This window comes from Rattus rattus, chromosome 6 (assembly GCF_011064425.1).
Source record: "Rattus rattus isolate New Zealand chromosome 6, Rrattus_CSIRO_v1, whole genome shotgun sequence".
NCBI lineage: Eukaryota > Metazoa > Chordata > Mammalia > Rodentia > Muridae > Rattus > Rattus rattus.
The window spans coordinates 26,688,756-27,192,099 of NC_046159.1; the positions used below are offsets into that span (position 1 = coordinate 26,688,756).

At 41.0% G+C, this 503,344-nt stretch overlaps 4 protein-coding genes, 1 long non-coding RNA gene and 3 pseudogenes across 16 annotated transcripts; 2 read left to right on the forward strand and 6 right to left on the reverse strand.

Moving 5' to 3' along the window:
- The first annotated feature begins 9,426 nt into the window (after nt 1–9,426).
- Wnk1 (WNK lysine deficient protein kinase 1) lies at nt 9,427–133,837 on the forward strand. 4 transcript variants are annotated; one of them, XM_032905781.1, is made up of 28 exons: nt 9,427–11,201; nt 50,871–51,043; nt 59,178–59,398; nt 61,790–61,947; nt 86,933–87,021; nt 88,859–89,078; nt 90,552–90,885; nt 91,452–91,639; nt 94,158–94,415; nt 96,529–97,770; nt 99,504–99,584; nt 101,413–101,535; nt 105,659–105,756; nt 105,856–106,018; nt 106,528–106,644; nt 106,989–107,162; nt 107,365–107,422; nt 107,523–107,645; nt 108,233–109,677; nt 111,487–111,570; nt 113,438–113,521; nt 114,546–114,606; nt 117,731–117,795; nt 119,527–120,185; nt 121,199–121,401; nt 123,453–123,647; nt 130,538–130,725; nt 131,096–133,837. In XM_032905781.1, exons 1-28 carry the CDS (start codon nt 10,443–10,445, stop codon nt 131,411–131,413), a joined length of 7,881 nt encoding a protein of 2,626 aa, XP_032761672.1. In that variant the 5' UTR covers nt 9,427–10,442; the 3' UTR covers nt 131,414–133,837. The 4 variants fall into 4 exon arrangements, with proteins under 4 accessions (XP_032761672.1, XP_032761671.1, XP_032761674.1 ...); XM_032905780.1 differs by lacking the exon at nt 94,158–94,415 and adding an exon at nt 104,683–104,967; XM_032905783.1 differs by lacking the exons at nt 94,158–94,415; nt 96,529–97,770 and adding exons at nt 103,417–103,878; nt 104,683–104,967 and having other exon boundaries at nt 9,429–11,201.
- LOC116903583 (40S ribosomal protein S12-like) lies at nt 42,310–42,737 on the reverse strand (the record flags this gene model as incomplete). The annotated part of the gene is made up of 1 exon (XM_032906206.1): nt 42,310–42,737. A coding segment is annotated over one exon (408 nt), but the record flags the coding sequence as incomplete, so codon positions are not given.
- Nucleotides 133,838–135,032: 1,195 nt separating the features above from the next.
- Rad52 (RAD52 homolog, DNA repair protein) lies at nt 135,033–144,716 on the reverse strand. Of its 2 annotated transcripts, none has more exons than XM_032905786.1 (10): nt 144,619–144,716; nt 143,582–143,675; nt 143,341–143,408; nt 142,032–142,150; nt 141,201–141,276; nt 138,553–138,755; nt 138,261–138,412; nt 137,188–137,265; nt 136,327–136,560; nt 135,033–135,278 (listed from the first exon to the last, which is right to left on the reverse strand). In XM_032905786.1, exons 1-10 carry the CDS (start codon nt 144,637–144,639, stop codon nt 135,217–135,219), a joined length of 1,107 nt encoding a protein of 368 aa, XP_032761677.1. In that variant the 5' UTR covers nt 144,640–144,716; the 3' UTR covers nt 135,033–135,216. The 2 variants fall into 2 exon arrangements, with proteins under 2 accessions (XP_032761677.1, XP_032761676.1); XM_032905785.1 differs by having other exon boundaries at nt 137,188–137,268.
- A 22,652-nt stretch (nt 144,717–167,368) lies between these two features.
- LOC116904611 lies at nt 167,369–168,454 on the reverse strand (annotated as a pseudogene).
- A 22,337-nt stretch (nt 168,455–190,791) lies between these two features.
- Nucleotides 190,792–198,784, reverse strand: LOC116903338. The gene is made up of 3 exons (XR_004388271.1): nt 198,672–198,784; nt 197,292–197,712; nt 190,792–191,221 (listed from the first exon to the last, which is right to left on the reverse strand). It is a non-coding gene; the product is annotated as an uncharacterized LOC116903338 (long non-coding RNA).
- A 93-nt stretch (nt 198,785–198,877) lies between these two features.
- Erc1 (ELKS/RAB6-interacting/CAST family member 1) lies at nt 198,878–485,608 on the forward strand. Of its 8 annotated transcripts, XM_032905794.1 has the most exons (20): nt 198,878–199,142; nt 223,145–223,967; nt 257,203–257,619; nt 265,624–265,698; nt 270,340–270,495; nt 271,866–271,949; nt 276,412–276,579; nt 292,582–292,749; nt 300,760–300,897; nt 302,789–302,929; nt 303,885–304,025; nt 307,897–308,090; nt 319,404–319,415; nt 330,044–330,179; nt 340,494–340,625; nt 359,146–359,306; nt 427,076–427,220; nt 437,147–437,245; nt 464,101–464,289; nt 484,098–485,608. In XM_032905794.1, exons 2-20 carry the CDS (start codon nt 223,299–223,301, stop codon nt 484,233–484,235), a joined length of 3,363 nt encoding a protein of 1,120 aa, XP_032761685.1. In that variant the 5' UTR covers nt 198,878–199,142; nt 223,145–223,298; the 3' UTR covers nt 484,236–485,608. The 8 variants fall into 8 exon arrangements, with proteins under 8 accessions (XP_032761685.1, XP_032761678.1, XP_032761682.1 ...); XM_032905787.1 differs by lacking the exon at nt 271,866–271,949; XM_032905791.1 differs by lacking the exons at nt 271,866–271,949; nt 484,098–485,608 and adding an exon at nt 438,597–438,663 and having other exon boundaries at nt 464,101–464,206.
- On the reverse strand, nt 229,049–229,696 carry LOC116903584 (annotated as a pseudogene).
- On the reverse strand, nt 371,396–373,052 carry LOC116903586 (annotated as a pseudogene).
- Nucleotides 485,609–503,344: the final 17,736 nt, after the last annotated feature.

Genomic DNA, 503,344 nt, shown 5'->3' on the forward strand with positions numbered 1-503,344 from the left:
GCCCTGTTCTCTGGGTTTCAGAGCTTTATGTATTCTAAGGACACACTGATCTACTGAGCTGCATCCTCAGCCCCAGGCTTGCTGAAGCTCGCTGTACTGAGGAAATAGCAAGGCACTCTTTTCACTCTTCGTATGATACATAGTAAGGATCATGTCTAGGGTAGAAATCCTGCGAGCTCAACTCACTGTCTTCCTGTCTCAGCTCCCAGAATTACCTACCACCATATCTGGGGTTGAATCTATATTCTTTCAGGAAATAAGTACACAGATTTTTTCCATTGTCTCCCAAAGATACATTTGACTCTTTCTCTACCGAACAAAGAAAGCCAAAGTTAAAGAACCACCATTCTACAGTATAGTGTTCTGTTCTGGTTATCATTTTTTTTAGAAGTTCCTACATGAGTACACTATGTTTGCATAATTCCGACTCCCCTTCAGCTCCTCCTGTGACCCTTTAACTACCCCCTCTCAAATTGGTGGCTTCTTATACACATATACCGAGTTCATACACATATATGCACGGGTTCAGGTGTGACCACGCTTAGGAATGAGATCTTACTTAACCCTGGGGGGAAAAAAAAAAACAAAAACAAGCAAAATGCAACTGGCCCTCCCTCAGCAGCTGTTGACAACTTCTAGATCTTTATCTCAGGTTGGATCTTGTGACACTCCTTGCTGTCTGAAGGCTTTTTTAAAAAGGAAGTTACTGATCAAGCTTGCAGCAGGTATCCCCCAAGAAGACAAAAGGAATCATGTCCTGTGAAAGTTCGGAAACCCAGGACACAGCACAGACCAGGAAATTTGTGTTGGGACATGACATTCTTCAGGTACCTAAAGGTAGATTGGACCTATCCTTTCAAAGCTTTCAAAGGGCTGAAGAGTGTAAGTCACACAGAGATGGATTTCAATTTAATGTTAGTAGAACCTGGCTAATGGTTAAGGTTGCCCTAAGTTGCAACGAGTATTGTGTGAGTCTGTGATCTCCTTTTTACAAAAAGACTGCTTGGGGGTTTCACGAGCTAGCTCAGTGGATAAAGGCACTCGTCACTAAGCCAGATGACCTGGGTTCCATTCCCCCAACCTCATATAGGGAGTTGTTACCTCCATAGTTGTGTCTGTGCTTGGAGGACTGCAGGGTTACACACAAAATGAAAGAATGCAATAATAATGATAAATGTTTAGGTAGAAGCAGAGGTCACTGACACAAAGGATAACCTCCAGGTTGGACGCTAGGATGAAAAAAGGGCCCTTTCAACACAGAGTCTGTCATTCCCAGAGTATATTACAAGGACGATTCAGAACAAACAAAAAATACCTGTTACCTGTAGTGCCAGTGTATGCAGTTCGGGGACTTTGTAAGTATTTTCTTGAACTGACTACTTAGAAATAAAATCGGTGTGGCAAAAGTTCCATACAGAGACTCCACGCTGTGAGCTTGCACGCTGAGTGGCGATGTTGCTTGGCTTTTCCACCAGCAGATGCCACTTTTCTCCTCAGCGATACTGACACTGACTACAACTATTTTTCCCACGAGTGAAAAAAAAAAAGCTACTCCCAGGTCATTTTCGTTTACAGTTTTCTCATTAGTCCTGAAGTCACTCATTTTGTACAGGCATCTGTATAATGGGTTTTAGCTGGGTGCCAACTATTTTGTGTGTCAAAAAATATTTTAAAATGTAATTCATCTGCCTTTACTTTTTAACCTTTTCTGAGAAAACTTTAAAATTAAAGACAGCAACAACAAACAAAACATCAGCAACAGGAAGAACCATTTCGATCCAGCAGTGGTAGCACACACTTTTAATCCTAGTACTTGGGAGTCAGAGGCAGGCAAATTTTGAGTTCAAGGCCAGCCTGCTCTACAGAGTAAGTTCCAGGAAAGCCAGAGCCACACAGAAAAACCCTATCTCCCAAAACACAAATCAAACAAATAAACAACAACAACAAAAAAGCAAAAAAAGGACTTCGTGTTTGGGTATTTTTGCCTACCAGTGTGTATGTCTGTGAACCACATGAATGCCCGTTGGCCACACGGGCCAGAGGAGGGTGTCAGAGACAGATGAGCTGCCGTGTGGATGCTGGGAATCGCATCCAGGTTCTTTGGAAGACCATTGCTCCTGTCCTCTCAGCTCTTTCTCCAGCCCGACATGAATGTTGATACCATTGCACCAAGTCAATCCATCACTTGCTTTATGTAGACGCATAGGTCACTGACACAAAGGATAACCTCCAGGTTGGACGCTAGGATGAAAGACGATATAGGGATGGTTTAGGCTTTGCAGGCTTGTCAGCTGACTGATACTGTCGATTTACAGTATCAGTTTCTTTAAGCTGTACAGTAAAGGCAGCCTTTGTCATGGAAACCTTTTCCGGATTAATTCACGTCTGCTTCTTGCAAAGCTCCCAGGGCTACCGGCAGCAATTCAAAACATGCTTTCTCCCAAAAGGCTAATTACAGGACAGTACGCATGCTGTTTGCCAGGTGACTTGGTTTGTAACCAGGTTATTCTAGTTGAGAAGAGTTTCTGATGATTAATTTAAGAAAACCATTGGATAATAGCACACTTCTCATAAAGGACCTTTAAAAATGCTTTCTCTCACTCCAGCGTGGTAGCCCACAATTGTCATGCCGAAGAAGACTGAGGCAGGAGGATTGTTACAAGTAAGAGGCCAGTCAGGACTACATAGTAAATCCCAGGGCAGCCTAGGACACATAAGATGTTAGCTCAAAAAATAAATTTTTGCAAGTATTTCATGCAATACATTTATACTGAAGATTGTTCTTTTTTATGTTTAATTCAAATTGAACTGGGCATCCAATATTTTATCTGCTGTGTGACAAGTGCTACCATACAGATAATAAAGGCATAGATTGTCTTATTTCTTGCAAAGCTTTTCAAAGTTACAGATGCCTGTAAAATCTAAATCAATGAGGAAAATATGATTCTGATTTTGTTTTTGCAATCACCTGACTTCAGAAAGAAAGACTACTAGATGTTCAACCCAGGACTACTAAACCGATGTAATCTATGTTAGCAATTGTTTGCTGGATGCCTTGTCCATAAGAACAAAGAAGAATTCATCTGTGATTACCGGTGTGGACCTGTGCCCTCTTAAGTTGGTGCCTGTGTTGGCCTAAGGGTGACCAGTTTGAATATAGTTCCTAGCTGTGGGTGAAATGAAAAAGAGTAAGTCTTGAGAACCTCCACTCCAGGAGTTGAAAACCTGAGGGAGAAATCAGATACTTAATTTTACTTGATTTCATGTTGCTTTGTCTAATTAATTATTTAATAGTTGGTGCTGAGGATCGGATCTAGAGCCTGATGTAAACCAATGTATGCTCTTCTACTGAGCTCCATCCTTTCGAAAAAGGAGCAAAGTAAAAAAGTTTTTGCTATATAACAAATTTGCATGCACACACACCACACACACACACCCACACACACACACCACACACACACCACACACCACACCACACACACACACACACACACACACACCACACACACACCACACACACACCACACACACACACACACACACACACACACACACACACACACACACACACACACACACACACACACACACCACACCACACACACACACACACACCCCACACACACACATGGCAGTTAGCCATGGAGGGATTCACTGATGGGGAGGGGTATATTGTTTAGGAGTTTTGTTTTGTCAAGATCTGAGAAAGTCTTCTTAGCTTTTCTCTCAAGGACTTGACAAACTGCAAATACCCTTTAGACCCTTGTGCATTAAATCAAGATGGGTAGCATTTGTGCTTGTATAATACAAGAAACTTTTCCCTGCTATCTGCAAAGAGAACTGATTTTGGGCTGGAGAGAGAGCTCTGCAGTTAAAAGCATTGACTGCTCTTCCAGAGGACCTGAGTTCAATTCCCAGCAACCACATGGTGGCTCACAACCATCTGTAATGAGATCTAATGCCCTCTTCTGGTGTGTCTGAAGACAGCTCCAGTGTACTTATATATAATAAATAAATAAATCTTTTAAAAAAGGAGAGAGAGAACTGATTTTTCCACCACCGACTACCCGAACTGTCTTCCCCCCGGAGGGTCATCCAGCCCTTGTTCTGCTCACCCTGCTGCAATGGAATTAAAACTCATCCACTCTTTTCAACATCACCACTCCTAGACAGCAGCCTCTCTCCTGCTTCCCAGTATTGCTTTCTAGAAATCAACAAACCAAAATTTTTCCTCGCTTTTTGAGTTTAGACTATGACTAATAGCTGAACAGCAGTTTGCACTGAAGAATTCTTGAAGCCATAACACTGCCTGGCATTGAGTTCCTCTCCAGGAGTGATTTAGCAAAGGAGTCAACAGGTTATGCCCCTCTCTGGCAGCAGGCAGCATCCATGCAGTCCAGGATATAAAGGCGGACTTGGTCTTCCGTGAGTTTAATGCCAGCCTTGTCTACAGAGCCAGTTCTAGGACAGCCAGTGCTACATAATAGAGAGACCCTATCTGAAAAAACAAACAAACAAACAAACAAACAGAAACAATCCTCGAAATCAAAACCAAACCAAACAAAAACCTAGGAACCAATCAGCCTTGCGTGTACATCAACATATGGGTCTCTTTCTGGGGAAGCTCACCTAAGACGTACATTGTTGGAGTACCTCTTAAGTAACCATTCTTAGAACGAATTTCAAGGTTTGTCCAGGCTGGCTTTTTTTTACTGCTTAGTAGAAATGAGGGCTCCTTTACCCCCTTTCCAGACTGAAGTGCAAACATTACAAAGGCAGGAGAATGTGTGGTTTCTGGACTGAGAATAGACATTTCCTGTTGCTTTAAGTTAGATGAGCAGACTGGAAGGTGCCTGTACCTAATCTTCCCTTTCCTCTGTGAAATGCAGACCCAGGGAGACCTGCAGATTTTTAAATGCCCTTGAGCTGACCCAAACCTGACAAAGTAGACACCATGACAGTGAAGGGGTCCTATGAACCAATTTCACCCTCTGCAAGGAGTAACCACTTCCTCTTTCCTCCTTCCTCTAAGCTTCTCATTTATCCTCCTAACTAGATACTCCTGCAAGACTAAAAGCTGCTCTTAGGAACCTTGGGTGTGGAGTTGACACCTCTGATTCATGATAACTTAACCCTGTGGAATTTGACTAATATCTCTCAGCTGTCATTCATTCATCTCTATTCATGGCTTTGTCTGATACTCAGCTTAGTTGCAAAATAGGAACAAGGGAAATTCCCACCCCTAGTGAGGGGGATGGAGGTTTGTTTCTCTATATACTGTGCATTGTGCTGTATACCACATTAGCTTCTTAAATTTCACAATAACCAAAGGTATATAAAACCTGCTTTTTTCTCTTTCTGAACCCATGAAACACCAGAGTTCAATCAAAGAGTTATATAATTTGTTTCTATGTGTGTGCTTTTGCCGTATCAGGGCTCTGGCACAGGAAGGCCATATTCAGAACAGCATGCATTCTACTGAGCTACATTTCCAGTCCATAATTTAGCCCTTTGAGATGTGTAACCTCCTCTTCTACAGAAGTTAAAGTTAGTGCACTTGGGCATGTGCAGCAGTGTCTTTGGTTAATTCTAATATTGCCAGTGTTAGTATTGGTAGAATTTTGTTTAGTAATGATCCAATTGGTTTTATTCCTAAGTGCTATCCTAATGCTATCCTAACGCTATGCGTGGGTCAGAAGAAGTTTCTGAAATTGGCATGGTCTATGAGCAACTACTCAACAGCCTTGTTGTTTCATTGACTAATTGATCCACTAATTAATTAAAGAGGGCCTTTAGTGCCTGCAACGTACAGAAAGCATTTACAGAGGATGCTAGGGCACAAACTCTGAGGGCAAATTAGCTGAGTCTGAATAGAGGCTCCTGTCTTAGACAACACATTGGCTTTATTTTATTTCATTGTATGTGTATGAATATTTTGCCTGTCTGCACACCACTTGCACACTCGGTGTTCATAGATGTCAGAAGAGGGCATCAGGGTACCTGGAGGTGGAGGTACAGACACTGGTGAGTCACCATGTGAGTGCTGGGAATCAAACTGGGGTCTATTAGAAAAGCAATCAATCAATGCTCTTAACCTCTGAGTCATCTCTTCATATTAATCTTTTTTACTCCTTAGGGTTTTGCTCATGAAGTGAAGATTAAAAAACTTACTTCCTGAGGTTGGGGATTTGGCTCAGTGGTAGAGCGCTGCCTTTAGCAAACCGCAAGGGCCCTGGGTTCGGTCCCCAGCTCCGAAAAAAAAAAAAAAAAAAAAAAAAAAAAAAAAGAAAAAACCCTTACTTCCTGGGAAGTAGTTGTGAAGTTCAAATAAGCCTGTTTGTGTAAAGATCTTGACATATAAGTAACTGTTTGATCAGTGGTAGGTGTTATTTTACAGGAGAGTATAAATATCACATAAATAAAAAAACTACATTTTAGAAGGTGATCTACGACACAGGTAAAAATAATGGATAATGACATTTGAGGGAGGAAAAGATTATTTCTTGTAAAGAAGTCAGAGGGATTTCTTGAATGACGTCTTGAAGTTGGTATCCATACCATCCGGCTTTAACCCTGCACAGAGTGAGCTTTTGTAAACCAGTGAACACAAAGCCACGTTTAAAATAAGGCCAAGCAGAGTTGCAGATGACAGAAACGAGACAAAAATTATCCACAGGAAAGTCAAAGGGACCGGGGAAAGGAGGGAAAGAAAGTAAAAGGGAAAGAGGCTCTCTGCGAGCCACAGCCAGGAAGCTGCCGTGAACTGTGCCATACTCTAAATCAGGCATATGCTAGGCTCATTCAGCCACCGGGTCCATTAACGCTGCTGTCACTGACTTTTATTGCCTGTAAGTTATCAGTGGCAAGAGATTGTGTCATCATAACAAATGCGTGGATGGGCAGGAGGGAGAGGCGTGAATCAACAGACTGAACAAGAATGTAAGGGAGTACAAATACGGTGAGAAAGGAAACAGATCAGCATTCTTAGCTACCTAAATGCCAGTGCGTCAAACGTTCATGCCGAGTGCACTCATGTATACTAAGCTCTTCCACCCACTTCTACTTAGTCACTTGCCGGTTGTGTGGACTGGAGAGAACTTGATAACCGAAGCGCCAGAGAAAGGAAAATCTCTATCGGGAATTATAGCCACGAATAACAGTTTGGGTGGAAGGCATTATAGAGAGCAATGAGCAAATCAGTGTAGTAAACATCCATGCTATAGTTTAACCTTTAAGACTTACCACAGCAATTATGCTCAAAATTATATCTGTTTTCTTAGTAAAGCTAAATGGGAAAAGTCATGTGCATAAGTGTGGTCTTAAAGTCAATGATTATTAGGTTATTTACAATGACTAGGTATTCCTACTTGAAATGACATGCTGACAGGTCATGGTCACATTACATATATTAAGGAAGTTGTGCCTATTGTCATGTGACTAAAGTTTCAGGGCTTAGTAAATAACAGTAAGCAACAGTGATAAAACTGTTTCATAACCACCCATATAGAAATATCCTAATTTCTTTTTATAGAAACAAAAATAAACATTGTGATTTACTGGCCTTTTAAAAATTCACCACTGTATAATTAAGTCCCTTTGTGCTATATAAAGTTTTCTCTGGTAAAGCAACAATTGAGAAAATTATATCAGTAGCTTCAAGAAGTACAAGAAAAATGCACTTCACAGTTACTTCTTCACTTGCTGAGATTAGATTTATGACTGGAGATAAACCACTAATTAAATTTACTAAAACAGACTTACCATTAATATAGTGAACTACTGATTTTCTAAAACAGTAGAGCACTAATATTTCAGTATTCTCTCTGTCCCTTCTGCACTTATATTTTAAAATGTTAACAACCTGCTTTCTTTATGAAATCTAACAACCATAGGTTTCAAACAAACTCTAAAACTTATATGGTAGCTTTCGGCCAGCAGAGAGAGAGAGAGAGAGAGAGAGAGAGAGAGAGAGAGAGAGAGAGAGAGAGAGAGAGAGAGAGGCGGGGGGGGGGAGGAGTACTAACTTCTTTTTAAACGTTTCTGATAAGTTAATATCAATTGTATAGCAAGACTTCTCTATGCGGAGTTTATCTAGATACACTGAGTCAACGAATCTTCTGTCTAGCTGCTTCCAAATCACTGCTCCTCTCACAGGGTCTTGGACTAAGAAAACGCGCTTCAGAGCTCGTTCCAGTCCCGGGCTGAGGCTGCAGCGTATTCACGCTCGGGTGCGGTTGCGTACGTTTAAGCGCTTCCCGCTCTCACCGGTTGGGTTAAGACTTGTAACTGCCATCTGGCTCAGAAATTTGATTTCCTTCTCTGTCTGGTGCCCCCTGGTGCTCATCACAACTATAATCTTACGTAGTAGCAAAGGTGGTCCAGGAAGCACTAGGGATATTTTGAAGAGAAGAATTCCATTATGTAAACTGCACGGATCTAGGTTTCCCTAGTTCCGCGTCTTGGTGTTATTCACATATGTATACATATGCTAAAGAAAGGGGATGCTTTACTGAGCCACCGAGAGGGAGTATAACAAAACAAAAGGAAAATAAATTTTACTCAAATATAGAGGCGAAAGTCAACTATGTCCTCTCAAATTTGTAATCAAAGATCAAAGATGTAGACTCCTTTCAAACTCGACCTCCTCCCGTGCCTGTCACCCGCCTCTCCCCGCCCCCCACAACTCCGGTTCCCGTTAAGTTTCTGGCAAAGCAAAGAGGTCCGCTCTGATCCTGGGTTTTATTTAGTAGGCAGCCTATCTTTGCAGCCAAAGTACTTGTTTGGAAACTGGAGATGAGCATGTGGCTTTAGTTGTTGTGAAGAGAAGGATGGAATATATTTTGTCTTCCCTAACCCATCTAATCAACAGTGATCTTATGTGTACTCTTCACAAAGTTTCCCGGAACTCTTCGAACTCAGGCTCTATCCAGCTTTACCTTCTTCTTCACTCCCACACCTCTAATCACTCAACACTAAGGAGGCTCTCCATTAAAGACGAACAACAGATCATTTTTCAATCCATGGCAGCTTTATGAGCTGTCTAAGTAAAGCATGACGGAAGTCTTTCATTCTCTCTTTTCTTTTTTCTCTCCTTTCTTCTCTTCTTTTGCAACTGATTCTTAAATAATGATTTTGATAGAGAGTACTGAGTTTGGAATGGAATTGAGCGACCCAGGATGACGCTCCCATCAGGCTTTCAGAAGGGGCGGTTTTCAAAAACGAAACTACAATTCCCAGGAGGCACCAGGCTAGAGCAATCGCAGGGCATCACGGAAGTAGTAGGCGCGTTCCTCCCCGGCCCATTTCACGGTTTTCACTCAGAAACTACAAATCCCATCGTGTCTCGAGCTCCGCACGCCTGCGCGAGAGCCCCCGAGCGCGATGTGGGCGGGGCCGCCCCGGGCGGCGGGGGGCGGGGTCCAAGCGGGCTGTGTGGAGGCTTCAGACATCGGCGCCATTTAAAGCGGAGAGTTTCCCGGGCGGACGCGCTTCTTCTGCTCGGCCATTCCGTACTCCCTTCTTCGCTGACAGAAGGCTCCTAGTGGGGTGACTGCTCTCTTCTTTCCCTTTCCCCCTCCTCCCAGTTCTTTCGGTCTCCTCTCCTCCTGGTCAGAGAAGTAGCGGAGCCCGGGCCCCGCGGTGAGCGGCCCTCCCCTCCCCACAGTTCCCTCCCTCCTCTGCCCCCGGCGCCGTCCAGAGAGGGGAAGAGGTTCGCCAGGCCCGGGGCGGGCGGGGAGGCCTCGGGGACGGGGGGGGCCGCTCCTCAGGCTTCGAGGCTTCGAGGCTTCCGTCCTCAGCATCTAGTGATGGGCGCCCTCTGAGACTGGTCCCCTCTCTGGGGCGCGTGCTGCCTGAGGCGGCGGCCGAGAGACCGGGAACCCGGGCCGCGGCCCTCCTTCCCCTGCGCGGCCCCTCCCACTCCTGTGCCCCGGGCTGCCACCGCCCGGCGTCGGGGCTCGTCCCTCGCGCGCTGTGCCTCCGCCCTCAGGGCCTATCCCGCCGTGCTCGGCGGGCGGCGGCGGCGGCTGCGGCGGGAGCTTAGCCGTCTTCACTTTCGTCGCATCCGCTCGCCTGGGAGCCAATTCCGCGCCCTGCTCCTCATGACTGCGGCGCTTCTGCTGCCACAGCCCTACCGGCCTCCGCTGGCTGCAGGATGGATGCGGACTGTGCGGCGCTAACCCCCGTGGCTCCGCTCCCTCCTCGCTCGCCGACGAGCCCGCCCCGTGAGCCGCAGCAGCCTCGGTGCCAGCAGCCGCCGCAGCCGGACTCAGTGTCCCGCGTCGCCCTCGGGGCGCCTTGTCAGTGCTGAGTGGGAGTCGTCCGGTGGCTCCGAGCCCGCCGTAGGAGCGCTGCCCAGCACTTCTTGGTGGCTTCTCCGGGCCACCCTTTTCCCTTTTCATTCATAAATCCGAGCCCGCATTCTTCACTCCACCGGACCAACCATGTCTGACGGCACCGCAGAGAAGCAGAGCGGCACTCCTGGCTTCCTTTCGCCTCCGGCTCCAGTCCCCAAGAATGGCTCAAGCTCCGATTCTTCCGTGGGCGAGAAACTGGGGGCCGCGGTCGCCGACTCGGGAATTGGCAGGACAGAGGAATACCGGCGCCGCCGGCACACTATGGACAAGGACAGTCGTGGGGCGGCCGCCACCACTACCCCCACGGAGCACCGATTTTTCCGCCGAAGCGTCATCTGCGACTCCAATGCCACCGCGTTGGAGCTGCCGGGCCTCCCTCTCTCTATCCCTCAACCTAGTGTACCCGCAGTGGTGCCTCAGAGTGCTCCACCCGAGCCTCACAGAGAGGAAACTTTGACGGCCACCGTTGCTTCCCAGGTGTCTCAGCAACCCTCGGCTGCTGCCTCCCCTGGGGAACAAGCCGTTGTAGGCTCGGCCACCGCGACCGTCCCCAGCAGTACCAGCAAAGACCGCCCGGTGTCCCAGCCCAGCCTCGTGGGGAGCAAAGAGGAGCCGCCGCCGTCCAGAAGTGGAAGTGGCAGCGGTGGTGCCAGTGCCAAAGAGCCGCAGGAGGAAAGGAACCAGCAACAGGATGATATCGAAGAGCTGGAGACCAAGGCAGTGGGAATGTCCAATGATGGTCGCTTTCTCAAATTTGACATCGAAATCGGCAGAGGCTCCTTTAAGACGGTCTACAAAGGTCTGGACACCGAAACCACTGTGGAAGTCGCCTGGTGTGAATTGCAGGTAATGCCCCACCTCCCTTCTTATTCTGTTGTTTGGATCCCAAATTTGACTCGGTTAAGCCAGTTTGTCGAGTTCACTCTTTACTTGTAATTCTGTGACTCTGAGAGGAGGGCGGGGGAGGCCAGCATCCGAAGAGGTGGGAATTGGGAGATTGTGGAGCCTGTAGTTAGGTGTTTGGAAAACGATAGGAACTATTGGTGTCGAGGGATTGTTATCTGGCAGGGGGTAAAACGTCATTTAAGTACAAACTTGTGTGTTTAATGTCTGCCAGGAAACATGGAATTATTGGAAAAGGGTTTCCCCTCCTTGTGTTGGGGATTGAACAAGTGGGGCCTGGACAAGTGCTTTCCCACTGAGCTATATATATCCTCAGCCTTTGGGAACATTTTTTGTGTTAAGTAAATATCAAATCTTTTTGTTCCTGTGCACGTCAGTCTCATTTAAGTCTCTGCAATAATGAACTGCCTTATGTGTGTCCATCTCTGAGATCGGTTTGTTAGACAAGACCCTGTACTTGATAGCAGCATAGACATTTAGTAGATAATAAGACGGAAATGCTTTCTAGATGTGACAGGGCATGCCTGAAAATCCCTACTACTGTAGAGACTGAGGCAGGAGAACTTCAAGTTCAAGACCATTCTGGACTGCATAGTAAGACACTGCCTTAAAACCATCAAAACCATCAAAACTCTCTTTTCTTTCCCTTTAAGGGTAAGTGCTTTCAGAGTAGGAGGGTACAGTATGCACCTACCTACAGGTGCTTAAGCCATGTGGCTAGCTGTGATCTGACACTTCGAGTGTCTGTTCTTGGTCCTATTCAGTCCATACTGAGTAGTAAAAGTCCATGCAGAATTGTATAAGTGCTTTGAAAGTTGTGACAGTACCATCATTATTGTAATACTGTTAGGAAAGATTATTGTGACAGTGTCCTAAAGTATAGCCCAGACTGTCCTGAACTTGTTGATCCCTCAGCCTCGCCCTCCAGAATGCTAGAATTATAAACCTCATGCCACTATGCTAGGGCTATAAAAGATTTTTAAATGAAACTTCCCGAAAGTCTGAAGGATTACAGTGCTTTCGTTTTTTTTTTAAATCTCAGGGAAAATTCCAGGTTATAAATAAAGTGCAGGTATATTCTAGACTTAAATAGATTAGTTTGGACTATTTGCTTGATTTATTATAGCAACAAACAGTTGTTATTATAAAGCATCTATGTAAATATTGGTTTGTTTGAATCCAGAAATGAACTTTAGTGGTGGAAGCAGAATTTCAGCTACATCATTTCTTGTCAAGAAAATGAACCAAACTGAAATAGGATTGGAAAGTAACTGAAGTAATCTCAGAACTTGATTTACCTAAGAACTAATAAACAAACAACTTGGTTTCCAGATGACCCAAGGCCATATGAAATGTGAAATGTTAGGCATTTGCTTCTAAATATCTAATAAAGGCGAGGGGAATGTAGCTAGTAATTTCCCAGCTTCAACAATTATTAGCACATGATTATTCAGTGCAAGGTAGTCAATTAAGCTTTCCCCTCTACTTTCCTATATGCTTGAAATTTCCTTTATTAGAAATTGCGTGTTTATTTTGTTTTTATTTTTAAAATGTGAAAGAAAGTTAACATAGCATGTGGAAGCAAACTTGAAACTGGAAAGTTCTTCAGTAACATACTTCCTTGAGCTCAACATTTAAAATGGAACTTCTAAGCACAATATGAAGTAAAATGATGCCTTGTTAATTTAATAGTGGATTAGAGTTGGAAATGTGACTAAATTACTTTTAGTAAGTTTATTTATTTTGTTTTTAGAGATGTGACTTTTTTTTTTTTTTAAACTCTGTATAGTGAAGGCTGTACTGGAGCTCATTGTGTACTCCAAGCTGGCCTTGAACCCTTGATTCTTCTGCCTTAGCCATACTAGGCAAACTAACTTACCTTCTTTGTTTGGTTGTTTGTTTCTTTCTTTGGTAAACTTGTCAAAATATGCCTCTACTACTACCGGTCAGTCATACTCAATAATTTAGATGTAACTGATTTACAGGAAGACTTTTTCGTACCAAGGATCTATTACTATCCAGGAATTCAATTCTTTAATTATATTTCATTTATAAATGAGTGCTCTTTTTATTTTTATTATTACTTTTTTTGTTGTTTTGTTTGTTCTGAGGATTGAACTGAGGATCTTTTGTACTATGGCAAGTGCTATAACATAGAACTATATCTGTAGCAGTCAAATATTCCATTTTTAAGAGGACTTTTCAGAATGTACTATGCTTGTTTTCACGGACTGATAATTTACTGTCCTAGAACTAATAATTCACAATAATAACTTTAAAGTTCCTCAGTTTTTCTCAGAATGTATTAAGTTTTTGGACTGTGTTCTCATTCCCTCCCCCCCCCCCCTCTCTCTCTCTGGTTTTTTTGAAACCGGTTTTCTCTGTGTAAACAGTCCTGGCTGTCCTGAAACTAGCTCTGTAGATGAGGCTGGCCCTGAATTCACCAGCCTCTGTCTTCCTAATGCTGGGATGAAAGGTGTGAGCCACCACCACCTGGCTTTGGACTTAGTTCTTTATGTAGATGTGGGCGTGATCACACTAATGAAAAAAATCTTACATTGACTATTATATTTAATCAAAGTCACCATTTGGAAGCAGAATGAAATGAATCTTAGCTTATAGAATGAAGCCATGAGTTTTATAACTTTTCATGGCCTTTAACCAAGCTTCTGAAAAATTTTTCTTTTGACTTAAAAAAAGTCCTCTTCCATTTTAAAAATAAACAAATGTGACTCCTAGTATAAGATCACCTAATGACAGTAGTCAGGCAGTATTTTTGGGTTTTGTTTTGTATCATTTTGTTTTTGATCAAAGTATATTTGGGTCCAAATTAAAGGTCAAACCTAAAGATAAGTAAAGCTTTGGAGAGGAAAAAAATACCCCTTGACATTGAATGCACATTTTCTCCACTCCCATTTTACTAGGGATTGAACCAAGTCTGGATGAGTACTGTGTTCCATTGAGTTAAAAGTTTGATTTGCCCAGGATAGCCTGCTTTTATATCCCTTTATATGCTTTTACAGTCCAGGAACTCCTGCTTTTATATCCTAGCAGTGAGATTTTAGGTATGTACTACCATTCCTGGTTTTAAAATTTTTAGTGTATTAAAACTAGAAGGGCCTTGGGAAATGGCTCATTAGGTAAGGACCCCTGTCACTAAGCCTGATGTCCAATAGTTCAATCTCTAGCACCTACATTGTGGAAAGAGAGAGCCAACTTGTGAAAGTTGCAAAATCTGATGAAATCAGGGTCTCTCTCCCACCTACTTGTTTGTTAAATAAGGACCTGAAATATGTAGGGCATTACATAATTTATCTTATGTTAGAAAAGAACAAACATTAAAATGGTTATGATTCAGTAATTTGGAAGATATTAAAGGCAATTACAAGTGAGGCCTGGTAGCAGAGGCCTATAATTTTAGCTATTCCAGGAGGCTGAAACAGTAAGATCACAGGCTCAAGGCCTGTCTAGGCTCCAGAGTAAGTTTTAGATCAGCCTGGACAACTCAGTGAGACTGTAACTCAGAAAGAGAAGAGAGCTGGGGATGTAGTTTAGTGGTAGAGTATTTTAGTTCAGTGTTAGAATATTTGTTTAATATCCCCAAGTTCTGGGTTCAATTCTCAGTATTACAAAAGGTACAGGAAACAGCTGTGGTTATCAACATAAACTTGCCAGCCAAATTTCTGGTATAGATATTCTTTTCAGGGCCTATCGCATCCTAAGGAGTTTTTGGCAGTTGGTAGCTTCTCTGAGAAGGAGATTCATTATCTTTATCATGATGTTCCCTACTGGTAGGTTTCTTATGCAGTCCCAAACCTATGCAACAACAAATTGGAATTAGGAGGCTATTTTTTTTTTTTTTTTTTTCTTTTTTTTTTTTTTCCGAGCTGGGGACCGAACCCAGGGCCTTGTGTTTGTTAGGCAAGTGCTCTACCACTGAGCTAAATCCCCAACCCCCAGGAGGCTATTTTTAAAGAGTCAAAGAATTGAGGAATATGTGTTGGGGGACATTAAAGGGACTTGAAGGGGAGAAAGGTGGATATATTTGACTGTATATATGTTAACTTTCTGAAGAATAAAGATTTATTTTTTTTTTTAAGAAAGGCGCGTGCTCATGGCGCACACCTTTAGTTCCAGCATTTGGGAGGAGATGCAGGCTGATCCTTTGAATTTGAAGCCAGTTGGTCTACATAGTGAGTTTCCAGGAAATCCAGGACTACACAGAGAAACCAAAAAAAAAAAAAACCAACCAACCAAAACCAACAACAACAAAAAGCCAAATAAAAACCCAAACTATAGTTGTAGTCCCAGTAGATAGCTAATTAGTAATTTCAAATGAAGTAATACTAGTTTTATGTAGAATTGGCTGTCAGATTTCTAAAGTCCTCTAATAAATGTTTAATTTTTATCACTTCATATGGGGATCTAGACTTTGGAGGATGAATGTACAAATCAAACTTCCTAATGTTAGGTTATTTTTAGAGTCACAATATGTGTAGCTATTTATCAAAGCAAGAATCTGTTCTCAGTAATAAAAAGGTAATATTTTGATACCACGATCTTAAGTAATAAACTGAGAACTCCTAAAAGAGTTCTTTTATCAGGACCTGTTAGTCAAAATCACTTTAATTTGGTCGACTGTGTTGCTGGAAAAATGTTCCCAGGGTGTTCTGTACAGTTTACTCTTATGGAGGATAGTTAGTTGGAGCATGCTCATTAGGAAACAGTATAATTTGCTTTAAGAAAACAAACAGACCTAGTAATTTACTTATTTCTGACTTTTTTCTCATAGGTTGTCTCTAAATAGTTTCTTTGATGCTGTATTTTTCAGCTCTACCTAAAAAGAAGTAAAAGAATTTTTGTTTACACTTCAGCCCATTTAGTGCCTGTATCTTAAACTGTCTTTTACCAAGTTATGGTTTGAGTTCCTAAGTACATGATTTTTTTGTTTGGTCTGGTTTGGTTTTTCCTTTTTGAGATAGGATTCTCTGTGTAGCCCTTGCTGCCCTGTAAGTTGATCTGTAGACCTGGCTTGAACTCAGAAATCTACCTGCCTCTCTGCTCAAGTGCTGGGATTAAAGGTGTGCAACCATGCCTAGCTTCGAAGTACAGGATATTAATGTTTCAAGATTAGCAGTGCTGCAGAAATGGGATTTGGTCCTGTGACTCAAACCATAATTTATTCCTTTGCCAGCTTTAAAGTTAACCTATTGAACTGAGTCTTCCCATTTGATTGTTTTGGTTTTTAATTTTGAGATAAGGGCTTACTTTGTACTCCAGGCTGACCTAGTACTCACTGTGTAGCCTAGGCTGGTCTCAAACTCAGAAACAATTAGAAAAAATATGATTTTGGCTAGGAAAGATTGGATTTAAGATGTATGTTTACTTGGTGGTGCAAACCTGTACTTCTAGTAGCAATATTTAGTAGAGCCTGGATTTGAATTCAAGCAATGCAGTTTTTAGGAGGCTGAAATAGTAAGGTCTAATACAAGTGTAGGATTAGCCTGGCTACAGAATTACAGATACACTGTTCTAAACAAAACAAATTCTAAAATACATATTTAATGCTGTTGAAAATAACTGTTGAGAATTGGATTTAGTTGACTTTTAAAAATTGTTCTTTTTCACAGTCTCAGGAATTTAAATTTGTTATTTTTTCCCTTACCTTTTTTTTTTTTGACCCAAATTAATGATGTTAATTTCTAGTCTAAGAACTTGGAAAGATTTTATTGTATAAAAGACAAGTGAGAATATAATGATACCTGGTGACTGATTTCATCTGTTCACATTAAAAATTCAAGTGCTGCAAGATCTTGGTCATGTGAAATTTACCCTAATTTATCCTTTGGTACTTGATATTCAACCATTACTGGTAGTATTAAGAATTTATCCTGTTGTTATTTCTGGTAGCTTTAAATTTTTTTAGATCAGCGGTTCTCAAATTTATATTTATATTATAACTCATAACAATAGCAAAATTAGTTATGAAGTAGCAATGGAAATAATTTTATGGTTGGGGGTTACCACAAGAGAAACTCCATTAAAGAGTTGTAGCGTTAGAAAGGTTGAGAATCAATGTTTTAGATAAAACCATAGCAGAACAAATAAAATAATTTCTGAAAATACTTGAAATATTAATCACTACAGTTTAGAGATTTTTTGATATGTTAGGTTTTTGGTTTTTGTTTTGTTTTGTTTTTTTTTTTTTTTTTTTTTTTTTTTTTTTTTTTGTTTTTTGAGAACATCTTCTGTGCCCACCACCCTGGATTTTGTCTTGAACCCTTTGTAGACCAGGATGGCCTGGAACTCACGTGGATCCACCAACCTCTGTGTTGGGATTAAAGGTGTATGCCACCATATTTAACCTTATTATTCTTTATACTAATATATTTTCAGTAACTTGAATTTTAATAGATGGTTTTTAACCATGGTAGATATCTGGTCTTTTAGAAATAGATGTTGTTGTACTAGGTGGTGGCAGTACACACCTTAGCCCCAGCAGAGGCAGATGTATCTCCGAGTTCGAGACAGAGTGTGTTCCAGGACAGCCTTGTACACAGAGGAACCCTGTCTTGAAAAATCAAAAGGAAAAAAAGGGAAGAAAGAAAGAGGTGAGACTTAGCATAATCTCAGTTTTGGTTTAAAGAGGCCACATTTTCAAGTGAATAAAATTAAAAACTAGATTGCCAGCAGGGCAGTGGTGTCACAGGTCTTTAAATCCAGATGTTCCAGGCAGAGTTCAAGGTCTGCCTGGTCAAAATCTTGTCTCAAAAAACAAACAAACAAAAAAACCCAAAACAGAACAAAACAAAACCAAAAAATCCTAGGTTACCTGCATTTATTGTTTTGCTATGTGATTCTCATTGCCTTGGGCAAATGCTATGTTAATTATTGTCCTTGTACAGCCAGGATAAAGAAAAGCTGCTTTAGCCAGGTGTAGTGGCTAAATACCTGTAATTCCCAGCCCTTGAGAGGCTGAGGCAGGGAGATTGCTGTGAGTTAATAGTTCAGCCTGGGGCTGGAGAGATGGCTCAGCGGTTTAGAGCTCTGATTGCTCTTCCAGAGGTCCTGAGTTCATTTCCCAGCAGCCACATGGTGGCTCACAACCATCTGTAATGGGATCTGATGCCCTCTTCTGGTGTGTCTGAAGACAGCCATGTGTTTTTATACAAAATAAGTAAATCTTTAAAAAAAATAGTTCAGCCTGGTCTACAGAGTGAGACTCTGCTCAAACTTGTAGCTCAAACTTGGTCCCTAAATAAATATTAGGTGTGATTATGCAGTGTCATTTTATGTTGTCATTTTGATGTTATCTTTGAACATTCCTCACAAAGATATATATATATATATATATATAAATAACACACACATATATACATATATGTTATATGTATATAATGTAAAATAATAAAAATAAATAGGTTGAAGTATTGAGGGTTTGTGAGATGGCTCAGCAGGTCATGCTGCTTGCCACCGAGTCTGTTGACCTGAGTTTGATTTCAGGGGCTCACATAGTGGAAGGAGAAGATGGAATCCGGAAAGTTGTCCCCTGACCTTCACAAATGTATAGGAGATGTGTGCTTTGTCATCTGTGTCAGAGGGCAGCTTTCAGGACAGCTCTTTTCTTTCATTGTGGGTCCAGGCATGGGACTTGGGGTTGGCAGGTACTTTTACCACTGAGCCATGTGACTTGCCCAAGACAGCAAGATTTTAAATAAATTCTGTTATACAGAAACTTTTGAATTATTGTTTCTAGTGTATTCTTGTTTTTTTTTTTTTTAAATTTTAGACAAAAGTTTAAAACTGCTATACATATGTAGTACTTTAGGCTTTAAGAGTGCTTGCAAAGTGAATTCTTTATAATTACTGGGGAAAGGTTATTAAAAATTGACAGTTACTTGTTTACCTAACACCACTGTATAATTTATTTGTCACAGTTACACTACAGGGCAGATAGTATAGTTTTTGACTTTTATATTTGAGGAAACAAATTTAGGTTTAACCACTTGTTGTTGGTTTTTTTTTTTTTTTTTTTTTTTGTTCTTTTTTTTTCGGAGCTGGGGACCGAACCCAGGGCCTTGTGCTTCCTAGGCAAGCGCTCTACTACTGAGCTAAATCCCCAACCCCTAACCACTTGTTTAAGATCACTGACATGCTCAGGGCTTACTGGCACTGCCTATAATCCCAGCACTAGGGAGGTAGAGACAGGTGGATCTCTGAATTCCATGCTAGCCAAGGGTACATAGTGAGATCTTTTATCTCAGTTCTTGTTCTTTCTAATAGAAAATGCTTTCTGGAAGAAATCAGTTTGACTTTACTGAAATTTGTTACACATGTTATACTTCTTCCTGAAACATATTGCCACTTTCAATGGCATTTTGGGCAATATATACATACAACAAATGTGCTTATACATTTTTAGATATTACAGATATTAGTTAGAAAATACTACTTCTGTCAGGCTTAAGTGTTTAAAGAGAGACATAATTCTGACAGTCATTGTGAGATTATTTTGTGGAAACAGGATGTGTCTACTTGCAATAACTTCATGTAACTGAAGTTTTGCCTTCAAAGTAGAAAGATTTTGTCATTAATGCTTGTTTTGTTTTTAAAACAGTAGCTCCTTATGTAGCTCAAGCTGACCTTGAATTCCTAATTTTCTGCTTTGCCCTTGGTGCTAGAATTATGGGTGCATAATGCCTGGCCTCAGTTTCCTCAGCATCCTTATTAATGATAGTCTCTGTACTAGGTAGTGGAATTGTTAATTTTGTTAGAACTGGTTTTAGTGTTTTAAAGATTAGGCATGAGTAAATTTCATGACCTTTAGTGTTTTGGGTTTGTATTACTTGAATCTTTTCATGCTTCTAGGTTTGGCTGTATATCCCCTAGGCCTTTAAAGAACATTCAGGTCAGGCGCAGCACTGCAATCTCCTATGAAATAGAAACAAAACTGATAAAGGCCCCTTCTGTTCTTACCTGTCTGGCTAAGTCATCCCTGTCTGATTGGGCACTATCATGGGCTTACTGGGCGGTCTCACCATGAGGCCTCATTCCAGGATCAAGTTCTATAGGCATCATCCCAGGAAAAAAAGAGGAGGGTTCTTGGGATGGTCTCTTGTTCTAGAGTATTGACTGGGAGCAGGTAGGGTCAGGATCCCTGCAAGAGGAAAAGCAGAGAATGAAGTTGGATGTGTCTTTTTCTTGTTCAATGCAGCTGTTATTTTGTTAGTCAGTCCGTGAGCCTACTCTTCTTACATCCATTTGTGATAGTAATTTTTTTATACTCTTTCCTATCATGACAGTGTGTCTTTTTCAAAAATGGAGAGTCATAGGTGAGATACTGTAGTCACAATAAAACTTGGACATACTGGCATTCTTAAGGGCATTGGCTACTTGGTTCTATGTCATCTGGAAATGACCACAAAACTTTAAAAATATGCTTAAAATAAAGATGATCAGTTGTAAATTGTATGAGGTTTAAATATGGGTCTAATATTTCTGAAAAATTTGCATTCAAATTGATATGTATTTTAAGTACAGATTGAATTTGGCAAGTTTAGGACCAGAAAGTTAAAACTAATAGTTTTCTTTTTTTTTTTTTTTTTTTTTCTTTTTTTTGGAACTGGGGCCCAAACCCAGGGCCTTGGGCTTGCTAGGCAAGGGCTCTACCACTGAGCTAAATCCCCAACCCCTAAAACTAATAGTTTTCAATTAGCATTACAGGTTGAAATAATATTTGGCTTATTGGTTAAATATATATTGTTATTGAGCTCATTTATGTTGATTTCACTTACATTTTAAACATTTGTAATTTTTTATATTTTTTTCTTTTATTGGATTTTTTATTTACGTAAACATTTGTAAATTTAAATTTTAAGTTTGGTTAGCTTAATGTTCTATTTCTATTGTCTGTTACAAACTGACCCCGTTAAAATGCTATAAAAAAGTTGACATTTTAGTAAATTTACTACTTCCTTTTAAAAATATTGTAGCACCTTTTCTGGTTTTTTTCACTACCATTCTTTATAAATGACAGTTCTTTTTTTTTTTTTTTTTTTTCTTTTTTTTTTTTTTCGGAGCTGGGGACTGAACCCCGGGCCTTGCGCTTGCTAGGCAAGCGCTCTACCCCTGAGCTAAATCCCCAACCCCATAAATGACAGTTCTTTTGCTGTTGCTGAATAGAGAAATATTGCATTTAACATTTTTCTTTTTAATTTGTAGTGCTTTGATCATCTGATTATTATAAAAATTGGAATCTGTTCTTTTAAGTGTTTCTCTAGTCATTTTGCAGCATGTCTTTATCAGAAATATTTCTTCTTGTATTCTTTGAGTATGGTAGTTGTTGGCAAGAAAGACAAGTGGAAGTTACTAATGGCTGCAAGTATCTGGAAAAATTGTAAAATAACTTTATTATAAAAACACCGTGGGCAGTAGTGAGGCAGGTCTTTAATCCAACACCCAGAAGGCAAAGGCAGGTGGATCTCTGAGTTTGAGACCAGCCTGGTCTAGTACAGTTGGGAGTTCTAGGACAGCCAGAGTTACATAAAGAAACCCTATCTTAAAAAAAACCAACTAACCAACCAACCAACCAAACAAACAAACAAACAAATAAAAACTTACAAATAAAAAAATCACCTCACATCAAAATTAACCAGATCTAAAGTCTATATATATCTCAGTAAAACTCCTGTACATTTAGGACAGCCTTTTTGAAGTTGTAGTGCTTCACCTTGGCTTTTACACTTTGACTATACAATATATATTTATGCACTTATACACACCAAAAATGAAAATTTTCTGACAGCTAGAACTGGAAAAACAATTAGCTTAATTGTATTCATCACCTGCATTCAATTCTCCTTCATTTCCTAATATTTACCTTTTCTTGGCCTCTCTTCTATATGTTATACTGTGCTCAAATGTACATTTGTTTACATGTACACATATATTATTGGCTAGATTCTACATACGAGGGAAAATGAGCAGGTTTTTTGGAGAATGTAGGACCTTACTTAAATATATATTGTAAGTCCATTTTCTTACAAGTTTTGTGATTACATTAGTGCTAACCAGTACTCCATACAAATGTTGTATATATCAAACTTCCATCATCTACTGATGAACAACTAGGCTGATTCCAGTTCTTTGCTTTAGTGAATAAAGTAGCAATATACGTGTTTTTATTTTTCTTGATTTATTAGAAAAATCACTTTCCTGGCTGGGTATATAATTTGTAGAGTGCTTGCCCAGCTGGTATGGTACTTGGCTGCAATCCTAGCACTTGGTAAGTACCAATTTTATAACTAAAATTTTTATAACTAAAATTTTGGTCATGAAACTAAATTTACAGTTGAGTTCTTATCCAGGTATGTATTATTTTTAAGTTCTTAGAGATTTGTTTGGTCTACAAATGGAAATATTTAGTTAAGACTGTAAGTTTATCACTTGCTATATTATCATTTTGAACAAAGTTTTAAGTCATTCTTGATAACTGCCAAACTTATTTTTGTTTTCTACTTGTTAATGTTTGTTCAGAGGTGCAAGAAACCTCACTGCTTTTCAGATAATTTCTTTCTTTCTTTTTTTTTTATGTGTATGGGTATATCACTTGCATTTATGTCTATATCATGTATATGCTTGGTGCCCTTGGAGGTCAGAAGACAGAGTATTGGATCCTCTGAAAAGGGCAATGGATCCCTTGGGACTGGAGTTTTTTGTTTTTTTTTTTTTAAATGGTTGTAAGCTGCCATGTGGGTGTTGGAAATCAAACTTGGGTTGGCTGGGAGAATGTTCTTTTAACTACCAAACCATATCTCCTGCCTTTCTCAGAAAATTTTGTTAAAAGTCAAATATTAGGGGCTTAAAATAACAGTGATACTTGATAGTGTATTGCTGGATCAGGCCTGGTGGTGCACACCTTTAATCTTAGCATTCAGAAAAAGGAAGGTGGATCATTGTCAGTTTGCCAGTCTGGTTTACATATTGAGTTCCAGGCAAGCCAGGGCTACATAAGGAGGCCCTGTTTCAACAAACGAAATAAACTGATGGGTATGATTGATCAACAAGGACATGTTCTCCTAGCACTCTAGAGGCAAAGATAGAAGGATTGCTGCAAGTTCAAGGCCAACCTGATCTAAAAAGTGATTTCTAGACCAACCAAGGCAGCAGTATAGTGAGTCCCTTTCTCAAAGCAATAGGAAAAATATTTGAGGAAGTTTAGTTTGTATACTGACTAAGCTTGGAGGTGGAGGAACTTTAGTGTGTTTTTCACTTCCTTCCTTCCTTATACATGCAAGCATACAGGGCACATACCACAGCATGTATTTGGAAGTCTGTAACATGTGACAACTGACTGGAATTGGTGTTTCTCTCGTCTTAAACCATGTGAGTTATGAGAGTGAACTCTGGCATGGTTGATATTGTTCTCTCTCACTGGCCTAAGAGTTACTTACTATAAATATTTTGAACAGTTACAGCATAGTTACTTATGGATATACATAATTTATCTCATTTCCTGCCTAACCTAGATTATGTTATTTTCTATTACAAATACAGTCTTACTCAGGTTATGACAGAAATATAGCTTTTTTTTTTTTTTTTTTTTCTTTTTTTTCCGTGCTGGGGACCGAACCCAGGGCCTTGCGTTTGCTAGGCAAACACTCTACCACTGAGCTAAATCCCCAATCTGCTTTTTTTTTTTGTTTTAAAAAAATAGAATTATATTTTGCTAATTTGCATGTGGAGATCAGAGTTCAGGAGTGGGTTCTCTCCTTCCACCAACCAGTGGGTTCTGGGGATTGGACTTGATTGGTAGGCATGTAACAAAGGACCTTTACTCACTGAACCATTTCTCTAGTCTATCTGAAGTATTTTTCAATGATGCTTTTGTTGTGGTAGGGATCAAATCCAAGGACTTGACATGCTATGCAAGTGCTATATATACCTTTAGCCCTGTTATTATTAATGTCAATTTATTGTTTTGAAGTTATGGTCTTAATTTATGTTATCTTGCTTCAGACCACAGAAGAGCTTAGGTTTACATACAAATGAATTATATGGCACTCAGAAGTGCTGAAGTTTGGTGCCAGTAGCATAGTAGACTTATCAGATAGTTCAGTCATCTTTTTTTTTTTTTTTTTTTTTTGGTTCTTTTTTTTGGAGTTGGGGACCGAACCCAGGGCCTTGCGCTTCCTAGGCAAGCACTCTACCACCGAGCTAAATCCCCAACCCCGTAGTTCAATCATCTTAACTATCTTTTTAATCTTTTACATAAAGTATAGTAAATCTTCTAAATTTGCTAAGTTTCTGATTTTATATTCCTTATAGTGATTTTTTAAAAATTTATGTGCTGGGCTGGAGAGATAGCTTAGTGTTTAAAATCACTTTTTGTTTTTGTTTTTGCACTTGGGTTTGGTTCCTTCCACACACATGGTATCTCACCATTTGTAACTCTAGTTCTAGGGGATCCAACACCCTCTTCTGGCCTCCAAGGACACCACACATACATGTGGTGCACATTTTTATACATGCAGGAAAACATACACTTAAAAATAAATGTTTAAAAAATTGATTTGCTTTTATGGATATGTGTGTGTGTGTGTGTGTGTGTGTACTCTTTCAGTGACATTAGTATGATTATTGTCTCACTTGTATGTTATGAACTAGTATTTATTGAGTAAATTAAGATATTCAATATGATGAGGTAAATGGTACATCAAATAATACACTATTAGAAACATTATAATTACATCATTTCTCTTTAGATATCTGTCATGATGAGTTGTGGCTTCAATAGCTTGTTGGTAGGATCGAATGTGAAATTTTATTAAACTGGGGGTACATGCAATAAACCTTATGTTCTTGGTGTTAAGAAAAGGGTAAAAATTGTAGTTTACATATATTTTAATTTAGATGCTATTTTTGTATATGGTGTGCATCTGTACATGTGTTCATGTATGATGGTATGCAGTGCCATAATGTGGGTGTGGAGGTCAGAGAACAATAACCTGGGTGGGGTTTCTCTCCCTACCTTCCACCTTGTTTGAGGCAGAATTTCTTTGGTTTGCCACTGTACTATCTACTTCAGACTATCTGGGCCACAACTTTTTTGGGGAATTTCTTCTGTCTGTACCTCCCATTTTGGTCTAGGAGTGATAGGACATTTGCCTTTTTATTTTGAATGGGTTCCAAGGGTACAAAATTAGGTCTTAAACTTTGCACAGCTGTCTCCCCTAGCCCATATTCTCATTTAATACTTGTGACATAAAAAGTCAATGTCATTTTAGAGATAAAGAAACTGAAGTTAAATGATTTACCAAGACCACAACTAGCAAATAATAGGACTGGGAGTTGAGTCCAGATCTTTTTTGTTTTTATTTTTTTTTTAACCTTTCCATTACTTTAAGGTTGAGAATCCTCTTAACTTTATAATTGCCTTGTTAGTATACATTAAAGTTAGTATACATGTTCAGTTTGTTTATGGACTAAAAGATTGAAGTGATCTTTCAGTATTCAATTTGGTGTTTGATGTTATTTTAAATATGCAAAGCCGAAATTAGGTTTCAGTGTACTCTTTAGTTTGTATGGCATTTGTAACTGAGCTGTATTTTGGGGAGATAAGTCACATTGTGTGAATGGTTTTCCAAGAAATTGGAAGAGGCTGGTTAAAAAAAATGAGGATCTGTGAATAGGAATGTGAAATTAAACTAGAACACTCTGAGTCATAATTATTGATTAGTGTTTACAAAGACATGGTCATACAGGGTAGGTATTCAGGAACTTCAAAGATAAACGATTGGACTAAATGACCTCCTGGGCCCTTAATTGCTGCTATTCTCTGGTTTATTGAGAATTATTTGCCTGTGTTATTCTCATTTCAGAATGTAGTATTACTTTGAGTTTTTTTTTTTTTTTTTTTTAAAGATTTATTCATTTATTATATATAAGTACACTGTAGCTGTCTTCAGATACACCAGAAGAGGGCATCGGATCTCTTTACAGATGGTTGTGAGCCACCATGTGGTTGCTGGGAATTGAACTCATGACCTCTGGAAGAGCAGTCGGGTTTGAGCTTTACTTCTGTAGCTCAAAGGTAGAGTGCTTGCTTAGCATTCATGAGGTTCAGTTCCTGGTCTATGTCAGCATTTGGGTTTTTTTTTTAGCTTTTTTTTTTTTTTTTGAAGAAGTTAGATTTTTATCAGTTAGGACCTTGTAGAATAATCATGAATCAAGGATCTTGAGTTAGAGCTAAATATGGCTAAGAGTGATTCAGGTGATATGACTCATATGTTTGGGGTGTGTGTGTGTGTGTGTGTGTGTGTGTGTGTGTGTGTGTTGCTGGAAATTGATCTCAGGGCCTTGTGCATATTAGGCAAGTGTTCTATCACTGACCTGCTGCCCAGGAATCAATACCTTTGGTAGCCTTTAATTTGATATATTAAAGAGAATTTTCTGTTCTCATTTAGAATTTTTAGATATGTTAGTGTGAGTTTAATATAAACACAAACAGCATTTTTGTAAATTGAAGTTTATGTGAAAAGTAGTACACTTAAAAATGTCTTGTAAGTGGCAGAGGGTTGACAATTTGAGGGGCCGTCAGTGTAGAGAGTTGGGAAGAGGGGTGGGGAACAGAAAATAGGAGCAAAGCCATATACATATAAAAATGTCATAATGTGGGGTTCGGGATTTAGCTCAGTGGGTTCAGTCCCCAGCTCCGAAAAAAAGAAAAAAAATGTCATAATGTAGCCCATTGTATGCTCACTAAAAACATAAAATTAAGTAAAATGCTATTTACAACTAAAAAGAAAAAAAGTCTTAGGTCAGCAAATGGCTCAGTGACATAGCACAGCCTGGTAACCTGAGTTCTGTCACTGAAACCCATGTAAAGGTGGTAGGAGAGAACTGCCATCACATAGTTATCTTCTGGCCCCATCATGAAAACCATGGTACATGTGTTCAAATACACATCATGCATGTACATACAATACTAATAATAAAATTTAAAGTCTCTTTGACTGCATGTGGGCAAGTTTGAAAAATAAGACATTTTATCTTGTTTTAGAGATAAAGAACTTAGATTCTCAAGTTACCTACCCTTTTTTCTTGTACTTTTTTTTTTTTTGCGAATTATCCATATTTTACTAGTTTTACTCATCATTATAAGAGCCAATATCTCTGACATTCTCATTGCTGAATATTCTCTCGTGTTTGTGATTTTGTTCATAGTAATTGATAGAACTGCTTAAAACTGAACAGATAATATCTATAGAACTAATTGAAAACACTTTGGAAGGTGATTCTTTGCATGCAGTACCATAAGTTTATTATGAATATTGGAAAGGAGGAGGATAGTAGTACATCTTTGATTGTACAGTAGTTATGACTGCCCTATTCTTGCAATATTTGTTTTTGTTCTTTATATAGAATCTTTTTCTAACTCAATTTTGTGTATTGATTTGACTTTTTGGAGACAGAATTTCACTGTGTAACCAAGGTTGTACTTGAACTCTTTATGAGGGCCAGGCTGGCCTCAGGCTCATGAGTCTCCTGGCTGCAGTGATTATAGGTGTGTGCCACCATGACCTGCTAGCAAATCCAATTTTAAATTTAAATTTAAATTTTTGTGTGTTTTTAATTGATTCCGTTACTAGCAAAAGATGAGGTGATAGGAATAAGGTCTTTTGCATATTCTAAGATGCTATGTTTTTCAATGAAAGTTTAATTTATTTTAATAGTAAGATATAATGCAGGTAACAAATGCAGAATTTTTCAACTCCATTTTGTAGTACTTTGCTTCTAAATTTAGGTAATATAAGAAAGGAGATTTTCAGTTATACTATAACCATTACTATGCATTCCTAAACAAGTGTGTTGCATTCCTAAATGTAGTGTGCTGCATGCACTACTGAGCATAATGTGAAAAGAAAAGTGCCATAAAAAAGCTAAGTACCAACTAACTAGCTAGAAAAAGCTTTTAATGGGATGGCTGGCATGGTCATTAATCTGGTACACTAGTACTTGGGAAAGTGGTCACATGTACTAGGGTGCAATTTATTTTAGTTTTTAGAACCCAAAATAAGAGACTCAGAATTCAGACTTAAATGCTAATGTGGTGAAAACAGCCTAATTTAGTTTAGGAGATTTGGTTCATATGTAAGCTATAGAAGAATGATGCATTGTGGGTAAAGATCTATCAACTTTAGGCCTTTGTCTTACATATACTTCTAATTCTTTGATTCAGTCTTAGTTTTGCGACTCTTTTCCAGATGTTTGGAAGTATAGTATGGTTTGCTATAGTTGAGCTTTTTAACTTTTTATGACTGAGAAGTATTTAAGTATTCTAAGTAACACTTTGACAATAAATAACATACAAAAAGCCTAAAATTTCTTTAAAAAAATAAGGGGTACTATTTATAGATTACTCTGAAAAACTTTTAGGGTAAAAATTGGTTGGGTTTGTTTGTTTGTTTTATTTTGTACTGAATGATGACCCTAGTGCCTTACACATGTTAGGCAAATACTTTACTGTTGAGGTATATCAATCCCTTTTGTGTTTATTTTGAGACAGGGTCTCATTAGTTTCCAGCTAGTCTAGAATTTATAATTCTTATGCCTTAGCCTCTGGAATAGCCACTATACTTTTGGTCCTTTTGCCCTAGCCTGAAGCTACATTTTTTAAAAATAATAATGTTTTAAAACTAATTAAACATTGTTGATAATTATTTGCTACAAAATGAAAATTATTGGCTATATAAATTTTAGTTTCTGCCATATGTAATTGTAACACAAACTGTTGATTTCATTTTTAGAAAGGAACAGATAATTATGGTTTTAATGTAACAGCTGAAGTTAGGTCCACGTAAAGTTCTTTTTTCTTTTTTTCATTTTTGTTTTCTTCTTTAAGACAGGGTCTTATGTAGCTCTGGAGTAGAGAATGGCCTTGAATTCCTGATATTCAGGAAATTCCACCCCCATAATCCCATTTCTGCATGCATTGGTTCATATAGTACTGGAGCTCCAAAATGGGGGATGGATGCTAGACAAGGTTTTGCTAACGTTGCCATATCTTAGTTAGATAATCTATTTTTATTTTAAAGATTTCAGTTTTAATTAAGTGTGTATGGTTAGATAGGGAGAGGGTTGTGCATATGTATGCAGTATTAGTATTGATAGACTAGAAGAGGGCATCAAGTATTGTAGAACTTGAGTTATAGGTAGTTATGAAACACTGATGTGGGGTCCTGGAGACTGAAGTTGGATACTCTGCAAGAGTAGGACATGTTCCCAGTGATGAGCCATCTCTCCAGTTCCAATCTGTTAGGTTTTTACTTTTATTTTGAATTTAATCTTTATTAACAGGCAGAGAGTACTGTTTAGCTGTAACAAGATGGCGACACTAAAATTTATCAGCAACTTTTTGAACTTGAGTTTCTGAAAGACCAGACTAGCCACTAACTCCCCAAGTGCTGGGATTAAAGGCATGGGCCACCATTGCCCGGATATGATAATCATTTTTTATTTTAAAAATTCAAGAAATGATAATTCAGTAAAATGTACAGCGACAAACTTACATATATATACATACACACATAATATATCCATAAACCATTATCACAGTCAAGCTATTTATTAATATTTTCCAGAACTCTAATCACCTGTCACTGTATTACAATGGGTGGATGTTTTTCCATTTTGGAGTTAATCTGTCTTAGAGACTTTCTAATCTTTAGTTTGTGCTGGTAGTTTTCTACCTTGTGGCCCAGGTTAGGGTCTTATTATTTTGGGTATTTCTTCTAACTCTGGGTGCTATTACAGCTTGGCTTCAGGCTTCCATTTCTTATTCTTAGTCTTTCTTGATTTCCTCCTTTGTACAAGTATTTTATTTGTTTGCTTGTTTGCTTGCTTGTTCCTTTCCTTTCCTCTTCCTCTGCCTCTCCCCCTCCCCTTCTGTTTTTCAAGGCAGGGTTCCTTAGTGTAGGCCTCCTGTCCTGGAATTCACTCTGCACTTTGTAGACCAGGCTGGCCTCTGAGATTTTCTGCCTCTGCCTCTGCCTCTGCCTCTGCCTCCCAAGTGCTGGGATTAAAAGTGTATGCCACCACCGCCAGCTACACTTGGCTTTTTTATATACCTTGGGACCTCCTGGCCAGGTTTGATATCACCCACAGTGTGCTGGGCTCCTCCTTTATCGAGAAAATGTCTCAAAAGACTTGTCTACAGGCATTTTTTCAATTGAGATTCTCTCTTCCCAGATGACTTCAACTTGTATCAAGTTGACAAAAAACAAACAAAAAGCCTATTAGCACATTATGTCTTGAGAAATAGCAATTGGAAGATATGGTTTTGAAACTGAGTGTCTGAAAATTCTCTAATTGGTAGTTTGGATATTATGGTTTAGATTGGAAATAGTTCTTGTAGATTTTAAAGGGATGCTTTATTTTAGCTTTTTGTATTATTGTTGCATGCTGGTAGGACATTTTGCTGTCTCCCATTTCTAAAAATTTTCAAAGTTTCCTTTTGTTTCTTGTTTTTAAGTATTTTGAAATACATTAATTACTGCTGTGGTGTAGGTTTTTTATTGCTCTCAGTGTTTGTTAATAATGGCCGTCAATTCTGAGAATTTTCCTTCTACTTATTTCTTGTCCTTGATTTCTTTGTTTTGAAGCAACTATTTTTTTTCTCCTAGAGGCGTTGTCTTATCTTTTTTTCTTTTAAAGAATTTTTTAATTTATTTTACGCATATGAGTACACTGTCGCTGTTTTCAGACACACCGGAAGAGGGCATTGGATCTCATTACAGATGGTTATGAGCTCTTAACCACTAAACCATCTCTCCAGCCCAAATAAATGTCTTTTTTTTTTTTTTTTTCTTTTTTTTTTTTGAGCTGGGGACCGAACCCAGGGCCTTGCGCTTCCTAGGCAAGCGCTCTACTACTGAGCTAAATCCCCAACCCCTGTCTTATCTTTTAATCTTTTGGCTCTCTTTGTTATGAATTTCTCTATGAAGTTTTGATTTGACCATGCTATTAAGTTTAATTTTGCTGTAATGTGTGTGTGTGTGTGTGTGTGTGTGTGTGTGTGTGTGTGTGTGTGTGTGTGTGTACATACAGATATACCTCAAGTAAGTTAAAAACATATCTTTTCATGCATAAAAGGTAATTGCTGGGGATATGGCGCAATGGGTAAAGTGCTTGCTGTGTTACTGACTTTTAAAGGATTATAGAGCAACCAGTCCAAGCACTTACAAGAAACTTCTAAACACAATCTTTGAAAGGACAAAAAACCTTTCATTGTTTTATATTTTGTGTGTGTCCTCATGTATGTGCACTTGTGTTCTGTGTGTGTCCATGTCTTATACGTGGAGCCCATAAACTGACAATGGGGATTTTCCTGTCTCTTCTTCCCTGGGGCTGGAATTACAGCAGCAATTTTCCTGGTTACTTGGTTTTGTTTGTTTGTTTGATTGATTGATTGATTCATTTATTCATTCATTCATTGTGCCAGGTTATCTATGTAGTCTCAGTTATCCTGATTGGGAATTACAGCAGGAATTTACCTGGTTGCTTGCTAATTGTTTGCTTGCTTACTTGTTTGTTGTGCTAGGGTATCTATGTAGTCCTGGTTATGTAGGCCACTCTGGCTTCAAACTCACAAAGATCCTCCTGTCTGTTTCCTGAATGCTGCTAACCACACCTGGCATAGTAAGTAATGTTTCATTTTGAGTGTCATATTTCCGTCACCCAATTGTAAGTTTTTAGCCCATTTTGTTTAGATTTTATAAGGTTTTTAGTTTAAATGTTTGTTTTGTTTTTTTCTCTTTTTCTTCCCTGCTCCCCGTCTCTTGTTTCCCCCCCCTTGTATTATATAGAGGTGAAGATAGAGATGTCAAAAAGATTGAATGATATCAGTTGGCCAGTAGACTTTTAGTCAGGTCTTTCTGGGAAATGAATTACAGCTGTAGTAGAAAGAGGGAACCGTGTGGTATATTTGGATTCTGGTGACATTTTCCATTCTTTCTATCTCCAAGACAACCCAATATATTAAAAACAGGGTGTAAAACTTCACTAGGATTTGAAGATTATCATAAATTGTGTGTGTGTGTGTGTGTGTGTGTGTGTGTATGCATGTCATATAGTAATTTAAGTTTCAGTAACCTAATTTGCCATCTTTTATGTATTTAAAATTAGGAACATGAGGTTTTTCTCCTAATTAAGAGACATATTAATAGTGATAACTATCTGGAAATTTTCCTGTGTGTAATATTAAGTGAAATATTTCCATTTCTGTTACTTATGTGAAACCAGTTAGTTATGGATTTATGTGAAACCAGCTAGTTATGGTGGTTCATACTTGGGAGGCTAAGGCAAGTGTATTATTTGAGTTCAAGACTAACTTGGGCTACAGAATAAGACTGTCAAAAAACAAAATTTATGTAAAACTTTGGTTTTTTTTTTTTTAAATAACTTTTAAACTTACCCTTACCTCAAGAGGTTAAAAGAGTTTAGATTTATTTTATTTTATTTTCTGTGTATGAATGTTTTGCATGTGTATGTATGCACATCACATGCATGCTAGATGCCTGCTGAGGTCAGAAGAGGTTCCCAGAACTAAAGTTATGGATGGTTGTGAGCTACCATGTAGGCCCTGGGACTTGAAAAAAAAAAGAAAGAAAGAAAGATTTGAAGAGCCAGAGGGGATAGAGGACACCAAGGAAACAAGGCCTTCTAAACACAGCAGGACTAATACACATATTAACTCACACATCAACTCAGAGAATGCAAGGAGCTGGGGACCAAACCCAGGGCCTTGCGCTTGCTAGGCAAGCGCTCTACCACTGAGCTAAATCCCCAACCCCTCTTCAGATCTTTCTGCTGCCTCTTCTGCAAGGTTACCTGAGCCCCATGGGGAGGGATTTGATGGAAATATCACATTTAGGAGTTAGTGTAGCAAGGTTTCTGCATATTTTCCAGCTGTTCGTTTAAGTATTTGTTCCCATCTACTGCTAAGAGGAAGCTTTTCTGACAACAGCTGAGCAAAGACACTACTCTATGCATAGCAGATACAATATTGTATGTAGTTAGGAGTCCTTTTATTGCTATGTTCCTTTAGCAGAACAGTAATATTTGGTTTTTACCCAGGTACCTATCTAGTCTTAAGTTCTTGTTTGTGGTTCTGTCTCATGGAGTGGGCCTTAAATCCAATCAAATACTAATTGATTGGTTACTCAACAAGCTTTGTGTCACTATTGCACCAGAGTATCATGCAGGCAGGTCAGCATTTGTAGATAGAACAGCTTGTAGCTGGGTTGGTGTTTACTTTTCTCCTCTGATATAGTGTACAGAGTACCTTTTATTACCATGAACACTAGGCTGTAGGGGTGAAAGCTCTAGGTAGGCACCAGCTTGACTTTTCTGGGTTCTGTGAGTTGTGTAGGTGTTTTCAACAATAGGGCCATTATCAATTGGTGGAGATCAACCAATAGCCTTGACAATAGCTTGGGTTGTTGTAGAGGATGGTTGTCCATTGGGTCCCTTTGGCCAACAACTCAGTGATGTTTCATTTGGTGACATGGGATGTCTATTAAGGGCTTTGTCTCCCTTCACTATTTGTTAATTCTGTTTAAATTTATCTTGTGTATATATTTTTAAGACGCTTCTACCATGTTGGGTTTCCATATTCTTTCCTTTACTCCCTTCCCTCCTTCTCTTTGATTTCTTCCATTGTCTTTCTCCCCCTAACCATTGCCTATCTATAGTAAATAATCTTTTCCCCCTTCCTAAGGAGGACCCCCCCACCCACTCTTATTTTATACCTAACTTCTGTGGCTATATGGATTGTAGCTCGCTTATGGAAGACTTAATAACTAAATCCACGTATAAGTGAATATATATCATATTTCCTTTTTGGGTTTTGGTTATCTCATGATTTTTTTCCCTCTAGCTCCATCCATTTACTTGCCAATTTTTACATATTGTTTAAATTTATTGTAAAAAATTTATTGTTTAAATGTGCCACATTTTCTTTATCCATTCTTTTATTGACAGATATCTAGGCTGTTTCCATTTTCTGACTATTATGAATAGAGAAGCAGTAAAAGTGGTTGAAAAGGTGTCTCTGTTGAAGGGTGTAGAGTTCGTTAGATATATGCACAAAAGTGGTATCTTGAGGTAAATCTATTTATTTCCAGCTTCCTGAGAAATGCCACATTGATTTCCATAGTGGTGGAATACATTTGTAGTTCTGTCAGCAGTGGATGAGTGTTTCCTTTAATCCTCATCAACATGAGATGTCATTTGTTTTATTGATCTTGGCATTTTTGACTGGATTGATGAGATCTTAAGGTAGTGCTGATGTGCATTTCTTTGAGGACTAGGGAGTTGAACATTTCTTAGTATTCCAAATTTCTGAGCCATCTCTACAGCCCAATAAAGTTCCTTCATGCTCTGCCCTCCTTTGCCCATAGAAAATCAAATGTGCTTCTTTTTATTTATGCATTCACGCACATGTCTATTCATACTATATTTTGAAAAACCATGTGAACATTTCTGTGGCTCACTTTTTTTTCTGAAGTTTAAGAAATTCTTATCAGGTATAATGAATATTAAAAGACAATTTGGAAGTATAGCATAGATACCTAGTAAGTGCTTACTATATAATCATTAGGACCTGAGTTTGGATCTCCTGCACTCATGTAAAAGCCTGATGCAGCAGTGTGTGTATTTTATTAGAGCTGGGGAGATGGAGACAAAATCCTGAGGGCTTGCTGACCAGGCAGACAGTCTAGCTGAATCTGAATTCTAGGTTTCGTAAGAGGTTTTCTCAGAAAATAAGTGGACAGTGATAGAAGAAAATACCTATTGTATTTCTACATGCATAGTCACATAGACTCTCATACCACATCCATGTACACATACAAAAAAGACAGTTTGGAATTGGATACCCTTAATGCTGTTTTTCCTCATCTCTTATCTTAAATGGACTACATATGGACCACTTAGCCAGGGTGGCTACTGTTAGTTAAAAAAGTCAAGATACTCCATCCTTACATACTTAAGAAATAAAATATGTAGTGATAGAGCACAGAAAGACAGTTCCCTAAATGAAGACAATAAAACTTCATAGGGTCTCACAATAACTCTCACCAGATAATCAAAGAATTGATTAATGAAGTTAATACATGGTTTTCCCCCTGTGGTTTTAGAGAAACCAAGTTATCAAAATTTTAGCTATTTTTGGTATTTCATACTGAACTTGGATGAGATGGAAAGTCTATAAAATTATAAGAGAAGACTTATTGGTTCTCCTAATTGTCTCAGCTCTTTGTTTCTTCAACTAACTAAAGATAAAAAAAAAATTATGTATATACTGATTAGAGTACTATATATAATGTTTTTTTTTTTGGTTCTTTTTTTCGGAGCTGGGGACCGAACCCAGGGCCTTGTGCTTCCTAGGCAAGCGCTCTAACCACTGAGCTAAATCCCCAACCCCGCGTATAATGTTTTAATACATGCATAGATTTTGTATATTTTAAAGAAGCTAAGCATATTTATCTTTTCAAACATAATTTTAAGATCCTCCCTTGCAGATTTTTTGAGATGAATATACATTATTGTTATATCTAGTCACCACATGTGAATTAAATAGCATTTCAGAACTTCTTACACCCATCCAACTGGTACTTGAGTGTCATTGAGCATAATTTTTCCAGTTTTTGTTTATTTTATACCATGAAATGGCTGCAAAGTGACACCTTATTATGATTTTGTATTTGTTTCATAATTAATAACATCAAATATCTTCTAATGACCATTGTAGATCTTTTCAGTTCCTTTGCCCATATTTTAATTTAGATTATTTGTGATTTTATTATACTTATGAAAGTTTTCAATATAGATTATACAAATCTTTTTTAAAAGATTTATTATATAAGTACACTGTAACTGTCTTCAGACACACCAGAAGAGGACATCAGATCTCATTACAGATGGTTGTAGGTCACTGTGTGGTTGCTGGGATTTGAACTCAGGACCTCTTCCCCCCCCCTCCCTTTTTCGGAGCTGGGGACCGAACCCAGGGCCTTGCGTTTGCTAGGCAAGAACTCTACCACTAAGCTAAATCCCCAACCCCCAAACTCAGGACCTCTTGAAGAGCAGTCAGTGCTTTTAACCACTGAGCCATCTCTCTAGCCTCATACAAATCTTTTTTTCAGAGATATGGGTAGCTAACTTTTTGCTTTTTGGGTTGTGTTTTCAGTTTCTTGGCAGTGTGGTACCCGGCCTTAACCATCCCCTGTGTATCCACACCCCTATATAAAAACAGGGGTAACCCAAGGTTTAAAGGCCTTTTTTGTTTTTTCCCTCCTCACATTGAATTGTTTTGGTATCCTTTATCTTTAAAAAGACTTTAGGTATATGGATATTTTTGTTTGTTTTTTTTGAGACATGGTCTTGTATATCCTGAGTACCCTGGAATTTGCCGTGCAGACCTGGCAAACCTCAAAACATCTGCCAAAACATTTTGTTGACCCCATTTCTCATTTTTACTTAGTCACCCTGTTTTGATTCTTTTGTACCATCTATCAAATTCCTGAGTGCCTGATTTACAAGAACAAATTTCTGAAAATCATTTTGGACTTTGCACCTCCTTTCATTAGTTAACATCCTTTCCTTTTTTTCTTGTTTTTGGGACAGGGTCTCATGTGGCCCAGACTGGTTTTGAACTCATTTTTGAATTCTTTATAATTCCGACTCCCTGATTTATTTCTTCCCTCTTCTCTGCCCCTCTCATTCTCCACCCCCTCCCTTTTCCTATTCCCTCACACTATTTTCTCACATGTATGTGTGTGAGCTTATGGATACTACAGTACTTGTATAGAGATGAGAGGAAAACTTGGTAAAGTCAGTTTTCTCTTTTCACCATGTGTTCCCTGAATTGAACTCAGGTTGTCAGCCTTGGTGGCAAGCTTCTTTACTGCCTTAGCCATCTCATTAGCCCTTGAGTCAACTTTCTAAGTGCTGGTGTTACAGATGTATATCACTGTTCCTGGCTTTGATTTTTTTTTTTATTTTTACATTCTTCATTTTTCTCACAATCACATTGTACTTACTATATTTGTGCTCGTGTATATATGGAGGCCAAATCTTGAAAGGACCCAAGTTCAATTCCCAGCACTGTAGGAAGTAAGAGCCTCACTGTATAATCACAAATTCAAGAGACTAATGAATATGAAACAATTTTTAATATACCCAGAAAGGGACTCCAGGATAGAGAAAAAGCAAAAATGCCTGGTGCGCTAAAATGATACAGACTTTCTGATTTATTTGGTTTAAATTACTTCATCTCCCCCCCCCCCACTTTTAATGTCTTATATACCATATCCAATTTGGGATTTTTGTAGGCTTTTCTGCCCTCCTAAATCTGGACTATATGCTAGTTTGCTGCACAAATGGTCTTTTGGTATTGTTGCCCCCCTTTTGCAGATCTGTTCCTGAACCCTTCTTTAACATACAAAATATTTTGTTAAATATATTTAATATTTATAGATTTTAATAAATGCAATTCTTAAAATATTAACGTATCTGCTGTCTTGCTAATAAGAGAAAGATGCATGTATGTTAAACTTTGAGTGTATTTACCCATGAAAGTACTTTTAAAAGCAAATTTTCTGTAGGATTCTATAATTTCACTTTTCCTTCTTAACATTCTGCTCTCAGACTGGGGAGATAGATGGCTCAGGCTGTAAAGTACTTTAGGGCCTGTGTGTGATCCTCAGAACTCATGGTATGTATGTATGTATGTATGTATGTATGTATGTATGTATGTATGTATGTATGTATGTATGTATTTATTTGAAAGCCAGGTGTTGTGGTGTATGTTTGAATGCCAGTGCTGGGGAGGTGAAGACAAGTAGGTCCCTGGGACTCAGCAGCTAGCCAGTGAGGCTGTTTCCAGACTAGTGAGAGACTTTGTTTCAGGTGGCTGTGGCAGGGGTGGTGGTAGTGGTGGTGATGATATGGAGATATAGCTCATGCAGAACAGCTCGAAATGTTGTTTTTAGATCTCTACCCATAGAGAAAGGAGGCTGTCTGGTATTTTTCTCTTTTGGAAACTCGACTTAAATGAATAATACTTTCCTCTTTTCATTACAGTTTGTTTGTCTTAGCTTTTTCTCTGCCATCTGTTCTGGTTTGGTAAACAGACTCTTGTAAATATGTGTTTTTCCTTTGAGAAGGGTTTCAATTGGAGATTTTCTACTTATTTTTTTGTTTTCTTTTTTCTGGGAAGGTTTTTGTTTTTGTTGTTCTTGTTTTTTTGAAATCTTGTGATTACTCTCACCTACCCTTCTGAATCTCTTGCCTGATTATTCTGTTTGGGCTATTTTGTCAAAAAATTGTTTTCTACCTACTTCTGGCAAGCTTTTGTTTGTGAATATATCTTTATTTTTGGTTCTATCCCTGTCATCTTCTTGTTTTAGGATCACAGTAACATATCTTATGGACTCTAAAGGCAGATGATTCCTCCTGACTCTTTTGTTGTTGCTGTCTTTTGTTTTTGTGTTTGTTTGTTTGTTTTTGAGTGTCTTGAACTCTTTCCTCAGTTTATCCTACTTAATGCTGGGATCACTGGTATGTTCCACCCAAGGGCTCTGAGTCCTATCTCATTTGGCCTCTTTTCTTAAGAGCTTCATCATGCCTCTTACACCTAACAAATTGTGTTTATACTCTGCTTGACATCCCCTGCTTTCTCCCTCCCCTCAGCCCCCCAAAATAAAAGAAAGCAGTTTTGATTATCAGGGTAAGTGAATTCATTGAGAATCTCATTAGCTTTGCAGTATCTACCACCACCACCACCACCACCACCACCACCACCACCACCACCACCACCACCACCACCACCACCACCACCACCACCACCACCACCACCACCACCACCACCACCACCACATTCCTCTCCTGTGCTGACACTTTTTGTATGACCTTCTGGTTCAGTGTTAGTTCTTCAATGAGTTTTGTTCTATTGGCTTCTTCGGTGACTCCCCTTGCCACCCCCCCACCCCCCAAGAAAAAAATGTTGGCATTTGATGCTGAAGAAAATTTCCATTTGATCTGCATCTGGCTCAATTTTCTCCTTGGTTCCTTGTCAGCTTAACTGCTTTCTTTAGGAAAGTGTAGTAGTCCTAGGCCCTACATGAGAGAGCTGAAAAGAAAGTTCAGCCCTTTCAGTTAATTGCCTTCACACTGATCTCCACTATTTCAGTTAAACCTGCACCACCACCACCACTTTTGAATTTTTGACGTCTAGGGTATTGTTTACTCTAGATACTGTAAGTCATTTAGGAGAAAATAGTGTGTTTTTTTTTTTAAATCGAAATAGTATTTTTTGTTCAACTGTTTTATATTTCTGTCACATTTTATTATTAACTTAAAACTTTCTCTAAGCCAAGTTTTAGATACAGTATAGGTGCTCCCCAAACATAGAGGGGTACAGCGAAATGACTTAGGTTCTAGCATATAAATCTGTAGTCCAAATTTGGAAATTTAAATGGGGGGTGCTTAGTGAATAGAACCTATAAATTAGTATATATCTGTTTTGAGAAAATGGTATCTTTAAGTAGAAGAATTTTCTTCCAGTTGCAGTAAAATGAGTATAAATAAAGATAAGCTGTAGTGGGGTTGGGGATTTAGCTCAGTGGTAGAGTGCTTGCCCTAAGCGCAAGGCCCAAAGGTTTGGTCCCCAGCTCGAAAAAAAAAAAAAAAAAAAAAAAAAAAAAAAAAAAGAAAGAAAAAAGAGAGAAAAAAAAAGTAAGCTGTAGTAAGAAGGGTCCAACAGAAGAACAAAAACAGACTATATTTACTATTTTCAATGGAGAATTAAAAAAAAAATTACAGACTGGTACAATTTCAAAGTAATTCTTTTTTTTTAATTGGATATATTTCTTTATTTACATTTCAAATGTTATTCCCTTTCCTAGTTTCCTGTCCATAAGCCCCCATCCCTTCCTCCTGCCCCATAAGAGTGTCCCCCCCCCCAACAACATTCCCCTGCACTGGGGGAGTCCAACCTTGGCAGGACCAAGGGCTTCCCCTTATACTAGTGCCCACAAAAGGCTATTCTCTGCTACATATGCAGTTGGAGCCCTGGGTCGGTCCATGTATAGTCTTGGGTAGTGGTTTAGTCCCTGGAAGCTCTGGCTGGTTGTTATTATTCTTATGGGGTTGCAAGCCCCTTCCGCTCTTTGAACCCTTCCTCTGATTCCCCCAAAGGGGGTCCCGTTCTCAGCTCAGTGGTTTGCTGCTAGCATTCGCCTCGCTTGGTATTTGTCATGCTCTGGATGTGTCTCTCAGGAGAGACCTATATCCGGTTCCTGTCAGCATGCGCTTCTTAGTTGCATCAATCTTACCTAGTTTTTGTGGCTGTATATATATGGGCCACATGTGGGGCAGGCTCTGAATGGCCATTCCTGCTCTAAACTTTGCCTCCATGTCTCCTCCTATGGATATTTTTGTTCCCCTTTTAAGAAGGAGTGGGAACATCTGCATTTTGGTCATCTTTCTTGAGCTTCCTGTGGTCTGTGGATTGCATCTTGGGTAATTTGAGCTTTTGGGCTCAAAATAATTAAGATGATTCCGTGGAATATAAAGGACATTGTACCTTATTCTTGTGATTATCATATATTTTACTTATTGAGGAAAATTCAACTATTGTAAACTTTTTTCCTAAGGGATAGACCTAGTTTTATTTTAGGGATAGTATATTTGAAGGTTATAAGGACATCTGCCACCTGCATTTTAATCTAGGTTTGCCCACAAAAAAATTCAGGAGTTATTTTTCTATTGTATCATTGTATGCAATTTTTTTTAAAGTTGCAAGAATCATTTTGCCTCTTAGTTATTTACCCACTCCCTAGGTCTCTTCTGATATCATCATGAAGAATAAAATAGGGGCCTAGGGGCTATAAAGATAGATGTCTTTGTGGTTAAGAATACTTTGTGCGTTTTTAAAGAACCTGGATTGGGTTTCTAGTACCCACATGGCAGGTCAAATATCTGTAAATCTGTGAGATCTGACAACCTTTTTCTTGCCTCTAAGAGCACTATATACACGTGTATGCACATACACTCAGGCACAAACACACACACATAAAATAGAATGAAAAAATACATAAGCAAATATTTCTCTCATTTAAAATTGCTAATATACAACCTACTCCATCAGAGAATATTCCAGACTCAAATAATTATGATTTATTTTAAATTGCTGATAGATTCACTATTTTCTATTATAATTGGAATTTGTACTTTAGTAGTTTCACACTGCTGCTTATTACCTGTCTGAAATTAATTTTTATCACAATACCTAACATAAGTACCTAAGTTAGTAGTGCTTATTTTTTAAAGATGGAATGGATGCTTGGGTTTTTGGTAAGTCAGTGTGGTGCACAGTGATAAGGAGGGAGGACTCTAGTATTGACCCAAATTATTTTAATCAAAGGATTCCAGGCATGTCAGCTATATTTTGATATGTAGAATTATCATGTGGGGGTCTTAATTTAGAAGACTTCAGATATTACCAAACATAAAATACCACAGAAATTAAAAGGACTTGAGGACTAAATATTTTTTGAGATATGGGCTATGGGTTTGTAAACATTCAGTTTTAATTAATAAAAGACATTTTCACTGCTTCAACTGTGAATTGGCCTGGAACTTTTCTTCTGGGGTTAATAAGAAGTCCTCAAAAGGATGAGGTTGGTGTAAAAACAAACAAAAACAGAGATGTCTAGCTAGAGAATATAAAACTGAATGTTGTAAACTGAATTTATTTACTTTGTAGTGGGAAGAGGGAGACCTGTGTGCTATGGGACACATGTCCCACGGCACACATGTGCAGGCCAGAGGACAGCTTATGGGAGTCAGTTCTCCTTCCACCGTGTGAGTCTGAAGAATTGCACTCTGGTTACCAGGTTTGCCTGACAAACACTTTTATCCACTGAGCTATCTTGCTGCTCCCACCTTTTTTACTTAATGTTTCTAATGAAATATTCTTTTTTTTTTTTGAGCCAAAATTTTATTTATTCATTTTTTGCATTTGAAGTACTCCTCGATGACATCCTTGGCCTGAGATTCTTTGCCATGGTCCTTAACCACTACGCAACGGCAGCCAACCACTTTCCGTGGTGTCTCCTCTCGATCAATTTTACAGAGGCCTACCCATTCCCCTAGTTTCTTGTTGTCATCAACCTTTATCAGGTTGATCTGGTGCTCAGCACAGAGTGCCTCCACCAGCTTGACATACATGGGCTCATCACAGTCGGATGCAAGCACACAGAGATGGGCTTGGCGCTTGTCTAAGGCTTTGGCAGCTTCGCGTATGCCACGTGCTAAGCCATCGTGGATGAGGGCGGTCTTCAGCACCTCTTGTAGAGCAGTGTTAGAGTCCATTACACCTCTAGCAGCTATGCCTTCCTCAGCCACGGCGGTGGATTACGGGTGACGCCGAATCTTGAACGCACCCGAGCTTCCGCCTCTGCGGAACTTGGCGGTGGCAGGGGAAAAGCCTAATGAAATATTCTTTCTTTTAAAAAATGTTTTATTTTTGAGATTATAATATAGTTATATTATTTACACTTCCCACTTCTCCCTCCAAACCCTCTCATACATCTCCTTGCTCTTTCAAATTCTTAGCCTTTTTTTCATTTAAATGCATATACGTATGTGTATACACACACACATACACACACACACACACACACAGACAGAGAGAGAGAGAGAGAGAGAGAGAGAGAGAGAGAGAGAGAGAGAGATTCTTAAATACAGCCTACCCAGTCTATATAATGTTACTTGTATGTATGTTTTCAGGGCTGACCATTTGGCATTAGATAACCAGTTTGTGTGCTCTTTCCTGACAAACATTTCTCCTATTTTTAGGTATTCCTTTAGTTATTTGTAGTGTTTTGTTTTGTTTTTTTTGTAGTGTTGAGGCCTTGTGGACTTTCTAAATGAAATAATTTCTTTAGAATAATAACTGAACTATCAGTCAATAAAAAATTAGAGTAGTTGATGGGATTGGAGTTAATGAGCAGTTTTTCCGATGTGAATGCTAGGAACCAAACTTGGGACCTATGAAAGAAAGCAGTAATCATTCTTACCTACTGAGCCATTTCTCTTCAATTCTGGCTTGATGGTTTTCCCTTTCTCCCCTTCCTCCCCTTCCTTCCCTTCCTTCCCTTCCCTTCTCCTCTCCTCCACCCTGATTTTTGAGACAGGGTCTCATTAACAGCCTAGGCTGGTCTCAAATTCATAATCCTATCTCCGACTCCCATAGTTCTAGGGTTACAGGCAGTTAATACCACTGCTGATCCTATGCGGCCTTTTCCTTAAAGACATATTTGAGGTTAACTGTCAGCTCACAAGTATATTTGTTTGATTTTGTTTCTCCATCCCTTTTCAGAATTGCTTGATATGATGATATAGGGGGAAAAGAGGACCTTTTAGTCCCTTCAGTTAGGTGTCCTGGGTCACCAGAACTTTGGATAGCCTTAGTTTCCTCTAGCATTATCAGTGTTGAGGACACAGAGACCCAGCTCCATGATATCATCCTTAGCAGAGTTTCCCTAAGCTTTTAAAGGACCTTGACTCAGGTTCAACGAGCACTCCAGAATTCTAAGAATGTCAAGCCTAGCTGATATAAGCAGAATTGAAGAGTTTATTGTTATTTCTTTAAAATTGTGTGTGTTCGTGCACATGCATGCACATGCACAAATGCCACTGTGTGCATGTAGAGGTCAGAGAACAAAATTTGTGGAGTTAGTTCTGCTTTTATGTGTGTTCCAGGGAATGGTTCTGGTTTATATGGCAAGTGTCTTAACTACTCACCTATCTTGCTGGCCCTAAAGATAGTTTTACAGAGATGGAAGCATGAGTGTCAGGAGAAAAATAAATGTACCACCGAGAGCATGGGTGTGGGTTTCTCTAAGAGAGAGTCACAGAAAGTAAGACATCCCCAGATAGAGAGATGGGCTTCTCAAGAGAGAGTCACAATTGTCTCAGCATTAGCCCTAAATACCCATTTGGTAGCTTGAAAGTTACCATCTCAGAGAATTGCTAGAAAACCTTAGTGGTGTTTGTTTTCCCTTGGGAAGTCAGATTATAGGATGGCTCTGGAAATTCCTTGGGCCCAATTATAATCTGATAAAGTAAAACTAGAAGCTACTAGGGTTGCACAAAGAGTTTAGTACGCATCCTTTCCCTATAAATGGGGTTTCTGATGAGATTCCTAGAAACTTCTAGGCTTAGAGCTAGAAAGCAAGTGATAAGGGCCTTAGGTACTTGTTAATTGTTCTGAAATTCTTTCTTCTTTGCTAGCAGGAGCCTGGATTTCTGGGTAAGGATATGCAGTCCCTTAGCTCCCAAGATTTTTCCTGTACTGTTTCAGAGCCGGAGACATTTTCTTTCCAGTGTCCCATTTGTTTGCAGAGAGAGCAGGGAATCTTTGGTCCCTTTCCTGCAAAGGGATGTTTTATTTTCCAGTGTCCTTTTTATTTACATATATGGATTTGCAGGTGCTTGGCTGAGTTATAGCTCTGGCTAGGACCTTCCTGACACTTTCCTATTATTTTTTTCATAGTTGGCATTCCCAGAGTGACACAGAGTTCATAGCAGCAGTTAGCAATTCAGCCATTAGTTTATTTCTGTGGTCCTTTGGCTTCTTTTATCCTATCCCCATTATTTATGATTCTCAGACTCCTATGTGCCTATTTGTTAGTCTTCAGGACCTGTTTAAAGCTTCTATAGTATCTGTTGCAAAGAAATACTTGTCTAGGAAGTCCCTTCCTTCTGGTGATTCAAGGCTAGCAGTTGTGTACTTTTTAAGGGCCTCAAGAAGCAATCCAGGGAAGAGGACAGAAGCAGTCTAAATAGAGCCAGGGTTAGGAATTAGGGAAGATAGGCTGAATGAAGAGTCTCTGGGAACTGGGAAGTGAGTTAGAGGATCTTTATAAGAAAAACCAAAGGTAAGAGAAGTCACCCCTGCTCTTTCCCACAAGACTTCCATTGCCTATGTGGTAAAGGCATAGAAAAACAAGTTACAGAATGAGAATGAATGATAAAATCAGAAGCTGAAGAAAGTACACTGTTTAAAAGTACACTGTTGTAGTCTGGCTACTTGGGTGACTGAGATGGGAGAATCACTTGACTTGAGTTCAAGACTAGTCTGGGTAACATGCCCATACTCCCTTCTTTCTTTGCTTCTTGTTTCTCAGTTAGCTTTTTATAGTTTTGTTTTTATTTTAGATAAGACCTTGCTATTTGATCAGACTGGCTTTGAACTCTGTCCTCCTAATATAACCTCAGTATCTTTTAAGAGTTAAAGAGGCTGAAAATGAAAAAGTGACGTGATAGTACAATGAAAAATTGATCTAATATGAAATAAAAATGCACTGAAATCAAATACTAAGTGATTGGTATTCCCATCTTCTTCAGTCACCTAGCCTCAGTTACTTTGACCTGTGCTTGAATAATTTCTGGAAAGTTCATACTCTGGAAGATAACCAATAATACAATAATTGCGTCATCATGAATAATGAACCCTAGAGAGCGGGTGAGGTGACTTTGTGGATAAAGAAGCAGCACAGCTTTTGATTGGAGAGTTGAAATAAATTATAAAAAAGATGTAACAGAGAGCTTGGATTTTTGTTTTTTTTTTTTTTTTTATAAACATTACATTAAAAAATTTTACTTTCATTGTTGTTGGAGCTTGGGTATGTGTATTAGAGGTGAGTGGAAAACTTGTCCAAGTCAGTTTTCTCCATATATCGTTTGAGTCCTTGGAATCTGAAACATGTTATCAATTATGTAGTGAAGAGTGCCTTTACCTAACTAAGCCATGTCACCAGCCCAGTGAAATAATGTTTTTGCTGGTCTTACAGTAAAAGTTTAGAGAGCAGGCAAGATTCTGACGAGGAAGAAGTCCAAAGAGGATGTGGAAAAACTTGCTTGCTTATGAAGGGGACTGTTGTATTAAACTGATTATTATGACTCATTCAGATGTAGAGGGTTGCTTCTGTATGAGGAAAGACGAATCTCTCTAGGAATTGGGTTCCTTGGAAGTGACGGCTAGAAGACTCTTCTTTAGTATGATCATATTCCCCCTACATAACCTCTCCGGGCTATTGTCTAGTTTTTTTTTTTTTTTAAATGAGTTAGTGTAGGTTATACTATGTAGCCCAGGCTAATCCTCCTAAGTGCTAAGTACCATCATGCCCATTTTAGCTTTGTTTTTTTGTTTTTTGTTTGTTTGTTTGTTTGTCTTAGTGTATGTACATGCATGCCTGCATGGGCGTGTTTAGACCAGAGGATAGCTTTCATTTTTCAGTAGTTAGTTCTCTCCTTCCACCATGGATTGAGGTGTACTAGGAATTGAACTTAGGACATCTGGTTTATGGGTAAATGCCTTTACCTGCTGAGTCATCTCTCTGGCCCTTAGCCTTGTTTGGATATTGTGGAAGGAATAATGAATAGGAGCGATGGCTTTCTGCTTATCCTTGTAGAGTTTTTGTTGTTGTACTGTTCAAATTTGATTTGGACGTGGTTTTGTTTGTTTTGTGTTTTGGAGGGAAACAGCCTCTTCTAACCTCAAAAATCTTTGAATGCTAAGATTATAGGCATACCATCACCATGTCTAGCTTGTCCTGTTTCATATTCTTTGTGTGTGTTCATGTATAGCCATCCACCTGCCCCAATCTATATTTTAGACTCACTTGTATTTTCATTTATGCTCACCTCACCCTTATATCTGGTATAGACACTCTGACACAGTGCCTTTTGTATTTTTGCCTTCCTTAAGCCCTATGGTTTGATTAGTAATGATAGTTTTAAAACAGCAATAAGCAAGAATGTGTTATAGTAACAAAAGATTGTGATATTGGAGAAAAAGGAGCTGAGAGAAAGCAATGGAAAATGAGAAACAGTAAAGATAAGTCCTACATGCACACATGTGTGCATTTCTACACATAAAGTCTTATAGAGAAAGAAAGTTGAGAGGAGTTTATTTCAGAGAGAGAGAGAGAGAGAGATTGATTTTTCCTAAAATATAACACTTGAAATTTTTATTTAAAAAACGTAATTAGAGTAGGCATTGATGGTGCATATATGTAATTTCAGCATTTGGGAGACAGAGGAAGGCCTACAAGTTCAAAGTCATCTGTGGGATATTTATCAGATCCTCTCAGAAAAGTAAAAAGAAAAGGTTGTTTAAGCAGATTAATGACACTGATCAAGCAACAGGATATGATTTTACACTCACCAAATTGACAAAGTTGATGTGTTGTAGATAACTACCACATGTGCTCTTGAGCATGTGTAACGGTGGTAACCTTCAGACATTAGGAAATGTCTAGACTGCTTATGCTACTATGATGAAACTTAGATGGCATTAGTTTATAAATAATAGAAAAGATTTCATAGTTTAGGTAACTGGGGAGTTCTAGGTTAAGTTGCCATGTCTGGTCAGTACTTATTGTGCCTCACAGAACTTGTATCTTGTTCTTGTTGCATCCTCACATAGAGGAAGAGGGTGAAGAGATTAATTTCTTCCCTATTCCCTGTCCCCCTTATGAAGTCACTACCTAAAGGTTCTACCTCCTAATATCTTTGAGCTAAGATTTTAATGTGAATTATTTAGATCATAGCAGAAGCACAGAAGAGCAGAAAAGAAGTTGCTTTAGTTTTTATCAAAGTATCATTTTCTTTAAGTGGCATTATATATGTAAGTAATAGATTCTACGATATAGTGCAAGATCTAGTAGCTATGATCATTTCCAAGCAGTGATTAATCAGAGTGGCATTTTGGGGTATCTATAATTATTTGTTATTTGATTAAGTCCATCAGTGATAAAAATCGCAGGTAATACAGAATACAGTTAGATGTTTACATTCATAAATAAGAAATGATAAGTTTTAATTCAACGTTAATCAAAATTAACATTTGTGCAAGCCTATAAACATTTAAAAATATTTAGATTTATTTTATGTATGTGAATGAGAGTGCACATGCCTGATGCCAGAGGAGGTCAGAAGAATGTGCATTAGATTAGGTGGTACTGAAATTATAGATGGTTGTGTACTATTATACTGGTGCTTGGAACTGAACCTGGGGCCTCTGCAAAACCAACAACTCCTTTTAACTGATCAGTCATCTGTCTAGTTCTGTAAGTTTGCAAGTGAAGAAGCTTGTGAATCCTAAGCTGGGTGGCACATGCCTTTAATCCTAGTACTCAGGAAGCGGAAGCAGGTACATCTCTTTAAGTTCAAGGTCATCCTGGACTACTTAGTTCTAGAACAGTCAGGCTTATGTAAAGATATCCTGTCTAAACAAAACAAGAGCCCTAGTGTTCTATAGTAGTTATACATACAAGCCCCAAAATATGAACAGTCTAACCTCATTCGTGGTATTGGAGAAGCAACAAATGAATAAGTGTCTAAAGATTCCTTAGTAAGTAATATATAGATTGTAATATGTTCATTTTTTTCAGAATGCAAAAAACAATGATTCTTTTTATTTCATTATGTATTTTATTAGCACTGTCATTCATGGAATATATAAAGTTCACAATGCCATCCTCATATAATACAGAGCTTCAACATCATAAAGCAGTAAGAAATGAACAGAGGCATTGAAATACATTTACTGTGGGTTGAGTCAAATAATGAATAGATTTGAAGTTGAAGACAAACTTTAGTGTTCTCTCAAGAAGATAAAATAATGTCAATATAATAATAGTTATGTAAATTATAATCATATCACACAGAAGAGAATATCTTGTTCCACAAAAATACTAGCAATAATTACATAGATGTTTTGATTTTTGGCTCGTGTCAAATTAACATTGCTATAACATTGATCATTCTACCTGAAATATAATTGCATTCATAGCTTATTTTCCAAAAAACTCTTTAGTGAATTTTGTACAAAATATTTACTAATTCATATCATGTATATGGATAAGTGGTGTGATATTTATGATAGTTCTCAAAATGGAAGGTTGGTGAAAGTTTTGTATAGTCTTCATATTTGAGTGATTTTTTTCTTTTCTTTTTTTTTAATTTAATAATTTATAATCATTTTTTTATCCCCCCCCCCAGTCCACCCTCTTGACTGTTCCATATCCCATACCTCCTCCCTCCATCTTTACAAGGATGTCTCTAATCCCCCAACCCCCTACCCCCCACTCCACCAGACCTCCCCACTGCCTGGGGCTTCCAATCTCTTGAGGGTTAGAGGTACATCGTCTCTGAGTCCAAAATGGCAGTCCTCTGATGTGTGTGTGTGTGTGTGTGTGTGTGTGTGTGTGTGTGTGTGTGTGTGTGTGTGTGTGTGTGTTGGGGACCTCATATCAGCTGGTGTATGCTGCCTAGTTGGTGGCCCAGTGTTTGAGAGATCTCGGGGTTCCAGGTTAATTGAGACTGCTGGTCCCTCCTACATGATTTTTTTTTTTTTTTTAAGAATTATTTATTTATTTCATGTATGTGAGTACATGCAGCTGTCTTCAGACACAGCAGAAGAGGGCATCAGATCTCATTACAGATGGTTGTGAGCCACCATGTGGTCGCTGGCAATTGAACTCAGGACCTCTGGAAGAGCAGCCGGTGCTCTTAACCACTGAGCCATCTCTCCAGCCCCATGATTCTTATATACCTAAATTTAGGATACTGTTCATTCAAGGGAAAGAAGTAGGAAGGAGTATTCACTCTAGTTATAGAAAGGACTTTAAATTAGATGTATAATATTAAAAAACACTTGGTTTTGCTAAAACATTGAATCACGTTTAGTTTTGCTGGAAATACTACATTAAAATATCCACACTGAGGTTACTAAAGATAGTTTCCATTTTAATAAGCAAAACAATCTAGACATTGTGTATATGGACTTTGTTAAACTATAAAACCAAATTTGACCCTTTTACTATTCTTCATCTCATAGGAAGTAAATTAGCACCTGTAACAGCACAAAGAACTTTAAACACATGATGAAAACATACTTACTAGATTGCTTGACTATGATAACAATTTTGTTAGATTATACAGCATATTCATAGAAAGTTCTAATTAGTGCAAAGATAGAACCATATTCATTTAATTTAACCTTTTTTTAGACATTTTTTCTGTGTAGCCCTGATTATTAAGTCTTTGCTTTCAAAAACCTATGATTATTCTGTGACATTAATTGCCTGATTCTAACAATTATTGATTTATTTTGGAAGTGACAAGTTCACTATATCTTACAAAATGAGATTATATTTTAGACATTGATATTACTAAATAATTCTAAGCATTACTTTATAATCCAATTTTCTTAAACATATAGTAGTCTGTTCTCTTTAGGCATACAAATGACTGTTATTGGTGTTACTGTTTCATTTTAATGCTATTTATCATTAATGTATAATTAGCACATTTTATTGTTTAGACAAGTTTTGAACTTATGTCTTAGTGCCTCACTGAGGCTACCTGAGTGCTTAGATTGCAACCATATGAGTGGCCTGTTGAGCATCTTAGTGCAGCTGTGTGACTTGTGTCTTACCATTTTAAATCACGTTGTTTTGTTTTTTTCCCGTTTAGGATCGAAAGTTAACAAAATCTGAAAGGCAGAGATTCAAAGAAGAAGCTGAAATGTTAAAGGGTCTTCAACATCCTAATATTGTTCGTTTCTATGATTCCTGGGAATCCACAGTAAAAGGGAAAAAATGCATTGTTTTAGTGACTGAACTAATGACATCTGGAACACTTAAAACGTAAGTCAATCAATATTTTTCCAGATAATCTCTTGTTTTAGATCTACTTTTTGTTTAGCCTATCATGACAGAAATAATCCTTTCAACCTTTATGATACAATGTGTTTTTCCTACCCACAAAATTGTCTTGTGTATATTATTTTAAATACAGATATTATTTATTGGTAACTATTGGAATGAGTTTGTTGTGAATAAACCTAGTTAATTTTAAGTCACATTGATTGGTATTTCTAAAATTGAGCAGTTTCAGGATTAAAAATCAATGTCAAGGTTGCCCTCTAGTGGTTAAAATCAGATTAACAGGTAGTTGTGAACCACTAGACATGGATACTGAAAGTTGAACTCAGGTCCTCTGAAAGTACTTTTAACTGCCTGGTCATCTCTCCATCTCTCTCGATGATGAAGATGGTAAGGATGAGGATAAGGATAGATGATGATGATGATGGTGATGATGATGATGATATTCAGACTCCTTTTTTATTCATATACCTGCTTCCTCTACTAGACTTTACTTTGTCTCACAGTGTCTGAAACTTGATAAATACTTTAGTGGTTTAAAGTGTTGTGTGGTAGTTGTGTATCTATCTACAACTTGAAATTCTTTTCATTAATACAGATACTTAGTTGCTTGTCAGCAGTCTGTAAGGCCTATGTAATAGCAGAGTACAGTGGTTTTACTTTGAAAAAAAAAAAAAAAAAAAAAAAAAAAAGCCATGATATATGGAGCTAGAGCAAAAGCTTAGTGGTTAAGAGCACTTGTTCCTTTGCAGAGGACCCATGTTTAATTCCCAGCACTCACCTGGTAGTTCACAAACATCTGTAATTCCCATGCCAGGGGATCTGACACCTTCTGGCTTCTGTGGACCCCAAGCTTGCATGTGGTGCACACATGGATACACAAGCAAAAACATTGATGAATCTACTAAGGTTTTTTTTTTTTTTTTCTTTTTTTTCGGAGCTGGGGACCGAACCCAGGGCCTTGCACTTGCTAGGCAAGCTATCACTGAGCTAAATCCCCAACCCCTACTAAGGTTTTCATGATCTATTTTTTATTCATTTGTAAATGTACATATCTGTGAGAGTATACCATATGTATGGAAATCTTTGCGGGGGTGGGTGAGAAGAGGGTGACAGATCCCTTAGAGCTGAAGTTACAGGCTGTAGTGGGCTGGGTGCTAGGAACCAAGATTACACAAAGAATCTCTGTCTTCGGGGGCTTGGGGATTTAGCTCAGTGGTAGATCACTTGCCTAGCAAGCGCAAGACCCTGGGTTCGGTCCCCAGCTCCGGGGGGGAAAAAAAAAAAGAATCTGTCTTCAAAAACCCTAAACAAAGAAACAAATAAATGTAAAATGTAATGAAAATGTTAATAAATACAATAAGTAAGAGCTGGGCATTATGATACACACCTTTAATGCCATCACCACAGGAGACAGAGTCTTTATTATGTAGCCTTGGCTGACCTGGAACTTGCTATTGAACACCAGATAGATCTAGGACTAAGCAGTATTTGTGCTTCTACCTCCAGAGTGCTAGAATTATAGGCACTACACCATGCAGTGTAGTTGATTTGTTTAAGAAGAGGATGGAGGAAGAAAGAAAAGAAGGAAGAAAAAGAGAAGAAACAACAACTATATTAGAGTATAACTCAATTAGTTCTTATATAACATGCACAAAATACCAGACCCTGGATTGATTCAACCATACCACATAAACTGGGTGTGTTGATGTATAGCTGAAATTCTAGTTCTTTGGAGGTTGAAAAAAGTTCAAGCCAGTCCAGGGTATATGAGATACTATCTTAACAGTATTTTTTTTTTTTTTAGAATTATTTATTTTACGTATATGAATACACTGTAGCTGTCTTCAGACACACCAGAAGAGGGCATCAGATCCCATTACAGATGGTTGTGAGCCACCATGTGGTTGCTGGGATTTGAACTCAGGACCTCTGGAAGAGCAGTCAGTGCTCTTAACCTCAGCCATCTCTCCAGCCCTATGAGATACTATTTTAAACAAAACAGACAAATGAAAACTATAGTGAAAGTCTAGTGTGACATAGGCAGAATCAGGAGTTCAACATAGTGAGTTAAAGGCCAACTAAATGAGACCTGTTCAAATAAAACAAAACTATAGAGAAACATTTTGGGTATAGGAAAAGGGTTGCATGCATGTGAACTGGCTGCAACCTGTAAACTGCAATGTGGAATGTAACATTGTTTTATTATATATCCAAGTTTCAGTGGGAAAGGGTAATCCCCAATAAAAAAATAAAAGAGAAGATAAATCAGTTACATCAGATATGGTGCTTGAGGAAGTAGGTACTAGTTTTGGTATTCACAAAGTGACAGCTGGTAGAGAGAAAGATTAGAATATAACCCATGTTAAAAAAATGTAATTGTCCATAAAAGGGTAAATAAAGTTGGCACTCCAATTAGTAAAAACTACAGCAGCTTTGGTCCTTTGGATGAAAGTAGAAGTCTCTGAAGACTGTTCTCCTCTTTGCCCCACTTCCCGCTCCAAGTTGCTGTCAATGCCTGTACTTTGTACTCATCTCTATCATTTTCTCATATACAGTAATAATATATTAATAATATATATTCTCTATAAATTCTGCTGCCTAGCTAGTGTAGGAAACTCAAGCCAAAAGATATGCCATAAATGAACCCAAATGGAATTTCAATGGACACTGTCATTGTTCATTGGTCACATTGTCTATAGATAAATTTTCAAAGGTAGTTTGAATGAGAATGACTCCCACAGGCTGATGCACTCGGATACTTGGTTCTCACTTGATAGAACTGTTTGGGAAGGATTAGAAGTGTAGTCTTGGGCTGGAGAGATGGCTCAGCGGTTAAGAGCACCCGACTACTCGTCCAGAGGTCCTGAGTTCAATTCCCAGCAACCACATGGTGGCTCACAACCATCTGTAAAGAGATCTGATGCCCTCTTCTGGTGTACCTGAAGACAGCTACAGTGTACTTATATATAATAAATGAATAAATTAAAAAAAAAAAAGAAGTGTAGTCTTGTTGGAAGAGGGGGCAGACCTTGAGCTTTTGTAAGACTGGCACGACTCCTAGTCTTTCTGTCTGATACTTGTGGATCAGGATGTGAGCTCTTAGATGTGTCTGCTGCCATGTCTTTGCTCCACCATCATGGACTCTTAAGTCTCTGAAACTATAAGCCCAAATATATAGATATAGATATAGATATAGATATAGATAGATAGATAGATAGATAGATAGATATTGATATATTGATATATTGATATATTGATATATTGCTTTGGTGATGGTATTTTGTTATGGTAACAGAAAAGTAACTAGGCAGATGATTTCACAGTTAAACAATGAACCCTCTAAACTATGAAGACACACAACCAGAAATTAATACTGGAGCAGTTAAAGATACTTTGGGCAGTTCTGAAAGTAATGTATATTAAGTATTTATGGAAAGATTAAAACGAGCATGCAAACAGTTATATAAGAAGGATTGAGAATAAATAGTAGAAGACATAAAGAAGAAATGGGACTCTATCCTGAAAATGACAGGCACAATTGAACAAAATCTGCCTAAGAGCAAATCATTAAAATGTCATAAGAGTCTGCTCCTGGTATACTCCTTTATATCTCAGTATTCAGGAGGCAGAGACGGGCAGGTCTCCAGTTTGTTCTATCTAATGGATTCCAGGGCATCCAGGGACACTCAGACTGACTCCCAAAGGGGGGAAAAATCATTCTTTGACTATTTCGTATTTGAATATTGTATATCTGATTACTCTTTCATCCTTCCAATATCTTCTCAATTCCTGTCACTCCTCCTCCACCTCCTCACAAGTCTTTTCCCCACATTCATGCCGTTTTGTTTTGTTTTGTTTTGTTTTGTTTTGTTTTGTGACTCGTTGAGTTTAACCCATGTGAATGTGAGTTTGGAATTGTCTGTTGGAGCCTGGTGGGCTCACTAGTGGGTACAGAATTGAAGAAAGTTACTTCTTCCCTTAATCAGTAACCAGTAGTTCAGTTGGGTGGGATGGGGGTGGTGGTGCATGTAGGATCCTGTGAAGCTCTGTTCCCCTATTCATGATTGACTGTTGGCTGGCCCAATCTTATACAGGTGATTTTTGGAATAGTGGAGTCATTCCTGGAAAATAGCATTCTATAGTTATTTTTTGTTGGGTGTTGTTTATTTTTTGTTTTTTTGAGACAAGGTTCTTTGTGTAGCCCTGGCTGTTCTGGAACTTACTTTGTAGACTAGGCTGACCTCAAACTCAGAGATCTACTTGTTTCTGCCTCTTGAGTGCTGCGATTAAAGGTGTGTGCTACTACTGCCCGACTAACCTATATAGTTCTTATCCCTATCTTTGGATTATATAGTTTTCTGTCCTAATTCCACAAGTTCCCTAAGACTTAGAAAAGTTGTTACAAGGTTTTGTTCAAAGTTGAATACTCAGCTCTCACCTATCCTCACCAGCCCGAGCAACTATCAGTCTCTGCATTTACTTTCACTACATTCATTGCAAAGAGAACCTTCTCTAATTAAGGCGAAGAAAAGCATTTGTCTATGTGTATAAACTTAAACATTTAGAAGGTGGTGTGCTCACCAACAGTACCAAGTTCTTATCAGTGAGTGGTTCTCAACCTGTGGGCTGTGACCCCTACAAGGGTCAAATATCAGCTATTTACATTACAATTCATAGCAGTAGCAAAATTAAAGTTATGAAGTGGCAATGAAATAATTTTATGGTTGCAGTCACCACAACATTATGGAACTGTACTAAAGGATTACAGCATTAAGAAGGTTGAGAAAGAACCAGCTTTTAGATCCTAAAACTTCCCAGCTATAAGTTTTTGATCATGTTTATAGAACTCAGGTATAGAGTTCTCTGATGTATAGAAAACATTGTTTAACATTAGTCTTCCACTACCTCTGGCTCTTATAATCTTTTACCCCCTCTTTAGCAATGATCCCTGAGCCACAGAGGGAGGAGGTGTGACATAGATACCCCATTTAGGGATGAGCAGTCTGTAAGTTCTAATTCTCTCTCCCTGTTTACTAATTGTTAGTCTCTGTATTCATCATCTGCTGCAAAAATAGGAACTTCTTGTGAGGTTTGAGAGATGTACTAGTATATAGGTATAATGATAAGCCACCAGGAGTCACTCTAGTACTATGTCTATTTCACAGAACAGTAGTAGTAGGGCCATTTTCCCTAGGGCTTCTAACCTACTAGTACTACTATCTGGCATGGGTTCTGTCTTAAATTCAGTCATAAAGTAGTAGTTGCTTACTCCCATAACATTTTTGTCAATATTGTGTCAATGCCAGTCCTTACTGTAGCTCACATGGGTTCTAAGCTGGGTGGAACTGTTGATTTCTGAAGTATACATAGTACCTTCCTGCACTATTAAAGTTTGTCAGTAGGGATGAAGTTTCCAGCTTGATTTTTCTCTGTCAGCTATGTAGTCTCTTCAGCAGTAGGGGCTTGCCATTGATTTCTGGAGGGTAACCAACAATAGCAATAGCAGTAGGCTATAATGTTGGGGGGGGGGTCTATGGTACCCCTGGTACTGATCATTTTTATTTGTTTGTTTGGTTTTTTTTTTTTTTTTTTTTTTCTTTTTTTCGAGCTGGGGACCGAACCCAGGGCCTTGTGCTTCCCAGGCAAGCGCTCACCACTGAGCCAAATCCCCAACCCCTGGTTTTGTTTTTTTAATAATATTTTTTATTAACTCTTAGAGAACAGCATATCTTGATTATATATTCACCCAATCTCTCCCCATAATCAGGTTTCGAGGATTAAAAAGTAATTAGTGGGCTGGAAAAGATTGTTTAAGAGTTAAGAATACCAGGTTCTCCTGCATAGAACCCTGGTTCAAGTCCCAGCAGGCTCACAACTGTCTATCTTTAACTCTCTCTACTCTTGGAGGATTAGACCCCCTCTTCTGACCATAGTAGACACTAGGCACACACTTGGTGCACAGACATACATGTAGTAAAAAACACACACTTGCCTTTGCTATTAGGCTTATTTAATTGCTACATCCAGTTGTAGAATTTTATTTTAGTTTTACTTGTAGATTTTTGATTCAGATCTGGAATGTAGGATTTCTTTAAAAAAAAAAAAAGATTACTATAAAGATTTTATTTATATCTTCACTTAATTTAACACTTATATTGTACAAGTTCATTTAAAACACATTTCCTAGCTAACACTTGTGGGTTTTTTTTAGATTTATTTATTTATTTTGTATATGAGTACACTGTAGCTGTCTTCAGACACCCCAGAAGAGGGCATCGGATCTCAATTTTTCAGTCAATTAAAGACCCTGGCTTAAAAGACAAGGTGGATGGAAGGATATTCAAAAGGTTGACCTCTCTTTCTACATGTACATGCATGCATGCATGCATGCATACATACATACATAGAGGCTGCTTACATGTTGCTTTTCCTTTATATTCTCATGCCAAATCACCTCTACTTCAACTGGTTTTGTTCTCTAGCTCCTTTCAATTATGTGTGTTTAATTAGGGAAAAAAAAAAAAAACCTAGCGGAGGGGGGTGGGTGGGTGGTGCATGCCTTTAACCCTTATACTCAGGAGGCAGAGGCAAGCAGATCTTCAAGTTTGAGGTCAGCTTGGTCTACAGAGGGAGTTCCAGGGCAGCCAAGGCTACACAGAGAAAGCAGCCCATCTCAAAAACAAAAACAAAAACAAACTAAAAAACCCTTTAAATCATATTTAAGATTACAACTTGCAGTTGTTGGTTCTGCCTTTCCTTTACCATTTTGCAAGGCCATTGCGTGTGTGTATGTATGTATGTGTGTGTGTGTGTGTGTGTGTGTGTGTATAATGTGTGTATACACACATACACATACACACACACACACATACACATACACACACACACACACATTTAAACTAGTTTAGGAATACATTTGTAACTAGTAGAAGCTACTCCATTATTTACTGAAGCAAAATTCTGCCTTTAAAAAAAAAAGATTTATTTATTTATTTAGTCCTTCCTTCCTTCCTTCCTTCCTTCCTTCCTTCCTTCCTTCCTTCCTTCCTTCCTTCCTTCCTATATATAAGTACACTGTAGCTCTCCTCAGACACACCAGAAGAGAGCATCAGATCTCATTACAGATGGTTGTGAACTACCATGGGAGTTGAACTCAGGACCTCTGGAAGAGCAGTCAGTGCTCTTAACCTCTGAGCCATCTCTCCAGCCCCAAAATTCTGCTTTTTAATTATGTCAACAGCAAACTAATTTTAAAGAATACTTTTTTTTTTAGTTATAAGAATTTTTTACGGGGCTGGGGATTTAGCTCAGTGGTAGAGTGCTTGCCTAGCAAGCACAAGGCCCTGGGTTCGGTCCCCAGCTCCGAAAAAAAAAAAAAAAAGAATTTTTTACTAACTTCTACTTTAATAGTACTGAGAGCTGGGGATGTTGTTCAGATGGTAAAGTGTTTGCCAGTATGCACAAAGGCCTGGACTCAATCCCTAGCGCTGCAAAAATGGGTATGGTGGTGCATGCTAATGGTTCTAAACTTGGGAAGCAGAGAGGAGGATCAAAGTTCAAGATCATCTTTAGTTATATAGAAATGTTAGCCAGCCTGGGTTACATGAGACCCTTTCTCAACAAACAAACAAACAACAAAAAAGGTTACAGAGGCAGAAAAATTGCAAGTTTGAAGCTAGCCTGGGCTATATAGTTAGATCCTTTGAAAACAAACCACAGAGAGTTGGTTAAGATCACTTATTGTGGTCATGAAGACAGATCCCAGCACCCAGGTAACAAGCCAGGCAACTGGCAAATACCTGTAATTTCAGCTCCAGAGGATTTCACGGTCTCTTCTGACTTCCATACATGGACAGGTGCATGTACTTCTTCACCCCACATGCATGTGAATATATTCACATAACAGTAAAGTGTTTTTAAAAAAAGTTTATTTTTCTTGTCTTTTGATAGAATTTCACTTTAAACTTATCTCAGTCCCTTAAACTTTTTTTTACTGAGGTTCAGTATTCCAAATTTGATATTCCTATCTTTGGTATGTTAGAATTTAATGGAATTCTTCAAAGCAGAACATCATATCATTGATAACCCATTTGGTTTACTTTGCTTTTTCCAGGTACTTAAAAAGGTTTAAAGTGATGAAAATCAAAGTTTTAAGAAGCTGGTGTCGGCAAATCCTTAAAGGACTTCAATTTCTCCATACACGAACTCCCCCGATTATTCACCGGGATCTTAAATGTGACAACATCTTTATCACTGGTCCTACCGGCTCAGTCAAGATCGGAGACCTTGGTCTGGCAACTCTAAAGCGGGCTTCTTTTGCCAAGAGTGTGATAGGTATGTTTCCAGTGTGCTTTTGGGGCCAGTTTAGCTTCTTGACATAGTTTTTTCTTTAGAAACCTGACCCTACCATATCTTTTCTGACATGAAATAAACCTTTAGGAATTCATAGCTTGAATCTAGTGATCAAGTCTACTTAAATATGAAATGAGGGATTTTTTTAAAATATTAAGCTTCTAAAATCATTTTGAAGATTATTGATGTTTTTAAAAAGTTACATGGAGAGAAGTAAGGTGAACTTCATTGATTTGATATATATCTTATTACTAAGTAATCCTGTTAATACTTAATATTTTATATTCATATTTATACAGTAGGAACAAATTGTTGCTTTTCTTCATTGAATAAATGGAATTTATATATAGTTCAGCTTCAGAAGTGTCCATTGGCTATATGTTCAAGAATACCTGCTGTAAAACTTGATTTGAAAATTAGAACATATGGGAAGGTACAGTGAAAGGCTGGTTTCATCAACTTTCCTTTACTTCCACCTTTTGGAATGAATGATATATCTAAATTAGGTTTCCCAGCTCTAGTCCTCTGGATGTCTGGCTGTAGACAGTCGGGTAGACATACTGTAGCATTATTCCATAGCAATCCTGAGTTCTACCACAATATACTAGTAGCATACTCTGTCTAATTACTCCTAATTGTTGTCACCAAATTTTTCCAGACATGGCTGTCAGTAAGAGCAAAATTAACTCTATTGGGAATCATTAAGTAGTCCAAAGAATATGAATGACCTTGCAGACTTTTTGATTGTTTATTAGAGTCACAGCTGGGAAAAAAATAATGGCTGTTTGATAAGGTTTAGCCCTCTGAACTTAAAAATTATTGCAGTTCACGTTCTGTTCTGCTCTCCAATAGGGTATAATATTAAAAGCTCATTAACTGATAGGTGGGCCAGAATTCTAAGTATTGATAACAACATCATGGCACACCAGTCATTTGTAGTTCTTTATTTAAAGACCAAAACAAAAACAGTGTTCTCATTGGAATATTGTGTAGTTAGGATTTCTTTTTTTTTTTTCCCTCTTTTCTTTTTTTCGGAGCTGGGGACCGAACCCAGCGCCTTGCGCTTGCTAGGCAAGTGCTCTACCGCTGAGCTAAATCCCCAACCCTGTAGTTAGGATTTCTAATGTTGTTTATATGTATTCACATAATATATTAATAGGGAAAATACATTTCAAGCTAAATTGTCATTTTGTTTCTTCATAAGAAGCATTTATTTGTTTGTGACATCTGAAAATCATGGGTTCAACAGTTTTTTTCCCCCAGATCATGCTGTCCATATTGATTCTTGGAACTGAAGTTAAAAATTCTGAAATCATTATAAAATCTAATCTTGTAGGACCATACATATACATACTATGTTTACAAATCAGTCTGTATTTGACTTCTATATTTGTATCATGTATATTCGTTTTTCATCTATAAGATACCCCTTACTATATCTCCTATATCTATACTAGGCTGATTTGTGTACTGTAGGTGGGAGGGTAAGTATATGAAGAAAATGCATCAGTTAAGTCGCCTTTATGGATAATTACATTTCGTTGTCTTTAAAAACATTGAATACAGAGGGTTTTTTTGTTTTGTTTTTCTGCAAGGCTTCCTTAAAAAGTAATATTAATGGCTTGAGACTGGTTGTGAATATTCTTCTAACAACTGTCCTACTGAATGCTTTTAATCACAGCACTCAGGAGGCAGAGGCAGGTGGACCTCTGAGTTTGAGGCCAGCCTGGTCTACAGAGTGAGTTCTAGAAAAACCAAGGCTATAACAGAGAAACACTGTCTCACAACCCACCACCCACCCCCAAAGGAAAATACAGACAACTGCCATGTGGTAGAGGGCAGACAAGTATTTGATCTTTTTTTCATTACTATCTTACAGTATTTTGTTCCCTGATAGGTTTTTATTTGTCTTTTATTACCATTCTCTTATATTTGTTTTCATTCTGAATAGTACTAATGTACCTCTTAGCCAAAGTTCCATGTTAATAATGGGTACACAACAGTATAAGTAATCATGTACTTGACTATGTTCAGTGTGTTTTTAAAATCTTCTATGGGATTTTTGATGGAACAGGCTAAACTTTCTGTCTTCCTTTCCTCTTTTCCTCTTCCCCCCTTTCTTTTTTATTCCTTCCATTTTTTTTTCTCTGACAGGTCAACCTCTTTGCTTCTTTTTTTTTTTTTCTTTTTTCTTTTTTTCTTTTTTTTTTCGGAGCTGGGGACCGAACCCAGGGCCTTGCACTTGCTAGGCAAGCGCTCTATCACTGAGCTAAATCCCCAACAAACCTCTTTGCTTCTTGAAACCTCTGCTAAGTAAAACCTACAGCTCTTGGCCATATTGAGTCTGAATCTGAATCATTCTTTTAATTTAAGGTACCCCAGAGTTCATGGCTCCTGAGATGTATGAGGAGAAGTACGATGAATCCGTTGATGTTTATGCTTTTGGGATGTGCATGCTTGAGATGGCTACGTCTGAATATCCATACTCAGAGTGCCAAAATGCTGCTCAGATCTACCGTCGAGTGACCAGTGTAAGTCCTCACCTAATTGTTGATGACATCGAGTCATATCTAATAAAGTCAAGCTGGATAACATCCACCTATGCAAAAGGGCACTACAACAGAAAGCCAAAGCTGTTAGTATGGGAATTTGCTGAGTTATGTGTAATGAGAACAAAGATAAGCTATCAGTTTTTCTTTCTTCCTTGAATTCACTCAAACCTTTATCTCAAGGTGCATTTGTTTGAAGCTGTGTTTTATATCTAAATTCCTAATCACCATATATGGTGTTGTCTTGCTATTTATTATATTATATTTATTATATAGGGTTCAGTTGTAGACTTTTGAAAGCATTAAGAAGATTGGTATTATGGCAGTGAAACTATGATAGATAATTGGTACAGAAATATCCAGTTTAAGTGGGATCTGAGGCGTGATGGGCATAAAGAAGGAAGAGTTTTTTAGCTTTAGGTATTGTTTGTTTGCTTGTTTTTCTCTTTTCAGAGATAATGTTAGATATATCATGGTGGGTTTAGGAGACAAAATATCAGGTTCACTTTCCTGTTTAAATTAGTTACTTCTGTGTTTTTCTAAATCATCTATCTGTATTTTATTTTGTTCTCTGTTAAAAAAGCAAAATGTCCTCACTCCCTTATAGATTACTTACCTCACTTTAGTACTAGAAGTAGGTCTGTTTCTGTGAACAGTATCTGAGGTGTGTAACCTGAAAGATTGCCTTCAAAGGATGATAAAACCTTGAAATAGTATCTATGGAATGCTGTGCTTCTCAGAGAGTGAAAGCAATACCAAATTTTCAGTGTTAATAAACTATTATATAATAATTTCATTGTAATTTTATGTGTATGTAGGTATAAAAGAACAGTTTTTAAAAGGTTTATTTATTTAATGTATGTGAGTACCCTTTTGCTCCCCTCAGACACACCAGAAGAGGGTATTGTATCCCATTACAGGTGGTTGTGAGCCACCATATGGTTTCTGGGAATTGAACTCAGGACCTCTGGAAGAGCAGTGTTCTTAACAGCTGAGCCATCTCTCCTGCCCCCAAAAGAACACATTCTTAAGACTTAATTTATTGAGACAGTAAGTTATTAGTCCTTGGTTAATTTTATTTAGTATCCTTTCACTTAACAGATTTTATCTATCTGTACATGACTTGCATATCAGCTACTACCAACCAATATATTATGGTCTTAAGAATATACCAAGTAAAAAGGTTGCAACTTTATATGGAGCTTATTTCTCTTCACATGTGTGAAAAAGGGTATTACTCTTAAAGCAGTATCTTAGTTACTTTTCTATTACTGTGTCCAGAAACACCATGAACAACACAAAAGAAAATATTCAATTGCGCTTATGGTTTCAGAGTTAGGAGTCCATGGTGATGGAGTGACATCAGGAACAGGTGAAAGAAAGCTCACATTTAGATTCACAAAAAGGAAGCCTGTAGAGACATACTGAAGCCTACTTCCAGTGACCACCTCCGTCTTATTCTTCCCAAACAATTCCACCAACCATGAACCAAAGTATTCAAACATTTGCACCTAAAATGTCCAATCTTATTTAAACCACTACAAATAATAACATGATTCATGTTTAAAATAGATGATAGATAAAAGCTGAAAAGCTGATAAGTTAGGTTCATTACTGTGACACAGTCATATACTCATTCTTATTGCCTGAAATGTATGATTATATAACAAATCAGTTTGATTTTTATTTAATTAAATAACGAAACTGCGTGTTGTAGTGCAAGACTTCAGTCATGGCTTTTTTTTTTTTTTTTTTTTTTTTTTTTTTTTTTTTTTGAGCTGGGGACCGAACCAGGGCCTCATGCCTTCCTAGGCAAGCGCTCACCACTGAGCTAAATCCCCAACCCCAGTCATAGCTTTTACAGCAGCGGCAGGTGAATCTAAGTTTCAGGCCAGCCTGATCAACAGAGCAAGACTCTGACTTGAAAACAAACAAACGAGAAAACATATTAGTAAGGCAGAAAAATAAAAACTGAGAATCAATTTGGAGGAAAAAATGAGCCAAAGTATTGTTGATTTTCCCAATTGAATATAGAGATCAATCTTTTATATAAAGTATTTGTAAGATAATCACTTATGAGCCTTTATGAATGTGGTAATGATATTAATGATGGCTAGAATTTCTAAAATTGTTAAGAACAGCAAACGTATTAAAATTATATACTGGAAAATGCATTTGAAAAAATTTAAAATAGATTTATTGTATATAGCATGTAATATTATCTTTGAAAGGTCTTCAATCTTAATGAATTAATTTTTTTTTTTTTTTTACAATTCTTTGGGTATGAGTGTTTTATCTGCATGTATGTGTTTGTACCATGTGCATGTCTTGTGCTTAAGGATATCAGTAGCAGGTATCTAATTCCCTGAAACTGCAGTTATAGATAGTTAAGAAACAAGTATATATGGGTGATGGGATTTAGAACCAGGTCCCTTGGAAGAGCAATAAGTACCTTAACAGTGAAGTCATCTCTCCAGTTGCTCAGAATTGAGAGATGAGTAGTAGCAAAACTAGCTTATTTAAGTTTAGAGAGGTTAAACTGATTTCTTTGAATAAATTCTTTGTACAAAATTTCTTGTTCCAAACTGTTAGTACTTCATTCCCAAAGCTTTTCAGTAAATTATTAAACATGAGAACTATTATATACAGATATCTGTCTGGCTATGTAATCAAAGTGATAGGCTTTTGGTAGTCTTTAAAGGTCAGTCGCAATAGATTTTCTTTGCCGGTTTGATATTCTTATGTTTTCTGCTGGTTTTATTAAATCTTAGAGAATTTTTGAGAGTTTGATGTATTGATTCACATTTTATACGTGTGTGTGTGTGTGTGTGTGTGTGTGTGTGTGTGTGTGTGTGTGTGTGTGTATGTGTGTATTTGTGTACCAGATTAAGAGACTTAATAAGGCTTTTTTGCATAATAAAAGCATGAATTATTCTATGTGTATAGACCTTCCTGGATATTTTATTTATTTATTTATTTTTTTTGGTTCTTTTTTTCGGAGCTGGGGACCGAACCCAGGGCCTTGCACTTCCTAGGTAAGCGCTCTACCACTGAGCTAAATCCCCAGCCCCCTGGATATTTTATAAATAGGAAATCATGTGTGATCTTTTGTGGCTAGCTTCTTTCAGTATCTTTTAAGTTTCATGTAGTGAGTTCTTATCCTCATTTCTTTTTGAGGGTCATGATGTTCATAATGGAGCTCCTGAGTATTGTACATAGTAGGCAGGTGATCTACCACTTAGGTATACCCTGTACCTTTCATTACTTTTAGAGATGATATTTCATTGTGTATATACAATGTAGTTTGTTTAGCATTCATGTTTTGGTGGACATTTAGTCAGTTTCAGCCTTTTGGGGGAATTTTAAGTAGATCTGCCATGAATGTTCATGTACAAGAATTTCATTGGTCATCTGTACAATTGGTTATTTAATTTCTGGTCTTTATGTAGGAGTATACCAATTACATATAATTATGCACAACCATTTATTCACTTGTTTTCCCTGAGACTGCTTCGTTTTACTGTTTTGGGTTTTTTGGTTGTTGTTTTTTGTTTTTAATTTAAATCAAGGCAGGGTTTCTCTGTGTAGCCCTGGCTGTTCTAGAACTCACTCTGTAGACCAGTCAGGCTTCAAACTCAGAGATCTGCCTGCCCCTGCTTCCCTAGTGATGGGATTAAGGGCATATACTACCACTACCCAGCCCACTTTACATTTTTTGACCATTTCGCTACTGAGAGGGTTCTATTCATTTTTGTATTGTTGTCAGGACTTGTTATTATCCAGCCTTAAAATTTTTTTTTCCAGGGTTGGGGATTTGGCTCAGTGGTAGAGCGCTTGAGGCCCTGGGTTCGGTCCCCAGCTCCAAAAAAAAAAAAAAAAAAATTTTTTTTTTCCACTGTGATTGTTAGTTTTTTTTTTTCCTTTCTATTAATTCTGAGTTTGACTTGTTGTTTTTCTAAGATCTTGAAATTTTAGGAAAGATTACAGTTCACCATTGGGCTATTTATTAGAGGAGGGGTTAGGGAAGAGGAGGCCAGGGTACTGTTCCTCAAGTACCATCCATCATATTCCATGTCCTGGAACTTGCCAAGTAGGCCAGACTGGCTGGTCAGCCAACATTAGGGATTTACCTATATTCTCACTGTCACATAAGGACACACTATTATGCCCAAACTTTCGTTGTATTTTCATTTATGCATTTATTTAAGTTTAAGACATGGTCTCATTATGCCTTGGCTGATCAGAAACTTATACTTTGTAGATGACTGGGCTGGCCTCAAACTCAAAGGGAGCTCCTTACCTCTGCCTCCTGAGTACTGGGATCTTCTTGATTGTCTATTAGTATGTATTAGCCTTTATCCTTTTATAATTTTGTCTTGAAGCCTCCTTTGTTATTTAGGAATTTAGTTACTCCTGTTTGCTATCTTAATTCTGTTTGCTTAGAAATACCATTTTTCTGTTCTTTTGCTTTGGGCCTTTGTCAGTTGGTGTGTTTTCACAGATAGAAAGCAATTGAGTCTTGTTTAAAACTATTCTTACTTTGATACATTCACAAAATTAGGACCATTTATATTTAGGATTATCGTCTAAAGGTATGTTCTGATTTCTTCCTTCAACTTAGATGTTGTTGAGTCTGGAGTGCTTGGTTAATGGTCATTTATCATGACAATTCATTCCTTATTCTTCATTAAAAATCATTAGTGTGTGTGTGTAGTGGTTAGTTTTTGTTAATGTGACACACATCTGGGAAGAGAGACTATCCATTAAATTTCCTCTATCAGATTGGCCCATAGGCAAATCTGTTGGGGCACTTTCTTGATAAATGATTGATTTGGGAGGGCCCAGCACACTGTGGGTGGTACCATCCATTCCAGGCAGGTTGTCCTAGGGGGTTTAAGAAAGCATAATGAGTACACCATGGGAACAAGCCAGTAAGTAGTCTTCTTTCGTGATCTCTGTTTCAAGTCCTGTCTCCAGGTTCCTCCGTAAGATTCTGCCTTGACTTTGATTGATGATGGGTTGTGATTTGGAAATATAAGCCAAATTAACCCCCCACCCCAAGTTGATTTAGTTCAGAGCAGTATAGAAAGCACATGCCTGTGTGAATATGGGTACATATGTAGCAACATATATATGCAGTGATCAGAGGATAATTTTTGGAAGTTTTACCATGGATTCTAGGAATCAAAATTCAGGTTATCAGGCTTAAATAGCCATCACATTTACTTGCTAAAACATCTTGCTGGCCAAATTTCTCCTCATTTGAAGTGTGTGTGTGTGTGTGTGTGTGTGTGTGTGTGTGTGTGTGTGTGTGTGTGTGTGTAGGAAGTCTAGAGGTCATTTTTATTTTATATTTATGTGCAAGTGTGTCTTGTGTCTGTATGTTTGTGTGTACATAAGGATGTGTACCATGGCCAGGTGTCAGATCTACCAAACCTGGAGTTAGAGGCAGTTGTGAGCTATGTGATAAGGATTCTAAGAGCCAACCTCTAGAAAAGCAGTAGCGCTCAGGATTGCTGTGCAATCTCTCCAGCCTAACAAGCACTGGGACATTTTTTTGTTTGTTTTTGAGATTTTTCTCTCTCTCTCTGAACTTGCCAGTTTGGCTATACTAACTGGCCAGCAAACCCAACAAATGTGCTTGCTCTTTCTCTACCTTCCACCTCCCAAACACACACCAGGTACAGCTTTTTACATGGATGCTGGTACTCCAAACACAGTGTTCATGCTTGCATAGCATTTACCAACTGAACCAACCATCTCTCCAGTCCTTTCCTTCAGTTTTAAAAGGTAATTTTGGTGGATATAATAAACTTGATTGGCAGATATTTAAACATTAGCTAATGTTCTCCTGGCTTTTATGGTTTCTGGTGAGCTGTCTGCTACTGTTCTGGTAGGTTGCCTATCTAAATAACCTCTGTGTGTGTGTGTGTGTGTGTGTGTGTGTGTGTGTGTGTGTGTGTGTGGGTGTGTGTGTCCTTGAAGCCAGCAGAGGGTGTTAAATCTCTTGGGACTGGAGTTAGAGACAATTTTGAGCTGCTATATGGGTGTTGGGAGTTGAGACTGCAACTTCTGGAAGGCAGAAGAACAGCCAGTGCTCTTAACTACTGAGCCATCTCTCCAGCAACTCTTTTACGCTCCTAACTGCTTAACTGTAACCTAATATGGAAATGTTCTTTTCTGGTAATTTTTTTATGAAATTCTACTTGGATGTCCATCCCCCTCCTCACCAGATTTAGGAGCAATTTTATTGAATAGGGTTACTCTGGTTGGAATGAAAATGGCCCCTACTTAGTAGAACCAATTGGGATGACTAGGAGGTGTGACCTTTGTTGAAGGAAGCATGTCATTTTGGGCAAACTTGAGGTTTCAAAAACTTCCAGTCCTAGTGTTCTTTCTGTTTCCTGTTTATGGATCAGATGTGCGCTCTCAGCAGCTGTTTCAGGACTATGCCTGCCTGCTACATGCTCTTACCAGAATACAGTGATAAACTCTTACCTCTCTTGAAACTGTTCCAAATAAATCCTTTTGTAAGTTACGTTAGTTATAGTAGTTTATCATAGCAATAGAAAAGTAAGACAGTTACCATGACTGTTAATAAGTTATCAGTTAATAAGTTTATCACATTTTTTATAAATTGGTCTCTTAATCTTATTCCAGACATATTGACTCTTATAGGGTTTTTTCTTTATTGCTGTCTGAATGTAATAATTCTTTAATCTTACCTTTAATCACTAATATTCCTTCTACTTAGTTTATTTTGTTGATATGGTTATTGTTTTTATGTTATGTTTATGGTACATATTTGTGTGCTTTAGTGCACTGACAAAGGTGAAAGATGGCTTTCTCCTACTATATGGGTCCCAGATATTTAAACTCATTTTCTCAGGCTTACCCACAGGACAGACATCTTTTTATTCACTCAGCCATCTTGCTGGCCTCTCTCCACTGTTTTTTTTTTTTTGTTTGTTTGTTTGTTTTTGTTTTTTTTTTTTTGTTGTTGTTTTTTTTTAAACTGGATTTATTGAGCTGTTCATGTTCTGATTGTTGTTGTTCTGCTTTGTTTTTCTCCCCTCCATGTTCTTTTTGGTTAGTTTACTGTCCAAGTTGCTGAGTTTCTTTTACAAATCTCAAATTGCCTTACTTTATTTTATATTTGTCATCTTTGAGTTACTTTTCAAATCAAAGCTAGACTTTAGAATTTTGTCTAGAAGTTCAGTCCTTTAACTTTAAGAGGAATCAAATTGCTTTGCTCTCTTGTATTTCATTTCAATGTGATGTTAAAAGTTTAAAAGTTAAAAAAAAACAACTCTAAAACAGTTTAAAGAAGAAACACTAAAGGTTTTTCTTTGGATCCTTTAGTATTGATGTCAGCCATGTAGAAGATAGTGTTGTATTTAGAGATTACATGAGAACTTACTATGTAATGAAAGATAACTTTGAAATTTTGATCCTCCTACCTCTATTTCCTGGTGACATAGAAGAATCACATAACACCATCCTCAGTTTAAGTAGTACTGAGAATTGAGTCTAAGGCTTCATGTCTGCCCAACAAGCAAACTACCAACTGAACTACATCCCGAATTTCTCAGTTACTTCACAGTTTGACTGTGGCAATTGTTCTACCACTGTTTATTGAGCAGAGTGAGATTTTTATGCCTTTAAATGGTTTGAGCACATCTACCAAATCAGTTGACCATATATACACGAGAACTTGTCAAAACCCAACTCTTTATTGGTCTTTATTGTTACATATGTGAATTAAATAATTTATCACATAATACAGCATAGTTCACCAAATGTATATAAATTAGCTGGGTTTTTTTTGTTTTTTTGTTTTGTTTTAAAATAGGATTTCTCAGTATGTAGCCCTGATTGTCCTGGAACAGGATCAGGGTGGCCTCAAACTCACAGAGAACCACTGCCTCTGTCTCCTGAGTGTTGGTTAAAGGTGTGCATCAGCACTGCTCCACATTTTAGCTTTTAGATTTACCTTTCAGGAAAGGATAGGGGACCTCAACCCAATGACAAGCTATTTTTGTAAGAATTGCCTTACAAAGAATTGTCTATTCTTTGTCAGAATAGGAGAGGTGCATATAGTTGGGAGTATCTGATATTCTGTGTGGTGACAGACTAAGAGATTGTCTATACTACAAGACAAGGAACACCAAAGCCAAATATATTTTAGAAGGCATTTAGTCATGCTAAAACTGTAGGTTAGAACTTCTGGCCTCTACAACCTTGAGAAAATAAAGGTCTCACTCAATTTGTAATAATTTGCTATGGCAGCCCTCTGAAACCAATTTTATTAACATTTGGTAAAATGATTTTAAATTTCAAGGCCATATAATTTCCTTTGTTCCAAGTGAACTCATCTTAACCTTGTCAAACTTAACCTCTGTAATAATCCTGTTTCTAAATAAGGTCATTGTATCAGTTACTTGTCTTGTTGCTGTAACAAAAATACCCAACAAAAGCAATTTAAAGAAGGAAAGGTTTATTTTGGATCACAGAGTACAGCCCATCATGGCAGGGTTTTGAGGCAGCTGTTCATATTACATCTAGATTAATGCTGCTGCTAAACTTGTTCTCTCCTGTTTATTTAGATCGCAACCCAAGAAGTGGTATCACCCATACCTTTTGTTACATTATTACATTTATTTTCATTGTGTAGGTGTTCATGCATGCCATAGCAAATGTGTGGAGCTCGGAGGACTCTTCCCTTTATAGTATGAGCCCCAGGGACAAGAGTTGGATCACCAAGTTTGGCCACAGCTGAACTATCTCATCTACCAACAAATATTTTGAGTCTCTTCTGTATTCCAGACTTTTCTAAATTCATGATTCTGAATGTTATTAAGTGTAGTTCTTGTTTCTAAAAAGCTTAAGTGGAGGAAGGACAATGACAAAGAAGTTTGGTATCACAGACAAACACTATTCTAGTGGGTTTATTTGGTTTGGTTGGTTGGTTGGTTTTTGTTTGTTTTTTATTTGTTTGTTTTGTGTGTAGCCATGGCTGTCCTGGAACTACCTCTATAGACCAGCCTGGCCTTGAACTCACATCTTCCTGCCTCTGTTCCCCTTCCTCCCCAGCCCCCCATTAAAGATGTGTCTCACCACAACTAGGCCAGCCATTCTAGTGTTAAATAGTTAACTAAAGCTCATGGGAGCAGTTAGTATCCTACTGAGTTGAACAGATTGGGAGAATAATCATCAAAGATCCTAGGAGGCCACAAGTATTATCTGTGAGAGAACTACAGTTGGGCATGCCTGTTGAGTTTGCAGATAGGAAAAAAGTGAGGTTTAGGGTAAAGGGTTAAAGGGTGAATGAAAACCTTTGACGCTTATCTAAAGTACTGGCAGAATTGTTGTAGCTTTTATAAAACAGATAGGTGTCACATAATCAGACTGAAATTTTACAAAGATTTTTCTGGATGTAAATTTGGAGAACTAAAATCAAAATAGGAAAAGCAGAATAGGGGACTAAAATCAAACAACACTAAAAACAGTTGGCTATTGAAGTTCTGATTTAGTGGTATACACTAGCACTGAAGAGTACCAAGGCAGGAGAATTATGAGTCAAATAGAAGGGCAAATGGGAAATGATCATCACAGTAATCAGCTAATGGGGGAAAATAACTGAAAGTGTGGAGGTATGGAATCATAGGAAAAAACCTGCATTAGATGGATTCATGAAGTTTTTGCTTTTTGTTTTGTCTTATTAAATTTAAATTTGAGTTCTTACAATTAACATTTAAGAAAATAAATGACCATTTTAGAGAAATACACTTCTACAGTGGCCCTTGGTGATCCAGAGATTGCCAATTGGTCATAGTAATAAGAGCAAGAGAATGTTGAATGTTCATTGGGATAAATGTATCACCTGTCACCTAAAGGAAATGGAAAGAATTTAAGAGCAGGAGAAAGTAGGTGAGGGAGGTGGAGCATGTTGATGTCTTTGCATTAGCATTGTTGATTTCACTGTAGTTATGTTTACCAACATTTTGTTCCTTTCTGAAGACTTGTGGACAGATAATGGTAGCTAGCAGGGAGGGCTTTAGGGTGCCCCACCTTCCCTAAGCATCTTATCTATCGGCTGTTAATGGTCACTAGGGCAAGCAGAGACATTTTCTTCAGGAGTATAATCATTGATAGGGAGCTCATGCTCTTGCAAATAGTCCTTCATCCAGGAGCCTGTTAAGAAACCCTAATAAAAGGTTGGGGATTTAGCTCAGTGGTAGAGCGCTTGCAAGGCCCTGGGTTTGGTCCCCAACTCCGAAAAAAAGAAAAAAAAAAAAAGAAACCCTAATAAAACAGAATGGGTCACACACAAAAATAACAAACAGCCTTTCATCCAAGCACTCAGGAGGCAGAGGCAGATAGATTTCTGAGTTTGAGATCAACCTGATCTACATAGTGAGTTCAAAGACAGCCATGGCTACACCGAAAAACCCTGTCTTGAAAAAAACAAAAACAGGACATACAAACAAAGAGAAAGTGGGAGCCTGGAGAGATGGATATATGGCTTAGTTAAAAGCACTGGCTACTCTTTCAAGGTGTTAGAAACACGTTTAGGGCTGCCAAGAAAAACACTACAACTCCAAGTGAAGTGTCTGCACTTTGTCTTTACAGTCTTAATTCAGTTGGATGGTCTTAAAAAAATTGGTTCATGGGGTTGGGGATTTAGCTCAGTGGTAGAGCACTTGCCCTATGGTTTTAAAAGGCCCTGGGTTGGTCCCCAGCTCCAAAAAAAAAAAAAAAAAAAAAATTGGTTCATAGGAAATGAAGAAGAGTTTACTAGTTATAAACTTCGTGTCAGTTAAGAGGGGAGACCCTTGGTCCTATGGAGGCTTAATGCCCCAGCATAGGAGGATACTAGAGCGGGGAGATGGGAGTGGGTGTGGGTGGAGGAGCACTCTGATAGAGGCAAAAGGGAGGAGAATTAGGATGGGGGTTTGTGGAGGGGACACCAGGAAGGGGGACAACATTTGAAATGTAAATAAATAAAATAACCAATGTTAAAAAAGAATAAAATCCTTTTAAATAAGACCTTTCTGTTAATAATAGTACTCAGACTGTTGTAACTATTTCTTAGTTATTATAGCTCTCGGTCTGTTTTCAGTTGTTGAATAAATATTTTTAAAGTGAGCAAATATGAATACATGAGTATATAGTTTGGCGGTTCCTGTTGCATTTCTAACGTATCCTTCCCAACTGATTCTAGAACTTGTTCACCATTCTTCAAAGTAATCCCATAGTTAGTAACTCTTTCCTCTACCCACCAAACTGAATTTGATTTGTCTTTTGGGGGCATATGATATCAATATACTAGTTTTACTAACTTAGCATAATATTTCCAGTGTTCATTCATGTGCTGACATGTAGCAGTACTTCATTACCTTTTATAGTTGGATAATACTCCATTGTATAATATTCAGCAGCTTTTGTTCTTCCTTAGTTCTGTATTTTTTTTCTCCTTTTATTGTTAAACTGCTTGATTCTATTCCTGGAGAAGGATAAAGAACGGTGTTTTAATCTTTTGAGCAGCTGTAATAGAAATACCATGAACTGAGTGGATTAAACAGCAGGGTTATTTATTTTATATAGTTTATTTTTCAGTTCTGGAAACTGGAAAGTTCAAAATAAAGGCGCCTCCAGTTTCAGTATCTACGGGAGACCCATTCCTCGTGCAGAATGCCTTTTCACATTGTCCTTTCCTGTGAAAGATTCTTTTTATTAAGTTATATAGTTTGTACATTCATGACCTAACCATATGCCAAAGGTTGTACTTCTGAATACTATTCCATTGTATGTTGTATTTTGACATCAGATTTTTAGGTGGATATATAAATAATCAGATCATAGCTAACATGAAGGATGATGTATATAGTGTTTTAAAAGTCATTGTCTTAAGAGTTTATCTATCAAATACTTGTTTATATTTACCTGTTCATTGTATAGCATATGGCATAGTACAGGCATTTATAAATGTTTTGAAAAATAAAAATAATTTAAATTTATAGTTAAAAGTTGGGCTTTATGCCAATTTATGAGAATTATATTCCAAAGAAGAAATGAAATTTAAAATGACTTTTGAAAAATTGTTTTCTTACAAAATGAAATTAAATCACAGTAAATAGAAACTGACATACAAGTGGAAGCAATATGTAAGTATAGAAAAAAAGGATAGAATGGGGTAGCATCTGAACCCTCTTGTACAGATTCAAAAATCTCAAAATTGAAGTTTCTTGGTAGCCAGTTAAAGCAACGTTCTATGTTGTCAGGATAGGATTGTGGGGCTTTGCCTGGCAGTATTTCCCCATACTTTTTAGTCTTATTTTCACTTTGTTTTCTGAGAGCAAAAGCAAATTGTATTTTTTAAAACATCCCACAAACATTTCAGGATAGTTTTTCTAAAACTAAGGAAGTAATGCATATTTCTTGTTAGAAGAGGAAATTAGGCTGCTTTCTTTTTCCTTGTCTTTCTGTTTAAGATGGCGTCTTGAACAGCCTAGTCTTCTTAATTAGCACTCTTATTTATTTATGTGTGTGTATGTATGTATGCATTTATTTATATTATATTGTGTGCTTGAGTGTATTATTTGTATGTTTGTCTTGTACAGCACATGCATACCTGGTCGCCAGGGAGGCCAGAAGGCTTCAGATCCCTTGGAACTCCAGTATAGACTGTTGTGAGCTACCACATTGGGACTTGGAATCAAACCTGTGGCCTTAGGAAAAGCATTAAGTGCGCTCTCTCTCTCTCTCTCTCTCTCTCTCTCTCTCTCTCTCTCTAGATTTATTTTATTTTACTTATATGAGTACACTGTAGCTGTCAGACCAGAAAATATAAAACATTTAAAAAAAATTTGGAAAATAAGAGTTCTGATCTCAGATCCAGCTTAAATCAAGTGTTATAATGAATTAATAAGCAGTATAGTGTCAGTTATGAATGAGGGCATTTTAACCTGCATTAGTGCTGATATGAAAGTGATAAAGGCAGACTGGATTAACAGAGAAATAATGCACTGATAATACACTGTATATATTATTCAGCTCTCTTAATGTTAATATGCCTAGCGAGGCTTTCTCTGAAAGCCTATCTAAAAAAGTTCTTAAAATATATTATATACTCTGATTCCATCCTCACTTTATTTTTCATTTATCACATGCCAGCAATTTTTATTTTATATTCTAATTCAAATACAAGTTATATGTACAATATTTCAATGGGGCTTAATAGTGGTCATTCGTTGCTTATAGTTCCATGAAATTATTGTGTTGTCTGTATATTTATTACCTCAAACACAAGCAGCCCTCTAGAAAAGTAACACAAAACATAGGCCCTTTGTTGTTCATTTCATGATGAGGAATGGATATCAGTTAAAAAAAATATAGCGTTTTCAAATATAGGAGTTGACAGTATAGAATTAAAGACTAGGTAATACAGTGATTTGGAAGTTATAAGCACTCAGCCAGTATTTGTGAAATAAATACATGAGTATGGATTACGAGAGATGAGTGAGTTAAATGCATTTGAAGTTTATCTGCTTGGGTTCAGATCCCAGGACTGTTTGATAGCTGCAGGTTTTTTAATTCCTCTGAGCCTAAAGTATGAACTGAGAAAGGCATTATAAAATTTAAAACCTCGAGGGGTTGGGGATTTAGCTTTTCAGTTGGGTGAGGCGCTTGCCTAGGAAGGCGCCAAAGGCCCTGGGATCGGTCCCCAGCTACGAAAAAAAGAACCAAAAAAAAAAAAAAAGAAAAGAAAAGAAAAGTATCTTTACATACTGTCAGTTTTTATTCTATCTACTACATAGGGAATTAAAGATTGATATTCAGGCTTCATTGAGGAATTATGAAAAATTTTGCAATTGTTTTTTTTAACCCCCCAATAATACCCCAAATTGTCTCTTAAATTTAGAATCACAGTGGTAACAGATAACCTCTGAAAGACAAGAATGTTAAGGTATAACTTATCTTTTCACTTTCAATCCAGATTTACAGGAGGATTTATTAAAGAATCATTTTAGCTAATTCCAGATTTTTTTCTAACTGCTAAAAGATAATAGAACATTTTTCTCAACCTCAAACACTAATCACAAATCCATGTCACTTGTTTCTATAGAAAAGAGCAAACTGTAATCTGTTATATAAAAACTGGAAGGAATTTTACCCTAATGGCTTTAATTCTGTTTTTTCCATATAAGATGTTCAAGCCTTGCAATTCAAAGGCTAATGGAATCAGTGACAAAGTCAAATTACACAAACAAGGTCATTAAAAATCTCCATTATTTTTAACTTGGTTGTTAAAGGGCTGGATTAAGCCAGATTCTTGTTGGTATGAACCATTAGTTTACAGGTATTTGAACATAGCATATATTTCCACTGGAAAACAGGCCTCTTCAAATGCCCTACCAAATTGAGTTGGCTCTATTAAAGGAAATTAGCTTGCCTCGTGATTTTCTAAGGCTGATTACCTTGGATACTTGAGAGCCAAGGTATTGCTCCAACCTCAAATGCACTATCCTCCATATAAATATTGATGCCGTGGTGTATGCTTTTAATAGCATGCAAAGCTTGTATTACTTTTCCTCCTCCACTAAAGAGTGAACCTATGGCCAAGCACATACTAGAGAAATGTTCTACTGCTGACCCATGTATTTCCATACCCACCTTTAAAAGTTTTACTTTGAGATAGAGTCTCACAGAGTTCTGAGTTCATTCTGTAATTCAAGTAGGGCTTGAACTTTCAGTCCTACTACCTTAGCCTCCCAAGTAGCTGAATTAATACTCTTCCTTGGTTCTCACTACCAGAGGCATAGATTTAAGATAAGTGGGTCAGATAACAAGTATAACATAGAGCTAATCAGTCTCTTTCGTGTGTGTGCTGAGCAAGGATCGCAGACTTTTATGTAAGGCCCCAAAGTGCAGTTTGGGGATCTTACGCATTTTTTTTTTTTTTTTTTTTTGGATATTTTTATTTACATTTCAAATGTTATTCCTTTTTCCTGGTTCCCTGGACATAAGCCCCCTATCCCATCCCCCCCCTTCTTCTGTAAGGGTGTTCCCTCTCCATCCACTCCCCCAGCCCCACCCCCCCCCATTCCCTACACTGTGGGTCCAACCTTGGCGAGACCAAGAGCTTCTCCTCCCATTGGTGCCTAGCAAGGCCATCCTTTGCTGCATATGCAGCTGGAGCCATGGGTCAGTCCATGTGTCCTCTTTGGTAGTGGCTCTGGTTGGTTGGCATTGTTGTTCTTATGAGGTTGCAAACCCCTTCAGCTCTTTGAATCCTTTCTCTAACTCCTCCAACAGTATCTAAAGCTCATAAGATTTTTTTTCAGTCCTGGGATTTCTGTTTTGGTTTGTTTCCTTCCATTCTATGAGTGTCTTAAAGTTATTTTTATTTTATTTTATTTATTTACTTTTATTTGTTTTGGGGGTTTTGCTGTTTTTTTGTTTTTTTCTTTTTGTTTTTTGGCCCTGGTCTCTCTCTCCCTCTCTCCCTCTCTCTGTCCCCCCACCCCCAACAGGGTTTCTCTATGTAGCCCTGGCTATCCTGGAACTCCCTCTGTAGACCAGGCTGGCTTCAAACTCAGAGATCTGCCTGCCTCTGTTTCCTGAGTGCTGGGATTAAAGAAAGGCGTGCACCACCACTTCTTGGCAACACCCATATCTTAAAGAAGCATGGAAAAGGCAATTTTTTTCCAAAAGTGCTTTGAGTTAGCCAAGCATGTAGTCTTAAACAGTCTTTCTTGTATGTGTAAGCTGAAAGAACTGCTGCATGTCTGCCTAGTACCTGATGTCTTAGATTAGCTGCTTAGTAGTGTTAAATGACTGAGCCAGAAACTACTGCCAGAATTAGTGCATTTCTAACCTTTAGAATAGAAGTTTTTTTTTTAATTGTATACATTGGGGGGGGGGGAGGCACTAATGTATCACAGCAACATTTTGTGTGAAAGTCAGTCTCCTTTCAACACATGAGTCTAATGGATTGAACTCATGTCAGGCCCAATGGCAAGGTCTTTTACCCACTGAGTCATTTAGCTCTCCCCAGAGTAGAAGTATTTCTACCAAATAGCATCTAACCCTTACCTGACATCCACTGCTGTCTTTGCGATTCAGTCTCATACCATTTCAAAGGATACAGCTTTATGCTGATGCCACAGCAGTACTTCCTCTACTGTGTTAATATGAAGAAAAGCTAAACAATGATTAATAATTAAATTCAGAGTAGCTTTTATTTGGGTCCAGGAAATTTCTGTACATCTGTAGGCTTTAAATAGGATGGATTTAAAAAAAAAAAAAAAAAAGAAAAGAAACCTTTATTGGTTTTGTATAACAGTTCACTGCTGTTTTTTTTGTTTGTTTGTTTGTTTGTTTGTTTTTTTTAAAAAACTATATAGAAGTGGAAGCAGTTTAATGGCGCTTACTCTTTCCCTTCCACACACAGTGGGAGTTGAACTCAGGGCTTCATCCATGCTCAGCAAGCACTGTACCACTGAACTACGATGTCCCCAGCCATGATATTACCACATTTGTCAATTGGGAAAACAGGATCTATTTCTGTTTGTCTAAGTGCATGGGTGTTTTGTCTGCATCTGTTTCTATGCACCACTTGTACCTGGTGCCCATGGAGGCCAGAAGATATCAGATTCTCTGGAAACTGGAGTTACAGATGGTTGTGAGCTGCTGTGTGTGTGCTGTGAAGTAAATCCGGGTCCTCTGGACAAAAAGCCAATGGAAGCATAAGTTAACTGGATAACTGTCAGTGTATTGTCCCTTCTTGATGATTCTTCTGAATTTGCTTTGGTGACTGAGTTCAGTCTCTTATCCTACTTCTAAATAAAGGTAAGTTTTAATATGATTGGTGTGAAAAAGTGTTTCAGTAGCTAGATATCTAGTGTCACATACAGAAACACCTCTAAGGCAGATTTCACAGTCAGGGAGGCAGAGCTTTTGGATACAGTAGGTGGAGCTTTGAGCAAATAAAAACGGCTGTGCTTATTCAAGGATTCACTGCTATTGTAGGAGAAGCAGAAGAAACTACTAGCAGCAAAATCATTGCCCTTTCAGGGTTTATATCCACAGAGCCAATCTAAATAGATTGTTGGCTGAGCAGAACAAACGCAATAGAGTTGGGAAGCATGGCTGTTAAACAAGACCAGTGCTCTGACTTTGGTCTTTGTCTTCCTTATGCTATAGGCTAAGTTTATGGTAGTTTGTATTTCTATTTACCTTCCCCCTAGTTTTTTCCTAAACTCTATTAAGTCTGTTTTGCCTTTTCTGATGGATTTTTTGAAGAAAGATTTTTGTTCAGTATTTGTTATTGTAAATTCTCATTGCTGCTGCTGTTCTCAAAAGGATTGTATAAATGAGGTAAGAATTTCCAGTCTTTATATAGGCATAATATAACCTTTCATTTAAATTACTGAAATTATTTAGTGATCTAATAATTTATTCTGTGTGAGGAGGTATGCTTTTCTAAATTCTGAATGGTTAGGACAAGTTTTACTTTTGTCAAGATATTAAATATTACCCTAACTTTTGAAACTTAAGCTTTTATAAGGAATTGCTGACAATTTTTTTTAAAAAAATCAAAGATTGAACCAAAGAATTCTATATTATGACTCATTCCTGTGTTTCCAGCAGATTAGTTGGCAAACAAACAGAATTAATGAAGTCAGACAGAGGTGTGTGTGTGTGTGTGTGTGTGTGTGTGTGTGTGTGTGTGTGTGTGTGTGTGTGAGAGAGAGATATTCACTGGTGGTGTTATGCTTGTATGGATGTCTGTGTCAGGTGACAGAGGCCCTGGAATTGGAGTTACAAGTGTGTGCCCTCGTGTGGGTGCTGGGAAATGAACCTGGCTCCTCTGAAAGAGCAGTCAGTGCTCTTAACCACTAAGCCATCTCTCTAGCACCTAATGCTGCATATTTGATACTTTAGAGTCAAATATTCTATATTTTTTATACTTTATATGTGTTACAGAAGTGACTGAGACAAGGTCTCAAAACAAAATGAGAAAGTACACAAATTTATATTACCTTGAAAGTATCTAGTGGGTATCCATAGATATTCAAGACATACTTAATATCATTTAAAGAAGAGAAATAGGCTACTCTCACATTTTGCAAGGGAATGTATGTCTATCAAGACGGTTGCCCAAAGATAGATCCTGTGACTTTCAACAGTAAAACAAGAATACTTTTAGAGCTAAGTTGCCTGTTGGGAGGAGTGGAGTGGGAAAAGTGTATGTCCTTATTGAATAAAACTTACTTATTTTTCTTTAACAGTAACCCAGTTTTTTCTATTTTAGTATCAGTTTTATATTTTCTAATCTTATTCAGAAAAGGTGGGAAATACATTTGCTTTTACTAGTTGGAACAGGACCAAGTGTGATTAAGCTAATGAGTAAGGAAAAGGGGTTGCTTTTGTGGGGTTGTAAGACTTTCAAGTTAATCTTTGTCTCTATTTGATATATGCATGTTAAATAAAAATAAGATGAAGTTAATACAAGAACATTTTTATTACTACTATGTTCTTTCTGGTGCTAAAAATTATGTTTTAGAGTAACCTAGACCAACTTTTAAAAGATGTCAATTATCAAATATATATTAAGTTCTTATATCTTAAAAATAAAAAGCCCACGAGTATCTCAAAACCTTGCCACTCAATGTTTCAAATGGCTCTTCCGTAAGTCATTTTCAGGCTTATAAAGGTTTGAACTTATTCCAAATACTTTACTTGTCTGTTAATACTAAATTTATACATTCTTGTACATTATTATTGTTGTTTATTTGAAACAGGGTTTCTCAGTGTAATGTTTGCTGTTCTGGAATTCACTCTGTAGTCCAGGCTGGCCATGAACTTACACAGATCCACTTGCCTCTGCCTCCAAAGTGCTGGGATCAAAGGCATGTGCCACCATTGCTGGACCACATAGTTATTTTTATTATTTTTATTATTTTTATTATTATTATTATTTTTATTATTTTTTTTTTTTTGGTTCTTTTTTTTTTCGGAGCTGGGGACCGAACCCAGGGCCTTGCGCTTCCTAGGCAAGCGCTCTACCACTGAGCTAAATCCCCAACCCCCACATAGTTATTTTTTAAAGGTCATTTCTTACGGCCACAGTGGCTTCTGGATATATTTTATTACATTCATATAGAGCCGTCTGTTTCTAACTTTAGCCATGAATTTAAATGACAGTATTAACTAATATATTTGAGGTTGTGCCATACATAACTTTTCTGTTTTGTTAGCAAGTAGATAGAAATTACAGTTTGTAAAGACATGAGTGTGTGTGTTGCATGAGCTGCTATGGTATAAGATAGCAGTTTAGAATCGTCAGGGACAGAAGCAGGGTCATTGTCCTTTACATTACTACCAAAGTCAGTCCACATTTGCCATCGTATTTAATATATTACTGCCAATAATTGAAGCGTATTCCCTGGAGATTATATTCCCTTGTATTAGAGAAGGAACATTTTTCTCCTCACTATATTTTCTGTTGGTTTGTGATTATTTTTTCGTAGCATTTGAACTGTCTTCACATGCAAAGTCTAACTGTTCAGTCTGTTATACCAAATTATGTTTCAGATGATTGCTTGCAAATAATATTTTAGGTGTTTATTGCCATTTAAAAGTTTCCTTTATGCTGTTTTTACTTTATTGTAGAAAACAAAAGCCAATATAGAACAGAAAATGCAAACTTTCTCCTATCAGGCTTTAGTGTAATACATCCATAAAATTGCTTAAACGAAGTTTGTTTTGATTTATTGTAAATTACTATTTTACTTACTGTGTGTATGTCCAAAACTGCTTGTGTGCTGTGACACTTGTGGTTTTATTTTATTTTTGTTTTGTTTTTGGAACAAGGTCTTGTATAACCTAGGCTGACCTTGAACTTCCTTTGTAACCATTAATACTTTAAAATTTCTGATCCTCTTGGCTAGTGGCACCTCCCTGGGTGCCAGGATCAATCATGGAACACCAGACCAGATTTGACTTATGTGGTGTTGGCGATCAAACCCAGGGCTTTAAGCTTGTTAGGCAGGTGTACCAACTGAGACACAACCCATGGTTTCTCTTTCTTATAGTCTTAACTTTTAAATGCCCCTTTGCTCTATCACTGCAGTTTTGACTTTAGCCGTATTCTTGTTTTCATTTGAGTTATATGAAGAATATGTCCACTAAAATCAGTAATAAGTCAAGAGTGTCCATGATCTCCATTCCTATTACTATAGTGCTTACAGTCTTGTGACTGAAGATGTTAACAGTGGTACACAGAAGAAAGGATGAAACAGAAGTATTCTTGTTTGTATATGATATGATTCTATGCATAAAAGACTTTAAAGCTTCTACCAGAAAATTCTGACTGCTGATAAACACATTTAGCAAAGAACATAAACATAATACATAAAGCTTGGTAGCCTTCTTGTATACAAGCAGCAAATATGCCAAGTTCTTCTTCAACTAGCAATTTAAATGGATTCTCAAAACTAAAAAGTTGGGGCTGGGGATTTAGCTCAGTGGTAGAGCGCTTACCTAGAAAGCAAGGCCCTGTTGGTCCCCAACTCAAAAAAAAAAGAACCAAAAAAAAAAAAAAAAAAAAAAAAAAAAAACTAAAAAGTTTATGTATAGCAAAGGATACGGACAGTCAAATAAAAAGGCAGTCAAATAAAAAGGCAGTCTATAGAATGAGGGGAAAAAAACTTTCCTAGGTATATATCTGATAGAGGGTTAGTATTTAGAATACATAAAAAACAAAACATCAGGAAAACAAGTCAATTAAAACTGGGTCATGGAACTAACAGAGTGTTCTCAAAGAAGAAATGTAAATGCTTGAGAAATATTTCCAAGTGTTCAGTCCTTTAGTCATCCAGGTTAAGACTACTTTGACATACCCCAGACAGAAATGCTAAGATTTTAAAGACAAAAAAATTACAGCATGGGTTTGGCAAAGGGAGAACACTTACCCATTGTTAATGGGAGTTCAGACTAGTGCAGCTAGTGAAGAAATCAGCAGTGTGAAGTTTCCTGAAATAGCTAGGAATAGATCTACGTACTGATCAAGTATATCACCCTTTGTCAGACATATTTCAAAAGACTATATCTTAGAGATACTTATTCATCCATGTTCATTGCTGCTTTATTCATAACATCCAGGAAATAGAAACAAACCATATGTTCATAAACAGAAGAATGGATGAAGAAAATGTGCTATAGTCACACAGTGGGATATTTAGCTATTAAGAAAAATGAAAATCGCAAGTAATAGAATAGAGCTTTATGAAGGGGGCGCACCAAAAGGGGAGGCAACATTTGGGATGTAAATTTTAAAGGGGGCAAGGGGATATGAGAATTTGCCTGGTGGTAGTGGTGGCACATACCTTTGATTCCAGTACTTGGAAGGCAGAGGAAAACAAATTGATATAAGATGGAATCTTAGGGTCTGTACTATAAAGCAATAATGATAAAAACTAGGTGGTGTTGGTACAGAAACAGACAGGTTGATCAATGGAATCAAATCGAAGACTGAGAAATAAACCCACATACCTATGGATACTTGATTTTTGACAAAGAAACCAAAACCATACAATGGAAAAAGAAATGGTGCTGGTCTAACTTGATGTCTACATGTAGAACAATGCAAATAGAATCATATTTATCACCCTGCACAAAACTCAAGTCCAAGTGGATCAAGGACCTCAAAACATAAAAGTGGATACACTAAATTTCATGGAAGAGAAAGTGGGAAGTAGCTTTGAATGCAATGATATGATACAGGAGACAATTTCCTGAATAGAACACATTGTTCAGGCTCTAAGGTCAACAATTGATAAATGGACCCTCATGAAACTGAAAATCTTCTGTAAGGCAAAGGACACTGTCAATAGGACAAAATGGCAGCCTATAGATTGGGAAAAGATCTTTACTAATCCTACAACTGACAAAGAGGGATAATATTCAAAATATACAAAGAACTCAAGAAGGTAGACTTCAGAGAACCCTCGCTCCCAAAAAAATGGGGTACAGAGCTAAACAGATTTCTCAATAGAGGAATCTTGAATGGATGAGAAGTACTTAAAGAAATGCTCAACATCCTTTGTCATCAGGGAAATCAATACCCATATCTTAAACATGGAAAATAATTTCTTTATAAGCTCTTTAAGTTAGCCAAGTATAAACTACTGCAATTCTGCCTAATACCTGATATCTTAGACTAAAAAAATGTGTGCCACCAGGGTGGCTTTTTTAATACTATCACTCACAAGAATGGAGAATGGGTAGGGATAATTTAAACTAAAGACTTTCAGAAATGCTGCATGGAAACCTACTACTGTAGAAGCTTTCTAAAATCTATACAAACATACAAAGAATTTAAAAGGAATTATCCTGTAGCTGAGGTGAGGTGAGGGTTAAAAATAGTTGTTCTGTTTGACACTATAAGCTATTAAGGAAAAAACAAAAAAGACCAGTGGTAGGCATATATTTCCTATTTTGGAGTTGTTCATTAGTGGATCTCATAGACAGGCTATTGTCATCTGGAAATAGATGATAAGATTATGTTGCTAATGATACTACATAGTAGCACCTAGAACACAGAGAAAGCAAGCCTTGTAACAATCTAGAAGCTTCATTCCTACTAAGCTAGGTTTTTTAGTTCTGGAAGGTGCAGCTATTAGTGGAGAAAAGGCATCACCAGTCTTCACTCGGCTGTGATCCCAGTTAGGATTGGCCTACCAAGACATAGCCATTGGTGCAATAGTGGCAAGCTGTTATGGAAGTATACAACACCCTCCCCGCTCCCCGCCACCTTTTTGACTTTTGTTTTGTTTTATTTTCCAAGGTAGGGTTACACTATGGAGTTTCGTCTGTCCTGGAAATTGTGTGTAACAGGTTGGCCTCTAATTCTGAGATTACTTGCCTCTGCCTTCCAAGTTCTGGAATTAAAGGCATGTGCCATTATACCCGGCAACGAAACACTTTCTGATTGCATTTAAGGCCCGCTTCCTAAGAGAAAACACATACTTGTAACTGTAGTATGTCTTAGGCCCTAGAGAAATACCTACAATTATTTTTTTTTTTTAAGATTTATTTTTTTTTTTTTTTTTTTCTTACAGAAGAAAACATTTAATTGGGGCTTGTTTACAGTTTCTACACAAGAACTCAAAGACTAGTTAGAGAGAGAGATAGAGACAGACAGACAGACAGACACAGTCACAGACACAGACACAGAGAAACAAAAACCTTTTTTTTTTTTTCTTTTTTTTCGGAGCTGGGGACCGAACCCAGGGCCTTGCACTTGCTAGGCAAGCGCTCTACCACTGAGCTAAATCCCCAACCCCAAGATTTATTTATATAAGTATACTGTAACTGTTTTCAGACACACCAGAGGAGGGCATCAGTTCTCATTACAGATAGTTATGAGTCACCATGTGGTTGCTGGGATTTGAACTCAAGTCCTCTGGAAGAACAGTCAGTGCTCTTAACCACTGAGCCATCTCTCCAGTCCAATACCTACAATTATTATTCAGCTAAACAGACATAATGTTAAAATGACTCCTAATGGTATATCATTATACCCATATATATATATTAACTCATTTCACAACTTATTTTGGGTGTTTTGAATACAGCAGGGCAGCTGCACGTATGTGCTCATAACAGTTGTGACAGCATGTACAAGCCTTGAGTAAAATAAACCAGACAAAATCCTAGCATGAATAGGGACAGCCTCTAAGAGGTTTATTACCCAGGATCCAGTGGATGACTTCACCCAAGTGTACACTGGCATCACTAAGTGGTCTCAAAGGGTTTGTGTGTGCATGGATTTGTAGCTTAATGAAGACACATATGTTTATGAAATTCTCAAACAGAATTATGTGGACAAAGATATTTAGGGACTATTTACCTGCATTTGAAAAAGAAAATGACCAAGGAAAATCCAAAAAAATGATCTTTATAGTCATTCTCAGATTTAAACTTTCAAATTACCTTTGTGTGACTTGAGGATTTTACTCTAATGCACAGTTAGTTGCTGTGAAGAGTTATTCTTAGGAGCACAATTCTCTAAATCACTGCTTGAAAGAATGCAATGGGTAATGAATAAAAATTAATCAAATTTGTAGTTAATTTCCACATTTAATGGCTTTGACACTGAATCATTTGATGTATAACCAGTGGGTGTCTGAAACCAGTGATAGTACTGAATCTTCTAATACATTTCCTCTAGGACTTAAAGTACCTTATTGTAAAAAGTTAAGGTGGTTTCTTGAACAGAATCAAGACAAATATTAATATTTCCAGTCTACACTTGAAGAACTCAAACAACTGTGTTTTTATTTAGTCTTGTGAGAGATTATATACCTTTCTGTGATCCGGTTATCACTAGTTTTATTTCCGTTACTGAGGTACTCCATTGTGACATTACTCCAAGGATAACCTTGCAAGCCTGATCCTCCTGCCTCCATTTCAAAAGTATTAGGCTTACAGACTTATATCACTGCTCCTGATTCTCTTTTTTCTGTTTTATTTATGTAAAATTGCTTCCTAGTTATTCTGGCAAATTAATAGTAGCCCATAATTTTTTGTACTAAGTGTTTTAAAGAGTATTATATAATATGTCTACCAAACTGTGTGACTTCATACCTACTCTTGGGTTCAGTGTCCAGAATAAAGGCTGAAGTAATCAATATGTTAGTTTTCAAGGTTGCACAAAAGATTTTCTAATGAATAAGAGCACCTGGATACCATGTAAGATACTTTGAGCAGCCTAATGTTTTTCTACTAATAGAAAGTAGCCTACCATACTACTTGTTGTTTCTTGAGATTGCTACTTAATACCTCTGGATCAGGTCCTACAGGTACATCAGAAAAAAGACCAGGACACTAAGGAGGCATCTTATTTAGAACAAAGTTTAGGATTCTCTTTTCATTATTTCATTATTTCTGATTTTAGGGAGTGAAGCCAGCCAGTTTTGACAAAGTAGCAATTCCTGAAGTGAAGGAAATTATTGAAGGATGTATCCGACAAAACAAAGATGAAAGGTAAGTTGTTTCTTTCATACAGTGTTACTTGAACAATGAGAGGTGACTTCAATACTTGTGTTTCATTTTTTCATTCATAGCATATAACATTTTAAAAAAATTGGATTATTTCCATTGAATCTACTCAGATTTGCCCACTGTAACTGTAAAAATGTGGTTTAGTGATTTTTTTTTTAATGTAAGCCTTACACCTTACAACAGACTACTTAGAGGATAATTTAGAAAACTCTAAAGTTTATTCTCCATTGCAGCAAACCCATTCTTTAATCCTTTTCTCATTAAAGTTTGAAAGGTAAAGTAAAATCTTGGCTGTTGAAAGTCAGCTCAGCTACGTAGGCCTAGATTTTTTTCTGTCATTAAAGAGCAAAATATCAAAATTCCTTTGAGTAAAAAGAGATTTTACCTAAGGCTTAAGAGGAGATCTGGCTTAGTCATTTGTACAAACAGAACTTTTCTGAGAAAAGTGTCAAGTATCTGTTTATGCAGTGCAGCTAATGGGTCACCTGTAGGCTTGGCAGGCAGCCACAATCTGTATTTGAAAATAATCTGCCTTTACCACACCCCCATACCAGCTACAAAAGAAAAAGTACACCATCCTATCCTAATTAATACAAGTAAAAATTGTAAATTGAGCATAACCTATCTCCTAAAATATGGGCACAATTGAGTATATCAGTCAAATTCAAGAATTCTGTATCTTCACCCTTCGAGGCTCATGTTCATTTCAAAATGTTATTTAGAAGAGCTTAACATCATGATCTTTAATAAGACTGTTCAGTGGATATTTAGCTTGAGTTTCTGTTTTGCTCTTTTCAGACTTTTTCACTGTAAACAAAGGGATATTTGTTTTGTGTCTTAAAATGTCATTCTGTTTCTTTTCTGGATGGAACAGTTTTACTTGATTACTGGTATTTTGTTGAAACTTCTTTGATTGTTATGTAACCAGCCTTTGACTTGTTTAATCCACAAGTTGTTGATAAGGAATTTATTGTAGTAATGAAGGTGGCTGTTATAGAAAGTACCAAACTAGAAATCAATAAATTTATGTTCTAGTTTTTATTATATCATCATTTATTATTTTAGAAATTTCAGAAAGACTATTAACCTTTCTCCGCCTTCATTTTATATTAGTTAGTAAATGGTATTCCATTGGATAGTTATTGTTCAAGAGTCAGTCAAGGCCATACATAATTTTGTTTTCTTGGCTTTTGTTTTGTTTGTTTTTGCTATGCTTCTTTGGTATTTTGAAGCTTTGATATTCTATGTATGACTTGCCATAATTATATCCTACTAACTAATAAGACTAGGTCATTTAATTTAAAAATTGTCCCTATCGACTGTTATTTAAAAAAACAAAACAAAACAGACTAAAGTATGACTATAGGCTGGAGATGTAGAAGTACTTGTCTATCATGTACAAGGTCATATATTCCATTGCCTCCACTCCCTGGGCACAGACACACACACACACACACACACTCTCTCTCTCTCTCTCTCTCTCTCTCTCTCTCTCTCTCTCTCTCTCTCTCTCTCTCTCTCTCTCTCCCTCTCTCTCCCTCTCTCTCCCTCTCCCTCTCCTCTATAACATTACCATTCAAATGGATTAATGTTGAAATGAATAACAAAATTTTCCTTGTTTTTCTGTAGATGTGTTCTCCCTTAACTAAATAATAGTAAACACATACATTCGAAAATCATTCTTATTCCTCTAAGTACTCTGTAGTCTGAGGCCAACCTGGGTAAAATAGTGAGATATTATGTCAGAAAGAGAAAGAAAAATGTCCTTTCAAACTAATGACTTTCTTTTTTTTGAATTTTCTTTTTCTTTCTTTGAAAGATATTCCATCAAAGACCTTTTGAACCATGCCTTTTTCCAGGAGGAAACAGGGGTACGGGTAGAATTAGCAGAAGAAGATGATGGAGAAAAGATAGCTATCAAATTATGGCTACGTATTGAAGATATTAAGAAATTAAAGGGAAAATACAAAGACAATGAAGCTATTGAGTTTTCCTTTGACTTGGAGAGGGATGTACCAGAAGATGTTGCTCAAGAAATGGTAAATTGACCCGTAGATGTTGATGTAGATTTATATATACTGAAACTGATAGGAAAAAAACAAAACAACTATTTAATTAGTGATGTATGATATGTATATCATTTATATGAGGTTGTGTTGTTCCCAAGTGTATTGTCTTTGGATGTGGGGGCTGGGGCTATCTATAATTTCTCTTTAAGTTCTTTCCTTGTGTTTTTTGATATTATTTTGATAATGTGGTTGGATTTTAGTCCTTCAAATTTTTTTATACGAGGAAAATAACATGTAGGTACAAGTAGATAAATGAGATATAAGACTGGGATGCATTTTGGAGTCCTTTTAATGTCTATAAAATTTAATAACTCCTCCTTTGTAGCTGACTCTTTAGTCAAAATGTGTTAGTTATGCTATTTTGCTGTGGGAACACTGAACTCATGGTCCTCCCGTCTCATCCCACTGAGTGCTGAGATTACAGGCATATACAGTCTGATCAAGTTTTGAATTGTTTCTAAATACTGGTTAGCCTTTGATCCATCCTCATAAATACTGTAGACAGATACAGGATTATAAAGTACTTTTACTTTGGTGGCTGGAGGGATAGCAGTTACAAGTGTATACTGCTCTTACAAGGTCCTTAGTTCAGTCTCCACTGCCCACATCAAGCAGCTCACGTCTTCCTATACTTCCAGTATCAGGGGTCAAATACTGGGCCTTCATCTGCATGCACATGATATAAATAACAAAAATAAATATTATGAAAACATTTTTATTCTACAGGATGTTTTCAATGTCAAAAGTTACTAATTACTCTTTGATGTATGCTTACTTTAAGTATGTGTAAACGATCACTGTTCTAATGGAAACCCTTAACCAAATCTAGATATGCCACAGTGCCTAAAAAAATGGTCAATTATTACACAGATAGTTATAGAGTAACTAGGATTAGTTACTAGGATTCATAAATTATTCAATGTTTTTAAAAATGGGCTAAATATGAAATAGGTATTTAATTTTATTGGTTTGTTCATTTGTCATTTGTTTTTTTTTTTTTTTTTTTTTTTATTTTTTTATTCTTTGATCCTCTTTTTACAATTCAGTCTTCATCTCCTTCCCGATCTACCTCTAGACTGCTCCCCATTCCATACCTCCTCCCCCTGTCTCCAAGAGGATGTCCCTATCCCACCCTCTCCCACCTCACCAGACCTCCCCACTCCTTAGGGCCTTAAGTTTCTTGAGGGTTAGATGTATCTTCTCTCACTGAGGCCAGACCAGGCATACATCTCTGCTGTGTATGTGTTGGGGGCCTCATATCAGCTGATGTATGGTTGGTGGCTCAGTATCTGAGAGATCTCAAGGGTCTAGGTCAGTTGAAACTGCTGGTCTCTGTTTACCACAATTGTGGAGAAACTTAACACAGACTAGTAATTTTACTGTCATTTTAAGTCATTTTCCTTGGGTACCCTTTTCTTCCTAATATACTCTTTTACTCTGTAGGTCGAGTCTGGTTATGTCTGTGAAGGTGATCACAAGACCATGGCTAAAGCTATCAAAGATAGGGTATCATTAATTAAGAGAAAACGAGAGCAGCGGCAATTGGTTCGAGAAGAGCAAGAAAAAAGAAAACAAGAAGAGAGCAGTTTCAAACAGCAGAATGAACAACAAGCAAGTGTTTCCCAGGCAGGAATCCAGCCACTCTCTGCTGCTAGCACTGGCATACCCACTGCTCCCACCACATCTGCTTCAGTTTCTACTCAAGTAGAGCCTGAAGAACCCGAGGCAGATCAGCATCAACAGCTGCAGTATCAGCAACCTAGTATATCTGTGTTGTGTAAGTATCTAGGGGAGTAAACAGATGTGCTAGTTTGTTCTTTATATGTTTCCATTCTTATACCCCTGATTAGTAGGATGAAACACTGAGGAAATGTGGTTAGAATATAAGAAAGTTTGAAAAAACTTCCAGTGTCTTGGGAGTTTAAGTTGTCTGTTTTACTTAGTTCCCTAAGATTGTGAATAATCAAGAGTGAGGAAATTTGGCATTTATAATTGCAGCTGTTAATCTGGTTCAGCTCTTTTAGCAATACTGCAGAGCAAACCAAAGGCTGATAAGACCAGTGCACATTAATTGAATATCAAGTACACCTAGGTCTCCACAGGGTAAGAGCTGGAAGTTGGATTCAATTTAAGACTAACTTAAATTTTGTTTGCTCTTCAGATGATAACATTCAGTGAGAATTAGAGAAATAATTTTTTAAGTACTCATTTAAGCTATTCATTTTTTTAAAAAATTTGGGTTTGAACAAAGAAATAACTAATAAAATTAATGTAATGATTCTAAATGTGAACAATTTCTTTCCCTTCCATATCCCTCCCTCTTATGATTCATTTTTCCTTCAGCTGATGGAACAGTTGACAGTGGTCAAGGATCATCCGTATTTACAGAATCCAGAGTGAGCAGCCAACAGACTGTTTCCTATGGCTCCCAACATGAGCAGGCACATTCTATTGGCACAGCACCAGGACATACAGTTTCTAGTATCCAAGCACAATCTCAGCCCCATGGGGTGTATCCACCCTCAAGTATGGTGAGTAAATGCATAAGAAAATGTAATACTAAAATAGTAATCAATAGGTAATCTACCAAATTGAAATTATTTATGTCATCTAAGTAGCACTGTGAGTCTAAGAGAATATAAATGGTCTAGTCAGTCTTCTTATCTGGGGTTTTTATGTTGGGGGGCTTAAATAGTAAAACGCTTAAAAAATTTATCTGTACTAAACATGTGCAGACTTTTCTTGTTAATTCCCTAGCAATATGACAGTTTTTTACATGGCTTTTGAATTATATGGGTATATAATCTAGAGATTATATGCAAATGCTGGGATAATGTATGTGAAGGACTTAGCCAGTTGCAGATTTTGATATCTGTTGGGGTGACTTGAAACCAACTCAGAGCAGAGACTGAGGGTATTATTGCTAAAGAAGATCAGTTCACAAGAATATAACTGGAGTAGATCAGACTGGGTAAATATACACTAGACAGTGAGAATTAACTGAACTTCCTAGAAAGCAGCTATGTGAACATTAAGACTCCTAGGAATTAAAAACTCTTCACAGTGACATAAACTAGATATACCAGATGATTTGTGGGTGGAACAAATTTTTTTTAAAATAATCTTAAAGCTTATTTACTAAAGAAATTTTAAGATTTTTCTTTTGTATAAAAACCAGGTAAGACCTTCAAACTATTATAGAATGTTGCATGTGAGTATTATAGTGTAAAGGAATCCTTTATGACCTCTAACTAATTTATTGCTTGTATTTAGTTGATCATCAGTTGCTATGCGTGTTCCTTTCCCAGTATATGTTCATTTGCTTTTTCCCTTTATTTGGTATTTATTTCATTACCAGTTTATTTTCAGAGTCAGCTTATAGAAGTAATTTCTTGGAATGGTTTGTTTGTGTACATGATGTGTATGCACATTGTCCATTTGCAATAGTGAATGTTAAAGGAGATGAATCATGAAATATCCTCATTTCTTTTGCTGACTCTCTGTGGGGTCTTTGGAGAAAAAAAAGCTAGATCATATACTTCAGAAAGGAATTAGATGATAATTGTTCACTCTATCTCACTTGTTTAGTACAATCTTTAAGCAGACCGATTTCCCACCCTCCTCAGAGGGCTTTAATCTGAACTTTGAAGAATTCTTATCTCCATTAAATGAATGTTTTTCAGGAAGATACTTTTTGCACATAAAAGATGTTTGTTTTGGAGTCCATTGATCGATCAGTCTTGCTTTGGACATAGATCCCAAGATTAATGGCCACATTAATACAAAGAAAACTACTACTAATGTATACTAAACTTTTAACAGTCTGTTCTTTAACCTAAGTATGGTAAATGATCTTGGGTGATTTATTTCTGAATACTGACAAATATTAGTTGTCAGCACTTCTTAACTTCTCCTTTTGTTTGACAGTTATTTTCTACCTTTTGGCTTCCCTCTCCACAGGGTTTATGTATGTTTCTAAAAGACAAGCAGGATTGATCGTTTATGTAGATGTTAAATGCTTAAGCCATTAACATAGTTGTATTTATCTGCTGCTCTAAAATCAGACTTTCTAGATTTTTGGTGACAATATTCTGTCGAATAGTTATAAAGAATTACAAGTCTTTATAACTTTAAAATATTTTATAATTCTGTTGTCTCATCTCAAAAACCTACTATGCCTTATAATAATGTAAAACTGTAAGAGAAAAAGTTTTAAAATGATAAAAATTTGAAATCAAAATGAATTAAATTATGATATGTACTTAATGGGCTTCAAGTTTGGCTGAAGGCTTTCTTTGCAGCCAGTTTTGAAAAAAAGAAATAGGTCCAGACAACCTCACAGTGTTAGGCTACTCTGTAGCTGTGTTACACCCTTTCTCTTAAGGTACTTCAAGCTTTGTAGGTCTAAACTGAATTTTTTATTTTGGGGGTTGTGGTATTGAAAGCACCCCATCACTGGCTCCTTCATAACAATATACAATATTTCTGATACCCAGTTATGAATTTTTTCTTCTAGTCAATGACTCTTTAACCTTTTTACAGAATGTGGCAGTAGAGTAAAGCTGTGAGCAAACAACTTTTTAGATGGCTTCTAAAAAAATAGGTGAATTTTTCCCTCAAGTTACTAGATCTCTTACAATGTACTCTTCATCTCCCAAATCCTGTACTCTAATAGAATTTATTCTTGCTTAGTCTTAGTAAGGTTTTAGAACTATAGTTAACTGTTTTTCTTGTGTGGTATTATTAGTCATTTTTTTAAATTAATGAACTTATAATAGTTGGTATTATTTCAAAATATTCAAGATCATAATTGATCTTTTGATTGTTTATAAGAAAACCTGCACAAAACCACCAGAACAGGGAAAATAGTTACAATATACCAGCTGTGCTTTGTAGAATTATGTCTTACACTCTTTTTTTTTTTTTTTTTTGTAGAATTGGGGAGGGTAGAACATTTCTTTATGTTAACTATACCCTATTATCACTGTACATTTGGTTATTTTGTTTTCAAAGTACTGTGTTTTTCATGTGTGTTTGTTTTCTGTTTAGCCTCGTCGTGGCCGTAGCATGTCGGTTTGTGTTCCCCATCTTTCTGCTGTTCCCTCTCTATCCCGCATCTCTCCCAGTGCTCCTTCCACCCCACCACCAGTGCTGTCTGCACCTCTTTGTCCTTCCCTCCTTCGGACTGCCCCTGAGGAAACTTTTGCAGAAAAACTCTCTAAAGCATTGGAGAGTGTCCTGCCTATGCACTCTGCCTCCCAGCGCAAGCACCGACGCTCCAGCCTGCCTTCCCTCTTTGTCACTACTGTATGTAACTGTAAACTTCCTGACAAGTGAAAAACCATTACCAATGAATACATCCGGGCATAGAGACTATATACTTAAAAAAGCAAAACTAAACTATTAGCAAATGTTGTGTTTTAAGATAACTATTCCTATAGGAAACATTTTTGTAATAAGACTTTAAATGGGAATAAAAAGCAAAGAGGCAATGAAAGAGAATGCTTATAATGTCAGTAGCATATATTAATAGAGTTTTTATTATACTTTTCTATCTTCTATTGATAAAAGGGTTCTCATTTTCATATCTTAGCAAAAAGTATGTGGATTACTTAATTCAACTCATTAGCCTAATCAAAAGAGTCTACCAAACACTGACCAAGTATGTTTTCTCCTCAGTTTATTCTTATGAAATACAACTAATTGAGTACCTTTTTTTTTTTTTTTTTTTTTTTTTTGGAGCTTAGGCCCGAACACAGGGCCTTTTTCTTCCTAGGCAAGCGCTCTACCCCTGAGCTAAATCCCCAACCCCAAGTCCTTTGTTTTTTAAACCAATCAATAGAGAAGTAAAAGTTGATTTTAATTCAGTCATTTGTATGAAGTGAAATGTCGAGAAATCAAAAGGCTATTTCCTGTCTGGGAAGCACTTTCTTTTCACCTCTTAGATTACATAAAATGGGGCATAGACTCGAGTATATTAGATACATACATAACATGTAATTTTCCTTGTGTCCATTAATGTCTGTGAAACATACAACCTCTCAAATTACATTAATTGTTATGAGACCTTGTTTGCTGCTTTTCCAAACAGAATATTCTGAACTAATCACACCAGAAACTTAAGACTTTTACTTAGGAAAATGATTAACTGTTGTACAATGTTTTATAGCCTCAGGACACAAATTGAATAATCAATAAAATATGAGCACTCTGATTTTATGGAGAAATACTTTAGCAGGTTGAAGAAATGGCTCCATGACTAAAGTGCTTGCTGCACAAGCATGGAGACCTGAATGCAGATTACCATAACCCATGTGAAGCCTGGTGTGGTAGATACTGTCCATAATCTCAGTGTTCCTATTTTGTGATGGGAGAGGATAATAGACTCTCTAGAATCTTATGTGCCTTGCAGTCTGTTGTATACATAATCAAGCAACAGACACCTGTCTCTGACAAGTTGGGGATGATGTCCAACATTTGAGGTTGTCCTCTGTTTTTATGTTGTTAAGGATTGAGCCTGGGCTCTTACATAAGCTCACTTTAGAAGTCCAGTGCATGGTAGAGAAGTATGTATATTGCATTTGGCAAGCTCAGTCTTAAATTCTGGAAATAAAACATGCTATTAAATCAGGTTTGCCTTTTTGCCTGATTTGTCAGAATTAGGAAACTCATGGTATTCAACCCTTAGCAATGATCAGAAGAATGATTTAGCACCTGTAGCTTGTTTTGTAGTAAAACTATTAATTGTAGCTTTAAACACAGAAAAGAGCAACAAGTCATTTATCTTTTTATTTGTTTTTTAAAGACAGTGCTCAGGTCTTGTACTCTTACATTCCCCTGCCTTAGCCTCTTGAGTGCTAACATTATTATAAGTATGTTCCACTCTATTCGGCTTATCTTATACCAAATACCAAAGACCTCTTCTGATTTATGCTAGTTAAATTTCTACTGTTAGTTAATGAAAAATAACTGAAGCCTCTAATAGACTAGTGTTGTAGCACTATGGAACAGTAGCTTAAATTGAAATATATTTTAAATTATAAAAATAATAAGGTTATTTATTGTCCTTTAATATTCAAACTTTACCTCTTTCCATTGACAAATATTTTAAGAATGAACACATTTATTATAGGTAAAATAGAATAATTACTTGGGAAGTTGTAATTTATGCCTTTGCTTTGATGGAGCAAGTTTGTGGGAAAGCAGCTTTTTCTTTCATTCAAGGAAGTGCCACAGATTGACTTTATTGGCCCTGGATGTATTTAATGGATTTTTGCTATAAATTCCAAAAGCATTGTTAGTTATTAAAATTTTGGTGTAGCCACTTCATGGGGTTACACAGAACTATCCAGCTGTGCATGTCTGATGTAATTTTACATATTGAATGTATGAATTACTTGTCTTATTCATGTTGATACAGCCTCAGTCCGTGGCGCATCCGTGTGGGGGGACCCCAACATACCCAGAATCACAGATATTTTTCCCAACTATTCATGAACGTCCAGTTTCTTTTTCACCACCTCCCACCTGTCCACCGAAAGTAGCCATTTCCCAACGACGTAAGAGTACCTCCTTCCTGGAAGCTCAAACTCGCCACTTCCAACCCCTGCTGAGGACTGTTGGCCAAAATCATCTTCCACCTGGTGGCAGCCCAACTAACTGGACACCAGAGGCCATAGTTATGTTGGGTACTACAGCCAATAGAGTAAATAGAGAGCTATGTGAGATGCAGGTCCAACCTGTGTTTGAGACAACCCAGATTTACAGTGACTATAGACCTGGACTAGTACTGGCAGAAGAAGCTCACTATTTTATTCCTCAGGAAACAGTTTATCTAGCTGGGGTGCATTACCAGGCCCAGGCGGCAGGACAGTATGAGGGCATTTCATACAACTCACCAGTACTGTCAAGTCCTATGAAACAGATAACTGAACAGAAGCCAGTGCCTGGGTGCTCTGCCTCAAGTTCTGTCTTTGAATTTCCTTCTGGACAGGCTTTCCTAGTAGGACACCTTCAGAATTTAAGATTAGATTCTTCTGGACCAAGTCCAGCATCACCCCTCTCTAGTATTTCTGCGCCTAACAGTACAGATGCTACACATTTGAAATTTCACCCTGTCTTTGTACCTCATTCTGCACCAGCTGTGTTAACTCATAGCAATGAGAACAGAAGCAACTGTGTATTTGAATTTCATGCTCAAACACCAAGTTCCTCTTCAGGAGAAGGAGGTGGGATTTTACCTCAACGTGTTTACCGAAATCGACAGGTTGCAGTGGACTCAAGTCAGGAAGAACTGTCTCCTCAGTCAGTTGGATTACACTGCCACCTGCAGCCTGTTACTGAAGAACAGCGTAATAACCATACCCCAGAATTGACCATTTCTGTGGTAGAACCTATGGGACAAAACTGGCCAATAGGAAGCCCAGAATATTCCAGTGATTCCTCTCAAATTACTTCTTCAGATATCAGTGATTTTCAATCACCTCCCCCTACAGGGGGAACAGCTGCACCTTTTGGCTCTGACGTCTCATTGCCCTATATTCGCCTGCCTCAGACAGTGTTACAAGAATCCCCACTATTCTTCTGTTTCCCCCAAGGAACCACATCTCAGCAGGTCTTATCTGCTTCATATTCTTCAGGAGGATCTGCACTCCATCCACAGGTTATAGGAAAACTTTCACAATTCTTTTAAACTACCCTATTATGCACCAATGCATTTAAATTTTCTGTCTCATTTCCCTGAATCATGGATTTATAAGAAATGTTATTTTCTTAGTAGGATTTCTTTTGTGGTTATAAATATATGTACTAAAAAATGAACTTTAAAGTGGAAAATACCTGGTTTACCTGTGATTTTAGTTGTCAGAATCAATGACTAATATCTGTGGAATTTTGTGGTAGTAGTAAAAATGCAATTGTCTGTCAGTCTTGATTATTTATAGTAAGATGATTTAGTATATAATTGCTTCTTCTAAATAAGTTTTTAAAAATGAAAAACAAACCATAAAGCAAAATGGCTTTTTTTGGTGTCATGTTAAGAAACACAGAACTTTTCATCATAAGAACTTAAGAAAACATAATTTAGGAGTTTAGCTTATTAATAAATGAAGGTGCCATTTTGAGATGGTATCCATCAAATCACTATATTAAAAATATTAATAAAATATTAAACTAAAATTAAGGACTATGTCTAATTTTAATGACTATTAGAGTCTATTGTATAATGTTTTTATTAGGTTTTCATGAGTTTATGATAACATATTACATAGTTGGGAACAGTAGATCTTTCAGACCCTGTTCTCAAGAAATACATGTAAAACTTTAATCACACAGGTAAGCGTATATACATACTAATGAACATTTTACACAAAGACATAGAAGTAAAGCAGTCAGCAATGACTATTTCTTATCAGTTATTTAGAATAGTGTTTAAGAAGCAAAAGGACCCTGAAATTTAAACAGTGTGGACATGCTGTATGCTTACATTATCCTCTAAGCTTTGCAAAGGAAAAATATTTTTTTAAAAGAAAATAGATAATTAAAGTTTTAGTGGAGTATGATACATCCATGTAAACTTCTGCTACATTGGAATGAAACAGTAAAGGTCTAGCCTTCTCATTTTCTTAACGTGTTTATATACATAGTATACATGGAATAATTTTCCTAACATATATTCTTACACTCTATTCTTAGTTAATTTGACTTCTTGTTAATTGGAATGCACTGTTCAGTTTCTCAGACCCAACGTGGTTGACATTCTGGGTTGGTTAATCCTTTATTTTGAGTGAGATTCTTCTGGTCATCATAGAATTTTATTTATTTGTTTATTTATTTTTAGTAGTATCTCTATAAGTAGCAGCTATTTCCCCTAGTTAACAATCAGAATGACTCAAGATATTCCTACATTGCCTGGACAACCATTATATGCCTGTTTGGGAGTTGGTTTCTAACAGTTCTTTCACATTTCTCATCAGATTACTACAATACTACAAGAAATAGCAAAAGGGAACCAAATTAACAGTTTTGAATGTGGTTTTCTTTAATTGTCAAGAATAAATTTTTTCATATTGATATCTTACCACATTTTCCCTGTGACAATTTTATTGTGAATCTGACTATTCAAGCCAGCTAAAACTGTAGGCAGCATCAATGGAACTATCAGTGTGTTTGTGGTTTTGTCTTTCTGTTTGTGTTTACTTGAGATGTGATCAGAAATGTTCTATGATCTTTTTTCTGAACTTGCCTTACCAAAAAATCCGAGGTCGGTCTTGTACTACAGTATTAAGCTAATGTTTCATTTTGATCAAGCAATCTTCTCAGGATCTGAAGTATTTATACAAAAATCTAAACTTTGTGTATAAACTTTCTAATTTGTATGTGCTTTTTGTTCTTCAGGCACAGGGGCAGAACCAGGGCCAGCCATCAAGTAGTTTAGCAGGGGTTCTATCTTCACAACCTGTCCAACATCCTCAGCAGGTAAAAATGTCACATTGCTATATTAATGTTTTAGCAGTAGCCACAGGCACTGTTTTATGTCTATATCAGTAGATTTCTGATATAAATGGCTTGCCAAGTTTTTGAAAGAGTAATTTTCATAACATGTCTATGAGCAATTTAAGAGATAAGTGTTGAAAAGAATAATTGTGGACTGGAGAGATGGCTTAGAGGTTAACAGCACTGGCTGCTCTTCAGAGGTCCTGAATTCAATTCCCAGCATGGTGGCTCTCAACCATCTGTAATGAAAGCAGATGCCCTTGCCTGGTGTGGAGGCATACATGCTGGCAAAGTGCTATAATAAATCTTTTTTAAAAAAGAGAATTGTTATATAGTTATAAATTATATCTCCCTTCCTAAGTGATTTTATGCATAAAGTAAACCATACAAAGAATATCTTTGTTTCTATATATGTTTATGACTTGTCCATGTAAGAGTATTAATTCTAGCATTTGGGAAGCAGAGGCAGGTGACTCTCTTGAGATGAAGGTATACACATGGTCTAAGAGCAGGTTCCAGGATGGCCATGCATATTGAAAGAATCCTTATCAGGAATGATTAAATAAGACAAGTGTATTTTGGTGCTTTTAAAATTTGGTAGTTGTAATTTGACGATACAAAATCATTCTGTTAGGACAAAAGTATTTCTAGGTATCTTATAAAAATCCAAGGCACTCATTATGGTGTGTGAATAAGTAACTTACCTTTATACAGGGTGTCAACCAAATAATTGTATTGGATATATCAAGACGAAGGTTTTGTGCTGGCTACTTTTACTTCAACTTAACACAAGCTAAAGTCATCAGGGAGGAGGGAGCTTCGATTGAAAAATTGCTTCTATAAAATCAGGCTGTAGGCAAGCCTGTAGGGGATTTTCTTAATTAGTAATTTATATAGGAGTGCACAGCCTATTGGAGCTGGTGTCACTCTTGGACTGGTAGTGCTGGGTTCTATAAGAGCTTCTTGGCAAGCTAAGCCAATAAGCAGATCACTTCCATGGCCTTTGCATTGGCTCCTGACTTCCTTCAAATATGAACTATGATGTGGAAGTATAAACTAAACCCTTTCCTCCCCAACTCGGCTTTCGGTCATGGTATTTGATCATAACAGTAGTTAACCCTAAATCAGACTATTTAGGGCTATTAGTCGAAATCTTTTTAAATACCTCCCCACCCACAACCCCACCACCCCCAAAAAAGAAAACCTACCAAAATGTTAATTAGTAACATCAGTTTATAATATAGGCTTGTTTTTGTTTTGTTTCAACAGAAAATAAAAATATGGAAAACTGAGAAAATCCATAGTGACCACCTCTTGAGAATAGATAGAAATAGTAGTGTTTACATTTAACTTTTAAAATGTATATACTTTTTGAGATTTTACTTTTATTTGTATTAGTGTTTAAAGCCTGAAAGATTGTATGTCTCTCACATGCAGGCAGTGCCCGTGGGGGGTAGAAGAGGGCATGTAGTCTTTAATTTTATTTTTTTTTTTCGGACTGAACCCAGGGCCTTGCGCTTGCTAGGCAAGCGCTCTACCACTGAGCTAAATCCCCAACCCCGGGCATGTAGTCTTAATGTCATTCCCATAGCCTATGCTTAAAAGCCAACAGGAACTGAAGGTGATGGAGCTTGCCTTCCATTCCTTCAGTGACAGGGGCAGGCAGACTCTATGAGTTCCAGAGCTACAGGATAATACCGTGTTCTCTCTTTTTTTTTTTTTTTTTTTTAAAAAAAAAAAAAAAGCTTATTTTAAGTAACATAGCAAAATCCCTCTCAAAAACTGAAACATTGTATTTTATTCTTCGCAGCAGGGAATACAGCCGACTGTACCTCCTCAACAGGCAGTACAGTATTCACTTCCACAGGCAGCGTCTTCCAGTGAAGGCCCTGCCCAGCCAGTGAGTCAGCCTCAAGTGTCAGCTGGAACTCAGGTAAACTCAAATGTCTGAAGGGATGCTACAAATGATATCTATGTACTTTGTCCCTTCCTACAGATTTTACCTTCTCTTCAAATAGTTAAAGATCTGTTAAAGTGGAATAAAAATCATTCCCATTTTACGCTTTTATTTATTGTAAATCAGTATATGCTGATAGCAGTGACAATATGAAATGTGAGATATTAGATTTATAGATATAAAGTAGTTAAAAGTATTGCAACTAATGGGTTAGATGGAGATGCTTTGGTAAGTAAACCTGTGACATTCTCTAGAAACATGTCAAGTCTATCTGATAGTTTAGATTTGCCACAATGTTTCATTTCCTTGTAAACTTCAGTATTTTTTCCCCTCACTGCCTACAGATACTAACTCATTGTTTAATTATAATTAGCTTCTCATTACTAACAAATAAGTAGAAAGTTATTGTAAGGAAAGAAGCTTTTTTCTTCTTGTGTGGTTTCAGAGGTTTCAGTCCATCTATGATTGGCAGGCTATATTGCTTTTAGGCCTGTAGCAAGGGATGGAAGAAGGGTTATGCCATAAGAAACTATTTACCTTATAGCCACCAAGGATCATAGAAGAGGTTAAAGTCAAAATAAAACCTTCAAAGCCCCACCATTACCTAGGCCCTGCCCTCCACAGTTCCTCTACTTTCTAGTTCATTGAAGATATAAATTCATGAGAGGTCAGAATCTTTATGATATAGTTGTCTCTGGAAATCCTCTCAGAGACACACTAAGGGACTTACAGTACTACTCTCCTACTTTATTCTTGAGTCCAATTAAAGTGGACTCAAGCCAGGATTACCCATCACAAGATGGGCATGTTGACGCATCTGAGATTTCTCAGGCAGGTGGTTCAAAATTTCAAGAAAAACCTTAACTATCTGCTATACCCACCCTCACACTCACCCCTACCCCCACCCTGCCCCCCAAAAAACCTTGGGGGATTTTTATTTTGTTTGGGGGATTATTTTGTTTGGTCTTTGGGTTTTTTTTTCTTTCTTTCAGTCATTTGGGAAGTACCTTGTAGAAGGTATGTTCTTATGAATAACCTTTATCAGCTTCATTTATGCATCATATGTGCATAGAATATTGTTATTATCATATCTTAGAACTAACTAAAGCAGTATCAACTGTAAATGCTCTATAGTTTTATTTACCACAAAGTAAATAACTAATACATCCTTCTAATTAGTACGTATATCCCAATTTCTAAGATGTTAAAGTGACAGATTAGTGGAATAATGAGTGATAACTTCCTAGAATCAGTGAATTGTGTTAATTACACCCACTTTATGGAGCTGTTTTACATTTTAAAAACTGATATATAATACTGGTGAAACCTAATTCCACTGGAAGAAATTATGTTTAATTATAAGCTGTCAGAGATTAGGTTATAGCAAACATGCCAGTGGATTATGGTGGGTGAAACATAAAAAAATGCTGCCAAAAAACAAGCAGAAAACTGGGTATTGTAGTACATATCTGGAATCTTAACTCTTGGGAGGTGGGGGCAGGCTAGACTACCAAACAAGCTCCAGGAAAGCCTCAGCTATTTAGCAAGACTCAAAATCAAAAAAAATAAACGGAAAGGAGAGAGGGGGAAATGCTCACCTGTGAAAAGGTCCTCTTTTTATTGCCAACAATGAAACACTGCCAAATTTTTCTACAACAAAAGGTCTGGAGATGTTAGACACTTTATTAGCATATTTGTCTTTCCTATTCTTTCATAATTCTTATATGGCATGTTAATTTATGCTAATGTATTCAGAGTTTTGGTTTTCTTCTTCTTGCCTAATATGTAAATCTTGCTTTTGGCAGCTTTGCTTTTTTTAAAAAAAAAGTCTTGTTTTGTTTTTCTTTACCTTCCCAGCTTCCAGTTTCCCAGATAGTACCAACTGTCCAAGGTGAACCTCACATCCCAGTTTCAACACAACCCTCAGTTGTTCCAGTCCACTCTGGTGCTCATTTCCTTCCTATGGGACAGCCAATCCCTACTTCTTTATTCCCACAGTATCCTGTCTCTCAAATTTCCATATCGACTCCTCATGTGTCCACGGCGCAAACAGGTTTCTCATCTGTTCCTATAACAATGGCTGCTGGCATTAATCAGCCTCTGCTCACCTTGGCTTCATCTGCTACAGCATCTTCAATCCCAGGGGCATCAACTGTAGTTCCTAATCAGCTTCCAACCCTTCTGCAGCCTGTGAATCAGCTGCAGAGTCAGGTTCACCCACAGCTCCTACAGCCAACAACAGTTCAGTCCATGGGAATACCAGCTAACCTTGGACAAGCTGCTGAGTGTCCACTTCCCCCTGGAGATGTTCTGTACCAGGTATTGTGTTAGCCAGCAAATCAGAGGGTATTAATTAGTGCTTGATTTTAATGGAAGATGATTAAGAACTTGAAAATTGTACTAGTTGAGTATCAGTAACAAAAATTGAAACTCCAAACTAGAAAAAATATAAATAGCAAAATTCTAAAAATAAGAATGGAAAACTGGGCATAGCAGTGTATGCCTTTGTTCCCAATGCTTGTAGAGTAGAGGCAGGTAGCAGATCTCTGTAAGTTCAAAGCTAGCCTGGTCTATATAGCATGTTCTAGTCCCTGTCTCAAAAAACCTAATGGGATAATATTATCAAATGATTCCTTACACATTTTTAAAGACACAACTTAGAAGAAAGTTAAACTCAGTATTCATGATAAGCTAGATATTCCTGGATATATATGGTTAGTGAAATATACCAAGCTGCTCCTTTATATGTAGATGAGTAAAGAGACCAGGCATCTTGGTACTAACAGAAAGTTCAGGGTTTAGATTTAGAGGCTTTACATTTGATAATATGACTGATACCTGGGAAATATTTTTGCATTCTTCCATGTAAGATTGCTATAGATCCTTTTTGTGAGCAATTAAGTACCTGAATTCTACTTCAGTTTTCTCTAGAAGGGGAAATCAAGCAGTTCATAAAGTATCATAAGTTATCTGTTAGTTCATTTTGAAAATGATCTTTAAATTATTAGAAAGTGGGACACTGTCCTTTGCTTTGTGCTTTTTCCCCCTCCACCTCCTCGTCTACTGATTTGCTAATTTGATGTCCCAGCCTGCACTAACTCACCTTCCTCATTTCTGTCACAGGGCTTCCCATCTCGACTGCCACCACAATACCCAGGAGATTCAAATATTGCTCCCTCTTCCAACGTGGCTTCTGTTTGCATCCATTCTACAGTCCTAGCCCCTCCTCCTATGCCAACAGAAGCATTGGCCACCCAAGGTTACTTTCCTACAATAGTGCAGCCTTATGTGGAATCAACTCCTTTGGTTCCTATGGGCAGTGTAGGAGGCCAGGTTCAAGTGTCCCAACCAGCAGTGAGTTTATCGCAACAACCCCCCACTACATCCTCCCAGCAAGCAGTTTTGGAGGTAAATGGAATTACTGCATGGTTATATAGAAAACATCTATTGAACATGGGGTTAAAGTAGAAAAGGAAAACCAGGCTCCCCTTATTACAATGCATTTAGAGACTGTTAAACTAACTTCTAAATGACTTTGTCTTACAGCAGAATGAAATGCCAATGTGGGGGCCTTGTTGCCACTGGCTGTTTTGTTGGGAAGTGAGTTTGCCTTAGAGAAGATTAACACTATTAGCACTTCACTTCTCTAGCTAGTGCATTAGCCATTGTTCTTCCACAAACTTTTGCCATTAGCAGTTCATAAGAGTATCTTATCTTGCTGCGCTCCCAGCAGTCATTTTTGTCCTACTAGGATACAGTTTTGAATTCATCTCTGCACTTTACTCTACCTGCCCTATTGCACATTCTGGTAAGATGCTGGCTGCATGGCAAATTGTAGTTTCACAGTGCCTCGCAAATAGGTTGGCTGACTTCACACCAACAGTCTATACTAGAAACTAGCTTTGGAAACTTTGAAAATGTAAGCACACTGTTTTTAGATTTTGAATATTAAGAATTACTAGTAGCTTCATTGCTTCTAGGAATTATAGCGGGGTAACAAGAAAAATAAAAGGGGACATCTTAGAATTGATGGATGATTATTTTATATTTAAATACATATGTATAAATGCAAGATTTGAATTATCCTTTCAATCCACAGAGTACACAGGGAGTCTCTCAGGCTGCTCCTCCAGAACAAACTCCAATAACACAGTCACAACCTACTCAGCCTGTTCCATTGGTTTCCTCTGTGGACAGGTAAGTAAATTAAAACACTCCTTTGATTAATAGGCAGGATGATATGAAACTTCAGAATAATATGCCTTTAAATCTTATACATGATTTTCCCCCTCAAAGTGCCCATTCAGATGTTGCTTCTGGTATGAGTGATGGCAATGAGAATGCTCCTTCATCCAGCGGGAGGCATGAAGGGAGGACGACAAAACGTCATTATCGAAAATCTGTAAGAAGTCGTTCTCGTCATGAAAAGACTTCTCGCCCGAAACTGAGGATTTTAAATGTAAATATTGATTTGAAACCTTTGTATTACTTAAAGAATTTAGTACTTTTAATTTTAAAGATCATGAGATCTAAACCACTCACTTGGTTAAAATAAAGATGCCTTATCTTTATATATAATTTTATAGCAGATTTTTTATTTAATATACCTAATCTCTGTTAGTTGACTATCACATTTCTTTTTGTTGTTGCACTTAGCTCTGGAGTTTGAGCTGACAGAACAAAGATACTAGATACTTTCGTTAATGGAAGATGAAAAGAGCACAAGGGCTGAGCAAGACCTCTCGGATTTCTTTAGCCAGTTAAGATTGAAGGCATTAATGGCAGTGGCACACACCTTTAATCCTACCACTCGAGTGGCAGAGATAGGCAGATCTCTGAGTTCCAGGACGCTACACAGAGAAACCTTGTTTCAAAAAACCACATACACACCCAAAGATTCAAGGAATTTCAAGATGACTTCTCAAAATCAGTAATAAATCAGAATATGAATTACCTTTCTCATTTTAGGTTTCAAATAAAGGAGACCGAGTAGTAGAATGTCAATTGGAGACTCATAATCGGAAAATGGTTACATTTAAATTTGACCTAGATGGTGACAACCCTGAAGAGATAGCAACAATTATGGTATGCCTCCATTTGGATTTCCACATTTTCCCATAGTATATGGTCTTAAGTACGTGTCCTAGGCAACCATGCAGTATTTTGCCATCCACTTTCATTTTGATGATAAATTTTATTTTCTGCTTTAAAACTAGCATACCCAACCCATGATTCTATGATTTAGAGATGGCTTTCGTCTAAGATGTAGCTGTGTATGTGTTTAGGGTCTTATAAAGGAAAGTAGTATTTTAAATACCACATACACAGTACAGCTGAGGTACAGATTGGAGTCATAAAAATGAATTGGTAATTGAATGACTAAAAGCTTAAATAATGTACTAATGAGATTGATATCAAATTTCTTATAGGTGAACAATGACTTTATTCTAGCCATAGAGAGAGAGTCTTTTGTGGCTCAAGTGCGGGAAATTATTGAAAAGGCTGATGAAATGTTAAGCGAGGATGTCAGTGTGGAGCCTGAGGGTGACCAGGGATTGGAGAATCTACAAGGAAAGGATGACTATGGCTTTCCAGGTTCTCAGGTAGGTTCACCATAGCTATAGTTAGTTCTGTATTTAAAATAGTTCTGTACTGCCTAACTTATCAAGCAGAATATCCACTGATGCATTAGTTAGTACCTCTGTGCCTGAGAATGAACATTTATGTGCGCATCAAATGTGACAGTTTGCTTTGCATAATCATGGAGGTTGCATTTGAGAAGAGTTTTACTTTTGCTTATTGTAGAAATTAGAAGGAGAGTTCAAGCAACCAATTGCTGTATCTTCCATGCCACAACAAATAGGTAAGCTTTTCTTTTGAAGTTGTATGTGCCAATAGTGAAATCTCAAGGCTTTATTTATATATAACAGTATATATGAATTTCAATGATTTGTTTTGTTCAGGTGTTCCTACCAGTTCTTTAACACAAGTTGTTCATTCTGCTGGAAGACGATTTATAGTGAGTCCAGTTCCAGAAAGTCGGTTACGAGAATCAAAAATTTTCACCAGTGAAATACCAGATCCAGGTAAGAATGATTTAGCCATGCTTTGGTAAATCTTACAGCATCTCTGGTATGGTGGAAGCTTGATCAAACAATAACTCATGATCAAATCAAAAGTATAAAATTAAAAGTAATAATAAAGTAACATAGAAGAGGGAAATGAACTAAAATAATGTTGAAATAAAATTTAGAGTTGAACATGACACGTGCATGTAATTTCATGCTCAGGAGACAGGGAAGAGGAAATGATCGGGAGTTTGAGGTCAGCCTGGGTGGCTACATGACACCCTCTCTCCAAAGAAAAAGAAAGAAAGACAGCAGGCCATAAAGGACCAGGCGTGCTAAATAGAACCTACACAGTATTGTGTTTCTATATTTAGAGATAAATTTTGTTTTCAGGCTAGTCTTATGTTTGATGGTTTTTGAAATTATAAGCTGCCTTACTATGTTAAACTACTATACTGTTTTACAGCGTGTCATTTCCTTGGGAATAGTTATAAGACTTACTGATGTGTAACATTGTTAATAATCCAATAATGTTTCCTCAAAGACACTCTTTTTGAATCCACATGTTTTAAATAGCGTAATTTCTTTATTTTTTTCTTTTCTAGTTGCGGCCTCTACATCTCAGGGCCCTGGAATGAACTTATCTCACTCTGCTTCATCCCTTAGTCTCCAGCAGGCTTTTTCTGAACTGAAACATGGTCAGATGACTGAAGGACCCAATACAGCACCTCCAAATTTTAATCACCCAGGACCAACATTTTCTCCCTTTTTGACTAGCATTGCTGGTATCCAAACTGTAGCAGCATCCACACCATCAGTATCAGTCCCTATAACAAGCAGCCCTCTTACTGACATTTCCACATCAGTGATGCAGTCAGAGGGTGCACTGCCCACTGACAAAGGCATTGGGGGAGTTACCACCAGCACAGGTGTGGTAGCTTCAGGTGGTCTCACCACATTGTCTGTGTCTGAGACACCAACACTTTCCAGTGCAGTTTCAAGTTCTACAGTGCCTGCAGTTGTCACAGTGTCTACAACATCCCAGCCAGTTCAGGCTTCTACATCTGGGAGCATTGCTTCTAGTACAGGCAGTTTTCCTTCTGGAACATTTTCCACAACTACAGGTACCACAGTGAGTAGTGTGGCTGCCCCAAATGCTAAGCCTCCAACTGTATTACTGCAACAGGTAGCAGGTAATACTGCTGGGGTAGCCATAGTGACATCAGTTTCTACTACCACTCCATTCCCAGCCATGGCTTCACAGCCATCCCTTCCACTTAGTAGCAGCACATCTGCTCCTACACTAGCTGAAACAGTGGTGGTTAGTGCACACTCACTAGACAAGGCATCTCACAGTAGTACAGCAGGATTGGGTTTGTCCTTTTGCGCACCGTCCTCTTCTTCCTCCTCTGGAACAGCAGTGTCTAGTTCTGTTTCTCAGCCTGGTATTGTGCATCCTTTGGTCATCTCATCAGCTGTAGCTTCTACACCTGTCCTCCCACAACCAGCAGTACCTACTTCTACACCTTTATTACCCCAAGTACCTACTATCCCACCCTTGGTACAACCTGTTGCTAATGTGCCTGCTGTACAGCAAACACTCATTCATAGTCAGCCTCAACCAGCTCTACTTCCCAACCAGCCTCACACACACTGTCCCGAAATGGATGCTGATACCCAGTCCAAAGCTCCTGGGATCGATGATATAAAGACTCTGGAGGAAAAGCTGAGATCGCTCTTTAGTGAACACAGCTCATCTGGAACTCAGCATGCTTCTGTCTCCCTGGAGACACCTTTAGTAGTAGAGACGACTGTCACACCGGGCATCCCTACCACTGCTGTAGCACCAAGTAAACTCATGACTTCCACTACAAGCACTTGCTTGCCACCAACCAATTTACCCTTAGGAACAGCTGGCATGCCAGTTATGCCAGTGGGCACACCTGGTCAAGTTTCTACCCCAGGCACACATGCCTCAGCCCCAGCCAGCACCGCAACAGGAGCAAAACCTGGAACAACTCCCCCAAAGCCATCTTTAACCAAGACTGTGGTAAGATTCATCATAAAATGACTAAATAAATATGATTACTTTTCTTTCCTCCCTCAGTAATTACATATTTTCACCTGAATCTTACAAGTCATGAAGGTGCCTGGCATATAAACTCGTCCGTCACTCAGTCTTAAAGTGACAGCCATTTTAGGATATAAGTACAGTTAACACAAGAATGTTCTCTTTGTTTGAAATATGACTAGATTTTTAGGTTATGTTGGACAATTTTCTTAGAATGTAGAATTATCAGATAAAATACATGTTTTTCCCTGGGTCTTTTGCCTCATATCCATTATTCCAGCACTTGATGACAGAAGGTAGGAATAATTACAAGTTCCAGGAGAGCGTGGGCATAGTGAGTTCCAGGCCAGCCTTGACTATAGAATGAGGCTTTGTTGTGCACACACGCACGCACACACAAAAGCAAGGGCTGGGAAAGATGGCTCAGCATTTATAAGCACACGCTGCTCTTTCATAGGTTCCAAACTTGGTTCCCAGAACCCATGTGCGAGAGTCTAATAACCACCTAGAACTCCAGCACCAAGGATCTGACCTCTTCTCGCTTCTGCAGGCATCTGCATTCAGAATGCACATTCCCCACAAAGACATAGATATAAATAGTTTAACACTATAATAAATCTCTATTGAAAAGAAGGAAAGGTTATTTCTACTAGATTAGTAGATGGTAAAGAATTCTATATCCCAAAAGGGAACAAAATGTATCTTTTCCCCAGCAGGGGAAAATTTGTTTATCATCTTTTAGTTGAGAATGAATATTCCTTAATGTAGATTCCGTTGATATAAATTTGGATTTAATAAAAAGTTGAAGTTGGGCAGGAGAGATGGCTCAGCAGTTAACTTCTAGAAGTCCTGAGTTCAATTCCCAGCAACTACATGGTGGCTCACAACCATCTGTAATGGGATCTGATGCCCTCTTCTGGTGTGACTGAAGACAGCGACAGCATGCTCATATATATTAAAGAAAGAAAGTTGGAAGTTGATAAGTAATAATAATGGAAGAGGAAGTGATATCATTCTAAAAATCCAATAACCAGAATGTATTTAATTGTGCTGTTGCAGATTTCCTCCCATTCTGATATCTTCATCTTCTTTCTCTCTGCTCCAACAGAAATTACTTTACAGTAATATAATTTTATGCCTTTATTATCAGTCTTGAACCTTGATTATTTCTAAATCTGCTTGTTTTCTTTGAAATGTCTCATTTTTCTTATATGAGCAGCTTCAAAAATTTGTCCATGGGTCTTCTTTTGGCACTCAGTGCTTGGTGTCCACCAAAGTCAGAAGAGGGCATCAGATCCCCTAGAACTGGGGTTGTGAGCCACCATGCTGATTCTGGGAACAAACTTGGGTCCTCTGCAAGAGCAGCCAGTGCTCTTGACTGCTGAGCCATCTCTTCAGCCCCTAACTGTACCTCTTATCTACTTAGAGAATTTGTTCTTTTTATTTTCCCTTTCACTGTATTTTATTATTTGTTTCATAGTTGTTTCATTGTAACTCTCATAATAATATCTTTGGATATTTTGTCCTTTAAGACAGACTGAAGAGGGGTTGGGGATTTAGCTCAGTGGTAGAGCGCTTGCAAGGCCCTGGGTTCGGTCCCCAGCTCCAAAAAAAAGAAAAAGAAAAAAAAAAAAAGAAAAGACAGACTGAAGAGTGTGACTTAGTGTGCCATAGTAGACACACTTCAGTTTCATTCGTCTGCTTTCACATTTTATTTAATTTTCTTTCTTATTATATGGTTTTTACCAGTGGTAGCTCATGGATTTGAATTCTCCTTCATCATCATAGGTGCCGCCGGTGGGTACTGAGCTTTCGGCTGGTACTGTACCCTGTGAGCAGCTGCCACCTTTTCCCGGACCGTCTCTAATTCAGGTGCCACTAACTTAACAAACTATTTTTTGTGCCCCTGCTTTTTTCTTCACCAAGTGTGTGTAAATTCTCCATTGTGTTATTTATCTTGACTTCCAACTCATTTTGGCTATGAATTAGTAATAGCATTCTTTTAAACTATATTTGGCAGGCCTGGCATGGCAGCACATGCCTTTAATCCCAGCATTCAAGTGGATCTGTTAGTTTCAGGCCATCCAGAGCTATATAAACCCTCCCTCAATAAACAAGTAAATAATAAATTGTATCTGGCTATACTAGTCAGATGATGAGTTTAGGATTCAAATGAGGCACCTGTCTCAATATATAAGATGGAAAGCAATCAAAGAAGACACTTGATAACAACTGCAAGCCTCTGCATGCACAGCGTATATAAGTGCCGCCCACCACAGCACCACGGGCACACAGAAATAAGATGAAACTTTGAAAGCAAAAAAAGAGTAAGTTGAGCCCTGGGTTCGGTCCCCAGCTCTGAAAAAAAGGAAAAAAAAAAAAAAGATCTATAATCCCACCACTTGGGTGGGTCAAGAAAAATAGTTTTAGGTACAAGGACAGATGGCCTACATAGCAAGACCATTTCCAGGGAGAGAAGGGTGGAAAGCACGTGGGTAACTGGTACAGCTTTCCTTTGGGGCTCACAAGCTTTCCCTTTTGTGTTTATCATTTCTTTCATTAGTGAAATAGTTAAAGTACAGTATGGTCATAATTACTTACAATATTTAAGTTACTATTTACTTTTCCCACCACTGTTACCAATGCATTTAATTGCATTCTAATCAAGAAAGCAGTTCTGAATCCATTGTAAACCTGAAAAGGCTTCTTATATGAAATAGCAAATAAATTTGAAATGATATTTGTAATTAATTTTTAAATTATGTTTAAGAAAAACATGACAAATTTGCTTACATAAGAAGCCCAGTATGTATTTATCCTACTTATTTGATCTTAATTTTCAATAGACATGATAGGATAAGGAATGTACCATAAGAGTCTTAACTCCAACAGAAATAGACACTACCAGTCAAGCCATAAAAGTTTAGGAGAAAAGGAAAAGCTTATAATTAGGAATGTAGTTTTTAGCCTGGTTCTTGTTAGAAATAGGTATTCAGAGGCCTGGCACCATGTTTGGGGAGTATCACTTGAACCCAGAAGTTTGCAACTAACCTAGGAAGCATAGCAAGTCACATAAGAAATCTAGAGAAGTTAAAAGTGTAATGAGAAATGTGTGAAGTTAACAGATAAAAGCTTGCATACAGAAAAGAAAAACAAGATTAGAAGAAGGATTAGAGAGTAATAAAGGAACTTGAGATGGACACAACGATCAATCCCTTGATAGCAACAGGATGTGTTAATGCTATCTCTTATTCAGAGAGCAGTTCTCAGAAAGATGTATGAAAGCTGAGAAAGAGCCAGACATAGCAATAAAAGAACTCAGGAGACTGAGCCAGGAAGATCACTGCAAGTTGAAGTCTAACCTGGCCACACAGCAAAAAAGAGTGTGTGTGTGTGTGTGTGTGTGTGTGTGTGTGTGTGTGTGTAGAAAGACAAGTGGTTATATAATCTAGCAATAGATTCTGATATACTTTCCAGAATGTATTTTCATACAGAAAACAGTAACGTCACTAATATTAAACACAAGATAAAATAGTTCTGAAACTACAAAAGCATAAATGTTCTTGAATTGTCCCAAAGACTGATAGACTAGCAACTTGATATGCACTGGTTTCATATTCAGTATTACAACAAATGTTGTGGTCTAAAGCATAAAATAATGTATGTTCTATAAATTAGCTATATATGGTGACTCTGAAGGTGCTAAACAACTTACAGTGCTGTAATTGTTTTTGCTTAGACCCAGCAACCCCTAGAAGATCTTGATGCTCAGTTGAGAAGAACACTTAGTCCAGAGACTATTCCAGTGACACCCGCCGTTGGTGTAAGTTTTTAATGCTGTGATAAAAACCAGTCTTCAAAGTGTTTTCTAGCACAAACTATAATCTAGATGATTATCTTAATTCCTAGTCAAAGTCCTTGTTAACAAACGGCACGGATTGTTGAAAGAGTAACACCGACCCCTAATGTATCTATGGAAAAAGATATCAGAGATGCCCTCAGGGAATTAGATAATAGCTCGAGCTTATGAATTTTGTGTTTTAGAAGAGGTTAAACCCCTATGACAATATTTTTACTAAAACTACCTTCTAGTGGTGGTGGTGCATGCCTATCTCTGAGTTCAAGGCCAACCTGGTCTACAGTGCAAGTTTCAGGACAGCCAAGGCTACACAGAGAAACCCTGTCTTGACAAACAAAAAAGCCTATTTTTCAGTGAGGCAGTGATGGCTCAAGCCTTTAAATCCTAGCACTCAGGAGACAGAGGCAGGTGGATCCCTGAATTCAAGGCTAGCCTGGTCGATAGGATAAGTTCCAGAACAGCCAGGACTACACAGAGAAACCCTGCTTCAAAAAAAATTTTTTTTCCCCAATAAATATTTAAGCTATACTGTTTAAATATCTTGTGATAGACACTGGAAAGATGGCTTGGCAATTAAGTACATTTGTTGCTCTTGGAGAAGACCAGAGTTGAGTTCCTAGCACCCCAACTCTCTAGCAGCTCACAGCTCCTTGTAATTCAACCTTCAGGGAATCTAATGCATTTTTCTGGTCTCTCCTGGCACCTGTACACATATACATAAATAAATGTAATTTTAAATTTTTTTGTGCTGAAAACTAAGACAATAGTAAAGAGTTAAGGTTCAATGTTTTTTCTAAAAACTGCCTTTCTATATCCAACCTTTAGGTTGTAAAAAAAAGAAGAGGGAAAAAAACCCCACTACATTAAAGTATTTCCTTGTATATACTATCTTTCTGCTATTTTACATAGAGGAAAGGTAAAAAAACAAAAGTTGTCAGAATGATTAAAACTGAAGATTGTCTGGTATCTATGTGTATGTGTTTTGCAGCCTTTGTCTACGATGTCTTCAACAGCAGTTACAGAAGCAGGAAGTCAACCTCAAAAGGATGGTGAGATGCCTTCTTCCTTTTGTTTTATTGAACCCATTTCTACCTGTAAATGATAATACAGTTTACTATTTAAAAGACACGTTTTTGACAATATTGTTGTACTTTTGACTTATATATGAAAATATTTATATGCTTTCATGACTGAAGAACTTTGCTAATTTCTAAGGTAGGAAATAATGGACTAATGAATCTTGAATGATTATATTGGGGTGAAGAGGTACATGTAATAAGCATTGTGTGGTTTTATAGAATGAGATCCTTTGTTACTATAAAAAACAATTTACAAGCCCAGGTGTGGTGATGTGCCACAGCAGAGGCAAGATAATAACTGTGTCAGCAGGGAAAAGGCTAGGAGTAGTCAATTGACAGGTAACTATTAAGATTTGTAATTTTTACATAGAAACATATAATATATATAGAAATGTAGTTTACCTGGAAAAGCCTGGACATAACATTTTTTTATTGATAAAAACTTAAGGTACTAATTTATTAGTTTAGACATTATAATTTTTATTTTCAAAGCAATTATCTTCTGAATTTGCTCTCATTAAAAACAAAACAGAGAAATGAGTACAACAGTATAGAAAGTCTAGAAATGAACAAAGTTTAGATTTCCAATGTGTTTTAGATGCATTGAAAAAAAAATATATATATATAATAAAAACTGGTATTCACCCCAGGGCTGGGAGTAAAATCTATAGGCACAAATCCTTGGGTTAAGTCTACATCACTTGGGGTTTGAGGGGTGACAGGGTGTGCCAAATAAAAGAAAATACAAACACTAGGTCTAATTTCAGAATCCAGAAAGCTAAGGCAGGAGGATTGCCATGAGTTGCAAGCCAGTGTGAGATACTGTGTCAGACCTTGTCTCAGAAAAACAAAGCAGGATAGGGAAGCATGTAAAATCTGAAAAGATGGCTTTTTAAACCAGTAGAGTAAGTTTGATGGTTTGAAACTGGGTCTCTACATAGCCTCAACTATTCTAGAACTCACTATGTAGACGAGGCTAGCCTCAAAACTCACAGAGATCCTCCTGCCTCTGCTTCCTCTGCTGGGATTAAAGGTGTGTACTACCATAGCACATAGCAAGATAGGAAATTTTGGTATATGGTTTGGACAACTATGTAGTGATCTGTATAATGCCAAGATGAACAGCAGTTAGACCAAGGTAAAATTCTAAATAAATCACAGGTGCAACATAAAATATCAGTATAAAAATCATAAAAGTATATGTATGAAAATACCATAAACCTATGTTTCTATGTCATGAAGGCACACTAAAAATAATAAAACCCAAACTAATTAAGCATACTTATCTTCTCCCCCAACTATCTAGAGCAGAGCCCAGGACCGTTTGGGTTTTTTTGTTTGGTTGGTTGCTTTTGTTTTTTGAGAAAGGCTCCCATGTAGCCTAGGGTAGCCTACAACTTACTGTGTAGCTAAGGATTACCTTGAACTCTTATTCTTATGCTCCTATGTTCTGAGTGTTAGAATTATTGATATGGGCTACTATGCTCGACTGAAACTTTTCTGTAAAGGCCAGATACTAAGATTATTAAAAGGGTTTTTCAAGTCACACAAGTCTCTTACAGTGGATAATAGTACGTGGATGAGCATGGCTCTGTGCAAAATAAATGTATTTCTAAAAATGGTCAAAAGCAAAATTTGTCCCACTAATCACAGTTTTTACTAATACCGTAAAACAGGTTACTAATAAGTTTGGTGTGCAAACCAGAGTAGGCAGTAGTAGTAACTTTTCAGACTAAGTTAAAAAACAATAGGGACTGGGCTGGAGAGATGGCTCAGTGGTTAAAAGCACTGACTGCTCTTCCAGAGGTTCTGAGTTCAATTCCCAGCAACCACATGGTGGCTCACAACTGTCTGTAATGGGATCTGATGCCCTCTTCTGGTGTGTCTGAAGACAGCCACAGTGTACTTATATATAATAAATAAATCTTTTTAAAAAAAAAAACAATAGGGACATAATTGGGGGGGGGTGTTGTTATTAAGACAGGGTTTCTCTGTGTATCCCTGGCTATCTTGTAACTTGGTCTATAGACCAAACCAGCCTTTAACTCAAATCTGGCTACTGTCTCCCAGGTGCTGGGATTAAAAGACATGACTATGAAAATACATAATAACAAAAATACAAAACAAAGTTAAAAGCAGTTTGCTTTCTCAGCCACATGGAAAAAGCCTCTGCCAATCAGTTTAGTAACATCTGTCAAAATTGTAGTGTATAGATCTGTAAGAGACTATTTCTCAGAGAACTTAAAAATCCGAAGAAAGGCCAGTGTGATGGTCAGGCAAGCAGAAGCTCCTCCTGCTAAGCCTGTCAGCCTGAGTTTGATCTTAAGACTTAGAAGGTGGAAGAAGAAAACCAACTGCCACAAGTAGACATCCTTTCTTCCACGCACATTCTATAGAATACAAGTGTGCACACATGTACACATACAAAATAAATAAATGTAATTTTCTTTATTTTCTTTGTGTGTGTGCTTAAAGGCAAAAAATGATATTGCCTAGAGATGTGGCTCAAGGGTAAATGCCACGCAAGCCCGACAACCTGCTTTCTATTGCCAGAGTCTACCCTGTGTAGAGGACTAAGTCCTGAAAGTTGACCTCTCCCATGTGCTGTTTTACATGCAAGCACATACCCACATACACACATCATAAAGAAAACATAGCAATGGGCTGGTGAGATGGCTCAGTGGTTAAAAGCAATGGCTGCTCTGAACTCTTCCAGAGGTCCTGAGTTCAAATCCCAGCAACCACATGGTGGCTCACAACCATCTGTAATGAGATCTGATGCTCTCTTCAGGTGTGTCTGAAGACAGCTACAGTATACTTATATATAATAAATAAATCTTAAAGAAAGAGAGAAAGAAAGAAACAAACAAACCATAGCAATAATGAAAATTTTAAAAACAAATGTTTAACTGATTGCACACTTTGTAATTTCATACATACTTGGGAGTCTGACACAGAACAAGTTTATTAGCAGACTGTTGTGTAAGGGTAGGAAAGGAATCTTTAATGTCACATTACTGGTGAAATTGCAAAGAAACTAAAAAGAGATGTTAATTTGCTTTTGTCTTCCTATTTCTTGTTTCTGTTTCTCAAGGCACAGAAGTTCATGTCACAGCAACTAGCTCAGGAGCTGGTGTTGTTAAGATGGGGAGATTTCAGGTAAGGCAATCATTTTCTTTGCCTCTTTTGGGGACAGGGTCTATAGTAAAAACTCTTAGCCAAACTGGGTGGCATGGACTATGATTCTAGAAAATTGGTCGAGAACCCTGAGCAGGAGGGCCATCAGTTCAGAGTGTTCTTGGGACTACAGAGTAAGTTCAAGTCCAGACTTTTAATTTAGTAAGAGCTTTTCTCAAAAAGTAAAAAGAAGGCTAGGATATACTCAGTTCTAGGACACTGAAGTAGCATATTCACGTCCCTCAATTCAGTCTTCACCAAAAGGAGAAATATATATTATATATATATATATTTAGGACATAGTTATCAATCTAATGGTGTATTTTATATACCATTTTATAGCTCTATTCTTTACCTCATAAATCATTACTACTAATTATAGAAAATGCAAACATATTTTCTTCCACCTACCCCCCTTAACAACTGGCTTCTCTAAATGATCTTTTCTAGATCCTTTTCCCTGATAGCCATTTGGCTTACCTATACATTCTTTTGTTCCTTGTTGTAATTTTCCAACACACTAACGAAAGTAATAGCAAACATCTAAAAATATCTTCCATGTTTAGAATATTTTTCTTAGGATTCAGCCCTCAAATAAAATCAGCATCAAGTGATACTACATTTTATTTCCCACCTTGGTCCAACCAGTGAGGGTTTTTGGCCCTTAATACATAGAGAATTATTTTCTAAAACACTTTCATTATTTTTTGGGATAGTCCTTGGAGTTGAAGAAGATTGTAGGTGATTTTTTTTTTTTTTTTTTTTTTTTTTTTTTTAATTCAAGCAGAGGTTCTAAGAGTTTGGAATGGACTGAGTTTATATGATGAACAAGTCATGGCTCGGATGGCCTTACTATTGATTCTAGCATTTGAGGTTTGTTGTATATAATCTATTCAGAAGAAACATTCAAGATTCTATAACCTGTTATTTATAATTTGACTGAGATATGAATTTGTGTCAAGTCACATAAGAGGTAAAAATGAATCATTTAGTCAGCAGCCACTGAGAATATGTATCTCAGTACTGTATGCAAATGTTCTCTGTAATAGGTATCCACTTTACTTCACAGTGATCAGAGACACTAAGAGAAGAGGTGCCACAAGTTCACTAATCCTCCTTTCACCTTCACCCCTCCCTGCCCTGCCCCTCCTGGCCCTTCTCCTCTCTAAGCTAACCTCTCCAGCCCAGGCTGTGTATATGAGGGTGGCTTTGAACTTCTTTTTGATCCTCCTGACACCGTCTCCAATGCGCTGAGATTACAGGCATGCACCATTGTTTCTGGTTTATTTAGTCCTGGAGATTTCTCCCAGGGGCCTCATTCATACTAAGCAAACATTTGGCCAACTGAGCTACATCACCAGCAGGTTTTTCTTTTTTAACTGTCCACGCTAAAAATAGAACAATCTCTTTTCTCTCTCTCTCTCTCTCTCTCTCTCTCTCTCTCTCTCTCTCAGTGTCTCTCTCTCTCTCTGTCTATCTTGCTCTCTCGTTTGGCTTTGTGCTTTTTGGAGTTTGTTTGTTTGTTTGTCTGTTTTTGAGAAAAGGTTTCCTATGTAGCCTTGATTGGCTTGGAACTTGTTATATAGAACATGTTGACTTAAACTTATGGAGAGCCACCTGCCTCTACCTCTGAAGTGCTAGGAATGGAAGTGCACCACCATTCCACCCAGGGACATCATTTTTTAATTATACTTCATTCTCTTTTTCCACCAGGTTTCAGTTACAATGGATGATGCCCAGAAAGAGCGTAAAAATAGGTCAGAAGATACAAAGTCTGTTCATTTTGAATCTAGCACATCCGAGTCATCAGTTCTTTCAAGTAGTAGTCCAGAGAGTACCCTGGTAAAGCCAGAGCCTAATGGAATTACTGTTTCTGGCATCTCCTTAGATGTGCCAGACAGTACCCATAAAACACCGACCCCAGAAGCAAAGTCAGAAACAGGACAGCCTACCAAGGTTGGACGTTTTCAGGTGACAACTACAGCCAACAAAGTGGGTCGTTTCTCTGTTTCAAGAACTGAGGACAAGGTCACAGAGCTCAAAAAAGAGGGACTAGTGACCTCTCCTTTCAGAGATTCAGAACAAACTCTTATTCCTGCTGCGATACCAAAGAAGGAGAAGCCTGAGCTGGCAGAACCTTCCCATCTGAATGGGCCATCTTCAGACTTGGAGGCTGCCTTTCTAAGTAGGGGTGGAGAGGATGGCTCAGGTAGTCCTCACTCTCCCCCTCACCTGTGTTCAAAGAGCCTTCCCATCCAGACTCTAAGTCAAAGCCTTAGTAATTCATTCAACTCCTCTTACATGAGTAGTGACAATGAGTCCGACATTGAAGATGAAGACTTAAGGTTAGAACTGCGACGACTACGGGAAAAGTAAGTAATTTTTTCATGTAAAATAGTGTTAGATACTATGTCTCACCTGGTCTAATAGCTTTTCAATACAGATGCTAATTTCACGTCCCTTTTGAACAGAAAGTGATACACAAAAGCTAAAATTACCTGATAGATTATTCATGGGTTGTTCTGTACTCATCAGCACCCATGGCATTTCTACTTTTGGGATCTCTTCAACACTTCTATATTATTAAATTACTTTTGCTTATGACACCTTTAAAGAAAGTTGTTTATGTGTATAAATATTTTGCCTGCACGATGTATATGCATCATGTGCATGCATGGTGCCCATGGAGAACAAAAGACGGTATCATTCTCTGGACCTAAGTTACGGATGGTTGTTGGCTGTGATGTGGGTACTGCCAACTGAACTCAGGTCCTCTGCAAGAAGAGGAAATTTTCTTAACTGCTGAACCATCTCTCCAGCTCTGTTAATAACTAACAACAACTCTTGGTTGTTTCTTAGTCTATACTATGAATCTAATAATAGCACTACAGTATATAATTGTGATCAGTTTTGCTGATTATCACTTGGATCACAGTAGCATTTTTACCTACCCTTTGTATGGCCTCAAGTCCTTTTTTTTTTCTGTAACATGCTATCATCTAGACTAGGAGTTTGCTGGAGGGGGCTGGAGAGATGGCTCAGTGGTTAAGAGCATTGACTGCTCTTCCAGAGGTCCTGAGTTCAAATCCCAGCAACCACATGGTGGCTCATAACCATCTGTAAGGAGATCTGATGCCCTCTTCTGGTGTCTGAAGACAGCTACAGTGTACTTCTATATAATAAATAAATCTTTAAATAGGAGTTTGCTGGAATGTGTCTTGTGTAATAGAGACCAGCAAAAATGAATTGTCAAAGTAGAGTCTCACAGCACATTTAGCAAAGGGATTCATAGCTATGTAAACACTTGAATGCAGATTTAAGAACACGCTTTAACTCTTCAACAATGATGGTTATATTTTTATCTATGTTTGGTTATCTTTTCTAGACATCTTAAAGAGATTCAGGACCTGCAGAGTCGCCAGAAGCATGAAATTGAATCTTTGTATACTAAACTGGGCAAGGTTCCCCCTGCTGTCATTATTCCCCCAGCTGCTCCTCTGTCAGGGAGAAGGAGGAGGCCTACTAAAAGCAAAGGCAGCAAGTCCAGTCGCAGCAGCTCATTGGGCAACAAAAGCCCTCAGCTTTCAGGTAAAAAGCTGGAAGCTGTCAAGTCAGTCATTTTTTTGTCTGTATCCCACAATGTATGTTACTGCTGCACATTGGCTAACTTCTATTACATTTCAAAGGTGTTTGGCTTTCTTGCTTCTTTGACTTTTCTACCTCTTGTGTATTTTGAACCTCTGACACTATAGAAATAGGCTTTTTTTAAAAATGTAATCGGTGTTACTGTCTATCTTACTAACAGTCTTTGTTTATGATTATTCTTCAGGATAGACATTTAGCTCTGTCAATTTATACAACGCAATATTTGATCAGGCTTTTGGGCATTTAGAAGAAAAATTTATTTTCTGTTTAATAAACTAAAGATTCCTCTTTCTTTCTTTCTTTCTTTCTTTCTTTCTTTCTTTTTTAATCTATTTTTATTCCATGTGCATTGGTGTTTTGCCTGCATGTTTTTGTGTGAGGGTGTCATAGCCCCTGAAACTGGAGTCACAGTTAGTTGTGAGTGGCTCCGTGGGTGCTGGGAGTTGAACCCAAGTCCTCTAGAAGAGTCGCCAGTGCTCCTAACCAGGGAGCCATCTCTCCAGCCTCAAGATTTTTTTCTTTTTTAAATGTCTGTGAATTGGCCATAATTGCATAAACTTAATGTAGCTGTTAGAGACTTGGTGTACCTAAGTAGTATTAACCCTAGATGAAGCTTTGCATCTCATGTATCTGTCTTAGGATAAGGAACTTGATGGTGACTCTAATCAAAGATATAAAATCATAACTTTTCATAATACACTATACCTATTTTAATGGGATAGAAAGTTTTGTCCTCGTTAAAATTGTGTAGTATATGACAACTAACTGGCTTCAGAGCTAAAGAAGAGGGCTAAAAGAAGGTTGGTTTCACACTTGTTCTCCAAGTCTAGTTGACGTATGGAAAGCAGGTATTTGCAAATTTCTTACCTGCTCTCTATTGTCTAGAAACTCAGAGTGATTCAGGCCTTTTCTTGAGTACTTGACCAATGTGTGCAACTTAGAGAGAAGTGTCTGTAGAGGAGAGTGGCTAATTCAGACTCGGACTCTGGTTTTGATGTAATTTTTAGTGCATTTCTATTTCACTAGTAACTTGGAAACCAAGAAATTATGGGCAGTTGACATAATTCATAACTCCCTACTAAGTGTTATTTTTATTCATTTTCTTTATCCAAAAGGAGTTTTAAATACTAGTCAGTGGTTACCTACATCATCATTCAACGCTTTCTTTATGTCCTATTTCTTAAGCTTTGTTCTACATTTATAAGTTGTCTTGAGTTCAGAAGAGGGTGTTGGATCCCCGGAACTGACATTAAAGACAGTTGTAAGCTGCCGTGTGGGTTCTTGGAATCTAAGCTGGCTCCTTCACAAGAGCTACCAGTGTTCTTAATATTACTGAGCCATCTCTCCAGCCATATTTATATGTCTTATATCGTGCATGTTTATAAGGAAATCTAAGCAGAGACTAACATCCTATTTGTATGATCACCATCTTTCTAATATGGCAGAAAACAGTGATTATTTAAATAGAAAGGAATCTTTGTGTCTATATTCTAATTTAACTGTACATTCTGCTCAGGCTAGTGAGCTCTACATGTTATCTAAGCTATCATTCTTGAGCAATTCATAATGATCCTATGTTTATAAACTTATTTTTTCTCACCTTCATATCAATAAAATTTTTGTGCATTTGTCATTTTTTAGGTTTGTTTGTTTCATTTACCTCTCAAGACAAATTTGAAACAGAAACAATAAGTGTATTAGGAAAGGTTTATATGTTTTTTCTTTTGTTTGTTTTATTATTTATTTAGTTATTTATTGAAGATATGGTCTCATGAATCCCAAACTAACTTCAGACTCACTGTGCAGTTAAGGATTACCTTGAATGCCTGATCATTCTTCCACTTCTCAAGTCCTGGGATTACAGACATGCTGACCACCATACCCTGGTTTCTGTGGTGCTGGAGATGAAATCCAGTGCTTCACGAATGCGTAGCGAATTGAGACAGATCTTCAGCCCCTTCTACATGGTTTGTCATACTTTTATCTTTGAACAGGTAACCTGTCTGGTCAGAGTGGAACTTCAGTCTTACACCCCCAACAGACCCTCCATCCCCCAGGCAATACCCCAGAGACTGGGCACAACCAGCTGTTACAGCCTCTTAAGCCATCTCCCTCCAGTGACAACCTCTATTCAGCCTTTACCAGTGATGGTGCCATTTCAGTACCAAGCCTTTCTGCTCCAGGTCAAGGTAAGAATTCAAAGTGACCACCATCTTCCAGAAGCATTAAAATAGAAATATTGCCTTACTTGCTACAAAAGCAAGATGGATACCTTACTGCCATCAGCTGAGTAGAAAGAGCCTGAGTTGTTAAGCAATGACTAGCTATAGAGCTTAGCAGGAAAGTTGACTAGGGATTAGAATCACTGGCCTCCTTGCTTCCAGCTGTCTGGTAAGATAGCTTCTTCTTGTTTGTTGTTGTTTAGACAACACCTCATTATGTAGACTAGATTCTACTGATGTGTAACTCAGTGTGGAACCCAGGCTAACCTTGAACTCCTACAAGTTCTCTTGCTTCAGCCTCCCATGTGCTGGAATTAGATGTAAGCCATCAAACCCAGCTCTGAAATTGCTTCTTTTTAAAGAGGGATCATTGCATCTACAGCCTATGTATATAATTTGTTTAAGATTTAGACCTTAACATTTCACACTAAGCCAAGACTTGTAGACAAAACTCTAAGGAGTTGCTAGCGGTTTTTAAAAACTAATGTCTTTTTTTTTTTTTAACCCAATGTGCACTTCTAGGTGCACATTTAAACTTCTAAGCATGATAGCAGCATACTGAAATGACTAGTCTTAACATCTACTTTTTTTTTAAATACATAGTAAACATGGATTTAGTAAGGAAAACAAGAAAATTCCATAGAGTTGAAGTGACTCCAAGAGAGGAATATCCTAAGATCAAGTTCTTGATCCATACTCTACTTTCCAAAATAGTATTTTGTTTAGTCTTATTCAGAACATTTCTGCACAGATCCTCTAGTAACTAAAATTAAGTGAGAGCTGGAAGGGAGAGGCTGAGTATATCAGTGGTTAAGAGCAGGAGCTGGGCTGGAGAGGATCTGGTTTCAATTCACAGCACCCATGTGCATGGTGCACAGGCTTACATTCAGGCCAAACACATAAAACGTCTTTAAAAAATTGAAAGTAAAGCCAGGTGTTGTAGCACATGATTTTTTAGTTCTAGTACTCACGAGCTGAGGCCAGTCTGGGCTGTAGCAGTGAAACCTGATTTACACACACCAAAAAAAAAAAGAAAGAAAAGAATTTTTGAAAAAAATTCAAAACAATTGGGTGTTTGGGTAGAAAGGAATGGAGGTACAGACTACAGAAAAGTTAAGTGCCTTTTGCACAATTACATAAAATCTAGACATTCACCCAGTTAATATATTTGCTTAATATGAAACAACACAAAGTTGCTAGCGTTGTTCCAACCGGAAAAAAAAGGGCTTCATTTCTGCCAATGGAGTGAAGCCTGGCGTCTCTGTCTCATACAGCAGATGGACTTCCCACGGATCTTGCTCTTCTACATGCCATCCAGTGTGTCACCACTCCAGCCTCAAGCTCTAACATCTTGTAGTTGTGTTGTCTCTTCTCCTCTCTGTTCTTTCCTTTTCCCTTCTCACAGGCTGTGCGAAGTTTAACTGTGCATCTGAGCAGGTGACATTCAAACCTGGTGGCAGGAGGACGCGATTTCTGAGTACGCCCTGCTTGGCTCTTTGTGTGTAACACCTTTACTCCTTCCTTGTCCTTGTTTTTCTGCTGCTTTGGATCTGATTTGTCACGCAGTCCATTTTCATTTGTCTCTTTTATATTTCATCTACTCAGTGGCTTGGCTGATTGTTACCCTCAGAAGTTTGGGTCCCCATGTTAATTATAGTAAAAGATACAGAAACAACAGTAAATTTTTTGAGGTTTCAAAATAACTCCCAGGTTCACCTTTTCAATTAAGCCTGAATATGTGCAGGTTGAAAAAATGCTAGAAATCCCTTTCAACTATTACCAACTCCATGACACTAAGTAGTTAGAAAGAACCTTTAGTGTAGTTATCATGACAAAGCATTTATTCTTTCGAAGACCAAAGCTAAATACCTGCACATGTAATTTGTCGCTTTAATATCAATAGAACTTTCCCACTTTCTGTGTAAAAACGAGGTGAAGAAAGCTAGAGAAATTCCTCAGTAAAGTACCTGCTATGCAGATTGAGGGCCTGAGTTTGATTCCCTAGAACCTAAGTTAAAAGTTTGGCACATTGGCTTGTACTTGTAATCCTAGTAGTAGCAAAGTTGGAAAAAGGACCCCATGTCTCAAGAACAAATCAATTTAGCCATGTTAGCAAGCCTTGGGCCAATGAGAGACCCTTCCTCAGAAAAAAACTAGATGGCCTCATGAAGGACCCACACCTGAAGTTGTCCTCCAACCACCACATGTACCTATACACAGAAGGGCACACATCAAAAGAAAGGGTACCCGTGTGACTCCAAAGATTGTTCAACAGTCAAGAGCACTGGCTGTTCTTCCAGTGGACTCAGGTTCAGTTCCCAACAACCACATGGCAGCTCACAACTGTCTACAGTGCTAGTTCCAGGGAATCCAACATCCTCCTCTGGCCTTAGAACATGCACATGCATGGTACAGACATACATGCAGGCTAAACACCCATAGCGGTGAAATGAAAAATAATCATGAAGAATAAGGTGACATGTGCACAGGAGCAGATTGCCCTGTCTCGTCTTCTCCAGGTAAGGAGTGAAGTCAGTGCCTACTCCCCAAGGCTATTGTGCAACTTAAATATGGATATTGTCCATAAAAACGTCTGGTCCTTAGAAAAATGTCAGAGTTCTAGAAAAATGTCAGAGTTCCCTGTGATTAGCAAGAACCTCTCTGGTACTTAGTAAGTGGCCAATAAGTGTGTATTGAAAGAAAAAAATTAAAAAGAAAAAGCTCAAGTAAGAAAAAACCTTGTTTAGAGTTTGAATAACAATCCGTTGAGGCCTCAAACTTCTGGTGTGGTTATTAGTGCTTTTAAATGCATGTGCTAAAGCCATCAGTGTTTCTAAGTATGGCTCAGGGAGCCTTTGGCCTCTTCATGGTGGGAAGAATTTGCTCTCTGCTCTGTTCTTGTACTTTTGTGTATTAGATTTAGCCTCTGTTTCCCTCACAGACATATTTGTCATCCTTGTTCCCCTGTTCTTTCTCCTGAGTTAGTTATGGATTGCTTCTACCTAGAGCCTTCCTTTACCACATTCCCACACATGTCAGTGGTCCAGGGCTGAGCTCTTCAACAAAAGTGGTTGGAGAGCATTGTCCATTTTGGTGGTTTCCAAGCATGCATAATTTGTGTATGCATTTACCAATAGCTTTTTTTAATTAGTGTAGCTTTGACTACATATGTTGTTAGCACACTTGAATAAGTATTTAATTTATATGTCCAGCTAGAGAGATGTAAGTGTATTAGTAATAGAGTGGGTATTTTGCAGTAAAATGTGACATGCCAGGCCTGTAAAACACAGCCTGATACATTTGAGGAAAAAAAGGCGAAGCAGGGCTTCTTTCTGTGAAATCTGATATGCACCATTTGAACTAATTTTGTATCTCACAGCATACTCTTTAAGTATAGGCAGTATTATCTACTTGAAAATGAAAGGCCTTATACCTAGCAAAGGTGCATCATGATAAAATTGCTGGACAAATCCTAGGAGGCAGATTTTTAAAAAGACATAGAAAGCAGGTGCTTGAAAGAGTTGGGGGACCCTTACTAGTTTTGGAGACATTATCCTATGTTCTCAAAATAGTTTGGAAGCACGGCTTGGCTTAATGCTCTACCTATATTTATTTAAAGGTTGCTTGTTTTCCACATACTTTTAAATTGTTTCTGGAAGTTATGGGGTATATGGGGGGAAGCGAGAGTATGTTTGTATGGTATAGGGGTGTGTGTGTGTGTGTGTGTGTGTGTGTGTGTGTGTGTGTGTGTGTGTGTGTGTGTGTGTACATGGGTGTGTTGTACCTAGGATGTGGAAATATAACAACCAGTTTAAGTTAACTTAAAGCTATAACAATGTTACTGATTTAAATGCTTTATAACAACCCAGCAGGAGAAACAGGAAGTAGGACAAGGTCAATGGAAGTACTGCTTGGGTATTTGAAATTCAAGCAGTGAACCCTGTTCCTTCCTCTTCTAGAGCCTTAATGCCACATTATATTTTAGAAACAAAGATTAGGTGTAAAAGCCCAGCATCTGTCACCCCGGCTTTACAGCCAGTCCATCTGATAACTATGTCACTGCTCACAAGCCACTTAGATTTATTCATCCACTTGTGTTTACTTCTAGGGCTACCAGGTCCCACCCAGCTATGTCTCCTCCTGCTTTCTCTTGCTGGGCTTCTATGTGCTGTTTGGAGTGTCTGTAAAGATTTTACACTGATATTTCTTTAACACACTGCTCTCTCTTTGTGCTTCAGGGAAGATGGTGAAAAAAGTCTGTCCTTGCAACCAGCTCTGTAGTAATTATCTTTTCTTTCTGTTACTTTTGGTCCTGATTGCAAAGCCATGAGTTCTTTGAACTCTGAAGCCTCATTAACTCCCTGTTTCCTAATTTCCACCCATTCCTGCACCCTTTTCTGATATATTCCTTAACATGCTTAATTGCCATATTTAATTACTACTACTTCCAGATTGAGAAACCACTTCATAGTCAGTGCTGTTCTGTGATCCCAGCTAAGTTAGTCGTGGATCTGCTGTGTCCACTGATGTGAGTAGGGAGATGGAGGGAACCTAGGATCCAGGCAGAAGAGTCTCAGAGACAGGGAGCATGCTCCCCCCACAGTTGGTCACACTGGAAACTCGATGATCTAGGTGTACAGAGAACCATGTTCTCGTTCTCATTCATCTCTCAGAAGGTGATGCTCAGCTAGTAGGGAGAGGAATGCTGCTTGGTTATTAGAGCTTGGCTTTTTAGCCTAGGGGTTTCTCATTAAAATAAAATGCAAATGCTAAGAATTTAGTACCCAACAAGTTATAAGAGTATACAGAGTTAACAAGAAAATTCTATGGGTGGGATTCTTTGGCAGTAAATATGGCTTATAGTGGCTGAGGGACATGTCTGAATCTGACATTGTAGGGATAGGGAAGCATGAATTTAAAGGAATAAAATCTATCCTAGTTTATAAAGCTTTCAGAGTGACTGAAAACATTTTAAAGTTACCATACTCGGCAGAAAGCCTATTAATCCTACTTTATAGTCAGAAACTACAATAAAAAGATTGACTGTAGGGTGACTCTCATGTGTAGGGTAAGCCTCGTTTTCAGAATACAATATTGAGGAATGTAGACTAAAATGAATGGCGTTTGGTTTTAAAGGGCCCTCACAACATCAAGAGCAACTAGCATCAGACTAGAGAAGTGTGACTTCTGGCATGAGCTCTCTGGACAAGCAGTGCTCACCTTGACTTGGCTTCTCATCTGGCATCGACAGCTCTGCTCACTTGTGGATATTTTTATTGTTCTGATCATCTGGCCTGTCATCCAGCAGGATGCTGGTCCACATGCATGCCACATGCCTGCTTTCTGGGTTTCCTCACTGTTGTAACTGCCCATCCTCATGGCCTTTGCTTCCTTCCCACTGCACCTTTACCCAACACTTGCATTCAAGGAAGGCCGTTTCCTGTGCTTTTATACTTTCCCACTTGGTTTCCTATACTGTAGGTGAATTACTCTACCTTCACACTGTATTGTGATCCCCTGCAGTTTTAGCCATGTCTTGCCACACGAAAAAAGCATGTGAGCATCCTCGCTCTGCAGCTTCACCCAAGTTAGCTTTCCTCTAGCACAGAAATGCTTTTAGCTAGAGTCCTATTCCCTACGTGGTAAAGTAGTAGATATACCCTTTGGTATCGACAGAGGATGGCAGTGGGTGTTTGTAGGCAGGGTTGCTTCAAGTGTGCTGCTGTGCTCTGGTGTGCTGCTTTGGCATTTGAAAGCAGGAAAACGCATGCACTTAGTTAACCCAGAGCTCCTGCATATGGTAGGACCTACTGGCTCACAGCTTTAGTAACTGTGTAGTAAATGTGAAGTCTACTAATAAAGTGGGGGATAAAAACCAAAAATAAGACCATGACTCTTCTTTCCCTCTTCCCTAAAACTTGCCTCTTCGAATAACCTTCAGTGTGCCCTCCAGCTGAACCAAAATCAGGCAGGACACAGACTCCTCCTTTTCTTTTTCATCAAACCATAGAAATAGAAATCCTTCATCATAACCTCTATGCCTCCTCCTCTCCCCTCTGCACCTCTGCCTCAGCTGCATTTTCCTGTTGCTTCTACCTAGGAGTGCTTCTTCTGTTGGGAAGAGTGGGGAGAAGGGATGAGAATCCTTGACCAATTAAAACCCAAGTCCTCAAGAAACCATAACTGAAAATTTCAGGCACATCTGCTGCTGCCAAATCTCTGTTCTTTATTCCTGGGACACAGAGAGGAGTTGAAGCCTTGACTCCTTCCAAATTGATATTTACAAATTTATGTTTATGGTTCCAGGTGGAAACTTTTGAACAAAGCATGTTGCATCTCATTGTCTGTTTCTGTTTAAGAGGATCTAAAGAATGCCACAGTACACATGTAGTCTGGGAACCCCATCTTTTCCACAGAAGCACTGATCTCTGCCTTTGTACTATAACTTGCCCAGTGCACTGTACTTCTTTGGCCCTGCTCTCTACAAAGTCCATAGCAGCCAGCCCTGTGGACCATATCACTCCCTCATCAGTGTGTTGCTGGGAATAAAGTACTGGCAAAGAGTCCCAGTGTTAGAAATTGCTTTGAAAGAAAGGCTTCTTCCCCTTCATGCCTGCCATCATTCCAAGTTGTTGAGCCTTATCTACAAGCTGTGGAAGAGAAACCATTTTCATTACCTGTTATGCAAAGCAAATGGATAAGTAAAACTTCAAAATCTTCCTCTCCTGCATGGCTTCCCAAATATTCTCCCCATTCTGTGGCTTGCCATTCATTATCCTGTGACATTTTCCCCTTTCCCTAGAGTTATATTCCAGACCCCCACATTAATGCAAGTATTATGTTACTTACAATTCTAGGGACCAGCAGCACAAACACCGTTGGAGGAACAGTGAGTAGCCAGGCTGCCCAGGCTCAGCCTCCTGCCATGACTTCCAGTAGGAAGGGCACATTCACAGATGACCTGCACAAGTTGGTAGACAACTGGGCCCGAGATGCCATGAATCTTTCAGGCAGGAGAGGCAGCAAAGGACACATGAATTATGAGGTGAGTCTCTCCTTTTCCTAACCTGCCAGACTACCAACACACAGATGTGTCAGGGACTGCCAAGGCTGGTATGTCATTCTTAACTACCACCCTCTTCACTAGCCTGTGGATTCCATTACTGAGAAAACAAGGAAACAATCACTTTGGTACCCTTTTCCTTCAGCATCCTGCACTACCTGTATGTGCACATAAATACCTGTTTACTCCTCCTTGTTAAGGGTAGAGCCAGTGAATATTATGGGAGGCTTTGTTATATTTTGACAATGCTAAGATTAGAACATCTCAGTTATAGAACAGCATTGCATAGCACCCATTTTGTGTCTGGGTATTCACCTATGCCAAATTCTCATTGCTACTTTCTTGTTTATAGGGCCCTGGAATGGCAAGGAAGTTCTCTGCTCCTGGGCAGCTGTGCATTTCCATGACCTCAAACATGGGTGGCTCTACCCCCATCTCTGCAGCATCTGCTACCTCTCTAGGTCACTTCACCAAGTCCATGTGCCCCCCACAGCAGTATGGTTTTCCAGCTGCCCCATTCGGCACTCAGTGGAGTGGAACGGGTGGTCCAGCACCACAGCCACTTGGTCAGTTCCAACCTGTAGGAACCACATCCTTGCAAAATTTCAACATCAGCAATTTGCAGAAGTCCATCAGCAACCCCCCAGGTTCCAACCTACGGACCACCTAGTCAGCAGCAAGGATGTTAACTGAGTAGATTTGGGGGCAGGAAATGGAATGGTGAGGGGGTGGGGGGTGGGGAAATAGCCTATATACTAACTACTAGTGCTGCATTTAACTGGTTATTTCTTGCCAGAAGGGAATGTTTTTAATACCATTTTGAGCCCTCAGAATGGAGAACCACCCTCCTTCTCCATTTGTTGGAGTTAAAAAAGAAGGAAAGAAGAGCTTTCTGGTGGAGGGGCTGCCTGAGACTGCTTTTCTGATTTTGTACCCACCAGTAAGGCCTAGGGGCTAGAAGAGAGCCTTGTTACCAGAAAGCCCCATGTAAGCCAAATCCCATATGTATCTGAAGTGGGTAGAGCTCTTAATTTTGACATGTGCCCCGAAACTCCTTATTCCCTCAACAGTGCACACCTTAAGACAAAAAGGTTCTCTCCCACTCGGATCCCTACCCCCACTTTTTTTTTTCCTTTTACAACCTAGTGAAAAACACCAGGGGACTGGGGTTGCAACCCTTTCTTATATAGGTCATTAATGCTTTAAGCAAAAGATTAGCAGCTTTGACTGCAGCATTAGCAATTAGGGAAAACAATGACGTTCCCTGCGGACATGTTAACTTTGCCATCAGTTTTGATGTGGAAACACTGTGATATATAAATGTTGTTGGACAACATTAGTTTTAAGAGTAAAATTTGAAAGGTTTAAAAGGTTCACACACAAAGCTAGCTCTGTCCTTTCCTTATTAAGACACTTTAACTTTTTCCTTTGTATTTCCATTGTATTAGATAAATAAATGTGAATGTAAAATTGTATAAATTACTGTACTTGAATACTTCTGTTCTCCCAGTATTGCTTGCTGGATATTTTAGTGCCTTGGACTTCTATTGCTTCTGCTGTTAGCATCAACTTACCAGACCCCAGGTCACCAAAGGGTATGTGGAAAGAAATCTTAGGTCCACGTGACCCCAGCAGTGGATATGCCAAAGGGAAAATGAAAGTGTTTTTGGTTTTGGTTTGGTTTATTTTTTTTTTTGTTTTGTTTTTCTTTTTCCTTTTTTTTTTTTTTTTTCTTTTTTTTTCTTTTCTTTTTTTTTTTTTTTTAGTCGTTCAACAGTTTTGCCTAGAGCAGGTGTGAGATGAGCACAGTGAGAGGTTGGCATCAGTGGTGGGAAATAAAGTTCTGTTTCAGAAAGAATGAGGAGGGTTGTGAGCCGTGTGAAGGACAGGGACTGGATGTGGGGGACAAGCTTGTTTGAAGTGATGCCTGGCCACTGAACAAACAAGACCTAGAGGAAGTTAAAGTGAGAGGGGGTGGGCTAGATTTTACGTTGGGGAGGATGACAGTGCCAAGTCACAGATGGAAATATTGCTCTAAGGAAACCTGCTTGGTTGCCCCCACCTCTTATTGCACATGTACCACCCATTTCTCTGCTTTAAGTACTGTACTGTGGGAATTCAGCCCACTTCTGACTTTCTAACAATGCTTATTTCCTTTCCTACCCCTTCTGCCATGTCCAAATGGCTGCACAGTCAGAATCTATTGTGCTGCCTATACTTCTGTATTAGAAATAATACTCTCACGTTTTCATACTCATGTCCCGAAATAACAGAACCAACCAGTATTATCTAACTTTCTGGCAATAGGGACCTAATTGGCTGTTTGGGATCTGAATATTCTAGAAAAGTGGAGAAAAGCAGATCTCCGTCATTTCTTGGGTGCTTCACCTTGAGTTGGGAACTGACACATTTCCCACTTCATGACACATCCCAGGAGTTGCCACACTAGCAAGAGCCTGGCTGCTTCCTTTAAGAGTCAGTCCTGTTCTTTTTAAGTTGGTCGAGGCCCAAAGGTACAAGTGAGAGCTGAAAGTTTTAGGAGAGGGAAGTGTAATGAGCAGGGTTTTTGTTTGAGGTCCTGCTACTAAAGTGTTCACTCATTTATTCCTTTGGGAGAGGGTGAGAGGTACGGTGGGAGTGAAGCGGGTTTTGGATGACTGAGTGTTTTGTACCAGCAGTAGAGGGAGCCAAATGCAGCCTGTGGTGTTTGGTTTTGAGTCTGTTCCCCTTCACAAAGGTTTACTTACTGTTGATTTCCCCTCCTGTGGATGAAATAACTGAAGCCTAGAGACAAGAGCTAGTGCTACTGAACTGTTTAAATTATTTTTGTGTTAATAGTACACTTTGAGTATCTTTTTCCACATTTAAAAAGAACTTTCCGAATTATAAATGTTTTCCTTACGTTATTTAACAATGTACACTGTTTAAAACTGAATTCAAACCTTGGGGTTTCTCAGCAGCCGTTAACTGTACATTTTGCACTAACTCCGGGTGTTGCGCTTCTTGTAAGATTGCGCTTCGTGCTTCAGTTTGTTACCTTTGTAGAACTTATTTAATGAAACCATTCAAATAAACCAAACTTGCTTTTGTTGAACTCTGGGGTGTCCTTTCTAACAAACCCAAAAAGAAAAAAACAAAAAAACCTTTTGTCCTCACTGACCACACTTGGAATTTTGTACAGTTTATAACTGGATTTATTGTTTCTGGGAACTTTTAGTAGCAGTTGCAAGGATGAAAGTGGTACTTTCCCCTCAGGAAAAAAAAAGGCAAAGCAGCTGTTAGGAGGCAGGGAAATTATGGCAAACGGCTGTCAGTCAACAGTTCTGGAAGCATTTGACTTTGGTCTGAGTTTCCCACAAATAAATCTTGTTCCTGCTTCTAGATTGAGCACATGGGGCTAAAGGTACTTCCCACGAAGCCTGTGCTTGACCCCAAGGACCCACATGGTATGAAGAGAGCACCAATTTCCTCGTGTTTTAGGTGTAGCATAACCCTAAATGCAGCTTACGTAGAATTGGAAGTTCCTTATTCCTTTGAAAAGAATCATGGGAACTTCTGGGTATGACGTAGTTAAGAGAGTGGTTACTTCCTTAAAACACCTATTCCTGGGGCTCAACATTCCTGCTCTTGAAATGTCTGAGTTCAATTCCCAGCAACCTTATGCACTATGATTCCTTCCTTCCTTCTTTAAATGAGAAGTTATGCAGTAGCTCCCCAGCAACCCATGGTTTTTCATTCAGGTTTCAGCCAGAGAAAACAATTCTTTAAAATTGTGCATTGTTATGAATCTTACCCTGGATGTGAATTACGCCTTTGCCAAATACAGCCATGCAAGAAGTCTAACTACCAGTAATCTCAGTTATAAGTCACACCAATTCTTCCAGTATCAGTGTTCAAACATTACTAGCTCAAAACACAGCACTGACAGGAGCCACTCCTTTAAACCCAGCACTCTGAAAGGGGGAGAGGGCAGGTGCAAGACCCAGGACGGCCAGGACTACACAAAAAACAAAAACACTAAAATGCCATGGAGAGGACGGAAGTCTTAAGTGCCCCATTTAAGTGTTGGCACATCTCTAGATAAAGGGAGGCTACTCTGTGGATCCATGCATAGTACTGAACTACCACCGTGACCTTGTTGATAGAAACATTAAAAACCTGAAGCCAAAGGAAAGGCAAGGTCACACGTGATTTAATGTAGGTAACAATGAAGCTGAGTTTGGTGGGCTACATCGTTAAATGGAAGGCAGCCTTCCTAGAATCTCAATGCATTGGCAATACTGAATACTGAAAAAAGTTAAAGCATCTGTTGGCCTCTTTCCCATCACAGGGTACGACAACCTCTTTACGTAGTCAGCTTCCTCTATAGTAGGCTCTAAAGAGTTCAGCATGAACCAAGATGGGAACAATTTGGTGACCAAACTGCAGTTTTCCAAAGTCCCTTTGTGGCAGAATCTAGTAACTTATTGAGCTTCAGGATGGATCTAGTTTCCTTTTCTTCAGGTCCTGGCTCTTCCTATGAGATTCAGAGTTTTCTGTAGAAGATAATGGTTTAATAGTTAAAATACAGCAGCTTTGACTTTAAAATAAACAGTACCCTCCCACCCCCATTCCCCACCCCCGTAACTGTAGCAGATGTGCTGTCTGGTCTTCCTGTGGGTCCCCTAACACCTAGAATAGGACTTGTCTCTCACTGTTGCCTCCCTCTGGATCTTTTTCCCCTAACTGGGCGGGCTGCCTGCTAGTTGGGCCTCAGTGGGAGGGAATGTGCCTATCTGCTGGGACTGAATGTCCCAGGGTGAGGTGGTACCCGAGGGGGGGGGGTGGCTGTCATGGGGGGAGGGACTTGTTAAGGGTTGGGACTGGGAAGAAAGGGAAGTGGGGCTATGATTGGGATGTAAAGTGAAAACAAATTTAAAAACAAACAGTAATTAGTCATTTCTGGAGTATACTGTCCAACTACTTTCATCCAGACAACACAGTGAGAGTGACCAGTGTGATATCATTCTCATGACATATCTACCTTCAGAAGGAAGTCCTCTAAATGCAGTCAGGACAAGTAGTGTGTCCAACATTTTGACATTTTGGAGCTCAAGAGCCATGCAATCAATTTACAAAACTTTTTAACTTTATTAATACAAACACTCATAGCTTTCCCAAATCTCATGTTGGACACATATTTTAGATCTAAATAGATCTAGACGTGATGTCTAGAGTCCAAAGCTCAAACCACCACCTGTACTGCTCACTGCCTTAGAAGGACTCCATCTAGCTTTTTTTTTTTCTTTTGGACAGGATTTTAATTCGTATGTATTCCTTACTGGCACAATTGAACATGAGGCCTTATACACAGTAGGTAAAATGTTCTTAACATTGATTGCCCAGCCCACAGAATTCATCTACAGTGCAGGCTGACCTCATCTCCTTGGAACTGGTGTTACAAACTGTTATAAAGCAACACAGAAGTACTAGGAATTAAGTCCAGGTTCTCTACAGACCCCCTAAGTCAACTTCTTAAAATGAACTAGCACCTTTCCTTTCCATTTGATAGAATTAAACCAGAATCTCTGCTCTTCCACGAACCTCTGCTACCTAGGACATGCTGATTAGTGCTGCAGGTCTGCAGGTGCCCAGGTCCAGGTTTTTCTTGTACTTTCTGGTGGCAATGGATATGTGGGACACTGTCCTGGATCACCGCCTGGTTGTTGTGGGTTCGGGTGACAGAGGTTTGGGGTGGTTCTGTTCTACACAAGGGCTTAATGATGTCTTCTAAGTCTGGAGTAAGGTCCCACATTTCAAGGTTCTCTTCTAGGTTATCTACAAACAGAATCACAGAGTTATTCACAAAAGCTTCCATGTTTTGACAACCATAATGGTGCACCTGGAAGCTGGCAGGGAGTAGGAAGACTTGACAATTTTAGGCAAGACAGTGAGGCCCTGTCTCGGGATTTAAAAAAAAAAATTCCATGCTTTGAGCTCCCTCTGATAATTTTTTATTCTCACAAATATCTAAACCTTCCCATTGGTCAGAGCACAAAGAAACATATATCAGAGCCCCTACCAATTTGGAGACCTCTTTCCATTTTTTATAAAACTTAATGGCACTAAAAATCAAGTGAGAGCCAGCTTACTGGGTAACATCACTTGCCACAAAGCTCAATTCCCTACATTCAAGGCCCAGGCACGTGGTAAGAAAGAACTGACTACTACAAGTTGCCCTCTGACCTACACGTATGTGCCAGGACATACATAAAAGTCACGTAAAAGTGAGGACTTTTATGATTCCTTTAAGATGAGATCTACAATTAGAGATAGAGCTCAATGGTACAGCACTTGCCTAGTGTTGCAAAGTAGGATCAATCCAACACTGCACATGACCCCCAAACTAACATGGATTCTATATATTCCAAAAAGCACAGTACAGTAACTCAGAACTCGCATTACCTGGAAGGACGGCTTTCTCCCTGAGGCATGCCGAGGCTGCAGGTACGGGGGTGCTGTGTTTTGGAGGGGCTGGAAGTGCTGCTATGGTTTGCACAGGAGACAGGGTCAGCCAGAGTCACATGTCAACTCTGATTAAGTTTATCCCCCTCTTACACAGAGTGCACCTTGGGCATTCAGGTTCCTGAGAGAACCGAGTGTATTTCCTTTGGCATTTTATCTGTGGTAGACAGGGTCTCTCATGTAGCCCAGGTAGGCCTCGGATTCCCTATAAAGCCAAGATGACCTTCGACACCTTAACCTACTGGGTGAGAGCAGTGTGCCAGCACAGCAGGTCTGTGGTGCAGGGGATAAAACTGGGGAGCGGCACCCTGACCCATTTCTACTTTAAGGCAGAACATTGTTAGGAGCCATCCAGCCCAGTGGATCTGGAGCAAGGGCAGTAGATCCTAGATACCCCTGCCCTTCCAGCTCCTGCTATGACCCAGAAGCCAAACTTTCAGTATAACTCACTACTCATGATGTACCCAAAATGGTACATGTTTTGGTTTTTGTTTTCATTTTTTCCTGCAATAATTTTACTGTTACGCCAAGGGGTGCTAACAGACTCACACACAACCTTTCTAACAAAGCTCCCTGGTCTGGGAAAGCTCTGTGACAAATATCTGTGTAACACCAGAAATACCTGATTCTATGAAACCTGGGCTTAATTTAAACTCTGGGTAAGGAATCTGCCCAAAGCTCATTATCTTCCAACATTGTCTCATGTCAAAGGCCATCCAAGAGGCAAGTCTCTGAAACTTCAAATACCAGAATGGGGAGGGTGGGGTCTCTGGGAGGTGTTTGTTTGAGACGGGGTCTCACTCAGGCTGGCCTAGAACCACCTACCTCTGCCTCCCAAGTACTGTAGAAGACTATGTCAATCGCAGCCTGTTGACTTCCCTAAAAAGCCTATTGTCTTTGGAACTGGGAAGACGCAGGGCAAATTTTACCATCCTAGTTCCATGGGGTTATGGATCCTACACGCCCTAGTGAGACCTGGCCTAGAATGAGTCACAGGAGCCCCTCTCACACACCCTCACGCTTGGCTTCCACCTCTTCGGCAGCTGCGTGGCTAAGCCGATGAGCCTCCATCTGTTCCCGGAACTGCTGCTGGAACTGCTTCTGCCGGAGCTTCCGGAGCTTCCTCTGGTGAGTGGCATCACTCTCTGAGGTGGCGGCCAGACTGCTGCAAACCAAGTTAACCACAATGGACCCGGCTTGAGGAAGCACACACAACCACTTGCTGGTTTCAAGTACAGGAGTGGAAAACGACCAAAGCCACACTAGAAGGGCGAGAGAGGAAAGGGAGGGACCTGAGTCCAGTACCAGGAGCTGCTGCTGCTGTCCTTAGCCCCCTGTAGCTTAATGTTCGAATCATGTGGGTGGCTTGGTCTGCAAGGAGAAGCTGCTTCCTGTGGTTTGGGGGGCCCCAATGCTTTATCCTGTCGGCAGCTGTTATATCTTGCCTGTTCTACAGATGGTTCAAAATCTTCTCTCTTTGTTTTAGTTAAATCCACTTCAAGAGGGAGCTAGAAAGAGGAGAAAGAAATATTGAATGTACCCCATACACAGCTGTCCTTCCCCATCATGCATAGCTATTCGGACATAGCACTTGATCCTTGATCCATCTGTCCTCAAAAGATGACTAAAATGACCCATAATTTCCAAATTGGTTTGTTTGTTTCATAATTAGGTCCGTTTTCTATATTCATGTCAAGCTCTTGGGCCAGGCAGCTGGGACTGCAGACTTCTGACATTTTAACAAATGATAAATAATAAAAATGAATCTTTACTTTGATGAATAGTATACACAATCTAATTTGAATCTTGCTGCTGACCTGTCCTTGCTGTCTGCTTATTACCGTCTTCTTTGCACAGCAACACACACCTAAGGCCCTAGCACTTCAGGAAACAGAGGACAGCTACAAGCTTAAGGATAAACGGGCTTCCCCTCATGTCTTAGAAGGAAGGGCCACGGAATAAAAAAAAAGGAAGGAAGAAGGAGAGAAGAAGAGAGAACAAGAAGAAAAAAGGCTGCAATCCTCTAGATTAAAAATGAAAAGACACAGGGCTGGAGAGATGGCTCAGTGGTTAAGAACACTGGCTGATCTTCCTGAGGTCCTGAGTTCAATTCCCAGCAACCACATGGTGACTCACAACCATCTGTAATGGGATCTGATGCCCTCTTCTGGTGTGTCTGAAGTCAGCTACAGTGTACTCAAATATATAAAGTAAATAAATAAATCTTAAAACAAACAGAAAACAGGAGTCAACATTAAAAAAAAAAGATACAGAAAGCAGCACAAAGACAGAAGGAAACAAAAGTCTCCAGTAAGCACTGGCATGCACAGAGACGACCACTGAAACTCTGGGACAGAGAATGTACAAAGCAAAGCAATGAATTACAAAAAGTATATCAAATACGTGACACCTACAAAGAGCTGAGCCTGAGCCTGGTAGGGTAGCACATGCCCATAACCCCAACCCTGAAGGACCCCCGGGCTCAACGGCTAACCAGTGGAACCTAATTGATGTACACCAGGCTCAGTGTCAGACCCTGTCTCAAAATATAAGATAGAGCAACTAAGACAGACAACCAACATCGACCTCTCACTACCACGTGCACACTAGCATGAACGCGCTCTCACCCGGGAATAGAGTCAATAAATGAGGCTGAGAATGCGTGGTCTTCCCAGAACAAAGGATGAGATAAGGTTCATGTCTTATACTATTCACAAGAACCAGCTCAACATAGGCTAAAGTCCTAAGTGTAGGACTCCAAACTCTTAGGAAGTAAAAAAAAGAAAATGTTTTACAACACTGGGTATGATGACAATGTCTTGATAAAACACCAAAAGAGCCAGGCTATGGTGGCACAGGTCTTTAGTCCCAGTGCTCCAAAAGTAGAGGAGGCAGGTAAATGGATCTTCCAAGTTCAAGGCCAACTTGGTCTACAGAGTGAGTTCCAGGACAGCCAGAGAAACGCTTTCTCGGTAAAAAAAATAAATAAATAAATATAATGAAATAAAAATAACCTTAAGATCCCCAGGGAATGGAAGAAAATATTTGTATGTCTTATTAACAGATAAAGGGTTTTAATGTCCTTTACTTGAAAGTACTACTGTAATTTAACAGCAAGAATACCAGATAACCCATTAAAAAGGGCATAGGACTTCAATCTCTCAAAAAAAAAAAAAAAAAAAGACCAACAAGCTTTTGAAACACGAAACAAAGCCATGAAGAGAACCTTTGGTACAGTAGAAACTACTGTGAATATCAGTCTGGAGATTTCTCAAAAGAATCAACATAGGAGTCACACGATCCAGCACTCACACTTGTGTGTAATTTTCATGAAACTGAAGGCTGGCTTCTAAGGGAATTTACACATCCATGTTCACAGCAGTGACAAACAACAGCCAAGAGATGGGCAGACAAGCACAGTGTAGTCCCCAGGAGACTGTTAGCTCACACACAGGAGGAAGGAGGAAGAAGATGCCAATGGACCCATGATAGGAGAACGGGGTAGAGCTGAAAAGGCCCTCAGGGAGACAGACAGAGAAGGCAATGATTCTGTGAGGTAGATGGCAGCTCTCGCTAGTTAACTGTGACTCTAGCAGCATCTACGTACACTCAGAGGCTAGCACTAAGATTCCATAGGTGGGCAGTACCAGAACGGAGATGTGCACCTCTAAGCACCAGAACTAAAGGAAGAAAGATCTGAACATGTATGGTGCCCAGCAATGGCAGAAGGCTCTGCACTGGTTCTGAGGAGTCAAAGACCAGTCCCAGGCACAGCCCTCTCTCTGTCTGTGAGATGCAATGGAAAACCTGTCCAGGACACATCTGCTAGCATCAACCTTCCAGATCTGAGATAATCAGTAAAGATGCTGCCCAACACTGAGTCCTCACTTCTCCTTTTATCGGGGCCACACTGGAGAACCCCAACCGGGCTAACCAGCTCTCACACAACGTACCTGCCTCGGCAGCCTATTCAGCGACTTCAGATAGTCTTTATCCAGAATGCAGTTTCCAAGTGCATTCCCAAAACTCCTATGGTGACAAAGAAACGAGAGCTCAGTGACAACATCTGACCAGTTGTCACAACGCCACAAGGATGCAAACACGAGAGGAAACGGACCCTAACCTTCATTCAGTGGTACTGGAACATCTGCCATGTCCCTGCACTCCACTAGCTTCTGAGAACAGAGCAGTAACAGGCACATGAGTCTCCCAAAACCCACCTGCTGACAGTTTCGTCTCTAGGGAGCTGATGGAACTGATGGAGTTTAGCAGCTCAGGGCTGATGGGAGGTTTTGGTGACTGGGCATCTGTCCTCTGGACTATGGACCATTGGTCTCTTCTGTCTGTTCTTATTTTTGCTTCTCCACCACGATGCATGACCCATGCTCCAGACCCACAGCACGAAGGCTAGTCAATCCTGGGCTAAGTCAATTCTGGACTAAGTCAATCCTGGGCTAAGTCAATCCTGGTCTGAGCCCTCTCAAAGCTGAGCCAAGCTAAAGCTCTGAGCACTAGATCCAGGCAACTGTTCTAAGGACTGACTGGTGACTCAGCACCTGAGAAGTTCTGGGCCCTTCCTGGGAGGGAAGAGAGGCCCCAAAACTGATAATGGCATGGTCTGAATTCAGCCATTTATCCATTGGAAAGTCCTTAAAAAAGCAGGAAACATGAGATCAGGATGAGCTGAGACATCTTTCCATGCTATTTAGACTTCTGACCCAAGTGAACGTGCCACTTCCTTGAAAATAAGAGCTAAAATGAGGTGGACCCTGCTTCCTCCTTACCTGAGTGCCCGTTTCAGCCCGTCAGTCACAGCCTCCTTCCTGGCCTTCTCCAGTGACAAAGCCTTCGATCTGAGGCCCTCACTAACTCCATAGCCCACATCCTCATGATAGGAACCATCCTGAGGTAGAAAGGGAGCAGAAAGCTGTGCTGCCTTGGCTGTCCAGCTTCTTCTCTGACCAACAGCACTCAAAAGAAAGGAAGAAAATAAACAAAACAAATCGCCCTGCACCTAAGGACCCAAGACACTGCTGAAGAGGACACAGCACAGAGTTTAAGATAGCAATTTCTAGAAGTGCTGCTTGGAGCTACCTGGAGAGATACCTGTGCTCAGTGACAAGTCTTTAATATTTAAAGCTTTAAGGTCAATAATTAAACAAGACGAATTTATGTTTACACACACACACACACACACACACACACAGAGGTGTGGAAGTGCAATGGAGTTATAAAAGGAACTTTCAAGCATAAACATAGGACAACAGCAGCAGGAACTAGGACTTGAGACAAAACACAGAACCATCTGACGTTTCTGTGATCCAAGTGCAGCATAGCCAGATGTGGCAGAGCAAACCCTAAAATCCTGGGGCTCAAGGTAAGAGGCAAGAAGACTGACAGTTTAAGCGTAACCTAGGCTGTATACTGACACCTTTTCCATAGCTCTCTATAAAATTAAGTACAAAAAGCTAGTAGGCCTTTCATAGCACACGCCTGTCACCTCAGCATGCAAGAGGGAGGGGGAAGACAGAGCTGCAGACACCTAGAAGCCTACACAGTCAGGCCCGGGCTTCTCAACCCTTCTGATTCTACCAGACTTTAACAGTTCCTCATGTTGTGTGACCCAACCATAAAATAGTCTTCCTTGCTGCTTCATAACAATTCTACTAATGTTAGAAACTGTAATGTAAATGTCTGAAATACAGACAGTCTTAGGCAACCCCCTGAAAGGGCCATTCAACCTCCAAAGAAGTCGCCACCCACAGGGTGAGAACCACTGGTCTAAACTGAGCGAAGGGGTATGGGACACAGCACTGCTTCAAATAAATGATAGACTCCAATCCCCTATGACACTTTAGGTTCTGTTGTTGTTATAGATTCTTCAATTGTCAAGTTACACACACACACACACACACACACACATCAACTGAAGACACATCCTTTCTACATTTTCTGAGGGGCAGTAAGCAAGGATGTTTGAACACTGCCATCCTAGGCGCCGTGCTGAGACACACCCCAGGTCTACACTCTATAGACTCCCCCCCCTCTGTCTGCCCAGTCCCCGCAAGGCAGAAGTGGCACCCACCCCCTCACCTTTAACTGCACCCTTACAAATGCACAGACTCCCACGTAGAACTTGCCATTGTTGAGGTCAACAAAATCTAGAAATGGAAGAGAAGCAGTTGGAGAGATACTGAGCCCTGTGCCTCACCCGCACTCCTTGGCTGTCAATCAAACCCCCTGCCCTGCGTCCTAACTCACTGGACCCTCTAGAGCACAGTAGGGCAGTTATGCAGTAAGGAACGTGGGGCAGTCAGCACACACAGAAACATACCCACATTCTGCTGGGTGATGGAGTGTGCCCAGCCATTGTAACCAAACATCTCATTGGCCAGATTAATTACCCGGTGACCTTCAATATAACACACCTAGAAAATAAATTTTTTAAGAAAAAAACTATTACAATGTTTTTGCCATTTTAAAATGTGAATGAAAGTCATTTATTCCTCATGTGGGGCTTTTTTGCTGTTTTGTTTTGGTTTTTGGATTTTTGGCAAAACTTTCATTCCACAGGAAGCTTTGTAGCAAGTATTTCAGAGAGTTTTAGAAAAAAATCAAACCAAAACTACCAGTCTACCTCTGGGAATGGACCAGACTCTGGGAAAAACCGTCAAGCTGATGTATGACATGTTAAATGGAGGACCAAAACCACACAGAGAACTTTAGCATGGGTAGCCAGGTGTACAGCACACGCCTCGTAGGCAGGAGGCCAATTCTCCATCCTAGCACCAAGAGAAGATTGTTAAAACTGAAGGCAAGACCCGGCAGGATAGTGCCCACCTTTAATCCCAGCACTCAGGAGGCTGAGGCAGGTGGATCTCTGTGAAGGTAGGCAGGGTCACAAACAAAGACCCTGTCTGAAAACACAAAAACAAAAATTAATAAAATTGGAAGCAGGTGGCAAAGGGAACATTTTTAAAGATGATGTAAAAATCTCAAAATGGGGGCTGGAGAGATGGCTCAGTGGTTAAGAGCACTGACTGCTCTTCCAGAGGTCCTGAGTTCAAACCCCAGCAACCACATGGTGGCTCACGACCATCTGTAATGAGATCTGATGCCCTCTTCTGGTGTGTCTGAAGACAGCTGCAGTGTACTTACATACATAAAATAAATCGTTTTAAAAAGTCTCAACATGGAATATGAGGAGAGTATTTGTTTGGACTTTTGCAGATGACAGTGAAGGCTGGACCCACCCATCTTAGAGGCACTAAAAAGAATCTAGACCAAGGGCCTCTGAATCCATGAAATCCAGTAAAAGCAAAAGGCAGGGTCTCTGTCAACAACTACATACATGCCCAAGACTCAACTTACCTTCTGACCTCCTCCCGCCATGCGGCTGCTAATGTACTCTGGCCCCAGCCTCTGCCTCAGAGCTTTCTGGATGGCCTGGTATTCATCTGCCGTGTACTGGCTCTATAATCAAGAAGGAAATCAAACTGCTATGTGTGCCATCCTCCCCCAGGAAGCCCTGTGTGAGTTTCCAGCTGCGGCACCTCTTCCCACCGGTAAACTGAGGAGAGCTGAGGAGGTCAGCAGCAGGAGAGTACCTGCCTAGCAGGCACCTCAGCCCAAGGGAAAAATTAGACATTAATATATACATGAATCAAAGCATTGCGTGGTACCCTCTACAAAGCCTTACTTTATGCACTCATTAAAAACTGCTTTAAATGGCTGGGGACTGGAGACTAGATAGATCATAGTAGTGAGGGGAACCTACTACTATTATTCCACATAGAAACAGAGCAATAAATGATACATTGATAAATGACACCGATACATTACTATATCCACAAATCCATGCATCATTCAGCCCTCATCACAGATACACGACTAGACAGTGTGAGGAGAGTAAGAGGCCTCGGCACACACAGCCCTAAATGGAATTCATTAAACCTCTCCCCTCAAGCTCAGGGATGTATGCAGAGGAGGCAGAGGCGACTCTAAGCCAACAGCGCCTTCTAGACACAAGAGGACTGATGCACACTCAGCCTGTAGCTGCACACTGACACACGCACACGCTCAAACCACACAAAATCTCAGCACTGAAAAGGGGAAGTGGCTGCCGAGAAGCTCTAGCCAGGGGGCTGTTTACAGTTGATGCCGCTTGGGAAAAGGAAGCTCAGGAGGGTCTGGGCCTGTGAAGGCCGTCACTGGCGTGTCACTGTGAAGGCCGTCACTGGTGTGTCAGTGTGAAGGCCGTCACTGGCGTATCACTGTGAAGGCCGTCACTGGTGTGTCAGTGTGAAGGCCGTCACTGGTGTGTCAGTGTGAAGGCTGTCAGTATCACTGTGAAGGCCGTCACTGGTGTGTCAGTGTGAAGGTGTCACTGGTGTGTCACTGTGAAGGCCGTCACTGGTGTGTCAGTGTGAAGGCTGTCACTGGTGTGTCACTGTGAAGGCTGTCACTGGTGTGTCAGTGTGAAGGCTGTCACTGGTGTGTCAGTGTGAAGGCTGTCACTGGTGTGTCACTGTGAAGGCTGTCACTGGTGTGTCACTGTGAAGGCCGTCACTGGTGTGTCACTGTGAAGGCCGTCACTGGGTGTCAGTGTGAAGGCCGTCACTGGTGTGTCAGTGTGAAGGCCGTCACTGTGTGTCAGTGTGAAGGCTGTCACTGGCGTGTCACTGTGAAAGGCCGTCACTGGTGTATCAGTGTGAAGGCTGTCACTGGTGTGTCAGTGTGAAGGCCGTCACTGGCGTATCACTGTGAAAGTGCTGTGAAGGCTGTCACTGGTGTGTCAGTGTGAAGGCCGTCACTGGTGTGTCACTGTGAAGGCTGTCACTGGTGTATCACTGTGAAGGCCGTCACTGGTGTATCAGTGTGAAGGCTGTCACTGGTGTGTCACTGTGAAGGCCGTCACTGGCGTGTCAGTGTGAAGGCCGTCACTGGTGTGTCAGTGTGAAGGCCGTCACTGGTGTGTCACTGTGAAGTCACTGGTGTATCACTGTGAAGGCCGTCACTGGTGTATCACTGTGAAGGCTGTCACTGGTGTATCACTGTGAAGGCTGTCACTGGTGTGTCACTGTGAAGGCCGTCACTGTATCACTGTGAAGGCTGTCACTGGTGTGTCACTGTGAAGGCTGTCACTGGTGTGTCACTGTGAAGGCTGTCACAGGTGTATCAGTGTGAAGGCCGTCACTGGTGTGTCACTGTGAAGGCTGTCACTGGCGTGTCACCGTGAAGGCCGTTACTGGCGTATCACTGTGAAGGCTGTCACTGGTGTATCAGCCACACATCGGGGTGGGGCAGACTGAGGAGCAGCTGACCAATGTAAAACAACTCCATGGGGATTTGGCGGATTTGTTTTTTTTTCCCCCCTGTGGCCTTTTTGTTTTATGTTTGGTAATTTTTTTGTCTTACTGGTTTTGTTGTACTTTTGTTTTTTTCCCCATGTGGAGGGATTTGTTTTGTTCTCTTAGAGAAAGAGCGTAAAGCTGGGTAGGTAGGGAGATGGAAATATCTGGAAGGAGTTAAACATAATCAAAGTATATTATTGTAAGAATAAAAAATGTAAGCTGAACATAATGGCAGACACCTTTAATTTTAGCACTTGGAAAGCAAAGGCAGGAGGATCTCAATGAGTTTCAGACCAGCCTGCTCTACAGCCTGCGTTCCAGGACAACCAGAATACAAAACAAACAAAAAAATTAATATAAACATATTGCTTTAAAGTACTGAGAACCTGGGCCAGAGATGGCTCAGTGGTTAAGAGTATTTGCAGCTCTTCCAGCAAGACCAGAGTTCAGTTCCCAGCACCCACGTCAGGTGATTGACAGCCGACTATAATTTCAGCTCCAGGCAATTTGATACCCTCTTCACACGCACATCCTAAACACTATACATTCAAATAGGGTGAGCACAAAAAATTTACACCTAAATGTAATCCCTTGTACTGTTAGGTTTTTTAATTTTTCAATGTGTTTATTTTGCATTTGCATGTGTAGGTACAGTGTGTAGTGGGCTCAGAGGACAGCCTGCAGAAGTCACTTCTTTCTTCCCACCGTGCGGATCCTAGGGACCCACCTCAAGTGATCAGGCTGGCAGGAGGTGCCTTCATCTGCTGAGCTGCCTCACTGGCCCTACTAGTCGTTTGCTGTAAAGTGTATAAATACACTGAGTTAATAAAGACCTTAAAACAAAGGACAAAATCCTACTCCATGCTGGGGACACAACAGCTCAGTAGAGCACTGAGTTCAATCCTCAGTAATGCAGAACAAAACAGCCAAGACCCTGAGGCACTGCATCCAAAGGAAAAAGGGAACCAGTGAGTAGCTCACACACGTGCTGACAGTCCAACACTCCTCACATGAACTCCTTCTATGAAGGACAAAGCAGCCAGTTACCTGTCCAAACAGAAGCACAGACTTCCCACCAACAAATGGAGGACGGCAGTCGCAGCCTCCGTGGACCGTTTCTTCAGCCCCAGCCATGCTGACTCTGTTTAAAGAAAACATTAAAACAAAATTCAAAGGATGCTACAGGAGAAAGCAAGGGAGGGCCTCTATCCCAATCGGATAAGGTACTTACTCAAGGGACAAAGTATCTCAGGGGTCAGCTGGGGTCTACGAAGACACAGACAAGCCTACAGCTCCCACTTTCAGCTCACACATTTACTACGATGGGCTCGCAAGGGTGAATATTTACACCGAGAGCACACTGTGTTGTGCAGTGTTACAGAGGCAGGCGATGGTGGTGCACACCTTAATGCGAGCATTCGGAAGGCAGAGGCAGACAATCTCTGTCTTAAAATACAAAACAAAATCCTCGCTACGGGGAGAGAGTCACTAACTGCTACCTCAGAGTGAGTACAAGAGGAGAGGTATTAACAGTCTCTCTGTGGCAACCATTTCACACCGTACATGCTATATATCAAATCATCACTGTAGCTGGGTCTGGGGCAAATGCCTACAGGCTCAACTGCTTAGAAGGCTGATCTGAAGGCCCCCTGCAGCCCAGGATCTGGAGTCCAGGGTGAACAACACAGTCATCTCAAAACAACAGTCAGCATACTCACACCTTAGAAAGCTATTCTGACAGAAGGTCTTACTCTATAGCTCTGCTAGTCCGAAACTAAGTACATCAGGGCAGCCTCTCCTTCCCACAAGCGGAGATTAAAGATGTAGGCTACCAGCCCAACTTGAGAACCTATGTTTTCACCTTAAAGACTAAACCGTAAGCATCTAGCATATGGACAATGTAACTCTGGTCTCTATGGGGTTAAAATGGAAATGGCCACAATAACGCAACTGTTTTCCAAGAATCACTCTAGTTAGGAGAACACCAGAAAGGAAACAAGCCAGGTGTGGTGGTCTACACTGGAGAGCCTGGGCAGTACACCAAGACTTCATCAGAAGAAAGAAGGAGGAACAGCAAGAGGAAAGGAAAAGGAAAAAGCAAAGGGGACCCGGATAGCCAGGGTGGGCAGGACAGTAGACTCTGACAGAAACAGCAGCATCCCCTTCAGCCAGATTGGACTCTCGACCAGCAGCAGCAGCAGCTGGGAAACTTGTAGAAGATGCAAATGCTTAGACTCCTCTTCAGGCTGCTGAAGCACGACTGCTTTGGTAGACTGAAAACAGTGTCTGTTTCAAGATGCCTGCCCCACAACTCCACTACATGTACAATGTGCTTGAAAACCTATAGTCCGTTAGAGAGAGACGCACTAAGAACCACACGGGAGCAGGAGGCAGAAGTATTTTCTGAGGTCCTTGGTGACACAGTGAGTTTTGAGCCTGAGATATAAGAGACCCTATCTCAAATCCCCACCCCCCCACATACACACCCCAAAATAAATAAACTTCTAGAACTACTCCAGTATTCAAATGTGTGTGTGTGTGTGTGTGTGTGTGTGTGTGTGTGTGTGTGTAGTGTTCTTTTAGGATTATTTAATTTATGTGAGTACACTGTAGCTGTCTTCAGACACACCAGAAGAGGGCATCAGATCCGATTACAGATGGTTGTGAGCCACCATGTGGTTGCTGGGATTTGAACTCAGGACCTCTGGAAGAGCAGTCCGTGCTCTTAACCGCTGAGCCATCTCTCCAGCCCTGTACATTATTTTTTAACAAATAGAAATAAACAATGTAGTGGAGGCAGCAAAGGCTAGACAGTGAGAACTGTGTTCCACAGCAATGCAGAGTCTGCCGTAGCACCCAACTGTGCAATGTGAGCACAAAAGCAGTCGCCCAGTGACAATTCCTAAGTGGGCATTTCAACTGAACTCTGTATATGAAGCTAACAGATCTGCCCACAGGCCACACTGCGCCCACCCCTGCTAGAACTCATGTTCTAATCTCTGAAAGTCCAGCTACACCAGGTGAGCTAGTTAGCGAGGTGATCAGTAACCAGGTTAGTTGTCAACTTGATCTAATCTACAATCACCTGGGGAGAGGGTCGCAAGGGAAGCCTGCACAGGTCCCGTTGATCAGGGGACATGTCTGTGAGGACTGTCTTGGCTACGTGAGCTGATGTGGAGAAACCCAGCTTGAACAGACACCAGCCCTTAGTGTGGGCCTGGACTGCATCAAGAGTAGGCAAAGCTAACTGAGCCTTCAGCATGGATCATTCATCTCTCTCAGGTCACGACTGTGGATGTGATGTGACAGGCGGCTTCACGTTCCTGCCACCCTGACTTCCTGGCCATGACGGACTATGACCTGGAAGGTGAACTAAAATAAACCACTTCTCCCCGAAGCTGTTTGATTTGTTGTGGCGGTTGGTTTTTGTCTGTTTGTTGGTCAGGATATTCAGTCATAGAAATAGTTTCATTCCTATGAAACTAGACACTGGACTAAAAAAAAATTAATAAAAGTAGAATTAGAGAGGAGAAAGAAAGAAAGAAAGAAAAAAGAAAGAAAGAAAGAGAGAAAGAAAGGAAAAAAGCAGCTGTAGTTAAGAGCACTGGCTGCTCTTCCATAGAACACAGTACACAGTGGTTACAACCGCCCGTAACTCTAATTTCAAAGGAGCCAACATCATCTGGCCTCCCTAAGTACTACACACATATGGTGCACAGACACACGTATACAAAACACTCATATACATGAAATAGAAGTAAAGGAAGACTACAAATAAATAGAAAGCAAAAACCGAATGGCTCCCACCACCAAGAAACAGCCCCATCCTTTCCCTTATGTACACACATGTACACTGGAGGAAATCTGACACTTCTCCCTTCCAGCACGCACACATTTGTTAAAGGGAAAATACACGTCCAGTCGCTCAGCTCTCTCCGCACGGCACGCCCTGCCCTTCCTTCCAAACGCCAACACCTGCACTCTTCACCTGAGTGCTCCTTGGGCATTAGTGCCCATTCTGTGTGGCAAGCTGGCGTGCCACACAACCGCACCACATGCAGCAGCCTCAGATGGCGGTGGTGTTCAAACAACCTTTTCCTAAGACACACGGTTGCCTCCTCACAGGCAGTGAATGCCTGGAGCGACACAGAATATTGAGCCCCATAAATAGTAAGAGTCCAGAGTGGAGTCCTTACTAGCTGTGAGTAGAAACGGATGATTTAAAAGCTAAACGGAGCTGAAGATGCACAGTGCCTACCACACACAAAGCCCTGACCGTCAGCACCGCATAAACTAGGCATGACGCTCTTAGGAAGTGAAGGATTAGTCCAAGGCTCTCCTCAGCCATAGTGAGTTCAAGGCTAACCTGGACTACATGAGACCCTGTCTCAAAAAAATAAAAGGTAAATAAGGACTCAGCTCAGAGGCAAGGTTTAGAAAGCACAAGCAAAGAGACCCATTCATGTCTCAGTCCTCGGGTGGGGTCAGGGATAAAACAAGCAAAGTGGTTTTCTATTCCCTTCCATCTCATTACCTAATAGCATGTCTAGAAATTGTGGAAGGAAGGAGAGGGGGGAAAGAAAATGAGACACTGTCACTGGAGGAGGTCTGACCTTTCTCCCTCCCGGCAACCCTTCTCAGCTCTTCAAAGCAGCAGCAGTGTTTATAAAGAACCTGCAAAGGGGTTGGGGATTTGGCCCAGTGGTTCATCGCTTGCCTAGGAGAGCAAGGTCCTGGGTTCGATCCCCAGGAAAAAAAAAAAAAAAAAAAAAAAAAAAAAAAAAAGAACCTGCAAAGTGTGAGCCCATTTCATCAGCTTCCAGAGAGAGTAACGGGAAATGTGAACGCAAGTTAGATTTTTCACAGGGAATGGTACAGGTCAGTCGCCAACCTCTATCACAACAACCCAGAGAGGAATAAGAAAAAGCTCAACTAAGACAATGGAACGAAAGGATGAAGTATGAATATGTATTACAGGGGAAGAAAGGATAAGATCTGGGCCAGCAAGATGGCTCAGAAGGTAAAGGTGCTTGCCGATAAGTCTGACAATCAGAGTTCAATCCCGGGGACCCATGGTGGAATAAAGAGAGGCTTCTGCACACTGTTCTCTGACCTCCACACACCACAACCCCAGCCCCACAGAAAATAATTAAAAACAATTTTAAAAAATCCACACTAGGCCTTTGCTACTGAATCATCGAAGTGATTATGCCGTCAATTCCCATCACTCATGGCAGATATGTGAAGACCCAGCCTGACTCCATTTGGGGCTTTAAAGCCATCTCATAAGAAAGACAAACTAGATTCACCCCTGTTCATGATTAAACCTGTTTCTCGAGTTCTGGGCTGTGTCCCACCTGCAACCTTAACTGTACTACCTGTTCCAGGAATGGTAATGTCTGTTTCAAAAAGTTAATAACTATCTTGCAACCCTACCTTTGTTTCAAAGGGGCTGCTATGGCTACCAGTTGCTATGACTACCTTGTTATGCCCACCTTGCAACTAGTCTTTGCTTCAGGAGGTCTTTAGGACTGGCATTATGCTTTGTTCTGCCCCTGTAACCCTGCCTATTTTGCCTGTCAATTGCCCCATTTGAAACCCCCTACCCCTGAGCTATAAAAGTCTTCTCTTCTTCCTAGCCAATGCTTGACCTCTCCAACCCTGCCTTAAGTGAACAATTAATGTGCACAAGTAGAAAAAGCTTATTTTCATTAATTGCTTGATGAAATGATGAGTCAGTGGCCTTTCTCCTCCCATCTTTGAGATTAACATGTGGGACACTTGTTTGTTTGAGTTGGGATCTCCTTCAAGCTGCCCTGGATCTCACTGTGCACCCACTCCTTAACTTCTCAGTCCAACTCATATATTGTAGAGCGTTCTACTATCAGAATAAACCAAAAGTACACAAAAGGGAGGCCTTGTCCAGAAAGAGGCAAGCCCACAGCCTTCTGGTGGCAGGTGACAGGACCTCCTTTTCCTTCGCAGGTGACTTTGGTCAGTGTATCTTAATTTTGGCTGTTCCTGTGAGGAGTCTTAGGGGGGCACCACAAGGATGGCAATCCTGTTTCATATTCAAACCACCACAAAGCCTGCCTGCCTACAAGGAAATGACGCTTTGAACATAAGGAGCCTTTCTGGTCTGTTTGGTCTTATAATTTTATCGAAGCACACATCTAAACTATAGATGAAAATGTCACCCAGAGCTGAGCAAGGTGGCCCATGAGGTTAATCCCAGCACTTGGGAGGCAGAGCAGGCGGGTCTCTGAGTTCTGGGACAGCCAAAGCTACAGAAAGATAAAACGAGTCTGACCTGATTGCCTCACTGTACTCCCAGCACTGAGGCAGCCTGACCTGTGTAGCAAGCTTCAGGGCAGCCAGTGCCCTGCCGGCCTCTAAGGAAGTTGCCAAAGCATCCTTAGTTGTACACAGTGTGCCTCTATACACGAGACCCAAAGACTCCAACAGAAGTCTTAGAGCTGATAGTCACTTTAATGAACTACCAGGATGCAAAATTAATACACACAGACCATTAGGGGCAAAATACAGACCAACCACAAACACAACTGTATTCACAACTACCACAATAAACAAACTATCATGGAGTAATCCCAGCCATAGAAATGACTTGGGGGAGGGGGTCTTTGTGTAGTCCTGGCTGTTCTAGAACTTACTCTGTCAATCAGTTTGGTCTCGAGCTCACAGAAATCCACCTGCCTCTGTCTCCTGAGTGCTGGGATTAAAAGTATGTACCACCACACCCAGCTAACATTTTTTATTTTTTAAAACTATGTACATTGGTAGTTTGTCAGCATATTATGTCTATATGATGGTGCTGGACCTCTGCAATTGAAGTTATAGACACGTGGGCACTGGGAATTGAACCCAGGTCCTCTGAAAGAACGGCCATTGCTCTTAACCACTGAGCCATTTCTTCAACCCCTATGTTTTTTAAAGATTAGAAATTTTGAATCTTTAAAAAAAAACATTCGATGTTTGTATTATATGGGTGTTTTGCCCGCATGCTTATCTGGGCACCCCATGTGTGCCTGGTGCCTCCAAGTATCCCTTATAACTAGAGTTATAGATAGCTGTAAGCCATCATGTTGAATGCTGGGAACTGAACCCAGGTCCTTGGGAAGAGCAGCCAGTCCTCTTATCCACTGAGTCATCTTTCTAGCTTTGATGGTTTTTTTTAATGAAATATAATTACATTATCTCCTCTTTCTCTCTCTCCTCCAATCCCTCATATCCCCCTCTCAACATCATGGCCTTTTTGTGTTTGTTTTACACAGACAACACAGACATACATATGTGAATATTTAAATATAACCCTAAGTCTGTTTAATGTAGCATGTACATGTATGATTTTAGGGCTGATCACTTGGTACTGGGTTATCCGTTAGGGGGTTCATCTCTAGTATCTATTCTCCCTGTCTCAACAGTCATTGTCTGTAGCTCGACATCTAGGGGTTGGCCCTTCAAGATCCCGCCCCCCTTCCAAGTGGGCATGTCAATTGGTGCTATCATTGTCCAGGTCTTATTAAAGCAGCAATACGAGATGTCATGGGTGTAGTGGAATCAGCCTAGATGGCCAACAACTTAGTCATCTGATGGATAGTTGAAACCATACACACGACAGAACTTTATTCTGCGGAAACAGATCCTACACACACACACAGAGTACTGTATTATTTCACACAAGCGAAACAGGCAAGTTCACTGACAGAGTAGAAGGGGTCCTGGATGAGGGGGAAAGTGGTGGAATGGAGAGCTCACTGGAGCTTCAGGATTTATTTAGGAGTGATGAAAATGTTGTGGAATTCGATGATGCTAAGGGTTGCACAACCCCCAAGCATATGAGTAACCAGAGAACTGCACACCTCTAAGGAGTGAATTTAAACGTACTAATGCACGCCTCATTTTTCAAAGTCCGGAAAGGCTACTCCGAATGTCAAGTCCACCGTTTCTTCTCAACCCAACCCACTCCATCCGACTTCACCCAGTCACAGACTGTTAACAGTCGGCGCGCGTGTCGCCTTGGGCAGAGAACGGCCACCACAGCCCGGGCTGCCCTCCCTAGCTCGCGGTCAGCGCCGCAGACCCGGCGCCTCCGTCCAGAACCAGCGGAGCCCAGGGGGCTTCCGGACTAGGTCTCTCTAAATGAGACGCCCCCGTGCAGGGCGTGCCCAGCAGCCGCCCGAATCCAAAGGGTCCCACGCTCTGCGACCCCGCTGGAACCACCCCAGCGAGGGCCGCCTTCACTCACGTGCCTCGGAACGCGGTGCACGCAGGAGCTCGGTCCTGGGTGCTGAGAGGCTGGAGGGGGCCTCGCAGAAGAGACCGAGGCGCAAGCTCAGGGAACGCTGGGAAGAAGGTCTGAGCCCAAAGAATAACAGAAGAGGAGCCGTAAGTCAAGTCAGAAGTCGACGAGAGCAGCAAAGCCGACTGTCGCAAATCTCGTCGCGAGCTAGAGGCCGCGGAGGATTTGGCATCCTGAGCCGCTCGCTATTAAGTTGCGGTCTGCAACAATCAGCCATCCTACAGCCGGGGTCGTCTTGGAGCCGCGATACCGCCACAGCTTCGGTGGTCATTGCTCTCTCTTCAAGGATGCGGCTTCTTCCAAGCTCCCCGGAGGCTGATTCTTCGCCTTCTATATGGTTTCTCTAGGAGCCCTGCGAGGGTGCCTGGTGTGACCGGGCTGGGTGACTCCAGGAGCCAACCTCACCTCTCGAGCAGTTTTAAACTCTGAGACCCTGGCAGCCAGAGGGATTTCCCCAGAAATTCAACCAGACCGATCCCAGTTTATGGTGTTTTCTGCTTTACAGCAGATCTATATCCCCAATGTGTAGTTTGTATACTGAGAACTTTTTCTTTAATGGTCAGGCCTCCGGATTGCTACAATTTAACCAATTCATTATATGACCACTATCTCTAGGATCTTCTGTGTTTTCCTGGATGATTGGCTTAACTAGTCTTCCCAGGAACACGGAGTCAGATGCAGTTAATAAATAAATCGAAAGTTCTTTAGCCCAATGTAGGGTCCATACCGACAAGACCAAGATAACAGGACAACGACACCAGCTACAAGAACTCAGCAGTTTCTGGAATTAGCTGGCCACTCAACATGCCCAATACTTGCACAAAGAAGAAAAGAATCTTTCTCTGGGCAGTGGGGAAGCACGCCTTTAATTCCAGCACTCAAAAGGCAGAAGCACGCCTTTAATCCCAGTACTCAGGAGGCAGAGGCAGGCCTGTCTTGAGTTCAAGGCCAGCCTGGCTTTCAGAGTGAGTTCCAGGACAGTCAGGGTTACACAGAGAAACCCTGTCTCGAAGAAAAGAAAAACATCTTTTGAAACTGTGTCACCAAATTTGCCAATCCTGGGGGCACAGGCCTGTAACCCAAACGACTGAGAAAGTTGAAACAGGAGAATCCCAAATTGAAGGAGAGCCTGGGCTTAAAACCTAAGTAAAAAGAAGGTTGGCATTATAGCTTAGTAGCAGGACTCTTATTTTTTTTTAATTATTTTCAAAGATGTTACTTATTGTAGGTATGTGAGTATACTCTCACTGTCCTCAGACACACCAGAAGAGGCTGGCGCCCATTACAGATGGTTGTGAGCCACAGTGTAGTTGCTGCGATTTGAGCTCAGGACCTCTAGGAAGAGCAGTCAGTGCTCCTAACCACTGAGCCACCTCTCCAGCTCCCAGCAGTAGGACTCTTGCTTAGCATATATGAAGCAGTGGGCTCAATCCCAAGGACAGGGGAGGATAGCCTGAGTATTTGTGGCTACAGAGATCGCTCCACAGTTTAAGAGCACATGCTATTTCAGAGAACCTGAGTCAGGTTCCCCACGCCCAAATTAGGCAACTCAGAACTACCTGTAACTGCAGTTCCAGGGGACCCAGTGCTCTCTTCTGGCCTCTGAAGTCACCGTACACATAAGGCACTCATCGACCCAGACACACAAAACATGCATACATATAAATAAAAACGAACCTTCCTTTTTAAAATGAAGGTGCAGCACGACATGGTACACACCTTATGCTCAGCACTCAGAGGGCAGACATGTGAAAACCAACCTGGTCTACACAGTGAGTTACAAGACAATCAGGGCTACATTACAGAGAAACTCTGTCCCAAAAGAAAAAAGTTAAAACCACTAAGGAAGGGCTGGTGAGTTTACTCACCGGTTAAGAGAAAATGTTGTCCTTGCAGAGGACTGGGGTTCTCAGCACCCCCCATGGCAGCTCACAACCATCTGTAACTTCAGGTCCAGGGGCTCTGATGCCTGCTTCTGGCATTCTGGGGCACCAGAGCCCCTGGACCAACTACCTCTCACTCCTCGAATGTGTTTTGGATTTAGTTTTGCACACGTAGTGAGTGTGAATGCACCCATACATGCAGGAAGTCAAGTACAAATTTGTGGAATTGGGTGTCTCCTTCCACTGTGTGGATTCTGGGAACAAACTCAGGTGGTCAGGCTTGGCAGCAAACATGGTAATTCTCAGAGCCATCTTGCAAGGCCTGTGTTTGTTTGTGTGTTTGTCTGTTTGCTTGTTTAATGACTATTCTAACGAGATTGTGAGATAGTAGTTCTTTTCCTCTTTTTAATAATGTGCATGTGTGTGCATGGTATGTGTATGCTGCTTGTGTGCCGTTTCATACATGTGAAGGTCTGAAAACCAACTTTCTGGAGTCTGTTTTCTCCTTCCATTTTTAGATGGGCTCCAGGGATTGAACACAGCTCAACAGGTTTGCTCAGCAGTTTTGTTTTGTTTTTTTTTTTATTTTACCCTCTGAGCTATCTGGCTGAACTCCCTTCCATCTATAATTACTGATGTTAAACATCTTTTCGAATTTTGCATATTGTATATCGTATTTGGGTTCTTTCCCTATCTGACTGACTATCTATCTATCTATCTATCTATCTATCTATCTATCTATCTATCTATCTATCTATTGAACTATCAGTCTATCTATTGATCTATCTATCTATCTATCTATCTATCTTATCCATCTATCTAATCTATCTATCGGTTTTTCATACAGAGTTTCTGTATAGCTCTGAGCATCCTGGAACTTGTTCTGTAGACCAGGCTGGCCTTGAACTCAAGAGTTTCGCCTGCCTCTGCCTCCTACTCAGGAATCAAGGGTGTGAGCTACCCCCACCCAGCATTATTTTCATTTTTTAACAAGCTCTTTTTATAACCAGGGCTGGCTTCACACTCACTGTCCTTCCTGCCTCTGCCTCCTGGGTTCCAGGAAAGTGGGCGTGAGTCATGGCACCTGATTGTTTTACCCTTTCTTAAAATAGAGATATTTGGGCTTAATTGGTGTTATAGGAGTTACTTATATAATTTGGTTATTTATTGCCTATCAAATATATAGTATGAAAATATTTCCTCTATTCTGTGGCTACTCTCCTATTTTACTCTGTGACTTGTGTCTTTCTTTTGTTTTTAGTTCTCTCTCTCTCTCTTTTTTTTTTTTCAAGCCAGGATTTCTCTGTAGTCCTGGCTATGCTAGAACTCTGTAGACCAGGCTGGCCTCGAACTCACAGAGACCCGCCTGCCTCTGTCTCCCATGCCGCCACTGCCCAGAGGCTGTTTCTTTTTTTATGTTGAAGCTTTTTAGGTTGGTATTCGGCTTGTCCTGTTGCGCCTCTGGTGTTCCATGTAGAGAAAAATCATTGCTAACCTAAGGTCATAAAGAAATGTGTTGCTCTAAGTTTCTCATTTGTTTCGCTTTTTAAATGGTTCTCTCTGTGTAACTCAGGCCAGCCTCAAACTTGTCCTCCTGCCTCAACTTCCCAAGTAGTTAAGATTACGGGTGCGCACCAATGACCACCGTGCCTGGCTTTTACTTTCACCTTTTTCTTTCCTGTTTGAAAGACAGAAGTATATAATATATGCATCCCAGGCTTCCTGGAACCCAGCGTGGCTCAGTACAGTCCTAAACTCACACTTCTCTTGTCCCTACCTACTGAGCATGAGGAATTACTTTATAATTGCACTGTAGGAAGATAGTCTGATTTTACTCTCTCACCTGGGAAGATCAGTTTTCCCAGCACCATGTATCAAGGAAGGCTATCCTTTTCTCACACGTTCTTTGGACTATTAGTCAAATATCATTTGACCGACATCTGGAGGGGCAGTGGGGTGGATTTCTGGGCTATTTCCAAAGAGGCTTCGTGAGCAGATACTTCTCTGGGAGTTTAAGGAGGCTGGCCCGTGAGATGTTACTGTTTTCTCCTAGGACTTCTTTTGCTTTGATGGCATTGATAATTAATTTCCAAGGCCATTATTTTCACATTGTAGAAACCTTTAATTTTCCTTTTGCACTTCTCAAAAGCCTGCTGCTTATGACATATTAGAAGTCAGAGTGCCGGATGCTACGGTTAAATTAACAATGACTCATTTTGTAAATCTTTAATAACAATAGTTCTTACATGGTGCTAACTCTTGTTCCAAGGCTGTAAACATTGTGTATAATTCATTTAATCCTCATGCTTTATAATAACCTCGTGGGGTAACCCAATGAGATACCATGATCACTCACTGAAAGATGCTGTCCATCTTAAATATTTATCATTATTTATTTACTACCAAGGAAGAAAATGAAAGTCAGGCATGGTAGCTCCTGCTTCTAATCCCAGCATTTGTGAGGCTGAAGGACGAAGATCGTCACAACTTTGAGGCCAAGCTAGGCTACATAGCAAATTTCACACTGGTTTGCACTGTAGGATGAGACCCTTAACTTGAAACAAAAGCAGAGAGTCATGATGGCCTCTGCCTGTAATCCCAGCTCTTGGAAGGATTAGGAGTTCAAGGTCATCCTAAACTACTAAATGCATTCAAGGGCAGCCTGGGCTGCAAGAAAGTAAGGAAAAGAGGGGTTGGGGATTTAGCTCAGTGGTAGAGCGCTTGCCTAGCAAGTGTAAGGCCCTGGGTTCAGGAAAAAAAAAAAAAAAAAAAAAAAGAAAAAAAAAAAAAAAAGGAGGAAAAGAAACAAAGGGCTGGGAGCAAGAAGAGAAGAAGAAAGAGGAAGCTGGACATGCATACCTATAACCCCAGCAAATGAGGCAGGAGGTTCTCAAGTTCTAGGTCAGCCTGGACTAAATATCAAGTTCAAGGCAGCCCCGACTGTACAGTGGAGCCTTATCTCCAAAACATTCCCAAAGCAACTACAGAGACTGTCTACACAGCAGAAATGTATAGTGCCTGTCCTGCTGCCCTGTCTTTATATAATCCATCTTTTTAGTGAAAAGCAGAGAAAGGAGACTTATCAATGTAACCGCATTGAAAAGAGGAAGAGACAAAGGTGTGTAGTGACTCCAGGTCCATCTTCTTCTTGGTTTTTGTTTTGTAGTGTTTGGGTTTCTTTTTTTAAGTTTTCTTTATTTGTATGTGTAAGCATCTGCATATATATATATTAATATATATATACATATATATATATATGGAAGAGAGAGAGAGAGAGAGAGAGAGAGAGAGAGAGAGAGAGACGATCGGTGAGCACAGAGGCCAGAGGAGGGAATCAGATCACCTGGGACTGGTTTTACAGACTGTGGTGAACTTGACTCAGGTCTTCTGCAAGAACAACAATTGCCCTTAGCCATCCCTACAGCCCTCTTTTGTGTATTTCTATGACAGGGCCTCACGCTGTAGTCCCAGGCCTCACGCTGTAGTTCAGCCTGGCCCGAAACTCACTCTGTAGCCTGAGCTGCCTCAGGTTCTCAGTGACCCTCCTGCCCTAGTATCACACGTGCTAGCTACAGTTGCAAGTATGAGCCGCTCTGCCTGATTCAGCCATGCCTTTCTAAGCACACAAAAGATTTCCAATGACAATTTATATTGTAATCTCTGAGAAGACATTTGTTAAAGTCTCAGAATTTACTACAAGCCTGAAAACAATGTGAACTATCAATGTTGCCAATGCCACCTGGCTGACAAGAAGCATCCAACTTCAGAAATGTAACAGTGTTTACATTGTATTCTGGAGCCAAAGAAGTCACCCTCATTTTGTATATAGCACGATGGGATTTACTGATTTTCCAGAAACCATGTAGCTATTGCTTTAGTCAGGCTGATGGCTGGTGGTATCTGCTTGTTCATTTTAGGTTGCGCTGCTGGTGAGAGAAGTCAGAGTCGCTCACCTTTTAGGCAAGTAAGTGCTCTACCACTGAGTCACACAGCTGCAACTCAGCCAGACTGTGATCTGCCGTCTGGCTTTAGAATCAGTACTTTTGCCACAAAGAGAAGTTCAGAGCTGAATAAGATAATTCTCTACACCTCTTCACCAATCATCCATTTCTGTTAGCAGAAACCTCCCAAGGAAGCCCTACCGTACAATTTAGACAATCTATTTGGGGTCTGGTGAAATAGCTCACTCATCAAAGTCCTCACTATCTAAGCATAAGGACCAGAGTTGAGATCCCTAACGTCTATGGGAAAAGCCAGGAATAGCAATATATACCTAGAATTCCATGGCTGGGGAGGTGGGAATAAGAGGATGCCTGAAGCTTGCTGGCCAGCCAGTGGAGGTGAATTGTTAATCCCAGGTTCAGTGAAAGACCTTACTCAAAAAATAAAATCATGTGCAGAGTGATTGAGGAAGAGAGCTAATATCCATCTCCCCCACACCATGAGCATGCACACACAAGAAAAAATATTTCTCTTAAGAATCTTTAAATCTGGCTCTGGAGAGATGGCTCAGTGGTCAAGAGCACTGACTGTTCTTCTAGGGGTCCTGAGTTCAAATCCCAGCAACCACATGGTGGCTCACAATCATCTGTAATATACATTAAATAAATAAATAAATAATAAAAAAGAATCTTTAAATCTTTTTAAACATGTTTATTGCACATGTTTATTCTGTGCGCATATGTGAGTGGGCATGTATACATATGTGGAGGTCAGAGGGCAACCTCCAGGAGTCAGTTCTTCCACATGTGGGTCTCGGGAATGAAGCTGAGATTGTGAGACTTGGAGGGAAGCATCTTTACTTGGTGAGCCATCTTGCCAGCTCAAAAATCTATTTGGGGGACAATTCACTAATTGAAAGATAGTACTCCTGTGTTCAAATGTTGTGTTTCATGTATGCTTTGGGACCACACAGAATAAATTGAAAGGTTTTTTTTGTGTGCGTGTGTGTGACAATGTCTTAGTTTTATTTTCTCTAACAATGTGGCAGGTCACTGAATTTAGGTGTGTTTTCTGAACACTTACCACATAGGTCCAACAGAGTGTGGAAGGTGAAGTAGAGGACCCACCCCCACAGAACTCACAAGAAGGTAAAGAACTTAGATCTATATTAGAAATAATTTCCATATGACATTAAAAGTGGTGAATGAGAAGTTTAGATAATGAAATTTAAAATTCTTTTTTTTTACATTTATTTATTTATTATGTATACATCATACAGCTTTCTGCCTGCATGTATGTCTGCAGGCCAGAAGAGGGCACCAGACCTGATTATAGATGGTTGTGAGCCACCATGTGGTTGCTGGGAATTGAACTCAGGACCTCTGGAAGAGCAGTCAGTGCTCTTAACCTCTGAGCCATCTCTCCAGCCCTAGATAATGAAATTTAAATGAGGTCACATCTGATGAAGCATCAGGAAGTCTTCATGGAGAAAGACACAGGTAAGATAAAAGTTGCTGTAGCTGTGTCTGGATACAAGTATCCTGACGTCATAAGGAGATACATACAGAGGGAAACTCTAGCTCATCTTGGTTGTTCTCCTGGTTAGTTTTTTATCAACTCTGTACAAGCTAGAAGAGTTTGAGAGAAGGGACCCTCAATTAAAAAAAAATGATTCCATAAGATCCAGCTTAGGCATGCAAGACTATAGGGCATTTTCTTAATTAATTAGTAACTGACTGGGGCAGGGGTGGAGTGAGGGAGCCCATCATGGGTGGAGATATCCCCTAGTCAGGTGGTCCTATAGAGAGGTTTCTAGAACAAAGCAGGCTCAGGAAGCTATGAGGAACAAATCGGTAAGCAGCACCCGTCCAAGGCCTCTGCATCGGCTCCTGCTTCCAGGTTCCCATCTAGTTTGTGTTCTGCCTTGGTTTCCCACAGTGGACTGTGTGATTCAAGATGTGAAAACCAAATAAACCCTTTCCTCCTCAAGTCGAGTTTGATCCTGGCGTTTCATCCCAACAATAGTAACCTCAACGAAGACAGGAATTGATGCTAGAATCATGGGGTGTTGCCATAACAGACTTGAGACTGTGCTTTAGGAAGAATCGTGGAAGGACCTTGAAACTTTGGGCAAGAAAAGCCATTGAGTGTTCAAAACTTGGTGAGGTGCTTTGTGGGGGCTTGGGAAAGAATTGTGTTGGGAGAACACAGACGATAAAGCCTGGCTTGTGACGTTCCAGAGGGAAGTTTGGGAGCCTCTTAAACTCTATCGTTGCGTATACTGCATTGCTAATCTGTGATCCTGGTTAAGTGGGACTGAAGAATCAGCTGGAATTAACAAGATACCAGGACCACTAAAGTGAAACCTTTACTTTGTTGGGACAACCAGCACAAGAAGGTGGGCTGGCACATACATACAGCCACCAAATGCAGACAATATCGCTGATGCCAAGAAGTGCATGCTGACAGGAGCCTGATATAGCTGTCTCCTGAGAGGCTCTGCCAGAGCCTGACAAATACAAAGGTGGATGCTCACAGCCAACCATTGAACTGAGAACGGGGTTCCCAATGGAGGAGTTAGAGAAAGGACTGAAGGAGCTGAAGGGGCTTGCAACCCCATAGGAAGAACAACAATACCAACCAACCAGAGTGCCCAGGGACTAAACCACTACCCAAAGACTACACACATGGACAGACCCATGGCTCCATCTGCATTTGTAGCAGGGGATGGCCTTGTTGGGCACCAATAGGATGAGAAGCCCTTAGTCCTGCTAACGTTCAATGCCCCAGTGTAGGGGGCCAGGGTCAGGGGGGGAACACCATCATAGATGCAGGGGAGGGGAGGGGATGGGGATGGGGGGTTTATGGACAGGAAACCAGGAAAGGGAATAACATTTGAAATGTAAATATAAAAATATCTAATAAAAAAAGAGAGGAAGGTGGGCTGGAGCTGAGAAATTAGCAGTGATTAAGAAGGAACCAGCATCACTGAGGTGAAATCTGGTAGTATTTCCTTGGGGTTGGCACACAGAGGCTGGGTTCCGGAGGAAGCCAGTGTTGTACCTTGTGCTGGCAGCCAAGCTTCATCTTGTATACAAGTCTCCCGGATGGTTCTGGGTTTGAAGACATGATGGGTTCATGGAGGGCAGCTGAGGGTTGGCACTGTGAGAGGCCAGAAGAGGCCACTGGTTAAGGTGCAGCCACAGTAGCTGCTGAAGCCCCAGGTCCGAAGGGGTCGTGCAGAGAAATTGAGGCTTGGCACCATGTAGAGCCCAGGAGAGGCTACTGGTGCAAGTGCAGCCCAGGAGATCCCAGGACTTTGGGGACACCAGTGTAATGACTGCCAAGACAGTGGCTGCCATGGAGTGGAGTCAGCCTGAGCTTACACAGAGAGACAAGCTCTGTGTGCTGGAGGAGGAGTTAGAAGGTTGTGAGGGCTATGTTCATCGCAGCCTTATTTATAATAGCCAGAAGCTGGAAAGAACCCAGATGCCCTTCAACAGAGGAATGGATACAGAAAATGTGGTATATCTACACAATGGAATATTATTCAGCTATCAAAAACAACGACTTTATGAAATTCGTAGGCAAATGGTTGGAACTGGAAAATATCATCCTGAGTGAGTTAACCCAATCACAGAAAGACATACATGGTATGCACTCATTGATAAGTGGCTATTAGCCCAAATGCTTGAATTACCCTAGATGCCTAGAACAAATGAAACTCAAGACGGATGATCAAAATGTGAATGCTTCACTCCTTCTTTAAAAGGGGAACAAGAATACCCTTGGCAGGGAAGAGAGAGGCAAAGATTAAAACAGAGACTGAAGGAACACCCATTCAGAGCCTGCCCCACATGTGGCCCATACATATACAGCCACCCAATTAGACAAGATGGATGAAGCAAAAGAAGTGCAGACAGACAGGAGCCGGCAGATCGATCCTGAGAGACACAGCCAGAATACAGCAAATACAGAGGCAAATGCCAGCAGCAAACCACTGAACTGAGACTAGGACCCCGTTGAAGGAATCAGAGAAAGAACTGGAAGAGCTTGAAGGGGCTTGAGACCCCATATGTACAACAATGCCAAGCAACCAGAGCTTCCAGGGACTAAGCCACTACCTAAAGACTATACATGGACTGACCCTGGACTCTGACCTCATAGGTAGCAATGAATATCCTAGTAAGAGCACCAGTGGAAGGGGAAGCCCTGGGTTAAGACTGAACCCCAGTGAACTAGACTGTCGGGGGAGGGGCGGCAATGGGGGAGGGTGGGGGGGGAACACCCATAAGGAAGGGGGGAGGAAGGGGATGTTTGCCGAAACCGGGGAAAGGAATAACACTGAAATGTATATAAGAAATACTTGTTAATAAAAAAAAGAATCCGTTTAAAAAAAAAAAAAAAAAAAGAAGGTTGTGAGGGGATCCCAAAAGTCTGACATTGATGGACTTTGGTTTTGCCTTGTTGAGATTGTGACTGTGTCGTGGCTCTTCCATATAAGGATTTAATTTATTTTGATTTTATAGGAGCTCACAGTTGAGAGACTTTGAACTTTCAAAGATTTTTTTTTTTTTTTGGTTCTTTTTCGAGCTGGGGACTGAACCCAGGGCCTTGCGCCTTCCTAGGCAAGCGCCTACCACTGAGCTAAATCCCAACCCTGATTTTTTTTTTTTTTTTTTTAATGAGACATGATTTTTTTTAATTATTTATTTATCTTATGTATGTGAGTACACTGTAGCTGTCTTCAGACACACCAGAAAAGGGCATCGGATCCCATTACAGTGGTTGTGAGCCACCACGTGGTTGCTGGGAATTGAACTTACAGCCTCTGGAAGAGCAGTCAGTGCTCTTAACCGCTGAGCCATCTCTCCAGCCCCTAGATTTTTAAAGATGCTGAATTTGAAAGCATTTGGATTTGTAAAGACTGTGAGACTTTTACACTTACAATGTTTCATATTGAATTATTTATTAATATGAGATCTCTGGAGATGAACAAAAACGGAAAGGTGGCTGTGAAATAGCGTTTGTGTTGTGTTGGTGTGTTAAGTTGACGAAGGTCAATTGTCCTGGCTAGTTTTATGTCAACCTGACACAAGCTAAAGTCGTATGCCTGACTAAAGTCATGAAGTCTGAGAATAGAGAACATCAAGTTTTAAAATGCCTTCATAAGGCCAAGCTGTAGGCATGCAAGACTGTAGGTCGTTTTCTTAATTGGTGATTGATGGAGGAGGGCCCAGTTCAGTGTGGGTAGAGATACCCCTGGTAAGGTGGGCCTGGGTTCTATAAAAAAGCAGCATGAGAGGGCTATGAGGAGCGAGCTAGTAAGCAGCACTCCTCCATGGCTTTGGCATCAGCTCCTACCTTCAGGTTCCTGCCCAACTTGAGTTCCTGCCTTGGCTTCCCTCAGTGGAGTATAGTTTGGGATAGGTGAGCCAATAAACCCTTTCCTCCCCAAGTTGCTTTCGGTTGTGGTGGTTCATTCCAGCAAGACAGTTGTCAACTAATTGGATCTTGACTCAACTCAGAGGCACCCCTCCTGCCATGTCTGCAAGGGTGTTTTACAGATGCGTTAACTAAATTGGGAAACCATCTTCTAGAATGGACAGGACCTCCCAGCATCCACCCGAATAGAAAGAGGGGAAATCAGGGCGGCTCCTGTGTGCCTGATCTCACGTCTTGGTGGAGAGTGTATCTTCTGTGTTGCTGCTGCCGCTGCCGCTGCTGGTGGTGGCTGTGGCGGTGGTGGCGGTGGTACCTTCCTTCAGTGGCATCAAAACCCAGATTCTTGGGCCTTCCATGGAAGATTGAAGACCAGAAGTTCTCTGGGAACCCTCCAGACCTTCAACACCAATACAGGGACTGCTGAAGTATCCAGTCTCATAAAGTGAACAGTCATCTTGTCCTCAGCCTCCGATATGAAGACAGCTACTGTTGGATGGTCTAGCCTGTGTCACATAAGGCAGTCTAATAAATCCCCTGGGGCTAGATCTTTTTGTCGATTCCATTCCTCTGTCCTGATTCATGGAAAGCCTTCCCCATTAGGTGCTGGGGAGCTGTAAAACATTAAAATTAGTTATAACCGTGTTAACGACTAGTTCTTCCTGGGTGAGCACTCCTTTAGTGTTTGCCTTCCCTTTTTTCTTTCTTTCTTTTTTTTTTTTTAAAGATTTATTTATATATAAGTACACTGTAGCTGTCTTCAGCTACCAGAAGAGGACATCAGATCTCTTTACAGATGGTTGTGAGCCACCATGTGGTTGCTGGAATTTGAACTCAGGACCTCTAGAAAAGTAGTCAGTGCTCTTAACCACTGAGCCATCTCTCCAGCACGAAATTCTTTTTTTTAAATTAGTTATTTTTACTCCTTATGTTTACTCTATATTGGTGTTTTGCCTGCATGTGTTGGGTCCTCGGGAATTGGAGTTACAGACAGCTTTGAGCATCCATGTGGGTGCTGGGAATTGAACCTGGGTCCTCTGGAAGAGCAGCCAGTGTTCTTAACCTCCAAGCCATCTCTCCAACCCGAGAAGCAAAATTTTCACTGTATAAATATCCTGTGATCCATATGCGGTTCTCTTTTGGAGGGAAGAGTCCATTCCTTTTGAATCATGAATCAGTTCTCACACCATCTCAATTATAGCAGGGATTTCCTTGAACGGTCTGTGGAAATTCTGAAACTGTGGGATTGTCATTTCCATGGACTTACTGCTTACTTGGCCAGAATGATCTGCCACCTTCAGCATCACCGCCACCTAAGGATACCTGAGAGATCTGCAGCTGTCGGAGCTCACAGCCATGCCCAGTTTCCACTGAAAGTCTATAAGCTGGCCGGTGACATCTGACTTGGCGTCCAGCACCGGCTCCCTGAACTGAGACTCCTCCTTGGCCAGAGTGGAAATTGCAAACACCGTGTTTACCTTCCTAAATAAGCAAAGATGTTGGGACTAGGGCAATTTGACTCCCTAATCAGTAGCTGTCAGACTCTCCCTTGTGCCCTGATGCCTTGAGCAAAATCTTTAGTCTAACACCAACCAGATTACCTTTATCCCAGCACTAGCTGTTTCGAATTCCCCTAAAGACATCTGATGCTCCGAGCCCCTCAGGGCACAGACGGTGAAATAGTGCTTACGGGGTTTTGTTATCTTGAGCCTTTGATGAACTCTAGGTAACTCACGATCATTATGTGTCCTGGACCAATTAGACATCGGGGATGTGGGGAGCTTAGTTAGGTTTTCTATTGTTGTGATTAACACCGTGACAGGCAGCAAGCTTGGGGAGGGAATGGATTTTCTAACAACTCTCAGGTCACACTTCATCACTGACAGAAGCCAGGGTGAGAATTCAGAGTAGGAACCCGGAGTCAGGAACAAATGCAAACACCACAGAGGAGTGCTACGTCCTGGCTTGTTTTTCTGTGACTTGCTCAGCTTGCTTCCTTACACAACTAAGACTACCTATCCAGGGGTGACACCATCCACAATGGCTGACTCTGCCGACATCAATGGAGACCTCATAGACTTGCCTACAGGCCACCCCTTGGAGGCATTTTCACAACTGAGTTCCTTTTCCCAGACATGCCCAGGTTTGGGTCAAATTGACAAAACCAACCAGAAAAGGCATTTGGGAGATACGAAAGTTCTGGCCTACAGAAGAGGATAAAAATTTCTCCTGATCAGACCATTTTAAGCCCACTGGTTTGCCTCCATCCATCCTTGACTTAAAAGCCATTTTAAAGTAAAGCCAAACGAGGCTCATTCCTGTTTAAGGTTAAACCTCTGTTTCTCAAGCACTGGGCTATGCCCCATCTGTGACCTTAGCTACAAATGTTTCTGTACCACTTGTTTCAGGAAATGGCAACAATGTCTTTGTTTCAAAAATCTGTTTATAACCATCTTGCAACCCTACCTTTGTTTCAAAAGTTTGTTATGACTACCTTGTTAGGACCACCTTGAAACTATGACTTTGCTTCAGGAGGTCGCTATGCTTACCTTCTGTTTCTGTAACCCCCAGCCTATTTTGCATCCCAGATTCCCCGTTTGGAAACCCTCTACCCTTGAGCTTTAAAAACCTTGCCTTCCTCACATCCAATGCTGACCTCTCAGCCCTTGCCTTGGAGGGCCGGGGTGGAGACAGCCCCTGTACACAAATTTTAAAAAGCTTGCTTTTATTAATTTGGCCATGATGATTTGGGTTAGTGCTCTTTCTCTCGAATCTTTGGGATTAACATCACTAAATCAGCGTAGTGACCATTTTTGCTGTCTCTCTATGTCGACGCCCCTTCTGTAGAATCATAAATTAAAGCTGCCTCTCTTTCATTACTCTGGATTATTCATCTTTTCTCAACAACTGTGCAAACATTTCCACCTACTTGTACTAGGGAGCAACGTGCCTGGTGGAGGGATCATTACGACTAGAACTAAGAGACAAGGCCATGGTTGGTCCAAGTATAAGCCCCAATGCCCGTGATTGGTGCTGAGAGACAAGGCTGGCAAAGAAATGGCTCTGATTGGTCCAAACACCTCTTCTTTGTCTGCAGAAATAGATGTTGTAGACTGACTCAAGTCAACAGCTTGTAGTTCCTCTCCTCTGATGTTGCCCATTAGGTCCCCTAAGAGACTTCCCTCACGCCCGCAAAACAGCTCAGCAGGTGAAAGTGCTTGTAGCAAAATCTTCAGACTAGAATCTGATCCAGGAACCCGCAATGGAAAGAAAACCAAGCCGTCCGCTGACACCCCAACCCCCCGCCCCTGCTCCGCAGGCTGTGGGATACACACGTCACTCCCCACCAATAATAAATACAATAAGCTTAAAAGTTTATTCTAGGGATTGGGGATTTGGCTCAGTGGTAGAGCGCTTGCCTAGCAAGCGCAAGGCCCTGGGTTCGGTCCCCAGCTCCGAAAAAAAGAAAAGAAAAAAAAAAGTTTGTTCTAGCTTATCCTTTCTTGCGGACTTTTCGGAGTGCTGGCTATGCTCGTGACAGGAAGCAGTGGTGGCAGCCATAGTAAGGACACCAGACGCGGAGTTGGTTATCTAGGCTGTGAAAGCACTAAGACGGTTTATTGTTTGACAGCTGAAGTCATCACAATGTCCTCCGAGGTGGTTCTGACAACTCCTTCCTGGCCTGGGGTTGCTGATTCAGGCTCCCCAACAGCCCAGCACAATCTCCACCCCACACCCAGTGTCTCAACCTCAGCCTCTGGCTTTGGTACCTGACCCCAAGGGTTAATGTTAACAGCTAGGACGGCACGAGAAGGCTAACCACCCTTTCCCATGGGTGCTGGTGACTGGGACGGCGGCACTCAGGTCTCCTGAACAGTGGGAGATACCCTAGGTTGTACCCTGTAAGCACAGGTATTGTCCCTGCGCAGGCAGGCACTCCAAGTTGCCCTGGAAGTGGCCTGATTATGTGAGGCAGCAGCTGACTGGCTCAACAGGGGCTAATGTAGGGAAAAGACAGGATGCAGGAGGAGGAATGGAGAGAGGGAGGGAAGGAGAGAGAAGAGCTGAGAGTGAAGAGGGATAAAGAGGTGTAAGGAGCCTTAGAAGAGAGCCTGAAGCCTGGGTTACCAGAATAATTCCAGACTCTTCTCAAGTTCCCAGGACTAAGTGTGTCATACCTGAGGTCCAGGAGTCCTGAATGCTGCCAAGGGTCAGTGGCTTCCAGCAACACTGGGGTGCAGAGGCTCCCAGGTCTCTGATAAGTGCATGAGGACTGGGACCCTCATGCTTCTGCCACCCTCACTGCTCCCACGGGAGTTCCTGAGGCCCAACAACAGAGGACAGGGGCCATAACAGTCCCAGTTGGAGTTTTTATGGCTCATTGCTAAAGCAAGTTTCCATCTCCTTGTGGTTATTAAAAACGATTTTTTATCCTTAATTATGTGTGTACACGTCTGCTTATTAGCGTTTGCTTTTGTTTTTGTCGATTTGACACATGCTAGAGCTATTTTGGAAGAAGAAACCTGAATGGAGGATTTGCTCCCATCACATTGGCTTGGAGGCAATCCTGTGAGGCATTTTCTATACTTCTGATTGATGTGGGAGGACCCAGCTCGCTGTGGGCAGTGCCACCCCTGGTTCTTGGTATTATAAGAAAACAATCGTGCAAGCGATGAGGAGCCTTCTGGAGACATTTCAGATTCAAACCATAATGGAACCTCTACGGAACAACCTGGAAGCCATTCCCAGTGACCCAGTTGGTATTTTGCACTCCTTTAGCAAGTAGTTGGCTGGCCAGAGCTTAGATACTTGAATTGATAGATTGTTATACATGAAAGCAAGTTATACAATAAGATAATTCAGTTATGAACATTCACACATAGATCATTTATGTTGGCATTGCTACTAAAGACCTAGATCTAGGTGGAGTATTTCCAGGTCCTCGGGCCTCTTACTCGAACAAATAGAAATGAAGGCTCACAGAGATTTAGAAAGGTAGCAAGGTCACCTGAGTGCAAGCATTCGAGGGCCTTGGCTATTGTGTAGAGCCCTGCTATAGGGCTCCAGGGGAGGAGTTTGGTTGCTAAGTAGCATAGTTGGATGGTTTTCTATGTGGCAGATTAAGTTATATATTTTTCTACCACACATGCACCTTCCTGTAATGCGTCTGATTCTAATTATATGCACGCCTCATTACGCACAGGCATAAAATAGGAGATAAGAGATTCTAAAGGTTCACTTAGAGGATAGAGTTTGCCTTATTGCACATGAACCCCCCAAAAAACTAGTCCAGATCAGCCTTCCTACCCTGGTATCAGATTTATCAAGAATATATTTGAATAGGAAATGTCCAAGTCTGGTGGTTGTTAAGGGGAGGAGAAATTATTTCAATGTTCAGAGAGAAGTGTGCGTGCAGCTGAATGCAGGTGGGAGGTAGCACTTGCTAACAGGTGGCTAGGTGCATTGTTTAAAGAGGGGCGTGTGCACATAGTACATGCAAAGAGAATGCCAGGTGCATTACCGGAAGAGAGGCTGTGCATAGCCCAAGCCAGCCCAAATCTCATTTTTCTAGGCCATTCCCCATGCTTGCCTGTCTCAAAGTCCTAAATCTTAAGTTTTCATCATAGCTCTGACACGTATTGCCCATCTCTTGTCTTTCTTCCTTTCTTCCTTCCCTCCTTCCTTCCTTCTCATCCTTTCTTTCTTCCTTCCGTCTTTCCTTCCACCCTTCTTCCCTCCCTCCATCTCTCCCTTCCATCTATCCTTCCTTCCTCCCTTCCTTCCTTCCTTCCTCCTTCCCATCTGTCTGTCCTTCCACCCTCCTTCCCTGTTGTGCTTCCTTCCTTTTTTCTTTCCTTCCTTCCTCCCTCCCCTCCATCCTTCCTTCCCATCTTTCTGTACTGGAGATCAAACCCAGGGACTTGAGCATAATAAACATATGGTCTACACTGAGCTATACTCCCAGATCCTCTCAAAGAGTTGAGTCTTCTTCTCTTTACTTTAAAAGATGAAAATAAGCCAAAAGTGGTGGTGCATACCTGTAATCCCAGCTTGTGAGAGGTGGAGACAGAAGATGAAGAGTTTAAGGTCAGCTGGGCAGTGGTGGCACACATCTTTGGTCTCAGTATTCAGGAGGCAGAGACAGGTGGATCTCTGTGATTTCAAGGTCAGCCTAGTGTAGAGAGTGAGTTCCAGGACAGCCAGGGCTACACAGAGAAACCCTGTCTTGAAAACAAAACAAAACAAAACAAACAAAAAAGACTGTGTCTCCTGAAGGTCAGAGAGTCCTTTGTAGTGGGATGACCTAGAAGCTGAATCCCACCCTCACCTCTCTTCCCCCACCCCGTTTCACATACACACACAGGCATGCATCTTCTAGTTGGAGATATTAATACTTTTATCTACCTCATAGAAATATGATCAAATAAATTTTGCGAATTAAAGAGCTTTGCAAATGCTAGCTTCCCACAGATATAAAACAGCTAGTTATTACTGACAAAAGGAGTGTTACAGACTATTGGGCTTTGACAATTGTAAAGCAGTCTTTGTGTGCATGTAGAGTGTGTGTGTGTGTGTGTGTGTGTGTGTGTTGTGTGTATGTGTGTGTGAGTGTGACATTTTCAGAGCCCCTACAGAAAATAAGTCTAGTTGTGTCCATTAGTTCAGTTACTGCTCCTTTCTGTGATGATTCCTCATATCAGGGAGCTTCGTCTTTGAGCAATCTCCTTTTGGTTTCATTGCTTATAATAACTTTATGTCATTTCTTGCAGAAAATCTGAATCTTGAAACGTTATCTTTTGTTATATATTTGCTGCCTGAGAATAGATGGCTTCCTTGCCTTGCACTAGACCCCCATGATTTAATGAAAGCAACACAGAAAGGCCATCATTGAAAGGTCTATGTGTATTTCTCTTTCCCTGCACACTTATATAATGCCATCCTCTTTGAGCAGCTTCAGAGTGACTGTGCTACACTGGTCGGTGTGTGTTCAATGTTTCCTGAACAAATGACTTCTAGAAGGGGATTTGGGGTTCTGCATAGTTGGACGGACTGTTTGCATTCCTCCCCCGTTTCTCATGTGGTTTTTCTATTGTACGATCTGATGGCTTAAACCAGTACAAAGCAGCTTTGGGGGGGAGATGTGTTTTTTTTATTGTTTTGTTTTTTGTTTTGTTTTTGTTTTTGGTTCTTTTTTTCTTCAGATTTCTTCTTCTTCTTCTTCTTCTTCTTCTTCTTCTTCTCTAAACACCCTCCTCCTCCTCCTCCTCCTCCTCCTTCCTCCTCCTCCTCCTCCTCCTCCTCCTTTTTCCTTCTTCTTTTTTTAGCTTTTTTTGAGACAGATTTCTTTGTAGTCCTGGCTGTCCTAGAATGCACTCTAAACACCAGGCTGTCCTTGAACTCACAGTGCCTGCCTCTGCCTCCTGAGTGCTGGGATGGAAGTTGTGAGCCACTGCTCCCCAGCTTTTGCTTATTTTGATTTCTAGCCTTTATGATTGAAGCAGGTCCTCGTACATGGGAGGGAAATACTACCACTGAGCTATACTCCTGCCTCCAATACTCCTGCCTCCAAAAAGCCATATTTTTCCAGGTTAAAAATGGTGGAATAAGACACTAGTGGCACATGGCTATAATCCTGGCATTTGTGAGGCTGAGGCAGGAGGATTGTAAATTCAAGGCTAGCCTGTGCTATACACTGAGACTGGGGGGTTCTATTTGTGTATACCTCCCTACCTGGCCTGGCTGGATGGATGCAGCTTTGCAGCAGAACACTGGGATATTGGCGTCACGTCATCACGATGTCTCAGGCTCCTTCCGCCTTTCCGACCTGTCATCTTAGCCAGGGCCTTTCATTGTCCTGCTTTCTGCCTCCTGGGGCCATCTGTCACTCACTTCCTGCCTCACATCCACATCACAGAGATTACAAAGTCGAAGGACTTTCTAGCTGAATCGGATAAATTTAAGAGGGTTTCCTAGAAACTCCAGGTTGATCTAGAGTGTGGGGTGCAGTGGGAAAGCACTTGCCTGGAATGCAGGGAGCCCCACGTTCAATCTCTGGTGCGGGGTGGTGTGCAGCAGGGCAGGGGTGGGGTTGTAAGGACAGACATGCTGCACACTCAGACCTCTGTGGCCAGAACAGCTCAGTCATACGGACACACCCACCCAGGAAGGCACCTGCGTGCTAGCATATCATTACCACACTGAACAAACTAATGACAATTCTGTTTTAAGGGAGAAAGCATGCATTGATCCTGGGTTAGACACTTAGAGGCATCCCTCAGAGCTATTTATTTCTTTAACCAAAGATGTAGAGTGTTAATAACTCCCTGTAGTTCATAATATGTCATCAGCATCAGTCTGGGGAAGGGCCCTCTTTGTGTTTATTTATTCTCTTTAGACGGATAAACCATCCTCATTCCCTTCTGCCACTTCAGCAATAGTCGTGGCCCTCATTCCTTAAAGGTTTCCTTTCCTTCTGTCCTCCCACCAGCTCTTATCAATAGCTTTACTTTTTCTAGAATGTCATATACATGAAACTATAGTCAGCCATTAGTGTGTCTGTTTTTGACAAATATGTATTCCTCTGCTTTGACTACTTTTTGTTTGCTTTTGAAAAGACTCCTGTTCTGTGGAATACATAGCAATCTGTTCTAATTGACTCTCTCTCTCTCTCTCTCTCTCTCTCTCTCTCTCTCTCTCTCTCTCTCTTTCTCTCACTCTCTCTCTCACTCTCTCTCTCTCTCTCTCTCTCTCTCTCTCTCTCTCTCTCTCTCTCTCTCTCTCTCTCCTGACTTACTTTTAGAAACTTTTTTGAGGTTTTGTATAGTTTTGTTTGTGAGTGTTTTGCCTGAATGCATGTTTGTGCACACTTACCTGCAGTGCTCAAGGAGGCCAAACAATAACATCAGATCCCCCAGGGCGTGAGGTGCACACCTTTCTGAGGCACCGTGTGATGCTGGGAATGCAACCTAGGGTTATGGACGAGCAGCCAGTGCTCTCAACTGCTGAGCCATCTCTCCTGTCTGAGAGTTCTTTAGTACAATATCGTTTATTTATCCATTGACAGTTTCATACATGTAAACAATGTATCTCATGTGTATCAATTCCAAACTCCTCCCATACCCGAGGAACCTCAGCTCATCTCTTGTTCTCTTTGGTGTGAGTGACTCACTGAGACCAATAAGTGTGGCCTGTTGGGATATGCAATGATTTTGTTGGTTTGATATTTTGTCACTGCCTAACTCTTTTAACTGTTAACATTAAAATATCATATCATTTCCTTCTTTTCTCTTTCTTCTTCCAATTCCTCTCATGTCCCAATTCCCTACTAAACTCTTGGTCGCCTTCGTGATCAGTATTAGTACGTCTGTCTTTCTCTGTGTCTCTGTCTCTGTCTGTCTCTCTCTCTCTCTGTCTGTCTCTGTCTCTCTCTCTGTCTGTCTCTGTCTCTCTGTCTCTCTCTCTCTGTCTCTGTCTCTCTCTCTCTCTCTCTCTCTCTCTCTCTCTCTGTGTGTGTGTAGGTGCATATATATGCATGAGTCCACTAGATGCTGCATGGACACATGATATTGGGTAACCAGAAGGTCCTCATAAAGGAAGACTACTCACTTCCTTCCTTTCTGGATCCCTTGGCTGTCTATAGTCCTTTGTTTAGGGCTAGGACCCCATGAGTAACCTCCTTTCATTTTAGCGTGTTGATTGCTATTGTTCTGTTCAGGCCTTATTTAGGCAGCCATATTGAAGTATCATGGATGAAGCTTCCCTGTACAAGATAATCTCACTCAGATTTTCTAATCCTCTGGCTCTTAAAATCTTTCCATGCCCTCTTCCATGATGTCCCCTGAACCTTAGATGACAAAATTGTATTTGAGATGTACCTGTTAGTCCTGGGCACCCATGAGTTCTAGTTCTCTGTATTTTGGCCAATCGTGGTTTTTCCATAACAATCTCTGTGTGTTTCAAAGGGAAGCGTCTTTGGTTTTGGAGCCACGCGTACCTATGAGCATGAGGATAAGTATTTAGAATGCACTCCCTGCTTTTTTTTTCTTTTAAGACTTTTTTTTCCTTTTTTTTTTCTTTATTAACTTGAGTATTTCTTCTTTACATTTCAATTGTTATTCCCTTTCCCGGTTTCCAGGCCAACATCCCCCTAACCCCTACCACTCCCCTTCAATATGGGTGTTCCTCTCCCCATCCTTCCCCCATTACCACCCTCTCCCCAACAATCACGTACACTGGGGGTTCAGTCTTAGCAGGACCAAAGGCTTCCCCTTCCACTGGTGCCCTTACTAGGCCATTCATTGCTACCTATGAGTTTGGAGCCCAGGGTCAGTCCATGTAGAGTCTTTGGGTAGTGGCTTAGTCCCTGGAAGCTCTGATTGATTGGCATTGTTGTTCATATGGGGTCTCAAGCCCTTCAAGCTCTTTCAGTCCTTTCTCTGATTCCTTCAACGGGGGTCCCGTTCTCAGTTCAGTGGTTTGCTGCTGGCATTCGCCTATGTATTTGCTGTATTCTGGCTGTGACTCTCAGGAGAGATCTACATCTGGTTCCTGTCAGCCTGCACTTCTTTGCTTCATCCATCTTATCTAATTGGGTGGCTGTGTATGTATGGGACACATGTGGGGCAGGCTCTGAATGGGTGTTCCTTCAGTCTCTGTTTTAATCTTTGCCTCTCTCTTCCCTGCCAAGGGTATTCTTGTTCCCCTTTTAAAGAAGGAGTGAAGCATTACATTTTTTGATCATCCATTCTTGAGTTTCATTTGTTTCTAGGCGTCTAGGGTATTCGGCATTTGGGCTAATAGCCACTTATCAATGAGTGCATACCATGTGTGTTTTTCTGTGATTGGGTTACATCACTCAGGATGATATTTTCCAGTTCCATCCATTTACCTATGAATTTCATAAAGTCGTTGTTTTTGATAGCTGAGTAATATTCCATTGTGTACATGTACCACATTTTCTGTATCCATTCCTCTGTTGAAGGGCATCTGGGTTCTTTCCAGCTTCTGGCAATTATAAATAAGGCTGCTATGAACATAGTGGAGCACGGGTCTTTGTTATATGTTGGGGCATCTTTTGGGTATATGCCCAAGAGAGGTATAGCTGGATCCTCAGGCAGTTCAATGTCCAAATTTCTGAGGAACTCCAGACTGATTTCCAGAATGGTTGTACCAGTTAGCAACCCCACCAACAATGGAAGAGTGTTCCTCTTTCTCCGCATCCTCGCCAGCATCTGCTGTCACCTAAGTTTTTGATCTTAGCCATTCTCACTGGTGTGAGGTGGAATCTCAGGGTTGTTTTGATTTGCATTCCCCTTATGACTAAAGATGTTGAATATTTCTCTAGGTGTTTCTCAGCCATCGACATTCCTCAGCTGTGAATTCTTTGTTTAGCTCTGAACCCCATGTTTTTTTAATATTTATTTTTATGTATATGGCTGCTCTATCTGCATGTACACCTGCCTGCCAGAAGAGAGCATCAGATCCCATTACAGATGGCTGTGAGCCACCATGTGGTTGCTGGGAATTGAACTCAGGACCTCTTGAAGAACAGTCAGTGCTCTTAACCACTGAGCCATCTCTCCAGCCTTGAACCCCATTTTTTAATAGGCTTATTTGTCTCCCTGTCATCTAACTTCTTGAGTTCTTTGCATATTTTGGATATAAGGCCTCTATCAGTTGTAGGATTGGTAAAGATCTTTTCCCAATCTGTTGGTTGCCATTTTGTCCTAACCACAGTGTCCTTTGCCTTACAGAAGCTTTGCAGTTCTATGAGATCCCATTTGTCGATTCTTGATCTTAGAGCATAAGCCATTGGTGTTTTGTTCAGGAAATTTTCTCCAGTGCCCATGTGTTCAAGACTCTTCCCCACTTTTTCTTCTATTAGTTTGAGTGTATCTGGTTTGATGTGGAGGTCCTTGATCCACTTGGACTTAAGCTTTGTACAGGGTGATAAGCATGGATCGATTTGCATTCTTCTACATGCTGACCTCCAGTTGAACCTCCACCATTTGCTGAAAATGCTATCTTTTTTTCCATTTGATGGTTTTGGCTCCTTTGTCAAAAATCAAGTGACAATAGGTGTGTGGGTTCATTTCAGTCACCCTGTTTTCTTTTTTTTTTTTTTTTCTTTTTTTCTTGGGGACCAAATCTAGGCCTTTTGCTCTACCACTGAGCTAAATCCCCAACCCCTGTCACCCTGTTTTCTTAATCATTGCCATTCTGACTGGGATGAAAGGGAGTCTCCAAGAAGAAATTTTTAAAAAAGATTTATTTTTAATCCTCCTAGTAGGTTTTAAAAAAGATTTATTTTATTTTTAATTATACGTCTGTGTGTGTGTGTGTGTGTGTATGTGTGTGTGTGTGTGTGTGTATGTGTGATGTACACTCAAATGCAGATGCCATCAAAAGACAGAGGCCTTGAACCCCCTGGAGTTAACGTTATAGGTGGTTTTGGGATGTCCAATATGAGTGCTGGGAACCAAACTCAGGTCCTTCCTCTGCAAGAGTAGCATATGCTCTTAATAGATGAGCCATCTGGCCAGCCTTCCAAATAGTTTTAAATTGTAACTCCCTTATGTTAAAACTCGAAAACAACTGATTACTATTATTGCTATTATTATTAACTATTATGTGCAGGTGTGTGTTGTGTGCCTTGGCAGGCATGTGGAAGTCAGAGAACAACTTTCAGGAATCCGTTTTCTTCTCTGCCATGGGATATAAGGCTTCTAGAGCAAATACCTTTACTTGTTGAATCATCTTGTTGGCTCAGAAATTTAAAGTTTTTGTTTTTTAATCATTTTTTTTATTTCAAACTCTGTTTAATTCTATTACCTTCCCCCTAATTGGGTTGCTTGTTTCTTGATTTTTCTTTTGGCTCTTTATATACCCCTCTATAAAGTGTATGCATATATATATATATATATATGTATATATGTATACACACACACACACGTGTGTGTGTGTGTGTGTGTGTGTGTGTGTGTGTGTGTGTGTGTGTGTGTAGGTGGTGAGGAATTTCTCCATTCTGTAGGCTCTTGAGACACTGGTTTGTTGTGTCCTTTTTAGCCAAGTCTAAGAATTTAAAATTTCCTTCTCAATTTCTTCAGTGGCCCATCCAGCGTTTGGTAGTGTCCTGCTCAGTCTCCGTGGGTTTATAAGATTTCCATGGCTTCCTTTGCTATTTCTAACTTTATTCCATGGTGGTCAGATATAATATAAGGCATTGTTTCAGTTTCCCTGTATCTGTTGAGACTTGCTCTGTGTCCTAAGATGTCATCTATTTTATAGGGAGTCCCGTGGGCTGCTGTGAAGATGTTTATTCCACAGCGTTTGTACGAAATTCTCTGTGACGCCATGTTTCTCTCGGTTTATTCTTTGCTGGGTTAATCAATCTGCAGGCCAGAGTGAGACACTAACACCATCCAATATTATTCTGTGAGGGATAGTCAGTGATTTTATATCTAGTAGACTTTGTGTTATGAAGCTGGGTGTCCCTGTGCTTGGTACACATGTGTTATGTTCTCTTGAAGAATTATCCTCTTACTCGGTGTGAGGAGTCCTTCCCAAGGGGCCTGGTGGGGCTGGCCAAGCTTGAGTCCCAGCACTGAAAGGCATAGGCAGGCTAACTCTGTACGTTTGAGGTCTGGTCTACATTGTGAGTTCCGGGACAGCTAAGACTACATAATGAGATCCCTGCTGGGGTCTAGGGGTGACAGAGAGAGACAAAGAGAACACCCCTTTATCTCTCCTGAGTGGATTTGGTGTGGCCTATTTTGTCGGATAGTAGAATAGCATTGGGGCTTGCTTCTTAGTTCTATCTGCTCAGGGTATCTTTTGCATCCTCCTACCCTAAGATAGTGTTATAGCTTCCTTTCTGCTGCTGTGATAAACACTGACCAAAAGCAACGTGAGGTAGAAAGAACGTTTATTTGGCTTATAACTTCCAGGCCACAATCCATTAAGGGAAGTGAGGACAGGAACTCAAGCAGAAACCATGGAGGAACACTGCCTGCTTGCTTGTTTGTGTGCTTGCCAGCTTTCTGTCTCGTTCTGATACATGCTTAGCTAGCTTTCTTTTCTTTATTTTTTAAGATTTATTTATTTATTATATATAAGTACACTGTAGCTGTCCTCAGACACACCAGAAGAGGGCATCAGATCCCATTACAGATGGTTGTGAGTGATGATGGTGGCTGGGAATTGAACTCAGGACCTCTGGAAGAGCAGTCAGTGCTCTTAACCACTGAACCATCTCTCCAGCTCTAGTTTTCTTATAAAATCCAAGACCACTCGTCTGAGGATGTGCTGCCTGCAAGTGGGCTGGCCCTTCCTGCATCAGTTAGTAATAAAGACAGTTCCCTAAAGATATACCCATAGGACCGTTTGATCTGGGCAATTCCCTAATACAGGCTTTCCTCTCACATGGCTCTGCTGGGTTAAGTTGACAACTGAAGCTTATGTCTATCTTTGATGGTGTGTTTCTTGGATGCAGCAAATGGAGAGATCCTGTTTTTTGTTTTGTTTTTTTTTTCCGGAGCTGAGGACCGAACCCAGGGCCTTGCACTTCTAGGCAAGTGCTCTACCACTGAGCTAAATCCCCAACCCCGAGATCCTGTTTTTAAATATTTCTTTTCACATGTATTTATTTGTGTGTGTGTGTGTGTGTGTGTGTGTGTGTGTGTGTGTGTGTGTGTGTGACAGAGACAGACTGAAGTCAGAAAGACAGGCAGACAGACACAGAGAGAGAGAGAGAGAGAGAGACAGAGACAGAGACACAGACAGAGACACAGACAGAGACACAGAGAGAGAGAGAACAACCTGACAACACACTGACTCACAGATGAGGCCGCCATTTGTTGGGTATCCTGTTTTCTAGATGAACACATTCTGATGCAGGCAACATTTACCTATAGTGTTATTTCCTGGATTCTCAGTTCTGGGAATAGAGTCTAAAATTGTCTAAAGAGCATGAATTTTGTATCTAGGCAACTTTACAGTTTGAGCATTTATCTTTAAACTTCTAATGTCAAATTTTCTTTTTCTTTTTCTTTTCCCTTTGAGACAGTGTTTCCCTGTGTAGCCCTGGCTATCCAGAAACTCCCTTTGCAGACCAGGTTGGCCTTGAACTCAGAGATCAGCCTCCCAATGCTTCTCTTGAGTACTGGGATCAATGGCATGTGCCGCCGCCACCCAGCACAGAATTTCCTTTTACTTTTTGCAGAAAGCTTTTCGTTGTTGTGACCTTATTTTTCTGTGTGTGCACATGTCACAGCACTGGAGATCAGACAAGTGTTTGTGTTGGTACCGTGTGCAGGTCAGACAAATCTGGCTAGCTGTCTTACTTCATTGTTTACTGCTCCCTCTGGCAGTGTGCACCTGGGAGAGCAGGGCCTAAAAACAAGGCAGACTAAATCTCACGCACTAGCCAATTAGAGCATCGGACAATTTATACTCTGAGGATTAACAAGAGTCACCCAAGTAAAGTGTTCAATCACAAGGAAAGGTCATAAGTGGCAAAAAGATGTTTTTCCTAGAGGCGTATGAATAGCAACACCTGAAGTAAGCTCATTCCTATCCACTACACTGGGAGGAACACAAAAACACATTCCAAGAACAGTTTTGTTTTGAAGAAACTGAGGTCACAAGACTCTGGTTTTCTTGGAGTTTTCTCACAAGCACCCAGAATTCTCACATGACTTCACTTTTAGAGTGCATTCTGACAATTCACCTTCACTTTTGAGCCAGGGGTATGGTAGGCCGTCACATATAGCTAGCATCTGAATCCCACCTTTTATGCTTGATGGGCAAGTGCTAACCATTGAGCAACCTCAGTCCTGTTTAGTTTCTGGACAGGGTGTCAGGAAGCCCAGCCTGGCCTCGAACTCACTTTGTAGGCAGATGGACTTGCCTCTAGCTCCAGCTTCCTGAGTCCTGAGATAACAGGAGTACCTCCATATCACCCCGGGTAGCTTTTTTAATTTTTTGTTTAGTTTTACTCTGTAGCTCAGGCTGGCCTCGAACTCACAGTGATCCTCCTGCATCAATGTACCTGGTGCTGCAATCTCAATTACAGGTGTGAGCCACCATGCATGGCTCTCAAAATTTCTAATTCTTGAGAATCCATCAAAAGCTTCCTAGTCCCACAGAACCTGTGAGGATGAGTCCTAAACACCTACCTGAGTTTAGGGTTAGCAGAGATCACCACCTTTCTTAGGCTTCACGATCAGCAGAACAAATCCAATAGCCTGAAGGCCTGGATCTTCTTCTCTGGGCTTAGTTTCTCTTTTTCTTCCCTCTCCTTATTCCCTACACTCCACCCCTATCCTTTTTTTGAGATAGGGTCTCACCAAGCCAATATCGCTATCTGGGAACTTGCTGTGCAGACCAAGCTGGTTCCAAACTCACAAACATCCAGTTGTCTCTGCTTCCTGAGAGATGGGATGAAAGGTATTACCACTGTGCCCCACCCCATTCTCCTTTCTTTGGTTCTCGTTTTGGTTTTGGAGACCCAGTCCTACAGACTGGCCTCAAACACACAACAATGCTCCTGTCTCACTATCCCAAGTGTTGGGAATACAGTCGTGTGTCATCATGCCTGGTCAAAATGTTCTCAGAGTAATAGGCATGTATTAGGTAGAGCCCATGGTTCTGTAAATAATTCAGTAATGTTTGTTGATTATTTTTCATTTCCACATCATTCAGCCCACCTGAGAGGCTGGGTTTGTAGATCCTTGGTAGAGCATTTAACAAATATACTTGAAGCCTTTGGTTTGATCACCAACACCAGCAGAAATCAAAGTAAACTGAAATGATGCCACGTGGAATTTCTCAGGCATCTCTCAGTGGCGTCTGTTTGTTTGTTTAAGTCAAAGCTTAAGGAAAGTAGATAACATTGTTTACATTAAATACTTAAAGGAATTTAAAGGAAATAAAATGTTTGAGTTTAGTTCCCCGCACACATATCAGGTAGCTGCTAATAGCTTGTAACTCTAACTCCAGGGAAATCTGACTCCTTGGGTACCTGCACACACACGCACATATCCTCTTCCTGCACACTCATATACATAATAGGAAATAGATCTTTAAAAACAGCAACAGGGGTTGGGGATTTAGCTCAGTGGTAGAGCGCTTGCCTAGCAAGCGAAAGGCCCTGGGTTCGGTCCCCAGCTCCGAAAAAAACAAAACAAAACAAAAAACAAACAAACAAACAAAAAACCAGCAACAAAATTAAAATTTTGCCAGGCACAATGGTACTGAGGCAGGAGAATTGCTTGTGCTCTGGAGTTTGAAAGCAGCCTAATCAAAACATGCCATTTCTCTCTTTATGCATGTGTATGCATGTTAGTGTATGCATGTTAGTGTATGTGACTATTCAGGTGCACGTTTGGGTGGGTGCCTGTGGCAGTCAGAGGACAACCTTGGGTATTATTCTCAGGCATACTGTCTGCATTCGTTGAGGAAGGGGCTCTCATTGGCCTAGAGCTCATCAATTAGGCTCCGCTGGCTAACTACTGAGCCAAGGGATCCTCTTTGGCTCTGCCTCCTGGACTGGAATAAAAAAGAGTAACACTTGGCATTTAAGTGGGTTTGGGGGATCAAGTTCAGGTAGGTTCCTTATGATTTTAAGGCAAGCATTTTACCAATTGAGGTAGTCCTACCCCAAAGATCATTACTCTTTAAAAGAAAAAAAAAGATACAGGGCTGGAGAGATAGTACAGAATTATTCTTTAAGAGGATTTTAGATCTGTTTCCAGTACTCACAATGGATGTCTTATCACTCCAGCTCCAAGGGATCTCATACCTCTGGACTCTGCAGGTACCTGCACCCATGTGTACATAACCATGCATATGTATATGTATATGTATATGTATATCTATATCTGTATCTCTCTCTCTCTATATATATATGTATGTATATGTATGTATATGTATATACTAAGCTTTTTTAAATACTAAAAAATTACCAAAAAGTATTATTTTGGCAAAATGAGTTTCATGCTTATTAATTTGCTCCTTCGTTAGGAACATGTCATCATTTATGTTGCTCATGAATCTTGCTTTGGGTAGCTTCACCTCTCACTCTCTGGATTAGTCAGGGTAGCAGGCTGGAGGCTGCACGATCTGGTTTTCAAGCCAGTGCACTCCATGGCTGGCAAGGAAGTGCTGGCTCCTGGCCCAGAGTGCAGCTGAGTTCCGGGCTCAGTCCGTGTTCCTCTCTGCATGGGCTTCTTCACAGGCTGCCGGGAGTTTTTCCTGGCATATGACTGGGCACCGAGAGCCAGCATTCCAAAAAAGCAGAAGGCTGCACTGCCTCTGATTATCTAGTCGCCAAAGAGAAGGCAGTCTTCCCTCACAAAGTCAGAGTATCAAAGTAACAATGTAAGAACCCCTGGACCGGGGATAGCGGCGCCTCATTTTGACGTTATTACCGACCACAGAACACAATGATTTGTGCCAGGAAATGAAGTGGCTGCTAGACCTCTGATCTTGGCATGCGAGCCAGGCCCAACTGGAAGGATCTGGGAGACGTAGAATGGATATAGTGATTCAGAGGTCCTGTGCAGAAAATGGAGCTGGGTGGAGTGCTGCAGTCGCAGGAAGGCGTCTGGCTTCGGGAGGTGGGAAGCATTTTCTTTAAGCATCACCATGGTAGTTATTAGTAACTTGGCTAGGTTCCAAGATCAGTTACTTTGTCCCATTGTTGAGGGTGGGTGGGTAGATAGGGTATTTTCACTGCCCTTTCCTGCCCTTGTCTACTGCGTGATGGCGGTGGTACGGCTTGCCAGGTGGGTGCTGGGACCTGAACCTGGCCCTCTGGAGGAGCAACGGTGCTCTTAACTGATGGGCCATCTCCAGTTCCATCCCCTATGCACTTAAACATACAGTTTTCAGGCTAAGAGTGTATCTCAGTGGTGGACCATTTGCTGATATGAGCCCTGAGTTTGATTGCCAGCACCTCAAAAAAGTTTAATTTTATTCATTTAACACATAGTTTAAGAGGTGGGGATATGGAGGGCTTGCCTAGAATGCACAAAGTCCTGGGTTCTATCCCCAATACACAGGAATCCCAGCACTAGGATATGGAAGAAGAAGGATCAGAATTTTAAGGTCAGCTTAGGTTACTAAGGGAATTTGAGGCTGCCTCAGCTATATGAAAGATTGTCTCAAACAAACAACACCAACCAAAAAAACAAAACAAAACAAAACAAAACAAACAAAAAAACAACAACAACAAAAAAAAACCTCTACAGCAAAGCAAACCACCAAACCACCTCTTTCTCAGATTACTACCCCTTCTCGAGTTAACTTTGTTCGAAGAAAACACCTCGGGTGATGCAGGATGGCTCAGTGGTTTGGAGCCCTGGTCGCTCTTTCGGAGAATCTGATGCCTTCTCTGAGCCTTCCCAGGCACCAGACAGGAAAGAGGTGCACATGTACTCAGACGAAACTCTCATACACATTACAAAAAAAATCTGTAACTTGTAAATCCCAGCTCTTTGTAGGTCGAGTTCAAGGTTAGATTTAGCTCCATGAGACCCGTGTTTCAAACAAACCAAAAGAAGAAGGAAAAACCTCACACTAGTGAACGCAGTAGACATTCAATTTGTCATCTTCCGCCGAGGAAAGAATGACTTAAAACGTCAAGGAAAGAGCTGGGAAGGCAGATACAGTGGCGAATGCTTGCAATCCTAGACCTTGGGAAGTTGAAACAGGAAGATCACCGTGAGCTTGAGGCCACCCTGGGCTACCTAGTGACTCCCAGGTCAGCCTTTGTCGCATGGTAAGAGCTTGCCTCCAAGAAAAGGTTGGCGTGATGATGAACTAGATGAGGGTGATTTTTTTTTTTTTTTTTTTTTTTTGGTTCTTTTTCGGAGCTGGGGACCAACCCAGGGCCTTAATGCTTCCTAGGTAAGCGCTCTACCACGGAGCTAAATCCCCAGCCCCGAGGGTGATTTTTGATGGTAATTTTCTGTCCATATTTGAGTTACAGGAACAGGCCTGTGTGACGAAGGAAGAATGTCTTCCATGGTCTTGGGCATGTGAAGACTTGGTCCAGACAGTGGTATTGTATGGGGAAGTTTAGGTGTGGCCTTGCTAAAGAAAGTATGTCCCTGGGGGGCTTTGAGAGCTTAAAACCGAGCCCTGCTATCTGTCTCTACTTTGTGCTTTGGTTTTGAAGATGCGAGCTCTGGGATTCCTGCTCTGGCTGCCTCTGCTCTGACGTTACAGATTTATTCCTTTGAAGCCGTAAGAAATATTCTTTCTTCCTTAAATTCCCATGGCCCTGGTGTTTTATCACAGCAAGAGAAATATAACCAATATAGCTAGTAATAGGGGCTTTTGTGGAAAGAGCGACTATAAAAAACGTGGCACGCCCCCGGGGGATCCACCACTGGGAAGTGAAGGCAGAAGCATCAGGATTTCAAGGCCAGCCTTGGTGACAAAGTGTGTTTGAGGCCAGCCTGGGATATGTGAGACCCTATCTCAAGGCCCCCTCCTGAAATAAACCAATTAAATAAGATCAATTTCTAGTACTATTTCAGTATTCAAGCATGTATATATATTATTTTTTAACAAAAATAGGAACAAAGAAATTTAGTAGCATCAGCAAAGGCTAGTAGTAAGTCTTGTGTTTTTAGGCAGTATCATCTCAATCACAAATGTTCAACTCTGGCGTGTTAGTGGGAAAGCATCCACAGACAATTCATAACTTTCCATTACAAGGTATTTTCAGATTATGATTTCTGATCATTGTGGTTTTGCGTATGTGTGAAAAACCCCATTTATCCCAAAGTTGCTTTTAACCAGTGCTTTATCACAGCAAAATGAAAGCAGAGAAATACAGGTCATAAAAAAAAATACATGTTGGAGAGAGGGCTCAGTGGTTAAGAGCATGTGCTGCTCTTACAGAGGACCTGGGTGTAAGGGGCCTTGAATCACTAAAGAATGATACCGGGGCTCAAATAGTATGTAAACACAAAGAGTGTTTTCTTCTGTAGAAGTCCAGCATGCTGGGGTCTCCCATCACCTGAATAGAGACACCAGCTTGGCTTACAGGTCTGATTTGAAGCACACTAGGGAATGCGGGGTGGGTGACCTCTCTATTAATCTCTTGGGTCCATCTCTATGGTAATGGAATACCACGGTGTGGGTGCTGGGACCTTGCTGGGGTGTCTGGAAACTGTTGCTGAGGTGGTCTGGACACTGCTGCTGACCCATAGCCCTTGCCTCAGGACAGGTGGCAGGGCAGCTTCTGAGGCCCGGACTTGCCCAGTTCTTGGAAACAGACCTAGGCCTAGTCTCCTTAACTGCCAACTAGAAGCCTGTCATGGCATCGGCCTAGCACTCTCATGGTTTTAGTTCCCAGCATCCACATGGCAGCTCACAACCCTCTGTAACTCCAGTTTCAGGGATCCAATGCCCTCTTCTTCTTCACAGGCCAGGAAAAAAAAATGGAGCCACAGATGGTTGTGAGCTGCTATGTGGGCTCTTTGGAAGAACAATTAGTGCTTTTAACTGCAGAGCCATTTCTCTAGCTCTAAATACATTTTAAAAAAAGCAAAATAAGACAAAACACAACCCAATAAAATTATGCCCTAAATTTTAATAACACAGGTAGAGCAATTTCCAGTGGTGGCGAGTTTGATTTGGTTGACTTTTCTAAGGTTGGCTGTTGGCTGGTCTCATGAACTTTTGTGTTTGTTTTTCCCAGGACAGGGTTTCTCTGGGTAGTCCTAGCTGTCCTGCAACTTGATCTGTAGACTGGCCTCAAACTCAGAGACCTGCCTGACACTGCCTCCTGAGTGCTGGGATCAAAGTCATCTGCCACCACAGCTTGGTTTTTATTTTTTTAAGGGATGGAGAAATGCTGGAGGTTTGGTTTTTCCTGATTGGTCTGTGGTAAAGCAGAGACGGAGTGCTTTGCACTAGCCGCAGATTGAAAGGTGTGCGATGTTCAATGTGACAAAACAAGCAAGCAGAGAGCTTGTGTGCTCAGGGAGTAGCATGCTTCACTACAAGAAACAGCGCATTCTGGAGATATGGGGTACCGTCCTCACACAAGCATTGATTGGTTCCTTGTTGAAGCTTGCTAGGGATCACAGTGGGAGCCATTTAGTTCAAAGCTTCTTTTAGAATATTCTAGCAATAATTTCATGAAGCCTTCTCACCAAGAGTTAACACACTGGAATTTTAAAGAAGAGATAGTTTCTTAATGCAAGTTCCCCAAGTGGAGCAGCAGCATGTTGTATGAGGCATATGAGTTATGACTGCTGGTTCTTGTGTATTTTGAATTTCCCAAAGTTGAATAGTGAGCCATACAGATTGAACCATGTAGTGGCGAGTTTGGGCCACTACACCTCATGTACTTTCAGCCATGAGCTCAGGAGCTCTTTGGATCTGAGAATAAAAGACACATGTGTATTAGCTTATTTTTAAAATGCCTTGGCTACTCAAAGGCTGGCCAGTTCTAATCCTCCCATGGACAGTACTCTTTTCCCTCCGGAACTCCTGGCTCAACACCATCCAAATCTACTTTTAACTTTGCTGCACTGTTCCTTCTGTGAAGTCCACTGGTCTTTGTGACCCAGATGCTTCTGGGCAGCCCTTCCCTCGGAGGCCACTTTCCCTTTCACCTACATTTTGGATGATCTTTCCTCTGTAGCTCTAAATCTGATCAGTCTCCCTCCCGCCAGGCACGGCCTCCCCTGTGTCCTAGCCCACACAACTCTAAAGGTCCCGCCCCGTCCCCTTTTGCCCAGCCATTGGTCGCTGGCATCTTTATTGTCAAAAAACAATTAGAGACAAGGACCTTTAGCATTAAAACCAATCCCCAACAAAACCTTGGAAATTCTGATGAGTGAGCTTGACCCAGCAGCTATGGATCAATCCCAAATGAAAGATGGTGTTACTGCAGCAATGTCTTCCTGAGTGAAATGCTTGACCTGTTTGTTATTAGGTGTCTTTGATGCTACACTGTTCAATTCTTGGGGCTAGCCAATGAATTGAATGACACGGGATGGAACTGATTGAACTAATCATGTCAGTTCAAAATGAGAATTTTCTTATGTTAATCTTTGAAAGAAACAAGTCACACCTCTTTCAATGACCTAATGAGGTCAGGTATGGAGGTCTTCAAGCCAGAAAAATTAGTGACACCTTGTTAAGCAGAGTTCTAAAAGTTGCATATGCTCTTAATTATTATTTAAAATTTTTATTTGCATACACATCCTGCTTGTATGTATGACGGTGCACTACTTCTGTTCCTGGAAGCCACAGAAACCAGAAGAGGGTGTTAAAGTCCTCAGAACTGGAGTTATACACATGTGAGCTGCCAGGTAAGTGCTAGGAACTGAACTTGTGTCCTATGGAAAAGTAGCCAGTGCTCTCAACTGCTGAGCCATCTTGGTGGAGACCGGCACACTGCTTATGTCCTACTTTACGGGCCTGGAAGAGGTGAAATAATGGAAGGAGAAATTGAACAGTAATCATCAGTGTAGCTATTTATGCCTAGTGTGAAATAGTTTTTTTTTTTTTTATTCAACATTTCTGTAATCTAGAGCTCTAAAGAGAACGAGAACAGAACCAGGCCACTTGTGCATCATCAATCTTAGGACTACAGAAAATTAATTTGGGTGCTTGCATGGTTAATACCACCATTCAGTAGCTGCCCGTCCTTTATCCTATGATGTGTATCACACACCTATGTGTGGTGCTTGCATTGTTAATATCACTGTTCAGCAGCTGCCTGTCCTTTGCCTTATCTAATCAATATTTTTCGAGGAGGTGGAAAAGGAAGTGTTGCTCTCATTGTGTAACTCAGTGCTGCTGTCCACATCCCATCGACTGGGTGCAATCAAGTATTGTCCAGATTGACTGTTGCTGGTCTTTCATAACTTTACAATAAATTGTAATCGATTAAAAAACAAAACATAGACATGGTAGTGCATGTCTTTAATCCCAGCACTTGGGAGGCAGAGGCAAATGGATCTCTATGAATTTGAGGCCAGCCTGGTCTACAGAGTGAGTTCCAGGACAGTGAGAGTGATATAGACACTATCTCAAAAAAAAAATTACATTTGATACATTCGCGTGCCACATTGTGCATGTGGAGGTCAGAGGACGACTTTCTGGAGTCGGTTCTCCTCTTCTACCACCACGTGGGTCCTGGGGCCAGAGCTCAGGCCCTCACGTTTGGAGGTAACGTCTTTGTCTGCTGAGCCAGTTTGCTACCCCTGCACAATGTTTTCTTCATCCCAGAAGACTGAAGGCTTTCAACATTCTGATTGCCAGAGTGCTCTGTCTAATGATTAAAATGTACACTTCCTGAGCACTGAGATCAAAGGCACACACCCCATGTCCAACCTGTGACCAGGTTTCTTACTCAGCTGCAATAGCAGCAGTTAAGAACAATGAAGGAGAAAAAAACACAAGGGGGAAAAAGAGACACAGAAAATGGTGGCTGCTCTCTAGATATGGATGCCGGGCTTGTGCGTCCCAGGGCCATTATCTGTGTACTGCAGAAAGAACGGGGCACCACAGTGAGAGGCTGTGGGCATCATGGGGTCCCAGAAAGGAGAATGATAGACAAAGACACAAAACTCTGGGTTCATTTCAAGAATGAATAGTTTTTATTTTTCTGATGCTTATGTATTGTTTACCTGACTACCAGAGCAGCATTGTAAGCAGAGCTTGAGCAAACAGTATCTTTGACCCTTATCTGAATTCTTCCTTCCACACTTCCCGGCAAATAAATATCCTTTCCTCTTATCTGAGTTCTTCCTTTGGTATTTCTCTGTCCATTTGGCTTTGTTTTGTTCCAGAGAACATTCCTCTTGGGCTTGGTCTCGTGCCTGCAGTCACTGGGCCACATCTGGGTCAAGGTTTGTGCTTGAGGAAAGAACTACAGATCACGTGGACCCCAACACCTGGTGTTAATGACGGTGTAATTATTTTGAATCGTATGAATTATCTTTACGAAGGAGTTAGGTATCTTGAATGCAAGCTCTCTTCAGTTTGGGTATTCTAAGCCACTCCTGCAGTGAAACGAAGATTCATGCAGAAAACCATTATATGAAACTTTATAGTATTTGTGAAAATGCTGACTCTGTTTATTCACAGTATATTTCTGCAAACATCATCCAAAATTCCCCACAGACAAGGCTTTCATCCTCACTGAAGGTTGGCAGGGTTACCCAACTGGGACTATTAAACTGTCTTCAGAACCTTATACCCAGTTACCTACAGTTTCTAGAACACATTCTCTATTAATGTTATTAAAAATAGATTTCTAATCCACACAGGTGTGTTTTGCAATGGCAATCTAGCCCCCTCCCCTCCACTAGTTGACTTCTCATAAAAATGATTGCTAAAGGGGTGATGGTGGGGAGCACTGGGGAGGCAGGGGCAGACAAATCTCTGAAGCCAGCCTGGATTACAGAAGGAGTTCTAGGACAGCCTAGACTGTAAAGAGAAACACTGTTTACAGAAACCAAAAAAGAAAAATAAATAGAAAAGGAAAAAGAAGATGGTTGCTTCTTTGTGTATTGCTGTCTCAGGAACTGTCTTACCTCTGTTGTCTTATGTCTTCATCCCTCACCATGGTGTTTGCTCTTCACCAAACCCAAACCCAAACCAAAACAGAGAACCCCCACCCCCAAACAAAAAACAAAAACCCCAAACCATCTCAATTTAAGGCAATACATTGTTGCATTGTGGGTTTATGTACTAATCTTATACCCCAGGTCCCCACTAGGCCTGGTCCCTTGGCTAAATTTTCTTTTAGGGGCATGGGGATGTCTCAAAAATGAAAAAGAGGGGTTGGGGATTTAGCTCAGTGGTAGAGCGCTTGCCTAGCAAGCGCAAGGCCCTGGGTTCAGTCCCCTGCTCCGAAAAAAAGAAAAGAAAAAAAAATGAAAAAGAATTGAGCCTCCTGTGGGAATGGCAGGAGGAGTCCTGGAGACTTAGACTGAGAGAACTCTATGGAGGCTATAGGCTTTTCAGGAACTATATTCTACTGGAGTATTACATCCTGCTTGCTAAGAACAGCACAAAAGGATTTACCACTCAAGTCAAAGCAGGCTCTCTAAGTCATCACCCTAACATTCACTTTTAGTAGTCACTGCACTGATTTCCATTGTAAAAGCATGGGTTCAAAGGAGAACTGTGGCTTTTCCATTTTGTGACTTACACGTTCTACAATCCGAAGACATACGTGATCTCCTCTGATTTCACCTGTTCCTGGTTTTCCTTTACCATGTCATTTACAGGATCAAATGAATGGACTACCCAACTTCCTCAGATAACCAGGTGGCAAAATATATGAACAGATGAAACTATGCAATATTCTGAAAATATTTAACCGGAATGGACTAGAAATCTAGGCTTTCAAGAGTTGGCATCTTGTTAGCATTATTTGCAAATACTCTGGGATTTAAGCAATTGAGAAAAGAGTGAACTTGATTGACTTTTCTTACTGTCGTCCTCATAGTCACACTGTCATCCTCATAGTCACTCTGAATTGATGAGTATCTTGTTCTATCTATGAATGAAACACTGAGTGTTCCGAACTCAGAATCTACTTGCTATGAAGTGGAGTGGTTAGGATAGTTTGACTGTTAAGCACACTGTTGATCGAATGTTTCATTGAGGAAGCTGTCAATCAGCTGTACCAGTCTGATTCTGTAATGAGCATAGCTCCTAATGAGTCACTTTGCCCTATTTCCAGGAACAGTGCTTATGGTGGATTTTATTCTTGAATGGTAATCCAGGAGATCTGATGACATTTTGTTGGCTTGAGATTTGATCCCTCCACCCCCTAGAATTAAGGTTTTAATATTGAAAACTTGCATAGATTTATGAGGAAAAAAAATAAAACAAAACCGTGAAGAGTAATTTGTTCTAGGGTAGTTATAGGAGCTGAAGTCTTGGAATAATTTCTCTTTCCTTTGCTGTTGAAATGCATTTGTGTGTCACAATATAAGCCTCAGTAAAAGTTAGCTTAATTAATTTCTTTCTTTCTTTTTTTTTTTTTTAAACCAGAGGCTAGAGAGACAGCTCCGGAGTTGAAAATCTTGGTTGACAGCTCTTCCAGAGGACCAAGGTTCATTTCCTAGCACCTATATGGTGGCTCACAATCTTCTACAAATCTAGTTCTAGGAGACCTAATACCCTCTTTGGCCTCCACAGATACAGCATACATATATGCAGATATTTTCTGCATGCAAAACACCCAGATACATAAAAGTAAATAAACTTTTAAAATTATTTTTAAAAACTCTAAAAATTACACTTATAAGCTTAGTAAACTCAATTATAATACACTGTGTTAACAATTATATAATTTTACATATGCCTGTGCACTATGTATGTGCCCTATGTTCTTTGGAGGTCAGAAGAGGGCATTGTATCCCCTGGACCTAGAGTTAGAAATGGTTGTGAGCCTCCACGTGGGTACGGGAGTAGAACCCAGGTTCTTTACAAGAACAAGCACTCCTAACCACAGAGGCAACTATCTAGCCCAGCAATACAGTGCCTTTTACTATAGCATAACTAAAAATAAAACTTTAAAAAGGACCTAGCTTCAAATAATAATGGAAGCAAAGCAAAACAAAAGCTCATCTACAACACAAAGCAAGCAAACAAAACTAGAGGTGTGGGGGGGAGAGGATAGATCACAAAAAGACAGCTTGTTGCTAGAGCAGGGTGAGAGGGTGAGTCGGACTCACACAGGAGGTATTTATAAAAAGAGAAGAAACCAGGCAGCAGGCAGCAGGCAGCAGGCAGCAGGCAGCAGGCCACATCTGCAGGTCCTACTTTTTGGGAGGTTGAGGTGTGAAGATTATTTGAGCATAGGCATTCAAGGGCTGGCCTGGGCAACACAGTCAGACCCTTTTTCAAAACAAACACAGAAGACATTCAACAACCAGAGGGAGAATGCAAGTGAGGAAGGAGGCAGAGGCTGACATCAGCAACTGCAAGTCAAGGAATGCCAAGAATCTCTAGGGAATCCTCAGAAGCCAGGAAAAGGCAGGAAGGCTCCTCTACAGGTTTCAGAGAGGCTCTCAATACTTCAGAACTGTTCTGAGGTTTGAAGAACTAGGGACTGAACCCAGGGTTTCGGGTGTTCTAATCAATCCATTGAGCTAGTTCCTCTGCCCCAGAGCTGTGGAGCGGTAAATTTCTGTCCTTTTAAGCCACCCGAGAGTCTGTGGCATTTATAGCAACCCAAAGAATGACAACTGATAAAGATATTTTTTTGTGGTACTTATTGAGTCTGGGTTCCCGTGCATTCAAGGGCAAACATCCTACCACTCGCTAAATTCCCAGCCCAATTCTTACTTTTTATTTTAGGAAAGGGTCTAAGTTGCCCAGGTTAGCCGAGCGGATCTTGCCTGTCTTAGGAGCCACAGTAGCCGAGAGTACCATTTTATTTCTGTTCACCATTTGAGATGCCTTCTTTAGCTAACCTTCTACAGCACTTGCTCTTTGATGTAGCTAATGTAACTTAAGTTTTAAAGATTGGTAATTCTTTTTTTTTAATGATTTATTTATTTTTATTTTCTGTGCATTGGTGTTTCACCTCAGGTGTCTCTGTGTGAGGACTAATCCTCTGGAACTGGAGTTACATTGGTTGTAAACAACCATGGTGATGCTGGGAATTGAACCCGGGGCCCCTAGAAGAGCAGTCACCACTCTTAACTGCTGAGGCATCTCTCCAGCTGGATCAGTGATTCTTTTAAGTATTTATTATACTTATTTATGCTGTGCATATGTGTGGACACATGGCACAGGAAGCGCTTGAAGTCAGAGGACAACTTTAAAGAGCTGGCTCTCTCCTTCCCCATGTGGGTCCTGGGGACTAAACTCAGCTTATCAGGTTGAGCACCTTCCTCCAACTTAGGTTCAAAAGCCATCTTATAGAGAAAAACAAACTAGGTTCGCTCCTGTTTATGATTAAGCTTGTTTCTTGAGGACTGGGCTATGTCCCACCTGTAACCTTAACAGGTTGAGTACTGACTGCTCCAGAAATAGCAATCATGCCTTTGTTTCAAAAAGTTGTTTATAACCATCTTGCAACCCTACTTTCGTTTCAAAAGGTTCTGTGACCACCTATGACAACCTGTTCTGATGACCTGTTGTTGTGACTACCTTGTTATGCTCACCTTGCAACCATGTCTGTTTCAGGAGGCCGTTAGGACTGACTTGTTATAATGTTCTGCTCCCGTAGCTCTGGCTGTTTTGGGAACCTTCTACTGCTGAGCTATGAAAACAAGCCTTTCCCTCACATCCAATGCTGACCTCTTAAACCCTGCCTTGGGGGGCAGGGAAGGCAGCCCCTGTACACAAATAAAACAGCTTGCTTTAGTGAATTTGGCCATGATGATTTTGTTCTGTGGCCTTTCTCCTCCCATTTTTGGGATAAACAGCGCCACCGAGCTACATCCTCTACTGCTCTGGAAACTGAGTCTCACTCTGTAGCTTGAGCTGGATTCAAACTCAAGGCACCCTTGCCACTTCGGCCGCCTGAGCGCTGAGACTGTCTTTTTCTCTCCATCTCTGGCTGGCCTGTAGTGAATTCTGACTGATGTGTCGAGCGACTTCTCACGTTCTTTTGGCTCTCTGGATATCTTTGGAGAAGTAGCTAGTCAGATTCTCTCCTCAGTTTAAATGTGGATTGTCTGTATTACTGACTTCTAGATATGGAAGAGCTATGGTTTACAAACTGTTTTCTCAAATCCATGTTCCCCCTTTATGTGTCTTAGGCACTTCCTGGCTTCTTTTTACTTCATTTTGAGATTACATGGTACATGGTACAGGCTGACTTCATGCTCAAATTTCAGCCTTCAGGTGCTTGAACTATAAACATGGGCTATTATAGTCAGGCTTCTTGACTTTATTAGTTGGTTAGTGCTGCCATGACACAGACTGAAGATGACCTCTTTGAGGATTACCATTTCAAAAACTTAACTCGACCCACATAACTTTGTCTCCAGACCACTCAGATTTATGTCTGCTGTGACTTAAAAATGCATCCTATTTATCCCAAGAGACCATTTACATCCACATGAACCCTAAATTCAAAATCTGATCTAACTAAACACAGGTTAAATGGGGTGTGGTGTCACAAGTCTGTAGTTCCAGCACTCAGGAGGCTCGGGGTTTGTAGGGTATCATTTGAAACTGGTTCAAGAACAGTTTAGGTAATACAGTGAGATTCCCACCGGGGCAGGGCGCCACCTAATAAAAATTCCCCAAACAAAAACAAACAAAATAAAGAGAGGTTAAATGTCCTTAATAAAAAACGTGGAATGTTGCAAAAGCTGAAAGGTGGAAACCTTCACATTATAAAACCCTGCTTTAAGCGCAAATTAAAACTACTGCATGAGCCAGAGGTGGCGGTGCAGCCTTTAGTCCTAGCACTTGGGAGGCTGAGTCAGACTGATCTCTGGGTTTGAGGCTAGCCTGGTCTACAAAGTGAGTTCCAGGATAGCCACGGCTACACAGAGAAATCCTGTCTTGAAAAACCAAAACCAAATCAAACCAACTAACCAAAAAAACTATTGCATAGCATGCTTGTCAGGATATATTTGCTGAAAAAAGTTTATATGAGATAAATTAACTTTATGCTTAGAGTTGAGTTCTGTCCTCGAGATACCTCAAGTGTATCTCTCTATCTACTTCCACCCCCAAATTGAAAAACTGATTCACTTCTGGTCCCAGCACTTCAGATAAGAAGCATCCTGTGTGTCTATTATCTAAATTATATATGGGTGATACTTGAGATGGGCCGTCCTGAGGCGAGATTCTCTCGAGCTAAGAAGCAGATGAGTCACATGTTTCCAGGATACAAAGTGGGGCACACACAGGACAGATACCTTCATTCCAAAGGAGAGAAACTGGAGAAGAGGAAGGGGGCCAGGTGCCAAGCACATTCAAATCCCGAGGAGAGTGCCACATGTAGTGTCGCTTGCTTGCAATCTCATCATCTGGGAGACCAGACCAGCTACTCTTGTGAATTCCAGGACATTCTGGACCATGCATCAAACAGACAAACAGAAACCCCAACAGAGACACCTATAGCAAGGCAAGCTCTTCTTTACTTACTACACAGAGAAGGGTCTGGAAAGATGGTCCATGAAGAATGGCCAGAGTATGACATCAGGTGTCTTCCTCTATTGCCCTCTGCCTTGCTGCCTTGAGACAGGGTCTTTCACTGAATCAGAAGTTCATCTTTTGCCTGGGATCAACCTGTCTTCCCTCCCTAGTGCTGGTGTTTGATACTTGAAGCCATGCCTGGGTTTATGAGGGTGCTGGGGATTCAAACTTATGCCTGCAGAGCAAATGATCTTATGCACTAAGCCATCTTCCCAGCTCCAGAAATGAAATATTTGAAGATTCTTCTCTGGCGGTTGCACACTCTCTAACAATTGGTTGTCATGTTAGATGCACTGAAGGGGACTCCATTCAGCGTGCCCAAGGAACTGTGATGATCCAAGTGCATTTTGGAAGAGAATACTTTGAGAATCTGGAAAGGACAACATACTGTTTGGTGAATGACTGTGAATTCTGCAGAAGGATCGAGAATGTTAATAGGATTGTGAAGAGTGTAAGCTGGTTAATTATGATGGTTGGAGGTTAGGGATAAGTAAACCGATGAGTCTTAACTCCTCTCATCTCAAAGGCACTTTAAATTAGCTTAATAAACCCTGTAAGTATGGGGATGAGTATAATTCACACCACCCTTGGATTTTCGGCTTAGAGATAGCTTATCTACATTTTAAAGATTAGTAACTAACTCTGTGTTGTCCCCACCTCTGTATTTTTGCCTGCTCTTGACAAAAGGAAAAGGTTGAGGTTCGGCACCAGAAAATTGTGTTGTCTAAAATAAGGTAGCAGCTGCTTCATAGTTCGTCTTGCTTGGTGTGAGGGCTAAATAAAAAAGGTAACACGGTGAAGCATTTGGCACAGTACACGCATTGCAAGTGGACATCAGGTTCCGCCCACACTCTTCCTCCCTGGAACGATCCTGGCAAAAAAGCCACCTACTGAGGCGAGGGTCTTTTACCATGACCGTTTGGACAGCCCAGATGACTCAAGAGTATTGCCTTCCGCAGCCTCATAGCGCAAAAGCCAAGGGTGAGTGGCAAGCTAACTTCTCTTGGACAAAGGGTGTCCAGGCAGCCGTGGCTCTAATGACAAGCCCTGAGTTATTTCCTAAGGTGGCGGCCGTCCCAGGGTTCGGGTAACGGGCTTGCCAAGGAGGGGGCGGGGCGACTCCAGGTTTGGGAAAGGCCACTCCACTCCTGGGGCTTCCAGCAGTCCACGTCCTACGGCAAGCAGGAGGAGTCAGACGCCGCCCCTCCTCGTTCGCACCTTCCTCGCTCCATATCGCGGCCCGTGCTCCCCGTGGACACTCGGCTGTGGGTGTGTGTATGTGAGGGGCGGCGCCACGTGTGGCGCAACTCTGCCTCGGCACCCAGTTACCTTAGCGGCCTCGAAGTGCCGCACTTCTCGATCCTGCCGCGCGGTCCCGTTGAGCCGCGTCGCAGGGCGCTTCCCAGTGGGACGAGGGAAAGCCCGGCGGCCCGCGAGAGCGAGAGGCGGGGCAAGGGCGCCGCGCGGGCGACAGGGGGCGGGGCTAGGTGTGCGCGGGGGGCGGGGCGTAGTGACGTCGCGGGCGCCGGTCGTGCTGTGGCTGTGGCGGCGGCGGCGGTGGTGGCGGCTGTGGTAGTGTCGGCAGCAGGCTGTCCGGGAAGCAGAAGCAGCAACGGCAGCGGCAGCGGCGGGCCCGAGGAGAGTAAGGCGGCCGAGTCGGCAGCCGCTCCCGCGTCAGGCGGAACCTCGAACTGCCCGGCGGTCGCAGGCGCCGAGGCATTTGTCGTTTCCGACCGGGCTCTGCGCTCCCGGCCCTGGCTGGGCAGGGCAGAGTGCCCCTGGGGAGGGGCGGAGCCGTAGGTGAGGCTTTGGGACCCCTCCCCTCCTTTTTGGGCCGGGGGTGGGGAGGAAGATGGGGAGGTCGGGAGGGCGGACCCCGCCCCAGCGCACCCGAGCCCACCGGCGGCCGCGCCCTGCGGAGCTCCCGGATTGGGCGGGAGCGAAGGCGCTGGCGGTAGGGATCTCTGCTGGAGGTGGGAGGTGGGGGGCTTCTAGAGCTGGGGATGGGAGGCATGATGTGGGGATATTGGGGAGCCCTGGAGTTGGGGTGCGGCCGAGGTGGATCGGATGTAAAATGTTTAAGATGATCTTATTATTTTGGACCTGGTGAGATAGAAGAGGAAAGGTTGTATTTCAGATGAAAAATGAGGCATGGATGTTGCCTGGGAGGTAGCTGGAGGGGCTACTGCAGCAGATATTAGGGTTGCCACTTAGGGTTTTGATTCTTTTCTTGGCCAGATGAGTAGAATTCGCTGAGGGAAGAGAATCCCTTTACGTTGACTTGGGGTAGGTAAATTGTGAGCGAGAGTGAATGAGGTTTTTACACACAAGAAGGAAGATGTTGGTGTTTAGACAACTTCATTCTATAGCAACCAACCATGAGGGAGTGTGTCTCATTACTGTTAGCTCCTCAAACGTGTTATCTGCTTTTTCTTTTTCTTGCCTCCTTCCCCCCTTTCCTCCCATCCCGGCTCTTGTGCTGTATCTCTTTGTACTACTTTTAGTTTTTGAGTTGACCCCTTAAGAAAAGGCCCGGGACTCATGTAGTTTCTTTGCCAGGCGTATTTCAGAGTAATAGTTGCAGGTGGTTGTGGTCGATTGCTTTGAGTGAACTGTGAACAGTTCTGTTGGAAGGTGATTGTATGAAAATTGCTTAAGCGTTTAAAGTGCACCTTGTTTTTCAATAGACCTTGATATATTTTGTGTTCATCTATTCACTGGAGGTGATTACTTTGGGATTTAAAAAATGTATTTTGTGTGCGGGGCGCACACACAGGCTGGATCACTCCCTTCCTCCTTGAGGTCAAAGGTCAAAGCTTTTGGGACTTGGTTCTCCCACTATGGATGGCAAGGATCAAACTTTGCTTATTAGACTTGGGCCATAAGCACTTTTATCTGCTGAGTTATCTGGATGTCCCTATTTTTCGGGTTTTTGTTTGTTTGTTTGTTTGCTTTGTTTTGTTTTTTAAAGGTAAGGGCTCATTCTATCCCCAGGCTGGCCTCCAATTTATTGTTATTCTTTTCTCTCAGCCTTCCAAGTGCTGAGATTAGACATGACCTACCATGCCTGGCTTTCTTGAAGATTGCCTTTATTTATTTATTTATTTTTTATTTTCAGGTGTACTTATTGTTGTCTTTTTTTTTCCTTCTTTTGTTTTGTTGTTTTTCGAGACAGGATTTCTCAATGTACCTCTGGCTGTCTTGGAACGTGCTCTGCAGACCAGGCTGGCTTCACATTGCTTCTGCCTCCCAAGTGCTAGGATTAATGGCATGTGCCACCACACCTGGCTTTATTTCAGTCTTTACTAAACATTAAAAAATGAAATAGAGGACTGGAGAGGTGGCTCAGTGGTTAAGAACACAGACTGTTCTTCCAGAGGTCATGAGTTCAATTCTCAGCAATCACATGGTGGCTCACAACCATCTGCAATGGGGATCTGATGCTTTCTTCTGATGTGCCTGAAGACACAGTGTACTTATATAAATAAAGTAAATCAATCTTAAAAAAATGAAATAGAATTTTCTTCTTTATGTAAGTAACTCCATTTCTAAGGAATTTTGTCAGAGTCAAGTGATTTTAAAATGTTCTTCTGGGGGTTGGGGATTTAGCTCAGTGGTAGAGCACTTGCCTAGCAAGTGCAAGGCCCTGGGTTCGGTCCCCAGCTCCGAAAAAAAGAAAAGAAAAAAAAAAGTTCTTCTGGTACCCTGTGGGAGCATGTATCTTACTTTGTTGGGAGCTGTTACTAAGACAAACAGTGTCTGTCAGCATTTTACACTTTAGCACAATAAACTTAAACTTTTTTGGATTCTTGCTTTCTATTAGCTTATAGTAGTCACATGTCTTATCATTTATGACTTAAGCTATTTCTTGTTGAGAAAACAGGTCCTTTGATGGATATATATTATACTATAATGAGAGGCACGGCTCTCAATAGTTCACCTATAGAAGAAGAGAAACTGCTATAAAATCAAATTTAAACAGTGACTTTCCTAACACTTACCTAATTTATTTGGGGAAGTGGCCAGGGGAATCTTTTCTGTAACTCAAGAGAGAAATACATAGGTTAGGTTCAGTAGTTGGAGATCACTATTTTTCAGGTTAATTTCATGAACAGACTCTGATCTACTATAAAAAACTATAGAGTAGTTTAATACTTGTAGAGACTAATAGGAAGTGGAGGCAAAGACAGTTAATTGATCAAGTGTTTAGATCAAGTTATAGCTGCTCTGGGTGATGACTTCTCTCCCGGGCTCCTCCGGCCCCTGCACCCATCACATCACTCACGTTTCCTGAGAAGAAAGTAAATCTTAAATGTCTTGCTGCTCCTTGAATGTGGTGGCTCACACTCGTAATTCCAGCCCTTAGGAGGCTGAGATTGCCTCGAGTTTCAAGCTAGCCTGGGTTACATAGTGAGTTCTAGCTCTTACTGAGCTACAGTGTAGAATTGTCTTTTTTAAAAAATTAAGGGGGGTTGGGGATTTAGCTCAGCGGTAGAGCGCCTGCCTAGCGAGCGCAAGGCCCTGGGTTCGGTCCCCAGCTCCAAAAAAAAGAAAAAAAAAAAAATTAAGGGTGTTTGCCTCTTATTCCCTATACTATACTTGTTGAGTCCACTGAAGCTTTTCTTCATTGCTAAAGTCGTAGAGTAGTACTATGTCAGTCCTGTAAGTCAGCATCAAATTAGAAATTTAAAAGTGAAGGTTCTCAGAGAAACAGCTGCTGTTTTATTCTGTAGGAAGGATATGAGAGTTGTTAAATGTGTTTTATGCATAAGATAGCAGAGACACTAATGGAGAAAGCAGGGGACCCATCAGCTATTTTGAGAGCGATGGGCCATGATTATGTGGAATATAATTGAGTTGTATGGCGCTTGAGGTTTTCCATGTCTAGAGTGTCTAATCCTGGCCGTGCCATTGGACAGTGTAGGCCATACTGTTGCTTCACCTTAGGTGTTTTTCTTTTCAAGACGAGGTTTCTCTGAATAGCACTGGCTGTCCTGGAACTAGTTCTGTAGATTAGGTTGGCTCTGAACTTCAGATTCTCCTGCCTTTGCCTCCCAAGTGCTGGGACTAAAGTAATAAGATACATTTTTATGTATGTATATATGTGAGTTTATGTATACCACATGTATGCAGAGGGCCAGAGGGCATTGGCTCTCCTGGAGCTAACATAGACTGTTGTGAATTTCCTGATGTGGTTGCTGGGGACAGAACCCGCCCCTCTCCAAGAGAGTAAATGCTCTTAGCTGTTGAGCCATTTCTCCAGCCTTACTTTCTGAATTTTAACCTCTGCCTAAGTTTTTCTGAAAAATGAGAATGATAGCAATAGTATTTAACCTCTTAGGATGGCTAAACAAGTTATGTAGTTAAACAGTTTTGACACATAATTAGCTTGTTTGTTAACACCTTTTGAACTTTATTTCTTGAGCATTATTTAGTCATTCAGTTAAGATCCCCATGTTGAAGGCTGGGAGATGTCTCAGTAGGTACAGGCAGTTGCTGCCACGTTGAATACTCGAGTAGAAGGAGAGAACTGAATCCTACAAGTTGTCATCTGGCCTCCACATGCTCACATGCACACATGCACCGGTGCACACACAAATACAAAATAAATAATTATTACACACACACACACACACACAGAACATGTACAAGTGTTTTAGGTGCTAGAATTTTAGTAGGGGACAAAGCAGAGAAAAATTTGAAATCTCAGGGTCTGGAGAGATGGTTCAGTAGTTCAAGGTTCAGTGCTCTTCCAGAGGTCTTAAGTTTAATTCCTAACAAGCACATGGTGGCTTATAGCCATCTGTAAGGGGATCTGGATCCCTCTTCTGGTGGGTCTGAAGACAACTACAGTATATTTGTATACATAAAATATGTAAATAATTCATATATATATATACACACACACATACACACATATACATGACATATATGAGACTATAAAGTGTCTTTTTAGTATAAAAATTGAAATCTCATGGAACATTTATTTTAGTTGAGGAGGCATATGATAAAATAGGTAAATGAATAAATTACACATTGGATGTTAATAAATGTTGTTTTAGTTTCTTTTCTTGTGCTGTGTTAAACATCCTGGCAAAATTAGCTTCTAGGAGAAAGGATTTGCCTTCTAGTTTCAGAGGATACAGTTGATCATGGTGGGGAAGACACAGTAGCAGGGAAGGAAGGCATGGTGATAGGAGCAAGAAGCTTGTAGACCAGTGGATATAATGAGTAAAGTAAGGGAACCATGTCCCACTCTGACTTTGTGGGACCTTAGGGCAGGGTGGGAGATAGAAATAAACACAGGAGACAGAGATTGTGCGATGGCGTTTCAGATGTGAATGGCTCTGACCATTCTGCTGAGAAGTGCTTGGATTTTTGAGTATATTTTGAGGCTAGATAAGTTGTAGTGATTGAATTTGGGGTGCAGGCATCTTAATAAGTGAGATTTTTGCTTGAACAACTTGAACAAAGGTAGAGACAGCAGTTGAAGCATGTTTGGGGGAATTCTGGAAGTTCAGGGGAGATATGCGGGAAAAGTAAGGTATTCTCATCTTTAAAATCGTGGCATGTTGAGAGCATCAGGGAATGAGTTTATCTGGATAGAGGAGGGATCTAGCCTCTGAGCTTTGGGGACTGGTTCATTTATATATTCATCCTGTCCTGAAGTGAGAATGATTTTAGGTGCTCCTTAGGCATTGGGGGTGCAATAGCTCACCGACAAACAGCTCCATCTTTGTGGCCCTTATCTTACCAAAACCTGCAAGATATTCTGGAGAACTGCAGTGGAACTGACAGAGGAGTCACCGAATGAGAGGAGGACCAGAAAGTCACGATAGTCTACAGGAGGGAGAGAAACGACCAACTCTGTCATTGTTAAATGTGCCAGTGTGTTTGATAAGAGAACTCCGCTTGACTGTGATGTCTAGTAATGGCGATGACTCAGTGTCATGGTGTGAAGTAGGTGAGACAGGGACAAGCATCATTCAGTTCTTTTGCTTGCCTGAATTGATTAGAAAAGCTAAAAATGAACAAAGGAGGTCTGTGATTTTTATTTTTATTCATATAGTAACTGTGTCACAGCAAGAACTCAGGGAACAGTTTCTTCCATTCCATCTTAATGGTTATGAAGGCAATCACTATTTCTCTTTTTCTTTGTTAAAAATTAAAAATAAACCCACGTTATTCCATTGTATGTATATGGGTATTTTGCCTACTCTTGTGCTTGTGCCCTCTGAGCACTACAAGTGTGCATGGTGCCTGAGGTGTCTGGAGCATTTCATCTCTTGGGACTGGAGTTGTGATGGCTGTGAGCTGCCCTGTGGGTGCTGGTGTGTGTGTCAAGGACTCTAACTCTCTGGACCAAGGGGCAACCCTTCTGCTTCCACCTACAGAGGGCTGGGGTTTCAGGCATGCATTACCACGTCTAGTTTTTGTTTTTCCTACCAGTAAAATTCTGTACAATTAGATGCTATTTAGTCATTTTAAAATTGCATTAAGAAATATTTCATTTTTCTGGTCTCATGATGAACTCTGGCTTTATTTTAGAATAGATTCTCTTTTTTTTTTCTTTTTTCTTTTCTTTTTTTCGGAGCTGGGGACCGAACCCAGGGCCTTGCGCTTGCTAGGCAAGCACTCTACCACTGAGCTAAATCCCCAACCCCTAGAATAGATTCTCTTAATAGATAGTTTTGAACCGTTTCAAGGGAAATAGCTATCACTATGGTTCTACACCAGAATCACACCAGACAATACCAGTTTTATAGAATGATCTGGTTACTTGACTGATGAATAAAAGAATGTGGTTGTCATATACTGGATTTCAGTTACATCTTTTCATGCTGTCTTTGTGGAACATATGAAAAAAAATCCTATATTTCATTAGGACAGTACTATCTGTCATATGTTCTCTGCTGAGCAAATAATAGGTGGTTACTATATTTGATGAATGAATGGGTAATAGTACAAGTAAATGAATTCACAAGCGATTGAATGGATGAAGCCAGAAAACAGAGTTGCTTACTGAGGACGGAGAGTTTCAAGAGCTGATGTTAAAGGACCCATTCATGTGTGTGTTGAACCAAGCAGCACTGGTGCAGGAGTGGTGGTGTAGAGCATAGTGACCACTGTCCGGTTGGTGCCTATGCATCCTGAGATGGTTGTTAGCAGTCAGTGAGGAGGGCAGAGTAGAAGGCTATGTTGACTGAACAGCATGAGAAGCACAGTAAGGATCTTCATGAGGGTTCAGGAATAACGGCCTGGTGAGACCATTTCTCATTATTGGGTATAGCATGGGAGACTGAAAAAGGGCTGTGACAAGAGGTGTCCTGCTTGGAAAGCCAGTTTTCAGTTAAGGCAGAAAGAAGGCTTTGTCAGACTTCTCAATGAAGTCTCTATTGGCTTCTTACCATTTTTTTTAATATTTATTTATTTATTATGTATAGATCATACAGCTTTCTGCCTCCATGTAGGCCTGCAGGCCAGAAGAGAACCAGATCTCATTATAGATGGTTGTGAGCCACCATGTGGTTGCTGGGAATTGAACTCAGGGCCTTTGGAAGAGCAGACAGTGCTCTTAACCTCTGAGCCATCTCTCCAGCCCTTCTTACCATTTCTTAACTTAACTTTCTTCTTGAGAAATTCCACAACTCCATATTTTATTGTTCTAAGATGCTTTCAGCTCCGTAGCCAAACTTTGTTATTGCTTGGTTATTTTATTTTATTTTATTTTAGTCAGGGTTTCATGAAGCCCAGTCTGTCTGTCCTCAAGTTCACTGTGACCTTGAGTTCTTGATCCTCCTACCTACTCTATCCAAATTTAGGGATTCCAGTCTGGAACCACCACCCCCAGCTTTAGAGCCAAACTTCTTGAGAAGAGCTGTCTACATTTATTGTATTCTTACATCTTTTCACCTGTGGTTTCTTTTCCTTCAGTGTCATCTGATTTCACTGAGACTGAAAATAGCACAGGAATATGGCCAGTGGCTGTTTTCTGTCCTTGTATTTAATCCTTTAGCAGCTGTACCTGTGGTCTGTTGCTACGTGACAAATGACCACCAAATTTAAAATAAACGTTTCTCCTCTGATAGTTTCTGTGTCAGTCTGGTTGTGTTCGATGCCTCTGAGTCAGGGTCATCAGTAAGGCTGTGGAGATGTTGACTGAGGATGCTGTGATCTCAGAGCTTCAGTGGAGAAAGATCTGCTTCCAGGCTTCCACGAACGGCTGGGGTGGGCTTCAGGCTTTTGTTGGCTGTTCACTGCCATATGGCTCCCTGCGTGGCTTTATGTGGGCACTTACAACAGTGGCACCTTGTATTCCTTAGATCAAGAGCTCTGGAGGGAACTGGGGAAATATTAGCCAGTGTCTTAAAACTTAATCTTGTAAATGATGTGCTCTCACTTTTGCGGTATTTTGTATATTAGATGATTGTGTTTGGATCCAACAAACACAAGATGGTATTTCATAATGCCATGAATACCTAGAGGTAGAAAATATCCGTGGTGGAAACTGCCTGCCACAGCAGACTTCATGGTTGTGCACACTTGCACCCCTCCCTCCCTCCCCCCTCCCTCCTTCCCTCCCTCCTTTCTCTCTTCCTTCCTTCCTTCCTTCCTTCCTTCCTTCCTTCCTTCCTTCCTTCCTTCCTTCTTTCTTTCTTTCTTTCTTTCTTTCTTTCTTTCTTTCGAGACAAGGTTTTGTTCTGTCTTCCAGGATGGTTTTGAACTCATTACATAGCTCAGGCCTGGAACTAAGAGATCCACCTGCCTCAGCTCCCAAGGGCTGGAATTAAAGGTGTGAGCCCCTCCCCCCAAGGGAAGCTATGAACTTTTAATTAGAACACGTTACCAAGTATGCTTTAGAAGGATGACTGTTTAATTTTATTTCATTTTCTGCGGTAGAGTCTCACTGTGTAACCTTGGCAAGCCTTGAACTTGCAGTCTCTTTGCCTCAGCACTCCTAGTATTGGGATTATATTCTAAGTGTGTACCACCAAAATAATCCGGTAGTCATTAAACTGTCATTGTTAGTGGTTCGCCAACTAGTAACATTAATCCCCTGCATTTTTTCTAGTTTTATTGTGGTATACTATGTATGAATAAACAGTTTCACCTTACCATTCCCTGAATATATTACCTTAATTTCCCCCATTGCTATTGTTTATCTGAAAGCCCTTTCATTTGGAATTAACCAGTGTTCTGTGGGAAATGCCTTAAGTTTAACATTTGTGATCATATTGTAAAGCAATTTTGGAAAATAAGGGTTTAGACTTTAAATTTCATTTTAATGTGTAATATAATTTGCCCATTAAGATAGAAAAATATGAACTAGAGAAGTAGCTCAGTAGGTAAAGTGCTTGTTGTACAGCATGAACACCTCAGCTGCAGCACTGGAACCCATGTGAGAAAGCCAAGCATGGTGGCCAATCCCTGGGGCTAGCTGTCTAGTCAGCTTAGCCTAGTTTGTGAGCTCCAGGCCAAATGAAAGACTTGTCTCAAATTATAAGGCTCTTGAGGAATGATACCTAAAATGACCCCTGGTCTAGATGCATGCACACACATGTGCACTCACACAAACACACAGCTGTACCCACCCACATGTATAATACATGATATACTATATCATATATAATATATAAATATATCAAAGATACTATATTTATATCTAAGTATAGATATTTAGAAAAATATCTAAAACAAATGTATAGTTAACCAAGTATGGAACACTTATCATCTTCTAGATTAAATATTAGGACATTGCCACCATTCTAGAAGCTTTCTGCACTCATCACAGTCTAGTCCACTCCTATTTTATGAAGACATAGCCACTGTCCTGACTTATGTGGTACTCATACTGTAGGTTGCCTCTTCTCTAGTGAGACAGAAGGTCCTACTTGTCAACCCAGCGTTTAAGAAGCTGAGATAGGAGTTAGGGGCACATTGGACTGTATATTAAGTTTGAGGACAACTAAGTAACCTACCTACCTTATTGAACTGTATACCCATTCTCCCTCCCTGGCTCCCACCCACCTACCCATTTATCCATCCGACCATCCGACCATCTGACTGTCCATCATCTGTCCATCTATCTGTTTATCCAGCTAGCTAGACATGGTCTTATTGTAGCCCTTCTAGCTTGAAACTCACTGTGTAGAACTAGCTTCCTAACTCGCAGAGATCTGCCTACCTCTCCTTATGAGTGCTGGAATTAAAGGCATGCACCACTACACCTAGCTATTCCCCTTCCCACACCCTTTTTTGAGAGAAGTTCTCTAGGTAGTCTAGGCTGGTCTGGAACTTTTGATCCTCCTGTCTTAGTCTCCCAAGTATTTCAACTTCAGGCCTGCACCACTCTTTTGGCTTTGTATTCAGCCCTTCTTGTGATAATGGGAAACAATACAGTGCCTATGGGATGAAATGTATTGAGGCGGATGACATAGATATGGAGACATAGTGTTAGGGGTACTTCGGAAAGGATACTGGTACTCAGCATCTTGATAGTAAATCTCATTATCTAGAAAGCCACCAAGAGACTAATGGATAGGTAGCATAGACAGCATGGATTCAATAGATTCCTGGGAAAGGTAAAGTAGATGGCATGAGATATTTTGATGCTATTCAAATAACATGTGGTTTAAAACTTACTGTTTATTTCTGCAATTTCCCACTTAATAATATCATATTATATCTTACTTTTGGTACCTGAAACCACAGACAGTGGAACTGCATGTTAAGGGGCTGGTTCATTTTTTTCTATTTTCAATCTATATATCTATATATATATATATATATCATATATATCCTATCTTTTTATACTGGAATCTTGATATGATGTTTTGAGAGGTTTTTGATTATGAGTTGCTGGGGTTTGATCACTTTGAATGCTGAATAGTGTTCTGCTGTATATACCATACTTCCCCCTTCCAGTTTCTACCTATGGAAGAAAACATATGATGGCCCTCCCCCATCTTTTATTTCTATAACAATGTATCATCCAGTTTGTGCTGGTTACTTCTTTGTTACCCTGACACAAGCTAGGGTCATCTGGGAAAAGAGAACTTCAGGGAGAAGATGCTTCTGTTATACTGGCGTGGAGTGCATTTTCTTGACTGGTGATTGATGTGGAGAGCACTGCCTACTCACTGTGGGTGGTGCCGCTCCTGAGTAGCAGGTCCTGGGTGCTTTAGCTGAGCAAGCCAGGAGAAGTAAGCCATAGAGAGCGCGCCCCCATGCTTTCTGCTTCAGTTCTTGTCTCCAGGATCCCACTTAGTTCCCGTTTGGGCTTCCCTCAGAGATGAACTGAGATGTGTAAGGCAAATCAACCCTTCCCTTCCCAAGTTGCTTTTGGTCAGTGTTTATCAGAGCAACAGAGAAGTCAGCTAGGACATAGTTTTATCTGTTTTACTTAAAATGACATAATTTCTTTCTTTATGATGCCTACTACATATATATTTCTTCTCATCTGTTGATGAACATCTAGGCTGATTTTGTATCTTTACTATTATTCATACTGCAGCAGTAGACATGGGTGCACAGATGTTTGTCTCATTTGGCTGCTTATTGCATTTTGGCCACTTATTTATTAATTATTTTTGAGATAGAGTGGCTCCTGGAACTCTCCGTGTAGATGACCTGCCTCTGCCTTCTGAGCCATTGGAATCAAAGATGTGTGCCACCATACCCAGCTGATTAATTTTTGACAGAGGTGCTAATGGGGGAAAGTAATAGAACAATTATCACTATATGCAAGACAAAGAAAAAACCTCAAATTTTACCTCACAGGAGAAATTCTGAGGAGAGAATTTTTAAGTTAGTGTTTTAGGTCAGCATAAAAGTATTAGGTGCCATTATACTCCGAGATGCGTGTCATTGTTCTCCTCAGTCGTTCTGCTCCTCACCTGCTGCTTCTATTCCTGGCTGCTCTTTTTTTCCTTCCAGGATTTTGTTTGGGGGTGGGTTCTTGGGTCTATAGTTTTCCAGGACAATGCTAAACTACTAGGTCCAAGTGACCTTCCCTTCAGCTTCTTGAGTTAGTGGAACTACCGGCGTATCCATGCCCAGCTAGGGTGTTCTAGATACAAGATCGAAAGCATAACTCAAAAGAAAATAAGACAATCTGATGTTTTTGGCCAGGTGTGGTAGTACATGCCTTTAATCTAGCACTCGGGGCACAGAGATAGGGATTGGTAGGTTGGGTAGCAAGGTGGGGCAGAGGCAGGTGAATCTCTGTAAGTTTGAGACTAACTTGGTCTACATAATAAGTTGGAGGACTTACATATATAGAACTACATAGTATATAGTACATAGTATTATAGTATATAGAACTACACAGAGAGATCCTATTTCCCCAAAACAAACAAACAAACAAACAAACAAAAAAAAAACAACGAACAAATTGAAAGTTTTACTTTTTTTTTCTTTTTTTTTTTTTTTCGGAGCTGGGGACTGAACCCAGGGCCTTGCGCTTGCTAGGCAAGCGCTCTACCATGAAAGTTTTACTCTTAAAGTGTAGTCACTAACAAAATAAAAAAAACAGACAAAACAAGTGACAAATGGGAGAAAAATACTTGGAATCATGTAGTTGAAAAAGGACTTGTGTCTTTTATTTAGAACATTATTCTTATTTTTTAAAGACTTTATTTTATTTGTGTGTGTGTTTTGTGAGTACTCAGAGAGACGAGAAGGATCATTGGATCCTTTGGAGCTGGAGTTCAGGTGTGGTGAGCAGCCTGATGTAGGTGGTCAGGTCTGAACTCTGGCCCTCTTGCAGAATAGCAAGCACTCTAAATTTCTGAGCCATCTCTCCATCTAAATGCAAGCTCTTTTGCATTTCGAACATATGAGGAACTCTTACTAATAAGATAAACAAGCCAAGAAAATATGAGCAAAAGATTTGAACAGAGCCTTCACTGCCGTGGTAATAAGCACCTGGGAAAGCTGTTCCCACCATTAGTCACTAGATCCGAGACACCACAGTGAGATAACGCCCACACCCTTGGAGAATAGCTAAAATGAAAAGAATGGGGTAGTGCAGGTGAGGATGCGAGGAGCTGGCATTCCTGCGCATGGCTGGCAGCCCTGCTAAATGCTACAGATATTATGAAAATAAGTCAGACATATTAACTGTATGCCCTTAGCTTTTGTAATTGGGTGTCTACAAAAGAGGAAATGAAAACATGCCACAGATTTGTGTGTGGGGTATGCACAGCGGCAAAATCTGGGAGCAGGTGAGCTGATGGCTAATAAAAAGGAGCAAACTACTAATACATTTCACATAAGTAGCCAAATGAAGAAGTAACTGGCTTCTAATTTTATTTATGAATTTACAGGAAAGTGTCAAATCAGTTGTGGTGGGATTCATGCATAGGATTGAGGATTGAGTGAAGTGCCTTAGCCTCCCGAGTGCTGGCTTTATAGGCGGGTGCTACCATGCTTGGCATAAGCAGATTTTTTTGGTGTTAGTTGAAGTGTTTTAAATATTGTGATGGTTGTATAATTGTATGGACTTACTAAAACTCATCAACATATACTACAAAATGATGTTTGATTACAATTTTAAGATGAAAATCCAACAGGACCACAGCCAAACATTTTAAATAGTTTTATTAAGTCGTTAGTCAATCTGCATACCTTTAATCCTAGCAGTTGGGAGGCAGAAGTAGGTAGTTCTCTGAGTTTAAGGCCAGCCTGGTCTACAGGGCAAGTTCTAGTACAACCAGGGCAAACAAAGAAACCTGTCTCATAGACAGGGGGGTGGGAGGTGGGGGGGAGAGAAAGGGAGGTATTGAGCTGGTGGTATAAACCTTTAATCTTAGAGGCAGAGGTAGGTGGAACTCTATGAGTTCAAAGCCAGCCTGGTCTACATAGTTCCAGGATAGCCAAGGCTGTGTAGAGAGACCCCATCTCAAAAGGAACAAAACAAAAAAGAAGGGCCTGGGTGGTAGACAGCTTAAGTGTGCTTGATGCTCTGCGGTTCAGTTAGTAGCATAGGAAGTAAACACAGGACTGTGGTTGCACCGTAGTAGAGAGCTTGCCTAGCTTGCCTAGCGTGCTTGAGGTCCGTGTTAATGCTCATCACTTTATGGACTGGACATGATGGTCTCCAGGTTATTCTCAGCTGTATAGCAAGCTCAAAGCTTAAACATGAACCTGTTTTCCAAAACACAAAAACAAAAACAAAACAGAATCCCACTGCCTGGGTCTTAGATAGGGTGGGAGGTGAGCAGACACCTGAGGTTGTTCTCTGACTTTTGAAAGATGTGGGTCAAGACATGATTTAGCAGCACTCCCATACATGCACATACGTGAAACCCCTCAAAAGATACAAGGAAGTTGAGGTCCTAAATTAGAATTTGGTTGGACTTAAAAGTTGGGTAAAACACTTCTTTATGATGTGGAGTCTTGAATTGTTAAATGAAATTCCATTGTTTCTCATTTCTTAGATGATTGTTTTAAAGTTACATTTGTGTGTGTGTAGGAGAAAGAGACAGAAATAGAGACAGAGAGGCTGACAGACAAACATGGAGAGCTTGTGGAGGGGAGAAGGCAACTCGTGATACTTGGCTGTTCTTTCTACCATGTGGATCCCAGGGACTCAGGTTAGCAGGCATTGTGTCAAGTGATGAGCCATCCCCAAAGTCCTTCCTTGTTTTTTGTTTGCTTTTTGAGACATTGTCTTGCTAGGGTAACCTCAGATTTATGGCAGTCACCTCAGCTGCCCAGAATGCTGGGATTAGAGGTGTGAGCCAGTACGTGAGGGACAGGGATAGTTTGTAGTTCTTTTCTTTTGCAGTGCTCATACACGGGTCTTGTTTTATGTATGCTGCTGTAGTAGACTTGGTTTTGTATTATTACTTTTGTTTTTAACAAGACATGATCTCACAGTGTTGTTCAGGTTGGCCGTAACTCGCAGGCTTCCGTTAACCTGCACCTCAGCTTCCTATTCTAGCCTTCCAGATAGCTGGGACTACAAGCATATGCCATGGATCCTGACTTTTATTTAAATACTTTTATTCATTCATTTAATAAGTAATAAACTTAACCTCTCATGCTCTACTATTTAGTCCCGACTAGCTTGGAACTCACAGAGATCCAATCTGTGTCTTGAGTGCTAAAATTAAAGAAGTGTGCCACCATGCCTGGCTCAATTATTTAGTTGTTTTTTTTTTTTTTTTTTTTTTTCGGAGCTGGGGACCGAACCCAGGGCCTTGCGCTTCCTAGGCAAGTGCTCTACCACTAAGCTAAATCCCCAACCCCAATTATTTAGTTCTTGAAGATGGGGTTCTGTTCTATAGTCCAAGCTGGTTTCAGTTTGTAATGATCTTGGTTCCATGGCAATTATCATGCCTTACTTCTAGTGCTGGGAGCACAAGCTGTAGGTTTGGTTGTAAAGAGAACTTTGAAATAACATTTGTTTTTTGTTTATTGTTACTATATGGAGACACATTTGAATTTTCAGAATAGGCTGTATTTTCTAAGTTTTGCCAGCGTAGCCTAATAACTTACCTGCAGATTATTTTTGAAATTGTTACTGTTTTTTCTTTGCCATTCAGGTATCCTTTCCCTCCTTCTCTGGCTAGGATTTCTAGCATTTGGTTGTATAGAACAGTGATGAGAGATGTTCTTGCAATTTACTTCTCAGAGAGAACTTTCATTTTTATCTTTGTTAAGTATTATAATGTCTAGCATAATACACACATAAGGCATGGCCAAGCCCAGACCTGATCGATGAGCCCTTTTAGATCTAGCAGTTTGTCACTTAACAGAAAGAAGAATAAGCCAAACTTCTGGTGCTCTGGTCTTTGTGCCAATTGTCAAAGGGTAACAGAAATGGAAGTGTCTAATTGCCAGCTTGGGGACATTTTCTTGGTAAGAATTTGGTCTAGGTTGCTGCTTAAAGGGATTTTTTTTTTCCTGGAGACAGGACCTCATATAGCACAACCTGACTTTTAATTCCTGATCCTACTGTCTCCACCTTCTTAGTGCTGAGAGTGTGTCCCTGCCTGCAAAGGGAACAGCAAACAGCCCTCAGAACTCAGGAGGTTCACCCACTGGTTAGAACAATCACGATGGGTGTGTCTCAGAGAGGCTGAGCCCTGAGGACTGCATGTCCTTAGTACTGCTTGCTGTTGTGGAGTTTCTCTGTTGCCTTTGAGGTCATAACATCCCTCATAAATCTGTGAGTTGTATGAAAACTCTTTAGGGGGTTTCCAGCCCCTCACTGGGCAGTGTCATTGGCACTTACAGTAACAGTGACATGATTGATCTTTTTCAAGCATTGCTGCTGGAGCAGATTAATGACTCAACCATTACCCTTAGAATTTAGAGATGTAGTTTATTAGAAACGATCACTACCCTTAGAGTTTAGAGATGTAGATTGTCAGCTTAGTTAGGTTAAGATGTTTTTGTTAGTGGCTTTGACTTAAAAAATCTTGAGGAACAATTTAAAGTTCAGAAAGGCACACTTCGGATAATTGAGTGAGGGATTTTTGAGGCTAGGGAACAAGAACAATGGCAGCCCGCTGGTACCAGCTGATGTGCCTTTCTTGCTAAAGCTGAGTTGGTGATCAAGGCGATGATTAATTTCTTGTAACCATTTTTGCCCTTGGCTTCCTGATATGATTTAATAAAAAATTGTTAATGAGTAGATGTGCACCCTGAGGATTTAAAATAGAAATGACTAGTTGTTTTTTATATAAAAGTTTAGATTAGTCGTCTTTTTAAGATTTTTATATGATTATTTTTTTAAGATAAATAATAAAATGATCCTTTCTTTGTAACTGCAAATTGTAGCCTGCCAATATGAGAAACTGGCTGAGAAAAATACCTTGCTGGCTTATACTTTGTTAATTTATAACAAGTTGCTTAGACACGATTGTATGTGGGTTCTTGGGAATAATTTGTTTTCTACCTGTAATATATAAAACATTTACTCATGTAAGAGTATTGGAGAACATGCTGGTTTTTTTTCTTATACTCATTGTAATTGTTTACTTGAAGAAAAACAGAGTGCAACTACATTGCAACTTTTGTACTGCTTGAAAGATTTTCCTGGGGGATATAAGCTGTGGAGAAGAAATAGTTGTTGGAGCCTTGTGTGTGTGTGTGTGTGTGTGTGTGTGTGTGTGTGTGTGTGTGTGTGTGTTCTGCTGTCTGTGACCCTGCTCTTCAGACCCTGATCTGTCAAAACTGGCTTCAATGTGTACCATCATGCCCTACCTGCTTGGTGGTTGTAATGCCTCATTGGACGGCTGTGACAACTGTGTGATGTTAGCTTCCAGTGGACCCGAGGAAAGCTGTAGGAGGTAACTGGCTGGCTGGTGGTTTTGGGTTTTTCCCCTGACAAGGTCTTTTTATTTAGTGTAGCAATGCCCCTGACTCATGCTCCTGGATGCCGGGATTACAGGCATGCCCCACACCCTGCTTGGCTGGGATTATAGGCATGCCTCGTGCCCAGTTCTTTTTGGGTCCCCTGTCCTGTCTTGGGAGTCTTACATACACGCTGTAGGTTTCAAGCACCGTTGGAGTTACTTCTCTACAGATACTTGCTTTGGTTGCTTTGTGCATACCTTTTATTGAAGTTAGAAGTTTCCTTTTATCCTAAAAATTTCTCATTAATAAATACTGAAAATGGATGGTTTTCATATCTATTGAGATCAAATGTACTTAGTTTTTTTTTTTTTTTTCCTTTTTCTTTTTTTTGGAGCTGGGGACCGAACCCAGGGCCTTGCGCTTGCTAGGCAAGCGCTCTACCGCTGAGCTAAATCCCCAACCCAAATGTACTTAATTTTAACTTGTGTGATTTTTTTTTAAATTTAGGATGAGATTTTGTATAAAATGTAAGATAATTAAAGTTACAGTAGAATATTTTAGCATTCTAAAAGGTCATAGTGCAAGTGAGTGAGGCTTAGAATCAAGGGAGGGCTCCCACCCTAGAGCTTGCCTCCCCTGAGCTGAGCAGCAGATTGTTGATATAAACAGAGGGTTTTGATTAGCAACACTGTGCACTCCTAAGTATCTGTTTGACAAGGTGTTTGTCATGGTGAGAATAAGATAGAACTTACCATTAAGTTGATTAAATTGATAAGAATTATTGAAACCTGTAATCTACCTGATTCGCAACTGAGTTACTAACCCTTCTTTAAAAGGGAAAAATAATAACAGTGGCAAATATTGTGATTGCACCTTTAATTTCCTAGTTTGCTGTTCTTATCAGACTCTGAGGTTACCATGCCCTTTTGCTGGAGCTTCATTAGCCAGTGATCTGTAGTTTCTAGTCCACAGTCAGGGTAAGGTGGTATAATCAGGCACACATGGTTTGAACACACCTAGTTTTGCTAAGTTACATGTGGAAGGTGTAACAGACATGTGCTTTCTTTAATGTGTAAATTTCTATTTTTGTTTTTTTAAGCCTACTGTTCATAGGAGCGCTAGCAACCAGTGTCCAACCTCTGTCACTCATCATTGATTACCATGAAAATTAGTGCTGAGTGGTCCTTATTTAATGTTTTAGTTTATAGTGAGATTTTTAAACATATAATACATGCTCTTTCTATTTTTGTTAGGCAGGGTTCTGTATTTTACTCTGTATTGACTTTGAACTCTCAGTTCTCCTGCCTCACTCTGATTCTATTTTTCAAATAATACATTTATATTTAACTTTTGTGTGTAGCCATTAGAGACAGCTTGTAGGGGTCATTTCTTTCCTTCCACCATATCCCTGGGATTGAACTCAAAGTATTGGGTTTGGTGGAAAGCACTTTTATCCAATCAGGTGACTTCACTGGCCCAGGGTTTTTGTTACTCTTTTGATATAGCTGTGCAATGTCATCTTTAAAGTTCACACTTAAGAACTACACAGTCAAATTACAAAACTTTCAGAAGGGACTAGCTTTGACGATGTTAGTGCTTCCTATGGAAATGTGAGAACTAGAGTTTGGATTCTTAGTATTCACCTGTCTATAATCCCAGAACTCTGGAGGCAGAGGCAGATAGTCTGTGGATCAGTCTGCTTAGCTAGATGAGCCAAGTCAGTGAGCGCTTGGTTCAAGTCAGAGATGCTGACTTACTGTGTAGGTGTAATGCACTTCTTGGGGGCGATTTCTCTGTCCCCGTCCGTCCCTTGTACCTGATTAATTACAGGGTGTTTCTATGCCTGCTTAACTCCTGAATAAAGACACAGAGACCTGGTATTTTAATAGCAAGCTGCAAGCTCTACTAGCTGGGCAGATTCTGTCTATTCTAACGTGACCAGGCTGCTACTACCCAGACATTTCCCTGCCGTCTGGTCTTGCTGGTTTGCTCTGATTCATGTGTGTCCTCATGGCAGCTTTCATGATCTCATGGTGAGTCCTCCTGGCTTCTCCACATGGTTTCTCCATACTTTCTTCTCCTCCTGGTCCTTCTCTACCTACCCCCCCCATCTTCTTTGAGACCTCTGACTGGGATCGGAAATCCTGCCTATCTCCTCTGCTCAGTTAATCGGCCGATCAGCTCTATTAACCATTCAAAGGTGATGGAAAACAATTTTTGTATAACATAGAGACTGGAGATGCTTGATCACGCTACCATTTGGAGTGCAACCAGATGTCTGGGCATAGAAATCAGCATCTGAAAACACAGTGCACAAAACCCTTCCCAGATATGTAAGGTAGAGAGTAACCAAGGGTCATAACTTATATTATTAGTCTATGGCCTTTACAAATACATACATGCACAACATGCATCCATGTAATGCAAACATTACAGACATGCAAATAAATCACAAAAATTCTCATAATAAATAAATTACAGTTTTTCATGAGATTGTATTCTTAGCTAGCCTTGGCTACTTGTGACCTAAGGGTTGGAGTCATTCTTGTGTGTATATGAACATATGTGTGTTATATCATGTAGTGTACTACTGATTTTATTCTATGCAGTCCTCCACAACTTGCTTTCCTGCTTCCCTGCAGTATACTATGGATGTCTTTATGTCAGGTAAAGAGAAGCATCTTTAGAGTTTGGAGAGAACATAATTCTTTATTGTATTCTCTTGCTGAAAATTTACATTCTTGCTGGTTCAAATGATGCAGTATGAATAACATTGTGTATCTACCTTAGAACCTATGAAACATGCAGAATATTTTAAAAAGTGAAACTTGTAGATGTTAGGCATGATGGTTTGTGCTTGTGCTCCTCACACTCCGAAATGGAAGGAGGAACATCAGGACTTTAAGGCCACCCTCAGTCGCATGACAGGTTGGAAGCCAGACTAGGGTACATGCAAGGGTACTCAGAACACAAGCAAGGAAGAAAACCTCTGAGTTGGAAATGGCCGCTCAATGGTAACTGTTCCTTATCTTGTGCAAAGCCCTAGGTTCAGTTTCCACTAATATATGTGTGTGTGTGTGTGTGTGTGTGTGTGTGTGTGTGTGTGCGCGCACGCATGTGTGTGTATGCATATATATACATATATATTAGTTAAATATATATATTAGTTAAAAGTTGAAACTTCTTTTTCAAATGATAGCTCATTTCAAATTGTGATTCTGTTAAATTGTACTTCAGTATGATTTTTAAATGTTTTTCAGAGAGTTTAAAATATTCATTCTTGACCCAAGAAATTTTATATCTTTTTGAGAAAACATTTGAAGAACAATTTAAAATGCTTAACTCATTTTCAGATATCGATTGTTACAGATGAGTATAACCTAGTACAGCAGGTCAGGTTAGTGATTTTGAGATTTAGGCCAGATTGTACTGGCAGTGCTTTACGTAGCTAACGGTAGTAATCACATCTTTTGTATCTTCTTGTAACTGCCTTGTAGCATATTTATGTGAGCCTCTTCTCTTATAATTAATTTCAGGTAGGTTACTATAAAATATTGCTCTTAAAGCACTTTCCAGTTCCGTGGTATGCTTACAGCTTTTGGAGGAAGAGTGAGAATTAAAGGGTCCCTGCAATCACTGTGTGTAGATGCATATGTAGACCTTTGGATGCACTCCAGGATGCTGAGTAGGGAGTAAGTGTATCTGTGGCGTGGGGCTAGTGTTGACTTGTGTTTGTTATGATCTAGAAGCTTTGTGGTGGCATGATGGTGGCCAGACTTGACTTCAGTTTTGTTGTTCTATTTTGAGAACCCATTGAGATTAGGTAATAAATATGCAAAGTGGAGTTTGGAGTGTTATGAAACAACTGAGCAAAGACTTCGACACCCTCTGCTGTTCTTCCTTGACCTTTCACCCAGAAAGGTCACTTTTCCCCACGTATACGAGCCGTCCAGAACAGCCAGGTAGAAGGTAGGAGACAGTGTGCTCTGGGTTCTGTGTTTAGATCAAACCAATCAATGGCAAAAAGGATTCAGAAAAGTGTATCTATATTGAACATGCACAAACTGTTCTTGTTTAACCACTTTTTCTTTTTGTTTTTCTAGACAGGATTTCTTTGTATAGTCCTGGCTGTTCTTGAACCCGCTCTGTAGACCAGACTGGCCTCAAACTCAGAGATCCGCCTGCCACTGCCTCCCAGTGCTTCGATTAAAGGGGTGCACTACTGCCAGATGACCCACTTAAGCATCACAATTATTTATATATAGCTTACACTGAATCAGGTACTGTTAGTGGGTCCAGAAAAGACTTCTAGAGTAAAGTGGTGGGCATCTACATAGTCTAGATGTAAAGCTATTTTGTATAAGAAATTTTGGTTATGGATTTTTGAGAGCCAGACTATCCCTACCTTGGTATCCTTCCATCTTTGTGTATTTTTTTTTTTTTTTTTTTTGGTCCAGTTGCCCGTTGACTGGTTTGTGGTGTTCATGTTCTTTTGGGTGTTGAACCACCCACTGGAACATGGTTAACTAAGGGGGACCATACTTTGAAAGAAAACTGATTCTCCCTACCTCAGAAGCTATCAGCTGTTCATAGCTCTTCAGTTACGGGTATGTGTAAGCTTTAACCCCTTCACTCAGTGCTAGACTGTTGACTGGCTTCATCTTGTGCTGGCGACCATAGCTGCTGTGAGCTCAGTAGTGTACAAGTTCTCTCAAGAGAAGACACTCTTCGCTCTGGATTTTCCCTGACCTCTGGTTCTTACAACTTTTCTGAATCCTCTTCCTTGATGATCCCTGAGTCTCGCGGAGGGCAGGATGTACGTGTGTGTCCCATTTAGGCTGAGCGTTCCACAGTCACTTGTTCTCTGCACTTGTCTCACCAATAGTGAGTTTCTATGTTAACCATCATTGAGTGCACAAAGAAACCAAGAGTGGCAGTACTCTACGGATGCAGAGATAAAATTTAGAAGGCAGCTTAGTATTATGTCCGTTTAGCAAAATAATCGTAGTAGGTTCAACCCTGGGGCCTATGAGCTCCCCAACCATGGGTTAATTGGCTAGATTTGCAATACCAGGCATGTGTTTCTTCCTGTGGGACCGTCCTTAAATCCAATCTGAAAGTGACTGGTTACTTCCATAACATCTATGCCAGCCCGTTTATTGCTGTTCACAGCCTGGGAATATTGTTAATGACTTCATTTTCTCTCCAATAGCCTTCACAGCTGTAGAAGTAGGCATCAGAGAGGAAGCTTCCCAGTCTTTACCAACCACATTCCATGACCAGTGTGTGGTGTCCTCAGATATCAGATCTTCCCGTCAGGTTCTGGTGGGCAGCAGAGCAGAGGTTCCATCTTCCCAGGCAGTTTTGCTGGAGGTACCTCAGCTTGGTTTGGAGTTCGTGAAAGCCCACGTTGGCCTTGGACTTAATAACCTCTTGCTTCATCTTCCGCAGTGCTTGGGATCACAACAGACACAGCCACGTCTGGCTGCTTTTATTTGTTTTGTTTATTTTATTTCATCTTATTTTTTGAGATGTGGTCTTACTCTGTAACCCAAGCTGGCCTCAAATTCTGGATCCTTCTGCCTTAGACTTCCTTTAGCTAGGATTATAAACATGTCACATGTCTGCCTTTATAATAAAGTCTTTATGAGAATACGGTGATCTGATTTGACTTTGTTTCCCAGAATTTTACTTTATTGGGTATTGTATAGTAATGATCATGTACATTATTTTATTGATGAAATACATGTTACTTATGCTCAGTTTTACACATAAAAGCACTAGTTAACTTTACATCAAAGAGAGGTTTCCATGCTAAGTTAGTTTAAAAAGGAGGAAGGGCTGGAGAGATGGCTCAGTGGCTAAGAGCACATTCTATTTTTTTAAGATTTATTTTTATTATTTTAATTATGTGTATGTGCATGGGCTTATATGCACATGAAAGCAAGTGTCACAGAGGTCAGAGGTATCTGAGTCCTCTAGAGCAGGCTATTGTACTTTTAGTCTTCCATTTGAATTTTAGAGTCAGCCCTTTTGAATTATGGGAAAATCTACTGGGATTTTGTTAATGAACTGAGAGAAGAACTGATACCTGCACAGTATGGGTAACTTTTTGCCTTTTTAAAAAAATTATTACTAAGGTAGTATTTTACGTCTTTTAGTAGAGTTTTTTTTTTTTTTTTTGGTTCTTTTTTTCGGAGCTGGGGACCGAACCCAGGGCCTTGCGCTTCCTAGGCAAGCGCTCTACCACTGAGCTAAATCCCCAACCCTTTAGTAGAGTTTTAAATGCTTGAACTTTTTTTTGTTAGGTTTAACGTACTTTTATAGGTTTGTTGTTGTTAATAGGACTTAACTCTTACTTTTTGATCAGGGTCTTGTGTATGTGAAACTCAGCTGTAGATGAAGATGACCTTTACCTCTTCTGCTGAGGTTATTAGCATGCGTGTGCTGCACGTCCATTCGTGTAGTGCTGGGGCTCGAACCCAGAGCCACACTCCTTCTCGCCCCCTCTCTTCCTCTCTCTCTCTCCCCTTCCTGCTTGTGTGCGTGTGCGCGCGCGCGTGTCTGCGCGTGCTCATCCGTGTGTGTGCGTGTGCCTGTGTGTGAGTGTGCGTGTGTTTGCCTGTTGGCAGTGGTCAGCTTCAGGTATTGGTCCTGGCCTTCACTTTGTTTGAAATGGGGTCTTTGTTCTTTAGCTGGCCCATGGGCTTCTGAGAATTTTCCCTTCTCTGCCTCCCATCTCACCACAGGGGCACCGAGATTTCAGACGCATGCTATTGCCTTCACTTCTACCTCGTTTCTGGGGCTGTGACCAAGTGTTCTCATCCTTGCATGGCAAGCACTTTACACACCGATCCATCTCCCTACCTTTTTTCTTTTTTTATAAAGATTTATTTATTTTATTTATATGTGAGTATACTGTAGTTGTCTTCATACACTTCAGAAGAGAGCATCCCATTACAGATTATTGTGGGCCACCATGTGGTTGCTGGGAATTGAACTCAGGACCTCTGGAAGAGCAGTCAGTGCTCTTAACCATTGAGCTATCTCTCCAGCCCCCATCTCCCTAACCTTAACTTTAAAAGCTACATTTTCTAATTGTTATTCCCAGTGTGCATTTAAATATTGATTTACGGAAATTTAGCTGTTATTTGTTCTAATAATGTGTTGAGTATTAATATTTATATATTGAGCTTATGTCTGACTAATATATTGAATTCTTTTATTGATTCTGATAATGTGTCCAAGTATTGATATTTCTGCATTGATCTTATATAATATTCTGAGTCCTGTTATTCAAATAATGTGTTACTTGGTAATTATCAGTTGAAACTCTCATTTTTAGTTAGAAAAACATTACATTATGGGTAATCTGATTTTAAAGCCATGAGTTTACTTAATGAAAAGAGACTCTTCCCAAATAAAGGTATCAGAACACTTCTGAGAAAAGTATTGATTGTTGGGATATTTAATGTGTGATCTTTTCATTGCAGATATGGCATAAGATATTTCTTCAAGATTGGACAGCTGGTGACCTGCTATTTCTGACAGCCTTAAGCTGACTTTATAGCCATAGAGAAACCTCACAGACTTGTATTGTTGTTTTCTGCTCATACCATTTCTGGCACCTAAGTTCACCCTGCAACCATGTATGGAAGTGCTCGGTCAGTGGGGAAAGTGGAACCAAGCAGCCAGAGTCCTGGGCGATCACCTCGGCTTCCTCGGTCCCCTCGCTTAGGTCATCGGCGAACAAATAGCACAGGAGGGAGTTCTGGAAACAGTGTTGGAGGTGGCAGTGGGAAAACCCTTTCAATGGAGAATATACAGTCCTTAAATGCTGCCTATGCTACATCTGGCCCTATGTACCTAAGTGACCATGAAAACGTGGGTGCAGAAACACCTAAAAGCACCATGACACTTGGCCGTTCTGGGGGACGCCTGCCTTACGGTGTTAGGATGACTGCTATGGGCAGCAGCCCCAACATAGCAAGCAGTGGGGTTGCTAGCGATACCATAGCGTTTGGAGAGCATCACCTCCCTCCTGTTAGTATGGCGTCCACTGTACCTCACTCTCTTCGTCAAGCAAGAGATAACACCATCATGGATCTGCAGACGCAGCTAAAGGAAGTATTAAGAGAAAACGATCTTTTGAGGAAAGATGTGGAAGTAAAGGAGAGCAAATTAAGTTCTTCGATGAATAGCATCAAGACCTTCTGGAGCCCAGAGCTGAAGAAAGAGCGGGCCTTGAGAAAAGACGAAGCTTCCAAAATCACCATTTGGAAGGAGCAGTACCGAGTTGTGCAGGAGGAAAACCAGGTTAGTTTCATTCACGCATTTATCTTTATGGGTTGAATCCAAGTATATAAATAAAACGAGGCATTCCTTTTCCACCCTGTCGTAGAGGTTCCCCATCTTTGTTCCTTATTTTTTATTTATTCTTTTTATGTTAGAATTCTGTTTCTACTTTCTTAGCCTTTTTCAGATTTGGTCCTGTACACGGTGCAAAACACTCACACACACAAATCCAAAAAGAAAAAACTAACAAAGCAGCGGCAATGACGGCAACAAAACACCAACCTAAGCTGGACAGTGCTGGTGCGTGTCACTCAGGAGGCCAGCCTGGTCTACAGAACAAGTTCCAGGACAGCCAAGGCTACACAGAGAAACCCTGTCTCAAAGGAGAAATTAAAAAACAAGCTTAAGGGTTGCTTAGGCTACATAGTGAAGCCGGGGCTAACTTGGGTTACACTAGAAACAGCCAAACAGGACTTTGGTTCAGTGGCAGAGCATTTGCCTAGGCTGTGGCAGGAGATGCTTGGACCTGTCTTGCTGCCTTCAGATTTGCCTCACCCATATTGGAGTGGGCTTTTTGCTGGGAAGTGGTGGTGGCAGCAGTGGCCACCTTTAATTCTAGCACTCAGGAGGCAGAGGCAGGCTGATCTCTGTGAGTGAGCCCTAGGCCAGCCTGGTCTAAAGAGAGTTCTAAGGCAACCAGGGCTACACAGAGAAAGCCTCTCTTGAAAAGCAAAACAAAAAAGTAAAGGGAGTGGGTTTTTCGATGATACAGTTGCACCTCTGTAAGTAAGTAACCCCTCAATCATATCCTTTATTTTATTTACATTGGTGTTATGTTTTGCCTCCATCTATGTCTTTTGAGTGTGTCACATCTTCTGGAACTGGAACAGATAGTTGTGAGCTGCCATGCGGGTGCTGGGATTTGAACCTGGGTCCTCTGGAAGAGTAGCTAGCGCTCTTAACTGCTGAGCCATCTCTCCAGCCCCATAAGAGCAGGATATTTTGTTGGTTTGCTTGTATGTTTTGGTTTTTGAGACAGGGTTCTTTTGGCCTAGACTCACAGGGATCCACCTGTCTCTGTCTCTTGATTGCTGGAATTAAAGGTGTGTGCTTGGCTCCCTTCACCCCATATTTTTGTAAGTCACCTCAATAAAAAAATATTCATCGGTGTACAAAAGTAAGCAAGTAAAAGGTTCATATTTTTAAAACAATTAAAGTCAATTCAGCACTCCTCTCTTATTTCACTGTGTAGCATATGCTGGTCTGGAACGCTTGTGTTTCCACTCCTAAGTGCTTGGATTTCTGTTAGTTTGCCTGACCACCAGCCCAAGACTGGTCTTTTCAAGAGGAGATTCATGGTCTCTCAGTCTGTCTCGATCACTCAGTACATAAATTAAAAGCGTATTTGGTGTTACCAAATACACTATTGAATTACCTAATCATCAACATGTCTTGCTGAAAACATAGCCACCAATAAGGTAGTTTTATTGTCAAGTAAACTGGAAATGTTTATTGAGGAAAAAAGTTATTGGCCTATTTTTTGATTTTGAAATAAATACAGCATTTTCTTATGTTTATCCTTTCAGGGAGTGTGGTGATCAGTGGAGATACCCATTTCAGGATTCTTTTTCTAGTTGTCATGCTGTATTCAAAGGCAAAATATTTAATCTTCTGAGAAGACAATTATGGGTACTTAGTATTTTTCTGGGAAAGAAACAGTCCACAGGTTTTTCATGCCAAGGAAACCATTACATGCTGAATATGGTGAACATTGCTTTATCTGGGTCCACCCCATGCCCTAATTAAACACCAGTGCTGGCAGATACATTCTTCCTGCACCCACTGTAATTACCACAGAATTCTAAAATTGTGTAACTTCAGCCCAAAAAACAAAGGGTGCAATTTTAAAGACAGTACAGTGAGATACAGACACTGAGAATGCTAATTAATAGATTATAGTCAGCTAGCAGTAGGCCCCTAATTAAATAGTGCATTCATTATCCTCTCCTTAGCTCCCAGAGGTCAGACATCTTTCAGTTGTGAAGAAGACTGGTTTATTAGAATTTATAGCAATTAAATACATTTCTGTATTTCTGTTTGAGCCTGGGGATTTTGGTCCATTTTAAATGTTTGATCTGATTGAGCTGGGTCCAGAATCCTATCAGGATAGAAACATATTTGCTTAGGATTGCCTGGTGGGCATTGCTCATTATTATGGCTTCTAGATGCTTGTGTCTAAGACAAAACTTCTCAGGTGTTTCTGTGTCTCAGACTTATTTGTTACCTTATTTTCAAATAGCTATTGCTTGACGGTAGTTGTGTGTGTGTGTGTGTGTACATATTTGTGTATCTATATCTCCATCTATCTATCTATCTATCTATCTATCTATCTATCTATCTATCTATCTATCTACCATCTATCTATCTATCTATCTATCTATCTTCTAAACATTGTGTCTAAGAAAGACTTTAGTGACAGCTCAGTAGAGAGGAGTGAAAATCTTACTGTGGTCTTTGTGTGGTTGCAGAACTAGTGAGGCTTTTGGATAAGTTACATTTCAGATTTTATTTTAATCAGCTGTTGTACTTTTACAAAAAGGTTTATTTGTTTATGTATATGAGTGCTTTGTCTGCATGTAAGCCCACATTCCAGAGGTGGGCATCAGATCCCACTGGACATGGTTGTAAGCCATCACATTGTTGGGACTTGAACCAACGACCTCTAGAAGAGGAGACCCAACAATCATGTGCTTAACCACTGAGCTGTCTCTCTAGTCTCTTGTACTTCTTTCTTGATCATGTCTTGTAAGAGTTCTGTGTGTTGAATTTAGCTGTATGCTCATTTTAAGACTAATTATTTAATAGAGGAGATGGCTCAGTTGGTAAAATGCAAGTGTGAGGACCTGAGTTTGATCCCTGTGTCCCATGTAACAGCTGGGCATGGTGATGTGTACCTGTAAATCTAGCCTCCAGGAGACGGAGGATCCCTGCAGCTCCTGGCCAGCTAGTCTCGTGGATCCTCAAGGTCCAGGTGTAAACAGAGATCCAGTCTCAAAAAACAAGATGGAGAGTGATTCTAGAAGGCATCTGACATCAAGATTGACCTTCTACCTGATCATACAGCTATAAGCGTCCATATTTGCAAGTTCACATGAGCATGTACACACACTAAATCATCTTAGTGCTCTTTCACTAAACTTTTGTCTGAATAGAGTGTTCTGTTTGAGAGTGTAGTTGGCAAGTGAAGTGCCTTTCTTTACTTTAAGTTGTATCTGTGTGTGCTCAGACATGCTTGTGGGCTTGTGCTGAGGTGCTCGTGTGGCGGTCAGAGGATGGCTTATGGGAACAGGCTTTCTTCCACGGTGGGTTCTACGATTACCCTCAGGCTCTGGTGATAAATGCTTTTGCCTCCTGAACCATCTCACTAGCTCTGATGTTTCTTTTTGCTTAGAATATTTCTTCTTTTTGGAATTGGCTGCTTCTCTTTTCTGTTGAGGTACTGAAGATTCAACCCAAGGTCTTGTACACGATAAGCAAATGCTCGACCACTGAACTGCACCGCTAGCCTAGGATTTTAGCTTGATTTATTAAGCCTTCACATGAATAGAAATATATAAATGAATATGGGACATTTCTTGTAGAGTTACGTTTATTTACTTGGAATGTAGCAGGATAGTTGAAAAATAATTCAGTGAATCAAAGTTGCAAAAGTATTTGACGTGGTTCACTTGGAAGAACCTTACTTCCCAAAGAACTGGGAACTCAGTCTCCTCTTCCTCCTCTGGATTCATGTTGCAATCTAGTGTGGGAGTCTTTTTAAAATTTAATTTTACTTCTTTGGTTTTCTCAGATAGGGCCTCACTATACCGACTTTTGATTTTCTACTGGGCATTGAATACCAGGGCCTTATTCATGTACCACTTAGACACAACCCGCTAGTGGTTTCATTATAGCAGGACAAAATTGTTTTTAAGTGTTTGCTAATTTATCATGAATTTTCAAAAGAGCAGCTTAAGTATAATTTGGAAGACTCACTTTTTTTTTCTTTTTTGGCAGAAAGAACCAAAATACATTTAATTTTTAGTCAGAGTAACTTTTAATTTTTGCAGTACTCAGGATCAGACCACCAGCTTTTTGTGTGCTAGGCAAGCACTTTTATCTCTGAACCCTTCCCTAGCCCTAGCTGTAGTAATCACTCCTCTTAAAAGCCCCTCCCCCTTTCCCATTTATTTATTTAGTTTTGCAAGTCAGTATTCTCCTTCTGTCATGTGAATTCCAGGGACTAAATTCAAGTTATTCCTGTGTGTGTGCCTGGTACCTGTGGAGGTCAGAAGAGGTCACTGGGTTCCCTGGAACCAGTGGAAGAGTGTGAGCTGCAATGTGGGTGCTGGGAATTGAACCCATGTCCTCAGGAAGAGCAGTCAGTGCTCTTAACTGCTGAGCCATCTCTCTAGTCCTGAATTTTAGATATTTATTAAATGAAAACAATTTCATTCTTGAATTTCAAAAATCTTTAAAAACATATACAATAAACTTTATATAAATACTCACACAAAATGTAAGGCAAACTAGCCAGTATTTTGGGCAACCTTGCAATTTACTAAAAATGTAATAAGTGCTAGTAGAATTTATGCATACTAAGTTCCTGAGGATTTCTGGTTTTTAGCCCTTTGATTATATCCAATGTGTTAAAACATTAACAAATACAAAACAGCACTCTTCTATGGCATTTTAAACCTTGAAACATTTTACATTGATGGAGTAAAGGCTTCAGCAGACTGATAACTGTTTTATTATAAAATGGAAATATATGCAGATAAGACAAATGGCTCCGCTTACTAGATTAGGGACAAAATTTCAGCTTTTTAGCATTGGGGCAAAGCCAGTTGACCTGGGTCTGTGCATCACTGAAAGACCTTTCTGTTCACCTTGACCTCCAAAGAGCTTGATAACCTTGCCAATATCTCACACAAATCCTGAGTGTACCATGAGCCATTCTAGGTGAGGGTTTTTTTTTTTTTTTTTTTTTTTTGTTCTTTTTTTTGGAGCTGGGGACCGAACCCAGGGCCTTGCGCTTCCTAGGCAAGCGCTCTACCACTGAGCTAAATCCCCCAACCCCTAGGTGAGGGTTTTCTAAGTGAGAGAAATGCCCTCTGCACCAGAGTACTGCTGAGGAGGACAACAGAGGACTCCTGACCTGCAGGCAGCATGTACACTGAGGCAGCAGCATGCAGCGGTAACCCTGTGGACCAGCCAGTCTTTCTGATGATCCACGAGGTCCAGAGGAACTCAGGCACATCCTGCTGGTTCCAACACACCTAGATTATAAACATCTTGGGTTTTCTGACCAGGTTCTCACCCTTGTCTCCTTTGAATATACCAGTAAATGTCTAAATTTCAGTGTTGGCATCATATGCATGAATGTGGGTGCCTTTACCACAGTTCAGGAAAACACAGGAAGCCATCAGCATCTACATGGCTTGAGGTCAATACCTCATAAATTTTGAGCATTATTTCTTATGCTTTGAGATCATTAAAGCATTTCACTTCAAATCATAGATCTGAAAACTTTCCGGTCAGGTTGTCCCTGTCAGTGCCATTGTGCACTGGTGCCCCTCCTCTGAGGGAGTGTCAAGTGTCAGAAGAACCTCTCATGATTGAAGATTAGGGCAGCTCACCTCTTGTAGTCTGTTGTAGTGTTCTGCCAGATCAAACATTTCCCTTTTGCAGAAGGCACCTGTTTCTGTCATAGTTTGCTCTCACTGTGAGCAATCTCCAGAATGTATTTTCTTAAAAAGCTTTATCTATTTGATGGAGGCATCAGGTACTTAGAGAATAATGCTTCACCCGTTTTGGAAGTGGCCCGGGGAGGCCAGCTAGGCCTTTGACAGCTGTGTGCGTTCTCTGACTCCTTCAGTTCTTAAGTATGCGTGAGGGAAATGAAGGCATGGAGGGAAATGAAGGCATGGAGCATAAGCCATGGGAGGAGAGATGGCGAGACAGATCTGTGGAGAGGAAGGCGCACATTCGTGGGATGTTTGTGAAGAACTATTTGGACAAAGACGGATAGCAAGAGGGAAGCGTTTCGAGCATTGTTAACAGTAGAGGACTCGGAGTGGAGCCAGATTAGACTAAGAAATGGTGAATTTACTTAAATATTTGAATATAGGTTTTTCATGTGCTTTTGGAAGTAGTGTGACCAGTGGGTGTGACTTATTAGCTGTGAATATTATAATAGGAATGGTGTTAATATTGGGGAATTTACTCTGCTTCCTAGGAACGCTGAAGTAGAGGCCGGTGTGTGCTCATGCCCCTGAGTAGTGAGAAGGAGGAGAAGCTATTAGATGTCAGTGCTGTACATAGCTGTTTTGTTTTCATTCAGATATTTTTTGTGTTTTGGCTCAATAAATTATTTTTGTTAAAGGTAGGAAGTTTGAGAATCTCTGAAAATTCCTGAAAATCACTGTATTAGAAAGTGTTGTCTTTTTTTTTTTTTTTTGGGTAGATTTCTCCTAGTCTTTCATTTTAGTTAACAAGTACATTGGAATTTGTTTTGTTTGTATGATGAACTGGGAGGAAGTTTCTGAAGAAAAAAGAAATATTGCAGGAAATGTACTTTCAGCATGGAAACAACTTTGTATTGGAAATGTTCTGTTTTCCTCTACAAACAAAATTAGAAATGCTTTTATAAACTGACTTTGTATTGCCCTGTGCATCTCTAAAAATATTCCTATTTTTCTTTCTGAAATCAGAAAGTTAGTCCTTAATACAGATTAAATACTTCCACTTCTCTTTGTTATTTGCAGTAATGTTCATTGAAAGCTTCCTTTGGGTGTATTGGCTCAAGCCTTTAATCCCAGCAGAGGCAGAGATAGACGGGTCTCTGTGTGTTCAGTCTACAGAGTAAGTTCTAGGACAGCCAGAGCTATGCAGTGAGATTCAGAAAAACAAACAACACAGTTGAAAACCAAAACAATCCTTCTTTTGTGTCATCCCAGTCTATACCGAGGAGATCATGTTGGGCTTGGTTGTTTTGGCAGTTCGTGGAGAATATGGGATTGAGGTGCTTATGTACAGCTTAAGCATATACATATTGAGAACCTATAATAACTTGTTTTTGTCTTTAAAAGTTCTTTTCAGACTTATTTTTACATGTATTTTGTATTTGTCTTGAGTGATTTGCCTGCTGCATGCACATACATTTCTGGCCTTAGGAGACCCAGTGGGACCTGACTTGCTTTGTATAATCAGAAATATACTGTTTTTTTTGTTTTTTTTTTTTTTGTCATGCTAGATCCTAAGTGGGAAAATTAAAAAAGCATGGGAGGGTTTACCACGTGCGTGCCTAGTGTTCATGATGGTCAGAAGACAGTGTGGGATCCCTTGGAACTGGAGAGAGGGATGGTTGTGAGCACCGTTTGGATGCTAGGAACTGAACCTGGGTCCCCTGCCAGAGCAACAGGGGCTTCAAATGCTGGGCCTTCCCTCCGGTCCTCAGCCCCTCCCTCCCTGAGGTGCTTTGAATATTCTTGGCCCTGGGAAAGGCACTATTAGGAGATGTGGCCTTGCTGGAGTAGGTGTGTCACTGTGGGCATGGGCTTTAATACCCTTGTCTAGCTGCCTGGAAATCAGTCTGCTAGCAGCTTTCAGATGAAGATGTAGAACCCTCAGCTCTCCTGCACCGTGTCTGCCTGGATGCAGCCATGCTTCTGCCTTGATGATACAGGACTGAGCCTGTAAGCCAGCCCTAATTAGATGCTGTCCTTATAAGAGTTCTTGGTCATAGTGTCTATTCACAACAGTAAATAGCACTCCCCCCGTTTTTCTTTCTTTCTTTTGGATTTATTTTATGTGTAGGAGTGTTTTGCCTGCATGTGTGCTTGTGTACCATGTGCTTGCCTGGTGCCAGAATCCTCAGGAGCTAGAGTTCCAGTGTGGGTGCTAGGGATTGAACGCAGGTCCTCTGTTAGTGACAAGAGCTCTAACCAATGAGCAACCTCCCCAGTCTCCTTGCGCCATCTTTTACTGTTGGTGGCTTCCACACATGACCTTTTTAGCTTTGTAATTGTCACACTGTGTCACTGTCTTAGATGAGTGTTAGGTACTAGATAGTCCTCCACAGTAGCAACTGTCAGCAGGAGACCCCGGTTTACTTGGAGAACTTTTTGTGGAACCTGATCTGCCTTATATAATCAGTCATATACTGTTTTTTGTTTTGTGTCATGCTAGATCCTAAGTGGGAAAATTAAAAAAAATAGTGTTTTATTAAAATAACACCCACAACAATAATATGCTAAATGTTAATATAAGCAATATTTGTAAAATTTCAAACTGTCTTGTTTGGCATGGCAGGAAGAACTAAGAATGCTTGTTTATTTCTTCAGTGTTTGTCAGTTTGTCTTAAGTATATGAAGAAAATTGGGCCTCACACAAGAAATCAGAAAAACCAGTGTCTTTAGATAATCAAGGGTTATTAATAAAATCCAGAATTCAATAAGTAATACAACTTATGGAAATATAGCTTGTGTATTATAAAACGTTAAAATTTACTTAGTGTACAACCATAACCATAATCCTAATCCAGGTTTTGGTGCTGGGAATGTAGCTCTGTGGTCAATGGTAAGGCATCATCTTGACTTGGGCCCTGTACTGCTGGAAACACTCCAACTGCAGTAAACAGTTTTACTCTGTACATCTGGCAGTTCAAATCTTAAACCATCATTGGCCAAGTAGGTTTCCATGCATTGTTTTGCTAAATGCTTTTGTTTGCTTTGTAGTTGAAATGATCTAAGGTTTTACTTATGTCAGAACTAGTTATATAGTGATGATGACCTTGGAATTTGTCTTTTTAATGTTTTTTTTTTTTTTTTTTTTTTTTGGAGCTGGGGTCCGATCCCAGGGCCTTGCGCTTCCTAGGCAAGCGCTCTACCACTGAGCTAAATCCCCAACCCCCCTTTTTAATGTTTTCTGTTAATTTAAATTAAAATATTAAAACTGTTACTCTTATGGGTGTGTATGATGTGTATGTGTAAGTTTGTGTGTATGTGTGCATATATGTATGATATGCAAAGGATTTTATCGGTAGAGGGAGATATTCATTAAGGATTTCTGGACAGTGGAGATCTTTTAGCAATTAGAGAGTATTGTAAAAGTCCAGAAATGAGAGAGGTCAGTATCTAGGGCTCTGAATATTGACACACAATAGACAGGAACACAAAGTCATCTTCTCTAGGCCATTAAGCTTACAGAGTCCTTAGCCAGTGTTAAGTCCATGACTGTATTTCTGTCAGTTATGTTAGTGAGATTCTCTCAGATCTCATATACTTGGATTACACTGCCCCGATTTAAGAATCATAAAGTGAGGTTGGCATTACTAATTGTGATAAGTTCATGGCTGTTGAAATTCTTTTTAGGGTTGTTGGCATAAAGATCAGCCTTTACATATAAAGTGCAGTCTTATAAGTTTCACCGGCGAGCACAGACATGTCCATGCTGTGATATATGTGGAGGTCAGAGGACAGCTTCTTGTAGGTCATTTCTTTCCTTCTCTCATGTTTTGAGGGGGCGTCTCATGATTTTTGTCACTCTGTGCTGTGCTTTGTATGTATGCTTGCTTCGTATGTGGGCTTCCCACAGGTTCTCCTGTCTCTGCCTCTCATTTCACATAGAGTGCTAGGATTCTACATACCACATCTACTGTCATTTTACATGGGTTCCAAACTCAGGGTGGTCAGACTTGCCCCACAGGTACTTTTTACCTGCTGAGTCATCTCCCCGAACCTTACCAGTTCTTACGTGAGGACAGTACATTTTTAATTGTTGCAATAGTTAAGTGACATTAAAGGAAGCAGTAGTATGTGTAAAATTATGGGCAAGAGGCTGGACATGGTGTTGCATGCCTTTAATCCCAGCACTTAGGAGGCAGAGGCAAGTGGATTTCTGAGTTGGAGGCCAGCCTGGTCTACAGAGCAAGTTTCAGGATAGCCAGAGCTATCCACATAGTGAGACCCTGTCTCAAAAGAAAAGAAAAAAAAAATGTGGGCAAAACTGTCTGCCATAAATGTGCAATAGATGTTAGTTGACTGGAAAGTAAAACATTGCATGAATATAAATTTCATGTATTTTTCAAGTACAAATGTACCTTATAATCTGCTACTAGAAGGCAGTCAGTAGTGTGGGACTATAGGTCTTTTAGAAAGTGGGTCACAATGCATAATAAACATGGGAGATAACTAATGTGGATAGCAAATCAGTCTTAATATTCCTGGAGGAGCTACCAGGCGCTTTCAGTAGGGTAATTAGTCTGCAGGGTTTTCAGTTACAGTGATGTTCATTATTTAACATTTTTATTTCCATAATGAGTCATCTGTGAATTATAGAGTCCTTTCCCAAAAGGAATGTAATACTCTGGAAAAATACTCTGAGTGTGTGTCATGTCCTAGTCTCCCCCCACCTCCTCCTGTGGTAAGTAGTTTCTGGCTAGTCATTTAGGAACAAAATATTGCAAATAATTTTAACTGTGTGTTCTTGTGTGAAGAAAACTTAACCCTCTCAAGGCCGTGGAAATTTCTTTAGTGTAGTCGACATTCAGCACTTACGTTTACTTCCTCTGCCATTCTAAACTCCTACATTTTTGTACTGCCTTTCATTTTTTAATATTTTACAAAAATTTTGCTAAAATCTTGTATAAGTGCATATCATCAAAAGATACATTATGCTCACATCATTCCAATTATTTCATTTATATCAAAACTGATTTTATATCTGACATATCTTGATTTTTATGTGTCCTCTGCAATAGTTGTGTCCATGAAAATGTTCTTGTAATAATGCTGTTGCTAGACGGTACTAATGACTGTGGTAGAGCACTGTGCACACAGAGCACTGTAGATACTTTCTTTTTGGTGTGTGGTGTGTGGATGTATTCATGTATACCTACTTGCACGTGTGTGTGCTTTTTGTGAAGACCAAAGATTGAGAATGGTGTCTTTCTCAATTGTTCTCCACTTTATTTTTATTTATTTATTTTTGGTGGTTGGCACATGACACAGTGCATGTGTAGTACCAAGAGGACAAGTTGTAGGAATTGGTTCTTTCCTTCTACCGTGTGGTTTCTGGGGATAAACTTAGGTTTTCAGGCTTGATGGCACACACCCTTACCTGCTGAGTCATCTTTCTGGCCCTCCACCTCATTTTGTTGCAGCAAGGTCTTTTACTGGACCTAGACCTCCTCCCTTCAGGTCGCCTCTCTGTCCCCTGAGCACTGGGATTCATTTGTCTGCTTTTGCCTGCTCTGCCCTTCTCTGCAGTCCCAGCTTTTTGTGAGTGCTTGGATCTGGTGCTTGCCTGACAGGCACGTCAGCCCCTCTAGATGCTTTTCTGTACATTCATTAACATTTTCTTTGAAATTATATAATTACATTTCCCCTTTCCTTCCTTCAGCCCTTCCCATGTCCCCTCTTTTTGCTCTCTATCAAAATCATGACCTCTTTCTTTAGTTCTCCATATATGCAACCTGCTTAGCCCAAACAATGTTCCCTATGTATATATGATCTGAGCCGGCCACTTGTTATTGGATAACCAATTGGGGGCCCTTCCCTTATGAAGACCATTTTTATTATTTCCTATTTTATTATTTCCCCATTGTCTGTAGTTCTTTGTCAAGGACTGAGGCCCCACAAGATGTCCTACTTTGATGGTCATGTCCATTGGTGTTGTCACTGTTTAGATCTTGTTTAGGCAGCCATGTTGATGGGATCTCATGAGTGTGGGCACCCATATTTGCATTTCACAGCAACTTCTGTTTGTCTGGCTTTTGCGATCTTTCTGCTCTCATTTTCTCAATAATCTCAGAGCCTAGGTTCAGGATTTGTGTCATAAATCTCAGAGCCTGGGTTCAGGATTTGTGTCGTAGATGTAGCAGTTGGGAAAAGGCACCACAAAATCTCTTGTTCTCTGCATTTTGATTGGTTGTGATTTGCTTTAGTAGTCTCATCTGTTTCAGAGGTAAGTTTCTGTGATGAAGAGTAAGAAGCACATTTAACCTGTGAGCATAAGGTCAAATATCTAGAATGTGACTAGGAATATTGCTGGTTTAGTAAAGCAGTGGTTGGTTATAGATCAACCTCCAAGATTCATGACCTTACCAACCCTGGATTGTTGGATAGGTTTCCAATACCAGGAAGGCTTCCTCTTGGTGAGTGGGTATATTATTTCTAATCTTCACAGTAGTCCTGTAGATAAGTGATACTGTCTGTATTTATAGATGAAGGAACTGAAAATTTACAGAGGGACATGTGGATTTTGTATAAGCTTTATTTCTGGTTAATAATAGATATTTATCTGGCTACAAAGTGAACTACAGTGTGGTTTTGGTCTTTTTACCTAAGCACAACAGAGTGAAATGTAGATGTGTGTTTAAGATATTTATTAGGGCTGGAGATTTGGCCCAATTGTTGCTCTTACAAAGGCTCTGAGTTCGGTTCCTAGCACCTGCATGGTGGCTCCATGTTTCAAGGGATATAAGAATCTTGTCTGAATTCCACAGTTATTCAACACATGTGTAATCAACACACCCATACGCAAAAATAAAATAAATTAAAACTTAAAATAATTGCTAAGAAAACTTTTAAAGAAAGTGTTCATTAAATTCAAGTCTGCATTAAAAGTCATCCATATTTTAATTTTAGAAGAAATTCCAAGAGTAGAATTAGGAGTATGATGGGCTCTCCCTTCAGAAGAGGTTCATAGAGAGGCGTTGAGAGGATGGGGACCTGTTGAGCTGTTGGCAGTGTAACTGGAGTAGCTTGTGTAGTTGGTCTCCATGGGCAGGGCTCACTGTCAGAGCAGTGCTCTCTCTCTTTTCTTAAGATTACATTTCTGTGCATGTAGGTGCATGCACACTGGTGCAGGATCCCGCAGAGGCCACAGGAGTCGGGTTCTGCAGGAGTTTGAGTTACCAGAAGTTGTGAGCCATTGGATATCGATACTTAACTTTGGTCTTCTGGAAGAACCATATATGCTCCTAACTGCTGAGTCGTCTCTCCAGCCCCACTTTATTTGTTTTAATTAGGCAGAAAGCATTAGATTAACAATTCCCAGACTTGATTTAAACATCTTTAAAAATGTACACTTACTTATCTTCTTCATATGCACATATGTACCATGGTGTGCATGTGGAAGCCAGAGGACACCTTTCTTCCATGTGTGTTACAGGACTCAAACTCAGGTCAACAAGCTTGGACATAAGCACACTTATTTAACAGGCCCATTCTCCGATTCAGGACATAATTATGTACAGCAATAAAAAGTTAAAAAGTAGGAAGGAATGGGGTAAAATGATCAGAACTTTCAAATAGAAACATTTACTATTACTGTTATTTACAAAAGAAAAGATAATAGTATTAAAAAATTAGAATGGCATAAAGGATGGTTCTTTGGAAGAAAGTAGCTTTTAATATGGTGTACAGGAAGATAGTGGCTCAGTGGGTAAAAGTGCTTGCTGCAAAGTTTGACAACTTAAGTCCATCTCTGGTGAAAAGAAAAGAATTGACTCCTACAAGTTTTCCTCAGACTCCAAAATGGATAGGGTGGCATGAATGAGTTGGCCTGCTCATTTGTGTGCTCACATGCTCTCTCTCGTCCCCCCCCTTTCTCCCCCTCCCTCCCTGCCTCCCTTCCCCTTTCTCTTATACACACACTAAATACATGTAACTAAAAATTACAGAGACAGTTTTCTGAGGGCTTGGTGGGAATTTGGTTGTGGACTAACTGAGAAGCATTGATAAGTAATAGAAGTCCATCAGATTAGTCCCAGTGCCCACCCCATTAGGTGGGACGATTTGTACTTCCTGCAAACTAATTGGTTTCATGTTTAATTGGCTGAAAAATCAAATTTGTGACATGAAGATTTTATGAAAATTTAATGTTTCTAAAATTTTATTGGAACAATTGTACTTATTCATGCACTGTCTGTGCTCGCAGGGGAAGCTGGTAGAGTTTGTTTATCAGAGTGCCCATGACCTTTATAGAGCGTGCTATATAGACATGGTGTAGTGTTCACAAAGAAACAGGCTGTGTTTTTATGTTCTGTATGAGGTGCAGATAGAGTCTATTGTTAATTTACTATATAAAAATTATTATATATAAATGACATATAAAAGTAAACTGACTTTTAAGGCAGTCTTGCATTTAATGATACTTTTTAAAAACCAGTTTTTTGCAATAATATTTTAATGTTTTAGATTTATTCATTTTGGGTTTTTTGTGTTTGGGTGTGTTGATTGCATGTATATATGTATGCCACATGTGTGTTGGGTACCTGTGAAGGTCAGACAAGATATTGGATCCCTTTGGTGGCAGCTGAGGCTAAGAGATGGTGTGCTGTCCAAGACGGCACTGCCAAATGTTCTAGTTCAGAGTCAGCGGTGCTGCCACAGTTCTCTGTGCTCATGTCCCACACTGGCTGCTTTAGAGAGGAGGAAGGTATCTTATACTGCAGTTGTTTACAGTTCCCACTGAAGACTGAATTCAACATTCATTGCTTCACGATGTGCGAACACTTGGTTTATTTTTAGTTAACTCTGGGTTTCCCAGAGTTTTGTTGATTGAGTTGTACTTGGTGATGTTCTTTCTACCTACTGCACTTTTGAACAATAAATACATAATTTCTGTATCACGAAAGACTTCAGTTTTATATCACCGGGATAATAAATTATTGATTTGGAGGAAGGTTGTAAAAGTAATTTTAATCTACTGTAGTAACTGTTGTCCCCAAGGCTTTCTGCCTCAGTCTGTTAACCGAGGCCTAGTCCTGGAAGCTTAATCTTGGTACAATCCGCTCTAGGCCTAGAATGTTCTCAGACTAAGACTTGCTGCTGAATAAGCTCACCCTTTCTGCTTCTTTCTGGTCTCTGGCTGGCTACTTCAACTCAGCTGCTCTGGCTCAACTCCTCCTGACTGATGCAGTGTGGCTTCTCTCTCGGCCTCTCCTCCATTGCTCTGCTTGGCCTCAGACTAATTCTGACGATCTGTTCTAATCTGCTGGCTCCCTTTCCTTCTCTGGCTCATTCTCTCCAACCCGTCTCTGTAAAACTGTCCTGGTAAAACTGCCTCCTCCCTCCTTTCTCTGCACGGCTCTCTTAAGAAGCTCCTCATTCCTCTCTCTTTCCATGAGACCTGTGCATATCCTATTCTGTCAGATCTTTGTCTGCCACTCAATCAGACATCACTTTCAAACATGGGTGCTTCCTCCTTCAAACTAATTTAACTTCAGTGTTTGAGATTAAAGGTGTGTGCTAAGGGTGTGTCTATTCTAGACAGGGATAAGGGTCTGTGCCGAGGCCTGAGCCACACTACAACTAGAAACAGTTTCTTTGTTTTTTGTCAATCTTGGGGTTCATAGTGTGATTAATTATCCTGCAACAGAAGGTAACCTCTATTCCTCCTCATACATTGACATCTTTGTTTTATGATTATGTTTATGCCTCTCTGTTGCTGTAAAATTATAAAAAATAATTGCTGTCTTTTACCCTGCACTAGATCTGGCACGCAGTGCCCCGAGATACCTGGTAGACATCTTCATCTCTGTCAGCAAAGCCTCTCACCTGCTCTGCTCCATCCCATATCACACTGCCGATGGCCTCTCTCTGAGCCTGGCAGCAATCTCACTACCCATCCAGTTCCCAAGGCAGGCTGCCCCACGCCAGACACACACATCCCAGTTCTGAGGTGGGCTAGTGTCTCCAGCCACCACACACTCTCTTGAACTAAAACTGCCACATGAAAGAACACACAGCACAATAACCTCTGGTCCAATTGATAAGATATAATTGCCCATCTAGACACATTAAAGCCCTGTACACATCCATCCCTTAAGAACACTCATAACAACCTGTAAACGTGCAGCGTGGAATCTTAACATCCGCCTCCATGTTCTCTCAGCTGCTTCTCCCCTCCGTTCCAGTCTCTTCTCTAAAACTTTTCTCCCGCCCATCCTTCCTTCTCGTCCAATGGCAGGCCTTGTTCTATCTTGTACCTTTCTACACCTGCGTGATGCAACACTTCTCAAGTTATTATCTTAAACTAAAGATATGTATTGAAGTTCATTCAGAAGTAACCAGAAAATAAAATTTTAAATGTGACTCTCTTTAATTAGAATTCTTGTTTTCATAGAGTAGGTGTGCTTTGTGTGCTAAGTCTGCAAGGAAAAGCTAGGTTACCAGTAACTGGGCATTTAGATGGAGCTATTCAAACAAATCTCTGTTTTCCTTTTTTTTTTTTAAAACATATTTAATTAATTACTGGCTTACTGACTGATTTAGTTTGTGGTGTGTGTGTGTGTCTGTGTGTGTCTGTCTGTGTGGTGTGCTACAGCCCTTGTGTGGAAATCAGAAGACAGCTTAGGTGTCAGTTCTTTTTTATCATTTGGAGCTTGGCACCAAACATTCCCATTCTCTGGGCCATCTTACCGTTTTACCTTTTCTTCTTTGAAAAATAAGGCTTTTAGGGGAGGGAGCTTTCAGGGAACAGATTTCAACAACTATATGTTTACAAATAGCTTAGAAGATAGTGATTCATATTTTACAAGAATGTTTTTAAAAACTATTTTGGTTTTTGGCATCTCACTCTATAGCCCAGGATGGTCTTTGAACTTGAAATCTTCCTGCCTCAACTTTTAGAGTATGGGATTGCACATGTATGCCATTGTGCCTAGCTTAAAAAAAGTGTTTAAAGGCAATTCTCTACTTTCTAGATACCATAGACATTGTTGACTTAAATAAATAGAGGTCTGTGGACACTGGAGAGATGATTTCTAGCTTAGGATTTTACTGCTGTGAACAGACACCATGACCAGACACCATGTCTTATAAGGACAACATTTAATTGGGGCTGGCTTAGAGGTTCAGAGGTTTAGTCCATTATCTCAGGGTGTGAGCATTGCAGGGCCCAGGCAGGCATGGTGCTGGAGGAGCTGAGAGTTCTACATCTTCATATGAAGGCCGCTAGAAGACTGGCTCCCACATGATTAGGAGGGTGGTCTTATTGCCTACCTTGCAGTGACACACTTTCTCAAGGCCACACCTCTTAATAGTGCTACTCCCTGGGCCAAGCATATTCAAATCACCACAATGTTTTAGTGATGAAAAGCACTTGCTACTTTTGCTACTTTTCCAAAGGATCTTGGTTCGGTTCTCAGCACCTATGTAGTGGCTATTCCTAACTCCAGTTCTAGGGTTTCCAACATTCTTTTCTGACCACAGTAGGCACCAGGCACACATGTGATACATATTCATGCATGTAGGCAAAATGCTAATGCACATACAAAAGAAATAGAATCTAATGGTTTTGCCTTTTCTATATTAAAGTGTACTGTAGTTTGAGATTTAAAAGTGATAGGAATCAGGGCAGGGGTGGGGTACGGGAAAGAAGAGTGTTGCAGGTATAAGGCTAGTCTGGGATTGGTAGTGAGAACTCAGCCAGTGAGGGATATATAACAAGACCCTGTCCCAAAGAACAAAACAAAAAGAGCAGCAGCAACTAATGTTCATTTTAATGCCAATGATTTTACCTTTTTAAAGCTGAAAACCCAAAGAAGGACTTAGGTGTAGATGAAGGTGGGGCTGTTGAGATAGCGTGAGTGACATTGGATTTTTGGGTTGTAACTTCATCTTGTATCTTCCTTTTTGGGAAGTTAATTTATTAAACAATTTTGAAAAATTTAGAACTTGCTTGCAGGCTTGAAATACAATATATGTGGAAAATTTATGAGAAGAAATTGAATTTATTAGTGTTGGCTGATTTCTGATTGTGTGTGTGTGTGTGTGTGTGTGTGTGTGTGTGTGTGTGTGTGTGTGTGTGTTTAGGCTTCACACTTTAGCTCAGTTGGTCCTAAATTCATCATAATCCTTTTGCCTCTGCATTTGGGTGCTGACATCGTAGGTTTGAGTCATCATGCTCAACTCTGACCATTCCCTCCCTCTCCTTCTGCTTCTAGGAATTACTCTCTTCAGTAGTTAGGGTGACTTTGTTGCTTTTCCTCTTCTTCATTCCATTCATAATTTAGCATGAATAAATTTGAAAACTGTTGGCCATTACAACACACAGTACAATTAAAACCTAAAACTTGATTGCCTAGATTGAGGTGGCATGTTACTGTTCTTGTGACAGATGGTTTCTCCATGCTCCTTCCTTCGCTCCTGTGTTCTTTTTTCTTTTTCTGGAGAATAAATCCCATGTGTTCCCCATTTTGGCTCTAGTTGTGTTCTGCCCACTCACGGCTTCAGAGGAACTCTAATGTGGATGTACTAGCTGCTGGCGTTATATCAGGAAGTGGTTACACAGTGAGGCTCCTATGCCAAGTGCTCAGTTATCAGAAAAATCGTAGCTTCATAAAATTAAACAGTCACACCGAATAAGGCTAAATTTTATTCTTTTAAGAATACACTTAAAAAAAATCTTACTTTAATGCATCTGTATGTAGGTGCGTGCCCATGAGTGCAGGTGTCTGTGGTGGCCAGAGGTGTCAGGTCCCTCTGGAGCTGGAGTTATAGGTGATTGGGAGCCTGTGTGGGAGTTGTATGGGTGTCGGGAACTGACTCTGTTTGGTTCTAGGGAGAGCAGTACCAGCTCTAAGTGCAGCAGCAGCCCTAGCTTCAGGGTGTATTTTAAAAACTGTTGTTACACTTGTAGTTTGTGTGTTTGCATGCACACATGCCAGCGTGTGGGCGTGGACAGTAAGGACAGCTCCTTCCACCATGGAGACTGAACTCAGGCTGCCAGCTTGGGAATAGGTGTCTTTACCGCTGAGCCTTCCTGCAGGGCCCTTAGCCTATGCTTTCAGTTGCTGGTCCACACTAGGTATTTGTAGTGCATATATATTACAAAACAGGCTTTTAAAATCTGAACCACATAATCGGGAATGTATAGAGAGTTGTGCTGTAGTGTGTTTGTTAGGGCGCCGAATGAGTAGACCTAATTGTACTGAGTATATAATCATGGATTTTTTGGGGGGGAGGGATGATCTTGTGTGGTTTAGGGTGGCCTTCTACTGTAGTCTTCTTGCCTAAGCCTTCTGAATGTTGGGATACAGGTGTATACTACCATGTCCCGCCATGACAGAAATTTAATTCACAGAGGCTTAATTGTAGTAATTGAACCTGTGAGATATAGTATTGAATTTTATATTTGATCTGTTATAACACTGAATACATAAGGATTTGCCAGACTTTCAAGTTGGACCAATAAGTGATTGCTATTGCTGCTGCTGCCACCACTGCCTCTCCTCCTGTTTTTTTCCCTTGTTTACAATTTACATTATTTATTTATTTAAAAATTATTTTATTTATTTACATTCCAGCCATTGTCCCACTCGTATCCCCCTCCCATAGTTCCTTATCCCATTCTTCTTCCTCCTTATCTCTGAAAGGGTGTACTTCCCCATCCCCAAGCATCACCCTTCCCTGGGGCCTCAAGTCTCAGGATTAGGCACGTCTTCTCCCACTGAGGCCAGACTAGGCAGTCCTCTGCTGTATGTGTGCTAACAAAGCCAAGAGCTGGTTCTCTGAGAAAACCAGTAAGATAGACCTTAGCCAAGCTAACCAAAGGGCACAGAGACAGGATCCACATTAACAAAATCAGTATCGAAAAGGGAGACATAACAACAGAAGCCGAGGGAGTTCAAAAAACCATCAGAACTTACTATAAAAGCCTATATGCAACAAAACTAGAAAATTATGATTTTCTAGACAGATGCCGTGTACCAAAGTTAAGTCAAGATCATTTAAACCATCTAAACAGTCCCATCATCCCTAAGAAAATAGAAATAGTCATTAAAAATCTCTCAACCAAGAAAAGCCAGGGCCAGGTGGTTTAAGTGCAGAATTCTACCAGACCTTCAAAATACAACACCCCTTTATGTTAAAAGTCTTGGAGAGGTCAGGAATTCATGACACCAAAACATAAGTAATATATAGCAAACCAACAGTCAACAGCAAATTAAATGGAGAGAAATGTGAAGCAATCTCACTAAAGTCAGGGACAAGACAAGGCTTCCCACTCTCTCCCTACCTATTCAGTATAGTACTTGACGTTATAGCCAGAGCAATTAGACACTCCCTTTTTTTTTGGTTTTGTATGTATGTATGTATGTATGTATGTATGTATGTATGTATGTATGTATGTATTTATAATGTATGTGAGTACACTGTAGCTGTTTTCAGACACCAGAAGAGAGCATTGGATCCCATTTCAGATGGTTGTGAGCCACCATGTGGTTGCTGAGATTTGAACTCAGGACCTCTGGAAGAGCAGCCAGTGCTCTTAACCACTGAGCCATCTCTCCAGCCCTGACACTCCTGTTTTTAAATTTAATTTTATTTACTTATTATTTCACACAGGATATCTCTGTATAGCCTTAGTTGTCTTGGAGAGCCACCAGCCTCTGCCTCCTAAGTGTTGGGATTAAAGGCTTGTGTCACTATACCTGCCCTGTCATTCCTTTTCTTCTTTTCTATTGCTTTGTAGAAAGATCAGATCAGGACCAAGAGAATTTATAAAGCATTTAATATGGAGCTTACCGGGCAGGCTTAGAATCCGTGGCCATCATTTCAGGAAACATGGCGGCAGGCAAGCAGACATGACACTAGAGCAGCAGCTGAGAACTTAGTTCTCGATCTGAAAGTTGGAGGTGGAGAGGTGGGGTGTGGGGAAAGGAGGGAAGGAGGGAGAGAGGGAGGAAGAGGAGAGACAAACACTGCGAATGGCTTGAGTCTTTTGAAACCTCAAAGGCATCTCCAGTGATACACCTCCTCCAACAAGGCTACAAATTCCTAGTCCTTTCCAAACAGTTCTGCCAGATGAGGACCAGGTATTCAAGCATATTAGCCTATGGGGGAAGATTCTCATTCAAACTACACCGTCCCCTCTTCTTTACAGGTTAGCCTGTGTAGAGCCTTCCTGCCCCAGTTTCCTGAGTGCTGGGATATATACCATACATGGCTCCTTGTAGGCTTCTCTCTTAAAATTCAATACTTACTGGCGTTTTACTACAATCCTTGTGTTTCAGTTGGATGCTTTTTTTTTTTTAAATTTACTTTTGACTCTTTGGCCAGCAAATGCATTTATTTAACCTTAGAGAGTACATAATTCAGCAGTTACACAAAGTGAGTTTGAGCTGTTTTTCTCATGGTCTGTTGTATCCTATTCTGGAAATGTGATGTGAGTGGGAAGAAGGAATTCATATATATATATATTCATTCATTCCTATATATGTTGCTGTCTCAGTATAGCATTGTCTAATCTGTATGTCAGAAGTATGTATTGAGTAACTGACATGAATGCCAGCTAGCTTGCTTAATGTTTTGAGGCGTTAAAAAAAAAAAAAAAAAAGGAAGCAGGGAGAAAGAGAACAGATATGCACTATGCACGTAAAGAGTTTAGAATAACATTAACATGGAGTAAGCATATTGTGTGGTTTATAAGTAAGAGTTTTTGGAGTAGTCAAATTCTAGAGTATTTTGTTCTGGGTATTTCAGTGGTGGAGCTTCCTATAAGACAAAGCTGTTTCCTTATATAGGTACAACTTTTCATATAAATAAAATATTTAGTGTTAAAAATATCCTTGAATCTCATGTTTTATATATAAGTGTAAAAAATTGGTATATCTGAAAAGTATCCACAGTATTGGTATTTACAGATTACTGAAATATTAGAGGGAGCATGTAATGTGTTTGTGTTTGTGTGTGTGTGTGTGTGTGTGTGTGTGTGTGTGTCTTGAAGTGGTATAGCTTAATTATAGCGCCATTTTTTTTTTTTTTTTTTTTTTTTTTCGAGCTGGGGACCGAACCCAGGGCCTTGCACTTCCTAGGCAAGCGCCACCACTGAGCTAAATCCCCCAACCCCTATAAGCGTCATTTTAAAGTTACACACTGTGGATCCAGTAAGCTTAGACCTACTGACCCAAGGAATGGAGAGAAATCTCTAATCTGTACATTGAAGATAATGCTTGGTCATGAAGAGGATATGGGAATTAAATAAATTAAGGTTCATGGAACATTTAGAATCAGGGATTATGTGTAGCAAGTACCAGTTCTTTGTTTTTGTCTTTTCACTGTGGTCTCTCTTGTAAATTTAATATTGATTCAGAAACTCAGAAAGATCTATTTGAGTGTGTTTTCTCAGTGTAGGATTATTGATTAAAATTTTCTTGTTAATACTTTTTTTCATGTAATGAATGTGAATTTGTCATATAATAAAAACATAATGAAAACGAAGATTAAATCTGTACATTTATATGTCATTACAAGATAAAATACAGGATTATTCACTTGGAATTCAAAAAATATTTGAATGATATTGAGTGAGCTAAAATACTTCTGTTTAGAATTGTAAACATGATGGGTGGGAGTAACTTTATGGAATCTCTTTCATATTCTTTTACAGTACCCCTACAAATCATGTAGTATAAATATTAAATTTACATTTATTGGCTGTTTGTTCTGTTTAAAAGTAATTGTTTTTTTGTGGAAACTTTTAATCATTAAGAAAGTTTTAAGTTTCCTGCCTTTGTGTAATACTTGTTATATATCTATCTTAGGATTTCGTTTCAGTCTGGAACTAGGTAGAAGGTAGAACAAATCTATTCCTCTTTCTAGAATAATAGAGTGTTTATGAAATAGATATTTAGTTGCCCAAAAAGTTGCTGGTGGGACTGGACCACTTGGCTTCAGGCTAGCTTCTGCACCCCTGTGAACTCAGAGTGGTTGGAGTTCCTGCAGCCCGATCCCTCCCAGCATATGTCCTGGCTAATGAAGACAGACCTCTTTCTTCCTGTCACCCAGGCCCATGCTAGTCTTCCATGCTCTTGTTTAACTGGTGGTCTGGATCACCTCCTGTGCTGTTGTACTAGGCTATGTAGGAATTTGTGAGTTTTCACTTACATTGGGAAAGAACGAGTCATAGTGGATGTATTGTTTTTGATTTATGTGGCTGAATATTTTTGCATGTGCTTACGTATATGTACTATGTGCATGCCTAGTGCCTGTGGAAGTCAGCAAAGGGTGTCAGCTCTCCTGGAACTGTAGTGAGGGATGGTTGTAAGCCCCCATGTGGTTCTAGAAACTAGACCTATGTCCTCTGCAAGAGCAGCATGCGCTTTAACTGCCGAGCCATTCATTTCTTCAGTCCCTGATCTTAAGTTTAAGTTCAACGTCAGCGATGTAGTGAGTTGGAGGTCAACCTGGAATACTCGAGACCCTGAAAATAGGACAAAGCAAATATTGCAACTTTTTTTATTGGATTTTTATTTTATTTATTTACATTTCAAATGTTATCCCTTTTCCCGGTTTCCTGTCCATAGCCCCCCTATCCCATCCCTCCCTCCTTTCCCTTCTTCTATGAGGGTGTTCCCCCACCCATCTACCCACCCCTTCCTGTCTCCAACCTTAATGTATTGGAACTTGGATATTTTGTTTGTTTCTGAGACAGAATCTTACCATGTAGTTCTGCTTGGCTTAGAACTCACAGTGATCTTCCTGTCTCTGTCTATTGAGGCTGGAACTGAAGCTTCTAGATGGTATTGTTTACTTGAAAGGCTCTGTAATCACACTTTAAAAAACAGTTATATAAAATAATTAAAATGTGGCCAGATAGTGGCACATGCTTTTAATCTTAGCACTTTGGAGGCAGGCGGATCTCTGAGTTCAAGATCAGTCTACAGAGTGAGTCCACAGCAGCCAAGGCTACACAGAGAAACTCTGGAAACAACAGCAGCAACAACAATAAAAACAAACAAAAAGCTTATTTAAAATAAAAGTTGAGCTTTTTTTTTTTTTAACTTGGAAGAGAAGCTCTTGGGATGTATACTTTAATTGGGGTATAAACTAAGTGCTTTTGAATTATAACCCAGATAAAAATCAAAGCTTGCTTTGTGATATTAACTAATGCCTGCTGCTCTTTATGGGAGGTGTACTGCGTTGTTTTAAGTTTTACTTACTCTGCTTTAGTGAAAAAAGGTGACTCAACTCCTAAATTGTTTTTGCAGCACATTTTATAATAGGTGAGCTTAAAAGTCAGTAATTTATAATATAGGTGTTTTTTTCAATTACATAGTAGCTATCAGTGTCTATAAAATTTTACTTTTGGAAATCTAGGAATATGGGAGGTGATACTCTCAATATATATAATTTTATAACTGGACACTAATAAAAAACCATTGCCATAGAAGATTGGTTAGACAGTCCCAGGTCATTGTGGCTACTCCCGCAGGTACTGAAAACACATAGGAAACATTGAGTGGAAGTGTGTTTTGCTGTACTGAGACAGCACTGAGGAATGTGTCCTAAAGACAGGGAGAGGGGTGGTCGTCCTGGAAGCAGTATGCAGTGTTATTTTCTTAGGTGAGGAGGATAGTTTTCTTGATACCCTTTTCCTCTTTTGTTTGTATTGTTTTGAGGCAGGGTTTCTCTGTATAGCCCTGGCTCCTGAAACTCTATATGTAGTCTAGGCTAGCTCCGAACTTGGAAAGATCTCCCTTCCTCTTCCTTCCTAGAGCAGCGATCACAGCTATGAAGCCATGCTCTGTGCCGCTGTTGTTGTTTGTAACGGAGCAGCCAACCAGTGGCTTCTTCACTTTCTGAGGTGGTTATTCTACCTTTGCTTTCTGTAGATCCTTTGTCTGGAAAAATTGCTCAGGAGTCCTTAGAATTCTGCTTTAGTAACAGTTTTCCCTTTACCAGAGCTATACATGAACTAATGTTATTACAGAAACAAATTTGAGAGTAAAAACAATTGTTTCTTTTGGAGTTTGCCTCTTTTGTTGTATTTTCATCTTAGTCACTGGTTCTTAGAGTAATTGCCATAGCTGGTATGTCAGTTTGACATTTTGATTTCAAAGATCCTATTATAATCTTGCTGTAAATGTCAAACAGTTCCTCAGTGATAGACAGAAGCCCCCACTGATGCTTGGTTAGAATGGAAGATGGTTTTAGAGTCCTGGTTATTTTGTCCATGTGTAGAGCTTAACATTTACATTGCCGAATGGAGCTTTTATTTATTGATTTCAGGTTATTGGCTAAGTTTTGCCCTGTGCTGACTTTGAATTTAATTATATCATTGAGAAAGAACAGGAAAGCAAATTTTAAAGCAGGATGATTTTACATACAAGAGCAACCAACACTGTTACTTAATAGCTTGTACATGTTCCATGTTAGCATATGTTTCAGTGGTCAGCAAATTTCTTAGTGTTCTTGTGTAACTTAACATAGTAGGCTCACATCTTGGGAAGGCAAAGCCAAAATGAGCAGTCAACGCATAACAGAGTGGAGAAAGATTTATTACCTGCAGCGGGCCAGTGGGACTGGGGAGTTATTTTCAGAGAAGTGCCATCCTGCAGCAAAGGAAGCACATGATTTATTCTAGATTGTAAATATTCATATGGGTGCCAGCCCCTACATATGTTCAGTTAGGGGTTCATCCCTGAGCATGTTCAGCGTAAGGTCACGCAGCACGTGTTTATAAGACTAAAGTGGTAGACGAGAGTGCTCTCAACTTGTTCTGCAAAGTTTTAGCTGAAAACAGCTCAAAGTCCAGTTCGAGGGTTTGTCGATACAAGAGTTTGCTTCTGACAGGGTCTGCCTTGCTTACTGGACAGCACTAGTGACAGGAAACACATTTGGCTTATGGAATGTTCACTTAGTTGTAACGGATGTGTCTTGACCAGAGAGCAGCTTGATTACTGAGGAATTGATTTTGAAGTCTTCACAAGGGTGTGTCCTTCAAGATCACTGAGAAGGATATTGATCTCTGCTTGTTAGACGAACACTGTATCTAGCTTTCTTTGTTTTATAAGCACAATTGTGTCAGGAAGCAACCCTTGTATTTAGCAGTGTTTTTCCATTTACGGATTCGATAATACAGTAATGAATAGAACATTTCTCCTTCTTGTAAAGTAATATATACATAGACTATAGAAATGTCTAACTCTAATATTCTCTGATGCAGATGTGTGTATATGTGTATGAGATCATGAGTGTGCACGCACACACAGTACACACACAGTGTACACACACAGTGTATACACACAGTACACACACACAGACACACAGACACACACAGTACACACACAGTGTACACACACAGTGTACACACACAGTACACACACACACACACACACACACACACACACACACACATACACACACACACATTCTGTAATGCGGGATCCAGCAGGGCATTAGGTATGCTAAGCAGGTGCTCTGCCTCTGAGTTGCCTTCTCACGCAGCACATCCTTTTATATTAATAAAATAAAACAAAACAAGAATAGCAGGGAGTTGGTGAGATTGTTTTATCAGTTAAAAATGTATTGCTTTTGCAAAGGACCTGAGTTGAGTTCCCAGTACCCAGGTTAGTGGCTAATAGCCCTCTGTAACTCTAGCTCCAGGGGAGCCAATGCTTCAGGCTTCTGTGGGCACCAACGCTTGTGTGCACACATAGACATACAGACGACACGGTGCTAATCCTTTAGCCACCTTCTATTGTTGATATTAATATTTTTCTTATGAAATACTACTGTGACTGTCTTGGTTAGTGTATTTTGTATCTCTATATTTTTCTATAATTGTTAAAAAGTTAAATGTATTTGACAAAGATGACCCAAAGGAATTAGAGAGCCAGTCTTATTACATTCATTGTGTATTCTTTAAAACTTTAACATCTATAAGACCTTTAGTTTGTAATGAGAAAAAAGTTATGAAAACAAGCCTCTAAGTTATTTTATTAACTGCCATGTATTTAGAATGAGAAATGGCATGTTTAAAATAGTTTTTGCTTCCTTAAGGTGTTAGAACTGTGCTTATAAAACAAAAGGGGTTGGGCTAGGGTGTGTCTCAGTTGTGGAGTGTTTGCCTACCATGTACAAGGCTCTGGGTTTCATATGCACAGCACGTCAGGGAGTGGGGGAGTCCATGCGCCTGTATGCATGGGCACAGGTTCAGTGGTCCTTCTAGCCCCAATTGCTTTCATTCAGCCTCCTCAATTTTGAATCCTTGAGGAAAAAATAGATCCCAGTTCCATAGAAATCTACTTTATGGAATGAATTGCTCTGTTTCTTTTGTGTGTCTTGATGTCCTTTCACCTCTCCTTCTCTTCATCATCTTTCCCTCTTCTTCCTCACCCTTCCCTTCTCCTCTTTCCCTTCCTTCTAGTTACTTAAGTGCTTATCTATTTTAAGGTTTGTTCTAGTGGTAGGCTTCTTGAATTGTTTTCACGTTATTAGATTACTTATTTAAGTTTATGGCTTTTATTGCTTATTGGTGATTGGAAGAAAAACTCCCATGAATATGTCTATTTTTGATATGCTAACTTTTAAAACAATTTTTGTTTTCCTTCAATGCTAAATCACAAAATTTTCTTAATTATTTTAATAAATTCTCTTAGCTACTTAAAGAATGATGTAGATGTTTTTAGGAAACATGTGGAAAAGAACATATATATATATGTGTGTGTGTGTGTGTGTATATATATACATATATATATAAAGATAGAGAGTGTGTCTGTGTGTGTGTGTGTGTGTGTGTGTGTGTGTGTGTGTGTATACGATTGCATGTGCTCTTGCTCACATATGTCCATGGAGGCCTCAGGAGGTTATTGGATATCTTCCTTTATTACTTTGTGCCATATTGGCCCGAGACAGGGACTGTCATTGAGCTGGTGTTGGTCTGCCAGCTCCCAGGATCTGCTTCATATTGTTTCCTTGCCATCCCGCTGCTGGGGTTACAGCATGAGCTGCCATGTCCAGCTTGTATGTGGCAGCTAGGGATTTGAACTCAGTCCTCTTGCTCGCACACAAGTATGCTTCCGTTCTGAACCACTTCTTTCATTTCCAAAGACATATTTTGCTTTCTGTTTGTCTTTGAAGTTATTGACAAATTGTGTACCGATATCACTGTGACAGTGTCTTACTTTTCAGAAGAATTTGTGCCTTTCTCTAAGAAAGCTATAATTGTTACTGTTTTGATCCCAGGTATGTGGGTTTTTTTTTTTGTTTGTTTGTTTGTTTTATCCTTTCTAACACAATGTACGTTAGTGTTTTACAAGATATGTGTGCTGACTAGTTTTATGTGACCTTGACATAGCTAAAGTCATTTTGGGAGAGGGAGTCTCAATTGAAAGAATGTCTTCAGTAAACTGCATTTGGGCAAGCCTGTGGTGCATTTTCTTCATCGATGCAGGAAGACCTAGCTTGTGGTGGGCAGTGCCACCCCTGGCCTGGTGGTCCTAGGTGCTATAGAAAAGCGGACTGAGCAAACCATGAGGAATAAGCCAGTAAGCAGCTCCCTCCAAGGCCTCTGCATCAGCTCTTGCCTCCAGGTTCCTGCCCTGCCTTCCCTCAGTGGTGCACCATGATGTGAAATTGTAAGCTAAAATAAACTCTTTCGTCTCCAAGTTGCTTTTGATCTTGTGTTTATCGCAGCCATAGAAATCCTAAGACAATACCTGAGTATTTATCACACATTACAACACTTCATCCTGAGAGTGCTGTCCTGATTTACAAAGAAATTAAGGTGGTTGTATTAGTTATATTTCTCATTGTTTTAACCAAGTATCTGACAAGGAACAACGTTAAGTTGAGAGGGCTTCTTTTGCCTCATGGTTTGAGATTTCTCTATCAGGAAACACATGGCTCTCGTTTGTGGCCAGTGTCTTTTTATTCTTACCAGGCTTTTCTTCTCTCTTAATTACACCTTAAAGACAGCCTATTTAATAAAGGGTGCTGGCAAAATGAAGAATGAAATAGATATATCATCCCTTACTGTATAAAAATAAATTCAAATTTGATCAAGGGTCTTAATTTAAAACCTGAGATAGGCCTGTACGCTTTTAATCCCAGCACTCAGAAGACAGAGGCAGGTGGATCTCAAATGAGTTTGAGGCTAGCCTGGAGTACATACAGAGTTCCAGGCCAGCTAGAACAACACAGTGAGACCCTTCTCAAAAATAAAGAGGGACATAAAGTTCAAACCTAAGATGATATTGCTGCTAAAGGGAAATATAGGGAGGACACTTTTGGATATGGGTGTAGGCAAAAATTTTCTAAATATAGAACCCCAGTAGCAAAGAAAATACCCCTAAGAATTGACAAAATTGCAGAGCTTAATCATAGTAAAAAAAGTCAGCAAAACGAACAAACAGCCCATAAAATGGGAAAAAAAAATCTTTACAGTTACCACAAACAAGGCATAATAATTAGAATATATAAAGAGGGTACAAATCCCCACTGTCAATCAGTAAATGAACTAATGACTGACTAGACAGTTCTTAAAAGAAGAAATGCAGATGACCAATACATATCTTTGAAAGTGCCCCCCATCATTTTTCATCTTTAGGGAAATGCAAATTTTAACTCATTTGGAGTTCTATCTCACCCCACTCAGAATGACTGTCATCAAGAAAACAAATTGCAGCAAATGCTGACAACCATGTAGGGAAATGGAACCCTTACTCACTGTGAGCACTGGTACAACGAGAGCGTTCCCAGAGAACTGCAAGTACAACTGTGCCTGTGTGCTTACTCTGCTGCTTCGGGGCCTATACCTAACGACTACATCCTACCACAGAAATGCTTGGACATTATGTTTATTGCTGATCTGTTCATAGTAAGAAGGAAATGGATTCAGCTTAGGTATCCATCGATAAATGAATAAAGAAAATATGATGCATTTTTTACAATTATTTTTTATTCATTTGAAGGAAATGAAATTTTAGAAAAATTGATAAAACTATGAGATAATTTTAGGTGGAGAAAGAGAATGCCCTGTGAGTCTAGGGGCTTCTAAGCACGAGGGGGACTTGAGCATGGGAGAAGTCAGGTTGGGAAAGGTGGTCCGTATGATGGGAAAGCAGGAGTCTGTATGGAAGGAGTGTGGGGCGAAAAGTAGAGCAAGTGTTCTGTGAAAGGGGAAGTTGGGGTGGGACCGTGGGTGCAGAAGGGTATGGGGGGATTGAGGCATGGGTTGGGGCAGGGCAGGGGAATTACTGCAAGGGAAGTAGACGTGAAAATGCACTAAGGAAACCTATTACTTTGTAAGTTAATTTTAAAAACGATAATGAAAAAAGGTTTTTAAAGGTTTTGTTTCTGTATAGACAAATATACAGTTTCTGTTGGATGTTTTTTAGCTTTTGTACTTCTGTTGTGTGTCGGTTTACTTTTTGTGGGACATGCACACAGACAGGTCGTGTTTTAACACTGAGCCATCTCCAGCCCTTATGTTGATGGTGTAAAATCACTAGTCTGATTTTATGCTTAATTCGCGGTGTCTCGTGTATTGCTTCTCTTGCTTTCACAAGCAGACTGTAGGTTTGTTTGGTCATTTCTACTTGTGTGCTTTTATTCATTATCCTGCTGTACTGGTTAGCATCTCTGCAGTGGTGACCCAGATGTCTGGCTTCTGGTTTTAAACGAACTCTTTTATTATTTGTCTAGTTTCTTTTTGGGATCTTTCGCCTCTTCTAAAGTAGTTAGCAGCAGGTGTTTTTGTTTTCCTTTGTTTATTTTTGCTCTTTTTGTGATGGTGTTGAGGAAGGTGGTAGTTTTCTTTTTTTTTCTTTTTTTCCTGGAGCTGAGGACCAAACCCAGGGCCTTGTGCTTGCTAGGCAAGCGCTGTACCACTGAGCTAAATCCCCCCACCCCTACCCCCGGTGGTAGTTTTAATAAAGCTAACTAACTTGTCTGTAGCCAGGAGAGCAGGTGTTGCCTTGTAGTCCACTGAAGAAATGCTGCTGAGTCGAGCTAATGAGCGGGTACAACACTACTTGTGTTCCTTCTGCTTCCCAAACTGTAATTACACGTCACAGTTATTAAAGTGTGCGTAAGTTTATTAGCTTTAATTTGTATTACTTTTGACCTCAATGGATTGATAATGTTAAAAAAAGAGAGGAATAGCCACACTTAGAAATCATCTCCCCTTGAGTTTAACTTCTGGTAGACTCTGACTGTTTTAGATTCAGTAGCTGAGGCTATCCCCAACTCTTCTGCCTTCTGGGGTTAAGACTACAGGGGTGAACCAACACTCTGTGAATTCTTCTTCTGAATTCACTAAGAGATGTCTGTGTTTTAGAGTTTGAAGGGTGATGGAGTAAAGTAGGATTTGGAGAATCAGCATTTCCATGCATCTTTTTATTGAGATTATTAGCATCTAGCTACCATTGAATATTTGAAATCTGTTGCTGGCACTTTAATTTTTAAAACCATGTTTATAAATTAAAATACCTGATAGTTTATTATAATTGTATTCATGTTAAAATAAATACAACAATGATTTTTAAGAAAAATTGATTTTTTTATTACCAGAAATAAAAATTTCTGTTTGCTAAGAAAACAATACCCAAGCCAGATACTAAAAAGAAAAGACTGTCTTCACTTTCTATGAAACCAAACCAAACCAAACACAGAAACACAAAACCATTTTGGAGCCAAGGCATAGTTAGGTGTAGAATACTTGCCTAGCATAAGCAACCCCTGTGTACTGCAAACACACACACACACACACACACACACACACACACACACACACACACACACACACACACACACACACAATCTCTTTAAAAGTCATCATATGTGGCCTTATAAGACAGCTCATGGTAAAGGGTAAAGGAGCCTGTTGCCAAGCATGAAAGGAGAGAACTGACCCTTGAAAGTCGTCCTCTGGCTTCCATGCTAGTCCCATGGCTGCTGCACACATACGCACTTGTGCCCCCTTTCCCTCACACACAGAGTGAATGGAAATGTTACAGAATCCTCAGTAGTGCTGAGAGCGAAATGACGGGATTGGAAAGATTTGTGACACATACAGAAAGTGGATGTTTGTTTTGCTGATGTTTCATAAAGAATCACCTCCCCACTGGAGCACTCAGATCTTAGTTACTTTTCTATTGCTGTGTAAAATACCCCAACAGGAGCTACTTCAAAACAGGAGGTTTATTTTGTCTTTCAGTTTGAGGTGTAGTAGATTGGGAAGGAAGGCAAGGCAGCAGCGGGGCTTGAAACAGCCGGTCAGGTTGTCCCCACAGTTGGAAGGCAGAGGGAGATGAAGATTTGTGCTGGGCCAGCCTTCTCCTTTTTGTGGAGTCTAGAATTCAAGTCCAGGGGAATGGTGCTACTTCTAGTTTTGGGTCTTTTCTCCTCAGTTAACCTCATCAACATAGTCCTTCCCTGGTGTGCTGATGTTTTGTCTCCTAGGTGATTCCAAGATCATTTCAGGTTGATTGTTAACATGACCTTCATTTGTCAGTAAAATTGAAATGCTTAGTACATGGGACAGATGTATACAGGAGTGCCGTTCACAGAGTCAAAGGCATAACGCTACTTTGCCAGGGATTGGGAAAAGGAACTATGGAAAGCTACTTACTAGTGACCTTAAATTCTCAGTGAAGCAAGATGAATAAGCTGCAGACATAGATCCAGTACAGCATTGTCCCTGCAGTCAACAGCAGCATTCCAGGCCTTAAAAATTCTTATGACGATGGAGGCTATGCTGAGTCGTTCTACTTTTTGAGTATGTATCACCTGGCTTCAAACTCGAGATACTCCTGCCTCAGTCTTTAACATGATATTATAGGCATATACTATTATGCCTGGTTTTGGTTGTTTGTGTGTGTCCATTCATGAGTTCGTATGTATGTATGTATGTATGTATGTATGTATGTATGTATGTATGTATGTATGCATGCATGCATGTATGTGAAGGTTAATTAATATTTATAATAATTAAAAGTCATTTTGTGGGGTTGGGGATTTAGCTCAGTGGTAGAGCGCTTGCCTAGCAAGCACAAGGCCCTGGGTTTGGTCCCCAGCTCCGAAAAAAAAAAAAAAAAATTTAAAAAGTCATTTTGTTTTTCGATAGACTTTTACGTTTTGGAATAAATTTTGTTTTTTATTCCTGGTGATATAGAGTCTTCCCACTCCCTTTAAGATAAATTTTGAGATGTCTAGATTTTTATTGTGGTTTATAAAAATAAAGGACTGACATACTTCTTTTCCTGGGTTGTGGGGAGGGGATAAGCACAAATTAAGTTACTGACAATTACAGCTTATTACCATAGTTTTAAAACTTGAATTGAAAGAGAATAAGGTGAATCTTTATTTCCGAGGATATTTCTGAGAATCCTTACAGCTATTTTTAGCTGCTTGCAAGCTGCTCTGTCTTTGCTAATTGAGGGGAAAGCTGATTTTGGTTTTTCTTTTTGTGTTGTTCTCAGCACATGCAGATGACAATCCAGGCTCTCCAGGATGAGCTGCGCATTCAGAGGGACTTGAATCAGCTGTTTCAGCAAGATAGCAGCAGTCGGACTGGGGAGCCTTGTGTGGCAGAGCTCACGGAGGAGAACTTCCAGAGGCTGCATGCTGAGCACGAGAGGCAAGCCAAGGAGCTGTTTCTCCTGCGGAAGACCCTGGAGGAGATGGAGCTGAGGATTGAGACTCAGAAGCAAACCCTCAATGCTCGGGATGAGTCCATTAAGAAGCTTCTGGAGATGCTACAGAGCAAAGGACTTTCTGCCAAGGCCACAGAGGAAGACCATGAGAGAACGAGACGGCTGGCGGAGGCAGAGATGCACGTCCACCACCTAGAGAGTCTTTTGGAGCAGAAGGAGAAGGAGAATAATATGTTGAGAGAGGTGAGTGACTACCTTTTCAGTTCCTGATGGTCATGTTTCCCTTATTAGTCAGAGTCTTGCCCTAGATAAATGTATGTGCTCTGCTGCGCTGCTGGATAGGAGTTTCGTCTCTTGTGTCCAGCACTTCTATGGTTTCCTTTTTGATTTTTCTCTCTTGAGCAGAATGACATTACCTGGCATGTATGTTACTCAGTAACATTCTCACCCTGTCACCCTACATGTGATTCCTAGGAGTTCCCGGGTTGCTGAAGGGACGCAGGATTGTGTCAGTTTGTTACTTGTCTCTATTTGTTCTTAGAGACAGAACAGCAAAGCCAAAGTTAGGGTAACAGCTAACTAGTGCTCAATTAAAAAAATCCTAGTAGAAGGCTGTAAACAGTTACCTCAGCTCACCTATGCCGGGAAAGCTGGAGCAGTAATGAATGTCTCCTGTGGTTTCCCTGGAAACATTTGCCTCATTGTGAAAGATACGTGTTAAAAATCTTTTGCCATGGAGTGTAGCCAGGAGTGATGTAGAGACACACTGTTTATGTGAAACAGACTCAAGTTGGCTCTGATTTCCAGACCTCACTTTCTGAGGCAATGCCATTTTAAGAAAAAGCATAAAGGAATTCATCTCACCTTGAGCTAATTTAAAAGTTGAAATACATTTTATATGACTGATTTCTTAGGGTTTTCTATGCAACGATAAAACACTATGACCAAAAGCAACTCAGGGAGAAAAGGTCTATTTTGCATACAGTTTACACCACGTCCATCACTGAGGGAAGTCGATCCTCAGTGTATGAACTCAACTGGGCAGGAACCTGGAGACTGGAGCTGATGCAGAGGTCATGGAGGGTGCTGCCTGCTTTCTTGTTCCCATGGCTTGCTCAGCCTGATTTCTTATATACCATTAGACCAACTTCCCAGGGATGGTATCACCTACAGTGGGCCGGGTCCTCTCCGTCTTTCACTAGTTAAGAAAATCAGACTATAGACTTGCCCACAGGCCAGTCGGAGATGTGTTGGATTTTCTCAACTGAGGTTCCCTCTTCCAAAATGACTGTGTCAAGGTGACATAGAACTAGCCAGTGCTTCTGGTTAGACATAAAGTTCTTTTTTTAGCTTCTTTGGGAATATAAGGATGTGCCACTGGAACCAGCTAACTTTTACATTTTGATAGGAGGGAGTGGGGATCCTCCAACTGTTAGGATGGGTCTGAATAATCCCTTTTTAAACATGATTTGGGAAGAAGAAAATTAAAGAGACAAACATATTCAACTGATCATGATAGAACATGGCTTTAATCCTAGCACTTGGGAGGAAGAGGCAGGCAAATCTCTGTGAATTGTAAGCCAGCTTGGTCCACATAATGAGAGACCGTCTCAAACAAACATATAGAAACACCCAAGAAACTAACAACACAAAACCGTGGCGCTGTAAGTGTGGTGGTTCCTGCTTTTAATTCCTGCATTTGGGAGGCAGGCAGGGGCAGGGAAGTCTGTGAGTTGGAGGCCAGTCTGGCTGACATAGTGAGTTGCATGATAGTCAGGGCTACCCAGAGAAACCCTATTTAAAATAAACAAAAACTGTGCGGCTCTTCAAACATAAAAATTCCAGCTGTATATTGGAACAAATACAAACTTGGTGATGTCTTTTTTCCAATTACAATTTTCTGCTTTAGGAATATTACATTTTTGATGCTTCTGAACATTTCGGCCTATCCTCATAGTACAGGAACTAATAAATGCCAAATAGCTAAGGGATGGGAAATTACAATTAATTAATTAATTTAATTAATTAATGGCTATGAACAATTAGGAATATATTGAGCTCAAAAATACTGAGAAGAAAAGTCCTGGGAGTTTTACTGTTTTTTTTTTTTTAAAACATAGGTCATGTGAATAAATAATGTATGTGATCTAAGAAAATACATTTCCCCATGAGTGCCACCTGACGCTCAAGGCTACCGTTTGTAGCATAATGTCTTATGAGACACATAATCATGCTACTTAAAATTATTTGAAGTGGACACAGCAGACACAGTGACTTCGGAAATAGCTATTTTTTCTTCCTTCAGTGAAGGAATGAAGTTTCCATGTATAGTGTTGCATGTACGTGCAGTAGCAGTGATTATGAACATATGGTAGAGGGGGCACGTGAGAGGGGGAATCCAAAGCACTTCCCTTTGAGATGGATGCTTACTAAGGAGCCCTGGCTGTCCTTGGACTCCTCCACTCCAAGGATGCTAGATAAAATTGATAACTCTTCACCACCAGACCAAATAAATGCTTAATAAAATAAGAACCGAATGACAGTCTTACAGTCTGTTAGGTAGTAGTCCAGTAAATGTATATTTACTAGGAAGCATTCTGCTTGCTGGTCACTTCCTGAAGTTAGGAAGACGTAAGGACGGTTGTGCTAAGTGATGTTTAAGAACATTCATGGAATTTCATCTCCTTAATCTAATAAGGGAGAAGAACAAATATTGTCATAATGTCATCAACGGAAAGATGGTAATGGTACTCAGTTTTCACTATTGCAGAGACTAATATGCAGATGCCATTTCCCCTAACATCAATTTAATGTGTCTATACTGGAATTGTCTGGTAACCCTGGTGGGACTTATGTAGGTAGATCAGAATACGTGTATTTTTAATCCACTGGTGGTGTTTATCTGTAAAACTATAGCACTTGGGAGACAGTGACAGAGAATTTAAAGTTCAAGGCCAGCTTGATCAAGGAAAACAGTGGAATCTAGAGATAATGCAGTGTGAAGTATATGACCAATATTTTGAGATAATGACTATCATTTCAAAAATACCCAGTTACATAAAATTAATTTCTAGGTGAATTAAGGACTATTTTAAAAAGAGATATTCGAAGACAACATAAGCAAAATACTTTATAGTCTTTGACATGGAAGATTCATTGCTGTAGCAAGAACATCAATAAATTAAACATATGTATTAGAGGTTATAATTAACAAAGGTAAAGTGATAACCGGGCACAGATTTTTAACACGTTCCTTGACATTGCCTTGACCTTACCTGTAGACTAGTTTCTAAAGCAGTGAGATGCCAAAGGTACTTACTCTTACTTTTTTGCTCTCATTCACTCCCTTACTCAACAGTTACTGATTAAGCCCCTAGTACGTATTGATCTTGTGACAATAGATATATATTTTACAGTCTGTGTCCTTCTGAGACTCCCAGATTTGAGCTGGAGAGTTGGCTCTGAAGTTAAGAGCTTCCTGTACTCTCACTTCACACATTATACCCAGGAATGATATACCTTATAATCACTGGCTTCTTAGACTTAGTAAATAACATAATAGTAAGATAATATTTGTGCTACTACTCATTACAATATTCTGCTTCATCTATGAAAATGATTCTGTATATCCCCCAAATTAAAACTAAATATTTGATTATTATATTTTGTGTCAAGGTTTCATTGTGGTTGGAGCTTGAGTTTTCTGTTGGTCAAGGGCTTTGCTTCCTTGCTGTGCTCTTCCACCGTCCGTTGATAGACGAGCGAGGACATCTGTTGGACAAACAGGAAATTACACGCCATGTTTGCGTAGTGCTTTGGGCTTGGACACTTGGAGAAATAAACTATGAATCTCAGTGTCTTGGTAGAGGGTATTGAGGTTGGCTCTGGAACGTTAAGAAACTCTTTATTCCTGTGTGTACAAAACACTGCAACTCAATAATATATTTCAGACCTCTGTTTCTCTTTTTAAAATATTGGCAGATATTTGCCTTCGGGGGAAGGCTTTTTTTTGGGGTTGGGGTGTGTTTTGTTTTGTTTTTGAGTTGAGGTCTGGCTATTTAGCTTAGGTTGGCCTTGGACTTTCTATGTAGACTAGGCTGGCCTTCAACTCGTTGAGATCTACCTGCTCCTGCCCCCTACTATAGGGATTAAAGTTTTATCTAATCCGCACTTTTTGTAATGAATTACATTGCATTCTATTTGGCTGTTTTGTTTGTTTTGTTTTGTTTCCTATGACATTTTAATCTGAATCTTGTTAGTACAGCTCTTCATATGTTTATAAAAATGTTTGAGGCTAAAAGTATTAATAATTGTGTATGAATTAGCCTATGAATTCTGAATTTTGGCTAGTATATTTGAGATGTGTCTGTGAGGTATCTTGGCAGTTAGAAGTTATAAGAGTAAAAAAGCAGTAGAGATATATAGAGACATAGCTAGTGGACTGGGGATATATCTTTTCTCTTTGATAACGCCAGCTTGTGTCAAGTTGACACACAAAACCAGTCAGTACACCAGTCAAGTCCCTGAGGTTGAACCCTAGCACCTCAAAATAATAGTATAAATAGTTGGGTAGCTTAAAAAATTATGAAATATGCTCCTTCCTAACCACCGTCACCCAGATACAGAAAGGGAACTTTAATACCCATCACTGTCAGAGCCTCTTTTTTTCCTCTAAGAGCCACTGTGGTCTTGGCTTTTATGATCACTCATTTGCTTTTGACTAAATTTGCCCTATCTCTATTCCTAATATTAAAACATTATCACATTTATTATATATGTTATATCAATACCAATTAATGGCAATAAATATCATGGCTTAGTTTCATCTGTATTCTTTTTTGATTAAATTTTTGATATTACTTTTAAAAATTTTGCATTGGTATTTTTACTGCATGTTGTCTGTGTGAGAGTATTGGTACCCTGGAACTGGACTTCGAGACATTTGTAAGCTGTCATGCGGGTGCTGAGAATTGAATTTGGTCCTCAGGAAGAGCAGCCAGTGCTCTTAATTTCTAGATCATCTCCTCAGCTCCCATTTTAAACATTTAATTAATTATATTTTGGGAACTGTTTTGTCTTTGTGTTGAATTTACTACAGGAGAATGACCTTAACTTCCAATCTTCCTGCATCCCCTCTAGTGTTAGGTAGTCCTAGGGATCTCACCCAGCTGAGGACTGACTATGTGATGTCGTGCACACTGCTCAAGTACACTACCAAGCACCCTTTAAAGTTTTAATTACAGGTTTAATCTTACATGAACTACTTCTTAGCTTACAGGCTAGAATAATAATCCCATTACATTTGTAATTCCTATGTATGTGTTGACTTATCTACACACAGAGAGGGGGGGCAGGGAGAGAGGGAGATTAAGTATTTTTAAAGGAGAGATGACAAGCAGGACTGTTTCATTAGTGAAGACATCATAACTTATGTAGACTTATCCATTATTCCTACCCTATAACAAATTATAATTACAAAACACACAAGATGGGGTTGGGGATTTAGCTCAGCGGTAGAGCGCTTGCCTAGCAAGCACAAGGCCCTGGGTTCGGTCCCCAGCTCCGAAAAAAAGAAAAAAAAAAACACACACACACACACACACACACACACAAGATAGGAAATTAAGCCTATTACAGGAGACAGGCATTCATTTATTCTTTACTTCACCAAATAATTTAAAACAATATCCTAGCATGATAACTTTACCCCTCCTGTCTTTAGTGTGTATCTGTTAGCCTCATGGAGAGTTTTTTGTTTAAACATAATGACACCATCACAGCTAATCCACCAAAATGTTTAGGAGACGTTTGAGCTAGGAACAGATGAGGTAAAGCGCGCATAGCGTGGGAGATGGGAGAGAGTTCAGCAGCCCAGCATACTTGGGGAACAGCTAGGTGTCCAGTGTGACTGAAGTACAGTGACTGAGGGAAGCCCGGAAGACATGAAGTTTTACACTCTCTCAAGAAAACAGGTCACATGGGGAGCCATGACAGGGCTCTGAGTGTGGGGTGAGGAGATCACCTTGGTTTTTAGAGGAGTGTATTGAGAAGGTGCGGTAAGGGAAGCAAAGTGTTGGAACTTGCTAATGAGAGGTGTGGTTTTTGGATGACTCATGTTAGGTGATAGTATTAAAGATATAAGAAAGAGTTTTTGGATTTTGGCATGTTTTGAGGGTACATCTAAGTAGATTTCCTGACGTTGGCTTAGTGGAGACTGGAAGGTATGAATGACCGCATGTTTAGGATGCTATTGGAGCCTGTCTTGGAAAATAGCTTTTGAAATGTTTGATACCTATATAAGTATGATATCCAGTTGAATATGTAAGGCTGGAGTTAGTTGTAGCAGTGTATATTAATAAAGATTGAGTCTGCCTTCCCTTAAATGTTCGAGCCAGAAAGTTTTCAGGTTGTAAGGTTTTTGGGAGTTTGGAATATTTTCATAGATGTTAGAAGTAGGCCATTTCCGTTCTAAAAGTGAAATCAGAAATGCTATAAAAAAGAAACAAGTATAGTGGGAAAACATTGTTGAAAGAGCTTTTCTTTCTATAAGAATTTATTTATTTATTTATATTTTATAGGCATTGGTGTTTTGCCTGCATGTATGTCTGTATGAGGGTGTTGGATCTCCTAGAATTGGAGTTACAGACAGTTAAGAGCTGTCATGTGGGTCCTGGGAATTGAATTTGGGTCCTTTTGAAAAACTGATTGAGTTCTTAACTGCTGAGCCATCTCTCCAGCCCTGTTCTGAAAGAATTTAAGAAAAGCTAAAAGTTAATCAGTGAGCTTCCTGGCCAGGCAACAGTGAGTAAGTAAGGTGAAAGATATAACCAAAATATTTTATTTTAGTCTTTTTCATTATTCTTAAGCACCGTATGGAGTATTCCACTCTCCTTTCTAGGGCTGTCCCATTTTTTTTTTTTTTTTTTTTTGCTTTTAAATAGTACTGACTAATTAATTCAGAGACAGCCACATCTTAACATCTTTCCTTACTAATTATTTGTGGGGTAGTATTGTTTGTTTTGGCAGATAGGGTTTCACTGTGAAGCTCTGGCTATTCTAGAACTAATTGTGTAGATCAGTCTTGATCAAACTCACAGAGGTTTGCCTGCCTCTGTTTCCCTTCCTGGCTTGCTCAGCTTACTCTGTTATAGAACCCAGGACCACCAGCCTGGGTTGATCTCATCCAGAATGGGCTAGGCCCTCCTACATTAATCACTATTAAATAAATACCCTGCATGTAGCCTGATATTATGGAGATGTTCTCAATTGAGGCTCCTCCTTCTCTAATGAGCTGAGCTTATGTCAAGTTGACATAGAACTAGTCAGCACAAGTGACACACAGACACATCACTGTTAAGCCACAGTCTTTCCTTTTCCATTCATCCTCAAGATCATATATTAATAAAGACATCACAATAGAAAACATTTTACAAACTTAAAGAGTTCCACTAGCCTTACAAATTCAAACATGTTAAAAGTTTAGTTTCTTTATAATATCGAGTCTCTTTTAGAAAAAATTCTGGAATTAAAGACATGTGCCACCATATCTGGCTTCCTTTCTTCCTATCAAGAAAGTTGCCTTACAACGTTTTTTGATTTTGAACTACATAGAACTTGTCCAACAAACTTTTTCTACTGCCCTGGAGCCCCACTGGAGTTTCCACCGTAGGTAACTAGGTGGTTGTTACTCTGGAGGTGGGTGCTGTAGAGAAGAGGTTGTCAACAGAGGTAATTTCAGCCACTCTACACAGTGCAGGCTGGTTGCGGTGGCCTTAATTCTTGTTAAAAGCGGATCTTTCCTGTTCACCCTCCTCCCCCTTTTAGATCATTTGTAATTTTGGTTTCCAGTCTTATTGATACATCAATCTGGCGACATTGCAGTAGTGGTTGGTAGTATTGTGTCTAGTTTTAAATAACTAGCTATTTAGAGCCAGGGATCCTCAGAGTGTATGTTTAATCAGTCTGGAGTAAGGTTTGTGACAGAGGAAGGGTCCACTTACCGCAGAGGTTGGGTTACTTATTTTTAGCAGCTTCCACTTCAGAAGGCATGACAGTGGCTGGGCATGGTGGCAACTATCTTTAATTGCCAGCACTTGGGAGGTAGAGGCAGAGAGAGGGTCTGGTGGATATGTGAGAGTTCAAGGCCAGTCAGGGTTCCATAGTGAGCTCCAGGAGCCAGGACTGCAAAATAAGACCAAGAGGCATGAGCGTTAAAGGCAGCCACTGATTCTCTCTGTTTCTGTTCAGGAGATGCACCGGAGATTTGAGAATGCCCCTGACTCTGCCAAGACAAAAGCCCTGCAAACCGTTATTGAAATGAAGGTAAGTGAGACTCTCATGAAGATTCTTGGATCGCCTCTCACTCTGAAATGGTCAGGCTCTTCTTGCATGTGGAGAAGGAGTAACAGTGCTTTGCTCACTTGGGAGACCGAGAGGAGACTGCGATTGTTTTCGTTCTTAGTGCAAATGCCAACACATTGGAAAGATCCAGTGATGATTGTAGGATTGATGTGAAAATAGCTTTCTCCCTGCAGACTCTCATGTCTGAGGACCCCAGAATCGGAAGATAGTATCTTGAAAAAACATTTTAAGTTAGTGACAAGTTATCTCCAGGAGTTATGAGTTGGCTGTCTGAGTTAAATTCTTTTGATTTAAAGTTTAACTATATTTTATCAGATGTATGACATGAAGCAAGTTCCTAACCTCTCTATGCCTCAGATTTAAAAAAAAGGAAGTTAGTGAAAACATGTAAACTGCTTTGAACAGACCTTGCACATAGTAAACAGTTGATGTTAGGTGGTGTTGCTAGTACTTTGATTAGACACATGGCCTCTGCTTTCCTTATTGTGACACTTGGCCTTCCAGTTCCACATATGGCTCACCACTGCAGGGACATCCGAGGCAGGAGCTTGAGACAGCAGGTCACATTGTACCTGCAGCCAGGGGCAGGGAGAAGCAGAAGTAGTCTTGCTGCCCCTGGCTGGCTCTCACCAGCTTTCTTCTGTCTTGTACAGTTCAGAGCTCAGTCCATCACCTGGAGCCACCCACATTCAGGGTGAGACTCCACCCCACCTCAGTTACTGCGGTCCCGACAGTCCCTGCACAGACACGCTCAAATGCCAGGCTGGTGATGTAGATGATTGCTCACTGAGACTCTTCCAGGTGATTCTTGGTTGTGGCCAGTGGCCACATGGTCCTCCTTTCCTCTCCCTGTGTCCTAGGCTGATTTTGAACCTGAGGTCTTCCTGTCTCACCCTTCTGAGTGCTAGGATTATAGGCATGTGCTGCCATACCCTGCTTTATGTTTTTCTTATAAAAGCCCATTTAAGTAGAACTTAGTTTCTGCTTTCTTTAACTTCTTTATATCCTGTAAGAGGCTTGAGTTGTATTATACCTCCTGCCCCTTTTGATATGTGTGCAAGGCTGTGTGTGTGTGTGTGTGTGTGTGTGTGTGTGTGAGTGTGTGTGTGTGTGTGTGTGTGTGTGTGTGTGTGTGTGTGTGTGTGTGTGTGTACACAGTGTTTCACTCTGTAGCCTTAGCTAGCAACAACAAACTTTGGCTTGCAGTGATAAAACTTTGTTCAAATTATGCATATTTTTTCATCCAGTTTAAGGATTTCTCAAACGTTTTAAATTACTAGTTTATGGGCTCTTTGGAGTTACGTAATTATAAGCTTGAATATACTCTTACAGGAGGCTTTAGGATGGTTTAATTTTATGGCTTTCCCTTAGTCACATAGTATACGTTTTTTGTGCATGTTACTTCCTGATCCCTGTTGATGCCTAAGGATAAAACACAAGCTCATGTGTAGCTTTTTTTCCCTTCCCCCTCTTCTCACAGATTAGAGGTGTGTACTTTTGTTAATTGGCTGTATGTATATTTTAAGTGTTGCTAGGCTTATCTGTCAACAAGGGTCAAGTGGATGGTGCATTGGTTACTTTTCTCGTTGCTATAACAACATATGCAGCGAAGGTTATTTAAGAATGATAGGTTTGGGCTGGAGAGATGGCTCAGTGGTTAAGAGCACTGACTGCTCTTCCAGAGGTCCTGAGTTCAATTCCCAGCAACCACATGGTGGCTCACAGCCATCTGTAATGGGATCTGGTGCCCTCTTCTGTGTCTGAAGACAGCTACAGTGTACTTACATATAATAAATAAATCTTTAAAAAAAAAAAAAGAACGATAGGTTTATGTCGGATCACGGCTTGAGTGTATAGTCCACGGAGTGGGATGAGGCATGTGGGGCATCAGGCCACTCTGCTCACAGTTGGGAAGAGAGAGAGGTGAGCGTTGGCTCCACTCGCTTCTCCTTTTTAATTTAGTCCCGGACTCTCGATCATGGGATGGTACTGCTCCCGTTCAAGATTGGCCTCCCACCTTAGCCACTTCCCTGGATACACATGCCTCATAGACACCTCCAGAAGTATGTTTTCCAGGTGATTGGAAGCTGCTCTCTGCTGTTACAAAGTGAGATAGTTCAGGGTAACTGGATCTGTAAGGAAAGTCAAATTTTGCTTGGGGAAAGGAGACAACCTTTGGATTGGAATGTGGTAAATATCTCAAGGCGTAGATCCCCAGAGTGCCCATGAGTGTCTGACAGTGATAGGGAGAAAGTGGAAGGGAGCTGATCGACCTGCTTTGTTTTCCACATAGAAGTGTAAAAGCTGATTGGGAGAGCTGTCCTCACATAAACCTCCTCTTGGTACCACTTGAGCTTATGCTAGAACTAGGTATACTAACAAGAACTATTTGTCCAACCTGACTTCAGAGAGTAAATGGGTAGATGTTTCCCTGGGCAGTCCATGCTTGCCTTGACGTTTTCACAGCCTGCAGAAATGGTCTTTTCTAGAAAGAAGTTTTTGTGCAGCGGACTTGATAGTGAGTTGAGTTTTGTCCTGTGTTGTTGTTATTAAGAAGTAAGGCCTTGGGTGAGGGTCTTGTAGAAGCTATACAGGTGGTCTGCTGTGGATGTGCTTTCCCTCTGCGCCCCGTTGTCTTTTGAGGATGAAAACTGCTAGGATACACTCCCTTTCCTATCTGCTCGTTCCCTCTTGTTACTCTTGACGTGGGTTTGGCAGGACTTACACTTGACTCTTACTATTCGTGTCTGTCTAGTGTTTTAGTCATTTTAAAGAGACTGTGCCCTGATACTCGCAGAACATTTTATATTAATCTCAAAAGTGAATTTCAGATAGTACAATTGAAGTTTAGGTTATGGGCAAGGCAAACATGCCTTTTTCCCCTTAGCTCCCCCAACTGGAAAATTACTGGTTGAAGTTGTCTTGTGACAGATTTTTATGTTTTCTCTTTCTGCTTCAAGAATTACAATAGCCAACACAGCCAACCAAGATATCTTTGATGTAAAGTTACAAAGGAAGTCAGTTTTAAAATTCCATCCCAAAACATTCTCTCTAAAGCGCCAAAGGAAACAGAGCTGTACTTCCGTTAGTTAACGGTCCTATATTTTAGGCAAATTAACTATGTTCAAAATTATTTCATGAAGACAGTTTGCTGTTATCAATCACATATGGAGTTAAGGATTATTTAGATGTCACAAACAAATCAAGAAATTGCGAATAGAAAAATAATGCAGGAATATAATATTGTGGTAATAATTTACAAGAATAGTCATTGATTATTTAACTTAACTATTTTTTGAGATGGGAAGGTATCTCACTATGTTGCCTAGGCTATATAGTTGTTGTCTCATTCTTAATACCCAGAACTATAGACATGTGCCAGGGAAACATTTTATAGATATTTCAAATGTATTTCAGAAGTACAGAGAATAAGATTTCTAAAATATAAAAAATAACCATTGATATGATTATTCACTCTTAAATTTTTCTGCAATTGGAATGCTAGATAATTATTGTATGCATAATTAAAACTTTATTGTACAATTCTTTTCAACTTGTATTCATTTTTCTCATTTATTGGCAGAAACATGCCCCCTAAAGGTCTCTGAGTGGTGGAGTGTTAGAACTAGAACAGGCTTTACAAACTACGGTTCCCCCAACCCCACTAGAAATATGTTGGTCATAAAATACAAAGAACCTTAGGCTGTTTTTGTGCTGCTTCTGCCTCTCTGGTTCACCATGTCTGCTTGAGTTGAAAGGGTCTGTGGCTGGAGGAAGAAAGAGGTCGTAGTGAGGGTGAGTCCTCCTCTCCCTGTGTGCTGCCCAGCAGCTTCTCTGGATATTTAATGTTATTAAACTCAGACTTTTGAGAGACACAGTTATTCGGCTACTTTTAATCTTTTTTCTACTTTGGAGGAAAGGATTTATTTCTGTTTACACTTCCAGGCAACAGTCCATCACTGAGGAGAGTCAGGGCAGGACCTGGAGGCAGAGCTGATGCAGAGGCCATGGAGGAGGCTGCTTACTGGTCTGCTCCATGGCTTGCTCGGCCTGCTCTCTACACCATCCAGGACCACCTTCCCGGGGGCTCCATCCTCCATCAGCTGGGGCCACCCATGTCAGTCACAGTCAGAAACGCTCCTCAGGCCTGCCTCAGGCCAATCCGGTGGGAACATTTTCTAAATTGAGTTTCCCTCTTCTCAAATGACTGTAGCTTGTGATAGGAAAACTAACCAGGACAACCTGGAAGCTGGAAAACTGTCTCCAGTGAAATGACAACTTTCTCATAACTATATCTCCACAAAATTCCTTTCTTCTGTCATCATTACCTGAGAACACAACCATTCTCTCTCTCTCTCTCTCTCTCTCTCTCTCTCTCTCTCTCTCTCTCTCTTTTTATAAATTCTATTTCTTTTTTATTATTTTTAGGGATATTTATTTACATTTCAAATGTTATCCCCTTTCCTGGTTTCCCGTCCTTAAACCCCCTATCCCTCCCGCCCCTTTCTTCTATAAGGGTGCCCCCGCCCCCAATCCATCCACTCCTTCCCAACGTTTAGTCTTTGTAAATAGTTTAATTCTCAACTCTTCCATTGTTCCCAGGATTCAAAAATTTCTTCCATGGAGCGTGGGCTCCGAGACCTGGAAGAGGAAATTCAGATGCTGAAGTCGAATGGGGCTTTGAGCACAGAAGAGCGGGAGGAGGAGATGAAGCAGATGGAGGTGTACAGGAGCCACTCTAAGTTTATGAAAAATAAGGTAGGAGCACACACGTTAGGCCCCGGAAGCGCTCGTCTGCGTTAGGATTTAAGATCCGCGTTGTGTTGTAGTAGACCTTAGAGAAGGGTTGTTGTCATTGTGTCCCCCATGTAGACATGTCCTGGAACTAAAGTCAGAATTACTGCTACCATTTATTATTGTAAGCTTTTATGTAAATAAGAACTAAGGACATGTTAGAGTTTAAGTTTTCATTTCTGTAAGAACTTCTGAAATGATTTGATGGAACTTTGTTCAGATGAATTTTTCTTCATATAAAAGACAGCTCATTCATTTCTTACTGTAGAAGACTACCTCTTCTTGGGAAGTATTTTAAGTTAAACCCTTGAGAGTCGGTTTTTTTGTTTTTTGTTTTTCTGAAAAAGGTTAAATGTTTTTTCTTTAAACAAGTTCCAAGAGTAAAGGGCCTTTGCTCTCTCCCTTAGTGGGTTCACTTGGTAGCAGGGTTGCTGCTTCCTGTGTGCTCCTCAGGCATGTGTGCACTAAGACAGCACAGAGGTTGTCAGTGTGGTTTAAAGTCAGTCACAACAGCTTTTCTTCAGATCCAAAGTCATTTACTTGGATTTTTATAAACCATTTAAAGAAAATTGAAGAATTTGGTTCATTGTGGTTTAATTAAAATAATTATTATAAAAATTGGGCGTGATGGCACATACCTGCAGTCCCAGTACTTGGTAGACAGAAATAGCTGGACTTCTGCAACTTGGAGGCCAGCCTGGTCTACAGAGTAAGTTCCAGGCTAGCCAGGGCTACATAGTGAGATTCTCAAAATAAACAAATATACAAATAAACAATTTTAACAATGAAATTTTAGCTAGAAAAGTATTATTCACTGTGTTTCCCAAATGTATACAGTAACTGTGTTCTTTGTTCTTTGGAACCGAAAACCAAAACATCCCCATACTTGACTGTGGAGGAAGGGCATGGGTGTGACTCCCTGTCCCGTTGGGTTTCTTGTTGTGGTGTCTGTTACCAGGTTTATGTCTGTAGAATTTTCCTCTATTACTAGAGTCTGTTACTGATGATTTATGCTAATCATATGTTAATTTTAAAGCTAAAAATTTAATGTGTCCAACTTTTTGTTAGTATAAATTTTCTCCGTGATTTTAGGACAAAATGTACTGTATCATAATCTATATTTTACTTCCGTTTTGATGATCAGCATATTCTAGTTTATTTCTTAACAGTTTGTGAGATAGAGACAGTATATGCCTTTGAACATTGATTTAGGGGAGAGCTTTGATTATTTTATGTAAGTTATTGTTATTTCAGAGGTCACTGTGACTCAGAATCAGATAATATGAAGACCTGAGTTGGCACATGGTTGAAAAACAATAACAATGTCGTGACAGGTAGAGCAACTGAAGGAGGAGCTAAGTTCCAAAGATGCTCAAGGGGAGGAGCTGAAAAAGAGAGCGGCTGGTCTTCAGTCTGAGGTCTTTGCAGTAAGATTTACCTCTTTGTGTGCAGTGGTCCCACAGTGGGACCCTGCTGGCTCTGGCTTCGGGGTGGCTTACACTTTCACTCTCTGTGGATGGCAGCTCTGCCCATTCTTAGCACTAACCAGCCTGCTCTGCTCTTTTAACTGACATTTGTTCACCAGTTTGACCCACGTGTCACTTGTGCACACTGAGACTGTCTGTATGGGGGAAGCCTTACACCTGGCTCTTTACTGTTGTGCTGCACTGTGGATGGCATCTCAGGACGCCCCTCCCTCATCCTCTTGTTGACTAGTTATACATTGATTTATATGATGCTCTTTCCCTATTCCTTTTAGGTACAGGAATGTGTGAGTGTCTATAGGCCCAGCTTCTACAATGTACCCGCATTTGAAATTCTTGAGGAACTGCTTTAATTCTACAGTACAGAGACATTATCTTTAAGTTTTCATTGAGACTGTGTAACAAATGGTGTTTTCTTTAAGACAGCTGTATAGAGACTAATTAGCCTATTTAAAGTTATCTTGTAGTTAGAACTAGTGTGATGCTTATTTTAAATACTAAGTCTGCTCCAGCCTTCTGTGTAGTGAACTTAAAACTGCATTTCTAGCTTTATGATAAATTATAATAACTTTCCATCTGTATGTTTACTAGAAGCATCTTATAACCTGGTGCAGTGATGGACACTAATTTACAGATGAGAAAACTTAGGTAACAGATGATGCCCAGGAAGCCACAGCTCGTGAGAGGCAGGATTAGATTGACGCCAGCAATCTGGTTCTAGAGTTTTTAATGAAATTTCTTCACTATCTGGTCTGTCTTGTCCAGGTGCACCTTCCTTAATATGTCGAAGATGAATGGAAAAAGTACTCTTAAGGAGTTAAGTAGATTGGAATGCAGTGTTAAAAATAAGTTTTGTTAATTTACTTATTAACAAATAAATTTATGGCCTATTTAATCTGTTAACCTATTTATGGCCTCTATTGTAGGTTAAAAGTAAAATGCTATGTTTGGAAAAGATCTAATTAGATTATGGTGTTAACTATATGTTGTCTGGAGAAGTTGGTATATAACTTCCTTTTTTCTTGGTTACTACTACTCCTTTATATGTGTCAACAGCAGCCCAGGTACATCTGTTACATTGTTGTTCAATTCCTAAACACTATGCTGCTTTGGTATAATTACTCCATCGCCAGCTGGAGAAGACTATTGTCTTCAGTGACTGAAAGCCACCGTGCCCTTCTCACCGGGTCCTCTCTCCCGGCATTTCAGAAGGGAGACTTGTGTGTCTAAGATTTTCTTCTGTTTGAAATGTTTTCTTCTCTTTCTTATTTAATAATGCACATGGCAGAGAGATGTCAGTCCTGTGCAAAACTGAAATCTCTCTGTGTGTATACAACATGTGTACTTGGGAATTTTGAGAAAGGACTTATGATTCTGCCTCAGAGTCCTAAACATTTTTGGGTGTGTATCTCCATGCCTAGCTTGTTTATTTCTGATCCATGTTGGCAAGTATCCAGAGATTTGGATACCTTTAAGCCATAGTTCTTGGCTGAGAAGTGGTAATACTTTGACTATTCTGGGTATTTATTTATAGAAGAAATATGTTTTTAGTTCAATCTGTGTATTACAGACAGATTAATACTAATAAGCATATAGAATATGAATCATTACTAGTCAGTAAATAGAGTTTTGATGTGTACAGAAAAATGCTTATTTTATTGAAAAAGAACCCTGAGCTGTTTTAAGTGCTTCTTACCAATCTAGTTGGTTTTCTTTCTCTTCCCTCTGTGCCGGTGCTGGGTGGAGATCAAGTGTAGGGTCTTGTAGAGATTAGGACAGAACTCCTCCACTGGGTATGTTCCCAACTAGAAGTCTGATTTTATGGTAAACTTTTTTCTTCTTGTGAAATTGCTTCAAAAAATCTTTTTCCTTTACTTAAGATTAATTTGGTAAAATAAAATGCTATAGAAATACTTTAGAAAACTTTAGATACTCAGTTAAACTTAAGGACCCTTGTCTCATCTGCTGTGAAAATGACTGAATTACCATATTTATGTTCAGTAGTTAATCGATCTTGTTTTTATCTCCTGGATGGTAGGCCTAATATAAAATCAGGACATGTCTTAAGACAGCTTTCCTAATCTTGTACTTTTTAAAAGTTTAATACATTCACGATATGAAAGAAGGCGGCTGGGCAAAGTAGCTCGCACCTTTAATCTCAGCACCTAGGAGGCAGAGGCAGGCAGATCTCTGTGAGTTCTAGGCCAGCCTGGTCTACAGAGTGAGTTTCAGGACAGCCAGGGCCACAGAGAGATACTCTTGCCTTGAAATAAATAAAAACAAACCAAAAGAATTCTTTGGATCTGGGCTAGGTAAGAAAGCTTAGCGAGTAAGAGCAGTCGCACGTAAGCACGAGGACCTGGGCTTAAATCTCTGCGACCTGTGTGGAAGCCAGGTGTGGTTGCATGTGTTTGTAGTCCCGGTGCTGGAGGGACTGGGTCACAGTAGGACCACCAGGGTTCGCTGGCTGCTAACCCAGCTTCACGTTCAGTGAGAGGGAGGACCAGCCTCAAGGGAGGAAGGCAGAAAGTGATAGAGCAGGACAACCAGCACTGGCCTTTTGGCCTCTACATGTATACATGCAAACATGAACATACATCATACACATGTCCTGTACTCACTGGATATGGCTGCACACACACACTTATAATCCTAGCATGTAGGAGACTAGGAAAGAAGATCAGAAGTTCAAGACCAGCCTTGGCTATATAATTAGTTTGAGCCAGCCTGGGGTACACAAGACTCCCGCCCCCTTGCTGTTACTTCAACGTTCTCTCTCACTTGTTCATTCTTGCACAAATGCTTGGAAGGAATAGGGATATAAAGAAGATGCTTAAAAGAAAATATTTGTTGGTGTTAAGAGAGCTCTATGGAGATTACATCGTATGGGATGCCCGTTCAGACTGCTAAGCTTCAAATGACTTGTGTAGTAGATTCTGTCAGAGTGAAAGCTTATACATTCTTTATTAAGTCCAGTGTTCATGTTCTGTGATGTGCATGTATGTCCCAGCCTGCGGGAACATCAACAGAGACCCTGGAGAGCAGAGTGGGATGGTTGGGACAAGAGGTGCGAGAAATGGAGACGAGAGAGTATTCTGATCAGGTCTCATTTAATCAAGCAAAAAGTACTTGCTTATAAGCAGAAAAATCACACAACACAAACTGGTTGTGAGGGTAACAATAAACATACGTCACATCAGAAACCAATGGCGTAAGTTTTGATTTCCCAAAAACTTCTTACCTACTATAAGTTTCAATTTCCTGAAGTTTCTAACTAACAATAGGGTGAAACTCATTCTTGTATAGAAAGAAGCTACCAGGACGTCCTCAGTATTCTTGGCTGGTGGTAACCCACACATATGGTACTTGGAAACAAGGGAAAACAACCTACCTCAAGAAAAGAAAGGCATAAGCAGGCCGGGTGGCCCCGGACACATGTAGTTGATAATTAGGTGACTTTAAAAAAATAGAAAAGAAAAAGAAAACATCTCTTTAACACCTTAACACTGAAAGTAGCTTTTTTTCCCCCCTATTTTCATGATTTAGGGTCTCAACTATATACAGAGGCTGGCTTGGAACTCAGAGATCCAACAGCTTTGCCTGGTGTAAAGGCGTACACTACCACATCCAGCCTCACGTTTTCATATAGAGATTTTATGAAACCTTTGCTTGAAAAAGAAAACCAGAAGCATAGCACTAAGATTTGATTTACCTTGCAGTAGAAATAGAAGTTGCTTCCCCTCCTCGTGCTACATGTCCACACTAGCCCTGCCTGTGCTCCATCATGCTCTGGAGATGGAAGCTTGACGAAATGAAGTGCTGTTTAGGTGATGCTGCCTGGTCTGGTTGAACTACAACTTCCTCCTCCACTTTTACCCCGGGCAGTGGTTCTCAGCCTGTGGGTTGCAGCCATCGGGAAACCATCTTTCCCATGGTCTTAGGAATTGAGACATCACTTAGCAGCAAAATTACAACTGTGAAGTAGCAATGAAAATAATTTTATGATTGCGGGTCACCATGACATGAGGAATGAGTCAAGGCATTAGGAAGGTTGAGAGCCACTGCCCTAAGGGGTTTCAGAAACTATTTAGAACCAATAAATGAAGATTAGAAGTTTGTTTGTTGAATACACTTAGGTTTTGGTAAGAAGCATCCGGTATTAGATGGTGCAAAAAGATTAGTACTGTGTCCTACCTTACTTATTTGCTATTTGATGAGCCCAGGAGCTCAGGGCTGCTAGACATGTGCTCTACCACTGAAGCACCCCATCGCTGCCTTATCATAGAACAAATGTTGCATTAAAGTTCCTATATTATGCATAAATGTGCCAGAGGACCGGCTCAGAGGTAGCTGTGTAAGTTCTTTCTTCCTCACAGTGTCGTCTTTTGTTTTCCAGATTGGCCAGGTGAAACAGGAATTGTCCAGAAAGGACACAGAATTACTAGCCTTACAGACAAAGCTAGAAACTCTGACGAACCAATTCTCAGACAGCAAGCAGCATATTGAGGTGCTGAAAGAGTCCCTCACTGCTAAGGAACAAAGGGCCGCCATCCTGCAGACTGAGGTAAAGAGTTCCTGTGATTTGTGTGGAACCCAGTCCTCTCCTGCTTTCATCTGTTGTATATTTGTTATGTTTAGAGTCATGTGATCATTTATTGCAATAAAACAACCATTTTGTTTCTGTACAGCTAATCAAAACATGTTATTTCTTTATATTTTTTTGTACTTGGAGTTATACCACATCTGTACTTCAAACTATTTTAAATTATTCAAATTAGAAGATATTACTAATAATATATCTGATTCATTTAGATTTAGAAGCAGTAATTCTTTTTTTTTTTTTAGTATAGAATAGAGTTTATTCAGGGCATGGGGAGAGGAGCCAAGAGGGTAGTAGAGGCAGAGAAAGGCAGAGAGAGAATAGAGGAGTAGAGGCCGGCCACAAGCACGTGGGAAGGAAGAGGGGAAAGGGGACAGAGTGGGAGCAAAAAGGCAAGAACAAGAGAGGAGCAAGAGAGAGAGAAGCAGTAATTCTTATCCATGGTAAATCATAAATATACGAATTATATGTTTATATAACATGTATGTGTATATATGTGTATACATGTCCTTGTGTGTACGTGTGCATGTGCATGTGCACATGTACCCGCCTGTGAGAAGGTCAGAAGACAAGTCTTGGTTGTCTCCTGCCATGGCAATCAAGCGTTCATCCTAGCACTTCTACCCTGTGAGTCATCCTGCCAGCTCTGATAGCATCATTTTCTAAAAAGTTCTGCTCTTTCATAGTTTTATTGGACTGAATTTAGATATATTTAAGGAATTACAAATATGAAATAGTTTAGAAGATATTGCCTTAAGTTCTTCATTTATAAAGAGGGTTTTCGTTTTGGTAACTTGAACATTTATTGCCACAAAAAGTTCGGAACTTGGTGCTAGCCTTAAAGGTAAAAAGCCTCACTTCTAATTAGCCAGGGATACAAGCTGTTGATCAGCAGTTGGTTGATGACAATAGAAACATTTAAAGGCTTGTCACGGTCTGATAAATAACACTTCTTCTCTGTCGGTCCTCTCTTCCTTGTATCCAGCTTGAATACTGTCTTATTAGTTGAGTCTTACACAGATGGGCTTGTGATTGGTTTCTTCTGCCATGGTGGTAAAGGCTGTGTTACCACTCTCGAATGGCTTGTGTGTTTGCCTCTGGGCAGGGTAGGAGTAGCCGAGCCTCAGGGATTGATTACCTCTATAAATTATTAGGACAGTTTGAATACAGCCATCTCATCCTGTTAAGGGTGTAAAAATTAATTTCTTTATGAATTTGGGGAATTTTAAGGTTGTAATGTGTTCATTTAATAGCACTTACTTCCAAATAATTTCTCTAATGACATTTGAGAGCAGTCTCTGCCCAGCAACTTTCCTTTGTTAGAGCAGTAAGAGGCTGCGCGCAGCGGTTCTTTGAGAGCTATTATTTTATATTTTACTCTTAATTGATTTTGTCTCCTCATTGCGGCAGTTTGATCTGGTGTGGAAATCTATGAATTAAACACACGAAGAGGAACCGAGATCATGGAGCTTTTTTTTTTTTTTTTGGTTCTTTTTTTCAGAGCTGGGGACCGAACCCAGGGCCTTGCGCTTCCACTGAGCTAAATCCCCAACCCCGATCATGGAGCTTTTTAAGTTTTAAAGTTTTTCTGTATGCACATGTGTAATTATATTCATGTTGTGTGTGTTTGTGTGTGTGAACGTATGTGGAGGTCAGAGGCCAACTTGAGGTGTTGTTCCTCAGGTGCCATTTACCTTGTTAATTCGAGGCTATCTCGCTGCCCTGGCGCTTGCTGATGAGGCTAGGCTAAGCCTGCAAGTCCTAGGGGTCTTCCTGTCTCCATTTCTTCGGTGGGTTACAAATGCATTTTGGGATTTAATTCAGATCCTCACGCTTTCACAGACAACCTTACTGAGTGAACTAGCTCCCAGCTCCTCAGTTAAAAATTCTTCATGGAAAGCATTGATCTGGGGAAAGGTCTGTTTGGTATCCCCTTGGCCTATCTTTTGGCCATCTACAACTGAGACTTCTGTTTTCCAGCTTGAACAATATTCTTGAAATTGCTTCGTCCTATAAATTTCTCTTGTAATTTGTTGACCTCTGCAGAGGCGATCAAACTTTGGTAAAAATAATGGTTGAAATAGAGGTTTAGCTGCACAGGCCTGTCAGTGATCCCAGTGCAAATGTGGATGGGGCCCAGGAAGCTCTCCTGCTAACTGTGGAGCCACTGATAGCTGTTGGGAAGGGGCATGGCTATGGGAGACGCTCATGCTCATACAGGTGGACTCAATAGATTACTAAAGAATAAAGAGAGGGTGTGAATGAGGGAGGGTTACATGCTTAGGGGAGTGTGAAAGGGAAGTTGGGTTGATGCGATCAGCATTCAGTGTGTACATGTGTGAAATTATACAGTAATAAAAAGGATACACAGGGGTTGGGATTTAGCTCAGTGGTAGGGCGCTTGAAATTATAAGGCCCTGGGTTGGGTCCCCAGCTCAAAAAAGAAAAGAAAAAAAAAAAAAAAAAAAGGATACACAGGTTAAGCACAGTAAGCACAGGTTTGGGGTCAGACCTAAGATTGATGGTAACCCTCTGTGTGACTATATCTGAGTTGTTTTTTTAATCCATTTTAAGCCTTTATCTTCTCATTTCTAAAGTAAGGATACGGATACTACTTACTTCTCGAGTTGTTTTGGCCAGAGTAGATGTTTTATTGCGCATTTCTCTTCTGAACATGCAAAGACCCTTAAATTTTGCAGGTTAAAAATACTTTGCAATAACTGATCTTTTGTAACACTTTGTCTGTCTGTCTGTCTGTCTATCTAGTTTTTCAAGACAGTGTTTCTTTGTGTAGCCTTGGCTGTTTTGGAACTGGCTAGTCTTGAACATGTAGAGATCTGTGCCTCTTAAGTGCTGGGAACAAAGGCATGCACCTCCACCACCTGGAATACTTTTTATTTTATTAGCTAAAGTAGTGATTTATTATGTATTTTTCTCCTGAACATGCAAGAAACCTTAAATATTTACCTTAAAATACTTTACAAACCTAGTCTTTTATAACACTTGTTTAATTTTAATTTAATTTTGAGTCAGAATTTCTCTATATAGCCCTAGTTATTCTAGACCTTTCTGTATAGACCAGGCTAGATTCAAACTCACAGAGATCCATCTGTGTCTGCCTCCCGAGTATAGAAATTAATGGTGTGTGCCACTCTGTCTGGCTTATAACACTTTTATTTGATATGAACTGTTTTATTTGCTCCTGCATTAGTTGCTTCAGTTTCACTGCAGCCCTAGCACGGAACAGAAAAAATGTAATAGAGGAGGACATTTATTTTATCTCATGGGTTTGAAGAGTTTCAGTTCATTCTGTTGGGGAAAGTACGGTGGGACAGTTGAGTTCATGGTGGTTTGAACATGCATTAGACAAGGGTCTGGGGACCGTAAAGAAACACAGGCTCCCATATGATCTCCAAAGGCCCACCTATATAGTTCCCTACCTCTGCTAGCTAGGCCTCACCTCTTAAAGGTTCTAAAGCCTCCCAAAATTCTCCTACCAGCTTGGGATGTGGATTTGCCATTTCAGACTTAAACCTTAACATTCTATTCCTACCCCTTAGGCCCCCACACCCAAAGCTTGTGGCCATCTCATAGTACAAGATACGTTTAGTCTAATGTCAAGGCTCTCACAGTCTTAGCAGTTCCAGCATTATCAGAAGTCTCCACTGAGACTCAGAGCAGTCCCTTAGTTCTTACATCAGCTAAGAGCCCTTGAAATACCAAAAAGAGAGCTTTATAAACCAGGCGTGCTGGTTGTACCACTAGTCCTAGTTCTTGACTGAATGGGCATTAGGACTGCTTAGGAGTTCAAGGTCAATCCAGGTCACATGGTGAGACTCAGAAAAACAAAGAAAAACATGGGCATCTGGGGACAGCAGAATTCTAAGATGGAGTCATTCATTCCATGGCTGTAAAAGAAACTGATGGATGTTGAGCTGGGAAAGCTGCCCAACTGGATGCTGATGTGGGATTTCACTTCCAAAGGTTTAGGGTATGTCAGAGAGGTTTCTGCTGGCATCACAACATGTGCATTAATGTGAGGAAAGGGAGCAGCGTGGGGCCAGTGTGGTACTGGCGCTCAAGGTACTTTTCAGCTCCTGCATTTCTATAAGGCACTCAAACACGAAGGATAGCAAGTCCCACTGAAGAGGAGCCAGCCCTGGGGGAGGTGAGTACTGAATGTTCCCAAACTTTCCTGCCTCACCAACTCCCATCTGAAGAGTTCAGTTAAGACTAAAGTTTTTCGTATCCTGACCGAGAACTCATGTCCTATAAATGGAGACAGTCCCGTGTAAAACAAAACTCCAAACAAATTTATATACTTCTACCACTCAGTGGTCCATAGTAAGCATTCCCATTTCAAGATGGAGGAATGGGGACATAAAAAAGAAGGATATGACTGAAGATGAGACCAAAACCAGGGAGGCAAATATTACATCTTCTAGCTCCATACCCAACATTTGGAGCATGTGGTGATAGGTTCTGAGCCCAGGTTGGCCTGGAGATAACAACCTTGCGTGCCCATACATGGCCTCTCTCTAGTTGCTGCATGGATCTTACTCAACAGACGTCTCACATCTCCAGTGTCTTGATATCCATTGCAACTCAGTTTACTTTCAGTTTTTTCATCATTCTGCCATAGCTCCCTGAAGAGAATCACACCCTGCTATACATTTCCTGGCCTTTCAGGCTTTTCCCCTAACGTTTTGGTGGGGGCCTCCATGACTTTTGTATACTGCATGCCTGCCAAGCAGATAGCATGTGATTAATACCAGATTCTGCTGCCAGCTCAGCAGTAGTCACATCCACTGGATCATGGCTCCAGTGTTCTCTGAGTGCCTGGGTGGTTAGAATACTTCTTAGGTAGCTCAGTGCAAATAGAGTACCCCAGATACATTACGTTTTAAAAGAACGTATTTTATTTATGTTTTTGAGCCTTCGATGGGTGTGGTCTTGAGAAGTCTTGAAATGCCTCTAAGGTAGCCTTATTGTCCAGCTGGGCATCATGTGGCTTCTCTTTAACAACTAACTCCTAAATGTGCTTTTCTTGTCAGACTGCATGTTTTTCACAGTTTCTGCTCTGGTTTTTGAGCCAGAGTCTCACTGTAAGCCTGACTTTAAAACAGTCAACCAATTTCCTAAAGATAAATTAGCATCTTGTTTTTGATTTTAGACTCTATTAAAATTTCAGCTCCCTGGCAAAGTGTAGACAAATTCTTTGCAGGAATATAGCACAAATGTAATTTAATACAGTTCTGTAGTATGGTGGTTTGAATGAACAGTGTCCCCTATAAGCTCGTGTGTTTGAACCCACAATTTGTGACGCTGTTTGGAAAGGTTATGTGGAACCTTGTAGGGAGGAAGTATGCCACTAAGGACAGACAGTCTTTGTGGCTTCATGGCCTGGCCCCACTTCATGTTCTCCCCCGTCCCCCCAACTCCCCCTCCTGTATATGGATAAAATGAGATTCGTTTGTTGATTGCTAGGATGGCTTGTACCCCTGCTGCTATACCTTCTCTGTCATGATGGACTGACTATATCCTCTCTGGAATTGTAAGCTAAAATAAACACTTTTCTCCTCTAAGTTGCTTCTGGTCAGGATAGTTTATAGCAGCAACAGAAAAGTAGCTAATACAATCTGTGTTCTCATTTGAAGCCTTCTGTGTGCAGTCCTTACTGTCTGCATTCTGGTCTCCCAGACTCCCACTAGAATATCCCATTATGCTCTGCTTGTGGTATTCTAGGGCTTCTCCTGGCTTTCATCTCCAGACTTTTCTAAACTTTCCCCTCAGTTCAAAAGATCCATGAAACAAATGGTCAGCCTTGTGATAGTAGCAGCCTTAATTCTCAGAGCTAGTTTTCTCACTGTGTGTCACCGTCACAGGAACTGATAGAAACAACTACAGAGGAAGAAAGAATCCATGATGGAGGGCACAGCAGAACAATGATCCTAGCTTGAGGACTCTCAGTAGAGGCTGTTCACGGTGTACCAGGCTGTGAACCAGAGAATGTGACAGCAACCAGTGCCCCTTTTAGCTTTAGATGCTTGCCCCGACCGATCTGCTTCTGTTCTCTGCATCCCACCTCTCAAAGCGTCCACAGACTTGCCAAGTAGCACCATCAGCTGGGGGATAAGCATTCAACTGTGCCTGTAGGAGACCTTCAGACTCAACCACAAATGTTCAAATATATGAGCCTACGGGGAAAATATTTCTCGTTTAAACTGCCACACTGCGGAATTGAACCAAAGGGCATTTCTTTTACATTCTAGCAAAGAATTTGTCTATGCTTTGCCAGGGTCCTAAAAATTTGATCGAGGCTATAGAGTATTAGTATGAGTTAGATAAGAGCCACGTTTTATCACTTTTATAGAGGAAGCTTAGAGATACTGAGGAATAGTGATTGTTGTTTCCTGTTACTTTTGTTGTTAGAGGTGGAATTATGTTTGTGTGGCTCTCTTTTGAGTTTGTTGCAAGATGATTACTTTCTTGCTTTTTCTTTTTTTCTTTTTCTTTTTTCTTTTTTTCGGAGCTGGGGACCGAACCCAGGGCCTTGCGCTCACTAGGCAAGTGCTCTACCACTGAGCTAAATCCCCAACCCCTTTCTTGCTTTTTCTAGGGTGTAGTTTACCTCCTTGTGTTGGAGTTTTTCATCTATTGTTCTTTGTAGGCTGTATTTGTGGAAAGATACTGTGTAAATTTGGTTTTGTCATGGAATATCTTGGTTTCTCCATCTATGTTAATTGAGAACTTTGCTGAATACAGTAACCTGGGCTGGCATTTGTGTTCTCTTAGGGTCTATATGACATCTGTCCAGGATCTTCTGGCTTTCATAGTCTCTTGCAAGAAGTCTGGTGTGATTCTGATAGGTCTGCCTTTATATGTTACTTGACCTTTTTCCCTTACTGCTTTTAATATTCTTTCTTTGTTTTGTGCATTTGGTGTTTTGACTATTATGTGACGGGAGGAATTTCTTTTCTGGTCCAAGCTATTTGGAGTTCTGTAGGCTTCTTGTATGTTTATGGGCATCTCTTTCTTTAGGTTAGGGAAATTTTCTTCTATAATTTTGTTGAAGATATTTACTGGCCCTTTATGTTGGGAATCTTCACTCTGTTCTATATATATTATCCTTAAGTTTGATCTTCTCATTGTGTCCTGGATTTCCTGTATGTTTTGGGTTAGGAGTTTTTTGCATTTTTGCATTTTCTTTGACGATTTTATCAATGTTTTCTGTGGTATCTTCTACCCCTGAGATTCTCTCTTCTATCTCTTATTCTTTTGGTGATGCTTGCGTCTATGACTCCTGATCTCTTTCCTAGGTTTTCTGTCTCCAGGGCTGTCTCCCTTTGTGATTTCCTTATTGTTCTATTTCCTAGATGGGTTTTGTCCAATTCCTTCACCTGTTTGGTAGTGTTTTCTGTAATTCTTTAAGGGATTTTTGTATTTCCTCTTTAAGGGTTTCTACCTCTTTACCTGTATTGTCCTGTATTTCTTTAAGGGAGTTATTTATGTCCTTCTTAAAGTCCTCTTACATCATGAGTTGTGATTTTAAATCAAAATGTTGCTTTTCCAGTGTGTTGAGGTATCCAGGGCTTGCTGTGGTGGGGGAATGATGATGCCAAGTGGCCTTGGTTTCTGTTGCTTAGGTTCTTGCACTTGCCTCTCGCCATCTGCTTATCTCTGGTGTTAGCTGATCTGCTGTCTCTGACAGTGTCTTGATCCTCCTGTATTTTTTTTTTTTTTTTTGATATGGTGTTCTGGATTTTCCACCAGGACTTTGTGTATGTTAAATGTGTGATTTCCCTGTGATATACTCAGAGTTCCTAAAATTTGGAGCTTAACTTTGTAGTTTTATATTTTATTTATTTATTTCTGTGTGTATCTGTGTTTCCTGGGTGCTAGGATTCAAACTTTTATATTCATGACTGGGCAGCATATTCCTAACCTCAAAGCCATCTTCCCAACCCCCTAGATCTGTCTATCTCTCTGTTAACTGCACCATCCATCCATCTGTCCACCCATCCACCCACCTATCCACCCACCTTCCCATCATCTACTTCTGTGTTTGTGCATGCACAGAGATACATGTCACACCCCAAGTGTGGAGGTTCTTTCCACCGTTTGGATCCTGGCCTATCAAGGGTTGATGGCATATCTCCTTTATCTTACTGGACAAGATGATATAATTTCAGATCAAATACTCCACATCCTGTATCTGTTGTTTTTTGTTTCTCTTGTGGAATTCTACAGAATACAGGAAGAAATGCAAGAAGTAACATAAAGAAACTTCAAATCCTTTAACATAGGTTAATTGTCCACATTGGTCATCTTCATCATCTCTGAAAGTTTTTTCGAAAGAACTTAAATGAAGAACAAAGAATCCTAAAATTATTAATGGAATCACTGCCTTAAATAGGAAATACTCTGAATCTCAGGTTTTAGAACTCATTGGAGCTAGAAATAAAGATTTGGAAACTTTTGTTATGGTGAAGGAACTTGTGGTTTGAGTTCACTTCTCTAGAGGAAGGTGTTTGCATTAGGTGTGCAGAGTGCAGTGACAGAGAAGCAGAGGACACTGAAAATGTTCCTTCGGAGATAGGAAGACTCAGGGACAAACTAAGAAAGGAATCAAAGGGGGTTGGGGATTTAGCTCAGTGGTAGAGCGCTTGCCTAGCAACCGCAAGGCCCTGAGTTCGGTCCCCAGCTCCGGAAGAAAAAAAAAAAAAAAAAAGAAAAAAAAAAGAAAGGAATCAAAGGCAACAAGCAGGGTCCCTGGCTTGGTTCATTGTACCAGTGTGCATTTGTTTTGCAACACAAAGAAAAGACACTTAATGTTTTTGTGCTCAGAACTGTGAAGCAAACATAGTAGGTAGATACTTTTCTGTCTGTTTGCATTGGTAGAGGAAACCCTTGTGTTGTTATTAAAGTCGTCCACCAGATTTAACACATACTTTGATTCTTGGCAAACAAGGTGGGTGTCCACTGTGCTCAGTTGGTGTTGACAAATAAGGCCTTATCCTCCTGCTAGAGTGGTGCCCGTATGTCCTGTGAGGATTTGCAAAATGTAACCTTGTATAAAATTACATTGCACATGTAAATCATTCTAGACCAATATGGCACTAAAAAAAGTGTATGTGCATATGTGCTGACACAAACACACACGCACTAGTTTAAGTCGAATATTTAGTTTTAAAAAGTTAATTTAGTAATTAGGGGAGAGATTTTGATAGTTTCTGTATCTAGTATTTATGGTATGACTTTTTTGGTTTGTTTTGTTTTTGTATCGAAGTCCATGTTTCCAGCCAATCTAACATTAGAGGTTTATGTTTATGGTGAGTTCTCATTCTTTCCTTTCCCACTCACCATCCCTGTGGGTCTTGTTTGAACCGGTTTCTCAGAATGATATTGAGAGTATTTATGACTGGTCAGCATTGCCATATATTTAGGTATTAAACTGAGTTAGAGATCTAATACAAAAGTATACCTATACATCTGCATGTGTTGAATTAAGAAACAGCATATGGCAGCCTCACAGTACTATCCTACTCGATACTGGGCCACTGGAATGATTAACACTGAAAAGTGATGAGGGACATTTTTGTGCTGTTACCAAGCCTGGCATAAAGATGGACAGTCTTTCATTTTCCTGATATTAATACTTGAAAGAACTTGAGAGACAAGTAAATCAGACAGTTAAGACTGTCATGAAATTTAACGAGCTACCACTCAATACCTGAGTTGTCCTGACTCTTGGCCATTGTAAGCTTCCGTGAACACTGTGTGCACTTTTTCTGGATAATACTGGTATTCACTCTCAGATGGAAGTTTTGGATCACATGTGACCTGCAACTCCATGTGCATGTTTAACTCTCTAAGGAATTTCCAAACTATTTTCTAAACTAGCTGTTGCAAAGTGGCTCAGGTTATTTTGTTGTCATTGTTAGTACTCACTCTCCTGCCCCATAGCATTTATGTTGGGGAGTGAGAAAGAAATGCAGATGGACTAGAAATTTTTTGTACCCACTTTGGGAAAAGCTATACTAAGGTAGAAATATTGACATCCAGTGTGTACATAGGTAGTTTCAGTTTGTATTTCCACTGTTAGTGTATGAAAGTTTTTTTCTTCTATGTTTTTTAGTTACTGCTTTGGGAAGTCTTATATTTTACACATTTTAATATTATATAGTGTCAATGAGGGGTGCTGTTGCTATTTTGTAGACTCTTTATAAAATGTGGTCATTGTCAGGTGTTATGGTTTGAACTTGAAGTGCCCCCCACAGGTTCATGTAAGTGGATACTTTGTTGCCAGCTGGGAGAGCTGTAGGGAAGATTGTGTTATCTTGAGGAGGGGGGGTCCCCTTCCTGGGTGAATCACTGGGGTTAGGCCAGGCGGTTTTATAGCCTGGATCCACTTAGCCTCTCTGTTGTCTGCTTTTCTGATGCAACACAGTGTATACAGCAGACACAGTGTAACCAGTAGACACTTATTCCTGCCACCCTAATGGACTGTATCCATTCTTAAACTGCAGACAAAGGAAACCCCTCTTCTTTGCTTAGTTATGTATTCTGTTACCCCAAGCAGAAAAGTACCTACCATACAGCAGGAAGATTCCTGTTGATCTTTTAACATTAAAAATTGTTTTCTTGAGTTTTGACTGCTGTTTATATCCTATAGACAGAAGCATTTTGAAATAAAATTTATAATTTCTAAATATTTTTCCTCATCTATGGCTTGTCCTTTCATTGAATTATGTGTTAGGAAATCTTAATAAGCTTACTAGGTGTCAACATTTTTCTATGAACTTTATTTTGTGATGTGAGTAATTGGAGTTAAAGATTTTATTTTATGTGTATGTGTTTGACCTGCATGTGTATAGTGCCACATGTGTGAAGTACCCATGAAGTCCAGAAGAATGTTGGATCCCCTGGAACTGGAGTTACAGATGGTTGTGACTTGTCATATGGGTCTTCTGGAATAACAAGCCAGTGTTCTTAACTGCTGAGCTATCTCACCAGCCCCAAGGTTTAGTTCTTTTGGTCCTTTCCTTTCCTTTCCTTTCCTTTCCTTTCCTTTCCTTTCCTTTCCTTTCCTTTCCTCCCTCTTTCTTTCTTTCTTTCTTTCTTTCTTTCTTTCTTTCTTTCTTTCTTTCTTTCTTTCTTTCTGTCTCTTTTTTTATTGGATATTTTTTTTACATACATTTCAAATGTTATTCTCTTTCCCAGTTTCCCGACCATCAGCCCCCTATCCCATCCCCCTCCTCCTTTTTCTATAAGGGTGTTCCCCTATCCAACCACCCTCCCTTCCCACCTCCCCACCCTGGTATTCCCCTACACTGGGGGTGGGGTGGGTCCAGCCTTGGCAGCATGAAGGCCTTTTCCCATTGGTGCTCAACAAGGCCATCCTCTGCTACATGTGCAGCTGGAGGAGCCATTGGTTTTTTCTTAAAACAGTGGTTTTCAATCTGTAGGTCACGACCCTCTGAGGATATCAAATGTCCCTTTTACAGGGTCACCTAAGTGAGCTGGGGTGGGCTTTTCAGTGATATTAGCTGCCTGAATAAAACAGTTGGCTCTCAATCTGTGGGTCACAACCTTCTGGGGATGTCAAATGACCCTTTTACAGGGTCACCTAAGACCATCCCAAAACACAAATATTTACAGTATGATTCTTAACAGCAGCAAAATTACTGTTATGAAGTAGCAGTAAAAATAATTTTATGGTTGGGGGTCACCACAATATGAGGAACCATATTACAGAGTCGAAGCACTAGGAAGATTGAGAACCACAGGTATAAAAAGTATATTTAGTCTTAGTTTAGTTCATTCACACCAACATATACACAGTTATTAAAGGATTTGAAATTTTTAAACAATTATATTATTTTTTACTTTTAAGAAAATGTGTGTTTTATATAAAAAGAGTTTAAATTTTTTTATTTTATTTTATGAGCATGGGTATTTTGTATGTATGTGTGTGACTTTCATGCCAGGTGCCCACAGAGACTCAAAGATGGCACTGACTCCCCTAAAGCTGGAGTAATAGACAATTGTGAGCTGCCATGTGGTATTGGGGATCAATCTGAGTCTTTCTGGAAGAGCAGCAAGTGTTCTTAACTGTTGAGCTGTCTGTCTCTCCAGCGCCATAAAAAATGGACTTAAATTAACAAACATTAACTGCTTTTATCTGTGGACAGGGCTAGGTTGTTGCTGGGGTCTTAGGTGAGGGGCAGTTATCCAGGGGTACTGCTGAGTTTGTCATAGAAAGAAGATCTGCACACATACAGTAAGGAGGGCCACTGGCACAGGGGATGCAGAGTGGTTCTTCCCACAATGAGAAGATGGCAATTGAAGATCATGGCATCACAGGCTAAATGAACACGACCATGGCCAGAGTCTGAAATAGGAGTGACAGACACAGAACCTCAGAGAGTGACAGAGATTGAGAAGGCTGCAGGGGAAAGAAACCCTCAAATAGAAAAGCACCAGCATCAGAGAAGGAGCAAAAAAAGGAAAGTAAAAATGATACTTTATTAGAATAGGTTAGGATCGATAAAGCTGTTCATCAAGGGAATGGGAGGTGAGAGTCTGCCCAGGGCCTCTGGGTTGCACTTTTTATAGGTTCCTGGGATCATTTCCCTTCCTAACTTTCCTTCCTTCTCTCGATCTTGCCTTTGCCAGCTATTTCTTTGGGGTTTCATTGTATAGCTTCCTTGGGAAAGGGCAGGAAGCCCCTGGAGCAAGGCTCAGCCCATCCTGAAGTCACCAGTCCACTTTCCAGATGGGCTCAGGTTCTCCTGATCCCTTTTCAGGATTACAAGAGTGTGTTACCATATCTGGCTTGTGTGTGTTGTGAGAAATGTCTACTGGTAAGATAGGACACAAAGGTTTCTTCATCCCAGATGGGGAACTGATTTAAGACCAGAGAAGCAGTTCTTCCAAGGTCTGACTTAGTGAACCAGTTAGTTTATTGTTGGTACTTACAGGATCAGGAAAGATTCAAGGCAGCCATATCACTGAGAAGCAGCCCACCTCAGCTCACAAACCCCGAACCTTAGAGCTCTCTATGACTTACAGTCAGCTTGGCAGGTTATAAACTCTCTTGTAGTAGCTCAACTAGTCTGTTCTAGGAAGTTCCCCTGGAAGGTTTTCTCCCTCTGGAGTTAAATGCTTCTATAACCTTGGGGAAGGGGCTTTGTGAATCTTGTAAGTTTCAGCTCTCCCAGACATAAGTTTACTTCTTGAGTCTTATGAGCTTCCTTTTTGAATTTCCTGAGTCCTTAAGGAGCCTTTTTCCAGGAGGGAATGTTTGAACCTGGAGGAAATTGCTGTATATAATGTGACTCTGGGGTCTGAACCCTCAATGCTTCCTGAGAGCTAGGGAAGCACTCAGAGCACAAGTGAGCCATACCCTCAGCCCTGAAGCTATTTTAAATTTCAATTTTCAGTCTAATAAATATTGACAGGTCCAACTTCTAAAAGCTCCTTAGGGCTTTTTGTAACTTTGAGGAGTATTGCAAGATCACAGAGTTCTGAGAATGAGCTGTGTAGCACTGATCTACTTCAGCATCTCCCAGAACACAAGAGCTGCCCATTTGGGGCTTGTATCTGTGCCAGCCTCAGGTTGTTTTGCTCAGAGATCTTGCTTTTTATCTTTCAAGACACCCAGGAAGATGGCATATCTCTTACTATATACCATTCTAGACTCACGGTCTCTTCATCTCAATCTTCAGTGAGTTTGTGTCTCTCCATGTGCACACTTGTGTCTGTCCAAGTGAATACTCATCTGTTAATTTTTAAAAGTTTGTTAAAGGTTAGTATTTTGGAGTGTTTTATAACTGTATATTTACGTTTAATAGCGTTCTCTACAAATTCCTTTCTACTCAAACTACAGATTGTGACCTATATTTAAATAGGCTATTTCTTAGTTACTTTTCTATTGCTGGGACAAAACAACTTAAAAAAAAGAAAGCATTTGATTGGCTTAATTTTAGAGGGTTAGAGTCCATGATGATGGTGTGAAGACACAGTAGGAGCTCACATCTAGTTTTAGAGAGAGAGAGAGAGAGAGAGAGAGAGAGAGAGAGAGAGAGAGAGAGAGAGAGAGAGAGAGAGAACAAACATGAGAACACACACTGGGAATGGTACAAGTCTTTAGAAACTCCAAAGCTGCCCCCAGTGATATACCTCCTTCAAGAAGCCCAGATCTCTTGATCCTTCCCAAACAGTTCCAACAACTGGAGCCCAAGTATTCTAAACAATGATCCCACAGAGGCCATTTTCATTAGGAGGCCCACAGGCATTTTGCAAATGGGTCCACGACCAAGATTTGCCAGGCAAAGGCAGGGTCACATCCTCAGCGGGAGCTTAGCCCTACAGATGTCTTTACTCTTTAGAACTTGGTTAGCCTCCAGTTTTGTGTGGGAAGTGGCTTCTGTTTCAGGCAGCTGAGTTTTTGGTACTTTATTTTATTTAATTTTATTTATTTGTTTCTTAGTTGAGAGTGAGTTTCTCTGGCTATCCTGTAACCCACTCAATAGACCTCAGCTGGTCCTGAATTCACAAAGGTCTGCCTGCCGCTGCCTCCTGAGTGTTGGGATCAAAGGAGTGTGCCAGCACTGCCATCACTCCCATGCTACTTTGTTTGCAGTTCTAAGAAATTAAAGAGCAAGATGCTTAGGATTTCTAGCTTGTTGGGTGGTATTTTTAGGTCATTGTCATGTATATCAGTTACTGTCAGGCAAATTGTTAGGAAATAAGGTTCTTGTTTCCTTCCATAGGTGAGATTCACTACTCTCATCAGAAAGGTGAAGCTTAGCTTTGGTTCTTCTCTCCCATGTGTCCTTTTTATAGGCAATACAAATTCAGACTTTGAAACCTGACTCTGGTGTGGTCCTGCTTTTTGTCTCCTTTTCTGTGACTTCCTGTTATTATCCTTAGCCATTCTGTGTGTAGCCTAACGAGATGTTAGCATCTGTTCTGACCATCATTACTTATGGCACCTCCACTCTGAAAGCCTCTCCCACGGTCTTCCTTATCATTGCACATCCTTCATAAAACTTACCAGCTTCACCTGCCCCTAGTCACAGATCTTGAAGCTGAGTTATTCTTTTTCTTAAACTTAGAGTCTGTGTGTGTGTGTGTGTGTGTGTGTGTGTGTGTGTGTGTGTGTGTGTAAGAGGACAACTTGTGAGAGCCAGTCCTCCTATTGTGTGTTGTTCTGGGGATTGAGCTCAGGTTGTCATGCTTGGCCATTTCCCACTGGGCCATCTCTCCAGTCCCTGTTCTACACTTTTAGAAAACTCTCTCCTTCAGTTTCTGTGCTCCCTGTAAAATACTTATGTGCTGCAGGATGCCGCTCTCTTCTCTATTAGGTTCTAAATTCTGCAAAAGGGTGAAACTAACAAATGTCTTTGTGTTCCAGTGACCAGAGTAGTATAATTTTTCTAGAACATAAATATTGACTATTATTTTTCCTCCTTACAAGTCTTTTCATTTGCAAACAGGATAAAATTAAGTAGCTTCTTTGGTTTAATGTGTCATTTTGGTTTATCTCATGTCCTTCTTTTGCTTTATGCTCAGCCATCTTAAATGAGCTTACTAAAGCATGCTGTGTTGGGTATTTAAATTTCAAAAACATTCTGTCTTTTTTTAAAATGGGTATTCCACCTTCTGTTTCATTTCTAGTAACCCGGTTCAAATGCTGGTTCCTTCAACAGTCTCTGACTGATAAGCACTTTAGAGGAAGTCTGCTAACTCCTGTGCACTGCCTCTCTGCTTTTTATTTGATAGCCTTTGAATATGGTAAATTTGGAATGCTTAAGTTCTAATCATTTTACTGCTTATTGTAAATAAAATAATTTAATTCTCCTTAATACTAGTTTAATTATCTTTAAATATAGCAACTTTATTCCACGGAGTTCTATTATTGTCCTTTGTTTCGTTTATCATTTGTAAATCTGTTCTCAGGTGGATGCTCTTCGATTGCGTTTGGAAGAAAAGGAGACGATGCTGAATAAAAAAACCAAACAAATTCAAGATATGGCTGAGGAGAAGGGCACACAAGCTGGAGAGATACACGACCTCAAGGACATGCTGGACGTGAAGGAGCGGAAGGTCAATGTTCTGCAGAAGAAGGTAAGGCACAGGCGTTCTGAGCATAGTGGTCTGCCCTGTGTAGTCAGTCTTCTGAGCTCAGTATTGCTGTCTCTCAGTCGTATTTCTCGTCCTGTTTCTCAAGTGTCTTAGAAAAGGACAGACCATTTGGCCAGCCAACCTAACCCCACTATTTTTAATTAGAATAGAAATTAATGTTGCGCATGTGTCATCCATTTCATCACTTCTGTGACAGTGTTGAAGAGTGAAGCCTGCTGCTGTAATAAACATACTGTGCAGGTGCAGACCCGCACGCTGCGCTGCTTCACTCTGTCGCTGAAGCTGTGCAGATGTCAGGCAGATAATAAAGGAAATAGGATGAGAATACGTATTTGCTTCTACATGTGCAGCTTGTCTCTGAAGTATAGAGAAGCGAGCAGTGTGGATATGAAGATAGGAAATTCACTAGATTTTAAAACATTTAGGTTAGCATGTACTGACGAAATAATAAAGCAGTATTTAGAATGTTTCAAGTTTTACAATTATAAGAAGTAAGTGAGAACAAATGACTATAAAGACATGAGACACAATCCTCTGTAAATGGAAAGGCCGAATCATCTTAAGCTCCGCAGAAAAAAGTTCTTTGTCCTGTATGTCCTGTAGACAAGGTAACATGTCTGTAGCTGTCACCTCAAGGTTCGTTTCTACTTAAGGTTTATTTTCTATGAAATGATTGATTTGCAATGTTTGACATTTTCTTAACGTATTGTTAACTTGCTAACAGTAGCCAAGAAAGAAGTAGCCAGGAGCAGGGTCGTTTAGTTGTCTGGGAAGGTATACTGGGATTGGTACTCTGACACAGTCATGGCTGTGCTAATAGACAGACTGGTAGCCCCTTGCCTGAGCTGTACTGGTTCTCCTGGGCTGCATCACACACTCCTAGTCCTCTGGTTCTTGTGAATATTCATGTCTGTATACACTAGTATAGCCCTGGGTTCAGGGAATGCAGTAGGCAATAGGCAATAACAGATGGCCAGGGTTCACACTGATTGTACTGGGCTCCTGCTTTCTAGAATTTCTCTAAAAGGGGTTTTATGATAGAATATCTTTAAAACAAATCAGTGAGCTTGAAGAAAGGTGACCATTCAGAGCTGAGCTACCTTGGTAAATTTGTACAGCTTGCTTGATGCATGCCGTTGTCTTGAGTTTGCTTGCACAGATGTACCTGCTTGCTTATTTTGCCTTGGTTAGATGAAGTGAAATTTATATTTTAAACAAAGTATCTTATCACCATATCCTATACTTTCTAATCAAGTAAGTCTCAAAATTCGTGATTCTTTGAATTCATTTGCTGTCTCTCATCTTTTCTTTGCTATTACAGAAAACTCCTCAATTGTCAGATAAACTTATTAATGTCAAAGAAATTTACTAAGCCTCTGGTGGGTATAGGTTAAATAAAGGGCTGTTTAGATGCCTTGTACACATCCTTTGAGGTTTCTACGAAATTAATAATTTGTGTGTATGAATGTTGTGCCATAGGCACTACTTTGGAGGTTGGAGGACAGTTCCAGGGAGTCAGTTCGTTCTTGCCACTTCGTGGCATTTCTAGGTTAAGTTTAGGTTGCCAGCCAGGCCTTTGCACAAGCACCTCCCTTGGTGAACAGCCCTCACCTCCCACTCTGTTATTGAGTGCGTGTGATGACAGACTCTTATTACTAAGATGTCTTGGATAACATAGCACTTCTTTTTCCTTTATTATTATTAGTAAAACTAATATCTATCCTGGGTATTTGAAAATGAGACAAAGGTAAACAAAAAAGGTATAAAAATAAGCTTCTGTTTTGAGATTTGACTTTCTTTTAAGATTTGATTTTCTTTTGAACTGTGCGTACTGTCTGTGTACTGAAATCGGCACGTGTGGCTGCAGGTGCTAGTTGAGTCTGGAAGCCAGTGCAGGGTCCCTGGAGCACGGGCGTTGTGGTTGCGAGCTGCCTGGCATGCGTGCTGGTGGCTGACCTCAGGTCCTCTGCAAAGGCAGCAAGGACTCTCAACCTCAGAGCCACTTCCAGCTCCTAAACTTTGGTTTTAATTTGAGAAAATATTGGTTATATCTTTAGTAAATGTTCTTTTTAATACAGTGGTTCATAACAAACACATTTCTGCATCTTAGCTTTTGAGGACATGAGCGATGATGGTTGCCCTTTTCCTGTGTTTACTTCAGCCATTCAGCCAGTCTCCTTTGGCCTTGTCTTTTTCACTGACTTTGTTAGTGTTATAAATAATAAAATGAAGTTCCTTTTGGAGAGTAAGCCTAGGTTGTTGATTTAATTTTTAAAAGGCATCTGGGTGTTTATTAGCTCTCAGGTGTTTTTTCCGTGTAGCTGAAAGAAAACTGAAAGCATTGGTTCACACATGATAGGCACTGAGCAGTCTCACTGTTCCTGCTGCCTTAAAGGTGTCGTCTTTTAGTATGATAGCTGTATAAAGCTTTAAAAAGATATTTCTATTATTTTGTAAGTATAAACGTTTGACTGCCTCCATGTCTGCACACCACATACATACGTGGTAACTGTGGAGGCCAGAAGAAGGCATTGGGTTCCCCGGAACTGAAGTTCTGGACAGCTCTGAGATCCTGTGAGGGTGCTGGGAATTGAACCTGGAAAGTATTTGCAAAAAATGAAGGTCAAGGTCGTTCTCATTGATTGGCTTCATTTTAATAAATTTAATTCTGCTTAAAATAGCTTGTGAAGGTATTGTCAAAGCAGTTGTTCAAGTGGTCCCGGTGATTGCAGGAAGTGCTTTGGGATTTCTTTGGTAGAGGAAGTCCCTCCTTGGTAGGGATTAGGGCTTCCAAGGCAGAGTACTCAGTTCCACTTGACTGGACTTATGTGGATTTATATCCACTCACAAGTCGCTCATTGAAACATGATAGTCCTGACCACTGTGCAGTGCTGATAACGACCAAAATAAAGGATGTGTGTAGATCCGTGGCAGTGTGTAATTGGAATGTAAATTCGGTGAATTCCTCATAGAGCATTGCATTTAGTTTAGTTTTCCTCTGGAATCAGTTTTTTTTTTTTATTATAAAATAAAAATCAGGTAGAGAGAAGACATCCTTGCATAATATAATATTTTATTTCCAACTCAATATATGTGATGATAGAAAGGTGGTTTTAAGGAATAAATTTTCTTAGAGTAACTAATTTAAAAATATTTGTATTTTAATTCACCTGTGTTAGACTTTATCTTTAGAATAAACATCTGTTCAATAGATCATCACAAAATTTTTCTCAAGCCAAAATTGGATGAATGCTTAAATAGGTACTTCCTGAGTTTGGTATGTCACAAGTAGAGTATACATAAAAGCCTATGGGGACCAGGGAGGCACGGGGGCCACTGAGCCTGACAACCTGAGATGCATCTCTGGAGCCCATGTGGTAGAAGGGAAGGACTCAGTCTAGCAAGGTGTCCTCTGTCCTCCATAGTTAGACCATGGCATGAGTGTACTAGACACCCACATAATAAATGAGTTAAATGTAGACCTCAACACGGGGTTCTACAGTGATCTACCTCCTACAGCAGTTTGTCTGGATACTGTCTATAGTGTGCACATGTTAGACACTGTGATCGTGTTCTAGACAGGGCTGCATGAGAGGTACTCATACCATTGGAACAGTGTGCAGCTGAAAGTTTCTGACCTCCCCTTCCTAGTATGTGCATTTGGAGACCGTTTCTTCAGTAGAACACAAGCTGGCATTGACTTCATGAGCCTCCTGCCTCAGCCCACTGAAATCCCAACTGTAGTGCCACCATACTTGGCTTTTCCCCTAGAATATTTTATCTAATATTTTCTCTAACATTTCATTTAATCTCAGGTAACTAGAAATAGAGTACTAAGTAAAACCATGCTAAAGTGGTGGGCTCTCATCTTTGTCAGTTCTTTAGTCTGCCTGTCTATCCATAAAAAGTACCATCCTTGTGTCTCTAAAGCCACAGAAGGGTTATTGTAATGATGCCACACTGTAAAACTCCCACTGTTCTCATAATGTCTGCCCACCTTTATGCCTGCTCCCAACCCCCGACCCCTGCCTGGTCCATAACAGCACATTTTCTGGCTTCAGGTCCTTAGCGCACACACAGGACTTGTAGTTATTTCACTTGATTTCCACGTCCATCCATTTTCCTGGAAGTCACAGGATCTCGTTCTTCATGGCTGAGTGATACCGTTGTGTATAAACCACGTTCTTTCACCTGTTGTCTGGCACTGAGGCTGATTCCACACTTGGCGGTTGTGAACTTTACAGCAAACTTGTACAAATCTCTTTTGTATGCTGATTTCATTTTCTGCTTAAAGCTCAGAGATGGGAGAATGGGAAAATGATACAGTAGTTCTAGCTTTAATGTTGGAGGAGTTTCCATCTTGTATTGCACACTGGGATTATCAACTTATGCTCCTAACAATGTATAAGGGCATCACTTCCCTCAAGTTCTACTAACTGTTTTAAAAAATTAGATCCATCCTAATGATAGTAAGTTTTTATTTGCTTGATAACTGAATGATTTATTTAACAATATTGACTATTTAAATTTCTTCTTCTGCATCTCTTTAGATTTTCTCATCCTTGAGCTGTCTGTCTGTCTCTCTCTCTCTCTCTCTTCCTTTCTTCCTTTCTTTCATTCATTCATTTATTTTTTAATATTTCAAATGTTTCCTGTCCATAAACCTCCTATTCCATCCTCCCTCTCCCTTCTTCTATGAGGATGTTTACCCACCCACCCACCCCTTCCCCTTCCAGTCTCCCTGCCCTGACATTTCCCTACACTGGGCATCGAGCCTTGGCAGGACCAAGGGCTTCTCCTCCCATTGGTGCCCAACAAGGCTATCCTCTGCTACACATGCAGCTGGAGCCATGGGTCAGTCCATGTATACTCTTTGGATGGTGCTTTAGTCCCTGGGAGCTCTGGTTGGTTGGCATTGTTGTTCCTTTGGGGTTGCAAACCCCTCCAGCTCCTTCAATTCTTTCTCTAACTCCTCCAGTGGAGAGCCTGTTCTCAGCTCAATGGTTGGCTGTGAGCATCCACCTCTGTATTTATCATGTTGGAGCTGTTTTCTTAAATAGTTAGAGTCTTATCTAGAAATCTGCCTGAGTCAGTATTCTGAAGTGTCCCCCAGGCCTCCTTCTAGTTTCAAATTGAGTTTTAGATCCTAAAGCGTCTCGTCCTGGCAGCTGGTGTTTGGTTACTTTTTCCTTCCACTCTTCACACCGTTCCCACCATTTCAATGCCCCAACACAAGAGAGTGACATTAACATTAGACTACTTCCTGCTGATTAGGGATCTCGAGTTCCTTGGGCAAGTTTGATCTTCACTGTCAGGATATCTAATGTCCTCTGTTGTTTCTTCTTTGTGCATGACCATTTCACAAACAGTGACCAACAGCAACAGACCAACAGCTGACTTCTCGGGACTCCAGCATTATACACCCTCTAAGGTCAAACATCTCACAGTCGCAGAAATTATCTGCAGCTGGCAAAATCATGTCCCTGCTAGAGCGTGAGGCAAATCAGAGTCAGCTGCTGTGAACAATCTGAAGCAGCCCCACGTCCACACCTGTGATTAATATTCTTATGTTTCTGTGTTGTTTTGTTTTGTTTTTTTAAAGAAACCAAAATTCTCAACATGCACCCCCCCCTTTGTAGCATAAGATAAGGGTCTAGTGTTCGTCTCCTATGTGTGGATATCCAGTTTTTAAAACACCTTTCATTGAGGTTGAGACTCAGTTAAAAAAGTACCTTGATGAATCTACTTGTGTTTATCTGGTTCATGTCTGCCCCATCTCCTTTTTAGATGCCAGTACCATGTTTCTTTTGTTACAGTGGCCTCAATATTGCCTCCAGTATTGCTTTTTGCTTAGATTTTCTTTGCTACTTAGTTATTTTTGTGTGCTCTTACATGAATTTTGGTACTCTTTTCTAGTTCTACAAATTTATTCATGCTATGTCACTCACTATTATTATATTGGGCCTAAATCTTTTTTGTTTAGTAGATTGTTTTAAATAAAATTGGAGCTCTTTTAACACTTGATGGATATAAAATTATTATATCTCACTCCAGTTTTCTTATAGCTTTGAACATTTTTTTGCTTATTTTTCTATATCTTATAAATTTGATGATTTACTGTGTGGACAGTATTTCTTTATTACTTCTCATTTACCTATCTATTTTTCTAGTAGAAGTTATTCATATTTTGTATTGTGTGGTGTTGTTTTTTGAGCCTTGGCTGTCCTAGAACTAGCTCTGAAGATCAGGTTGACTTCGAACTCAGAGATCTGTGCCATCACTGCCTGTGTTCTCAATGATGGTGTTTACTAACTTCTCCTGTGAGTGTAGGATTCCCTTAAGCCTTGTCCAAGTGCAGTAATCTTGGTTGGTAGTTATTTTCTTTGAGGACTGAAATATATCATTCTATCTCCTCCTAGCATGTAGAGTACTTTCTATGAAGACTTCCATTGGTTTAATGTATTTGCCTTTAACTCTCACTTGGTGTATCTCTTTTTCAGATGTAATATTCCTTCTTAGTCCTATACCTTTAATAATTGAACTATAATAATTTATAGTCAATGATTTGTAATAATCTAACTAATAAAAGAGAAATAAGAAATCATGAAGAGCAAATGTAAAGACCAAATATTTGACTTGTTGGTATACTTCGGGGAGATGAGCTGGGGACGTAGCTTCTTCGCTAAAATAATGGCAGAACTCCTCAAAGTCTCGGGCCAAATGGGACAAGTAAGTCTAGGAAGCATTTAGACCTCAAGCACACATGACCATAAATATACTTGCACATTTTATATTATCTGCTTTAATTTCCCTCTGTCTTAGTCATCCATCCGTCCATCCATCCATCCATCCATCCACCCATCCATCCGTCCATCCATCCATCCTGACCAGAAGTCTTGCTTCTTCTGCCTCTTCCTTCCTAAGTGCTGAGGTTGTAGGCATGCACTACCATGTTGGTTTGTCTTAATCTTTAGTACGTATAATTCCTTATCTAAGCAAATAGAATCCCAGAATTATTTATCAAGTGTGTATGGAAGGTGCTTTAAATTTCATTTCCACAGCCATGAAAATTATTTAAAGTTGACAGCCCATTTCTAGGATTGAAGCCAATCCTACGTGTTCCAATCTCTCTGAAATTCAAAGTCTATTCTTACTATTCCAGTAAGGCCATCTTTTGCTCAGTTTCAGCCTCATAATGGGACATCATGTGTTCTATTTTCTCTTCTCATGTCATATAGTAAAAGTAGGCCTCTTCATTTTTCCTAGTATTCCTAGTACTTGGCATGTTATAAGGAAATTAGTAGCTGTCTACTGACGTAGGGGTCTGAATGTGTCTAGTCTTGTCTGACCTTGTAAGCCAAGCAGGATCAAGTGTGGTTAGTACTTGGGTAGGAAAAAATAAATAATTCTTTCAGTAGATGAATGTAGTTAAGTGTGTGAGAAGAAATGAATGAACACAGCAAGAAATGTCATTGAAAATACTTGTTGTTTAGATAAAGGGTATTTTAAACATCCAAACACTAACGTACAAGGACAGTTTTTCCTTTATCCAAGTGGCTGCATTTTGTGTGGTTGCTGCGTTCTTTGTCCTTCAGTTTATTGTACACAGTGGCAATAATAATAGAAGCAATAATAATAATAATAATAATAATAATAATAATAATAATAATAATTAGAAGTAATTTTGTTTCATATGCATTTATTGAAGTATCACTCAGCATTCTGACTTTACACTGAACTTTGTGCCTCAAAACTTACCTAGGGATTTGCCTATCTGTATATATGTTCATAGGATATTGTCTTTTCTCTGTGATGGTACAAAGTTCTGACTGCAGTAAGGGTTTAGCATATAATTTTGAAATAATTAAGTTTAAATTATGTCTACAGAGAACATATATATACACCCATATCATAATTAAGTCTTACATAATTTGCATTGTGCCTATTTCTGCCCTGTTTAATGTTTTCTCTTACATGCACATGTATATTTAGATAGAAAATCTTCAGGAGCAGCTAAGAGATAAGGAGAAGCAGATGAGCAGCCTGAAAGAGCGAGTCAAGTCTCTGCAGGCAGACACCACCAACACCGACACAGCTCTGACGACGCTGGAGGAGGCCCTTGCAGATAAAGTAAGTGGCTGGCCGGACGCTCCCAGACTTTCCCTTCTGCCTTATCCTATCCTAAAGCTGCTATAAGTCCTTTCACAGACGCTTTTTTGCTGCCAATGTGCATAGTATAAAGTGGAAAGAGTCTTCTTACTACTGTTAGATGTTAGCACCAACTTCTAGGCAAGATTGGGTGTACACCAAAAGACCATAGCCACATTTCCTAAAGAATCAGCATGTGTTCTCCATTTTTCGGCTTTCTAAAGGGAAGGAAAATCCATTATTTGATTCACTAGATGTGCAGGATATTCGACATTGATCATCAGGATGTTATCCCAGACCAGCTGTCCTCTGTTACCACCACATGACATAGTCAGAGATTTTATTTGTGAATATTACAACCTTACTAATTTCCTAATCTTGGCTTACTCCTAAAATAATTTTTAAATGTTTTGCTTATATGTATGTCTAAGCATCACATGTGTGCCTTGTATCCCCTAGACTGGAGTTATAGGAAGTTGTGAGCTGCCAGGTGGGTGCTGGGAATTGAACCTGAGTCCTCTGGTAGAGTAGCCAGTGCTCTTAACCACTGACCCATCTCTCTAGCCCCGTGGCTTATATTACCTTGTTTTACTTTTATGAGCATACTTGACTTTTTAAGGAATGGTTGGATGAAAAAGTGGTGAGAACGTATTTTAGAGAATCTCCTTATGGTGTTTTTGTTTATTTCTTGTTGTTCTTTTTGGAGGGGGTGTTGTTTTGTGATGAGGTCTCATGTGGCTTAGGCTAGCCTCAGGCTTGCTGTGTAGCTTAGTGTATTAGTCAAGGTTCTGTAGAGGAACAAGTGGTAGAATAAATCTATCATTCGTCTGTCTGTCTGTCTACCTATCTATCAATTGATCTATATAATGAGGTTTTATTAGAATGGCTTACAGGCTGTGGTCCAGCCAGTTCAACAATGAGGTCTACTAATAGAAGGTCCAAGAGTCCAGTAGCTGTCAGTCCACAATGCTGGATGTTTCAGCTGGTCTTCAGTATATGCCAGAATCCTGAAGAAGAAATGGACTTGTTAGAGTGAGAACAAGTAGTAAAGAGAGCTAAATGTGCCCAGCCATTTGGGATTTAGGTAATTCCAAGTATAGTCAAGTTGGCAACCAAGAATAGCCATTATACTCAAGGCAGTCTTTAACTCTTGATCCTCTTACCTCCAAGTCCCAAGTGTTGGGATTAAAAGGTTATCTCATGATGCTGTGCTTTCTTTGAAATATTTAATTGGATTCTTTTTAGAGGCATAAGGCAAATTTTGTTAGGTCTTTTGGACTCAGAATGCTTTGATTTGCTTGCCAAAATGAATGCATGTTCTCAGAGTATGTTAAGAAATATTACCCGGAAATATACTTAAATTGTTTTAGCCTTCGTGCTTCCTGAGCACCCGAGCAGAAGTTTTAATTTTTCTATCACTTCTCTGCCCTCTTATGTAAGATCAGTCTATCATAGCTCCCCCTACTTTTGATATGAGTTATGAGTAATTCCTATTGTTTTGTAGGTAGTATGTATCAGTATTATTATAGTGAAGAAATAAGTATTACTTATTATTTTAGGGACATACACATAAGTTTGTAGTTACTTGGAAATTGAATTTTAATGGGAGTATTTCAAGAGAATGTGTAGTGCTATCTAATGATATTTCAAATGATTAGAAATCAACTCTTACTATTTAAAAATTTAAACAAAGTTGGAAATTACTGGTTGCAATAGGAAAAATGAGTTCTTTGAAAACTGAATTCTTGAATTGCTTACCATTGTCTTTTTAATAGATGATAGAAGTGTTGAGTTTGTCAGAAAAAGCAGAGTATGTCACATGATGTAAGTACAAATGGGAGTGTCCTCATGTCTTGATGTGCTTTCTTTTTAGGAACGAACAATTGAACGCTTAAAGGAACAACGGGACAGAGATGAGCGAGAGAAGCAAGAGGAGATTGATACCTACAAAAAAGATCTTAAAGACTTGAAAGAAAAAGTCAGCCTATTGCAAGGAGACCTCTCAGAGAAGGAGGTTAGGATTTCCAGATTAGTTGTTTCGTTGTGCATATCTGTTGCTGCCTGCGCAGTGCAGACAAGCGAGGCAGGTGTCCAGACGCTCAGGAAGCTGTGAGGGCTACAGAAGATTGGCTCTTATTTCCTACTCCTTTACTACCTTGTCCTCTGTTCTAAGAGCTGGTTTCTTACGGGATCCGGATGCTTATGCTTAGAGTGGCTGAAGCCCAGTTACATTTGGAGAAACACTGCTAATAGTAAGGAAAGTGACACAAAAGCAGAAAATCTAACCAGAGCCACTGTTAGAAACATAATAGCCTATAACTTAGTTCACTTCTTGACTTTTGTTCTTATTTTTGAATAATCCTGTTAGTATCACTTAAGTAGCTACAAAGTTGGATGCTATGTAATGACTAATCCAGTAGGTCTGTCTAATAACTGCAGGGAAATTTGTATAAGTAAGTTTCTACATGAATTTCCTGCTAAAAATGGGGGAACATGACCGTTCAAATTGGGGTAGTTATTGAGTGTGGCTACTTATATGCTTAAAGCTTAGTCTCCTTTTGTCTTAGGAGAATAAGTACAGTGGGTTAGAATTCTTGTTCTGTTTTTGAGTGGGGGCCTCTTGTAATTCAGGCCAGCCTTCAACTTCTGATCCTACTGCCTCTACCTCCTGAGTTCTGCAGTTAGGGGTGTGTTCTGTGCCTGGTTTATGTGTGACTGGAGATTGAACCTAGGACTTGATGCATGCCAGGCCAACTCTACCTGAGCCTCATCCCCAGTCATTTTTAGGACCCTTTATGGTATCGTTCAGTTAGTCCTGAGGATCAACCAGATTTTAACTGATGTCTGAAAGTTTTATAGTTCGTGGATATTCTTGAAATGGAAACTTCCAAATACTGAATGTAAGTTAAAAAAATTAAATCCATATTTAATTCACAGTACTTATTCTAAATATGTCTTGCTTCTTTTAGGCCTCTCTTTTGGATCTCAAAGAGCATGCTTCTTCCCTGGCTTCCTCAGGACTGAAAAAGGACTCACGGCTCAAGACCCTAGAGATCGCTCTTGAGCAGAAGAAGGAAGAGTGCCTAAAAATGGAATCACAGTTGAAAAAGGTTGAAGAAAAAGTTCCCGTTATTATTATTCTTTGCATAATAACACTATAGATAGGTCTGAGTGCCTTTTTTTTCTTTTTCTTTCTTTTTAAGTTAAAGATTTACAGTGACGATACAAAATTTGCAGTTATTTTTATTTTTTATTGTTTCTAGGCTTGTCACTAGAATCTTTTTTGAAGTTTGTGCTATTTTAACAGTTTCACAATATGTAGTGTACACTTTGATAACTGTCACCTTCTCTCTCATTTTCTTCGTTTACCTGTCCCAAGTCCCCTTTTCATATTCAGTTTAGTTGTTGTTGGCTATTGTTGTTTTGTTTTTGTAGCACACTGAGTGTAAAGCCAGGCGTCTTAGTTTACTTTCTGTTGCTGTGATAAACACCTTGACCACAAGCAGCATGAGGAGGAAAGGGTTTATTTCTTAAGCTTACGGTCCACCTTGAAGAGCAATGAGGGCAGGAACTGAGGCAGATGCTATGGAAGGATGGTTGGTCTCCATTGCTCACTATACAACCCAGGACCATCTATCTGCCCAGGTGACACTGCCCATGTGGGCTGATCCTCACCACATCAGGAATTAGGGAATGAAATACCCCACAGACTGTAGACAGTCTGGTGGAGGCGGTCTCTCAGGTGAGATTTCTTCTTCCTAGATGATTTTGACTTGTGTCAAGGTAATAAAAACAAACCAACACACTGTGACTGTGGTTCGGTATTAATGAATGGAACATGTTGAGCTCATCAGTGCGGATCACAGTGTTTGCCACTCACCTGGAATCTATCAGTAGATCGTAGTGTAGCAGGATGGGTATGACCACATAGGACCTCCCACAATTCGTGGTTGACTGTTGACAGCAGGCCCATCTCCTGGGAGCCCACTGCTGGCAGCCACTTCTACATGAGATCACGACTGCATTGACTGTATCATGCCTGCAAGATAGCATTTTCTAGTTTTTCTCCATACGTCTCAGCCCTTACATTCTTTGTACCTTCTCTTCTGTAATGCTTCCTCAGCCCAAGAGGGAGTGGTATATGTGTCTTGTTGAGAGCTGAGCACTAAACCCTCAGTCACTTTTTCTTAGTATCTTGAGCAACCATGACCCTTGCATTTTTCTATCTTTCATTCCAAAGACAGGATTTTCTGACTAAGACAGAAAGTAATATATATGAGTATAATTAGAGGTATTTAGAACTTTAGGCACTGTGCCAACTTAACTAAAGACCAGCACTAAGTTACCCTTTAGGCTTTTAACTACTGAGTCATCTTACCAGCTTCTTGTCTGTTCTAAACCAAATAGAAATTATCCTGAGTGCATTGTACAGACTCGTTAGTTAGGTGATTGACTTTCTGTCCTCTGTCAGTTAGCAGAGTGGGCAATGAGGGTATAATGATGGACAGTATGGAACTGCCCGTTGTCTTCAGAGAATTAATAGTCTCTGCTGGTCTCTGCTAGATAGCAAGGTCTATCTAGTATGTCACATGGTCCAGGGTGCAGAGGAGTTCTCCATGGAATTCACACTTCAATAACTGTGTATGAACTCCAGGACATTGGTATTTATACTTTCATATTTATAGCACAAACAATAGCTATAGTTAGATGTGGTCGTGTGTGTGTGTGTGTGTGTGTATGTGTGTAGTGGGGATGTTTTTATTCAGTCCTGCTATTGTTTGCATCCTCAGTTTCACATTTTCTTCCTCGTGATATATAAATAATGATGAGCAGTCTGTGAAATAGGCCCTGTCTTCATCCTTGCTGTTAGACACATTATATTAAAAGTCACTGTAGCTTTCTCCTTTCCATGAGAGAAGGTTCCGCAAAGGAAGGTCCCTCCTTCTTTAACTACAAAACTAATAAAACAATGTGAAACAAACTAACTTCAGTAAGTTGGAGAACAGTGATCCCCACAAACTTGCATAGTTGTTTCTGATTACATTGAAGGATAGGTAGTAAGAGTTGATGAAAGTAAAAGTTTCCCCACTGGGAATGGGACCTTGACTGGACTAGATGAAGCATTCACTCTCAAGAAATGTAAATAATACTTTTACGACTTAATTTACATAAATTGTTCTCATTTTTGGCTACTTTGTGTCATATTTTTCTAAAATGTTTTCTTAAGAATTAGTTTATTACTTCTTTAAATTGTTGAAATATTTAAAGAGTTATAATATATTCTTCTTCTTATTCAGTAAGAAAAAAATGAATGTTTTAGTCTTTATCTTCTCATTTAGTACCTTCATTATATATATGTGGCTTTAGACATTTGGGAGAAGAAAATTTCGGGTTGCTTTGAGCCGTTTGAAGCTTGGTCCTTAGCTGGTGGTACTATTTTGGCAGACACAGAAGTTTTTAAAGTGACGTCTGGATGGCAGAAGTAGGTCACTAAACCCTTAGGGTTTAGCCAGGTTGTTCTTATAACTGAGCTCTCTGCTTCCTATCTGCACCCAGCATGTAACAGGGCAGGCTGAGTCTTCTTCTTGGCTCACATTGCCATGACTGGAGCCCCAGCTACTGGCCCTCCCTATGATAAACCTTACCTTTAGACACCAGCCAAAGCAATCCCTCTTCCCTTTCTTTTTTTCATGTATTCTGTTAAAATAACAAGAAAATTACAATAAATAATTCGGAAATTAATTTTAAATTAAGGAATTTTTAGTATACTCTAAAATATATTAACATTATTAGCCTTTTATAACAGAACCCTGAATAATATCTTTTCTTGGTTCTTAGATCGGGTCTTGCTTTTTACCTTCTGATTGTCAGTCCCAGGTTTCTTGTAAAATTCCGAGTTTTTTTGCTTTAGTAAAATATACTTGAGATTAGTATTTCCTTTTGTTTGTTTAGGTTGTTTTCACGACAACTTACTATAGCTTTGGCTGTTCTGGAACTCACTGTGTACATAAGGCTTTGAAATCACACAGATTCACCTATTATCTCTGCCTCCAAGTACTGGGATCAAAAGTGTGAGCCCTCTATGCCCACCTAAGAGTTGTGTGATTTTTGCCTATCTTCACTTTCCCAGTGTCAGTTAGATCTGTAAGAGTCTGCACATGGTAGGCTAGGATTCATACATTGGTAAAGCTACACAAGGAGAAGGAAATGCAGTTAGGGCTATGGAACCAAGTCTCAGCACTGATGTAACAGGAGTGAGATCAGAATTTAGAGCCTCCAATGCCGCTTTTATTAGTCTCACTCTAACGCATCAGTTGGGTTATGATGATTTTTGGCCTCATAAATATATTCTAAGATAAAATAGCATTTTAAAAGAAATCCATTTATAAACTAAAGTAATTCTTCTTCATTTATTACTATTATTTTCATAAGCAAAGAGAAGCCATTAGAAACTTTAGATTAGCTATTTAAATAGTTGGTAACACTATTGTCTTAGTTAGGATTTTACTGCCGTGAACAGACACCATGATCAAGGCAACTCTTATGAAAACAACGTTTAGTTGGGGCTGGCTTACAGGTTCAGAGGCTCAGTCCATTATCATCCAGGTGGGAGCAGGGCAGCTTCTAGGCAGGCATGGTACAGGCAGAGCTGAGAGTTTGAAGGCCTCTAGTGGAAGACTGACTTCCAGACAGCTAAGGTGAGGGTCTTAAGCCCACACCCACAGTGACACACCTACTCCAACAAGGCCACACCTCCTGATAGTACCACTCCCTGGGTCAAGCATATACAAAGCATCACAACTGTTTATATTGAAATATATAAATAGTTCTTTTGGAGTGGGTTTCTTATTTTCAATGTACAGACTTTGAAAACTTTGGTTTTTTTTTTTTTTTTGGTTTGTTTGGTTTTTTTTTCTTTTTTCTTTCTTTTTTTTTTTTTTTTTTTTTTTTTTTTTTTTTTTTTTGTGTGTGTGTGTGTAGGCACATGAAGCAACACTGGAAGCCAGAGCCAGCCCAGAGATGAGTGACCGAATACAGCAATTGGAGAGAGAGATTGCCAGGTACAAAGATGAATCCAGCAAGGCCCAAACAGAAGTTGACCGTCTCTTGGAAATCTTGAAAGAGGTGGAAAATGAGAAGAATGACAAAGATAAGAAGATAGCTGAGTTGGAAAGGTAAGGAAGGGAGCTAATGGGTGCTCGCCCTGGCAGGAAAGTTCAAGCATGTTTTACAACTTTTGGGGAAGTGTTTCCAATAGTATGCACAGTTGAACGAGGTTCTTCCTTGCCCTGCAAACATGTCTATAGGCTAATCTGATAGAGGTCATTCTTCAGTCTAGATTCCCTCTTACCAGGTAATTCTAGTTTGTGTCACATTTGGAAAAAAAAGAGAACCAAGCAGCATTCCCCTGGAAACTGAATACTATAACTAAAAGTGTGTCTTCTGCACTTGGCATGCTAGTTTCCATGTAGACCCATAAATAATAGACTTTTCCATAGCTTTTCTGCCAGCTCACATCTAGTGTCTCTCCTGGTCATTCTCCTGGCCCTACTCTTTCCCTACTCCTTCTACTCTGCGGTCTCCCCAAGTCCTAGCCCTGGGTCTGCTCTCCAGCTCTGCCCACCTAAGGCTGTGAAAGCCAGTCTGGGTCTGCTGTGGAATATGACTCGAAAGTGGATGATGTCTTGTCCAACAAGTGACCTGCTCAGCCTACACCTGAGTGGTTTATCCAGAAGATCAATTTTAGGTTATGGACCATGTATTAGGATTTAGCTTCCTGGATCTTTTGTGTCTGACCTCAGAGGCAAGTTCCCATATCCTAGCACATGTCCATATTCGCTTACTGTGCCGTCTTCTTCAGTAGAATTCACAGTGAAAGCAATCTCTGTTTCTCAGCTACACAGAGCTCAAGTTCAGTTGAGCCCAGCAAATGCCTGACATCTTAAGGCTCTAGGGGCACACACATTAGAGTGCAGAGAGTCCTAAGTTTAAAATTGGCTTCCCTTGCTGACTGCAGGTGGTTTTTACTACCTACCCATCCTAGGCCTCAAGGAAAAGTGCTGAAGCCACCTTATAGTGACATCGTGGAGGAAATGAGCTGGTGTGCACCAATACTGGTAGTTGGCTGTTGGGCATGATTTTTGTTTTGTTTCCAGAGTTAGGTGATCCCAGCCTGGCCTTAGAGCAAAAAAAAGGGATAACAGCAAATTTGTATTCTTTTCAAGTAAAAGTCCAAAGAAGGGTAGAAGAGAAGGCCCTGTTCCAAAGAAAATTCTGAGGAACTCAAACTATGGGGTAAAGAAAAGTATTGTTTCTCATAATTGTCAAGAAATCCAAACATTGGAAAATGGCTGAATGGGCCATTAGCAAGTGATGCTAGATGCTGTATTCAAAGGAGTCTGTACCAAGGAGGATGCTTATGACAGAAAATGCACTGAGCGTAGATGACAGCTCCTCAGAGGTCTCCCAGGTCTGGCGGTGATAGGGGCCAGGGCAGCCATCGGTGACACAGTGAGTGTTGTCTTGGCTTATCATGGGCAGGTGTTCAAATATGAGCAGACAACATGACACCTGCATGCTGACCTGCAGGATGAAGTAGAGGAGATAGAAATATAACAGCTTCTTTTCCTGGTTCAGGAAGGATATCTGCTGTGCTGGTCTGGGCTTCCTGGTTGCCTCCATGGAGCCCGTTCCATTTCCCTGTGTTCTCTGTTTCCTGCTTGGGCTTCACCTTGACCTCAAGGTGCTTATGCCAGATCTGAGCCATGAAGAATTCCATGAGGAATTATGGAGGTTATGAAGATGAAGTAGAAATAGCACCACATTTCTAAAATAGGAATGGTAAACAATTGTTTAAAACACTCCATAGGACAAGAGTAGATGATATTTCCCTGGCATTTGACATCTTCATAGCTGTGCCATGGCCACTGGGCCACATACATCACCATGCTGTCCACTGAGATTAGTCCTACCACAGCGTCTGCCCAGGATAGTGGCCAGATTTGTTACTCACTACAGAGTACAGCACAGGGATGACTCTGTCATCAGTGCAGACTCCGTATCTTCTGACTCTAGAACGCTGATGAACTAGAGCCAGAGCTCTTGACAGCACCCTGAAAAGGAATGCAAAGCAAAGAGAGGTTGGGTAGTCAGTCAGAGCAGTTGCTACATAGTCTGACCACGTCCCTGAAGCCCAGTGCCTGAGTTTCAAGTCACTCAGCAACTCTTGGATCTTGCCACCTCAAATCCCTTCCACTGTCAGTCACCGCCTTCCCATGTTGTAGTTCCCATCTCTCCAGTCAGCTTAGGCCTCTGCCGTGTAACAATTATAAATGTAGCTCTCATTTTCTTGCTAGAGCACTTAAGGCTAGGACTCCAACTTTCCCCATGTTTACAAGTCCATATTATCCAGGATGGTGCATCAACATGGTGTAAACCTAATCACATTAAAAATTCCCATTGTGTCTGTCTATTCTAGGTTTATTGTGGAAATCTTTATACATTCTCCCTTTGTCAGAAAATTGCACAAGACTAAGGAAAAAAATAACATACCCTTGTCTTTCTTGCTGCTAAGCGTGCAGGACACATGACGTACGTTCACTCTGTTCTGTGTGTAGCTCTTTAGACAGCTGCCCCCACAAGTTTATAGCAATAAGAACTGCAGTGGCAGTTCATGAACCATAGGTTAGTGTGAGCTTTGTGCTAATGGGCTAGGTCACCATCAGTGCGTTCTTTTTCAGAAGATAATTTGCATATTTGTGTTTGTGTGTGTGTCTGTCTGTCTCATGCGTGTATGTATTTGGGGCGGGAGGGGGGCGTGTGTGCTTTGTTACTACAGGTCCAGCCCAGGCCCTCACACATGCTAGATAATACTATCCCCCCGCTCTTCACTGCCTAGCCTCTGGAGTGCTAGAATTATAGGAATATGCTGTGTCCTGCTTTATCTTATGCATAGTCTTTATATGATGGTGACCAATCATTTGAAGCTTATGCTACTTAATAGGTGCTTTGAGTTTTTTATTGTGGTAAAATATCCCTAGTATAAACTCTATTGTTGAACTACTTTTGTGGCATTAAGTACAAAACCATCAGCCCCACTCATCTAACAAATAATTTTATATTCACATTTGAAACTCTATACCCATAAAACATTAGCTGTCCTTCCTCCTTGAAGGTTACCATTTTGCTTTGTAATATTCAAATTCCACTTAAGAGTCTGTATATGTTTACTGTGTGAGCATTACCACCCTTTGTCAGCTGATGCTGGAGCAGTTCATGCACCAGCAGCAGGAATGGTGGCCTTCAGAGTGAGCTGGCAGGCATGGGTCTAGCTGGTGGGCCTGGCAAAGGGATAGATGATCAGGAAGGACCAAAAGAGTAGATGGGGACAAGGGAGTATGAATATGAACACTTAGGGCCAACACTGTGTACCAGGCTCTTTTCTATAAGATGACAATTATGGAACAGCCATATTTATTCTTGTGTTTTAGTTAAGAAAACTTAGATCTTAATTTCTGTTCAAAAGACTTCTAAACTAATTTATTAGCAGTGACATTGTTCTGCTGCTGGGCCACATCTCAGAATCTCTGTACCTGTTTTTCCACAGTCGTGTAGCTAGTGTAGCTTTGCTGGGAACCTTTCACCTAGACCATCACCTACCACTCTGCCAACCACTTTGGAAATTCTCAAAAAGAAATTGCCCTTTGGCTTGTAATCTTTGAGGGCTCTACTAATCAGCAGAATGCAGGCCCAGAGAAGTCTACAGATTAAGCCTCCTTGATTGAGAAGGAACCTGCTGTCAAGATTTGGCCAGGGCTCTGAATTCAGTTCTCTCTGGATCTGTCTCTTTCTTCAGTTTGTGCCTATATTTTCAGTAGTGCGAACTTGGGAATGATAATCAGTAGGGTCACCAAGCTTTATTATCAGCTCCCTTCCCATCCTTTTAAGTTCTTCAGCCTCTAGATTGTGCATTTATGTGTGTGTGTCCACAGAGTGCACATTTGAGTATGTATTTGCATATGCTCATTGGGAACCAGAGGTCAGCCCCGGATGTCATTCAGCAATGAGGTCACTTACTTGGCCTAGAATTCACTGATTAGGCTTGGCTGGCTGCCAGTGAGTCCCAGAGATCTGCCTGTCACTGCTGATATAATGCTGGGGTTACAAGAATGTCTTAATATCCTTGGCCTTTTTTGTATTGTGAATTCTGAGAATTGAACTCAGGTTTTCATGTTTTCACAGCAAGCATTTTGCTGAGTTATCTGCCTGTCCCAACCTCTTTTCTCTACATTCTTCTTACTGCCTTCTTTAAAACTGAAAATACAGAAAGTACTAGCCAAGACCCTTGTTTTCTTTCCAAATCCACGGGCCCATTTTTACTGATCATTACCTCTCGGTTGTGACAGTGGTGGGAAGGCTCTGCCCTTCCCTTTAGAAAGTGAACTCCAGATTGTCTTAGATACGTTGTCTGTTATTTAGCATTCCCATGAGGCCCCACTTCAGTTCCTCAGCTAGAACCCTACCCTAATTAGCATGGAAGCAATCTCCTGCCTACTGTGGCCCCAACTCTCTGAGTACTTCACAGTGAAGCTTCTTGAAAGAATCGACTGTTGTCTTAGTCACTGTTCTGTTGCTGTGAAGAAACACCATGACAACAACAACTCTTAGGGCTGGCTTTGAGTCTAGAGGTTAACCCATTATCACCATGGCAGGAAGCTTGGTGGCGTGCAGGCGGAGGTGGAGAGGAAGCTGAGAGTTCTACATCTAGGTCTGCAGGGATCAGGCAGAGAGAGGAGGCACAGAGCCTAGCTTAAGCTTCTGAACCTTCAAAGCCCACACCCGGTGACACACTTCCAACAAGCCCACATCCTCTGAGTCTGTGAGCGCCATTTTCATTCAAACCAGCACAACTGTTTATCCTACTTGTCTCCATCTCCCTGCTTCTAACCCTCTTTTAGGTTCGTCACCCTTTTGAGGTCAGAACCCATATTTCTGTTACACGAACGGTGTCAGACAATGAGGTGCCTAATTCCTTGGTCAGGTTTTTTGTTTGTATTAAAAGTTTCTTGCCTGACCTTCATGCCTAGTTAGGCTTCCAATAATTCTACTAGATGAGATTTACTATCTATATTTCCTTACCCAGTACTTTAAAATGTATAGATCATACTTCTGCAATCTTCTTGGAGCTATAGTTCTAAACAGACAAGAAGCACGTGGCTCAGCTTGACTCAAAATGCAGTTTCAAAGGAGTGATGACATACATCATTTCCGCAAAAGGTTGAAATGTTGTTTATTTCTAAATCCTGAGTGAACGACATAAAGCAGAGCGGGAGTTTGACTGAATTTATTGCTTCAACTTCTTTCTGAGGAAGTTGCTTGCTTTTGTCCCTTTTGGTTCCATTCTTTCATTTAATAGGAGAGCAAATGATATGGATTCACAGACTAGTCCATTTATCATCTCTGTTTACATTTGTTGATCATCTTTCCAAAGTCCCCACTTTGGAATTTGTAATGGTTCTTTGCTTTGTGGATGTCTTGATTTTTTTTTTCCCCTTAAAATGAAAGTTTCAGTATAATTAATATTAATTAAACTATAGTTTAATGTGTAGATGTTTAGTCCTGAAATGTGCTCAAGAGGTGTACATGCAAAAATTTAAATATATGCTTATTAATTAAGTTATGTATGTATGTGTGTTTATGTGTGCATGCGAGTGCTCCTGGAAGCTCAAGGGCTTTAGATCCCTTGGAAGTGGAGTCAGTTATAGGAGGTTGTGAGCCACCTGACTTGGTACTGGAAACCGAACCCAGGATTTCTGCAAGGGCAACAAATACTTTTAACTACTGAGTTACCTTTCCTGAGTTATATTTTGATGCTCCGGTGAAATAATGATTCATGATGAATATAATAGGTAAAAAAATGATTTTATTGATTCAAAGTTAAGAAGGAATGTGCTCTAATTTTTATCATGTCTTTTTGAAAGGCTGGCATCTTTAGATGTTAATGTTACATTACTGATCCTAAATGATTCTGACCTTTTGTATCATAAGCAACAATAGTAAAAGTCCATTAGGAACTGTTATGTGTCTGTGGGTTGACCAATATTTGACTTTAACCCATGTATTTGACACTGTTTGATATATGTATCAAAGGTATAAATATAAAGGTATATTGAATCCCTAAAATGTACCTTAGTGCCAAGTGTGCCTAAATGAGGTTGGCGTTTTTGTCCTTAGCACATGTGGAAGTCATAGGTCATCCTCCTTTTTACTCTCTAATAATTTTAGTTTTTTGAGACCAGGAAAGTCTTTCATCAAGCCTTGGCAAGGGTGGCCAGCCGATGACTTGCCTGTTTCTCTTCTCAAACAGTAGGGTTACAGATGTGTGCCAGCATTTTTAGCTTTTACAAGGTTGCTAGTGACGCGAGTTCAGACCCTCATGCTTGTGCTCTTTACCCACGGAGTCATCTCCCAAGCACCCACCTTCTTTATTTGAGTCTAGGTCTCTTCGAAGCCCCCACAGGTTTTGAACTCTTGATCTTTCTGCCTCAGAATTACAGGTGTGGACACCTGGCTTCTATGTCTGTTTTCATTTCTTTTTCTTTTATAAGGGAGATAAGTATTATCCTTACTTTTTAAATCCTATATGACCTTAAACTTTGGCTCTAAGTGTATATTGAATTAGACTTGTTTAGTAAAGCATAATTTTTTTAGTTGGATATTTTATTTACTTACATTTCAAATGTTATCCCCTTTCCCAGTATCCCCTCTGGAACCCCCTATCCCATCCTCCCTCCCCCTGCTTCTATGAGGCTGCTCCCCTATTCACCCACCCACTCCCACCTCCCCGCCCTGGCATTTCCCTACACTGGGAGCATCAAGCCTTCCCAGGACCAAGGGCCTCTCCTCCCACTAATGTCTGACAATGCCATCCTGTGCTACATATGCATGTGGGTTTCTCCATGTGTACTCTTTGGTTGGTGGTTTAGTCTCTGGGAGCTCTGGGGTGTCTGGTTGGTTGATATTGTTGTTCTTCCTATGGGGTTGCAAACCCCTTCAGCTCCTTCAGTCTTTCCTCTAACTCCTCTATTGGGGACCCCGTGCTCAGGCCAGTGGTTGGCTGGGAGGATCCACATCTGTATTTCTCAGGTTCTGGCAGAGCCTCTCAGGAGACAGCTATATCAGGCTCCTGTCAGCAAGCACTTCTTGGCATCAGCAATAATAACTGGGTTTGGTCCCCAGGTGGGGCAGTCTCTGGATGGCCTTTCCTTCAGTCTCTGCTCCACTCGTTGCCCATGTATTTTATACTCCTCCTGTATTTTGCTCCCCCTTTTAAGAATGACTGAAGCATCCACATTTTGGTCTTCCTTCTTCTTGAGCTTCATGTGGCCTGGGAATTGTATCATGGGTATTCTGAGTTTTTGGGCTAATATCTACTTATCATTGAGTGCATACCATGTGTGTTCTTTTGTGACTGGGTTACCTCACTCAGGATGATATTTTCTTGTTCCATCCATTTGCCTAAGAATTTCATGAAGCATTGTTTTTAATAGCCGAGTAGTACTCCATTGTATAAATAAATGTACTACATTTTCTGTATTCATTCCTCTGTTGAGGGACTTCTGTGTTTCTAGCTTCTGGCTATTATAAATAAGGCTGCTATGAACATAGTGGAGCATGTGTCCTTGTTAGATGTTGGAGCATCTTTTGGGTATATGCCCAGGAATGGTATAGCTGGGTTCTCAGGTAGAACTATATCCAATTTTCTGAGGAATCTCCAGACTGATTTCCAGAATGGTCATACTAGCTTGTAATCCCACCGACAATGGAGGAGTGTTCCTCTTTCTCCATATCCTCATTTTTTTTAAATTTAAGAACAAACTAAATTCCATTTATTTATTTATTTGTAAGGTGTGAAGGTAAAGTGTAGTTCGCCATGGCAGGGAGCAAAGGTAACGTGAGAGGTTGCTCACGTTGCATTGGCATTTAGGAAGCTGATAGAAATAAAGATCGATGCTTTCTTTTCCATTTAAAAAACATCCTTCCTTCCTTCCTGTCTCTCAGCTTTTTCTTTTCTTTTTTTCAGTCTGCAACTCTACCCTATGGATAGATCTTCCCTTTTCAGCTAAACCTCTCCTCAAAACATGGCTGTAAATCAAATCACATTAACAATAAAGTTTAATTATCATATATCTACTCCCTTTAAATATATATTTAAAATCAGAACATTTCATCTCTGTTCTTCAAAGGCTCATGGATATCTCAGAATGCTAGATATCTTCAGTTTATCTGTACTGATGACCAATCGCACTAGTTCTAATATTGCTCAGAAGCCCTATGTCCAAGGGCAAGGGAGCTCAGTGGGTAAAGCACTTGCTGCCAAGCATGGCAACCAGAGTGTGAGCCCCAGGTAGACGGAGAGACTTCTTCCAGTTGTCTTCCTGTCCCCGTACATGTGCGCGCGCACACACATACACACACACAGACACAAATATTTATTTATTTTTTTTTCTTTTTCTTTTTTTTTCCGGAGCTGGGGACCGAACCCAGGGCCTTGTGCTTCCTAGGCAAGTGCTCTACCACTGAGCTAAATCCCCAGCCCCCACAAATATTTATTAATGAACCAAAACAAACACCTAACTATAAAGCCTCTTGAACATAATATGGGAAGATGGACTAAAGTAGCATTGAAACCCATTTGCACAAACACCATATCTTACAGTTCTGTTGGTTGCTGGCTTGTGATGGAGTCATTTGGACTCCTACTGCCTTGGGTAGCCCCACCCTTTAGCGCTCTCTCCCTCTGTTCCTTCCTCTGTCCATCCCTTCCTCCCTCTCTCTCTCCCTTCTCCCTCCCCTTCTCCCTCTCCCTCTTGCTTACTCCCTGTCCCTGTCCCTCTCCCTCTCCCTCTCCCTCTCCGTCTCCCTCTGCTTCTCCCTCTGCCTCTCCCTCTCCCTCTCTCCCTCAGACCAACTCCACTCTTTGCCTATAACTTTCCTCCATATAAGTCTCACAAACCTGGCATCTTAGACGTCCTGGAGTCTCCATTCATACTCTTCCTACCTGTATAGCTTTCTTCTTTGGCTTTAAGGTTCTTTTGCAGTCAATCCAACTCTGCTGTGTACTGTCGATCCAAGTGTTTCTCGGGCATCTTAGTTCAAGCCTCTAGGACGCCACCACACTTGAATTTTGTGAGTCTGGAAGCTACACGGACAGTGATGCCAAGTTCTGCTGCACAGACCATGTGTAGCTCATCCATGGTTCTAATGCTTCTGTGTTTTGGCAGCTGAGCCTGGGAAACCATTTCCCTAGGTAGCGGCTATTCAGTCCCTTTATTTCCACTCTCCATTCAGTCTTGTCTTTCAAGTGAATGCATTTTTGCAAGCTCTGGAGCCTTAGATAGTGAGATGTTGTCTTCAGGGAACCTTTCTTATTCAAGCGTGAATGTGAGGTTCTTCCTTAGTTACATTAATCATTTTAATAATCACACCTATTTCCTCTACTTTCATTTTGTCTGTAACTTTGAACTCACTTACGTTTCTTTCTTGCCTAAGTGCATTTATTTAAGAAATATATTTCCATGTATTTCTGCTCTGTTTTACTATAAATCTGAGGAAGAGAAATCAATCTGTATGTTATATGATCTTGAGATTTCTTCTGCCAAACAGCTTAGTCCATTACTTTTGAATTCACCCTCACTTAAGTTTATATGACATGGTGGAACAGAAGAAAAAAACTTGCCAGAGTATGAGGGGGCTAAAGCCCACTCTGTGATAGTCTTAATTTCCCTCTGAAACCTTTCTACCAGGCCTTTACTGTCTGCATTTCTGTTGGCATCTGGGTCTTCCAAACTCTTACCAGAATGGCCCATTAGTCTTGGCGTACGCTCTGGGACCTCTCTAGCATCCTGCTTCAAACTCTTCCACATTACTTTCACAAATCAGTTCCAAATGCTAAACACCACATGGTCAAGTTTATTACATCAACAGTCCCACTCCTTGGTAGCAATTTGCTGTATTAGTTACTTAGTTGTGGTAACCAGATTTCTTGCAAGAAGCAATTTAAAGGAAGAAGGATTTATTTTGGCTCATGGTTTGAGAGTGCAGTTCATCATGTTGGGAAGGATTGTGGTGGAAATGAGGCCATTGGTTCCAGTGTGTCCACAGTTAGGGGGCAGAGAGAGACGGATGCTCTGCTTTTGATTCTTAAAGTAAAAATCAGGTCATGAAAACAATCATGGTGACATTGGGCATCATAAATCTTAACTGCCAAGGAGGTAGTCACTGCTTTCCCTTACACTGACTACTTTTCAGAAAACGAGACCTGCCTATCATAAAAGGGAGCAATGACTCACAGAACAGTTGTGCTGTGGAGCACTGCTCAATATGGCTGCTTTGCAGGTCTTAATGCTGGACAATATTGGAAATGAAAAGTTTTAAATAGAGCCATTCTTTTTCTAAAATATTTATTTATTTATTTTATGTATATGAGTTCTATAGCTGCCTTCATGCACACCAGAAGGGGGCATCAGATCTCATTACAGATGGTTGTGAGTCACCAAGTGGTTGCTGGGAACAAACTCAGGACCTCTGGAAGAATAGTAGGTGCTCTTAACCACGGAGCCATCTCTCTGGCCCCAAAACAGAGCCATTGTTGTCCATCGTTGTTAGATTGTTTTATTCAGGGAATTTAGCAGATTTGGATTGATTATTATCAGTTTTCATTAAGAAAAAATTGACTTTGAGATAATTATTTCAAATTCTTTTAAGGATATTAGTTTTATAATCTAAGAAGAACAGAAGCTGTCAGTGTTGTTTTTGTTTTTTATCTTTCCCCTTTTGGATTAGTTGAGTTCTCTTCACGAAATAGGGTGGTGAGGGTGGTGAGGGAGTAAATAGTCTTAAGGAGGAGTGTGAAAAACTCGGCGGACTGAATGCTGATGTCCAGCGTGAAACCTCTAATGCCAGTTCCAGAGACGGCTCAGCTGGTAAAGGTACTTGACACCAAGCCTGATAACCTGAGCTTGGTCCTCAGAAGCCCACATGGTGCAGTCAGAGTACAGGCTCCTACAAGTTGTCATGTGACTTCCATACACATGCCTACACATATACATGCAAAATGATTACATGAATTTATAACCCAAACCACAGCTAATGCCCGTTTTAGCTTTAAATGAGAGAATTGACAACATACATCCTTTTTTTTAAAAAAAAAAAAAAAGAAATTTGCTTTGTTCTCCCCAAGAAATGGTTAATGTTGGACAAACATTTAAAAAGAATTTTATCAAAGTATTAAATTCTAATAGGGAACATATCTGTTGTGATCTCAAATTCTCATTTTTAGCAGCTGTGAAGAATCTGCATGATCCTGTCCTCTTCATGTGTTATGCCTTTCCCTATTCTTGAATGTTAACATTTTTAAGTATTGTCCTCATTAATTCTTTCTAACTTTCTCTTTCACGTTTTCTTCCTGGATTTGCTGTTTTCTTCAGTCTCACCTCAAGGTCAGTATGCTTGCTATAAAACAGAGAATTTAATTGAGGTTCATTTACTAACGTTATTTTCTATTCTAATAGGGACTAAAATAATAGAATGTATTCCAGGAGAGTGATGCCTAGATCTAGTTCTGAGAATACAAAATGGCAAGAGAGTAAGCTTTGCATAGCAGTGAACGGAAGCTTTTGTTCTTTGGAAGATAGTGAGAATATTCAGAATGCATGCCTGAGTGGGCTTTTACTGAAAGGACTGAGGATGTAAAGAGTCACCAGGGGATAGCACAGGAGAGCGTGTTCTCATCTTGGTAGCACTTTATTAGCAATGTTGTGGTTAAGAACTTAAGCAGTGTTAAAGGAACAATAATAAGGTAAATTGAAGTATAAAATTATGATAGAGTTAAAATTATAAGCTTGCTTATGTCATATACATTACCTAGCAATTTTCTTATCAGAATAATGAAGTGATATGTAGTTCCTGTTTATGAAAGCGCCCATCTCTTGATATTGAGTGGCTAGAGGTAGGCAGGGGAGGTTGTTTTCTCATGGAGAAGTAGGCACAAAGAAAATGATTGCCCCAGGTCCAGGCAGCTGAGTGACGATGTTTAGCTGTGATGTTCTGTTTTAGGTGTGCTTTTCCAGACAGGGCATTTAAGGAGGTAACCCACATTGGTTTTACATTTCTGATCTTCCTGTCTCTTTATGTTATATGAACTCCAGATTGAAAAGTGGCCCCAGATTATTTGGGTTTTCCTAGACTTCTCATGTGTAGGTTTGCTCTATAAGATTGGATGGCGCTCAGATGTAAAGATTAAACGAGTTGCACTGAGTAGCACTAGAGCACAGGGACCCAGGGAAAATGGCCTTGTTTTCATGGCACTTTTTTCACAAGACTCCATTCTCGGACTGAAAATGAACCCAGCTGCTTTTTGTTTCACTTTAATATTGATTTGTTGTCAGCTTCCTCACTGCTGTCTGCTTCTGTCTACTGTTAGTAGCAGTGATCATTAACAGAAGGAAGACTACCCATTCATGGGGGAAATAAACTTGTAAAAACCTTCCCAACTCTTTACATAAAACATCAGAAAATAGAAAGACAAAAACAGCATGGAAAAGCAAGCTCGTAGGAACCTCCCAGAGCCTGCAGTTCCTCAGTAACTGAAACTAAAGATGAAGAAATAGTGGGAATTCCAAAGAATTCACAATACCACGTCTAGAAATTTAAAGACGATTCCAAAAACAAAAGAATGAGATAAGGAAATACATTTGGGATCTATAAGAAAACCAATGGTATGGGTGAGAAATTGAAAAACTTAGTGAGAAAATTTTCAGAAAAGAGAATGGAAAAAAAAAACTAAATAAAAAATGGAGTGGAAAGCTTCACCAGCATCCAGTGTCACCGTGAGGGGAAACATCAGCACCAGAAGACACAGTTGGAGAAAAGTGCATTTAGACAAAGCAGCCAGGAACTTTGGGCCATGAATAAGAAAGCAACCAAGGGAATCTATTCAGTAGAAAAGGAAACTGAGAAAAAAAAATTTGAGGCATAGAATAAACATTCAATTAAATCAAATCAGAAAATTTCTACATTGAGGGAAAAATAGGGATGTAGGAGAGATATTTAGAAGTTGAGGTAGACGCGATCAGAAGGACAGCGTGCCAGGAGATGCCCTAGTTAAAATGTGCAAACTGCAGAGCAAGGCAGCTATGGAACGCTCCCAGAGAAAGGCACAGTTCATGTGCATAGACAAACTCACTGCAGTAACTTCAGAGTTCCCAACAGAAACCCTAAAAGCTAGGAAGGCATAGAACTCTATCCTTTAAATCCTGAAAATAATTGTCAGACTAGATTATTAAATTTGTTGAATACATTGATGGAGAAATAAAGACTTTTCAAGATGAGTAGAAATGAAAGCAATTACTATTAACGAAAACCAGCACTACAGAAAGCACTTAGAGGCACTCCATACACAGGAGGAAGGAAGGGGAGGGAGCCAGTCGCAGCTCTAGAGTATAGCAGTAAATAAGTCTCATGAGGACTAGAGTAGCAAACAAGAACTAGAGCATAGTCAAACATACCCATCTAGGTAAGTCAGTACTCACCCAAGGTAAGCCAAGGAAAAAGAAACGCTTTTCCTCGTGCTCTGCTGGCAAGTTTTACGTCAGCTTGACATAAATTAGAGGCTTTTGGGAAGAGGGACTCTCATTTGAAGAAATGCCACCACCTGATTAGCCTACGCGTGGGGCATTTTCTTGATTGATGAAGGAGGGCAAAGCTTATTGTGGCTCGTGCATCTCTTAGACGGGTGGTTCTGGATGCTGTAAGAAAGGAGTCAGAGCAAGCCTTAAAGAGCCAGCCAGGAAGCAGCACCCTTCCACGATTTACATGATCTTGGCTTCTGTTTCTGCCTCCAGGTGTCTGCCCTGTTTCTTAGTGATAGCCGGTTACTTAGACATAGAGATGAAGTGAGCAATTCCCCCACGTTGTTTTTGGTCTTAGTGTTTATCATGAAGCAGAAACTAAAATACCAACCAAGAAAATAATCATCAAAAGTACAGAAGCCATTTTAGTAGTATCCTAAATGTTAATGCTCCCAGTTTCACAGAGAAGACTGGAAACCAATTGAGTGAATGAGACTTCAAGAGCCAGGCACTAGAGATGCTTCAGCAGTTAAGATGTCTGCCTCTCCTGCAGACGGCTCGGGTCCATTCCTAGCACTGGTGTGTGCTGGTTTACAATTTTACATAATTCCAGTTCCAGGGATTTGATAATGGTATCTGGGCTCTGCATACACTTAACACTTATGTGCTGTACATACATAAATGAATGTAAAACCCATATACATAAAATATAAATAAAATTTAACTCCCCTCTCCTTAATATAAAGAAATTAAAATCAAGCCCTTCGTTGTTTACAAGAGGTAGATCTTATTGGCAAAATTACACACAGAATATAAGTTAAAAAATGGAAAGTTGTAAGTATACAAAGCAATTAGAAACAGGAAATAGCCAAAAATTGCCATTCTTATATCTGACAAAGTAGACCTCAAGCCTAAGTTATAAAAGATAAAAAAAGGTTACTACTTATTTATAAGGAGACAGTTCAAAGATGATTGTATAATGGTTACAAATACTTAGCAGAGTGTTGATGTACTTAATTTCATAAAGCAAATACATACAGGGACAGTTGTTCCATATGAAGACAGAGGGAGGGACAGGAAATGCTGGTGGGGGCGGGGGGAAGAAGTCAAAGTATAAAATTAAAAAGTATACTAAAGATAATAATGATAGATTCCCATGAAACTTGAAGAATTGTTAGGGAATACTTTGAGGACCTATAGTACACTAAAATAGAGAGTCTAGAGATGGTCGAGGTTCTATACACAGAACACCTACCAGAGTTAAACCAGTAGAAGAGATACACTACTGGGGCATCTATAGTGAGTCATGATGGAGCTTCTCAAGTAAAAGCTACCACATAATGAAATATCTACTAGATATTTGAAGTCAAGACTGTCTACATTTTCATATACATACACACACCCTCCTGCTAGTTACCATTCTGCCTGCATTGTACTTACTCTGAGCTTCTAAGCTATTACTGCCATGGTGTCCCTCCAGCTGTCATTATGGTCATCTACTAGTTCCTTCTCCGATATTTCTGTGAACCATAGCTGGGGGAAGGCATGATGTCAGTAGGACTGATGGGTGATTTACTCATTGCTGGAAATATCTCTGCTAAAGTCTGATGGCAGAGTTTCAGAAAATACAGTAATTAATGGCTAGACATTGTCAGGAACAGGACCATCACCCGTTGGAAAAAAACTTGCAAAAGAAATTACATTAATTCACCCCAAAAGCCTAACACGAAGAACAGAGGCTAAGAAAGGCAAAATCTTTTATGACAGGTGAGTCAGAAGAAATCAAATTCAATTCATTTGTGCTAACTTTAGTATCTGCCATTTTTTTATTGGTTGAAACATGAATCCAGATGGCATGCTTGTTCTTCTGGACTACCACACAAAAGGGTAGTGGGATTCCATATAGGATTTTCTTATTTTTATTTGTTTTTAATTGAGAGAAGGTTTCATCTGTAGTCTGGTCTGGAACTCATGATGTAGAATAAGCTGGCCTTGAACTTACAGAGATCTGCCTGCCTCCGTCTTTTTTTGTGCTGTGATTAAAGGTGTTCACCTATGCCCAATCAGATATAATTTTCTTTACAGATCATTTAGATATGGAAAAATGTTAACAAGCTGTAAAATTTCTTTGGACGTTTTTTGATCACCCGTCACCATAATGGGCCGCTGCTTGTCATGACACTAGGACTGATAACCTTGATCTCTTCATTTTGATCATGATTTATTTGGAATGGAGACATTGTTTCTTTCTTTCTTTCTTTTTTTTTTTGGTTCTTTTTTTCGGAGCTGGGGACCGAACCCAGGGCCTTGCGCTTCCTAGGTAAGCGCTCTACCGCTGAGCTAAATCCCCAGCCCCGGAGACATTGTTTCTTAAAGGGCAAAATAATGCCATGTGTCTCCACTAAAAATAAGTGTGTTTAAACATAGTAAAGAAGAGGACCATCAATGCTTTCCAGTCTGTTCTATGAATCGGAAAAACAAGGAACACTACCAACCTTATTTTATGAAGTTATTTGTTACACTGAAACCAAATCTAGATAAGGGCACAAGGGGAAAAGAAGGACTGCAGTGTCTGGAGCAGTGGTTCATGGGTAAAAGAGCTGGTAGCACAGCCATGATGATCCGAGGTTGATCTTCAGAATCCACAGTGGAAAAAGAAAATCAGCTTTCAGAGTTGCCTTCTGAGTTTTCCTATGTACCATAGTAAGTGGGTGCACGCACACACACACAGATAAAGAATGGTTTTAAGAAAATAAAATTATAGAGCAATTTCCTTTACTGAATATGAACACAAAAATTCTCAATAAAAATCTTAAAACCATGTTCAGCACTATATTAAAAGTCCATTTCCTGGGAACACACTGGATGGCTTCCAGGAGTGGCTGGGCAGTCGACATGTGCATAGGCTTTGTTACATTGAGGCATTTCCTCCTGTTCTCAGTTCCTCAGGGTGGGGAGCCACTGTCACATAAGAATGCTGAATGTTTATAAAGATTTTTTTCTGCACCAACTGAAATGATCATGTAAGTCTACATGCTCTATGTATTGATTTCCAGAGACTCAATACTGCAAAAAACTGTGACCAGAATTGTGTCAGCATGTCCAATTTTGGCTTTAGACTCTACAAAGGCATTTTCCTTATTTATTGTGTGTGTGTGGGGGGGGAATAGTACATACGTACTTTAACATTCGTGTCACAATGCATTGTGTGGACCTAAGAGGCCAACTTGTGAAAGTTGGTTCTTTCTTTCCACCACGTGTGTCCCAGCAGGTGAATTCCATTTGTCCGGCTTGGTGGCGAGCATCTTGCTAGCTCTCAGAAGCCACGATCAGCAGGTTAATAAGGGCATGTATGTGGTCGCCTGAACATAGAAATGAATCATGTCAAAAGTGGAATTTTTACTGGTATGGTAGTTAGGAGGCCAAGAGTAGTTATGGCTTAATAAAAGAGCCCATTTAGGATTGGGTTTAAGTGGTAGGAGTTAGGGCAGTAATAACAAACACAGGGGCACAGCCCTCACTAATATGCAGACCGCAGTTTGGAAATGAGCATCTTATAAATTCTTTGGTGACCATGGAGAATACATGTGTATTTCCTTCATCTCTCTGTTTTCTCCTGTCTTAGGCTTCTGTTTGCTCCCATCAGATGATGGTGCAGTTATGTCTGTCAGTGATTATCTCACTGTTTATTGTCATCCTGGGAAATGATCAGTTGTGACTTTTAGTAAAGGTTATCATATTAATCACACTCAATTCTCTCCTGATTGAAAATGATAAAAAATACGCATTTACCTAAATTTAACTCAGATTCATCCAAATATAACCAAAATCTTAGTTTTTTTTAAAAAAAATCTTATAAAACTATTGGAATTCTTTTTTTCTAAGTACATTATGGATTTCCTAACATTTTCTTATGTACTTAGATTTAAATAAAATTATTTACTGTTTAGTTTGTAGGGGGAAAGAAAGAATGAAAATCTCTATTCCACAGTTGTGAGGTTTTGTAATATATATTTCTAGCTATACATTCAAGAAATGCTTTATATTTTACTAACTTTTTTTGATATTTCTTTTTATGTCCCATACTAAGAAAATAAGTGAAAAGGGTGTTTAGTGAGGTAAAAAACACCCTGTGCTCTCCTCACAGGTGGTTACTCTGTGGATATAGTATGCACACATCCGTGCTCACATTCATCACACACACGCCAAGGCAGCCAAAGCCCATGGAGGAAGATGCCGGGCAGTGGTTACACTCAGTCTTTAGAATGTCACAGTAATGAACACGAACTAAAACAAAGGATAGGGAACCACATGTAGAATGTGGACTGCGTCCTACTATCTTATTGCTAAAAAGAAGCTAAAAATAATTTGTTTAGAAAATCAAGAAAAAGACTCATAAAAACAAAAACACTCTGATCTTTTAAAATCTTCCTTGTGTGTGCATGCACAGTGATGTTTGGGTACATGCTCTGTGTTGTAAGAATTTTATTATACTTTTTCGAATTAATAAAGTCATGTGAATGTTATATCCAGTATTTTGGAAATCAAAATGTAAGTATTTTTAAAACACATATAAATGAGGTATAGGGTAGACTAGATTATGAGCAATGGATTTCTTAAATCTTATTCTGAAATAAAATTCAAAACTGTGACCTAGTTCTGTGTTGTTTGTAAGGAGCAAATTTATCTTCTTTTTTTACTTTAAGATATAATTATGATTTTAAAAGTGCTGAAATGTAATGCAGCTTTGACTGGGTCAGATATTCAGCCTGTAATATATGCCTTTAACCAAAAACTCAACTAGTGGTTTTAAGTGGGTTCCTTATTTTGTGTGTCACAGTGCCTTTAATAATCAGGCCTTGCAACAGACATCACTAGCTGCCAGCGCCGTCTGGAATAACTCTCTGATAAAAAGTGAAAGGAATTTATGTATATAGTATGTGAAAAGTCTAAGAAGAATTTTGAAAATAAACTGTGTGACTCATAAAAACCAAATTATTCTTAATTTCTTTGACTTTTCTAATGTGAAGTCCCCAATCTTCTTGTTATCAATTGGTAGACTACTATATTTTGGAAATGCTAAAACAAAATTATGAAGTTGGAAAATCAAATGTAATATTATTTCCTTTGAGGGTAATGTTTTTGTGTTGTCCTGTAAATACTTCTTCATATGACAAAGTGAAGTGTTACTGTCTTTTCAGTGGTGTGGACAAATCTATCACAGGATAAATTTTTATTTTGTTGTCAATGCCATTAATTCCCCATTTCCTCTGGACTCCTTGTTCCTTAGCAAACATTAACTGCACAAGGGCGATGGTCTTGGTAAGCTCTCTCCTACCCACAATGGCACGTTGATGGGCCTACATCTTACCTGAAGCAGAGTCTCACTAAGTTGGCCTGGCTGACCCTGATCCCACTCTGTTGTCAGGCAGGCTCTGAGGGTGGCAGGCCTGCACAGTTCTTTTTTAAAGAGTATATAGGTTTGTTGGTTTTGTTTTTCAGACAGGGTCATCCTATACAGTAGAAACTGACCTGAGATTTCTTTATATAAGCCAGATTGGTCTCAAGCTTGTGGTCTCTTCTTCCCTCTCAGCGTCTAGGGTGCTCGTGTGGCACGTTTTTAGTTTTTTTTGAGGATCTGCCCTAAAAATTTCCATAGTGGTTATTTCAGTTACCAGGATTCTGTTTTGTCCACATCCCCACCAGCACTTGCTATCTGTTGTTTTTGTTATAGCCATTGTAAGAGTCGATATAAGAGGTGCTATCTTGTATGTTTGATTTGCATTTCTTTATAATGTTGAATGTTTTCCTATGTATATACAGTTATTCCTTTGTCTATTGAGCATTTCCCTATATAAACATCGGTGTTTGTATTGTTTGTAGAATGTCAAATCTTTCGCTCATTTACCGCCCTCCCCAAACCCAACCTCACCTTCTTTAAGTTGGCTGCTTTCGTGCCTTTTTTGGACTGGTCTTGCACTCACGTGATTCTTAGACTTCAGCCTGCACATAGCTAGTACGAGTGTGCCACCGTCCAACATCCTTTACCCATTCTTAACTGTTTTCCTTACTGAAATGAGTTGTTTTTTAAATTTGTATATTAACTCCTTACCAGGCTTATTTTCTGGTTTGCAGATATTTTCTGCCATTCTGTTTATAAGATTCTCTTTCCTCTATTGTTTGACGTGGACCAACTTTTTAGTTTGAGAGAATCTCTTTGCTGTGTAGAGAGTACTTTTGATCCAAACAAATATAATGCTTATTGTTATGAAATTCTTTTCTTTGTTTTCTTCTGGTAGGTTTTAGTTTCACATTTAAATCTTTAATTATGGCTTGAGTTAATTTTTAACTTATATGGCTAATTTTAATTTATATATGGCTTGAGTTTATTTTATTTCCCATGTGGAAATATGGGCTCAAGCCCATTGTTCCTCGTATAGACGGAGCTTTTCAGCACTGTGTATTGAAGAAACCGGTCTTTCCTCACTGTGTGTTCCTAGCATCTTTGTCAGAATTAATTGATTCTGAATTCAAAGACTTTGTATGCTGTCCAACGGTAGCTAAATACAAGTGAGTCTTAAAGCAATTCGTGAAATAGCTCATGTGCTGGGAGAAAAGTTTTAGACAATTTGAGAGAGAGACAGAGAGCGATAGAGACAGACAGATACACAGACATAGACAGACACCTAGGAAGGCTTCATCCAGCAACTAATGGGAACAGATGAAGAAACTCACTAGGAATCCTGTAGAAGAGGGAGAGGGCGGATTGTAGGAGCCAGAGGTATCAAGGAAACCCACAGAATCTACTTCCTAGGAGCTCACAGAGAAGCCTGTATGGGTCTGACCTAGGCCCTCTGCACATGTTACGGTTGTGTAGCTTGATGAGTTTGTGGGACTCCTAACAGTGGGACCAGGGGCTGTCTAACTCTTCTGCCTGCTTTTGGGACCCTTTTCCTTCTACTAGGTTGCCTTGCCCGTCCTTACTGTAAGGGGGTGTGCCTAGTCTTGTTGCAACTGGATATACTATGTTTGGTTGATATCCCTGGGAGAACTTCCACTTTCTTAAGAGAAAGAGGGAGAGTAAATCTTGAGGAAAAGAAGGTGGGGGTGTGGGGATTCAGAGGACAGGAAAGGGGGAAACTACAGTCTAGATGTAATATATGAGAGAAGAATAAATTTAACAAACAAACATACAACGACAGCAAAATAAGAGAAAGGCATCCTAACCAATGGAAGAAATATGTGTAGTTGACTGACTGTGGTGGAAGGAGGAAAGGCCAGAGACTGTACGGAGGAGGATCAACCTGATGACCAAGAGGCTGCACTTCAGAACTTTAATTGGCTGGGCTGAGGATGCAGTGATAGAGGCTCACCTGAGCACGTGTGCAGGGCCCTAGGTTTCATGTCAACACTGCAGCCCAGCCTATAAAAATGCCCTACACTTGAGATACTGTGTTTATATAGCACTAAGTGGTAAGTGTTGTGGTGACATGTGACAGATGATCAGACATTTCCTATGAGAGACATTGCTAAAGATGTACCATGTGATCTGTACCTATCCTTTGGACAAACTCTTTCATAGCTCTGTCACTTGTACTGAGTAGCATTGTTTGTCACAGCAAGAAAGTTGTCCCTTACTTTGAGAATGGAGTGAACGATTCCATCCATCATTTGATATTATAGTAGAAATTGAGGGATTAAAAAAATCCATGCCATTGTCACTGATAATTCTGAGTCTCAGACAGCTCCTTAAAAAGAAGTAGTTGTTTCTTGGGAAATCTTATAAAATTAGAAAATGTGCAAACTAATGGAGCCGTTTCCGTAGGTATGGGATGCCGTGTAAGAAAGGGACTTTCATTTTATTTGTTTGGAAACGTCTTCCTCTGTGTCTGGAGACTGGCTAGAACCCATTATGTTTCTTAGGCTGACCTTAAAATCCCAGCTGTCCTTCTTCACCCTTGCATGAACAGCACACTTCCCAAGAGGGAGGCCATTTTAAACATAATTGAATTGAATATATTTTAGACCACTCCCAGTGAAGGATAGAGGGCCAGTGTGTCGAGATGGTGATGCAGAGAGCTTGCTGCTTCTGTCGTTACTGTCGTCCACACATACAGCAGACATTGCCTATTGAGTATTTGAAGTATTTAACAAGCATATGATTGTGATGCTATTCCAAGACCATGTCTTATTCAGCCAGCTAATATTTCAGTATATGGATGTTAAGAGACTGCTTCTGTGTTTCACACCCTCTCGTGCCTTTCTATTTGATAATTTCATTGTGTGTGCTAGAATAAATACATTTCCATAGAAAACTGTAGCATTATTGTTGTATATAGTTTGGTACCTTGGACAGGAAAAATTGGAATTTTTGAAAAGAATTTGCATCAGGAGTCTCTCGTTGCTATCCAGATAACTCCTTGTGACACCAAGCATGTAAATCAATATATACCCCTGTGCACACGTGAAAAGCTTTGTCCTCCTTCTTCCCTCTACAGGCAGGTGAAAGACCAGAATAAGAAGGTAGCGAATCTGAAGCACAAGGAGCAGGTGGAGAAGAAGAAGAGTGCGCAGATGCTGGAGGAGGCCCGGAGGAGGGAGGACAGCCTCAGCGACAGCTCTCAGCAGCTGCAGGTCAGAGCCCAAGGCTGAGGGAGTGCACGCCAGGGTCTGATCCTCATTATCTGCTGTTTGCTCTGCTTCCGTATCCTCCTCTTTCTCTTTCTAACCCTGCCTGCTGCCTTCCCCTTAGACTCCCTGTTTAGCAAAAAAGGAATGGCTTTTACATAGGAAAGGCAAGTCTTAGTCTGCAGCTGTGAGGATACCTCAGCTTAGGAGTCATCTTGCTTCCAGTTGATCACACTTCGTTGGTAAGTTCCATGTCAGTCCAGTGAGTGTGTCCAGGAACGCTTCAGGATTGTCTGTGCAGCTGCCTGGCAGTTCATTCATGAAAGGGCGTTGGCAGTTTTGGTTTGCGTGGGTCTATCTCCCCCATCCCTGACTTTGTTTTTCCCTCCTATTTTTTCTTTTAAAATTTAAAATTATTATTTTACAACAGTAAATATTATTATCATCATTATTATTATTTTACATATATATATCTTTTGCCTGCATGTATGTGTACCACTTTTGTATGCCTGGTGCCCTCAGAGGGCACCAAACTTCCTGATACTGGAGTTACATATAGCTGTGAGCTACCATGTGGGTGCTGAGAATTGAACATAGGTCTTTTGGAAGAGCAGCCAGTGCTCTTAGTCACTGAGATGTCTCCAGCCCCCTCTTTCTATCTTTTAAAGCTGTGCACCACCTTTTTAATTTCTCCTTTTATGTTGTTATGCATATGGGTGTCTTGCTTGATTGTGTATCTGTGCAGTAGGTCTGATCCTGTTGACTGCGGAGGTCAGAAGAGAGCATCCCATTCCACACAACTTGAGTTACAGATGGTTGTGAGTTGCCATGGAGGTGGTGACAGTCAAACCCAGCTCCTCTGGGAGAGCAACATGAGCGCAGTTGTTCACAACTTAATTAAACTAGGCCTAATCATAGTAATAGCAGTATAGTGTGATGAAAGCCCATTAGATTCTCAGTATTTAAGTTAGGCCTAAAGCAGTTGGGGATTGAGTGCAGAGGCACTGAAGTACTATAATGCCCCAGCTCCCTGACTGACTCAGCGGTGATTTTATTGTGGTATCTCCTGTCTGTAGCATGGCGTTGTTTCTCATGGCCATCATTCTTCAGAAAGGAGGTTTAGATCTTAGAGAATGCTCAGAATATGCTGATCCATCTACGCCCCTGCTGCCACCTTGCTGTTCTGTCCTCTCAGCATTCCTTAGGTACAGTGCAGTGTGCGCTGCACAGTTGGGAGTCCCGGAGTTCTGACTGTAGAGACGAGGAGCAGGACTGTCCAGATGCTGTTTTAGGCTTTCTAGTGACTTCATTCTGGACATAAGTTGTTCAGTGGGTGTCCTTTTTTTTTTCTTGTTCCTCATTCATACATTTACTGCTTACAGTTCTTATAATTTTTTTCCTCATCTATACCAGCTTTTGAAAACGTACCTTATCAGTTTCTCTGGCCCTTGCCAAAGCTTCATATTGGCAATCTTTCCTTTTCCTGTACTTCTTCCTTTTAAAAATGTGACTCTGATGGATTGAAACATTTCATTTGGGGGCATTTGTTTTACTCTTTCTACAAATAATCCTGAGTAAAATAAAATCCAAATAAAATTTTAATTACAATATTTATTCTGTGCGAGGGGCCATTTGCTGGGCGGGGAGTAAGGTGGAGAAGAGCTGAGCACTAGCGTGCCCCGTGGATTTGTTTGATTGTCGATGGGGTTTGACCATCTGCTTCCGCTGTCTGCTGCCGTGACTGCTTTGTCCCTTTCTGTACCTCGACTACATTGTAGCTCAAACTACGAGCCAAGACTAATTGTTTGTCCTTCATGCTGCTTCCCTTAGATGTTTCATTACAGCAGTAGGGGAGGATGGGAAGGCAGCAATGTCTGAAAGTAAGCAGGGTACTCTGGTAGTTGGAACCAAATCTAGGAAGCGTCCCCTAGAAAGACCGCCCAGACATTAAAGTAAAACTCGGAGTAAATGTAAAGAGTGGAGGACGTGGGTTTAGGTAAAGGCCATTCTCTGGGGGAAAGCCGAGTGTCCAGACTGTAGTAAGGAAGACAGATCATGTCAGAAAGGACGTCATTGACCACCGTGGGTTTGCAGTGAAAGGATGACAGGATCTGGTTTGTATCTTGACAGTTTTGAAGTAAAAGGAATGAGTGGACTCTGGTGTGTGATATCGAGTGGCAGACTGGCAGTAGCGCAGAGCAAATCCTTCCTTTCTCGGACTCATTGTAGCAGGCCTGTAGTGTAGTAATGGGAACGAGAGTGACCAATAGAAGGCCGGTGAGGGAAGGAGCAGTGTGCATTTGAGGGATAGGCACAAAGACGGGTTATTCCTAGGTTCTTGGCCTACGTATTAGAAGATACAATGGTGATAACTAAGACGACAGAGCCTGGTAATGACAGTTATTTGAGATCGCCTGGGGAAAAGAACACGTCCATTTTCAACAGTCCCAGTGTTGATGAGATAGTCCAGTGGAGACAGCCAAAAGGAGTTAGATGAGAGAGGATGATAGAGAAATCTGGAAGTTAATTTTTGAAAATGATCTTAAAAATAAAATATGTATGGGTTCCCCCCCCACCTCAATCCAATAATTGGCTGTAAGTATCTGCATTTATCTTAGTTACTGGTAGAGCCTCTCAGAGGACAGCCATACTAGGCTCCTGTCTGCAAGTACTTCTTGGCATCAGTAATAATGTCAGTGTTTGGTGTGTGCTCGAGGGGTAGATCCCAAGTTGGGCAGGTCACTGGGTGGCCATTCTGTCAGTCTCTGTTCTATTTTTGTCCCTGAATTTCCTTTAGAAAGGAACAATTCTGGGCTAAACATTTTAAAGATGGGCAGGGGGCTCCCTGCCTCAATGGGGGCTGTTACTATCTGTTGGAGGTCGTCTCTTCAGGTTCTACCTCACCACTGTTGGGTGTTTGAGCTAATGTTATACCCATTGAGTCCTGGTAGCCTCTTATTTCCCAGGTCTCTGGAACTTTCTAGAGGGGTCCCCCCCAACCCCCTGCTACATATTTCAATTCATTCTCCTGGTTCTCTAGGTGTCTCTCTTGTTTTCCCCTATATCTGATCCTGCCTCTCCTTTTTCCCTCCCCTATCTCACGCCACCCTGTTTTTCTGACAGGTGTGAGGTGGAGTCTCAGGGTTGTTTTGATTTGCATTTCCCTGATGACTAAGATGATGAACATTTCTTTAGGTGCTTCTCAGCCATTCAAGATTCCTCTGCTGAGAATCCTCTGTTTAGCTCTGTACTCCATTAGAATTATTTGTTTTTTTGTTTTTGTTTTTGTTCATTTGTTTGTTTTGTTTTTTGGTTTTGGTTTGTTTTTGAGTTCTTTGTATATTTTGGATATTAGCCCTCTTTTGAATGTAGGATTAGTGAAGATCTTTTCCCAATCTGTTGGTTGTCTTTTTGTCCTTTTGACAGTGTCCTTTGCCTTACAGAAGCTTTTCAGTTTCATGAGGTCCCATAGGGGAAGGACTGAAGGAACTGAAGGGGATTGCAACCCCATAGGAAGAATAATAATGTCAACTAACTAGGAAGCCTCAGAGCTCCCAGAGACTAGGCTGAGAACCAAGGAGCACACATGGGCTGGTCTGAGGCCTGCAGCTCATGTGTAGTATATGGTGACTGCCTCGTATGGCGTCAGTAGGAGAGTATGTGCTTAATCCTGTGGGCACTTGATGCCCGGGAAAGAGGGACACTGGTTGGCGTGAGGAAAGGGTGGATGGGCAGATGGGGGGACTCTCTCAGAGGCGGGCAGGGGGGATGGGGTGAAGAACTTGGGAAGGGGGTCCAGGAAGGGAGGTGACTTTTAGAATGTAAATAAGTAAAACAATTTAGTAAAAAGCCAAATATTTATACTCATAAGGAGCAATGATAATATCTGTAGATAAAATATAAGCACAAGGGGTTGGGGATTTAGCTCAGCGGAAGAGCGCTTGCCAGCAAGCGCAAAGGCCCTGGGTTCAGTCCCCAGCTCAAAAAAAAAAAAAAAAAAAAAAAAAAATATAAGCACAAATATATGAAGTTAGCGCTGAACTTTTAAGATGATTCACCATGATTACAGTTGAGAGAGTTGGTGAGAATGATGCCAGGAAGCTGAGTGACTTGATGGGGCTGATTTGTGAGGAGAGAGAATGGAGACCAGTGTACAGTGAAAGCAGAAGGTCATCTCTTGGGGTGAGGGGGACAGAAGGACTCCACGCACACAGCATAACCGGCGTGACTTTGGTAGCCCTCCAGGCTATAACTCTACTGTATACTGATGAACATCAGTATGTGTGTTATTTCATACACCCAAGATCCTGGGGTGAGGGGTAGCCTGGGACATTGTTCTGATATGGTGGGGGTAACCTCAGAGGTCAAAGAGAGAATGGCATGTCCTGAAGCATGAATCATAGGTGACTGAACTGTGGGCTCTGGGATTGAACTCAGGTCCTGTGAGGCAGTACATACTCTTTTTTTTTTTTTTTTTTCTTTCCGGAGCTGGGGACCGAACCCAGGGCCTTGCGCTTGCTAGGCAAGCGCTCTACCACTGAGCTAAATCCCCAACCCCGGCAGTACATACTCTTAACCACAGAGCCATGTCTGCAGCCCCTGTTAGATTTTCTTGGCCTGGAAGGTGATAGTATGGCTTCTTAGATCTAGGTCTTGCTTTTCCAGTTTTTCTGTCACACATTAACTAAAATTCATTTTCTTTGGAAGAACTTTATAATATCTTATATACTTCTGTATAAAAATTTCACAAGACTTTATTATGCCATGAATATTTATAGTTTTAAAAAAACATTTCCATAGCATTTAATTGTTTTACAATTCCAGTTAATATTCACTAATATAGAACTTGAGTAATAAAGAAAAGTAAGGTTCATGTTGGTTATTAGTTGTTCCAGTTAAGTTCTTTCATTTCATTTTTTTTTATTATATAGAAATTTAGCTTCATTTTAATTAAATTTAGTTCTAAAGCTGATTCTTTAACATTTTCTCTAAACCATAGTTTAACGTAAATTTGATGATTCACATTTCATGTAGGCTGGGTTACACTGATAAGGGAGAAGTGTTTTCTTTTTGCTTGCTTGCCTTCCTCTCACTGGCAAGTTCATCTGCCCCATCGCTGAGACATTCCCTTGTTGATACCAGAACCAATCCCTGTCTGAATCTCCCCTCTTCAGGCGTGCCTAGCTGTTTGGGTTTTAGGGTTCCAGCCCTAGTGAGGTTGACAACCAAGATTAGAAACCTTAAACGTTGTAGGCTCCTAGGTCAGTGACATCTAGTGCCAGTGATGGAAGAACAAACGTCAGAACTGTCTTCCTGTACTTGTCTACCTGAGAGCCTCCCTGGCTGGATTTGGTATGATCAGCTGCTTGGAAGCTTGAACCCACAGTTGTTTGGGCCTTCATGCAAATGCAGACTAGCAGCCTGAAAAACTTAAGAGGGACTCTCCCGCCTAACAAGACAACAAGTTTTAGGATAATATAATGGTTATACAGTGCAGGAAGATTTCTGGTTATTTGTGGTTCAAACCTTTAGTACTCCCTTTAAGTGATCCCTTTGACCCCTTTCCTCAAATTTATAATCTGTAAATCCACATTACACTTCTCAGATAGGGGTCAACCATCGTAATGTTCAGGATGATTTTCTCTTTGTAAAGGAGATTTTCTGTTAGGCATCCACGATAGAAAAGCCACCTTATAATTCACCACATTTAGTCTTGTAATCTAAATAATTGAAAACAATAAAATCCAAAGGCACTGGAATGGGATGGCATCAGCCTGTTCTTTTCCTTACCCTTTTTGTGTCATTATAAGGGAAAAGTGACAACAAAAGCCAGGGTACGTAGGGCTTGGGAGGGCAGAAGTAAAAGCCGGCAGCAAGTCTGGAATAGAGGAGTATCGAGAAGGAGAAGAATGCTCTATTTCAGTTATAGAAAAACGTGTAGATATCTGGCCGAAAGAACAGCCATAAGACACAGAAGGTCCCACATCCCAAGCCTCCTTCCCAAGCAGAGTGACGTCTCTTTGCCTTCAGCTATTGAAGGCGGCAGCTGGCAGGAGCTTGCTTAGCACCTGGCAATCTATTCCTTTGGTTCCCCTGGTTCCCGTCCTTTCCAAACACTCAGCTGTATGCCGAAGCAAAGTGTATCTGAGCTTTTGGAGTCTAGCCATTTAAAGGTATCGGCTACCATCGATACTTGGTAGCGTTTCGAGCTGAGAAAATCCTAAAGTTCCCTCTGGAAATCTATACATAAATCATGTAAAACTATGTCAAAATTAAAATAAAACAAACAAAAAACCTACCTTGGAGGCCTGGTGTTCTCTTAATTTCATATAAAATAGAGGGCACACTAGCATTGGGACGTAAAACGTAGCTGTCATCATTTTGGTTTATGAAATGTGGTTATGTTAACCAAGATGCCAGTGAATTCATGTGGTCTTCACCATGTTCATGATATCAGTAAGCAAGATGACGCGCTATCTTGTGGCTCTCTACATCTTAATAGCATCATTAACCAAGATGGCTGCTACATCACATGGTTGCTTCCATCTTGATGGCGTCATTAGCCAAGAACACAGCAAACTCCATGGTGACTGTTTGCTTATGGTGAACTCTACTACATGATAAAATTAGCCCACCCCTCATTAGGGAACAAGTCCTATGAGATTCATTATCTTACAGAGTAAATATGGATAGTTACTTTGGGATTCATTCATTTCACAGATTAAATATGGGTAGCCACCTTCTTTCCCTTAAAAAGTCACCTGAGTTAAGTTACCATGTAGATCCAAAGTAACAAGGCAACAAAATAGGAAAGTACTCCTTGATTTCAGAATAAGAGAGCGGAGTCCGTTACCCTATCACACAAATCCTAACTGTGGATGCCAAGCAGTGTCATCTGAATCTTGTTTGACTTCTGCTTAGTTCAAGTGTTCACGTTGTGCCACAAAAGGAATCCATGGGCCATTTTGTCCCACTTGATCATGGTATGGGTTGAGGTCAGCGGGGTCTGTGACCATTAGTGGCTAGAATTTAAAACCATAAGAAACCAACTTGTTCTTAATTTAAAATGTTAATAGCTATCTGTGGCATTTTGACCCAGTTAGAAGAGGAGCTGCCTGGAGAGAAGAGAGACATTAAATCTAAGTTTTGCAGCTTGCTTGCTTGCTTGCTTGCTTTCTTTCTTTCTTTCTTTCTTTCTTTCTTTCTTTCTTTCTTTCTTTCTTTCTTTCTTTCTTTCTTTCTTTCTTTCGCATTGATCCACCTGTCTTCACAGGATAGAGAGGAGTATATTAAACAGAATTAAGAGAGCTGCTTGCTAACCAGAGGGGTTGGCTTGCTTCTCTCTGAGAATCTGTTGTCCTTTTTTTGTTGTTGGTTGAGTGTCTCAGTATCTCCCTCTCCTCACTGCTCTATGGAGCCTGCTTTCCATCCCTCTTCCTAGGTCTTTTCACATCCTGGTCTCACTGCTCTTCATGCATTACATGTTTCAACATCCAGAATGACTTGCCGGACTACTAGAGAAATACTTTGCTGTCCTCCAAAGCATTTCTTACCTTTGGCCTGTTCGCACATGTGCCTTGTTACAGTGGTCTTTACTCATTTGGGCCCTTTGCTGAATTGTAGAGGAACCTTCCATACTGGGGTCATTGCTGATCCAAAAAGTGCATTTCACCAGAAACCCTGGAAGCCCCTGCAGTTGGAGAGAGACGTGCCTCTGCTTAGGAAGGGAGTCTGGACACTTTTGTTGGATTTGAAATCCCAGAAAAGCCCCCAATTCTTAGCAGTAATCAATAAATATTCTTGGTGTTCCATAAAAAAATACACTAAGCAAATGTATTCTAGCAAGGATACATTTTTGCAAAAGGTGTGTTTAAGAACCCAAACTGGGCTAGCAACATCCTGATGTCTCATCTCATTGCTGGGTTCCTGACTTCACCGTCTGATATGATTTGCTAATCAACCAAAGAGGAAAGACAAGGTTCAGGAATAATCCTTGCTGTGTCAACTACCTTAAATTAAAACAAAACAAGGCAAAATGGTTCTCTTCCATCTGCCATTGTACACATGTGTTCAGTGTAGTGCTCAGCTCCTTTCAGTTAACATGATGTCTTCTGGGGTTATCTTCATCATGGGAAACAAGCGCCCCCCATTCCTGTTGTGTATATACAGCACACTCACATTTTCATTTTTTTGTAAGAATAAACCAGTTGAGCTTAAAGACAATTTTATTATTAGCGTTTTTTTAAAAAAATCACTATCAGGCAAGCCAAACATTTTGGCAGTTGCCTAGACTTTTTAATTTTTAAAGTTATTGTTTTCGTGCACGTCTGTATGGTGAGGGGAGACATTTGTGACATGCCATGTGTTTGTATGGAAGTCAGAGGCAACTTAGTAGAGACTTCGTTCTTCACGTAAGATCTAGGGAGTGGAGCTCAAGTCATCTAGCTTTATTGACTGGGTCATCTCACCGGCATGAAGATAGCGTACTTTCTCTATCCATTCATCTACTGGTAGACATCTAGGTTGATTCTGTGTCCTCGCTGCTGTTTAGCTCTGGGCCATTGTGTGGTGCTGTAGTACAGCTGGTCAAGTAGACGCCTCTGCAGCCCACCAGTTCCTTTTATTTAAATATCCAATATCCAGGTGTAGAATTGCTGACACTAGAGTAGTTGAGCTTTAATATTTTGAGGAACCTCTGTTCTGTTTGTCATAATGTACGAGAGAGACTGTCCCTGCCAACATCCTCATGAGTACCCACTCCTTGTCTTTTTATAGTAATCCGAAAGGACTGAGATACCGCTTTGTGGTTTCTAATTGCATTTCATCAATGACTAGTGGCCTTGAAGAGTTTGTTTTCAAAATTGTGTGTCATTTTTATGTGCTCTTTTAAGGTATCTGTGCATCTCTTGTCCTTATGATCTGGATCATTTTCTTGCTGTTTAGTACTTTGGCATCTTTAAGAATTAACCCTTGTCAGATACACAGGAAAATGTTCTCTCTTCTGTGTTACTTTGTTATTTTGATTATTTGCTATAAAGCAGAGTTTATTATCTGAGGTTGTTTGATTTCTGTTATCATCACTTTCTGCTTTTATTTTAAAAGCAGGACCAAAACCCCACTATCACCAACCCACTGTCATGAAACACCCTCTTGCCCCAGTTTCTTAGTTTTGTCTTGTTCTTTTTTTCTTACTCTCTCATCTTTTTTGATTTTGCATCTCGTAGTGTAGTCCAAGATGGCCTTGAACTCACGGACAACGCCCTGCCTCAGCCCTGTGAGTGCTGCCGTTTAGGTGCGAGTTGCCATGCCTGTTTTTAGCTTCAGTTCTTTAGTTCATTTGACTTAACAGATACTGAGAGATAAGGGCTTGCTTTTATTCTTCTTTGTATCAACATTCGGGCAGCCTTGTTACTCATTTTCATATTTGAATACAAGACACAACTATTGAATACAATACTGTGTTCCAAATACTTTGTTTTTGTTTTTGTTCTCCTGTAAGAAATTGTAAGAATTAGAATGGTCTGAGAAATCCATGGTTCCATTCTTGGCATTTTCTTTTATCTTTCCTCCTGCTGTAATATCTTTGAGATCCTAAAGACTGATACAGAGTTTTGCTACATAGATGAAAAGTTACATTATAAACTCCTACTAGAGTGCATCACTTGCTTAACTAAACTGCTCATTTATATTCAAGCCAGTCATATTTATTCCCGTGTGTGTGTGTGTGGTGTGTGTGTGTGTGTGTGTGTGTGTGTGTGTGTGTGTGTGTGTGTGTGTGTAGTTTCTAGTTTTTTCAGAAGAAGAGGAGGAGAAAGTTTCACCTTTGAAGCATTAGGAAGCATGTTTCTTTATAAAAGGAAGTTTTTCAGAAATTGTCTTTATGAAGATTGAGTCTGTCATCTAGTCGTGACTTCCCAAAGGGAGCCAGTGCTGTGGTACTGACTCTAAGTAGAGGCTCCATCAGAGCTGGCTTTCAGCCCAGTTTAAGTGGTAGTTTTTAAAAATAGCTTTGTATTTTTAAATACTTAACCTCTTCTTACTTATGCCATCTAACACCAGTAGCTTCCTTCTCTCTGTTGCACAGAGCAATTTCATCATGTCTGTTTCGCTTCACTAACTTAATCCTATGCTCTTAATAATAGACTCCAGCTTCCTTTATGTCTTTTCTTCCCTTGTTTCGTTCTTTACTCTATGGAGGTCTCTCTCTGGCCTCCACTTGCTTCTGAATAGACGGCTGTTTAGTAACAGCTCTTCCTTGCTGTGTAAGCGCTCCTTGAGTGACTGGGTAACCTACTTCACCGAGTCTTCATCGTTTTCCAGGACAGTCTCCGTAAGAAGGATGACAGGATTGAAGAGCTGGAAGAAGCACTGAGAGAAAGTGTACAGATAACTGCAGAGCGGGAAATGGTGCTGGCACAAGAGGAATCAGCCAGGACCAATGCTGAGAAACAGGTCTGCGATTTTATGTAGCTACTAGCAATGCTGCTGGGTAAACACCAGGGAAAACCAGTGTAGCTTAAGGTGAGCTGTACACGCTGGCTGCTCATGGCGCTTCAGAACTCCTTCCTCAAGTATTAGTGTTTAGCTTACAGAGTCACTAACGTCTAACTGTGCAGGGATCGGCTCATGTTAACATTGAGGTCTCTGAAGTAATAATTTAGGAATGATTCGTATATAATGTGGTAAAAGCTAGTAAAGCGTGACTGACAAACATGCAACAGGTATGTTTGTTACATGACTGCAAAACCCCAGCTTGGATGTGAATGAGAACACAAACATGCCTCAGTTAGAAAATAGTTTATTTTATATCATTTTTCAAAGAGCATTTGCGGGTATAAAAGTTGATGGTTTTGAACAGCATACCTGTAGGAATGGTAGTACTCCACTGCCAGACTGCCTGTCTCAGCCTGGAGGTAACTTGAGAGGTTCTGTTATTAGATAAAGAATAAGTGAAGATGGGAAGCTGTAAATTGAAGGAACGGTTTTGGTGAATGAAAGCTGTAATCTCTATTTGCAGTTTGAAAATGTGACTTGAGGTTTTAAATCCACCTACCACAGATATCATAACACTTAATTTTTGTAGCACCCTACCCTTTGTGTATGTGAGAGAATGATAAATACTATCTAGGTGTCTTAGTTAGGTTTCAGTTTCTGAACACCATAAGTGAAAGCAGCTTGAGTAAGAAAGGGTTTATTTCAGTCTACATCACAGTCCATCAGTGAGGGGAGTCAGGCCAGGAACTCAGACAGGGCAGGGATATGGAGGCAGGAGGCCCCTCCATGCAGGGACCATGAAGGAGTGCTGCTTACTGGCTTGCATCCCTCTGGCTTGCTCAGCCCCCTTTGTTATAACATCCCAGGTTCAACTGCCCAAGGGTGGTACCACCCATAGTGGCTGGGCCCTTCAATATCAATCAGTAATTAAGAAAATGGAGTACAGGCTTGCCTACAGACAAATCGGACTTATTTTCTGTTGAGTGTTCCTCTTCTCAAGTGACTCTAGCACATGTCACCTGGACATAAAGCTAGCCCAGGTCACCAGGTAAAATGAGTTTAGTGACATAGTAGTAGGAATCTGATGGGATAGCCTCCCTCCTGAGAAGCTGCTGTTACTGGGAATTAAGGAAATCAAACAGTAAAGAAGTGCCCACTTCAAGACATACATATATATATATGTGTATATATATATATATATATACACACACACACACACACACACATATACACATACACACACACACACACACACGTATACTATAGTAGGTACCTCATAGAGTCCCTTTGTAGCTGTGGTAACTTCAGTCAGAGCCTTTAATGTTTTAGTGTCCTTAAATGTCTGACAGGGTTTATAAGATTGGTATATCAACACTTGGAGCATATAATTTTATAATTGTCCTAACTTCTTGACTGATCACTTTATTCATAGCTAATGGCATTCTTTGACTCTTTGTTAATTTTGACTTGATGTCATCTCTTCTTAGAAGCATCTGACTTAGGTTGGGTACTTTCTAGTGAGCCCCAGCAGTCAAACTGTCTGACTCCTCCCGGCTTTGTTTTGCACCTGACTTCTTGTGGTGGAACTTGGATCCTCATGCTTGCCCTGCAGGTGCTCTGAGCATCCCAGCCCCGCCCCGCCCCACCCTCTTCTCTTTGACTTTGTGTCACTACCTTCTACCTACGACGTTTGTCCAGCTAACCTGACATGCATGTAAGAAAGAACATATTCCACTTCTATGAACTAAACTTTATTAACTCCCTAAATATGTGATTCATTACTTGAAATACAATTTACAAAATATACAGCTTAGTCTTAAAACAAGGTACCAACAGTTATGGGTTTCTTTTGTCCGCCAACTCCCAAGGTAAGTGCTTTGTCCACTCTACTGTTTAATCATCTCAACAGCACATCTGGGCAGAAAACGAGCTTCTGTGCTCCCTGGTCCTCTCACAAAACGTACAGAATAGTTTCATTTCTTACCGTACAAGATCTCTACCTGAAGCAGTGTCCCTGTTTGTGACATAGTCTGGATGTAGCCTATTTCTGTAGAACTTCTGTGACCTTTCAGATCTGACTATATGTCTTTGTAAGGTTTTTTAATAGTTCACTTATCTCCGTTTTGTAACCTGTTATTATTATTATTATTATTATTATTATTATTATCTCTTTATGTAATATATAATAGGTGTATTACTTGAAAATACATGCACTCTTTTCTCTAGTAGAATATGAGCTCCTGGGTGCAGGAGGTGTGTCCGTGTGCTCTTACGGCCTTGGTAGCAACTACTTGCTGGGAAACAGTGGCATTGAGTGAGCATCTACGTGACAGAATTCTGTTTCATTAGTGAGGCATGAAGGGGCTTCATCTGACCTCTGTCTGCATGCCTGGGGACCACAGAGTCACTGTGGTAACTAAACATCCTGGAGGATAGTAATAATTTGATGTTTTTGGACTAGTAATCAAAGCAGTATTTTAGAATATTTTATTCTCTGATTCAGCTGCTTTTTTTCTGCTGCATTTACTACAGCACTTCATCTGAACAGAAAAACATCATTTCAGTTACATACTTAAGTACTTAGAAGAGCTATTTTCAAGTAATTTACATTTCTTAGTTTTTGATTTTTAAAAGATTATATCTAGAAAGCACAAATAAAACATATAAATCAATATTACCTTTACCCTGTCTTTAAGAGTAGGAACATACGTGTCTCAAAATTCTAGCCACCTGTTGCTTCCTATTGTGAGTCTCAGGTAACAGCTGGTCCTCAGCTGAAACAGTAAGTGGTTTGTAAAACATAAATATGTATGAATTCAGAAACATTCAGAATGTTGTGTAGCATATAATGTCCCATTAATACGAAAATCTTTTTGTAATTTGATTTTAGTTCCTTTTGGATAACACTTCTGTCCCTTGTTGGTAACTTTGACATTAGGGTTTTTAATATATTTGTCTCATCTTTTCCTGTCTGTGAAATAGGTTTTTAAGGTTTTAAAGAATAGTTTTAGTTTTTATTAATTGTGTGCTTAATAGGCTACATTCAAGTTTTTCAAAATTCTTTGCATTTGCTAATTTGTGTATGGGAGGAACACATAAATGCATACATGTGAAGGGCCTGGGACAACCTGTGGATGCTAGCCTTTCCTTCCACCATACAGGTCTTAAGGATCGAATTCAGGTCACCATACTTGTCAGCAAGTATTTTCACCATCTGAACCTCTCACCAGCTCCATTTAATCACTTACGGAGAGTTCTTCACATAGTTCTACCTCTCTACTTACCCTTCTGAGTCGTAAGCTGAGTTTTGTGTCTCTATTGACAGATTATTAAACTGAGAGCAGAGTGGTTTGAAAGCATCATAAATGCAAGCATGTTTCTTAGAACTATGTAGATTATTATATCTTATAATATAATCTCGTTGGTTTGGTGATTAGTTATAAAGATCAGGTCCTTTTTAAAACCTGAAATAAGTCTAGTGGAAATAGATCATCATCTGTCTTGATGAAAACTGCTGGTCTCTAAATAGGAGCCATTTTGAACTTGACAGGGGGCTTCAGAGACCAACAGGAGTACTGTTTCAAAGAAAGTTTTATGTGGCCTCTGGCCTGTGGAAAGTAGTTGTTAAGTGACTGAGTACTACCATAGCAGAAATCGCCATGTTTAGACCTTTCTTTTCATCTGTGCATTGTAGGAAATGCTCAAGTTAGAAGAATAATTGATTGTAGTAATAGCAACCAAATAACCTTCATTCCAATGCATTTATTAGAGGAAATGCCTCAAATATGCTCAGTTAATAAGTATATAAACTCAGACAGTTAGAGGACTAATGTCAGAAGAATTGAAACCATCTATATTATTAAAGCCATTTTAAAAATATAAAATAAGTAAAATAATGGATACTGCAACATACTATGTTGTTTGGGGATACGTATGTGCATGTGTGCATGTTCTTATGTTTGTAGGTAAGTGCATGTGCTCACACGCATATACACACATGCATATGAAGGTCAGAAGACAACCTCAAGTATATTTCCTCAGGTACTGTTTGTCTACCTTTGTGTTTTTGTGGATCTGTGCATGTTTGTTGCAATTAAAGATCAATATTAGGTATCTTTTTCAGTTACTCTTCACCTCATAAGAACACACACACACACACACACACACACACACACACATTTGTGGGTGTGTGCTATCTGCATGTATGTCTGTGCACTGTGTGCCTACAGAGGCCAGACGTAGGAGATCAGATCCTCTGGCAGGAAAGTTGTTGACAGTTGTGAGCCGCCATGTGGGTGGTTGCTGGGAACTGAACCCAAGTCCTCTGTAAGAGCAGCCAGAACTCTCTGACTTCTGAGCCCTCTCTCCAGGCTATCCATTTCAATTATTTGAGACAAGGTCTCTTCCTGGAACTTACCATTTAGTCTGGCCAGCGAGTTCTGCTGTTCCAGCACTGGGATTACGTGCACACTCTGTTATGCTTGGCTTTTTTTTATGTGGGTGATAGAGACAAACTCCGATTCGTGTGCTTGCACAACAGATACTTTAATGACTGAGCCATCTCCCAGCCCGTTTGAGACAAGGTCTGTCACTGACCTGCAGCTCTGTAGCTAGGCTAGGCTGGTGATCCCTGGCTAGGCTGTCTCTGCCACCCTGGCCTTAGGCTTGGGAAAGTGTGCCATGTGCCCAGCTGGGCGTGGGGGAGATGGGTTCTGAGCAGAGTGCTGCGTGCCCAGCCCTCACCGTGATTTTTTTTAAACCTTCATGAGAATTCTCCTTGTAATTTTATGTATGAGTTAGTGTATGGGAACCTACATGTTAATAGTAAGAGTGTCAGACATCTTAAATGTTACCTCAGGGCTGATTTAGTCAGCTATTTCCCTGCATTTAATAGCTCCTATAATTTGTGAGAAAAAGGAGTCACTTCATTTTAAACAAAAAGGATCCCTTCAAATGTTGATCCTTGTTGTGACCCCTGTGTGTTGCAGTTGATGGTCCGCATGCCGAGCCTTGTGTACCCAGGCGTGTACGTACTCACTCAATACTAAAGAGCTCCCTTTCTTCATTCTTGGGTTAGCAGACATTAAATTCCATTCTTGCATGTATTTTTTATTTTAGCAATGAAAATTTCTGAATAAAAGTGAAATGACTTATTTGAAACTATCATGTATTTTGTTTAAAATCATACTTATATAGTTATCTTGTAAAAATTTCAAAGTATTTATTGATATCTTTATATTAAATGAACATGTATCTCAGTTTCAATGAAATTATTAATAAAAGGTAAAATATTACCAACCATCTGTAATACTAAGAAGTAAAAAGAACAGCATGGTTTTAAAAATAATTATAGTATTAGTAATACTAAAAGATATGACTTTCTGATAGAAATATTGAAAAAAATTTCAAATGAAAACAGAAAGTGCTATAAAAACACAGAAATTGATTATGTACTAGGTAGTGAGACTTGGCATAATGTAGTTTCAACATCTTTAAGCCGATGACATAATCTGTTAGTGTGATAGACTTTCTTCACTGAATGTATTTAGGAGGCTATATTTGTGATTTATTAGATTGCTTCACAGTGACCTTCTGTTTTCTGATTGCATTTAAAATTTATCTTGAAATAGAGTATAAACTTAATCAAGTGTTAGTCATTGTAACTCCCTCTGTCACTTTGCTAGTGGGGTCAGTAGATAGCCACTGCAGTAGTTCTAACGCTCTAGGGAGAACCGTGTGCAGTACCAGGACCAACACTCTGACTGGCTCCTAATAGGAATTTTTAAGGTATGCATTTAGATTTATCTTTAGCTATCATGCTTGTTTTCAAACATGATTTTAAAAGTTTAAAATACCTTTACATGGATCTTGACATTCCGAAATTATTTATGCCTCCAAATTTAGGCTTGCATTTTAATTTTTCATTGATATTTTCTAAAGTTGTAATCCAATGAAAAATTAATCCTAAGTAGACCAAAAATAAAAGATTGGCGCTCCCCAGGATTGTGCCTCAGAGATGAGTGTCAGAGCCTGTGATACTGTTCAGTGGTAGGCGTGTCCTATGCTTTTGTCTACACTGACTGAGGTCTGCTATGCTAGAGATCCTTGGGGGTCTACAGCATTGGTTATACAATCTGTTTACAGTGGGCGCTGGGGCAGTTTAGACTTATTCCGATATCTCCACAGAGAAATCTAAAAGCCAGTTACTGATAATGGCAGTAAATATTCCAAGATACAACAATCGTTGAGCCCTGAGAATCAGGGGCGGCTTCTTACTGGTTTCTCTGTGTAGTCGATGCTGTCTTTAGGCACATAATACTGAATGTTTGCAATGCAGAGTATTTTCCTAGAGAAATGTGCCACAGTAAAATTTGGCCTACCTAGTAGACAGTTCTTATTTGTGTTACTAACTGAATTCTAGTTTGATAATTATTTCCTTCTCCTTAATAAACTATTAAAAATACAGTGGGGGGTTAGTGTAAATTGTATTGGATCAAAAATCAAGTGGTATGAATTTAATTCCTTATTTTGTTTACTAGTTGTGAATTAGTAAGTTTTATAACTTTCTAAGCCCCTCTCGAAGAGGAAAGAAATCATTACCTTTGCAAGGCACACGTGTCTCACACTGAGACGACCTGTAAAGGCTCCCTTCAAACACTGAGCCTTATTATGGCTTCTTGGTGCGTGTGCTTGTACGTGTGCATGTGTGTGTTTGGGGGGCACAGTAGTGTCTGCTGGTAAGCCTCCATGTGTGCATGCTTGTACATATTCACTTGATTCTTAGGAGTTCCGTTTTTGCACTTTTCGGTTGTCAGACATTAAATTCCACCTTTTGTCTTTCTGGCAAAGTAAATTTCTGATGAAGTGAAATGACTGATTTCTTTTTCCACATCTGTTTACTTGACTTCAATCCCCAGATGGTATGTGGTAGAAGGAACCAACTCCAAAGAGCCTACATGTAGTCCTCTGATCTCCTTATGTGCCGTGCAGCGGCCCTCACCGAAAGAAGAGCGGTATATTTAGTTAAAAAATAATAGTCGCTCTTTCTTTGTTAGTGGTTTCTGAGAAAGAAATCATGACCTGGGAGTTGCGTTATTTATAACCTTCTTTCTTCCAGAAGTACAGAAAATTACATATTTTTTTATTCTTCTTGAGCGTTGTGAACCTCAACTGAAGGTTGCTGAAGCAATCAGATTCTAGAAGGTACTTAATCATACAAACATAAGCAAAGAAAAAGCCAGTCTGCAGAGACAATAGTGTGCCAGGGTATTACTCCATATTCCTCTCATTTTTATTTGGATGCTGTATTGCCAAAATTTACTCTTAACTGTCAGCAACTAAACATTCCTCTTCTTACAGCTTCTCTCCAACCTTGGCACACAGGTCCTGGCAGCAGGGTGATAGCTGCTGGGAACACGTGTGCCCAGGTTTATTGGTGGCGTTTGCCTGCTTCACTTAGGAGCGTTGAGTGATTGTTGCAGAGTCTACCTCCCTAAGCCTCTGACTTGATTGAAAAGCCTTAAGGACAGGAAGTTGGGATTCCTTGAAAGAGGCACTTCATCCACACGGACATGTTTCTGTCTCTCCTGCAGTTGCTCTTCAGTTACAGAGGATTGGTTTCCAGAGTGTGAAGGCAGGCCCATGCCTCTAGCTCACTTGCTGTTACAGACCTGGCATGCTTTAGAGATGGCAAGAGCATTTGTAAATTCTTCACCCAGTTGATCACACTCACTTTTTAAGTGTCATTTACTAAGTTCTTTTTTGTCACAATATATGACAGTATTGATTTAATGTGGGGATGAACAACGTATAAAAAGTCAAGAAATGTGCCGAGACTCAAATCTGTCATGGGATGGTGTTTTTAGGTCTGTGTCTGTGACTCATTCTTGGGTTCTTCATAGACATAGCTCAAAGTCTGGAGTCTACCAGAAGCTGAGCTAGTATCAGCTACCATTAACACATGGCAATACTCAATTGGAATTTCCTGAATAGAAATTTCACTGAACAGAATAGAAAACATAGAAGTCCCTAAGTTACATGTACCTTTAGATGGAGAGTATAGATTGGAAAAATTAATCTCTTTGATGTCTCTGATTTATTTTGATGTCCTGATCCTCTAGGTCTAGCAACTCTCCTCAGATAAACCAGTAAGTTTGCCTCAGACAGTGTCCTGGAAATAAGCCCTCTGTTGTGAGCTCTGCCGCAGTATCATGCCCTGTCGGGTTGACTTCCTTGACTTAACCTGCCCGTACCTTTCATCTCTCCTATGTTTGCCTTCTAAGTCATTGGACTTCACAACTGTATCAGCGTGTTTTCTGTTCCTGTTGACCTTCAAGCCTTATATTGTCACATTTCTTATAGGAAGCCTGGCTTTGTCAAGGTTCATGCATTCAGCTGTCACATTGAAGGTTCTCACTGAAGCCCTGGTGAGAATGTCTGTGTGATAACCTCTGTAACTGTTTTCTCGGCTTCTCGCCCACTGGCCTTGCTCCCAGTGTACTTCTTCATTGCAGCTCAGGTACCCTAACCCTTGCTGTGACCTAGTCTGATCTTTGTCACTCTCGTCTTACACCCACCATGGTCTGCCTTGCCTTGCGTTCGTCATGTACCACGCTCTCACTTCCTTTTGACGTAATTCAGTCGCTTTTTACTTCATCTTAGCCCATTTGTATTGTTCTCACTTCTCTCTCTATTCTGTTTCAGTTTCTTGCCCATCATTCTAATGATTGTCCTAAGTTTCTAAATCCCTGGTCCTCTGTTAATCTCTTTGTTACCTTCCCCTTCCCCGTTAACATTTCAAACAAAGAGGGAATCTCTTCATACAGCCTAAGATCCTTCTTTGTCTATTCTTACTTCTCTGTCGCACTAGCATCCTTGCTTCTTTGTTCTGGAGCTTCTGATATTTTGATAATTTAATTTATTGGAGTGTGTTTTGCTGTGGCACTGCTGTTGTACGCAGGGAACAGTGTTCTGCTTTATTCTCTCCGTCTGGCCAGTCTTAAAGAAACTTTATCTAGGGCCTGGGACAACACCAGGGCCTCGTGTTGTATATTTTCATGGCATCTTCTACTCCTTTGCATGCATATTCTTGCTTTATCATTAAGTTTTGTGATTGGTGACTGTAGCACACAGTATAGAGATAGATAATATAGCACAGCAAGTTAACTGGCAGTTATTAGGAGTCAAATATTTTGTTGGGCAGGAAAATAATGGAAGATACCTTGTTGGGCATGGAGAGATGCCCAGGAGTAAGTCAGTAGGGATAATTGTAGAAGCCTGTTGGACAGCGCTCCTCAGGAGTGCGGATGCCTTTTAGTAGAACAAAATAACTCGGGGGGGGGTTGGGGGGGTGTATCGACAGAGTCAGATGACAATCAGCTCTGCTTCCTCTGGCAAAGAACTTTAGTCCCTAACTCTTTCTCTTCCATAGAAATTACAATATGATAACAATAATATCTATTTCATACAATTTCTGCGAAGCTGAAATAGCATAATACCTATGAAAGATTTGGAGCAGGCCTTTCAGAGCACTTAAACAAAGTAATATTTTCCTATTAGTCAAAGAAGCACCTCGCATTAGCAAGAAGAAATATTGGGGAAATAATTCGTAGTATAAATAATAGCATAAAGCTCTGTTAAGAATTAAATCCCCGTTATAGCAATTATAAAAAACCTAAAGTAGTTGTTAGTAGAGTCGGGGTAGGGGGGCAGGGACAGAGAGACTGTGTGTGTGTCTGTCCAAATTTTTGCTTGTCTTTTCTAGAGATTTCAGAAATGTTTATCAGCCTTTTACTGTGTACTTTTTTTTTTTTTTTTTGTCTCCAGCCCCTCCTAAATTATACAACATGTTGAATCTTTGTTTTTCTTTACAGGGTTTTTAACTCAGAGATCTTCCTGCTTCAGTCTCTGTGTGTTGGGACTAAAGGTCTGCACCACCATGTCTGGTTGCAGGTTGAGTCTTAATGCAGAATTTTGTTGAAGTTGAGAAAGCGAATAAGCTTCATGGGAAGGTTTTTCACTGTGGCTCTGCAGCCCTTAGGAGATCTTGATGGCCGTCTTTTGCTTCGGCTTTGTTTTTTGCTACTCCTCTTTTCTTCTAGTCATTTTCTTCTTTTTCAAGAAGACTTATTCTTCCAAGGAGGTCCTACCAAGATTCTGCATAAACAACACGAAAACTACAAAGTGCCCTTTGCTTTTAGTTGTGGAGCAGAGGATGATGGGAAATAAGACGCTGACTGGAAGGTCCCCATTGCTTTGCTTTCTTAAGGAAAATAGTCTGTGGTTGAGTCATAACTTGCTCCCTTTTTGTTCTGTGTAAGTTTATTAGCTTGTGATTTCAGCAAACCATCTGGTCCTGCTGGCATTACACGCCATCAGACTTGTGCTTTCCCGCTAATTTACTGTAGACAGTAAGATTATGTGCTCTACCCCAGGGCTGCCAGGGCTTTCTGAACGTTTGTCTTAAAACTGCTGCTTTTAAAAAATTGCTCTGTGACCCAAAGCACACAAAGTGGTGGAGACTCCCTTAATTGTTTACCTCTCCTTTTTCTCAGTTGTCATGCTTTCGTCTCTCAGGGACAGTGACTCCACATTTTCCAACAGCCATTGATGAGTATTTGGTTCTGGATAGCCAGGTTCACTAACTGAATGTGTTCTCTTGGGTTGCTGAAAGGAAACAGAAAACAGGATAATTTGAATTGACTTGAGGTTTTTTTTTCCAGACTTGTAGCCAGAGAGCAAATCTGGATCCTGGGTACCGTTCTTGCTTTGTGTGTAAACAAGCTTTGCAGTTTAGTGGTGCTAGACGATGGCTCAGCACTTCTGAGTAGTTGCTGCTTTTGCAAACCATCCAGGTGTGGTTACCGACAGCCACATGGTGGCTCACAACTGTCCACAACTTTAATTCTGGGGGATCTGACACTCACCCCTTCAGGCACCAGGCACACACATCGTACACATACAGGCATGTAGGCAAAACAGTCATATACACTAAATAAAATAAATAAATCTAAGGAAAAATTAAATTTACTTGGATATATGTATGATTTGAGGCAAAAATACTTTATAAACCTAGCACTCAAATACATAGGAAATTAGGCATCCTTTAAGAAAATTGTACTTTACTAATGCAGGAAACTCAAGAAGGGAAAGTTGTGAACTCAAGTTGAACATGCTATTCAACATGGTACACTAGACACTAGAAAGGCAGTTAAAGAGCATTGTTAAAATGCATACTTTTGTTAATTAAGAGCTAGGAAAAGTACAGGAGTAAGATTAGGCAGGGCTCAAAAGTAATACTTGGAAAACTGTTAGGTTTGCGTTTGGGGCTTTAGTTTGTCGATAAGAAAGGAAGAATCCAGAGCAGCCCACTGAGGAAGAGCAAGTAGGTTACCAAACCCAGCCCTGCCTTTACAAGAAAGCAGCCCACAGCGTCCAGAGGAATTCTGGTGAGCTTGGAAGAAACGATACTAAGTTGGTGATATTTAAAATGCTTGTGTTTTCATAACTACTAGTCCCACAGAGTTAAGTTAAAACGATAGGTGTCTTTGCCAGTAATTTGAACATTTAGAGTAAATTATCAATGCCAAGTAAAATAGTACTTGGCAAAGCTTGTTAAATATGAGAAAAAAAACCCTGAAAAATGAAAATTAAAACTTTCCCACAAATTTCAAGTCCAGAGATTTATATAGGTGTCTTAGAAAAGTTAATGGGAACATGGCTCATTTGAGGACGTAATAGCGGTCAGCAGTTACTTTGAAGGTTGTTCGTTTGGCAGTGCCACAAGTAGTCTCAGCCTGTGTCACATCAGCTAACAATCCATCCATTGCTCAAGGCAGCTCACAGAGCTTAGCCAATGGCGGGAGATGATGGAAGCAGTGTGGGTTTGCTGTGTGCAGTTCCTGTAGAGCAGCAGTTCTCAACCTTCACAGGGTAGCAGACGGCATGACACTACAGTGTGTAACGCAGCAGGTACAGGTATGAGTTAGCAATGGGAAGTCTATGCTTGGGGGTCACCACAGCATGAGGAAGTATTTTAAAGGGCCACAGCATTAGGAAAGTTGAGAAGACCTGCTGTAGAGGAATGGATAATTGGGACCATTAATTCAATCTACCAGTGATGCCAAGCAGGAAATAATCATGTGACTTTTTTGTAAAAGAAAGATTTATTAAACAGAACACAGTCATAAATCTTAGAAGATATGCTTGATAAATTGTGTTCAAATACTTTATCAAAAGATGCTGAAACAAAAGTAACAGTTGAGCTCTAAACTGGGGAAAATGATTTAAATCCATGAAATTTAAGAAGATAACAGAAACAAGCAGTTAGGGATAAATTAGACTTGGGATTTCAAGAAAGAAACCACATGGGTGGTCTTTAAATAACTAAAATATCTGTGTCCTCATTATTAGTATTAAATAGTTGTACGTGGAACTTGAAGATGGCTCAGACGGTAAGGACATTTGCTTCCAGGTCTAATGACCTGGTTTTTGATCCTTGGGACTCCTGCAGGAGCTAACCTCCTCAGGTATCTTCAAGTCCATGCTCACACAGTGGCACATGCTTCTCTCACGAAATAAAGAGAATAATGGAAGAAGTTCCTAAAAGATAACTGAGAAGCTGTATTGCCACAGTGAGCCCTAAGGTATCTCCTTTTGACACAATAGGAATTCCACGCTCTTCTTGTGATGGGATACTGTCCTTAAAATAGCAAAAAGCCCAAGTCCAGTCTAAGGAAATCTTTAGATTTTAAAGTTTACAGAAATTTGAAATGGAGGGACACATTAGATGACACTGTAAGGAAACCTCCACGTGAATCCAACATGTGTTGCAGGTTATACAGGACAGCGGGTGCCATCTTGTCAGGACTTTCATAGCTTGGGAAATTAAAAGTGAAGGTGACTTGACCTTTGTCCAAGTATAAGTCAAAAGAATTTTCTCTCCTCTGAATTGCCTTACTAGTAGTCTTGTAAAGGAAAAAAGGGTATGTGGGCGGGGGGCAAGCTCTAAACCCATTGACCATCAAAGTTAGCACTCATTTCTGACTGGGCTTCCTTCCCTTGATTGACTTGTTCATCATTCTGTCAGTACCAACCCTGTATCTTTATAGTGTACCTTGAAGTTAAAGAAGAGTCACCTAATGTTTTTTGTGTTTTTCATGATGATTTTGCATTTATAGTTCTTTCATGAAATGCATATCTGTGCATTCTATTCTCCAATGCTGTTTTAAATTAAATCATTTAATTTTCATTACTGTATATGGATATATAATTGGATATGTGTTAATCTTGAGTCCACTAACGTCACTGTGTTCATTGATTATAATTGATTTTTGCAGTTTGAATTCTGTTGTATGATTATGCCTTCTTTAAGCAGAGATATTTTCATGTTCTCTTTTCCTATGTGCGTGACTATTTAAACACGTGGATGAAGTGGGGGATGTGTGGCTGTGTGTGTTGGGGTCTGTGTACTATTTCTTCTCTTTCCATCTGTGTATGGGCTCAGGACACCCAGCTCATGTCACTTGCTGAGCTGTCTTACCTGTCTACGTGTAGATGACTTCATTTTTTAACTTACTTTTTAAGAATTTCAGACCTGAGTACTGTATTCACACTATTTCCTCTTCCCCTCTTTTCCACCTCGCCCCACAAGTTTATAACCTCTTACTCTTTATTACTGTTTCATAACACATGTGTACTATATGTTTATAAACAGAACCTCGATGGTTCATTAAGGTTTGCTCCAGTGTATGTACTTTTGGGGCTCACTGCTCGGGCCCTGATGCTTATCCGGGACTCATCCTTGGAGAAGTCTGAGTCTCCTTCCCTCAGCAGCCGTGCATTGCCTGTAGTTCAATCTGCTGTTTCCGTCAGCCATCTCCATTACGGTGGTAAGGAGAGTAATGGAAGCAGCCGTTCTAGTCTGAGAGGGAAAACACTCAGTCTTTATCGTAGATGTCCTTGTCAGTTGAAGAAGTTCTTGTTTTAGATTTTAGGTTGTTTTTATAGTGAAGTGTTAGGAATTGTCATGCTGCTTTTTAAACTATATATATATCATCTATAAAGTGCTAATATAATAATATATAATAACATTAGTATATAATCATCAATTGGAATGATGTTCTGTTTCATACTATATTCTACTAATGTGGTATATTACATTGTTTGATAATTATATGTTAAGATACAGACCTTGCATTCTGTAGATGAAGACCAATTTTGAGACATCTCAGTCTCCATATTTGATTTTCCAGCTAAGTTCTCTTTGTAATTTTAGTTTCTTCCATCCCTTTCCTCTTTCTCCTAAGCTTCTCTTGGTTTTAGGCTTTGGTTGTTCTTTTACAGCAGTCCTATTTTTGCTTTCTTTCTAGCAGCAAAGATCATTTGTACATTTCTCACCCCAAATTTGGAATCAGGTTCCTCTGCCCGTAAAGCCCCAGCCCTAAGGTGTCTACTCCATTAGTGCTAAACTACAGTCAACATGCCTCTTGGCTGGATCTGCTTCTAGCTCATGTGCCATAATGCAGAGTTGTTTTGTTCTTGATTTTAAGACATAAACTCAAAGTATATGGATGGAACAAGCCAGAAGATTCTAATTATTCACATTTATGAACTTATAAAAATAGGTAGTGATTTACTTTGAAATACATTCACTTACTTTAAAAAAAATGTAGGTGGGCTGGCAAGAGGGCTTAGCAGGTTAAAGAGATTGCTGTCAAGCCTGACAAACTAAGTTCAATCTCTGGAACCTATATGGTAGATGCATGCGCGCTTGTGCACGTGCGTGTGTGCACACAGACATAAATGTCGTAACAGGAGGCAGAAGCAGGTGGATCTATGAATTCTTGACCAGCTTGACCTTATCTTAAAAAAACAAAAGAAATGGGGTGGGGGGATGGAGAAAGGAAGGAAGGAAGGAAGGAAGGAAGGAAGGAAGGAAGAAAGAAAGAAAGAAAGAAAGAAAGAAAGAAAGAAAGAAAGAAAGAAAGGAAAGGAAAGGAAAGAAAAGAGAAGAGGGATGTGGTGGACACGGTGCTATAGTACTGTAACTCCAGCCCATGAGTGGCAGAGGCGGGAAGATGAGTTGAAGCACAGTCTTAGTTACATCATGATTTTTTTCAGGCCACCATCAACTGTCTCAGAAAAAGGAGGCAGGCAGGAAAGAAATATTACAAATTAAGAATGCAGATTACTTTTCAGGAATGGAAGGGACACAATGAAATAACTTCACTTAAGCTGTTCAGGGATAGGTATGATAGTCTTCTCCTACATGTGGGGGATACATTCTTAACTTGTCTCCAGTGGCTGCCTGAAACTGCATACCATTCCAGATACATATAATAATGTTTAATGTATGAATTCGGCACAGTGAGAGAATAACAATAATAAAAATCATTAGAACGATATACTGCATTAGAAGTGTACATATGAGGGGTTGGGGATTTAGCTCAGCGGTAGAGCGCTTGCTAGGCAAGCGCAAGGCCCTGGGTTCGGTCCCCAGCTCCGAAAAAAAGAAAAAAAACAAAAAACAAACAAACAAGAAGTGTACATATGGCCTTTTTCTCAGCACCTCTCACTGTACCTTTTTATTTAAAGAGAGCACTTTAACCTTCTCATTGCCAACATCGCTTTGCACATTAGGGCCGTTATTAAGTAACAATAAACATTACTGGAACACAAGCACTGTCAGAGCAAGTCAGGGATCCATTACTGACGTCGCCTCGGAAGGATCTGCAGGCACACAGCGCACACGAATAACTGACAAACAGTACTTCATAGTAATTCATGATAGAGGAACAGATTTCATCATTCTACTTAGACTGGTATATAATTAAAATGTTAGACGTTGTTTATTTCTGGAATTTTCCATTTGCTGTTTTTAGACTATAGGTAGCTGAAACTGCAAGAAGGGATAAATGTCTGTTTTGCTGTTAATTCTGGAAAATTGGCATAGGCTCTCTTTTTTTATAAACAAAATATTTCACATTGCTTGGTTCTGAAATTTGAAAGTAATTGTATGTGGTGAGGCACTGTTTTTTTCCAACTCTATATAATTATTTCTTATCTTGTCTAAAAATACATGGGATTTTTTTTAAAAAAAACATAAACTTAATCTTTTTGTGCCATGAAGTAAATTAGACACATAGACTCATAAAAAGTTAATTTGAACTACTGCAGTGTGTGTTTTATAAATCTATACATGAATGATCAAGGTAGTGTTCTGTCTAATATTCTAGGACTTTCATATAGACAGAATCATACACAGGGCACAACGTGTGCCAGACATGGAAGAAATAATGTATTTATTAAGCTCCACCCAATTTGAATATTTCCTGTTAAAGCATCATAAAATAAGTCTTCGTTGCTTCACAAAGTAGAATGTGTAATTGCGAGAATTACAGAAATATAGTCATATGATCAGCAAGGATGAATCTCAGTGAAAAAGCCAGATAATTGTATGCTGTATAACCTATTGAGAAAGTTAAAACAGTCGAGATAGTCACATGTAGAAAAAGAGAATGGTAGAATACTGTTTATCTGCACAGTGTTATAGAAGCAGTTTCTGAGTTGCTAGCAATATTGTTTATTTATCTACATGCTAACAAGGTACATTGATGTGGGTCACATTTTCAAGCTATATATTTATTAATAGATTTGTCTGTACTTCGTACTTTTCGTGTTTAGCAGCAAAGGGGTATATGTAACCTCTTTTGTAGGGCAGGAAGACTTGACTCGTTTTACATGCTTGCTTGTGTGTGTGTAAACTCTTTAGGGCACGTAAGAAACTGATAGATTGATTTCTGGGGATGTTGCAACACAAGATGCTAGGGAGACTTGAGATCTGTCTCCATATGGCAACAAGTGCTGATGACTACATCCCTGTTCTTTCTGTGTCCCCATTGTTTTGTCCTTAACCTAAGAATCCCTATCTAACATAATTAATTACTTAATTTTAGAAAAGTTTTGCATGAATTAAATAAATAGAATTAACTCTATTGGCGGTTTCCAGAAATTTGAGGTTAATATATATCCCTGTAAAATTTGCCGACGTGCCCCAAGGAGGTCTACCCAACAGTGTGGGGATCCCACTAGGGAAGGGGTCAGCCTGAGCTCTTAGGAAGGTGTGTTTGTTTGTTTGTTTGTTTGTTTGTTTGTATTTTTTTTAATGCGGGTACACAGATGCTTAGCAACTGGTATGATCAGGCTCTTGCTGGAAAGAGCCTGTTCACAGCTCTGGTGTGCTTACTGTAGCTCTGTCTCCAAACAGGTCTCAGTTTTGGCACAAAAATTGGTTCTTGTGGGAATGAGTGAATGACAGAGTCCCTGCCTCTACCTATCCTCCTCTGCTTCTGAACAGAACAGTCATTAGCCCTATGAGCAGTATTATAAATACAAACATCAGCAGTCAGTGCCCATGCTTACCTGCAAGATCACTTTTTGGTAACAACATGCTTTCATTGCTGAAGTTTTTGCTTTTTAATTTAAAATGTTTATTTAAGTAATTTAAATTTGGCAAACAATCAGAACAAGAAAAAATGACTTCCTCTCTGTTTCCTTTCTGTGTCTTTGACATTCTGTAGTTTTGTCCCCTTGCAGGTGTGTTCTGTTTGTTTCAGATCTTTTTCTGTCAAGGTTCCCCATTTTAAAGCATCATGACTTTTTTATCTGATCATATAGTTTTAGATCTTTTTAAAAAAAAGAACTCTTTAATGGTGTAAGCATTAGAAGTTAGTCCAGATGTATATCAACACTGTTCTCGGTGCTGCTTTTGTAGCTCCTCTCTTTCCTAAGATTCCCATATAAATAATTGTTGTTATTTTGTGGTTTATATTTCTATTTGTTTCTTACGTGTGAGACTGGGGTGTGTGTGTGTGTGTGTGTGTGTGTGTGTGTGTGTGTGTGTGTGTGTGTGTGTGTGTGTGTGTGTGGAGGGAGTGCTGTGTGATGGAGGAGGTACACATGCCACCTGTGGAGGTGAGGAAACAGCTCTGTGGGCTTTGTAGAAGTATTTCTCTTCTTTTGACTCTTGGATTTTTTTTTTTTTTTTTTGATTCAAAGGATTGAATTGAGATCATCGATCATCATTAGGCTTATGAAGCAAGCACATTGCTAGCTGAGTCATGTTGCTGGGCCTATCTCCTCTTTCCCCCATTAAACTTTTATTATTACATTCATTCACTCATTCATTTATTCATTTATTCATTCATTTATTTATTTGAGGGTGTGGGTCTCTGTGTGGTGGTGGTGTTGTTTGCTATGTACCAGACTTACAGTCATGGAAAAACTCTGTACCACAAAGGTAAATCCACACCCTGTTTATTCTTGATACATAGATATGACCAGAAAGAGTTTAGAAATTTCAAAATGACCTTATGTGTCTTCCAGTTTCTCAGCTCAGGAGTTGCCCATGGCCAAGCAGCACTCTCTGTAATTGGCCATGGTGTTTTACTTTTGTCCTTTCTGTATGTGTCTGTCTTAGGTGGAAGAGCTGCTGATGGCTATGGAGAAGGTGAAGCAGGAGCTGGAGTCCATGAAAGCTAAGCTGTCCTCCACCCAGCAGTCTCTGGCAGAGAAGGAAACACATCTAACCAACCTCCGGGCAGAGAGAAGGAAACACTTAGAGGAGGTTCTGGAGATGAAGTAAGTCTCTCGCCTTGTTCGTCGGGCTCCACTGAGTTGACATGAGTGTGCTCTGTCTTCCAGCTTTGGGTGTTACCCTAGCACGGAGCCCAGTTAGAATATCAGCTTGTTTCTCCTACTTCCTGCAACAAAGCTTTTCAAGCATGGCACAAATCCTGCTCAAACAAATTAATTTTTTTTTTACCTCTTTTATACTTAATTTTACAGTGTGCTAACATGGGTATCTTTGAATTACTCCTTGAAATGTTTAAATTCATCTGCAAAGGTTGGGTCAACTGGAGAAGAAGACATTGCTTCTCATGTCTTAGTATCACCTCGTATCTTAGACATTAAAAAAGGACTTACTCTAGAACCAGCAAAGTGGCATAGCACATGAAGGTATTCATGAAGCCTGAACCCATGGAAGTGTGGAAGGAGAGGGCCAGTTTCACAAAGTTGTTTCCTTACTTTTCACCCATGAGCTTTAGCACACACACGTACACAGAGAATGTAATACTTCTTAATTAAGGAAAAATTATAAGCATTTAAAATGTACCTTGCAGTAATCGTATAATGAATTTCCATATACTTACCCATTGATTTGCTGATTAATATTTTGCCACACCAGACACTTAATTTTTATAAAATTGCTACTTTCAACCAAGGATTACTATATGTTCTTTTTCTTCTTGCCTCCCATTGTGATGTTCCTGAGATTGAAATCTGTTTCTGCTATTATATACGAAAAGGCCTTTTGTGACCTTTGTTAAAAACAAGTATGTCTCCATGTATCCTGAAGTTCCAGTAGTAGTACTGTTTCATTTACAGTTAACAGCCGTCACCCACATCTAAAACACTCTTCTGCTCTGCCACCAAGTTTCTGGTGGGCTGTCTTAGTCCCCGTGTCATGTAAAGTTGCCTGTGTTTCTCTGTTGTCTCACAGATGTTCTTTGTACTTCATACCATGGGCTTCTTACCTCTGTCATCTCACTCACTGGCCCATCCTCTCTCATATTCCTGTTTTCTCTCATGGTCATTCCTGGCCTATCATCTTCTCTACTTTAATACACAGTCTCCCTCGCTAAAATAAGAGTATTTCCACCACCTAGTATTTAAGCTATTAATGCCTCTTTTCTCTTGCTTTGAACTGGGGTACATTATAAATACCTGGATAAATGCAGTTGAGAAGGATCTTGCCAGGCTCCTGTGAAAGTATCACTGGATGAGTTTGTTTTATATCTCCTAAACACAGTTGATCTATTCTCTTATCAGAGCTTTCCCACTCAGGTCAGACAGCAGCTTCCAGGAAAACCGAAGTTTTTTTGCTCCTGGAATTTCCTTTTATTATTGATACTGCATGAAACAATGTTTTTTTTTTGTTTGTTTGTTTTGTTTTTTTAGATGCTAGAATGAAAAGGTAATTTTGTGGGTTTGTTTTGTAGTAACACAGTACCAAAGTTCATTATAAAATTTCCTTGTCACCCTGTTCCAAGAAAATAAATACCATGATTAGCAAAATATAGAATGTAGAGGTGTGCATCAACAGTGTAGAAATTTAAACAAAAAAACCTCGAAATAAAACACTTACCACCTGCTGCTTAGGGATGACTCATCTCATACTCTTAGTCACCCACGTTGTGTAACTATGGCATTGTGATTGTTTTTAAAGCTTTACTTACGTTTTTATTCTGTGAGTATTTGCTTACATGTGCAGCACATGCCTTCCCTGAGCCTATGAAGTTCATAGAGGGCGTTTTGTAGCTGGGGTTACATGTGGGTGCTGAGAATCAAACCTCGGCCCCCTCAAAGTGCAGCCAGTACTCTTCACCACGGAACCTTCTGCAGCCCGTATGGTGATTTAACTCGGATGTCTCATAAGCTTGGTGCCATGTGCAGTCTACCTTCTTTAAAGCTTTAGAAGTTTTCAGGCTTTAAGTTACACTTCAATTCCCCCACTATCTCTGTCCTCATACTGTGTAAGGTACTTGTTATTACTCTCCTTCTATTAAACATCTGGTTGATATGTCTAACCTCTGTCCAGATTGTCTATAGGAAAAATGGTGGTCCAGGCCCTCTCCTCATGGCCCTGTAGATCAGTTGTAACGTTTCTCCCAATGGTACACCACACCAGGTAGCATTCTTTTCATCTGCAGCATAATGTGAAACACATAAGCATTTTTAATGTGTTTTTAAGTTTAACACAACAATACAGTGGTTTAGAAATCCTTTATTAAAAACTGTGCATTTAATCTAAGTTGAATTATACATAAAACAGTATAGATAGCATGCTATGGGTTCGATTCTAGTACATTTTCAGTTCATTTTCACCACTATCCAAAGTAAATCAGTCGGGGTTCTCTAGAGGAATAGAACTGTTAATAGGGTAGTTATTAGAGCAGCTTATAGGCTGTAGTCCTGCTAGTCCAACAGTGGTTGTTTTACAGCAGAAAGTTCAAAAATCCTACAGTTGTTCAGTTCCCAAGGCTGTATGTCTCAGCTGCCTGCTGTATACATTGGAACCCCAAAGAATTAGGTTCTAATACCACTGAATGCCTCAGCAACAGGATAAAAGCCTCGCCAATAAAGGGGAGAGTGAGGGCAGCCAAAGGCAAGCTTCCTTTTTGTGTCCTTCCGTCTACGCTGCTACCAGAAGTTGTGGCCGAGTCACAGTGGGCCTGCCTACGTTCTGCCTCAAATGGTCCAAATGCTTGGGTGGGCGGTGGGGTGTCTTCCAACCTGAAAGGATCCAGACTTAAGGTGCACTCAGCTGCTTGGGTTTTAGTGGATTGCAGGTGTGGTCAGGTTGACCAAGATTAGCAGTCACATAATCTTCATTCTGTTTCGGATTCCCACTCTCCATGTGCTGGGTTAGTTCTAATCATCCTGGCGGTGGTGTCTGTCGTTTCTAAGAATTTGCTGAGGATGTGCTTTGTGGTTACTCACTGATGTGAGGCTGATGATGTGTGTACTCAGTGACTAGGAAGAGCATATCCCAGCAGGGTACACAGCCTCTTCACCTAGCAGCAGCTCATTTTAAAAATGATGACCTGTCATAAGAAATTATCAATGGATTGCTCACATAGAATCGAGGACAGCATCTGTACAGTAAGCATTTAATAGTAAACTTTTTTTTTTTAGTTTTTCCTGGTAATGATTCATAAGAAAAACAAGATCCTTTAAATCCATTAGATTAAATTATTAATAATCGAGTAAACAAAAAAACTTAGTGTAACTAGAGAGCATGAAATATCAAAGAAATGGAGGGGACTGCCATGAGAAATGGACCTCACCGTGCTCCCATACTGCTCTGTACCAGAGTGAGAAGTCAGCTTTCTCAAGAAGACAGCAATGGCCCGTTTATACATAGATTCGTCAGTAACACACTACAATTGTCCAGTTTTCTGGAACAATCCTGGCCTCGTCAAACCAAGAAAAATGACTGACTAATTCTTTTCCATCTCTAGCATATATAGTTATAACTTTGGAGCATCTGTTAGAGATAAGTGGCAGCCCTGAGTCCGGGGAGATGTAAAACTGTGCTCTTGGTGGCCTGCCAGTGCCTCATTAGGAACATTTGAGCTGGTTAACCAAACCTAAGGAGAAGGAACATTTTTTATTTGCAAATCCCACAGTGGTCTTCTTTCCTTTTTTATGCTGAAGTTTTGTTAACTATGATTTTTTTTATTACTCTTTAATGTTAGTCTCTTTCCCCCAAGAAAGAAAATAGATTGAAAGGAGGCAGGACAAAATAATAAAGTAAGAAAGATAATGACTATATTGATTTTAATTTTAAGTCAAATTTAAATGAAGATTTGGACAAGTTGATTCAGTCTCTCCTCTGAATTAAGTTAGCAGTCCCATCTCCTTAATACTCAGAACAAAGCTTAGAAAACACTTTCATTCCCTTTAAACAAAATTTTATTTGTATTTTTCTTGTTATATGAGTGAGTATTGGTCACATGTGGGCAGGTGCCTAAAGAGGCCAGAGTGTCAGACTCTTTGGATCTGGAATTAGAGGTGTTTGTAAGCTACCTCATGGGGATGCTGGCTACCAAACTTAGATCCTCTGGAAGAGCAGCAAATACTTTTAACTGCTAAACTTCCTCTCTAGCCCCTTCTCATTCCTGATGAGTTTATCAAGCTATTAATTGAGTAGTTCCGAGAATTGATTTGTTCAGGGAAGGGAACAAAAGAGAACTCTGTATTTCCTTGGGAGTCTAGAGCTGTGTGTCCTCCATCCGTCAGCCATGGCCGCCTCTGTCCTGGGCCACTTCTGCTTCCCCCTCACTGGTTCAGCCGTTGGATCTGACTTTAATGGCCACTTTATGTTTCCTCAACCTTCTACAACCTCACCTAGGAAAGTTTTTTTTAGCTTACCATTTAGATTTATACCATAAATCTTTAAAGTTAGTTGTAAGTCATTCTGAGAATGGTATGATCTAGTTGGAATTAAATAAGTCACTGCATATTAAGTAAGAGCTTAATAAACAATTAGGAGTATATGAATGCTGTCAGCACACAGGTGAAAAAAAAAGTACAAGGACAGAGAGAATGTCACCACAGTCACATTTAAGACTTCCAGGCTTCCCTCGACATAGTGTTGTTATATGGGCAGCACTTAAATTACCCTGTGCATTTGTGAGTTTATTTTCCACAGTAAGCATTAAATACCAGTGTGCATTCCACCCAAGTGCCTATACCACCTTAAACTAAACAACACAGGCAATGTTAAACTCTCTGGAACAGTGGCTCCTCTCTCTTCCTTCCTTCCTTCCTTCCTTCCTTCCTTCCTTCCTTCCTTCCTTCCTTTCTTCCTTGCTTTCTTTCTTTTCTTTCTTTCTTTCTGTCTTTCTCTTTCTTTCTTTCTTCCTTTCTCTCTTTCTTTCTCTCTTCCTTCCTTCCTTCCTTCCTCCCTCCCTCCCCCCCCCTTCTCTCTCTCTTTTATAGAATAGAGTTTATTGGAGACATAGGAAGGGGGAGTTGAAGAATAAGGCAGAAGGGACAGAGGAGAGGGTTGGGGAGAGGCCAGGTGGGAATACATGGGGGTAGGAGAGAAACGGGTCAGAGAGAGAAGAGAGTCAGAGAGTGAACAATGGCTTTCAAATCTTAGGTAATATTTGTTTCCAGGCCTCTGTCATTGCTGTATGAATTGCACCCAAAATTGAAACTGCATGTGCTTTAAAATCACATCAAAGCTTTAATAATATGCCTCTACCATGAAAAAAACAGCAGGAAGCAAAAAAAGTGTAGTCAGTAGGTCCTCATGTTTAAAATAAGAAACAAGTCACTTTGGGGAACATTGAAGAGGGGAAAAATAAGGTAACACCAAAATTTTACTCAAGTGCTCAATAAAAATAAAATTTGAAAAGCAGTATAGGGTATAAAGGAAACAATCTTGGTAGAAGAAAATGATTTTTAAGGGACCAGTCTTTAAAATTGAAATGTTTCGTTCAACCTACTCATTACTCAACATCTGAAACATACGTATCAGATGTATATCTTATTTTTCCTCAGTATGACCTTTACCTAGAAAAACTAAAGTTATTCTTGGGATTTTGTTTTCTTTCTTGTCCAACAGAGATCCAAGACAAAGAAGAAGGGATTTACTAAAATTTAAAGTTTCTGAAGTCCAACAAAGAATATTCAAAATGTACACATACCCCTCATGGGATTGGCATCCGAATTATATTTAATTATTTAGTTCTGGGGAATTATATTTAATTATATTTAATTATTTAGTTAGGTTAGTTCTAGACCTGGAGCCTCCAGTATACAGGCATTCTACTACCCCCAGCTCTTAACATTGTTTCCTTCTTTTTTTTTTTTCTTTTCAAATGTGGTCTTCCCGAGCTTCGCAGGCTGGCCATAAATTCACTCTGTAGCCCAAGTGGGCTTGAACTAAATCCTGCTGCCTTAACCTTATATGTAGCTGGGAATTATAGATTTGTGCCACTAGGCCTGGTTTAGAAATCATTCTTGATTATATGTATAGTATATTCTCTTCAAGAAAAAAGTATCATTACACACTTGGAAGACAGACTGGCAGATCAGAAGTTCTAGGTCATCCTTTTCTATATACCAGTTTAAGGCCAGCCAAAGTCTGGATAATCTGAAACTCGGTCCTAACCCCTCCCCCCCAAAAAACAACCCAAAACCAAAAATCCGTCACAGCTATAATTTGTAACTACGATGTGTGATATCTGTTATCTGTAAGTTATGTTCTATTTAGTTTCTTATTTCAAATACTTGTGCTGCCATTTGTGAAGGACTTCCTGTGTATCACTCGGTTATCTCTGTACCTGTTAGTCTGCTTCCTGGCACGACCTAGCAGAGACAGCCAGGCTCACCTGGCTCGAGTCAGCAGGAGGGAGCAGGGCTAACAGGAATGCCCAGCTGTGCCTCTCTCAGGGAACTGAAGTCAGCTAAGATGAGGACCTACAAGCATTGCACGCTAGCGCTATAAGCAGGCTTAACTCTGTCCCCGCCATTGTCCCTCGAGTCCTATTTATACCCTCCAAACATTGCGTGTCCTCCATGCGTCTTGTCTAGCATGTGTGTCTGTCTCAGGTGACATCACTCAGCCAATCGGCCCGAGTCTGCTGAAGAGGAAACAAAGTGCAGCACACCACAGAAGGTTTTCTCTATGGCGTCCTGACAAATGCAGCCCCACTACACAGTGCGAGGCCGATCAATACGTGTGTCCATAGCCAAGCATCCTTCATCACGTGTCCTTTCACACGCTTGCTTTAGCAGAGCATCCTCTCTCCTGTCCTGTCTCCTGTGTCAGTGAAATCTACACCAGCCATGTGGTTGCCCCAGCAGAACACCATCCAGCTGACTTTCCAAAGAGCCCTTAGGCTTCCACTTCAGTGCGGGGTTTGCTTCTAGGTTCTGACATGAATGAGAGAAAGTCCTGCTGGGACTCAGGCATAAGACATACACCTAAGACACTGTCCTAGACTGTCACCAAGAAGTCCCATCACATACATGTGTAAGAGATACCCATCCAATCTGAGGAATAATTCTCAGTATAGAAGCATAGACAGTTCTGTGAATTAAGGATGATACTGCAAGATATGACAAGGAGAACTGAGCAGACATCTGGGAAGTAAGAACCTTTAAATGTCAAACAGAAAAGTCAGCCAAGAGCCTCAGCAGCACAGTAGATCAGAGGGAAGGAGAAAATAAACAGAGAAAAAGGACATAGCTCTCACTAGTAACCCTGACTATAAATAGTCTTAATTCTTTACTAAAAACACACACTTGCTTAGTGGATAGTGTGTCCAATAAAATACTGTCGGTAAGAAGATCATTTCATCTGTGAGGATATAAACAGAGTGGACAGTCAAAACAAGTGGAGTCCACCAAAATGCAAGGGTAGATATGTAAAGGGGACTGCATATCGATCATGGGGACAATCTGTAAGTTTATGCCCCTAGTTGTTGAAGTACCCATTTTATAAGAACCAGTCCTACACATAAACGAGATTTAGCGCCACTGGAACAGTAGGTTACTTTAATACTAAGAACTACTCTTTGCCAGGTTAGAAAAAAAACCCCAGAATCCATATGATAACACCAGAAAACATGAGTACCTAAAGAAACCTAAGCGTAAAGCAGTACTGCGGGCATAAGAACACTGTAGCCATTGTAACACAGTGCACGTGCTAGTGCCACAGGGGGCGTGGCACGGGGCAGTGTGAGGGATTCAAACCCTCAATAGGTAATAAAAATAAACATTGGAAGCTGGACATAATGGCAGGCACATACCTTAAATCCCAGCGCTTAGGAGGCAGAGGCAAGGGCATCTTTCTGAGTTCAAGGCCAGCCTGGTCTTCATAGTGAAACACTGTCTCAGATAAAACCCACTCCAACACAGTCACTTTTCTCTGAAGTTCTGGCACCTGGTAGGTTCACCACACTCCAGCGGAAGGCCACACATTCAAGAGTATAACAGCAGTACCAACTGTACCTCATGATTGTGGGGATGTGTGTGTGCATGCATGCATGTGTGTTTTAGACAAAAAAGGATATAAAGTTGGGCTGATAGGTAAGGCAGGTGGATATGACAGGAGGGAAGAATATGATCTAAACACATTGTACAAAATTCTCAAATAGCTAATTTTTTTTATTTTATTTTTTTACAGTCCAGTCATTACCTACCTCTCAGTCCAACCCCCTTCCCCATCCCTCCCCACACAAAGTTCCTCATCTCATTCCTCCTCCCTGTCTCTAAGAGGATGTCCCTACCCCACACTTCCCACCCCTGCCAGGCCTCCCCACTGAGGCCAGACCTGGCAGTCGTCTGCTGTATATATATATATATATATATATATATCTGCTGTATATGTGATATACTCATATCAGCTGGTATATGCTACCTGGTTGATGGCTCTCAGTGTCTGAGAGCTCTCAGGGGTTCAGGTCAGTTGAGACTGCTGGTCTTCCTATGGGGTTGCCCTCCTCCTCAGCTTCTTCCAGCCTTCCCTTAATTCAACTGCAGGGGTCCCTAACTTCAGTCCATTGGTTGGGTGTAAGTATCTGCATCTGTCTTAGTCAGCTACTTGTAGGGCATCTCAAAGGACATGCACACCATAGCATTAGTAATAGTGTTTCCATTTTTGTCCCTGCAGTTCTTTTAGACAGGAACAATTCTGGGTCAGAGTTTTTGACTGTGGAATGGCAACCTCATTCTTTAACTTGATGCCCTGTCTTTCTGCTGGAGGTGGGCTCTACAAGTTACTCTTCCCACTGTTGAGCATTTCACCTAAGGTTCCTCCCTTTGAGTCCTGAGAGTCTCTCACCTCCCAGGTCTCTGGTACCTTCTAGATTCCCCCCACCACCACCTCCTAACCTCCAAGGTTGCATATTTCTGTTCTTTCTGATGGCCTTCAGGCCTTCTCTCCTATCCTGTCCAATCCTCCCCCCGCCACCAATACCTGATTATGTTTCCCTTTTCCGTCTCTCCTCTCCCACCCAGGTTCCTCCCTCCTTTTGCCTCCCATAATTGCTCTCTTCTCCCTCCCAAGTGGGATTGAAGCATTTTTACTTGGGCCCTTCTGCTTGTTAACCTTCTTGAGTTGTGTGGATTGCATCCTAGGTATTCTGTTTGGTTTTTTTTGTTTTTTGTTTTTTTTTTTTTTTTTTTTTTTTTTTTTTTTTTTTTTTGGTTGTTGTTTGTTTGGGTTTTTGTTTTTTGGTTTTTCTTTTTTTGGCTAATACCCACTTAGTAAGAACATACTGTGCTTGTCCTTTTGGGTCTGAGTTACCTCACTTAGGATGATATTTTCTAGTTCCATCCATTTGTCTGCAAAACTCATGATGTCCTCGTTCATAATAGCTGAATAGTATTCCATTGTGTAAATGAACCACATTTTCTGTATCCATTCTTCCACTGTGGGGCATCTGGGTTGTTTCCAGCCTCTGTCTATCACAAATAAGGCCTCTATGAACATGTGCCCCTGTGGTATGTTGGGGCATCTTTTGGGTATATGCCCAAGAGTGGTATAGCTGGGTCTTCAGGTAGGTCTATTTCTAGTTTTCTGAGGATCCTCCAGACTGATTTCCAGAGTGATTGCACCAGTTTGCAATCTTACAAACAATGGAGGCATGTTTCTCTTGTCCACATTCTCCCCAACATGTGCTGTCACCTGAGTTTTTGATCTTAGCCATCAAATAGCTAATTTTTAAATGGAAACAAAAACCTGTCTTGGATAAAGGGTCATTTCTTCAATAACTACCGTGGGGGAAGTGGATATCCACATGTAGACCCTTATCTGATTCTTCTTTGAGATAGATTGTGACTATAAAACCTACAACATATTTGAAAATACTAGAGTAAAGACGCCTGAAGACATTCTTAAAGGCAAAGATTTTGTACATAAGACTCCAAAACTATAGTGAGAAAAAGCAATAATTGATCACTGGAATTACATCCAAAGGTTCTGCCCAGTAAAGCAGGTGAGGTGAAGAGGCCACTTGCAGAATCATACAGAGTATTCAAACATGTAGGGAATCCCATTTACACAGTAATGTTAATGCTAATAGTTACACTATAACAGGTATGAAAATGCTAATAGATACACTATAATGCTAATAGATACACTGTAGCAGGTATGAAAGTGAAGGAGAAAGGCAGATTAGGTCCACATAGTTGTAGTAAGCAAAGGGAAACCTAGAAAGCATTACAAAGTTTTCAGTATGTTATCAAAGCATATCATATAGTAAGTTTAGAAGTTTTATTCAGCCTCTATATGTGAAATTCTCAAAGGTCTTTTTAAAGTATGAAACATGGCTGAAAGTAATTCAAGAATATCTGATGGACTAGATAGATGTATGTAGCCCATGGTGAATCAATCAAACCTTCAGACGCTTTTTTATAACCCAATTTACATTTTCAACACCGTCCTATTCACAATTGCAGTGGCTTCTCTGTGGAATCTGAGAAACAATAGGAAATGCACGTTGAGACAGAGGCCGCAGCAGCCTAGAGCGTGTTTGAGAAGAACAGTAAGTTCATGTTACTTGTGTTTACAAACATGCAGGAAGTTTCTGGGTGGAAATGCTGCTGAGCTGAGAGCCAGGTGGTTAGTTAGTAGTTAGCAGCAGCAGACACTGAGCCTTCAAGTGTAGCCTTCAGTTCCCAGGTAACAGTATAGGCATGGGTCTGCCGAGGACCAGAGAGGATGATCTTGCTTCTCCACATCTCCTGGGTGTGTCTCTGGTTTAGCGCTGTCCTTGTTGGACCCTCCCTCCACTGCACATCCACTCTGCACCCTCCCTTGCCTGCCTGGCTTAGCTTTTTCTATGATTGCCATTTGTTGCAAGGGTTTACAGATTGCCTTTGTCTAACGCTGACTGCTAGAATCCGTATTTAAACTTGTAAGAGTCAGTGAGCACAAGAGTCTCTTAGAGAAAGTGTTTATTTTGGTAAAAGACAAAACACTAGAAATAGAAACCCTCCGTCCTCCCTCCCGTTCCCCCTCCACCTCCACCTCCCCCCCTCCTCTTCCCTTTCCCCTTCCCTGTCCCCTTCCCTTTCCCCTTCCCTGTCCCCTTCCCTTTCCCTCTTTCTCTCCCTAACCCCCCCTCTCCTTTCCTTTGGGCTTCTGGGTTGCTGTGTGGCACTGGCTAGCTTTGAACTCGTGGAAACCCAAATAAATGCCAGCACAGAAAGCTTGCACCACCACATTCAGCGAGAAACATGCATATACATCATGGCTTCCTCTGCTACAACATGAACTATACTGAAGTCTCATTTAATTTGCACTTATTTTCTCTTTTCATCTTTGACAGTGATCAGAATAGGTCACATTACTGAACTGAATAAAAGTACTACTCAGACAGTTTTGTAGTACATGAGTTATTTTAGAACAGTTTTTCCTAACAAGTTGCTTGTTAGTTTAAGTTCCCACTCTTCTTGACGATCTAAATGTAATTATTTTATAAGGTTTTTTTGGGGAACCCTCAGAAGTTCCACGTTGTAGTTGGTCCTCCAGAATTTTTTCCTTACATATATTTCTGACTCTATTTGCACGTTTTATCCCCACTCCTCAAAATAACCTATTACGTTATAACCATGTTATTCCATATTTTCCCCTTTACACTATTTTGGTTTTTTTTTTAAACTGTTAGATGTTTGGAACATTTTATGTTATTTTGCCTCCCCCCCCCCCGCCAATTTTCACCCTTTATTTGGAAAACAGGGCAACATTAAGTTTTAGAATTTAAAATGAATTGACAAGGTAATAAAAGTATGACCTAACTTTGAAAGCTAAGTGGTTTCCCAGGTTGGGGGTAGGAGGTGCAAGATCACCTCCAATGGAGAAGAGAACACATACTCAGTGAGCCACCAAAAAGTTTGGCTTCCTTTCACTGAGGGCAAGCATTCACTGAGGGCAAGCATTCACTGAGGGCAAGCATTCACTGAGGGCAAGCATTCACTGAGGGCAAGCATTCACTGAGGGCAAGCATTCACTGAGGGCAAGCAGTGCAGTCCAGGCTAAGCATCCACAATCTTTGTCACAGCAAATCAGTCTCCAATTGTTCAAAGTAATTGTAGGTTCAAGAGAGAAAGCAACTCCAGACTGACTTATTAATTGATCTGGATGACTATAAGGTGTCCCCCATTCCTGAGGTGGCAAAAATCTTCAGAGTGACTTGAAGCAGGGAACCTTTCATGTGCTCCAGTTGTTAAACAGTGCATAGACACTGGTGAGTGTCAGTCCTGCCGGGCCACCACGTGCTATTCCTTGGAGACCACCTATATATTTATATAACATTCCCGTCATGATCCCAGCTGCTACTGTGTTGAGGTCATCTTCTGCACCCCGTGTTTTCTCAATGATAACACCAAAAGCACTATAGAGCAAAGCCAGGGGACCTAGAGTATTAGCCCAAAGTGCCCCTTGCCTCGTCTCCATATTAAAAACCTGTACATTTCTTGGTTTGGACCAGGTTTCCTTCAGTCCTAAACAAAGACTGTTCATTGCCCCGAATGCAGCTCCTGTCATGCAACATCCTGGGTGGTGAAGAAAGCTGGTTCACATCTGCCTCGGGGTTATTAGCTCCAGTTGGCAAAATAAAATCATCATCATCCTGAACAAGATAGTTGTGGATCCACATTTAAATAAGGAGATGGGGTCCATAGCAGGATGGTGACCAAATCAGCGTTCTAGTAACCCATTCCTCCTGCTCGGAAGAAGCCAGCTAACCCACTGGTTGATTTGTTGCTATTTCCTCTGCTACCCTCCAAAATGTCGCAGCAAACTGCAGTGGACTTCCCACCACCCGCTCAAGCCAGGGCTGTGCGCTAGACAGTGTCCGCACAGCAACAGTGGGAAGGCCCTTGTTGCTACTGCCACCTTCACACTCTTAATTTTGCCTTTTAAAGTCCTCCCACCTTCTTTACTCTGAAGGCTCACACCAAATCTTATTGCCTACCTTTAAAAATACTTTTATGTTGTGCACATCACATGCATGCAGTGCCCTAAAGGGCCAGAAGAGGGCATCAGATCTCCCTGGAAACTAGAGTGATCTCAGGTGGGTTCTGGAAACCAAACCCAGGTCTTGTGCTGAAAACAGCAGGATCTCTTGTCTGCTGAGCTGTCTCTCCATCTCCCGCCCACTGGTTTTGGACTCACTACATGCCCCCAAAATTCTGATAAGGGTTATGAGTAAGATAAAATATGGGTAAACAAATTCAGATGCTCTCTTCCCTGCATTTGAAGAGCTCACACGCAGACACACACTGTCTTCTGAAGAGTGACCATGCTCCCCAGCAGAGCACCGAGTTGTGTAGCCGAATACTGACGAAATAGTGAAAATTACCTTTCAGTAAACTATGATGTTCACAGTTTGAAATTATATACTGGGATATTTGGCATATGGAAAATGACTTAGTTTCGTTTTTCTTACGGTAAGCCCGTCTCATTACAACCCCAATTCCTGTGTGCCTAAGTAGACTGGACACCTCAGTTCAGTCTTTCTTCATCACCTGTTAGTGATTGTGATAGTTCGTTGCTGCTGTATTTACTCTTGTAAATACAGTGTATAGTGGAGCAAATCTCTTCAGTCTTCTTTGCCAGTGCCATCTGGAACCTTTACACTCTTTTACGGTGCTGAATAGTTCTTTGAAGACGTCCTTAGGAAATTTTAATAGGAATTTGCATTGTTTTTACAGACTAATTTAGGAAAAATGTGGTCTTTTATAGCATGGAGTCCTACCATCGGCTGCATCTGTTTGATAAACTCTCCTTTGTGGCTCCATTTTGTACTTTGCTCATTGCTCACAGGAAGGTTTGATTCAGGAGGGCAGCTGGTCACATCAGGAAGCAGCAAGGGATGACCGCTGGTGTCTCTCTTCCTTCCTCCTTTTTGTGCTGCCCACATTTGGGATGGGCCCTCACACAGCAGTTAACGCAGTCTAGGATGTCATGGTTCCACCCAGAAATTAATCTCCTAGGTGATTCTAGTTCTTGTCACATTGGTAGTATTAACCGATACAGTGACTTTAATTAACATCTTGTGTATTTTTCTCAGCATCACTCTTAAATTTTATGTGTTAGGTTTATTCCTAAATAACATTTGGTCCTGATATGACACAAGTTATTTTTTTCTTTTAAAATTTCTGATTATGTTACTGCAGATACATAGAAAGGCTGCACTTAAAAACTCACCGTGAAAAATGAGGAGTAGCTCGGCTGGTCGAGTGCTTTAGCGAACTCACTGCTAGCCCTCTGCTGGCTCTGGGCCTCTCAGTATGAGGCTCTTTTGTTCTGGTGAAACTTCCATTCTTGGAATGTGTGGGGAATGAAACCCAGGGTAGCTCTTGAGCTAAGTCTCAGTCACTGAAATACACACACACACACACACACACACACACACACACACACACACACACCCCATCCTTCCAAATGCTTTTGTTGCTATTGAGTCTTACTTTCCCCAGTTGTGAGGGGATGTTTCTGTGGCACTACCTGTTTACTTCAGGGCAGCTTCCTGCTCTCTCTGTGATAACCCAGAATATCTACTACTGGATTTTCCATATTAATTTCTGTACATGAGACTCTGTATCTCTCTTTTGTGTATTTGAATTTACCATGATTTTCTACCCATCGTCTTCTGTTACTCCCCACGACCAGCTTTACAGTGCTCATGCAAGTTTTTCTAACATAATCTGATTTTACAAATAGAACCAACACCTTTGACTTTCTTTAACATTCATTTCTTTAATATTCCATTTTGTTCGGTACTGTGTCCTTACCTTTCAGAACACAGAGAGAGGCTTCCTATGTTAGCTGAGTTCACTGGGTCTTTCAGAAATGTTCCAAGCTAAAGTAAATTTATTTTCTTTATATTTTCCTCCTTCATTTCCCTTGTAAATGTTTCTTGCCTATTATTTTACACATTTAATTTTCCATTTTGAAGACTTAAACATTCATTGAATGAGTTTGGTCCCTGCATTTTAGAGAGAGTATCGGTTGTCAAAATGTTGCCATTGCCTATGGGATGGATAAATTGCAACCCCGTGAACCACAGTTTATGTGGAAAAGCAGCATAAAGACAATGATGAAGGATGGACTTTATATGCTCGTTATACTTCTGAAGTGTTATTGTGTGCTCTAAGTTTCAGCAAGGCTTTCTTCTGCTTGAAACTTTTCTCTTTACTTAAACTTTATGTGTCTTGTGGAATAGTTTATTTGTTCAGTATTCTTTAAAGAAAAAAAGTCTCTCAGTGTTCCCAGCCTGCTCATAATGTCCAGCTCCCGTCGCTTTGTCTCAGAGTTCTAGAATACCTCATGATAAACACCTTCGTATCTCATTCTATCCTCAACTCCGTGAGCTCTGGGAGCAGGCTCAGAGAGGGAGCATACTGTGCTTTTTAAATGAGCCGTGACAGGCCTGGGAGTGGAGCTCACTGCTGGGAAGGAGACCAGGTGGCATTAAAGGGACCATTCCATGTGGTAATTGCTTCACACATTAGTATTGAACTAGAACTGCAGCCTAAAGAAGCAGTCGGCGTGCAGCTTCTCATTCCTGGGAGTGAGAACAGTCATACAAGGCTTGCGTATTTGCATCTCAGCAGTCATAGTATACAGGAAGACATGCCTTTTTATTTCTAGGTCTACTTGTTTTAATTTATTAGCTTTTTGACAAGATCACTGTGATTAAGTACTTTAATATTTCAATTCTGATACCATGAGATAAACTGAACTGTTACTATAAAGAAGACTTACTAAAATAAAATATGTAATATGGAGTTGATGTCATCAGAAAGTTTGTTGACAAGGACAGATAGATACACATGCTACATCAGATTATCATGGTTAGAATGTATCTAAGTGATTACACAATTGCAAACCAGTATGCTTACAAACAACAGAACAGAATTTCTCTCCATGATTGTAGGTGGGCGATTTTGCACTCAAAACCTAGCAGACACCGCACTTGAAAGTACTGCTTCTGAGCAAGAACAGCCCTAGAGACCTTTCTGACTGCCAGTGCTCAAGTGTCCTCTCTGCCACGAGAAGGTGGCTGCTTCTGCAAACCTCAGGTTTTGTCAGGTTCTCTGGATTAATCTTGAAAAGGAAGATAAAATCAGTATTGTTTTTCCAGACAATAACTGTCAGGCCAAAGGTTATTTTTTTGGTTTTTTTATTTTTGTTTTTGTTTTTTGTTTGTTTGTTTTGATTAATAAATAAAGGAATAATTCAACTTAAGAAGGATTTTTATAAAATAACTTGTTTGTGATTTTACTTTTGAGTTAAGGTGTATTTTCTTTTTTCAAACTTCTGTCTCTTTTTGGTGCTGTGCAAAATACTCTAGGCCGTATACTTAACATACTTTTCAGTATTCGGATATATGGACTGTGTGTGGAATTTTATGTGATGTATTTCTCTGTGCTGAGCTCTTCAGACTGTTGGTTTCCAAGGTGTTTATTTTCTCTGGTTACTTTTTTGCCCTCTAACCACTTTTTGTTTTCTGTGCATCTTCATATCCTGCCAATGAGTACATTGTCACTTTCAAAGCACAAGGAGGTTCAAGGAGATTCCAGAGCTGTGTTTTATGTTTATTTTATTTTTTGCTAATGAGAGAATGGCTTTATAGTAATCAGTCCCTGTTTGGGTAAGATTCTGGCTCGTTAAAATTAGAAGTGAGAAGCAAGCATTTTTATAAATTGCTGTTCCAGTTAGATTAATGTCCACTGCTGTCTTCCTCCTCCATCTTTAAAACAATATTGTAAAAAGAGGCTTTCAGGCTATAGGGTACTATGTGTTTCATTGACTAGAATGGAATTAATCTATAAGGAGAAAAGCATGGTATCTCCCTGTATTCTAGTGTACATTTGATAAATCATGGATCCTGGCAACTCTGTTCACTATAGTTCTACTCTTTTTTTTTTTTTTTTTTTTTTTTATTAACTTGAATATTTCTTATATACATTTCGAGTGTTATTCCCTTTCCTGGTTTCCGGCAAACATCCCCTCCCCCCTCCCCTTCCTTATGGGTGTTCCCCTCCCGACCCTCCCCCCATTGCCGCCCTCCCCGCAACAGTCTAGTTCACTGGGGGTTCAGTATTAGCAGGACCCAGGGCTTCCCCTTCCACTGGTGCTCTTACTAGGATATTCATTGCTACCTATGAGGTCAGAGTCCAGGGTCAGTCCATGTATAGTCTTTAGGTAGTGGCTTAGTCCCTGGAAGCTCTGGTGGCTTGGCATTGTTGTACATATAGGGTCTCGAGCCCCTTCAAGCTCTTCCAGTTCTTTCTCTGATTCCTTCAACATGGGTCCTATTCTCAGTTCAGAGGTTTGCTGCTGACATTCGCCTCTGTATTTGCTGTATTCTGGCTGTGTCTCTCAGGAGCGATCTACACTTCTGCACTTCTTTGCTTCATCCATCTTGTCTAATTGGGTGGCTGTATATATATGGGCCACATGTGGGGCAGGCTCTGAATGGATGTTCCTTCAGTCTCTGTTTTAATCTTTGCCTCTCTCTTCCCTGCCAAGGGTATTCTTGTTCCCCTTTTAAAGAAGGAGTGAAGCATTCACATTTTGATCATCCGTCTTGAGTTTCATTTGTTCTAGGCATCTAGGGTAATTCAGGCATTTGGGCTAATAGCCACTTATCAATGAGTGCATACCATTTATGTCTTTCTGTGATTGGGTTAGCTCACTCAGGATGATATTTTCCAGTTCCAACCATTTGCCTACAAATTTCATAAACTCGTTGTTTTTGATAGCTGAGTAATATTCCATTGTGTAGATATACCACATTTTCTGTATCCATTCCTCTGTTGAAGGGCATCTGGGTTCTTTCCAGCTTCTGGCTATTATAAATAAGGCTGTGATGAACATAGTGGAGCACGTGTCTCTTTTATATGTTGGGGCATCTTTTGGGTATATGCCCAAGAGAGGTATAGCTGGATCCTCAGGCAGTTTAATGTCCAATTTTCTGAGGAACCTCCAGACTGATTTCCAGAATGGTTGTACCAGTCTGCAATCCCACCAACAATGGAGGAGTGTTCCTCTTTCTCCACATCCTCGCCAGCATTTGCTGTCACCTGAGTTTTTGATCTTAGCCATTCTCACTGGTGTGAGGTGAAATCTCAGGGTTGTTTTGATTTGCATTTCCCTGATGACTAAAGATGTTGAACATTTCTTTAGGTGTTTCTCAGCCATTCGGCATTCCTCAGCTGTGAATTCTTTGTTTAGCTCTGAACCCCATTTTTAATAGGGTTATTTGTCTCCCTCTTGGTCTAACTTTTGAGTTCTTTGTATATTTTGGATATAAGGCCTCTATCTGTTGTAGGATTGGTAAAGATCTTTTCCCAATCTGTTGGTTGCCGTTTTGTCCTAACCACAGTGTCCTTTTGCCTTACAGAAGCTTTGCAGTTTTATGAGATCCCATTTGTCGATTCTTGATCTTAGAGCATAAGCCATTGGTGTTTTGATCAGGAAATTTTTTTTCTAGTGCCCATGTGTTCCAGATGCTTCCCTAGTTTTTCTTCTATTAGTTTGAGTGTGTCTGGTTTGACGTGGAGGTCCTTGATCCACTTGGACTTAAGCTTTGTACAGGGTGATAAGCATGGATCGATCTGCATTCTTCTACATGTTGACCTCCAGTTGAACCAGCACCATTTGCTGAAAATGCTATCTTTTTTCCATTGGATGGATTTGGCTCCTTTGTCAAAAATCAAGTGACCATAGGTGTGTGGATTCATTTCTGGGTCTTCAATTCTGTTCCATTGGTCTATCTGTCTGTCTCTGTACCAATGCCATGCAGTTTTTATCACTATTGCTCTGTAATACTGCTTGAGTTCAGGGATAGTGATTCCCCTGAAGTCCTTTTATTGTTGAGGATAGTTTTAGCTATCCTGGGTTTTTGTTATTCAGATGAATTTGCAAATTGTTCTGTCTAACTCTTTGAAGAATTGGATTGGTATTTTGATGGGGATTGCATTGAATCTGTAGATCGCTTTTTTGGTAAAATGGCCATTTTTACTATATTAATCCTGCCAATCCATGAGCATGGGAGATCTTTCCACCTTCTGAGGTCTTCTTCAATTTCTTTCTTCAGTGTCTTGAAGTTCTTATTGTACAGATCTTTTACTTGCTTGGTTAAAGTCACACCGAGGTATTTTATATTATTTGGGTCTATTATGAAGGGTGTCGTTTCCCTAATTTCTTTCTCGGCTTGTTTCTCTTTTGTGTAGAGGAAGGCTACTGATTTATTTGAGTTAATTTTATACCCAGCCACTTTGCTGAAGTTGTTTATCAGCTTTAGTAGTTCTCTGGTGGAACTTTTGGCATCACTTAAATATACTATCATATCATCTGCAAATAGTGATATTTTGACTTCTTCTTTTCCGATCTGTATCCACTTGATCTCCTTTTGTTGTCTGATTGCTCTGGCTAGAACTTCAAGAACTATATTGAATAAGTAGGGAGAGAGTGGGCAGCCTTGTCTAGTCCCTGATTTTAGTGGGATTGCTTCAAGTTTCTCTCCATTTAGTTTAATGTTAGCAACTGGTTTGCTGTATATGGCTTTTACTATGTTTAGGTATGGGCCTTGTATTCCTATTCTTTCCAGGACTTTTATCATGAAGGGGTGTTGAATTTTGTCAAATGCTTTCTCAGCATCTAATGAAATGATCATGTGGTTTTGTTCTTTCAGTTTGTTTATATAATGGATCACGTTGATGGTTTTCCGTATATTAAACCATCCCTGCATGCCTGGGATGAAGCCTACTTGATCATGGTGGATGATTGTTTTGATGTGCTCTTGGATTCGGTTTGCCAGAATTTTGTTGAGTATTTTTGCGTCAATGTTCATAAGGGAAATTGGTCTGAAGTTCTCTTTCTTTGTTGGGTCTTTGTGTGGTTTAGGTATAAGAGTAATTGTGGCTTCATAGAAGGAATTCGGTAGTGCTCCATCTGTTTCAATTTTGTGGAATAGTTTGGATAATATTAGTATGAGGTCTTCTATGAAGGTCTGATAGAATTCTGCACTAAACCCGTCTGGACCTGGGCTCTTTTGGTTGGGAGACCTTTAATGACTGCTTCTATTTCCTTAGGAGTTATGGGGTTGTTTAACTGGTTTATCTGTTCCTGATTTAACCGGTACCTGGTATCTGTCTAGGAAATTGTCCATTTCCTGTAGATTTTCAAGTTTTGTTGAATATAGGCTTTTATAGTAAGATCTGATGATTTTTTGAATTTCCTCTGAATCTGTAGTTATGTCTCCCTTTTCATTTCTGATTTTGTTAATTTGGACACACTCTCTGTGTCCTCTCGTTAGTCTGGCTAGGGGTTTATCTATCTTGTTGATTTTTCTCAAAGAACCAACTTTTGGTTCTGTTGATTCTTTCTATGGTCCTTTTTGTTTCTACTTGGTTGATTTCAGCTCTGAGTTTGATTATTTCCTGCCTTCTACTCCTCCTGGGTGTATTTGCTTCTTTTTGTTCTAGAGCTTTTAGGTGTGCTGTCAAGCTGCTGACATATGCTCTTTCCTGTTTCTTTCTGCAGGCACTCAGCACTATGAGTTTTCCTCTTAGCACAGCTTTCATTGTGTCCCATAAGTTTGGGTATGTTGTACCTTCATTTTCATTAAATTCTAAAAAGTTTTTAATTTCTTTATTTCTTCCTTGACCAGGTTATCATTGAGTAGAGCATTGTTCAGTTTTCCATGTATGTGGGGCATTCTTCCTTATTGTTATTGAAGACCAGCTTTAGGCGTGGTGGTCGAAACACTTGCATGGGATTATTTCTATCTTTCTGTATCTGTTGAGGCCTGTTTTTTTGACCAATTATATGGTCAATTTTGGAGAAAGTACCATGAGGAGCTGAGAAGAAGGTATATCCTTTTGCTTTAGGGTAGAACGTTCTATAAATATCCGTTAAGTCCATTTGGCTCATGACTTCTCTTAGTCTGTCACGTCTCTGTTTAATTTCTGTTTCCATGATCTGTCCATTGATGAGAGTGGGGTGTTGAAATCTCCTACTATTATTGTGTGAGGTGCAATGTGTGTTTTGAGCTTTAGTAAGGTTTTTCTTTTATGTATGTAGGTGCCCTTGTATTTGGGGCATATAGATATTTAGGATTGAGAGTTCATCTTGGTGGATTTTTCCTTTGATGAATATAAAGTGTCCTTCCTTATCTTTTTTTTGATGACTTTTAGTTGAAATTGATTTTATTTGATATTAGAATGGCTACTCCAGCTTGCTTCTTCTGACCATTTGCTTGGAAAGTTGTTTTCCAGCCTTTCACTCTGAGGTAGTGTCTGTCTTTGTCTCTGAGGTGTGTTTCCTGTAGGCAGCAGAATGCAGGGTCCTCGTTGCGTATCCAGTTTGTTAATCTATGTCTTTTTATTGGGGAGTTGAGGCCATTGATGTTGAGAGATATTAAGGAATAGTGATTATTGCTTCCTGTTATATTCATATTTGGATGTGAGGTTGTGTTTTGTGCTTTTCTTCTCTTTGTTTTGTTGCCAAGACGATTAGTTTCTTGCCTCTTCTTGGGTATAGCTTGCCTCCTTATGTTGGGCTTTACCATTTATTATCCTTTGTAGTGCTGGATTTGTAGAAAGATATTGTGTAAATTTGGTTTTGTCATGGAATATCTTGGTTTCTCCATCTATGTTAATTAGAGAGTTTTGCAGGATACAGTAGCCTGGGCTGGCATTTGTGTTCTCTTAGGGTCTGTATGACATCAGTCCAGGATCTTCTGGCCTTCATAGTTTCTGGCGAGAAGTCTGGTGTGATTCTGATAGGTCTGCCTTTATATGTTACTTGACCTTTTTCCCTTACTGCTTTTAATATTCTTTCTTTATTTTGTGCGTTTAGTGTTTTGACTATTATGTGACGGGAGGTGTTTCTTTTCTGGTCCAATCTATTTGGAGTTCTGTAGGCTTCTTGTATGCCTATGGGTATCTCTCTTTTTTAGGTTAGGAAGTTTTCTTCTATGATTTTGTTGAAGATATTTACTGGTCCTTTGAGCTGGGAGTCTTCACTCTCTTCTATACCTATTATCCTTAGGTTTGATCTTCTCATTGAGTCCTGGATTTCCTGTATATTTTGGACCAGTAGCTTTTTCCGCTTTTACATTATCTTTGACAGTTGAGTCAATGATTTCTATGGAATCTTCTGCTCCTGAGATTCTCTCTTCCATCTCTTTGTATTCTGTTGGTGAAGCTTGTATCTACAGCTCCTTGTCTCTTCTTTTGGTTTTCTATATCCAGGGTTGTTTCCATGTGTTCTTTCTTGATTGCTTCTATTTCCATTTTTAATTCCTTCAACTGTTTGATTGTGTTTTCCTGGAATTCTTTCAGGGATTTTTGTGATTCCTCTCTGTAGGCTTCTACTTGTTCTCTAAGGGAGTTCTTCACGTCTTTCTTGAAGTCCTCCAGCATCATGATCAAATCTGATTTTGAAACTAGATCTTGCTTTTCTGGTGTGTTTGGATATTCCATGTTTGTTTTGGTGGGAGAATTGGGCTCCGATGATGCCATGTAGTCTTGGTTTCTGTTGCTTGTGTTCCTGCGCTTGCCTCTCGCCATCAGATTATCTCTAGTGTTAGTTTGTTCTGCTATTTCTGACAGTGGCTAGACTGTCCTATAAGCCTGTGTGTCAGGAGTGCTGTAGACCTGTTTTACTGTTTTCTTTCAGCCAGTTATGGGGACAGAGTGTTCTTCTTTTGTGTGTAGTTTTGTCCCTCTACAGGTCTTCAGCTGTTCCTGTGGGCCTGTGTCTTGAGTTCACCAGGCAGGTCACTTGCAGCAGAAAAGTTGGTCTTACCTGTGGTCACGAGGCTCAAGTTCGTTCGCGGGGTGCTTCCCACGGGCTCTCTGCGGTGGCAGCAACCGGGAAGATCTGCGCCTCTTCCGGGAGCCTCCGGCACCAGGGTTCCAGATGGCCTCCGTGTTTTCCTCTGGAATCAGCAATGTGTGTAGAGAGCAGTCTCTTCTGATTTCGCAGGGCGGTGTCTGCCTCTCTGAAGGTTTAGCTCTCCCTCCCACGGGATTTGGGTGCAGAGAACTGTTTATCCGGTCTGTTTCCTTCAGGTTCCGGGCGTGTCTCAGGTAGGGCTCCTGCCTCACCTGGGCCCCTCTCTCCACGGGAGCCCAGAGGCCTTATACAGTTTCCTCTTGGGCCAGGGATGTGGGCAGGGGTGGGCAGTGTTGGTGGTCTCTTCTGCCTGCAGCCTCAGGAGTGCCCACCTGACCAGGCGGTAAGGCATCTCTCCACGGGTTCTGGGAGCAGAGAGCTGCTGCGGCCGGGATCCTTGGGTGTGGGGTTTTTTTTTTTTTTTTTTTTTTTCCTTTTCCGAGCTGGGAACCAAACCCAGGGCCTTGCGCTTGCTAGGCAAGCGCTCTACCACTGAGCTAAATCCCCAACCCATAGTTCTACTCTTAACACTGAAAACAGGAGGAGATAAATCTCAAAGGTCATTATTGCGTAGGCCACTGTGCCTGTCTCAGCTTTGTTTAAGTGCATTAAAAATAGCAGTGTTGCTTTTAAACAGAATCCAAGTCTGTGACAGGGATAGATACACTGTGATACCAAATAGTTGTCAAATTGTAAGTTTTGTGGTGGAGATTGTGTTTATTCTTTAGCTGTAGGATTGTGGTGTGAATTGTAGTGATTGTTCAGTCAGCAAATTTCCCTTGAATGTTAGAATGTTGCAGCAGATTAGCAGAAGAGAAAGACCCAGGGTGGAAAAGCCTGTGTGTGTTGTGTGTGGGGAGGGTTGTGACCAGTTACATTAAAGTGAAGAAATTTTATTAAAAACTCAAGCTTTTTATAGTCAGGAACACAATAACAATACTTGGAATTTCTGAACTTCTAGGTGATGGGTTTTGTCATATTGTTTTCTAAAGGAAAATGATGTTTTCTTATTAGAACACTAGTTTCCAGAAACTCTTGATTCTAGCATAGTCAGCAAAGTTCCCATAATTCCTTGGCCAAAATAAATACCAAACATTTCCTAACAGTACCTGGACTCTTACATTTAAATGTGCCCTAACAGTTTGTAATCATTTCAAAATACAGAGATGCATTTAATAATATATTGTAATAAAATGCTTTCATTTTAAAACATCACTACTTAGATGCTTGTTGAGTGCTGTATAGTTAAGCCTATGCACAATATTGAATGCTTATTTCTTGATCCACAGAGATTTTTGTTCATTGTGGGGCTGAACATTTAAAATTGTATTTCTACAATCAGAATGCCTATACCCCCTAAATCACTCCCTTGAGATTTCACCCCTATAGTTCTATTAATAGGAATAGGCTTCTGCAATGGATCATGCTGGTAAAGCCCATTCTTGTGATTGGTTCCTTACAGAGCACTCATAGACTCCATGTATCCTTTCCACCCAGTGAGAAAAACAGCGAGAAGGTGACATCTGTGACCCCGTGGGCCCATCTGTGATCTTATGCTTTGTTGCTTCCAGAACTGCCAACAGTTCATTTTCAGTCATTTATGAGATTTCTGCAGCTTTTATGATTTGATTGAGGCTATGATCCTAGAGATTAAACCTAGGGTCTCAGGAATGCTGGGTAAGCATTATGCCACACCTTCACCCACCATAGTTTATGGTTTTGTTATAGCAGCCCAAACATACACCAGCCATTGAAAACTTCACAAAGATAGACTAATGTAGCATAATCCTACATTGGACAGGTAATTTGTATACCATCTGACCTCTTACTGTGCTTCACCCAGCATTTACAATAGTCCACAGTAACTTGTGAGTTCCTTGGGATAGTACCAGTACACACTTTGGAAACATGTTCACATTGTAGAAAAAGAGATTATCTAATTGTACATATTCATGACATTTTAGTTTAGAAGTTATTAGTATGTCAGAACGTAGGAGAAAGGATTAAATGTGTATCAGTCTGACAACAGAATGATCTTGAATCTTTTCCTACTTGCATGGAGACAGCATGGCATATTAATTAAGGCCAATGCTTTCCCGTGTCATGATGTTATGTTCTTTAATTCTAAACCCATTATTTGTTATATAATCACACACACACACACACACACACACACACACACACACACACACACTAAATGATGCCACATTGGTCAGCTCTAGTTACTGCTGTGAAATACTTGAGAGTCTAAAGGAGAGGTATATTTTGGCTCATGGGCTCAGAGGTTTCAGCAGCCTCTGTCCTTGGTTCCTTGGTTTAGTTCCTCTAGGCTCCTGATAAGATATAGTGGAGAAGACATGGCAGAGGAAAGGTGGTCCTGTTACTGGTGTTGCTGCCAGAATGTAGAGAGAGGAGGCTTCAAGGTCTCCCTTCTACCAGAACCCCCACCTAAATGTTTCAGTGCCTCCTAACAGTACATCAGCTGCATACATTCCTTCTACACACGAGCCTTTGGGAATCATTTAAGATGTAAACAGTAAACAATGCTCTGTATTCATAGTGGCGTTTGCTTCCCCCTTCCTCCTTTCTACTCCCTCCCTCCCCCCCTCCCTCCCTCCCTCCTTCCAGTTGAAGATAATTCTATTTTAAAGCACTGTTCTTAGGACTCACCTAACTGACAGAAACTAATTATAATTAAGAGCATAGAACTCTGGGCCCCAACTGGACTTTAAAGTGGGCTTCACTATTTTTCTTTTTTGGAAGTTTCCTGTGTCTAACTGTAAAATCAGAAATAGGACCTGCTACTAAGAGAAATAATACATATAAAACTCTTAAAACATCACTTGATTGTGAGTTATTGCTGTTATTATTGGAGTCTTCACAGTCTAAAGGCTAGGATGTATGGGAGTTAGAGAAAAGCAGTAGTAAGCTACGTGATACTGTATCTACAAGGGCTGGTTTCTTAGCAATGAAGTTCTGATGATTTTTCTAACATCCTAGACAAATCAAGACTTGACTAAGTCCTCTTTAAGTCAGAATTTCTTGGAAATGGTAGCGGTCTGTGATATGAAATTGCAAATGCTATCCACTGTGTGTCCAGAAAGGAGTAATTACTTCACAAGGTTACCAATAGTCCTCTGGCTATTTCACTTGACCAGTTATGCATTCTCTCTTCCTATGCAGACAAGTTTGCACAGGATAAAAATGTTTTTACTTATAAATGGCATGAAATTTGATTAGGTTTGAGTAATAGAAAAGCTTTTCCATTCATTGGCTGCAGATGATTGAATTTCTACTGTGTAGCACTAAATATTCCTGTTCCCCAGCCTCGTTTGGAAACTACTTCCTTTCCTCCTCAGCAGCATCTTATGCAGTGTAGACAGGGTGGGAGGCAGAATTTCTCCTCCTAGTGTGACCTTTCTGCTGTGAGTGGCTGCTGTCTACATTCTTCATCCATAGCCAGGAATGGAGCTCTTGACATCCCCTGGTGCTGCCCACCACCTTCTGGCACAATCCATCTTTGTCAAGGAAGTAGAAGAGTATGTTTGACTTGTAGATATGTCTTATGTTGTCTCAGGTTGATCCTTTTCTTGATTCTTGATTCAGTTTACTTTTATGCTGGGTCATCACTGTATTGATGAGCTGCTCTTTCTTCCACATGAGTCTATTTGAAGGTTCCTCTCAATTCAACACTAAGGAAACACAGCTGTCAGTCAACACATTGGCTACTGAAATGAGCAGTTTTCAAAAGAAAAATTACAAACGGCTAATACCTACTCAAAAGTGCTCAAATTCCCTAGCTAAGAGGAAAGACAAAACTATCATCACAAACCAGTCAATCATCAAGAAATCTGACAAGAAATGTTAGAGGGAATGTGAAAGAAGCCCTCTTCACTGCTAGCATAGTACCAATCAATACTGTATCGAAGTCAGTTTGGAGGTTTTCAATAAACTACCTTCTGACCCAGCTCTTCCACTCCTGGGTGTATACCCAGAGAATTCCATTATAAACCCATATTAATCGGTGCTCTATTTACAAGGAAATAGAAAAGGCCTTCACAAGCCTGTGTGCATACCTAGCTTACTGTGTGCCCTTGCATTGCCCCAGATTGTATTCTAAAGTGGACAGGGGAGTATTTACTTATCTGCTGCTGTGGTAAAAGAGCACAGCCAAAAGCAACTTATAGAAGAAGTTAGGGGTCTTAGGGATCCAGAAGTCCGTCTTGGTGAGTAACCATGGCCAGAAGGAGCAGGAAGCTGAGGGTCACATCTTTTACAGCAAATACATAGAAATGGGGCAAGGCTGTGTGCACTCAAAGCTTGTCCCTAATGACATTTCCTCCAACAAGGCTGCACCTCCTCAACTCAGCTCCACGAGCTGGAGACCCCAGTGTCAAATGCTCAAGCCTATGGTGGGCATTCTACTTCCAGCCACTATCAACACAGAGAGATAACTTTGTTTTTCTTTTTTTTTTTTTTTCCTTTTTCTTTTTTTTGGAGCTGGGGACCGAACCCAGGGCCTTGCGCTTGCTAGGCAAGCGCTCTACCACTGAGCTAAATCCCCAACCCCGTAACTTTGTTTTTCAAAACAGGGTTTCTCTGTGGCCTGGCTTCTCTGGAGCTACTGTATAGACCAAGCCAGCCTCAAACTCACAGTGGCCTGCCCACCTCTGTTTCCTGAGCTCTGAAATTAAAGGCGTGTACTACCACTATCTAGATAGGTAAATCTTTAGACTAAAACTTATGAGTTTCTGTTTGTTTATTGTACATGTGTCTGTCTGTTGTGTCTGTGTGTGATATGTCACGTACATGCATGATAACTTGCCTAATGGCCTAGCGCGTTAATAGTCTGTCTACTATTTTAGGATTTTAGGCAGAAAACACCATACCTAGTCGCTGCTTTGTTTTCCCCAGTGCTGAGGATTAAACCAAAGGCCTTAGCTATAGGCAAATACTTGAAGGCCCCATGTGGTGTGCATCTCTGTCATCTCAGCACTCATTCAGGAAGATCCTGTGACCTCAAACCCTGACTCACCTACTCGGAGGGCCAATCAGCACTTCATAGCAAAGACCTGTCTCTGAAAAAGAAAAAAAAAAAGAAACCAAGTAGTGAGTTACATAGACTCACTACTTTTCTCCTGCTGTTTTCCCTATGAAATATTCTGTTTGTTTGTATACTAGTCTTGTGTGTAATGGATAGAAGAGACAGATACTGGTTTGAATTTACAGAATGACTCAGTGAATCATGACCTTTCTTGTCACTTTTTCAAATGGTAGCAAACATAGAACCCTTGGCTTCTAATGGGAAACATCTCTTACAGGCCAATAGATGCTGTTAGCCTAAGTCAGTGCTGGCGTATGTGCTTCTGTTATGTATCTAAGACGTTCTGTGACAAACTTCTACTTACCACATCACCAGATTGAGACTTAACCATACCAGTCGATGCCTAGCATGTACTCAGAGCAGGTATTCGATTACTCAAATAAACCGTATGCTAACTTGTTGAGTTAGCTTACTTAGTTTGTTTCTTATCAAACTTTTTTTTGTTCTGCTTACTTGCGAAACTATAATTATGTATTTTTATAATTGTATATCCCAATGATAATCTTATATGAAAAGATATATTTTTATGAAACTTAATGCTGAATATTTTAGAAAAGAAATATGGGTAAGCCATTAAAATACTGTTTTGACAGCTAGGTCCAAGTCCTGACTACTTTTAAGGCTGAGGCAGAAGAACAGCTTGACCCCAGGAGCTTAATGTCAGCCTGGGCAGCATACTGAAACCCACATCCAAAAGTGAAGATCAGAGGGGAGCTTTCTTCTCTGAGTTAGAGAAGAGACAAGATACTGGCACTCTTCATTTTCAGTGCTTGAAACTGGAATTACTTTTAAATGCCTTTAAGATGAGTGAAAGTTACATGTATTAAAAAACATGGTCAAAGCAAAACAAAAACAGTGAGCTGAGTCATTGGGTCATACAGTGTGATGTGGACCAACCCTAAGCAAAGCAGTGGACATTAATGTGTACTCTGGTGTGCTAGTGAGGGTATTAGTCAGCTGGTCGATTTGCATATCAAGTAAAAGAGTGTCTTAGTCTTTCATAGTTTGTTAATTGGTATATACTCAAATGAAAGATTTTTTTAAATCATGTGAATATTATGAAATTATTCAGGAGACCTGATTATCAGGTAGTAAATAATTAAAAATTATGGCACTCTTTCTGTGATGTGATAGATTGAATTTATTGGTGCAGATTTGGTTATGATTTCAAAGAAACATGTCATAGAATGTTGTAGTATGTGAAAAGAAGAACCAACATAGATCTACCCACACACACTCACTTTCACAAAAACTGACCATGTGCCCTGGAAAACTAGGGCAGCTATGTGATGATGTGTCCTGCTTCGACTTGGAGCCTCACTAAGATACCTGCCAGTCGGAATTAGAGCTTTTGGAGTATTACCAACATGGACTAATTATTCGCTTACCATGTCCAAATAAAAATGAAAAGTCCTACAAGATTCTGTACCCAAACTCTGGAGAAAAAGAAAGAGCTGTTTTTTTGGACTAAAATTTCATAGCTTTTGTGGCTAATGAGGCATGAAATAAATTGGCAAGCTCAAACTGCTCCAAGTACAGTGGTGCAGTGTGCATGTTCTGATTCCCAGCCCTTGGGATGCCAGCAAAGGTCACAAATTAAACAGTCAGGATTAATCAAAACTACAATCAAATAAAACCCAATCATTAATCGTCTCCTGAGTTACAATGGAGTGATTGTGTAATTGTGTGAGACGCATTGGAGGGAGCTCTTTTGTCCTGTGTAGGAAAATCAACACTGAGGTGTCAAGCAGAAAAATGAAACCCTGCAGGTGAAGCTGTCTCTGGAGCCAAGAGAAACTGGCAGAGCAACTGGAGTTGCGAATAAGCCCTCAGAGTATTGGGGGGCCCTGGCACTGAGCAGCAGTGTGTGGGTGTCTCCATGGGGCCCTCCGCAGAGGTTGGTTTATGGTCCAGCAAGCTATTTGCTGAGCAGTTCATTGTTTGGGGTTGCAGCAGTTCTAAGCACCCCGACTCTCTACAAGTTAGTGCCAAGAATTTACTGTGTGATTCACAGCTTTGTTATGCAGGAGAGATTGTAGAAAAGATTTTGCCAGAAAACTCCATCCTCAACAAAGGAGGGTGGTGGCAAAGGACCCCTTTCAGCCCTTGATCCTGACTTGCAAAGCAGCAGTGCCTTGCAATACTTGCCTGCTTGTGCGGCTATTGTATATTCCAAAGTGGCGACTTTTCTTCATTCTTCTATTTTTAAATAGTATTAATGTCAATTCCATTGCCTGTATCTAAAGCCAATAGCAATACTGCCCAGTGGTCCCATGATCATAACTGGCACTTTTGAGCCAGGTATGTAATCCCAGCACTCGAGAGGCCAAGGCAAGACTGTCACAAATTGGAGGCCAGCTTGGGCTCCATAGTTTTTTTTTCCCTACCCCCTCCCCCCAAGAACAAAACACACAAGCAAAAGACATCAGTTTTTAAAATGTATTCCATTGCTATATATGGATATAGTTCTATGTGTGCTTTAAGGAGAGTATTTACCCTATGTGTTGGTTTTCTGTCTACTGTACTGCATATACACATGGAGCTCAGAAGACATCTTGAAGAAGTTGTCTCTTTTCTTCCACCATGTTGGTTCTGGGTCTTAAAAACAGGTTGCTAGGCCTGGCCTAACACTGCACTATTTCATCAGCCTCCAAGCAGAAAGGTTTGAACAACTTACCCTGCCTGTCATCTGGTAACTGATCTGAAGAATAGGAAACTGGAGTTAAAATATGGTAGAACTTGAAGAATGTGGCTCAGTGGTAGAGGCCTTGTGCTTAGCACGCAAGAAGCCCTGGGTTTGAACTCTAGCAGCACAACAGCAGCAGCAGCAGCAGCAACAGCAGTGGGGTGGGGTTGGGGGGGCGGGGAGGCACACTTTTAATTCCAGAGGCAGGAAGATCAGGGAGTTCAGGGCCTCATGCTCAGCCCCTGAGCTACATGAGACCCTGTCTCAAAAATAAAGGAAGCAAAATTTAATTAGAGAAGAATAAATCAGAATTTGTTTTTTCTGTTGTTCGTTGCTGTTTATATACTAACTCCTCTTCTTACAGAATGCTGTTATGTCCTTTGTGGAACACGTATTCTTCTGTTTCAAGTAGCCACTAACGCCTAATGTAATTGATCAGTCCCATAAATCCATATTGCTAAAAACATCAGTCTAGCTTTAGAGTAAGGCTTCAGTACCGTGGTATATTATTTTGGATTTTTGCCTTTCCATTTAAGTTCTCAAAAATAAATAAAATCATGGGTTCAGTATTTATGGAAAATAAGCCCTCACCTCAACAGTTTGAGAATAGTTTCTGTACTTTGTACATCACACATGTGCCTTGCATATTTGAGTCTTGCATCTTGTCATGTGTACTAGCAGTGAGTAATATGTTATGAATGGGAAGTCATAGAAAATATTTATGTATATAACAGGATTCTTATATTTCTTTATACATTTTATATTTAGCTTTATATGAATAAAATATATACATACTTTTGCAATTTATCTTTTTTTCCATCTTTATTAAATTGTGCATTTCTTATTTACATTTCAAATGTTCTCAGTTCAGTGGTTTGCTCCTGGCATTCGCCTGTGTATTTGTTGTATTCTGGCTGTGTCTCTCAGGAGAGATCTACATCCGGTTCCTGTCGGCCTGCACTTCTTTGCTTCATCCATCTTGTCTAATTGGGTGGCTGTATATGTATGGGCCACATGTGGGGCAGGCTCTGAATAGGCGTTCCTTCAGCCTCTGTTCTAAACTTTGCCTCCCTATTCCCTGCCAAGGGTATTCTTGTTCTCCTTTTAAAGAAGGTGTGAAGCATTCACATTTTGGTCATCCTTCTTGAGTTTCATGTGTTCTGTGCATCTAGGGTAATTCAAGCATTTGGGCTAATAGCCACTTATCAATGAGTGCATACCATGTGTGTTTTTCTGTGATTGGGTTGCCTCACTCAGGATGATATTTTCCAGTTCCATCCATTTGCCTGTGAATTTCATAAAGTCATTGTTTTTGATAACTGAGTAGCATTCCATTGTGTAGATGTACCACATTTTCTGTATCCATTCCTCTGTTGAAGGGCATCTGGGTTCTTTCCAGCTTCTGGCTATTATGAATAAGGCTGCTATGAACATAGTGGAACACATGTCTTTGTTATATGTTGGGGCATCTTTTGGGTATATGCCCAAGAGAGGTATAGCTGGGTTCTTAGGTAGTTCAATGTCCAATTTTCTGAGGAACCTCCAGACTGATTTCCAGAATGGTTGTACCAGTCTGCAATCCCACCAACAATGGAGGAGTGTTCCTCTTTCTCTGCATCCTCGCCAGCATCTGCTGTCACCTGAGTTTTTGATCTTAGCCATTCTGACTGGTGTGAGGTGGAGTCTCAGGGTTGTTTTGATTTGCATTTCCCTTATGACTAAAGATGTTGAACATTTCTTTAGGTGCTTCTCAGCCATCGACATTCCTCAGCTGTGAATTCTTTGTTTAGCTCTGAACCCCATTTTTAATAGGGTTATTTGTCTCCCTGCAGTCTAACTTCGTGAGTTCTTTGTATATTTTGGATATAAGCCCTCTATCAGTTGTAGGATTGGTAAAGATCTTTTCCCAATCTGTTGGTCATCATTTTGTCCTAACAACAGTATCCTTTGCCTTACAGAAGCTTTGTAGTTTTATGAGATCCCATTTGTCGATTCTTGATCTTAGAGCATGAGCCATTGGTGTTCTGTTCAGGAAATTTTCTCTAGTGCCCATGTGTTCGAGATGCTTCCCCACTTTTTCTTCTGTTAGTTTGAATGTATCTGGTTTGATGTGGAGGTCCTTGATCCACTTGGACTTAAGCTTTGTACAGGGTGATAAGAATGGATGGATCTGCATTCTTCTACATTCAGACCTCCAGTTGAACCAGCACCACTTGCTGAAAATGCTATCTTTTTTCCATTGGGTGGTTTTGGCTCCTTTGTCAAAAATCAAATGACCATAGGTATGTGGGTTCATTTCTGGGTCTTCAATTCTATTCCACTGGTCTATCTGTCGGTCTCTGTACCAATACCATGCAGTTTTTATCACTATTGCTCTGTAATACTGCTTGAGTTCAGGGTTAGTGATTCCCCCTGAAGTCCTTTTATTGTTGAGGATAGTTTTAGCTATCCTGGGTTTTTTGTTATTCCAGATGAATTTGCAAATTGTTCTGTCTAACTCTTTGAAGAATTGGATTGGTATTTTGATGGGAATTGCATTGAATCTGTAGATCCCTTTTGGTAAAATGGCCATTTTTACTATATTAATCCTGCCAATCCATGAGCATGGGAGATCTTTCCATCTTCTGAGATCTTCTTCAATTTCTTTCTTCAGAGGCTTGAAGTTCTTATCATACAGACCTTTCGCTTGCTTGGTTAAAGTCACACCGAGGTATTTTATATTATTTGGGACTATTATGAAGGGTGTCGTTTCCCTAATTTCTTTCTCGGCTTGTTTCTCTTTTGTGTAGAGGAAGGCTACAATTTATTTGAGTTAATTTTATACCCAGCCACTTTGCTGAAGTTTTTATCAGGTTTGGTATTTCTCTGGTGGAACTTTTGGGATCACTTAAGTATACAATCATATCATCTGCAAATAGTGATATTTTGACTTCTTCTTTTCCAATCTGTATCCCCTTGATCTCCTTTCGTTGTCTGATTGCTCTGGCTAGAACTTCAAGAACTATATTGAATAAGTAGGGAGAGAGTGGGCAGCCTTGTCCAGTCCCTGATTTTAGTGGAATTGCTTCAAGTTTTCTCCATTTCGCTTAATGTTAGCTACTGGTTTGCTGTATATGGCTTTTACTATGTTTAGGTATGGGCCTTGAATTCCTATTCTTTCCAGGACTTTTTATCATGAAGGGTGTTGAATTTTGTCAAATGCTTTCTCAGCATCTAATGAAATGATCATGTGGTTTTGTTCTTTCAGTTTGTTTATATAGTGGATTACATTGTTGCTTTTCTGTATATTAAACCATCCCTGCATGCCTGGGATGCAGCCTAGTTGATCATGGTGGATGATTGTTTTGATGTGCTCTTGGATTCGGTTTGCCAGAATTTTATTGGGTATTTTTGCGTCGATATTTATAAGGGAAATTGGTCTGAAGTTCTCTTTCTTTGTTGAGTCTTTGTGTGGTTTAGGTATAAGAATAATTGTGGCTTCATAGAAGGAATTTGGTAGCACTCCATCTGTTTCAATTTTGTGGAATAGTTTGGATAGTATTGGTATGAGGTCTTCTATGAAGGTCTGATAGAATTCTGCACTGAACCCATCTGGACCTGGGCTCTTTTTGGTTGGGAGACCTTTAATGATTGCTTCTACTTCTTTAGGAGTTATGGGGTTGTTTAAATGATTTATCTGTTCCTGATTTAACTTTGGTACCTGGTTTCTGTCTCGGAAATTGTCCATTTCCTGCAGATTTTCAAGTTTTGTTGAATATAGGCTTTTGTAGTAGGATCTGATGATTTTTTGAATTTCCTCTGATTCTGTAGTTATGTCTCCCTTTTCATTTCTGATTTTTGTTAATTCAGACACACTCTCTGTGTCCTTTCGTTAGTCTAGCTAAGGGTTTATCTATCTTGTTGATTTTCTCAAAGAACCAACTTTTGGTTCTGTTGATTCTTTGTATAGTCCTTTTTGTTTCTACTTGGTTGATTTCAGCTCTGAGTTTGATTATTTCCTGCCTTCTACTCCTCCTGGGTGTATTTGCTTCTTTTTGTTCTAGAGCTTTTAGGTGTGCTGTCAAGCTGCTGATATATGCTCTCTCCTGTTTCTTTCTGTAGGCACTCATAGCTATGAGTTTTCCTCTTAGCACAGCTTTCATTGTATCCCATAAGTTTGGGTATGTTGTACCTTCATTTTCATTAAATTCTAAGATGTCTTTAATTTCTTTCTTTATTTCTTCCTTGACCAGGTTATCATTGAGTAGAGCATTGTTCAACTTCCATGTAAATGTGGGCGTTCTTCCCTTATTGTTCTTGAAGACCAGCTTTAGCCCGTGGTGGTGTGATAGGACGCATGGGATTATTTCTATCTTTCTGTATCTGTTGAGGCCTGTTTTATGACCAATTATATGGTCAGTTTTGGAGAAAGTACCATGAGGTGGTGAAAAGAAGGTATATCCTTTTGTTTTAGGATAGAATGTTCTATAAATATCTGTTAAGTCCATTTGGGTCATGACTTCTCTTAGTCTGTCTATATCTCTGTTTAATTTCTGTTTCTATGACCTGTCCATTGATGAGAGTGGGGTGTTGAAATCTCCTGCTATTATTGTGTGAGGTGCAGTGTGTGCTTTGAGCTTTAGCAAGGTTTCTTCTATTTATGTAGGTGCCCTTGTATTGGGAGCATAGATATTTAGGATTGAGAGTTCATCTTGGTGGATTTTTCCTTTGATGAATATGAAGTGTCCTTCCTTATCTTTTTTGATGACTTTTAGTTGAAAATCGATTTTATTGGCAGTGGTTTGACCATCCTTTAGGCCTTTGTGTCAGGAGTGCAGTAGACCTGTTTTCCTGTTTTCTTTCAGTTATTGGAACAGAGTGTTCTGCTTTCAGGCATGTAGTCGTTCCTGTCCACTGGTCTTCAGCTGTTCCTGTGGGGGTGTGTCCTGAGTCCACCAGGCAGGTCACTGGGAGCAGAAAAGTTGGTCTTACCTCTGGTCTCGGGCCTGAAGTCACTCCTTGGGGTTAGGTTTAAGCTCTCCATGAGGGCAGCAACCAGAAGGACCTGCCCCTACTTCTGGGTTCCTGTGCGCAGGGGGCCTTTGATGGCGCTAGGTGTTTTCCTCTAGAGTCAGAAATGTGGGCATGTATATGTGGGCGTTCTTCCCTTATTGTTATTGAAGACCAGCTTTAGCCCGTGGTGGTGTGATAGGACCCATGGGATTATTTCTATCTTTCTGTATCTGTTGAGGTCTGTTTTATGACCGATTATATGGTCAATTTTGGAGAAAGTACCATGAGGTGCTGAGAAGGTATATCCTTTTGTTTTAGCATAGAATGTTCTATAAATATCTGTAGACATCCACAGTATTTTGAGACGGAATCTCACTGTGCAATCCAAAGTGCTCTTGACTCTCAGCTCTGCTAAGTCCTCTCCACACTAGTATAAGCATGAATTGTCATACTTTGACTATGTTTATATACTTTTATACTTCTTGAAAAATCATATGAACGGGATCTGGGTTTATAGTCTAACTGGTAAATCACATGCATAGCTGTTTTATAGCAAAGATTTAATCTGCATGGGCAGAGGTGGGAGAGTGAATGTATTACCTGTAAAATATTATTATCAATGTTTCTTTAAATAGCAGAAAAAGCATGAGTTTTCAGCTTAGAATTGGATTTAATTATACAATGTGTGACACTGACATTATTTTGCTCTTAATGTCATGTATGTAAGTTAAAGTGGTAAATGCCTGTCTCATAAAGTTGTGAGAAATTATTTTGAAAGTACAGAATATACAGACCTGCTTGTAATACATGATTAATTCAACTCTTTCATTTCATGTATTCTGCCAATTATGGAATAGCTTAGAACAGTTTTTCTCAACCTTCCTAATGGTGTAACCCTTTAATACAGTTTCTCGTGTTGTGATGACCTCCAGCTGTAACATTACTTTTGTTGCTACTTCATAACTGTAATTTTGCTTCTGTTATGAATTGTAAATATCTGTGCCTTTTCCTATGGTCTTAGGTGACCCCTGTGAAGTGATCTGTTGCATCCCTAGGGGTGTCTGAGAATTAAACCACTGGTTGAGAATTGAAAACCACTGCCTTAGAACTTATCTTTATATGGATAGCATTTAGCACAGAGTGCACATTGTCTGTTTCTCTCTTCAAATTGATTGTGGAGGCAGCAGTCAAGTCTTTGTGTTACTAGTAAAGAGGCCATGACCCTGATTTGGTTTTATCACTTCAAAAGAAGTCATAAAAATATTTGCAGACAATGGAAAAGTAAACACAGCTTGGGAACTGATCCATGTAGAAATGAATATCAAAGTGAACTGGTATAAAGTTTCAAGGAGTGAAATAGCTGTTCTTAAGCTGTGACTCATGCAGTTGTTCTCAGACTGAGTTCACACATTGTCAGGAGGGCAAACTCTTGAACGGCCTGATGACATGAGCATGTGTAGGATGCTGGATATTCTTATAAGCCAGAATTGTTAGCCTCTGAGAGCGTCTGCCTGATTCCTGAGGAATACATTCGGAAGTAGTGACATGGATACGCCCTAACACAAGTATAGCAACTTTAATACGTGTGAGCCACAGTGGAAGAACCCCGAACGACCACCTCTTCCTTCCAGATTCACCGAGTTTTCCCTTCCAAGTAATTTGAATCGCAAAGATTTCCTTTAGGTGTTTTCTTATCAAGGATGTCAGATTAGAAAGGGCTAAAAAAGTTTATCCCAATGGTTTCTTGTGATAACTGATCTATCCTGGACCTCTTACCAACTTCAGTGATTTTGAGGCATTTTTTATATTGTCTTGTTGTCTTGGCTTACGTATAAGCATTTTAGTTTCTGCATGCAAGGTACAACAGGCATAAATAAATGGTATATTATTATATACCGGACTTATATTCCATACTGCCTATATAACATAAAACTATTCATAAAATACCCAAAATGTGGTTTTTATAGTAACATTAAAATTAGTACCAGAAATAAAATGTCCCCACTTCTTCTAAAATAACAGTGGAGCTTATCTTTGACCCCTTCCTCTATTCTCAAGCATTCTGGTACCATGCCCGGGCCATTCTGTCTGCTTCATTTCTTCTCTTGTCCTTTTTTCTTGTCAGTACCATAATTTGTGCTTTGTAGGTATCCCCACTTTTGGGGACACTAAATCACCTCCTAAGTGATCTTCCTGATTGTCTTACTTCTTGCTTATTGCCTAGTAGCACAGTTCCCATGTGCTTTATCTCCCACTTAAAACACTTTACTGTCCCTGTCCACTTCCCTCACACCCCTCTCATACCCCTTCTATAGTGTGTCTACTTCTATATGTTTCCCCATGCTTTGTTACTTGTGTGTGTAACAGTCGTTCATTTATTTGTGTTCTGTGGTATTCCATCCTGTGACTACACCACAGTTCAACCACTCATCCATTAATTGAAATTTGAGGTGTTGGCAGGTTGGAGATCGTATCTGTTCTCTGATTCCACCTTTACATGGGTTCCAGAGATCAAACTCAAGTAGGCAGGCTTACTTCATAGGACAGCAAGCGACCTCTTTCCACTCAGCTGCTCACTTGCAAGACAGTTTGGAGATGTTACAGTTAAGACCTTGTCTTTTATTTACCTCTCTCATATTTTGGGCTTATGGAAGGCGTACACTTTTTATGTTTGTCATTTTGATGTCTACTGCATTGAAAGAGTAGGAGAGAAGAGAAAGGCAGCCATAACAATTTAGACAGTGCTATTGCCGTTCTGAAAATGGTAATTTTATTTATGTCTCTCTAGGTCTTTACTACAGTTGTGTTCACTTACAGTTCTTTGTAATGGAAACTCGAACTCTAAGTACTAGCAAGTAAACTGTCGGAATTTATTAAGCAGTAGTTTCCATGTCTCTTTAGCCAACTTGTCTACTCCTTCAGAATGACTGTTAAGTAAACTTTTATGTTTAACTTTAAAAGAGTTGACTATATAAAAATCAGTGATAGATAATTATATATAAAATTAAGCTGTTACAGTTGTAAACAGAAGCTGATGATAACTGCAATTAGGCTCCATATTTCCTAACCTTTTTAGTTTTGGGTTCTCGGAGCTATTTTAGAAATGGCAAGAGTCTTCATAAAATATAACCTCTTGGAATAAATTTAGGAATTGTAATTTCTTATTTCAATTCGTAAATTTAGTTTAGATAACTAAACCCAGGATTTATTTTACATGTTCTATTTAAGAATTTACAGTATTGTTCCTAATGCACAGTAAGGCATGTCCACATGGTGATAGACTCAATTTGGGTTCATGTGTAACCACATTGCTTCTTGTCCAAAACAGGAACACTGTCAGTGAGTGGCTAATGTCATACTATGGTCATGCTAAAGAAAGTAACATTGATTATGGGGTAAAAGATAAATGTTTGCTCTCACTGAATACATTTTAGAAACAAGTACCATCAGTCCTATTAGGAAAGGCTCTATTTGTGAATTCACTCACTCGCTGAAGCACATTTGCAACCCCCAGATAACACGTGAGACATTTTCAGTTACTCAGATCTGGGCAGAGTAGCAAACAATTTGAGTCATAGTCTAATTTAGAGCCAATCAAGGTAACACTTTGCCTTTCTGATTTAGGTGTTGTACTATACACAGGAGACCTTCACATGGTCTTTAGCATCATATTTCCCACAGTTTTGCTCTTTTTTTAAAAAAAACCTGGGGATCTTGCTGTAGCAAAGCTTTAAGCCTAGGGATAATGGAGTACACAGGGTCCCAAGTCCCAAAACACTAAGCTATTCCTTACAGAGAAAGACTTGTATTAGATAAGCTTCATAAGTGTATTAGATATATATGGGGCTTTTAGATGAGTTCAGTTTGTTGCATGTGTATTTGTTATTATGTAAAATAAGATACTTTTAGGTAGAAACACAGGTGAAATGAGATTTGGTTATCAAAGTGCTATGGGCAGGTGCTTTTGGGAACCTAGTTCTTTCATTCTTCTAGTGATTGACGCATTGTTTGCTAATTCAGTGTTCACAGTACTTTATAGCTGCTATCATGAATAGGGAACAGTGACTCTACCGTGATGGTCATCTTACAGTATTGTCAAGCCATATTTTTTTATTTTCTCTATCACTTATTGCAAAGAACAGTTGGCCTTCAATCACTACAAGTAGAGATTTAATTTATCCAATCTTAAATGTTTTCATGCTGTGATCTTAGCTATTATGTGAGGTACAGGTGTCTACTACAAAAATAATGACTGCCTTCTGTTGCCATGTACTGTGGCCCTCAGTGACATTGAAGTGTCTATAATCAATGACCCATTCAATTGTCAGTCAGCAGTGTGAGTGCAGCGTCTGGTCTGTACGTGCTTCACCTCTAAGTAAAGACCAAACAGCTTCTACTTTGGGATCTTGAGACTTCTTAAGGTTATTCTCTTCATGATGGATGGTCTCTACGGCCATTTCAAGATAAAAGCTCTTTTACATATATCTTTAGTGGTAAGGCATCCAGTTGGCTTAGAAAGCTTTATAAATGATAAATGGAATTAATATAATAAATGCTAGTTTTCCTTAGCCACTTCTGTAAGTTTATGCAATTGTTTGTACACAATTACACAGTGTGAAGCATGTCTCTCTTTTTGTGCTAGTTAAGTGAAGGACTAAAAGCATATTCTGTTAAAAAATAGAAAGAGGCAGGGGCTTACTCTTCCATGCTCAGAGCATGTACAGAAGCGATATCATTTTAGAGTCAGTCAGCCAGGCACTCTCTAGGTTTTGATGCTTTCAGGACTCACTTGCTTCTAAGTTTCCTGTTGGAGAAGGGGCACATTCTGAGGGGATTGTATCCTGGAAGTCATGCTGTCCTATAGCACTGTTCATCAAGAACAGCAGCCACTATCTTCACTGGACCAGCTGTGCCTGTGCAGAGTCCATCACAGCTGGGCTGCTGACTGGGGATAGTAGATCAGAGAAGGGGAGGTTGGGAAGGACCAGCAGTAGCTCCTCCCAGCCATTTGATATGTTTCTGCCCTAATCGATTGTGGCCTCTGGGTCTCCAAGATGCTAGCATATATTGGCTATGAAGACTAACAAAAGGGTGTTTGATCTAGGCAGCCGTAGGGAAGCCATCAGACGTGCTGGGTACAGATCTTCCAGTGCAGCTGCTTTAGAGCCACACCTGCTCCTGGCCATAGTCCTTCACCCATACTATAAACTTAATAAGTTCACTGATGCCCTTGGATGAGCTGTGGTGAAACCTAACTTTGGTTTGTCATGGGTACCTTATAAGGAACCTCTCATATCCTATTTTTCTTCAATTCTTCCCTTTAATCTTTTCATAAAGTCTTCTTTTCCTCTACTACCATTTTGCTGCTTTGGTTGTTTACAAATTGTTCCTCACCTACCTATAAATTCCTATTTATCCTTCTAGTACAGATCAGTTATTCTGTGGTAGATGTGTAGCTAATGTACGCTAAAGTAAAAGTTTCCACTCTTGAGGCACTGGTCCCATTCGCTGAGCTCCTGTCTATCACGCTGTGCAATTTGTCCATGGGCTATGAAGGGCGAGCTCTGGACTCAGCTGCCTCCTAGACCTCAGCAGCAACAGTGGCTGATCTCCGAAATGCAGCAGGGTAACAACACAATCTTAATGTTCTCTCTCCTCTCCCTCTCCTCTCCCTCTCCTCTCCCTCTCCTCTCCCTCTCCTCTCCCTCCCTCTCCCTCCTCCCTCCTCTCCCTCTCCTCTCCTCCCTCCTCTCTCCCTCTCTCCCTCTCCCTCCCTCCCTCTCCCTCCTCCCTCTCCCTCTCCTCTCCCTCTCCCCTCCCTCCTCCTCCCTCTCCCTCTCCCTCTCCTCCTTCCCCCTTTCTTTGCAACAAAAACAGTAGAATGAGTTTTCTACTCTTAAGAACATCTGTTCTTAGAGCTAGCCCTGGCTTGTGAAAGCACTTAGGAACTGTCGTGGTCTCTCACTTCAGCTGTTTACATTGACTCCTGATTCCTTAGCTTACACATTAGTTATACTTCTTTCCACAAGGTAATTATTGGTAAGTAGTTTCTCAACATGAAAGCCTTTCAGTAACACTGCCTCCTGGTGGGCCAGTCTCAGCTGTTTGTCATTACAGACAAGCTGCTACTAGCCTGCTTGCTAGTCCAGTCCCTATACTGTCACCTCTGTTCTCACCCTCCCTCTACTCTTACAGCAAGTACATATGTAATTTAAGCGAGGGTTTTTTAAAAATTTATTACGTGTATTTCTTGTGGAGGGGAGCAAAAGACATTCATGCGCACTTCGAAAGATTTTGCCTTTCTCTATATTTATATCTTGAAAGAATGTAAGAATATCCTCCTTATCACACCCCTGAAATCCTAACGCTCAGGTGGTGATATAAGAAGTGAGTTTGGGGCCAGCCTGGACTACACAACAAAATCCTGTCTCAGCAGTGGGGAGTGATCTGGATACAGCAAATGCGTCTTTTACAATCAGCCTTCATTACTTACAAAATGCATAAAACATTAACTACTAATTCCTTGTGTAGTTCTAAATACAAGAAAAGTATCATCAAGGCGTGAGAGTAACCAAGTGCATGGTGGGCACTCAGTCATGCTGCTGTCCCTGTTTTCCCATTCTCACTTACATTTAAGGAAGCTGGCATTCAAAATGACTTATATATGCAGAATGTACAGGAAAGTTAGTAAGAGAACTTGGATTAGAAGCATGACCTTTGATTACACTAGGCTCCTCCACAGTATACAGAACACCCTACTCTCTTCATTTCAGTTGTAGAAAAATAAGCAGAAACTATTGTTCCATCTTTGTTCTGTGGTGGTAAGATCTAGTTCTTAGGAGAGTTGCTAAGAATTAGGATTAATTATGCTACAGTAAGCCCATTCAGGGGAGTGAGTGTGCAGTTCAGTACAGCATTCTAGTTGCAGTGTTGAGCAGTTGGTTTGGAGCTGGCTTGGTTTTGTCTGTGGTCTCCCTCTGCTCGTAGCACACAGTGGACAGGGTTGTGCTTCCTGTCATTGCCAGAGTCCCTGTACCTTGCCTTGGCAGTGTCTTTGTCTTGTTAACCTTCGTTGGTTCATTTTAGGGCAGTCTATTCTTTGTGTATTGAGTTATTCAGTTATCTCTTACACTTATTTTCTTGCTTTACTTTTTCATAGACTTACTGGAGAGTAATGAAAGTCTGTCCTAATGTTAGCTGGGGGGGAGGGGGGCAGAAAATTCTGGGGATGAGGATGTGGCTCCATGGTAGTAGATTGTCTGGTGAGTCCCTGGGTTTGATCCCCAATACTGCATCAACCCCGTGTAGTGCTAGAATCCCAGCTCTTGGAGGTGGGAGCAGGAGGGTCAGGGTCAGAAAAGGTTTAAAAGTTCAAGGTCATCCTCAGAATATAGAGTGTTTGAAGGTAGGCTGGGCTACATAAGACCCTATTTCAAAAAAAAAAAAAAAGGAAAAGAAAATTGCTGAATAGAGTTGTTGAAACCCTACTTCCTTTATCTCCGTCTGTTCTGGTGCCAAGCTGCTTATCACAGAAGAGGGGAATTTTATTTGTGTGAAGTCATCTTTGGTCTTACAAGTCTCACTTAAACATGTTCTGACAAATATGTCACCTCTGATTTCATCAGTGTATGGCTGTCATAGTTTTTTCCCCCCACAAACTGAGATGTTTACTAGCTAATAAATTGTGTGTGTGTGTGTGTGTGTGTGTGTGTGTGTGTGTGTGTGTGTGTGTGTGTGTGGGTTGGGGGTGTTATGCATGAACCATAGTCTGTGGGGTGGCAGTCAGAAGACAGTTTACGTCAGTTATCTCCTTCCACCTTTACATGAGTTCTGGGAGTCAAACTCAAATTACCACTTTTACCTGTTGAGCCGTCTCTCCAGTCCATTGTGGAACATCGCCTTTGAGGAAAGAGTCAGCTTTAACCAAACTATTGATATGCAGATATAACTTTTCAGGGGAATGAAGGGAATTTTAGATTTCTTTTTGCTTGTATACATGATGGGGGGGTGCTGTATGTTGGTTTAAGAATGTGTATGTGAGTTCATGTGGAGGCCTGAGGTTGCCATTGGGTATCTTTAATCTTTTCACTTTATTTTCTGAAACAGGGTCTCGACCTAAAGCAAGAGCTGGCTGACTCAGCTATTCTAGCTAGCAAACTGGATCTCTGTCTGGCCTGCTAAGTTCTGTAATTATAGGTGGACGGCCATACTGACCCAGCTTATATGTAGTTTATCCAGACTCAGGTTTGCCCATTGTATGGCAAGCACTGTCTATAGAACTGATTTCCTACCTAGAATAGTAAACTTACATATTAAAAAAAGACTTGATCTTGTGTGTGTGTGTGTGTGTGTGTGTGTGTGTGTGTGTGTGTGTGTGTGTGTGTGTGTGTGTGTGTGTGTGTGTGTGTGTGTGTGTGTGTTGCCTGCCTGTATCTATGTGCATCACATGCTTGCCTGATGCCCAGGTCAGAAGAGGGCATTAAGTCCCTTGGAACTGCAGTTGTGGAAGGTTGTGAGCTGCTGGGTGGATGCTGGGAATCAAACCCAGGTCTTCTGCAAGCAAGAAGTACTGAGCCATTGCTCCGGGACATCCCTGCCCCGTGTTTAAACCTCTTGACAAATTTTCTAGACAGTGTATATGCAGTGTCTAAGGCATGAATAATTCATACTTCAGTGTCAAAAGGCCTAATTGGGAATCTGGATTATGAGACAGTTATAGAAGAAACACCTGCAGCCAAAGGTATGGCCTTATAGTTACTTCAGCTCAAATATTAGCTTCCTCCTCTTCAATGTAATTTAGCTTAGTTAACTTTGAAATAGTTGTTTAGACATTCAAAAATTTCAAAGCACTTTTATACATATGCAGAGTATATAAAACTAAAGTTACATTTCACAACACATAAATGATCATATTGCTATGCCATTTGAAAAAGGCCACAAATATTATTTATCATTATTTTGAATATTGAGAATGAAATACTACAGCTGGATAAGGAAGCCATGATCTCACTCTCTTTTATATTTAGAATCCATTTCCCCAATATTCTTTACTTTTCTCAGTATAAATAAGAGACATTGTGACCAAAAAGGAGCAGAAAAATAAGTAGATACATTTTACCCAGGGAGAAATTAAACATAACATTTCAAAATAGAAGCAGCATGGGGAAGGTCTTAGTGTGGGTTTGTGTTGCTGTGCTGTAGTCGATCATCCAGAGGAATCCCGGCAGGAGCTGATGCTGGGACTGTGGAGGTGCTACTCACACGACTTACTCAGCTGCTTTCTTACGGAACCCAGAACCACGTCCCCGGGATGGTACCATGCACAGTGAGCCTGGCCCTCCAGCATCAATCACTAATCAAGAAAATGATCCACATTGCCCCAATCTTATAAAGACCTTTTCTCAGTTGATAGTCGCTCCTCCCAGATGATTCTAGCTTGTTTTAAGTTGACAAAACAAAAACAAAAACAAAACCCGGGAAAATATATTGCTCAGAAAGAGTGCCTTTGTTTTGTTTTGTTTCTATTCCTCTTTAAATGTTTAATATAAGCCTGCCCCTATGCCTGAAGCTTGTATGGCTAGTTGTGTCCTTACCTCTTTCACCAGGATTCTCTTCCTCCCTCTCTTTGCACTCCCTTCCTTCCACTCACAGTATGAGGATGATCTTGAACTTGTGATCCTCCTGCCTTTGGTTCCTCAATTCTGAGGTTTGCCCCCCCCAGTCTTCAGGAGGCACTGGGGACTGAACCCAGGGCTGGTGCTGTCTAGGCAAGCACTCCACAACTGAACATCCCCAACTCCTGAAGTTTCTTCTGTTGCCTGTACCCTCCAAGCATCCAAATTCTGGCACACTTGACTCTGTTGTTAGCACGCCATGGGTCCATGTTCTCACCGTCTCTGCCTTGGCTTTCTTGGTCCTGAGTCCTGGCATCACAGTGCATTTGAACAATGCCTCTCCACTGTCATTATCTACTATCAGTCGTTCCTGGTCCTGCCTAGCTGAGCCAGTAAATTAGACCTGGCAATGGATATATTGGGGTAAGAAGTATCCATCTGTTGTGAATTTCCTTTTGCTGTGGAGAAGCCAAAGGGCCAGGCATTAGTGACTGCTTCATTCTTCTCTCATGGTTGGCAGCTGACAGGCTCACTGATGAGGTGATAATGAACTCAAAGTCTGCCCTGCTGGCTGGGTGGGAAAAAACTCCAGACAGCAAGCATACCTCACTCGGGAGCCTGCCAACAGTTTCCTTTATTATAGACTTCATTTCAAGGAGGTTCACAGGTAGACTTTCCTGGATACATTTCAGAATTATAACTTATGATTCCAAAGAATATGTATTTTACAAGTCAGAGATCTTAGTCTCAGGAACTTGGTCACAAAAGAACGGAGAAGTAAGACTAAGTTCATTTTTGAAAGACAAGTATTTCTTTTCATTAAAAAATAATTTCTTAGCTACACAGAATTCCAAATTCTTGTATTATTAGCTCTTCCTATTTATTTGACCATCCCAAATTTAATTATAAGCTATTTCAGTACTTGAAGCGAAGCTGAGAAGTGGCTCAGTGGGGAAAGTCCTTGTTGTGGAAGCATGAATTTGGTCCCCAGCCCCCGTGTAATAGCTGGACATGGTAGCATCATTAGTCACCTGAGCGATCGGGTGCAGAGCCCATTCCACTACGGTGGGGAGCTCCGGACTCATTAGAGACCTTGTCTGAAAAACTAAGATGGAGCGCCATGACTTCCGGCTCCACGTACACATCCTGGTGGACGTACATGCACGCTCTGAAAAATGCTTTAAGGAATTCTAGTTTGGTTTTCAGTCATGAATATTGATAAACCACCCATAATTTCAAATGCAGTTCAATTTCACTGCTGTTAGGGGCTGACATAGTAGAGTATATAGAAAATAATCCACCATGCTTTCTGTGCTTCATTAGTAGGGGACCAAAATGTATATAATTGTCCAGAGGATTGGTTCTAGGGTCCTCTTGATTCTAAAGTTATTGAGTGCTCAAGTCCTTTATGTCAAACGCCATACTCTCTGCATGTAACCTGGATCTATGCTCCCTTGTACTGTAAATCATCTTGACAATAAATGTTATTAAAATGTATCTCAGTAAATAGTTACTGTAATAGAGCAAGAAGTAATGACAACCTAAAGTGTATGGGTGCACACAGACTAAAATTGTAAAAGCCGTTTCCATCTATGCTTGGTGGAGTTCTGATGTAGACCCACAGACAAAGGAAGTCTGCTATGCTTATGGCCCACAGAGGAAGCATCTTAATATTAATGTACAAAATGTTTGAGATTAGTTACTAGATCTGTGCTAGGTATAAGATATTAAAATGACCTTGGAAACCTGTGAACTTGAAAACTTATCAGTGAGAGGAAAAAGAATGACTATAGTGGATGCTCCTCTTTGCTCAGTGTTTTTCTCTTGAATTCATAAAAACGCTGCTCAGTTCTCCTTCTCAACTTCAGGCAAAGCTGGACTTTGGGAATTGATAAAAATTGTACGATTTTTCTCCATGCAAGTTTCCCTTTGTCTCTGGCCTGCAGTAGTTTTCTAGCAGCTAAGCAGCTTAGTAAGGAAGAAACTGAAGTGTATGCTTGCAATAGGCATTAAGAGAAATGGCAGAGTGTGCCAGGACTCTGCACTGTTATCGCCAAAGATGGCCAGATCCCCAGGACCTGTCCTGGTTAGCTTCTCTTGAGCTAAGAGGAACCTTTGATGTACTGTTTATAATAAGTTGGAGACTGAAGCGATACCAAGGGTTTATGTCCAGTGATTGAGTCAAAGCTGCTATTTTGACTAATTATGAATTGGCATTTCTATATGTCTAGGAAAATAATTCTTAGAAGCCAAGGCACATGACTTTGTTGGTGAACATAGGGATGAAAGCACATCTCGTCAATCTGCAAAGTAAAATTAGGATAATAGTTGGAAAAGACAGCTTAATAAACATATATAAATACATTTTTCAGTTCAATTTCTTATACGGAATTTTAAGGTTGATTACATTAATCTTTATCTTTAATAATAAAATCAAAAATAATCAAAGTGCACGGATATTGAATAATCCAAGTTTTATAGTTTTAGCTCTATTTTTCGTGCAGGAATAGAATTTATCCTTTCTCTTTCATAATGCAGTATATACAGTTTGGTTCATTTATTCCTTTTTCATATCTCCAAGCCTCCTTGCTCATTTATTTGTGCCTCGTTTATTTAATTTGGTCATCAGTTGTTAACTACACGCAGCTACTGAAGTGTGATAATGCCTTTACCATACATTATACAATGTCCTACCAAGGTTAATCCCTGTTAGTTTGGGAATCTTCTTGCAGTAGGAAGCTATGGGTCTTCTACTTCCATATTCACAGGCCAAAATGTAATTCATTCCTATGCAGAAAATGAGGCCAAAGTCAAAGTTAGTAGTGATGTTTTATAAAAGTTTTTCCCTCTTCTTGAGTTCTTTGTATATATTGGATATTAGCCCTCTATCAGATGTAGGATTGGTAAAGATCTTTTCCCACATCTGTTGGTTGCCGTTTTGTCCTATTGACAGTGTCCTTTACCTTACAGAAGCTTTGCAGTTTTATGAGGTCCCAGTTATTCATTCTTGATCTTAGAGCATAAGCCATAGGTGTTTTGTTCAGAAAAATTTCCCCAGTGCCCAATTATTCAAGGCTCTTCCCCACTTTTTCTTCTATTAGTTTGAATGTGTCTAGTGTTATGTGGAGGTCCTTGATCCACTTGGACTTAAGCTTTGTACAGGGCAATAAAAATGGGTCAATTTACATTCTTCTCCATGCTGACCTCCAGTTGAACCAGCACCATTTGTTGAAAATGCTATCTTTTTTCCACTGGATGGTTTTAGCTCCTTTGTCAAAGATCAAGTGACCATAGGTGTGTGGGTTCATTTCTGGGTCTTCAATTCTATTCCATTGATCTACCTGCCTGCCTCTGTACTAACACCATTGCAGTTTTTATCACTGTTGCTCTGTAATACTGCTTGAGGTCAGGAATGGTGATTCGCCGAGAAGTTCTTTTATTGTTGAGGATAGTTTTCACTGTCCTGGGTTTTTTGTTATTCCAAATGAATTTGTAAATTGCTCTTTTAACTCTATGAAGAATTGAGCTGGAATTTTGATGGGAATTGCATTGAATCTATAGATTGCTTTTGGCAAAGTGGCCATTTTTTTAATTCTGCCAATCCATGAGCATGGGAGGTCTTTCCATCTTCTGAGATCTTCTTCAATTTCTTTCTTCAGAGACTTGAAGAAAGAATTATTTAAGTCTTCTTGTATCTGTTGAGGCCTGTTTTGGTCAGTTTCAAAGAAGGTTCCATGATGTGCTGAGAAGAATGTATATCCTTTTGTTTTAGGATAAAAAATCTTTTGGCATATAGATCTTTCACTTGCTTGGTTAGAGCCACACCGAGATATTTTATGTTTTTTGTGACTATTGTGAAGGGTGTCATTTTCCTAATTTCTTTCTCAGTCTGTTTATCCTTTGAGTAGAGGAAGGCTACTGATTTGTTTGAGCTGATTTTATACCCCAACACTTTGCTGAAGTTGTTTATCAGGTTATGTAGTTCTCTGGTGGAACTTTTGTATACTACCATATCATCTGTAAATAGTGATATTTTGATTTCTTCCTTTCCCATTTGTATCCCTTTGACCTCCTTTTGTTGTCTGATTGTTCTGGCTAGGACTTCGAGTACTATATTGAATAGGTAGGGAGAGAGTGGGCAGCCTTGTCTAGTCCCTGATTTTAGTAGGATTGCTTCAAGTTTCTATCCATTTAGTTTGATGTTGGCTACTGGTTTGCTGTATATGGCTTTTACTATGTTTAGGTATGGACCTTGAATTCCTGATCTTTCTAAGACTGTTAACATGAAGGGGTGTTGTATTTTGTCAAATGCTTTCTCAGCATCTAAATGAGATGATTATGTGATTTTTTTTTCTTTGAGTTTGTTTACATAGTGGATTATGTTGATGGATTTCCGTATATTGAACAATCACTACATCCCTGGGATGAAGCCTACTTGATCATGATGGATGATCGTTTTAATGTGTTCTTGGATTCAGTTTGCAAGAATTTTATTGAGTATTTTTTGCGTCGATATTCATAAGGGAAATTGGTCTGAAGTTCTCTTTCTTTGTTGAGTCTTTGTGTGGTTTAGGTATAAGCGTAATATGACTTCATAGAAGGAATTGGGTAGTGCTCCATCTATTTCTATTTTGTGGAATAGTTTGGATAGTATTGGTATGCGATCTTCTATGAAGGTCTGATAGAATTCTGCACTAAACCCATCTAGTCCTGAGCTTTTTCTTGGCTGGGAGACTTTTAATAACTGCTTCTATTTCTTTAGGAGTTATGGGACTGTTTAGATGGTTTCTCTGATCCTGATTTAACTTTGGTGCCTGTATCTGTCTAGAAAATTATCCATTTCATCCAGATTTTCCAGTTTTGTTGAATATAGGCTTTTGTGGTAGGGTCTGATGATTTTCTCAATTTCCTCAGATTCTGTTGTTATGTCTCTGTTTTCCTTTCTGATTTTGTTAATTTGGATACTGTCTCTGTGCCCTCTGGTTAGTCTGGCTAAGGGTTTATCTATTTTGTTGATTGTCTCAAAGAACCAGCTCCTGGTTGTGTTGATTCTTTGTATAGTCCTTTTTGTTTCTACTTGGTTGATTTCAGCCCTGAGTTTGATTATTTCCTGCCTTCTACTCCTCTTGGGTGTATTTGCTTCTTTTTCTTCTAGAGCTTTTAGTTGTGCTGTCAAGGTGCTAATGTATGCTCTCTCCTATTTCTTTTTGGATGCACTCAGTGCTATGAGTTTTCCTCTTAGCGCTGCTTTCATTGTGTCCCATAAGTTTGGGTATGTTGTTCCCTCATTTTCATTAAATTCCAAAAAGTCTTTAATTTCTTTCTTTATTTCTTTCTTGACCAAGTTATCATTGAGTAGAGTGTTGTTCAGCTTCCATGTGTATGTGGGCTCTCTGTCCCTTTTTTTGTTATTGAAGACCAGCATTAGTTCATGGTGATCTGATAGGATGCATGGGATTATTTAAGTCTTCTTGTATCTGTTGAGGCCTGTTTTGTGATTATATGGTCAGTTTCAATGAAGGTTCCATGATGTGCTGAAAAGAATGTATATCCTTTTGTTTTAGGATAAAATGTTCTATAAATATCTGTTAAGTCCATTTGGTTCATGACTTCTCTCAGTCTGTCTATGTCTCTGTTTAGTTTCTGTTTCCATGATCTGTCCATTGATGAGAGTGGGGTGTTGAAATCTCCCACTATTATTGTGTGAGGTGCAATGTGTGTTTTGAGCTTAGTAAGGTTTTTTTTATGAATGTAGGTGCCCTTGTATTTGGAGCATAGATATTCAGGATTGAGAGTTCATCTTGGTGGATTTTCCCTTTAATGAATATGAAGTATCCTTCCTCATCTCTTTTGATGACTTTTGGTTGAAAGTTGATTTTATTCGATATTAGAATGGCTACTCCAGCGTGTTTCTTCAGACCATTTGCTTGGAAAATTGTTTTCCAGCCTTTTACTCTGAGGTAGTGTCTGTCTTTGTCTCTGAGGTGTGTTTCCTGTAGCCCCCAGTGTAGGGGAATGCCAGGGTGGGGAGGTAGGAGGGGGGTGATTGGGGTGGGGGAACACCCTTGTAGAAGAAGGGGAGGGGGAAGGGATAGGGAACTTATGGACAGGAAACCGGGAAAGGGAATAACATTTGAAATGTAAATAAAAAAATATCCAATTAAAAAAAAGTTTTTCCTTCAATCCTTATTTTCTCAAAGTAAAGTAGAACAATCCTTGCAGTTCTAATTTTCAACCTCTGACAGAGTGGAACAACTTAAAGTCAAGTCAAAATATTTTACTCAAAGTTCCTTACTTGAGCAGGGGAGAAATGAGAGTCTCTGGCCCTGGACTTAAATGACTAATGGCATTAAATTCTACCATAACACATTGACGATGTTCTCAAGCGGCAAAACTCCTCGGATGAGCCGTGATTCAAATTCCTCAGCCTGAAGATGTCTTGTGACAGCAGCTCTGCCATTGTAGCAGAAAAGCAGTTCCTGGTGGGAAGAGGGAGTAAAGCAGCCTTGCTCTGCTCATGGCGCAGTCTCCAAATTACACCTGGGCAGTTCTAACTAGGGTCAGATCAGTGGTAGGCAGGATACCTGGGAACCGAGTGCTGCAGTTCTTAAGACGGTCCCGTTCCCAGTGCCTGAAAGCCTGACCACCTGTATGCCAGTCCTAGGCCCCAAACGATGGAAGTGAAGAATCAGTCACACACACATTGCCCTCTGATGTCTACGTATGCTCACACCATGGCTCACTGATTTTTAAAATCACTGATTTTTAAACTCTAGGGTTTCAAAAATTATTTAGTTTTCTTAAATTTAATACTAAAAATTAATACTTCAAAATTATTTTGTCTTCTGTCTTAAAGGCTTTGTTTTGATTCTAACTCTTATGTCTGGGTTTCTTCCTTGCTATCTTAATTTAAATGTGTATGGTCATATTCTGTTTCCCTAAGAGTGTCCAGAGGCTACCCACTGCTTTCAGCACACAATTCAGACACCCTAGTGTGGCAGTGAAGACTCAGTTGTCCACCCTTCCCTAGCACTTCAATTCTTTCTTTCCCCACACACCACTCCCCTCCCCTCCGCTGACCTTGTGTTATTATCAGGTCCTGTTGCTTCTCCGTTTTACATACTTCCTTGTCTTGAGTTAGGAACACTTAGTGGGAGGAGCTGGGTGCCTGCTGGCAGTAGCACCATGATTAGAACAGTCTACATATACACACTCCAAGGAGACAAGGTGTCTTTGCTCTCTTCCTTCTTTGGACTCTGTACAAATTACTTGATGAATGTAAAAGTTAGTTTGATTTCTTTTAGTCTTGGAAATACCCTTTTTCTTGATTTCTAATATATACCATATCTCAAAAATAGCAGTATAATAGTCTAAAGAAAATCAGCCATGCATGTATTTAATGGTAGACTTTTATAACTGAGATTCCATTTAGAATACAAAATACACGAAATAGAACAGTTAGAGTGCTGTTTCCTGTTTTCCAAGTGTGTGGTGCTGACTTCCAGGAGCCTCACAGCAGCCTGCAGGAGAGCTGCCACCTCCGTCACCCACTCACACCCATCTCAGGGTGGAGGAAACGAAAATGAGCCATGGTCTGTCACATCACTAAGTGGGAAAGAACAGGTTTGCAGCTGGATTTCTTTGGCCACCTAATGCTGTTCTAGAATTTACTCACCTGAAAGGGGAGAAATGTGAATATTTAAGGTGCCCCAAGAAGTGAATGTTAAAGTAATTTGCGGGAAGCAGATGAATGAGGGTTATGTCAGAGGTGGAGGGTGAAGAAATATTGAGGAAGTAGAAAGAGCAGAAGATTTAATGACGAGGAATATATGGAGGTTGCAGGTAAGGGGGAGCTAGAGAGGGTTTAAGCTAAAAGCTCCCACGATCTTTGACCTCTGTCTTCTTCTCTGCATAGCTTGTCCTTTAAAGAAATTCTGGAGACTAGTTTAACAGTTCCCAATGGAAGAACAGTAAGAGCTGAGGTGAATACTTACCCAGTGGACCCAGCAGCCATGGCTTCAACCCTGAAGCTTTGAGTATTTCCTTTGCTTTGTGGCTAATTATTTAACTAGACAAAGCAAGTTTACATTGTAAAGACCAGTATTTTCTGTTGTTCCTCTGGTAATGTTTGAAGCCAATGTAATGCATAGTGAAGATGGAAATCAGTACAGAAAGGCCTGTAAGGAAGTGCAGTTCTAGTCCTACTTTCTGCCCAGATTCATTTCCTGAAGGACGTATTTCTAAGGTGGCTGGTCACTTGAAAGCAGTATAAACTGTCTTGTTCACCTGCACCGTAGACGGCTAGGACTTGCTCACTTGCCTGCTTCCAGTCTCTCCTCACTCCTGCTTCCACTTCTCGTTTTCTAAGTTAAGGTTATTGATTGTTTTCACATTGTAAAGCTTCAGACATCTCATCAGAAGAAAATGAAAATCATGCATAATCCTTCCTAAAACTGACTAACTGTATGAGCTATATTTTGCATTCATATCAAGAGTTCCCCCTACTCACAGAGTAGTAAAACCTTTCTAAATCAACAGCTGTCAAGCTACAGCAGAGCTGTGTCCAGAATGTTCTGTTTCACTGAACAGCGTGCCTCACATTGTTTTACCAGGCGCTCTTTAGTTAAGGAGCTGATGTTGTCCACTTCTTAGATTTTAAGTCAAACTGTATGTCTCACCTTATTCTGCTACTCGCCTAACTCTTCCAGAACACATACGTAGATTTGAAGTTATTACTATTAATATTTTTACTTTCCCCTCAAGCCTCCATTCATTCTATGCTACAAGAAATAGGACAAACCAAATGCTGTGTTCTGGAAATAGAAACTACGTTGAATCATTGCACTGTGTGCAGTCACTAGAACATCAGGATGTGCTCTGTGTCAGATGCTGCTTGATTTTTCATTGAACTTGCAGTTTTAGTTTTGGTTTTAAAATAAGGACTTACTATTCAGACCAGGCTAATGTAGAACTCACAGAGATCTGCCTGCCTCTGCCTCTCTGCCTCTGCCTCCGCTTCCTGAATACCAGGATTAAAGGCTTATGTCACCATGCCCAGCCCTCATCCTAATCATCTTCTTGGACTGTATTGTGTATACTCAAACTGCTGTGCAACAGACTTCTAGAACATTTTCATCTTGCAAACCGAAGCTCTGAACCCATTAAACAATTATTTTCCTTCCTCCGGCCTCTGGCAACACTACTCTGCTTCTTTGTTCTATAGCCATGGCTGCTTTAGAAACTTTCAATTATTGGGTTGTGTTTCCTTTTGTTTGATTTTTTTCTTCTCCTTCAGTTGAACGGTGTCTTTAAGAAAGTCTTTAAGGTTTATCCAGTATTCTAAAATAGGGCCTCAGGCATAATTCAGGATGGCTTATCCTGCCTGGGTCTCCCAAGTGCGAAGTGTATACTGCAACATCCAACTGCATATGTTAATTGCTTTTGTTTATTCGGGCGGTGTGCATCTTCATACACGTACCCCAGTGCACATGTGGAGCTCAGAGAACATAAGTTCCAGGAATCAATTCAGGTCAGCAGGGTTAAAGACAAGCACCTTTACCTTCTGAGCCATATTGTTTGCCCCTGGGTGTGTTTCTTTAGTCAGCAAAGAATTCGGCATTTTGAGATCTAGCTGTCATAATTTGCATAAATTCTGTTCACAGCTCTTTGTGAACCACTTTGAATAGTTACCAAAATTTAAACTTCAGAAAAATATGTGTATGAATTTTGCACATTTCAATCATTTGTGAACAGTTTGGTCTATGACTTCCTTGTTTGGGGAATTCATAGGTGAAAAGTGCTAACAGTTAGTGGTTCTTAGCCAGGTAGGTAAGGAGGGGCTCTTCAGCTGCCAGCCTTTGGGAGCCTTTGTTTCCATGGATTCTGACATCACTCACTGGTGGCCACATGGAGAGAACAGCAGCTCTCTGGGACCAGCTGCTATTAAGGTTTTCATCCAGGCTTTGGGCCTAGGTCCATACCTCTACAGGTGGTACAGGTCAGAAGGTCAGGGCTGTCATCCCTTAACCGTAGCCAGTGTTGCAGCTCTCATGCCAACCTAGGACATTAGAATTCTTTTGCCCTTGACACCAGCCAGGATCACACTGTTGGCCAAAGAATCTGAGGTGCTCGCCATCTTCCCAGCTGGACCACTGTCTCAGCTGCAGCTGCCACTCTGCTCTCTGCCCACTCTGTTCTTATGGTACCAGCTCAGGATGCACTTCTGATAGCAAGCAAACACTGCTGGGATAGAGCACTCTGTTGGGCGCTAGCTTGCAACACCAGAGGGTGCAGCACAGGAGACTGTGTCCTAGCTACCTCAATTAACTGAACCCAAGAAGCCCGCAGACAGCCAAAGGAAGGGCATTTGGACAAATCATACGATATTTTACATGCAATTAAGGTTTGTGTTTGCACCAATCACAGCTTTGCCTGTTTAGCACCACCAATCACAGCAATCCCTCTACTAAGCCACTAGGGCAAGGAATCCTCCTCTGGCCTAGGTGCAAATGTTGCAGGCATCTCTATGTCTTTCTTAAAGTCCTCCATCATTATCAAAAAATGTGATTTTAAATCTAAATCTTGCTTTTCTGGTGTGTTTGGATATCCAGTATTTTCTTTGGTGGAATAACTGGGCTCTGATGATGCCAAGTAGTCTTGGTTTCTGTTGCTTAGGTTCCTGCGCTTGCCTCTAGTCATTGGGTTGTCTCTGGTGTTTGCTTGTTTTGCTGTTTCTGAGAGTGACTTGACCCTGCTGTAAGCCTCTGTGTCAGCACTCCTGTAGAACTGTTTTCCTGTTTTCTTTCAGCCTTTCCTGAGAACAGGTGCTCTGCTCTCAGCTGTGTCGGCGCTCCTGGGGACTGTCTTCCAGCTCTAGGCGTGGGCAGGAATCAAAGGGTCCTGCCCCTGATTGCTCATGTAGGTCCTTGCAACCCGGGGGCCCAGTCGACACTATGCGATTCCCTCTTGGGTCTGGACTGTGAGCAGAGGGTAGTCTCTGACTTCTCAGGAGTATCCACACTTCTGAGGGTCCCGCTCCCCCCAACCCCGAGATTTGGGTGCAGGAAGCTGTTGGCCAGTCCAGTTCGATCCTGGGCACAGACCAGAACCGAGGGTACTGGCGGCTGTCTGTTCCTGTATCCCTGTGTCCAGAGGCACTGTGCTGTTTCCCCTTGGACCAGGGATGTGGGCCGAGGTGTACAGAGGTAGCAGTCTGTCCTGCAGTCCCAGGATGTCTGCTTTTACGAATTTTATTCAAAGAGTTGAGAATATACAAGACACCTTGGTTTGTCCTCAAGTCATAAGTCCTTAAAATTCAACAAGCACATGACTTTTACAACTGGTTATTTCTCCTGTTTTCCTTAAGACTAGTGCTTTTACTGATCTTGGTTTGAGATATAATCAATTTAAATGATATTGGCTACCCTGTGTGGCTTTACCCAGTACACCTTGGCAGGTTGACCTGCAGAACTATTCCAGCGAGGGTCCTTGGTGGGTTACCTAGAGCAAAGCCAGGTTTGTTCTTTGTTCTTCTTGTTAAGAAACTGGGCCTAAAAGGGGAAGTGGACATATGGAAATTGCTTTCTGGTATGGGAAGTTAGGGAACAGCAGAAGCATAGAGGTGTAAGATACTAAACTCCTTTACCCTCAGGACCATGGTAACCCACACATGTGGGCCGTTTGTGGGCCTCATGTTGAATGCAGCACATAAGGGTAAAGGAACAGTTTCAGGCAAGTGCAGGCCAGCCCTAAAAGCAGTACTTGCTTAAGACCCATTGTGTTTTTAAGTAGTTTCAGGGATATCCAGGTGTCCTGATTTAAAGGCACACTTTCTGAATCAGGAAACCGTGTCTTGTTCTGAGGGCTGATGCAATAAAATATATATTCCTAGGGGATAACATGGCTGGGCCCATGGACCGTGTTACAGCCAGTGATTTATTTACAGTGGTAACCACACGGGTCTCAGGGCGGCCTTTTAACTGGAGCACAGCCCTAGATCCATGAAGTAGGACAAAGGCAGAGCAGTTTGTATCCTGTCTAGAATGTTCTCTTTCTGCTGGGAGACTGAGGAGGAGAGTTGCTCAGACCCCGAATTCTTTCTGGAGCACAGCCCCGGGCTGTTTGTGTCTTGGCTTTTTCTACCCATTCTTCACTTCATTGCTTACAGTGCCAAAACCTGCTCAGAGATGTTTACTATTTTCACCCATTTCTTATCTTGTATTGATTTTTATAAAGTAAAATTGACTTCAGTCTTCTACGGTGTTGGCCATATGGTTTTAAACAGTTTTTATACTTTAGTGAGCTACTAAATCGGTGACCTAATTTGCTTCACTCTTGCTGTGACAAAACACTGACTAAAACCAACTTGGGGAGGAAAGAATTCATTAGGTTTGCTGCTGCCAGTCCATCATCAAGGGAAGCCACGGCAGGAGCCTAAAGGGAAGAACTGAATCAGAGCCACAGAGCAACACGGCTCACAGGCCTCTTCCCTTACAGCCCAAGCCCCCTGCCCAGGGCCAGCACCACCCACAGTAGGCTAGGCCCTCCCGTATTAATCAGCAGCCAAGAAAATGCCCAACAGCATGCTCATTGGCTAGTCTGATGGAGCCAGTTCCTCTGTTGAGATTCCCTCTTCCCAGTTTTGTTGAGGTTTGTGTCAAATTGGCAGAAACTATGACAGCTAGTGATCATTCTTCCTCTTTCTTGTCTCTGTTACAAGTGCCAGGGTCATATGGCTGTTAGAATCTTAACTCCTCGGCTTCAGTGTATTACAGAGTACTAACAAGTGTATTACAGAGTACTAACAAGTGTATTACAGAGTACTAACAAGTGTATTACAGAGTACTAACAAGTGTATTACAGAGTACTAACAAGGGGATCCTGTTAGAGCTGCACTTACCATTTGTATGGAATATTCAGATTCCAAGCTAAAATGTGCTTGTATGTTATTCAGGTGTCAAGTATCCTTGGCCCATATTTTCACTATTTAGTTGAGTTGAAAGAGAGGGGTGTGTGTGTGTGTGTGTGTGTGTGTGTGTGTGTGTGTGTGTTTACTTATTTTGCACACCAATTGTTTATCAGATACATGTTTTGCAAATATACTCTTCTGGTCTGTTGTCTGTTCTCTTGATTTTTGAAAACGTTAAAACACTTTCAAAATAATCTTAGATACTATTCTCTAATAAAATTTCAGAATACAAAGACTGTTATATGATTAAACAGCTTAAGATCCTTGTTTCCATGGAAGAATGACGTTATAAAGTGAAAACTTGTAGATATACATGGCTAACCTTGAATAAGAAAGGATTCATTTTCTAATTTTTCTTTATAAATGTCACTAATAGATAATTCAGAAGGAGATGGGCAGCCCCTGTGAGCCTCCATGGTTTAACAGTTCCTAAATAAAACATAATTAGAAGGGTCTGTACTCCAAGACCTCCTTTTCAACCCAGCATTGTCTGTGGAGGCTTGCTATCCACAGACCTTCCAAAGTCTCAGGACTTGCCAGCCCCTTGCTTGCTAGGATCTCTTAGGGCTCCCCAGACTTCCTTCAGGCTGTTAGTTTTCTTGGTGCTTGTAGCCATGGTCACAGAGAAGGCATTTAGAAAAAATCAAAGAAGTGTGTACTGAACTGAGTGAGCCAGCGACGGGACAGGGTCGGAAGACGGCCATTGTGAGTGCACGGATAACAGTTTCCTCTGAGAAGGGAAGAGGCAGCATGCATTTGTGGGACACTGAGTATGTTCAGATAACTGGAACCCTTGACGGGAAACAGTACACAGGAAACAGGTGGCAGTTTGAATGTCATCGTGTGTGGTTTCTATATTTGTATACTTACCCATTTCATAGAATGGTAAGGTTTGCAGCTAGGATGCTTTTAAAATGCATCTTAATTCACAAAACATCGAATTGAAGTCTGTTAGTAACTCTAAAATAATTTTTTGTTGTCACAGTCTTAACTCCTCAACAAGTGCCTTGTAATCTAGTGCAGGGAGGTATATCTCTCATCCCAGGTTACTTAGGAAAGCAAGGCAGGGAGAACAGTTCAGTAGTTCTCTACAGGCAGCAGGCTGAGACACCATCTCAGAAATTTAAAAAGTAATATTCCTGATTAGAGAGTACCTCTTTTTTTAAAGCATAATACTTGCTTTTACTTAGTCTTTGTGTTGTTTTCTCTCTGCTTCTTTCACAATACAAATATCTCTTTGGTGCATCACATGTTTATAGAATAGGACTGTTATGAATTTGAGATACCCTTTCTTCTATGCATAAGGGATTTTAATTGTTTGCTTTTATTGTCTTTAATTATGTATGTGCATGTATGTGGGTTACAAATATGTGTTCAAATATGCAAAGAGGTCAGAGTCATCAGGTCCCTGGAGCAGGAGTTACAGGCAGTTGTAAGCCACCCAGCATTGGTGCTGGGGACCAAAGCCAGGTCCTCTGCAGGAGTGGTGTGTGTGCTTAGCCTTGATGCACTCTCCCACCTTAGAATACTGCTTTTTTTTTTTAAGTTGTGGTTTGGTGTTTTGTTTTGTTAGTGTTTTGTTTTTGGTGTGTGTGGGGGGTGAGGGGTCTTGTTGCCATGGTGCTTATGTAGAGGTCATAGGACAATTTGTGAAAGTCTGTTCTTTCCTTCCATCGTGTCCTGAGGAACAACTCTTGTGTATCAAGCTTAACACCAAGTACATTTACACACTGAGCCATTTCAGTGGCCCTTAAAATGTAGTTTTAAGTATTTAATTAAGTATGCTCAATCTAATGTCTTAGTTCTCATTGTAATAAAAATCCCAGGCCATGAAAAGCAATCTAATTTTCTTACCTAGAATCATGTTTAGGTAATAAAAATAATTAATTTTACAAATTAAGAAATGAGGAGGCCTTACTATATTTGTAGGCATAGTTTTAATATTTTTAACATAATTAAAAAAGAATTCACCTACTGTGGCCAGTGCCAGTAGGATATGCTGAAAAGCCAGACAAGAGAATCATGAATTTGAGGCCAGACTCAACTATACATTGTCTTTTCTGCCTTTAACATTAATAAAAAAGAATTTTAAAAAATTATCCTGAATTCCTCTATACTTAATAAAATGCAAAAAATGTTTGCTTTTTCTAAATTATGCGTGGGATTTGACAAGCATCTTAGAATATATGAGAGGGAGCAGGGCATGATTATCGAGCTGCACCCTCCCAAACTAGTTCAGCAGAGCTAGGGTCCTTACAAGTTCTGCTATGGACACTGGACACTGACTGGAGTGTGTCAGAGAGGAGAGGAGACCTCTAGGCTGCTCCAAACCATCACCGTGGCTCGTCTTCATCCTTCATCTCCATCGGTTGCTAGCAGGACAGTGTACAAGGCCAAAGATTAGTTGTTGGCTGTGTCAGGTGTCTGCTGAGAAGGACGCGTGGAAAGCTGAGGCTCTGACACTGCTGCTATTCCTCCAGCAAATACCACAGCCATCCAACCTGAAAGACAGTGCAAGCTAGAGAAATGGCAAGTGCAAGTCCTCAGTGGATGGTGGGCAGCTGGTGTGAGTGTGCCGTCCATCCAAGATTGGGAAAGGTTAAGTAAACAGTGGGACAGTGACAGAGTACAGGGATTAATGGCTGAAAGCATTCAGTGATTCTTAAACAGGCATGGAAGGAAATGGAGGTGTTCTGAAGCTTGGGTTCTGAGAAATGACACAAGAAACTTTAGTTCCTTTGAAACAAACTTTCTTCAGAAAGAGGACAAGATAAATGGAGCGGCCCATAAGTGTGTGTGTGTGTGTGTGTGTGTGTGTGTGTGTGTGTGTGTGTGTGTAACCTCAAGTGCACTTAATTTGAGGAGACCATGAATGCACATGGAGGACTATATGCTGCCATTTCTTATAGATGTTAAGTTATCAATGAAGCACAGAATAAGTATTGTTAGAACAGAACACTAAAATGAAAGAAAATTGCAGTGGACTGTCATGCACTCACTCAGCTTTATCTCTCGAGGCATAGACTTCCCAAGCCTCCTTACCCAGTGCTCCAGTGCAGAGGGAAGACAGAGCTCAGTGGGTGCCTGATCAGATTTGACTAAAATCACCAGTAAAAACTACCTTTCCAAGTGCTTTGTTTTCTGTTTGTTGGCTTAATCTTTCTTAGAGTTATTGGGGGGGTACACATTTGGAGGTGAGAGGATAATTTGGGGGAGCTGGTTCTGGTTTTTCACCATGAGTCCTAGAGATCAAAATCAAGCCTCAGACTTGGCAACAAACACCCTTACCCACTAAGCCATCTCACAGGTCCCACGCTGTTGTTAAAGGTAGATACATAAAAAGCAGAGGGGACCACATGTTTCCCATACATACGTGCACACACACCGTCTCCTGTAGGGGTACTCGGATTACCAGTGCGCACCTAGCGTCTTCATGGCACTTCCAGGGGTCGAACTGAGTCATCATGCCTGTGGGGCCTTTTACTCACTGAGCTGTATGTGTGCCTCCTCCTATTCCCTGGACTTCAGTTATACTGTGCATTCTGCTACATGGAGACTCTCCACAGACTGTTGTAGATTTGCAAAACTAAGCTGCTGTAAAATATTTTATTAAAGGCAAGATATATATGCTCACTGTTTTGACAAAACAGTAGAGTGCATTAGATATATATTTACGTCTTTTTCAGGTGAGAATGCAGACTGGTATAATTCCCTGAAGTTGTCAGGGATTCAGAGTCCACATTTGCTTCTTCACTGTCTCTGGTCTATGCTCATGTCCTGTGATCCTCGTGAGCAGGATAGTGCATAATGATGGAGATGGAACTTATAAGAGTAAAGGAAACCCCAAATAAATGTATGGTAGTGGTTCAGGAATGACAGTCCCCATATAAAGCCATGCATTCAGTAAAGAATTAGAAAAAAGGAGCAGTGCTCAGTGTTGGCCATATGTGCAAATGCAATTGGACTGTACAAGTACTGTTGGCCTGGGGACCCAGGAGTGGGTGCCTCCATTAGCATGATGGGGAAACAGGATGGTGAGGGAAATGCTGACTTGGTGCAGATACCTCGCATCCAGGATATTTCCTACTATCCAAATAAAAGAACAGAACACATGGTTCAGTTTTTGAAAGATCGGATTTACCTACAGCAGCCCCATTGTGCCTTTCACAAAGGTTAATCAGGTTAATGTATCTTCCATACTCAGAGACCTCTGCAAAGAAAGGAGGAAATTATAATTGAGTAGACATCTTCAGGGCATGAGATAGAACAGAACAGATATCCCAGCAAGTGCCTACAGTCTCTGAATAGCTTTAAATAACAAGGCCACAGAATCAAAGTGTACGTAATCCCTTAATAAGAGAATGTGGATTTTCTGTTCACTATGGGTGTTGTCAATTAAACTATGCCTCTTCCCCTATGGCGTTCGCATGCTAAAGCCATTGGCCTCCTTTCATCTGATCTTTCCCCCAAAGCTTTCAGAATTATGGAGCATGTTGTATGGAATTCTGCAGCTGTCCAACTGGAAATTCATACTTGGACGAGGAAGGAGTGGTAAACACTGTTGGCCATGATCCTTAATTCATGCTCCGTGTACTTCAGTGCGCTTCTGTGGACACTCATGTGCAGAGCACTCACGCCAAGTCACTGTTTCAGTCTCGGTTGCAGTTTCTTACTTATTGGTGCTGGAAGGCCACTGTGTTAAAGACTCAGAAATCATCAAAGGATGTTCAGCTCCCTGCCTTTGATATTTGTCTCTAGTTTCTGAAATTTGCCCAGAAGGGGGAAAGGAACAGAGGGGAGGTCTTACTATTTCCTGGAGCTCAAATGCCACAGTAGTGAACATCTTGATTCCATTAGACTTTGCAGGTCAAAGAGCAAGTTCAGCTGGTGTAGTTTACAGCAGTAGGGACAGAGTGACTAGCCACTTTAATGACTTGCCTTTTTGCTGCAACTTACTCAGGAAATAGGGGTTGCTAACCACTGAAATGTTTGTATCCACAGTTGATGGTGGGGGTGTTTGTTTGTTAACTGAGGAATAGACTTAGAACAAGGAGAGTGACTTGGCAGGAAGTGCACTGACATTTTGTCCTCTGATCCTCTGGGGGTTCTCTCTTGTGTGTTCCTAGTTGCTCTCTTGGAGGTCTCCAGGGAAACAGTGAGGCTGCTTGTGCTAACAGAACTCCCATCTTGGGGGCAGCCTCTAGTCAGGAGCACTCTTTTGTGGTCAACTTCTGTTTGTGTCCAGCTCCTCAAATTCTAAGTCTCTTCCTAGAGAGGATCGCTTCTGACTTTTTATCTTCTTTTCTGTGTCTTTGTTTCTATCAGATAAAAATGTTTTATCAATAAATATCTTTTTACAAAGAAGACTGTTTTCAATAGGCAGCAACTAAACCCAGTTTCTTTCACAACTTAACTTTTTATTTCATTCTGAATTTTGTTGCCTCTGAAAACAAAAGTTTCAGCTTTTTTGTAGTGTGGTCTAACAAGCACCTAGTACCAGCTCACAGTGTAGTCCTTCCTGTCGGATACACGGAGAGCAGCAGGGGTAATGGCACCAAGTTTAAAGCTGTTGCTGTTGCCTACACATCCTTGCCTTGTCTTAAACATTTCCGAAGAATGTTACTCAGTGGTGGAACTCAAGGCCCTGAGTTAGTCTCCACGAGCCAAGAAGAGGGGTGATTCCACAGTCTTTTCAAGATGGTTCACCCAAAAATATCCAGTTTGCTCCACACCCAGGACTAGCAAAAAGCAAGTTTGCAAGAGACTTTTTATTCAGCAACAGTGAAACGTTAGGAGCCAGGACAAGTAAAGGGATAGCCGTGAGGCATAGATGGATTCTAAGTGTGACTATCCATGCTAGGCTTGAGCGTGGACCTTTGCCCCATCAGATCTTGCAAGGGACCCAAGTAAAGGCTTAGTAGTTCTGGGTAGTTTTAACCATTGCTCAGCACCTGAAACCTTGGGGGTCTATACAGCAGAGAGCTCTCTACAGCAAAGCAGCAGAGGTGTGTTGCACTTCACTGTACGACATCTGAAACTGGTGATGAGAGTGCAAAGTCTCGAGCTTGGGCTCAAGGGAACACCGAGGCAGAACGTCCATTTAAATAAGAGCTGGGTTTATTAGAAGAGTTATTAACGTCAAGGAAAGACAGGCATGACAAGGGTGTCCTGAGGAAAGCTGAGGCCCACAGGACAAAGAAGTGGGGTTGCCATCTAACAGGTTCCAGAAAAGGGGGGATTCTGTGCCGGGGGTTGATGGATCTATAGTAGATACTTCCAAATCAGGCAGGCTCTGATTCCCTGATGGCCGCAGGAGGGGATTGCTTCTTGCATTCTGAGGAAAGAGTGTGTCACCTTGAGGGTGTGGGGAACCTGAGGAAAAGGTACCTCTTTGGATACTGTGCATCTATTATATTAGGTGTTTGGGAGTTGGGTAACTCAATAGCTTGGGATGTGGTAGCCTCGAGTCTGTCCACAGAATCAGCTGTCAGGATGGGGAGAGACCTGAGCAGCATCTGGAGTGGATCCCAGTGAAAAGCAAGTGAAGCTCCAGAGGCTTATTCATGTTTTCTTTGGGCATTAATAGTATCCATTACAAGTTTATTAGGATTATAATATAACTAAGAGAACAATACTGGCTCTATCCCTCACTGTCCAAGCATACCATTTATGTAAGAATTGGAACTCAATCAAAATACTTCAACAGTGTAGAATAGTTTTCCCCTTTCACACTGTGCTTCTCTTCTTTTATTACCTCCTCATGAGTATGTGTGCATGCACACACGCATAATATAGAGGCCAGAGACTAGACATTTCTCTCCTTCTACATAGTCAATGCTCTCCTTCCACCATCAAACTCAGGTTGGCATGCTTGCCCCCGAGCATTTCTCCTGGTACAAAACTCAAATCCCTATCATCTTTGTATCTAATAAAGATACTGATGCCATATAATTATACTGGTTATATTAATTCCTCATTTTCTCTTTGGCTAATACCAACTGATTCTGACAGGGCACAGATATGCAGCACCCTCACTGAGAGTGCGTGCTCCTCATTCCAACGTCTTGTGTCCTCAAAGGACCCTGATGACAGTCCATAGGAAGTGTCCAGTGCCCAGTGAGACCAGCTTGAACTCCTTCAGCTATAAGGGCATCTCACTGCTTAAAATGTGTTTCAAGTGATCAGTCGATGTATTTAGACAGTCTTTATTGCTTTGGTGCTAACTAGAGCCTGGATGTGGAAGCCACCTGCCATTCTACAGTGCTGAAACAGTAGAAAGTGATACTAGGATCCATGAGGGTCTTCTCTTCCAACAGTAAAAGTTAAGCTTTTATTTTCATATTGTAAACTGATCTGTGGCCCACATTTGTTAGTATGACTTGTTCAGAGTTTAGTAGATCTACTCATCCAAAATAAAATCTTAGAATATTTAAATGATAGTCTTCCAGCTTGTGGCTTCACTAAACTTTTCCATATGACTGCAGTTGAAGCGCAATTATCTTAACAAAAGTCAGAAGCAAAGTTAAGCTTCAACAGTGCTTTTTCAGATTCAGCATTTCCTGGGTCAGAACCCACAGCTTCTTTATACAGTTCTCTTGTAGCAACTCAGTGTCCCCTTCCACGAGAGGTGACCTAGAGAAGGGTGGGTTTCTTCACCAGCTCGTTCAGATTATGTGTAAGTTCCTCCAAGTGCCTCCTTGATCTTTCCTTTGTGTACACAGACTAGAGTAGTTAGCCAGACTGTGGTAAAGAGTAGGGCAAAAGGGGAGGTCAGAATTAGCGCAGTATTAAAGTTTGCACAGAGAAACTGAAAGCTCTTATCATAAAAGCTGACACATAACACCAAGCACAAAATAAGTTTATTATATGCAAATGATCCCAAGATCCAAGACTGTAAAAGTTTTTTTTTTTCCTTTTTTTTTTTTTTTTTCGGAGCTGGGGATCGAACCCAGGGCCTTGCGCATGCTAGGCAAGTGCTCTACCACTGAGCTAAATCCCCAACCCCGACTATAAAAGTTTTAATGCTTCATACAGCTCTCCATTGAGCCTCAGCCCTTTTCACCAGCTCTGGGCTACTTTCCTTTTTAGAAATGTTTTCTTTCTTGATAAAACTGTAGCTGTTTCTGCCACTTTCCTGTGTCCCTGATCCAGTTCCTCATTATAAAAAATCCCAATGGGTACCCACTAAACCCCAGTATCTGCCTGTAACAGAGTCACTGGTGATCTGTGACATTTAAGTTATTGTTTCAAAGTATATATAAAGATCATGACCAATAAAGTCACAGCCCTAAACGTACTTGCATTAATGAGATCAAACACTTACTGATATTGCCCCAGGAGCGAATGGTTGTGTTTCTAAGTCCACTTTCTTGAAGTTTACAAATCAGGGCTGGCAACATGGTTAGTACAGTAAGTGAAGGCATTTGTACCTGAGCCTGACAGCTGAGTTCATTTCCCATGGTGGGAACAAAGGGCAAATAGAAAGAATAGTCACCATGCTGTACAAAGGGACATGAGAGCAAAGCCAGAACAGCTTGGCAAGGCAGCTCCTCTTGTAAAGGAGTGCAGCAAGACTCGGCCCAGGCCGACAGCCACCAGGACAGGAAGGTCCCGTGGTTCTTATTCTAACAAGGCTAGTAACTGTTTTCTTTCTCCACTGGCCGAGGTCCAGCCTCATAGCCTTTTGCTGTGGTAAGTTTTAAAAGAATCAGCCTGAAGGAAAGAAATAGGGGTTAAGTAGGGGTTCAGATTTGCATAAAAGTCATACAAACTAAGGGAGATTTATGGATTATTAGCCCTGGGTGGGCAAATTATTTAATAGAAAAAATGGTTTTCAGACCCAAGACTCCACGTGAATAGAGAGAACAGACTGTTTTTGAGACAGCCTCACTGTGTAGCCCTTGCTTGCTTGGGACTCACTACCTAGACTAGGGTAGTTTCGAATTCACAGAGATTGGCTTGACTCTGCCCCTCAAGTGCTAGGATTATTAAAGAACGTGTCACCATTCCTGGCCTTATTTTACTTTTTAATTAAAAAATAAAATTGTAAAAAAAAGTTCCTATATAGAGTTGTAGCTAAATTCAAAAAATGTACAAAGTTAGTGACGTTTTGTTTAGTTGGTCCAATCTTGTCACATATATGCTTTAACTACTTAATTCCTCCTGCTGATGAGTACCGTGTCAGACCGTGGAACCTTCCCCTGAAGACACCGGTCACACTCAGAAACCAGATCCCACCAAGGAGATCAGGCCACACATCACACATGCTCCTGCAGAGAGAGGGGAGACAGAGATGGAGAGAGTCCATGCACGTCTCACCCTGACCCAGCAGAGTTAAGCTGTCCTGTGCTGTGGTCCTACTCAGTGCTTGGCTCTTTCATGCCCTTGCTCAAGTGAGCAGTGCTGACCTAAACCACATGGCATAAACTTCCTGCCACCCTTCGAAATGATATAAAACTCAGTTGTTTTCCTTTGTTCTCCAGACTTTTCTTTGTAGAACTACAAAGTGTTTCAGTACTCATGTGGTTTGTTCCCCTCCTTTTCAGACAAGAAGCTCTTCTGGCTGCCATTAGCGAAAAGGACGCTAACATAGCCCTCCTGGAGCTCTCCTCCTCGAAGAAAAAGACCCAAGAAGAAGTGGCCGCACTGAAACGGGAAAAGGACCGCCTGGTGCAGCAGCTCAAACAGCAGGTATTAGGTGTGCCCAAGGACAGCAGGGGCAGGCAGAAGAGGGCCCAGTCCTCCGTCCTCTCAGACATGTCGACATCTCAAAGATGTTTTTAGTATCTTGTGTTTCATGCTAGATATTAAATACAGAATATTTTCATAATTAGACACTTAACAAGTCTGGCAATATCTAAAAAAGTAAGATGTTACAAGTCTCAAAGTTTTTTAAAAACATAGTCACACTGGTCAATCTTTTATTCATATTCATATTTGACTACTTACTATGTTGAACATTTTCTTTCTCTGTATTTGCAACTTTTGGGGTTCAGTTTGCTTCCATTTCTTGCTATGTAGCTCTGGCTAACCCAGTACTCATTTTGGAACCAGGCTGGCATTGAATTCAAGACAGTCCTCCTGCCTAAACTCACTTACCCAGTGCTGGTATTAGAAGTGTGCACCACCATTTTAAAATCCTATAAATAGTTTATCCTTGTTTCATTATTATAAACAGTTGTCAAGTTCCAGAGTGTGCAACAGAGCTACAGGCTAAGTTTAGGAATAAATTGATGGTTTAGGGCTACCTAATTAAGTGGGTCTGCAAGTTTGTAAATAATGCATCCACTCATAGTGAAAGGACCTTATGATTCGCACTGTATCCATTTCCCTCAACTATAAATAAGTATTGTGGAATATGAAGATGAATTAGCTTCTTCAGAGAACCAAGATCTTCTTGAGAAGACTAATTCTTAAGTGCAGAGCTGCAGTGTATATGCCTCTTGGTGTATGCCTCAGAAATTCCTGGGAGCTGGCTGTCAGATCCTCAAGCTCACTGTTTGCATCCTGCTCAGTTGACGAGAGCCTATTCCTGTTGTCACTGATGTTCCTTTTCCCTGTTAAAGGCTGAGCATCATCTTTTTCCTTACACAGTCCTAATCTGGGTGTCCCCTGAGATTATACCCAGGTAACTGGCACAGGGTTGGGATGGTGTCTCCACTCTACAGTTGAGCATTTTCCTAGTTTTCTGTTGTGTTATATTTTAACTGTTTAACCCTTCAATACCAGTTTATTTCCTAATTTCCAAGTTCTTACCGTTAAAGGGGTATTTGATTGTTTCTAGGTATTTCTGTGCAATTTGAGGAAATGCCCATCAGTAACCATCAGCTTTTTTACATTAATTAGTTATGTATTTTGTTGGGCACACGTGTCACAGTGTGTGTATAGAGGCTAGAGGACAACTTGCAGGAGTCTCTTCTAGAAATGGAACTTGACTTACCAGGCTTTGTAGCAAGTGTTTTTCCCCGCTGAGCCACACCATAGGCCCCCAAGTAATACTTTAATTCTTTTATGTGGTTCTGTCCATTCTGTAGTGGCCAGGTTTTAGTCTCTGGGAATTACTAGGACACATATGATACTTTATCAGCTACCTTCACTCTTGTTTACTGCTTCACTATAGAAAACCAGTTATTCTGACAGTCACTGATGTAGACCTTGAGATATGCCGAAACTTTGATTTGGCGCATCTTGGATTCTAGTAGACCTAGCAAACATGCACTTCTCTGAAAACTAAATTTGTACATACTTTTAAATGTCTTCCGAATCCTACTGGAATGCCGGGTCCCACAGAGGCAGCTGCCAGTCTCTGTCCACATTCCATGTATAGCAAGCTGTCTGCCCCCCATGTGTACACACTCTGTGACAACCTCACTGAGCTACCTAACACCCTGATCATACGGAGGATGTGCTTTTTTATTTTGACTTGACACTTTTCTTTCATAGGCTGTGGGGCTGGCTGTTGGCCCACCTTGGAACAAACTGTGTCATTGTCCTTTTGTCTGTCTCTCACAGCAGCTCTCTCTATCTAGTTAAGCCTGTGTTCTCCATGGTTCTTCAGAAGAAATTACTCGCTGAGGTGGTTGCATCCCTTTTATTAGGAACTGAGATATGCGGGTGCGGAGCACCCCCATTTACTCCGTTTGCCTTTGGTGCATACTTTTGTCTTTATTTCCATCGGAGAAAATGTAGTCTGAGCACCAGCTCTTTCCTCGCCAGGCGCAGATTATTTTGCTTGTGTAAAATGTTTGTCCTCTTTCCTATCTTGAGGGTTCTACTTACAGTTATAAATCTACTGATATATATGATGCCATGTATTTTTGTTTAATTTCTTAGGTTTTTGAAAAGAGCTCTATTAAAATTGTTTGGGGGCTTGTCAGACATGTATATATTTTTTTTTTAACTTCTTGGTCTGAGGCCTTGACCCAACCCATTGAGGCAACTTTTTTTAAAGACTCTAATTTATTCATACATTTATACAGTGTATCTTGATCATAATCTACTACAAGATTCCCCCACACACTCTCCCCATAACTTCCAGTTACTGCTGCCTCCTGGGATGCCGACTGTCTTCAGATTGTTCGTGTGCAGGTAACCGCAGTTCGGTGAGCCCATGAGTGCCACAGCCATGTCATGTCTACAGCAGCCCGTCGTGGCTCTCTGCCTCATCTTTTGTCTCTACGTTCTTTCTGCCTCCTCTCCACAAGTTCCCTGAGCCTTGATGGGATTGATAGAAATGCCACATTAGGGCTGAGCACTGAATGGGCACATACTCCCAACTCTGACCAGTTGAGTCTATGCACTAACTGCTACCCACTACAGAAAGAGACGTCCCTTGCCAAGACTGAGAGCAGCTCTAAGGCTATAAATGTAAAAATTTAGAAGGCAATATGACAACATTTCCACTTATCAAAATAAGAATAGTAGGTTCCCCACTAGGGCCTTCGACCTCCTGAGCCATGGGTTTTTGGCTAGGTTTTCAATAGGGAACAACTTTTAAGGCCACCAAGGTGCAGCATGATAAGTATGTAGAGCCTTACCCATCAGTTCACTGTTGGCTTTCTATAGTACATAGAGTTCTCTTCTAACACAAGTGAGATCGTATAACAAAACACTGAAGACCTAATGTGAACCAAACTTTAATGTTGCCTATTTTTTTAATTTACTTTCTTTCTCTATAATGAAAAAAATAACATTAGATGAAAAATCTTTCTAGTCAGCCAAGAAAATGGAGCTTTCTGTAGACGAGTTACAGGTTTAAAGCCTTTCATTATGAATTAAATTTGGAATGAGAATCTTTTGCCAATAAAAATAATGGAGAATAAACCATTAAAGCTTCATACATAAGTAGAGTCCTGAGTTAACCTGTATTCTTTGTTGTTTCAGAAATGATGACAAGAAGAGTCTTTTCCAAGAGGAGTCTGTGGAGTTAGAAAGCTAACTTCATTCAAAATTTAAAAATCAGCATGTATTTGTATAAACAGATTTTTTTCTTGTCATTATTTCCTAACTAATGCCATTTATTTATATGGCCATGAAGTACATATGAGACTATGCATAGGTTATATGCATATACTATACAATTTTTATATAAAGGACTTAGATGTCCTCACACTCTGGTGTTTATGGAGGAGGGAGTCTTGAAGATTAGAACCAGTCTCCACTGATATCAGAGAACAGTTATACACCACAAAGAACAACTTTTTAAAATTTAAGTATGGACTAAAGGGATATATTTCATGGTGTGTTGTTCACATTTTCACTTTCAGTGTTATTTTAATACATGTATATGTATACATGTATAAATAATTTTATTTTCATTGTCACTTGTGTACCAAGAGAGGCCTTATTCTTGTATTTTCTTTCACATTTGCTGGAAGTAGTGAGAAGAAGAGGAGCCACAGTATCAGGGTTGTGATTGGTGATTCCTCAGCGGGGACATTCAGTTCGTTCAAGGAAATTCCTGTATTTTGAACATGACTGCAGGTGATGCTGTTGCTGTTGCTGTAGTTCTTGAATAGGTGGCGAGTATCTCCATGTATCACTCCCTCCTTGTGGAATCCCTTGGCAGCCTCCTTAAAGTCTGTGTTTCACTAATGTGGGTTTCACCAATGTTCTCCTTTCCAGCTTGAGCAGATATTCCTACTGCCCAGTTCCAAAGTTACTCCCAGATCTTCAGTTTCTGTTACCATGTACCATGGTCCCAGTTACCAACATCAGTGAGTCATTTGCTACTCTATAAAAATCCCCTCAACTTCACACAATTATTTCAAGAATTGGGGAATAGCTTAGCCTATGATTTTTATTTAGTGTCCTTTGTAAGTTACAGTCAGGCTGATGGCCAGGCCTACATCCTTAGCTTACTGGAGAGCCTGTGACTTCTATTTCTTCTTTTTCTTCTTTTTCTTCTTTTTCTCCTTCTTCTCCTTCTTCTCCTTCTTCTCCTTCTTCTCCTTCTTCTCCTTCTTCTCCTTCTTCTCCTTCTTCTCCTTCTTCTCCTTCTTCTCTTCTCCTTCTCTCCTCCTTCTCCTCTTCTCCTTCTCCTCCTTCTCCTCCTTCTCCTCCTTCTCCTCCTTCTCCTCCTTCTCCTTCTTCTCCTTCTCCTTCTCCTTCTCCTTCTCCTTCTCCTTCTCCTTCTCCTTCTCCTTCTCCTTCTCCTTCTTCTTCTTCTTCTTCTTCTTCTTCTTCCTCCTCCTCCTCCTCCTCCTCTTCCTCCTCCTCCTCCCCTTCCTCCCCTCCCCTTAGAGATATCTAACATTTTCTATGACCAACATCAATCTAGTGCTGGCTTAGAAAAAAAGGAACCTTAACTTTATTCTTATTATTTTACATGTATGGGTGCTTTGTCTGCATGTATATTTGTGCACTACCTGTGTGCCTAGTGCTTAGAGACTAGAAGAAAGCGTTTGAACTAGAGTTACAGATGTGAAGGGAAAAACAAAATGTTCTTAGTATAGGAGCCAGATAGTCTCTTCTTCCAGCATATGGGTACTGGGAACCGAACTCAGATCTTCAGACTTGGTAGCAAGCAGCGTAACGCACTGAGCTAATCCTCCTGCTTCCACCTTTCACAGTACTAGGATTACAGCACATGCCACAACACCCAGTTTTAAGATCTGGTTTTCTATTGAAGGTTAGTGACTCTCGGCCACATAGAGAACAAGTACAACCACTATACCAATGGTTACATAGGTGAACTGTGTAACCAGTGAGAGAAATGTGAAAACAGAGCTAACAAAGACTTTGTGATTCCATTTCCAATACTTGTGGGAAATAAGGAGTCCAGGAGTCAAGCTGAAAATCTTAGATTGAACAACTTAAAGAATAATGACTCTTTAGGGGATAAAAGGTGAGACCTGAGGGAGCAAGGGGCTCACAGGGCTCTGCGTAGCAACAAAGTTGACGACACGCCCCAGTGTAAGTATCACCACGGAGGGGAAGCAGCAGGAGAAGGTAAAAGGGCAACCGCGTAGTCTCATTTGGAGATTACTGTGGCTGTCACTTTCCTCTTGGTCGGAGTAGGGTTATTTTAACAGTGGTTCATCTGATGCCCCTCAGCTCTCTCTGAAAGAGTGATACATCTGTAAGTCTGGTAAACAGATACTACAGATAGCTCATAGTTTACTAATAAAATATTTCAACCTTTTCCTTTAAAACACCAGGCTTATTTCTTTATCTCTTATTTCCTTTCTTCGCTTGAGTATTTTTCTGTGAAATAGTTTCTGCAATGCCTTATTTGGCCATTAACACGTGACTCTTAGAAGAAAAGGCTAACAGAATAAACACTGAACTTCTCACAAGTACGTAGGTGTGCATTTATGGCTTTAAGTAAAGTTGTACTTTGACTAGTTTCTTCCTTTACTTTTTCCTTCCTTCTTTTCTCCCTTCTTTTTTTTCTTTTTTCTTTTTTTCGGAGCTGGGGACCGAACCCAGGGCCTTGCGCTTGCTAGGCAAGTGCTCTACCACTGAGCTAAATCCCCAACCCCCTTTTCTCCCTTCTTTAAAAGCAGTGTTATTCTTTATGCTGCTGAAACTAGATCCATCCTGTGACAGGGTTAAAGAGAGAAGACATCTGGTATACAATCCCTTCCATGAAAGTGGAGTGCTTATCCCCTTGCCCTTTTATCTTACCTCAAGAAGCACAGCACACAACAGTGGCTCCTGAGGGGTCAAGTGGGTGCTGTGTTGCATCTTATGTCTGTGAGAGGCCACGTTGACTGTGCAAGGAGCAGGCTTGCATCAGATTCCTAATAGACCTTGATCAGAATCATGACTTTTAAGGAATGAAGAAGTAACTTCTGTGTCTTCTAACACATGGGTCGAGTGTATGATCCTTGCTCTTTCTGCTCAGGTCAGCTTCTTGTGCTTACACACTCATCCTCAAAAGCACTTGAAATGCTTTTCTGCCTTAGAAATGGATTAGCGTATGCTTTATTTGAATTGCTTTTAAGTTTTAGACACATCCAAGATATCAGATAGGAAAGAGTAGCTCTTGTTTGCCAAGAACCTGCCTTGTCTTGGAGAGAGGTTCTGAGAAAGGAGTGTCGGGAACAGAGAAAAGGACAACTCAAAGTCAAATCATGGATTACAAGCTGATGGCCTATGTTCTGCTGAGGCAGCTTTCCAGAAAACTCTCTAAGACATCTCTCTCTCTCTCTCTCTCTCTCTCTTGCAATTCTAAAGAACTCTCTGCATAGCTCATCCCTTACAGATCAAAAGCCCAGTCTTCTATTTACATAACAACTCAGTCATCCACCTAGGTTCCCTTTTGATTATCCCATGAATCAGCATCCTATGACCCCAGCTCCCCGATTCTTAGAAAAAGACAGCAAGCACATTCTTTTTAAAATAGCAAATGAATTCACAGATCTGACTGCCTTTGTAAGCACAAACAATGAGCTAGCTAGGTGGGATCCTGTCCAGAGGTTACCATTTCCAATATGCCTTAGGTCCAAACTATCTCTGTCCCAGACTGATCTTGAACTCAAGAATCTGCCTGCCTTTATCTGCCTGCCTCTGTGTGGCTCACAATACAGCTGCCTGTTATTTTAGGTCTTTGAAGCTCCTTAATATAATTCATAATATTTACTTGAGAAAGCATATATTCTTGAACTTATGATTTCAGAGTTCTTTTCCACAGCCTTAAGGGCTATCCTGAAGGTCTCAGCATTTACCATTTTGCTGAGACACTGGCCACACCCTTGCCTCCCAGTCTTGTGCCATCTCTGATGATCATGGAATCATTAACCTTAGCAGAGAGAACATTCCTCAAAGGAGGAACATGAAAATACGCACATTATTATACAAACAGGCCGTATGCCACAGCAACCATCAACACTTATGGAGGCCCACGCAGGTCCATGCCTAGCTGGCTTTGTTCCAGTGGCAGGAACCATGTCATGTTGTCCCTTACATGGCCAAGTGGGACTCAGCACGTGTTTTGGGAATCTGCCTAATCCTTGCCCACAGTCACAGTACAGTGGACACAGGCTTTCCTGAGCACCCGGGTGGTATCCAGATGCTTTGGTCTTTCTTTAGGTGTGACTTTGTTGTTGCTTCTTGTCCTTCCTTCTCTTCTGAGAGCTGCCTTGCAGACTTCCTAGTCATTATCTCAGTGTGTTCAGGCTAAGTATCTCCAACTGTAATTCATAAACAACCAAAGAATGGAAACCTAAGGTAGGGCTTCAACAGAGTGGGCATCAGTGGAGTGCTCACTGTGCCTTGCAGGATGTTCCTTCTCGATGTCTGCGCATGTGGCAGAATGGATGGGTGAACCCCTTAGCCACCTTTAGAAGACTCACTTAAGACTTGAAAGATCTCACCTCTCAGTCTTTTCAGCACTTGTGGTAAGGTTTCAATATGTGAATTTCAAGCAAAAACAAACATTCAGACTATGTGCAAGGTCACCAGAAGGCATTCTAGAGAAAACAAAAATTTGGTATCTCAGTTTGTTGATATATATTCTCTTTTCTGTCATACTCTGGAAGGACAAACTGACAGATATACATGTGTTAGGTTAGAACGTAAAGAACGTGAGTACTCAACAGTGCAGGTTAAGCAGCCCATTTTACACAACCAAGAAAAATGAGGAGTAAGACCTGAAAACTAATGCTCGTCATTCTTAGACTAATGACTCCTCAAAGCTATTAGGTACTGAATTTAGGCTATACACCTTTCTAAATGCTTTTTCCTATTAGCTTAATTAACCTACCCTTACCATACAGTCTTTTAGTCAAATTCCATGATTCACCTTCATTTTAAAGATAGGGAAACTGAGGTTCAGAGTTTACCTCATAACATGCCTAAGGGTAGGGACTAGTATATGGAAGTAGAATCTAAACTAAGCCAGTTTGGCCCTAATGTCCCATCCCCATCCCCACCCGCCCCGGCATCATTCACTAGATATCTCTGTAACTTTTTTTTTTAAATAATAAAAATGTTTTTATTTCACCATGAAATGTGTTAAAGATAACCAGTCAAATTTTGACAAAGCCATATGGCTGGGGAAGTGAAGCAGTATTTTCTTCTAGAGATTAAGAATAACCCTGCATGATAGAGTGGTATTTAAAGTACCATGTATATAGAGATAGGTACCAAATGAGGGTGAGTCAGAAGAGTGCTCCCTCTTAGTTCACTACCAGGAAGAGGCACAATGGACTACTTGGTGTATTTGTTACTGCCCATTGCTGTGTAGCAGACCATGGCCAAAAGCAATTTATAGAGGAAGTTTACTTTGGCCTACATTCCAGAGGGATAAGAGCCCATTATGTCAGGGAAGCGTGGCAGCCAGCCGGTGTCAGGAATGGCAGCAGGAGGAGGAAGCTGACTTTTTTTTACCTTAAGCAAAGAGCAGAGTTAATAGGAAGTAGACAGTGCTATATACACCCCAGCAAGGCTGTACCTACTAAACTTCCCCCAACAGGGCTCAACCATACCTGAGCCTATGGAGGGTGTCTTGTTTAAACCACCTAAAATACCTCGATAATGACAGTGATTATCACTGAGAAGAGGGATCAGAGGGGATCTTTCCTTAACTTTATTCTTCAGATTATGTTCATGGTAAACACTTAAAAACCATACGATGTAAGCAAGACTTTAAAACTTTATTTGAACAATATTTTATTTGTGAACCGTACGTTACTTTTGCATATTCTGACCCAGATAAGTGACTCTAAAATGATTGCCAGGTACCCATTTCCCAGAGGCCCGAAGTTACCAGGCCACCTTTGTACCAGACGGAGATAGAGTCTCGAAAGGCTCATGGGACATTTGTATATTTTCAAAACCTAAATTATTTATTGATTACTGTTAAATTTTATACATATATCTCTCATAGTAAGTTGTACACTTTTTAATTCTCTTTGATTTTTCTAGATGATCTATTGTTTAATTTATAAGTAGTAACTTCTTCCCAAATACTTAAATCATAATATTTATATAAAATCTACCCCAAAACTGAAAGAGCTGTTTAAAAAATAAGTAATTTCTTAGATTACATGGAAATGAGTCCTACCTAAATATAAACTAAAATATTAAAGTTACAGAATGCTATATATAGTATAAGCTAGTCTTAATTATCAATATTTTAGAAAATGTAGTTTAGTAAGGGCTTGCTTTGAGACTGTTACCTTCCCTGCACAGTTATCTGCCTATTTTAGCTCAAACGACGATAACAAATACCATAGCGTAGTTGGTAGAAATAGTAGTTTATCTGTTTGCTCACAGTAGAAAAGTCTGGAAGATCAAGATCAAGGTCTCTGCTGACTCCTTTCCTGTTGAGAGCACTCTTCCTAGGGCTATCTTCTTTGTGAGATCTTTGACTCGTTTGCTCTTAGAACACAGCTAGGGCCACAAGTTAGGAGTCAACCCTTTGACTTCACTGAATCTGAATTATTTTTTAAAGACCTTGTCTCTAGAAGCAGCGACGTTGGGGTTAAGGCTTTGGTATTTGAGTTGCTTTGCCTAAGCCCTTGACAGTATCCTCCCAAAGTCTGTGTCTAATTGACTTTATTGTGGATGAGACTATTTTCATGCTCACGGACGTCATCAAGATACTCTAAGGTTGCTCTACCATGTATCATGGGGATTTTATCTCAATTTAAATTATGATTTCTTTTTAGACACAAAATCGAATGAAACTAATGGCTGACAACTATGAAGATGACCACTTCAGATCCTCCCGTTCCAATCAGACGAACCATAAACCCTCCCCAGACCAGGTAAGACTGTGCTTGAGTGGTTCATCTTTTTAGAAAGAACACTTCTATCCATATATGCTGTGGTAACATATTGCAAATTCTAGGTTATAAATTAGAAGAATCTTAGCTTTTTCTCAAATTATTTCCATATAGGAAGTTCATGATTCTGAACATCTTAAAAGCATAGACTTCAGCTTTTCATAAGAACTATTATTAAGTCATTCCCTTGAGATGAAAAAACGAGTGAGCCCTACTTTACTTATTAAAGAAGGGGTTCCTTTCTAGGAAAGCAAGACTGCTCACATGCAGGCACAGCTCAGAGAAGTTAACTCTTGTTGAATTGCAAAGGATTTAGTCTGCACACCGTCCCTTAAAGGCACAGCTGCCAGCTGGGTTCCTCGGTGGCCAGCAGCTTGTCTAGCATGTGCAAGAGCCTGGCTTGAAGCTCCAGGACCACAAAACATAATTTTTTTGAATGGGTGATAGAAGAAATTTGAGTTCTTCCCTTCATTTCCTGGTGTAGCCCTTCAGCATGACACTGTCAAGAGTCGCTGTTGCTTTCAGCTTGCTGCCAATACAAATGAGACATTCATGAAACTGAAGACAACCATGCTCAGTTGCAAATTTTTAAAAGGAAAAAAAGCAAGCCCTTCCAAGATCTTGAATTTGATGACACCCTATTCATTGGATTGGACAGGTTATTTCGTATCTCTGTGCCCAAAATCAGTTTCAACATCTGTCACACCCAATCTTAAAATGTATAAAAATGCAAAACTAAGGGGAAAAATAATAGCCAAGTAATTACAACCATATGACTGCAAAGTCAAGGAAAACTCCCCTGCTAAACATCTCCGCCAAGTGACAACTGGCGCATTGTCTTAAAAGAAGCCATAGAAACACAAAGGTGACAGTAGCAATTGGTATCCAAAAGGCTGTTCCGAGAGTCAGAAGGAATGGTCCTATAAGATGGCCTTTACCAGGGAGCCATCTGCCTGGCGTCCCCCACCTAGAAGCCGCTGCTCTGCCTGCTTCCTGCTGCTGAACTAGGACTCAGCCTCTGCCTGAGACACGTCAGATCTCTCCATGCAGCAGGTTTGGAGATGAGGTAGAGATGGTAGGATGTGGGAAGGGCAAACAGATGGAGAAAAGTGACAAGTAGATCCTACAGAAAAGCTCTGGGAAGGGAGGAGAGCAGACATGGAACCATAAACTCGTTACTAATTTGTAGTTTAGGGAGCAGAACCTAATGTACAAACAGCCAAGAACTTCTTTTCTGCTACATTATGTTTATGTCTTTGTTTTAATACTAACCAACTCTTTTTCATTCCCATGCTGCCCTGGGGCATTGCTCCCTTGTCATCTCTCCCCATAGGATGAGGAGGAGGGTATATGGGCATAGCCAATCAGATGCTCTTAGTTCAGCCATTTTGTTCAGAACGGTGAGAAACAGCTTTCCTTAACTACGGAAATGATGCTCGCTTGTGTTCGTGTTCTTTCCCCGTGATCACCTCACCTCTTCTCTGTCCAGTCATGAACTCTCCAGTGTGCTTTCCTCTCCTCTTACGTTCACATGACTCTGTGTGGATTGCTGTGCTTTACAGAGTGGGCTTTGGATTTTGTGTCTTTTTTTTTCTTTTTGTGTGTTATTAGTCACATTTATTTCTTTCTGTACATTTTTGACAGAACTTCCAGGGCATATAACGAAATTTCTCAATTAGTGATTTTATTTATAAATCATCCTGTCTCTGATGATTTTACAGTGTCCTGTTTAGTAACTCACAAATTGATGGGGGTGCGCACAGACAGATATGTTGCTATTAGCCTATGTTTAAAATATACTTTATGATAACTGTAAATATACAGTGTTTTATTTTTGTTTTTAAAAGACTGTACTGTAAACTATACCATCTCATGTTCTACCTGCTTATAGAGAATACACTGAGCTCTGAGGGTCACAACCTAGGGCTTTGATATTACTCTTAAAATATCAATGAAGTTGGAACAAAGGATAAAGGGGGGATTTGAGGGGTTTTTTTTTTAAGAAAAATAAATTATTTCATATTCCTTTTCTTACATCGCTGCCATGTTCAGCAGCTGCCAGGACACCGTCTGGATTCTCCCTTACAGGCCATTTGGCTGGAAAACACAGTGCAGCTGTGGCCTTATCTTCCTTTGATCTGATGATGCCCTTGAGGTTTGTCTAAGGAAATCAGTCTCTTGGAAAATGATAATTGTGACTACTAAGCTCACACGTACTGGTCCTTGCATCCGCTGGACACACCACCCATGCTTTTGTTGACCTCACTCCTCTGGAGTCAGTTTTCCCTGAAATGTCTGTGTCTCGATGTTAAACTGCTTTAAAAATGCAAACATATCAACTTCAGAATATTGAACACAGCCAAAACGGATAAAAGGTAAGTCGTTCAGTGGCCAGGTTTCTGTATGACTTTTAGCAGCAGGTGGGAAAAGGATAGCGTCAGCGAGCTGCTTGCCAGAAAAAGCTAGAAGTCAAAGGAAGCCTGTGTCCTGGTTGTTCTTCTGCACACTGCAGGGCCACGTATTATGACCATGAGGCGGGTAGGGCCACACAATAGCTATAGTTGAGCAGTCATTTGTAAATGAATATTATTCTGCCTTCTCCGCTTTGGGCAGGGCATGGTAGCTTCTTGGCTTGCAGGAAGTATACACATATGCTTCATATACGCAAATTGTTTTACTCACAGCCCCTTTGCTTGTCAATGGTAAGAAACATTATTGTTTGGAAAATGAGGTTAGTAAGTAACTTTACCAAGAGATTGAAAAATAAACAAGCCATCTCATGTCCTGGGTCTGGAGTCTACATTTCCGTGTCTGCTGCTCTAGTGGAGCAGATCTATACCAAGCTTCCTCTGCTCCCGCGCTAACCCTTTCTTACCTGTGTTCTTAGAGGCCGACTGTGCCTGCTGCTGCTGTGGCTCACACAGCGCCTTTGCAGCTGGCTGACTGGAACTGTTGTTTTTACAATACAGTGTTGTACACTTTCTGAACTCTGCCACACACTGAAGTGGTAAAACACTGTACCTAAGGAAAAACACTAACAAAGGCTGGAGCTGCGGTGTGTGCTGTAATACCAGCACTTAGATTATAGATTCAAGGCCACCTCGAGCTACACAGCAAGACCCTGTCTCAAAAACAAAATCAAGAAATGTATGGGGCTGGAGAGATGGCTCAGGGGTCAAGAGCACTGACTGCCCTTCCAGAGGTCCCGAATTCAAATCCCAGCAACCACATGGTGGCTCACGACCATCTGTAATATACATTAAGTAAATAAATATATTTTTAAAAATTTAAAAAAAAGAATTGTATGAGCAATCCCTGCAGCCCTACAGAAGTCTTGGCTTCTTTTTATCCTGCATTTCTTTCTTTGTTGTCTCTACAGAGAGTGGATTTCTCTTAACAAAATTTTGAATTTGAAATTTATGTTTTCCCACCAACTTAAGAACTTAATGTTTTGTCTAAAGCGCCTTATAAGCCACCACTCACTGTGGAAGCTTGAATCTGAAGTAGAAACCATAAATAATGAGTATAGGAGGGAGGAGCTGAGAGGCCTGAGTTGGGCCAGGCTGGGGGCTGCAGAGCTGAGGTTCCAAATGCAGGCCTTTGATCAGTCTCTGCCAGTCCTTACAGTCACACCCACTTTGCTCTCCCCACTTTGACTTCCTCTCTAAGAAACAGTGGTGTAAGAAGTAGAGGCACAGGGGTTGGGGATTTAGCTCAGTGGTAGAGCACTAGCCTAGCAAGCGCAAGGCCCTGGATTCGGTCCTCAGCTCTGGGAAAAAAAAAATAGTAGAGGCACTCTGAGACATGGACCTAGACTACACAGCCTGGATCCAGACACCGCCACTTAACTCTGTGGCCAAGGGAAAGTAAGGTCACCTCTCTATAGGAGTTTCTTTATCTAGTTCTTGAATTTATCAGTGCTTTGTGTTAATGTAGGATGCTGTCAGCAGCTCTTACATCCCTAAGCACTGTGCTGTTGCGTTCATTAGTTAGCACTTATTCCGAGAAGAGTAAGTTTTCAGTGGCTGTTACTATACTGGACATCATCATCTCAGTACATTGTCTTTATTTCAGAAGTAAGACTGCAGGATACGGGAGACCTGGGAGTTGTGATGAAGGGGTCCCAGGCATTTCTGTTCTAGGACAATTGACTAGTAGCTGTTGTTAAGTGGCAATCAAGATACATCTTATTACTGAACGTTTGATGTCATGTATGTTGAGGAATATTTTTCTTTAGGAAAACAACTTGTATGCTAGCAAGATTGCTCAATGGATAAAGGTACTTGCTAAGCAAGCATGACAACGGTAATTCTATCTCCCTACCCCCACATATGTCAGAGGAGGAAAACTAACTCCAAAAACTTATCTACTGACTCCATATGTGAACCATGGTACACACACACATTATTATTATTATTACTCATAATAATAATAAAAGACACTTTAAATTTTAAGAAATTTCCTCTAATATATATATAGTCAGTGGCATGTTCTGTAAAAGAATACGTTCCATCAGTAGCAGTGACACATTTGCCAACATAGGATGCCAAACAGTAGTGCACATCTGACCACTTTGGCCACCCCAGTGAGCGCACCAGAACACAGACAGGCTAGTTCTATGTCAGCTCAACACAAGCTAGAGTCATCAGAGAAAAGGAGTCTCGGCCTAGAAAATGCCTGCGTAAGATCGAGCTGTAAGGCATTTTCTTCAGTAGTGATCAGTGGGGTACAGGGGTGGGGACACCCTTATGTTGGTGGTCTTGGTTCTATGAAAGCAGACTGAGCAAGCCAGCAAACAGCACCACTGCCAACGCCATGGTCTCCCCATCAGCTCCTGCCTGCAGGAGTTCCTGTCCTGACTTCTCAATGATAAAGAGTGATGTGTAAGTGTAAGCCAAACAAACCCTTTCCTCCCCAACTTGCTTTGGTCACGGTGTTCATCACAGCACCAGAAACCCTACAAGAGACAGAAGACTTTCTGTCCAAACTAGCTTGTTCACACATTCTTTCTCCCTTCACGTTCTCCTTTCTTCTTCGTCTTTGACAATAGAACATAGGAGCCATGAATAAAGGAATATTAATATGATTGCTTTTGCTTTCCTCTTATCGAGAACAGTGTCTCATCACCCTTAGTTTAATAGATGTATATCCACACAAATAAAATATATGTGATTATAATGTGTGTGTGAATTTAAAAGCACAGATATACCAAAATATTAGTTATTTTCCTGGAACTCTTCAAATCTTGCTCTCAAGTTCTTGTATCGGATTGACAAGTGAGGCTGCATGCTTCCCACTGTCCACAGGACTGTCAGTAATGTGACAAGTGAGGCTGCATGCTTCCCACTGTCCACAGGACTGTCAGTAATGTGACAGGTGGGGCTGCATGCTTCCCACTGTCCACAGTGACTGTCGGTAATGTGGTGAAGGCATAATCATTTGCCCTGGTTTGAGCTTGCCATTAATTTCAATTTCATTTGCAACACTATTTAACTAGGAACATTTTATTGATAAATTGATTTTTATCTTGAATCTGTGTTTTATCTTGAATCACTTAAAGAAGTAGTTAAAACCATTAAAAATGCTAAATATATAAGCCAGTTTTGATCACGTTCTGGCACAAAGTTTGCTTATGATCTTGCAAATGACTTAAGATGTTAAAGATCATAAAATATCTTCAACAGTTGACCTCAACTTAACCATCTGATTTCTGAAAGTAAATGATGTTGCCATAGTCTGCATATGTCAGTGCTATGAGGGAATTCTTAGAATTGGTGATGATTTAATCCCTTGGCCATTATGAAACTCACATGCAGATTTTCTCGATGTAAATATGGTGTGGCAAGTGCATCCTCTCTAACCCAGGCCCTGTTTCCTGCTAGGAAACCACTAGTACTCTACCACTGAGCTAAATCCCCAACCCTGTCACCTTCTTTCAATCCTACAAATGTCTCTCTTTTATCTGCCTTTCCTGAGACATCATCCTTAAATATCTCCATGTTGACAAAGGGAGTTAATTTCACATAACTTTTTACTGCTTTGTATAAGTCTCTTGATTTATTCTGTCATTTATTTAGTCATTGCAACATGTCATCTCATGCTTGTGCAAAGTTCATGCTCAAGAAGTACACAGTCAAGTTACAAAAACATATTTGAATCTTTACCCCCTTTCCATCCTGCCTCACAAGGATAATTCAGCAACCCTGTGGGACTTTTGCTGAAGATACACACAGTACTAGAAAATCATGCCATGCAGAGTATGCTTGGCCATCGGAGTTACTGTTCACTGAGGCTAAGACAGGGGGCTTACAAGTTAATGGGACTATAAAAAGCAGGGCAGGGGTGGAGACAAAGAAAGTATTAATATGGATTTAAGTGTGGACATTAAGGGAAAGAGATAGACTTAAGAAATGACTTTATTGCATACTCTACAGTTGTTGGCCTGGCCTTCTCTAAAAGGCCACATTTAACCCATCACTTGGGAGACAGACGCAAATGGATCTCTGAGTTTGAGGGCAGCCTGGTCTACAGAGCGAGTTTCAGGACAGCCAGGGCTACACAGAGAAACCTTGTCTCAAAAGAAAAAGGAAAAAAAAAAAAAAAGGAGGCTGGGGGGAAAAGAAGATCAGGAAGATAGGGAGTTCAAGTTTTCCTCAGTTATGTAGTAATTTGTGATCAGCCTGAGCTGTCACTCCCTCCCCTTACAAAAAGAAAAGGTTATATGACTTTGGTAGCTTTCAAAATTTTATTGTTTAAAGAACTTAAAAGCTTAAGTTAAAATGTTTTGATATACTTTTTAGCGACAAAGCTTTTGGTAAGTGTTTTGGGTCCCCCTTCCCTGGGAACAAAATTGAGACACTGTCACCCTGAACCTGGGCTAGTCCTGATACTCACTACCTAGTGCAGGCTAGCATCAAGCTGAAGGCAATCCTCTTGTCTCAGCCTCTCCAGTGCTGGGATTACACATCTGTACTCCAAGCTTGGTTCATAAGGTAGTTTTGTTGACCTGTTATATGTATATATGTGTAGGCTGAAAGATGAAACCATGGGTAGAGGGAGTCGAAGGAATCCTTATAATGTTGGGGTAAAGGAAATAAAGGCTTTGACTGTAAACATAGTTTCTGATCTTGGGTTTCATGATCCAGTTGATTCTTAGCCAATGGGAGTAACGGGCTTCTTTGTCTTCCCCATCCCCTTAATTTTCTCTTTATAGCTTATCTTGGTTTCTCCTTCTGGGACTTTTAATTCCTTATCTTGTTGGTTGATGGCCGACCTAAGTTCCATTTTCTGAAGCTTCTATTGCTGTACCAAGGCTATAGACACTGCCTATCCTGAAAGCTTGGAGTCAGGGGACCATCACTGATGAAAATTTAGTAGAAACAACGTCATCACTGAAAACATCAGACTGCAAAAACAATAAGCGCCCAGCAGATGAGCGCCTAATTTAGCACCAAATATAGAAGGGTGTTTTGGCGTCATAATCTGCGTGAGGCGTTGATCTCAGTAAATCACTGCAGTGTTGAGACTGAACCTGACAGGTTCCACTTAGTCTTGGAGAACTGAAGGCCAGGTTGTCGGGTATGCCTCATGTATATGTCCATAGCAGCCTACCCTAGTCTCACAGCTTCCCTCCTGTGCTCTGCCAGATATCAAAGGCCAAGTCTGTAAGAACCGCTTCCGTCCTCTTAACTTTTGAACTTAAGAATTAGATCCCTTGGGCTATAAAAAGAAATTTTAAAACATATTTTTAGGTGTATATAGGAAAACAGGAGCAATTCCAAAAAAGTAGTCCAAATAGATTAGAAGGAAAATATCGCATGACTAAATATGTGATTCTATGAGCAGTTCCTGGAAGAAAAAACAGTAAAGCAAACCAAAACATAAATACAGGCCAGGGTGCTGGTAGGTCCATACACGGAACTTACCTTTGTGCGTAAGCCTCAGCTACAAGCAGTATTGTTATGGCTGTCGTTTGTGACTGCTCCTTGTCCAGGGGTACAGTGTACAGAAGCACGGTATGGGTCTTCTAATGTCCCCTGGCTTATTGTAGTGACTGTCAAGGTCACACTGTGTCTTCATACCACATAGAAGGCAAAAGGTTTTCCTAAATGGGAATCTCTAGGCTGACTGACACTCATTCTTACTCTGGCTTTTGAAAGTTGCTTGTTAAAGCTTTAATCCATCTTTTGATGTCAGGTCCCCTTCCACACTGGTTACTGTACAAGTGTGTTTACAAAGCTTCTGGTTTATCAGGTAAGGTAGAAAACAAAAGCCTCATAACCAACAAGAAAAACAATCTATTCTGCTACATCAAGTTTCCAAGGCACCATAGTTTTTTTACCTATATTTCTTGTGTGCCAGGGCGTCCAGAAAAAAAACCCAGATAATGGCTTTTTAACTTGTTAGGTCATCATACAAAGAAGAGAGTTTCATTATGGTATTTTTCTACATATGCATCATCATCCTTTGGTTTTATTCATCCCCCTCCCCTACTGTCCTTCCCATGAATAACACCTACCAGTTTTCCTGGTTCCTTTTCTCCTCTCCCCTCCCCTTTTCATTAAAATCTCCTCCTTCCCTCTGATGGCCCCCCATCCTGTTTTCATGATCTGCACATACATGTGAATGCACACACATAAATGTAAAGAGAGAAAATGTGGGGTTTGTTTTTCTAATTCTGGTTTATTTTGCTTAACATAATGCCAGTTCAAACCATTTTCCTGCAAACGTGTGGCTTCATCTTCTAAGCTAATGGAAGTCTGCGTGTACCCAGGTCAGGTTTCATTAGTCACTCATCTGATAGATTCCTAGCTGTTCCCTTCCCTGACTGCTGTAAGTGGCGGAGTCATGAATGTGGATGTGCGAATAGTAGTAGTTATATTATTCTGTGAGTAATGGCCGCACTAGCTCACATTGCCATCAACATGGGGTAAAGGTCCCTTTCTCCTCACGTCCTCACCAAGATTTTCTGTCATTTGCCTTTTTTAAAGCCATTTTTACTGGGTGAAATTAATTCTAGAAGCAGTTTTAATTTTCATTTCTCTCTTCAAATATTTATGGGTCTTTTGTATTTCATCTTGTAACCCATTTGGTGATTGTATGATTTGTTTGTTTAGTTTTTGCAGCCTTTATATACCTATTAGATATGTACTTGGCAAAGATTTGTTCCATTCATTCTGTCTTCAAAAAGTTTGTTTCATAATTTCTTTTGCTGTACAAAAGCATTTTCATTTCATATATCCCACTTCTCAGTTCCTGACATTCTTTCTTGTGTCTGGAGGCCTTTTCAGAAACTCCTTGCTATACCTGTATCTCGTTGTTGTTGTTGATCATTTTATTTGTTTACATTTCAAATGAAAGCTCCCTTCCCAATTACCCCTCCACAAACCCCCATCCCCTCCCCTCCCTCCTCCTTTCCTCTATGAGGGTGCTCCTCCACCCACTCACCCACTCCTGCCTCACTGCTCTAGCATCCCCTTCACTGGGGCATCAAGCCTCCAGAGGACCAAGGACCTTCCACACCCAATGATGTCAGATAAGGCCATCCTCTGCTACATGTGTTTCTGGAGCCATGGCTCCCTCCATGTATACTCTTCGGTTACTGGTTTACTCTCTGCGAGCTCTGGGTGGTCTGGTTAGTTGATAATGTTCTTCCTATGGGGTTACAATCGCCTTCAGCTCCTTCAGTCCTTTCTCTAGCTCTTCCATTGGGGTTCCCTGGCTCAGCCCGATGTTTGGCTGTGAGTATCTGCATCAGTATTGGTCAGGTGCTGGCAGAACCTCTCAGGAAACAGCCATATCAGACTCCTGACAGCAAGCGTTTCTTGGCATCAGCAATTGTGTGTGTGCGGTGGGAGGTGGGGTAGGGGGTTTCCTGCAGATGGGATGATCGCCCTAGGTCTCTGGATGGCCTTTCTTTCAGTCTTTTCCAATTTTTTGTTCCTGTCTTTCCTTTGGACAGGACTATTTCTGGGTTAACAATTTTAATATGGGTCGGTGGCCCCATACCTCAACTGGGAGGGTGTGCCTATCTACTGGAGGTAGTCTCTACAGGTTCTGTCTCCCCTTTGTTGCATATTTCAGCTAAAGCACTCCCCGTTGGGTCCTGGGAATTCTTACTTCCTTGGTGTCTGGGGATTTCTAGTGGCTATCCTCAGTTATCCATCCCCCACTGCTACATATTTTTATTCGATTTTCTGACACTCAGTACTTCTGTCCTTTCCAGTACCTGATCCTATCCCCACCCCCCTTTTCTCCCTCCCCCTCCTCTCTCCCTCGAAGGCCCCTCCCTCCCTCTGCCTCCTTTGATTATTCTGTCCCCTTCTATGTAGCACCCACATTCTCATCTTCATGTGGAAATCTCAGGTCTTGCATTAAATCCCTGGTTTATTTTTAATTGATTTTTGTGCAGGGAAAGAGATGAAGATCTAGTTTTTATTCCTCTGCATGTACATATCCAGTTAATTCGGCATTATTTGTTGAAAAATGTATCTTTTGTATTCCTTCCTTGAATACTGTATGATATTAGCTGTGTGTTTTTTTCTGGATTCTTCATTCCATTAATCAAGCGTTCTGTGCCAGTATCGTGCAGTTTCTGTGGACTCTAATGGTGTCTGGTGTTACACCTCTCTTACTGTTCGTGCTGTTCAGGTTTGCTTTGCTATTCTGAACCTTTTGTGTTTCCATGTGAATTTTAGTGGATTTTTTTCTGGTTCTGTGAAGAATATGGTTGGTAATTTGACGGGGGTTATGTTAAATCTGTGGATCATTTTTATAGTATTAGCTTTGCCAGTCCATGAGCGTAGACAGTCTTTCCATCTTGCAATGTCTTCAGCTCCTTTATTCCATGTCTCCAGGAGACAAGAAAGGAAGGGGCCTTATCATTCCTCCTAGATACTCCTCTCCTCTCTGTCACAAGTGACCTGGGCTGGATGAACTACTGTGGGGCTTCTTGTGTATGAGAAAACACAGTGGCTTTTGCAGCAGGAAGATAGAAAACAGGGGAGAAAAAGAATTGATGCTATTCTTGATACAATCTCGGTTATTTTGCTGTATCAATGTCCAGTGGTGCTATTTTTTTTCTTGAGATGTCATTGTGTGACATTTGTACGGTAATGCGCCTATACGTCCTGCTTTTTTTTTCTCTAATGAAAGACTACATCTCATCCATGAAACTGAAAAAAGCATCTTTGTTTAGTGTCTCTTACAAGGTTTGTACATAGTTCTCATGGTGTGGAAGAGAGAGCTTTGCCTTTAGACCTTCACTGGCCCCTCAGCACCTTTGTAACTGCTACAAGTCACTTAGCGTCTTTAAGCGTTACAGCCTCTGTGCTAAGTCATAATAAAATGTGTGCTATCCTAGAGAGGCCTGAGAAGGAAGGGCTCTTCAGGGAGGTGAGAAATACAATAGGAAACTAACTGGTGGGAGAATTAGGAACTGCAGGGAGGGGGACAAATGAGAGCAGAGTATGATGTGTGCATATGAAGATGCTAAGATGAAACCCATGACTTTGTATATAACCTAAGTTAATGAAAGAATGACTACATCGCATTGAGGGCTACTGTGAAGATTAAATGTCCTCACTTGTTCTATTCATGTTACCCTTTGCCAGGAACGCACGGAGTGCTGAGAAGTAGCAGTAAGTATAGCATTGGTGACAATAGTTACCCAGCTTTCGAGTAGTCCTTGTGGGTCTCCTGTGTCCTGTTATAAAATGCATTCTTCTGATCACCCATAAAACTAGGCCTGGTAACCAGTTTTTTCATCACTGAAACTTAATCATAAAGTTGAAAATCTTTCTGAGCGTCGATGCATCCCTAGAGAGCTCAGCACTAGCTTAGCAGCTCCACTGCTCTGTCCTTAAGGTACTGTGTAGGTTATCTACAGACATCACGCCCTGCCCAGTTACCTCCAAGAAACACCCACCCCACAAAAGATTTTTTGCCTCCACTTCTGGAGTTTTCTGACTAAAGAGAATATTTATGCAATAGCAACAAATCATTAAAAACGTCTTCACCCCTCTATACTGTGGTTCACAGGTACACCCTACATTCTTGTGGTTCCCTCTATGTGACTGGGGGGGGGGAGTCCTTTCCCTCATTTGATTTACTTGTTAGAAATGACAGCATTTAAGAATCACTAAAGCGTATGCACTCAGATCCATGGGTTCATATCATGATGAGGAGTATCCAACTAATGAAGCACTTGTCTACTCTTCCTGATATTATTTATGATTCGGGCACTTTCCTAAACAGCCAGCTATCCTCAGCATTGTGTACAATGAGACCCTTCACATCCTACCTGGTTTTCACAGTCATCTGAAAATATGGAGCCCTGCCAAACTCACAGGTTCTTACTGAATGAAAATAGGAGCAGTTTGTGATGTGTCTCAGTGGCCCTGGATTCAACACCTCCCCCCATACACACGCACACGCACACGCACACGCACACACTCGAGGTTTGCATGTATTTTGCTTACTTTTATGCAAGAGTAACCACTGTTTTCAATACTCTTATTTCTCCCCACACCCTAAGAAGTTGCTGTCTAATCTGATACCACATGTATGTAAGCGCCCTGGGTGAGCTGTCCAAGATTTAATACATTTCCTAACACACTGCATATTAAGTTCAGGACTAAACTCCTGAGGTTATCATTCTGTACAGCCCCTTTGATGCTACGAAAGACAGGCCTGCACTTGCTATCATGTGACATTGTTTTTTAGGTGATGCTATGGAGGGCTATTAGTGGACGTCTGTCTTATCTGGACCTTCAACAGTTTTAAGCAGGGCTCTGTGGCACTACTTCTGTTAACTTGTCCTTGATTCCCCACAGTTATTTTTTATACATCTCTCTGGTAGGATTCTTAGGTATTTGTGGTTAAATGAACATTTTCTTGGACACAGAACCATCTTATCAACCAAAGCAAAAGAGCCTCTCCCCTGTGATGTATCCCCTTTTCCCAGCACTAGGATGAGACCAGGTCTCCAGCCGGGCCTGGCAGTCCGAGTTTGTGGGATGAATTAAACGAGCGCAGTTGACTGAGGTGGAGCTGGACCGCATCACCGCTTCCCCATTATGCCAGGAGATCAAAGCAGTGTACAAATAGAGGCCTAGTCTAGAAAATATTCAAAACAGATGGCTCATTCTTTCAGTGAAAATTCAGATTTTAAGGCAAAACACTTGTTAACAAGACTCCATTGAAAGATGGTCAACTGTGGCTATTCCTAGATTTCAAGACTGGAATCACAGACTTTGGGTATGAGGAGGAGTTGGCAAACAGAATGGTATTTAGCTCCTGTTCCTGTGACTGTGAAATAAGTTACTCAGATTTGCATTTGGCACTCTGGATATCAAATGAAAATATCTCTACTTCGCTCGTCATCTTGTTGGTTGGTCAGTATTTTAAAATCTAGTATTCATATTGTTTTGTCCTCCTGGAATTGACTCGGGCTGTCTAGCATGGTATTTCATGTTTTAACAAGTTAAAACCACATTCACCTGAGTCCTCAGCTAAACATAGACGAATTCAACTAGTATATGTGGCCTAAACTAGTATATGTGGCCTAAAGCTTTCATTATTTTGGTTTAAAACTGATTGAAGTGAGAAGTAAAATTAATCCATAAATAGTTCCTAGTCATATTCTGTATAAACTATACCAGGTTCATGGGGAGTAAATAAATGTTTCAAGACCATTAAACACTACAAAAAAAGATTTTCTACAAGAAAAATTTTACAAATTGCCGTGGAAAATCTCAGTAGAGACTCAATAGTTAAACTGGACTATGATATTTGAGGTAACTCTTAAAGGAGCAGTAGGCATCTGCTAGACAAATATGACCTTACACAAGTCATGGATAGTGTTTGCAAAGGCATAGAAGCATAAACGGCATAATACGGTTAATGCCTTTTCTACAAGAGTTCACCATCCATAGTGCTATACATCAGTAGCCATTTTCTTTGCTGTACAACACATACCAAAATTTGGTAACGTAAGACAGCACTAAACATTAATTTATTTTAAAATATATTTATTTTTTTCTTTTAACTGTCAGCATTTTGCCTGTATGTATACATTGTATGTGCCCTGTGCCAAAGGAGGGTAGAAGGTATCAGATGCCTGCTCTAGAATTGGAGCTAAAGAGAGTTGTGAGCCTCTATGTAGGTGCTAGAAACTGAACTCAGGTTCTCTGGAAAAGCAGCAGGTGCTCTTAACCACTGAACTTTCTGTCCAGCCCCAGTAAACAGGTATTATCTTTGTTTTCTGGGATACTTCTTCTTACGTGGATCTCTAATGGAGTGGAATCAAAATATCACTGGGGACTGCAATTATCTACAGCCCATACCTAAACATAGTAAAAGCCATATACAGCAAACCAGTAGCCAATATCAAACTAAATGAAGAGAAACTTAAAGCAATCCCACTAAAATCAGGGACTAGACAAGACTGCCCACTCTCTCCCTACCTACTCAATATAGTACTCGAGGTCCTAGCCAGAGCAATTAAACAACAAAAGGAGGTCAAAGGGATACAAATGGGAAAGGAAGAAATCAAAATATCACTATTTGCAGATGATATGATAGTATACTTAAGTAACCCCCAAAACTCCACCAGAGAACTACTAAACCTAATAGACACCTTCAGCAGAGTGTCGGGGTATAAAATCAGCTCCAACAAATCAGTAGCCTTCCTCTACTCAAAGGATAAATAGGATGAGAAAGAAATTAGGAAAATTATACCCTTCACAATAGTCACAAACAACATAAAATACCTTGGTGTGACTCTAACCAACAAGTGAAAGATCTGTATGACAAAAATGTCAAGTCTCTGAAGAAAGAAATTGAAGAAGATCTCAGAAGATGGAAAGATCTCCCATGCTCATGGATTGGCAGGATTAATATGGTAAAAATGGCCATTTTGCAAAAAGCAATCTACAAATTCAATGCAATCCTCATCAAAATTCCAACTCAATTCTTCATAGAGTTAAAAAGAGCAATTTGCAAATTCATTTGGAATAACAAAAAACCCAGAATAGCAAAAACTATCCTCAACAATAAAAGAACTTCTGGAGGAATCACTATCCCTGACCTCACGCAGTATTACAGAGCAATAGTGATAAAAAACTGTATGGTATTGGTACAGAGGCAGGGAGAGATCAATGGAATAGAGTTGAAGACCCAGAAATGAACCCACACACCTATGGTCACTTGATCTTTGACAAAGGAGTTAAAACCATCCAGTGGAAAAAGGACAGCATTTTCAACAAATGGTGCTGGTTCAACCAGAGGTCAGCATGTAGAAGAATGCAAATCCATCCATTCTTATCGCCCTGAACAAAGCTCAAGTCCAAGTGGATCAAGGACCTCCACATAAAACCAAATACACTCAAACTAATAGAAGAGAAAATGGAGAAGAGCCTGGACACAGGGAAAAATTTCCTGAACAGAATACCAATGTCTTATCCTCTAAGATCCACAATAGACAAAAGGGACCTCATAAAATTGCAACGCTTCTGTAAGGCAAAGGACACTGTCATTAGGACAAAATGGCAACCAACAGATTGGTGAAAGATCTTTACCAATCCTACATCCAATAGAGGGTTAATATCCAATATATACAAAGAACTCAAGAAGTTAGACACCAGAAACTCAAATAACCCCATTTAAAAATTGGGTACAGAGCTAAACTAAGAATTCTCAACTGAGGAATATCAAATGGCCATAAAGCACCTAAAGAAATGTTCAACATCCTTAGTCATCAGGGAAATTCAAATCAAAACGGCCCTGACATTCCACCTCACACCATTCAGAATGGCTAAGACCATTTCTTTAAGTGTTTTTTGGCCACTTGAATTTCATCATTTCAGAGTTCTCTGTTTAGATCTGTAGCCCATTTTTACATTGGATTATTTTTTTGATACCTAGTTTTTTTGTTTGTTTGTGTAGTTCTTTATATATTTTGGATATTAGTCCTCTAGGATGTAGAGTTAGTTTTGTTTTGTTTTTTAAAAATCCATTCTGTAGGCTGCCTACATGTCTGATCGACGTGTTCTTTGCCTTCTAGAAGCTTCTCAGTTCCATGAAGTCCCATTTATTCATTGTTGATCTTAGTGCCAGCACTATTGGTGTTCTGTTCAGATAGTCTTTTCCTGTGCCAATGAGTTCAAGGCTATTCCCCAACATTATCTTCAGTCAGGTGATGTGTCTAGTTTTAAATCGAGGTCATTGATCCATTGGAATTGAGTTTTGTGCAGAGTGGTAAGTGTGGATCTATTTGAATTCTTTTACATGCAGCCATCCAGGTTGACCAATACTATTTGTTGAAGATCCTATCTTTTTGCCAGTGTGTATTTGTGGCCTCGTTATTTAAAAACAAAAACTTAGGTGTCTATATGTGTGGATTTCTGTCTGGGTCTTCTGTTCAATTCTATTAACATGTCTAATTTGTGCCAGTACCACTCTGTTTTTAGAACTATAGCTCTGTCATATACCTTGAAATCGGGGATGACAATGTCCCCAGTGGTTCCTTTATTATTCAGAATTGTTTTAGCTATCCTGGGTTTTGTGTTTTCATATGAAGCTAAAATTACCCTTTCAAGGTCTATGAAGACTTGGGTTAGAATTTCGATGGGGATGGCACTACATCTGTAGGTTGCCTTTGGTAAGATCATTTGTACTGTATTAATCCTTCCACTCCATGAGGAAGGAAGATAGGCCCATCATCTTTCTCAATTCCTGTGTTCAGTGACTTTAAGTTTTACCTTACAAGCTCATTACTGTTCTTCTTGATATTTCAGCTGAATCATAATAAGCATCAGTAAGGATTGTACTTCAGACATTTCTTTTTATGATGTTGCCAAATCTAAGTCCTCATGGAGTCACTATTACTGCGATAACGGTAATAAATACCTGTTGTCAATAGATTTTTTTAAATAATTAATTGTTAGTTAATTGAGAAGTTATAAGAATTTCTTCTCTAATGTTAGTTTCTTAGTTATCTAAGGTTGAACTGTTATAAGGATTTGCAATTTTCTTAAGACATTTTTGTTTTTATGTGTATGGGTGTTTTGTCTGCATATGTATTTGTGCACTGCATATCCACAGAGACTGGAAGAATCTCAAATCCATTGAGACTGGAGTTAGATAGTTGTGAGATGCTATGTTGGTGCTAGGAATTGAAACAGGGACCTCTGGAAGGGCAGCCAGGGCTCCTTGTCATTGACCTGCCTCTCCAGCCTATGAATTTACAAATATTTTCTAAAGTTTCTAAATAGTAAATGCTTTACAAATCCCATGTTATCTGTCAGAATATTTGTTTTCTCTGTCATAGTGTTGAAAGCAGTCATAAACAACACATAAACAATTGAGTGTGGCTATAAATTAATAAAACTTGATGGACTCTAAAATTAGCTTTTATATAGTTTCTGTGTATCACAAATATTCTTTAGATTTTTCTTTTTGAGAACTGGAAATGGCAAAAGAAAAAGACCACAAGTCTATAATCCCAGCATTTACAAGGCTTATGAGTTTGAAGTCAACCTGGGCTACATAGAAAGGAAAACCCTGTCTCCAAAAGAGAAAAATGTACAAAGCATCCTTAACTCAGAACCATACAGAAGCAGGCAGCAGTGCTAGATGTGGTCCACAAACTGTTAATTTTCCAGTTTCTGGTTTCCTCTGTTTCCTCTCCCGTCCCTGGTGCAGCCTAGCACTGGGGTTTATTTTACATGTACTTGAGTCCTCACAGAACAGCGTGAACGTTCCCATTGTATAGATAATGACCCCTTGCTGGCGATTATTGGAGACGCTAACAAAGCAGAGACTCTCTTTGCCAGTGTTGTAGGCCTCTCCACTAGAGTATGGCCAGTTCTAGAATTCAACCAGTCCATCTGTGTCCAAAACTTGAGCTGCTCTTCTGAAACAGCATTACATTGCTTAGCCTCTCCGCACTGTTTCACAAAGAACTGGAGGTTTTAGCATATAACCTAAGTGACACACACAGCACCTTACACACCTTTGTATTCTGTCTCTCTCCTTCCCATCCCCATACCTTTCTCTCTTCCTCCTTCCCTCCCCACCTCCAACCCCCATGTCAGAGGGTAGCCTCTGAAACTGGATACCCAGTGATTAGTGCATGATGTCACCAAGCAAGGGCTTTGCCTGCTTCTGACCTAGAATTCTAGCACTTAGGAGTTTGAGACAGGAAGATTACAAGTTCAAGGCTACCCTAGACAACATAGTGAGACTCTGGAGAGACAAACAGATAGACACACACTACTATTATTTGTGTTAAACAGGCTGTGAGTTGCTGGATTTCACATCAGCTGTTGCTATAGCAATGTCCAAAGTAAGTGAATCTCTGTTCTGTCCGTTTTCTTTGTTTTGTGACCAGGTCTTAATTTGTAGACCAGGCCGGCCTCAGACTCTTGGCAGGCTTAGGTTTAGTCTCAGTGCGCTGAGTGCTAGGATTACAGGTGTAAATGACCACACCAATCCAAGTCAGTTCTTTCTTAAACTCATAGGTTACAAAGCGTCACCTAAGCTCATTTAACTCCAGGATAGCTAATAAAATGTCATGAGTGTAGTGATTGACATGGAACACACAGGTTAAACAGCCAAGCAAACACCTGTGCTTTACTAGAGCTCCAAGTTGTCTCGACTCTAAGACGTGCCAGCACACAGCAGACTTGTGTGGAGAACAGCCCGGCCTCAGCCACTCACACTCTAGTCCCCGTGCTGGTAGTGAGTGTGTGTGCTTTAGTAACACACAAAACTGACGCTTAGTCCTCGTTCACAGAAATGTATGAGTGGTAAGACAGCATATTAACTAAGCCAGGAGAAGTTGAAACCCTTCATGTATGCCACTTGCATAACACTGAACTCAAGATGCTCTCCTTAGAATGGCTTTGCCATATTCTTTGGAATTATGCATATTTGGGATGTCTAATGGTTTAATAGCTGGACATGTGACAGAAGCCTATCAGATCCAATGCTTGGTAAAATGGACAAGGCAGAGAGGCTTGACCCTGTGGATGACACAAGCAGAATTTGCTATCTCCCATCAGCCATAGAATCTCTTAAAGCACATAGCTGCTGAAACCCACAAGGCAGCCAGGACAGCACAGAGGATAATGAGTGTTGCTGCCAAGCCTAAGGGCCTGAGTTTACCGTCCACCATGCTATAAAAAGAGAACAGATTCCTGCAAGTTGTTCTCTAAACTCCACATTCATCACCTAGTGCATGGGGTGGGGGGGATATGAATGAGACTATGAATAAACTTTTATGATTTTTTTTATGAACTTCACATCATGCACCCCAATCCTCCCCTCATCGCCCTGTCCCTTTGTACCAACTCTCCACCTTTGCAACTTCCTATTGTGGAAGCTGTCACATATTTGTGTATTATGTCACGGTGTGTCTCACAGCATACCTTTTGTCTACACTTCTTTACCTATGTTCATTGTAGTGGGTCACTGCTCTGGTTCGAGGCCTCGGCTTCCACTACTCTATCAGTACTGGATCTCACTGGGACTCCTCTGTGTCATGGGGATCCTGCAGCTTTGGATCTGTAGGACCAGCCCCTTCATGCACTTGAGCAGCTCATAGATGGTGTAGATGTTGGGGTGATCTAGGCCTGGGTGATCCTTGGTACCTGATCGGGGTCATTTCAGGCTTGCCTTGCCCACCTGGGTCATGTGACACCAGGCCAGGGATCATTTTGGGTTTCCAAATAATATTTTTAAAGAATTGCTCAACTTTAATAAAAAGTAATAGTAAGTAATTGTAAGTTTAATAGGACATGCCTGAAATCTCAATTTTTGGGAGTCAGAAGTAAATTCTACAAGTTCAAGGCCATCTTCAGGTACATAGTAAATTCAAAGCCAGCTTGGATTACATGAGGCTCTTTTAAGAAAGACCAAGAGTGCTGCAGAGTGGTACAGTGCACATATTTGAGCAGGTCATTTGGAACTTTTAGACTACAAGGGATCTGGTTAGTTGTTGCTGCTGTGATAAAATACCTGACCAAGCAACTTAAAGAAGGAAAACTCACAGCTCTGAGTCAGGCCTGGTTCAGAAGCCGGAAGCTTCTCGTTGACATGCGCGCTCAGGACGCAGTGAACAGTGCGCGTGTTCATGTTTCCCAGCTTTCTCCTTTTGACGCAGTCAAGGACATGAGCCCAAGGATAAGTGCTGCCCATACTGATGGTGCGACTTCCCACCTCAGTTAACCTAACCACCAAGATAACCGCTCAGAGACACGAGCAGACCAAGCTAGATAATCCGTACAGGTGTGCCCAGAGGCTGCCTCCCAGTGACTGTAGATCTTTTCAGCTTGGCGTTCAACATTAACTGCCCCAGTGAGTTTCACAGAGCCAAACGTATTCTTTCTGAGAAAAGAATCTGGGTAAACTGCTACTGTGAAGTGGGTTAAAGCTGGTGAGATGACTCAGTAGGTAAAGCACTTTACCTCAGTAGGTGCCATCACTTTAAACTGCATGCAGGAAATAACCAGATGCAGGAAGTGGCTGTGTGGTGAGGATGCATGATTACATCCTAACCACATCCCCACCTCCTGTCCAGGTTGAGTCCAGCGTCAGGAAATAGGGTACATTTGGCTCCCTTTCTGCAGTGATGATGCTGTCTTGGGGGAAAGCTCACAGCAAAATTCTAAACTATATAAAACTAAGAAAAAATAATGATTTATCTTCATAAAGGATCACCATAGTTCTTCATACTTTAAAATCTTTTGCAGCTTTCATAGGCAAGCTTACATTTTAACCAGCCCTTATATCCTAGATCTTCAGAGACGTTTCTCCTTTTAGAGCCAGGTATTTATTAGTGATAAGATTTCTAATCACTGGGTGTGGTGGCACACGCCTTTAATCCCAGTACTTAGGAAGTAAAGACAAGTGGATCTGAGGACAGTCTGGTCTACATAGTGAGTTCCAAGACAGACAGAGCTACATAGTAAGAGGTTTCTCAAAAAAAAAAAGATTTTTTTTTTTGCTCACACATTTGTCCATCTTTACCCAAGGGATTTGCACTATTTTTCCCTGCATGCTCAGTGTCCCCCCCTCATCTCCCCTCTCTGCAGAGAGGGTGACAGGCCCAGTGACTTTCTGGTCCAAAAACTTTATTAAACAGATGGCAATGGTCAGGTATCTCTTGTTAATTAATGTGGTGATAAGAGATCATCCCAAAGATCCCGAGGATGCAGATCCTGTGTAGTACAGAGCCAAAACCCTGAGTCCTTTGTCAACACCGTAATATGGGTAACATTTTAGGAATTTCTCTTCTTTTATGAGTAAGCTGTCAAGTTGAAACAAAGGATTTATCTCATAACCTAAGTGTTCCTGGGAGATGTTTTTAATGTGTTGTGGAAAATATATGCATAATGGTCACAGTGTAATCCGAGAGAGCTGGCCAGACAGATGGAGAGAGCTGTGAGAGGAGGGCGGGGCTCAGCTCTGGATGCTCTTGCTTTAACCACTTCTGCCTTAGCCTTTACTCCTTGTTTTTGTTTTTGAAGTGTTAGGTGTTTATTGGCATACTTTAAATGAACATGGCCGTTCTATCCTTCCAGCTGGCCTAGTGCAGTCTAGAACTTGCTGGCATAATCTATCCAATATATTTCTTGTGAAAGATGAGTGAAGTGAGTTACTCTACCTCCTCTTGTTTTCTGGTAGGATTAGCTAGGGTGACTATTACACCAAACATGTGTGGGAATCTAGTCACCATTTGGCTTGTCCTTCAGACAGCAAGGCTCATTGTTTCAAAGGCTACATCCCAGTGGACTAAAACAAAAAGCTTAGATTTCATAAACATATTTGAAGACTAAGTCAGACTAAATCTCAACCAAGGCAAATAATTTATTTAGCAATTCAAGGATTCTCGCCATCAGTTTCAAAATTAAAGGCTAAAACAAGAATAAATTTATTATACAATTCAACTATTATATATACCCAAAACATCGCTTACTTAATTTCATAAGTCCTTTTAATATACAGTAGAACTACGTCTTCCCATTGGTTAGAATACAACATTCCACTCAGGACATTCACAAAGTGCTAAACTGAATTAATTTTTTCTTTTAATTAATTATGACTTGATAGGCAGTATACCTGATTGATATAATAAAAATACTGTAGAGTTTTTCTATATTTTTAAAGAACTCTTTCATAAATGAGGTGCTTTAAGTGAGAATGTAATATTTAGCTTGACAACTTTGCAAAGAATTGAACACTCTGTCTTTGCTCTCCCTGGTCAACTAAAATATTCAACTAAAATTTCTTCTCAATTAGAAGAAATGTAGAAGTGGTAAACGATTTTCTGCGGCCTCCCCCTCTCTCTGCTAGGCCTCTATTAGAGAATGCCAGTAAGACAGGTGAACATTAGTCAGTCAATTAATAGTGGGACTTTCCTGCTACATTCTACTTTGAAAGGCAGTGGGCAGTAACTCAACAAAGAATCAAAACTACCTACTAATATTTATACAGTTAATGTGTGAACAGCAAATCTCAAATCTGCCTCTGAAGATGTCAGCCAGTAAAAAAGAACACAGGGCTGATTCAGAATTGTAAGCACCTACAGAAGACTCTTGGTAGATGGAAAACTAATTTTCTAGGAAGACTGAGAGTATCTGACACATGTATAGGAACTTTTAAAGGGTGTGTGTGTGTGTGTGTGTGTGTGTGTGTGTGTGTGTGTGTGTGTGTGTGTTTTACAGGTGTCTCTTCTGGTGGTGGCCAGGAGAGGACATCAGGTCCACTGAGTTGGAATTACAGGCAGTTGTAAACTACCTAAAATGGGTACTGGGCACCAAGTATCAGTTTTCTGAAAGCAGAAATCGTTCAGCAGGTAAAGGCACTTTCCCCCAAGCCTGCTGATGGAAGTTCAGTTCCCAGGGCCAATCCACTCAAGTTGTCCTCTGGCCTGTGCATGCTCGCCATGACACAGACACACAAAGAAATAAATGTATCTTTTAAAAAAACATCTTGCAAACAACGGGATTTTAGCTCCCCAAGAGCAAATACTTTTGTTTCTAAATAATTTTTAGCACCTTTTCATCTGATCTTTGTGATAAGGACATGGATAACTTCTCAGAGTGTTATAACCAACTAACCTACACTTAGATCAGGAGAACCAGGTGTAGTGGTTCTGACCTATAATCCCAGCTTCAAGAAGATGAAGCAGGGGGATCACACCTTCAGCTTCCAGGATCATAATGTACTGAAGCTGTGTATGGACAGATGACGATATTTGTGGATCCTGCATGGCATCTCTTCAACTTGCCTTCAGAAGAAGTCCCTATCTCAAGATAAAGCAAGCCAAACAAACAAATATCCCCAGGAGTAGAGTAAGAAGAGAAAAAATAGGCTGTCATAATTGGATGGGTGTGATGGAGTAGGAAGTGTTTCTGTTTGTTCTATCCTGGTATTGAAGTGTCAAGTGACCTGTATGTTTAGAACTCATAGGTAATGAACCATACACATAGAGTATTGTAGAATCTTCCTTCACTCTCTACTCTGAAAAATAGTTTCTCAGTCTTTTAAAACTCACTAGTTATCTTAGCTAAATAGAAATGAAGTTAAAGCAAACACCTTCTAATCACCGTCCTAGTGCAGTCAAACGCTGGCCCCTGAAGCCAGTTAGCTACAGAATCTGTTATAACAAATCCTCTTATGAAGAAACAACTCACAGCTAGAATGAAATTTTTTCTCCTGTTGTAACTTATTTTCCTTAATGTTTGTAACTACAGAAATGGGTCTAGTTATACAAACATTATCACAGCTACTTCTGAGGCTGAAGCGGGGAGACCACAAGTTCGTGGCCAACTTATTTATCATAGCAAGGCCCTTTCCCAAATTTTATATTAAAAACTAAGAACCTAGCCCAGTGATAGGGCACTTCCCTAATATGTATGATCCCTAGGTTCAATTACCAGCACCACACATAGACACACTCTATAAAATTAGGTAACCATGGAATGGTGAAAACACCCACATTTAAATAGGAGAAAATTTAAAAATGAACGTTTCAGGGTATATTTGTTATGACCAGAAGGTCATTTTTAAGTTTTGTCCTATTTAAATTATATAGCATATATGACTATATATGTATATATACATGTGTATATTATATTGTGTACGTGTATGTATCATCATGTTTTTCCTTGGGTATGAACTCAAGTGGCATGGGGAATAGGGATGTAAAAGTAGAAGGGAGGACAGGAAAAGCATTCATTTATTTTTGAGACAGGGTCACACTGCTGCAAACTCACTGTCTTTGTTAGGTTGTCTATTGCCGCAACAAAACACTGTGAGCAAAATAAGTTGGGGCAGGAAAAGGATTTCTCAGCTTACACTTCACATTACTGTCACTGAAGTCAGTCAGGATAGGAGCTCCAACAGGGCAGAAGCTGATGGAGAAGCACCAAGAGGCACTGCCCACCTGTTTATGGACCCATGGCTTGCTCAGCTTGCTTTCTTAGCAAACCCAGGGGGAGAGGAGGAGGGAAGACAGGCGGAGGGGACTTCTTTTGGACGGTAGGAGCAAGGCAGACAAGGTGTAAGCCACCAGGATCTGCCACCAGAAAACGTCTAACAGAATAGTTGGTGAATTTAGGATGCTAAATTCCGTGCCCAGTGATTGCGTTATCTGTTGATTCTAAACTAAGATTGACTGGTGTTTTCCATTCTGTGGTGACTCAACTGAGCTCCAGGGAAAGGATGCCTTTGTGGAACTATATGGCCCCAGCATAGCCTCTGCTTGGTTTCTCCTGGCGTCTCTGAAGACCCTGCTTAGCCTGGGCCACAAGTGAGGTCAGCAGACCTGCCCCAAACAAATATGCAAAAGGTTCACTGAAGCAGTAGAAATTATATGCAATATCACTGATGTACCATGAAAAAATAAAAGAGAACCCAGGAAGGATGACAATGGAATGGCCCTCTTCCACCAATCATTAATTGAGAAAGTGCTCTCCAACCACTTCTTATGGAGGCATCTTCTCAACTAAGGTTCCCTCCTTAATCTTGTGTCAAACTGACATAAGACTGACTAGCAAAGACTCAAGATCTTCCTCCTTTAGACTCCCGAGCGCTGGTATTGGCAGTAGTACACCACCGTGCCAGCCTCTCGTAATGTTTACTCTTTCCATGGTGAGTATGCATCAGGGCTCAGAAATGAAACAGTCTTTTCTGAGGAGTTAGTGTTGTTTGTAAAGAACTGTCCGAATCCTTCACTTTGTAACCATCTGCTTTGATTCAACACCTTTTCCTTCTTTGATTGGATCGTTTGATCTGTCTCTCATATATAGAAAATGCTCTTACAGAACTGTTACCACACCTGCTGACCTGTGTGTGTGTGTGTGTGTGTGTGTGTGTGTGTGTGTCTGTCTGTCTGCCTGTCTGTCTGTATGTCTGTCTGTCTATTTGTCTATGTCTGTCCGTGTGTGTCTGTGTATGTCTGTGTGTCTGTGTGTCTGTGTCTGTGTAAATTAGAGTAATGCCAAACTGACTGATTTTTCTGTAATTTGTCTATCCAGATCCCACTTTTGTTTTATATTATCCTAAACTTGAGGTAAAGATTGTGGGATTCATAAAGAAGTTGGTGTTTCTTTCTATTTGAAGATGATCTAATCCCTTATACATGAGATAGTATACAGGTGTCTTGGTAATAGAAAAATGTCAGGCTAGTGGCATGCAGCAGGTACAAGTTTCTGGGGTGTATGACCTGGGAACTGTCAAGGCCTAGCCGCATACTGGAATGCAAAACTTGGACTGGCTCTTTTTGATCCTTGGACTGTGACCTCACTGCCAATGCCTGGCCAGAGTTTTGTCCCCAGAGCTGTCACATGAAACATGAAACAGAATCCATCAGTCAATATACTCCCAAAGAGAATCCAGGGAATAGTTATTCAGATAGGACAGAAAGAACCAGATAGGAGAGAAATTTACAGCAGGTCTCTTAAGAAAAACACAGAGCCAATGCTACAAGTGAGGATTTCGGGCCTTGGCTGTGAGTCAGGTACTTGATGTTATGCAAAGACCTACTAGTCACTGTGCAGAGAAAGAATATCAGATACCCTCTGAGAAATGAATGAAGGGAACTCAGCCAGGATGAGACAGATTTAGTAATGAGTTTTCTCATCATGTGTCTAAGCCAAGAACAACACGCACCTTCTCCAGAGACTGAATTTTTCTTCCATTCTAGGAGGTAGAAGACCATGTGAAGTTTGTGGCCCAGGCTTTCAGATGAGCAGTTTTCTCTAGCAGCCTCTCGAAATCTGCCCATAAAGAAGTGCACGGCGCACTTATAGGGTCACTGGAGGCTTTGGACATCAGAAACAACATCTCTGTACAAACAAGCTAGTCTGGACTGGCAAAATGACTTGGCAGTAAAGATATCACCGAGTCTGAAGACCTGAGTTCAATCCCCAGAACTCACATAGTGAAAGAAAATAATTGACTCCCACAGGTTGTCCTTTGACTCCCACACAGGCTACAGCAGGCACACATACAACATAATATAAAATATAATTCATAATTTAAAATGCACACACACACACACACACACACACACACACACACACACACACACACACACACACACGTCCTGTCTCAGTCTCCTGCCTCAGTGCAGAGTTCTCCGTATGGTATTGATATGCTCAGCTGTAGTCCTTCCTAACTTCCTGGAAAACAACACTGTGAAACCGTTTGTCTCTATAATTATGAAAATTGCAGTAGTTCTGAGAGCTTCATCTTAGTTCGGGGGGCACATGGAATATTTAATCTTTTCATTTCAGATTAACCTTGACTTTCCTTTTTTCTTATCTCAGATCATCCAGCCCCTTTTAGAACTTGACCAAAATAGAAGCAAGTTAAAGTTGTATATTGGACACCTGACAGCCCTCTGCCATGACCGAGACCCCTTAATCCTCCGTGGACTCACTCCACCAGCTTCCTATAATGCAGATGGTGAACAGGCAGCTTGGGAGAATGAGCTGCAGAAGATGACTCAGGAGCAGGTAGGTCTTGTTTAAGCTGTGGCCCAGGCACACTTCCCTGTCTGGATGGGAAGCGTCTGGGGATAAGGACATGGTTCCAGGTACTGTGTATGTGTATGCATGTGCGTGGGTGCATGGGTGCATGGGCACACACACACATGGACCAGACATTATTCTCACATGTCATTCTTCACAAGCTTTCGGCTTTCCTATTTTTCATTCAGTGTCTGTTGCTGGCCTGGAGCTCACTAGTTTAGGTAGACTGACTGACTGACTGACTGACTGACTGACTGACTGACTGACTGACTGATCGTGAGCCTTGGGGATCCTCCAGCTTCTCCCTCCCGCCTCTCCCTTCCCAGCTCTGAAATTATAAGCACACACAACCACACCCAGCTTTTTTTTTATCTTTATTAACTTGAGTATTTCTTATTTACATTTCGATTGTTATTCCCCTTCCGGGCCAACATTCCCCTAACCCCTTCCCCTTCCCTATATGGGCTTTCCCTCCCCATCATCCCCCCATTACCACCACCCCCCAACAATCACGTTCACTGGGGGTTCAGTCTTGGCAGGACCAAGCTTCCCCTTCCACTGGTGCTCTTACTAGGATATTCATTGCTACCTATGCAGTTAGAGCCCAGGGTCAGTCCATGTATAGCCTTTGGCTAGTGGCTTAGTCCCTGGAAGCTCTGGTTGGTTGGCATTGTTGTTCATATGGGGTCTCGAGCCCCTCCAAGATCTTTCAGTCCTTTCTCTGATTCCTTCAACGGGGATCCGTTGGATCCGGGGATCTCAGTTCAGTGGCTTACTGCTGGCATTCGCCTATGTATTTGCTGTATTCTGACTGTGTCTCTCAGGAGAGATCAACATCCGGTTCCTGTCAGCCTGCACTTCTTTGCTTCATCCATCTTATCTAGTTTGGTGGCTGTATATGTATGGACCACACATACCCAGCTTTTTACGTGGCGCTGGGGATCAGATCCTCAGACTGGTACAGCAGTGCTTTACCTACTGAGCTGACTTTTTAGGCCCCAAATATCATGTTTAATTGATTTATAATTTTTTATTTATTTTCAAATCACTAGAAAACATACATAACATTATTTTCTAAATATGTACTGAATTAAACATATATTGCCTCACTTTTCATTTTTTAGGTAAAGGTTGGTTTCACCACAGAATTTCAGGTTAATGTAGTACCCAGAAGTGTCCTCTCCTGCTGCATGTTCTGCGTACTCCTCAGTGTGGTCACTGAGGCGTGGTCTTTACTGTAAATACGTCCTGTATATCTACTGCTGGGGAGTATAACTAAAGGGTGTGATTCTTCTTGGTCTTTCTTAATAGAGTTAGGATCTGGTTGGCACACCCTTTAACCTATCTAACTTTCTGGCCCTGTCAAAGCAGCAGCTTGAAGCTTGGACTGGAGGTGAGCATTGCAAGGGGAGGTTGGAGGTCTGTGACCTCCAGGGCAGCCACAGCAGGTAAGGAGTAGGTGTGTGGTGGTCTACATGTATAAAATGGGCACCTCCATTCTCACACAGCGGGTGATGAGGAAGGATAGCATTTGAAGGCTCCCAGAATCTTCTGATCCTCACACAAAGCATGTATTTATGGCTGTTATACAAAGCTTTTTTTTTTTAACTTTTTATTGGTTCTTTGTGAATCTTACATGATGCACTTCAGTCCCACTCATCCTCCCCTCCCTTTGTACCCGCCCTTCACCCTTGCAAAGCTTCTTTCCCTAACATCCTCAAAGTCAGTCCTATGTAGTCCTGTTCATTTCTGTACAGACTGCATAAAATGCAGATTTTGAAAACAAGTCAGTACATTCTTCTTAAGCTTTGGGGAGCATGTAAGTATTCAGGCCTTAGTTTGAGACAAAATTTCTTAATGAAACCCAGAGCAGGCCTACATGGCTAGTATTGCTAGCAGGCTTGCCTAGGGGAGCCTCCTTACCAAGCTGGAAGGAAGCACAGCATTCATGTGGACTCCAAGTTTCCAAACTCTAGTCCTCTTGCTTAAAGGACAAGCACTTTAACTGCTCAGCCATCTCCCCAGGCCCACATCACATTACTTTTTTGTAAACTATTTCAAACTCCAAAAACTATAGAAGTTGATAAAATGTTCTCTATGGTGTTTTAAAAGAGAATGTTTAACACATAGGCTCCAGGTCTTGAATACTTGGTCCCCTGTTGGTGATGCTTTTTTGAGAAGGTTTAGAAAGTGCAGCCTTACTGGAGGATGTACAGAGCTAGGAATAGGCTTTGAAAGTTTCATTCAGCCTCATCCTACATCAGTTTGCCCTCTCTGCATCATTCTTGTGGTTATGAGCTCTTAGCTTCTTGTTCTTTCTCCCACAAGTTTCTTTCCATTATCACAGCAACAGAAAAGAAACTAATATAAGACTCTGTCTCAAAAATATAAGACAAGCTCTAAGTCTCAGATATCGTCATTGCTAAAGTACTGAGGATCTGAGTTTGATCCACAGCCTGTGTATAAAAGCCAAGTGTGAGGCTGAGGTCATTCAGAGGATAAAGGACTGGCCATACAAGTGTAAGGATCGGGGTTGGGGATTTGGCTCAGTGGTAGAGCGCTTGCCTAGGAAGCGCAAGGCCCTGGGTTCTAATCCCCAGCCCCGGAAAAAAAAAAAAAAGAAAAGAAAAAAAAAAGTGTAAGGATCAGACTTTGCCTTCCTGGCACCCACATAAAGTTAGATGCTATAGTACATCCCAGTGCTTCTAGAGGAGATAAGAGGCAGAGACAGGAAATTCCCAGAAGCTAATGGGCCAGTTAGCCCAGTGTAAGCAGTGGCAACCAAGGTAAAGATGGACTTCGGAGAGTATCCATCAGAGACTTTGACACGCCCACATTCAGACACAGACACACAGATAGATAGATGATAGACAGACAGACAGACGGACGGACAGACAGATGATAGATAGATAGATAGATAGATAGATAGATAGATAGATAGATAGATAGATGATAGACAGATAGATGGGTGATAGATAATAGATACTACATACATACATGCATGCATGTATACATACATACATTCATTTCACACCCCACATTGGGTGCCAAATATAAAATCATTTTTAATGTAAATATAATTAGTAAGTTAATCCAGCAGTTGTATTTTTTTTACCTTATTTTAGACCCCAAAAACCATACAGAAAAACTAGGATTTATTTTAAACTGCACCTCAGTAGCTGAGCAGTTCTACCTTAATCTCTAAACTAATATGGCTCCCAGCCACTACCCCAATGTACTTGCTTCTTATTGGTCTGGCTCTTTGGGCTTCAGTTGTGTTTCCATATCTCTCTGGGCAACTTCCTGACAGCCCCAGTTCTGCCATCCTCCTGGCCGATCTGAATCTCCCTCTCTCCTTCCTCTGGCTGGTAGATGTCCTACCCTGTTCTTTCTTCTGCTCAGCCATTGAGTAATCAGCATTTATTGACAAGGCAGAGGATAAATGATAAGAATCATTTACACAAACTTGAGACAGGAGATTCTTGGTATAAGCATTACAATGCCATATCTGGATTGAAACAAGATATGAGGGCAAAGAAATCAGCATTTGAATAACACAAGGGTAAATTTTATACACTGTACAAAAATATTATGCCTACACATACTTAAACACATACATAAATACATACATACAAAAACATTTAAATAGAAAATAAATTTAAAATTTTGAACCCTGGTAGTATTGTTGGCATACACCTTTAATACCAGTGCTCAGAAAGCAAAGGCAGGCAGATCTCATGAGACTGAGGCCAGCCTGGTCTATAGAACAAGTTCCAGGACAGCCAAAGCTACACAGAGAAACCCTGTCTCAATAAATAACTAACAGTGAAAGGTGCTGTGGCACATCTTTTGTAATCCCAGCTGTGGGGAGAAGGGGCAAGTAGAACCCGGGGCTTGCTGGGAAGCGATTCCAGCCTAGTCAGAAAGCTTCAGGCCAGTGAGAGGCCCTTTCTCAAAAACAACAAGGTTAAACTGGAGCTATAGGTCAGTGCCTAGCATCTGTGAGGCCCTAGGTTCAGTCCCCTGTACATAGAAGATAGACGCTCCTGAGGGATGACACCTGAATTTGTCTTCTATCCTCCTGAGATTCATGTGTGCCCTACATGTATGCAATCATGTATGCATGCATGATTGTAAATTATATGTATGATTGTAAATTATATTGTATGTCAGTATTTTGTTGTTTAAATGTCACACCTCACCTCTAACCTCCCTTTGAAGTGTTAAAGCAGTTCAACTGATAGGTTCTATTAAAGCACTAAAATCCACTAAAAAACAGAGAACAAAAATTTTTTCCACCCTAAATGGTAACTTTCCATCGGGTCGAACCACACTGGAGTGATTTGGTATCAGGCAGCTGCTCTTTGGGTCACTGAGCTCAGAGTCTAATCCCTGTTCCCAGCACTTGGTCCCATTTTCATTTTTCAGAAAATATTGTTCCAAAACTTAGCTCAGGCCTTGTCTTATTGCATTGTCTTTCCATTTGTTCTCTCCAATTGCTGGGTAACTTGCATCCATCCCTCTTTTGAAAGAAGTGGATTCAAGACTGACCATGCTAGTGCAGTACTAAACACGGGGCCACTTGGGGCTCATCAGTCACTGGCCATAGGCGTGACATTCCATTCTTGCCTCTTGGATGGCTTTGCCTGGTTGCTGTGCCACCCAAGTGAGTCAAAGGGACGCAGGAGCTGACAGGGACAGAGCCTGAGAAACTGCAGGGAGAGGAGAAAGAAGAATGGCTCTTGGTGGGTGACAGACTTTGTTCTGGTTCCCAGTCTCTGTTTGTGATCTGCTTTTCTTCTTTTTGTGATGTCTGAACTTGTTTTCTCAGCTCCAATGCTGAAGTCTTGTCCAAAGCATTGGGAGCAGCATCACGTGAGAGGCTGCAAAAGGCAAGAGCAGCCGTCTAGCAGAGAATAGCAGAGCCCCGAAGATAAATGTGTTTGCCTCAGAACTGAGCACAGGAATGTGTGCATGTTGTGTGTGTCTTGACACATTTATGAAAAATACACAGTATGGTAGATTCACTTTTCTTCTCAGCTCTGGTCTCACAATCTGGCATTTTCTTCTTCCAGAATATCTTGCTAGTTGGATGCTGAAATATCTGGCAATGAAAACTTATTTAAAAAAAAAAAGTAAAAATTGGAACTGGAGAGATGGCTCAGTTAATAAAAATGCTTGTGCAACAGGCATAAAGATTTGAGTTTGACCCACACACACCAGAGCCCACATTTAAAAGCCAGGCAAAGTGGCATGCACCCATAATCCCAGTGCTGAGGGGCAGAGGAGAGTGCCTGGGTATTGCTGTGAAGAGGAGGACTCTGGCCTAGAGCTAAGTAGACAACACAGGAGGGGTTCAAAGCTGACAGGACGCTGGCTTTGGACACTAGAACCCAAACCTGTGGAAATGAAAGTTTCCAGTCATGCTGTTGGAATCAGTTACCCCTGGTTCTCTCTCAGAATATTAGATATTTACCAAAGGTTTGTCTACAGTGGTGCACGCCACAGCCTCCTGCATGAACACAGGAAGGTAACAGTGGCTGTGTGTATTTCACAGTTCTCTGGGGAAGGGGGGACTGGTATATACTTTAAATAGAAATATGAATAAGAGTATACCTTTCTCCAATGGAACTTGACTTCCCAGGACAGAACCAAAAGGGATCGGAATACACAAGCAGTTTTCAGTATACATTCAGATATTGCTGCCATATCCCACTATATATATGACCACCACCCATAACGAAAAGCCCACCCAACTACCCCAGCCCCCACTACCAACACCACTGCATCAAGGAAAATACTGACAGCCCCCTGCCTGGTCTGAAAACTCCCAACTATTCTGGAGTTACCCTCCATACCAGCCACCTAGCAGACAGTCTAGCTACTGCTGTTGGGCCCACTGCCGTTAGGTGCTGAAAGCCTTCTGATTCTGAGTCAGAAGATGGGGCCAGATCACACTTACTGTCACTCCTAACATGGAGAGCTAGAACAAGATATTAATGGCCGGTGGAGTCCAAGGCTTTACATACAGCAGTCTATTGGTTTCTTCCAGCTAAAATACACCGTGTAAGGGACTCACATAGAACTGTATCTTCTCTTCACTCTGAGGGCTGGAAATCTAAGATTCAGGGTGTTGGTTCTGGAGTCCCTTGGTTCTCTGGTGTTAGACTTCTCACTGTGTCCTCGAATGATCTAGCCTGTGCACCTGAGCATCCATGATGTCTTCACATCCACACTGCTACAGGCCCTAGGTTCTAGGGATTCAGGCTTCAGCTTGTAAGTATGAGCTGGACACAGCTCAGTCCATAGAAGCACTGGACTACTACAGAGGCCAACTGCTATTGGGCCACTCGTTCAGGGTTTCAGCTGACTACCATACCAGCTATGGAAACTCTAGAATCTGCGTTCCAAATAAGCCTTGGGGGTTTTGCCCTAAGGTTAAAGGTAATGCAGAACTTCACACCTATGAGTTAGCCAGCACTCTCCCAGAGGACTTAGGGCTGCTGGTTACGTCCACCCAGAAAGTCAAGTGAGGTACACGCTAGCAGGGCGTTTCTGAAAGAGTCATTATAGTCACAAAGCCATAACACCGTCATTAATGAATGAAATCAGAACAGTGGGGGTGGATACAGTGATGGGACACACAGCACAGCTGTCCTACTGCTCAGCCCGCCTTTAATGCAAAGGCTGCAGGCACAGAAGACAGTGCTGAACCTAGCACATGCTCTCGGTCAGCCCTGAAGATCAGGTCTGCTGAGTAAGATTGTTCCTGGGGCCCTTATCAGTGAAAAGTAATGGTTTAATGTTATCGGACTGAGTCTTGACTTTCCAAATCAAACTCAGACTGCAAGTCAGATTCAGACAGATTTTATTTCCGACTTGGCAGAAAGGCATGTGATGTGATGGTGACTTTAAGCTCGTGTGATGGACCAGGCATGGTGCCCACTCCAGTGATCCCAGCAAACAAGGTTAGTCTTGTCATCGTAGTACACATGGTGTTAAAGCATCCTCGTCTCCAGATGCTCTGATGTCATTGCTATTTGATACATTGGAGTCCATGGGATATCACTCTGCATCTGCAAGGCTGAAGCAAAATTCAATCCGATCAGCATTCATTCCTAAGGAAAGTGTCCCATGAATTAAACTCAAAATGCAGCAAGCAGAAGGAGGAAATCTTGGGGAGATAAAGTATGGAGTCTCTAGCTCCTGCTGATGAGACCCAGAGGAGGTGCAGCAGAGTTCTCATGAGCTTCCTCAAGCTAGAAAAAGCTTGTGCCTTCCAGCTGGGCTTCATCCTTCGATTCTCATTTGCTAAGGTAACCCAGGCATGGGCTTTGCTTAGTCAGGCATCATGATGTCTGGAATGAATCTGAAGAGCGCCTGTCCCCAGACAGCTGAAGCCGAGGAGGTAAAATGCCTCATCCAGGATGGGAAGGCCAGGTGGCAAATGAGGCTTCTGGTCCAGGTATTGGCACTGCTACTCCTTGAAGCCTAGGAAATACATACATACATACATACATACATACATACATACATACATACATACATACATACATACATACATAATCACTCACTCTCAGGGTCAACTCCAGGAGAAACTGACACTTTCAAACGCAGGACTTCTCGTCATGGTACTGCCGGTGTAGTCGGTGCCAGCTCAGGCTGAGTGTGTCTCAGGGTACTGTGACTGAGTGTACCACCCAAGCCTTGGGCTCTTCTGGAGGCCATGGAGAGTGAGTAATCAGGAGGGCTATAACTTTGCCACCCCTTCGCTTGTTCCCTATAGGACAGTTGAACTCTAGTGTTCTGCCTTAAGTCCTTTGTGATGCCATGCAGCCATAGGCAGTGGTCCTCAGACACTGGGGACAATGCTCAGGGCCATGTGCAGCCTTCTCTGAGCTCTGGTTTACTTGGATTGGCCTTCTCAGGTTATATGCAGAAGAAGGATTCCAGGGTTTCCCATTCTCCCCTTGCCTGTGCTTAGCTGAATTCCTCCTGCACTTTTTCGTGAAGGCTGAGCACACCTTCTCCGTGTCTCGCTCCCTTGAAGGAAAGCTGTCTGCTCTCCACATGCTTGCTTTGTCTTCTCGGGTTTAGCCAAAGCTGCATGAGATGTTGGAGGTCTAAATACCATGGCTTCATCATGCTTCTTGGGGAGCTGTGCTCATAGCATGGAGAGCCTTAAGTCTTCATTGAGCCAGATTAGACTGGAAATATCTCTGTTCTACCTTTCTGGACCTGTGACAAAACTGCAAAAGTCTGAGATTTAAGAGATTATGTGAATATTTTTCTTTCAGCCCCAACCTTCCTTAAGAAGCTTTCAGATCATATCCCATACTTTCTTCCCTTCAACATGCAAAAATTAGTAACAACAACCCTACCGCCATCTATCTCCATGCCAGCCAAGTCAGACACAGGCATTCTCTGTCACTGTGTGACACTTATGTCTCACCACCGACATGGTCATCCATGAATGGCCGTGTTCATTAAGGGACCACTTAGATGAGCCCACCTGACAACAAAGGTTGGTCATTAATATACACCGCCCATGATTCTGTTTTCCTGGACCAGCAGTGTGTACCCCACTAAAAGATCACCCTGTCACTTTCTCCAGGAGTAACCATTCAGTTAATATGTCGGGCTTGCTCAAAAATTAGGGAGAAAAATCAGCAAGGTGATCACAGGAGTCTTCGCCTATCACTGACACCAATATGGGAGCCACACGTTTGGGAAGCGCAGTCCTGGGAATAGGTGTGTTGTGCACATGCCACAGTGGCTGCAAAGCTCCCTTCTCTCTTCCCTTCACTTGGCCAGAGACATCAGCTGGACATGCAGTGGGCCTCACACTGGTTCTGCACTTAAATCTCAGCCCCAACAAGGTCTTATTCCTGACAGCTTCAGCATTAGATTTCCTAAGCCATTGTTTGGTTTTGGGGCCGGTGGGGGGGGGGGCGGTGTTCTTTATCCTTTCCTTTTTGACATTCTTTATTTCTGAAAGCCAAACTAAACACATGGGACTGGCCAGCCACCCTGCCTGGTTCTGTGCTCCCTGGAATGCTGCTATTGTTGTGATAGATCCCTGTAGCAGGAGGGAGGGTTTCTTTCATTCTGAAAATGGTGAGCAAGTCTCAGTTCATTCTAGTTAGCAGATGATTGAAAGAAAATGTAAGGTACTGCCGAACCAACTTACAAACAGACTTTTAGAATTCTAGATAGTCCACCATGTTTGTTTAGACCATGCCACTGCAAGTCCATATGAAGCAGATCCCACGCTTGGCAACATGTCCTTGTGACTGTCTACCCCTTACCTGGGAACTGTGCTTCTGTTCAGTGAGCCACCAGGGCTGACTGGCCTACTCTTTGAAGGTGACAGTATACCACCGTTCCTCTAGTGTTCTAGGGACCTTCCTCTATAGGAGGTGATTCCCATTCTCTTGGCCCTTCAAAATTAGTGCACAAGGCACCAGCCAAAGCAGTGTGGATACTTTGTTCAGTTTCTTCTTTTCCCAGTTTTCTCTTTCTTAGTCATGAGCGTTGCTGTGAACCTCCTGTTCTCTGTCTCTCTGCATTCAGAACAGATAGAGCACTCTAACAAGACAGTCTCCTAGGAGAGAGATGGACCTGGGAGTTGTTAGTGGCACAATATCACAGAGGGTCACAGATTATCTCATATAGGGACAAATGCCCTAGACAGGAAAGCATTTTAGACATGTCTGGTTACAAGTAGAGATTAAGACATTAATTAGTATCTTAGCAACACTTGCAGATAGAGTGTGCATGCATCTGGAAACTGTATCTCTGACTTCTGACCCCAGGCTGGCCTCTGGGTGGTGCATGCTAAGTTTCCTGAAGTGAGTACGTTCCTCAGTCTAGCACCACCCTTCCACTATGCTTCTTCAGGCCTTCGTCTTACCTGTAACGTGGAGTCTAGAACCAGTGTTCATCCTGCTCCCTCCAGGCTGTGAGTTGAAATTTCAGTCACTGTGCTTTGACTCCAACAAGTGTAAGCTTAGTATTCCTGTGATTAGATGTTTGCCTGGCTGTGGTGGGGTGAGAAGGGCAGGAAAGACACAGAGACATGGAGATCCAGAGTTTGACTCCTCAATGTTTGCTTTTACTCAGGACTGTGGACTGCTGTGTTTTCAGTGATGTAACAGAGGAGCTCTTTGGTTTTAGGTTTAGCTTGGGGGAAGATGAACCTTTAAATGTAACCCAGGGCCCAGGGCTGTCATTGGGCCACAGCCCTGGTCCTAATTTCTTCTCAACTTTTGAAAACAAATTATAAAAACAATGGCAATCTAACCTTGAAAAGCCCAGTCACATTAAAGCTAGCATTCATCCAGTATATGATTAACAAATACTGTGTTCTAAGAATAAAAATGTTGGGGATAATACTGGAATTACATGATTTTCATGGTTCAAAGCATGACCTGCTTTGCTGTTTCTGTCTGAGGGAAGAGAAGGCAGAAGTTCCTTTCTCAGTGCATAAGCCAGTACTGTTGGGGGAGGGAAAGCATGTCATTTTTAACCTGTGGGGAAGCTTTCCTTGGCACCAATGCTAGTAAATTCTACAGTGTGAAAACAGTGACCAGATGCCTGTAGGAAATAGCTTACTGACTGAGAAATCACTGTGCTCTTTGGTCCCTCCAATCTGCTACGCTTTATGGTCTGTTCAGAAAGGCAAAGCCGTAAAATACATTGCAGTTTATTCCATATGTTTGATACACTGAAACTGGGAAGCTCACTTTGTGTCTCCATAAGTCCTAAACTGCTGCCAGTTTGGGTTATGGAGCTGTAGGAAGTCTAGCCAAGAGAGGAGCCGCTTCTACTTGACCCTTTGCTTCCAGGGCACCACCCTCATCAATTTTACAGGTCTGACTTCAAAGCTGGTATCCTGAGAGTTAGCTATTTGTTTGTTTGTTTTTGTTTTGTTTTAAAATACTCAAGTTCTTGTCTGCTTAAGGCAAACTAAGCATTTCTGTGTAGTTTTATGCTTACCACCAAACCATCTGGAAAAGGGACTTCATTAGCTGAGTCATGCCAGCCATTTACTGATTTTATTGGGAGAGCTCTCTGGGCATGCCTTTCATACCTATCAGAAAGCCTCTCTTTGACCTCACAGCATTTTACCTTGAAATGGAGCCAAATCTATAGAATACTCAACTTTTCTCTTTTAAGAATGTCTTACATTTGGGTCTCTAGTGGCTCTCGGTTGTATTGTGTCTTGTCTGTAGGCAGACATACAGGTTCTGTTCTTTAGTCATAGCGTACACTGAGCAGATGTCCTGGGCAGTACTCACAAGGCAGCCAATTCACCACAGCTGTTCTCTCTTGCTCCGTGCATCCACTTACGTTTCTTATCATCGTACCATCCATGTTGGCTGATCTCTGAGTTACTCAGCACTGAGGCTGACCAACCCTATAGCCAGTCCTTCCCAACAGTGCCTGTGTTTGGTGGAAAGTTGTAGAACCCCCTTCTCTGTCTGCTCCATTTATTTACCGAGCCTCCTGTCTGTGACATCAGCTCTGTGTTAGAGACCAAGGCACCTCTTCCGCTGTACTTCACATAGCAAACTACGCATCACTGTGACTGCATCACTGTGACTGCATCACTGTGACTGCGCATCACTGTGACTGTGAGCATCACTGTGACTGCACAACACCGTGACTGTGAGCATTACCGTGACTGTGAGCATCACCGTGACTTTGAGCTTCACCGTGACTGTGAGCATCACAAACTGTGAGCATCACTGTGACTGTGAGCATCACTGACTGTGAGCATCACCGTGACTGTGAGCATCACCGTGACTGTGAGCATCACTGTGACTGTGAGCATCACTGACTGTGAGCATCACCGTGACTGTGAGCATCACTGACTGTGAGCATCACTGTGACTGTGAGCATCACCATGACTGTGAGCATCACTGTGACTGCACATCACCATGACTGTGAGCATCACTGTGACTGTGAGCATCACTGTGACTGCACATCACCGTGACTGTGAGCATCACCGTGACTGTGAGCATCACTGACTGTGAGCATCACTGTGACTGTGAGCATCACTGACTGTGAGCATCACCATGCGTGCTCCACGTGGAGTCACTGCTACATTTGGGACTCTTTGCTCAGGCCCCTTTAGAAATCATATCACTGTTTCAAGAGTGGCCAAGCAAGGCAGTTCTTGCCAATGGTCACCTTCATGTCCTGTACTTGCCCTTGTACTCCATCTTTTGGGAATTCTGAGCAGAATGGGGGCCAGGCCTGTCTCACCAGGAGGTTCATAGGATTTTGATTTCTTTGTTGTGTTTCTGTGGAGCTGGACCCAAGCACTGAGTTACAGACTCTCACCCTACCTGAGTGGGCTGATCTTTCAAAGCTCCTCAGAGGTGCAGCAGAGCATTTAGCCACGTGCTTGGGCCTGCACTCAGCCCCAGCAGCAGAGGTAGAACAGAAAATGTCTTCAGAAAAAATTAGTATCTGTTTCTGCAGTTTGACTCACTGCCCATTCTTTGATCGTCTGCTACATGCAGGCATTTTGCTAGACAGCTTCATGTATAAAACAGAATTCCTCCAGGAGTTTACCAAAGAATTGAGGAGTTAGCATAGAGGCGCTTTTAAAACAAGACAGAAGAACTCCTGCAGCACTGTTCCCTCTGAATGGAGAACACTTTAGAAGAAAGGGATTAGCTAAGACATGAGGTATGAGAAAGTTAAAGAACATGTGCCAGAAGAAAGGGTATTCACATGTGAGTAAGAGAATAACAACACAGGCAACCAAGGATGTTGCTGTAAAATTATAATAAAATGCTGTCTTTTAACCCCGCACTAGGTCCAGCACCACAGTGCCCCAAGATATCTGGTAGATATCTTAATCTCAGTCAGCAAAGCCTCTCACCTGCTTTGTTCTATCCCATATCACACTGCTGATGGCCTCTCTCTGAGCCTGGCAACAATCTCTCTACCTATCCAGTTACCAAGAAAGGTTGCCACCACGCCAGAAATATACATCCCAATTCCATGGCAGCCCAGTGTCTCCAGCCACCACATACTCTCTTGAACTAAAACTGCCACATGAAAAAACACACAGCACAATAACCTCTGATCCAACTGATAAGATACAATTGCCCACCTAGACACACAAAGCCCTGTACACATCCATCCCTTAAGAATATTCACAACTGTAAAGGTACAGAGTGGAATCTTAACATCCGCCTCCATGTTCTCTCAGCAGCTTCCTCTCTCCAGTCTCCTCCTGTTCCAGTCTCCTCCTCTTCCTCAAACTTTTCTCCCACCCATCCTTCCTTCTCGTCCAATGACAGGTCTCGTTCTATCTTGTACCTGCCTTCACCTGTATGATATCATCCGACACAAGGGAAGGGATGTATGCTTAGAAAAGGCTGCCGGAGCAGTGGTGCCACTGTTGGCTGTGTGAGAGGTGGGAGGTCATTTCAGGGGATGGGAAAGGAGAAGACTACCCATTCCAGCCTGCTCACAGAGGATCTCAGGAGTGACAGGGAGAACATTTTCTGAGTCACATACCTAGTCTTTAGCTCTGCTGGTAAGTGGAAGAGCTGCCCCTCAGATGTCTGCTATGTTGAAAGGTCAGGGTGGGTTGGTCGATGGCTGTGATTTGCTTTCCTGGCTGTGAGAACAGTGAGATAGGATCTTAGTTGGTTTTTTGTTGATTGAAAATCTGCAGTTAATCTCAAATGCTTCAGCCACACGTCACAAACTTCTTTGTGTAACTGTACCCAAGTTCTAAAAATAATGACTCTAAGAATTAATTAATTATGAATAAATGGCATAAGCTTTTTCTTATTCCCTGACTAGCACTTAACTTATATAATGTGTTTATTCTATTCTAAGTCCTTCCAAGTGGTTAATTACCTCTCCTCAGTTTCATAGGACCCATCTCCATCAGCATTAGGAGCAAATCTCCTTGTGCAACCTCTCTCCCAGAGTTCCCTCTCCTTGTGGGAATACCAACCTCCTATTTCCTGCTAAGCTAATAGGCCAGCAGCTCTTTTTTTGATAGGTGATGCTTCCACACAGAATACAGGAGGCTGTCCCTGTATCTTTGGCCTGGGCCTTTAAGAAAACAGTTATAGATGTGGACAGGACTGTGGACAGTGAAAACCAGGAGCATGTTCATTTATGCTCAAAAGTAATGAAAGGAAAAGGTGTGTTGACTATATTAATGCACTAAATCACTTAGAATAGTTATGGCCCAAATTAGATGCAAAACTTAGTTCTACTGTTATCCCTTTTGTACTTTTTTTTTTTTAATTTTGAGACAGAATCTCAGTCCCCAGACTGGGATGCAAGTGTAGTACCCCCACTTTTTTTTTTTTTTTTTTTTTTTTTTTGGTTCTTTTTTTGCTGGGGATGAACCCAGGGGTGCTTCCTAGGCAAGCCTACCACTGACTAAATTCACTTTGACTCTTTTTAAAGCTAAATGTGAACAGGATTGCTCAAGAGAGGGTATGAGCAGAAGGAAGAACAAGGGCCGGAGGGGAGTGTGGTACTAGATCACCTTGGTACCCTGACAGAAACAGCAGCATGGTAAGGGATCGCTTGTCTGGTGCACCAGGGCCAGGAGGGCGGCACAGTGCTAGGCCATTTCCTGGTACATACCAAACCCTGGGTTCTGTCTCCGGCGTCACAAGCAAAGGAGAAGAGCAGAGGAGGGAAATGTGGCATAGGAAAGAGACCCGAGGCTGTGGCCTGTGTAACTTGAGGGCCAGGGCTTCTGAAGGAGAAGTCATCAGTGCCAGGTAGAGAGTGTCTGGGGGGCTCTAGTGGTGGCAGGTCTCTCATGAGGGGTGTACAGCTGAGTGTGTGAACAGACCCTGGATAACTGCCCCAGGGAGGAAGTTCTGTAGTTTTGTCCCACCTTCCCCCTGTCCTCTATAATCACCTGGCAAATCAGCTTGCTTCTTGTTTCTTCCTTTGTCATTTGAGCACTTCTAGCATCAGCTCTGTAGGGTAGTTAGGCTGTGTCTGCACTGGTTTCCCTGTTGCTCCCTAAGTGTACAGTGTAACAACTTCGTACCTGGCACTTATGTGGCATCGGCAGTATGAGGAACCTAGAGGTGAAGATGGAGGTTACCTGCAAGAGCGTCATCTTATTTCATCATTTTTATAGAAATGAATAGCAGTGGATTTGCTTGTCTATGAGGTGTTCTGGTGTCTGCAGGAAGTTCACTCAGACTCCGAGTGACAATTGGAGTCTTTAGTAAAGTACTATTCTCGTTTTTTGGCCCTTTGTGTTTGTCGTTGTTACCGATTATTAGGTGTTCTTTATGTATTACACTATGAGTCCCTGTGGCATCCATGCAAACATCTTCCATCCAGCAGCTCCTTTTCCTCTTTCCTAATAATGTCTTCTAAGAGAAAGTCCTTAGTCTTCTTTAATTTTGTTTTGTTTGAGTTTTCTTGTTTGTTTGTTCATTTGCTTTGTTTTAGATTTTTGTTTTGTTTTGGTTTGGTTTTGAGTTTGGGACATAAGGCCTCACACAGCCCAGGCTGACTGTGATCATAATATGCAGCTGACAGTGACTTTGAACTCTTGACCTTCCTGCCTCCTGCAAGTGCTAGAATTGCAGGCCTGGATCAACACATCTGGCCTTTAGTTTTAATATAAATTAACTGTTTTTCATTTTTTTTTTTCATGGTGAGTGTTCTTTTGTGTTCTGTTTAAGGAATCTTTGCATGATAGCTTTGGCAGTGTATATACTGAAGTTGGAAAGGTCCAGAGAAGACCAACCAGCGTGGCTGATTGTGTTTGCAAAGTGTCCTTTTTAACCTTCACATTCAGTACAGATGGCTTGCTGTGTTTTTGTGAGTTTTGCTTGGGTTTTCTGAGACAGGTTTTTCTCTATGTAGCCCAAGCTGTCTTCAAACTTTCAATCCTCCTACCTCAGTCTGAATGCTGAAGTTATAGGCATGTGGCAGCATGGTTAGCCCTCCTGTTTTCTTTTAAATATTTCCATGGTTTTAATTCAGACACACATTTACTATTCATCAGGAAATGATTTTGTGTATTACTGCAATATGGATAAAAGTTTTCTTTCATGTAGCCCCATGTATCAGAAAATTCAACCTTTCCCTGCCACACAGGAAATAACTTTGTCAGAAGCAAGTGGTCATGTTTGTCTAGGGTTTTCCCTGAACTTTCTTACAGACACAGCTGCCTGAGGTTTTTGAGGGGTTGGGCTGAATCTCTGAGTTAGTTTGAGCAGAATTAATATACTATCAACTCTCCAGCTTTGGTCATGTTCTACCCTTGCATTTAAGACATGTTTTGCTTTTGTAAATATACATCATAGTTTTTAGGTAGAGGTTTCATTAACCTTCCAAGAAGGCAAGTTAGGTGAAGAACCATTTGTGCCCTTCCCCATACCAGCTGGAAAGTGCACTTCTGAAGAGTTTGATAAGGAAAAGCTGCAGCTTAAAGAGATGCAGTTACAGAGGCTCTTTTCAGGGTGTCGGAAGGGGACCTGAGGGGGTGGCCCAGAGGCTATGAGAGGAAGGAATAAAGGGTACTGTGGGTCATTTTGAGGCAGGGTATTTTGTATGTGACATCACATGGTAAGCAGGACTACACTGTCATAGGCACCGTGCCCTTGACTCTAGGCAATGTGGAATGGATGAAACAGTCAGGCTTGCTGCTCTCGTGTACTCTGTGTTTGGAAATCTTGGTTTGTTTTAACAGAGTACACTTCTCTATTTTCTCCACTAAAGATAATGTCTCTATATCCACTCTTCAGTTTCAGTCGCTCCTCCCATGTCTGAGTTAGGTTAGGGTTTAGTAGGAAGCAGCTCCTCCACAAAATGTTTCTAAGAGCCATAGTCTCACATATGTGTAACACACACACGCACACACACCAACAACTACAGACTTGACCTCTGGTGCCCCTCTAGCATTGAAAGTAGCTGGATCCCCAGGTAGTCCCACCACACCAGCTCTTCCATAAAATCTTACGGTATTCATGCACTGAAAGGACATTTTTTGAATGGATATTTTACATATGAAGGAAAATAAGATGCTAAGATATGGAACTTCAAGCTTACGTTACAGAAAGGTCTGACTGATTCATAGGAACAAATTTAGTTTTGCAGGTTAGGAAAAATGTCCTGTTCCAGGAATGTTTCTGGTGTCTTTGAATGCAAAGATTTTAACATGTACAAAGAAAATTATGTCTAGAGAGAAAGTCACAGGAACTTACATGCTACCTACAAATTATGATTAACTGCAGAAACCAATCAATCAAAAAAAAAAAACCCTAATATTGTTCGCTATAGTATTTGCAGTAAGGGGGGTTGGGGATTTAGCTCAGTGGTAGACCACTTGCCTAGCAAGCGCAAGGCCCTGGGTTCGGTCCCCAGCTCTGAAAAAAAAAGGAAAAAAAAAAGTATTTGCAGTAAGGGAGTTGGTTTTTATTCCATAAAATAGAGAATGTGAGTCAGCTCCCCCACTGTAATGAGCCTCTCATCTCACAGAAAGGAGGTAAGCTGGTCTCAGCTTCAGAGGTTGCACTCACCAGCAGTTGCCATATTGCTGTTGGGTCTGTAGCAGGACAACTGCTGCTCACGTTGTGGCTGGAGGACACAGAAAGAAAGATGAGCTCAGAGTCCCACAGTCCCCGACAAAGGCACAGCTCCTCCCAGGAGCCTAAGACTCTGTACCCCTTAAAGGTTCAGCTGTCTTCCCAGTAATGCTCCCATCTGGTACTAAGTCCTTAACACCTGACTGTGGATCAAGCCCTCTAAAACCATGAGCTGAAATAAGTAAATCCTCCTTTAAAATTGTTTGTGTCAGGTATTTTGTCCCAGCCAAAGTAGTAGTAGTAGTAGTAGTAGTAGTAGTAGTAGTAGTAGTAGTAGTAGTAATACAAAGTCCAGTGGACGAAATGTCCGCTGTGCTAATGTAGTATCCTCTAGTTAGTGTGTTTTATAGTGTTTTTACTTTCTTCTTTAACATATCCCTGTGGATGCTAAGGATGCAGCTCAGTAGAGTGTTTTCCCAGCATGCACCAGGCTCTAGAGTCCATCCCCAGAGTCAGTTATTTGTCAGCTTTTGGGATTTGATTTGAAAGCACAATATACTGTTAGGAGAAAATAGATTAGTTTAACTCCTTTCTTGAACCTTTTAAAGATGCACTAAGGCTTAGCATGGTCTAAGCATGGTCCTTGAGCCTCCAGATCAGGGTCAACAGTCAGAGAAAGAGAATTGCCAGTCTCCCCGATGGCTGCACTTGAGAAGTGCCAAGCTCGTTTTTTGGCTTAGAATGCCTAGAGTCTAACAAACAATGGGGTCTTGAACACTTGGTGCTCTTTGACATGTAATCTGCTTTTTCTGAGTCATCTTCTCCAGTTAATAACAGTAATACAATAGTTAACCTTTTTCAAGAATTTTCAGAGCAGTGGGCATTACCCTGCCCTTCATATGGGATTGTCATTAAATCCTCTAAAACTGCCCTATGAAAATATTACTGCTCAATCCTACAGAAGGGGATAGAGGTCAGGATCACATCAGCCAATAAATGTGGGAACACTGACACTGAGATCCAGGCTGTGTTCTAAACTGGGCTCTGAGCTATCCTTGACACTCAGTTTTCAGTTTCCTTCCTCCCCTGGACCCCTGCCTGGTGTTTGGGAATGCCTTGTCACCAGCTCATTCCTCTGCTAGCCCCATCTCAGGTGGTTTCTGTCCTCCTTATGGAACCCTACTTTGAGATGTGTATGCCTTTTCTGTCCCCTGGTCTGGTCCCCTTGTCTCTCAACCCTATTTAATTCTGCCTTGTGCTTACACAGGTCACTTCCTGGACATTGCCATCTGCCCACTCAGCAGCTTTTGTTAACCTTCCAAGTCACCTTCTAAGAAGATGAACGCAGCTGTGTCGCTGTGCCATTTAAAATGCAGGATTCCCTTGGAATTTGTTCTAGTTTGGGTTTGAACTCTAGCTTTACTCACAGTCTGGCCCTCACCTATCTCTTCAACTCCATAACCCTACCTACACCTCACTGTGTGGGATGTCCTTTGATCTGCCTCCAGTCTCCCAAGGGAGCCCTCTTTGACTTTTAAGACCCAGATCCTCACCACCTTCAGTGGCTCCTTCCCAGACTCCCCAGAATGAAGGAACTGTGTGTCTTCTCTCCCAGCGTGTCCTCACACCTCTGGTGCAAGGTTCTGGGCTGTGACTTACTTGTTGACATTCTTGTCCTGCCGGGTTCAGCACAGGGACCCGATCCTCATCATTCAGACCTGGCACAGTGAGACACTCAGTGACTCCTAGTTAGAGGAGAACGGTCCAGTGGGACTGAAAACAGCCTATCGATGTCTCTCCTCAGCAGTGGGCTAGGATGTCCGTCAGGTAATCTCCTTAGCCAACTAAGCAGTCTGAGGCCCCTGCAGAAACACAGCTGTGTGCAGCAAAGGGAAATCTTTGTGTAGGAGCACCACACGAAGAGATCCTCGATCGCTCAGGCCTCTGAGTCTGGACCCGGGACACAGCCATCCACATGAAGTCAGCACTAGAAGTCCCAGTGCTCAGCCTTGGAGTTAGCACTGACTTCACTGTGCCTTACTTTCATGATGAGAGTCTAAGTAAGTGTGTGTGTGTGTGTGTGTGTGTGTGTGTGTGTGTGTGTGTGTGTGTGTGTGTGTGTGTGTGTGTGTGTGTGTTTGAACATTCGTTTTGATACAGGACACCAACTCTGCTTATCATTTCTTTCCTGATGAATCCCCATTCAATCTGAACCCTACCTGAACTCTGCCTTTTCCCTTTCAGCTTCAGAACGAGTTAGAGAAAGTTGAAGGGGACAATGCAGAGCTGCAGGAGTTCGCCAACACCATTCTCCAGCAGATAGCTGATCACTGCCCTGACATCCTCGAACAAGTTGTCAATGCCCTGGAAGAGTCCTCCTGACATGCCCCAAGAAAGGTGACCAAGGAGCCAGAGAGAACCTGAGGAACGGGTGTCTGAGCCGCCCCATCCCAGACCCTGCCAGCTGGGCGTGCCAGTCCAGCCATCTGTGTCTGTCTCTGCCTTGCGCTTTGAATGCTGCCTGCACACGTCTCCTGGTCTCCATGAAGAACTGCCCTTGGCGTCAGCAGTGGAGGGCTGGGGGTGCACTCCGCCCTTCCAGAAACAGGAAGCAGAAGCCCACTCAGGTTCTGTGCTTTGAAAGCTTGGAGCTGAAGCATTAGCATGAGTGCTTTCTCCTCGGAGGGTAGAGAAGGAGGAGGGGTGACCAGGGATAACGAGAAGAGCGAGTGCTCCTCTCTGCGTCAAGCTGCCTCGTGTTTACCATGTTTACCGCCATGAACCCCAGGTACAGGCTGGCTTCATGCAGCTTAGCTCTTGGCCTGTTGCCTCTCTCACCTGCACTGCTTTTAGCTGACAGGAGGAGGATGTTCACAGTGGTCACCCATCTCACGCTTCTTTAAGGCCTTTGACCTTCCCATGCTGCACGGTTAGGTTAATGTCTGACTGAAGAGAAGAGGACTTAATGTACAGGGCCTGTTATCACTGCTTGCAGTTTTGCTCCTCAGAAGATGTCCCGGAGGGCCAGTCTGATTCCTCCTGAACATTACCCACAATGCTCTCTGCTCCCACCACCTTACCCCAAGCTGCTGTAGAACAGGGGTTGCTGGTGTCTGTGATCCATCCTACCTTCTCAGCTCTACTCTTAAGGAATATTCTCAGAGCCACAGCCTCTTAGCCTGCCTAGAAACTGAGTTTGTCTTAATTCACACCCATTCCCTCCTCCATTCATTCATTCAAAAATGTCATGAAATGCCCACTGTATACACATCAGTGTGCACGGTGCCCATCCTTGGAAAAGGCTCAAATAGGGATGGTGTGGAAGTCCCGTGAGACATGCTCAGTTGAATCATGGCAGTGAACTCATACCTTCTCCCTCTTCCCAGAAACATCCTTCATACCAGCATTCTTTGTTCTCCACTCTCATGGCATCTGTGGGCTGGGTGAGCCACCTCTTTGCCGGGAAGATCCCATTTGGCAGGTCAGGATTTTTGCTGTCAGTGTTATTGCCCTGAAACATGTTCTGTTAAGGAACTGTACATGCTCATTTGTGTCAGCTGACTGCTTAACACACCCATGCGCGCTTCATGGACTTAGCCAGCGCTGTGCTGAGCTCAGGCAGAGCCAGTTGAATGTCTCGGCATTTTGCAGACGTTCCCCCAGGTATAGAGGACAGCTACCAGACATAGTCAGGCTCTACAAGAGTGCAGCTCATGTCCAGTTCTTCATCCCTGAAGCAGACGCCTGACGCTGCTGCCTTCCCCCTCTGCCCAGTTACACTAAAGGAATTTAACACTAAAGTTACACTAAAGGAATTTAACACTGCCCACAAATCTCTCACCGCCCTCAACCCAGGTCATCATGCAGCCACTACTGTCACAGTCACAGTGCTGGCTCCCCTTCTCTGCCGCACAGTGTTCCTTTGTGGGGTGCTGAGAGAGTTCCCGTGAGGGTTCGGTGGACTCTGCCATGGACCTCTCACAGAGGTGCTTTTGGAGGTCCCAGCCTGGCCACCGGGAATATGGAAATTAGGCCAAAATATGATAGTCCTTGCTGCTCATTTCTCAATGTTTTTATTATCCCATCCGTAAATCCTGTAGAAGACCCCCCTGTATTGTAGGATAGGAAGGTTAGAATCTTATTTAATTCTCATAACATAAGGAACCATTACCTAGTAACTGCTTCACAGGCTACAGTGGAATCCAGAAAGCTTAGAAGAGTCCAGGCCCACAGAAGTAGCCTAGCCCACCCCCGCCAGCTGCTGCTCCAGCTGTTGTCTGAGGGACACCATAGGCACGACTCCTCACACGTACCTACCTGGTACTTAGTAGAAGTACCACCTGCCACCCTTCCTAACTGGACACATGACCCAGTCCACCACATCCTTCTCCATCGTCCCTCCAAAGAGGCTGCAGGAACCCTGCGGGACACGCTTGTTGAGAAGGCAGGTTTCTAAGGCAAACCTTGTCTGATTGCTGCACCACAGCAAAGGATTCCCCTCCTCAGGTGGGGATCCAGCAACTCAAATGGCTCTGGAGACTGTGGAGCTAAAGTTGAACATAAATGTAGTCTTCGTGTTGGGCAGAGTCCTAGGGTATCTGGCATTCAGATCCTACTGACTACATTCATGAAGCCAATGTTTACTAAATGCTTAACTGCCACTGCACTGGGACACGCCATTCCACGACTGTCTTCATGCACGCATGTTCCTTCCAGTAGCTGGCCTCGAGAGCTCACTGCATGTTGGCTAGGATCATCCCTCACTTCATTCCATCGTCAAGCCTCATAGCTTTCGCACCTAGAGTGAAGGTGGCCTCCCTCCAGGCCTTTGGAGAAGGGTTAAAGCAAGCATGTGTCACTATATAGGATGTGACACCCACAGGCCCAAGTACCAGCAGACCCTGTGTCAGCAGTGTCTACCCCAAGTGACATCATCAAGATGACAGTAGGAAACGAGAGCTGGAAGCCAACCTTGGGCTGCTGGCTCTGCATACCTTAGTAGACTCTGTCCCTGGCCCTTGATGAGTGACTGATGACACATCTGATTGGGATTAGCAAGTATTAAAGACATTTAAGATGAGAAGTCAGAGTGGGCTTTAGCAACTCGGAAATGTGAAGGGGTCCGTAGTCCCTGCCGGCCTTTATGCTCACGCTTGAGAAGGCCCGAGTGTACCTCCTCACCAGTGGGCTTTAGAAGCCCTGGGAGAGCAGACTGGAATGAGACCACCAACGGTGTAGCAGGTCGAGATGTGGCTGGCTGTGTCCTGTCCATCTGTTTGGCCTCCTGGGAAGAAAGCACTGGCTCGATTTCTTTCTCAGGAGAGATGAAGTCAGTGCAGATGGTTCTCACGTGCTACTGTCCTGCCCTCCACTGTTGACACGGGGACTGGCTTGGCATCACACCCTCCTGTTTGTGAAGCACAGACTCACTGGCCTCCCTCCAGGTCTTTGAAGAAGGGTCAGAGCAAGGATGTGTTGCTCCATAGGATGTGACACCCACAGACCTAAGTCCCAGCAGACCCTGTGTCAGCAGTCGGTCACTCAAGTCTGCCTCACCTCCTGCCTGAAGAGTCCAGAGCCATGGAAAAGGAGAAAGAAGGATAAGGCTGTACCACAGGCCTGTCGGGCACCCACTGTCACTGCCAGTCTCAGAGATTTTGTTTAAAGATTTGTTCTTTCCTGTGAACCAAGAGGACGTTCAGGGAAAAAGAATATATGCTTCACCTGGGGATCCTTCCGAACAAAATGGCTGTCTGAACTCTTTTTAAACAGAAACTTTCCAAACTTTTTAGTGTCAAAATTGTAACCAAGTGTCTCCTGATTCTTCCCAATGTGTTTGGCAAGTGCTGTGACCCTGTTGTAGGTATTTCTCCTCCTGCCTCTTCTGAGGGAGAAGTGACTTTAGGGGTTGACTTGAGGGAGCAGGTATCTGTCCCGTCCTGCCACCTCTCTTGTATCTCTGCTTGTTGATATTGTCTGTGTGATTCAGAGAACGGGGCAGTTACATTGTGTCCATTGTTGAGAATATTAAAATATTAAAAAAGTAGTTATAGAACTAAAAAATTAAAGAGCTGTGTTTTAAAAGATGCAAACCCATAAATATGTTAAGAAAGGAATTCAAGCTATGGGCAGCCTAGCTCCTCCCCCTCCAGGTTGGTGCGGTGGCAGCCAGGCCAGCCCTTGGGAGACACACTGACCACACCTGAGTTAGGTGACTGCCTGGGAACAGGACACCTGCCCAGTGGTGCAGTGAGAATCGGGGGCTCGCTCAGAGACTCTCCGTTGTGTCAGGGTTTTCTCTACATCCTCAGGACCTCTGGGTAGAGGCGTTAAAGTTGGTAACCCCAGAACCACCCTCACCCTCACATTGGATCAAGCCTCGTGTGCCTAGTGCTATGTTGTAACCTGGGCTTGAGCCTGGAGCTCCTGCTTGCAAGGCCACAGGACCTCTTCCTGCCCACTTGGTGCTATCTCATCATAACCATCTAACAGGGCAGCCTGGTCTCCTGGAGCCTGGGGCCAGGGGCCGTGGGTGGCCCTCAGAGCTCAGCTCTCTCTGGCTCCTGATCTTAGATTTTTCCTTTTGAAGCTTTTTAGACCCAAACTCCCTTGGCTCCAGAGATGTCCGAGTCAGGGAGGGAAGTGAGCCAGGCTGAGGTGAGGAGATCCACCACTCTGCCACAGTAAGCACACCAGCCCAGCCCCTCTTCCCTGCCACACCAGTATTACATCCATCCTTTAAAGATCTAGTCCTACCTGAGGCACACGTCATCCCTCAGCCCAGCTGTCCCCAGTGCAGACTAGAAACCTGGGATGGACACACTGACGTTTCTTTGCACCCCTACTTTAGAAGAGGCATGTTGCACTTTAGTGGGGAGCCCAGAACACTGGGCACTGGCTTCCTGTAGCTTGAGTCCCTGTAGATAGCAGTGACGGCAGCCCGATGGTTTGTGTGAAGCAGCTGCAACTGCTGTCTTCAACTGCACACGTGCAGTTCTAGAGTCAAATTCCGGCCTGGTGATGACATGACAAAGACGCGCTCGGTTCAACTTTGCCTTGGTAATTATTGTAAACACTTTGTTCAACTTTTTTCTTTTTTTATTCACAAACTAAATCCATCAGGAAATTATAAACTTATTTAAAAACTGTGTGCTGCAGCCTTCTTTAGTCCATCGTAGCCTGGTCACACCCCTGTGATGACACTGACTATCCAGAAGAGCAGGAGGAGACCAGCATCCCCAGCAGGTCCTCTGCAGTCCCCAGCATCCCCAGCATCCCCAGCAGGTCCTCTGCAGTCCCCAGCAGTCCCCAGCATCCCCAGCAGGTCCTCTGCAGTCCCCAGCAGTCCCTGCAGGTCCCCAGCAGTCCCAGCAGGTCCCCAGCAGTCCCCAGCAGTCCCCAGAGGTCCTCTGCAGGGGCAGACTAGGATCCGAGCGCTCCGTGTCTGGGGAGGTTCACAGGTGACTGAACTTGCTGGTGCCTCTCTTGCACCTGGTGGGCTGGTCTCAGCAGAAAATGCACCCTGAGCTCCCACTCCAACTCTGATTATCCTTCAAAGTCAGTTTTCAACTTCCTTTTTCCTTTCACCCTATTCCCACGCAGGTTGTCCACATCAGATCTGACTCGATTATGAAAGCATCCTTCACCCAGGAGGAATTCACACCAAGATAGCAGAGGAACAGGTGTGGCCAGAACTGGCTCCCACTTCAGGGCTGTGTTCTGATGGTCACCTCAGATGTGGTCTGTGTGTCTGCATTATGAACACCAAGAGAAAACGTCAGGAGACCCGTGCATAATCGTGGACACCATTGCTGCTCTGGGACTTCCCGAGACCTTGTGCCCATAAGTAATGTTCTGGGGCATTTACTGTTGGGTGCTCACACTCCGATTACCTTTTAATCCATGACTGTCTTAGGAAGCAAGAAGAAAATGACGCTGAGCTCAGCACAGTGGCTCATGCCCGTGCCTCGATACTCAGGAATCTGAGCGGGGAAGATTCAGAATTGGAGAGCAGCCTGGGCCACATAATGAGACCTATCCCACTAAGGTCTCTCTCTTTCTCATTTCTACAGAAATCATGGCACCTGGCTGTGTTAGTCTGTAGCAGTTGTGATGTGAGAGAATCAAGCATTTTCAGGTCCTGGCAGAGCAGCTGTTTAGACATACTGCCAGGCAAAGGAGTACCAGACTGAGAAACGATGCTGCACCTGGTTGCGTTGTGGGAAACAGTGATGTGACTAGCAGAATGGATGCTGTGCTGCACAGCTTAAAGCCACCAGCACAGCAGACCACACTAGTCAGCAGTTTCCAGGGCTTCCCATTCATTGGTTTAATGAATACATTAACTCAGCTGTTGACCAGTACTTAGCCACAAAGGAGTGGACACAGATCTCAGGCTTGCATGTGTGCACATAAACCCATGCAGTACAATCTTTTTTAATGATAATACAAGCAAACAAGCATAATACATAATTATGTTTATCATTTTGAAACTCTGAGAGCACATCGTTGTTGTTCTGCATATCTGGGAGCCGCTTTAAAATGATCCAGCTGTGTATTGGAGAGTGTCAAGGAGTAGGACATAGCAACAAAAGATTGGCCAGGAGTAGGTGGGTGCTTGAAGCCAGGTATTAAGTTCTCAAGGTCTACCAGTAAGCCATGCTCCCTCTTTTGAGGTCTGTGTGAGATTTCCCTGATCAGCATCAAGAATCACATCTATCTACTGCGATTTCCTGGTCCTCTTCCTCAGGACCATGCATCCCATAATCCCTGTTGGAAACATCTGGGTACAAAGAGTAGTACTGTTAGCTCATTTGCTGTCTGCTAAGCTCTGATGATGGCTTGTCTCATCTCTACGGCAGTCCCTCGGGGGAGACCCTGTTACCCATTTCTCAGATGAGGCACAGACAGGACAAGGTTCTCAGGCCAGCCAGCAAAGGCATGACAAGGGCTCTCCAGTTGGTTTTCCCCATCTGTGGCTGCTGCTGGGCGAGGGGAAGAGACTAATCCCAATTCCCACCACTGGAAAGACCCAGGAAGAGTAGCACTTTGCAAATCCTCAGGTTGGTCACTACAAGATGCATTTGACCCGGGGTTGGGGATATAGCTCAGTGGTAGAGCGCTTGCATAGCAAGCGCAAGGACCTAAGGTTAGGTCCCCAGCTCCAAAAAAAAAAAAAAAAAAAAAAAGGAAAAAAAAAAAGATGCATTTGACCCCTGTGGGTGTCAGTTGACTGCCTCCGAGATCACATGGGCTAGATGCAGAATGTGCACAGGTATCCAGGCTAGCCGGTGGCTTGTGTGGGCCTAGGAAGCACTGCTTGGCAGAAGAGCAAAATGTGGCTTAGATGATAGGGCGTGCCTGTGTGCTAAAAGACCTCTACTGCCCTGAGTGTGTGGCTAGCTGGGGAGAGCAACATCTCACATCCCCAGTCGTCCATCCTGTGCAATTCATAAAATAGGAGTGCCCCAGCTCGGCGGGGCTGATAAGAAACTAAACAAGAAGACGGGGAGAGAGTGCCTGGCAGGACAGCCAGGAAGATCAGTACCTTGCTCTCTCTGAGGCTGCGGGACTCTCCTGGGGCCTGGAAGGGAGAAGTTGCTAAGAGCATCATAGCATCCCTGCACTGAGCAGTGATAGTCAGCACGGGGTCCACTGCCTGCCTGGTATTCAAGGATACATTTTCTGGTAGGGAAGCTTAAATGCAAGCTAAATAACCCAGAGCTACACAGTCAACTAGTGACAGACCCGGATCCCTCCCCTGTCAACGGATTTCCTGGTTGTTCTGGCTCCTCACGGAGCCCATGTACCTATCAGAGGTTCAGGGCTAGGGAATGGAATAGTTGCACCAGACAGAATCCTGCCAGCCTCAGAAATGTGGGGCGGCCGGCTGTGAAAGGTATCCTGACTCCTGGTCTAGATAGGTCGAAGCCCCAGAGACCCTAAGGAACGGCAGGAACTTCCTAATCTCCCAGGAGATTGGGCCCCTTACACGTGGCTACAGCCCCACAGCCCCCCTGTAGAGAGGTTTGAGACAGAGCAGCCCCAGGCCCCTCCTCCACAGGCTCAAGACAGATCAATCACAGAAGCAGGACCACGCCCCCAAATATGTAGATGAGTATCCCAAGCTCTCAGGCCAAACCAACAGAAAACACCTGCTGTCAGACCCTGACCCATCCCAAAACTGTATCCTATTCAGAAGGATTAAAGGTGTGCAAGAATTACTCCATCGTCTGAGAGCTTCTGTCATAAGAGCTGCAACACCCCTGCTTGGGGACGAGATATGCGCTCCCAGAATTGAAATCACTGCCAGAAGCTCCCCTATACCCCTCGTCAGCTAGTCCATCTCCGCTGGCTCAGCCCAGCTCGATGTCCTGGAGCAACCTAAGCAGCAGCAGTAGAAACGGAGGCAGAGCAGTACCAGCAACGGAGCTGGAGCCGATGGAAGCCGTTCCCACTCCCTGCCCAAGTTCTCTCCCCTTTGCCTGAACCTGAGCACTTAGCTGGACCAGAGACCTCCCTGGAGAGGCCGCGGGGCCATATGCTGGCTAGGGTTTCAGAGGAAATAGAACTGATGGGCCAGGCCTGCTCGATATCGAGATGGATGTGAGTCACATGGTCTCGTGCTCTGTTGGGCTTTGGACGCCATTAATTTCCTGGAAAACAGGCAGTTAATCACTGAATGCCCTAGCCATCTTCAGGTTAAACTTTGCTGGGAAGGAATGATGGGAGCTGGTAGCACCTTGTCAGTGTTATTTGGTATATAGATCACCCAATTACTGTGCCAACATGTGAGTAGACAGTCGCACCCACAGCACACAATGGTTCATGGGGTACCATGGTATGTATGTCTGTGTGCCCCCAAAGTTCATGTGTTGGAAACTTAACTTCCAAATCTCTGTTGATGGTATTAGATGGAAGGCCTTTTGGAAGGCAATTCAATGAGGTCATGAGGGTGGCACCCATCATGGGGAAAGAGGCCCTAGCTGTCACAGTAACCCGTCACCCATGCGGTGTCTTCTGTGTTAGCATATACAAAGAGGCCCTACCAGATACAAAAGGATGGCAGCCCCATCCGTTCAGACTTCCTAGCAAACCAGTGTTTCTTGATTCCTGACGAATTGCTTTTAGCATGTTACAGCATCAGAGAGTGGACTGAGACGCAGGTAGCACAGAACACCCACAGCCATGAGCAGGCCCACTGTCTTATGCCATTCTCCACAAGCTGGTTCTAGAGCAGCACGCTGACATTCCCACAAGGCCCTGCCTGCTAGGGGGAGCTGCCCCTAAGTGAGGCAGAGAGAATGCTGGCCCTACTAAGCTGACAAAGAACCAGCACAAGTCTTTACCATAAAGACAGGTGCACATGGAGTTCAGATGTAGGACAAACTCACAGGTGGGTGTGGCCTCGACCTCAGAGATGTCACCTAAAGCCTCTGACCCCCAGCCTTCCCATGTTTATAACATGCAAACAAAAGGATGCACCAACTACATGGCTCGGAGGTCCAGCCCTTGCCTAGTGTGTGCTACCTGTGGGGTCCACTCCCATGACATCGGCGGGAAAGGGTGCATGAGAAAGCATCAAGCCCAGGTCAATAAAGGGGTGTGCTTGACACTCAGCAGTCATTCGTTATATAATACATCACTTCAGAGCCGAAGCTTGCTTCAGAAACCCATGGCAACCCATGGAGATGCTGACACTGTGCACTGCCCTTCAGGAAGGGTGCTGCTCTCTGAGCAGACCTGCTTCCAGGGCCCCCTCTTCTTGCTATCTGAAATCCCCCAAGTAGAGAAATCAGCCAAAGATGAGAATGCTAGGCCTAGACCATGAACTTTCCCAGAGCAGGGAAGCAAGGCACCACCATCTTCCCTCCTGGCATCTGTAGCCTGCTTTCCTGCAGTTGGCCGACTGTGGGGCCACAGCTCCTCCCCCCAACACTCTTTGTTTCTGCTTTAGGAGGAAAGCAGGCCAGATGCCAGCGGGCAGGCTTCAGCATCTGGGCCCCACTGCCCCCATTTATAAGGATGGGCTCCTGCCTTCCCTGGCTGGGACAAATGAGACACAGGGACCCTGGAACCCAGTATGAGATTCTCTGGCCAGGCCACCCCATTCTGGAGTTCAGGCCACAGCATGTTGACATCCCCTTGCAATGTTTCCAAGCTCCCTACGCAGACTTAAATACACAAAGATGCTTAAGACTGTACACCCGAGCCGAGTCCGACTTCAGAGACCCCAGCCTACAGGTCCTGAAGAATGAAGATTTAAACACGAGACCATGGCTAAACATCATGGCCGGGACCGTGATGGCTCAGGAGGGGAACGTGCAAGGTGCCTACCTACAGCACCCTGAACAGAATCTTCACCACCCACTGGGCTTACTGATGTCATAGAGCGATGACACCACTGTGAAAAGCCTTGCAGCGGCCGCCAAAGGGAGAGCTATGAAATATGCCGGAGGATCTACAACATGGAAATGGCTCGAAAGATTAACTTCTTGAAAGTTAACTTGAAAGAACCGTGCAGACCCATGGCTGGGCTGCTATGGCTTGGGGATAGAAGCCCACATTAGTTCTATGTCTAGCTCCTTTCTTTATCCAACCAATTTCTGTTTACAATAAACTCAATCACAGGTGAACAAGAAGGCTTGGACATACAGAAGCTATCTTATTGGTCCACAGTGGATTCTGTCCTTGATTAAAAGGAAAAAAATGAAAAAGAAAAGACTGTACACCCTTAGACGCACATAGTGTCCACCCTTCAGCCGCAGAATAAAATGTGCCTTGATCTCTCTGTTCACCTTCTCCCACCTCCTCACTGACCACACACCCTTGTAAGCAACGACCGTTCTTTCTCCTGGGTCCTCCACAGGCCTGTGCACAGATCTGAGCTTACCGAGCAAATAAAAAGCACTTGCTTGCCTGGGAGCTTCCCAGTCGCTTCTCATCCCAGCACGTCCATTCCCCACAGTTGGCCTAGCTTCAGCCCCAGCTTCCTGACGTCAGGTGGGAGATCCTGTCCGCCCCCATCTCCAGGCCACAGAGCTCCTGGTAATGTTGCGGTGGTGATGGGCCACAGGCAGAGCCTGTCTGTCCTGAGAAGCAGCTAGGAGGGAGGCAGCTGGGCTCTGACCCTGGCACTCGGGGTCTTGGGTGAGGCTGTGGCCATCTGAGACCTCCTCTACCCCTCCAACCCCCATTCCAAATCCCGGGGCCTCCCAGCCACCCCCAGGAATTCCCACAGAGGCTTCTAAGAAGCCGAACCTGCCTTGAGGGGAGGGAAGAACATCTTGGAATCCAGTGCAGGTAACAGTTCTTCAGAGGGTTTTTGATGTCCTGGAAACTTGCCAGGGATTGAAGTGTAGCCAGTGTTCTCCTGAGCCTGGGTGCACCCAGCGTGTGTGCACAGCGCTGCCTTCACACACGTGTGCGCACGGCGTACGCATGCAGCTGTGCCGATACACACGCAGAGGCGTCAGCCAAGCGAGGGTCTCCATATTAAGGAGGAAATGAATAAACAAGGTCAACATTTTTGTTTCCCTCCGAGGCTTGCAAAGAAGGTGTTAAGAGCACAAGATTTAAATCATAAACTTGGTTAAAAGGCAAACAGCCTAATGTGTGACTCCTGCCAACTTGGATGTGCTCCTTGGGGTAATGCTACACTGAGCTAATGCAGAAGGAATCGTGGGAGGAAAGCCGCAGCGTCGACCAGGGGCAGACCAGCTGGAGCCCAGAGGGCCTCGATGCCTCTTCCTAGTTTCCCTCCTACAGTTTCCTTGACTGATAGTTTCTGTCAGGCCTAAAGGACTCATAGCAAGGTAAGGCAGACACAGAACAGGCCCAAATCACCCATGGAACAATTGCTTAAGGAGCAGGAAAGACAGCCAGCGGGCCTGCCAGCTGGACACGTCACCTCTGTGGACTCCCATCCGATTCATTTCTCTGTCCACCTCAGAAGACAAGCCGCCTCTTCCACGGGTTCAGGGACTGTGCTCAGCGTTGCACAAGATGCTCGGGTGAAAGCGAGGTCCCCTCCTTGGATGGAAACTGAAACGAAGACATAGTCCTACAGTGACTATACGATTTGGGACAGGGTGTGGGTGACCAGAAGAGCATTGTGGGGCTGCTTTCCTCCAGCTCAATTCTGCCCCACACTCCCCTTGATGGCCCTACCAGGCCCGGGTTTCACTCAGCCCAGCTTCTGGTCCTAGCATCTGTTTTCGGACACTCAGAGCTCCTAAAGTCATCTCTGCCCCACTAGGTCCCTGTGATTTTTGTGTCATTGAATTTGCAGGCATTTTGCTTTTCCCACCCTTGCCTGAGCAGATGACTCGCACACATCCTTCCTGGTGTACCTGGAATGGGGGCCATCTGGTCTACGCTTTTTAAAAGGCAATGTGAGCTGGGAGGTGGTGGCGCATGCCTTTGATCCCAGCACCCGGGGAGGCAGAGGCAGGTGGATCTCTGTAAACTTGAGGACAGCCTGGTCTACAGGGTGAGTTCCAGGGCTACACAGAGAAACCCTGTCTTGAAAAACAAAACAAAACACAACAAAATAAACACAAACAAACAAACAAAACAATACTGTACGTCTGACATGCTTGTGTCACTTTTGAGACAGGGTCTTTCTTTGGGACTGCAGACTCGTTGACTAAGATACTTCTGCCTTTTCAGAGTTGGAATTCCTAGCACGAACAACACCTAGTCTCTTCCGTAGGTGCTGGGGATGAAACCAGAGTCCCGATGCTTGTGCATCAAGCACTACTGTACTCACGGCGCGACGCCGTCAGGCCCGCACCATCCATAAGTCTTTTCTCCAGTGAGCTAGCCCCTCCCAGCTCTGACTTGAGAAAGCATGATGCCTCCAGACAGCTTCAGGGGAGCTGAAGACATGGCTTGGTGGTTAAGAGTGCTTGCAGCTTTTAGAGGACCAGAGTTCAATTCCCAGGACCCACACCAGATGGCTCACAATCACTTATAACTAACTTCAAGGCATCCAATGCCCTCTTCTGGCCCTCATGGGCACCGCTGGCACGTGTACACCGCCATGCATACAGAGAGAGACACACCCACACCAATAAATGAACGTTTTTACTTGTTTTGTTTTGTTTTGTTTTTTAAGATAGCATGGGAACTGTGAGGAGGAGAGCGAGCCTTGGTCCTGGATCCATCTGCACTGCTATTCTAGCTAATCAGAGCTTCAGGGGACTGGCCCTTTCTGCTTGCACAGGAATTTTCTTATACTATGCCGTTAAAACCATCAGCCCAGCTCGGGAGTGGCCACCGAACTCTCCTGGGGACTGGGTACCACCGCCTGGAGTCAGAAGCCCTGAAGAGCTGTCTGGAGTCGGGTGGTGCTAAAGAGTTCTTCCTCTCTAACCTTTCGAATCGCTTCCCAAATGCATGTGCTTGTAGGTAAGTAAATAGCCAGTGGGATTTCTGCCGCTCCTCCCCAGGGCTTCTAATAAGTTCATGACTGTGAGGTCCTCTTCCACAGAGTGGTAGCTGGAAAGAAGACACCACTCAGTGACAATGACCACTCACCTGTGAAGGCATCAAGCAGAAGCACCCAGGGGGTAAAAGAGCCCATGTGGGGCATGTCCCCTGTCTCCTCACCCCTGTCTCCTCACCCGCCCTCACCCCACCCCAGACACCTGCTGTGGGGCTCCTTGAGACAGTGCCCCATCTCATGCCTGCAGAGCGCTTGCCCAGCAACTGCCTCATTTTCTTTTTCTCCCATTTTTTCTTTACACACACACACACACACACACACACGCACACACACCCCACAACAAAAATGTTTCTTCTCCTCCTCTGTGCACAGTGATTGGAGCCAGGAAACGGACGGAAACAGTGCTGGCCTGTAAGGCAGACTTCTCCCTGCTAGGTTGTGGACCAGGGAGGATCGCAAGGTCAAATCGACTCCCAGAAGGGCTTGCAAAGGAATTTCTTCTGGATGTCTGGTACATAAGCCCCAGCTGTTTGCAGCTGGGCCGAGTTGGTGGAGGAGTTTCCTGACCGAGCCCCACTATTTATGTTCTTCTTCATCCCTCCCCGGCTTGTTTAAAGATATGTTTATTTCCACGTTTGCATCAGTCATTGCTGACCGTAGGAAACCCTAGTTACTAAAACTAGGTCCTGCAGCCCTCTCTGTGCCACCTCCCACACCCAAGCACACAGTCAGCCCATCACTCGGAACCTTCGTACCCTGTTGAGGGATGGCCCCTGCACCCGGCTACCTGTGACACAGTCTTTGCTGCCTTATGCTAAGCACACCTCCTGTGTCTTGTATTTTCCCACGGTGGCCCTCTGAGGGCTTTTAAAGTGAGAGTTAGTAGGATGTTAATATGGCTACCTCTGTAGGAATGAGAGCACGTGGTGTCCTGGGTCAGTCCACGGGCCCCTCTCCTGGGAGGTTTAAGGGGAAGGACAGAATTGCCATTGGGCTCATGGGGAACCAGATCCAAAGTCAGTTCTTTGGAGCTTTCTGGGGATCAGTGTCCACACTGCACACTGACAATGAATAAAGCATACTTCCTGTCGGTTTAGTCATTGGCCTGTCAGCATCAAGGCACGGTCGGAGAGGAATGTGAGGCTCAAAGCAGCCACGTCACTTATGAGGGTCGCTTGCCCGACAGTGTCACATTAAACCCATCCCAAGCCTTGGCACCTCCATTCCTGCCCCAGAGAGTCTTTGCATCCTCTCTGAATGCAGCTCGTGACCATACCTCAAAAACAAACCAGTACCAGGATCACCCTGGGCGTCGGCAATCCCAGTCCTGTGTGCGCCCTGCAAAAGACTGAAGGCAAGTCCCAGGGATTCCTGCCTACCCTCATTTACAGCACCGTCGTTCACGAATGACCAGGAGATAAATTATGACATTGAAATTATGTCCAGTGAAAGGGGGCAGACACAAAAAGCCTGTATAACCCTCTATAACCCTGTCGGTGTGGGGTATAGAAAAGCAAACTCATGGACACTTCAGGAACGGCAGAGAGGGAAAGAGAAGCTGGTATTCAGTGCGCCCTGGTCCCACTGCCCTGGCTCACACGCTGTCTGTATCGCCAGAACTCGGGAGCAGAGACAGGAAGATCTCTGGGCTGTAGAGTAGTTTCACTGGGGAGAATACCAGCCTGGGATGTAGCTTTCAAAACAGGTCTACAATGTCGTAGGCAGGCTTAGCTCCACCACACCGTGTGACTATGAGTAAGCAAAACGTTAAGTATTATGTATATATTATGGAATAAGAATCTTTAAAGAGGACAGTTTGAAAAGCATGGTCTTGCACCAAGGCTGTCTGGACTGGTCTGGACTGGTCTGGACTGGTCTGGATCTGGCATATCTCCTCTGTTCAGCCATAGCCCTGCATCTCTGGAACACAAAACCTCCTGATGCAAGCATTTCCATTCTTTCCCCGAGCCACCTCCCCCCTGTTCACCTGGGCTCCCTGGCCACCACCTCAGCACCCCCGCACCTCTGGCAAATCTCTGAAAATTGTACCCACATGTCCCTGTCTCCCTGTGGAGGCCATGGAGGACATGGGGTACTTGGTATAGAACATACCAAGAAAGGTGGCTTGCTGGTGAGTGGGAAGAGAGCTGTTTACTACATATTCCTCACACTGGAAAGATCCCGGTGACTACACAGGTCTCCCTACTCAGCCAGTTCTGGTTAAGAGTAGGCCTGCATGCTACAAAATTCTTCCTCCCAGCTTCTGGCTGTCACAAATAAGTTCTCTGTGAACATAGTGGAACATGTGCCCCTGTGGCATGGTGGGGCATATTTTGGATATATGCCCAAGAGTGGTAAAGCTTGGTCTTCAGGTAGATCTATTTCCAATTTTCTGAAGAACCACCAGACTGATTTCCAAAGTGGTTGTACCAACTTGCAATCCCACCAGCAATGGAGGAGTGTTCTTCTTTCTCCACATCCTCGCCAGAATCTACTGTTACCTGAGTTTTTGATCTTAGCCATTCTGACTGGTGTAAGGAGGAATCTCAGGATCATTTTGATTTGTATTTCCCTGATGTCTAAGGACTTAGAACATTTCTTTAAGCGCTTCTCAGCCATTCAAGATTCCTTTGTTGTGCATTCTCTGTTTAATTCTATACCCCATTTTTGGATTCAGTTGTTTGGTTTCTTAGTGGTTAGTTTCTTGAGTCCTTTATATATTTTTGGATATCAGCCCTTTATTGAATGTGGGGTTAAGTGAAGATTTTTTCCCTATCTGTAGGTTGTCAATTTGTCCTGTTGGCTGTCTTTTTGCCTTATAGAAGCTTTCCAGTGCCACCCAATTAGACAAGATGGATGAAGCAAAGAAGTGCAGAAGTGTAGATCGCTCCTGAGAGACACAGCCAGAATACAGCAAATACAGAGGCGAATGTCAGCAGCAAACCACTGAACTGAGAATAGGACCCTGTTGAAGGAACAGAGAAAGAATGGAAGAGCTTGAAAAATATGGTACAACATTTACAACCAGAATGCCACTACCTAAAGACTATACATGGACTGACCCAGACTTGACCTTAATGAATATCCTGTAAGAGACCATTGGGGGTTGAACCCCAGTGATTTAGACTGTTCAGCAATGGGGGAGGGTGGGGAGGGAACACCCATAAGGAAGGGGGAGGGGGGAGGGGATGTTTGCTTGAAACCGGAAAGGGAATAACAGAAATGTATATAAGAAATATTCAAGTTAAAAAAAAAAAAGAAGCTTTCCAGTTTCATGAGGTCCCATTTATCAATAGCCAGAAGTTGGAAACAACCCAGATGTCCCATAACAGAAGAATGGATACAGAAAATATGGTTCATTTACACAATGGAGTACTACTCAACTATTAAGAACGAGGACATCATGAGTTTTGCAAGCAAATGGATGGAACTAGGAAATATCATCCCGAGTGAGGTAACTTAGACCCAAAAGGACATGCATGGTATGTTCTCACTAATAAGTGTATATTGGATAAAAACGTACAGAATACCCATGACACAATCCACAGAACTCAAGAAGGTTAACAAGTCAAAGGGTCTGAGTGAGGATGCCTCAGTCCCACGTGGGAGGGAGAAGAAAGCAATCGCAGGGGAGGGAAGGGAGGGCTCTGGGTGGGAAGGGGAACAGGGAGAGGAAGAGGGGAACAAGATCAGTATTAGGGGGGACAGGACTGAAGCCTCAGAGCTGGTAGAAAGAATGGAAACAGGCAACCTTGGGAGATAGGAAATGAGGGGACCCTCTAAAATGTACCAGAAACCTGGAAGCTGAGAGACTCAAATGGGAGCACCCTGACCCAGAATTGTTCCTGTTTGAAAGAACTGCAGGGACAAAAATGGAGAAGAGCCTGAGGAAAAGGAAGTCCGCTGGCAAGCTCAAACTGGAATCCATCTCAGGGGAGGGGAGCAAGGCCTGACACTATCACTGATGCTATGGTGTCCTTACAAACAGGGGCCTAGCATGGCGGTGAGAGAGGCCCAACAAGCAGCCGAAAGAGTCAGATGCAGATGTTTGCACCCAGCCAATGGACAGAAGCTGCTGACCCCTGGCATTGAGTAAGGGAAAAGCTGGAAGAAGCTGAGGAGGAGGGTGACCCTGTAGGAGGACCAGCAGTCTTAGCTAACCTGGACCCCCGAGATCTCTCAGACACTGAGCCACCAATCAGGCAGAATACACCAGCTGATACGAAGCCCCCAATACACACACAGCAGAGGACTGCTGGCTCGGGGCTCAGTCAGAGAAGCTGCACCTAACCCTCGAGAGACTTGGAGCCCCAGGGAGTGGGGAGGTCTGGTGGGGTGGGGTTGGGGGGTGGGGACACCCTCGTGGAGATGAGAGGAGGAGGTGTGGGATGGGGAACAGTCAGAGGGTGGACTGGGAGGGAGATAAAATCTGGACTGTAAAAAAAGATTAAAGAATAATTTTTTTTTAAAAGAAAGTTCTTCCTTTTAGGTTTACAGATTATTAGGAGTAGGAGAAGCTCTCAGCAACGATCCCATCCCATCTCTTCCTCTGAGACATACGTAGGCCTAGAAACATCAAGCAGTGCAGGAGGTGAGCAGAGTCCTGAGTGAGCATTGTTTGACATAGCGCATCCATGTCTCGGACCCCAGTGTCTCAGACCCATGGGACTGCCGAAGCCCTCCCCTGGTGAGGTCCGGGGGCATGGCAAACCTTCCTCAGCTCCAGGTGCAAATATTGACAGGGTGAGCAGAAAAATGTTCCTGCAGTTTTCTCTCCATGATGCTTACGTCCTGAAGACTGCCCCCTCAAAGATGGCTCCTTCTAAGATCAGCTAAACCCACCTCCTCGTTCAGTTGTAAACCATAAGCCCCGCCTCCTCGTTAAGCTGTGCGCAGTAACCCTGCCTCCTGTTCAACGACGTAACAAATGGTTTCTGAGGTGCTACCCCTCTCCCACCAGGTCCCAGCTTTTCTGCACGCGTCTGTGTGTCTGTCCTTTCTTCATTCCCTCACTACACCTAGCTAGGCTTCTGGAACTCACACTGTGCAAGGGCACAGCATGTTTGAACGCCGCATGAGCACTGAATGGAGCATCTAGGACAGGAAATTTAGAGCTGAGCAGCCTGGGTGTGGCCAACGGGACAGCCAACGCTTGCTTCTACCGTAGCTTCCACAGCCTCCCTGGCCATGGTGAACAACAGTGTGTGTGCCCCTTAGATCAACTGAAGAGGTGGCCAGATATGGTGAGGTAACAAGCGGGACAGGGTGAGATCCCCAGTTGACTCAACTTCAACGAGCTAACATCTATCTCACCAAAATTGACGGTAAAGAGACATCCCGTCTGCCCCAGCCGGAAGTGGAGATCTCGGGGGTCCTGCTATGGGAAAAGAGCAGCATTTTAGGTTTTCGGGAGGCGATGTTATCCAGTGTGGATAGAAAGCGACTCTGTGAAGCTTCCAAACTCTAACAACACCCGGATCTGGGGACTGCCTGTAACTTCAAAGCTCAGACATGGGCCCCCAGGAATTAAAATAGAGAGTCTCTCAGTCCTTGCTCTGGGGTCATGACCATGTAGGGGTGCAACAGTTCTGTGAGTAGCCAATGCTGCTATGTGCTTAACGTCACTTCTCACCTCTGAAATGGCCTCTGAGAAAGAACAAATAACCCGGAAATAACTTAAAACATGCTCTCCTGGCCCCACTATTAGGCCTATGACAGGATCTGCAAATAAAACTCAGAGATATTTACACTTTGGGGTCTGGAGGTGTGTCTCAAGAGTAGGGGCATTCTCGTCATATCTGAAGGCCCGGGTGGAAGGGCCTGTTCCTGATGTTAAGATCTAAGTAAAATATTAAGGCCTAGATGGAATGTTAAGGTCTAGATAAAACACTGAGACCTAGGTAACTGTTTCCTGCCTAGTCTGCCCTCACAAGGAAACTTTCTCATGTGTTGTTTCTGCTGTCATTAGAAACTTTCTCATGCTCAAGTTGATTACATATTCTGCTATGTCCTTGGGAACCAATCCTGATAGAAGTCAGCAGAA

Coding starts and splice junctions, on each gene's coding strand:
- Wnk1 (XM_032905780.1), top strand. CDS start 10,443: ATGTCTGACGGCACCGCAGAGAAGCAGAGCGGCACTCCTGGCTTCCTT. Junction 87,022..88,858: donor CGACAAAACAAAGATGAAAG/GTAAGTTGTTTC, acceptor TTTCTTTGAAAG/ATATTCCATCAAAGACCTTT. Junction 109,678..111,486: donor CATCTTTAACCAAGACTGTG/GTAAGATTCATC, acceptor TCATCATCATAG/GTGCCGCCGGTGGGTACTGA.
- Rad52 (XM_032905785.1), bottom strand. CDS start 144,639: ATGGCGGGAGGAGGTCAGAAG. Junction 142,151..143,340: donor TTGTAAGGGTGCAGTTAAAG/GTGAGGGGGTGG, acceptor TTTCTACCTCAG/GATGGTTCCTATCATGAGGA. Junction 136,561..137,187: donor GGAGAAAGCCGTCCTTCCAG/GTAATGCGAGTT, acceptor TTCTGTTTGTAG/ATAACCTAGAAGAGAACCTT.
- Erc1 (XM_032905794.1), top strand. CDS start 223,299: ATGTATGGAAGTGCTCGGTCAGTGGGGAAAGTGGAACCAAGCAGCCAG. Junction 223,968..257,202: donor TTGTGCAGGAGGAAAACCAG/GTTAGTTTCATT, acceptor TGTTGTTCTCAG/CACATGCAGATGACAATCCA. Junction 265,699..270,339: donor AAACCGTTATTGAAATGAAG/GTAAGTGAGACT, acceptor CATTGTTCCCAG/GATTCAAAAATTTCTTCCAT.